Source organism: Rana temporaria, chromosome 5, assembly GCF_905171775.1.
Source record: "Rana temporaria chromosome 5, aRanTem1.1, whole genome shotgun sequence".
NCBI classification, from domain to species: domain Eukaryota; kingdom Metazoa; phylum Chordata; class Amphibia; order Anura; family Ranidae; genus Rana; species Rana temporaria.
In genome coordinates, this window is record NC_053493.1 from 16359734 (window position 1) to 16774733 (window position 415000).

General features: G+C 45.4%; 1 protein-coding gene and 1 pseudogene across 4 annotated transcripts; one reads left to right on the forward strand and one right to left on the reverse strand.

Annotated features, from left to right (window-relative positions):
- Positions 1–76350: 76350 nt before the first annotated feature.
- On the reverse strand, positions 76351–358415 carry ADCYAP1R1 (ADCYAP receptor type I). 4 transcript variants are annotated; one of them, XM_040352224.1, is made up of 17 exons: positions 357984–358415; positions 259656–259823; positions 219695–219797; positions 172324–172431; positions 140025–140057; positions 137769–137801; positions 132806–132909; positions 130534–130631; positions 127054–127186; positions 107065–107218; positions 100782–100842; positions 100601–100670; positions 100140–100231; positions 87319–87393; positions 82155–82284; positions 78514–78555; positions 76351–77118 (listed from the first exon to the last, which is right to left on the reverse strand). In XM_040352224.1, exons 2-17 carry the CDS (start codon positions 259704–259706, stop codon positions 76900–76902), a joined length of 1506 nt encoding a protein of 501 aa, XP_040208158.1. In that variant the 5' UTR covers positions 259707–259823; positions 357984–358415; the 3' UTR covers positions 76351–76899. The 4 variants fall into 4 exon arrangements, with proteins under 4 accessions (XP_040208158.1, XP_040208159.1, XP_040208160.1 ...); XM_040352225.1 differs by having other exon boundaries at positions 76351–77105; positions 357984–358414; XM_040352226.1 differs by lacking the exon at positions 87319–87393 and having other exon boundaries at positions 357984–358414.
- Positions 358416–410105: 51690 nt separating this feature from the next.
- LOC120942214 lies at positions 410106–410240 on the forward strand (annotated as a pseudogene).
- The last annotated feature ends 4760 nt before the right edge of the window (positions 410241–415000 follow it).

Below are 415000 nucleotides of genomic sequence, written 5' to 3' on the forward strand. Positions count from 1 at the left end.
AGAGCGACAATTTTGAAAAAAATGCAATATACTTTTTGCTATAATAAATATCCCCCAAAAAAGATATACATTTTTTTTTTCCTCAGTTTAGGCCGATACGTATTCTTCTACCTATTTTTGGTAAGAAAAATCGCAATAAGCGTTTATCGATTGGTTTGCGCAAAATTTATAGCGTTTACAAAATAGGGGATAGTTTTTTGGCATTTTTATTAATAATTTTTTTTTTACTACTGATGGCGGCGATCAGCGATTTTTTCCGTGACTGCGACATTATGCCGGACACATTGGACAATTTTGACACATTTTTGGGACCATTGTCATTTTCACAGCAAAAAGTGCTATAAAAATGCATTGTTACTGTGAAAATGACAATTGTAGTTTAGGAGTTAACCACTAGGGGGCGCTGAATGGGATAAGTGTGACCTCAAATGTGTTTCTAACTGTAGGGGGACGGGGCTGGACGTGTGACGTCAGTGATCGTCTTTCCCTATATCAGGGAACAGACGATCACTTACATTGCCACAATGAAGAACGTAGAAGGTGTGTTTACGCTTGCGACCCGGTCCTCTTCTCAGTGACCGACCCAGCGGACCTGATCGCCGCCGGTGTCCCGCGATCGGGTCACAGAGAGGAAGAAGTGTAAACAAACCTCTCCCCGTGCTTCCTAGTGTGGCTGTCACTGATCGTCTGTTCCCTGTGTTAGGGAAAGACGATCAGTGACATCACACGCACAGCTACGCCCCCCCCCCCCACACACAGTAAGAACACTACCCTAGGGCACACTTAACCGCTCCAGCGCCCCCTCCTGGTTAAGCCCTTCACTGCCATTGTCATTTTCACAATAATCAGTGCATTTTTATAGCACTGTTTGCTGTGAAAATGACAATAGCCCCAAAAATGTGCCAAAAGTGTCCGATGTGTCCGCCATAATGTCACAGTCACGAAAAAAATCACTGATCGCCGCCAATTATTAATAAAAATGCCATAAAACTATCCCCTATCGCTCTAACTTTTGCGCAAACCAATCAATAAACGCTTATTGAGGAAAACGTAAAAAAGTAAAAAATATATAATTTTTTTCCAAATTGTCAGAATGGGGCAGATTCAGGTAGCTTTTACGGCGGCGTATCTCCAGATACGCCGCCATAATTTGAAATCTGCGCCGGCGTATCGTTATGCCGATTCTCAAAGGCAGATACGCTTAAAAAATAGGCTTCCTCCGCCGACGTAACTTGAATGCGGCGGCATATAATTTTGTGCAATATTACGTTGACCACTAGGGGCGCTTCCGTTGTTTTCGGCGTAGAATATGCAAATTACCTAGTTACGTCGATTCACGAACGTACGTGCGCCCGGCGGTAGTTTTTTTACGTCGTTTGCGTAAGGCTTTTTCGGCGTAACGTTGCTCCTGCTATTAGGAGGCGCAGCCAATGTTAAGTATGGACGTCGTTCCCGCTTCGAAATTTGAATTTTTTACGTCGTTTGCGTAAGTCGTTCGCGAATAGGGCTGGACGTAATTTACGTTCACGTCGAAACCAAAACGTTGTTGCGGCGTACTTGAGAGCAATGCACACTGGGATATGTACACGGACGGCGCATGCGCCGTTCGTAAAACACGTCAATCACGTCAGTTCATCACACAGTAGCATAAAACACGCCCCCCCTTCCACATTTGAATTACGAGGGCTTACGCCGGCCCCATTTACGCTACGCCGCCGCAACTTACGGAGCAAGTGCTTTGTGAATACTGCACTTGCTCCTGTAAGTTGCGTTGGCGTAGCGTAAATACAATACGCTGCGCCGCCGTAACTAGGCGCTCAGGTACCTGAATCTGCCCCTCTATTTTTGTTTATAGCGCAAACAATAAAATCAAATACCACCACAAGAAAGCTCTATTTGTGGGGAAAAAAGGATGTCAATTTTGTTTGGGAGCCACGTCGCATGACCGCGCAATTGTCAGTTAAAGCGACGCAGTGCCGAATCGCAAAAAGGGGCCTGGTCCTTTACCTGCATAATGGTCCGGGGCTTAGGCTCCATTCACACCTAGGCGTAGGGCGTACAGGCGTTTTTACAGGCGATTTTTACCGACGTTTTTGTCGCGCGTATATGCGCGCGTTTTCGCACAGTGGCGTTCGACGTTTTTGTACTTTGTCTTTTTCCATATTAGCCAATAAGAAAAATGATCATCCCTGACATCACTTGTTGCTCTCCTAGGAATTTTTTATTCCTCTTCCTGGGATTTCAGCAACACAGGCGTCAAAACGCTTGTACAAGCGCGTGTTTACGCGCGTATCAGGCGTTTTACATTGACTTCAATGTAAAAAAAAAACGCTCAAATACGCGCATATCGCGCGCTAGGAGCGACAAAAAAGGGTCCGGAACTTTTTTGAGCTACAGGCTACAGGCTACAGGCGTTTAGGCGTTCAGATGTGAACCATCCCCATTGCCTTTCATTACTTTTCGTCCCTCTGGCGTTTGTGCGCGTCGCGCTACAGGCGTAAAAACGCCTAGGTGTGAATGGAGCCTTAAGCGGTTAAAGTGGTTGTAAACCATTACAGACCACTTTTCCCTACAGGTAAGCCTATAAAAAGGCTTACCTGTAGGTACTGTAAATATCTCCTAAGCCGAAAGTGATAGAAAATCCAAATCCTGTGATGATTCTGAGATGAGTGGATTTTCCTCTCACTCACACATGATAAATCCAATCTGTGCCAAAAAACACTTGATTTGCAATCACCTCCACCATCCACCTCCGTGTCAATTGGCCGCTCACCTTAGGGGGAAGACCCTTAGGGCCTATTCAAGCCTTTGTGTATAAATGTGGGGAGATCTTCGATTATCAGGAACACCACCTTCAATAGTAGGAACATACACTTCGTATGGAGAAACGATTTGTGAAATGCTCAGAATATATATAAAACTTTAATTGCGCAATGCCGTTTAAAATCAGGTTTATTAAAACGTATATATTCAAATGTGCAGTCACATTTTCCACGTCTTGTGAATATTGCAAAATAAAATATCCAGGTTAAGAGCTCCTCGCCTCCTCACTGCTAATTCCGAGTGTGCGAGACACCAGAAGTGACGTGACCTGGCTCCACCCAACGCGTTGCGTCACTCGTCACGTGACTTCTTCAAGGGATCATTGTCATAATCATTGTCATAGCACAAACTTGAGATTCAGACCTCGAAAAGAAGACAATTAACAGAGCTTGAATTTTGATTTAATACCCCTGTTTTATTGTATGTGATTTACATAGGGTGCAGTGCCCAAAGGCCACCACCTTCAACAATACATTTTAATGTAGTTGTATGTAGCTATACCTGATTTTTCTTATCTTTGTATTTCTTGCTGTACTGTTACCTAAGATTCCACTTTATTTTCCCAGGCCATTGTTATTTCATAAAATATCCAAAGCCATCTTCTTAAAATATCCCTTCGGGCGCACCTTGGTGAGTCATGTTTTGCTTAGTTTACCGCACTCCTTTAATAATAATAAAACATTGTAATAACTGTAGCTGTGCTACAATGGAGCATACTTTAAACATATAGGCCCAGATTCACAAAGCACTTACGCCGACGTATAGCACGTTGCGCCGACGTAAGTGAAAATGTGCACCGGCGTATGTGTGCGCCAGACCCACAAACCAACACGCGTCCAAAAACAGGCTACACCCCGCCGACGTAGCTTGCACATGCCAGCATAGGGTGGGCGCACATATGGGCTGCTCGCCGATACCGAATACCGATACTTTTTTTCATGTACTCGCCGATACCGAATACCGATACTTTTTTTCATGTACTCGCCGATACCGAATACCGATACTTTTTCCATGTACTCACCGATACCGAATACCGATACTTTTTTTCATGTCATGTGACAGTTTTTAAACCACAATACAGACTAATGATATGAAGAATGCTCCTTACATTGGTGGTCAGTGTATTGATCTATTGTGCAACTAGTACATGACAGTTCCCATCTGCCTGGCGGACTGAACAGGTATGTATGACATATGGATTGGTATTTTAATAAAATAAATACAAATCTTTACAATCATAAGATGCTGTATATCAGGATATGTGATTATTACATAGAGAGAGAGAGAGAGAGAGAGAGAGAGAGAGAGAGAAAGAGAGAGAGAGAGAGAGCACGGTGTAAAATTAATATGGTGCAGATATATACAAAGCTACAAGCACTGCTATGATGGAAGTGGAGTGACCCTTTAACCACACTAGTCATAGAGCAATGATTGCTAATAAGCCAATCCCATCCCAGCATTCCAGAGAAGGAAGAAGCACAAGGAGCAAAAGCTGCTGATGGGCTCACCCACAATGCTGTGCGGCAGGTAACGGCTCCAGTGACGGTGAAGAGCTCTGCTCCCCCCCGGCTGAGATGGAGGACAATGCGGCGGATCGGGTGATATGGACTCATTCCTTCACCTCCCAGAAGGTGAGAGCAGCGCCGCATGTTAAGCACCTGGACAGCTCAGTGCCGCCCATCCTCGTCCACCTATCACAGTCCGGAGTCAGTACCCGCCCATCCTCCTCCGCCTATCACAGTCCGGAGTCAGTACCCGCCCATCCTCCTCCGCCTATCACAGTCCGGAGTCAGTACCCGCCCATCCTCCTCTGCCTATCACAGTGTCTCTGTCTATAGAGGGGTATGAATACTTTTTCCTGTCTCTGTGTATAGAGGGGTGTGAATACTTTTTCCTGTCTCGGTCTATAGAGGGGTATGAATACTTTTTCCTGTCTCTGTATATAGAGGGGCATGAATACTTTTTCCTGTATATTGAGGGGTATGAATACTTTTTCCTGTCTCTGTGTACAGAGGGGTATGAATACTTTTTCCTGTCTGTCTATAGAGGGGTATGAATACTTTTTCCTGTCTCTCTATAGAGGGGTATGAATACTTTTTCCTGTCTCTGTGTACAGAGGGGTGTGAATACTTTTTCCTGTCTCTTTGTATAGAGGGGTATGAATACTTTTTCCTGTCTCTGTGTATAGAGGGGTATGAATACTTTTTCCTGTCTGTCTATAGAGGGGTATGAATACTTTTTCCTGTCTCTGTCTATAGAGGGGTATGAATACTTTTTCCTGTCTCTGTGTATAGAGGGATGTGAATACTTTTTCCTGTCTCTGTGTATAGAGGGGTGTGAATACTTTTGCCTGTCTCTGTCTATAGAGGGGTATGAATACTTGTTCCTGTCTCTGTCTATAGAGGGGTATGAATACTTTTTCCTGTCTCTGTCTATAGAGGGGTATGAATACTTTTTCCTGTCTGTCTATAGAGGGGTATGAATACTTTTTCCTGTCTCTGTCTATAGAGGGGTATGAATACTTTTTCCTGTCTCTGTATACAGAGGGGTATGAATACTTTTTCCTGTCTCTGTCTATAGAGGGGTGTGAATACTTTTTCCTGTCTCTGTACACAGAGGGGTGTGAATACTTTTTCCTGTCTCTGTGTATAGAGGGGTATGAATACTTTTTCCTGTCTCTGTCTATAGAGGGGTATGAATACTTTTTCCTGTCTCTGTGTATAGAGGGGTGTGAATACTTTTTCCTGTCTCGGTCTATAGAGGGGTATGAATACTTTTTCCTGTCTCTGTATATAGAGGGGTATGAATACTTTTTCCTGTCTATAGAGGGGTATGAATACTTTTTCCTGTCTCTGTCTATAGAGGGGTATGAATACTTATTCCAGGCTCTGTGTATAGAGGGGTATGGATACTTTTTCCTGTCTGTGTATACAGAGGGGTATGAATACTTTTTCCTGTCTCTGTGTATAGAGGGGTATGAATACTTTTTCCTGTCTCTGTCTATAGAGGGGTATGAATACTTTTTCCTGTCTCTGTCTATAGAGGGGTATGAATACTTTTTCCTGTCTCTGTGTATAGAGGGGTGTGAATACTTTTTCCTGTCTCTGTCTATAGAGGGGTATGAATACTTTTTCCTGTCTCTGTCTATAGAGGGGTATGAATACTTTTTCCTGTCTCTGTGTATAGAGGGGTGTGAATACTTTTTCCTGTCTCTGTGTATAGAGGGGTATGAATACTTTTTCCTGTCTCTGTCTATAGAGGGGTATGAATACGTATTCCTGTCTATAGAGGGGTATGAATACTTTTCCCTGTCTGTCTATAGAGGGGTATGAATACTTTTTCCTGTCTATAGAGGGGTATGAATACTTTTCCCTGTCTGTCTATAGAGGGGTATGAATACTTATTCCTGTCTGTCTATAGAGGGGTATGAATGATTTTCCCTGTCTGTCTATAGAGGGGTATGAATACTTATTCCTGTCTGTCTATAGAGGGGTGTGAATACTTTTTCCTGTCTATAGAGGGGTATGAATACTTTTTCCTGTCTGTCTATAGAGGGGTATGAATACTTTTTCCTGTCTGTCTATAGAGGGGTATGAATAATTTTTCCTGTCTATAGAGGGGTATGAATACTTTTTCCTGTCTCTGTGTATAGAGGGGTGTGAATACTTTTTCCTGTCTCTGTACACAGAGGGGTATGAATACTTTTTCCTGTCTCTGTCTATAGAGGGGTATGAATACTTTTTCCTGTCTGTACACAGAGGGGTATGAATACTTATTCCTGTCTGTCTATAGAGGGGTATGAATACTTTTTCCTGTCTGTACACAGAGGGGTGTGAATACTTTTTCCAGACTGCTTGCTGTACAGCACAAGAGATGTCAGTTTGTATTGTGTCAGTTGGTGAGGTCATTCTTCTGTTGCCATGGCGACGCTTCCAGGATGTGAGTTTTGTGACATCACAGCAGAGGGAGGGAGGGGAGGAAATAAAAGGAGGAGGGGCCGAGAGGGAAGTGTTCATTCATCGAGTGACTGTGAAGAGAGAAGGACGCACTTTCATTGGCTCCTCAATCTTACGCATTGAAAATGATGAAATTCTATACAGCAGACAGAGTTCATTGTGTGCAGATCAGACAAGATCAGCCATTCCAGGAGACAGCTGGGCTTCCAATGGAAGGACGCCAGCCAGCTGCCCTGCCCCAGGGCAAACCTAAAGGGTTTTTTGGGGCAATTAAACGACTTTTTAAGAAAAAGAAGATAATCCCTCTGTATACCAACCAAGAGGGATTAGAGGAAAGAGCGGGGTCCCAGACTAAGGGCCCCCAACCAGCCCCCCGTCCACATAGGGACGAGATTGGGGCAGATAGGAAGCTTCATACCCAGGAGGAGGGACCCGTCACCCGGCCCCTACCCCCCCGTCCACATAGGGACGAGATTGGGGCAGATAGGAAGCTTCATACCCAGGAGGAGGGACCCGTCACCCGGCCCCTACCCCCCCGTCCACATAGGGACAAGATTGGGGCAGATAGGAAGCTTCATACCCAGGAGGAGGGACCCGTCACCCAGGCCCTACCCCCCCGTCCACATAGGGACAAGATTAGGACAGATAGGAAGCTTCATACCCAGGAGGAGGGACCCGTCACCCGGCCCCTACCCCCCCGTCCACATAGGGACGAGATTGGGGCAGATAGGAAGCTTCATACCCAGGTGGAGGGACCCGTCACCCGGCCCCTACCCCCCCGTCCACATAGGGACAAGATTAGGGCAGATAGGAAGCTTCATACCCAGGAGGAGGGACCCGTCACCCGGCCCCTACCCCCCCGTCCACATAGGGACGAGATTGGGGCAGATAGGAAGCTTCATACCCAGGTGGAGGGACCCGTCACCCGGCCCCTACCCCCCCGTCCACATAGGGACGAGATTGGGGCAGATAGGAAGCTTCATACCCAGGAGGAGGGACCCGTCACCCGGCCCCTACCCCCCCGTCCACATAGGGACAAGATTGGGGCAGATAGGAAGCTTCATACCCAGGAGGAGGGACCCGTCACCCGGCCCCTACCCCCCCGTCCACATAGGGACAAGATTGGGGCAGATAGGAAGCTTCATACCCAGGAGGAGGGACCCGTCACCCGACCCCTACCCCCCCGTCCACATAGGGACGAGATTGGGGCAGATAGGAAGCTTCATACCCAGGAGGAGGGACCCGTCACCCGGCCCCTACCCCCCCGTCCACATAGGGACAAGATTAGGACAGATAGGAAGCTTCATACCCAGGAGGAGGGACCCGTCACCCGGCCCCTACCACCCCGTCCACATAGGGACGAGATTGGGGCAGATAGGAAGCTTCATACCCAGGAGGAGGGACCCGTCACCCGGCCCCTACCCCCCCGTCCACATAGGGACGAGATTGGGGCAGATAGGAAGCTTCATACCCAGGAGGAGGGACCCGTCACCCGGCCCCTACCCCCCCGTCCACATAGGGACAAGATTGGGGCAGATAGGAAGCTTCATACCCAGGAGGAGGGACCCGTCACCCGGCCCCTACCCCCCCGTCCACATAGGGACGAAATTGGGGCAGATAGGAAGCTTCATACCCAGGAGGAGGGACCCGTCACCCGACCCCTACCCCCCCGTCCACATAGGGACGAGATTGGGGCAGATAGGAAGCTTCATACCCAGGAGGAGGGACCCGTCACCCGGCCCCTACCCCCCCGTCCACATAGGGACGAGATTGGGGCAGATAGGAAGCTTCATACCCAGGTGGAGGGACCCGTCACCCGGCCCCTACCCCCCCGTCCACATAGGGACGAGATTGGGGCAGATAGGAAGCTTCATACCCAGGAGGAGGGACCCGTCACCCGGCCCCTACCCCCCCGTCCACATAGGGACGAGATTGGGGCAGATAGGAAGCTTCATACCCAGGTGGAGGGACCCGTCACCCGGCCCCTACCCCCCCGTCCACATAGGGACCAGATTGGGGCAGATAGGGAAATTCATATAAAGAAGAGGGAAGCTCCGCCTCTGAATATCACTCAGGAGGAGGGAACATCACAGGACAGAGCGGGAGAAGACGTGATTGGTAAGTATTATAATAGAGAAATATAATGCAAGCACTATAGAGGAATATAATGTACTGAATCCCCTCACCCCACATAGAGCCGCCATCAGGGGGTACAGGCGGTACACATGTAAGGGGCCCGGATGGCATCCCCCTTTATTTTTATTTACTTTTCACCAGCACCCAAACCCCCCCCCCCCCCGACCTCTAAGGGGCCCGGCGGTCCCCGGATGGAATCCCCCTTTTGTATTTTATGTACTGGCCGGCACCCAAAGCCCCCCGCGACCTCTAAGGGGCCCGGCGGTCCCCGGATGGCATCCCCCTTTATTTTTATTTACTTTTCACCAGCACCCAAACCCCCCCCCCCCCCGCCCTCTAAGGGGCCTGGTGGTCCCCAGGGGCCCGGATGACATTTTCTTTTTTTTTTAGTGGGAATGCTTTAATAAGCATTCCCAGTATTGATATCCGTAAATTTATTATTCTTTTTATTCCGTACGTTTTTTTGGCTCTGCGTAACTTCGGCATACTTTCAGCTATTGAGACCATTCAACTATTAAAATGTTCATCTCGTTCAGCTAACGATGGGACTTCTTCAAGTTTTTTTGTACTATTTATACTTTTTAAAATATTAAGCTTTTAGACACTTTTTTTTTTAACATTGGCCCAGATTCAAGAAGCACTTGCGCCCGCGCAACCATAGGTTACGCAGCGCAAGTGCTTACTTGCTCCGGTGTAACGAGTGCTCCTGATTCAGGAACCTCGTTACACCGACTGCAGGCTAAAATCTGCGCGGCATAAGGCTCTTATGCCTCGCAGATTTTAGGCTGCATTCTTGCAGGGGCCGCTAGGGGGCGCTCCCATTGTGTATCAGCGTGTAGTATGCAAATTGCATACTACCACTGATTCACAAGCTTGCGCGGGCCCCGCGCAAGCCAGGTACGGAGTTTCCGTACGGCTACTTTTAGCGCAAGGCTGCCCCTTCTAATAGTAGGGGCAGCCAATGCTAAAGTATAGCCGGCCTTCCCGCGCCGTGAAATTTGAATTTCACGGCGTTTGCGTAAGTGAAACGTGAATGGCGCTGGACGCCATTCACGTTCACTTAGAAGCAAATGACGTCCTTGCGACGTCATTTGCCGCAATGCACGTCGGGAAAGTTTCCCGACGGAGCATGCGCTGTACGCTCGGCGCGGGAGCGCGCCTAATTTAAATGATTCCCGCCCCCGGCGGGATCATTTAACTTGCGCGCGCTTACGCCGGGCAAATTTGCCGGCGCGCCCTCGCAATTCACGGAGCTACTGCTCCGTGAATCGAGGGCAGCGCAAAATATTTGCGGGGGCGCAGGGCAAAATCGTTGCCCTGCTCCCCTGCAAATACCGCGCAATTCTACTTGAATCTGGGCCATTGAAGTCGATGAGAACATCCTTTTTACCTCTTCAAATCTCACGTGCTGCCAAAAGTTTCAGCTCCTTCATACTTTCACTTACAGACACCAAACAAACTTTAAAGCGGTCACAGAATATTCAGCTATCCGAAAATGACTTTTTAGATTGATATCTTTTACGTTTTTTTGTGAAAACGCAATTTACGTTTAGTGATTTTTTCAGAAAATGTTATCGGTTATAATGAATTCCTATGGAGCAGGTTTTAGAGTGTGTCATGTGACCTTTAGAGTGGAGATCATTGAAAAAAAATGATCTTTAAAAAAAGGGGAAACAAATTGCTCTCACGCCCACAAGATCTACTTGTCATACACAATTTATATATCAAAACGTAGGTATTTTTGTCTGGTTTCAGGCAATGTGATCAGTTTTGTGATACGTATTTTAGTTTTAGTTCCTGGAGCTTCTAAAGGACAAGAGCCCCAAAAGTTCTCCCATTGACCGTCATGTTAAAAAGTCCAAAAAATGTTCCTGCAAAACGCACAAAGACGCTCTTTTCTAAATCGCTGACATGGCCACATTTTTAAGTTTATCAACATAAATTTCATATCGATGCGTTCACAAGGGCCGTGTCTTTCAAACGGTGAAGTCGCTGTATCGATCGCATGTACGGTTGTGGATTTATTAAGGTTTGTTTGAAGGCTTATTTCACGTATTTGGTCTGTGAATTAAAAGCGTTTGTAATGCTATTTCTGTCCATAAATAGCTTTCTACCTCAGTGCAATATTCCTCCTCACTGACCTGGGGGGGGGAGGGGAAACCTCTTGAGGGGGAGGGGCAACCAGGAAGTCAGGATACTCTCTACTTTGCAGATAGAGAAAGGAGCTGTGTGTCCTAAATATAGTGTAGTTGTTATAGTGAATGGCTTTGGTGCGGGCTCAGCAATTCAGCTATTCAGCATTCCCACGCATTTTCCTCAGGAAATGCATTTTCTAGTTTTTCTTAATTTTTTTGTTCACCGGCGCCCAAAGCCCCCACCCCAACCTCTAAGGGGCCCGGATGGCATCCCCCTTTTTTTTGTTCGTCGTCACCTAAATCCCCCCCGACCTCTAAGGGGCCCGGATGGCATCACCCTTTTTTTTAATTTGCCAGCACCCAAAGCCCCCCCGACCTTTAAGGGGCCCGGTGGTCCCCAGGGCCCCAAATGACATTCCCCCTTTTTTTGTTTTCACTTTTAATTATTTTTTTTTGTCCATACCCAATGCCCCACCCCCAACGATCATGTACTGATCAATGCTGGTTCTCCATCCTGACTGGTCGAGGGAAGGCGATCATTAGACCAGACTTTGTAGAACAGACAGGGGTACATATGGATTGGGGCCCCATGATTCCTAACAGCAGCCCTTGTTGGCTTAAATCACAAGCACTACCCAGCAGGAAGCACAGCCTGCATATGTAATGTAGCAAATCGGCGCTCTTTATTACCAAGATCTCAGCGCAGTGAGAGATCCCACCAGGATTTCTACCTTTTGGTGGACAGAAGGTTGAAGTCTGGGTATTCAGGGTGAATAGCTGGTAGAGATTCCACAAGGACCCCCAATTTACACTTATATTGGCTGAGAAATCTGTGTCCTGAGAATGGAATCCCAGGGACGGGAACCCCCATATCCTCCATGTTTATAAAGAGAAACGCGTCACACAAGATCATTTCCAGAACTCAGATGACATTCACTTACATGTGTTAAAGGAAACCCATTTATAGAGCCACAGATTCTGTGTGATATCAATGAAGTGTAAATAGTAGAAATGGAAATAATTGTTTTTTTTCTCTATCCACAGATGGATATAATGACCCAACCCCCAATGAAATGGGGTCGGTTCTACTGGTTGAATCCATCAGTGACAAAACCCAAGTGGTTCCAATCACCACAAAGAATGGGAAAGCATCACACGCCAAGACCACGGAGGAGACACGGGTCACGCCATTTACCAAGGATGAGCAAAGACAAGTGACCCATAGCAAGAAACCACAAGTGATAGTGATTCCATCCACCCAGGACGAGGATGCACGAGTGGTAGTGATTCCATCTTCCAGGAGTCAGCAAGTACAAGAGATCGTGATTCCATCATCCAAAGGCCAGGAAGTAGAAGTGATGGTAGCTCCATCCACCAAGGATCAGGGAAGACATATGACAACGTGCACCAAGAATCAGGGAACGCAGGTTATAAGACCGACAAAGAACATGGGAATTCAGGCGGATGTGCCTAAATCTACTATGAATCAAGAAATCCAGATAACCCCATTCACCAAGGAGCAGGGAACGCAGGTTATAAGACTGACAAAGAACATAAGAATTCAGGCAAATGTGCCTAAACCTACTATGGATCAGGAAATCCAGATGACCCTATTCACCAAGGAGCAGGGAACGCAGGTTATAAGACTGACAAAGAACATAAGAATTCAGGCAAATGTGCCTAAATCTACTATGGATCAGGAAATCCAGATGACTCCATTCACCAAGGAGCAGAGAATGCAGGTTATAAGACCGACAAACAGGAGAATACAGGTGAATGTGCCTAAATCTACTATGGATCAGGAAATCCAGATGACCCTATTCACCAAGGAGCAGAGAATGCAGGTTATAAGACCGACAAACAGGAGAATACAGGCGACTGTGCCTAAATCTACTATGGATCAGGAAATCCAGATGGCCCCATTCACCAAGGAGCAGGGAACGCAGGTTATGAGATCGACAAACGGGATAATACAGGTGAATGTGTCTAAATCTACTATGGATCAGGAAATCCAGATGACCCCATTCACCAAGGAGCAGAGAATGCAGGTTATAAGACCGACAAACGGGAGAATACAGGTGAATGTGCCTAAATCTACTATGGATCAGGAAATCCAGATGACCCCATTCACCAAGGAGCAGAGAATGCAGGTTATAAGACCGACAAATGGGAGAATACAGGCGACTGTGCCTAAATCTACTATGGATGAGGAAATCCAGATGACCCCATTCACCAAGGAGCAGGGAACGCAGGTTATAAGACCAACAAACGGGAGAATACAGGTGAATGTGCCTAAATTCACTATGGATCAGGAAAAACAGGAGACCTCATTCACCAAGGAGCAGAGAAAGCAGGTTAGAAGACCGACAAATGGAAGAATACAGGCAGCTGTGCCTAAATTCACTATGGATCAGGAAAAACAGACGAACCTAGTCAACAAGGAGCACAGAGAGCAGGTTATAAGATCGACAAACGGGAAAATACAGGCGGCTGTGCCTAATGTGAATGTGGCAGCTCCAAAGTCCAGCAACAGAGGCCATGGGGCACCTCCACTAGTCCCAATTAGACGTGCCATGGTGGAACAGCCATGCGTACTATCGTTGGAAAGATTCAATTTCCATGGAATACTTGGACAGGGGGCTTTTGGGAAGGTGGTGTTGGCCTCTCATGCTGCCATTCGACAGAAACTGGCCGTGAAGATCCTTAAAAAGCGAAAAGTACTTCATGATGGTCCCAGCATGGCCACCAAAGAGCGTCACATACTCAAAAACTACAACAGTAATCCATATATTACCCATCTATATGGAGCATTTCAGACAGAGGTAAGTCTTTCCATCTTCTTGTTTTCATCCCTTTTCTGTACTGTGCTCCACTACTGATCAGACCCCCTAAAATATTGTACTTTTTCAAATCACAACCCTGTGGGGAGTCAAAACTTATACAAGGTTAGGCACCCCCCTTCCCCCGGTGATGGGCTTCAGGTCTGTCAATTAGTCCTTTAGGCATTGAGTGCTGAATTGGAGGAGGTGGAAGGAATATCCCACACCAGGTGTTCTGAGGGCTCTCTGTAGTCGGGGAAGCCGTATAGGTAAGAGCAGAACTCTAGAGCGCCTCCTACAAGGCTGGAGGCCGGTTAGGTAAACTGTACAGGATTTCTTTACAGAAACCGTTTACTGAGAGGCTGCCATTTTTGACCTATTTTGGAAATTGCTAGTTGCTTGGCTGTCTTTGGTCTCAAAACTTTGAGTCACTGAGCCAGAGCCAGTCTGCAGCTAGGAGAACAGTAGAAGTCAGGCCTCCTGATCTACATGGAACTTCCATGCTGGTGACCAAAGTATTGAAGTCACTGGATCACCCTAACATCCAGACAAAACTAGTATTGTGATCAGGATAGTCCAGCCATGGCTGCCTAAGCATTTTCTGTTTGGTTTCCCCAAACTCTTAAAGGAACATCCCACATTACACGGTCTGTCGGTATGTGTGTGTCTGTCTTCCTATATTCCCCCATAAAATAAAATCTAACTTGTCTCCAATGTAACCTTTATCTCTTCTTTTCACACAGACTCATCTCTTCTTTGCCATGGAATACCTGAGCGGAGGGGATCTTTGGAATCTACTATCGGCCTACAAATCATTTGACAAGGACATCATAAGGTAAGTCCAATGACGGGGCCATGACGGAGTCAGGGGTGGCTGGCCAATGAGAACAGGCAGTGACACAGCCAGGCCCCTCCCACTGAGCCCCGTCCATCCACACCCCTATGTACTATAGAGGGAAGTCACTAAGCTTTACATTTCTTGGTCTGTGATGATTGTGAATGGTAACTCATATTTTTCTTTCTCCTTTCAGAGATCTCACGGCGGAGATTATTTGTGGACTGCAGTACCTGCATGCTGGCGGGGTCATCCATAGGTAAGTATTGGATTATCTGACTAACACTCACCCCTTATGGGACTTCTGCGATTTTATGATGAATCAGGAAGATGTTCCCAGTTGTGTTGTCTCCCGTATAGTCTCACTCCATCTGCTCATGTCATATTCTGCTTATTGTAACTGTTCTCTCTTTTTCTTCACAGAGACCTCAAACCGGAAAACATTCTTCTGGACGCCGCCGGTCACGTTCGGATTGCCGATTTTGGCTTGTCTGAGACGGGAGTCTCCGAGTCCAATAAGATCAGAGGATGTGCGGGGACATTATACTACATGGCCCCAGAGGTAAGACTGGTGATTTCCTGATATTAGACCTTGTTGTAATGCTTATTATGGGATATAGAGAAGAGCTATTGGGAGGGAGGGGGGCTTCCTCATTCATTGAATGGAGAATTCCATTGTGTCCTCATTAGGGGGAGTCACACTCTTTATTTGTACTGGTGACCATTGATAGAGAAAATGTTAGAGCCGTCCCCACAACAGGTATAGAGGGAAAGTCTTCCAATGGTGGGTGAAAGACTCCAAGAGTAGAATGCCCCTCGCTGTGGGAGATTTCCTTTGACTTCCTCTTGTATCTCTGGAACAGGAAGTGTAGGGAACTTTCCCCCAATGGTACACAGACAGTAAAAATAAACTGGCAGGGGTATTAACCCTTCTGTACTCTGTCCTGCCTGAGGTGATTGGAGTTTTATTAGTACACTTGCAACAAGAAGAATTGTGTACTGTCTGTGATACTTTGTTTTCATTTCCACCAACATCCACATTTTCTCTGGCTGAAACGGAACTCTTGGGCCTTGATGAAGGGGCCACACCACAAACGCTTGTCCTGAAAATTTGAATATTATTGCAAAAAAAAAAAAAGTATCATGGATGTGAATGTACAATATATATGTGTAAAGCGCAGTGTTGTAAGTAACTGCGTTTAAATAAACGCCGTTACGTAACGATTGCCCTTCAAGGGGTAACTAGTAATCCACCTGATTACTATTACCCCATCGGCAACGCCGTTGCCATTACATTGGCGGCGTTACCGAGTTACTAGGAGCGCGCGCGGGGGGGCAGTCCGGGCAGACTCACACTCTGTCGTGGGTTTCCTCCGGGTACTCCGGTTTCCTCCCACACTCCAAAGACATGCTGGTAGGTAAATTGGATCTCATCCAAAATTGGCCCAGTATATATGTATATATGTGTGTATGACTGTGTGTCCCTAGCGTGTCATGATCCTACGGGGTAAAAATGACCGCACCAACCAAGCAGATACTGGCTGGAAAAAGCGCCCAGAGGCGATTCAGTTCGCATGCGTTGCGCTATACAAGTCATTCATTCATTCATTCATGGGCAGGGCGGGATGGAGCTGGCCTGTGATTGGGTCACAGGCCAGCTCTGGGTCATGTGTCGACGTTGTGACGCTGGCGCATGCACGTGCCTGAAGTCTCCCGTCCGCAGCAGTGTAGTGTGATGGGTCGGGAGGGAGTGAGTCTGGCTCACCTCCCCACCGTCACCTCAGCCGCCGACATGGCGACATCTCCCAGTCCCCCGGCCGCCGTGGAGGCTCCACTCCACCACCAACGGTCCGGACTCCGGGGACACTGTCACTCACCATGCCAGCCCAGCAGTGCACCGACTGACCGACCGTGGGCCGTGGCCCTGCGCAGGTGAGGAGGCTCAGGCGAGGCGACTCGAGCGGCATCGGATTGGGAGTGGGGGGGGGGGGGGGACAGATGATGGGACACTCCACCGGACCGCTGACGGGACCGCTCCACATGCCCAGGCAGGCCCAGTATCATCACACTTCACCTGCCCAGCAATACTGTACAATATAGATTCAGTCAGTGTGCAGTGTGAGTGACACTGCTGCAGTGCACACTGAATCTATATTGTACAGTATTGCTGCCTGGGCAGGAGAAGTGTGATGATGATGATATTAATGTACACAGTATTGCATTTGCTGGGCCTGCCATATACTGTACTGACTGTACACTATTATAGTGTACAGTACAGTACATGGCAGGCCCAGAAAATGCAATACTGTGTACATTAATATCATCATCATCATCATCACACTCCACCTGCCCAGGCGGCAGCAATACTGTACAATATAGATTTAGTGTGCAGTGTGAGTGACACTTCTGCAGTGCACACTGAATCTATATTGTACAGTATTGCTGGGCACTGGAGTGTGATGATGATGATGATGATATTAATAATTGTACACAGTATTGCATTTGCTGGGCCTGACATACTGTACTGTACACTATACTGTATAACTGCACTACAAAATTCATTTACAAATAATGCATATTTTAAAATGTTATTAGTAATAACTTATTAGTAATAACTTTTTAAATTTTAAAATATGCATTATTTGTAAATGAATTTTGTAGTGCAGTTATACAGTATAGTGTACAGTACAGTATGTCAGGCCCAGCAAATGCAATACTGTGTACAATTATTAATTATCATCATCATCATCACACTCCACCTGCCCAGCAATACTGTACAATATAGATTCAGTGTGCACTGCAGAAGTGTCACTCACACTGCACACTGAATCTATATTGTACAGTATTGCTGGGCAGGTGGAGTGTGATGATGATATTAACCACTTCCCGACCTCCTCATGTACATATACGTCAGCAGAATGGCACGGACAGGCACATGTACGTACCTGTACGTCCTCTGCTAGACGTGGGTGGGGGGTCCGATCGGGACCCCCCCCGGTACATGCGAAGGTCGGGTCCGCTCGGGGAGCGATCCGGGACGACGGCGCGGCTATTTGTTTTTAGCCGCTCCGTCGCGATCGCTCCCCGGAGCTGAAGAACGGAGAGAGCCGTGTGTAAACACGGCTTCCCCGTGCTTCACTGTGGCGGCGCATCGATCGGGTGATTCCCTTTATAGGGAAGACCCGATCGATGGTGTCAGTCCTACAGCCACACCCCCCTACACTAGTAAACACACACAAAGTGAACACTAAATGTTACAGCGCCCCCTGTGTTTAACTCTCAAACTGCAACTGTCATTTTCACAATAAAGAATGCAATTTAAATGCATTTTTTGCTGTGAAAATGACAATGGTCCCAAAAATGTGTCAAAATTGTCCGAAGTGTCCGCCATAATGTCGCAGTCACGAAAAAAATCGCTGATCGCTGCCATTAGTAGTAAAAAAAAATAAAAAAAATAAAAATGCAAAAAAACTATCCCCTATTTTGTAAACGCTATAAATTTTGCGCAAACCAACCGATAAACGATTATTGCGATTTTTTTTACCAAAAATAGGTAGAAGAATACGTATCGGCCTAAACTGAGGAAAAAAATAAAATTATATATGTTTTTGGGGGATATTTATTACAGCAAAAAGTAAAAAATATTGCATTTTTTTTTCAAAATTGTCGCTCTATTTTTGTTTATAGCGCAAAAAATAAAAACCGCAGAGGTGATCAAATACCACCAAAAGAAAGCTCTATTTGTGGGGAAAAAAGGACGCCAATTTTGTTTGGGAGCCACGTCGCACAACCGCGCAATTGTCTGTTAAAGCGACGCAGTCCCGAACTGTAAAAACCCCTTGGGTCTTTAGGCAGCAATATGGTCCGGGGCTTAAGTGGTTAATAATTGTACACAGTACGAAATGTTCTAAAATACTGTATATAGTGTTTTTATTCTTCAATCAGTTAATATAAACATCTTTGATATTAAAGATGTTATAGAACGTACTTGCATTGTAGAAAATCAAAAAGAAAATTCTCAGTAAGGCTGGGTTCACACTACGATTTTCCCGTCCGTCAGCCGCATACGATTTATATGAAAAAACGTATGCGGCTGAAACGGATGGGAACGTATGGCACCGCACATATGTGCCTTTTCCATTAACATTAATGTTAAAGGAAAACGTATGCGTTTGCCATACTGTTTCAAAAACGGCCGCAAAACCGTGGTTGAACACGGTTTTGCGTACGTTTAAAAAACGTTTTGCCAGCAAATCGTACGCACCCGGATGCATCCGAGTGCATACGATTTGCAATGCATTGTCTATCTCTACGTTTTCCCGTCCGGGCCCGTACGTTTTCAATACTGAAATCGTATGCGGCTGACGGACGGGAAAACCGTAGTGTGAACCCAGCCTTAGGCTGGGTTCACACTACGATTTTCCCGTCCGTCAGCCGCATACGATTTATATGAAAAAACGTATGCGGCTGAAACGGACGTAAACGTATGGAACCGCACATATGTGCGTTTTCCATTGACATTAATGTTAAAAAAAAACGTATGCGTTTGCCATACTGTTTCAAAAACGGCCGCAAAACCGTGGTTGAACACGGTTTTGCGTACGTTTAAAAAACGTTTTGCCAGCAAATCGTACGCACCCGGATGCATCTGAGTGCATACGATTTGCAATGCATTGTCTATGTATGCGTTTTCCCGTACGGGCCCGTACGTTTTCAATACTGAAAACGTATGCGGCTGAAGGACGGGAAAATCGTAGTGTGAACCCAGCCTTACTTTTCCGAGTAACTAGTTACTTTGCCTAAAAAGTAACTGAGTCGCCAATTCACTTACTTTTTCGGTCAAGTAACTTGTAATTGTAACTAGTTACTTTTTAGTAGAAGATGAACAACACTGGTAAAGCGTTGCATAGAAATTGATGGCACTATATAAGAACCAGTAATAAATAAATGGAGAATACTCAATTGTCTCTGTCCTCTGCCTGGCCTACAAACTCGCTCACCCTTCTTTCTCTCTCTTCTATTTCTACAGGTCATTGTCAGAGAACCGTACTACACCATGGCAGACTATTACTCCCTGGGAGCGATAGTATACGAGATGGCCATGGGCAAGCTTCTACATATGAATTTACAAGTCAACCTCTTAAACCTTTGGAAAGAAATCGGTAAAGCCACAACGACTCCTCTCCAGGATCTTCTATATAGGGTGAGTATTACCTTCTCCTAACAGACAAAACCCTTTCCAGGCTATATACACCTTCTCAGGATTTTAGAAAACACCATTGCACATTCATGTGGGTCATAGCAGTACTTTTAGCAGGCTGACTGCTTAACCCGTGGCCCTTCGAGCCCTCTGATGTGCCCCCCGCCCTCACGTATTCCGGGGGGGTCAGTGATCGCAATCTGGGCGCGGAGGGAGCAGGAGCCGCATAAGCCGATGCTTCCTCTGCAGCGCCACCTCCTGTCCCAGGCAGAGTGATACCAAGTGCACCTCTCCTGGGACCTTTCCAACAGCCTGGAGAGCGATGGCAGAAGAAGAAGCTGGAAGAGGAAAAGGGAGGTCAGTGTATAAAACACATACAATGGACATATTAGCACCTATAAAAAGGGATGACAACTATTAGACTGCTATCACACTGCCCCGCAGTGACTGATCTTCTTCATAACAATTCATTGCCAAAAATCTTGTGTTTTATATTTAGTGCAATACTCCGTTTTCCTTCCTCCCGATCCAATATTACACAATAGGGTGTCGTGCTACAACCCAATCCAATATTACACAATAGTGTGCCGTATGCTATGGCCCGATCCAATATTACACAATAGGGTGCCGTGCTACAACCCGATCCAATATTACACAATAGGGTGCCATGCTACAACCCAATCCAATATTACACAATAGGGTGCCGTGCTACAACCCGATCCAATATTACACAATAGGGTGCCATGCTACAACCCAATCCAATATTACACAATAGTGTGCCGTATGCTACGGCCCGATCCAATATTACACAATAGGGTGCCGTGCTACAACCCGATCCAATATTACACAATAGGGTGCCGTGCTACAACCCAATCCAATATTACACAATAGGGTGCCATGCTACGACCCAATCCAATATTACACAATAGGGTGCCGTGCTACAACCCGATCCAATATTACACAATAGGGTGCCATGCTACAACCCAATCCAATATTACACAATAGGGTGCCATGCTACAACCCAATCCAATATTACACAATAGGGTGCCATGCTACAACCCGATCCAATATTACACAATAGGGTGCCGCTTTACAACCCGATCCAATATTACACAATAGGGTGCCGCGCTACAACCCGATCCAATATTACACAATAGGGTGCCGTGCTACAACCCGATCCAATATTACACAATAGGGTGCCATGCTACGACCCGATCCAATGTTACACAATAGGGTGCCATGCTACGACCCGATCCAATATTACACAATAGGGTGCCATTCTACAACCCGATCCAATATTACACAATAGGGTGCCATATGCTATGACCCGATCCAATATTACACAATAGGGTGCCAAGCTACAACCCAATCCAATATTACACAATAGGGTGCCATGCTACAACCCAATCCAATATTACACAATAGTGTGCCGTATGCTATGGCCCGATCCAATATTACACAATAGGGTGCCGTGCTACAACCCGATCCAATATTACACAATAGGGTGCCATGCTACAACCCAATCCAATATTACACAATAGGGTGCCATGCTACAACCCAATCCAATATTACACAATAGGGTGCCGTGCTACAACCCGATCCAATATTACACAATAGGGTGCCATGCTACAACCCAATCCAATATTACACAATAGTGTGCCGTATGCTACGGCCCGATCCAATATTACACAATAGGGTGCCGTGCTACAACCCGATCCAATATTACACAATAGGGTGCCGTGCTACAACCCAATCCAATATTACACAATAGGGTGCCATGCTACGACCCAATCCAATATTACACAATAGGGTGCCGTGCTACAACCCGATCCAATATTACACAATAGGGTGCCATGCTACAACCCAATCCAATATTACACAATAGGGTGCCATGCTACAACCCAATCCAATATTACACAATAGGGTGCCATGCTACAACCCGATCCAATATTACACAATAGGGTGCCGCTTTACAACCCGATCCAATATTACACAATAGGGTGCCGCGCTACAACCCGATCCAATATTACACAATAGGGTGCCGTGCTACAACCCGATCCAATATTACACAATAGGGTGCCATGCTACGACCCGATCCAATGTTACACAATAGGGTGCCATGCTACGACCCGATCCAATATTACACAATAGGGTGCCATTCTACAACCCGATCCAATATTACACAATAGGGTGCCATATGCTATGACCCGATCCAATATTACACAATAGGGTGCCAAGCTACAACCCAATCCAATATTACACAATAGGGTGCCATGCTACAACCCAATCCAATATTACACAATAGTGTGCCGTATGCTATGGCCCGATCCAATATTACACAATAGGGTGCCGTGCTACAACCCGATCCAATATTACACAATAGGGTGCCATGCTACAACCCAATCCAATATTACACAATAGGGTGCCATGCTACAACCCAATCCAATATTACACAATAGGGTGCCATGCTACAACCCAATCCAATATTACACAATAGGGTGCCATGCTACAACCCAATCCAATATTACACAATAGGGTGCCATGCTACAACCCAATCCAATATTACACAATAGTGTGCCGTATGCTACGGCCCGATCCAATATTACACAATAGGGTGCCGTGCTACAACCCGATCCAATATTACACAATAGGGTGCCGTGCTACAACCCAATCCAATATTACACAATAGGGTGCCGTGCTACAACCCGATCCAATATTACACAATAGGGTGCCATGCTACGACCCAATCCAATATTACACAATAGGGTGCCATGCTACGACCCGATCCAATATTACACAATAGGGTGCCATGCTACGACCCGATCCAAGCATGACATAGTAGGGGGAGTAAAAGCAAAATCACAGAAGTTGAAATATGTCACTGTCAGAATCCAATCATAAAACGGGGGTTGTATTGTTCACATATCACTATTACTCTCTTGTGGTTTCTTATCATATTTCTTTCTCCTTTACAGCTCTTACAGATTGACCAGAAAGAGCGAGCAATCAAGGTACAGGGCATCAGATATCACCCGTTCTTCAGAACGATCAACTGGACGGACATAGAGAAAGGAAAATCACCCTCACCGATTCCACCAAGCAAGGTAAGTATACGAATAATGGAGGAGTCCATGTAAAATGGGGAGTGGGGGGGGGGGTAGTTCAGCCCCAGGCTCTTCTTTACCTCACATACATATAAAACGTATGTTATGTACAGAATCCTCACATTTCTCTGGGACTTTGCAGTTGCTGCACAATCACATGGTCTGGGACAGTCACATGGTCTGGGACCTAAAGCCAGCCTTAGATGGATTGAATCTCAGCCGGTTCAGCCGAGATTCCATCCATCTTTGGGCAGGCTGGTTGTACTGAAGTTGATCCATCGATCAGGTACAACAAGTCTGTCTGATATTCTGCATGCGATCACTGCCAGCCGCTATTGTCACCAGCAGTGATCATTGTGTTCTACCAGCAGGGAAGCCCCCCCCCCACCAGCAGAACACAATAGTGCAGTGGGGGGGATTTCTCTATCACCACTGAATGTTTTGATGGGAGGAATCGAGTGATATTTTTTTCTTCCACCCGTGGTGGAAGGAAAAAAAATTGTATAATCTATGGCTTGCTTTACAAGGACACTGAATTTCTGACAGGATTACCAGGTATTGTCCTGTACCTGCACTTATCCTAAAATGAAACAAAGAGAGTGAATGCAGCCCCCACATCTAAGGACCTCACAGCAATATGTGACATTTTGGTCCTTGGGTGGGATAATGCAGTGTAAGTAGGGTGACCACATGTCCCGGATTGCCCGGGACAGTCCCGCATTTTGCAGGTCTGTCCCAGGTCCCGGGCACCTTCATTCCAGGACAATATAGTGTCCCGGAATACAGTGGAGATCCGAGGTGTCACTGGAGATGAGGCTGAGGGACCGCCCGCTGTGTGTTAACCCCCCAAAAGTGAAGGACTACAGGTCCCAGCATGAACCCCCTCAGAGCTGAAGATGTGATACCCCCCCCCCCCCCCCCCCCAACTAGTGAAGAACTATGGTCCCAGCATGAATCCGTAAAATCTATGGGGGTCACACCCTTAAATCTCAGAGGTTCATGCTGGGAATTGTCATCCTTCAGTTTTGGGGGGGTCACATCCTTAGATATCAGAGGTTCATGCTGGAACTTGCAGTCCTTCACTTTGGGGGTATAACCCCCCCCCCCAAAGTGAAGGACTACTGGTCCCAGAATGAACCCCTCAGAGCTGAAGATATGACACCCCCCACTGCCCCAACTAGTGAAGAACTACAGGTACAGCATGAACTTGTGAAATCTGTGGAGTCACACCCTTAAATCTCAGGGGTTCATGCTGGGACTTGTAGTCCTTAAATTTTGGGGCATGTGACCCCTCCCCTAAAGTGAAGGACTACAGGTCCCAGCATGAACGCGTGAAATCTATGGGGTCACATCCTTAGATACCAGGGGTTCATGCTGGGACTTGTAGTCGTTCACTTTTGGGGGATATGACAACCACCCCCTCCACCCCCCCCCCAAAATAAAGTGATGAGCTACAGGTCCGAGCGTGAACCCCTTTGGATCTGAAGATGTGAAATCCCCCCCCCAAAAATGGCGTAAAAGGTATCAAAAATCTTTTTTTTGGGGGGGGGGGGGGTCCCTGAATGGCAGTATGGAAATGTGGTCACCCTAAGTGTAAGGCTTCTTCTGACCACTAGAGGGAGATGCGGTTGAAGGAGCCTTCTTGGGGTAATTGGCTGCCATCGGGGGTTGGGTTCACCAAGCTTTGTTACCCTTTCCTGTATCAGAAACATTGATGAATGTCTTTTTCTCTTTTCAGCTTCCCAAGAAACCGGAACCTAGAAGAATGAAAATAGAGGACTGTTTGATCTTAGAAGAAAATGAGAGGAGGATCGAGAGGTGGGAGCAGAAGATCTTCAAAGACTTTTCCTACATCAGCGACAGCCTGAAGCCGAAGCCAGTGGCCTCATCTCCAGCACCACCAGAGGGCCATTAAAGCATATCCACCAGACTGGAGGGGGCGCACCCATCTAAATATAGACTGTCGCTGCAATGAAACAAAATGAAAAGAGAGGCGTCACCAAGTGGTGGAACTCAAGCCGCATCCCACAGCTGTGCGGCTTTTGGCAAAGGCTTTGGGATTCACAAGGATGACATCACCACGTTGGGGGGCGCGGTGACATCATCCTCAGGAATCCTCAAGCCTTTACCGAAGGCCACACAACCGCGGGATGTGGCTTGAGCTCCACCGCTTTGTGACCGCTCTCCCTTCGGAGAGTTTCGGAGGCTTCCGCCAACGGCTCCAACATTTTCTAAGGATGACATCAGCATGCTGGGGGGCATATTGACATCATCCTTGGGAATCTCCGAGCCTTTCACGGAAGCCACCACTTTGTGACATCTCTCCCGCTCAAGCCCCACTACATCCGGAGGCGGCATTGCAGACACAGCCGCTTGCTGCCGCTCCCTGCCGCTCCCTGCCGCACAGACCAGCTGGCATCGCAAGAGCAAACAACTCATCGGGGGGCCACAGCCTGACATCTCTCCCGCTCAAGCCCCACTACATCCGGAGGCGGCATTGCAGACACAGCCACTTGCTGCCGCTCCCTGCCGCACAGACCAGCTGCCATCCTACAAGAGCATACAACTCATCGGGGGCCACAGCCTGACAGCTCTCCCGCTCAAGCCCCACTACATCCGGAGGCGGCATTGCAGACACAGCCACTTGCTGCCGCTCCCTGCCACACAGACCAGCTGCCATCCTACAAGAGCAAACAACTCATCGGGGGGCCACAGCCTGACATCTCTCCCGCTCAAGCCCCACTACATCCGGAGGCGGCATTGCAGACACTGCCGCTTGCTGCCGCTCCCTGCCGCACAGACCAGCTGCCATCCTACAAGAGCAAACAACTCATCGGGGGCCACAGCCTGACAGCTCTCCCGCTCAAGCCCCACTACATCCGGAGGCGGCATTGCAGACACAGCCGCTAGCTGCCGCTCCCTGCCGCACAGACCAGCTGGCATCGCAAGAGCAAACAACTCATCGGGGGGCCACAGCCTGACAGCTCTCCCGCTCAAGCCCCACTACATCCGGAGGCGACATTGCAGACACAGACGCTTGCTGCCGCTCCCTGCCGCACAGACCAGCTGCCATCCTGCGAGAGCAAACAACTCATCGGGGGGCCACAGCCTGACAGCTCTCCCGCTCAAGCCCCACTACATCCGGAGGCGGCATTGCAGACACAGCCGCTTGCTAGCCGCTTCTCCTCCCTTTCTTTCTTTCTCCTTTCTTTCTCCTCCCTTTCTTTCTTTCTCCTCCCTCCCTTTCTTTCTTTCTCCTCCCTCCCTTTCTTCCTTTCTCCTCCCTTTCTTTCTTTCTCCTCCCTTTCTTTCTTTCTTTCTCCTCCCTTTCTTTCTTTCTCCTCCCTTGCTTTCTTTCTCCTCCCTTTCTTTCTTCCTTTCTCCTCCCTTTCTTTCTCCTCCCTTTCTGTCTTTCTTTCTCCTCCCTTTCTTTCTCCTCCCTTTCTTTCTTTCTTTCTCCTCCCTCTTTTTCTTTCTCCTTCTCCTCCTTTCTTTCTTTCTCCTCCCTTTCTTTCTCCTCCCTTTCTTTCGTTCTCCCCCCTTTCTTTCTCCTCCCTTTCTTTCTCCTCCCTTTCTCTCTTTCTCCTCCCTTTCTTCCTCCTCCCTTTCTTTCTCCTTTTTTATTCGTTCTCCTCCCTTTCTTTCTCCTCCCTCCCTTTCTTTCTTTTTCCTCCCGTTCTTCCTTTCTCCTCCCTTTCTTTCTTTCTTTCTTTCTCCTCCCTTTCTTTCTTTCTCCTCCTCTTTCTTTCTTTCTTTCTCCTCCCTTACTTTCTTTCTCCTTTCTTTCTTTCTCCTTCAATATCTTTCTTTCTCCTCCCTCCCTTCCTTTCTCCTCCCTTTCTTTCTTTCTCCTCCCTTTCTTTCTTTCTCCTCCCTTTCTTTCTTTCTTTCTCCTCCCTCGCTTTCTTTCTCCTCCCTTTCTTTCTCCTCCCTTTCTTTCTCATCCCTTTCTTTCTTTCTCCTCCCTCTCTTTCTTTCTCCTCCCTTCCTTCCTTTCTTTCTTTCTCCTCCCTTTCTTTCTCCTCCCTTCCCTTCTCTTTCTTTCTTTCTTTCTTTCTTTCGTTCTTTCTTTCTCCTCCCTTTCTTTTCCCTTTCTTTCTCCTTCCTTTCTTTCTCCTCCCCCCTTCCTTTCTTTCTCCTCCCTTTCTTTCTTTCTCCTCCCTTTCTTTCTCCTCCCTTTCTTTCTTTCTCCCCCCTTTCTCCTCCCTTCCTTTCTCCTTTCTTTCTTTCTTACTCCTCCCTTTCTTTCTTTTCCCTTTCTTTCTCCTACCTTTCTTTCTTTCACCTCTCTTTCTTTTTTCTCCTCCCGTTCTTTCTCCTCCCTTCCTTTCTTTCCCCTTCCTTTCTTTCTCCTCCCTTTCTCCTCCCTTTCTTTCTTTTTTTTCTCCTCCCTTCCTTTCTTTCTCCTCTCTTTCTTTCTTCCCCCTTTCTTTCTCTTTTTTTTTTTTCCTCCCTTCCTTTCTTTCTCCTCCCTTTCTTTCCTTCTCCCCCTTTCTTTCTCCTCCCTTTCTTTCCTTCTCCCCCTTTCTTTCTCCTCTCTTTCTTTCTTTCTTTCTTTCTTTCTCCTCCCTTTCTTTCTCCTCCCTTTCTCTTCCCTTTCTTTCTTTCTTTCTTTCTTTCTTTCTCCTCCCCCTTTCTTTCTCCTCCCTTTCATTCTTTCTCCTCCCTTTCTTTCTCCTCCCTTCCTTTCTTTCTCCTCCCTTTCTTTCTTTTTTTCTCCTCCCTTCCTTTCCCTCCCTTCCTTTCTCCTCCCGTTCTTTCTTTCTCCTCCCTTTCTTTCTTTCATTCTTTTTCCTCCCTTTCTTTCTTTCTTTCTCTTCCCTTTCTTTCTTTATTTCGTTCTCCTCCCTTTCTCCTCCCTTTCTTTCTTTCTTCTCCCTTTCTTTCTCCTCCCTTTCTTTATTTCTCCTTTCTTTCTCCTCCCTTTCTTTCTTTCTCCTCCATTCTTTCTTTCTCCTCCCTTTCTTTCTTTCTTTCTTCTCCCTTTCTCCTCTCTTTCTTTCTTTCTCCTCCCTTTCTTTCTTTCTCCTCCCTTTCTTTCTTTCTTTCTTTCTTTCTTTCTTTCTTTCTTTCTTTCTTTCTTTCTTTCTTTCTTTCTTTCTTTCTTCCTTTCTTTCTTTCTCCTCCCTTTCTTTCTTTTCCCTTTCTTTCTCTTCCCTTTCTTTCTTTCTCTTCCCTTTCTTTCTCCTCCCTTTCTTTCTTTCTTTCTTTCTTCTCCCTTTCTCCTCTCTTTCTTTCTTTCTTTCTCCTCCCTTTCTTTCTTTCCCTTTCTTTCTTTCTTTCTTTTTTTCTCTTTCTTTCTTTCTTTCTTTCTTTCTCCTCGCTTTCTTTCTCCTCCCTTTCTTTCTTTCTCCTCACTTTCTTTCTCCTCCCTTTCTTTCTTTATTTCCCCTCCCTTTCTTTCTTTCTCCTCCCTTTCTTTCTTTCTTTTCCCTTTCTTTCTCTTCCCTTTCTTTCTTTCTTTCTCCTCCCTTTCTTTCTTTCTCCTCCCTTTCTTTCTTTCTCCTCCCTTTCTTTCTTTTCCCTTACTTTCTCCTCCCTTTCTTTCTCCTCCCTTTCTGTCTTTCTCCTCCCTTTCTTTCTTTCTCTTCCCTTTCTTTCATTCTCCTCCCTTTCTTCTTTGCTTCTCCTTTCTTTCTATTCTCTTTCTTTCTCCGCCAATCCTTTCTTTCTTTCTCCTCCCTTTCTTTCTCCTCTCTCTTTCATTCTTTCTCCTTCCTTTCTTTCTCTTCCCTTTCTTTCTTTCTTTCTTTCTTTCTTTCTTTCTTTCTCCTCCCTTTCTTTCTTTCTCCTTTCTTTCTTTCTCCTCCCTTTCTTTCTTTCTTCTTTCTTTCTCCTCCCTTTCTTTCTTTCTCTCTTTCTTTCTTTCTCCTCCCCTCCTTTCTTTCTACTCCATTTCTTTCTTTCTCCCCCCTTTCTTTCTCCTTTCTTTCTCCTCTCTGTTTCTTTCTTTTTTTTTCTCCTCCCTTCCTTTCTCCCCCCTTTCTTTCTTTCTTTCTCTTCCTTTCTTTTTTTCTCCTCCCTCCCTTTCTTTCTCCTCCCTTTCTTTCTCCTTTCTTTTTGTCTCCTCCCTTCCTTTCTTTCTCCCTTTCTTTCATTCTTCCCCCTTTCTTTCTCCTCTCTTTCTTTCTTTCTCCTTCCTTTCTTTCTCCTCCCTTTCTTTCTTTCTTTCTTTCTTTCTTTCTCCTACCTTTCTTTCTTTCTCCTACCTTTCTTTTTTCTCCTCCCTTCCTTTCTTTCTCCTCCCTTTCTTTCATTCTTCCCCCTTTCTTTCTCCTTCCTTTCTTTCTCCTCCCTTTCTCTTCCCTTTCTTTCTTTCTTTCTCCTCCCTTTCTTTCTTTCACCTCCTTTTAATTCTTTCTCCTCCCTTTCTTTCTTTCCCCTCCCTTCCTTTCTTTCTCCTCCCTTTCTTTCTTTTTTTTCTCATCCCTTCCTTTCTTTCTCCTCCCTTTCTTTTTTCTCCTCCCTTCCTTTCTTTCTCCTCCCTTTCTTTCCTTCTCCCCCTTTCTTTCTCCTCCCTTTCATTCTTTCTCCTCTCTTTCTTTCTTTCTTTCTGCTTCCTTTCTTTCTTCTCCCTTTCTTTCTTTTTTTTCCTCCCTTCCTTTCTTTCCCTTCCCTTCCTTTCTTTCTTTCTTTCTCCTCCCTTTCTTTCTTTTCCCTTTCTTTCTTTCTTTCTTTTTTTCTTTCTTTCTTTCTTTCTTTCTTTCTTTCTTTCTTTCTTTCTTTCTTTCTTTCTCCTCCCTCCCTTTCTTTCTCCTCCCTTCCTTTCTCCTTTCTTTCTCCTCCCTTTCTTTCTTTCTCCTCCCTTTCTTTCTTTCTCCTCCCTTTCTGTCGTCTCCCTTTCTTTCTCCCCCCTTTCTTTCTTTCTCCCCCTTTCTTTCTTTCTCCTCCCTTTCTTTTTTTCTCCTTCCTTTCTTTTTTTCTCCTCCCTCCCTTTCTTTCTCCTCCCTTTCTTCTTTCCTTCTCCTTTCTTTCTCCTTTCTTTTTTTCTCCTCCCTTTCTTTCTTTCTTTCTTTCTCCTCTCTTTCTTTCTCTTTCTTTTTTCTTCCTCCCTTCCTTTCTTTCTCCTCCATTTCTTTTTTTCTCCTCCCTTCCTTTCTTTCTTTCCCCTCCCTTCCTTTCTCCTCCCTTTTTTTCCCCTCCCTTCCTTTCTTTCTCCTCCCTTTCTTTCTTTCATTCTTTCTCCTCCCTTTCTTTCTTTCTCCTCCCTTTCTTTCTTTCTCCTCCCTTTCTTTCTCCTTTTTTTCTTTCTCCTCCCTTTCCTTCTTTCGTTCTCCTCCCTTTCTTTCTTTCTTTTTCATCCCTTTCTTTCTCCTTTCTTTCTTTCTCCTCCATTTCTTTCTCCTCCCTTACTTTCTTTTCCCTTTCTTTCTCTTCACTTTCTTTCTTTTTCTTCCCTTTCTTTCTTTCTCTTCCCTTTCTTTCTCCTCCCTTTTTTTCTCCTCCCTTCCTTTCTTTCTTTCCCCTCCCTTCCTTTCTCCTCCCTTTCTTTCCCCTCCCTTCCTTTCTTTCTCCTCCCTTTCTTTATTTCTCCTTTATTTCCCCTCCCTTTCTTTCTTTCTCCTCCCTTTCTTTCTTTCTTTCTTTCTTTCTTTCTTTCTCCTCCATTTCTTTCTCCTCCCTTTCTTTCTTTCCCCTTTCTTTCTCTTCACTTTCTTTCTCTTCACTTTCTTTCTTTCTCTTCCCTTTCTTTCTTTCTCCTCCCTTTCTCCTCCCTTTCTTTCTTTCTTTCTTTTTCATCCCTTTCTTTCTCCTCCCTTTCTTTATTTCTCCTTTATTTCTCCTCCCTTTCTTTCTTTCTCCTCCCTTTCTTTCTTTCTTTCTTTCTTTCTTTCTTTCTTTCTTTCTTTCTTTCTTTCTTTCTTTCTCCTCCATTTCCTTCTCCTCCCTTTCTTTCTTTTCCCTTTCTTTCTCTTTACTTTCTTTCTTTCTCCTCCCTTTCTTTTTTTCTCCTTCCTTTCGTTTTTCTCCTCCCTCCCTTTCTTTCTCCTCCCTTTCTTCTTTCCTTCTCCTTTCCTTCTCCTTTCTTTTTTTTCTCCTCCCTTTCTTTCGTTCTCCTCTCTTTCTTTCTTCTCCCTTTCTTTCTCTTTCTTCTTTCCTCCTCCCTTTCTTTATTTCTTTCTTCTCCCTTTCTTTTGTTCTCCTCCCTTCCTTTCTTTCTTTCCCCTCCCTTCCTTTCTTTCTCCTCCCTTTCTGTCTTTCTTTCTTTTCCTTTTCTTTCTTTCTCCTCCCCCCTTTCTTTCTCATCCCTTTCTTTCTTTCATTCTTTCTCCTCCCTTTCTTTCTTTCTCCTCCCTTTCTCCTCCCTTTCTTTCTTTATTTTTCATCCCTTTATTTCTCCTCCCTTTCTTTCCTTCTCCTTTATTTCTCCTCCCTTTCTTTCTTTCTCCTCCCTTTATTTCTTTCTTTCTCCTCCATTTCTTTCTCCTCCCTTACTTTCTTTTCCCTTTCTTTCTCTTCACTTTCTTTCTTTTTCTTCCCTTTCTTTCTTTCTCTTCCCTTTCTTTCTCCTCCCTTTCTTTTTTTCTCCTCCCTTCCTTTCTTTCTTTCCCCTCCCTTCCTTTCTCCTCCCTTTCTTTCCCCTCCCTTCCTTTCGTTCCCCTCCCTTTCTGTCTTTCTTTCTTTTCCTTTTCTTTCTTTCTCCTCCCTTTCTTTCTTTCTCCTCCTTTTCTCCTCCCTTTCTTTCTTTCTTTTTCATCCCTTTCTTTCTCCTCCCTTTCTTTCTTTCTCTTCCCTTTCTTTCTTTCTCCTCCCTTTCTCCTCCCTTTCTTTCTTTCTTTCTTTTTCATCTCTTTCTTTCTCCTCCCTTTCTTTATTTCTCCTTTATTTCTCCTCCCTTTCTTTCTTTCTCCTCCCTTTCTTTCTTTCTTTCTCCTCCATTTCTTTCTCCTCCCTTTCTTTATTTTCCCTTTCTTTCTCTTCACTTTCTTTCTTTTTCTTCCCTTTCTTTATTTCTCTTCCCTTTCTTTCTCCTCCCCCCTTCCTTTCTTTCTCCTCCCTTTCTTTCTGTCTCCTCCCTTTCTTTCTTTCTCCTCCCTTTCTTTCTCCTCTCTCTTTTATTCTTTCTCCTTCCTTTCTTTCTCTTCCCTTTCTTTCTTTCTTTATTTCTTTCTTTCTTTCTTTCTTTCTTTCTTTCTCCTCCCTTTCTTTCTTTCTTTCTCCTCCCTTTCTTTCTTTCCCCTCCCTTCCTTTCTTTCTCCTTCCTTTCTTACTTTCTTTCTTTTCCCTTTCTTTCATTCTCCCCCCCTTTCTTTCTCCTCCCTTTCTTTCTTTCTTTCTCCCCCTTTCTTTCTCCTCCCTTTCTTTCTCCCCCTTTCTTTCTTTCTCTTGCTTTTATTTCTTTCTTTATTTCTTTCTTTCTTTTATTTCCAATATTTTTATTAAGTTTTTCAAATAAAAAATAGGGTTTACAGAAAAAAAAAGAGGGGGGGGGGTGAACGATCATAGCCACCATCTGGAGGACTAGCATAGGTACAGATACAAAAAACATCCTTTTCTTTTTTTTTCCCCTTTACCTTTTTTTTTTTTTGCAGGTCAAAAACATATCATTAACACAACTTTGAGTGCTCCTACTGCAGCTATCTATCAGAGCGGATAACTTAAACCCAGCTCAGGGTCTGTCATTCGAAGCACTATCTAGACCCAAGAGGCCAACAGATAACAATCAATTAAAGCTGTTCCAGTGTAGTAACCTTGGGGAACAGCCTTATAGATGCAGAAGAAGGGGAGGGGAGTAAAATAGGAAAGATAAAAAGGGAGAGGAAGGGAAAGAATAAGAGAGAAAAAAGAAAAAGGGGGATGGTGCATCCCACCCCGGCCGAAAGAGGGAGATATCAGAGTAGGAAAAGCCCTTTCGTTGATATAAATCAATGTACAGTCATGAGATAGGTGATCCAAGGGTCCCACACCCTGTCAAAAACCGCCACCCTATCGTTCAAAATGGCCGTCATCCTCTCGTTCACCATGATCCATGACAATTTAGACTTCAACAGACAAAAGGGAACAGTGGGGGACCTCCAAGACTTGGCAATGGAGATTCTAGCTGCCACAAATATAAAAGCTATCAGTTTTTTCAAATGTTTTGATGTTCCCTCCACCGGGCGTCCCAGCAGTGCATGCAGAGGTGACTTAACAAGATTCAAGAGTAGATAAAGTTATAAGTGCGTATCCAAAATCGTCTCTTTGGCACGTCCACCAGATGTGGTACATAGTACCATCCACACTACACCCTCTGAAGCACAGCGGAGACGCCCCCGGGACAAAACTAGCAATACGCGCAGGGACCATATACCAACGCATTAGTACTTTATAGTTAGCCTCTATTAAAGAGGTGTTAATGTATGACTTAGAAGCTCCCTGTACCAGCTTACTCCAGTCCGCCATGTTCCATGCCAATATCTTGTTCCCACTTAGTCATATAGGCCATCTTTTGGGTATTGGAAGACAATAATCCATAAATCAATGATATGTGACCGGAGTGTTTGTCAAAGGTTCTGCAAAGTTGTTCCATAGCCGTAGCTGTAGAGAGATCAGAAGTGCGATTCAAAGTTTCTAAAAAATGCGCAATTTGAGCATATCTAAAATATTCAGAGTTCGGGAGGCCGTATTTCTCCTGCAGAACCGTTTTTGACAAAGCCCCCTTATGATCACAGAGATCTGCTATCCTCAATAGACCCTTATTGGTCCACCAAGAGAAGTGCTGGGGACGGAGACCCGGGGTGAACAGGGGATTGTGAAATAAGGGCGCCATCGGAGTGTGTGGCGATTTGAATCTGTATGTTCTGGACAAGCGATCCCACAGGCTCAGGGAGAACGACAAAGACGGGCATAGCACAGATGGTCTATCCCGTCCCCTCAGCCACATTAGGTGGCTGACCTCCCTGTCTGGGTTCAGAGAGGACTCTAACCCCATCCAGAGCGGCCTGGACCGGCCTGTATGAAATCGGATCAGCTGAGCCAGTTGAGCTGAATGGAACTATTTAAGAAGGTCTGGCATGCCCAAACCGCTGCCCAATTTAGGAGAATATAGTGTCTTCTTGTTCACCCTAGGTCTCTTATGGTCCCATATATAGTCAAGTAATTTAGCTTGGAACCTCTTGAGGTCCACACCAGCTATGGCTATTGGGAGGGTCCTGAAAAGGTATAACACCTTTGGTAAAATGGTCATCTTGACCGAATACAGCCTGCCGAACCACGACGGGGGTTTGTTTGACCACCTTTGAAGGTCTTCCAGCAACTTTCGAAACAATGGGGGATAGTTCTTCTGATATAATGTAGCAAGGGTGGGAGTTAAGTAAATGCCCAAATAAGGAAGTGCCTCCTCCTGCCAACTAAAGGAACATTGTCCGCGCAGAGCTCGAACTATGTGGGGTTGTAGGGATATGCCAAGAGCCTGGGATTTGGAGTGATTGACCCGCAAACCAGTAAATGCCGCAAAATGTCCCAGTACTACGTTTAGTGTAGGCAATGAGGTGACCAGAGAGGAGAGGAGCATCAAAATGTCGTCCGCGAACAGCGCACACTTGTGCTCCCGCCCTCCACAATGGACCCCCAATATATCAGGATGTATTCTAATCTTGGTCGCCAAGGGCTCCAAAGCCAGGATGAACAACAAAGGAGATAAAGGGCAGCCTTGTCGGGTACCCCTATTTATGCAAATATCCCAAGACTTATAGCCCTTGACCACCAAGTTTGCAATAGGGGCGCTATATATCGTTTGGAGTGTTGTCAGGAAACTAGTACCAAACCCATATCTTTCTAGTATAAAAAAAAGGTAGTCCCAGGACAGAGAATCAAACGCTTTTTGCAGGTCTAACGAGAGCAGCAAAGCTCCCCTCTGTCCTCCGCCATCCCAGCCTCGAATTTAACGCAGATATGATGTCAATAATTCTTCTAGTCTGATCCGGGGCCTGTCTGTGGGGTACAAACCCCACCTGGTCTGGATGGATATACCGAGCTAGAAACGAGTTCACACGGGTGGCCAATATTTTTGTCAGTAATTTAACCAGTTCCCGACCTCCGCATGTAAATGTACATCCACAATATGGCACGTACAGGCACATGGGTGTTCATGTATGTCCTTGCCTTTACCGGGTTCGGGGGTCCGATCGGGACCCCCTCCGGTACATGCGAAGGTCGGGAACGGTGTACGGGCGATCCACCCCCTCTCGACCGCTCGACCTCCCCGGCGAATCGGCTTCCTCCTGAGCCCGCCCTGCCTGTGTAACTGTAAACACAGGCAGGGAGGAAGTGACGTTTTCTCCCCTCTGGCGGTCTTTTCGTCCGGTTCCAGAGGAGAGAAGACGTCTGTACTGTGAGTTGCACCAACACAACACTGACACAGCACAGTTAATGATGCCATACAGGGATGCCCCAAAAGACCGTTCACCCTTAAAGGGTAAAACCACCAAGGCCTTCTTTGAGGACCAGTCCGTAGACCAGCACATCAGCCACACAAGGCGGCGCAGTACCACCGCATAACCGCATAACGTAACCTCGCTTTGCTAGAGCATTGTGACAAAACAATGGTGTGTAGGCAACTTCGTCTTTGAAAATTGAAGTTTCAAAAACGTTGTTTTTTACTTCACAGAAAATGTCGTTTTTTTTCATCACATAAAGTGATGGTGTGTATGCGGCATAATTGTTCAGCCATGTCCTCGCAGGTCTCGGAAGCCTCCAGCTCCTGCAGCAAAAAACGTTGCCCGTGCAGTCAGAGTCCGTGACACCAGAGCCCCGGCCAAAACCGGTCTCACAGCCGAACCCCCTACCGCGAAGACGGAGCGGGCCACAGCCTCCATTCTCCCATCTGCGGGGAGGAGCTCCATCCACATGGGGGTTAGCTCAACCTGGACACGGGAGGGTCCACGGATGGGGGGGGAGACCCACTTTACTAAAAAGGTCCTCCACAAAGGGATAACGGATCGCAATGCAAAAACTGTCTGCGGCGTATCCTATTCCTTGTACAACAACTGTCCCAAAAAAGGAACACAAGGAAACACATTGTCAGTGCGTGGCGGTTCGCGGGACCCAAAAGGGACTGGCACAGCAGGTGCCCCCGCCCCATCCTCAAGTACTGAGTATCACGCCTGCAGAAAAAATAGCTCCTAACATTTCCAATCAGTAACCGACCCTGAACCAGAGTCGCTCTCACTGTGCGCGTGGGTTAAGCCCGCATCATCTGACAATACAGTGTCAGAGATATTCCTAGAAGCAGGCCAGGGAGGTGGGCGCTAATATACCCCCCATCCGGCCACCAGTCGCTTCAAACTGGCGAGAAAAAATGCCACCGAAATTGCATAGCAGATGTGGCAGGGGAAAGGGCAGCAAGGGTTAACACAGGCTTACAGGGGAGAAGTACCTGTCCAGGCTCCCCAATGCCCCCCCCCCCCCCCCGCTGTGTCCCCTAACAGCAAAGCAGAGTCACCCACGGTCACCTCCCAGCCTGACAGAGCATGGGGGCCCCCAGGGAAACTCACCACCTCACCTAGGTGCCATGCGGTCTGAGAGAAGCCTAAGTGTGCAGAGAAGTCGGCTGTGCTGCGTCTGTCCCTCAGGCAGATTTGCGGTCATTTCTGCAGCGCTAAAGCGGCCACACGAGGCCAAACGATTTCCAAGATGGCCGCCGAAAGTGTAAAAAACAGTCCTGGAACACAAGAAAATGGCCGCCTAGCTATGTAAAGCGGGACTCCGGCTAAATGGTGGCCGTTGCGCATTTAAAAAGACAGTGACACAGCAAAAAAACAGTACAGCACAAAGTCACCATAGCACACAAAAAGGCCCAGTAGTGAACACCACAGGCCCCTGCAGTGAACACACTCAGCCCCCGATACGCACACAAGCCCAGGTGTACCAGAGACCCCAGAAAACCCCCCCTCACAGCCGCTACCCAAATGGGAAAGGAGGGAGAGGAAAGCAGGGCAAGCCCTCAGTCGACCTCCCAGGGGAAAATTCAAGCCAGACCACTTACCTGAGCAAGGGGCCACTACTTACCCATCCTGCGACCACCGGCTGGAGGTATCTCAGACAGAACCAACATCCGCTAAACGGCATGGCTGTCGGCCAGACACACTGTGACAAAGCCATAAAAGACCGGTCATCAGGGCCGTCTTTAATATGGTTTGGGCCCAGGGCAAACATTTTTTTTGGGCCCCCCTCCAGCTTATTTTGGGCCTGGCTGGTTCACATGTATGTATTGGCGATCCTCATTTGTGCAGGTACAGCAGCCCATTGATTTGAATGGGCTGCCATGCCTTTGTTTCCTGCAGAAAAAAGGTGCATTCAGCATTTTAAAAATACAGTTGCCTTGAAATCCATTCTGCTTTTGCACCATACTACTTACCTGCAGTTCTTGCACACACAAACGCACTGTGTTTTTAAAAGCGTGACCTAAACATCTAAAAATGCAGCAAGTTTGACAGTGCGGGAACTGCAGATAAGTCACAGCAGACAGCAGAATGGACAGACAGTGCTGTATTTCAGTGCTTGATGGGCATAGGCATGCCGTGTGCGCAGCCTATTACATGAGGCATGCGCTTTTCTTTGCAGGAAACGCAGGCATGGCGGCTCATTCAAATGAATGGGCTGCTGTGCCTGCGCAAATGTGGGCCGCCAAAACACATACATGTGAACCAGCCAGGACCAAAATAAGCCCGTCAAGCAGTTAAATACAGACAGTAATGTCATCTGCTCTGAGGCTTTACTCAGCCTGGACTGCAGGTCTGGTCTGTTATTTAAAGAGTTCCTCTATTTTACACATGGCATGGCATGGGGTCCCATGGTGCTAAAGCAGAATGGACAGACAGTGCTGTGACCCCCATGCCATGCCATGTGTAAAATAGAGGAACTTTTTAAAACACTGACCAGACCTGCAGTGAATCATCAAATATTATAAAGACTTTGGGCACACTCTACAGAAAACTTCTATATACAATATAGATTAGCAAACAGTGACATACCTTGAGGAGCAGGACATGAAGAAGTCAGCCTCAGGAAGAGCAAACTGGGGATGTTATAAAATCACATTCTAATTCACTTTTATATGCAAGCAGCACCCAGTGGCAGGAAGGGAGAAGAGCACGTCTAAAGGGAAGCCAGGGGTGCTGTACATTTTAAAACACTGGGAAGGGAAGCAGTACTGTCACTGGCTGCGTGCCGCTGATGATTTTCAGCCTGATTTGTGGGCAGCACAGGGGCTTAACGGAAGGCAGGGCCGCCATCAGGAATTATGAGGCCACTTACACAGCTTCAGGCATGGGCCCCCTGGAGCAGAGAACAGGGATGGGGGGTGCTGCCGCCTGAAATTAATAAAGCAGGGGGGGGCTGCCGCAAATTTAGAAGCGGGGGGCCATTTACAAAAAAAGAAATAAAGAAAGAAATAAAGAAAAATATATATAAAAAAGGGGTGTAGCCATCCGGGGCCCTGGGGACCTCTGGGCCCTTTAATAAAAAGAAAAAAAGAAATAAAAAATATATATAAAAAATATATTTTAAAAAGGGGGTTGCCATCTGGGGCCCTGGGGACCTCTGGGCCCTTTAATATTTTTTTTTTAATAAAAATAAATTACAAAAAAAAGGGGGTTGCCATCCAGGACCTCTGGGCCCTTTAATAAAAAATATATATAAAGAAACATTTATAAAAAAAAGGGGGGGGTTGCCATCCAGGGCCCTGGGGACCTCTGGGCCCTTAAATAAAAAATAAATAAAAAAATATATAAACAAAAATAAAAAAATAAACATTTATAAAAAAGATAAAGGGTGTTTGCCACATGGGGCCCTGGGGAACTCTGAGCCCTTTAATTAAATTTTTTTTTATATATATATATATAAAAAGAAAAAAAAGAAATAAAATATATAAAAAAAATGTTTTTTATAAAAAATAAGGGGGGTTGCCATCCGGGGCCTCTGGGTCCTATAATAATAATAATAAACATTTTTATATATATATATATATATATATATATATATATATATATATATATATATATATAAATAAAAAGATTTTTTTTATAAAAAAAGGTGGGTTGTCATCCGGGGCCCTGGGGAACTATGGGCCCCTGGGGACCCCCAGACCTCTAAAAAAAATTGCCCCTTTAATAAAAAATAAAATAAAAATATATTAAAAATTTGTCCGTTTAATAAAAATATATAATTTTTTTTTTTAATTTAAAAATAAATAAAAAAAAGAGGGGGTTGCCATCTGGGGCTCTGGGGTCCTCCGGGCCCCTGGGGGCCTCCGGACCCCTAAAATAAAAAAAAAAAAAAAAATTTTTTTTTTTTTTTTTTAAAGGGGGTTGCTTTGGGCCCCCAACAGTGACAGGGCCCAGGGCACCTGCCCCATTTGCCCTGCGGTAAAGACGGCCCTGCCGGTCATATGTGTGCCCTAGAACAAGATGTTCCCCGGCTGCCCCTGGAGCAACGGGGCCTGTCGTGGACGTCCCAGAGCTGAGCTGAGGGCCGGCACACGCTCGATGGCCGAACATGGGGGGACTACAAGAGTCGAGGACCCAGCCTGTCACCCAGTCGGCTGTTGATAAAAGAATCACAGGATTAAAAAATGCAGGAACAAAATAATAAAAAGCGAGAAAACACGCAAGAAAAAAATCTCCAGAGTACAGGACTCCAGAAGTGCCTGACCTCTCCTGTCGTTAGGCAGGAAAAAAACTGGGGCTGCTAGAGCAGGGTGTGGGTTATACTCGGGGGGGGCACGCCCCCTGGGAGGAGCTGCCCTGAGGAATGTGTTGTGAACACTTAAAGTGCTTTTTTTCTGCCTAAACTCTCCTAAAGGAAGCGGATATAACCCTACTGTCAAAAGGATGCTGTGTCCGTCCATGAACGGAAGAGAAATACAAGCCATAAAATTCTTATTCGTTACTACAGCAGTGCTAGTTGTCACTATAGACTGTGACCCCTCTTTCCTATGACCATGCATAGAAGGAATTGATATTCAGATGAAGGGATGTAAGCAAGTGTCCAGTGAAAGAATAAGTTCTCCGCTACAGGTGACATTGATCGTGCACACTCCACACTTCAGGCTTCTCCGTGTCAATCTCCCCTCATCTACTCACCAAAAGCTCTGAACCTCTGCACCCTCCGACTTCATCTAAAGCCTGTAAACCATCAGCACGCTGCGCTCCTAATATCCAGCGCTTGTAAGAGCAAAGAAAAGACTGGAGATGGTGTGATAGCGCTTTAAGTCTTTATTCCACACACTGCATCGTTCAGCTTACTGACATTATTAGCGGCATTCATGAAACCGCCCCGACCTTCCCATACACAGGAAACATTGTGCTGCATTCCAGCCGCTCTCCATTGTGGGGAAACAGTGCTGTGTCCCGTCTACGGTGGACGGGACTGACACATGCCGATCATCCCGCAGTGAGCAAGGAAACAGCCCGCTCATTTCCTTGTTACTTAACCACTTCCCGCCCGGCCTATGGCCGATTTACGTCCGGGAAGTGGTTATGAAATCCTGACAGGACGTTCTAGAACGTCCTGCAGGATTTCATGCCGCGCGCGCCCGTGGGGGCGCGCATCGCGGCGATCGGTGATGCGGGGTGTCAGTCTGACACCCTGCATCTCCGATCTCGGTAAAGAGCCTCCGGCGGAGACTCTTTACCACGTGATCAGCCGTGTCCAACCACGGCTGATCACGATGTAAACAGGAAGAGCCGTTGATGGCTCTTCCTCACTCGCGTCTGACAGACGCGAGTATAGGAGAGCCGATCGGCGGCTCTCCTGACAGGGGGGGTTCGCGCTGATTGTTTATCAGCGCAGCCCCCCCTCGGATCGCCACACTGGACCACCAGGGATGCCCACCCTGGAGCACCAGGGTGGGCAAAAAAAAAAAAAAATGCCAGAAAAAAAAAGTCTAAAAGATAAATAAATAAAAAAAGCATAAAGAAAAAAGATGCCAGTCAGTGCCCACAAATGGGCACTGACTGGCAACCTGGCAAAAATCAGTGCTGCCACCCCAGTGTCCATCAGCGCCACCCCAGTGTCCATCAGCGCCACCCCAGTGTCCATCAGTGCCACCCCACAGTGCCCATCCATGCCCAGTGCCCACCTATCAGTGCCCATCTGTGCCACCCATAAGTATCCATCAGTGCCGCCCATGAGTGCCCATCTGTGCCGCCTATGAGTGCCCAGTGCCGCCCATGAGTGCCCATTAGTGCCGCCTATGTGTGCCCATCAGTGCCGCCTATGTGCCCATCAGTGCCGCCTATGTGTGCCCATCAGTGCCGCCTATGTGTGCCCATCAGTGCCGCCTATGTGTGCCCATCAGTTTCGCATACCAGCGCCGCCAATCAGTGCCACCTCATCTGTGCCCGTCAGTACTACCTCATCGATGTCCATCAGTGCCATCTCATCGGTGCCCATTAGTGCCGCCATATCAGTGCCCGTAATTGAAAGAGAAAACTTATTTACAAAAAAATTAACAGAAAAAAATAAAAACGTAATTTTTTTTCCAAATTTTCAGCCTTTTTTTAGTTGTTGCGCAAAAAAAAAAAATCGCAGAGGTGATCGAATACCACCAAAAGAAAGCTCTATTTGTGGGGAAAAAAGGACGCCAATTTTGTTTGGGTACAGTGTAGCATGACCGCGCAATTGCCATTCAAAGTGCGACAGTGCTGAAAGCTGAAAATTGGCTTGGGCGGGAAGCTGCGTAAGTACCTGGTATGGAAGTGGTTAAACAATCTTTTTTCATGAATGCCGCTAATAATGTCAGTAAGCTGAACGATGCCGTGTGTGGAATAAAGACTTAAAGCGCTATGAGAGAGAGAGAGACTTGTAAAGCGCAACACATGCGAACTGAATCGCCTCTGGGCGCTGTTTCCATTTCATGGATAAGGAACCCCTTGACCTCAGAAGAGATGGGTTTTAATCTTTCTCCTGAAGGCCAAGTGGTCCGAATCCAGTCGGATGATGGTTGGTAGTGCATTCCACAGGCGAGGTCCCTGGACTGCAAATCTTCGATCTCCTTTGGACTTGTATCTGGCTTTGGGTATCTGGAGGAGGTTTTGATTGGTGGATCGCAGAATGCGATTGGGGTTATGGGCTTTTATTTTTTCGCATAGATATTGGGGGGCGTTGCCTTGAATACACTTATGTATTAGGCAGAGTGCCTTGAAAGTGATTCTGTCTTTTACTGGCAACCAATGAAGGGATCTCAGTGAAGGTGAGATTGATTCCCATGGTTTTTTTCCCAGTCACAAGTCGAGCGGCCGTATTCTGAACGACTTGCAGACGAGTGATTTGGTATTTGGGGAGTCCTAGATAGAGGGCATTTGCGTAGTCGAGTCTGGAATTGATGATTGTTCCCACCACGACTGCAATGTCCTCTTTCGGGATAAAGGGCGTGAGTCTGCGTAGAAGGCGCAGCAGATGATGGGATCCGCTGACTACTGACCCTATTTGTGCATCCATTGTCATGTAGGTGTCAAAAATGACTCCTGCACTTTTGACTTTGGTGCTTAGGGTGATAGTTTTACCCAGAATGGCTGGGGGGGTCCATGTTGACGCGGGGTGTTTTTTCCGGTTAGCGTGAAACAGGAGAAGTTCTGTTTTCGAACCGTTGAGTTTAAGATAATTGTTTGTCATCCAGTTATCTATTAGAGTGAGGCATTTTTCTAGTCCAAGAGAATGATCCTTTTTGTTGCAGATGCGGAAATACAGTTGTGTGTCATCTGCATAGGAGTGGTAGAGTAACTTCTGGTTACTGATGATTTCAAAGAGAGGGCGAAGATAGCTATCACACCATCTCCAGTCTTTTCTTTGCTCTTACAAGCGCTGGATATTAGGAGCGCAGCGTGCTGATGGGTTACAGGCTTTGGATGAAGTCGGAGGGTGCAGAGGTTCAGAGCTTTTGGTGAGTAGATGAGGGGAGATTGACACGGGAGAAGCCTGAAGTGTGGAGTGTGCACGATCAATGTCACCTGTAGCGGAGAACTTATTATTCTTTCACTGGACACTTGCTTACATCCCTTCATCTGAATATCAATTCCTTCTATGCATGGTCATAGGAAAGAGGGGTCACAGTCTATAGTGACAACTAGCGCTGCTGTAGTAACGGATAAGAATTGTATGGCTTATTGTATTTTACTAGAAATGTTATATGTTTTTTTAATTTTAACCCCTTAACGCCCGCCGCACGACTATTTACGTCCGCAGAATGGCACGGACAGGCAGAAGGACGTATATATACGTCCTTGCCTTCTAGCGGGTGGGGGGTCCGATCGGGACCCCCCCCGCTGCGTGCGGCGGGCGGGTTCCCTCAGGGAGCGATCCGGGACGACCGCGCGGCTATTCGTTTATAGCCGCCCCGTCGCGATCGCTCCCCGGAGCTGAAGAACGGGGAGAGCCGTATGTAAACACACTTTCCCGTGCTTCATTATGGCGGCGCATCGATCGAGTGATCCCTTTTATAAGGGAGACTCGATCGATGACGTCAGTCCTATAGCCACACCCCCCTACAGTTGTAAACACACACTAGGTGAAGCCTAAAACGTTCAGCGCCCCCTGTGGTTAACTCCCAAACTGCAACTGTCATTTTCACGATAAAGAATGCAATTTAAATGCATTTGTTGCTGTGAAAATGACAATGGTCCCAAAAATGTGTCAAAATTGTCCGATGTGTCCGCCATAATGTCGCAGTCACGAAAAAAATCACTGATCGCCGCCAATAGTAGTAAAAAAAAAAAAAATCATAAAAATGCAATAAAACTATCCCCTATTTTGTAAACGCTATAAATTTTGCGCAAACCAATCGATAAACGCTTATTGCGATTTTTTTTTACCAAAAATAGGTAGAAGAATACGTATCGGCCTAAACTGAGGAAAAAAAAAAATTTTAGATATGTTTTTGGGGGATATTTATTATAGAAAAAACTAAAAAATATTGAATTTTTTTCAAAATTGTCGCTCTATTTTTGTTTATAGCGCAAAAAATAAAAACCGCAGAGGTGATCAAATACCACCAAAAGAAAGCTCTATTTGTGGGGAAAAAAGGACGCCAATTTTGTTTGGGAGCCACGTTGCACGACCGCGCAATTGTCTGTTAAAGCGACGCAGTGCCGAATCGCAAAACCTGGCCTGGGCATTTAGCTGCAAAATGGTCCAGGGCTTAAGTGGTTAAGTGGCTGCTGACAGTTTTATATTGACTGACCAATGGTAACATGTAGTCATTGGTTTTCTATTACGACTTCCTTTTGGCCCTTAGTGGCGAGATAGTGAAAGTAGGCCTCATCCTCACTATATTAGTTGATAAACACCGACTTCTACTACAGGACAATATTAAAGAGGAACTTCACCCCTAACACCTTGATAAAAAATAATATTATTTAGCAAGGAATTCCATATGAATAATTATAAGGCCTCGTACAGACGACCGGATCTATCCGCTGGAATTGATCCGCGGATCAGTTCCAGCGGACAAATCCGGTCGTCTGTACGGCCTAGCGCAGGGATAAGTAATTAGCGGACCTCCAGCTGTTGCCAAACTACAAGTCCCATCATGCCTCTGCCTCTGGGTGTCATGCTTGATGCTGTCAGAGTCTCACTATGCCTCATGGGACTTGTAGTTTGGCAACAGCTGGAGGTCTGCTAATTGCATATCCCTGGGCCCTAGCGGATATTTATCCGCGGAGATTTCTCGGCCGGATCGATTTCAAGCGGATATAAATTTCTTAGCATGCTAAGAAATTTATCCGCTTGAATCGGGTCCAGCGGATTGATCTGGTGGTCTGTACAGACTCACCGGATCAATCCATCCGCTCCCCTCCCTCGCATGCGTCGTAATGATTCGACGCATGCGTGGAAGTACTTACATTCCAGCGTCGCGCACGTCGCCGCGTCATCATCGCGGCGACGGCGCGACACGTCACCGCGGATGGATTCCGCGCGGATTTTGATCCGATGGTGAGTACAAGCCATCGGATCCAAATCCGGAGGAGGAATCTCCGCTGGAAACTGTCCGGCGGACCGTTTCCAGCGGAGATCCCCTCGTGTGTACGGGGCCTTAGTGTGTTGCCTCCGGCATCGCTCCCGATTCTGCTTGCCAGAGGTTGCCATTTTGCTTAACCCAGAGCCCCTGAGCAGCAGCAAATTTTGAGGCTGTCAGCAGATTGGCCTCCACAAAATTGTCACAGTGCCTAAAAATAGAAAGCGACTTAGCATGTGCAGAGCAGGGCGAGACGATGGGGTTGAGTTACTAAAGGAAAATCCACTGTGCACTGCAAGTATACTTGGAAGTGCAGTCGCTGTAGATCTGAGGGGAAGATCTGAAGATGAGGGGAAGCTCTGCTGATTTCTATCATCCAATCATGTGCAATGAGTTTCCTTGCATGTCCCCCTCAGATCTACAGAGGCTGCACTTGCAGTGCACAGTGGATCTGCCTTTAGTAAATAAACCCCAATGTATTTTATACAGTATAGGGGGCACTTATTTTTAATGTCTTACCTATCCATACCATTTCATTTAGTGATCTAGATTTAGTGATCTCTCCAAACTACGGCCCTCCAGTTGTTTAGGAACTACAATTCCCATCATGTCTAGTCATGACTGTGAATGTCAGAGTATTACAATGCCTCATGGGACACGTAGTTCCACAACAGCTGGAGGGCCGTAGTTTTGGAAAACCCCCCGATAGAAGAACTTACATTTTCAGACTGAAGCTCCACATTAACATGTTATTTGGTGTGTAAAGTTTAAATCAGTACCTGGAATTGTAGAAGTGAAGCACCAAGCTGGACAAGCCACAATGGCCTCCCGATTCTGTTCCGGTTCAGGCTGCTCCAGAATCCGAGGATCCGAGTGTCTCAAACGTTCAGCAAGCTAGAAGTAGACATGGGAGAGCTTCAAAAGACATGACATTGGATTGGAGCCCATCCCCCTCCTCCGACTGCAATAAAGAGATAAGCTACCATACTATACCCTGGAGCCCTGCCATCCCAATTTTTATGGCCAATCGTCTCATCACGTTGTGTGCCACCATTCCTCTCACAGTTGCTCTCTAAAAACAGTGGCCCAGATTCAAGTAGAATCGCGCAATATTTGCGTGGGCAAAGAGCAAATTTTTTTCTCTGCGCCCACGCAAATATTGCGCTTTGCCCGCGATTCACGGAGCAGTTGCTCCGTAAATTGCGCGGGCAATATGCTAAGCAGCCGGGCGCAAGGCTGCCTAATGTAAATGATCCCGCCGGGGGCGGGAATCATTTAAATTAGGCGCGCTCCCGCGCCGAGCGAACAGCGCATGCTCCGTCGGGAAACTTTCCCGACGTGCATTGCGGCAAATGACGTCGCAAGGACGTCATTTGCTTGTAAGTGAACGTGAATGGCGTCCAGCGCCATTCACGGTTCACTTACGTAAACGACGTGAAATTTGAACGTCGCGAGCGGGAGGCGCAGCTATACTTTAGCATTGGCTGCGCCTGCTATTAGCAGGAGCAACCTTATGCTAAAGGCGCCGTACGGAAACTCCGTAACTTGCGTACGCAGGGCCCGCGCAACTTTTGTGAATCAGTGGTAGTATGCAATTTGCATATTACACGCCGATCACAAAGGCCGCGCCCCCTAGCGGCCAACGCAAGAATGCAGCCTGGGATGTGAAGGCATAAGGATGCTTATGTCTGTCACATCCTAGTCTGCATTCGGTGTAACGAGGTTCCTGAATCAGGAGCACTCGTTACACCGGAGCAAGTAAGCACTTGCGCCGCGCAACTATGGTTGCGCGGGCGCAAGTGCTTCTTGAATCTGGGCCAATGGACTTTGAACCAGGGGCGGACTGACCATTGAGTCACTCGGGCACTGCCCGAGGGCCCCATGCCACTAGGGGGCCCCATCAGGGATGCCAGGCTCAGTAAAACCAGGGACAGTATGTAAAAATCTGTTTTTTTTTACATCTGTCCCTGATATGTCCGAAACCGACATGCTTTTGATGTGAAAATCCAGAGATTCTAGCTGCCCCGCCTCTGCACTGCCTCCTGGCTTGGTGGCCATCTGTAAGCCAGAGGGGCCCCATAATCTTCTATTGCCCGGGGGCCCCATGAGTTGTCAGTCCGCCCCTGCTCTGAACACTTAGGCTTCATTTCCATGGACGTTTTTACAGCCACTTTTCTGAGCGTTTTTTTGCAGCTTTAAAACGGCTCTCCATGTTAGTCTATGGCCTCATGCCCACCATGACGTTTTTGAGCTGTAGATGGCTGAGCCGTTTTTAAGCTGCAAAAAAAACCCAGGACCAGTGCGTTCTGAAGCTCCAGAGTAGAGCTGTAAAAACGCCAGACGTTAAAAAACGCTCAAAAACACTACCGGGGCGTTTTTGAGCTCCAGCTCAAAAAAAAAAAAAAAAAAACATGGACAGGCGTTTTTAACCACTTGCCGACCTCCTCATGTAGATATACGTCAGGTATATACGTCAGGTGGGGGGGGGTCCCGATCGGGACCCCCCCGCTACATGCGGCGGTCGGTAAGCCTCGGGGAGCGATCCGGGACGACGGCGCGGCTATTCGTTTATAGCCGCCCCGTCGCGATCGCTCCCCGGAGCTGAAGAACGGGGAGAGCCGTATGTAAACACGGCTTCCCCGTGCTTCACTATGGCGGCGCATCGATCGTGTGATCCCTTTTATTAGGGAGACTCGATCGATGATGTCAGTCCTACAGCCACACCCCCCTACAGTTGTAAACACACACAAAGTGAACACTAAATGTTACAGCGCCCCCTGTGTTTAACTCCCAAACTGCAACTGTCATTTTCACAATAAAGAATGCAATTTAAATGCATTTTTTGCTGTGAAAATGACAATGGTCCCAAAAATGTGTCAAAATTGTCCGAAGTGTCCGCCATAATGTCGCAGTCACGAAAAAAATCGCTGATCGCCGCCATTAGTAGTAAAAAAAAATAAAAAAAATAAAAATGCAATAAAACTATCCCCTATTTTGTAAACGCTATCAATTTTGCGCAAACCATCGATAAAAGATTATTGCGATTTTTTTTACCAAAAATAGGTAGAAGAATACGTATCGGCCTAAACTGAGGGAAATTTATTTTTTTATATATATATGTTTTTGGGGGATATTTATTATAGCAAAAAGTAAGAAATATTGAATTTTTTTCAAAATTGTCGCTCTATTTTTGTTTATAGCGCAAAAAATAAAAACCGCAGAGGTGATCAAATACCACCAAAAGAAAGCTCTATTTGTGGGGAAAAAAGGACGCCAATTTTGTTTGGGAGCCACGTCGCACGTCCGCGCAATTGTCTGTTAAAGCGACGCAGTCCCGAACTGTAAAAACCCCTTTGGTCTTTAGGCAGCATATTGGTCCGGGGCTTAAGTGGTTAAGCTGTAAAAAGGCTAAAAAAAGTGGCTGTAAAAACGTCCATGGAAGTGAAGCCTTAAAGCGGAAGTGAAGCCTTAGGCTCCATTCACACCTCCGCGACAAGATACGCCGCGTACGCGGCGTATTTTGCCGCGAGTGTGTAACTTTTTTTTTTTTTTTTACAAAGCCTTGCCATTGCTTTGTATGGCCGAACGCCAATTCCGCCTGAAAAAAAGGGTCCGGGACTTTTTTCAGGCGGCAGGCGTACGGCGTCTATGAGATGTGAACCATCTCCATAGACAGCAATGGGATTCCCCCACTAGCGGCACAAGCGTCCGGCGTCGGGCATTTTGTCGCCTAGATGTGAATGGGCTCTTAAAGCGGAGGTCCAGCTGTAATTATTATTTTTTAAAGTCAGCAGCTACAAACACTTACTTACAAGCACACTTACCTGTCCAGGGTGCACGCGATGTCGAAAGCCCGAGGCCGATCCGTCCATCAGATCCCGGCGCCGCCATTCCAAACAAGGGAAACAGGCCTTGCGGCTTCACTGCCCGTTTAATATTGCCCATGCGCGAGTCGCACGGCGCTTTGTGACTGGCCAGCTGTCTTTTGGGGGACACACAGGTCCCAGAAGACAACGCAAGGAGAAGAAGAATGAAGACTACCGTGGAATAGGAAGTGGCAGATTAGGACGATCTGCCTAGCAACAGCCATTTTTGTATATAAGTATATAAATAATTATTCACATTATTTGGAGCTTTTTTGGGGCGGAGCTCGGCTTTAAATACAATGAAATGTCCATAATGCTCCTGGTAGCCAAAGAGCACACGATGGGGTTTCTTTGCCTAGGAACCATCTTTTAGTTATAAGATTAACCACTTAAAGACCTTAGGTGTTTTTCAGATTTGGTGTTTGCAAGACTAAAACAGTTTTTTCTGCTAGAAAATTACTTAAAACCCCCAAACATTATATATATATATTTTTTTCTAACACCCTAGAGAATAAAATGGCGGTCATCGCAATACTTTTTGTCACACCGTATTTGCGCAGCAGTCTTACAAGCGCACTTTTTTGGGAAAAAATTCACTTTTTTGAATTAAACAATAAGACAACAATAAATTTGGCCCAATTTTTTTATATATTGTGAAAGATAATGTTACGCCGAGTAAAATGATACCCAACATGTCACGCTTTAAAATTGCGCCCGCTCGTGGCATGGCGTCAAACTTTTACCCTTAAAAATCTAGATAGGCGACGTTTAAAAAATTCTATAAGTTGCATTTTTTGAGCTACAGAGTAGCTCTAGGGCTAGAATTATTGCTCTCGCTCTAACGATCGCGGCGATACCTCACTTGTGTGATTTGAACACCGTTTTCATATGCGGGCGCTACTCGCGTATGCGTTCGCTTCTGCGCGCGAGCTCGTCAGGACGGGGCGCTTTAAAAAAAAAAATTTTTTGTTTTCTTATTTAATTTTATTGATTTTATTATTTTTTACACTAAAGAATAAAAAATAAAAAAATATATCACTTTTATTCCTATTACAAGGAATGTAAACATCCCTTGTAATAGAAAAAAGCATGACAGGTCCTCTTAAATATGAGATCTGGGGTCAAAAAGACCTCAGATCTCATATTTAGGCTTAAATGCAAAAAAAAAAAAAAAAAAGGAAAATTTGTCAATTTGACAAAAAAAAAATTGTCTCTTTAAGAGGCTGGGCGGGACTGACGTTTTGACGTCACTTCCGCCCAGCAGAGCTATGAGGACGGGTGGGGGCCATCTTGCCCTCACTCAAGTCCTCGCTCTCCAGGCGGCACCGACGGCTCCGGTAAGCGGCGGAGGGCGCGGAAAAGCGGCGGGAGGGGGGGGCCCCTCTCCCGCCACCGATAACGGCGATCTCGCGGCGAATCCGCCGCGGAGACCGCCGTTATCGTTTACACGGCCGCCCGCTGAAAACATGGATATCTCAGTTGTGGCAGCAGCTGCTGCCGTTACTGAGATATCCATGTTTAAAAAGAGGACGTACATATACAATACGCGGGTCTTTAAGCACTTCTGTTCATCGTGATATTGTAATGTGGTTATGCCAACATGTGCCAACACTAATTTATGTTAATCAGGGTATGACAAATGTGCTTGGAATCTAGGAGCCAGCTACAAAAGTTAGGAGCCAAAAAACGTGCCCCGTCCCGCCGAGCTCGCGCGCAGAAGCGAACGCATACATGAGCAGCGCCCGCATATGTAAACGGTGTTCAAACCACACATGTGAGGTGTCGCCGCGATTGGTAGAGCGAAAACAATAATTCTAGCTCTAGACCTCCTCTGTAACTCAAAACCATGCAACCTGTAAAACTGTTTAAACGTCGCCTATGGAGATTTTGAAGGGTAAAAGTTTGTCGCCATTCCACGAACGGACGCAATTTTAAAGCGTGACGTGTTGGTTATCAATTTACTCGGCGTAACATCATCTTTCGCAATATAAAAAAATAAAAAATTGGGCTGACTTTACTGGTGTCTTATTTTTTAATTAAAAAAGTGTATTTTTCCCAAAAAAAGTGCGCTTGTAAGACCGCTGCGCAAATACGGTGTGAAATAAAGTATTGCAACAACTTGTATTGCCATTTTATTCTCTTGGGTGTTAGAATAAAAAAATATATAATGTTTGGGGGTTCTAATTAGAGGGAAGGAGATGGCAGTGAAAACAGCGAAAAAACACATTAGAATTGCTGTTTTGCGACTTGTAATGTAATGTAACCTGTAATGGCAACGGCCACCACAAGATGGTGCCAGATCACAGAAGGAAGCTGAGGCCTGCAGAAGAATGCAAAGCCGCGGCCTCAATTACCACATTAGAATTGAGGCCACGGCTTTGTGGCCTTCTGCAGGCCTCAGCTTCCTTGGGTGAAGGCCGCAAAGCCGCGGCCTCAATCACAGGTGGGCGTGGGCCCGCCGCGATCGCGCCCCACGCCGGCCGGTAATTGAGGCCGCGGCTTTGCAGCCTTCTCTAGGCTTAAGCTTCCCCAGGCGCCAGGTCACAATTTCTTGTCGCAATTGTGACCTGGCGCCCAGATTTTGATGAGGCCTGCCATACAGTAGGAGTGCAAAGAAAATAAAACCAAGTGACCGTGTCCATAAATAATACAAAGGGAAAAAGAGAGAGAACAGCGGCTGCTGTTAAATAGCAAATAGAGAGTGCTGCTGGCAGTGCGATGGATAATGATCACATAAATGGAGTCCATATGATGAGCAGGAAGAATTTCTAACGTGGATCTTGTTGGTGACGGAGATTAGTGTTGAGCAGAATACGCCATATTCGATTTCGCGATATATCACGAATATATAGCCGAATATTCGAGAAATATTCGCTAAATTCGAATATTCGTGATATTTTATCGAAATGAAATGATTGCGAAATTTCGCTATTGCGAATGCGAACATAATTGCGAAATTTCGGTAGGAGCACTCTGATTGGCTCAGAATATTCGTGATATTTTATCGAAATTTCGCAAAATGCGAATGCGATATTTATTGCGGAATTTCGACAAATGCTGTAGGAGCACTCTGATTGGCTCAGAATATTCGTGATATTTTATCGAAATTTCGCAAAATGCGAATGCGATATTTATTGCGGAATTTCGACAAATGCTGTAGGAGCACTCTGATTGGCTCAGAATATTCGTGATATTTTATCAAAATTTCGCAAAATGCGAATGCGATATTTATTGCGGAATTTCGACAAATGCTGTAGGAGCACTCTGATTGGCTCAGAATATTCGTGATATTTTATCGAAATTTCGCAAAATGCGAATGCGATATTTATTGCGGAATTTCGACAAATGCTGTAGGAGCACTCTGATTGGCTCAGAATATTCGTGATATTTTATCGAAATTTCGCAAAATGCGAATGCGATATTTATTGCGGAATTTCGACAACTGCGGTAGGAGCCCTCTGATTGGCTCAGAATATTCGTGATATTTTATCGAAATTTCGCAAAATGCGAATGCGATATTTATTGCGGAATTTCGACAAATGCTGTAGGAGCACTCAGATTGGCTCAGAATATTCGTGATATTTTATCGAAAATTTCGCAAAATGCGAATGCGATATTTATTGCGGAATTTCGACAAATGCTGTAGGAGCCCTCTGATTGGCTCAGAATATTCGTGATATTTTATCGAAATTTCGCAAAATGCGAATGCGATATTTATTGCGGAATTTCGACAAATGCTGTAGGAGCACTCTGATTGGCTCAGAATATTCGTGATATTTTATCGAAATTTCGCAAAATGCGAATGCGATATTTATTGCGGAATTTCGACAAATGCTGTAGGAGCCCTCTGATTGGCTCAGAATATTCGTGATATTTTATCGAAATTTCGCAAAATGCGAATGCGATATTTATTGCGGAATTTCGACAAATGCTGTAGGAGCACTCTGATTGGCTCAGAATATTCGTGATATTTTATCGAAATTTCGCAAAATGCAAATGCGATATTTATTGCGGAATTTCGACAACTGCGGTAGGAGCACTCTGATTGGCTCATTCTGAAATCGAATATTCCTGATATTTTATCGAAATTTCGCAAAATGCAAATGCAAAATTGATTGCGAAATTTCGACAACTGTGGTAGGAGAACTCTGATTGGCTCTGATGCAAAAGAAGGGCGGAGAAAATAATCGCGCAATATTCCTATTGCCGAATATTCGCATTGCGAATATTCGGCAATATAAAATGATCGCTTCAGCTACTCGGCCCAAGGTCTCTAATCATACCAGCAATGCTTTTAGACATCGATGGAGATCTCTAGGATGTGATCTGATCTGTTCTAAAAATAAAATTGAAAAAATCAGAATATTCGGAATAGCGAATATTGACCGCGAAATTCGAAACATTCGCGAATACTCGAATATGCCATATTCGAGCCGAATATTCGCAATGCGAATATTCGTGATCAACACTAACGGAGATCACAGAGCGCTTACCTGCAAGTAGAAAATGTCCGGCTTCCAATGGCTGAGTGACGGCTTCTCCAGGCGCATGGTGCCGCTCCCATTGATTAGCCATTCAAACATGCAAATGAGGGAAATACGCCGATTCACGAACGTGCGTGTGCCCAGCGCATGCTACGCGAGATGCGCGTAAGTTGTACGTCCGGCGTAAAGTTCTTCACCATAAATGAGGTGCAACCCGGCAACAGACATGCTCAGGTCTGCACCAGGGAACACAAGCCGGCGTATTGTGCTTTGGACGTGTATCTGGCTGGGCGTACGTTATGTTCACGGCGTGGTTGTGAGCAGGCGCAGGGGGGTGCTGTGCATCCATCCACGTCACTGCGCATGCGCAGTTCGTGATACGTACCTGTCTGGCGCTCGGCCCATCATTTGCATGGGGTCATGCCTCATTTGCATGAGTTCACGCCCACTTCCACCTACGCCGGCGTGCGCCTTCGAAACCCACGCCACGCTGGCGCAGCGTTGTGAGCACTGGCTTGCTGAATGCAATGCTTGCCTCTCCGCGCTGCGTTGGCGTAGCGTACAGTGTTTGCTCTACGGCGGCGTAATGTGCGCCTTGCTCTCTGTGAATCTGGGCCATAATCATGAGACTACATATTGTTCCAGATATTAGAGCTTGACGCCTCCAGAGGAAGCGACTTGGTCACGAAACATGTCGAGGAACTGTCAATAGCTACATCAATTCTGTCCTCTACACACCTGTGGAGCTTGTAATGATTTTGATGTTTTGGTGTTAAGTCGCCAATGTGATTGTCAATTGTGTACTTTGTATTCTTTATTTTGTAGTTTTTGTAATAAATTGTCTAATTTTTACATACCAACGTTTCTTGTCTGGGTGCCGTAACAGTCCAACCAGCACTGGGCGATCAGGGTTTTAGTTTGGAGTGACCCTGATTTATCTCCTTCCCCCCTAACTGAATTAAAATAGCTAAAGATTTTATTCATTTTTAGATAAAGCAGGGACATTTTTATTTATTTTTGTCCCGCTAGGACAGGGGTGTCAAACTCAATTTCATTGCGGGTTGCATCATCATTATAGTTGCCCTCAAAGGGCCATTTGTATCTGTAAGACTAGGGGGCAGATCCACAAAAGAATTATGTCGGCGTATCTATTGATACGCCGCGTAATTTTAAAGTTCCCGCGTCGTATCTTTGTTTTGTATCTACAAGGATCTTAGGTGCATTTTTTCCGCCGGCCGCTAGGTGGCGTTTCCGTCGAATTCCGCGTCGAGTATGCAAATTAGCTAGTTACGGCGATCCACGAACGTACGTCCGGCCGGCGCATTTTTTTCGTCGTTTGCGTTCGGCTTTTTCCGGCGTATAGTTACCCCTGCTATTATGAGGCGTACTCAATGTTAAGTATGGCCGTCATTCCCGCGTTGAATTTTGAATTTTTGACGTCGTTTGTGTAAGTCGTTCGCGAATAGGGATTTGCGTAGAATGACGTCACCGTCGGAAGCATTGGCTGGTTCCGGTTTAATTTCGAGCATGCGCACTGGGATACCCCCACGTCGTTTATGTCGGGTCACGATGTATTTACATAAAACACGCCCCCATCACATCCATTTGAATTCCGCGCCCTTACGCTGCCAAAGATACACTACGCCGCCATAACTTACGGTGCGAATTCTTTGAGGAATCGAAAAAAAAAAGTTACGGCGGCGTAGTGTGGCGTAGCCCGGCGGAGAGAAGCGCCGATCTACGTGGATCTAACCCTAGATGTCCAGAGAACCCCACCATCAGAAGTCAAGAGCCCCCCACCCTTCTTTACATCACAGTGCACCCCCTTACCTTCTGCTACTGTTGGGGGTGGAGCTGGCGAATAGGAAGTGCAGGGTCTGGTGGAGGACCAGAGGAGGGCTGGAGTCAGCTGCTGGAGTCTGTTGAATGCTGAGAACAGGGGAGACGGAGACGAGGGGGGCGCTGCAGCTGCACAGGAAGGGGCAGGATCTGTTGGAGGAGTACTTTCCTCCTCTCTGCTGAGACGGGGGGGGGGGCAAAGATGACACTCTCTGCAGCTGCACAGAGAAGCGCAGGATCTGGCGGAGGAGTTCTGTTCGACTTTCTGCTGAGACGAGGTGGGGGCGGAGACGAGGCCGCATTAAATGGCCTGGTGGGCCAGATTCAGCCCTCGGGTCTTGTGTGTGACACGTGTGTTGCTACAGGACACATATGGGTCGGTGGGAGGAACCACAGGGTGTGGTGGGGGTTGTAAGCATTTGGGCAAAATGGAGTCTTTGGGCAAAAAATAGACGTGGGAGTACGCAAGAATCAACCGCCTTCTATAAAGGTGATTCTTCGTTTTATTTTTTATTTCACTGACAGGCCTCGTTCACACGACCAAGTTTCTCGTCAAAAACCAGCAAGAAACTTGCTGTTTTTATTTTTTGCCGAGGAAACCGGTCGTGTGTACATTTTTCGACGAGGAAACTGTTGAGGATCCCGTCGAGCCAAAAAGAGAGCATGTCTTCTTTTTCCTCGACGGGAATGTAGAAAATTGGCACGTCGAGTTCCTCGACAGCCTAACAAGGAACTCGACGAGCAAAACGATGTGTTTCGCCCATTGAGATCCTCGGTCGTGTGTACGAGGCCTAAGTTTTTTGTTGTTTACCTTTAACCACCTTTAATATGGCTGACCTTGTCATAATACACCGTTCTCCTCCTGCTGCCAAGTCAATCTTCTATTGTCACCTCGCAAGGCACTCCGGCTTTGATTCCAGATAACCAAGCTGCGCCCTTAGTGTTTCAATCTTGTACTTATTTTGAACTCAACAAGTTTAATCAATTATTTCATAATCATTTAAAGTCAGCCATTGTATGACAGTTTTATTTTTTAAATGTCCTTTTTATTAATTTACACATTTAGGGCCAGATTCAGGTACAAATACGTTACTCCGCGGCGGCGTAACGTACACCATTTACGTTACACCGCCGCAGGTTTACAGCGTAAGTGCCTGATTCACAAAGCTCTTACCTGTAAACTTGCGGCGGTGTAACGTTATTCCACTCGGCGCAAGCCCGCCTAATTCAAATGGGGCGGGCACCTTATTTTTGGGGGTTCTCTCCCCCCCCCCTTTTTTCTTTTTTTTCTTTTTTTTTCTTTTCCCTTTTTTTTTTTTTTTTTGTTGTTTATGTGTTTAGTATTGTTGTTCACCCCCTATATAGGCTAGGCACAGTTTGTGCCTACTGTGTGAAATATCACACAGTGTACCGCATAAGTTGGTACATTAGGGTCTCTTAGAGACGCCCTTCCTTTTCTCCCTTTTTTTTTTGTTTTTTTTCTCTCTCCCTCTCTCTCCACCATGGCTACTACAATGGTGTCTCAACCAGTGCTAAAGATATGCTCTTACAATGTTAAAGGTCTAAACATAGCTTCTAAGAGAGGGCAAATTATCTATCAAATGCATAAACATAAGGTTAATCTGCTTTTTCTTCAAGAAACCCATTTCCAGACTGATTTTTTCCCCACCTGCCCTAGTGGACACTTTAACCGGTGGTTCCATAGTACTAATCCAGAACAGAAGACTAAAGGAGTCTCTATCGCGTTCCATAAGACCTTGCCTATTGAATTAATTGACAATTTGGTAGATCCTCAGGGAAGGTACGTTTTTGTTAAGTTTTTCCTGTGGGGAACTAAATTTACAGTGGCAAATATATACCTACCGAATACTAATCAAAGCCAAATAAAAAAAAAAAAAAAAAAAAATTAGGCGCGTTCCTGCGCCGAATGTTCTGCAAATGCTCCATGTTAAAGTTTCCCGACGTGCTTTGCGCGAAATTACGGCGCCCCGACGTTTTTTTTGAACTGCGACGTGCATAACGTAACGTTTCGTATTCCCGGACGTCTTACGCAAAAAAAAAATTGAAATTTGACGCGGGAACGAAGGCCATACTTTAACATGGCTGTTCTAAAGATAAGCCGTGTTAAAGCAGGTGTAACTTTGCGACGGGAAAAACCGACTAGCGACGACGTACGAGATTGCGACGAATGCGCGGATCTTCGTGGATCGCCGTAACTAGTCATTTGCATATTCTACGCCTACCGCAATGGAATCGCCACCTAGAGGCCGGCTTAGAATTGCATCCTAAGATCCGACGGTGTAGGTCAATTACACCTGTCGGATCTTAGGGCTATCTACGCGGAACTGATTCTATGAATGAGCCGCATAGTTAGGACGGGCGGATCACAGAGATACGACGGCGTATCAGGAGATACGCCGTCGTATCTCTTTTGTGAATCTGGCCCTTTGTTTTTACTTCTGTAGATCATTGTTTTATACAAAGCTGGAAAAGCAGTGGCCACATTTACTCAGGGAATCTATGTATCAAGACTAGACATGTGCAGAATGGAAACATTTTTTAGTTTTGTTTCAGATACGCTATATTGCCAAAAGTATTATCTTATTATCGCCGTCATATCTCTATCTGAATCCGGGCCACAGACTTTTAGGCCGGGATTCAGAAAGATTGGCGGTTCTTTAGAGCGGCGTAGCGCATCTGATATGTGCTACGCCGACGTAACCTAGAGTGGCTCGTACTGTATTCACAAAGCACTTGCTCCCTTTCTTACGCCGGCGTAACGTAAATGGGCCAGCGTAAGCCCGCGTAATTCAAAGTAGCAAGGCAGTGGGCGTGTTGTATTATAATGAAGCGTGACCCATGTAAATGCATGACCGATCGAACGGCACGTGCTCAGAATCACGTCGCTAGGGGGCGTCTACAATTTAAATCAGGCGCGTCCCCGCGCCGATCGAACAGCGCATGCGCCGTCCGCGAATTTCCCAGCGTGCATTGCTCCAAATGACGTCGCTAGGACGTCATTGGTTTCGGCGTGAGCGTAACTTGCGTCCAGCTTGTTTCTGAATCGACGTACGCAAACGACGTAAAAATTCAAAACTCGTCACGGGAACGACGGCCATACTTAACATAGGATACCCCTCACATAGCAGGGCTAACTATATGCCGGAAAAAGCCGAACACAAGCGACGTAAAAAAAAAAACGACGGGCGGGCGTTCGTTTCTGAATCGGTAGAAATCCTCATTTGCATATTAGTCGCGTGTAAAAAAACGAAACGCCACCTAGCGGCCGGCCTGGAATTGCAGCCTAAGATCCGCCAGCGTAAATATGCACCCAAGATACGACGGCGTAGGAGACTTACGTCGGTCGTATCTTGGCAAATTTCAGGCGTTTCTAGTTTCAAGAATACGCGTATAGATACGACGGCGCACATTTGGACTTACGACGGTGTATCTGGAGATACGTCGTCGTAAGCCCTTTCTGAATCCCGGCCTTAGTCTTTAGGGTTCAGTATTGAGTTGGCCCACCCTTTGCAGCTATACCAGGTTCAGCTCTTCTGGGAAGGCCGTCCACAATGTTTAGGAGTGTGTCTATGGGAATGTTTGACCATTCTTCCAGAAGAGCATTTGTGAGGTCAGGCACTGATGTTGGACGAGAAGATCGGGCTTGCAGTCTCAGCTCTAATTTATCCCAAAGGTGTTCTATTGAGTTGGGGTCAGGTCAGTCAAGTTCTTCCACCCCAAACTCGCTCATCTTTGTCTTTATGGACCCTGCTTTGTGCCTGACCTCAAAAATGCGCTTCTGGAAGAATGGTCAAACATCCCCATAGACACACTCCTAAACCTTGTGGACGGCCTTCCCAGAAGAGTTGAAGCTGTTATAGCTGCAAAGGGTGGGAAACTCAATATTGAACCCTCTGGACGAAGACTGGGATGCCATTAAAGTATCATGTGCATGCAGGGGCGGACTGACCATTGGGACTCTCAGGAACTGCCCTGAGCTCCATGCCACTAGGGGGCCCCATCAGGGTTACCAGGCTCAATAATACCAGGAACAGTATGTAAAAATCTGTGTTTTTTATTTACATCTGTCCTTGATATGTCCGAAACCGACATGCTTTTGATTTTAGCTGCACTGACTCCTGGCGTGGTGGCCATCTGTAAGCCCAGGGGCCCCATAATCTTCTATTGCCCGGGGCCCCATGAGTTGTCAGTCCACCCCTGTGTGCATGTAAAGTAAAGTGTCCCACTACTTTTGACAATTAAGTCTAGATTTCTTCTGATACTACTATGTAATACTATGTACCCTATACTCATTCACAGAGCCAGGATCTGGGGGCCACCTGGAAGCTCCCCTAAAAGATTCCAGATTCCGGTAAGACCCCCACAACCACTGGGCCAGGGTTGTTGGTAAGAGGCCCTTGTTCCCATCAACATGGGGACAAGGTGCTTTGGGGGGGGGCATTTTGCCGTCATGTGGCTCGGTATGGTTCAGGAGGAGGGACACTCGCTTGCCTCCCCCCCCCTTTCCTGGCCTGCTGGGCTGCATACTTGGATAAGGGTCAGGTATGGATTTTGGGGAGAACCAAAGGCCATTTTTTTTTAATCTTGGCATGGGGTTCCACTTAAAATCCATACCAGATCCGAAGGGCTTGGTATGGATTGTGGGGGGGGGCACACTGTTTTTTTTTTAACCCCCTTAGCGGTATCCCCGAGCGTGACTCGGGGTGGTTTTTCCATGCTACTATCGATATCTCCGAGTCACGCTCGGGGTAGATGTGCAGAGCGTGCAGCGGCGCGGCTTACCTTTCGCAGCATCCACAGACAAAGTTACTTACCTTGTCCCTGGATCCTGCGATACATCCCCGCTGTGTGAGCGAGCGGGTCCTCGCTCGATTCACAGTGTCCCCCGTGTGCCGCCGATCTCCGTTCCCTGCGACGTTACGATGCACGGGGGCGGAGAACGGCGCCAAATTCAAAAAAGTAAACAAACACATTACATACAGTATACTGTAATCTTATAGGTTACAGTACTGTATGTAAAAAATACACACCCCCCTTGTCCCTAGTGGTCTGCCCTGTGCCCTACATGTACTTTTATATAATAAAAACTGTTCTTTCTGCCTGAAAACTGGAGATTGTCCATAGCAACCAAAAGTGTCCCTTTATGTCAAAAATGGTTTTAGAGCAGCTAGAAAACAGCGATAATAAATTATAATCACTTGCAGAATTGTGCGATAGCGATTTGTGGGGAAATTCGTCATAAAAAAATAAAAGTAATGACAGCGACAATTCTGCAACTGAGCAAATTTCAGTGATTTCGAGTTGATTACATTATTGAATAATTTTTATTATAATTATATTATTATTTGTTATAATTATTTATAATTATTTATTATATTATAATTTATAATTTTGTTTTTAAAACAAATTCATACCCGGGATGCCTACTAGACTCTTGTTTGGTCAGATTTATGTGAGTTATTCCTAAAAATTACAGGCCTACAGTATAAAACGCCAAATTTCCTTGCAAAATAATTGTACCGCTTTTGGTACGTAATTCCAGACAGAATCATACCGCCAGGGAGGTTAAACTGCCGAATAATCAAAAATGTGTCCGAATTTAGATTTGGACCAAAACGAATTGCACATGTCTAACCAAGACACTGCTCGTAACTTTTTTTTAAATAACTACAGTATTTAGGGGGGAAGTTAGTGGGCGGCCTGCATCCACATGTGCTTTTATTACCCACCGGGTAAGCTACCAATAAATATGTTTTATGCTTTTTGTTTATTTTTCCGCTGAACTGTATTGTATTTGTTCTTATGTCATTATGTATTTTACAGATTGGCTCTCTGAAGAAGCGGCTAGTCCGCGAAACTAGTAGAGACCTTGCCAATTTTTGATTCGTATGATTGTTCTGTATATGTCATATTCTGTAATAAATTCCTTTTTTATTCAACAACTCTTATTGTTTTTTACATGTACCGAGAGAGTCCACAAAACCCTAGGGTGGGCATATTCCTAAGTCTTGCCTCAGCAACTATTCTTTTTGCCCTCACCCTTCCCTTTCTTCTACAGTAGACCCAAAACATTTACAAAACACACAAAAGAAATTATAGTTAGCAAACACTTTAATAAATTGACAATTTCTGTAACAAAACAGTTAGTCCTCCACCCCTCCCCCCCCCCCAACTCCCCCAATGTCAATACATTTCTATTGAGATATTTCAAAAGTTAAAACGACATTCTACATTGATTAGTTCGAACAAGCTTTTTTTTTTTTTTTTTTTTTTTACAATTTATAAAAAGAAATCTCGACTTCACATTAAAAAGCAACTGATGCCAATTTGCAAATACAGTAAGCATGAAGACCACCTATTTAAAAAAATAAAAAATAAAATCAAGCATCTGTGGGCCTATATGTCCTCAGGAAATCAAGTCAAAGTTATTTATCTTCGAAAAAAAATGGAAAATGCTACAAAATATGTCTAGATAAAGCCACGTTAACAGAACAGATAAAAAAATAAGATGGAATAGTTAACACTGTTAAATTCATGGAAAGTTGTAAATTTTTATACATACATTAAAATACACTGTACATTTTTATTAAACTGTTTCTTTTTATTACAAAGAAAAAAATAATAAAATACACATGACTGTACACCACAGCTTTATTTGACATTAGAACATGCTACACACCTCGAGAAGTTAATTTGGCATTAACCACTGTACAACACATAGCAACAGACAAATTACATTGTTTTATTTTTATTATTAAAGCTGTAGCTTCTCTTTACAGACATCGGAAGGTCATTGGATCAATGACACAAGTTCAGACTTTTTTTTTATTTTTTCTTGACATCACAGTAAATACATAAAGAAACCATGGTCGATTACTGCAATAAGGCACTCCAAATGTTGAGTTGCCGTGACACATGAATGAGCAGACAAAAAAATAAAAATAATAATAATAATAATTAAAAAAACTCATTTAGGAGCACTTCCTGTGCTAACAGTCAATTGAATATGTAATATGACATTAATATTAGTATAGCAAACCTCAACACGGCCTCTCTACGGCCCAGATTCACAGCGGAGATACGCCGTCGTATCTCTCAGAGTATCTATGCGCCTGATTCATAGAATCAGTTACGCATAGATATCCCTAAGATCCGACAGGTGTAATTGTTTTACACTGTCGGATCTTAGGATGCAGTACCGCGGCCGCCGCTGGGGGGAGTTTGCGTCGTAAACCAGCGACGGGTATGCAAATTAGTAGTTACGGCGATCCACAGTGGTTTTTCGTGTTCGCTACGTCGCCGCTAGTCTAGTTTCCCGTCGCAAAGTTAGTCGTCGTTTTGGGTGCCTTAACTTTAGTCAGCAAACGTATTGCTGTCTAAAGTATGGCCGTCGTTCCCGCGTCGAAATTTAAAATTTCACGTCGTTTGCGTAACACGTCTGGGAATACAGAAGTACGCTACGCGCGTCGCCGTTCGAAAAAATTACGTTACTTCACGCAAAGCACGGCGGGAGTTACGAAACGGAGCATGCGCAGTAGGTCCTTGCGGGGGAGCGCGCCTAATTTAAATGGCACACGCCCATTTAAATTACGCGGGCTTACGCCGGAGGCCGCCGTCGTAGTTTTCATCGCAAGTGCTTTGTGAATCAGGCACTTGCGATGAAAACTTGCGGCGGTGTAACGTATCTACGATGCGTTACGCCGCTGCACTTCTACCTGAATCTGGCCCTACATTCCTAAATGTATACATTTTAAAATGGTTTATTTATATTGATATCTGTAAAGGACGGTTGGTTATATATGGTGGATGACCCTAGAAAATTACCGATGACCCCAGAAAATAAGAGATTTTTTTTTTTTTTTGGGGTGGTACTTTGTAAACTTCATACATTCAATTTTATCACAAACTTTTACAGAACAGGTAATTTTTTTTTTCTACTCAAAACAGATCGGTTGGGTTTTCGGGAAAAAGCAGAAATTCCAGCTTTTGTTGTGTTTGAATGATTATGTATGTGTATATGTGTGTGAGATCATTTAATAATTTCATACAAACTAGAAAACTAAGATGCAGTTTACCCAATATATAAATTGGTGCTAAATCCTCAAATTGATAACATCTAGGTATCTAGGTACTATTCATACACTAGGCCTTTTTAGGCAACCAAAAATACATTATATATATATATATATATATATATATATATATATATACATAGCAAAGCCATAACTACAACGCTGATTCAATACTGCAAAAATACTTAAAATGTAAAAAATCTAAAACAATAAATCTTCCAATCAAAATCATGATCACATATAGTGTTATATGTGGTCACATTTTTTTTTTATTTTTTAATTCTTTATTTAAGGATAAGACACAGATACAGGCATAAAAAGCAACTTCACAGTATCGATATATTGCAATGAGCATGTGAGATATATTGATCGTACCGAACCGTTACAGGTGGGTAGGGAGCGTCTAACTACTCGCTGAAGTCTAATACAGGATAAACATAAACATCTGTGCTCATCACAGCTTTTTTCTATTATTGAGAGGAATGAAAAGAAAGAGAAGAAGGGAAAGAAAGAAAGGAGAGGGAGGAAGAAGAAGGGGAGTAAAGACGATAGAGAGAGAGAGAGAGAGAGAGAGAGAGAGAGAGAGGAGAAGAGAAGAGAAAAAAAAGGGGGGGGAGACAAAAAAAGGGGGTGGAGACAGGAGGGGAGGGGCAATTACCCCCCGGGAGCCCAGATCGATAACACTGAACTGGTGCTGGGGATCCTATACAGTGGATCCAGCCATGTATTGGGTGAATTCGTCAGAGAAGCGAAAGATGTTCCAATGAATCATTTTTGATTAAAAGATTTATTGTTTTTGAATTTTCACATTTTAAATATTTATGCAAAATTGAATCAACGCTGTACTTATGGCTTTGCTATACATAAAGTATATATATATATATATAATATCTTTTTTTTTTACAGGTTGTATTGTATATTCATTAGCGAGGAAGGGTTAATAGAATACAGCCGTGGCCAAAAGTTTTGAGAAGGACACAAATATACATTTTCACAAAGTCTGCTGCTTCAGTTTTTATGATGGCAATTTGCATATACTCCGGAATGTTATGAAGAGTGATCGGATGAATTTCAGTTAATTGCAAAGTCCCTCTTTACCTTGAAGATAAACTTAATTTCATAAAAAAACATTTCCACTGCATTTGTGAAGAAGGCTTCAGGGCGCCCAAGAAAGTCCAGCAAGCGCCAGGACCGCCTCCTACAGTTGATTCAGCTGCGGGATTGGGGCACCACCAGTGCAGAGGGGGGGGGGGTCGGGGCACCAACGAGTACAGAGCTTGCTCAGGAATGGCGGAAAGCAGGTGTGAGAAAATCGGCACACACAGTGAGGAGAAGACATTTGGAGGACGGCCTGGTGTCTAGAAGGGCAGGCATCAAAGAAGCCACTTCTTTCCAGGAAAAACATCAGGGACCGACTGATATTCTGCAAAAGGTCCAGGGATTGGACTGTTGAGGGCTGGGGTAAAGTCATTTTCTATGATGATTCCCCTTTCCGATTGTTTGGGGCATCCTGCAAAAACCTGGGCCCAGATTCACGTAGGGAGCGCGTATTTGTGAGCGGGCGTAACGTATCCTATTTACGGCTCTGCAACTTTGACAGGCAAGTGCAGTATTCACAAAGCAAAGTTGCGGCGGCGCAGCGTAAATAGGCCAGCGTAAGCCCGCCTAATTTAAATGTGGAACATGTGGGCGTGTTTTATGTTAATTTATTGTGACCCCATGTAAATGACGCTTTTTACGAACGGCGCTTGCGCCGTCCGTGAAAGTATCCCAGTGCGCATGCTCCAAATTAACCCGCAAAAAGCCAATGCTTTCGACGTGAACGTAATAGACGCACAGCCCTATTCACGCCCCTAGCGGCCAGCGCAAATATGCAGTCAAGATACGACGGCGTAGGCGACTTACGCTGGTTGTATCTTAGACGAATTCTGGCGTATCTGGTTCTTTGAATCAGGCGCCAAGATACGACGCCTCAGACTCAGAGATACAACGGCGTATCTGGAGATACGCCATCATATCTCCTACATGAATCTGGGCCCTTGTCCGGAGAAGAAAAGGTGAGCTCTACCATCGGTCCTGTGTCAGGCCATCAGTAAAGCATCCTGAGATCATTCATGTGTGGATTTGCTTCTCAGCCAAGGGAGTGGGGGGCTCACTCACAGTTTTGCCTAAGAACACAACCATGAATAAAGAATGGTCCAAAAACATCCTCTGAGAGCAACTTCTCCCAACCATCCAAGAACAGTTTGGTGAGGAGCCTTTTCCAGCATGATGGAGGACCTTGCCATAAGGCAAAAGTCATAAGTGGCTTGGGGAGCAAAACATGGAAATTTTGGGCCCATGGCCAGGAAACTCCCCAGACCGTAATCCCATTGAGAACTTGTGGTCAATCCTCAAGAACAAAAAAACCCACAAATTCTGACAAACTCCAAACATTGATTATGCAAGAATGGGCTGCCATCAGTCAAGAAGTTGATGGCCCAGAAGTTGATTGACAGCATGCCGGGGCAAATTGCATAGGTCTTGAAAATACACCGCAAATATTGACTCTTTGCATAAACTTGTCAATAAAAGCCTTTGACACTCATGTAATGCTTGTAATTATACTTCAGTATCACATAGTAACATCTGACAAATAATCTAAAAACACTGAAGCAGCAGACTTTGTGAAAATTAATATTTGTGTCATTCTCAAAACTTTTGGCCATGGCTGTAGATGTCATTGTACTACAAAACATTAATAAAAACAGTGATATTAAAGTGTATAATGGCTGACATGTTCTTCAAGAGAATACATACTGTATACATCATCAATTATCTATTCCTCTATCCCCGAGTGCAACCAAACTTTACTGAACTACATTCAATTACATAAGGAAATAACACACGTAGAGAATAAAGTGTTTCAATCAAGATCTCATGATGAAACGGATTTATTTCCATGTCTGATATTTCCTTATATAACTTGGCATACTTTATTAACCACTTAAGGACTGCTGTTTACGCAAGGCGTACGACCGGCGTAACTTTACCCCTCATAAAGCAGGGGTAAGTCATGTTAAGGTATGGACGTCGTATTTTAAGTCGTTTGCGTAAGTCGTCCGTGAATGGGGATGGGCGTAGGTTACGTTCACGTCGACTAAACATTGAGCCGGCGTAAGTTAGGGAAAAAATTTGACGTGATACTAAGCATGCGCGCGCATGCGCCGTTCGTTAGGTGCGTCATTTACGCGGGGTCACGATTCATTTCCATACAAAACGCCAAACCAGCCAACTTTGAATTACGCTGGCTTACACCGGCCAATTTACGCTACGCCGCCGCAACTTACGGAGCAAGTGCTTTGTGAATACTGCACTTGCCTGTCTAAGTTGTGGCTGCGTAGCGTAAACAGGATACGCTACGCCCGCACAAACATACGCCCTCCTACGTGAATCTGGCCCATAATTATTATTTTTTTTCTAGTGACACTACCCAAATATAAAAACTATTATGAAACTGTATGCAAATAAATGAATGTTCTATTTAAGTATCAGAATATCACGAAGGCCTGAAATTTGTCCAGCTGGGATAAATCATGGTGTGCCTTTAGATTGTATTTGAGTATTAAGCACAGTTTGGACTTAAACTATAGTTGTCATTATCATTTACTCTCCTGCTTGTTTCAATTGAAATGGATTTGTTTGGCACATACATTATATACTATTACAATTAATGAAAAAACTATTTTATTTTTTTTGCTGATGGAGTTAAAATCTATTTTATATGTTACTGGACAAAAAAATATTTTTTATGTGTTATTTCTTGGATTTTTTTTAATATTTCTTAAAATTACTAATTGCCTGGATTTGATTATTTCGATAGCATTTATAACCTTTACCCTCGCATAAAAATCTTACACTATTTTATCTTAGGTATTGCTGTGCCCCCTTTTCTTCTTTTTTATTTTTTTATTTGCACAATTGATTGTAAAATGGCTTTAAAACTGTGCATAGTATAAAATGGATACTCTGTATGTGTATAGTTTGTGTTGTATAAAATATTTAACAATATGCATCTGGATGTAATAAGTTTCATAGGGCCAGATTCACAAAAGGGATACGACGGCGTTTCTCCTGATACGCCGTCGTATCTCTGTTTCTATCTATGCGACTGATTCATAGAATCAGTTACGCATAGATATCCCTAAGATCCGACACGTGTAATTGTTTTACACTGTCGGATCTTAGGATGCAGTACCGCGGCCGCCGCTGGGTGGAGTTTGCGTCGTAAACCAGCGTTGGGTATGCAAATTAGGAGTTACGGCGATCCACAACGGTTTTTCGCGTTCGCTACGTCGCCGCTAGTCTAGTTTCCCGTCGCAAAGTTAGTTGTCGTTTTGGGTGCCTTAACTTTACACAGCACACGTATGTGCTGTATAAAGTATGGCCGTCGTTCCCACGTCGAAATTTAAAAATCAACGTCGTTTGCGTAAGCCGTCCGGGAATACGGAATTACGCTACGCGCGTCGCCGTTCGAGAAAATTATGTCACGGCGCGCAAAGCACGACGGGAATTAGGAAACGGAGCATGCGCAGTAGGTCTGGCGCGGGAGCGCACCTAATTTAAATGGCTCACGCCCATTTGAATTGGCCCGGCTTGCGCCGGAGGCCGCCGGCGTAGTTTTCATCGCAAGTGCTCTGTGAATCAGGCACTTGCGATGAAAACTTGCAGCGGTGTAACGTATCTATGATACGTTATGCCGCCGCAGTTCTATGTGAATCTGGCCCTTAATTCTTACATTAAAACATATTTTTACTAAATTACAGTGACCAACTGCGTTACACTTTAGTAGGATATGCTGGTATAAAAAAAAAAACAATTCTATGATAAAAAATATTCATGAACATAGCTTACATAAATTATTGCAACCACATAACATCCAGGTGTAATGGTTTCCCTTTTATTAAGTGCAACGACTCAAAAAGGTCCAGGTGAACAAAAATCAAGTAATGCATGACTTATTAAAGTTTTAAGAACAGCAAACTTGTTTTTTTTTTTCCTAAAATAAAAAAAAAATACAGTTTGAAAGTTTGAAGTGGAGTTTGAAATTACTAATTTATTTATGAAAAGAGAAAATAAATTGAATATTTATTGTCTTATACTGTTTTGTCTTAACCCTCTTAATTTTTCATTAGTAGAACTTGCGGTATGATTTTTCTTCTTTTTTTTTTTTTTTTTTTTAGAGTTGTTAAGCCTAGAGGCCCAGCTACAGATTTGGTTGTTTAACAATCTTTTGTGTACAGTTTTTAGTTATACAATAGCACCACTGAAATTTAGCTGTCCATCTTTTAGGTCACCCTTGTCACCAGCTTTTCATTAAAAAAAGAATAAAGCCACAGTGACATTTCACTGAAATTGTACTTTTTAGATCAGCATCCCTAAAAAATGTGTTTAAAATATTAAATTATTAAAATAGTACTAATCATTTATAGGTTTCTTTCATGCTGTCTTCAGTCATTTGAAAATTACGGACCTGTAGCAGATTAAAAAAAAAAAAAAATAGAAAGCTATCGTTAGGTGCCTTTGTAATATAATTTATAGGGGAAAAAAAGGAATATGTAGAAGCCTCAGAGATAGTGAAACATTTATAAATAAACTAATAATTGTATTAATTATTAAAAATAATAATTAATCATTATTAAAAATTCAAAATGTTTGCCTTTTGGGTGAAATGTTTTAATTAATTTGCCACTGATTAAATATAAGCAATCAGATGGCTTAATATAGTCACAACAGCATGTACAATATTTCACTTTTTCATCTCTCATTGGTTCTTGCTTGTTGCCTACCCCCTCAATGACAAGGCTAAGGGGAGTGTCCCTAACTGTGTTTAAAAGTGTATGTTTGGTGCCTAATAAACAGTTTAACCACTTAAGCCCCGGACCATATTGCTGCCTAAAGACCCAAGGGGTTTTTACAGTTCGGGACTGCGTCGCTTTAACAGACAATTGCGCGGTTGTGCGACGTGGCTCCCAAACAAAATTGGCGTCCTTTTTTCCCCACAAATAGAGCTTTCTTTTGGTGGTATTTGATCACCTCTGCGGTTTTTATTTTTTGCGCTATAAACAAAAATAGAGCGACAATTTTGAAAAAAATGCAATATTTTTTACTTTTTGCTGTAATAAATATCCCCCAAAAACATATATAATTTTTTTTTTCCTCAGTTTAGGCCAATATGTATTCTTCTACCTATTTTTGGTAAAAAAAATCGCAATAATCGTTTATCGGTTGGTTTGCGCAAAATTTATAGCGTTTACAAAATAGGGGATAGTTTTTTTGCATTTTTTTTTTTTTTTACTACTAATGGCGGCGATCAGCGATTTTTTTCATGACTGCGACATTATGGCGGACACTTCGGACAATTTTGACACATTTTTGGGACCATTGTCATTTTCACAGCAAAAAATGCATTTAAATTGCATTCTTTATTGTGAAAATGACAGTTGCAGTTTGGGAGTTAAACACAGGGGGCGCTGTAACATCTAGTGTTCACTTTGTGTGTGTTTACTAGTGTAGGGGGGTGTGGCTGTAGGAATGACATCATCGATCGGGTCTTCCCTATAAAGGGAATCACCACACGCCACAGTGAAGCACGGGGAAGCCGTGTTTACACACGGCTCTCCCTGTTCTTCAGCTCCGGGGAGCGATCGCGACGAAGCGGCTAAAAACAAATAGCCGCGCCGTCATCCCGGATCGCTCCCCGAGCGGACCCGACCTCCGCATGTACCGGGGGGGGTCCCGATCGGACCCCCCACCCACGTCTAGCAGAGGACGTACAGGTACGTACATGTGCCTGTCCGTGCCATTCTGCTGACGTATATCTACATGAGGAGGTCGGGAAGTGGTTATGCTCTGCATGTTTAACCCTAAACATCTGTGTGGTTTGCCTCATGATTGGGGGGTTAAGGCCTGGTTATGGCGAGTCTGCTGACTACAGGTGCGTTTGGAGAACAGTAGACACAGGTCTGGCAGAGGTGCCCAGCCGGGGTATCCGAGATCCGTCACAAGAACCTCGGTCAACTTCCAGACAAAGTCAAGCTGGCCTTCAGGCGTAGGGTACAACTGTGTCATCTCACACTATACGTTGCTATTTGAAGGAAAAGGGACGCTATGGTAGGAGACCCAGGAGGACCACCCTGTTGACACAGAAACATAAAAAAGCCAAATTGGAGTTTGGCAAAACCTACCTGAGGAAGCCAAAATCCTTTTGGGAGAATGTGCTGTGGACAGACAAAACAAAATTCTAGCTTTTTTGTAAAGCTCATCATTCTACTGTTTTCAGAAAAAGAAATGAGGCCTTTAAAAGAAAAGAATAGAGTCTCTACCGTCACACATGGTGGAGGTTCACTGATGTTTGGGGGATGCGTTTCTGCTTCATGCATTGGATGTCTTGACTGTGTGCATGGCATTATGAAATATTGAAATATGAAGACTACCAAAGAATTCTGGGGTGCAATGTAGGGCCCAGTGTCAGAAAGTTGGGTCTCTGTCAGAGGTCACGGGTCTTACAGCAGGACAATGACCCAAAGCACACGTCAAAAAGCACCCAGAAATGGTGTAAGACAAAGTGCTGGAGAGTACTGAACTGGCCAGCAATGAGTCAAGATCTAAATGCCATAGAGCCCCTGTGGAGAGATCTCAAAACAGCAGTTGGGAGAAGGGACCCTTACAATCGGAGAGACCTGGAGCAGTTGGCGAAAGAAGAGTGGTCCAAAACTCCAGTAGAGATAAACTCATTGATGGTTACAGGAAGCCATTGATTTCTGCTATTTTTTTTCCAAGGGATGTGCTACCAAAAAATAACCACTTTCATACTGGGCCTATTCTGGCACTCCTCTCCTACATGTAAAAATCCTATTTTTTTATGCTTTAAAATTACATAGAACCCCCAAACATATTGGGCTAGATTCACATACCTTTAGGCGGGCGTATCGTATCTCCTATACGCTACGCCGCCGTAACTTTGAGAGGCGAGTATGATATTCTCAAAGATTTCGCGGCCAAAGTTACGACGGCATAGCGTATTAGGGCCGGCGTAAGCCCGCCTGATTTAAATGTTGAAGCTGTGGGCGTGTTTTATGTATATTAAGTGTGACCCCACGTAAATGACGTTTCGATCTAATGGTGCATGCGCCGTTCGTGGACGTATCCCAGTGCGCATGCTCCAAATGACGTCGGCAAATCGTCAATGCTTTCGACGTGAACGTAAATTACGGCCAGCCCCATTCACGGACGAGTTACGCAAACGACGTAAAATTTGAAAAATTTGACGCGGTTCCAACGTCCATACTTAACATTGGCTGCGCCATCTTTTTGGTGGTGTATCTTTACGCCTGAAAACCCCTTACATAAACAGCGTTTCTTTACTGCGACGGCCGGGCGTACGTTCGTGAATAGGCGTATCTAGCTGATTTACATATTCTAGGCGTAAATTAGCGTACACGCCCCTAGCGGCCAGCGTAAATATGCAGTTAAGATACGACGGCGTAGGAGACTTACGCCGGCCGCATCTTAGCAACATTTAAACGTATCTCAGTTTTAGCATACGCTTAAAGTTGCGACGGCGTGGATTCGGACTTACGACGGCGTATCTACTGATACGCCCGTCGTAAGTCTACCTGAATCTGGCCCAATATATGTTTTTTTAGCAGAGACCCTAGGGAATAAAATGTCTGTCATAATGTCGCGGCTGGGCCTTTGAAGGTCATAGAGATGACTGGGGACCATCTGGTTACTGGAAATCTCTATGATCAATATCCAGCGGCGGCGGATTCTGTCTCTGGTTCGCTGATCGTACGGGCAAGCATGGAGAAGCACCGAAGGATGGCGGGAGGGGGGTCCCCTCCCGCCACCTGTTAGAACGATCAAGTGGCTGAACTGGCGCTATGATTGTTCTTACGGTGCACAGAATCCCCGGCTGTAAAAGATAATATCTGAATGATGCCTGCAGCAGATATCCCCAGGGCCGATCCGCCCTATAAACTCACTATGCAAGCCGCTTAGGGCCCCGCAAAGTTGCGGAGGGACCCCCAAATTACTAGAGGCCGGTGAGAAGTCATTTACGGCCCCTCACCCCACTTCTCAACTCGCTGGCTGCATGGGAGAAGAGGTAAGGAGTCAGCACCCCCCGCTTCTCACTTTAATGTAAGGTGTCATTTCCGACAGCAGAACACCCCCTCCCCCCCGCTTCTCGTGACATCCCATTTTCGGCAGTCCCCCCGCTTCTCAACTCTAATGCTTTAATGTGACATGTCATTTTGCTTAGGGCCCCAGGGAGGTCAGGATCGGCACTGGATATCCCCACTCAAAGTCAATGACGTCATATGACGTCCCCTGGCCTGGAAGTGGTTGAATTGAGGGTGCCAATAACTTTGCCCAGTCCATTTTTGGAGTTTTGCATGGAATGTTTTAGACTTGGCTTTTTGTTTCTCCACTTTTGGGTGTCATACCAATTCAAACAAAATAAATAAACATGGGAATGTCTAAACAATTGTGATTGCAACAAATTTTCTGGCCGAAACGGTGCAATATCTGACAAAAATGCAAGGGGTGCCAATATTTTTGGCAATGACTGTATATGCTGTTGTAAATTTTAAATAGAAAATAAATGTTAAAATGCACAGTCAGATCTAAAAACTTTAACATGTTATTACAGTAATTTTGTCAAAATTGAGTTCCTTTCCATGTAAGTAATACTTTTGATTTAGCTTGTTATAATTATGTGTTCAAAATAGAAGTGTTTCTTGTTCAAAAATATTATTATTATTATTTTATTTTTTTAAGGAGTATATAACATCTACAGTTATATCTGTAGCTTTGTAGTAATAGTTCAAAAAGTTGAGTAAAATTAATATATCAAGGGGGGGAAATTTGTTTTGTAAAAAGGCACTTCAGATTAAAATGTTAGGACACACAAGATGCTTAAGGAGGGGCTTGAAAGGTGATCTAAAATTTTGTAAAATTATCGCATCTTCACTGGCTTGAGAGTCCGCTTCCATTGAAGATCGCTGACTGACTCCATTGCAAAATGAAAACAATAATACTGCTTTGATGCTTTTTACATTTAGACATAGTAAAATAAATAATAAAAAAATAATGCCTACCGAAAATAAAAATCACATTTAATTAGTTACATGCCAAAGATCATGTTTCCCTTTCCAAGGAAAATATAGATTATAAAACATCTCTATTACCCAAATACTTTCAAACATTCTAGATTTTAAGATGATTTGTTGAGGTGCTATAAAAGCAAATATAAATTCCCCAAAAATTCTGGACATGGTAGGGTATGATAATTTTTTTGCTTGTAAACATCAAGACTTCAACACACAGACTTACTAAAACACATATAAAATTATGCATTTACAGTTAATGTTTTAATGGCTCAGAGTGATATATGGCACAAGTCATGTCACAGCCTATTACTTTTTCCAAAAAAAAAAAGATTCTGCGACTTAAAATAATGATATGAGATATACACATTCTGCATTGTTTATACACATTCTGCATTGTTTTACACATTCTGCATTTTTTTTATTTTTAGGCCTTACCTTTGTTCTTTCATTCCAAAAAAATACCTTTTATCTAATATTTTATATTCTGTAAAACAAAAGGTGTGGCCTGTAGCGCACCAGATAATTGTTTATGACTCTATTTTGTGATATGTGCATATGTATGCTTTTCATTAAAATATAATAAAAATATCTGAAAGCGTAGTATTATTATCCAGTTGTCACATATTTTTTATTTTTTTGCTTAATTTTTCTTTTCTGAAAATACCTCTTAATCTTGGTATATATTTTTTTTCTTAGCTAATTGACATCATATAAGTTTGAGATAAGAAAATATGTTAGAATTTGTAGCAGTAGGTGCAAGGCAATTATGTTTTTTTTGACTGTCACAAAATATTAAAAGCTATATATTTTTTTATATACTTTTAAACTCATTAAAAAATAAAAGCAGAAAATGTTACACATTGAGGTCTCTTGCAGTGTCAATGATATTACCATATTCCTTGTTACAGTCTACAACATTATCAAAATATTAGTGTACATGTATCTATATTTTGCGTAGAATCTGCAATTTTTTTTTTTTTTTGCAGACACACCCTGCATGTATCACCAAACACAGTGCAATCTATATACAGACTTCATTTAGGTCATTTCACATTTTTTTGATTTTACAAGCACAAAATAAAATAAAAAATAAAAAAGTGTATATATATATATATCTATAAATATATCTATATCGATCGATCGATCGATCGATCGATCGATAGATCTATCTATATATATATATATATATATATATATATATATATATATATATATATATATATATATATAGATATATATTATATCTATATATATAGATGTATCTATATAAATATATCTATCTATATATATATATATAAATATATAGATTGATAGATATATTTATATATCTATATCTATCCATCTATATATATATATATATATATATATATATATATATATATATATATATATATATATATATAGATAGATATATAGATATATATAGATATCTATATCTATCTATCTATCTATCTATCTATCTATCTATCTATCTATCTATCTATCTATCTATCTATATCTAGATATATATATTAGGGATGCACCGATATATCGGCGGCCGATACATATTGGCCGAAAATAGCTGTTTTGGGGAAATGCCGAAACAACGTAAAAATTGCCGATAATGACTAGTGGTGCAACGCGGGATTGCAGAGCGGTAAAACACACATTAAAAAATTGTCTCCGCTCTGCTCGCACACAGCCCCGCCTGCTCCTAACCCCACGCTGTGATAGACAGAATGCGGGTCTAATGCTGAGATGTGTTCTGCCTATCACAGCGTGGGGTTAGGAGGAGGTGGGGCTGTGTGCGAGAAGCGTGGAGACAGTTTCAACATACGGGTGGTCAGTTGCTTTCCTTTCTAGCATAACATGTTTGCAGCCATCCGTCGTCCCCTCTCCCCCCACATACATCCCTCGGCTGGCTCTATCTTCGGGACTCTGTCCTCCCCTCCCCCCGGCTGCCTAGTCTGGCTCCTGTCCCTGCCGCCAATGCACTCCTGTTTTGGAGGTGACAGGGTTAATAAAGAGAACCTGTCACCTCCAATTGCTATCACACAGGGAATTATTTTCTCTTGTGTGATAGCAATAAAGTTAAGTGTAAAAAAAAAATAAGAAATAATAATTAAATTAATAAAATAAGTAATTAAAAAGTAAAGAATAAAGCAGCCTATGGCCAGCTGGTACTGACTCCTGCGTGGGTATAGTCCCAATGCTGTGGCAGGTTTACTGATGTGGTTTGTTTGTATGTTTTATACTCAATAAAAAAAAAAAAAAGTTAAGAATAAGAAAAATAATATTAAAAATAAGAAAAGTATACAAAAATAAAAAAAGTAAAACGACAAGCTACAAAAAAAAGTGATAAAGTAATAGAAAAAAAAAAAAGAAACAAGAGGCGGCAATTGGGGGACAGTGATATGATGCTCCATACTTTTTTGCAATCCGACTGTACTGTTTTAACATACAATTATAAAAAAAAAAAAGAAAAGTCATTTTCAGTTTCGGTTTCGGACTGACATTTTTTTTTATTTCCGTTTCGGTTCTGAAATTTCCATTTCGGTGCACCTCTAATATATATTTTATATATATATATATATATATATATATATATATATATATATATATATATTTTATATATATATATACAGTATATATATATATATATATATATATATATATATATATATATATATATATATATATATATATATATATATATATATATATATATATTTTATATATATATATATATATATATATATATATATATATATATATATATATAAATATATATATATATATATAATATAAAATGAAAAAAAAATCTACTTCAAGCTGCCACAATATTGTAAACTACTATGACCTATTTTTGTACACACTATTTTAATATACTATAAGAATTACAGTTCAAGTGCTCCAAATCATTTCTGTTATTTTAGAGGACATTCACGAAAACTAATGTAAAAGGAACCTCTGTTGACTGGTAGTGAGGGAAGTTTTTTTTTTTTTTTCTCTAAACGCTAAAAACACATTGGGGACAACTACAACTGAAGAAAAAAATCCCCAAATTTACAACAATTAACCAGGGGTATGGTGACGATTTGTAAAACGCAGCTTTCAAGTTCACTCGTTTTTAACAGATGTGCCCCCCTTTTTTTTTTTCCCCCAACACAACAATAATAACCAGATACATAAAAATATCAACGGAAAATAGGTATATGCTACAAATATAATAATATGTCAAAGATTGATTATTTACTGTAGACTTTGCATTAAAAAAAAAAAATGTATGGATATAATATGTATATAAGGTTCTATTGCTAGCCACCAATCACATGACTCCATGGACGTGATCAATGTGATCCTTTAACTTTTTCTTTTTTTTGGAAACCCGGTAAGGTTTACAATCCAGCATTACATGTTGTTTCTCCCTGACCCAATGTTTCCCTTAAAAAAAAAAAAAAGGATGCAAAAATTAAAGTATTAGGGTAAAATAAAAAATAAAAATATTATTAAAAGAAAAGAAAAGTGACGTTTGACTGTTCTCAGGCAGTTTGGGGACTCATGTCACCAGGTTCTCCGCATTTATGCTGGACATCCGGATCTGGGAGCTGCTCTTGCTCAGAATGGACAATTGTGTCCCTCCATTGACTCCGCTGCTCGCCAGGGATGGGTGACGGTGCTTGAAATCCACAGCAAAGTACCGGTTGACTTTCCAACTCCTCCATTTTCTCTTTATCTCTGATTGCACCTTTAGGGAGAAACTTTAAAAGGTCATTTTTTTATGTACTTTTGTTGTTATGGAAAAGGATGGTAAACATGCAATATTATCATTTAATGTTATCATTTTGCTGCATAAATTTCCACAATAAATATTTCTGATGGTGAGGCGATACACTGAGAGGGGCAGATTCAGGTAGAATTACATTATGCCGCGGCGGCGTAACGTATCCCATTTACCTTACACCACCGCAGGTTTACAGTATAAGTGCCTGATTCACAAACCTTTTACCTGTAAACTTGCGGCGGTGTAACGTAAATCCGCTCGGCGCAAGCCCGCCTAATTCCAATGGGGAGGGCACCATTTAAATTAGGTGCGTTCCCGCGCCGAACGTTCTGCGCATGCTCCATTAGGAAATTTCCCGACGTGCTTTGCGCGAAATTACGGCGCCCCGAAGTTTTTTTGGAACGGCGAAGTGCGTTATGTCGTTTTGTATTCCCGGACGTCTTACGCAAAAAAAAATGTGAAATTCGACGCGGGAACGACGGCCATACTTTAACATGGCTGTTCTAAAGATAAGCCATGAAAAAGCAGGCCTAAGTTTGCGACGGGAAAAACCGACTAGCGACGACGTAAGAGATTGCGACGAACGCGCGTATCTTCGCGGATCGCCGTAAGTAGTCATTTGCATATTCTACTGCGACCGCAATGGAATCGCCACCTAGCGGCCGACCTAGAATTGCATCCTAAGATCCGACGGTGTAAGTCAATTACACCTGTCGGATCTTACGGCTATCTATGCGTAACTGATTCTATGAATCAGCCGCATAGTTACGACGGGCGGATCACAGAGATATGACGGCGTATCAGGAGATACGCCGTCGTATCTCTTTTGTGAATCTGGCCCCGAGTTTTTAGCAGCGGCAGACTTTTTTTTTTTTTATTATAGCAATTTTGTACACCATTTTGCCCAATATCTTTATTTTGCACGTAGCAGTTATCTATTGGCGCTGATTGATCTTTATAAAATGCAATATTATCAGTCTACTGTATCTATATATCTATCTATCTACCTATCATTCTATTTTATTCTAATATTTTATATTATAACGAATGACCAGAAAAACAAAAGAACAAAACGAATGAAACGAAAACAATCACATTTTTTGGCAGGGCAATGTGCAATGTGCAATTCTGAACATTCGAAAATTTGGAAATTTGGGAATTTTAAAAACTTTCGAAAAAAACAACTTCTAAATTAAACACAACTGGGCAAAACCACTAGAATTTACTTTAAAGTTGGCATTGTGATACAATAAACCTATTTGTAACAGTAAAAAAAAAAAAAAGGAAATATAATTCATATAAATATAAACATGAATTTGTGATAATGCGATTTTAGCTTTGAATGAGAAAACTGCAGTAAACTTTATCTTACCTCGCCATTCAGGAAACAGTAGAGGATTGCAACAACAAAACCCTTGAAACAGAGATAAAAACGTATTTAATGTGTGTTTGCATTTCCCTGTTTTTATAACATGATTATTCTTATTAGCTTAAATAAATAGGGATGAGTGAAATTTTTACAGCTGTCGGCTAATTGCCAGCTCCTATCTCTCCACAGTGACTCACCTGTTGATGATCCTGCTCGTCAGTCATGCCTACTTAAGCTTTCCAGCTCATTTGCTCTCTGCCTTCGCCTTGGTCAACATCACAGAGACTTTCTCCTGCATTCCTGTTGAAGACTTTGCTTGGCTGACATCCCTTCTGGCTCCTAATCCTGCTTGCTGTTCTACTACGTATATCTCTTGCTTTCTGACATTTGGCTTGGCTGACTATCCGATCCGGTTCCTGAACTCTGGCTATGTTTTGACTACGCTTACTCTGTTTATCTTTTTATTATTATTATTAACCGGTTAAGACCCGGACCATTATGCAGGTAAAGGACCTGGTCCCTTTCTGCGATTCGGCACTGCGTCGCTTTAACTGACAATTGCGTGGTCGTGCGACGTGGCTCCCAAACAAAATTGGCATCCTTTTTTCCCCACAAATAGAGATTTCTTTTGGTGGTATTTGATCACCTCTGCGTTTTTTATTTTTTGCGCTATAAAAAAAAATAGAGCGACAATTTTGAAAAAAATGCATTATTTTTTGCTTTTTGCTATAATAAATATCCCCAAAAAAGATCTATTTTTTTTTCCTCAGTTTAGGCCGATACGTATTCTTATACCACATATTTCTGGTAAAAAAAATAATAATCGCAATAAGCGTTTATTGATTGGTTTGCGCAAAATGTATATTGTCTACCAAATAGGGGATAGTTTTATTGCATTTTTATTAATAATTTTATTTTTCTAGTAATGGTGGCGATCAGCGATTTTTATCGTGACTGCGACATTATGGTGGACACATCAGACACTTTTGACACTATTTTGGGACCATTATCATTTTCACATCGATCAGTGCTATAAAAATGCACTGATTACTGTAAAAATGACACTGGCAGTGAAGGGGTTAACCAGGGGGGGACGCTGTAGGGGTTAAGTGTGCCCTAAGGGAGTGATTCTTACTGTAGGGGGGCGTGGCTGTGCGTGTGGTGTCACTGATCGTCATTCCCTATGACAGGGAACAGACGATCAGTGACAGCCACACTAGGAACAACAGGGAAAGGTTTGCTTACATTTACCTTTCCCCATTCTTCCTCTCTGTGACCCGATCGCGGGACACCGGCGATTGGGTCCACTGTTCCCACGGGGACGGTCACGGAGAAGAGGACCGGGTCACGAGTGCGCTGCCGGCACGCTCGCAACCCACGGCTGGGATCTTAAAGGGGCCGTACCTGTACGCCCTTGTGCCCAGTCGTGGCATTTTGACGACGTATATCATCGTGCGGCGGTCCTCAAGCGGTTAAATGTCTCCTCCTAGGTTATGGGTAATTCTTTTACCTATCCTGCACCTGTTCTTGTGCCGAAAAAAATATATATAAATGATTTCATATTTTTTCCACAGAAAGAAAAAAAATATGTTTTTGGATTATCCTATTTCTGTACAACCTGGGAATTGGCTTGGTTCTGTCTAAAGAAATAAAATATTCCCAATCCAACAGTAATCAGACAGATTAGGAGATATTTGTATTGTGCCTATTATTATTGTGTATTGGGCTTCCCCCGCTGACAGCTGAAAAGAAAAAAAAAACGGCGTGGGGTCCCCCCGTTCCATACCAGGCCCTTTGGGTCTTGTACGGATTTAAAGGGGATATCTTCACCAAATGTTTTAAAAAAGCGCATGGGGTCCCCCCCAAAATCCATACCAGACCCATATCTAAGCATGCGGGCCATGAACCATACTAGGCCACAAGCCCTCAACATGGAGGGGGGGTGGGTGCTTTGGGGCAATCCTCACAATCCTTCCTGGCTGGCTGGATTGGGGGGGGACCCCACGCCGTTATTTTCTAACTTTTAAATAGCTGGGTGCCGACAATTGCAACCGCGAGTCAATTTAAAGTGTCGCCTGCGCAGTCAGCTCTACACGGCGGGCGCCGTATGTCGGCTATTTACGGAAAACTGGTGACGCGCCTTATGCACCATGGGTTGTTTTTCACCAGACGTCAATCATCTAACCTCTCAATAGGAACGCCCAGTCCCGCGGGAATCAGAACCCGGAAGCTGGGGGGAAAATAACAATATAACGGTATGTACAGCGGAAAAAAAAAATACCTGCATAATGTACAAGTCGATAGTATGCTGGATGTAATGTTAGATAATTGTTTCAGGGTGAACCTCCACTTTAATTGTGATTTGACTCGTTTTCTTCCCTTTAAAAATTAAATTTTTGCTGCAGCAGGTTCTATACATGCTACAGATGCCCCACCTTACAGGGACCCCCCAGGCACTATATTTAAAGGATTTTTTTTCATTTTTAATGTTTCACTTTACCAATAAAATCACTGCTCTTTTGAAAACTATCATTTGTAAAAAAAATATATATATATATTTGTTGCCAATTACTTGCATATAAGCCTTCAAAATGGGGACTTTTGATTTCTCATGTACGCCTCACAAAGGAGTTTGCGGTTTGGAGCCAAACTTTTCCCCTGTTCGGGAGTTCTGCTGTGAACCGAGGGGAGGGGTCATTAGTCCCATCTCTATCATTAAAGCGGAGTTCCGGCCACAATTTCACTTTTTAAATATAAATACCCCTGTAATACACAAGCTTAATGTATTCTAGTAAAGTTAGTCTGTAAACTAAGGTCGGTTTTGTTAGGTTGTTACAGCATTTAGATACTTTATAAAATAGAAATTGACTGGGGCCATCTTAAGTGTAGGCATCATGAAGCCAGACTGTATAACTTCCTGGATTTCAGCCTTGCAGCTCTCGCACATGCTCAGTGCTGCACAAGCAGTGTCAGATCAGGTTTCAGCACCTGTGCTGTCCAAGTCACATGATTCTTTGAGACTGGGGAGTGCACAGACTCCTGGAAAGTTACACCCACTACATTCCCAGGAGTCTGTGCGTGTAGGTTAGGAAGCATTAAGCACCTAGGTGCAGGAAGTGGGAATATTAACTATTCTGCCTAGCAACAACACTTTGAAGGCATCTAAAAAAAAAAAAAAATTCGTAAAGGATTAATGACATTTTTTTAAAACTACTGACGTAATGTTATATTTATGGGTGGAACTCCACTTTAAGGTTAAAAAAAAACTTCTGGGTGCTGCTCCCTCTTCTGCCTGCCCTTATATTTACCTGAGCCCCATCTTGATCCAGTAATGTGCATGAGTGCAGCGGCTCTCCTCTCCTCTCTCTTCTTACTGGCTCACACAGCAGCTGGAGCCATTGGGGGGCCGAGCCTTTCTCTGTACGTGAATGGACAATGTCCATTTACAGGAGCACGTCTCAATACCTGCTCAAGTAAGCCCCATAGCAAGAGGCTTGCTATTGGGGAGACTCAGCATGGGGGAGGAGCCAAGACCGCTGGCAGGGGACCCAAAAAGCAGATAATTAGGGCTGCTCTATGCAAAACTATTACACAGAGCAGGTAAGTATACATTTTTTTTTTCTTAATTGCAAGCTTTGAAGTACCTGAAATGATCCCAGCCCCAACTCAAAGACCAGCCTTTCCCTCTTGCTGACGTTCTCTGGAGAAAAGGCAAAGACGGTGTAGTGTATTCCGAAAAGGGGGATCAGCAGTAACGTAGACCGAGCCAACCTCCTGGTAGAGGAAAGAAAGAAAAAGGTTACTGCAAAATACTGATATAGCCAATGCTGGACTATGAGTAGAAGACGGCAATAAATAAGTAAAAATGAACAATGAAGTTGCTCTTCCAGACTGAAATTTACGTTCTCCAACTCCCGTGTGTACACTTACCACCAATTGTCAACCCATATCAAGATGTTTAAAAAAAAGTAGACATGTGCAATTAGTTTAGTTTTCGAATTCTATTTTTCACGAATTTCGACAAATTTGATTATTTGGAAATATCAGATTTTTCAGGTTTTCAAATTTTTGAGCTTTTGAGAATTTAAAAAATCCTAAAATTCAAATATTCTAAATTTTATAAATCCGGAAATTTGCTATTCGGAATTTCGGAAATTCAAAAATCCGAAAAAAAAGAATGAAAATCTTAAAATTCAAAAGAATAAAAATCCCCAAATAAGAACCTTGGGCCAGATTCACGAATATCTACGGCGGTGTAACGTGTCCCCTTTACGTTAAGCCGCCGCAAGTTTTCGGCGTAAGTGCTTGATTCACAAAGCACTTGCCTGTAATCTTGCGGCGGCGTAGCGTAAAGCCGTCCGGCGCAAGCCCACCTAATTCAAATGGGGCATGTACCATTTAAATTAGGCGTGTTCCCACGCCGAACGTTCTGCGCATGCTCCGTTAGGAAATTTCCCGCCGTGCTTTGCGCGAAATTACGGCACCCCGACGTGTTTTTTTAAGGCGACGTGCGGAACGTACTTTCGTATTCCCGGACGTCTTACGCAAAAAAAAAAATTTAAATTCGACGCGGGAACGACGGCCATACTTTAACATGGATGGTTTTATTTTACACCATCTAAATAGCACTCTTAACTTTACGATGGGAAAAACCGACTAGCGACGACGTAAGAGATTGCGACGAACGCGCATATCTTCGTGGGTCGCCGTAATCAGCTAATTTGCATACCCAACACTGGAAAACGACGCAAACTCCACCCAGCGGCCGCCGGAAAATTACACCTAAGATCCGAAGGAGTACGAAGCCGTACGCCTGTCGGATCTTAGCCAAAAGCCGTCGTATCTTTGTTTGTGAATTACAAATAAAGATACGACGCAGCAAATTTAAAAGTACGCCGGAGTATCAGCAGATACTCCGGCGTACTTTTTCTGTGAATCTGGCCCCAAAAACCTGAAAAAGAGAAAACCTGAAAATTAGAAAAACTGAAATATTAACTAACTAATAATAACTTAACTATCAATAGCTATTAAATTATTGGTATTCGGAAATTTCAAAAATCCAAAAAATAAGAATGAAAATTCAAAAGAACGAAAATCTAAAAATAAGAAACCTGAAAAATTTGAAAAACTGAAATAATAACTAACTAATAATAACTTAACTATTCCTAACTATTTAATTATAGGTATCTCCTTTCAAATTTTGGCTGTAAGTGAACGTAACAAATTATCTGAAATAACGAACGCTGTATTAAAAAGACTGGAACGTAACAAATTAATAAAAATAAATAACAATAACAATAATAATAAAAACGTTTTGTTATTATTGATTAATTTGTTCCATTTATTTAGATGCGGCATTCGCGATTTTGGATAATTTGTAGTTTAAGATAAATTCGTATTTGTTACGTTCACTAAAAGTCAAATTTGAAAGGAAATTCCAATACCTATAATTTACTAGTTATTATTAGTTAGTTAGTTAGTTATTATTTCTTTCTTAATTTCGTATTTTCAAACTTTTGGATTTTCAAATTTTCAGATTCCAAATTTCCGAAAATTCGGAAAATCGAAAATTTGGAAATTCAGAATTCGAAAATCCAAAAATTTAAGAACTTTAACATTCAGAAATGTTCTAATCTTCTAATTTTCAAATCTCCGAATTCCGAATTTTGGAATTTTAAAAATGTGAACATTTTGAAATTTAGAAATTTGATAATTTAGAAATTTGGAATTGACGAATTTTCAAACTTCTGAAAAAAAAACGAATGAAACTAAAATGAAAACAAATGAATAATAATAAAAAAAAACACTCAATCCATAAAATGCGTAAAAATACTTAATCCACAAAGAGGTTTTCATACGACTAATTTTCAGATTGCAGTGGACTTTGCTAAAATAACTACAGGGTTGATTTACTAAAACTGGGGAGTTGCAAAATCTGCTCTGCATAGAAACCAATCAGCTTCCAGGTAATTTGTCAAAGCTTAACCCTTCCTGACCTTCCACCGCAGCTATACACCGCAGGGCGACTGCTCTGTGCCAGATCGAAATTTCGTATTTCCACATTTTTGAATTCCAAAATTTTGAATTTTCCAAATTTCTAAATTTCGGAAATTCGTAATGTCAGAAATTTGAAAATTCGGAATTTCCGAAATATGAAAATTGTAAGTTTCAGAAATTTGAAAATTCTAAATTTTGGAAATTCGGATATTTGAAAATACGGAAATGAGAAATTTTGGGAATTGTGAATCCGGAAATTCAAAGTTCGTAAATTAGAAATTTTGGAAATTCTAAATTTCGGAAATTCAAAAATTCGAATTTCGGAATATCGAAATTTCGGAAATTCGAAGATTTGAAATTAGAAATTTCGGAAATTTAAATTAAATCTGAAAATTCTAAACAATGAAAATCCGGAAATGTGAAAATCGGAAATGTGAAAATCGGAAATTTGAAATCCGAATATTCCAAAATCCGAAAATTCGAATTTTCAAATTTCAGAATTCTGAATTTCAGAATTCCGAATTTCAGAATAAAGCAAAAAAAAGAATGAAACAAAAATGAAAACAAACAAATTTTTCGACAGTGCACATGTCTAATTGTAAAGAAAAGAAGAAAAGAAAAGAAATAACAATATCCATATTTTGTAGACACTGGCCTATATGTTTTGTGCAAACCAATCAATATACGCTTATTGGGATTTTCTTTCACCAAAATATGTAGCAGAATACATATTGGCCTAAATTGATGAAGAAATTCGATTTTGTTCATTTTTTTAATTGGATATGTATTATAGCAGAAAGTAAAAACAATTTTACTTTTACTTTAAAATTGTTGTTTTTTTTTGTTTATAACGCACAAAATAAAAACCTGCAGAGGTGATTAACCACTTAATCATGGCCCCATAGCCAAATTACGGCTACAAGGCGGTTCCTTAACTCTGGGAGGACTTCCATGGACGTCCTCCCAGAATTGCGCTCCCGCGCGCCCCCAGAGCATTACGGATCACGGTAAATTGCCGCTGATAGCAGCCATTTACCACGTGATCGCTCCGTCCAATGACGGAACGATCACATGTAAACAAACCGGCGTCATTTGATGATGTCGGTTCCTCCCTCCTCTCTCTGTACCGATCGGTACAGTGTGAGAGGAGAGCGCGGGTGTCAGCAGCGCTGTGGGCTGGATCTGTGACTATTGCAGTCACAGATCCAGCCATCCCTGCTCAGCCATCCCTGCAATATCCTGTGCAATACTCTGCAATACCCCTGCGCAATACTCTGCAATACCCCCTGCGCAGTACTCTGCAATACCCCCGCACAATACTCTGCAATACCCCCTGCGCAATACTCTGCAATACCCCCTGCGCATTATGGCGGACACATCGGACACTTTTGATGCTATTTTGGGACCATTGTCATGTTTACAGCAATCAGTGCTATAAAAATGCATTGATTACTGTGTAAATGACAGTGGCAGGGAAAGGGTTAACCAGTAAAGGGCGCTGAAGGGGTCAAGTGTGTCCTAGGGTCTAACTGTAGGGGGGATGGGTTGTTGGTGAAACAACACTGATCACCGCTCCCGATTACAGGAAGCTGTGCTCAGTGTCCTGTCACTAGGAAGAATGGGGACATGCTTGTTTACATTATCATTTCCCCGTTCTTCCTCTCTGTGAAACGATCACAGGAATCCCCACGGACACCGAGTCCGCGGCACCCGCGATCGGAATTAACGGCGCTTGCGATGGGTGCGCGTGCCCACAATGCCGCATCCTAAAGGGGAAGTATATATACGTCGATCTGCCCACAGGAGGCATTGTGTTGACGTATACTGTATATGCGTGAGCCGGTCGTTAAGCAGTTAAAATACTTAAGAGGCAACACCAACTGGACAACTTTGTGGGTTCAACTCAAACTTACCCAGGGCCAATCCTAGGGTCACAGGCGCCTGGGTGCAGAAATATTTCTGGCACCCCCACATGGGCCTCGTCATTTTAATAACTCCTCCCCTTTACAAATGTTTCTATGGCAATGACTCAACCACAGAGATGCTCCCCCACAAAGTCTTCATTACCCTGGGATCCTTACATGATCTCTTAACAATAAACAAAATACAGAAAGAGAAGCAGAGTACTTTATTGGGACCTGGAGGGGGACCTCTGATGGACACAGAGAGGGCTTCTGTTAGAGAGTCTGTTAGATGTTCGGCGCCCCCATCTCTGCAGCAGCCTGGGTGCAATGCACCCTGTGCACCCTGCCTAGGATCGGCCCTGAACTTACCACTTTCCGTGACTATAAAGCAGGCAGCAGTCTGCCCCTGGTAGTGCAATAATTAATCCTGTAACAAAAGTGATGGATCCTGCATAAAAGGGACCCATCACTACTACGTAGCTATGGTTGTGCAATGTCTAAATCAGCCTTTCTCAACCAGGGCTCCTCCAGAGATTGCTAGGGGTTCCTTGAGCAACTTCTGATAAGTAACCAATGACATTGATGATGGTTTGGCTATCTGTAAGGGTGGGATTTTTCCCATTGACCACAAATGTAGGGAGCATTTTTTTCACTGACCTTCACACTAATGTATCCTCAGCTGTAGATATAGTTTTTATTATCCAGGGGTTCCCTAAGACCTGAAAGTTATTTCTCCATGTTGAGAAAGGCTGCTCTAAATAATGCTCTGTGTGTGTAGTGAATAGGTAGACAGTGACCTGTCTACACCGGACAACACCAATGAATCATGCACCACGGAAGGCAGACACATAAAACACCACCGATGTCACAATCACGGTAACAAATCCATGGAAATGGGCACACTTACACAGTGATGATGGAAAGATCAGACATCTTGACAGAATACTGGTTAGCCCTCTTACAGAAGCATGCCTGAAAGCAGCTGACATACATGAGAGGATTAGAAGAAGTGGTGGTGTAAACCAAAGGGGCTCATTTTATAACAAGCCGATAAAGAAAAAAAAAAGAAAGCATTGCAACCCATACAGTGAACCTCTCTGTCATCTTTGACCTCCTACTGAAAGGGCTGGAGGTGAAAGATAAACGTATCTTCTCTAGAAGTGGCAGTTAAGGATAGATCACATGACCCTTTGCGCTGCTTGCTTCTCAAGATGTTCTAAGTAATGCAAATTTGTAGTGGAATAGCTGGGATATTCCCAATTGTCAAAAGGTGTTTCTAAAAGTTAACCTGTCATCAACTTGGGCAACTCAAAAAATGTATCCTACAAACTTATGTAGACTGTTTAGTCCAATTTTTGGTACCTTACACAATTAGAACCCTTCATATAAGGCGGGGTCTAAACACTTACTAGAGCTGTATCTGGGTCCCCCATGAGTGGGTGCCTCCCCCCCCCCTTAGTTTGAATTTTTTTCCCTTGCTTTTCATAATCTTTCTCATTATTCTTATTCTCACATGCGCGTGGGAGCCGCCAGTCACGGCACGATCTCCTTTCGAAGCGGCACGCTCGCCGTTTCTAAAGTGCGCCTGCGCTGTTGTGCTGCTAATATATTTATTGTAAATAAGGCTGGTGTGGGCTCTAAAGACTCGTACACATGATCAGTCCATCCGATGAGAGCGGTCTGAAGGACCGTTCTCATCGGTTAACCAATGAAGCTGACTGATGGTCCATCGTGAGTACACACCATCAGTTCAAAATCCGATCGTGTCAGAACGCCGTGACGTAAAATACAACGACGTGCTGAAAAAAACGAAGTTCAATGCTTCCAAGCATGCTTCGACTTGATTCTGAGCATGCGTGGGTTTTTAACTGATGCTTTTGCATACTAACGATCGGTTTTGATCTATCGGTAAGGCCCTGTACACACGACCGGTTCATCCGATGAGAATGGTCCGACGGACCGTTTTCATCGGTCCACCGCTGAAGTGGCCTGATGGTCTGATGTGTGTACACACCATCAGTTCAAAAACCGATCGGGTCAGAACGCGGAGACGTAAAACACACAACGTGCTGAAAAAACTCGACTTAATTCTGAGCATGCGCGGGTTTAGAACCGATGCTTTTGTGTACTAACCATCGCTTTGGCCTGATCGGTCAGCGGTCCATCGGTTCGATTTTAAAGCATGTTTTAAAATTTTGGACCGAAGGACAACAGACCGATGGGCTATACACACGGTCGGTTTGGACCGATGAAACTGAACCTTGGTCCATTCTCATCGGTTTTGTCCGACCGTGTGCACGGGGCCTTAGGCGTCCATCGGTTCAATTTTAAAGCAAGTTCTCATTTTTTTGACCGAAGGTTAAATAACCTATGGGGCCTACACACGATCGGTTTGGACTGATAAAAACGGTCCTTCAGACCGTTGTCCTCTGGCGATCCTATCGTGTGTACGAGGCCTAAGTCTTTCACCCATTGTTGTTTGTGTTAATTAACTCTGCTATTGTGTGAAGGTTTTCTGTGTTTCTATTCATGATAATGTTGATTGTGTCTTCTGAGCTTAAAGACGGCAAGTCTGTCCTAAAGGTCATGCCTCTGAGTCACCTAGGCTGTCTAAAGGATTAGTAATTAGCTCATATTAATTAGGTTTCTGGTTACAGTTTGTATTGTCATCCTTGTGTATATATTTGTGTGAGAGCTCAAATTAAAAGGCTATTCCTGATGTACTCCTAGACTGGTCTTGTCTGGTGACTGGGTGGGTTAAAGAGTCTTGGATAGTGCTGGTTCTGGACAAAGGAAGCATTGAAGGCGGACACAGTCCTGGGTTTGTCACAGTAAGGCCTCATACACACGGACGGACTGTCCGATGAAAACGGTCCGCCGGACCGTTTTCATCGGACATGTCCGCTGTCGGATTTTGGTCTGATGAATGTACACACCATCAAACCAAAATCCCCGTGGACAGGATACGTGGCCGCGCCGTCGCGGCGACGTGCGCGACCCTGGAAGGTCAATGCTTCCACACATGCGTCGAATCACTTCGACGCATGCGATGGCTTTTGGCCGAGCGGACATGTCCGGTAAGTCGTACAGACGACCGAACATGTCCGACGGACAGGCTTCCAGTGGACATGTTTCTTAGCATGCTAAGAAACATTTGTCCGCTGGAAACCTATCCGTTCCGCCGGAAAATTGTCCGGTCGGACGTACAGACGACCGAACATGTCCGCTGAAACTGGTCTGCGGACCAGTTTTTAGCAGACATGTTCGGTCATGTGTACGAGGCCTCAGATATGCAATATGGCCCTCGTACTGAAAAGTTGGGAGATCCTCATTCTAGAGAATGGAGGGGCTGGGGCCGATATTGATTTTATAACAGCCATTACAATTTGAATATAGCTTCAGCTGTCAAACACTTTGGATTTGCTGGAAATGTTTCAGTTTTGATCAAAGGAACCTCTACCAATGTGTTCTTTTTTTTTTATTTCATTATATGTCCAGCGTGAGTTGCCTGGGATGGTAACAGATTCACTTTAAGGAACTTCAGACTAACTGAATTCCTAAAAAAACAAACAAAAAAAAACTAGGAAAGTGGACTTGTAGGGTGCCCAACAACAAACAGTGTTAAAATTTAAATTTGAATTTACATTCAATTAAAAGAAGCATGTTCTCATCTATGATTAATTATACAATGACCTCATGCAGACTCCCAGTCTCTATGATACCATTTCCTTCACTATATTTCTGCTATCATTTTCTTATTGTCATACATATATTATGAATATTGTGTTAACTAGGGTTGCACCGTTACCGGTATCAACGCCAATACTAATACTCGCGCAAATGCTCCGATACTTTCAGGCTCGGTTCTTTCAGCTGTCAGTGAGATTCCCCCACTGACAGCTGAAATGTAAAAAAAAAAAGCCGGTAATTATCTGTTGTTAAGGAGCAGGGCTGCTGCATCCTTAACATCCAAAGACTTATTCAGTTGTCAGTGGGGTTCCCCTTGTTAAGAGGTGAAGAGTAACGAAGTCTCGGCAATTGGAGCTGTGAAGAAAAAGCAGCCGAGCAATGTTTATCAACAACATTGCTCACCCTCTGAAACAAAAAGACAAAAAGAAACATTGTTTTTTTTTGTATCTTTCTGTTTATTCATCTACAGATCAAAGTTCATCCCTTTGATCTATAGATGAATAAACAGAAAGATACAAAAAAAATCTTTCTGTTTCAGAAGGTGAGCAATGTTGCCGATGAAGTCAGTAAGCAGCCTGTCAAGTAACACATTTTTATTTTATTTATTTATTTTTATTAAATACTACTCTGCTTAACCCCTTATTAACCCTTAATTTACTCTATTCAGCCTAAATTAACTCCTTATTCTCCTCTGTTTATTTATTATTTTTTAGTTTACTTCTATTTTATATACTTTATAATAATACATTTTTTTTGTTTGCTTTGTTCGTTAAAATTTTTACACCTTTAACCACTTCAGCCCCAGAAAGTTTTACCCCCTAATGACCAGACCATTTTTTTGCGATACGGCACTGCGTTAGTTTAGCTGACAATTGCACAGTCATGCGACACTGTACCCAAATAAAATTGATGTCCTTTCTTTTGTTGGTATTTGATCACCTCTGCGGTTTTTATTTTTTGCGCTATAAACAAAAAAAGAGCGACAATTTTGGAAAAAAAACATATTTTTTTACTTTCTGCTATGAAACATATCCAATAAAAAAATGTAAAAAAAAAAACAAATTTAGGCTAATATGTATTCTGCTACATGTTTTTGGTAAAAAAAAATCTCAATAATCGTGTATTGATTGGTTTGCACAAAAGTTATAGGGCCAGATTCTCAAAGAAGCACCTATCTTTAGGCGGGCGTAGCGTATCTCAGATACATTACGCCGCCGTAACTTAGAGCGGCAGGTCCCGTATTCAGAAAGAACTTGCGCTCTAAGTTACGGCGGCGTAGTGTAAATGGGCCGGCGTAAGCCCGCGTAATTCAAACTAGGCTGGTAGGGGGCGTGTTGTATGTATATGATTCGTGACCCCACGTAAATGACGGGCTTAACGAACGGCGCATGCGCGCGCATGCTCAGTATCACGTCAAATTTTCTCCGTAAATTACGCCGGCTCAATGCTTAGTCGACGTGAACGTAACCTACGCCCATCCCCATTCACGTATGACTTACGCAAACAACGTAAAATACGATGCTGTTCCGACGTTTCCGATGTCCATACCTTAACATGACTTACCCCTGCTTTATGAGGGGTAAAGTTACGCCGGTCGTACGCCTTTACGTGAACAGCGTATTTTAATACGCCGGGCGCAAGTACGTTCATGAATCGGCGTATCTAGCTCATTTGCATATTCAACGCGGAAATATACGGAAACGGCCCTAGCGGCCAGCGTAAATATGCAACTAAGATACGACGGCGTAGGAGAATTACGCCGCTCGTATCTTGGCAACAGTGAGGCGTATCTGATTCTATGAATCAGTCGCAAAGATACGACGGCGCACATTCGGACTTACAACGGCGTCCGTGGTGATATGCCGTCGTAAGTCCTTTGTGAATCTGGCCCTATATATTCAAGAAAATATGGTAGGTGTGTGGGCGTTATGCGGGCGGCAAGTGGTTAAAGGAAAATTGGCCAAATTACCTGGAATTTTTTTTTAAAAATATGTGTTTTTGTGTTTTTTTACGCATTTACATAAAATCTAGAATCCATTATACTGAAGGTTAAAGATCAGTTCTCAGTTGCAGCATGCACGTGTTTGTAACTCCTGCATCTGGGAGTGTCCATTGGAGTGCAGTACTGATGGAATGACACAAGCTGTGATGTCTGGTGGGCGTAGGGCACACAAAGTCTTTACTATCTTACACAGTCTTTATTTTATGGAATGAAGGAGAAGGAAATCCAATGTGGATCTTTACCAAACAGCATGTCCAAAAACAACATGCAGACATAGCTAGGCATCTTTTTATATGTCTTATTTATTAATAAAATATCTATTCTGCCCAAAAATCCCCTTTAAAATATTTTACCAACTTGGGATTCGAATTTGTTCTTTGGGCATTACTTCACTTTTCTCTACGCTACTTCTTACTGAGAAGACCTCTATTAACACAAATCACACGACACACACACTAAGGACCACTCACAACACAACAGACATTGGTACAGTAGTCATAGTAAGACATGTAAACAAGTTATCAATGTAAAACAAAGACATAATACAAGATATCCCTTGTTCTCAAAGTCTACTCTCCATGAAGAGCCAGTGTTAATTTAAAGGGCTGATGTACTAAAAACAAACAGAATGTTCACTTTCCAAGGTAAGCTGCACTTTGCAAGAAAATTTACTGCAGTGAATGAGGAGGTAGGGTTCAGTTTAGGGTTGGGGCTAGCAAGGTAGGGTTAGGGCTGGGGATAGAGTTAGGATTGGGGTTTGCAGGGTAGAGTTAGGGCTAGGGTTTGGGTTAGCATTGTGATATAGGATATGGGGATAGGGTTAGGGTTGGAGTTAGTAGGGTTGGGGTTATGGGTGGGGTTAGTGGGGTAGGTTTGGGGTTAGTGGGGTAGGGTTAGGATCGGGGATAGGGTTGGGGTTAGCGGGGTAGTGGGGTAGGGTTAGGATTGGGGATAGGGTCAGGGTTGGGGTTAGCGGGATAGCATTAGGGTTGGGGATAGGATTAGGGTTGGGGTTGGCAGAGTAGGGTTAGGATAGGGTATATGGTCAGGGTTGGGGTTAGTGGGATAGGTTTATGATTGGGGTTAGTGGGGTAGGGTTAAGATTTGGGACAGGGTTAGGGCTAGCGGGGTAGGGTTAGGGTTAGCGGGGTAGGGTTAGGATTGGGGATAGGATTGGGCATAGGGTCAGGGTTGGGGTTAGCGGCATAGCATTAGGGTGGGGGATAGGATTAGGGTTGGCGTTGGCAGGGTAGGGTTAGGATAGGGGATATGGTCAGGGTTGGATAGGGTTATGATTGGGGTTAGTGGGTTGGGGTTAGAGTTGGAGTTACTGGGGTAGGGTTAAGATTTGGGTTAGGGTTAGCAGGGTAGGGTTAGGATCGGGGATAGGGGTGGGGTTAGTGTGTAGGGTTAGAATTGGGTATAGGACTAGGGTTATGGTTAGCAGGGTAGGGTTAGGATTGGGGATAGGGTCAGGGTTAGCAGGGTAGGGTTAGGACTGGGGATAGGATTAAGGTTGGGGTTAGCAGGGTAGGATTAGGATTGGGGATAGGGTCAGGGTTGGCGGGGTAGGGTTAGGATTGGGGATATGATTAGGGTTGGGGTTAGCAGGGTTAGTGGGATATGGTTAGGGTTATAAATTGGGTTAGTGGGGTGGGGTTAGGGTTGGAGCTAGTGGGGTAGGGTTAGGATTTGGGATAGGGTTGGGGTTAGCGGGGTAGGGTTAGGATTGGGGATGGTGTTAGCGGGGTAGGGTTAGGATTGGGGATAGGGTAAGGGTTGGGGTTAGGATTGGGGATAGGGTTGGGGTTAGTGGGGTATGGTTAGGACTGGGGATAGGGTTGGGGTTAGTGGGATAGGGTTAGGGTTATGATTGGGGTTAGTTGGGTGTGGTTAGGGTTGGAGTTAGTAGGGTAGGGTTAGGATTAGCAGAGTAGGGTTAGGGCTGGGGTTGGGGTTAGCAGGTTAGGATTGGGGATAAGATTGAGGTTGGGATAGCAGGGTAGGGTTTAGAGTTGAGGATAGGGTTAGGGTTGAGGTTACGGTTAGGGAAGTAGGGTTATCACTGAAGAAAATTCCTGCTCTAAGTGCAACTTCTCTTCAAATGTAAACAGCCCAATTGCCTTTAGTATGTTCTTGGCACAGCATTGTTTTACGCATATGTAAGGCCTCTTAGTGATAAGGCCCACCCGCCTTGTGTGTACGGCTGGCATGAAGAGGTTAATGAAAACAAAAAAACAAAAATTCAGATCACGATTTTATTTCCTAAATTGTGTTCAAAGTCAAATATAAAAACAAATCAACAGGGGAAATTGTAATGCAAAATGTACAATGCGCTGTGTGCAAACCTGGCAGACGAAATCAATTATCCCCCCAATTAGATGATTAGGGAAGATCTGTGAGCTCCCAGAAGCACACTAAGTGAACGCGGCGCGTCCTGCTTAAATGTGAGCAGACACAACCCACATCTTGTTAACTGGTGTGACATTTTCCTGACATTTAGGGAGCCGGAATACCGAGCAACAAGCACCTTCCCGCTATCAGCTGCAACAAATATTTATTTCCTGATGGGGATTTTTTTTTTCGTTTTTAAAGGGACACCATATGCAGGATCATATAGGGATGAGCGGAGTGATTGGTAGGTTTGGACTGAACACTTGCTGTTAGGATCTTGGTTCAAACACCTAACATTTGGGATGTTTGGGGGTACGGGGGGAATGAACCTGAATGCATTCTGGTTGTCAATGATTGCGAAGGAAGTAGAGGGTACTTGCACCCACCACATCCTTAACAACCATCGACGTCACCCGGCAGGAAGACAAATAAGCAAAAGGGTGGGGATAGGGGTGAAATCATTGCCTAAATATGGCCATATTTGGGCAAAACAATTATTATTAATTGGAGGAATAGTGCCTCATCATTGGCATTAGTGGAAGGACTAGTGCTCTATCAATGGTATAAGTTGAAGCAATAGTGCCCCATCATTGATGTAAGTGGAAGGAAAAGTGCCCCATCAAGGGGAACAATAGTGTCTCATCAATGGTGTCAGTGGGAAGAATAGTGCCCTATCATTGGTGTCAGTTTGAGGACTAGTACCCCATCATGGGCGACAATGTGAGAAATAGTGCCCCACTGCTGATGTCACTAGCAGTAATTATGCCCCATTGTTGGTTGGTGTCAGTGGAAAGAATAGGGTCTTGTATCAGTGGGAGGAAAAGTGCTCCAAGGGCCAGTTAAAGACAAGCAATTGGCTGATTCCAACCCTGGCCTAGAGTTTGGAGACCACTGGTATAGAACAATCTCATCTGAGCGCCCTCTAGTGTCCAAAATTCCCTTTGATCCAGATTAAAACAAAACTTGCCACATTCTGTGGTATATACCAAGGGTCTCCAAACTTTCTGAACACAAGGCCAGTTTAATGTCCTTCAGACTTTAGGGGGGCCGGACTGAGGCCATTGGGAGTAGAAAAAGCCTTGGCATCAGTGGGAGTTAACAATACAACTTTGGTATTAGTGGGAAGAATAGTGCCCTATTGTTGGTGTCAGTGGGAGGTATAAAGCCCCATCATCGGTGTCTGTGGGAGAAATAGTGTCTCATCAATAGTGTCAGTGGGAAGAATAGTGCACTATCTTTGTTGTCAGTCGGAGAAATACTGCCCTAGCGTCCCATCAATAGGAGGAATAGTGTCTCATCAATGGTATCAGTGGAAGGAATAGTGTCCCATCAATAGGAGGAATAGTGTCCCATCAATGGTATCAGTGGGAGGAATAGTGTCCCATCAATAGGAGGAATAGTGTCCCCTCAATGGTATCAGTGGGAGGAATAGTGTCCCATCAATAGGAGGAATAGTGTCCCATCAATGGTATCAGTGGGGGGAATAGTGTCCCATCAATGGTATCAGTGGGAGGAATAGTGTCCCATCAATAGGAGGAATAGTGTCCCATCAATGGTATCAGTGGAAGGAATAGTGTCCCATCAATAGGAGGAATAGTGTCCCATCAATGGTATCAGTGGGAGGAATAGCGTCCCATCAATAGGAGGAATAGTGTCCCATCAATGGTATCCGTGGGAGGAATAGTGTCCCATCAATAGGAGGAATAGTGTCCCATCAATGGCATCAGTGGGAGGAATAGTGTCCCATCAATGGTAACAGTGGAAGGACTAGTGTCCCATCAATAGGAGGAATAGTGTCCCATCAATAGGAGGAATAGTGTCCCATCAATGGTATCAGTGGGAGGAATAGTGTCCCATCAATAGGAGGAATAGTGTCCCATCAATGGTATCAGTGGAAGGAATAGTGTCCCATCAATAGGAGGAATAGTGTCCCATCAATGGTATTAGTGGGAGGAATAGTGTCCCATCAATAGGAGGAATAGTGTCTCATCAATGGTATCAGTGGGAGGAATAGTGTCCCATCAATAGGAGGAATAGTGTCCCATCAATGGTATCAGTGGGAGGAATAATGTCCCATCAATAGGAGGAATAGTGTCTCATCAATGGTGTCAGTGGGAGGAACAGTGCCCCATCATTGGTGTAAATGGAAGGAATAGTGTCCCATCAATGGTATCAGTGGGAGGAATAGTGTCCCATCAATGGTATCAGTGGAAGGACTAAAGCCCCATCATCTGTGATTGTGGGAGGAATAGTGTCTCATCAATAGTGTCAGTAGGAAGAATAGTGCACTATCATTGGTGTCAGTAGGAGAAATAATTCCCTATCATTGATGTCAGTGTGAGGACAAGTACCTCATCATTGGCAACAATGAGAGAAATAGTGCCCCACTGCTGATGTCAATAGCAGGAATTATGCCCCATTGTTGGTGTCAGTGGGAAGAATAGGGTCTTGTATCAGTGGGAAGAAAAGTGCTTCAAGGGCCAGTTAAAGACAACCATGGGCCAGAAGACCTAAGGCACATGCCCCCAGATGCCGAATTCATGCAACACCTATGGTAAAAATTAACATTTTACTACCAGCTGAACCCCAAAATGTCCATAAATCTATCCTAGATACATGAACTGTGTCTGCAGCACAGAGAAGGAAAATTATCAGAGAGAAATACAGGAATACAGGACGGGGAACACAGCTCAGGAAAGTGACCAGGGGATTACATGCTGATATCACCCAGTCCCTGCCCTACTCTGGACCAATCGGATTAAAGATAATGGACCCTGGCCTGGAATTTGGAGCCCACTGGTATAGAACTATCTCATCTGATCGAAGCGCCATCTAGTGTCCTAAAATTCCCTTTGACACAGATTCTCTAAAACAAATAATACCATACTGTATTTTGCCCACTAGGTGGCGCTTAGATCATGCAATATATATATATATACACACATTATATATGACTTTATTTAATAGTATATTATATTTATTTAATAGTATACATATAAACTGTATATATATATGTGGCAAAATACAGTATGGTATCATATAGACATTGGGCCGGATTCAGATACATTAGTGTATCTCTCCGGCCGGCGTAACGTATCTCAGATACGTTACGCCGCCGTAATTTAGGGCGCAAGTTCCGTATTCAGAAAGAACTTGCGCCCTATGTTACGGCGGCGTAAGCCCGCATAATTCAAATGGGGATGTTGGGGGCGTGTTTTATTTAAATTGTACTTGACCCCGCGTTTTTTACGTTTTTTTGAACACCGTCCGTAAAATATCCCAGTGTGCATTGCGTCAAAGTAGGCCACAAGGACGTATTGGAATCGACGTGAACGTAAATGACGTCCAGCCCTATTCGCGAACGACTTACACAAACTACGTAAAATTTTCAAAATTCGACGCGGGAACGACGGCCATACTTAACATAGGATACGCCGCACATACCCCTCATATAGCAGGGGTAACTTTACGCCGGAAAAAGACGAACGCAAACGACGTAAAAAAAAAAAGCGCCGGGCGGTTGTTCGTTTCTGAATCGGCGTAAATACTAATTTGCATATTTCTCGCGTAAACATACGGAAGCGCCACCTAGCGGCCAGCCAGAAAATGCAGCCAAAGATACGACGGTGTAAGACACTTACACCTGGCGGATCTTAGGGATATCTATGCGAAACCTGATTCTATGAATCAGGCGCATAGATACGACCTCCCGCATTTAGAGATACGACGGCGTATCAGGAGATACGCCGTCGTATCTTGTATCTGAATCTGGCCCAATATATATAACTTTATTTAATAGTATATTATATTTATTTAATAGTATGCATATAAACTGTGTATATATATATATATATATATATATATATATATATACACACACTGTGGGCCAGATTCAGGTAGACTTACGACAGGCGTATCAGTAGATACGCCGTCGTAACTCCGAATCCGCGCCGTCGCAACTTTAAGCGTATGCTCAAACTGAGATACGCTTAAATGTTGCTAAGATACGGCCGGTGTAAGTCTCCTACGCCATTGTATGTTAACTGCATATTTACGCTGGCCGCTAGGGGCGTGTATGGTGATTTACGCCTAGAATATGTAAATCAGCTAGATACGCCTATTCACGAACGTACGCCCGGCCGTCGCAGTATCTTTACTGCGACGGCCGGGCGTACGTTCGTGAATAGGCGCCGTTTACATAAGGGGTTTTCAGGCGTAAAGATAAACCACCAAAAAGATGGAGCAGCCAATGTTAAGTATGGACGTCGGAACCGCGTCAAATTTTTAAAATTTTACATCGTTTGCGTAACTCGTCCGTGAATAGGGCTGGCCGTAATTAACGTTCACGTCAAAAGCATTGACGATTTGCCGACGTCATTTGGAGCATGCGCACTAGGATACGTCCACGGACGGCACATGCGCCGTTCGATCGAAACTTCATTTACGTGGGGTCACACTTAATATACATAAAACACGCCCACAGCTTCAACATTTGAATTAGGCGGGCTTACGCCGGTCCTAATACGCTACGTCGCCGCAACTTCCGCGGCAAAATCTTTGAGAATACCATACTCGCCTCTCAAAGTTACGGCGGCGTAGCGTATAGGAGATACTCTGCACCCGCCTAAAGGTATGTGAATCTAGCCCTGTATGTATAGCTTTATTTAATAGTATATTATTCTAATGAATTATATTTAAGAGAGGGGGGAGACAATGGTTTCCAAACTGCATTACACATATGTTAAAACATCAAACAATAATTACACTAATAAAGTTGGAATTTTTAAACTTAACTTGCTCTCATATGCTTTAAAAAGGTGGAGTGGGAGTTGTGTATTTTATTATTTTATAATTTTTTTTTAAATGGTGGTTATTAAATAAGCAAGGTGGGTATAAATAAGGAAAATCTGTCTAAATATTTATATATATATATATATATATATATATATATATATATATATATATATATCTAAAATGTATTTGGAGGCAGAGTACTTGTTAGTCATAGTATCACATCACTGAAAAACGGCCTGGCAATGAATCGAGTATTAAGCCCCGTACACACGATCCGAAAATCGTACGAAAAATGCCGCCTTCGAAAACGATCGTACAATAATCGGATCATTAGTACAGAGCTTCCGAGAGCCGATCAGGACAGTTCATCCGATTTTATCCTATCGGACATGCACGGAATTTTTTTTTTCCGTACGATGCCAGATCGTACGGTTTTCGTTTAATCAGTACAGCTGTCGTTCGAAAATGCAATACAAATGCATTACAACACATGACATCACTTCCGATTTTTTTATTCTACCGTACGAGAATTTTCGTGACTTTAGTAAACTCGTCAGATTCGACGTGAGATTAGCATACAATAAAAAACGGACGATCATTCGTCCGATAATCGGATCGTGTGTACCGGGCATTACAGTCTGGTATAGAAGTGGTTAAAGTAAGAGATCATGAATGCTTGGTTATATTTTGTTGGTTCACTATGATAGGTGTAAGGAATCAGATCTATATATATCGTAATATACAATTTGAATGATATATTTAGGGTTGCCCAGAACAATCAATACTCAGTATCCATATCACAGCAGGTCATTGGGTGTCAGAAGAGATACAGGGGGGGATATACTTACAGATATATACTGGACTCATTGCCGCCTATGTCTGGGGACTGCAGCTTCTGCACCAGAATGATTATTATGCCAACAAACAGCACAAAGTTGATCTGTTGAGAAATGTAAAGTATTAGATGTAATACATTTTAAGACCCTTATACACACAACCGTTTTTCGGGTTCTAAATAATTTAGTTTTTTTTTTATGTCATTAAAAACGATCGTGCGTGGGCTCCAGAGAATTTTTCACAATCTAAAAAATTGGCATTAAAAATTTCAAACATGCTCTATTTTTTTTAAGGTTGTAAAAAATGGTCGTGTGTGGGCTTTAACGACGTGAAAAACCCGCACATGCTCAGAAGCAAGTTATGAGGCGGGAGCGCTCGTTCTGATAAAACTAGCGTTCGTAATGGAGTAATATAAATATAAATCAACCTAAATTAATTGAAATTAAATATAAACAATTAAGATTTAACTCACCATAATAGAGGCAATGACTGGACCCTTAATGACCCACCAGAGGGCGAAATTGTTGTTCATTTCCCAACAGCTAAGAGAATTGGTAAAAAATAAATAAAAAATAAATCGCCATTTACAGTCAAATACAGAAATATGTATTGTGTGTAGTTATTAATCATACAACTATATTTATATTACACACCCCTGGTCATCAAAGTGAAGTCGCAGCACAGCCCATATAGTGACACATATAAGTGGGGTTCCTAGAGAAAAAGGAAACAGTACAAGTTATATCAGCCCTTAGCAAAAAAAAAAAAATGATATCAAAGGAATAAAATATATAGAAAAAATACTGAAAGTTTTGGGCATCTCAATCAACTAGTCAAAATAATCAGCGGAAAAAATCTTTATTATTTTCTGTCAAAATATTATTATATAATATATAAATAATAATAATATTAACAACAATAATAATAATAGTAACAGCTATATAGTAATCTAAAATATATTATTAAAAAAACACACAAATGACCTATAGGGGGCCTTTAAAGTTTGTAGCCATTTCACGGGTGCACGCAAATTTAAGGTTTGACATGTTGGGTATTTATTTATTCGGTGCAATTTCGTCTTTTAGATTTTACAAAAATTGGGTAGTTTATCATGTTTGAAAGCAAGGGAAAAGGAAAAAGGAAAAAGGAAAAGGAGGGAAATGAAAAGGACTGGAAAGCAAAGTAAAGGCAAACGGAAAATTAAAAGGAAAGGAATGGAAAAGGAAAGAAAAGGGAAAAATAAAAAGAAATGGGAAAGGAAAGGGAAAAGGAAAGGGAAGTAAAAGGAAAGGGAAAAGGAAAGAAAGGAAAGGGAAAATGAATAGGAAAAGACATGAAAAGGAAGGGAAAATTAAAGCATTTATAATAAATATTAAAAATATTAACAACAATAATAATATTAGTAACAACTATATAGTAATATAAAATATATTATTTAAAAAAAAAACACACACAAATGATCTATCGGGGCCTTTAAAGGAAAGGAAAGGAAATGAAAGGAAAGCAAAGGAAAGGAAAGGGAGAGGAAATTAAAAGAAGGGAAAGCAAAGGAAAGGAAAGGAAAGGGAGAGGAAATGAAAGGAAAAGGGGGGGAAATAAAGAGGACTGGAAAGCAAAGGAAAGGCAAAAGGAAAAGGGAAAGGAACGAAAAGGAAAAGGGAAAAAAAGGGAAAAAAAGGGAAAAAAAGGGAAAAAAAGGGAAAAAAAGGGAAAAAGAAAATGGAAAGGAAAGTGAAAGGGAAAAGGAAAGGAATGGAAAGGAAAGGAGAGGGAAGGAAAGGAAAAGGAAAAGGAAAAGGAAAGGAAAGGAAAGCAAAAGGAAAGGAAAGCAAAAGGAAAGGAAAGGGTAAAGGAAAGGCAATGAAAGGAAAAGGGAGGAAAAAAAAAAAAGACTGGAAAGCAAAGATAAAGGCAAAAGGAAAAGGGAAAGGGAAAGGAAAGAAAAAAAAACTGAAAAGCAAAGGACAGACAAAATGAAAAGGTAAAGGAAGGGAAAGAAAAGGAAAGAAAAGGGAAGAAGAAAAGGGAAAGGAAACGGAAAGGGAAAAGGAATGGAAAGGGGAGGAAAGGAAAGGAAAAGAAAAGGGAAAAGGAAAGGAAATGGAAGGAAAGGGAAAAGTAAAGGGAATAGGAAAAGGAAAGGGAATAGGAAAAGGAAATGGAAAAGGATAATGAAAGGAAAGATAAAATGAAAGGAAAGGGAATAGGAAAATAAAGGAAAAGGAAGGAAAGGAAAAGCAAAAGGAAAGGAAAGGGAAAAGGAAAGGAAAAGGAAGGAAAGGAAAGGAAAGGGAAAAGGAAAGGAAAAGGAAGGAAAGGAAAGGGAAGGGAAGGAAAGGAAAAGGAAGGAGAATAAAAAGGACTTAAAGGAAAGAAAAGGAAAGGAAAGTCTTATGCCGCGTACACACGATCATTCTTCTGGTTCTAAAAAATTACGTTTTTTTTATGTCATTAAAAACAATCGTGTGTGGGCTTCAGAGCATTTTTCGGGTTCTAAAAAAATGGTAAAAAAAAAATTCGAACATGCTCTATTTTTTCACTACGTTTTTTTTGTCGTTTTTCGGGTTGTAAAAAATGGTCGTGTGTGGGCTTTAACGACGTGAAAAATCCGCGCATGCTCAGAAGAAAGTTATGAGACGGGAGCGATGTTCTGGTAAAACTAGCGTTCGTGATGGAGATAGCACATTCATCACGCTGTAACAGACAGAAAAGCGCAAATCGTCTTTTACTAACACAGAATCAGCTAAAGCAGCCCCAAGGCGAATGGAACTTCCCCTTTATACGGTAGTGCCGTTGTACGTGTTGTACGTCACCGCGCTTTGCTAGATAATTTTTTTTTCATGATCGTGTGTAGGCAAGGCCGTTTTAATGATCAAGTTGAAAAAAACGTCGTTTTTTCTAGAGCCTGAAAAACGTAATTTTTTAGAACCCGAAAAATGATCGTGTGTACGCGGCATGAGAGCGCTGAAAGGCCCCACACACATTTTGCATTGATGGATTTTATTTTATTTCCTGTATGTATTTCACAGACCCGGTGGCATTGCACTCTTCTAACTACCAACATTATAAAAGAAGATAGACAGTAAAATAAGAAGGAAGACAAGAAGGAAAAAGGGAAGATAGAAAAGAAGGGAAAACCCTTATCTGGAAGGAAAACCTTATGCCCCGTACAAACGATCGGACCAAATTCACATTCATCTGAGGAAAATAGAACATATTCTCTATGTAAACTCCGATGGAAATTCCGATTGTGTGTACGGGGCATTACTCTGAAACAATTTGGCCCAGATTCTCAAAGGACTTACGACGGCGTATCGCCGCGTACGCCGTCGTAAGTCCGAATGAGAGCCGTCGTATCTATGCGCCTGATTCTTAGAATCAGTTACGCATAAATTCGGCTTACGCTGAATCAGTTACGTCGTCGTATCTTAGTTGCATATTTACGCTGGCCGCTAGGTGGCGCTTCCGTAGATTTCCGCATTGAATATGCAAATTAGATAGATACGCCGATTCACAAACGTACGTGCGCCCGGCGTATCAAGATACGTCATTTACGTAAGACATACACCGGCGTAAAGTTACCCCTCATAAAGCAGGGGTAAGTCATGTTAGGTATGGACGTCGGAAACGTACGAACAGCGTCGTATTTTACGTTGTTTGCGTAAGTCGTCCGTGAACGGGGCTGGACGTAATTTACGTTAACGTCGAAAGCATTGACTATTTGCGGCGTCATTTTGAGCATGCGCACTGGGATACGTTCACGAACGGCGCATGCGCCGTTCGTTAAATGCGTCAATCACGTCGGGTCACTATTCATTACCATAAAACACGCCCACACCAGCCTACTTTGAATTATGCGGGCTTACGCCGGCACAGTTACACTACGCCGCCGTAACTTTGGGGCGCAAGTTCTTTGTGAATACGGGACCTGCCTCACTAAGTTACGGCGGCGTAGTGTATCTGAGATACGCTACGCCCGACTAAAGATAGGCGTTTGTATGTGAATCTGGGCCTTTGTATGTCTGGATATTGTGATTTCACAAATGTGGTGTCATTATACCGCGCTAATCGCGCTCTCGGTAAATATTCAGCTTTGAAGTGACACCATAAAGGAGGATAGACAGTAATAATGGATGAAAGCTCCTCACGCACACAGATGCTTTCACCCAACACCTGAAAGTCAAAGCAGCATTAAAAAGTAATTGTAAGTCATCCAATGACAAGAGCCCCCAGTGGATGAAGAAACACGGCTTCTGGAAAATCAGGAACGGCGGCGTTTTCCTTTGAAAAATACAAAGCCGGAGCGGCAGTCGGATCCGCGGCAGAAATCGAGCATGGCAGGAGCCCGGCGCCTTGATACGAGGCTTGTAATTAAAATGCAAATTTATGTCATACGGCGCTGCACTCTCTACAATCTCTCCACCAGATGAATTATTTAAAGGGTTCTTAACGTGAAATCCTTCAACGTGTACCGAGGAGCAGCGAGCTGCGTTCTTCAAACTTGGGGCGATGATGATAATTGAGAAGAGAAGAATTTTAAGTGACTGCCGACGCTCACGCTGAACTCCGGGCACACCGATGAATACACCAGAACTGCAATGGATTGGGGACATTTGTCAGCCAATCATATGACACACACACAAGACAGCCCAGGAAGGTAGGTGGCCTCACTTTTCCTTACTGGAATGACAGCATGGTCACCAACCTGCCCTCAGGTCTGTGCAGAGGCGGCTCTTTAATTAGGCGGTCGCCTAAGGCCTCACACTCACAGGGGCCTCGCGGCCGCCTAACTTACCTTAACGTTGCTGTGCTCAGGCAGCGTTAAGAGCCCTGACTCAGGAGCGGGGCCGCCAGCGTCCCTAACAACTAGGGGTGCAACCGTTTACAGTTGATCCGTGATCCGAACGGGTCACCCCCTTCGGATCGGAACACACTGTGATCTGCGGTTTGCCACTGCTCCGGAGCTAGGCCGAAGCCGCGGCCTTTCCTAATGTTACGGCCGCGGCTCTGGAGCTAGGCCGAAGCCGCGGCCTTTCCTAACGTTATTGCCACGGCTTCGGCCTACCTCCGGAGCCGCGACCATAATGCTAGGAAAGGCCGCGGCTTCGGCCTAGCTCCGGAGCAGCAGGAATAACATTAGGAAAGACCGCGGCTTCGGCCTAGCTCCGGAGCAGCAGGAATAACATTAGGAAAGACCGCGGCTTCAGCCTAGCTCCGGAGCCGCAGCCATCTTGGTACACCCGGCGGCGGCCCTCCTCTGTTTACACCCACAAAGGAGGAGCCCGCACTCGTGGGACACACCACTCGGGGAGTGTCTGTATTACCTGAGAAGGGGGGGGGTGTCTTGCCCGAGGGGGGGGGGAGTGTCTGTCGGTACTACCTGGAGGGGTGGGTCTCTGTACTGAGAGGAGAGGGGGTCACTGTACTGAGAGGAGGGGGGGGTCACTGTACTGAGAGGAGGGGGGGTCTCTGTACTGAGAGGAGGGGGGTTGTCTGCACCGAGGGGGTACTATAGTCGGTGGGGGGGTGGGGGAGATGTGGATATTACAGTGGGGGAGATTTTTTTTTTTTTTGCCGATCCGAAAAATTATCCGATCCGTGACTCCTGATCCGAGGAACGATCCGAACTGTGAGTTTTTTGATCCGTTGCACCCCTACTAACAACCAGTGAATATCGGTGACACCACCCCTTGTGTCGTTAATGACCCAGCATGCCCTCAGTCAATGACGGCACAAGGGGGCGGGTCCAGCAGGTGACATCATCGGGTGGCCCCGCCCCTTAGTTATTAAGGAGCAGGATTTGGAGGCCAATTTGTTAAAGGGGGCTTCCAGATTCTGATAAGCCCCCTGCCCGCAGACCCCCCACAACCACCGGGCAGGGTTGAGGGGAAGAGGATCTTGTCCTTGAATTATTTTTTCCCATCATGGGCGTGAGTGGGGGCCCCATGTCAAGTTTTGCCTAAGGCCTCACAAAGCCTAGAGTCGCCTCTGGGTCTGTGATTGGACAATGAAGGAGAAGCAGCAGACTAATGAGGTCATCATTCTTCTCGCTCTTCCTGTAAACATGTCCAGATTTGCTGACACCCCCTTGCAAAGCAGCAGAGCCCAAGGTCCTCATTTACATGGACGTCAGTCTATACCACCCATCTGAAAAGTGATCAGCGGGAGGTGGCGGAGCCGCAGCTTCCAGGTGTTCAGAAGGCAATACTTCCGCCACTTGAAGGTCAGGTTTTTTTTTTGTATTTGTATTTAATTACCACACTACATCCCTAAGGAATTTCCCAATTTCAGTGCACATCAGTAATGCCTGCCAGTGCCATCAATGATGCCCATCAGTGCCATCAGTGATGCCCATCAGTGCCGCATATCAGTGCCCATCAGTGCCACATATCAGTGCCACCCATAAGTACCCAACAGTGCCGCCTTTCAGTGCCCATAGGTTTTGCCTATCAGTGCCCACCAGTGCCACCCATGAGTGCCCATCAGTGCCATCTATCAATGCCCATCAGTGCTGCATATCAGTGCCACCCATCAGTGCCACCTATTAGTGCCCATCTTCAGTGCCCATCAGTGCCACCTCATTGGTGCCACCTTATCAGTGCCCGTCAGTGCCGCCTTATCAGTGCCCATCAGTGAAGAAGAAAACGTAATTATTTACAACATTTTATAACAGAAACAAAAGAAAAACTTTTTATTTATTTTTTCAAAATGTTGGGCCTTTTTTATTTGTTTAGCAAAAAGGAAAAATTGCAGAGGTGATCAAATACCACCAAAAGAAAGCTCTATTTGTGGGAACAAAATGATAAAAATTCTGTTTGGGTACAGTGTAGCATGACCGCGCAATTGTCATTTAAACAGCGACAGGCCTGGGCAGGAAGGTAAATGCCTGGTATTGAAATGGTTAAAGAACATTTTTTTCCATAGAGAAAGACTTACCCCATCCGATGATTGTGTACCAGTAGAAATATCGTCTTTCTGGGAAGAAGGTCTCCACCAGCAGAGTGAAGAGGTAGAGTCCTTCAATGAAGAGCCAGAAATAGTTGGACATGACGCAATAATGGAAGAACACCATGACGGCTTTACATTCCACCTGGAATTAGGAGAAGACATTAATAAGTATTTTCTCTATTATTACAGGTATTTACCAGTTGTACATTCACATCAGTCCCTGTCCTCAAGGGGATTGCAGTCCATAGTCTCTATCGCAAGACCATACATACTCATACTAGGGCCAGACAGAAGGCAATTCACTTACCAGCATTGTCTTTGGAGTGTCAGAGGAAAGCCACATAAGCATTGGGAGAAGAACATGCAAACTCCATGCAGGTAGTGTTCTGGATGGTATTTGAACCAGGAAGCCCAGTGCTACAAGGCAGAAGTGCTAATCACTAAGCTGAAAATATTTATAGGGATCTACTTTCATTTCATTGATGCCATCGCCTAGTTCAGTGTTTCTCAACTCCAGTCCTCGGGGCGCACCAACAGGTCATGTTTTCAGGCTTTCCATTCTTGTGCACAGGTGATTTTATCAGTTTCACTGCCTTAGTAATTACCACAGCAGTTTGATCTGAGGGAAATCCTGAAAACATGACCTGTTGGTGCGCCCCGAGGACTGGAGTTGAGAAACACTGGCCTAGTTTATGAACATGTCTGATGAGATCCCCATGATTGAGTTCAGAGGGGGTGGAGCGAAACACATTTGGGGGAGTGACCTGGTAGGAGCCCAAGCTGAGGTTTTCACATACCACACCACAGCGGGCCTGCGGCTTATGGGATACTTACTTTACTATACATGTATGATGAGGTGTTGCTTCTTATTACCCATAGTCAGGGTGTTTTTTCTCAGAGAATAGGTGCAAGTACTCCTTCCTTCTGAGTCACCCTTGTCCCCAAAAGCAATGGACCCCCACAACAAAATAACCCCCCAGAAACAATAGATACCCCTGCAGCCAGCCACAATAGACTCTTCCACTAATAATAGACCCCCCCCAAACAACAGTAGACCCCTTGCAACAAAATCCCCCCCCAAACAGCAATAGACCCCCACCCACAACAATAGATTCCCCAGCAGCCAGCAATAATAGACTCCTCCCTCGACAGTAGATCACTCTCAGCAACAGTTGACACCCCCAACAACATAAAGCCCTCACAGAAGCAATAGACCCCCAATAACAATAGAAATCCCCCTGACAACAATAGACCTCTACAGAAACAACAGACCTCCTGCAACATAAAAGAAAGAAAAATAATTGCGCTAAACCCAAATATGCACTCCTATTAAACAAGTGAATATAAATACCATTGTATCTATGAATAGATAATCAAATGGAATCAGGAAAGCAGGGTTACCTACCCTGCTAATAGAGATGTGTATAAATACAGTGATCAACAACATAAGTAGTAATAAACAAAAAATTCCAAAAGTGATTAGAATAAAAACAACATTAGTGTTATAAAGTCCATAAAGTCCAAAACTAATTTTTGGAAATGAGTTGTAAGTCCATATGTTGAGTAAAGACACCCGTGAAGATTCCAGAAATATTATAGTTAATACACCAGACGTGAATCCTCCACCGATCATGCAGCTGCTTACCAGAAGTCTGGGTCCTGCCGGACCACTATCCACATATCTCTCAACCAGAGATTTTGTAAGGCAGTAGTAACTCCTCCACTTGCACTAAAACCACTCCGTGCTCAACGAGGGATATAGAAGACAACAAGACAGAGCTCCACATAGCATAAATCTGTGTAGTTTATTTTAAAAACAGCAGTAAGCATATATACATACAACTCACATTTAAGTTGAATAAACCAGCATTTGGCCTGTAACGCCGGCCGGACGTATCCAGGAACAAAAAGAAGGCCACTCGTTTGGAGAAATGAAGGGGATGGCGTCCACACGTCACTCACTCCACCCGACGCGTTTCGTGACAAGATCACTTCGTCTCGGGGTACGAGTGGCGTGGGACGCCACCCCTTTATATAGGAATACAATTTCAATTAATCAATAAAGCAAATTCACTAACCAGGCCTCGTCCCGGGATTCTCACGCATACCGGAAGTGTATTGATCTGCATCCGGGTCACAAGTCACCCGGAAGTCATTGCCCATAGGCTACTCGGTGACGCCGCCCAAATGGGCGGACACTTACGGCGTGCGTAACATCCACTGCAGCGAGGCATGGTAGGAACATCTAAGGGGCGGGACTATGATGTCACTACTCCAAGTTTAACAGTACAGTTCAATACGTCAGATGGTGGAATGTCGAGTGCGGCACACGATCGCAATATGCGCGCCACTGACCAACATCTGGACCACCACCCGACCGAGGAGCTGTATATACTAATACACATTACATATAAAATTAAACATTTAAAATTGAACGTTAGGTGCTAGGCTACAGCGTGACGTTATGAACCAAACCTCACTATGAGTCTTTCGCGCATGCGCCCATCCAAGTGATTGCGCTCCACAGAGCGGCTCACCGTGATGGCCCTACACGTCCAAGTATCTCCGCTCCCTCTAGACCAATAGCAAAATAACCTAACCACGTGAGGTGTGTAGCTGTTGGTAGTTGGTTCTAGCTGTGCTGGACATGTTTTTAGTGCGTCGGTGCCTATCTGAAAGCCAAAGGGGTATAACCCCTATCTGATTGACATAATGTTAAATCCATATAGACATAAATTTTTTTAAAAAATCCATTAGTGAAATAATGTCTAATATTGTGTAAGTGACACACTGAATGAGTAAAAATAAATAATAAAAATAGAAAAAATAGAAAAAGTTTGTTATATAAAAATTAATCAAATCTATCATGTGTAACCACCCTAACCAAAAGGGTTATAAATATATATTTATAAATTAAAAAATAAAATAAAAGTGAATCTTATTTTAATACGTGGGAAACCACAAAGACCAGGACGCCCTGAATTGATCCCCAATGCTTGGTTGGGTCTCAGTGCATACACACTTCACTCCTAGTGTGGGGTGTTTAAGTAATGAAACTCAAACTGGAATAAATTAATTATATAAATTAAAAGTGAATAATTTATGATCAGTATGGCTCTGGCACCAATGCTTTCAAATCTATGTCCAGCATCGCGTCCATAATTATCTCATTTGTGTAGATAATCTGGTTATCTTCAGAGAAAAAAATAAAAGTATAAAATGTATCATAAAAAATGAAAATCAAGCATTATTTATAAAAGCATTGATGTCGGTGTCCACGTTAAGGCCATAGGGGAGGTATGTCCTCAACCTGTGGATCCATGCCATTTCAGTTTTAGAAATTTCTCTGATTAGAGAACTTCCCCTCCAGTTGGGTTTATATTTGTCAATGCCCACAAACAAAGTTCCTTCTGGGTTTCTATGGTGAGCTGAGTCATAATGTCTCGAAACCGAATGGTTTGGAAAGCCACTTCTTATTTTGGCTATATGCTCATTCAGTCTGATTTTAAATTCTCTTTTAGTCCTCCCCACGTACTGCAACCCGCATGGACATTGAAGCAGATAAATCACCCCTTTACTGGAGCAGGTGATAAATGGTTTTACTTCATGGGTCAGTCCAGTACTGGTGGAGGAAAATTGAGAGATCTTGCGATCTTGGCATTTGTTTAGGGAGCACACTTGGCAGTTTTTACACCTGTGATAACCAGTGAGATTTTGCCAGAAGACTCGTGTTTCCTTGGGGGGATCCTGTACACTTGGAGCCACACTGGCTCCCAAGGATGAGGCTCCTCGGAATATCACGGATGGTCTCTCTGGCAACACAGGTGCAAGCACAAGGTCGCTCTGTAATATATGCCAATGCTTCCTAATCAAATGCTTGACATTTCGATGTTGTACTGAAAAGGTGGTTATGAATGGCAGAGAAAAGGTGTTATTCTTTTGTCTGGTTTGAACCTTTAGCAGGGATTCCCTGTTCATATCACGGGCAGATTGTACTGCCTGGTCCAATACCAGTGGATCATAGCCCTTCTCAAGGAACTTTTTTGATAAAACAGCAGCCTGAGTATCAAAAACTTCAACGTCTGTGCAGTTGCGTCTGATCCTGGTATACTGTCCTTGAGGGACTGCCTTCAACCATGGACCATAATGGCAACTGTCCAGAGGTATGAACGAGTTCCTATCGGTCGGTTTAAAAAATGTACTGGTGACAAACTTGCCTCCTACTATGCCAATGTTTAGGTCCAAAAAATTAACCAGAGTCTGACTTGCAGAGAAAGTGAATCTGATGCCTCTGGTGTTATTATTGAGGGAATTCATGAACAGATCTAAGTCGTCTCTCTCTCCATCCCATAGGAGGAGGACGTCGTCGATATACCTAACCCAAAGTGTAACCTCAGGCCTTCGGCAATCATCGACGACGTCCTCCTCCCACTTGGCCATGAAGAGATTTGCCAAGCTGGGGGCGTATTTGGCCCCCATGGCCACTCCTCGGTCCTGGCGAAAAAAACAGTTATCGAACCAGAAATAGTTGTGACTCGCTGCAAACTGGAGGAGGGTCATGATGAACTCGATCTGCTCTGAGGCTAGAGTGGAGTCCCTAGTCAAATAGAATCTCACAGCCCCGAGGCCTAGATCGTGGGGAATTATGGTGTAGAGGGATGTCACATCTGCTGTGACCATCCATACACCCTCCCTAGGCGATAGTCCCGACAGCAGGTTAATCACCTGTTTTGTGTCTCCAATAAAGGATGGTATATTGCGCACCAGTGGCTGCAAATAAAAATCAATGTACTTGCCCACCCGGGACGTGATGGAATCAATCCCACTGACAATGGGACGTCCCGGGGGGCAAGTTTGATTCTTATGGATTTTCGGGAGATAATATATTACCGGTGTACGTGGAGCCACCGGCACTAAGAACAGACTCTCCTTTTTGTTTAAAATCCCTTTCTGGAGGCCCTGATCTACTATGACCTCCAGGTCGCGTTTGTACTTGACGACTGGGTCACGGTTTAAAGGGGTGTAGGTGGCATCATCGTCCACGATGCGATGCATCTCTGCATCATAATCGCATCTATCTAGGACGACGATGCCACCTCCCTTATCTGCCGGTCTAATGACAAGTGATTTGTTGGAACACAACGAATCTAGTCCTGTCTCAAGAGCTTTATTGAGTCTAGCCTTCTTAATCTTCATCTTATCCAAGTCCTTGAGTACAACATCCCTAAAGACCCTAATGCTAGCCGGTAGGGTCCCGGGATTAAACAAGGAAGCATTGGATAGATTAGAATGCCTATATTTTGAAACGCACTGAGGTCGTTCCTCGATGGGATTCGTTAAGAAATGTCTTTTAATGCTCAATTTTCTAGAGAACTTATGAACATCCATAAAGGTTTGAAATTTGCTCAGATTTCTCGGAGGTGCAAACTTCAAACCCCTATCTAACAACGCTTTTTCAGAATCCGTGAGTGTTTGTTGGCTTAGGTTGTAGATGCCTACACCTACACTCTTCTTCTCTTTGGATGCTTGGGCTCTCCTCCCCCCTCTGGTCCCTCTCTTGGTTCTATAGGCCATACTGGGCCGTGATGGCTCCTGGGAAAACCCCAATTGTAGGGAGAGCGGGATGGAGGAGGTCCTTGCATATTTTCTGGTCTAAAGTTCCCATAGCCCCTATCTAGTGGCCCAAAACCAGGGGGGGGGAAAAATCTTTCCCAGTTACTATATGGTGCATCCCTCGGTCCAAGCCCATAGGGCCCCATCGTGTCTGATAGAGGGAAGAAACGATTCTGTGTTGGGATATTGAAATCATAAGTACCGTCTCTCCTATTTTGAGGGTTGAATTCCCTTTGGGTAGAGTTTCTAAACAGGTTTGTCTGGTCTCGACCTACTGGAGAGTCAGTCCTGTAATGTTGAAATTGGGACTCTGATCTTTGGCTTCTTAATTTCTGTCGACCTCTGATGGGGGTATGAGGCAGGGCCGTATCTTTTTTGGCGTTTTTAACCTTAACCCTAGATTTCTGTTGAGTTTGGGAAGGTGCAGAGGTGCTAGGTTGATCCCCTTTTTTGGATGAGGTCAATGTGCGCTGTAAGGGCACTGGGGGGGCACCGGAGATTTGTGGAGTTGTATCCATTGTCTCTCTATCCTCTGCTTCTAAAGCGATTTTTTTCTGCCATTTGAATACCAACCTTGACTTATAATCCTCTAAGTCGCGGTTGTATTTCTTTTTCTTCTTAAATTTTTGGTCTTTATCCTCTTTTTCTAGATTTTTTTGGAGATTGGCGGAGTAATCCTGATATTCCTCCTCCTTTTTATGAGGAATCAATGATTCCTTAACCAATTTAATCTCAGAGTCTAACTTGATTAGTTTGTCTTTCTTCCTCTCCGCTAGAAAGCGCAAGAAGGAAGTGCCAGCATCATTGAAATATTTGGCCCAACCGATCAAATCAGACTCATCTGTCTGAGGACTAACCTCCCACCTTAGGCTCCTAGGAACCATCCCACTTTTGACATAAGTCTCCAAAAAAACTACGTCCCACTGGGTGTGTATTTCTGCTGTCATGAGATTTTTCAATCTCATGAAGAGCCCACTTACTTCAGAAGTGGTGGGTATTGGGGTGGAATCAAACACCCCCACTATATTGACTACCCTGTTTGAGCGGAAGTCAAAAATATCCATAGTGACCCTATGAAGATCACCAAACCAAGCTGCAATTGAAGGTATATACAAATAGTAAAGGAAAATGGTTGGAAACAACTGCGCTAAGGTAAGAGATCGGGATTAATAAGCAGCAATTAGGTTGTGTATAAACAAAATAACAAATAAGAAAGAAAAATAATTGCGCTAAACCCAAATATGCACTCCTATTAAACAAGTGAATATAAATACCATTGTATCTATGAATAGATAATCAAATGGAATCAGGAAAGCAGGGTTACCTACCCTGCTAATAGAGATGTGTATAAATACAGTGATCAACAACATAAGTAGTAATAAACAAAAAATTCCAAAAGTGATTAGAATAAAAACAACATTAGTGTTATAAAGTCCATAAAGTCCAAAACTAATTTTTGGAAATGAGTTGTAAGTCCATATGTTGAGTAAAGACACCCGTGAAGATTCCAGAAATATTATAGTTAATACACCAGACGTGAATCCTCCACCGATCATGCAGCTGCTTACCAGAAGTCTGGGTCCTGCCGGACCACTATCCACATATCTCTCAACCAGAGATTTTGTAAGGCAGTAGTAACTCCTCCACTTGCACTAAAACCACTCCGTGCTCAACGAGGGATATAGAAGACAACAAGACAGAGCTCCACATAGCATAAATCTGTGTAGTTTATTTTAAAAACAGCAGTAAGCATATATACATACAACTCACATTTAAGTTGAATAAACCAGCATTTGGCCTGTAACGCCGGCCGGACGTATCCAGGAACAAAAAGAAGGCCACTCGTTTGGAGAAATGAAGGGGATGGCGTCCACACGTCACTCACTCCACCCGACGCGTTTCGTGACAAGATCACTTCGTCTCGGGGTACGAGTGGCGTGGGACGCCACCCCTTTATATAGGAATACAATTTCAATTAATCAATAAAGCAAATTCACTAACCAGGCCTCGTCCCGGGATTCTCACGCATACCGGAAGTGTATTGATCTGCATCCGGGTCACAAGTCACCCGGAAGTCATTGCCCATAGGCTACTCGGTGACGCCGCCCAAATGGGCGGACACTTACGGCGTGCGTAACATCCACTGCAGCGAGGCATGGTAGGAACATCTAAGGGGCGGGACTATGATGTCACTACTCCAAGTTTAACAGTACAGTTCAATACGTCAGATGGTGGAATGTCGAGTGCGGCACACGATCGCAATATGCGCGCCACTGACCAACATCTGGACCACCACCCGACCGAGGAGCTGTATATACTAATACACATTACATATAAAATTAAACATTTAAAATTGAACGTTAGGTGCTAGGCTACAGCGTGACGTTATGAACCAAACCTCACTATGAGTCTTTCGCGCATGCGCCCATCCAAGTGATTGCGCTCCACAGAGCGGCTCACCGTGATGGCCCTACACGTCCAAGTATCTCCGCTCCCTCTAGACCAATAGCAAAATAACCTAACCACGTGAGGTGTGTAGCTGTTGGTAGTTGGTTCTAGCTGTGCTGGACATGTTTTTAGTGCGTCGGTGCCTATCTGAAAGCCAAAGGGGTATAACCCCTATCTGATTGACATAATGTTAAATCCATATAGACATAAATTTTTTTAAAAAATCCATTAGTGAAATAATGTCTAATATTGTGTAAGTGACACACTGAATGAGTAAAAATAAATAATAAAAATAGAAAAAATAGAAAAAGTTTGTTATATGAAAATTAATCAAATCTATCATGTGTAACCACCCTAACCAAAAGGGTTATAAATATATATTTATAAATTAAAAAATAAAATAAAAGTGAATCTTATTTTAATACGTGGGAAACCACAAAGACCAGGACGCCCTGAATTGATCCCCAATGCTTGGTTGGGTCTCAGTGCATACACACTTCACTCCTAGTGTGGGGTGTTTAAGTAATGAAACTCAAACTGGAATAAATTAATTATATAAATTAAAAGTGAATAATTTATGATCAGTATGGCTCTGGCACCAATGCTTTCAAATCTATGTCCAGCATCGCGTCCATAATTATCTCATTTGTGTAGATAATCTGGTTATCTTCAGAGAAAAAAATAAAGGTATAAAATGTATCATAAAAAATGAAAATCAAGCATTATTTATAAAAGCATTGATGTCGGTGTCCACGTTAAGGCCATAGGGGAGGTATGTCCTCAACCTGTGGATCCATGCCATTTCAGTTTTAGAAATTTCTCTGATTAGAGAACTTCCCCTCCAGTTGGGTTTATATTTGTCAATGCCCACAAACAAAGTTCCTTCTGGGTTTCTATGGTGAGCTGAGTCATAATGTCTCGAAACCGAATGGTTTGGAAAGCCACTTCTTATTTTGGCTATATGCTCATTCAGTCTGATTTTAAATTCTCTTTTAGTCCTCCCCACGTACTGCAACCCGCATGGACATTGAAGCAGATAAATCACCCCTTTACTGGAGCAGGTGATAAATGGTTTTACTTCATGGGTCAGTCCAGTACTGGTGGAGGAAAATTGAGAGATCTTGCGATCTTGGCATTTGTTTAGGGAGCACACTTGGCAGTTTTTACACCTGTGATAACCAGTGAGATTTTGCCAGAAGACTCGTGTTTCCTTGGGGGGATCCTGTACACTTGGAGCCACACTGGCTCCCAAGGATGAGGCTCCTCGGAATATCACGGATGGTCTCTCTGGCAACACAGGTGCAAGCACAAGGTCGCTCTGTAATATATGCCAATGCTTCCTAATCAAATGCTTGACATTTCGATGTTGTACTGAAAAGGTGGTTATGAATGGCAGAGAAAAGGTGTTATTCTTTTGTCTGGTTTGAACCTTTAGCAGGGATTCCCTGTTCATATCACGGGCAGATTGTACTGCCTGGTCCAATACCAGTGGATCATAGCCCTTCTCAAGGAACTTTTTTGATAAAACAGCAGCCTGAGTATCAAAAACTTCAACGTCTGTGCAGTTGCGTCTGATCCTGGTATACTGTCCTTGAGGGACTGCCTTCAACCATGGACCATAATGGCAACTGTCCAGAGGTATGAACGAGTTCCTATCGGTCGGTTTAAAAAATGTACTGGTGACAAACTTGCCTCCTACTATGCCAATGTTTAGGTCCAAAAAATTAACCAGAGTCTGACTTGCAGAGAAAGTGAATCTGATGCCTCTGGTGTTATTATTGAGGGAATTCATGAACAGATCTAAGTCGTCTCTCTCTCCATCCCATAGGAGGAGGACGTCGTCGATATACCTAACCCAAAGTGTAACCTCAGGCCTTCGGCAATCATCGACGACGTCCTCCTCCCACTTGGCCATGAAGAGATTTGCCAAGCTGGGGGCGTATTTGGCCCCCATGGCCACTCCTCGGTCCTGGCGAAAAAAACAGTTATCGAACCAGAAATAGTTGTGACTCGCTGCAAACTGGAGGAGGGTCATGATGAACTCGATCTGCTCTGAGGCTAGAGTGGAGTCCCTAGTCAAATAGAATCTCACAGCCCCGAGGCCTAGATCGTGGGGAATTATGGTGTAGAGGGATGTCACATCTGCTGTGACCATCCATACACCCTCCCTAGGCGATAGTCCCGACAGCAGGTTAATCACCTGTTTTGTGTCTCCAATAAAGGATGGTATATTGCGCACCAGTGGCTGCAAATAAAAATCAATGTACTTGCCCACCCGGGACGTGATGGAATCAATCCCACTGACAATGGGACGTCCCGGGGGGCAAGTTTGATTCTTATGGATTTTCGGGAGATAATATATTACCGGTGTACGTGGAGCCACCGGCACTAAGAACAGACTCTCCTTTTTGTTTAAAATCCCTTTCTGGAGGCCCTGATCTACTATAACCTCCAGGTCGCGTTTGTACTTGACGACTGGGTCACGGTTTAAAGGGGTGTAGGTGGCATCATCGTCCACGATGCGATGCATCTCTGCATGGAGCGCAATCACTTGGATGGGCGCATGCGCGAAAGACTCATAGTGAGGTTTGGTTCATAACGTCACGCTGTAGCCTAGCACCTAACGTTCAATTTTAAATGTTTAATTTTATATGTAATGTGTATTAGTATATACAGCTCCTCGGTCGGGTGGTGGTCCAGATGTTGGTCAGTGGCGCGCATATTGCGATCGTGTGCCGCACTCGACATTCCACCATCTGACGTATTGAACTGTACTGTTAAACTTGGAGTAGTGACATCATAGTCCCGCCCCTTAGATGTTCCTACCATGCCTCGCTGCAGTGGATGTTACGCACGCCGTAAGTGTCCGCCCATTTGGGCGGCGTCACCGAGTAGCCTATGGGCAATGACTTCCGGGTGACTTGTGACCCGGATGCAGATCAATACACTTCCGGTATGCGTGAGAATCCCGGGACGAGGCCTGGTTAGTGAATTTGCTTTATTGATTAATTGAAATTGTATTCCTATATAAAGGGGTGGCGTCCCACGCCACTCGTACCCCGAGACGAAGTGATCTTGTCACGAAACGCGTCGGGTGGAGTGAGTGACGTGTGGACGCCATCCCCTTCATTTCTCCAAACGAGTGGCCTTCTTTTTGTTCCTGGATACGTCCGGCCGGCGTTACAGGCCAAATGCTGGTTTATTCAACTTAAATGTGAGTTGTATGTATATATGCTTACTGCTGTTTTTAAAATAAACTACACAGATTTATGCTATGTGGAGCTCTGTCTTGTTGTCTTCTATATCCCTCGTTGAGCACGGAGTGGTTTTAGTGCAAGTGGAGGAGTTACTACTGCCTTACAAAATCTCTGGTTGAGAGATATGTGGATAGTGGTCCGGCAGGACCCAGACTTCTGGTAAGCAGCTGCATGATCGGTGGAGGATTCACGTCTGGTGTATTAACTATAATATTTCTGGAATCTTCACGGGTGTCTTTACTCAACATATGGACTTACAACTCATTTCCAAAAATTAGTTTTGGACTTTATGGACTTTATAACACTAATGTTGTTTTTATTCTAATCACTTTTGGAATTTTTTGTTTATTACTACTTATGTTGTTGATCACTGTATTTATACACATCTCTATTAGCAGGGTAGGTAACCCTGCTTTCCTGATTCCATTTGATTATCTATTCATAGATACAATGGTATTTATATTCACTTGTTTAATAGGAGTGCATATTTGGGTTTAGCGCAATTATTTTTCTTTCTTATTTGTTATTTTGTTTATACACAACCTAATTGCTGCTTATTAATCCCGATCTCTTACCTTAGCGCAGTTGTTTCCAACCATTTTCCTTTACTATTTGTATATACCTTCAATTGCAGCTTGGTTTGGTGATCTTCATAGGGTCACTATGGATATTTTTGACTTCCGCTCAAACAGGGTAGTCAATATAGTGGGGGTGTTTGATTCCACCCCAATACCCACCACTTCTGAAGTAAGTGGGCTCTTCATGAGATTGAAAAATCTCATGACAGCAGAAATACACACCCAGTGGGACGTAGTTTTTTTGGAGACTTATGTCAAAAGTGGGATGGTTCCTAGGAGCCTAAGGTGGGAGGTTAGTCCTCAGACAGATGAGTCTGATTTGATCGGTTGGGCCAAATATTTCAATGATGCTGGCACTTCCTTCTTGCGCTTTCTAGCGGAGAGGAAGAAAGACAAACTAATCAAGTTAGACTCTGAGATTAAATTGGTTAAGGAATCATTGATTCCTCATAAAAAGGAGGAGGAATATCAGGATTACTCCGCCAATCTCCAAAAAAATCTAGAAAAAGAGGATAAAGACCAAAAATTTAAGAAGAAAAAGAAATACAACCGCGACTTAGAGGATTATAAGTCAAGGTTGGTATTCAAATGGCAGAAAAAAATCGCTTTAGAAGCAGAGGATAGAGAGACAATGGATACAACTCCACAAATCTCCGGTGCCCCCCCAGTGCCCTTACAGCGCACATTGACCTCATCCAAAAAAGGGGATCAACCTAGCACCTCTGCACCTTCCCAAACTCAACAGAAATCTAGGGTTAAGGTTAAAAACGCCAAAAAAGATACGGCCCTGCCTCATACCCCCATCAGAGGTCGACAGAAATTAAGAAGCCAAAGATCAGAGTCCCAATTTCAACATTACAGGACTGACTCTCCAGTAGGTCGAGACCAGACAAACCTGTTTAGAAACTCTACCCAAAGGGAATTCAACCCTCAAAATAGGAGAGACGGTACTTATGATTTCAATATCCCAACACAGAATCGTTTCTTCCCTCTATCAGACACGATGGGGCCCTATGGGCTTGGACCGAGGGATGCACCATATAGTAACTGGGAAAGATTTTCCCCCCCCCCCCTGGTTTTGGGCCACTAGATAGGGGCTATGGGAACTTTAGACCAGAAAATATGCAAGGACCTCCTCCATCCCGCTCTCCCTACAATTGGGGTTTTCCCAGGAGCCATCACGGCCCAGTATGGCCTATAGAACCAAGAGAGGGACCAGAGGGGGGAGGAGAGCCCAAGCATCCAAAGAGAAGAAGAGTGTAGGTGTAGGCATCTACAACCTAAGCCAACAAACACTCACGGATTCTGAAAAAGCGTTGTTAGATAGGGGTTTGAAGTTTGCACCTCCGAGAAATCTGAGCAAATTTCAAACTTTTATGGATGTTCATAAGTTCTCTAGAAAATTGAGCATTAAAAGACATTTCTTAACGAATCCCATCGAGGAACGACCTCAGTGCGTTTCAAAATATAGGCATTCTAATCTATCCAATGCTTCCTTGTTTAATCCCGGGACCCTACCGGCTAGCATTAGGGTCTTTAGGGATGTTGTACTCAAGGACTTGGATAAGATGAAGATTAAGAAGGCTAGACTCAATAAAGCTCTTGAGACAGGACTAGATTCGTTGTGTTCCAACAAATCACTTGTCATTAGACCGGCAGATAAGGGAGGTGGCATCGTCGTCCTAGATAGATGCGATTATGATGCAGAGATGCATCGCATCGTGGACGATGATGCCACCTACACCCCTTTAAACCGTGACCCAGTCGTCAAGTACAAACGCGACCTGGAGGTCATAGTAGATCAGGGCCTCCAGAAAGGGATTTTAAACAAAAAGGAGAGTCTGTTCTTAGTGCCGGTGGCTCCACGTACACCGGTAATATATTATCTCCCGAAAATCCATAAGAATCAAACTTGCCCCCCGGGACGTCCCATTGTCAGTGGGATTGATTCCATCACGTCCCGGGTGGGCAAGTACATTGATTTTTATTTGCAGCCACTGGTGCGCAATATACCATCCTTTATTGGAGACACAAAACAGGTGATTAACCTGCTGTCGGGACTATCGCCTAGGGAGGGTGTATGGATGGTCACAGCAGATGTGACATCCCTCTACACCATAATTCCCCACGATCTAGGCCTCGGGGCTGTGAGATTCTATTTGACTAGGGACTCCACTCTAGCCTCAGAGCAGATCGAGTTCATCATGACCCTCCTCCAGTTTGCAGCGAGTCACAACTATTTCTGGTTCGATAACTGTTTTTTTCGCCAGGACCGAGGAGTGGCCATGGGGGCCAAATACGCCCCCAGCTTGGCAAATCTCTTCATGGCCAAGTGGGAGGAGGACGTCGTCGATGATTGCCGAAGGCCTGAGGTTACACTTTGGGTTAGGTATATCGACGACGTCCTCCTCCTATGGGATGGAGAGAGAGACGACTTAGATCTGTTCATGAATTCCCTCAATAATAACACCAGAGGCATCAGATTCACTTTCTCTGCAAGTCAGACTCTGGTTAATTTTTTGGACCTAAACATTGGCATAGTAGGAGGCAAGTTTGTCACCAGTACATTTTTTAAACCGACCGATAGGAACTCGTTCATACCTCTGGACAGTTGCCATTATGGTCCATGGTTGAAGGCAGTCCCTCAAGGACAGTATACCAGGATCAGACGCAACTGCACAGACGTTGAAGTTTTTGATACTCAGGCTGCTGTTTTATCAAAAAAGTTCCTTGAGAAGGGCTATGATCCACTGGTATTGGACCAGGCAGTACAATCTGCCCGTGATATGAACAGGGAATCCCTGCTAAAGGTTCAAACCAGACAAAAGAATAACACCTTTTCTCTGCCATTCATAACCACCTTTTCAGTACAACATCGAAATGTCAAGCATTTGATTAGGAAGCATTGGCATATATTACAGAGCGACCTTGTGCTTGCACCTGTGTTGCCAGAGAGACCATCCGTGATATTCCGAGGAGCCTCATCCTTGGGAGCCAGTGTGGCTCCAAGTGTACAGGATCCCCCCAAGGAAACACGAGTCTTCTGGCAAAATCTCACTGGTTATCACAGGTGTAAAAACTGCCAAGTGTGCTCCCTAAACAAATGCCAAGATCGCAAGATCTCTCAATTTTCCTCCACCAGTACTGGACTGACCCATGAAGTAAAACCATTTATCACCTGCTCCAGTAAAGGGGTGATTTATCTGCTTCAATGTCCATGCGGGTTGCAGTACGTGGGGAGGACTAAAAGAGAATTTAAAATCAGACTGAATGAGCATATAGCCAAAATAAGAAGTGGCTTTCCAAACCATTCGGTTTCGAGACATTATGACTCAGCTCACCATAGAAACCCAGAAGGAACTTTGTTTGTGGGCATTGACAAATATAAACCCAACTGGAGGGGAAGTTCTCTAATCAGAGAAATTTCTAAAACTGAAATGGCATGGATCCACAGGTTGAGGACATACCTCCCCTATGGCCTTAACGTGGACACCGACATCAATGCTTTTATAAATAATGCTTGATTTTCATTTTTTATGATACATTTTATACTTTTATTTTTTTCTCTGAAGATAACCAGATTATCTACACAAATGAGATAATTATGGACGCGATGCTGGACATAGATTTGAAAGCATTGGTGCCAGAGCCATACTGATCATAAATTATTCACTTTTAATTTATATAATTAATTTATTCCAGTTTGAGTTTCATTACTTAAACACCCCACACTAGGAGTGAATTGTGTATGCACTGAGACCCAACCAAGCATTGGGGATCAATTCAGGGCGTCCTGGTCTTTGTGGTTTCCCACGTATTAAAATAAGATTCACTTTTATTTTATTTTTTAATTTATAAATATATATTTATAACCCTTTTGGTTAGGGTGGTTACACATGATAGATTTGATTAATTTTTATATAACAAACTTTTTCTATTTTTTCTATTTTTATTATTTATTTTTACTCATTCAGTGTGTCACTTACACAATATTAGACATTATTTCACTAATGGATTTTTTAAAAAAATTTATGTCTATATGGATTTAACATTATGTCAATCAGATAGGGGTTATACCCCTTTGGCTTTCAGATAGGCACCGACGCACTAAAAACATGTCCAGCACAGCTAGAACCAACTACCAACAGCTACACACCTCACGTGGTTAGGTTATTTTGCTATTGGTCTAGAGGGAGCGGAGATACTTGGACGTGTAGGGCCATCACGGTGAGCCGCTCTGTGGAGCGCAATCACTTGGATGGGCGCATGCGCGAAAGACTCATAGTGAGGTTTGGTTCATAACGTCACGCTGTAGCCTAGCACCTAACGTTCAATTTTAAATGTTTAATTTTATATGTAATGTGTATTAGTATATACAGCTCCTCGGTCGGGTGGTGGTCCAGATGTTGGTCAGTGGCGCGCATATTGCGATCGTGTGCCGCACTCGACATTCCACCATCTGACGTATTGAACTGTACTGTTAAACTTGGAGTAGTGACATCATAGTCCCGCCCCTTAGATGTTCCTACCATGCCTCGCTGCAGTGGATGTTACGCACGCCGTAAGTGTCCGCCCATTTGGGCGGCGTCACCGAGTAGCCTATGGGCAATGACTTCCGGGTGACTTGTGACCCGGATGCAGATCAATACACTTCCGGTATGCGTGAGAATCCCGGGACGAGGCCTGGTTAGTGAATTTGCTTTATTGATTAATTGAAATTGTATTCCTATATAAAGGGGTGGCGTCCCACGCCACTCGTACCCCGAGACGAAGTGATCTTGTCACGAAACGCGTCGGGTGGAGTGAGTGACGTGTGGACGCCATCCCCTTCATTTCTCCAAACGAGTGGCCTTCTTTTTGTTCCTGGATACGTCCGGCCGGCGTTACAGGCCAAATGCTGGTTTATTCAACTTAAATGTGAGTTGTATGTATATATGCTTACTGCTGTTTTTAAAATAAACTACACAGATTTATGCTATGTGGAGCTCTGTCTTGTTGTCTTCTATATCCCTCGTTGAGCACGGAGTGGTTTTAGTGCAAGTGGAGGAGTTACTACTGCCTTACAAAATCTCTGGTTGAGAGATATGTGGATAGTGGTCCGGCAGGACCCAGACTTCTGGTAAGCAGCTGCATGATCGGTGGAGGATTCACGTCTGGTGTATTAACTATAATATTTCTGGAATCTTCACGGGTGTCTTTACTCAACATATGGACTTACAACTCATTTCCAAAAATTAGTTTTGGACTTTATGGACTTTATAACACTAATGTTGTTTTTATTCTAATCACTTTTGGAATTTTTTGTTTATTACTACTTATGTTGTTGATCACTGTATTTATACACATCTCTATTAGCAGGGTAGGTAACCCTGCTTTCCTGATTCCATTTGATTATCTATTCATAGATACAATGGTATTTATATTCACTTGTTTAATAGGAGTGCATATTTGGGTTTAGCGCAATTATTTTTCTTTCTTATTTGTTATTTTGTTTATACACAACCTAATTGCTGCTTATTAATCCCGATCTCTTACCTTAGCGCAGTTGTTTCCAACCATTTTCCTCCTGCAACATAAGGCCCTCCCAGTAACAATAGATCCCCCACCAATAAAAATAGACCCCCCCAGCAACAATAGATTCCACCACAGCCAACATCAATAGTGCTGCATATCAGTAGATCACTCCCAGCAACAGTTGACACCCCCAGCAACATAAGGCCCTCCCAGAAACAATAGCCCCCCCCAATAACAATAGAAATCCTACCCAGCAACAATAGACCTCCTGCAAAATAGATCCGCCCCTGCAACAATAGATTCCCAAATAGCTAGCAACAACAGACCCCCCAGCACCCCTTGCCATTACATACATTCAATGCTGAAGATGCTGGAACTGTATTTTCCCATGTTACTGCTGATAAAAAGGACCACCCATAGTTACCAATCAGAATCTATTTTTTCCATCATAGCCAATAAGAATAGTTCCCCTTTGGACATTTGGGGTAGTTTTAGGGGTCTGTGTATAAAAAGTTTGCTTTCCCCAATGTCTTTCTTCTTGTCACTCTTCCATAAAGGGCAGATTTGTGGAGAGACCACTAATAGTTGTCCTGTGGACAGATTCTCTCTCCTGAGCTGTGGATCTCTGCAGCTCCTCCAGAGTTACCATGGGCCTCTTGGCTGCTTCTCTGATGAATGTTCTCCTTGCCCGGCCTGGTCAGTTTAGGTGGACGGCCATGTCTTGGTAGGTTTGCAGTTGTGCCATACTCTTTCCATTTTCGGATGATGGATTGAACAGAAGCTCCGTGAGATCTTCAAAGCTTGGGATATTTTGTTATCACCTAACCCTGTTTTATACGTCTCCACAACTTTATCCCTGACCTGTATGGTGTGTTCCTTGGCCTTCATGATGTTGTTTGTTTACTAAGGTTCTCTAACAAACCTCTGAGGGCTTCACAGAACAGCTGTATTTATACTGAGATTAAATGACACACAGGTGGACTCTATTTACTAATTAGGTGACTTCTGAAGGCAATTGGTTTTAGTTAGGGCTATCAGAGTAAAGGGGGCTGAATACAAATGTACCCCCCACACTTTTCACATATTATTTTATAGAAAAAGATCCCCAAAAGCTCAAGTGGAGTCTGTAGTACACGAGAATGCTAGGTGCCCCTCTAGACATTTTGCAAGATCTGATGTAGCCTATGAGGTGATGAAAGAACAACACTAAGATGAACAGGCACAGATCTTGTAGTCGGCAAAAGTGGCATCTGAGACAGTCCAGGGTTACTTGATGGGAAGAGAGGAGCATAAATGAGGGGTTGGCTGACCTGTTTACCCTGCCAGCTAGGAACCTCATACACTTTATGGCCAAAAGATTGTGAACATTGGAACATCACACCTACATTATATGATCAATATTGTATGTGGACACCGCACCAAATTAGTGAAGGGCACTGTTAATGCTACAATATACAGGGCCGCCAGCAGGGAGGTACGGGCATTACACCTGTAAGGGGCCAGATGGTCCCCAGGGGCCCAGCTGCCCCCTCCCATTTAAAAAAAATGAAATTTTTAAATTTTTGAATTTTTTTTTGCATTACACCTTGCCCATTTGCAGCCTCACTATGCCCATTTGCAGCCTCACTGTGTGCATTTGCAGCTTCACTGTGCCCATTTGCAGCTTCACTGTGCCCATTTGCAGCCTCACTGTGACCATTTGCAGCTTCACTGTGCCCATTTGCATGCCTCAGCCTCACTGTGCCCATCTGCATGCCTCAGCCTCACTGTGCCCATCTGTATGCCTCAGCCCCACTGTGCCCATCTGCATGCCTCAGCCTCACTGTGCCCATCTGCATGCCTCAGCCTCAATGTGTCCATCTGCATGCCTCAGCCTCACTGTGCCCATCTGCATGCCTCAGCCTCAATGTGTCCATCTGCATGCCTCAGCCTCACTGTGCCCATCTGCATGCCTCAGCCTCACTGTGCCCATCTGCATGCCTCAGCCTCAATGTGTCCATCTGCATGTCTCAGCCTCACTGTGTCTCAAGTACCTGATCTCCCGGCGCTGTGCCCATCTGCAGCCTTATGATCTCCCGGCGCTGTGATATATGCAGTCTAGTCGGCGGCCGTGCAGTGTAACAAAGCCCCGCCTCCTACTCGTCCTCGTCTGTGACGGAACACTGACTCCGTTTCCCAGCAGTGAGTCAGTGTACAGCCTATCCTGGACGAGGATGATGAGAAGGCGAGGCTTTGTTATACTGCACGGCCACCGACTAGACTGCATACATCACAGCGCCGGGAGATCATAAGGCTGCAGATGGGCACAGCTCCAGGAGGACTCGAGTATAAGCCAATGGGGGCTTTACCTGCACAAAAAAATTTGCTGAAAAAGCTGGCTTATACTCGAGTATATACGGCACTTCAAATTCTTTGTTACTTTAACCTACTGTAAATCATAACTCAGATCAGGAGCTTCCCCATGATAAATGAACATTTGGGTACTCAAGTCTTGGACCAATCTAAGTGGGAGTTATTCTGTCCATTCTTATCTACACATGTATCAATTTGTTCCTACCACTACTTACAGTGGAAACATGGCAGTGGTTGCTGTCTTGTTCGGCGTAGAGGACTTCGTCTTTGATGAAGACTGATATGGCTCGGAGGATGAATGAGACAAAAAGATTCATGTGGATGAAGTTGCGCGTACAGTGAAGCTTCCTGGAACACACACACATAAAGTTTATTAAATTATGCATTAAAAAAATAAATAATTGGGTACATGTATAAACTTGTAGGCAGCTGCCTACAAGGAGTAAGCTAGTTGGTCTAATGGTTCAAGAAAGGTTGACCGCACTCCCAGGTATGAAGCATTGATTACTTTATTGAAGATAAAAATCCGCCAAGAGACATCATAAGACATCATGAAACCTCTATGCAGGCATGGCAAGATTAACGCGTTTCACGGATCAAGGTTTGCTTAATCATAATCAGATTATGACTAAGTAAGCCTTGATTAGTGAAACACGTTAATCTTGCCATGCCTGCGTAGAGGTCTCATGATGTCTTATGATGTCTCTTGATGGATTTTTATCTTCAATAAAGTAATCATCACTGCTTCATACCTGGGAGTGTGGTCAACCTTTCTTGAACCATTGGCTCTTATGAGTGTGGTCTTGGGAGTGCAGTCAACCTTTCTTGAACCATTGGCTCTTTCTTGAACCATTGGCTCTTATGAGTGTGGTCTTGGGAGTGTGGTCAACCTTTCTTAAACCATTGGCTCTTATGAGTGTGGTCTTGGGAGTGTGGTCAACCTTTATTTAACCATTGACTCTTTCTTGAACTATTGGCTCCTTTTTGAACCATTTGCTCTTATGAGTGTGGTCTTGGAAAGTGGTCAACCTTTCTTGAACCATTGGCTCTTTCTTGAACCATTGGCTCTTTCTTGAACCATTGGCTCTTATGAGTGTGGTCTTGGGAGTGTGGTCAGCCTGTTTATAACCATTGGCTCTTTCTTGAACCATTGGTTCTTATGAGTGTGGTCTTGGGAGTGTGGCCAACCTTTCTTTGACCACTGGCTCTTTCTTGAACCATTGGCTCTTATGAGTGTGGTCTTGGGAGTGTGGTCAACCTTTATTTAACCATTGGCTCTTTCTTGAACCATTGGCTCTTATGAGTGTGGTCTTGGGAGTGTGGTCAACCTTTCTTGAACCACTGGCTCTTTCTTGAATCATTGGCTCTTATGAGTGTGGTCTTGGGAGTGTGGTCAACCTTTCTTGAACCATTGGCTCTTTCTTGAACCATTGGCTCTTATGAGTGTGGTCTTGGGAGTGTGGTAAACCTTTCTTTAACCATTGGCTCTTTCTTGTATCATTGGCTCTTATGAGTGTGGTCTTGGGAGTGTGGTCAACCTTTCTTTAACCATTGGCTCTTTCTTGAACCATTGGCTCTTATGAGTGTGGTCTTGGGAGTGTGGTCAACCTTTCTTTAACCATTGGCTCTTTCTTGAACCATTGGCTCTTTCTTGAACCATTGGCTATAATGAGTGTGGTCTTGGGAGTGTGGTCAACCTTTCTTGAACCATTGGCTCTTTCTTGAACCATTGGCTCTTTCTTGAACCATTGGCTCTTATGGGTGTGGTCTTGGGAGTGTGGTCAACCTTTGTTGAACCATTGGCTCTTTCTTGAACCATTGGCTCTTATCCAGGTTGCGGACTGGACCTGCACCACAAGGTTGAAGGGAGCAATCGTTCCCACCTGGAGCGGCACAGCTCTGTCTTTGTATCAGTTAAGCTAGTTGGTCTTCCCAGGCTGAGAAGGAGTTAATTGGGTCTGGACCCTTTTTCTGTTTTTTTTGGGCAGTGCTTTCCTTCCCGGTGCATATACAGTGGAACCTTGGTTTACGAATAACGCGGTTAACGAGAGTTTTGAAATACGAGCAACTTTAAAAAGAAAAATCCTGACTCGGTTTGCGAGTGTTGTCTTGCAAAATTAGCAGAATTCAAGCTAATGGGGTGTGCAGTACCACATTTGGCCAGAGGTGTGGGGGAGGGGGGGCGCCGGTGACACTTGGAACAGTTTGGAGCCATTCGGAAATACTTGGAATCTGTAAGCGGCACCAGACAGCCTATTTAAAGGATCCCCTGACTTCTGAAAAGTGCTGACTGGTCTTCAGCTGTGTCCTGATATTGTGAACCCTGTTAAACCCGGCTTGATTCCTGTTGCTGAACCTTGGCTTTCCTCGACCCTGCTTTTGGACTCTGATTACTCTGATTACTGGTTCCTGATCCATCTGACCTTGCTTCTGCCTATGCCTTGTTACCTCGCTGCCCGCCTGTTACTGAACCCGGCTATCCTTGTGACCTTGCTCCTGTCTCCTGCTTGACTCAACGCTGTCTCCGAGTGCCTGTGCTGGCTGTCCATCCTCTCAGCTTCCCTGGGTCCAGCTCCTTACCGGATGCTCTGCCTGCCCCTTTCAAGCCTGCAACTCCACTTACAAGTTCGGCACGCAACACTTACAGGCACTCGTGTTCCTCCTGACCCTAGCCACCATCTGTTCCACCTCCAGTGGGGCTTGGGCTGGAGATACAAGAAAGGCCGACCTCGTTATTTCAGACTCCTACCAGGTACGTGACAGAATCACTCGGAAGTACTCAAAATCACTTGGAAATACTCCGTTCCCCAGTTTTTCTGAGCCTTTCCAAGGGTTTCCGAGATCAGCCGAGCTGTCCCTGAGTATATCAAAGGCTCTCCGGCGCCCCCTACTTCTGGCCACATGCAGTATTGCATGCAATAGAAGTCAATGCGTAACAAATTATCTTAGTTTCCATCGACTTCTATGGGGAAACTCGCTTTGATATGTGAGTGCTTTGGATTACAAGCATTCTCCTGGAACGGATTATGCTCGTAATCCAAGGTTCCACTGTGTATTAAGGGGGAAGACTGAGTTCAGAGGGAGAGCCTGCAAATGGGATACTGAGAAAAGGCTGCTGCATCATGTAATTCCACGAGGCACTGGAGTTTCGGGGAATCAGTTATGGATTACACCTATTAAGGTATGCCTGGGCAGCCTTAACTTAATCGGTTAGGGTTGGAACTGTGATACATTTGCATGGGCGTTGCTACAAGAGTAAAGTTTATAAAATCTTTTAAGCCTGGTCTTAAGTTATTCAAAGGAGTGCACGGTGGTACATGGGACATGAGAGAACAGGGCCTGTAAAGCACACATGGGGTAAAGGAGCGAGGCTATTACGAAAAAGGCCCCTGATGACGTCATTTTTGACAAAATGTGTGTAGGGCGTAAGTTGTGACATCACCACACATACAGTACATGATCCCAAATTAAATTGTGGAATTTGGAGTTCTGTGAATTCCAGTTTTTATACATGTTTCTGAATGTTTTTAATTACAATAAAGAACCCTGGTAAAGGATTGGACATACGAGATACGAGACTCATTCCCGGAGATCCGGTGATGTGGAGAACCTGTGTATGGATGGGCCGGACGCGTGAACCATCACACTGGGCAGATGTTGAAAGGTACATATGGGAAAGGACCCAAGAGCCTTACCTGAAGCGGCACAGGATGACCATGGCGGTGGTGAGTGCCACAAGAGAAGTGCTGTATCCAACTGTGTAGAGCGCCTTCACCGACAGGAAGTAGGTGTCCTGGGAAAGTGAGGGAAAACGGTTTTATCTTTACACATAGCAGATGGCAATTTGACCCAAAGCAGAACCCAGTGGGCTAGATTCATGTACCTGCGCTTCTTCTTACGACGATGCAGCGTATCGTCTTTACGCTACGCCGCCGTAACTTACAGGAGCAAGTGCAGTATTCACAAAGCACTTGCTCCGTAAGTTGCGGCGGCGTAGCGTAAATGGGGCCGGCGTAAGCCCGCGTAATTCAAATGTGGAAGGGGGGGCGTGTTTTATGCTAATGTGTGATGACCTGACGTGATTGACGTTTTTTTACGAACGGCGCATGCGCCGTCCGTGTACATATCCCAGTGTGCATTGCTCCCAAGTACGCCGCAACGACGTATTGGTTTCGACGTGAACGTCTATTACGTCCAGCCCTATTCGCGAAACGACTTACGCAAACGACTTAATAAATTCAAATTTCGAAGCGGGAACGACGTCCATACTTAACATTGGCTGCGCCACCTAATAGCAGGAGCAACCTTACATCGAAAAAGCCTAACGTAAATAAATTGCGCCGGGCATACGTACGTTTGTGAATCGGCGTATCTAGGTAATTTGCATATTCTACGCCGAAAACAACGGAAGCGCCCCTAGCGGCCAGCGTAATATTGCAGACAATTATACGCCGCCGCATTCAAGTTACGTCGGCGGAGGAAGACTATTTTTGGAGCGTATCTGCCTTTGAGAATCGGCGTAACGATACGCCGGCGCAGATTTGAAATCATATCTGGAGATACGCCGCCGTAATAGCTACCTGAATCTACCCCAGTATTGTGAAAATAGGTATTTTCCATTTTTGGATAGAGTAAGGGAGGGTTATATCCAGGGCCGTCTTTAATATTGATTGCACCCTGGGCAAAACAAATCTTGCCCCCCCCCCCATGCAGTTTTTCTCTCCACCTGCTCTGAGACAAACAATAAATATCAGCTAGACTTAAAATCAGTTTACTGTATCAGATCAGGCAGTGATTGCGATTGGTTGCCAGAGGTTACAGCATATCATTACCACTTACTGACTGGTTGCTAGAGGTTACAGCACACATTACGGCTCACTGATTAGTTGCTAGAGGTTCCAGCACATGATTTCTGCTTGTTGATTGTTTGCTAGAGATTACTGTACAGTAATACTGCTCACTGATTGGTTGCGAGCAAACACCACCCCCCCGGTGGGAGACACAGCCAGCAGCGATCATCCTGTGGGAGGACACAGCAGCCAGCGGCGATCACCTTACCTACTGGAGACATGGAGGAGACACAGAGGCAGGGACCCCTCCAGTGAGGACACAGTCTTTCTCCTATCTCATAAGACCCCTGGCCAATAGGGGCTTCCTGATTGGCCGGGAGGAGAATGTGGCAGAATAGCAAATATTCATTCGCTAGTATCACACAACAGGGTGGGATCAGGGCGCACTCTCTGTGCCCTGATCCCACCCTATTTTGAAGCCTATTAGAGCCTCTGCCACTAATCAGGTGCTTCAAAATCCCCCCCCCCCCCTGCCTATCCCCGCAATTGTAATAAATGTGTCCGGCGTCCTGAAAGGGGCCGAACACATCGATAGGAAAGGGCGAGGGCGGTGTTAGGGGGGGCGGCACCCGTACGCCCACAATGCACAGGCTGCCACTGCTGTGAAGTGGCTGGCCTCAGGTGATACACAGAGATAAAACAAACCCTCCTGCATAAGTTGTACCTCTTTACCTGCAGTCTTCTCTTCTCTACATCCGTTCAATGTCCTGAATTTTTAAAGTTTGTCTGAACTTTCAGAAGGCAGGGGGGCAGAAGTTACACTCTGCAGAGCTCAGCGAGGAAAGCTCTAGCAGCTGATTGGAGGGAAGGGACACACCCCCCCTCCACACAGCACACAGGAACAGAGCTGAGGCTGTCAACCACAGGCTGTGTGCAGGAGATGCCTCCTTTTGTTTTCTCTTGGTGTCAGGAAAACTTGTCAGAAGTGACTCATGCCGATAGCAGAGGAAGGAGGCAGCAGACAGAAATTACACTCTTAATTAGGACAGTAGTACACACTATAGAGGGACCACAAGGTGATATTATGATTGTAATTCTAATGAATACTTAGTAGGAAGGATTATATAGCAGAGGAAAGGATCAGCTTAATTTTTAAAGACTCTCTCCTGATGATTACCTGGTCGGGTCCGGTCTCATTAACGTCAAAGCCGCACGCATCGGAGTAATGGGGGAAGGGATCAGACCAGCCGTTCTCGGTACAGTTTCTGCTGATCATTCCTTCTGTGAGCAACAAACATAAACGCATTTTATAAAACTGAACTCATCAATATATAGATTATTAGCTAGATTCAGGTAGATGTGTGTATCTTTGAGGCGGTGTAGCGTATCGTATTTATGTTACTCCGCCGTAAGTCAGAGAGGCAAGTGCTGTATTCACAAAGCACTTGCCTCCTAGGTTACGGCGGCTTAGTGTAAATGGGGCCGGCGTAAGCGCGCCTAATTCAAATAAGGTGAGGGGGGCGTGTTTTATGTAAATGATTGGTGACCCGACGTGATTGACGTTTTTTACGAACGGCGCATGCGCCGTCTGTGCACATATCCCAGTGTGCATTGCTCCAAAGTACGCCGCAAGGACGTATTGGTTTCGACGTGAACGTAAATTACTTCCAGCCCCATTCACGGACGACTTACGCAAACGACGTAAAATGTTCAAATTTTGACGCGGGAACGGCCATACTTAACATTGACTAGTCCAGCTATTTGTTTGACTAACTTTACGCTGGAAAAAAACGTACGTAAACGACGTAAAAAAAATGCGCCGGGCGCACGTACGTTTCTGAATCGGCGTATCTAGTCATTTGCATATTCTATGCCGAACTCAATGGAAGCGCCACCTAGCAGCCAGCGTAAATATTGCACCCTAAGATACGACGGCGTAGGAGACTTGCGCCGCTCGTATCTTAGCCTAATTTAAGCGTATCTGGTTTCCAGAATACGCTTAAATTTAGGACGGCGTAGATTCAGAGTTACGACGGCGTATCTACTGATACGCCGGCGTAAAGCTATCTGAATCCAGCTATATATTTTTCATTTGTTACATCATTTACAATTTGTAAGTGCAAGGGGACAGCTCAGTTTGTATATACAGTGCCTTGAAAAAGTATTCATACCCCTTGAAATTTTTCCACATTTTCTCATGTTACAACCCAAAAAAAACGTAAATGTATTTTATTGGGATTTTATGTGCTAGACCAACACAAAGTGGCCCATAATTGTGAAGTGGAAGGAAAATGATCAATGGTTTTCAACATTTTATTACAAATCAATATGTGAAAAGTGTGGGTGGGACATTTGTATTCAGCCCCCTTTACTCTGATACCCCCCAACCAAAACCAATTGCCTTCAGAAGTCACCTAATTAGTAAATAGAGACCACCTGTGTGTAATCTCAGTATAAATAAGGCTGTTCTGTGAAGCCCTCAGAGGTTTGTTAGAGAACCTTAGTGAACAAAACAGCATCATGAAGGCCAAGGAACACACCAGTCAGGTCAGGGAAAAAGTTGTGGAGAAGTATAAAGCAGGGTTAGTTTAGAAACAAATCTCCCAAGCTTTGAAGATCTCACGGAGCTTCTGTTCAATCCATCATCGGAAAATGGAAAGAGTATGGCACAACTGCAAACCTACCAAGACATGGCCGCCCACCTAAACTGACCAGGCCGGGCAAGGAGAACATTCATCAGAGAAGCAGCCAAGAGGCCCATGGTAACTCTGGAGGAGCTGCAGAGATCCACAACTTAGGTGGGAGAATCTGTCCACAGGACAACTATTAGTGGTCTCTCCACAAATCTGCCCTTTATGGAAGAGTGACAAGAAGAAAGACATAAGAAGTCCTGTTTGCAGTTTGTGAGAAGCCATGTGGGGGAGGGGACACAGCAAACATGTGGAAGAAGGTGCTCTGGTCACATGAGACCAAAATTCAACTTTTTGGCCTAAAAGCAAAACGCTAAGGCCCGGATTCAGATACATTTGAGTATCTTTCGGCGGGCGTAGCGTATCTCAGATACACTACGCCGCCGTAACTTACAGCGGCAGGTCCCGTATTCAGAAAGAACTTGCGCTGTAAGTTACGGCGGCGTAGTGTAACTGGGCCGGCGCAAGTCTGCCTAATTCAAATGTGGAGGAGGTGGGCGTGTTTTATGTTAATTACTCGTGACCCCACGTAAAAGACGCTTTTTCAAACGGCGCATGCGCCGTCCGTGGACGTATCCCAGTGCGCATGCTCCAAATTACGCCGCAAAGCTTCATTGGTTTCGACGTGAACGTAACTTACGCAAACGACGTAAACGACGCAAAATTCGACGCTGGCCCGATGTCCATACTTAACATTGGCTACGCCTCATATAGCAGGGGTAACTTTACGCCGGGAAAGGCCTTACGTAAACGACGTAAAAAAATGCGCCGGGCGGACGTACGTTTCTAAATTGGCGTATCAACCTAATTTACATATTCTATGCGTAAATATACGGAAGTGCCACCTAGCGTCCAGCGTAAATATGCAACTAAGATACGACGGCGTAAGAGACTTACGCCGGTCAGATCTTAGGGAAATCTATGCGTAACTGATTCTAAGAATCAGGTGTATAGATGCGACCCCGCACACTCAGAGTTACGACTGCGTATCTGGAGATACGCCGTCGTAACTCGTACCTGAATCCGGGCCTATGTGTGGCGTAAAACTAACACTGCACATCCCCCTGAACACACCATACCAACCGTGAAACATGGTGGTGGCAGCATCATGTGGTGGGGATGCTTTTCTTCGGCAGGGACAGGGAAGCTGGTCAGAGTTGATGGGAAGATGGATGGAGCCAAATACAGGACAATCTTAGAAGAAAACCTGTTAGAGTCTGCAAAAGACTTGAGACTGGAGCGGAGGTTCACCTTTCAGCAGGACAACAACCCTAATCATACAGCCAGAGCTACAATGGAATGTTTTAGATCAAAGCATATTCATGTGTTGGAGTGGCCCAGTCACAGTCCAGACCTAAATCCCATTGAGAATCTGTGGCAAGACTTGAAAATTGCTGATCACAGACGCTCTCCATCCAATCTGACAGAGCTTGAGATATTTTACAGAGAAGAAGAATGGGCAGAAATGTCCCTCTCTAGATGTGCAAAGCTGGTAGAGACACCCCCAAAAAGACTTGCAGCTGTAATTGTAAAGAAAAAGGGTTCTACAAAGTATTGACTCCGGGGGGCGCCATACAAATGTACCCCCCACACTTCTCATATATTTATTTGTAAAAAAAAATGAAAACCATTTATCATTTTCCTTCCACTTCACAATTATGGGCCACTTTGTGTTGGTCTATCACATAAAATCCCAATAAAATACATTTACATTTTTGGTTGTAACATGACAAAATTTAGAAAATTTCAAGGGGTATGAATACTTTTTCAAGGCACTGTAAACGGACTGTTAATGTAAATCCCCCACATGTAGGTCTCTCTCTCTCTCTCTCTCTCTCTCTCTCTATATATATATATATATAATAAACATGTGCAGTTGCTTTCATTCCGAATTGAAATTTGGACACATTTTTCATTATTGAGAGATTCAGATATATCCTAAATTCTGAATTACAATAGTAATGAATTTAAACAAATCTAAAATAATATAACAAAAATCTGAAATTCTAATTAAATTAAATTTGAATACGAAATTGAATTTAAAAAACAAGAATAGAATAAAATAGAATAGAAAAAATTGAATAGAGAATTGAATACACGAGAAAAATAATAGAATAGAATCAAAATAAAAAGAGTAACATAATAGAATATAAAAGAAAAGAAAATAATAAAATAGTATAGACAAAAGGGAATATAAAAGAAAATAATAGAATCGAAAAAAATAGAATAGATTAGAATAAAATAAAATATAATAGGTAGCAGCCTTCCAAAATTTGAATTTAGAAAAGAATAGAATAAAACAGAATAGAATAGAAAAAAATATGAATAGAATAAAATACAATATAGCTGCCTTTCAAAATTTGAATTTCGGAAGGAATTGAATAGAATAAAACAGAATAGAAAAAAATAGAATGAACTAGAAATAATATAACCATCTGTCGAAATTCAAATTTCAAATAGATTACATTCAAACTTGAAGAGAATAGATTAGAATAGAATAGAAAAGAATGTAATATAATAGAATAGAAAAAACAATAGAAAAAATATAACCACCTTCCCGAAATTTAAATTTTGAAAAGAATAAATTAGAATAGAATAGATTAGAATAGAATATAACCACCTTCCAAAATTTGAATTTCGAATAGAATAAATTCAAATTTAATAATAGATTCGAATAACTCAGTGAGAAAATATGTCACATTTTGGCCACTAGAGGGAGCTGGTGATATAGGAATGAATCTATTAGAGAAAATATGGGGAGATTTCAGCCAATTTGCGCAAAAGCTTTTGACATTTTGTCAACAAACGTTTTTATAAATAGACACTGAGGAATTTCAGAAGGCTATACCTCACTGTGGCCGCTAGATGGAGCTGATGGTATAGGAATTCCTCTATTAGAAAAATACAGTTGAACCTCGGATTACAAGGATAATCCGTTCCAGGAGAATGCTTGTAATCCAAAGTACTCGCATATCAAAGCGAGTTTTCCCATTGAAATCAATGGAAACAAAAAAAAATTCTTCCGCATTAATTTCAATGGGATGCAATACCGAATGCCGCCAGAGGTGGGGGGCGTCAGAGAGTGCCAAAAACTTCCGAAAAGGCCAGAGGACACTTTGGCTCGTTTCCTGCGCCCCCCGTACCTCAGGCCAAATGAGGTACTGCAGGCCTATTTTTGGCTCTGCTCGGCTTCTGCGCCCCCATACCTCAGGCCAAATGAGGTACTGCGGATGGGATGAAAATGGACAGGAGGTCCATTTTCATCGGATCTTCCCATTGAGGACAGCGTGACTCTGACAGGTCCTTCTCTGCACAGTGAGCGGAGCCGGACCTGTCATTCGCCTGCTCAACAGGGATCAACGGATCGATCCCCACTGGGCAAAGCGGAGTCCATCAGCCTGTGTGAAGGAGCCCTTAGAAAGTTTCCATCGCAAAATAATATTTCCTTACCGGTCTGAAGTTCTTCTATGTTCTCAAGGGATTCTAAGAACAAAAAGGGAACATTTTAGGATATCAAAGAAAAACACGGACAGAAATTTATACCACTAAATGGTGCGGTCCACCTAAAATTATGCCTCAGTTCTTCCTAGACATATGCAATTAGTTTCATTCTGAGTTAGCTTTTTAACTAATTTCGACACATTCACTAATTCGGAAATATCCAAATTAACGAAAACCAGTTTAACGAATTTTTCCGAATATTCATAGATTTGAATATTCAAAAATTCGTAAAATTCTAAATTCGCTAATTCGTAAATTCTGAAATTAAAAAATTCGGAGAATCTGAAAACCCCAAAATTTGCAAATCTGAAATAATAACTAACTAATTACTAAATTATTAAACTCAGAAATTCGCAAATTGAAAATTAAGAAAGAAAATCTGAAAATTCAAAAGAATAACTAGCTAACTAATAATAACTATTACATTCTAGGTATTGGAATTTTCTTTTCAAATTTGTCTGTTAGTGAACGTAACGAATACGAATTTATCCAAAGTTACGAATTATCCTAAAATAACGAATGCCGTATCTAAAGGAATGGAAAGTACCAAATTAATAATAAAAACTTTTTATTATTATCATTTATTATTAATTTGTTCTGTTTTGATTTGTTTAGATGCGGCATTCATTATTTTCAGATAATTCGTAAGATTGGATAAATTCGTATTCGTTATGTTCACTAACAGACACATTTGAAAAGAAAATTCCAATACCTAGAATTTAATAGTTATTAGTTAGCTATTTATTCTTTTGAATTTCCAGATTTTATTTCTTAATTTTCGATTTCCAAATTTCCAAATTTTCGAATTTACGAATTTGCGAATTTACGAATTTTCAAATTTTCAAATTTACGAATTTTTTAATTTACGAATTTTAAAATTTTAAATTTTAAAATTTACGAATTTTAAAATTTCCGAATTTATGAATTGCAATTTTTTTTCAGATTTTCTTTCTTAATTTTCGATTTACGAATTTCAAAATTTTCGAATTTACGAATTTGCGCATTTACGAATTCTTCAAATTTTCAAATTTACTAATTTTCACATTTAAGAATTTTCAAATTTAAGAATTTTCAAATTTACGAAAAGGTTTCTTATAGACTTTGAGGACATGCAGGTCAGAGATTCTTTGGGGGTCTGAACACCTGCTGTGGCCATTATGAGGAATCCCACTCATCTCCTGTGTGATAATTTGGGGTTTTGCTCAAGGTGTAGTACTTCCCAGTGAGTTGAAGCCAGACAGGACATACAATTCCACGGTTTGTGAACCATTTTTTATATAAAGGAAAATGTAAAATTTTTCCAACATGAATCCAAAGGTTATCTTCCCAGAGGGGTCAGCATTCCTCCTCTAACGCTATACAATAAGACAGGTGCTCCCTTCTGTCTCTTGGCTCACTCTCTCCCCAAGCTTAAGTCCTTGTCGGTTCCTTCAGATCAACTTACAGCACCGGTGTACTCACATGCGTACTCTATATACCTTACACAGCCCCCTGCTTCCATGGGCCCACTCCCAAACCTCTAGGCAGGGGACATCCTGTCTCCCGGGTGGAACCCTGAATCAATGTCAGGCCCTTGATTAAGAAGGTTGTGCACACCCTGCTGGACCCGGGGTTAGAGGCTTCATCCCTCCAAAGGTTCTGGTGTCCATAGGCTTCAAAGAGTCTTGGGAGGGATGAAGTCTCTGGACACCAGAACCCAACATGGGACTTACAAGTCCCCGAAAAAACTGAAAAGCCAATTTTCCCTCAATCTGCCTCCGTGAGAACCCTGTTTGATGCTTAATTCTACTAACACAGTGGCAGAGCCTAGCAAATATCTAATAGAATCTTCGACTCTATTGTAACACAGAAAAACCTGGACTCAGGGTTAGTGGCCTCAATCCTCCCAAGACTCTTCCAAGCTTCTGGACTCCACAACGCAATCCGGGAAATACAAATTCCCCCCAAAAAAACTGAAAAGCCAACTTTCTCTGCCTAAAACTGACATTCTGGAGCCCCTCAACCTGCATCCATGAGAACCCTGAGTGATGCTTAATCCTTCTATCACCGTGGCAAGGCCTAGTACCGTCACACCTAATATATTCTTCATCTCTATTGTCAAAAAAAGACCTAGACCCAGGATTAGTGACCTCAACCCTCCCAAGACTCTTCCAAGGCTATGGACTCCAGAACCCAAGGTACAACAGGATTGGAGGATGTTCTTACCCAGCTGGGAATCCCGGTCATAGAAGTCCATCCCTACAAAAAAAAAGACAACTGTTACTAAATTTGTCAGAACTGTAAAACAAGTCTTCAATGGCAATGTGTGTGCTAGTGACACAGTTTAATGCAAGCATCACCACCACTGGTTGGGTCCCTGACTTGATCACCACCTGAGGTTTTCTCGATTCCCCACCGTGCCCGTTCAGTGAGAATATGGCTCCGATACTTGCTTCAGTTACTCACTGAGGTCCCTGCTAAAGGTGATTGGTCTCTTCGTGGTGGCAGCTTCCCTTCTACCTCCGACCACTGACAGGTTCTCCGGCAGAGAGAACCGTCACTTTTGGTTGGACTGCAAGCCGCAGTCCCAACTCTGCGCTACCTTCTTACTTCTGGATAGGCCCTCACCCAGCCTGGCAGCCAAATGCTCCAGGGATGGGCCCAATCTCTGGCCTAGCAGCCCGGGGCAGACAACCCACATCCACCCAGACAGCTGTCCAGGTGGCAGAGAACACAGATCACCTGACTCCACCCAAATATATAGGCTCTTCCAGCAGGCCAAGGGATTAAAGAAAACCCCTGCCCATTAGCTGGGACACCCACATACCCATAACCTGACCTTTGGTTGCCCTTCTCATATCTAATACCACTAAGTGCCCGGCCATCTAGTGGTAGAAGAGAAAAGTACAACAAGGCCAAACTTAGGGAAAGATTAATGGATCTCTAACAAATTAACTACTATGGTAGCTACCCCATACAAGGAATTTGGTGAGGAGCTCCCTGACCAAACCCCAGGGCGCTACATGTATGTGATCGGAGTGCACCAGTGCTAGTGCACTACAAAATGTGAGGTTTAGACCTTGTTAAATTAGTTTTTATTAAAGTCTCTTAAAATTACAGCACTATGTTAGTCTTTTCTATTCCTCTGTGAGCATTATCTCTCAGGATTGTCCCAGGACACACTGCAAGTACCTGATCGTCCAAGATTACTGAAAGCACCCGTAGAGGATATAAGCATCCACCAGACCACAAGAGTTAGCAATAACAACAGTCGTAACTCCTGTTCGACAGGTGCCAGGCCCCCCCCTTTAACTTCTTGAGGCCCGCGCTATAGCCGAATGAGGGCTACAGCGCGGACCTGAATATCCAACTGGATGTCAATTGACGTCCGCCCCTTTGGGCGTTCCCCGCGCGCGCTCCAGATCGCGCAGCGGGGAAACTCTGTGTTGGCCGTGTCCCTTGGACACAGCCAATTACAGATCGCCGCGAACGGCCAATCAGAGTGGCCATTTGCGATGCGATCTGTGCGGCCAATGAGAGATGATCTCATATGTAAACATATGAGATCATCTCTCATTGCCGGCTCACACAGAGACAGCGTCCTGTCTCTGGAGAGGAGACCGATCTGTGTCTCTTGTACATAGGGACATAGATCGGTCACCTCCCCCAGTCACCCCCCTTCCCCCACAGTTAGAACACAATGCAGGGTACACATTTAACCCCTTCCTCACCCCCCCTAGTGTTAACCCCTTCAATGCCAGTCACATTTATACAGTAATTAGTGCATATTTATAGCACTGATCGCAGTATAAATGTGAATGGCGCCAAAAATGTGTCAAAAGTGTCCGATGTGTCCGCCATAACGTCGCAGTCCCAATAAAAATCGCCGCCATTTCTAGTAAAAAAAAAATAATAAAAAATAATAATTCTGTCCCCTATTTTGTAGGCGCTTATTGCGATTTTTTTTTTTACCAAAAATATGTAGAAGAATACGTATCGGCCTAAACCAAGAAAAAAAATGTGTTTTTTTTTTTTAAATTGGCATATTTATTATAGCAACAAGTAAAAAATATTGTATTTTTTTTCAAAATTGTCGCTCTTTTTTGTTTATAGCGCAAAAAATAAAAACCGCACAGGCGATCAAATACCACCAAAAGAAAGCTCTACTTGTGGGGAAAAAAGGACGTCAATTTTGTTTGGGAGCCATGTCGCACAACCGCGCAATTGTCAGTTAAAGCGACGCAGTGCCAGAAGCTGAAATTTCACCTGGGCAGGAGGGGGGTATATGTGCCCAGTAAGCAAGTGGTTAAACAGATGGGGCCTGGGCCCAGTACGGGAAGGCTGGCTGTACTGCCTTATCAGCGGCCTTGCTAGTGCACTACAAAATGTGAGGTTTATACCTTTTTAAATACGTTTTTTTATAAAAGTCTCTTAAAAGATTCAGCACTATGTTAGTCTTTTGTATTTCTCTGGGAGCAATATCACTCAGGATTGTCCAAGGACACACTGCAAGTACCTGTGGGGATCTATGATTGTCCAAGATTACTGAGAGAACCCGTAGAGGATATAATCATCTACCAGAGAATTTATATACAGCTTAAAGGGGAAGGCGCACAGTGAACTGTATTAGGTGGAGAGTGGACGGGAGCGCATATGAGTGAAAGTGGAGGGATACTGGAGGTGTTTTTAGACTTTTTAAAAAAAAAATATGAAAAAACATTTATCATTTTCCTTCCACTTCACAATGATGTGCAACTTTGTGTTGGTCTATCACATAAAATCCCAATAAAAAACATTTACGTTTTTGGTTGTAACATGACAAAATTTGGAAAATTTCCAGGGGTATGAATACTTTATGTACAGGAGAGGAGCGCCGAGGGTGTGACAGTGGGTAGTATGTGCAGAAAAGGAGTGTGGAGGGGAGAACAGCAGGCATTATATGTAATATATAGACAGGTATGAATTGTGCAAATCGCATAGTAGAAACTGGTGGAAGGGGAGGGGCTTCACACACACTCCTGTCCGCTACAATGTGTGTACACTCCACAAGTCAACCATTCTCTGATCGCCCCCCGAGCGGCGTGTGTATCATCACATCCAGTTCCTGGTGTCACTTTCCTCAGCCGCTGGGAACAGGGAAAATGTTAATGAGGCGTGATCTACGCTCCACTAGCTTCAATGAAGGGCAAGTGAGACATCACGGCCCTTTGTCCCCCATGTAATATAGACAAAGTTCTACTTAAATATTTTTTTTTACACTTAAGCACTTGGAAACCCCACCCCAAAAATTTTTTTGCACACACACAAATAAAAACACCTCCTACGTACGAAAACGTTGTTTGCGCTGCACATGAACATATCTCCGTGGCGCCTAAATGAGCTCATTCATTCTAGGTTCATTATTTACAGTTGGCTCTAAACTGAGGACCTGTGGGGGCTTTTAATGGAAAATATATGGAACTGAAATCTGTCATCGTATGCCATTTTAAAGCTTGACATGTTGGGTATCTACTAGGGATGTCCCGATACTTGTATCGGTATCGGTGCCGATACCGAGCATTTCCCCGAGTACTTGTACTCGGGGGAAATGCTAGATGCCTCAGCCGATACCTGGGCAGGCAGGGGAGTTGCAAGTCTTCTCCCCGTGCTCCGTGCAGTCTTTCCTCCCCCCGTGCTCCGTGCAGTCTTTCCTCCCCTCCCGTTCTCCGTGCAGTCTTTCCTCCCCTCCCGTGCTCCGTGCAGTCTTTCCTCCCCTCCCGTTCTCCGTGCAGTCTTTCCTCCCCTCCCGTGCTCAGTGCAGTCTTTCCTCCCCCCGTGCTCCGTGCAGTCTTTCCTCCCCCCGTGCTCCGTGCAGTCTTTCCTCCCCCCGTGCTCCGTGCAGTCTTTCCTCCCCCCGTGCTCCGTGCAGTCTTTCCACCCCCCGTGCTCCGTGCAGTCTTTCCTCCCCTCCCGTGCTCTGTGCAGTCTTTGTCCCCCCGTGCAGTCAATTTTGCTTGGGTGCCACGTCGCACGACCGCGCAATTGTCAGTTAAAGCGACGCAAAAAAATGCTCTGGTTGGGAAGGGGGGAAAATCCTTTGCGGGGCTGAAGTGGGTATTTAATGGGCACAACTTCATCTTTTATATTTAACAAAAGAATAAAACAACAACAAAAAGAAAAATTGGTAGGGCCAGATTCTCAGAGGAGATACGACGGCGTATCTCCAGATACGCCGTCGTATCTCTGAGTTGTGCCAGCGTATCTCTGCGCCTGATTCTTAGAATCAGTTACGCATAGATTTCTATTGGATCCGGCCGGCGTAAGTCTCTTACACCAGTCGGATCGTAACTGCATATTTACGCTTGCCGCTAGGGGCTTGTACGCTGATTTACGCCTAGAAATATGTAAATCGGCTAGATACGCGAATTCACGAACGTACGCCCGGCTGACACAGTACAGATACGCCGTTTACGTTAGGCTTTTCCCGGAGTAAAGTTACCCCTGCTATATGGTGGCCTACATGCGGCGTACCAATGTTAAGTATGGACGTCGTTCCCGCGTCGAATTTTGAATATTTTACGTCGTTTGCGTAAGTCGTCCGTGGATGGGGCTGGACGTAATTTACGTTCACGTCAAAACCAATACGTCCTTGCGGCGTATTTGGAGCAATGCACACTGGGATATGTCCACGGACGGCGAATGCGCCGTTCCTAAAAAACGGCAATCACGTCGGGTCATGGATATTTTACATAAAACACGCCCCCCTGTTCCAAATTTGAATTAGGCGGGCTTACGCCGGCCAATTTACGCTACGCCGCCGCAACTTACAGAGCAAGTGCTTTGAGAATACAGCACTTGCCCGTCTAAGTTGCGGAGGCGTAACGTAAATCGGATACGTTACGCCCGCGCAAAGATACGCGGATGTACGAGAATCTGGCCCGTAATTTTTTGCTTTTGTGTGCTATTTTTTAAACATTTGTGCAAAAAATAAAAAATAAAATCGCCCTGCAGCAGAAGTGTTACACGGGAACAGAAACAAGAACATTTATTATGGCCTTTTTTGGGCTGCGTTAATTTTTTTTTTTAAATACTATTTTTTTTTTCACATATTTTGAAAGAAAAACACAGATTCATCTCATACAATGGGGACTTTTCTCCGTGTTAGCGACGCGACGGAAGAGACGAACACGCCTGGAATGTGACACTTGTCTGTGAGTATTCTCATCAAGGTGAAAATCCACTTCACAAAAGAACATTTGTGCTCTGGGGGGGAAACATCATTTCACATTTAGATACATTTCCGAATCATTTTATATTCATAAGAAATGTGGAATTCCGTTCAACATTATATACAGTATATATATATATATATATATATATATATATATATATATATATATATAGATAGATAGATAGATAGATAGATAGATAGATAGATAGATAGATATAGAGAGAGAGAGATAGAGAGATAGATAGATATATATATATATATATATATATATATATATATATATATATATATATATATATATAGCTATAGATATATGTAAAGACATATCTATGGCCCAGATTCACAAAGGAGTTACGACGGCGTATCTCCAGATACGCCGTCGTAACTCTGAGTCGTGGGGTCGTATCTATGCGCCTGATTCATAGAATCAGGCGCATAGATTTCCCTAAGATCCGACCGGCGTAAGTCTCTTATACCGTCGTATCTTAGGCTGCATATTTACGCTGGCCGCTAGGTGGCGCCTCTGTAGATTTCCGCGTTGAATATGCAAATTAGGTAGATACGCCGATTCACAAACGTACGTCCGCCCGGCGCTTTTTTTACGTCGTTTACGTTAGGCTTTTTCCGGCGTAAAGTTACCCCTGGGTCTATGAGGCGTACGCAATGTTAAGTATGGACGTAAACAAGGTATTCCCCTATTCTGCCTAGTGACACTGTCATCGGGAACGGTCATCAGTCACATGTCACGTATAGCCACGCCCCCTAGCGGTAAGAATCACTTCCTAGGGAACACTTAACCCTAGTGGTTAACCCCTTCACTGCCAGTGTAATTTTTACAGTAATCAGTGCATTCTGATCGCTGTAAAAATGACAATGGTCCCAAAATGGTGTCAAAAGTGTCCGATGTGTCCGCCATAATGTCGCAGTCACGATAAAAATCGCTGATCGCCGCCATTACTAGTAAAAAAATGTTTTTTTAATAAAAATGCCATAAAACAGTCCCCTATTTTGTAGAAGCTCTAACTTTTGCGCAAACCAATCAATAAACGCTTATTGCAATTTTTTTTAACAAAAATATGTAGAAGATTACGTATCAGACTAAACTATGGGAAAAAAATGTTTTTTTTATATATTTTTCGGGGATATTTATTATAGCAAAAGGTAAAAAATATTGTTTTTTTTTTTCAAAATTGCCACTCTTTTTTTGTTTATAGCGCAAAAAATAAAAACAGTAGAGATGATCAAATACCACCAAAAGAAAGTTCTATTTGTGGGAAAAAAAGGATGTCAATTTTCTTTTGGAGCCACGTCGCGCAATTTTCAGTTAAAGCGACGCAGTGCCCAATCGCAAATAGTTGCCTGGTCTTTAACCACCATAATGGTTCGGGGCTGAAGCGGTTAAAGCTGAATTCCAGGCACAAAAATATGTATTTAATTTCTTTCTTCAATAGCTATAAAGAACATAAATCCACACTGTGTTCACCAAATGTTTTTTTTTTTTTAAATCCTGGTATTACTTTGTAAAAAATAGCAGTGACATCACCATGAGCCTGTGCAGACAGCAGAGCTGTGGGAGGGGCCCAAAAAGCTCCACCCACCACTAGAAAACTACAGGAAGGGGTGGAGACAAGACCAGTCTCCCTGCACAAATAGAGAGAGCAGCAGTGATCGGTCTTTTTTACAGGAAGTCTCACACTGGATGACTGCACAGATCTGGAAGAAATACACAAAGCACACAGAGATTTAAGAAGAATACACGCGATAAATGGGTTTAGACCACAGTAATACTTTAGATTAAGAGCATAATTTGTTCCTGAAGCATGCTTGTAATCCAAAGCACTCGTATATCAAAGCGAGTTTCCCTAAAGATATCAATGGAAACTCAGATAATTTGTTCCATTTTTACCGCTTGTGTATGCACTACAGCATGTGGCCAGTGTTGTGGGGGCGCCGGAGACACTCAGAAGCGCTCTGAGATGCTCGGAGACACTGGGACACGCTCGGCGACACTCGGGAACGGAGTGTTTCTGAGCGTCTCCAAGTGTCTCCGAGCGTCACCGGCGCCCCTGCACCTCTGGCTAAATGCAGTACTTCACACCCCTGAGGCTTGAATCCTGCTTGTCTTGCGAGACAAAGCTTGCAAATGAAATCTTGTAATCTTTACTCTTGTAAACCGCGTTACCCGCAATCCACGGTTTTACTGTATATTTACTTTACAGAGCCCCTTTCTCCTTTTAGTATCTCCTTATTAGCCCTTTTTTTTAATACAGCCAGAACAGAAGCAGTCAAGAATGTGCAGTCGAGTTTTCTAAAATATTGGCAATTGGCATAGCAGATGGGGACTGAGGAGACAGCAAGGGGCAGATCCACAAAGAAATTACGCCGGCGTAAATTATCTACTGATACGCCGGCGTAATTTCAAAATTCCCCCGTCGTATTTTTGTTTTGAATCCTTAAAACAAGATACAACGTCATCGCGGCTTGATCCGACAGGCGTACGTCTTCGTACGCCTTCGGATCTTAGATGCAGTTTTTCGGCAGCCGCTAGGTGGCGTTTCCGTCGAAATCCATGTCAAGTATGCAAATTAGATATTCACGGCGATCCACGAACGTACGTCGGCCCGGCGCATTTTTTTACGTCGTTTGTGTTCAGCTTTTCTTCAGGAATGTCCCGGAGAGTCATCATGTAGAGATTTACAGAAGGCTCGGGAATGTCCCGGAGAGACATCATGTAGAGATTCACAGAAGGCTCGGGAATGTCCCGGAGAGTCATCATGTAGAGATGCACAGAAGGCTCGGGAATTGTCCCGGAGAGTCATAATGTAGAGATTCACAGAAGGCTCGGGAATGTCCCGGAGAGACATCATGTAGAGATGCACAGAAGGCTTGGGAATGTCCCGGAGAGTCATCATGTAGAGATGCACAGAAGGCTCGGGAATGTCCCGGAGAGACATCATGTAGAGATTCACAGAAGGCTCGGGAATGTCCCGGAGAGTCATCATGTAGAGATTCACAGAAGGCTCGGGAATTGTCCCGGAGAGTCATAATGTAGAGATTCACAGAAGGCTCGGGAATGTCCCGGAGAGACATCATGTAGAGATGCACAGAAGGCTCGGGAATGTCCCGGAGAGACATCATGTAGAGATTCACAGAAGGCTCGGGAATGTCCCGGAGAGTCATCATGTAGAGATTCACAGAAGGCTCGGGAATGTCCCGGAGAGTCATCATGTAGAGATTTACAGAAGGCTCGGGAATGTCCCGGAGAGACATCATGTAGAGATTCACAGAAGGCTCGGGAATGTCCCGGAGAGTCATCATGTAGAGATGCACAGAAGGCTCGGGAATTGTCCCGGAGAGTCATAATGTAGAGATTCACAGAAGGCTCGGGAATGTCCCGGAGAGACATCATGTAGAGATTCACAGAAGGCTCGGGAATGTCCCGGAGAGACATCATGTAGAGATGCACAGAAGGCTTGGGAATGTCCCGGAGAGTCATCATGTAGAGATGCACAGAAGGCTCGGGAATGTCCCGGAGAATCATCATGTAGAGATGCACAGAAGGCTCGGGAATGTCCCGGAGAATCATCATGTAGAGATGCACAGAAGGCTCGGGAATGTCCCGGAGAGACATCATGTAGAGATGCACAGAAGGCTTGGGAATGTCCCGGAGAGTCATCATGTAGAGATGCACAGAAGGCTCGGGAATGTCCCGGAGAGACATCATGTAGAGATTCACAGAAGGCTCGGGAATGTCCCGGAGAGTCATCATGTAGAGATTCACAGAAGGCTCGGGAATGTCCCGGAGAGTCATCATGTAGAGATTTACAGAAGGCTCGGGAATTGTCCCGGAGAATCATCATGTAGAGATTCACAGAAGGCTCAGGAATGTCCCGGAGAGTCATCATGTAGAGATGCACAGAAGGCTCGGGAATGTCCCGGAGAGACATCATGTAGAGATGCCCTAAAGCAGGGGTGGCCAAACTTTTTTCAAAGGAGGCCTAGATTTGATGAAGTGAACATGCGTAAAGGCCGACCATTTTGCCTAACATTCTTTGAACCATTAAAATTTGGTCTAAGTTTGTTCGTTCGAGCAACTAATATAATACACTGCCCAACACAAATTCTCTTGCCTTTGTGGCTGTGTGCGGTGAAGAGATGAGCGTTTTATTTGGATATACCGTATTTATCGGCGTATAACACACACCTTTACTTTAGGAGGGAAGTTTCAGGGGAAAAAAATGTAAATAAAAAACTGTGACGCAAAATAAGGGCCATTGCCCATCAATGCAGCCTAATTGGTGCCCATCTGCAGCCTCGCCATTGTCATGAATGCATCCTCTCCATTACCATTAATGCAGCCTGATCGATGTCCATCTGCAGCCTCTGAGGGAGGGCACCAACATCAACAGATTACATGCAGGATAATCTCCTGTTCACACAGCAGCCTCTTTAATACAATTTCTCCCGCCTCCTATGATAGACAGAGGAGTTGTCCAATGGCAGCCCAGGAGATGGGACTTCCTATTACAGATGTCACTGAGTAAACAGGAAATTCTCCTGTATGTAAATTGACAGCACTCGTAAAGGCTCGGGAATGTCCCGGAGAGTCATCATGTAGAGATTCACAGAAGGCTCGGGAATGTCCCGGAGAGTCATCATGTAGAGATGCACAGAAGGCTCGGGAATGTCCTGGAGAGTCATCATGTAGAGATGCACAGAAGGCTCGGGAATGTCCTGGAGAGTCATCATGTAGAGATGCACAGAAGGCTTGGGAATGTCCCGGAGAGACATCATGTAGAGATGCACAGAAGGCTCGGGAATGTCCTGGAGAGACATCATGTAGAGATGCACAGAAGGCTTGGCAATGTCCCGGAGAGACATCATGTAGAGATGCACAGAAGACTCGGGAATGTCCTGGAGAGACATCATGTAGAGATGCACAGAAGGCTCGGGAATGTCCTGGAGAGACATCATGTAGAGATGCACAGAAGGCTTGGGAATGTCCCGGAGAGACATCATGTAGAGATGAACAGAAGGCTCGGGAATGTCCCAGAGACTCATCATGTAGAGATGGACAGAAGGCTCGGGAATGTTCCGGAGAGTCATCATGTAGAGATGCACAGAAGGCTCTGGAATGTCCCGGAAAGTCATCATGTAGAGATGCACAGAAGGCTCGGGAATGTCCCAGAGACTCATCATGTAGAGATGGACAGAAGGCTCGGGAATGTTCCGGAGAGTCATCATGTTGAGATGCACAGAAGACTCGGGAATGTCCCGGAAAAACATCATGTAGAGATGCACAGAAGGCTCGGGAATGTCCCAGAGAGACAGCATGTAGAGATGCACAGAAGGCTCGGGAATGTCCCGGAGAGACATCATGTAGAGATGCACAGAAGGCTTGGGAATGTCCCAGAGAGACATCATGTAGAGATGCACAGAAGGCTTGGGAATGTAACGGAGAGACATCATGTAGAGATGCACAGAAGGCTCGGGAATGTCCCGGAGAGTCATCATGTAGAGATTCACAGAAGGCTCGGGAATGTCCCGGAGAGTCATCATGTAGAGATGCACAGAAGGCTCGGGAATGTCCCGGAGAATCATCATGTAGAGATGCACAGAAGGCTCGGGAATGTCCCGGAGAGACATCATGTAGAGAGTGGCAGCAGTAATTTAACATGGAGATCTGGAACGAGCCCATTGGGAGACACAGAAGCATTTACTGAATTAACATGATAGGAAGGCAATCCTGGCCTTTACAGGTTCTTCTCCTTAGTATGGCACGCTGAAACATGGAATATATATTATTTATTCCTCTAAACACGTCTGTTACAAGTGCAGCAAATGTTACCGTCCAGCAGCCATCTGAAGGTAAACTAATGAATAGTTAATTTGATGAAATGGGCATCTGGGGAGCGGGGACTGGAAAATATGTTTTCATCCCAGCACTCTGCTTCTCCCAACCTTCTGTGTCTCTGGGTATAAACAACGAGAGAGAGAGGGAGAGAGCGGACTAAGGGAAAGGAGGAAAGAAAGAAAGAAAGAAAGAAAGAAAGAAAGAAAGAAAGAAAGAAAGAAAGAAAGAAAGAAAGAAAGAAAGAAAGAAAGAAAGAAAGAAAGAAGTGGAAATAAATAAAAAAAAAGAGAGGGAAACAAAAAAAAATGTTAAGAAAGGAAAAGAAAAAAGAAAGGAGGACGACATAAAAAGGAGAGGACAAAAAAGTTAGGGAAAATATAAAGAAAAGAAAAGAAAGGAAAGGGAAGGAAGGGAAAATTGAAAAGAAAGGAAATGAAGCAGAAATAAAAAAAGGAAAGGTTGACAAAAAAAAGGAAGGGAAGCTGTAAGGAAATTAAAAAGGAAAGGATATGAAAGAAAAAAGGAAAGGAAAGAAAGCGGAAATAAAAAAGAAAAGGAGAGGGGAAAAAAAGAAGGGGGAAATGTAAGGAAAAAAAAGGCACATAAAGGGAAAGGAAAGGAAAGCAAGGGGAAATAAAAAAGAAAAGAAGAGTTTAAAAAAAAAAAGGGAAAATGTGAGTAAATGAAAAAGGAAATGATAGGAATGGAAAAAAAGGAAAAGTAAAGGAAGCAGAAATATGGAAAATAGAAAAGATTAGCAGAAGAAGTGGAAATAAAAGAGAAAAGTAGAAAAAAAGGAAGGGAAAAAGGAAAGAAAGCGTAAATAAAAAAGAAAAGGAGAAGGGAAAAAAAGAAGGGGGAAATGTAAGGAAATGAAAAAGGCACAGAATGGAAAGGGAAGGGAAGGAAATGAAGCGGATATAAAAAAAAAGAAAAGAAGAGAAAAAAAAGGAAAAAAATATGTGAGTAAATGAAAAAGGAAAAGGAAAGGATAGGAAAGAAAAATGGAAAAGAAAGGAAAGGAAGCAGAAAAAAGAGGAGAGGAAAAAACGAAGGGAAAATGTAAGGTAATTAAAAAGGAATGGAAAGCAAAAGAAAGCAATATTAAAGAGAAAATTTGAAATAAAAGAGAAAAGTAGAAAAAAAGAAAGGCAAAAAGGAATAGAAAGGAAAGGAAAGGAAAAATGAAAAGCAAGCGCAAATAAAAAAGAAAAGGAGAGGAAAAAAAAGTGGAAAATGTAAGGAGATGAAAGGGGTTGTAAAGGAAAAAAATGTTTCCCCTAAATAGCTTCCTTTACCTTAGTGCAGTCCTCCTTCACTTACCTCATCCTTCCATTTTGCTTTTAAATGTCCTTATTTCTTCTGAGAAATCCTCACTTCCTGTTCTTCTGTCTGTAACTCCACACAGTAATGCAGGGCTTTCTTCCTGGTGTGGAGAAAGCCTCCACACCAGGAAGAACAGGAAGTGAGGATTTCTCAGAAGAAATAAGGACATTTAAAAGCAAAATGGAAGGATGAGATAAGTGAAGGAGGACTGCACTAAGGGAAAGGAAGCTATTTAGGTGGGAAAAGATTCCTTTACAACCGCTTTAAAAAGCAACAAGAAAGAAAAAAGGAAAGGACAGGAAGTGAAAACAAAAGAGAGAAAAAGGAAGGGAATAAGAAAAAGAAAGAAAAGTGAGTTAAAATGAAAAAGAAAAGGAAAGGAAAAAATGAAGGGGACGGTAAAGGGAAAGGAAGTGAAGACAAAAAAGGAGAGGAGATGTAAAAAAGGAAGGGAAAAGGAAAGGTAAAGGAAATGGAAAGTGTAAAGGGGATAAAAATGTAAAAGAATGGTCAGATTGATGCTCTAATTAGTCTGAAGACAGATAATAGAAGTATATAGAGGTGGAAGAACAAAAATGAATTCAAATAGAAAAAGAGTATAAAGAAAGAATAAAGGGTAATAGAACACGGGGAGAAAGACATGCAGCAAACGCCTTTGAGTGATGTTGTGATAAGAGGCTGAAGAGTCCCATTGAAGCACACATCAGACAATCTCATTGTGTTCTGTCATTCCAGTGTTTTATCTGTTACCATCCGCCAAGTCATATATTTGAGGTGGAGTACGGGAGAGGGAGGGTAGAGGTGAAGCCAGCAGCCGGTGCAGGGAGATGCCAGATATAAAAAACACCATCAATCTGACTTTTTTCCTGCATCCTTCAGATTAGAAATACACCTGGATTGTATTTATGTGTCTTTTCTAAAGTTTTGAAGGTTCAGTACTGGCTGTGTATAAGAAGAAAAAAGAAGATTGGTCTCACACCATGGAAGGAAAGGTAGAATAGTTACTTTGACCACGTGTCCCGGATTGCCTAGGACAGTCCCACATTTTGCAGGTCTGTCCCGGGCACCTTCATTGCAGGACAATACAGTGTCCCGGAATGAAACTGACACAGCCACCCCCCGGGCCAATCTGATGCCCCCAAAAACGTCCGCCACATCACCGCTTTACTCACTGACAGTACTTGTCCTGGCCGGGGATGCTTAACCACTTCCTTCCTGACCAGGTGAAATTTCAGCTTGTGGCACTGCGTCACTTTAACTGACAATTGCGCGGTCGTGCGACGTGGCTCCCAAACAAAATTGACGTCCTTTTTTCCCCACAAATAGAGCTTTCTTTTGGTGGTATTTGATCGCCTCTGCGTTTTTTTTTTTGCGCTATAAACAAAAATAGAGCGACAATTTAGAAAAAAAAAACAATATTTTTTACTTGTTGCTATAATAAATAGCCCAATTTTTTTAAAAATGTTTTTTTTTTTCTCAGTCTAGGCGATACGTATTCTTCTACATATTTTTGGAAAAAAAAAATAATAATCGCAAGAAGCGTCTGGTTTGCGCAAAAGTTATTGCGCTTACAAAATAGGGGACAGAATTATTATTATTTTTTATTATTTTTTTTTACTACTTATGGTGGCGATCAGCATTTTTTTCGTGACTGCGACATTATGGCGACGTTATGGCGGACACATCGGACACTTTTGACACATTTCTGGCGCCATTCACATTTATACAGCGATCAGTGCTATAAATATGCACTAATTACTGTATAAATGTGACTGGCATTGAAGGGGTTAACACTAGGGGGTGAGGAAGGGGTTAAATGTGTACCCTAATTTGTGTTCTAACTGTAGGTGGAGGGGGGGGGTGACTGGGGGAGGTGACCAATCTGTGTCCCTATGTACAAGGGACACAGATCGGTCTCCTCTCTCCCCTGACAGGACGTGGAGCTCTGTGTTTACACACAGAGCTCCACGTCTTGTCCCTGTAGCCGCCGATCGCGAGTCCCTGGCGGACATCACGGCCGCCAGGCACTCGCATCGGCATCTCAGCGATGCGGCGAGCACGCGCACGCCGCCCCGCTGGATGCGCAGGCCGTCTTTTTACGGCCGGTTAGAGATTGACAACCACCCCACAGCCGTATAAAGTCGTACGGCCGTCGGGTAGTGGTTAAAGGAGCACAGTCCCCGCCCCCTGCTTGTGATTGGAGAAATCATAAATCCCCCCCTTTTGTGTCCAATCACTGTGCTGTGATTTGTTACACCACAAGCTGATTTTTGGGAAGGGGGGTGTCCCTGAATTGTAGTTTGGAAATGTGGTCACCACGTACGACGGCACTCTGTTCCATTCAAGCTCGCGTCATAACTTGCTTCTGAGCATGCGCGGGTTTAAAAACGTTGTTTTAAACGTTGTTTTACCTACACACTATCATTTTAAATGACACAAAAAACGACATTTTGAAAAACGCATGCTCAAATTTTTTTTTTGTCGTTTTTCTGAAGACATAAAACAACGTTTCCCCCACACACGGTCATTTTAAATGACGTTTTTAAAAATGTTGTTTTTTTTTCATCACAAAAAACGACCGTCTGTACGCGGCATTATATGCAAGTTATTGTCGGAAATAAGGTTTGGGGACCCGGGTCTTGCCCCAGGGAACATGTATCAATGGAAAAAAAGTTTTAAAAACAGCCGTTTTTTCTGGAGCACTGATTTCAATGATACTTAAAGTGAAAAAAAAAAATTAAAAATTCCTTTAAATATTGTACCTGCTGGGTGTCTATAGTATGCCTGTGAAGTGGCACGTGTTTAGAACTGTCCCTGCACAAAATGAGATTGCTATAAGAAAAAAGTAATTTAAAACTGCTTGCGGCTCTACTGTAATGTCTGGTCCCAGCAATATGGATGAAAATCATTGAGAAAAATAGCACAGACACAGACAGTACACACACCACGTAGCTTTAGGTGCACACTGCAGAGGACACAGGCAGTACACACCACGTAGCTTTAGGTGCAAACTGCAGAGGACACAGGCAGTGCACCACGTGAGAATACTGCAGCTAGCACAATCACCTGCCTGCCAGTAAATTAGGAAGAGCGGATCTAGCTAAACTATACAGTGTATAAATATACATACAACACCTGGGATGCATATATATCCTCTACACACTGTAACTTTAACTGACTAACCTGCCTACCTGCTCTATCTACCTACTAAAAATGACACTTTCTCTCTCTCTTTGTCTTCTCTCTTTTAACCACCGCAACACACTACACAAGGCTGACCTGCAGGCAGGCCCGTCGGAACAAGACAGGCAAAGGAGGCAATTGCTTGGGGCCTCGAGCTGGCCAGGGGCCCCAGCATCCAGCGGCACAGGCAGCAGGATTTTTGTATCTTTAATGGGGATAACACTGACTGTACTCTGTACACACAACAAAATGCAGCTTCGCCGAGCCGCCGCGTCCTATGCTGCATCCCACGCCGCGCGGTACTGGACATTCAGTTTGTTGTACCCGGCCGGACTGCAGATTGACAGGAAGTGCACACACTGAGTGCTCTGCCTCTGTGCTCACTTCCTTTCATTCCGGCCGGCCAGGAACAACAAACTGAATCTTCTGTCGGCTGCCGCGCGGTATGCGGTACTGTAGCCTGTAGGGAGGGGGGTTAAAAAGAACAGGGGGGGGGACTGCCATTACAAAAATATGTTAGCCGACAGACAGTGATAATTAATAACCACACTTATGTATTATAAACAAAACAATTACGGTACCACCATAGATTTCTTTCCATTATAATTACCATCCCATTTCCATCTTATAGCTTCTTTTTTTGAATCAGGTCATATTTATTAAAGCTTTTTGCAAAAATGTACAAAGCAGAGAAAAGACTCTGCTTTGTACATTTTTGCAAAAATCTTTAATAAATATGACCTGATTCAAAAAAAGAAGCTATAAGATGGAAATGGCATGGTAAAGAAAATGGAAAGAATTCTATGGTAATTGTTTTGTATATATTACCGGATTCAAAAAAGAAGCAATAAGACCCCTTTCTCACTGGAGTGTATTGCAGGCGCTATAAGATTAAGGGCGGTTTGCAGGCGCTATTTTTAATCTTATAGCACCTGCAATACGCTCCAGTGTAAAAGGGGTCTTATTGCTTCTTTTTTGAATCAGGTAATATATACAAAACAATTACCATAGATTTCTTTCCATTTTCTTTACCATCCCATTTCCATCTAAGAGTCCTTTCACACTGAGCCGCTCATAGCGTCGGCGGTAAAACTCTGCTATTTCTACTGCCAACGCTATAGGCGGATTTGCTAGTGCCCGAGGAAGGGTTAAAACCGCCCGCAATGCGCTGCTGCAGCAGCGCATTGCCAGCGGTATAGCTGCGCTGTCCCATTGATTTCGATGGGCAGCAGCGGTGAAGGAGCGGTAAATACACCGCCCCTTCTCCGCTCCAAAGATGTCGCTAGCAGGACTTTTTTACACTTTTTTTTACCGTCCTACTGGCGCAATTCTCCAGTGTGAAAGCCCGAGGGCTTTCACACTGGAGACAATTGAGTAGCTTCTTAAAAATAGCGCCTGCAAACCGCCCTTAAGAAGCTGCTCAATTGTCTCCAGTGTGAAAGCCCTCGGGCTCCCACTGGAGCATTGCGCCAGCAGGACGGTAAAAAAGTCCTGCTAGCCGCATTTTTGGAGCGGAGAAGGGGCGGTGTATTTACCGCTCCTTCACCGCTGCTGCCCATTGAAATCAATGGGACAGGGCAGCTATACCGCTGGCAATGCGCTGCTGCAGCAGCGCATTGCGGGCGGTTTTAACCCTTCCTCGGGCACTAGCAAATCCGCCCATAGCGTCGGCGGTAAAAATAGCGGAGTTTTACCGCCGACGCTATGAGCGGCTCAGTGTGAAAGGACTCTTAGATGGAAATGGGATGGTAAAGAAAGAAAACGGAAAGAAAGCTATGGTAATTGTTTCTATGGTAAAGCTATGGTAAATCTTTATTTTTTGCTCTCCTCATTAGATGTCATTAGATATACTGTGTCCACTGTACAAGATGTTTATCCTAGTATCCATAATTCTTGTAGGCTTTGTGTGCGTGCATGGGGGGGGGGGGGGGCCTCCATGTCCATTTTGCTTGGGGCCCCCAAATTCCTTCAAACGGCCCTGCCTGCAGGCGGCCTTTTATAATGTGGGGCGTGTACTAAACCCCCTGAGCCATAATTGGCCAAAGCCACACCGGCCAATTATGGCTCTCCGTTTTTTGCGCGCTGTGATTGGCCAAGCATGCGGGTTATAGTGCATGCTTGACCAATCATCAGCCAGCAATGCACTGCGATGCCGCAGTGAATTATGGGCCATAAAACGCCACTCGAATTTGGCGCGAACGGCCCAAAACTTTCGTAATTCGATGAACGATCGAACATACGATGTTCGAGTCGAACATGAGTTTGACTCCAATACGAAGCTCATCCCTATTCTTGAACTTAGTCTATGCCAGGGGTCTCCAAGCTTCCCAAAGAAAAGGGCCTGTTTACAGTCCAATCTCTGGTATTAGGGAGAGAAATAGTTGTTGTCAGTGGGGGGAATAGTGCCCCATTTTTGTTGTCAGTGTAAAGAATTATGTCCCATTGTTGGTATCAGTGACAAGAATAATTCCTCAAGGGCCCAATAAAGGAAAGCAAAGGGCCACAGTTTGTAGACCACTGGTCTATTCTATTTATGTGATGAGTTACCCTTGAATGTTAGCCCATTTTTACCTATGTTAATAACCCTGAAATAAAGAAAACAAAGGCAGCCACCATATCTTAATACTGACCCAGATTCAAGAAGCACTTGCGCCCGCGCAACCATAGGTTACGCAGCGCAAGTGCTTACTTGCTCCGGTGTAACGAGTGCTCCTGATTCAGGAACCTCGTTACACTGACTGCAGGCTCAAATCTGCGCGGCATAAGGCTCTTATGCCTCGCAGATTTTAGGCTGCATTCTTGCGGGGGCCGCTAGGGGGCGCTCCCATTGTGTATCAGCGTGTAGTATGCAAATTGCATACTACCACTGATTCACAAGCTTGAGTTTCCGTACGGTTACTTTTAGCGCAAGGCTGCCCCTTCTAAAGGTAGGGGCAGCCAATGCTAAAGTATAGCCGGCCTTCCCGCGCCGTGAAATTTGAATTTCACGGCGTTTGCGTAAGTGAAACGTGAATGGAGCTGGACGCCATTCACGTTCACTTAGAAGCAAATGACGTCCTTGCGACGTCATTTGCCGCAATGCATTTTGCCGCAATGCACGTCGGGAGCGCGCCTAATTTAAATGATTCCCGCCCCCGGCGGGATCATTTAACTTGCGCGCGCTTACGCTAATATTTGCGGGGGCGCAGGGCAAAATCGTTCAATTCGCGCAATTCTACTTGAATCTGGGCCACTGTCAATAAACTACTTGTTCACACTTGCTGTGCAGGACCACTAGAGGGCACTAGAACAATTTGGATGCCAGCGCTGATCCAGATTGAATTTACGTCAGTATATGAGTCAAGCCTGTGTCACAATTTAATATTGCTGGTTGTCATTTATCAGATAGACTTCCCGGTAACATCACACAGAGAAAATAACAGTTTCTACGAACACCAGCCCTGCAAAATTTAGACAAACCAGTGCGAAAATAAGAAAAAAAAAATACTTTAAAGGAATAATTTATAGCGCTACGCCATCGATCTCTGATCCAGTGGGAAAAAATAAACAGCTTTAACCCCCCCCTGTCCTATTCCACCTCGTTAGACATTGGTGGTTTCCACCGGGCTCCACATAAAATGTCCAAATGTTTCCTTCTTACCTTTGGAAAGCATTTATAATGAATTGTGTGAGCATTTTGTAGACAGCTATACTTGACTGGGGATAAAGGTGTCTGTGATGGCTGCCCTGGTGTCAATAGGGCAGTGGATGGTGTCTGTCAGCAGGGCAGTGGATGGTGTCAGCAGAGCAGTGGATGGTATCAGTAGGGCAGTGGATGGTGTCAGTAGAGCAGTGGATGGTGTCAGTAGAGCAGTGGACGGTATCAATAGAGCAGTGGATGGGGTCAGTAGAGCAGTGGATGGTGTCAGTAGGGCAGTGGATGGTGTCAGTAGGGCAGTGAATGGTGTCAGTAGAGCAGTGGATGGGGTCAGTAGGGCAGTGGATGGGGTCAGTAGAGCAGTGGATGGTGTCAGTAGAGCAGTGGACGGTGTCATTAGGACACTGGATGGTGTCAGTCAGTAGGGCAGTGGACAGTATCTATATAGCAGTGGATGGTGTCAGTAGGGCAGTGGATGGTGTCAGTAGAGCATTGGATGGTGTCAGTAGAGCAGTGTATGGTGTCAGTAGAGCAGTGTATGGTGTCAGTAGGGCAGTGGAAATTGTCAGTAGAGCAGTGGATGGTGTCAGCAGGGCAGTGGATGGTGTCAGTAGGACACTGGATGGTGTCAGTCAGTAGGGCAGTGGACGGTATCAATAGAGCAGTGGATAGTGTCAGTAGGGCAGTGGGTGGTGTCAGTAGAGCAGTGGATGGTGTCAGTAGAGCAGTGGACTTGTCAGTAGGATGCTGGATGGTGTCAGTCAGTAGGGCAATGGATGGTGTCAGTAGGGCAGTGGACGGTGTCAGTAGAGGAGTGGATGGTGTCAGTAGAGCAGTGGATGGTGTCAGTAGAGCAGTGGATGGTGTCAGTAGAGCAGTGTATGGTGTCAGTAGGGCAGTGGAAATTGTCAGTAGAGCAGTGGATGGGGTCAGTAGAGCAGTGGATGGTGTCAGTAGAGCAGTGGATGGTGTCAGTAGGGCAGTGGACGGTGTCAGTAGGGCAGTGGACGGTGTCAGTAGGGCAGTGGAAAATGTCAGTAGAGCAGTGGACGGTGTCAGTAGAGCAGTGGACGGTGTCAGTAGAGCAGTGGACGGTGTCAGTAGAGCAGTGGATGGTGTCAGTAGAGCAGTGGATGGTGTCAGTAGAGCAGTGGATGGGGTCAGTAGAGCAGTGGATGGTGTCAGTAGGGCAGTGGATGGTGTCAGTAGGGCAGTAGATGGTGTCAGTAGGGCAGTGGATGGTGTCAGTAGAGCAGTGGATGGTGTCAGTAGAGCAGTGGATGGGGTCAGTAGAGCAGTGGATGGTGTCAGTAGAGCAGTGGATGGTGTCAGTAGGGCAGTAGATGGTGTCAGTAGGGCAGTGGACGGTGTCAGTAGGGCAGTGGACAGTGTCAGTAGGGCAGTGGACAGTGTCAGTAGGGCAGTGGACAGTGTCAGTAGAGCAGTGGACGGTGTCAGTAGAGCAGTGGACGGTGTCAGTAGAGCAGTGGATGGTGTCAGTAGAGCAGTGGATGGGGTCAGTAGAGCAGTGGATGGTGTCAGTAGGGCAGTGGACAATGTCAGTAGGGCAGTGGACGGTGTCAGTAGGGCAGTGGATGGTGTCAGTAGGGCAGTGGATGGTGTCAGTAGAGCAGTGGATGGTGTCAGTAGGGCAGTGGACAATGTCAGTAGGGCAGTGGATGGTGTCAGTAGAGCAGTGGATGGAGTCAGTAGAGCAGTGGACGGTGTCAGTAGAGCAGTGGATGGTGTCAGTAGGGCAGTGGACAATGTCAGTAGGGCAGTGGACGGTATCAGGAGAGCAGTGGATGGTGTCAGTAGAGCAGTGGATGGTGTCAGTAGGGCAGTGGACAATGTCAGTAGGGCAGTGGACGGTATCAGGAGAGCAGTGGACGGTGTCAGTAGAGCAGTGGATGGTGTCAGTAGAGCAGAAAATTGTGTCAGTAGGGCAGTGGACAGTGTCAGTAGTTTATTGTTTTTTTTTATAATTTTGTGTTAGGAGTCGGGCCCTTAGCGGAATATCAGGGGTATAAACAGAGCCCCGATGTCTCACATTTGAGACAGAGAAAGGGACTGAGGACAGAGATTCCCCAGTTCCATTTCTCTGAAGCCTCAGCTGCACTGCACAGGGAATGAATTGGAAGTGCTCTGTGCTGAGCAGCTTCCTGTTCATTCACAAATGAAACAGTTTGATTCACAAACTAAAGCTGAAGAACGGGGAGCTGTCAGTGTAAACAAGGCATCTCCCCGTTCTTCCTAGTGACATGTCACTGATCGTCTGTTCTCACGGCAGTAGTTGTCGGAACAATCATCAACTCACGACTCGACTACGCAAACTCCCTCTACTTAGGACTATCAAAATACCAGATGGCGCGTCTACAAGTTGTCCAGAACACGGCAGCCAGACTGGTAACAGGTAAAAAGCCGTGGGAATCAGTCTCCCCAGTCTTGAGGTCCCTCCACTGGCTGTCCGTACAGGACCGGGTGACATTCAAGACGCTCTGCCTCACCCACAAATGTACACAGGGAAAAGCTCCTCAATACTTATGCGAGAAAATAAAACCGTACGTCACCAAGCGCATGCTCCGGTCTACCAACCAAAACCTTCTCCAAATTCCTAAATCCCGCTACAAATCGAAAGGAGAACGAAGATTCTCGGTCCAAGGACCACGGCTCTGGAATGCTCTACCCACGACCATCCGCTTGGAAGAAAACCATCGGGCATTCAGGAAAAAGCTAAAGACCCACCTCTTCTGAAAAATCTGTACTACTCTGGATGTCAAGCGCCTTGAGGCGATTAAGTTCGCATTTGCTGCGCTATACAAGTTACTCACTCACTCACTCACTCTGTCATCGGGAGCAGCGATCAGTGACGTGTTGCACGCAGCCACGCCCCTAACAGTTAGAATCACTCCCTAGGACACACTTAACCCCTTCAGCGCTCCCTACAGGTTAACCCCTTCACTGCCAGTGTAATTTTTACAGTAAACAGTGCATTTTTATAGCACTGATCGCTGTATAAAAATGACAATGGTGTCAAAAGTGTCCGATGTGTCCGCCATAATGTCGCAGTCACGATAAAAATCTCTAAATCGCCACCATTACTAGTAAAAAAAAAAAAAATATTAAAAAAATGCGACAAAACTATCCCCTATTTTGTAGACGCTATAACTTTTGCCCAAACCAATCAATAAACGCTTTTTGAGATTTTTTTTTTTACCAAAAATATGTAGAAGAATACGTATCTGCCTAAACTGAGGAAATTGTTTATATATATATATATTTAGGGGATATTTATTATAGTAAAAAGTAAAAAATATTGTATTTTTTGCAAAATTGTCGCTCTTTTTCTGTTTATAGCACAAAAAATAAAAACCGCAGAGGTGATCCAATACCACCAAAAGAAAGCTCTATTTGTGGCAAAAAAAGGACGCCAATTTTGTTTGGGAGCCACGTCGCACGACCGCGCAATTGTCAGTTAAAGCGACGCAGTGCCGGATCGCAAAAAGTGGCCCTCGGTCTTTGGGCAGCTAAATGGTCCGGGGGTGAAGTGGTTTACCTGCGGCAGAACAGCCGCCGTGTGAAAGGGGCCTTAGTCACCCATCCAGGGCTGGACTGGGACAAACATTTTGGCCCTGGACTTCAATCAGATTGGCCCACTTTGACAGGTCTCTCCCATGGAGGCCGGACAACTCCCGCACCCACGGCCACCCAAGCCCCCTCTCCCCCTTCATTAGCCACTAGCCGTTGTTCTTTAATCGAGTAGAACGGCTGGTACTGGTACTCTTATAGGCAGTACTAGTGGGGTAGCTAGACATTATTACACCCGGGGCAAAGAATCAGATCGGTCCAATTCCCCCCCCCCCCCCCCCATGGGACAAGATTAGGCAGAAGTGAGAAACTCCCAGGCCATAGCTGTTGAGTCAGCTGTCTGTCCCCTCCCCCCATGCTACTTCTGGTCCCTCCATGCTTCTCTGTTCCCCCCCCAGGTGAGCTCTGCGGGTGGGAAAGACAAAAGAGAGGAGGGGGCAGTGGTCCGCTGTCACTGAAGCCGGCCCACTGAGCCATCGGCCCACCGGGAAACTCCCGGAAGTCCCAATGGCCAGTCCATCCCTGCACCCATCTGTTTACATTCAGCTGCTAGGCTGAGAAATGTCATTTGTAGTGAGAGGGTTTTTCAAAAAGTTTCCGTACCTTTTTTTGACTTTTACATTTTTTTTTGACCAATTATTATTAACCGCTTCCAGACCGCCGCATGTACATGTACGTCGGTAGAATGGCACGGACAGGCACATTGGCGTACCTGTACGTCCCTGCCTAGACGCGGGTCAGGGGTCCGATCGGGACCCCCCCCCCCCGGTACATGCGGCGGTCGGATTCCCGCGGGGAGTGATCCGGGACGACGGCTCGGCTATTTGTTTATAGCCGCTCCGTCGCGATCGCTCCCCGGAGCTGAAGAACGGGGAGAGCCGTATGTAAACACGGCTTCCCCGTGCTTCACTGTGGCGGCTGCATCGATCGTGTGATCCCTTTTATAGGGAGACTCGATCGATGACGTCAGACCTACAGCCACACCCCCCTACAGTTGTAAACACACACTAGGTGAAGCCTAACTCCTACAGCGCCCCCTGTGGTTAACTCCCAAACTGCAACTGTCATTTTCACAATAAACAATGCAATTTAAATGCATTTTTTGCTGTGAAAATGACAATGGTCCCAAAAATTTGTCAACATTGTCTGAAGCGTCCGCCATAATGTCGCAGTCACGAAAAAAATCGCTGATCGCCGCCATTAGTAGTAAAAAAAAAAAATTTTATAAAAATGCAATAAAACTATCCCCTATTTTGTAAACGCTATAAATTTTGCGCAAACCAACCGATAAACGCTTATTGCGATTTTTTTTACCAAAAATAGGTAGAAGAATACGTATCGGCCTAAACTGAGGGAAAAAAATGTTTGTATATGTTTTTGGGGGATATTTATTATAGCAAAAAGTAAAAAATATTGAATTTTTTTCAAAATTGTCGATCTATTTTTGTTTATAGCGCAAAACATAAAAACCGCAGAGGTGATCAAATACCACCAAAAGAAAGCTCTATTTGTGGGGAAAAAGGGACGCCAATTTTGTTTGGGAGCCGCGTCGCACGACCGTGCAATTGTCTGTTAAAGCGACGCAGTGCCGAATTGTAAAAACCCCTTGGGTCATTTAGCAGCATATTGGTCCGGTCCTTAAGTGGTTAAAAAAAGTGTGGAAACTTTCTGTAGACTCCTCGTAATTATACAAAATTGTTCTATAGCGCAAAAGTAAAATTCAATAAAGTTCTGTCTCCAGTGCCCGCCGTGTTCTGCGTCCTCATTCCTCTTTACAAAAGGCGCTCAAACCTGCCCACGGTGACCCCCCCTCCCCTCCCCCTCCCAAGTGAGATTCACTCTCCAAATCAATTCTCCTCTCTGCTGACAGATCAGCCAAAGAGTTTAGACTCTCCCTATGGGAACGCTCCTCCACTTTTCACCATCCCGGGAATTCCACTTCAGAAGACACAGATTCTTCTTTTATATGAAAGGCCAGCTTGTCCCGTTCCTCTTGTATCCCCGGCCTCTCTATTTGTCAGTGAGACCCCCCTCCCCCCCCAAATCACAATAAAGGACAGGGGGGAGGGGAGCTCTAAGCCTAGTACACATGATGGGAATATCGTTTTTTGTTTCTTTTTGCATAATAGTCTCAGATAAAATAACAACGCGGTTACTAGAGTTACGAAAATTCTTGTAATGCCCCTCACACACGATCGGAATTTCTGTCGGGATAAACTGCGACGGAATTCCGTTCAAGCTGTCTTGCATACACACTGTCGTGCCAAATTCCGATCGTCCAAAAACGCGGTGACGTGACGTGACGAGCCGAGAAAAATGAAGTTCGATCCTTCCGAGCATGCGTCGACTTGATCCCGAGCTTGCGTGTTTTCTTTCTCCACACAGAACCATCCGAAAAGAAGAGAACATGTTCTATTTCTAAACTCCGACGGAAAAAAGTCCGATGGGGCCCACACATATCCGATGAAAAAAATTCCGTCTGACTTTTTCCGATTGGAAATTCCGATCGTGTGTACGAGGCATTGGACAGAAAACAGCTTTGGAAGTGATGTAATGTATTGTAATTTTTTTTCTGGTCACTCGATTTTTTAGAGACAAAAAAGTGTGCGGTATACGCCGAAAAATACGGTATAACAGAAATTATCCAAATGTTTTTTGTTCAAACAAAATTGACCTTCTTTTTCCCCCCCACAAATAGAGCTTTCTTTTGGTGGTATTTGATCACCTCTGCGGTTTTAATTTTTTTTGCGCCATACACAAAAATAGAGTAACAATTTTGAAAAAAAAACATTTTTTTTACTTTTTGCTATAATAATTATCCCTAAAAAATATATAAAACAATTTTTTTTTGCCTCAGTTTAGGCCGAAACGTATTCTACATATTTTTGGTAAAAAAAAAAACGCAATAAGCGTTTATTGGTTTACGCAAAAGTTATAGCGTTTACAAAATAAGGGATAGTTTTATGGTATTTTTATTTATAATTTTGTTTACTAGTAATGGCAGCGATCAGCTATTTTTATCATGACTGCGACATTATGGCGGACACATCAGACATTTTGACGCCATTTTGGGACCATTTATCATTGATACAGCAATCAGGACACACTTAACCCCCTTAGCGTCCCCTAGTTGTTAACCCCTTCACTGCCATTGTCATTTTCACAGTAATCAATGCATTTTTATAGCACTTTTCGCTGTGAAAATTACAATGGTCCCAAAAATGTGTCAAAAGTGTCCGATGTGTCCGCCATAATGTCGCAGTCACAAAAAAATCGCTGATCTGCGCCATTAGTAGTAAAAAAAAATATTATTAATACAAATGCGATAAAACTATCCCCTATTTTGTAAAAGCTCTAACTTTTGCGCAAACCAATCAATAAACGCTTATTGCGATTTTTTTTACCAAAAATATGTAGAAGAATACGTATCGGCCTAAACTGAGGAAAAAAAATGTTTTATATATTTTTGGGGGATATTTATTATAGCAAAAAGTAAAAAATATTGATTTTTTTTCAAAACTGTCGCTCTATTTTTGTTTATAGCGCAAAAACTAAAAACCGCAGAGGTGATCAAATACCACCAAAAGAAAGCTCTATTTGTGGGAAAAAAAGGACGCCAATTTTGTTTGGGAGCCACGTCGCACGACCGAGCAATTGTCAGTTAAAGCGACGCAGTGCTGAATCGCAAAAAGGGGTCAGGTCCTTTACCTGCATAATGGTCCGGGTCTTAAGTGGTTAAAGCGGTTAAATAATTTTCTGAAAAAAATTCTAATTTTAACGTTTGTGCAAAAAATGACAAATCCCTCCCCCAGGACACAAAGTGGTTAATCGATATCACTGATATTGGACTTTTTTTCTCCCAGCAAAGCAACATTGTATCTCCTCCTCTATCTTCATCTGTCTCTCCCGCTGTCTCCCCACCTCTCCCCTTCCGTGTCCTTCTGTCTCTTTCTCTTTTCTTTCTCTACTGGGGACAAACAACACACCCGCCAATTAATGATCATATCATCCTAATTATCCGAGAACTATGGAAACAGGATCTGCCACGTATCCATAGCAACACAAAAGCTACACACGACCGGGGATTATTGTAGATAAGAAATACTAGCGCAGGTAGTGTCATTATAGTGTGCGCGAAAAAGACAGACGCCTACTCATATAGGGCCAGATCCACATACCTTTACACCTGCGCCGCGTATCAGAGATACGATACGCCGCCGTAACTTTTCCGGCTTTGGTTCGAATCCTGAAAGCTTGCGCGCCGAAAGTTACGGCGGCGTAGTGTATCTCTCGGCACGTAATTCAAAACGGCGGGTAGGGGGCGCGATTCATTCTCCACGCCGAATGAACTGCGCATGCGTCGTTCCGAAATTTCCCACCGTGCTTTGCGCGAAATGACGTCGCAACCAAGTCATTTTTTTAACTTAGACGTGAGTTACGTCCATCCCTATTCACGGACGACTAACGCAAAAAAAAAATCTAATTTCGACGCAGGAATGACGGCCATACTTAACATGGCAAGTCTACCTATACGCTGCAAAATACCAGCTTTAACATTACGCCGGAAAAAGCCGACTACAGACGACGTAAGAGAATGCGACGGCTGCGCGTACGTTCGTGGATCGTCGTAAATCGCTAATTTGCATACCCGACACGGAAAACGCCACCCAGCGGACGCCGAAGTATTGCATCTTAGATCCGAAGGCGTACGAAGCCGTACACCTGTCGGATCTAACCCAGAAGCCGTCGTATATTGGTTTGGGGATTCAAAACAACGATACGACGCGGGAAATTTGAAAGTACGCCGGCGTATCAGTAGATACGCCGGCGTACTTGCTCTGTGGATCTGCCCCTTAAAGTTTATCTGAACCCCCCTTCCCCCAAAAAAAATGTATGTTGCAACTTACTATTTCTTAGGCCCCATACACACGAGAGGATTTATCCGCGAATACGTTCCAGCGGAACGTTTCCGCGGATAAATCCTCTCGAGGATTTCAGCAGATTTCTCATGCGATGGAGTGTACTCACCATCGCATTGAAATCCGCGCCGAAATCCTCTGGCGATGACGTGTCGCGCCGTCGCTGCGATTATGACGCGGCGACGTGCGCGACGCTGTCATATAAGGAATTCCACGCATGCGTCGAATCATTACGACGCATGCGGGGGATCCCTTCGGACGGATGGATCCGGTGAGTCTATACAGACCAGCGGATCCATCCGTTGGGATGGATTCCAGCAGATGGATTTGTTTAGCATGTCAGCGAATATTCGATCTGCTGGAATCCATCCCAGGGGAGAAATATCCGCGGAAACAGATCCGCTGGAGTGTACACACCATAGGATCTATCCGCTGAAACCCATTCGGTGGGATTTTTCAGCAGATGGATTCTATCGTGTGTATGGGGCCTTAGGCCTCGTACACACGACAGAGATTCTCGGCAGAATTCGCCGAGAAACTCGGTCAAAACCCGGATTCTGCCGAGAATCTCTGTCGTCTGTACAGTTTTGGCTCGATGGAGCCGCCGAGGAGCTCGACGAGAAAATAGAGAACATGTTCTCTATTTTCTCGTTGGCCGCGTTGTTCTATAGGAGAAGGCGGCCCGCCGAGCTCCTCGGCGGCTTCATCCCAAAACGAGACGAGGAACTCGACGTGCCAAGCACGTCGAGTTCCTCTGTCGTGTGTACGGGGCCTTAGATGTGGCGGTTGCATTTGTTTGCTTTTTTTAGGCTTTTTTTTTCAATTCCTTTCCCCCTGGCGATCCTGCCTGTAATACCCTTCCTCAGGTGGCAACACTCCCTCACTGTACTATCTGTTGGAACAGCACTGTCACCCTATAGAGCCAGGCCTCCTCGTCCAACATCAGTTCCTGACCTCACAAATGCTCTTCTGGAAGAAAGGTCAAACATTCCCATAGACACACTCCTAAACCTTGTGGACGGCCTTCCCAGAAGAGGTGAAGCTTTTATAGCTGCCAACTCAATATTGAACCCTACAGACTCAAGCCTCGTACACAGGCCCGGATTTCCCACAAGGCCTCTGAGGCCAGGCCTTGGGGCGGCAGGGCTCCAAGGGGCGGCAGTGGCATGGATTTCCCCGACGCCCGGAACATACAGTTAAGGGCGATAAGTTATGGGGGAATCCGCTCGCTCGTTAACAAGTGATTGCGGCGATGTCGCCGAAATCACTTGTAAAATATGTGCTCCCGTCCGACCTCCCCTCTCCCCCCCACCCCACATACCTCTCTCTGCTGGCTCTGTCTTCGGGACTCTGTCCTTGCCCCGGCCACCGAGTCTGTCTCCTGTCCCTGCTGCCGATGTACACAGTGAGAGGGGAGAGCTGTGCTCTTCCCATCTCAGCTGTGACAGGAGTTCTAGCACAGTGCTAGGACTCCTGTTTTGGAGGTGACAGGGTCAATAAAGAGAACATGTCACCTCCAATTGCTATCACACAGGGAATTGTTACAATGATACAAAAATTAAAAAAAGTAAGCGAGAAGCTACAAATAAATACAAAAAAGTGATAAAAAAGTAAAAAAAAAAAACAAAACATATTTGAACTAACCGGGCCGCACATTCTCCGTTGATTTGGGGGGGGTTCGGTTGGCGGGGGGAGGGGGTGCATTTTGGAACCTGGCCTTGGGGCGGCAGGGAGAGCAAATCCGTCCCTGCTCGTACACACGCTCGGTTTTCTCGGCAAGAACCAGCAAGAAAACTGCTGGCAGAGCTTTCTTGCCGAGTATACCGAGCGTGTGTACGAGGCTTTCAGGTTTCTCGTCGAGAAAACTGCCCAGAATCTAGACGAAAAAAATAGAGAACCTGCTCTCGATTTTCCTCGTCGTGATTCTCGGCGGTGATTTTCCTGCCGAGAAACCCGAGCGTCTGTATACTTACCGTATTTATCGGGGGTAAAGCGCGTACCGGCATATAGCGCGCACCCCAAACCTAGAAGGGAATTTTAAGGAAAAATAAAAAATACTTACAGTTTGAATGCCCCTCGTCGATGTCTTGCCCGGCGTCCATCAGCGGCCTTGTCCGGCATCCGTCTGCGGCCTTGGTGGTGTCCTCTCCGATTCTCTTGCACTGTCTCTGAGCGCCGCTGCCGACATATACCGAGCGCAGTACACTCGGCTAAGCTCGGCCACACTCGGCTCCTCTCGCATAAAGGATAGGAGGCGGGACAGGGCGTGACTGCGAGCGGAGCCGAGCGTGGCCTAGCTTAGCTGAGTGTACCCGAGTGTACTGCGTTCGGTATATGTCGGCGGCGCGCATAACACGCACCCACGATTTTCCCCTGATTTTAAGGGGAAAAAAGTGCATGTTATACGCCGATAAATACGGTGCCTGTCGCCGTGGAAACCCGCGCATGCTCAAAATGACTTCCAAGGCATAGTTAGGGTGAAGCAAGATGGCGGCGGCATTGAATGTGACGAGCACGTGCTCGTCGTAGTCGATGACGTCACCCCGTTCGCGCCATTCAAAAGAACGGCGGTTCTTTTGAATGGAGTCTCTGTACACTCGGCCGGCAATAGAATCTTGGCAACAATCTCGTCAGGAAAAACTAATAGGTAGATTGGAATATCTTTAGGGCGGCGTAGCCTAGCCTGTTTAGGCTACATCGCCGTAAATTAACTAGGCTAGTAGTGATTTTCAATCTACTTACCTGCTAATCTACCGCGGCGTAGCCTCAAACGAGCGGGCGTAAGGGCGCCTAATTCAAATGACTTGGAGGGGGGCGTGTTGTATGGAAATGAGGCTTGACCTCATGTTTTTGATGTTTTTTTACACTGCGCATGCGCCGGGCGACTACATTTCCCAGTGCGCATTGCGGCTAAGTACGCCGTACGGGCCTATTGATTTCGACGTGGATGTAAACGACGTAAATCCCGATTCGCGGACGACTTACGCAAACAAATTTTGCGGCGGGAATACTTAACATTACTATTCCACTAGAGCATAGCTCTAACTTTAGGCGGCCTATCTCTTATGTAAACGGCGTAAAAGTACTGCGTCGGCCTGGCGTTCGTTCTTGAATCGGCGTATCCCCTCATTTACATAATCTACGCCGGCCGCAATGGAAGCGCCATCTAACGGCCATCAACAACATTGCAATCTAAGATAGGACGGCGCAAGCCGTTGTATCTTAGATATGTTTAAGTGTATCTCTGTTAGAGAATACACTTAAACATACAGTAGGTCGGTGCAGATTCAGAGTTAGGTCGGCTTATCTGTAGATAAGCCGGCCTAACTCTTTCTGAATCTACCTATACGTTTTTTTCCTGACGAGATTCTGGGCCGTGTGTTAATGTGCGTGTAAAGGCAGGTGTCCCAATACTTTTGGTAATATAGTGCATCTGCTGTATAGAGAACTAAAAATATATCTAAATTATAAATAAATATATATATATATTTACCGTATTTATCGGCGTATACCGCGCACTTTTTTCCCCTTAAAATAAATCGTGGGAAAATCGTGGGTGCGCGATATACGCCGATACCCGCTTCCCGCGCTCAGTTTGAACTGCGCCGCCGAGATATACCAAACGCAGTACACTCGGGTACATTCGGCCAGGCTCGGCTTCAGCTCGCGGTCACGCTTTGTGACGCCTCCTAGCCTTTATGCGCGAGAAGCCGAGCGTGGCCGAGCGTGCCCGAGTGTACTGCGCTCGGTATGTGTCGGCGGCGACGTTCAAACACAGCGCGGGAAGCAGGGATTCGACTCAGAGACAGCGCGGGAGGACACCACCAAGGCCGCAGACGGACGCCGGACTGGACAAGGCCGCTGATGGACGCCGGGCAAGACACCGACGAGGGGCATTCAAACTGTAAGTATTTTTTTTTTTCTGAAATTTCCCTTCTAGGTTGGGGGTGTGAGCTATACGCGGGTGTGCGCAATACCCCGATAAATACGGTATATTATTATTAATATTATCATTATGATTATTAATATTTTATATGTAGGTACTGTATAAGGCAGGGGAAATCTTCCTATAGGGACACTTGGAGAGAGGACGCTAAGGACGGGTAACTCAATGTTTCTGAGAAATTTCCTCCTACGTCCTGTTCTGTCTCCCGGACAGGAAGTGGGGTGGGACCTCCCTAGCGGGACACAGACAGCAAAAAATTAAATAAAACCTTACAAGGATTCATACCATTACCTGCTCTATCCAAAAGTTGAGGCTTGCGATATACAGTTGAACCTCGGATTACGAGCATAGTCCGTTACAGGAGAATGCTCGTAATCCAAAGTACTCGCATATCAAAGCGAGTTTTCCCATTGAAGTCAATGGAAACTAAAATAATTTGTTCCGCATTGACTTCAATGCGGGCAGAGGTGGGGGGGGGGCGCCAGAGAGCGCCGAAAACGTCCGAAAAGGCATGAGGACACTTCGACTCGTTTCCTGCGCCCCCGTACCTCAGGCCAAATGAGGTACTGCAGGCCTATTTTCGGCTCTGCTCGGCTCCCACGCCCCCGTACCTCAGGCCAAATGAGGTACTGCAGGCCTATTTTCGTCTCTGCTAGGCTTCTGCACCCCCTGTACCTCAGGCCAAATGAGGTACTGCAGAGTCAGAATTAAAAAAAAAAAGTTGCTCGCAAATCAAAACGCTCTGAAACCAAGTTACTCTTAAACCAAGGTTCCACTGTATTTCATGGTATATACGCCTTTAGTATACTTTGAAAAGATAAGTAGATTTCATTGCTAGAATGGCAGGAAAGTTGCCTCTTACCGTATTCGGAGTCGACCATGCTGAACCACGCCGGGCAGCGGATGTAGGCCACTTTGCCAACCACAGCCGGCATCCAACATGTTATGTTATCCCACATTCCCGGGCAGCCTGAAAGACAGAGGAATAAAGTTTTATACGGTTAACAATTTCCCCTTTCCTTTGTGGACCAAAGTTTTATAAGCTTTTTTTTTTTTTTTTTACAACTCAATGTGATGGTTTTGATGGCACTGGGTTCAATTTATCAGGATTTTATATGATGGTGATGGATGTCTGTTGATGAAGGCGGCTCACAAAGAAGGAGTTATACCAGGATAGAGGTGCTTCATAATTTCATAATCAATTATATTATCAAAGAAATAAATAAAAAAATCACAGAACTCAGGACTGTACAAACACAAAACAAATAATGTATGAATGGCAATATGCAATATATACTGTACATAATATAAATATATAAAAAGTATGTATACAGTTGTGCTCATAAGTTTACACACCCCTGGCAGAATTTATGATTTCTTGGCCATTTTTCAGAGAATATGAATGCTAACACAAAAACTTTTCTGTCACTCATGGTTAGTGTTTGGCTGAAGCAATTTATTATCAATCAACTGTGTTTACTCTTTTTAAATCATAATCACAACAGAAAATACCCAAATGCCCCTGAACAAAAGTTTACATACCCTGGTGATTTTGGCCTGATAACATGCACACAAGTTGACACAAAGGGGTTTGAATGGCTATTAAAGGTAACCATCCTCACCTGTGATCTGTTTGCTTGTAATTAGTGTGTGTGTATAAAAGGCCAATGAGTTTCTGGACTCCTGACAGACCCTTGCATCTTTCATCCAGTGCTGCACTGACGTTTTTGGATTCTAGGGTTGTCCCGATACCGATACTAGTATCGGTATCGATACCAAGCATTTGCCCGAGTACTTGTACTCGGGCAAATGCTCCGACGCTTCACCCGATACCTGGACAGTCAGGGTGATCAGTGCGGTGGGGGAGTTACAAGCACTGATCACCGCTGACTGTCCTTGTGTCCTCCTCCATTCCCCCTCCGTGCTGTGTCCACCCTCCTTGCTGCCGCCATCATGCCCCCTTCCTTGCTGCCGCTGTCATGCCCCCCTCCGTCTTGCTACCGTGTCCCCCCATTCTGCCATCATGTCCCCCTCCGTCCTGCCGACGTGTGTCCCCCCTCCGTGCTGCCGCCGTGTCCCCACTCGTTTCTGCCGCCGTCATGCCCCGCTCCTTGCTTCCGCTGTCATGCCCACCTCCTTGCTTCCGCCATCATGCCCCCCTCCGTGCTGCCACCGTAATGCCCCCTCAGTGCTTCTGCCGTCATGCCCCCCTCCTTGCTGCTGCCGTCATGCCCCCCTCCGTGCTGCCGCCGTGATGCCCCCCGCAGTGTCCCCCCTCCTTGCTGCCACCGTCATGCCCCCCTCTGTGCTGCCGACGTGTCCCACCTCGATCTGTCAGGATGGAGAGTGGCGTGTCTGTTAAGACCCCTGATATCTCACCAAAGACCCCCCCAACAGGGCTGATTAAAAAAAAAAGGAATTGAAATAAAAAAAATGAATTGTAAAAAATAAAAATGTAAATAAAAAACACACTGACATTGTACATTTCCCCCCACCCCCCTTAAAAAAAAATAAAGCATTGTAAAAAAAATAAAAAAAAAATAAACAAATTGTAAAAAAATAAATACAAAGTAAAAAGTAAAAAAAAAAAAAAAATGGCAAAAAAAAAAAAAAACTACTGACACGAGATTTAAAAAAAGTATTGGTAATCGGTATCGGCGAGTACTTGATAAAAAGTATCGGTACTTGTACTCGGTCCTAAAAAAGTGGTATCGGGACAACCCTACTGGATTCTGAGGGAAAAGGTAGTTGAACTGTATAAAACAGGAAAGGGATATAAAAAGATATCCAAGGAACTGAGAATGCCAATCAGCAGTGTTCAAACTCAAATCAAGAAGTGGAAAATGAGGGGTTCTGGTGAAACCAAACCACGGTCAGGTAGACCAACTAAAATTTCAGCCACAACTGCCAGGAAAATTGTTCGGGATGCAAAGAAAAACCCACAAATAACTTCAGGTGAAATACAGGACTCTCTGAAAACATGTGGTGTGGCTGTTTCAAGATGCAGAATAAGGAGGCCTTTGAAGAAAGACGGGCTACATGGTCGAGTCTCCAGAAAAAAGCCATTACTATGTAAATGCCACAAAGTATCCTGCTTACAATACGCCAAACAGCACAGAGACAAGCCTCAAACCTTCTGCCACAAAGTCATTTGGAGTGATGAGACCAAAATTTTGCTTTTTGGCCACAACCATAAACACTACATTTGGAGAGGAGACAGCAAGGCCTATGATGAAAGGTCCACCATCCCTACTGTGAAACATGGAGGTGGATTGCTGATGTTTTGGGGATGTGTGAGCTACAAAGACACAGGAAATTTGGTCAAAATTGTTGGCAAGATGAATGCAGAATGTTATCAAAAAATACTGGAGGAACATTTGCATTCATCAGCCAAGTCCACCTGTCATTGGCTACAGCAGAATAAAGTGAAGGTTCTGGAGTGGCAATCTCAGTCTCCTGACCTCAATATCATTGAGCCACTCTGGGGAGATCTCATGCAAGACTAATCTAAAAAAAATAAAATAAAAAAAAATCTAAAAACAAAATAAATTAATTAATTAACAGGCTATACTGTACATATAATTTCAGAGAAAATGCCTATAATTGATAAGAAATATTATTTTGTTGACACAGTAAAAGGACGTCAGGAAAACGTGAATTCAGCTTGTATATTTTCATGTAAAATCGGAACGCACGGGGTGTATATCGCAGGGTGTAATCTTCATACAGAGCTAGAATCAGCGCGTCCTACATATTACATGAATCCTTCCTTCATCACTGTAAGGATATTACAAGGATCTGTCTTTATATAAAAAGCCTTCTTCATTACATTGATACAGTTTGTGGAATTTTCTAATAGATTTTTTTTCACAAAAAAAAGGTTACTTTTAAAGTTTCCTTTTTCATTAGTCTGTTTTGGGAAATTAGTGCTATATACTCCTTATCCAGATTATATCCAGCCAGATGCCTCCAATGCCTCGTACATACGATCGGAAATTTCCAATGAAGAAAGTCAGACTAAATTTTTTCATCGGATATTCCGACCGTGTGTATGCCCCATCGGACTTTTTCCGGCTCACTGCAAGGGGAATATCTTCTAAACCTTTACGGTATTTTTTTCACCTACAGGTAAGCCTTATTAAAGGTAGGTAGGTAAAAGTTACAAACAAGAAACTATACAACCGCTTTAAGTTGGAAAGTTGATTGTTGGAGAGGAACAAGAATGGACTTTTTTTTAAATTTATAACAGAAAGATCAGCCTGCGCAGGGCATAGTATTACAACGGTTTGGTTAGTGCAATATCACAGATCAGGTTACGAACTCAATAACGGTAAAGGATATTCACATATTGACATTCCAGCTCAGGACTGGGGGATTTATACATTCCATCAGTAGCGTCAACCAGGTGAAAGAAGTCACGATCAACCAAAACGTGTCTCCTAGGGCGCTCCTAATGTATTCTCATGGGTGACCAGAGTATTTGGGCCCGTACAGGGCTAACCTTCCTTCTTTTTTTCCATGTTATTTAGATAATAAGAAAGAAAGAATGAAAGGTGCTGGTGTGCCGTAAAAGAAGAAAGAAAGAGAGAATCAGCAGAAGGGGGGGGGGGGAATTCAGGGGGGGGAGTGCGGGCTGGGGGTTAACGGTATGTCCTAGGCGGTGGTGCCCGCCTGCTCCTCCCTGAGGCTCTGTCCCTCCGAGGAGAACCTAAAGACGTTCCACAGTTGCCAGGTGTTCTTGTACACCTCTTGTCTGTTTTGGCTGGTGAGGATGAGATCCTCCAGGTGGTTGATGTCGTCGACCTTATTGAGCCAGAGGGCCAGAGTGGGCGGGTGTTGGGATTTCCAAGTAAGTGGGATGCATGCCCTGGCTGCGTCTAGGAGGTGGCGTATCACTGCTTTCTTATACACCCGTAACGGGATGTCCGTCGCGTGAAGCAGGAACAGGGCTGGGTCATCCGGGATTTCCAGAATGGACTCTATAGGCACCAATTGTAACATTAAAATACGTTTATTGATGCAATTTCCCACAGGGGTTATTGGACCAACATTACAGTAAATACATATGTAAAAAACATTAAAAACAAAGAAAAGTTAACACAGAGAACTGTATTAAACAAAAGGGGATCAAATTAAACCAATAATGATCCGGGAAAGGCATCAAAGGAATATGATGACTAGCGTATATAGTAGTAGATCACAATCAAGCTCGACATGTTTCGCGGGTGACCGCTTCTTCAGGAGCTAATGATATTTCATCCAGGGTACTGGATAGAGTCTTATAGAAACCCGTATGGATTTGTGGATAAGAAAATAATAATTATGGTAGTAGATATAAAATTCGGAGCTTGTCGTGGGTCCTGGTGGTAATACAGATGGAGGTGCATCCAGTAAATAGCCGGTGAAGGAATGAACACGTTGGCCAGGTACCCTAATATGTAAGGGTGGTGAAACCGCCAAAAGAAATATTTTTGTAGGAGGGATCGTTATACCATACGATTTAGATACTGCTTCTAAAATATGTAGGGGCCATAGAAACCTTGTGGGCTAAAACATGGGTAGTATCCACAGGACCGTTAGGAGACCGACAGCCTCGTGTTTGTCAGGAGATGTCATCAAAGCAGTATCTAAATCGTATGGGATAACGATCCCTCCTACAAAAATATTTCTTTTGGCGGTTTCACCACCCTTATATATTAGGGTACCTGGCCAACGTGTTCATTCCTTCACCGGCTATTTACTGGATGCACCTCCATCTGTATTACCACCAGGACCCACCGACAAGCTCCGAATTTTATATCTACTACCATAATTATTATTTTCTTATCCACAAATCCATACGGGTTTCTATAAGACTCTATCCAGTACCCTGGATGAAATATCATTAGCTCCCGAAGAAGCGGTCACCCGCGAAACGTGTCGAGCTTGATTGTGATCTACTACTATATACGCTAGTCATCATATTCCTTTGATGCCTTTCCCGGATCATTATTGGTTAAATTTGATCCTCTGTTGTTTAATACAGTTCTCTGTGTTAACTTTTCTTTGTTTTTAATGTTTTTTACATATGTATTTACTGTAATGTTGGTCCAATAACCACCTGTGGGAAATTGCATCAATAAACGTATTTTAATGTTACAATTGGTGCCTATAAAGTCCATTCTTGTTCCTCTCCAACAATCAACTTTCCAATATATGCAGGACGTGGCACTGCACTATTATAAGACACCCACAGTTCCATCCTGTGTGTGGTGTACTTTTTCTCCTTTTTTTGAACCGCTTTAAGTTAATTTTCATGACAAAGAGGGACTTTGCAATTCATCTGATAACTCTTCATAACATTCTGGAGTACTTCGGCGGCCCCACCTCTGCGGCGCCCGGGTGCAGAGCCCCCGCCTAGGATCAGCCCTGCACCCCTTGCACCCGCCTAAGATTGGCCCTGCACCCTGTGCACCCGCCTAGGATCGGCCCTGCACCCCTCGCACCCGCCTAGGATCGGCCCTGCACCCTGTGCACCCGCCTAGGATCGGCCCTGCACCCCTCGCACCCGCCAAGGATCGGCCCTGCACCCTGTGCACCCGCCTAAGATCGGCCCTGCACCCCTCGCACCCGCCTAGGATCGGCCCTGCACCCTGTGCACCCGCCTAGGATCGGCCCTGCACCCCTCGCACCCGCCAAGGATCGGCCCTGCACCCTGTGCACCCGCCTAGGATCAGCCCTGCACCCCTCGCACCCGCCTAGGATCGGCCCTGCACCCTGTGCACCCGCCTAGGATCGGCCCTGCACCCCTCGCACCCGCCTAGGATCAACCCTGCACCCCTCGCACCCGCCTAGGATCGGCCCTGCACCCTGTGCACCCATCTAGGATCGGACCTGCACCCTGTGCACCCACCTAGCATCGGCCCTGCACCCTGTGCACCCGCCTAGGATCGGCCCTGTACCCCTCACACCCGCCTAGGATCAGCCCTGCACCCCTCGCACCCATCTAGGATCGGCCCTGAGTATATGCAAATTGCCATCATAAAAACTGAGGCAACAGACTTTGTGAAAATGAATATTTGTGTCATTCTCAAAACTTTTGGCCACGGCTATACATATAGGCCCAGATTCTCGTAGATCGGGCGTATCTCTGCATCGGCGTAACGTATGTCATTTACGTTACGCCGCCGCAAGTTTCATTCACAAAGCACTTGCCTGTAAAGTTGCGGCGGTGTAGCGTAAATCATCCGGCGAAAGCCCGCCTAATTCAAATTAGGCGGGTAGGGGGCGTGTAGCATTTAAATTAAGCGCGTTCCCACGCCGAAAGTACTGCGCATGCGCTGTCCATAAAATATCCCAGGGTGCATTGCTCCAAATGACGTCGCAAGGATGTCATTGGTTTCGACGTTAACATAAATGGCGTCCAGCCCCATTCACGGACGACTTACGCAAACAACGTAAATTTATAAATTTCTACGCGGGAACGACGGCCATACTTAACATTGATTGCGCCTCATATAGCAGGGGCAACTTTACGCCCGGACAAGCTTAACGTAAACGTCGTAACTTTACTGCGTCGGCCGCGCGTACGTTCGGGAATTTGGGTATCTAGCTAATTTGCATACTCGACGGGGAAAACGACGGAGGCGCCACCTAGCGGCCAAAAAAAAAATAGCATTTAAGATCCGACGGCGTAAGAGCATTACGCCTGTCGGATCTAACGGTTATCTATGCGTAACTGATTCTAAGAATCAGTCGCATAGATACGACGGCCCAGATTAGGACTTACGACGGCGTACATGGCGTTGCGCCGTCGTAAGCCCTTTGAGAATCTGGGCCATAAAGATTTTTTTTTTCCTGGAGTGTGAACTGAGCCTAATGTATCAATTGTATATTCCTTCTCAAAAATAAAATGTGCAAAATGTAACAATTTCTACCAGCGAATTCAAAGCAATAAGCTCCCAGCTGTCACAAAAGAATTATTATTGATTATTGTTTTTTTTTTTTTTTTTTACTTAAATTATTTTAGACTAGATTTGTGCAAAAACTGATGTTCTAAAAATATATCCTGGCCTCGTTTATTCGCTTGATATTGATTTATCGGGGCCAGGTATATGTTCTGCAGATGGCTGCGGAGTTGATGTTATTTATGTAGATACGTCAGTGGAGCAGCAGATGTCCTGTCCTGATTGGTCAGCGCGACGGGGATTGATGGCTCTGTTATCATAAATGAGCAGAGTAGAACCTCAGGCATTTCACGTTACTCAGTATAATGAGAAAGCAGCTGGTGTTTTCTCTAATAGAGTCGTATGGTGGAATCACTTCTCTCCCTCCTCCCTCCGGTCTGCACAGCACACGCCGCCTCCTCCCAATCCGCACTAAGTGCACAATACATTACCCCATGGCACACCGTGGCACAGCGCCCCTTGGAGCTCCAGCCTTTATTTTTCTTATATTTGGAGGCCCTGAGACAAGAAAACATCTAAGAATGGAGATGTCTATCTCAGCTTGGTGCAATGGTGCAATATAACACGGATATACAATACAGAGACTCCCGGGAACACAAGCAATGCAACAATAAAAGAGGATCATTTACTAAACAATATAATCACAAGCTGAGATAAACCAAAAAACAAAGACAATTTAAAGGTTGTCCTGGAACTGGCCCCCAGCCTGTGACTGGACAGTGAATAGAGACACAGCACAGTGTTGTCCTGGACCTGGCCCCCAGCCTGTGACTGGACAGTGAAAATAGAAACAGCACAGTGTTGTCCTGGACCTGGCCCCCAGCCTGTGACTGGATAGTGAAAAGAGAAACAGCACAGTGTTGTCCTGGACCTGGCCCCCAGCCTGTGACTGGACTGTGAATAGAGAAACAGCACAGTGTTGTCCAGGACCTGGCCCCCAGCCTGTGACTGGACAGTGAAAAGAGACACAGCACAGTGTTGTCCTGGACCTGGCCCCCAGCCTGTGACTGGACAGTGAAAATAGAAACAGCACAGTGTTGTCCTGGACCTGGCCCTCAGCCTGTGACTGGACAGTGAATAGAAAAAACGTACAGTGTTGTCCAGGGCCTGGCCCCCAACCTGTGACTGGACAGTGAATAGAGAAACAGAACAGTGTTGTCCTAGGCCTAGCCCAGGTTGTCTTGGACCTGGCCCCCAGCCTGTGACTGGACAGTGAATAGAGGAACAGGACAGTGTTGTCCTGGACCTGGCACAGGTTGTCCTGGACCTGGCTTTCACACTGTGACTGGACAGTGAAAAGAGAAACAGCGCAGTGTTGTCCTGGACCTGGCACAGGTTGTCCTGTGCCTGGCCCCCAGCCTGTGACTGGACAGTGAAAAGAGAAACAGCACAGTGTTGTCCTGGACCTGGCCCCCAGCCGGTGACTGGACAGTGAAAAGAGAAACAGCCCATTATTAGATAAATAAAAAAAACTGCTTTTGCTGCAAAATTCAGCCTAAATCTAAGCATGTCCCCAGTAGTACATTTTCTGCCACTAGATGTTCTCAGTCTGATGGCCAGCATTATTCAATGCAGTTCTTCTGAGATCAGGCTGTCCTGGACCTGGCCCCCAACCTGTGACTAGACAGTGAATAAAGAAACAGCACAGTGTTGTCCTGGACCTGGCCCAGGTTGTCCTGGCCCCCAGACATTGAATGGACAGTGAATAGAGACACAGCACAGTGCTGTCCTGGGCCTGGCCCCCAGCCTGTGACTGGACAGTGAAAAGAGAAACAGCACAGTGTTGTCCTGGGCCTGGCCCCCAGCCTGTGACTGGACAGTGAAAAGAAAAACAGCACAGTGTTGTCCAGGGCCTGGCCCCCAGCATGTGACTGGACAGTTAAAAGAGAAACAGCACTCTGATGTAAGGGGTGCTCTGAGAACCCGGATTTTTCTTACTTAGAGAAGTGGGGAGACTTCAGTCACAGACAGGGATGGATGGTGAGCTCACTCACCCCTTGGCAGTCAACACCTCTCATCCAGATGTATCTGAGGCTGCTGGACCTTAATCCCAGGCGCTATGCCTCAGAAAAGGAAGGTTTGGAGTATGGGCAGACACAGAGTAGTAGGGGTTGGGGGATAGCGGTGCAGATTGAGCCCTTTCTCCTCTCCTGTCTGTGTGTGTGTTTGGGGGGAGGGGGGCAGGGTTTGTTAGTACTAGCTTTAGGCTTGTGAAAGAGTAACAGACATTCTCAGCTTAGACAACTGCAGCCAGCAACTCTGCTGGGAAGCCATAGTCCAGGAGAGCTTGTGTCAACTCAGCGGCGACCCAAGAAAGATGCGGGACACTGATACATTAAGAAACAAAAGGTGTTTCGATTGGAGGGGGGGGGCACATGGTGGGGCACAGCACAATGTTGGGGGGGGGGGTCAGTGCCCCCTCTGGCCCCCACTTAGTGATGCCATTGGTCCAGTCTAAATAATGTGTCTGGGTTTCAGGCATGATTCCAACCCCAAACTGTCCGGGTGAATCCTGGTCAGGTGGCAACCCTAACCGACAGTACCTTTGTGGACACATCCGGGAAACAGTTTTCCCCACTGCGCTGTCTGGCTTTTCCATTAGTTTGGAAGCCACCATCCTTTTGGTAAGCTGCCATCTTCTTACTTTGGAGGTGGTTTTCGCGGAGGATCTGGGGAAGCTGCTTTACTCCTATGTGCATCTATACTTCCGTTTCACCCCTCACTTGCTGGATCTGATTGGGACACTGGAGTTTATTTCTAATCTCCTTTTTGTCTTCATTTTTCCTTTAACCATATGGGGGTAGATTCAGAAAGAATTTACGTCGGCGTATCTATTGATACGCCGTGTAAAATTCTAATCTGCGCAGGCGTATCTTTTTTCTGTATTCAGAAAACAAGATACGCCGGAATTTGGCTAAGATCCGACTGGCATAAGTCTCTTACGCCGTCGTATCTTAGTTGCATATTTACGCTGGCCGCTAGGTGGCGCTTCCGTCGATTTACGCGAGGAATATGTAAATTAGGTAGATACGCCGATTCAAAAACGTAGGTCCGCCCGGCGCATTTTTTTACGTCATTTGCGTAACGCTTTTTCTGGCGTAAAGTTACCCCTCATAAAGCAGGGGTAAGTCATGTTAGGTATGGACGTCGGAAACGACGGAACAGCGTCGTATTTTACGTAAGTCGTTCGCGAATACGGCTATACGTAAGTTACGTTCACGTCGAAAGCATTGACAGTTTGCGGCGTAATTTGGAGCATGCGCACTTGGAAACAATCACGAACATGCGCCGTTCGTAAAAAACGTCAAATACGTGGGGTCACAATAAATTGATATAAAACACGCCCACATCATCCACATTTGAATTAGGCGGGCTTACGCCGGACCACATACGTTATGCCGCTGTAACTTAGGGCGCAAGTTCTTTATGAATATGGAACTTGCGCCCTAAGTTACGTCGGCGTAATGTATCTGAGATACGTTACGCCCGCAGATAGATACACAATTGTATCTGAATCCGGGCCACGGACTTTTTTTAAATTTGATGAATTCATTTATCATTAATTGATTTTGCAAATGTTTATTTATTTTGGAATCACGTTCATGCATGTTTTATAGCTCTGCGCTTTTTGTATATTTTGAGTAGACATGTGCACAGAATTTTTTTTCGTATTATTTTGTTCCGTTTCGTATCATTCCGTAGGTTCGTTTCCGTTCGTTTTTCGTAAGACGCCCGTTTTCCTGTTCGTTCCCGTTCGTTTTTCGTACGACGCAATTTTTTCGTATTCCGATCGTTTCGTATTTTGGGTTACCGTTTTATTTTCGTACATGCGGGATGGTTCGTTATTCTGTTTAATTCATGTTCGTTACTTGTTAGACAATAATTTTCGTGAATTTTCGTCATTTTGTACTTTCGTAAATATATTGCAGGATTCGCGGCACTTTCAACACGCGGCTCATCCATATTAACTATTGTTAAGCCCCATACACTTGGTCAGACTTTTTTAACAACAAACATAAAAACGATCGTTTTTCCGAACGTTCGTTCGTTTTTAAACTCCATCAGAAAACCATTTTTGGGTTCCAGGTTCAAAAGTCTGGCCAACTGATCTCTCCCTTCAGACGAAAATCCACAGAAAAGTTTATTTGGCTTTACTGTACTACTGTACTCAGCACAAAAGAGAAGCTGCTTCACTAACTAACTACACTCACTGCCCATTCAAAAAAACGAAAATGACATCTATAACAAAAGATTTGCATTCTGTATTTTGTTTGAATCCTTTTTCTGTTCGTATGTTCATATGACATCTATAACAAAAGATTTGCATTCTGTATTTTGAAACCAAATTACGAACAGAAAAAAGGAATTCAAAATACAGAATACAAATCTTTTGTTATAGATGTCATATGAACATACGAACAGAAAAAGGATTAAAAACAAATACAGAATGCAAATCTTTTGTTATAGATGTCATTTTCGTTCTTTTTCCGTTTCCGTTTTGTCGTATTTTCGTCGGATCGTTCGTTCGTATTTGCGGTTGTTCGTTATGCGGCTCATTCGTAATCCCGTCGTTTTCGTATTTTGGTGCTTTAATTTTTTCGTATGTACACATTATTCCGCGGGTACGAAAATGAACATTTTCGGACGAAAATTACATTCGTACGAACGGGAATGCACATATCTCATTTTGAGCAATATATGCAGCCTGGCACTTTCCAGGAACGAGTGTGATGGGAATTCTATAAGTGTTCTTACTGAATCCGATCCAATCAGATCCTGAGAACATATCCATAGATCTGCTTATGCATGTTCCGGGAATACAGGCTGAAGATCTACATGGCCCTAGGCTTGCTGCTGAGACTTGCTCTGAAGTTATCTGCTACCTACACATTGCTCCACTCTACCTAAAATAAATATTTATGAAGCCGGAAGTGCTATTGCCGTAATATTTGACAGTTCCAGGTCCTCTCCCGGGTTTGCTGTTCCATCTCTTAGTAACCCCAGACTGCAGCTTATCCAAGATCCCCACCCGAACCCACCTCCCATCCAGTCTATGGGAAGATGTGTGTAGTATGTCTGTGCTGAGAGGAAGCAGAGCTCAGCAACGGGCCGCATTCAATAGCAGATCGTATATTACACACATTCAGATGTCCAGCACTGCCTGCACAGGGGCACAAGATGGCGTCACACACTAAAACCACTTGTGTGTTTCCCGTCACTTCATATCAGAAATATATGAGCGTTCTTAACGGCAACTCACTCTACATCCTGGAGAAGCTAAAGATATTATATCCTTTTTAAAAGAAGCAATTGCACCTTGTGCCCAAAAAAATGCTAAAACTTCTATAGCACTAACCCCCGAAGGAGCTGCTGGTTTGTTTTGGGTGGCACGTTACCTATGGTTCTCCGCCGTCTAGGGTACTTGATGAGAGTTAAATATAAAAAACAATTCCGCGCCAATTTTTTTTTTTATATATATTATTAACCACTTCCATACCAGGCACTTACGCACCTTCCCGCCCAAGCCAATTTTCAGCTTTCAGCACTGTCGCACTTTGAATGGCAATTGCGCGGTCATGCTACACTGTACCCAAACAAAATTGGCGTCCTTTTTTCCCCAAAAATAGAGCTTTCTTTTGGTGGTATTTGATCACCTCTGTGATTTTTTTTTTTTGCGCAACAGCTAAAAAAAGACTGAAAATTTTGAAAAAATGTTACGTTTTTATTTTTTTCTGTTAATTTTTTTGTAAATAAGTAAGTTTTCTCTTTCAATTACGGGCACTGATATTGCGGCACTAATGGGCACCGATGAGATGGCACTGATGGACATCGATGAGGTAGTACTGATGGGCACAGATGAGGTGGCACTGATTGGCGGCGCTGGTATGCGGCACTGATGGGCACTCATAGGCGGCACTGATGGGCACTCATAGGCAGCACTGATGGGCACTCATAGGAGGCACTGATGGGCACTCATAGGCGGCACTGATGGGCACTCATAGGCAGCACTGATGGGCACTCATGGGCGGCACTGATGGGCACTCATAGGCGGCACAGATGGGCACTCATAGGCGGCACTTATGGGTGGCACTGATGGATACTTATGGGTGGCACAGATGGGCACTGATAGGTGGGCACTGGGCATGGATGGGCACTGTAGGGTGGCACCGATGGACACTGTGGGGTGGCACTGATGGACACTGTGGGGTGGCACTGATGGACACTGTGGGGCAGCACTGATTTATCCATGTTGCCAGTCAGTGCCCATTTGTGGCATCTTTATTTTTTTACTGCTCTTTTTTTTTCTCACTGACTTTTTTTGCCCTCTTTTTTTTTTGCCCTTCCCTGGTGGTCCAGTGTGGCCATCCGAGGGAGGGCTGCGCTGATAAACAATCAGCGTGAACCCCCCCTGTCAGGAGAGCCGCCGATCGGCTCTCCTCTACTCGCGTCTGTCAGACGCGAGTGAGGAAGTGCCATCAACGGCTCTTCCTGTTTACATCGTGATCAGCTGTGATTGGACACGGCTGATCACGTGGTAAAGAGCCTCCGCCGGAGGCTCTTTACCGAGATCGGAGATGCGGGGTGTCAGACTGACACCCCCCATCACCGATCGCCCCACGGGCGCGCGCGGCATTAAATCCTGCAGGACGTCCATGGACGTCCAGTCAGGATTTCAGAACCACTTCCCGGACGTAAATCCCCTATGGACCGGGCGGGAAGTGGTTAAACAATAATTTGGGTGTCCATGTAAAGGTCCCAAACACACAATGCGTGCTAAGCTGCTCCCCTAGAAAGTGATGAAGTGTATGTGACTTCTATCTGATGCGTGCTAAAAAGTGTACTATGGGCGCTATGGAGTAATATGTAATTACACAACTTATCCTATAATATGCAACAACAAGTTAATTAATAAAAATGTGTCCTGTTGTACGTGATAAACCAATCAATAAATCAATGGTAAATAATAAAGTCCCATTGGTGCAAACAAAGATACAACATCAATGCTCGAATTTCCTCTAGATATATTTCTTGCTGTGATACAAAAACCGTCTCCGGTCGTGCAAACTTAATTGATCTTCCACCACCTGGATAATTAGTACGACACCCAATGTGCACAAGTAGTAAATTGTGCCTACCAGACCTGGTTGACCTCTTTAATGAAAAAGACGGTCAGATGCGCTTGAGCAGGATAATGCCTGCAGACATATAAATCGACTGGGAAGTGACGTAGGACATAGTACACGTGACCAGGTTCCGCCGTCGACGTACGTTTCGTATAGTTATGTTTTCACGGCCCTTGAAAACGTAACTATACGAAACGTACGTCGGCGGGAACCTGGTCACGTGTACTATGTCCTACGTCACTTCCCGATTGTCTGGATAGTGTCAGCAGCTGGTGGAACGCACGCCGCCACAGAGGTGGGAGAGCCAGTGTTTTTTTTATCAAAATATGTTAAGTCAAAAGTATGTTTTTCTCGTTTTGGATGGAGTGCTGAAGGATTAGAACCCCAGTTGAGATTTTGGCCTTGTTTACACAGGCTGCCAGGGGGTGGTAAAAATATAGGTGGTTGAGTCTTGTTTTTAGCACCCATCCAAACCCCCAACTTCCATCTCTGACTGCCTCTCAGTCCTCTCAGGCATGCCTCTCCCAGCTCTCCCGACTGTGCCTTAAACTCACCGACACTAGGGTGACCATGTGTCCCGGATTGCCCGGGACAGTCCCACATTTTGCAGGTCTGTTCCGGGTACCTTTAGGCCAGGACAATACAGTGTCCCAGAATTGAACTGACACAGCCACCTCTCGGGCTGATCTGATGCCCCCAAAAAAGGCCACCACATCACCACTTTATTCACTGACAGTACTTGTCCTGGCTGGGAATGTCTGTAGAAGCACAATCCCCGCTCCCTGCTTGTGATTGGAGAAATCATAAATCCCACCTCTTGTGTCCAATCACTGTGCTGTGATTCGCTACAGCACAAGCTGATTTTTGGGAAGGGAGGGTGTCCCTGAATGGCCGTTTGGAAATGTGGTCACCCTACCGACACCTGATGGACACCTCCTGAAGATTTGCCTGGCAGTATTCCCCGCTGTCCTCTCCTGCTCCTGTTTAGGACACCCCTTGGGTTGAGTAGGGTTCCCTCACAGCTTTGAGCCCCTGGCCCAAGATCCTTCCAAGGCCCCAACAGCGTAATACTTCATCACCAGTCCTTCCACCTCAAACAACTCCTCCCCAACTGGGCTGACCCTAGGTATTTAAGGAGGCCTACCCCCTGCCAATCCAGGTTGGGGATTGGTCACAACTCCCCAGAACACCCCTGACAGCTCCACCCTTCTTCCACTCCTTCTTTCTAGAAGCCTCTAGAACAGGGGTCGAAAAAACTTGTGGCCGCACCATCCATGGAAAGGTAAGTCACACTGAGTTCCTGGCCCTGCATGCATCTACTTTTTCAGATTATTAATTATTTGTTATAAATATTTTTTTCCTCTTTGTGTATGTTTAGGTGACCAGGGGGCGAGGGGTGAAGATGGGGGGGTGCCACAGGATTAGTTCGCACAGGGCGCCTGAACACCTAAGGCCGGCCCTGGTCACCAGCCCACTCTAAACCACTCCCAGCCACAGATCAAAACAAACAGGCCTAGCTTTAAACTAGGCCTGCCTAGATTTACCTGCACAGACAAAAATCTCAGCTCTAGCACCTACCTAAGTAGAGGGTGCTACACAGACAGTTGCAGCATGGTTCGGGGGGCTTTCAAGGGCTCAAACAGTTATCCGAAAGACAACACATCACCTCTGATTCTGCTGTGGTCTGTGTATTTTCCACCCGCTCTCATTATGGTGGGTGCCCTTAGATGGCCTGAAGATTTGGGGGCCAATAACTCATCCTTCAATCCTCCAGTAGTCTATTATTACAACTACTAAAGCTCTCCCTTTTAAGTAACCTGAAGTACCAGATGATTCACCATTAATGTACAGGATTTTCCACTGCTGGGAAGAAGACTTCCGAGTTCACTGCTAGTCTTCCAGGTTCTCTTGCCCTACAAAGATAAAACCCAACTCTGGAAAACGTAAATATAATTATAGCCTCACTGCAAGGGTTGGTTGTCTATCTAATGGACATACATAGGTGTGTGCGCAGGGTGTGCTGGGTGTGGCACACCCTAATCACTTTGTGCAATTCAGATTTCCCCTGTCAAACACCCCTACCCCAGTGGCAGCTGAAGCTACAGAGAAAGGGACTGGGGAATATCTGTCCTCAGTCCCTTTATCTGCTATTTCACCAAAATCCCTCAATGGGGCTCCTAACAAAAAAATATTGTAATAAAAAATAATAAAATTGTAAAAAAAAAAAAAAATACTGACACCAATCTCATCCCTATTGACACCGTCCACTGCTCTACTGACATCACCCACTGCTCTACTGACACCATCCACTGCCCTACTGACACAGTCCACTGCTCTACTGACACCATCCACTTTTCTACTGACACCATCCACTGCCCTACTGACACCATCCATTACCCTACTGACACCTTCTACTTCTCTACTGACACCGTTCACTGCTCTACTGACACCATCCACTGCTCTACTGACACCATCCACTGCTCTACTGACACCATTCACTGCCCTACCCCCCCATCCACTGCTCTACTGACACTATTTACTACCCTACTGACACCGTCCACTGCCCTACTGACACCATCCACTGCTCTACTGACACCATTCGCTGTCCTACTGACACCATCCACTGCTCTACTGACACCATCCACTGCTCTACTGACACCATCCACTGCTCTACTGACACCATTCGCTGTCCTACTGACACCATCCACTGCTCTACTGACACCATCCACTGCTCTACTGACACCATCCACTGCCCTACTCACACCATCCACTGCTCTACTGACACTATTCACTGCCCTACTGACACAGTCCACTGCCCTTCTGACACAGTCCACTGCCCTACTGACACCATCCACTGCTCTACTGACACCATTCACTGTCCTACTGACACTATTCACTGCTCTACTGACACCATCCACTGCCCTACTGAAAGCGTCCTCTGCCCTACTGACACCATACACTGCTCTACTGACACCATCCACTGTCCTACTGACACCGTCTTCTGCTCTACTGACACCATCCACTGCCCTACTGACACCGTCTTCTGCTCTACTGACACCATCCGCTATTCTACTGACACCATCCACTGCTCTACTGACACCATCCACTGCTCTACTGACACCATTTACCGTCCTACTGACACCGTTCACTACTCTACTGACACCATCCACTGCCCTACTGACACCATCCACTGCCCTACTGACACCATTCACTGCTCTACTGACACCATCCACTGCTCTACTGACACCATCCACTTCTCTACTGCGCATGGGTGTTTGAGCTTTGGGGTGCACACCCTAATGCAATAGGCTGCACACACCTATGTTGACATAGAAAAGAAGATTCTCTTACCTGCTCCGCCGCTCCTCCACGCTGCTAGACTGATCCCCCAAGTGCCTTCTCCCCTACACTCCAGCAGTCTAAGGTCGCAACATCACCAAGACCAATGCAGGTTCCATAGACATGATGACACTGAGGGACAGTTGACTGCTGGAGCACGGAGGAACATTGTTTGCTCGGGGGAGTGGAGGATCAAGGAAGTTCAAGCGCAAAAACCCTACCATAGATAAAACGAGCAGATAACCCTTGCAAAGTGGGCACAACCCCACTGCAATGGATAATTTTTCTCAGGCCCCATACACACGATAGAATTCATCCGCTGAAAAATCCCAGCGAATGGGTTTCAGCGGATAGATCCTATGGTGTGTACACTCCAGCGGATCTGTTTCCGCGGATATTTATCCCCTGGGATAGATTCCAGCAGATAAATATTTGCTGACATGCTATCAAATCTATCCGCTGGAATCCATCCCAACGGATGGATCCGCTGGTCTGTATAGACTCACCGGATCAATCCGTCCAAAGGGATCCCCCGCATGCTTCGTAATGATTCGACGCATGCGTGGAATTCCTTATATGACAGCGTCGCGCACGTCGCCGCGTCATAATCGTGGCGACGGCGCGACACGTCATCGCCAGAGGATTTCGGCGCGGATTTCAATGCGATGGTGAGTACACTCCATCACATGGAAATCCGCACAAATCCTCGAGAGGATTTATCCGCGGAAACGGTCCGCTGGACCGTATTCGCGGATAAATCCTCTCGTGTGTATGGGGCCTGAGGCCTCGTACACACGGCCGAGGAACTCGACGTGCCAAACACATCGAGTTCCTCGGCCAGTTCAGTCCTGGAGCCGCCGAGGACCTCGGCGGGCCGAGTTCTCCCATAGAACAACGAGGAAATAGAGAACATGTTCTCTATTTCCTCGCCGAGGTCCTCGTCGGCTTCCTCGGCCGAAATTGTACACACGGCCGGGTTTCTCGGCAGAATTCAGCCAGAAACTCGGTCGGAAGCTGAATTCTGCCGAGGAAACTGGTCGTGTGTACGGGGCCTCACAGTTGGGCTTTAAAAGTCAACTTGGTAAAAGACGAACGTCTAACAAAGATTCTGGCATGTTCTATAACAAAGTTGAGTACTCGCCATGATACATTTTCAGGACAAGCTTTTAGGGGTTCTGCATCCTTCTTCTAAGGTCCACAAAGCTTTATCAAAATGTCCTGTTAGTGTAAATAAAAAATAAAAAATATGACAGATGGTACTCATGGCAGCTTTCCCAGATTTGGCCTTTAAAAGTCAACTTGATAAAAAACGAATGTCTAACAAAGATTCTGACATGTTCTACAAGAAAGATCAGTATTTTCCATGAGACTTTTTTAGTTACATTTTATAGACAAGCTATTGGAGGTCTACCCCCTTCTTCTAAGGTCCACAAAGTTTTATCACAATTGCTAATAAAAAAAAAGTATCACGGTGGGTAATCAGCTGTGCTTTTACAAGTGCACTAATATGACTACAACCACCATTTTTGTTCACCCCATTAACCACTTGCCGACCGGCTAACGGCGATATACGTCGGCAGAATGGCACGGCTGCGCAAAGCAACGTACCTGTACATTGCTTTGAGTTTGCCCCTGCGTGCATGCCCGCCGCAAGCTCCGTGACCGTGCCCGCGGGACCCGCGGAATCGATGTCTGCCCTCGATCGTGTCACGGAGCTGCAGAACGGGGAGATGCCTATGTAAACAAAGCGTGAAAAGGTAACCCATACTTTACCTGGCCCCGCTGAACCCTCCTAGACCACCCCACATATCATACCTCCCAACCGTCCCGGATTCTGCGGGAATTTCCCGCAATTTGAAGTATGTCCCGCAGTCCCACGATCATAGCTAAATTCCCGCAGTGCCAGAACAAGCGCAGATATCCTAAGTTCTCCCGCGAGGTGCGGCAGTGTTCCGCATTTGGGCTGCGCGGTTCCCTGACACATACCAGTTGCAGCCACCCTAACGGATCACTGGTTGCTACGGCTGCCCCGCTTGGCATCTAACAACCAGTGACGTCACACACAGAGACTCCCAGAGCGAGGCCGTGTCAGTGTTACCCTGGCTCCACCCACCTTTTCCACTTGTCCGGCTCCCGCGGTCCGCCACTAGGCGGCCTAATGCAGTTACAGGCAAGGCCTCTCTCGCATCATGGAGCCATGGGGATGATGACAGCGGCATCTGCACTCTGGCCACCTCTCTCCCCGGGGAGTTACAGTCTCAGCGTCGCCCTCGGTCACTGCAGCATGGACTGGACAGACTCAGCACTTCCCAGCTTCCCAGCCATGGCCGGCCAATCCCCTGCTTGCCTGCGTCCTGCTGAAAAGATTAACCCCCACTAGCCCAGGCTGCTGGGCACCTTCTCATGCTTAGCGCTGCCTCTGTCTTTTGCTCCGGGCTTCCTTTTACCTGTTCTGCCTAGAGACAGGACAGTGATCTACTGCTCCCTGTCATCAGGAGCAGTTATCACTGTCGTGTTACTTGTAGCCCATCCCCCCAAAGTTAGAATCACTCCCTAGGACACACTTAACCACTTCATCGCCCCCTAGTGTTTAACCCCTTCCCTGCCAGTGTCATTTACACAGTAATCAATGCATTTTTATAGCACTGATCGCTGTATAAATGACAATGGTCCCAAAATAGCGCCAAGTGTCCGATGTGTCCGCCATAATGTCGCAGTCACGATACAAATCAAAGATCACCGCCATTACTACTAAAAATATGCCATAATGCCATAAATCTATCCCCTATTTTGTAGACGCTATACATTTTGCGCAAACCAATCAATAAAGGCTTATTGCGATTTTTTTTTCCCAAAAATATGTAGAAGAATACGTATCTGCCTAAACAGAGGAATTTTTAATTTTTTTTTAATGTAGCGGCCTGCCACTTTCATAGCTGGCGCTGCCTTAAATTTAGAGGGTGGTCAGAGATTCAACTACCTCTGACTGTATTGTTTTACCAAATTTGGGCCTCTGTTCCAGCCGTGGCTGTACTGTGAGTGACCACTATTGTGGTCTGGGGTGTTGGTACCACTCCAGGCCAAGGGTGACAGCAGTTGAGTCAGGGTGTATTGGGTGTTTTTCCTCGCAGCTAATCAGTGGGGGTTGATTGCCTCGCTGTGCATGCTGGGGGAGAGTACTTAAGGGACAGACATCATTAGTTCTGGGTCGTTTGCCGATCCTGGCTGCCGAACAAAACCACCCCCCCCCCTGTGTGTGGCCCTCATGGCCGGGGGTGCGTGTTCAAGTGTTCCTGACCCCGGGACCACGTTGGTCCGGGGTTATGATCTACTATGTAGGCCTGGTAGTCAGACTGGGTCTACGTTCCCAGAGTGGTCCTGTGCTGTCCGTCCTGAGGGAGGAAGCCACCCGATGAAGAACCTGTCTTGGAGAGCAACGAGCACGAGGCTGGTATCTCAGGAGAGGCCTTGAACTTCATCGAAGGACGCACGATTGCTGAGAGGCTGAGTGATGGTCGCCTGTCAGTTCTGAGTTCACCAAAGTTTATTCAAGAGAGATCCGGGTGCTTAATCCTGTGTTGAGAAAGATTCTGGACTGAATACATCTCTACATCTCCACCCTTTGGGAAGGTCTGTGGCAGGGCTGGACTGGGACAGAAATTTGGCCCTGGACTTCATCCAGACCGGCCCACTTTAATTTTAAGTGTCCCCCTCGCATCAGAGTCCCCCTTACATCAGTGTCCCCCCATCAGAGCCCCCCTTGCATCAGAGAGTCCCCCTTGCATCAGAGCCCCCCTTGTATCAGAGTATCCCCCATCAGAGTCTCCCTTGCATCAAAGTGTCCCACATCAGAGTCCCCCTTGCATCAGAGTGTCCCCCCTTGCCTTGCATCAGAGTGTCCCCCCTTGCATCAGAGATCCCCCTTACAGAGAATCTCCCTTGCATTAGTGTTCCCCTTCAGTGCCCCCCCTTGCATCAGAGTGTCCCCCCTTGCACCAGAGAGTCCCCTTTGCATCAGAGTGTCCCCCCTTACATCAGAGTGTTCCCCCTTGCATCAGAGTGCCCCCCTTTCATCAGAGTGTCCCCCCTTGCATCAGTGTCCCCCCTTGTACCAGAGAGCCCCTTTGTATTAGAGTGTCCCCCCTTACATCAGAGTGTTCCCCCTTGCATCAGAGTGCCCCCTTGCATTAGAGTGTCCCCTCTTGTACCAGAGAGCCTCCTTTGCATTAGAGTGTCCCCCCTTACATCAGCGTGTCCCCTATTGCATCAGAGAGCCCCCCTTGCATCAGACTGTCCCCCATTGCATTAGAGTGTCCCTCATCAGAGCTTCCCCCTTGTATCAGAGTGTCCCCCATTGCACCAGGATGTCCCCCATCAAAGTGTCCCCCATCAGTGTGTCCCCCCCCCCCCTTGAATCAGAGTGCCCCCCTCACCTCCCCCTCCCACATGTACTCATTCTAAGCTCTCCAGAAAGGCAGCATTGTTCCTCCCTCCAGTCATGTGATAAGTGACAAGTGATAAGGGGAGAGAGGAAGGAAAGTCTGCTGGCTGTCTATCTCCCCCTATAGGGCGGGAGGGAGCAGAAAGGCTAATACTCACTCCAGCAAGTGACGGCTGCTGCTTCTCTTGACAGGAGTGAAATCGCGATTACTCACTGTCAGAGAGGAGCGGCTCGAGGACTGCACCTGACCGGCCCACTGAGCCATCGGCCCACCGGGAAACTCCCGGTAGTCCCAATGGCCAGTCCGTGCCTGGTCTGTGGCAGAGACTTTGCTAAAATTTCCGTGTGACACCCTGGCTGCTAGGCTAGTAAGAGAGGCCTATCCAGGTGCACAATACCCGCTCTGGCTAGAGTGGTGACGAAAGTTACATTGCTGGAAGCAGGAGTGATTGCGAAGAAAGTTTTACACCTGAACCTACTACCTATTACCCTTCCACCTCTTCAACTACTACTTTTATTCTTTTTACCCCGTTGGGTAATAAAGCACAGAAAAAGAAACCTAAAGTGTGGACATTGAAGTCCTTTTCAACTCTCAATGTATACCCTAGACGGCGAAGGAATAGAGGTAGCTTGCCACCCAAAACAAACCAGCAGCTCCTTCGGGGGTAGTGCCACGATTATATATTTTTTGGCCATATTTATTATAGCAAAAAGTAAAAAATATTGCTTTTTTTTTTTCAAATTTGACGCTCTATTTTTGTTTATAGTGCAACAATTTAAAACCGCAGAGGTGATCAAATACCACCAAAAGAACGCTCTATTTGTTGGAAAAAAAGGACGTACATTTTGTCTGGGTACCACGTTGCACGACCGCGCAATTGTCAGTTAAAGCGACGCAGTCCCGAATCGCAAAAAAAATGGCCCGGTCATTGGGCAGCCAATTCTTCCAGGGGCTGAAGTGGTTAAAGATCACACTGCATATATATATATCATGACTGCCAATTCACCTTTTCTTTGCCTATTTTCCCTGTCATCCTTGTTTCATAACTAACCTCCAATCTAAGACAGAGATTGCTGCTGAAAAATGGAAGAGGATTGAAAAGGAGATCTGGAAGGGGAAGGAAGGTCAGTCCCCAGGGGCCAATCTTCTGCCTCTTCCTTGGCTTTTAATTCAGTGGTTTGACAGGAGACATTAAAATGATAAGTTTGCTGATTTTGCAGCCTTGCGCTCGGGGAGAACTCTAATCTGTCATCTCTGGGCGTCTGTGGTGGGCGTTTTACACATCGATGAAAAATTCATGAACCTTTCTGTGAAAAAGCAGCTCCCCGCTCATCAAGACGGGGAATCAACATACTCCTGGCTTGGTGTTCAATCTAGTTTAGCGAGCAAAAGCAAATTGCTGCTGGCATCCTGGCAGGCAGACAGGCAAGCCCTTGGGTTTATGGAAAGGGAATGTAAGTACCGTATATACTCGAGTATAAGCCGACCCGAATATAAGCCGAGGCACCTGATTTTACCACAAAAAAATGGGAAAACGTATTGACTCAAGTATAAGCCTAGGGTGTCCATCTGCATGCCTCACTGTGCCCTTATTTTGCCTCACTGTGTCCATGTGTATGCCTCACTGTGTCCATGCCTCACGATGAGGTGGCACTGATGGGCACAGATGAGGCGGCACTGATGGGCACCGGTGAGGCGGCACTGATGGACACTGATAGGCGTCACTGATAGGCGGCGCTGGTATGCGGCACTGATGGGCACTCATAGGCGGCACTGATGGGCACTCATAGGCGGCACTGGGCACTCATAGGCGACACTTATGGGCACTCATGGGTGGCACTGATGTGTACCTGTCGGTAGCACAGATGGGCACTGATAGGTGGGCACTGAGAGGTGGCACTGATGGCCACTGAGGGGTGGCACTGATGGATACTGAAGGGTGGCACTGATGGCCACTGAGGGGTGGCACTGATGGCCACTGAGGGGTGGCACTGATGGACACTGAGGGGTGGCACTGATGGCATTGCTGGGCATCACTTGTGCCCATGTTGCCAGTCAGTGCCCATTTGTGGGCACTGATTGGCATCTATTCTCTTTTTTTTCTTTACTGCCCTTCCCTGGTGGTCCTGGCGGCTTCCCTGGTGGTCCAGTGTGGGCATCCGAGGGGGGCCTGCGCTGATAAACAATCAGCGCAAACCCCCCCCTGTCAGGATAACTGCCGACCGGCTCTCCTCTACTCGCGTCTGTCAGACGCGAGTGAGGAAGAGCCGATCAACGGCTCTTCCTGTTTACATCGTGATCAGCCGTGATTGGACACGGCTGATCACGTAGTAAAGAGCCTCTGCCGGAGGCTCTTTACCGAGATCGGAGATGCAGGGTGTCAGACTGACACTCCGCATCACCGATCGCCACGCTGTGCGCCCCCACGGGCGCGCGCCGGCATGAAATCCTGCAGGACGTCAATTGTCCATTGACCGGGCAGGAAGTGGCTAGACTGACATTTAACATGGGAGTCTATGGAAGGGGTGCCCGGCTTTGAAAAATCGGTGCTCCCCAGTCTTAGGTCCCCCAGACAACAAACTTTGCACACTTGTAGAGGAGAAATTGGGCTACATGTGTGCCATGTTCCAGGTCCAGGGGACCTACGACCGGCTAGTACCGGGTCCACAAAGTCTATGGAAGGGGTGCCTGGCTTTGAAAAATCGGTGCTTCACAACTGTAGGTGCCCCGGACAACAAACTTTGCACACTTGTAGAGGAAGAGTGAGACTACATGTGTGCCAAGTTTGGGGGACCTACGGCGGGCCGGTACTGGTCCACAAAGTCCAGAAGATCAGGCGCAAAAAGGTCACCCGAGTATAAGCCGAGGAGGGCATTTTCAGCACAAAAAAATGTGCTGAAAAACTCGGCTTATACTCGAGTATATACGGTAACTAGCCTGGGACCTGATGTGGCAGCATTTGCAGCTTTGTTCACACCTACAGGTGCGTCCAAGCGTGGGCGCATTTTTTTAGCGTGTTCCCTATGCGCGGCATTTTAGGGCAGCCTATTCATTTAAATAGGTTGCCCTATGTGCGAGAATCATGGAAAAGAAGCCCTGACTCTTTTCCGTAAACACACTGCACCAAACAGCAAGGTGCCGCAGCGCACGCTTGCAGATGCATGGGGGGGTTCCCATTAACAATTAATGGCACAGCGGCACATCTGCTAAATGGCAGCGCATTTCTGTGCATGTTTGGGAAGTGCGTGATTTTAGCCTTAAGAGAAAATGTAATTTCCAAAGTCTTTGCCAGCATTTTTAAATCTGCAGCTTTCCTTCAAATAATCCCGGGGGATCCTGCCATGAAGGTCCTTGTTATACGGTGACAATGCTCTTTTCCTGTCTCTTAAAGTGACACGAAGGCCCCTTTCACACCGGGGTGGGAGCTGCCGTGAGTTTCTAAAGGTGGGGGGGTTAGACAAAAAAAAAAAGATTAATGAGTAGATCCACAGAGAGCGCCGCAACTTTAAGGCGGCGTAGTGTATCGTATATACGCTACGCCGCCTTAAGTCAGAGAGGCAAGTACTGTATTCTCAAAGTACTTGCCTCCTAACTTAGCGTAAATGCGGCGGGCGCAAGCGCGCCTAATTCATAATAGGCTGAGGGGGCGTGTTTTATGATAATTTTGTTTGACCTGACGTGATTGACGTTTTTTTGGAACGGTGCATGCGCATGCGCCGTCCGCCTACATTTCCCAGTGTGCATTGTGGCAACGTACGCCGCACGGGACTATTGATTTCGACATGTAAGTAAATTGCGTAAATCCCTATTAACGGACGAAGCTACTGATACGCCGACCTAACTCTACCTGAATCTAGCTATAAAAATGAAAAAAGAAAAAAAATGTGGGGGGGGGGGGTATTGATCGGGCCCCTTACAGATGTAATGCCTGTAAGTACCACCCTGATGGTGGCCCTGGGTACACACACACCGCTCCTCTCACTGCTCCAAAGATGCTGCTGGCAGGACCTTTGTTCACTTTGAAGCAAATGACGTCCTTGCGACGTCATTTACCGCAATGCACGTCGGGAAAGTTTCCCGACGGAGCATGCGCACTACGCTCGGCGCGGGAACGCGCCTAATTTAAATGATCCACGGCCCCTATGGGATCATTTAAATTGCGCGCGCTTACGCCGGGCAGTTTTCCGGTGTGCACACGCAATTTACGGAGCCGCTGCTCCGTGAATCGCGCGTAGCGCAGGAAATTTACGGAGGCGCAGCGGCAAAACGGTGCGCTGCGCCTCTGTAAAAAAGGGGCAAAGCTACCTGAATGTTGATAATGCTTTTTCCTCTGTCCCTAATGTCGAATGGTAATATGACAGAGAACGCGCTCCGGGGGTCGCCCATCATTTATTCTATTTTTATGGTAAAGCTCCATCCCTGTAACCAATGTAATAACGATCTGCAATGCACAGCTACTGTAATTCCCCCGTCTGTCCTCCTTCACTGAAAGTCAAACACTATAATGCGCTCATAAAACCCTCCATTATAAACACACAGGACGGGAGGGAGCGCTATATACAGCGCCTAATTATGTCGGCCGGATTCCTAAAATACTTTCAGTGCATAAAACCTTCCTTAGAGTATGAAATGTTTCCTTCCTTGCCCCCCCCCCCCCCCTATAAAAGTGAAAAAAAAAAGGTGTAAAAATAAAAAAAATTAAGTCAAATAAAAAATAAAATATATATATTTTTTAAAACCCCGTCCCCGGTAGCTTGTGCACAGAAGCGAATACATACATAAGTCCCGCCCACATATGTAAACACTGTTCAAACCACAAATGTAAGGTATCTCCTCGTGCGTTGGAGCGAGAGCAATAATTCTAGCACACTAGACCTCCTCTGTAACTCTAAACTGGTAACCTGTAAAAATGTTTAACCACTTAACCCCCGGACCATATTGCTGGTCAAAGACCAGAGCGCTTTTTTGCGATTTGGCACTGCGACGCTTTAACTGACAATTGCGCGGTCGTGCGATGTGGCTCCCAAACAAAATTGGCGTCCTTCTTTTCCCACAAATAGAACTTTCTTTTGGTGGTATTTAATCACTTCTGCGGTTTTTAGTTTTTGCGCTATAAACAAAAATAGAGTGACCATTTTGAAAAAAAATAATATTTTTTACTTTTTGATATAATAAATATCCCCCAAAAATATATAAAAAAACTTTTTTTCCTCAGTTTAGGATGATACGTATTCTTCTACATATTTTTCGTAAAAAAAAATTCGCAATAAGCGTTTATTGATTGGTTTGCTCAAAAGTTATAGCGTTTACAAAATAGGGGGTATTGTTATGGCATTTTTATTAATATTTTTTTTTTACTAGTAATGGCGGCGATCAGCGATTTTTTTTCTGTACTGCGACATTATGGCGGACACTTCGGACACTTTTGACACATTTTTGGAACCATTGGCATTTTTATAGCGATCAGTGCTATAAAATGCATTGATTACTATAAAAATGCCACTTGCAGTGAAGGGGTTAACACTAGGGGGCGGGGACGGGGTTAAGTATGTTCCCTGGGTGTGTTCTAACTGTAGGGGGGGTGGCCTCACTAGGGGAAATGACTGATCGCTGTTCATACATTGTATGAACAGAAGATCAGCATTTCTCTTCCTGACAGGACCGGGAGCTGTGTGTTTACACACACAGCTCCTGGTCCTTGCTCTGTAACGAGCGATCGCGCGTGCCCGGGGGCGATCGCACGTGCACAGGAGTCGGGGGAGAGCGGGCGGCGCGCACGCACCCCTAGTGGCCTAAGCGAGAGCCGACGCATAGCTACGGGCTCTCGCACAGGGGAGCCGACCTGCCGTCGTTTTACGGCGGCTGGTCGGCAACCAGTTAAAGCGTTTGAAAAACTTATTGCGCAAATATTGTGCGAGATAAAAAGTTGCAATGACCACCACTTTGTTCCCTAGGGTGTCTGCTAAAAAAATATATATATATATATATATATATATATATATATATATATATATATATAGGGCCAGATCCACAAAGAAGTTACGTTGCGTAACTTCTAGGATGCGCCGGCGTATCTTTTTTCTGTATCCAGAAAGCAAGATACGCCGGATTTTTGCTTAGATACGACTGACGTAAGTCTCTTACGCTGTCGTATCTTAGTTGCATATTTACGCTGGCCGCTAGGCGGCGCTTCCGTAGATTTACGCATAGAATATGCAAATTAGGTAGATACGTCGATTCATGAACGTACGTGCGCCCGGCGTATCTATATGCGTCGTTTGCGTAAGGCGTCAGACCGGTGTAAAGTTACCCCTGCTATAGCGAGGCGTACGCAATGTTAAGTATGGACGTCGGGACAGCGTCGAATTTTGCGTTGTTTATGTTGTTTGCGTAAGTCGTTCGCGAATAGGGCTTTGCGTAAATTACGCTACGTCGAAAGCATTGACTATTTTCGACGTGAATAGGAGCATGCGCACTGGGATACGTTCACAGCCGTCGCATGCGCCGTTCGTGAGAAACGTCATTTACGTGGGGTCATGTTTTATTTACATAAAACACGCCCACCTCTTGACAATTTGAATTTGGCGCGCTTACGCCGGCAGATTTACGCTACGCCGCCGCAACTTACGGAGCAAGTGCTTTGTGAATACTGCACTTGCCTCTCTAAATTGCGGCAGCGTAGCGTAAATAACATACGCCACGCCCGCACAAATTTACGTCGGCCCTACCTGAATCTAGCCCATAATGTTTGGGGGTTCTGAGTAATTTTCTAGCAAAAAAATGATTTTTACATGAAGGAGAGAGGTGCCAGAATAGGCGCGGTATGGAAGCGGTTGAAGTAAAGCAGTGCTCAATAGCAAAAAAAATGGCCTGGTCCTGAAGGGGGGTAAATCTTCCTGAGGTCCAGTGGATAAGGAATGGTTAATTCAACAACAGCATTCCAATGACTCTCGCTGTCGTACATCAAAGTGATGCGATATTAACCACTTCCCGACCGCCGCATGTATATGTATGTCCACAGAATGGCACGTATAGGCATATGGGCGTACAGGTACGTCCTTGCCTTCTAGCGGGTGGGGGGTCCGATCGGGACCCCCCCCCCGCTACATGCGGTGGTCGGATACCCGCGGGGAGCGATCCGGGACGACGGCGCGGCTATTCGTTTATAGCCGCTCCGTCGCGATCGGTCCCCGGAGCTGAAGAACGGGGAGAGCCGTATGTAAACACGGCTTCCCCGTGCTTCACTGTGGCGGCGCATCGATCGTGTCATCCCTTTTATAGGGAGACACAATCGATGACGTCAGACCTACAGCCACACCCCCCTACAGTTGTAAACACACACTAGGTGAACCCTAACTCCTACAGCGCCCCCTGTGGTTAACTCCCAAACTGCAACTGTCATTTTCACAATAAACAATGCAATTTAAATGCATTTTTTGCTGTGAAAATGACAATGGTCCCAAAAATGTGTCAAAATTGTCCGAAGTGTCCGCCATAATGTCGCAGTCACGAAAAAAAATCGCTGATCGCCGCCATTAGTAGTAAAAAAAAAAAATGAATAAAAATGCAATAAAACTATCCCCTATTTTGTAAACACTATACATTTTGCGCAAACCAATCGATAAACGCCTATTGCGATTTTTTTTTACCAAAAATAGGTAGAAGAATACGTATCGGCCTAAACTGAGGAAAAAAATGTTTTTTATATATGTTTTTGGGGGATACTTATTATAGCAAAAAGTAAAAAATATTGATTTTTTTTCAAAATTGTCGCTCTATTTTTGTTTATAGCGCAAAAAATAAAAACCACAGAGGTGATCAAATACCACCAAAAGAAAGCTCTATTTGTGGGGAAAAAAGGACGTCAATTTTGTTTGGGAGCCACGTCGCACGACCGCGCAATTGTCTGTTAAAGCGACGCAGTGCCGAATCGCAAAACCTGGCCTGGGCATTTAGCTGCCTAAAGGTCCCGGGGCTTAAGTGGTTAAACAACACAAACACACAATGATGAAAGTTGGATCGGCCCCACAATCATCCGGCTTGTTTTCTTCGGAACACTTAGATTTCTGTTTTTCAAACATCTTAACAAATATTCCATCATCTTTCATGAATTAAACTTTGGACCTTGTTTACCGCCCCTCCTCCCAGCTGACCAGAAGATCAGCAAAAACACGTCTCCATCTGTTCATGGTAAAATCTGCTGAGCGGAGATGAAAGAACATTGATTTCCATGTCTGATCTCAAATCCAGATTTCCAAAGAAGAAAATGAAGGAACATTTGAAGAATTTCTCATGATGGAGAAACCGTATCACATCTGATCATAGAGCTTCTAGGAGGACCACCCCAAGTTGTGTAGACCAAACACTCCATACAAGATGGAGATAAACCCCCGAGCCTTTAACCACTCTTGCCGACCAGCCGCCGTCATTATACTACGGCAGGTTGGCTCAATTACGCGAATCGCCGTAGCTGTACGTTGGTTTGTGTAATAGATACAGTGGCCCGGATTCAGAAAGAGTTTACGTCGGCGTATCTATTGATACGCCGCGTAAAATCTAGGATGCGCCGGCGTATCTTCTTTCTGTATTCAGAAAGTAAGATACGCCGAAATTTGGCTAAGATCCGACTGGCGTAAGTCTCTTACGCCGTCGTATCTTAGTTGCATATTTACGCTGGCCGCTAGGTGGCGCTTCCGGAGATTTACGTGTAGAATATGTAAATTAGGTAGATACGCCGATTCAGAAACGTACGTCCGCCCGGCGCATTTTTTTACGTCGTTTATGTAAGGCTTTTTCCAGCGTAAAGTTTACCCTGCTATATGAGGTGTAGCCAATGTTAAGTATGGACGTCGGGCCAGCATTGAATTTTGCGTAGTTTACGTCGTTTGCGTAAGTCGTTCGCGAATAGGGCTTTGCGGACGTTACGTTCACGTCGAAAGCATTGACTATTTGCTGCATAATTAGGAGCATACGCACTGGGATACGTTCACGGACGGCGCATGCGCCGTTCGTTAGAAACGTCATTTACGTTGGGTCACACTTAATTTACATAAAACACGCTCACATCTTCCATATTTGAATTAGGTGGGCTTACCCCGGCCCCTATACGCTACGCCGCCGTAACTTCGGGCGCATAATCTTTCTGAATACCATACTCGCCTCTCAAAGTTAAGTCTCCTATACGCTACGCCCGCCTAAAGATACACAATTGTATCTGAATCCGGGCCAGTGGGCGCGCAGTTGCGCCCGCTGCGCGGTGCTGGAGTTGCTGCGCGTGACCGGCGGCCGCAATGTCCGCCTGCCCCCCCGTGATCGCTCCACAGAGAGCCAGAACTGAGATCTGTCCATGTAAACAAACAGCGAGAAAAAATGGTGATTGGCCTCATTTAAAGTCCCGCTGACCAAACTCTCTTTTTCATGTAAACAAACAGATCCCAGTTCTGTCAGGGGAGTAGAGAGAGATCTGCTGTTCCTAGTGAACAGGAACAGCGATCTCTCTCCCCTTCCCCAAGTTAGAAACACCTCCCAGGTAACACATTTAGCCCCTTGATTGCCCCCTAGTGTTAACCCCTTCCCCATACCTCCCAACATTTTAAGATGGGAATGAGGGACACCTACTAACAAACGTATGCAGGCATAGGATACGCCCCCTGCCACACCCCCTTAACCACTTAACCACTTAAGCCCCGGACCAAAATGCAGCTAAAGGCCTAGGCCAGGTTTTGCGATTCGGCACTGCGTCGCTTTAACAGACAATTGCGCGGTCGTGTGACGTGGCTCCCAAACAAAATTGACGTCCTTTCTTTCCCACAAATAGAGCTTTCTTTTGGTGGTATTTTATCACCTCTGCGGTTTTTATTTTTTGCGCTATAAACAAAAATAGAGCAACAGTTTTGAAAAAAATTCAATATTTTTTACTATAATAAATATACGAAGATACGCCGGCGCAGCTTTGAATTTACACGGCGTATCTTTAGATACGCTGGCGTAAATCAATGCTGAATCTAGCCCATTGCATTTTTTTCTAAATTGTCGCTCTATTTTTGTTTATAGCGTAAAAAATAAAAACCGCAGAGGTGATCAAATACCACCAAAATATAGCTCTATTTGTGGGAAAAAAAGGACGCCAATTTTGTTTGGGAGCCACGTCGCACAACTGCGCAATTGTCAGTTAAAGCGACGCAGTGCGGAATCGCAAAAAGGGGCAAGGTGCTTAACCTGCATAATGGTCTGGGGCTTAAGTGGTTCAAGGAGAATTAACCAAAAAAAGGTTACTTAAATCCACAAGGACTTTTTTTTACCACTACTATTTCTTCTATATTGGCTTTTAAAATGTACAAATGCAGCAAATTGGAAATTGGATGAAATGTTTAGCACTGGGAAACACTATTTGAAAGCTAAAAAGTGCATTTTATATACAACTATATAGATCAGACCAAAATGAGGGACAAATGAGGAGGAAGGAGGGACATTTCTCCAAATCAGGGACAGTCCCCCGAAATCGGGGACAGTTGGGAGCTATGCCCTTCCCTGACAGTGACATTTACACAGTGTAATTTTTTAATACTGATCGCTGTATAAATGTCAACGGTCCCAAAAAGGTGTCAAAAGTGTCCGATGTGTCCGCCATAATGTCCAGCTAAAAAAATTTGCAGATCGCCGCCATTACTAGAAAAAATAATAATAATAAAAATGCCATAAATCTATCCCCTATTTTGTAGACGCTATAACTTTTGCGCCAACCAATCAATATACGCTTATTATGATTTTTTTTAATTATTTTTTTTACCAAAAATATGTAGAAGAATACGTATCGGCCTAAACTGAGGATAAAAAACATTTTTTTATATATTTTTTGGGGGGATATTTATTATAGAAAAAAGTAAAAAATATGATTTTTGTCTAAATTGTCTGTATTTTTTTGTCTATAGCGCAAAAAATAAAAACCGCAGAGGTGATCAAATACCACCAAAAGAAAGCTCTATTTGTGGGAAAAAAAGGACGCCAATTTTGTTTGGAAGCCACGTCGCACGACGCAGTGCTGAATCACAAAATTTGGCTAGGTCCTTTAGCTACCTAAAGGTCCGGATCTTAAAGCAGGGGTTCACCCGAAAGAAAATGTTTAACATTAGATTGGGCCTAATTACGGGAAGCAGAACCGGGTGTTTTGTTTAAAATCAATGCAGTACTTACCGTTTTAGAGATAGATGTTCTCCGCCGCTTCCGGGTATGGTCTTCGGGACTGGGCGTTCCTATTTGATTGACAGCCTTCCGACCTTCGCATACAGCGCGTCACGAGTTGCCAAACGTCGGTGCGCCTCTATACGGCGCCTGCGCACCGACGTTCGGCTACTTTCGGAAACTGGTGACGCGCTGTATGCGACGGTCGGAAGGCTCTCAATCAAATAGGAACGCCCAGTCCCGAAGACCATACCCGGAAGCGGCGGAGAACATCGATCTCTAAAACAGTAAGTATTGCATTGATTTTAAACAAAGCACCCGATTCTGCTTCCCGTAATTAGGCCCAATCTACTGTTAAAAATTGTTCTTTTGGGTGAACCTCCACTTTAGGTGGTTAAAATGCATCGCAAAAAGGTTCCAAATCCAATTGTTTTTATACAACGCTTAGGCAGATTCCTACCTTTTGTTATTCTGAAGAAATCCCTGTGTGTCCGTCTGTGCCCCTGGGCACTGTGGGTCTAATGGGAGTGGTTTCATAATTAACTGTTAGGTGCGCAGCTGCAGGGCACTAATGAGGAAATCTGCTGGGCCTGCAACTCTTTAGATGTGTTCCTATTGGAAATATTTCACCAAAAAAAAAAGACATTTGTGTTGCAGGGGATGCCTGAAATCTGACTTGTATCTTAGTGCAGACTGCTGAGAAAATTGGTGAGCCAAATCACACAAGCAGGAAATTATGTTTCGGGGGTGTGGTCACTACACACTCTTTGTACAGAACACCTCCAGGCAGCCATATTGCATATATAGAAAATTACAGCGGCTGCAGATTGGAAAGGTAATTTTTAGTAACATTCAATTACAATATGACTTGTATCGTAATTGTATATGCTATATTACCGTATATACTCGAGTATATAAGCCAAGTTTTTCAGCCCTTTTTTTAGGGCTGAAAATACCCCCCTTGGCTTATACTCGATTCAGTGTACCTGTCGGGTCGTGGGCGTCCATCTTTCAAAAGTCGCGGGTTCCTCCTGGTCCGTGATAGGCGTTTAACACTGAGTTCTGCTACCGCCTATCACAGAGGTCCTCTCATCCTCGGACTTTCATGGACGTCCTCTTGTCCGAGGATGAAAGAAGGTCCGTGATTGGTAGGACAATGAACACAGTGTCTGCTGGGAAGTCCGAGAATGAGAGGACCTCCGTGATAGGCGGTAGCAGAACACAGTGTCAAACGCCTATCACGGATCAGGAGGAAGATGCGACTTTTGAAAAATGGACACCCGCGACCCGACAGGTACACTGACTATCACGGAACAGAACGGGACCAGGAGGAAGCCGCGACTTTTGAAAAATGAATGCCCGCAGCCTGTCAAGAAAACAGGTACACTAAGGCTGCAATGGTCACAGTGAGAATGGGCACAGTATGGCTACAATGAGCACAGTGAAAATGGGCACAGTAAGGCTGCAATGGTCACAGTGAGAATGGGCACAGTATGGCTACAATGAGCACAGTGAAAATGGGCACAGTAAGGCTACAATGGGCACAGTGAGAATGGGCACAGTAAGGCTACAATGGGCACATTGAGAATGGGCACAGTAAGGCTACAATGGGCACAGTGAGAATGGGCACAGTAAGGCTGCAATGGGCACAGTAAGGCTGCAATTGGCACAGTAAGGCTGCAATGGGCACAGTGAGAATGGGCACAGTAAGGCTGCAATGGGCACAGTAAGGCTGCAATGGGCACAGTGAGAATGGGCACAGTAAGGCTGCAATGGGCACAGTGAGAATGGGCACAGTAAGGCTGCAATGGGCACAGCAAGGCTGCAATGGGCACAGTGAGAATGGGCACAGTAAGGCTGCAATGGGCACAGTGAGAATGGGCACAGTAAGGCTGCAATGGACACAGTAATGCCGCGTACAGACGGTCGTTTTCTGCGATGTAAAAAAAACGACGTTTTCTGTGAAGTAAAAAACGAAGTTTTTGAAACTTCAATTTTCAAAAACGATATTGCCTACACACCATCGTTTTTTCACAGTGCTCTAGCAAAGCGAGGTTACGTTCACCACGTTTTTCCATTGAAGCTCGCTTCATAACTAGCTTCTGGGCATGCGCGGGTGTAAAAACGTCGTTTGAAACGTCGTTTTTTGCTACACACGGTCAATTTCTGTGAAGTAAAAAACGACGTTTTGAAAAACGACACATAAAATTGAAGCATGCTTCAATTTTTTTTGTTCGTTTTTTAGAAGACATAAAACGACGTTTTCCCCCCACACACGGTCAATTAAAGTGACGTTTTTAAAAACGTCATTTTTTTTCATCACATAAAACGACCGTGTGTACGCGGCATAAGGCTACAATGGGCACAGTAACGCTGAAATAGGCACAGTGAGAATGGGCATAGTAAGGTTGCAAATGGGCACAGTGAGGTTTCAATGGGCACAGTGAAGCTGCAAATGGGCATTGTTGACCCTCTTTCCGCTTACAGTAGCTAGTCAATACGTTTTCCCAGTTTTTTTGGTGGTAAAATTAGGTGCCTCGGCTTATATTCGGGTCGGGTATATACGGGTATATCTTTTTTTTTCCCACAAAAGTGGTTACCCTTTAAAATCAGCATGTTTCACAATCAAAAAATCGCTTCTTTGTGATCTGCGCAAAAACAGTTCACTGTATCCAATCCGAAATCACAAAAATTATTGTGACCTAAAATATGATTTAAATTATAATAGTACAATAAATATACACAGAGAAAGAAGAACATTTGGGGTATTATGTATTCTTTTTATAAAAGACACATACTGTATATATAAAATATAAAATATTGTATATATCATAACAGATCTGTATTTCATATATTTCATATCGTTGTGCAGGAATAGTCAGAATCGCAGGAATGCGTCCCTTGAAATCTTGCCAGGGATAAACACTTTGTTCCCACTGCGTTCATTGCCAAAACTAGGACCCGTTCTCTGCTCTCTCTCCCCATTGGGAATGCTATTTTACATATTTTAGATTTTTAGTTTATTTTCATACACTAAAATAGATAAAAGTCAATGTAAAATTCTTCCAGGGAGATTAATGAAGTAAATGTTCTCCCTTTATTGGAGACGGGCGGGTCAGAGCTTGCCGTCACTGTGGGCATCGGTGGGGCAATGGCAAATAATGACGCTGCCAATTAGCGGCACCCCACCCAGTTTGGTTTTCTCTTTGTGAAGTCTTCAATTTATTTACTAAAAAGTTGGCAATTCTGTAAAACCTCTTATTTTCTGATCCAAGGAAAAACAGTGTGAACTGTCGCTTGTCCAACTCTACACTCCCCAGTGCTAGTCAAGAACACTCACAGTCCATGTGTTTGTTACGGAACGCGCAGGATCCCTACGGGGATTCCTCACAACACCCCTACTGGGTGAATTTCTAGGACCTCCATTACCTCCATTACCTCCAGGGCTTCCAGAGGTCCTAGAAGGGTTCGTAAGCTCCAGTCTTATGCCGCGTACACACGATCATTTTTCAGCATGTCCAAAAAACAAAGTTTTCCCAACTTCATCATTAACAACTTAACCCCCAGACCATATTGCTGATCAAAGACCAGAGCACTTTTTGCGATTCGGAACTGCGTAATTTTAACTGACAATTGCGCGGTTGTGCGACGTGGCTCCGAAACAAAATTGGCGTCCTTTTTTCCCCACAAATAGAGCTTTCTTTTGGTGGTATTCGATCACCTCTGCGGTTTTTAGTTTTTGCGCAATAAACAAAAGTAGAGCGACAATTTTGAAAAAAATGAATATTTTTTACTTTTTGCTATAATAAATGTCCCCCAAAAATATATTAAAAAAAAGTTTTTTTTCCTCAGTTTAGGCCGATACATATTCTTCTACCTATTTTTTGTAAAAAATATCGCAATAAGCGTTTATTGATTGGTTTGCGCAAAAGTTATAGCGTTTACAAAATAGGGGGTATTTTTATGGCATTTTTATTAATATTTCTTTTTTTACTAGTAATGGCGGCGATCAGCGGTTTTTTTCGGCACTGCGACATTATGGCGGACACTTCGGACACTTTTGACACATTTTTGGGACCATTGGCATTTTTATAGCGATCAGTGCTAGCTGGCAGTGAAGGGGTTAACACTAGGGGGCGGGGAAGGGGTTAAGTATGTTCCCTGGGTGTGTTCTAACTATAGGGGGGGGTGGCCTCACTAGGGGAAATCACTGATCTTCTGTTCATACATTGTATGAACAGAAGATCAGCATTTCTCTCCCTGACAGGACCGGGAGCTGTGTGTTTACACACACAGCTCCCGGTCCCCGCTCTGTAACGAGCAATCGCGGGTGCGATCGCGTGTGCCCGGCGGTGATCGCGCCCGCCAGGCACGCGCAAGGATGTCGGGGGGAGCGGGGGGCGCCCCTAGTGGCCTGCGCGAGAGCCGACGTATAGCTACGGGCTCTCGCACAGGGGAGCCGACCTGCCGCCGTAAAACTGCGGGGGCTGGTCGGCAAGCAGTTAAAACGACGTTGCCCACACACCATCGTTTTTAAAAAATTATCTAGCAAAGCGCGGTGACGTACAACACGTACAGCGGCACTATAAAGGGGAAGTTCCATTCGCCTTTGGGCTGCTTTTGGCTGATTCCCTGTTAGTAAAAGACGATTCACGCTTTTTCAGTCTGTTACAGCGTGATGAATGTGCTTACTCCATTACGAATGCTAGTTTTACCAGAACGAGCGCTCCCGTCTCATAACTTGCTTCTGAGCATGCGCAGGTTTTTTTTACGTCGTTTTAGCCCACACACGATCATTTTTTACAACCCGAAAAACAATATCGTTTAAAACAACGTTAAAAAAACCTTCACTGCCAGTGGCATTTTTATAGTAATCAATGCATTTTTATAGCACTGATTGCTATAAAAATGACAATGGTCCCAAAAATGTGTCAAAAGTGTCCGAAGTGTCCGCCATAATGTCGCAGTAACGAAAATAAATTGTGTAATAGTGTAAGTTCATGTCCTTGTTTTTATCATTACATTTTTGGAAGTACTACACCATGGTAGTTTTTATTTTTACATGGGTTACCTACATTCGGGAGATCTAGCAAGAAGTCCCCACGTGGAAGAAATAGGACAGTAACCATTGAGAGACCCTGGGCAGGGTTACCAGCCACAGGGGAAGTGATCTCCGTAATAAGAGATCCATGCGAGTCGGTAAGGAGATTTGTAATAAGAGGTGGAGGAACTTTATCTAATCTCTTGGCACTTCTTCTTGGGTGTTAATTCGTCTTGAAGTCACGGCTATTTTACCTCAAATGGACTCTATTTGTTTATGTTTATTGGAACATCATTAATCATTCATCCAATGAATATTTATTTACAGCATTAGTGATTTTGCATATTATTCATAGTAGTAGCAATTTCCAATGATATATATCACAGTTTTTCAACCTTAGGTACTCATCAGCTGACTACTCTCTAGCCTGCCGCCTGCCATGGCTTCTGCCTGGACATGACTACTCTTTTGCCTGCCTCCTGCCATAGTCTCTCCCTGGACCCGACGACTCTCTTGCCTGCCGCCTGCCATGGCTTCTGCCTGGACCTGACTACTCTCTTACCTGACACCTGTCAAAGCCTCTCACTGGACTTGATGGCTCTCTTGCCTTCCATCTGCCATGGCCTCTCCCTGGACTTGATGGCTCTTTTGCTTCCCGCCTGCCATGGCTTCTGCCTGGACTTGACTACTCTCTTGCCTGCCACCTGCCATGGCCTCTCCCTGGAGCTGATGGCTCTTTTGCTTCCCGTCTGCCATGGCTTCTGCCTGGACTTGACTACTCTCTTGCCTGCCACCTGCCACGGCCTCAGCCTGGACCTGACTACTATCTTGCATGCCATCTGCCATAGCCTATACCTGGACCTGACGGCCCTCTTGCCTCCCGTCTGCCATGGCCTCAGCCTGGACCTGACTACTCTCTTACCTGCCGCCTGCCATGGCTTCTACCTGGACCTGACTACTCTCTTGCCTGCCACCTGCCATGGCTTCTGCCTGGACCTGACTACTCTCTTGCCTGCCATCTGCCACGGCCACAGCTTCAGCCTGGACCTGACTACTCTCTTACCTGTTGCCTGCCATGGCATCTGCCTGGACCTGACTACTCTCTTGCCTGCTGCCTGCCATGGATTCTGCCTGGACCTTGCTACTTTCTTGCCTGCCACCTGCCATGGCCTCAGCCTGGACCTGACTACTCTCTTACCTGCCGCCTGCCATGGCTTCTACCTGGACCTGACTAGTCTCTTGCCTGCCACCTGCCATGGCTTCTGCCTGGACCTGACTACTCTCTTGCTTGTTGCCTGTCATGGCATCTGCTTGGACCTGACTACTCTCTTGCCTGCTGCCTGCCATGGATTCTGCCTGGACCTTGCTACTTTCTTGCCTGCCACCTGCCATGGCCTCAACCTGGACCTGGCTACTCTCTTACCTGCCGCCTGCCATGGCTTCTACCTGGACCTGACTACTCTCTTGCCTGCCACCTGCCATGGCTTCTGCCTGGACCTGACTACTCTCTTGCTTGTTGCCTGTCATGGCATCTGCTTGGACCTGACTTCTCTCTTGCCTGCTGCCTGCCATGGATTCTGCCTGGACCTTGCTACTTTCTTGCCTGCCACCTGCCATGGCCTCAGCCTGGACCTGGCTACTTTCTTACCTGCCACTAGCTACCACTCCTGCCTGGACCTGACTACGCTGTTATTTGCCACCTGTCACAACCCCTGCTTGGACTTACATAATATCTAGCCTGCCATGACCATTGCTTGGACCTGGCTACTCCTTGGTGTGCCACCTGCCATGGCCTCTGCCTGAACCTGACTAGTCCTTTGCTTGCTGCCTGCCACAGCCTTGGCCTGGACTGAACTACTCTCTTGCCTGCCGCCTGCCATGTCTTCTGCCTGGACCAGACTACTCTCTTGCCTGCCGCCTGCCATGGCTTCTGTCTGGACCTGACTACTCTCTTGCCTGCCACTTGCCACGGCCTAAACCGGGACCAGACTACTCTCTTGCCTGCCACCAGCCATGACTCCTGCCTGGACATAACTACTCTGTAATTTGCCGCCTGTCACAACCTCTGCTTGGATCTGACCACTTTCTTGCCTGCCACAACCTTTGGACCCGGCCACTCTGTTGTTTGCAATGCCATGATCTCTGCCTGGACCTGACTACTTTGGTCCCCAGTGCAGGGAAAAATTAGTCCCTGCACCCTTTTCTGTGCGAATCCAATGTGAGTTCAGCCATACAACTACAAGTTTATGGCTAAACTCGCATTGCTCAGACATCGCATCTGATCGGCCTTTGCATTGTCGGTGCGAGTCACATGCGATGTCTGAAATCGCACTAGTCTAAACCTAGGCTAAACCCTGGTTCACATCAATGCAACTTTGAAATCGCACTACTTCAGCCCAATATCAAAGCAGCAGAAGCCACAGATCAGTGGGATTTGGACCTCCAAATTTCATTGCGGCTTGCGACTTCATTTAACAGAAGTCAATGAAATCCCCAAAAAGGTAGTGCAGGAATATTTTTTTCAATGTCGCTGCAACTTGAGTCACAATGATTCGAATTGTTCAATTGCCAGCAATGGGGTGTGACTTGTCATGTGACTTTCGACTGTCAAATCGCATGACAAATCCTACCGGCATGAACTGGGAATAAAAAAAGTCAACACAATGCTGCAACCACATCTAAGAACTGCTGCAATTTCTTCGATTTTTCTTTATTGTTCTTGGGTCTTATTCTGCTCAAAAATCTGTACTTCATTATTGGCATCAAAAGGAAACATCCCCCCCCCTCCTCATTAACCACTTGCCGCCCGCCAATGACATATTGACGTCGGCAAAGTGGTTGTAGAATCCTGACTGGACGTCATATGACATCCTCAGGATTCTGAGCCGCTAACGCGCCCCCGGGGGCGCGCATCGCGGCGATCGTTGTTGCAGGGTGTCAGTCTGACACCCCGCAACACCGTTCAAGGTAAAGAGTCTCTCACTGAGGCTCTTTACCACGTGATCAGCCGTGTCCAACCACGGCTGATCACGATGTAAACAGGAAGAGCCGTTGATGGCTCTTCCTCACTCGCGTCTGACAGACGCGAGTAGAGGAGAGCAGATCGGCGGCTCTTCTGACAGGGGGGGTTTGCGCTGATTGTTTATCAGCGCAGCCCCCCCTCGGATCGCCACACTGGACCACCAGGGAAGGCAAACAAAAAAAAAGGGGGGCAAAAAAAAAAAAAGCATTAAAAAATAAAAAAGATGCCAATCAGTGCCCACAAATGGGCACTGACTGGCAACATGGGTAAATCAGTGCCGCCCCACAGTGTCCATCAGTGCCACCCCACAGTGTCCATCAGTGCCACCCCACAGTGTCCATCAGTGCCACCCCACAGTGCCCATCCATGCCCAGTGCCCACCTATCAGTGCCCATCTGTGCCACCCATAAGTATCCATCAGTGCCACCCATAAGTGCCGCCCATGAGTGCCCATCTGTGCCGCCTATGAGTGCCCATCAGTGCCGCCCATGAGTGCCCAAGAGTGCCGCCCATGAGTGCCCATCAGTGCCGCCTATGTGTGCCCATCAGTGCCGCCTATGTGTGCCCATCAGTGCCGCCTATGTGTGCCCATCAGTGCCGCCTATGTGTGCCCATCAGTGCTGCCTATGTGTGCCCATCAGTGCCGCATACCAGCACCGCCAATCAGTGCCACCTCATCTGTGCCCGTCAGTACTACCTCATCGATGTCCATCAGTGCCATCTCATCAGTGCCCATCAGTGCCGCCATATCAGTGCCCGTAATTGAAAGAGAAAACGTACTTATTTACAAAAAAATGAACAGAAAAAAATAAAAACGTATTTTTTTTTCAAAATTTTCAGTCTTTTTTTAGTTGTTGCGCAAAAAAAAAAAAATAGCAGAGGTGATCAAATACCACTAAAAGAAAGCTCTATTTGTAGGGAAAAAAGGACGCCAATTTTATTTGGGTACAGTGTAGCACGACCGCGCAATTGCCATTCAAAGTGCGACAGTGCTGAAAGCTGAAAATTGGCTTCGGCGGGAAGGTGCGTAAGTGCCTGGTATGGAAGTGGTTAATAAGTGCCAGCGGTGAAATTACCATGCAGAAAAATCACAATCTGGCGGCGTCTGGATTACCATGTCTGCATCTTAAATCCAATCCTATAAAGTGCTTATATAGTGCATATGAGGAAAAGGAAAAAAATAATAAAAAAGAGAGAACAAACAATCTCACGCAGGTTAATCCATTGAGCACTAATGAATATGATACATAATAACTGTTACACAAACAGCCTTTTATCTCCCAGCAAAGCTCTACAAGGAGAGTATTTGGTTTAATCCTCGATCTCCGGGGGATAGCGGGAGAAGAATGAACAGCGCACATTATTAGTCTTCATTTATAGATGAACTGGCTGTCTGCTCCAATTGTGGGGGTCACTCGCTAAAACCTTCCGTCCAATCAGAGACGAGTATTGATCGATCCCATCAAGTATCCATAAAGAAAGTTGAAGTAAGATAGCTATTAATTATCTGCTGCTGCGCCACGTGCGCACATTTCCGGCCAAAAGAAATTAAGTCAACTCGCCTAATTTAAATGATCCACGCCCCCTACAGGATCATTTGAATTACGCGCGCTTACGCCGGCCCCTTTTACGCTACGCCGCCGGAACTTTACAGGCAAGTGCTTTGTGAATCAAGCACTTGCCCGTAAAACTTGCGGCGGCGTAACGTAAATGTCATACGTTACGCCGCCGCAGTTTTGCGCGCCCCTACCTGAATCCACCCCATTGTTAATATATTTAGCTCGTTAATTGAAGATTTTATTCATAGGGGGCCAGATTCACATATAACTGCGGCGGCGTAACGTATCGTCTATACGTTACACCGCCGCAAGTTTTCAGCGCAAGTGCCTGATTCACCAAGCACTTGCGTGTAAACTTACGGCGGTGTAACGTAAAGGCGTCCGGCGCAAGCCCGCCTAATTCAAATGGGGCGTGTACCATTTAAATTAGGCGCGCTCCCGCGCTGGACGTACTGCGCATGCTCCGTTTTGAAATTCCCGCCGTGCTTTGGGCAAAGTGACGTAAATTTTTTGAACGGCGACGTGCGTAGCGTACTTTCGTATTCCCGGACGTCTTACGCAAAAAAAGAAATTAGAAATTTGACGCGGGAACGACGGCCATACTTTAACATGGCTCGTCTAAATTTAAGCCATGTTAAAGCAGCCGTAACTTTGCGACGGGAAAAAACGACTAGCGACGATGGACCGAACGCGCGTACCTTCGTGGATACGAAGATACTTCGGCGTACTTTTTCTGTGAATCTGGCCCTTAGAGTTTAATTGAATCTATGAAATATTTTGATATATTTATAGCGCCGGTTTTCATTTATTTTATGTTATTGATGATATTATTCATTTTCAATATTTAATTGAAATTGCTCACACTGGTTTTAACACTGTGGGGTAGATTCACGTAGAATGGCGCAACTTTGTGCGGGCGTAACGTACCCTATTTACGTTACGCCTCCGCAACTTTTACAAGTTGCGGCGGCGTAGCGTAAATAGGCCGGCGTAAGCCCGCCTAATTCAAATTGTGAAGAGGTGGGCGTGTGTTATGTAAATCAGGCTTGACCCGACGTGATGCGCTGTCCATGGGATTTCCCAGTGTGCATTGCTCCAAAGTACGCCGCAAGGACGTCATTGGTTTTCGACGTGAACGTAAATGACGTCCAGCCCCATTCACGGACGACTTACGCAAACAACGTAACTTTTTCAAATTTTGACGCGGGAACGATGGCCATACTTAACATTGGTACGCCACACTTACGCCACCATATAGCAGGGGTAACTAAAAGCCTAACGTAAAACGGCGTAACTGTACTGCGTCGGCCCGGCGTACATTTGTGAATTTGCGTATCTAGCTGATTTACATATTTCGACGCGTAAATCAGCTTACACGCCCCTAGCGGCCAGCGTAAATATGCAGTTACGATCCGACAGCGTAAGAGACATACGCCTGTCGGATCTAATAGATATCTATGCGTAACTGATTCTAAGAATCAGGCGCATAGATACGACCGGCCGGACTCAGAGATACGACGGCGTATCTGGAGATACGCCGTCGTATATCCACTGAGAATCTGGCCCTATGTATTTATAATTTCTAGGAAGGTTGGGTTTGTTAGGGGGTGACATTTTTTGCCCTGTCTGCTCTGTATCTTCCCTGGGTGCCCAGTGGACACACCCCTGACCCATCATTACAGTTTTAGGTTGGACCAGAGTGTGGTGTGGGGAGTGGGAGGTTTTAGACAAGGTTTTGGTGAGAGTTGTTTCTGGGGGGTTGCCTTTGCTCCCTCCGGGGGGGTTATTTCTTGGAGGGTTGGGTTTGTAAAGGGGTGACCTTTTTGCCCCGTGTGGTCTGTATCTTTACTGGGTGCCCAGTGAAAACACCCTTAACCCATCATTACAGCTTTGGGTTAGACCAGAATGGGGTGTTTTTTTTTTTAGATGGGGCTATGGTAAGGGTCATTTTTGGGGGGTTTCCTTATCTCCCGGGGGGGGGGGGGTAATTTCTAGGAGGGCTGGGTGACCTTTATTGCCCTGTGTGGTTTGTATCTTCACTGGGTGCCCAGTGGACACACCCCTTACCTATCATTACAGCTTTAGGTTGGACCAGGGTTTGGTTTGGGGAATGGGGGGTTTTAGACAGGGTTTTATTAAGGGTCGTTTCTAGGGGGGAGGGGTGCCCAGTGAACACCGCCTTGACCCATCTTTACAGCTTCAGGTTAGACCAGAGTGGGGTGGGGGCTTTTAGATGGGGCTTTGGTAGGGGTCGTTTCTGGGAGGTTGCCTTAGCTTCCGAGGGGGGTAATTTCTAAGAGTGTTGGGTGACCTTTATTGCCCTATGCGGTCTGTATCTTCACTGGGTGCCCAGTGGACACCCTCCAGACCCATCAATACAGATTTAGGTTGGACCATGATGTGGTGTGGGGAGTGGGGGGTTTTGGTGAAGGTCGTTTCCAGGGGTTGCCTTAGCTCCTGTGGGGGGGGGGGCATTTCTAGGAGGGTTGGGTTTGTGAGGGGGTGATATTTATTGCCCAGTATGGTCTGTATCTTCACTGGGTGGCCAGTGGATACACCCCTGACCCATCATTACAGCTTTAGGTTGGACCAGTGTGGGGTGTTTTTTTATTCATTGGGTTTTGGTGGGGGTCATTTCTGGGGAAGTTGCCTTAGCTCACGGGTCATTTCTAGGAGGGTTGGGTTTGTGAGGAGGGTGACCTGGGGGTCTCTTGGGTGGGGGATTTGTGTTAGGTCCAGGTTTGGCGGGGGGAGGTACAGGAACTGCGATGCCTTCTGTTTTTTGTATTTTTGATTCAACAAATATATTTTTAGTGGTAGCTGTTTACAATCTCTTTTCTTTCCTTTCTTTTTTTGACATGCATATGGCTAGGTGACACCCACCTACTAATTTGTTTGGAAGCATTATGGGGGAGATGTGGAAATTACGGGGAAGATGTGTGGACATTACGGGGGAGATGTGTGGACATTAAGGGGGAAATGTGGACATTACGGGGGAGATGTGTGGACATTACGGGGAAGATGTGTGGACATTATGGGGGAGATGTGGACATTACGGGGAAGATGTGGACATTACGGGGGAGATGTGTGGACATTACGGGGGAGATGTGGACATTACAAGGGAGATGTGTGGACATTATGGGGGAGATGTGTGGACATTACGGGGGAGATGTGTGGACATTATGGGGGAGATGTGTGGACATTACGGGGGAGATGTGTGGACATTACGGGGGAGATGTGTGGACAATACGAGGGAGATGTGTGGACATTACGGGGAGATGTGGACATTACGGGGGAGATGTGTGGACATTACGGGGGAGATGTGTGGACATTACGGGGGAGATGTGTGGACATTACGGGGGAGATGTGGACATTACAGGGGGAGATGTGTGGACATTACGGGGGAGATGTGTGGACATTACGGGGGAGATGGGTGGACATTACAGGGGAGATGTGGACATTACGGGGGAGATGTGTGGACATTACGGGGGAGATGTGTGGACATTACGGGGGAGATGTGGACATTACAAGGGAGATGTGTGGACATTACGGGGAAGATGTGTGGACATTACGGGGGAGATGTGGACATTACAAGGGAGATGTGTGGACATTACGGGGAAGATGTGTGGACATTACGGGGAAGATATGGACATTACGGGGAAGATATGGACATTACGGGGGAGATGGGTGGACATTACAGGGGAGATGTGGACATTATGGGGAAGATGTGTGGACATTACGGGGAAGATGTGGACATTACGGGGAAGATGTGGACATTACGGGGGAGATGTGTGGACATTACGGGGAAGATGTGGACATTACGGGGAAGATGTGGACATTACGGGAAAGATGTGGACATTACGGGGGAGATATGTGGACATTACGGGGGGAGATATGTGGACATTACGGGGGAGATGTGGATATTACGGGGGAGATGTGTGGACATTACGGGGGAGATGTGGACATTACGGGGGAGATGTGTGGACATTACGGGGGAGATGTGGACATTACGGGGAAGATGTGTGGACATTACGGGGGAGATGTGTGGACATTACGGGGGAGATGTGGACATTATGGGGGAGATGTGTGGACATTACGGGGGAGATGTGTGGACATTATGGGGGAGATGTGGACATTAATCAAAATTAGTCGATTAATCGATAAAAAAAAAAACGATTAATCGAACACGAAAATTGTAATCAGTAACAGCCCTAAAATCTTGCCTTTAGTCAACCTTTAATGGTACCCTTCACTGGAGACACATGAACTCAATTCCTTCTCTTTCCCATAAAAAAAAATCCCTTTAAAGTTGGGGTGCCATATGGTAAAACACATTCCCACCTTCTTTAAAGCCATTATCTATGATTGCTGGTTACTTCAACATGCTCAAAACTATTTATTTTCACACAAGGAATCTCCAAAAATCCAACCGGTTGATAACGGTGTAGATTTTGTTCCTTATACTAGATGTGTACATCAGATCAGAATTTTCTTCTGTAGGACTAGAAATTTGTTTCCATGGGCCCAGCAATAAACATAAAAGTTCAATAAAAACAAAAAAACGAATGAAGGCACTTACCAGGCATAGAGTCATTCCACATCTCCAGCTCATACTTCTGGATCCTCTCCAGACAAGCTTCTTCCTCCTTCTTAATGACACAGTAAGGATGCATCACCGCCATCTGCAAACAGACATGGTTCCAGCCGGTTAGTGATCTACACATTGCATGTGACCAGATTTATGTGGACCTAAAGTCCGCAAAATGAAAGTGTCTTGCTATAGATGGGGCAACGGTATACCTTGAATCCTCTGATGTCAGGGTGGGGTATTACAGGAAGGAAGGTCAGCACACAGTCTGGCTAATTTACTAAACTACTGCAGGTACTGTGGAGCAATTCATCCTCACACCTTCACAACAGATACTCTAAAATCCCAACTAGTCTCCCCTTATTTTCTATAGCGGCGGGGACTTGGCACACAGCAGGTGTTTGCATGCTGTTGAAATTAAGCATGTGCAGAACAAAAAAATGTGTTTTGTCCCGTATCGATTTTGGTAAGTTACTAATTTCATTTTGTTGCATTCGTAATTAAATTTGATTTGTTTCATTTATTCCTTTTCAAACGGATTCGAATTTTTACAGTAGATTCAAATGGAAATGATCGAATCAATCCCAGTTTATTGTAAAGAAGAGCTGGTTATTAAGGAGCGGCCAGCCAGCCACCCGCCGCGTCTTTAACCGAAAGACGTCTACAGCGCGGCTCTCAATTGCCGGGTGGATGTCCCTTGACGTCTTCCTGTTTATATTCCCCCTAGGTACTCGCGATCGGCAGTTACAGAGGCAGGACGTGGATCTGTGTGTGTAAACACAGAGCTCCACGTCCTGTCAGGGAGAGATGAGACCGATGCCGTGTTCCTAGATTGGTCACTTCCCCCAGTCAGTCCCCTCCCCCCACAGTAAGAATCACTCCCAGGGCACACATTTAACCCCTTCCTCGCCCCCTAGTGTTAACCCCTTCCCTGCCAGTCACATTTATACAGTAACAGTGCATATTTATAGCACTGTTCGCTGTATAAATGTGAATGGTCCCAAAATAGTGTCAAAAGTGTCCAATATGTCCGCCATAATATTGCAGGCCTGACAAAAATCGCAGATCACCGCCATTTTGCCGGAAATCACGACAGGAGTGTGAAACTGTGTGTGTAAACACACAGATCCACCCCCTGTCAGCGGTGAGGAGACTGATGCGTGTTCCCAGTACAGAGGAACACAGATCGGTCTCCTCCCCTTGTGAGTCCCCTCCCCCTACAGTTAGAATCACTCCCAGGGAACATATTAACCCCCCTTCAGCGCCCCTAGTGTTAACCCCTTCCCTGCCAGTCACATTAACACAGTAATCGGTGCAGTTTTATAGCACTAATCGCTGTATAAATGTGAATAGTCCCAAAAACGTGTCAAAAGTGTCCGATATGTCCGCTGCAATGTCACGGTCACAATAAAAATCGCAGATCGCCGCCATTACTAGTAAAAAAAAAAATATTTCATAGATCTATCCCCTATTTTGTAGGCGCTATAACTTTTGCGCAAACCAATCAATATAGGCTTATTGCAATTCTTTTTTACCAAAAATATGTAGAAGAATACGTATCGGCCTAAACTGAGAAAAAAATTTATTTAAAAAAAAATTGGATATTATTATAGCAAAAAGTAAAAAAATAATGGGGCAGATCCACGCACCTCTGCGCCAGGCGCAGCGTATCTAAGATACACTACGCCGCCGTAACTTTTTTTTTTCGAATCCTCAAAGAATTTGTGCCGTAAGTTGCGGCGGCGTAGTGTATCTTTGGCGGCGTAATGGCGCGGAATTCAAATGGATGTAATGGGGGCGTGTTTTTTGTTAATACGTCGTGACCCGACGTAAACAACGTATTTTTTTAACTGCGCATGCGCCGTCCGTGGGGGTATCCCAGTGTGCATGCTCGAAATTAACCCCGGAACAAGCCAATGCTCACGACGGTGACGTCATTCTACGCAAATCCCTATTCGCGAACGACTTACACAAACGACGTAAAAAATTCAAAATTGTACGCGGGAACGCCGGCCATACTTAACATTGAGTACGCCTCATAACAGCAGCTTTAACTATACACCGGAAAAAGCCGAACGCAAACGACGTAAAAAAAATGCGCCGGCCGGACGTACATTCGTGGATCGCCGTAACTAGCTAATTTGCATCCTCGTCGACGCGGAATTCGATGGAAACGCCACCTAACGCCCGCCGAAAAATTGCAGCTTAGATCCGACGGCGTACTAAGACGTACGCCTGTTGGATCTAGCCGAGATGCCGTCGTATCTTGTTTTGAGGATACAAAACAAAGATACGACGCGCAAAATTTGAAATTACGTGGCGTATCAACGCCGGCGTAATATCTTTGTGGATCTGCCCCATTGTGTTTTTTTTTTTTAATTTTATGTCTTTTTTTGTTTATAGCGCAATAAATACCACCAAAAGAAAGCTCTATTTGTGGGGGAAAAAAAATGATAAAAATATAATTTGGGTTCAGTGCTGTATGACCGCGCAATTGTCATTCAAAATGCGTCAGCGCTGAAAGCTGAAAATTGGTCTGGCCAGGAAGGGTGTTTAGGTGCCCAGTAAGGAAGTGGTTAACAACCATGACTTATCTGCTGTCACTGGGATTCCTCGCTGACAGCAGAATGTAAACAACCACTGCTGGCATTAACCACTTCCCATCCGGGCCAATTCTGACACTTCGCTCCTACATGTAAAAATCATCATTTTTTTGCTAGAAAATTACACAGAACCCCCAAACATTATATATGTTTTTTTAGCAGAGACCATAGAGAATACAATGGCGGTCATTGCAGGGTATTTGCGCAGCAATTTTTCAAAAACAAAAAAAAAAAGTTTCAGGCTTTAAAAAAAACAAAAACATTAAAGTAAACCCAATTTATTTGCATAATGTGAAAGATGATGTTACGCCGAGAAAATAGATACCTAACATGTCACCCTTCAAAATTGCACACGCTTGTGGAATGGCACCAAACTTCAGTACCATAAAAATCCCCATAGGCGACGCTTTACTGAGTTACAGAGGAGGTCTAAGGCTAGAATTATTGCTCTCGCTCTGACGTTCGCGGCGATCATTCTTAAGGTGCACAGAATCGCCGGCTCTAAAAGTTGATATCTGAATGACGCCTATAGCTGCACCCATCATTCAGATATCCGTGCTCAAAAATCAAGGGAGTCCATAGACGTACCTTGGGCGGGAAGTGGTTAAAAATAATATAAAACAGTGTGGGCCCCCCTCCAATCCATAGCAGGCCCTTTCGGGATTTTTGGGGATTTTAAGGGGAGCCCCACACCAACATTTAAAAAAAAATAGCATGCACCCCCCCTGAAAATCCATACCAGACCCTTATCCGAGCAGGCAGCCCAGCAGATCAGGAAAGGGGGGCGAGCAAGCAAGTGCCCCCCCTTCCCTTCTGAACCATACTGTTGTAATATATGTTGTAATATGTTGGCTGATTTATGTGGGATGTTATATATATACAGGCATACCCCGCTTTAAGTACACTCACTTTACATACACTCGCGGGTATGTCCTTACTCGCGAGTGTATGTAAAGTGCCTTACAAGTACTGTACAGACATTTGGCAGCCGCAGTAGAAGGAGCTGAAGCTCAGAGAGCATAGCCCGCCCTGTTCCAGTGTGCCCCTGACACCTCCACTACAGCCCCTGAGACATCAACTACAGCTTCCGACACCCCCACTATAGGCCCTGATCCCCCACTACACTCTAAAAGTGAAAAAATGGTATTGGTTTACTTTAAAGCGGAGGTTCACCCTAATTTACAAGTTGTGCTTATTAAAACCTACAGCCATAGTACACTATGTATGCGTTTTTTTGGGGTTTTTTTAATCGGCCTCCTTACCTTTGAACAAGGGCCTTTTGTGCGCTGTCACTCACTATTCCCCGCGGGAGTGGGCGTGATTTTCCAAAATCCCCCATCAGCGCTTTGTCTCCTGGGAGCGTCTCCTGAGAATCCCAAGAGAAACGCGCTGTGTTGAAATCCCGCGATATCTCGCGGGTCACGTGACTAGTCAGGCGGGTCATGTGACTTCGCCAGCGTCAGCATTCGCCGCATCCCGGAAGAAGAATGAGCTGGGCTTCACAGTGCCCACAGTAAAGATGGTAAGTCCATCTTAGAATTTTATAAAATATCCTTTTCTCGCGATTGGCAATGCAGCGGGCTACAAGACTGGGACAGATGAGCGATTACCTACACAAGGTAAGAGCGGCAGAAGACTTTAAAAAAAAAAAACTTAAACCCGCGGAACCCCCGCTTTAAGTACATTTTCGTTTTACATACACGCTCTGGTCCCATTGTGTACTTAAAAGTGGGGTATGCCTGTATATATATATATATATATATATATACAGTATATATATATATATATATATATATATATATATATATACAGTATATATATATATATATATATATATATATATATATATATATATATATATTGTATTATTATATTATAAGTCCAAAATTGACCAGGCCAGATTTCAGTCCAGGATTTTACACATCAAACCTGTAATTACGTGTTACACATCAAAAGAGGCTTGTTGATTGTCAGTGTGCAGGGGTCCAGGATGAGTCTATTTTACACATCAACCCAATCAAACCATTACTCAGGCCACATGTAATCTAATTAGGAAGCTTATTAGTATGCAAGAATGGAAAATTAGGAATAGGTGATGGATGATTGAAGCCGTCTCCGGCTGGGGTCATTATCTGTCACTCTGAAAGACAGGATGTAGATCAAAGACGGCCAATCAAATTGCTCAGCTATTCAGTGAATAGGGAATATAATCCTGGAGGTGAGGCTTCTCACTCAGAATATTCTTTGTATATTCTCTGTATGAACATGGCACAGGTCTAGGAAAATATGGGATTCTGAATTAATCTGTTGGATTTGTATCATCTGTGGAATTTGGACTTTGTTCTGTATTGGAAATCAAATAAATGCACTCTCTGGAGAGCATGTATGTTGCTGCGGGACAATGTAATTTATAGTCATCATACTAACATACTAACATCATACTAATATCAATTATCTAACCGGACTATACTATACATTGACATCACTACACATACGAGGCCCCATGCCTTCAACATAGGGGAGGGGCTTTGGGGTAGGGGAGTTTATCTCCCCAAAGCACCTTGACCCCATGTTGATGGGGACAATGGCCTCTTCTCCACAACCCTGGGTGGTGGTTGTGGGGGGTCTGTGGGCAGAGGGCTTCTCAGAATCTGGAAGCCCCCTTCAAACATCCCAATTAAATAAATTAAAGTTTATTTCAGGTTCGTTGAAATTTGTTACTGTTGTCATTCAGAAATTCAGATACATCTAAACCTTGGAATTACAAATATTTGGTTCGAATTTAGATTCGGAACGAAACAAACTGCACATGTCTAGTTGAAACCCAAATGAAAACTGACTTCAAAGTTTGATCCACATACAAATGGACAGTCGCAGCGTATCAGAGATACACTACGCCGCCGTATCTTACCTGGCTTAAAGTCGAATCCAGGAAGAATTTGCGCCGTAAGTTACGGCGGCGTAGTGTATTTCTGGCAGCGGAATTCAAATCAGGTAGGGGGCGTGATTCATTTAAATGAAGCGCGTCCCCGCGCCGAATGAACTGCGCATGCTCCGTTTTGAAATTTCCCGCCGTGCTTTGCGCGAAATAACGTCGCAATAACGTAATTTTTTGAACTTAGACGTGACTTACGTCCATCCCTATTCACGGACGACTTACGCAAAAAAAAAAATGCAAATTTCGACGCTACTTTCATCCTACTTTGCTCTGTGTTCAATGTTTCCCTATGAGAGCGTCTTGTAGCGTCCTACACAAGTCGGTCCGACTTTGAAAATGCTCCCTGTACTACTTTTGGTCCTACATTGATCCTACTTCAGGCCCATTGGATATCATTGAAGTCGGACCAAAGTAGTATCCTGTTCATGAAAGTAGGATGGATGTAGGACCAATGTAGGATAAATGTAGGACCGATGTAGCAGAGCAAAGTAGGATGAAAGTAGTGTAGTAGTGTGAACCCAGCCTTTGTCATGACTCTCAGAATTGATCTCAGGTGCCTCCTGTTCCCACTGATCATCCTTGAGATGTTTCTACAACTGGATTGGAGTCCACCTGTGGTGAATTCAGAGGATTAGATATGATTTGGAAAGGCACACACCTGTCTATATAGAAGGTCCCACAGATAACAGTGCAAGTCAAGCCATGAAGTCCAAGGAATTGTCTGTAGACCTCGGAGACAGGATTGTATGGAGGCACAGATCGGGGGAAGGGTACAGAAACATTTCTGCAGCATTGATGACCCGGCCAAATTGAGTGATCGGGGAGAAGGGCCTTAGTCAGGGAGGTGACCAAGAACCCGATGGTCACTCTGACAAAGCTCCAGTGTTTCTCTGTGGAGAGAGGAGAATCTTCCAGAAGACCAACCATCTCTGCAGCACTCCACCAATCAGGCCTGTATAGGGGAGTGGTCAGACGGAAGCCACTCCTCAGTAAAAGGCACATGCGCCCAGAGTTTGCCAAAAGGCACCTGAAGGACTCTCAGACCGTGAGAAACAAAATTCTCTGGTCTCATGAAGTAAAGATGGAACTCTTTGTCCTGAATGGCAAGCGTCATGTCTGGAGGAAACCAGGCACCGCTCATCACCTGGCCAATACCATCCCTACTGTGAAGCATGGTGGTGGCAGCATCATGCTGTGAGGATGTTTTTCAGTGGCAGGAACTGGGAGACTAGTCAGGATCAAGGGAAAGATTAATGCAGCAATGTACAGAGACATCCTTGATGAAAACCTGTTCCAGAGTGCTCTGGACCTCAGACTGGGGTGAAAATTAATCTTCCAACCAGACAAAGGCCCTAAGCACACAGCCAAGATAACAAAGGAGTGGCTATGGGACAACTCTGTTAATGTCATTGAGTGGGCCAGCCAGAGCCCAGACTTGAACCCGACTGAACATCTCTGGAGAGATCTGAAAATGGCTGTGCACTGACGCTCCCCATCCAACCTGATGGAGCTTGAGAGGTCCTGCAAAGAAGAAGATTGGGAGAAACTGCCCAAAAATAGGAGTGCCGAGCTTGTAGCCTCATACTCAGAAAGACTGGAGGCTGTGATTGGTGCCAAAGGAGCTTCTCCAAAGTATTGAGCAAAGGCTGTGATACGTATGTACATGGGAGGAGCCTGTGATACGTATGTACATGGAAATTTTTTCATTTTTAAATTTTGAATAAATTTGCAAACATTTGAAACAAACTTCTTTCACGTTGTCGTTATGGGGGATTGTTTGTAGAATTTTAAGGAAAATAATGAATTTAATCCATTTGGGAATAAGGCTGTAACATAATAGCTGGATTCAGGTAGCCGGGCGCATCTTTGAGGCGGCGTAGCGTATCGTATTTACGCTACGCCGCCGTAAGTCAGAGAGGCAAGTGCTGTATTCACAAAGCACTTGTCTCCTAAGTTATAGCGGCGTAGTGTAAATGGGGCCGGCGTAAGCGCGCCTAATTCAAATAAGGATGAGGGGGCGTGTTTTATGTAAATGATTGGTGACCCGCCGTGATTGACGTTTTTACGAATGGCGCATGCGTCGTCCGTGTACATATCCCAGTGTGCATTGCTCCAAAGTACGCCGCAAGGACGTATTGGTTTCGACGTGAACGTAAATTACGTCCAGCCCCATTCACGGATGACTTACGCAAACGACGTAAAAATTTCAAATTTCGACGCGGGAACGACGGGCCATACTTAACATTGACGAGGCCAGCTATTTGTTCGACTAACTTTACGACGAAAAAAGGCGTAAGTAAACGATGTAAAAAAAAAATGCGCCGGGCGCACGTACGTGTCTGAATCGGCGTATCTAGTAATTTGAATGTTCTACGCCAAACTTACCGGAAGTGCCACCTAGCAGCCAGCCTAAAGATTGCACCCTAAGCTACGATGGCGTAGGAGACTTACGCCGCTCGTATCTTAGCCTAATTTAAGCGTATCTGGTTTCCAGAATACGCTTAAATTTAGGACGGCGTACATTCAGAGTTACGTCGGGGTATCTACTGATACGCCGGCCTAAAGCTATCTGAATCCAGCCAAAAATGTGGAAAAATTGAAGCGCTGGGAATACTTTCCGGATGCACTGTAAAAGCAGCTTCAGCCCAGCTCTGTCCAGGCCACACCCTCCAATGCGTTTCACCCCCACCCGCGGGAGTGAGGTGCGTCACAGATATGGCTTGGGCTGAGGCTGCTTTTACCTAAGCGATTGTCAGTGTAGCACTAACCCCGGAGGAGCTGCTGGATGTTTGGGCAATTGGGCGGCGTATTACCTCTTGGCTCCTCTGAAATCCTAGGGGTGAATGGTACGTATTGCATATAGTGGAAGTAAAGCAATGTCCACCACAGGTGCTCTTTGCTGTGCTCTTTATTACCCAGCCGGGTAAAAACAATAACTTGTGGTGAGGAAAGTAAAGTTGAAGAAGAGAGAGAACTGTAGATTCAGGCTTTATGATAAGGAAACAGTCCTGTTCCCAAACGTAACACTTCTCTGCGCCACTCCCGCCGGCGTGGGTTTAGTGTACCCGGACAGGCCTCTCCCACTGACCTGGCAGCCGGAGTATCGCTCGGACAATTTCAGGATACATTTCAGGATTTCAGGATAAAGCCCTCCATGGTGAACTTGAACTTGAGGAGAAAGTCTCTGCCACAGACCCTCCTTGGTGAACTTGAACTTGAGGAGAAAGTCTCTGCCACAGACCCTCCTTGGTGAACTTGAACTTGAGGAGAAAGTCTCTGCCACAGACCCTCCTTGGTGAACTTGAACTTGAGGATAAAGTCTCTGCCACAGACCCTCCTCGGTGAGCCTCAGAAAGGTACTTCTGCCACAAGCCCCCTTCTGGATTAAATTCTGGGAGGTATCCCTCCTTGGATGAGTTACGTCTGGATCTCCTTCCACTTGTCGCCCAGGTACCGACTGACAGGTGATCAATCCCTCGGTGTCCGGTTACCTTGATCCCCGGTGGTTTGTCCAGGCCCTACTGGACCGCCAGCCTCTCAATGGCGCTCTTCAGACCAACTCCCCACCGAACAGCAGTACAGCTTGGGATCTTCGAAGGTGGGAACCCAGTCGCTCACTGGGTCCCCGTCGCTGTTCAGATGCTCCGGGCCAACATGGAACCAGGAACACTGCGTGGCACACATGCCCTGGCCAGGTAGGCCATAATGCCCGGGGGGGCCGGGGTGTGGCCACCCTAAAGGTGGATGCCACACTGGACGAAAAAGACCCAGAACCAATGGCGTCTGCCTCATAAATACCCCTCCCCAGCATGCACAGCGAGGTCAAACCCTCCTGATTGGCTGCTGGGAAAGAGCACCCAAACCTTGACTCCACTGCTGCCACCTGCAGCACCGGGGCTGGAAGAACACCCCAGAGCAACAGAATAGCCCACAGCACAGCCAAGCTGAGACAGAAACCCTATTTTACAACTAACAATTTTGGATCAGAGTTTAACCACTTAACGACCGCCGCATGATGATATACGTCGGCAGAATGGCACGGCTGGGCAGATGGACGTAATGGTACGTCCTTTACATCTACCCAGCCGTGGGTCGTGGGCGTGCACCGGTAGTGCGCGCACGTGACCTGGTCCGAAGCTCCGGGACCGCGAGACCCGCGGACCCGTTTGCCGCTGGGGTCCCGCGATCGGTCCCCGCAACTGAAGAACGGGGAGAGCAGCGTGTAAACACGGCTTCCCCGTGCTTCACTGTGGCGGCTGCATCGATCGTGTGATCCCTTTTATAGGGAATCACAATCGATGATGTCACTCCTATAGCCACACACCCCTACAGTTGTAAACACACACTAGGTGAACCCTAACCCCTTCAGCGCCCCCTTGTGGTTAACTCCCAAACTGCAACTGTCATTTCCACAATAAAGAATGCATTTTAAATGCATTTTTTGCTGTGAAAATGACAATGGTCCCAAAAATGTGTTAAAATTGTGCAAAGTGTCCATCATAATGTCGCGGTCACGAAAAAAATCGCTGATCGCCGCCATTAGTAGTAAAAATTTTTTTTTTTTAAAAATGCAATAAAACTATCCCCTATTTTGTAAACGCTATCAATTTTGCGCAAACCAACCGATAAACGCTTATTGTGATTTTTTTTACCAAAAATATGTAGAAGAATACGTATCGGCCTAAACTGAGGAAAAAAATGTTTATTTATATATTTTTGGGGGATATTTATTATAGCAAAAAGTGAAAAATATTGAATTGTTTTCAAAATTGTCACTCTATTTTTGTTTATAGCACAAAAAATAAAAATCGCAGAGGCAATCAAATACCATCAAAAGAAAGCTCTATTTGTGGGGAAAAAAGGACGCCAATTTTGTTTTGATACAACATTGCATGACCGCGCAATTACCAGTTAAAGCAGCGCAGTGCCAAATTGTAAAAACACCTCTGGGCATTTAGCTGCATATTGGTCCGGGGCTTAAAGTGGAGGTTCACCCGCAAAAAAAAATTTAAGATTAGTTTCATGCTCATTTTGTCTAGGGGAATCGGGTAGTTTTTTTAAAAACTAAGCAGTACTTTCCGTTTTAGAGAGCGATCTTCTCCGCCGCTTCCGGGTATGGGCTGCGGGACTGGGCGTTCCTTCTTGATTGACAGGCTTCCGACAGGCTTCTGACGGTCGCATCCATCGCGTCACGATTTTCCGAAAGTAGCAGAACGTCGGTGCGCTTCTTTCGGCTACTCGTGACGCGATAAATGTGACCGTCGGAAGTAGGGTTGCCACCTCATCCCTTTAAAACAGAACACATATGAATTACACAGGTTCTGTGGCTGATTAAGGTGGTAATTGAACTCAAGTGGAGCCTTATCTAAATTAAATTAGCCTCAGAACCTGTGTAATTCATATGTGTTCTGTTTTAAAGGGATGAGGTGGCAACCCTAGTCGGAAGCCTGTCGGAAGCCTGTCAATCAAATAGGAACGCCCAGTCCCGAAGACCATACCCGGAAGCGGCGGAGAAGATCGCTCTCTAAAACGGTAAGTACTGCTTCGTTTTTAAAAAAAACTAGCCGATTCCCCTTCACAAAATGAGCATGCATCTAATCTTAAAAAAATGTTTGCGTGTGAACTTCCGCTCTAAGTGGTTAACTACACTCGGATCCAACCTTAAATTTAACTAGCACCAGTACCATAAAGTACATAGGCGCTACATCAGGTTTTCTGATGCGTGGCGCTTGTGGCAATGCTCTTGCTGGATCTAATGCAGCAAATGGGAGTTGGAGAAAGTTCAGAGCACTTTAGAGCTGCTTCACTCTGCACCTGCGACTCAGGAAACATCAGAGCCAAATCGTCAAAGCGGCAGCCAGGCAATTAGCATATTCAGGAGTATAGTTCAGCACTGGCGGCTCACTCAACTTTTTTTTTTTTTTTTTTATTAAACCACGCATGAGAATAGACGTGTTTGGAATTCCTGTCTCCCCATGTGTGTTACACATACATGTTACCAGGGGAGTAAAGTGCAATTATGTCATGTTTGTGAAAACCTTGTCACCGGCATTGCTGCCTCTCTGTCATAACGTGTCACCCAACCCTCCCCGACTGCATGACTCCGGCTGACGTTCAGTCTTATCCTTTAATGGCGCCTAAAGTGTGTGAGATTACAGTCATTTCTCTGACACTTAAATGAAATGAAAGAACAATCTGAGGCAATCCTCCCTTTAAATTGCTACAGCCGTTCGTTGATACATTCCAATGAGGAACAACATCTCACACTTCCCGAGGCGGAGACACTACTGACTTTGCTTGGAACGTTTCATATTAGCACAGTGGCATAGTGGTCAGCACTTCTGGCCTTGCAGCACTGGGGCGCTTGGTTCAAATGTTGGACCCCATCTACATGGCGTTTGCATGTGATAGCTTGGCGGTACTCCCTTTCCATATTAACCACTTAAGACCCGGACCAAAATGCAGGTAAAGGACCAGGCCAGTTTTTGCGATTCTGCACGGCGTCGCTTTAACTGACAATTGCGCGGTTGTGCGACATGGCTCCCAAACAAAATTGGCATCCCTTTTTTTCCACAAATAGAGCTTTCTTTTGGTGGTATTTGATCACCTCTGCGGTTTTTATTTTTTGCACCATAAACAAAAAAAGAGCGACAATTTTGAAAAAAAGTCAATATTTTTTACTTGTTACTATAATAAATAGCCCATTTAAAAAAAAAAAAAAAAAACATTTTTTTCTCAGTTTAGGCCAATACGTATTCTTCTACATATTTTTGGCAAAAAAAATAAAAAAAATCTCAATAAGCGACGGGTTTGCGCAAAAGTTATAGCGCTTACAAAATAGGGGACAGAATTATTATTCATTTTTATTATTCATTTTTTTTACTAGTAATGGCGGCGATCAGCGATTTTTATTGGGACTGCGACGTTATGGCGGACACATCGGACACTTTTGACACATTTTTGGCGCCATTCACATTTATACTGCGATCAGTGCTATAAAAATGCACTAATTACTGTATAAATGTGACTGGCAGTGAAGGGGTTAACACTAGGGGGGCATGGAAGGGGTTAAATGTATTCCCTGGGTGTGTTCTAACTGTGGGGGGAGGGGGGTGACTGGGGGAGGTGACCGATCTATGTCCCTATGTACAAGGGACACAGATCGGTCTCCTCTCTCCCTGACAGGACGTGGAGCTCTGTGTTTACACACAGAGCTCCGCGTCTTGTCCCTGTAGCCGCCGATCGCGAGTGCCTGGCGGACATCGCGGCCGCCAGGCACGCGCATCGGTATCTCAGGAATGCGGCAGGCACGCGCGCGCCGCCGGCGGCGCTCGCGTGCCCTCTAGTGGCCTGGAAGAGCGGAGGACGCATATATGCGTCCAGTCAGAGATTTAGAACCACCCTGCGGCCGCACATATTCGTACGGCTGTCGGGAAGTGGTTAAGGGGAAAAAAGTGCGCGTTATACGCCGATAAATACGGTACATTAGAATCTCTGAATAACAAAAATGTTGTCCGAAATTATATTTGTAACAAAACGAATCGCACGTGCCTACCGCAACTATAGGGATCAAGTAAATGGAGTAATCACGTGCACGACATCAATCAATGTACAGCCCTATTCTTATGATTGCTCGGGATTGTGCTAATACAAGACAGCTTTGCTAACCACTAAACCGCCATCATATCACCCCCCCCCCTCCCCCTCCCCCTCCAGTGAATAATAACGGCTGCGATATCTCACACACACGCTGTATGCTATAGCAGTGATGTTTGAGTTGTTTTTATCTGTGATTTATTATATTCAATAGAGTTTAGAATAATTTCACATTCCTGTAAAAAAGAAAAAGCTGACAAATCTTCTCATTGGCGCCGACCTCAATAGTAATAAATACAATTAAACAAAAAGCTATTGTCACAGAGGGCGGGGCAGCGAGTGATTCACATGGTAAGGAGTAACAGCTGCAGATTTTGGCTTTCAGAACCGTTGTGTATGTTGCAAGAATAAGAGCGTGCGGGAAATGTTCTGGTGCCCCCCTATTATAGAGGAAATGTGGTGCCCAATAAAGTGGCGTATTGTTTAAAAAGACAAGCAATGTGGCACCATCCTTACTTATGTGTTAGAAATTAGAGGGGTAGAGAGGAGGGAAGCTGTCAGCACTGCTGGGGAAAAAGGGCACACGGAGGGGGACAACAGATGGAAGGGGCGCATGTGCTGGAACCTATCCCCCTGCAGTGCAACTGGAGGGAGAGGTGGAGAAGCTGGCAGCGCTGCAGGGGGAGGCAGAAGAGGATCAGTGTCCAATAAGGCAATACAGCCGGTCCTCCTGCCCGGGCCCCCCTTTTGAAATGATAGGGCCCAGTACAGGAGGACTGGCTGTACTTCCTTATCAGTGGCCCTGCTTATGTGCCAAAGAGAAGTAACACTATCCTTTAGGCCTAGTACACACGAGAGGATTTATCCGCGGATACGGTCCACCGGACCGTTTCCGCGGATAAATCCTCTGGAGGATTTCCGAGGATTTTGATCCGATGGAGTGTACTCACCATCGGATCGAAATCCGCGCCGAAATCCCATCACGATGACGTGTCGCGCCGTCGCCGCGATGATGACGCGGCGACGTGCGCGACGCTGTCATATAAGGAATTCCACGCATGCGTCGAATCATTACGACGCATGCGGGGGATTGATTCGGACGGATTGATCCGGTGAGTCTGAACAGACCAGCGGATCAATCCGTTGGGATGGATTCAAGCGGATAGATTTTAAAGCATGTCTTAAAATTTTTATCCGCTGGAAATCCATCCCAGGGGATAAAAATCCGCGGAAACAGATCTGCTGGATTGTACACACCAGGGGATCTATCCGCTGGAGCCGGCCCGCGATCAATTCCTGCGGATGGATCCTCTCGTGTGTACGGGGCCTTAGGCTCCTTTCACACTAGGCGGACTCCGTCGCTACGCCAGCGGGAGAGCTGTCCGTTGATCTCCGTTGAGCCAACGGATGACAAGCACCTCTCTGCTCGCTGAGCGGGGAGGGGCTTGTCGGCCGCCGCTGTCTCCTATGGAGCAATCTGATGAAAACGGACAGCATGTCCGTTTTCATCAGATCTTATCAGATCTTATCAGATCTTACCCGATCTGATCCCCATACGTCTGTTTTTAGCGGATCGGATCGGGTCTCCGCTGACATCCGACGCTCCATAGAGATGCATGGAGCGGCCGTTCAGGTCCGCGGTCAAAACTGACAGGCGGACCTGAACGGCCCAACTCTGGGCTAAACCAATAAAGAAGTCCTCAAAAAAAAAAAAAACATTAAAAAAATAAACAGCAAAAAATAGCAACAGCAATAAGGATAGGGGATGGGCAAGGTGGCACCAACCCAGAGTTGGACTAAGCGTTTCCTAAGAGAAACTTGGAGGCTGCCACTACTGAAGTTATTGAGACCTGAGATAGCCAGGCAACTGTCTTTTTCAGGAGGTCGGCTATTGCTGGTCACAAATTTCCCTCACTACAGCAAAGAGAGTGTACTGAGAGAAAAACATAATCTGCTACCGCTGGACTCCGATTCTAAAAAATGTTGGTTTATAAATTAAGATTTTAAGATAATTTAGTGTGTATCCACTAAGATGCCACCTATTAGTGCCAATTCTCAGTGCCCACCAGTACTACCTATCAATTCCCTTCAGTGCCACCCATCAGTGCCAACTCTCAGTGTCACCTCTCAGTGCCCACCAATGCCGCCTCTAATTGCCCACCAGTGCCGCCTATCAGGGCCCACCAGTGCTGCCTTATCGGTGCCCATCAGTGCCCATCATTGCAGCCTATCGGTGCCCATTACTGCAGCCTCATCAGCGTACATCAATGAAGGAGAAAAATTACCCGTTTGCAACAAAATTTTATAACAAATAATAAAACGGTTTTGATTTTTTTCTTTATTCAGTCTTTTTTTTTATAATAAATAAAAACCGCAGAGGTGATCAAATACCACTAAAAGAAAACATAGAATACTGGGTACAGTATTGTATGACCGCGCAATTGTCATTCAAAGTGTGGGAGCGCTGAAAGCTGAAAATTGGGCAGGAGGGGGGTTAAAGTGCCCAGTAAGCATATATATATAGATATATATCTCTATATATATATATATATATATATATATATATATATATATATATATATATATATATACATACACATATATATATATATATATATATATATATATATATATATATATATATATATATATATAGATATATATAGATAGGTAGATACATATAAAATGTATCTATCTATCTATCTAGCTATATATATCTATATATCTATATAGATAGATATAGATAGATAGATAGATAGATAGATAGATAGATAGATAGATAGATACATTTTATATGTATCTACCTATCTATATATATCTATATAGATAGATAGATAGATAGATAGATAGATAGATAGATATAGCCAGATTCACATATAACTGCGGCGGCGTAACGTATCGTCTATACGTTACACCGCCGCAAGTTTTCAGCGCAAGTGCCTGATTCACCAAGCACTTGCATGTAAACTTACGGCGGTGTAACCTAAAGGCGTCCGGCGCAAGCCCGCCTAATTAAAATGGGGCGTGTACCATTTAAATTAGGCGCGCTCCCGCGCCGGACGAACTGCGCATGCTCCGTTTTGAAATTCCCGCCGTGCTTTGCGCGAAGTGACGTCATTTTTTTGCACGGCGACGTGCGTAACGTACTTTCGTATTCCCGGACGTCTTACACAAGAAAAAAAAAAAATTTAAATTCGAGGCGGGAACGACGGCCATACTTTAACATGGCTCGTCTAAATTTAAGCCATGTTAAAGCAGCCGTAACTTTGCGACGGAAAAAAACAACTAGCGACGACGTAACGAACGCGAAAACCTTCGTGGATCGCCGTTAAAGCTCATTTGCATACCCGACGCTGGAAAACGACGTGAACTCCACCCAGCGGCGGCCGAAGTATTGCAGCCTAAGATCCGAAGGCGTACGAAGCCGTAAGCCTGTCGGATCTTAGCCAAAAGCTGTCGTATCTTGTTTGTGAATTACAAATAAAGATACGACGCAGCAAATTTTAAAATACGCCGGAGTATCAGTAGATACTCCGGCGTATTTCTTCTGTGAATCTGGCCCATAGATTTTATATGTATCTCTCTCTCTCTCTCTCTCTCTCTCTCTCTCTCTCTCTCTCTCTCTCTCTCTCTCTCTCTCTCTCTCTCTCTCTCTCTCTCTCTATATATATATATATATATATATATATATATATATATATTATTATTGAATAAAAAAAAAAAAACTATGGAGAGAAAGAGAGAAAGGGGTTACTTAGGGCTGACAAGAGTATAGTAAGTGGTACTACAAAGAGGTAAAATGGGAATGATTTTTATTTATTAAAAATACTTTTTTTTTTTCTCTTGTGAAATTGCAGGAACTGATATTATGTGCAGATTAAAGGACACTCCTTTGATCTGCACATGAAAGCATAAATCAAAATAAATTGAAACAATGTAAAAATGTTTACTGTGAACCTCTACCAAAAATATGGGTGCTGCTCAAAGCTCTGGCAGGTCCTCATCTGCCGTCAGCCTCTGGGGAGGCCAGGCAGGGACGGAGCTCGTCCTAGCTCTGTGGATATCAATGCAAAAGAAGAAAGGTCCCAAAAGCCACACATTACAACAAAACCCTATGGGCCAGATTCACGTAGCGCAGCGGATCTAATAGATCCGCTCGTTCTACGTGAATTAAGATCCGCTCCCGCAAGTTTAGGAGGCAAGTGGCTAATTCACAAACCACTTACCTCCAAACTTGCGACGGCGGATCCTAAATCCCCCAGCGGAATTCAAATTCCGCGGCTAGGGGAGTGTCATATTTAAATCAGGCGCGCTCCCGCGCCGATTTAAATACGCATGCGTCGTCCGGGGAATTTCCCGGCGTGCATTGCTCCCACTGACGTCAATAGGACGTCAGTGGTTGCGACGGGAGCTAGACTTGCGACGCGCGTGTTCGTGAATCGGCGTACGCAAACGACGTAGGAAATTTCAAACTCGACGCGGGAACGACGGCTATACTTAACAATACTTACCCCTGCTTTTAGCAGGGGTAAGTATACGACGGGTACCGCGCTACGGAAACGACGTAAGAACACTGCGTCGGGTCCGCGTACGGTCGTGAATTTCGCGTATCTCGCTGATTTACATATTATTCAGTGTAAATCAGCGGGAACGCCCCCGGCGCCATTTTTAAATCAAAAAAAAGATCCGACAGTGTAACACAGTGTAACACTGTCGGATCTCAGCCCTATCTATGCGTAACTGGTTCTATGAATCAGGCGCATAGATAGGACCTGAAAAAAGCTGAGATACGATGGTGTATCTGAGATACACCGTCGTATCTGCTTCGTGAATCTGGCCCCTTGTGTGGAAAGAGAAAACAGCCACAATATCCCCCCCCCCATCCAATGCATTTCATTTGGATGGGCTGTGGGCAAGGTGAAATACTTTTGGGTATGTGACCTGTACAGTATGTGGGCCGGGGCTTTTTTCACTTTCCATGCAGAGAGTTTCATTGTGATGTTCGGCTTTTGGGTCCTTTCTTCTTTGCAATGTAAAAATGCTGTTACAGTACATGTGAAAGTCTTGGACCAAAGAAGATTGTGCCGTGGGGGATTCCATGAGACCAAAGAAGATTGTGTCGAGGGGAAATCCATGAAACCAAAGAAGATTGTGCCAGGGGAAACTTCATAAAACCAATAAAGATTGTGCCAGAGGGAGCTCCATAAGACCAAAGAAAATTGTGCCAGGGGGAACTCCATAAGATCCAAGAAGATTGTGCCAGGGGGAACTCCATAAGACCAAAGAATAAAGTGCCAGGGGCGACTCTACAAGACCAAAGAAGATTGTGCCAGTGGCGACTCCATGAGACCAAATAAGATTGTGTTAGAGATGACTCCAAGAGACTAAAGAAGATTGTGCCAAGGAGAAATTCATAAGACCAAATGATGAAAGTGCCAGGGGCGACTCCAAGAGACCAAAGATGATTGTGCCAAGGAGAACTCCATGAGAACAAATACTAAAATGCCAGGGGTGACTCCAAGAGACCAAAGAAGATTGTGCCAGTGGCGACTCCATGAGACCAAATAAGATTGTGTTAGGGATACTCCAAGAGTCTAAAGAAGATTGTGCCAAGGAGAACTCCATAAGACCAAATGATGAAAGTGCCAGGGGCGACTCCAAGAGACCAAAGAAGATCGTGCCAAGGAGAACTCCATAAGACCAAAGACGAAAATGCAAGGGGCGACTCCAAGAGACCAAATCAGAACTTCATAAGATCCAAGAAGATTGTGCTAGGGGGGAACTCCATAAGACCAAAGAAGAAAGTGCCATGGGCGACTCCACAAGACCAAAGAAGATTGTGCCAGCGGAGACTCCATGAGACCAAATAAGATTGTGTTAGGGGCGACTCCAAGAAACTAAAGAGGATTGTGCCAAGGGGAACTCCTTAAGACCAAAGACGAAAGTGCCAGGGGCGACTCCAAGAGACCAAAGAAGATTGTGCCAAGGAGGACTCAATAAAGCCAAATAAGATTGTGCCAGGAGAACTCCATACGACTAAAAAAGACTGTGCCAAGGGGGACTGTATGAATCCAAAGAATTTTGTACCAGGGAACTTCACAAGACCAAAGAAGACTGTCCCGGGGGGGGGGGGGAGGACTCCATGAGACCAAAGATGATTGTGCTAGGGGGGAATCCATAAGACCAAAGAAAATTCTGCCAGAAGGGATTTCACCTGGGGATGACACTAAATCTACAGTACAATGATAACCCAGTTTTCTGCACATGCTTGAGTAGTCTGGAGTCCTGGTTCCCTATGTAGATTGGCAGACTATGTGGCTTTTTAGTGTATCTCCATAGCATAAAGACTACCGTCAATGCTCATAGGAAGGTTGGATAGCATGTACATGTGTGTTGTATAGGCGAAGGACAGACATGACTGGGCTAGCAGGGTAGTACAGCAGTCAGGGGGTTAATGTTAGTATGGTCATTAGTTAGTCAAAGGGGCTAAGGCATTTATTGGTGGAGGTTATGCAAAGGAGCAGCAATGGCGGTGTGGAGGTGGGGTCATGAAGTCTGAGGGGCACTTTGAGGCAAATGGACGACGAAGAAACTTTCCACCCGCCTGCCCTATGGATGTTGGACTTGTAGGGTGGTGTTAGTGGTTTGGCGGTTGGGGTCCCTACCTTCTATGGTATGACGTCCTATGGTTAATCCCAGTTAATGCTGGTTTAACGGGAATTGGTGGAAATGGGGGTGTCAGTGGGAAATTTGGTATTGTCCTCGTGCCGGTGTGAAAGTGGTTTCGCAGATGCAAATTTGGTGTTGGTTTGGTAGTGCCTCCAAGAATCGGCAACCTGGGGTCATCATTATTGTTATATATATATGTTCTATATTTCTGTTATAAGGAATGTTGATATATTGTTTATTGTTAATAAATGTCCGCTACGGCCCATTTTACTCCAGAAGAGTGTTAGTCGTATCACTTTAGTGTTAAGTGGGGTTCTTTGGGCTGTAGAGGTCTACGGGAGCCCATTTAGCACTACCTTTATTATGCCTTAGTCAAGATCTGGGGGCTCTAAGGTTTAGAGCAGGGCAAAAAGTTAAACTCGGCATCATCAACTTTCAAAAATGAAAAATATTGTCTTACAGCCAAAATATTATTTTTTTAGGCTATTTAACCAGTTCCCTACTGAGCCATAATAATATGACGTTGGCAGGAACTGTCTGTCCCTCAGAGTGGACGTCATATGACGTCCTTTGCATCGAGGCCGCTAGGGTGGCGAGTGCACCCACGGCAAAGCTCGCGACCCGGTGCGCGTGCCCGGCGGTCGCGATGTCCGCCGGGCACCCCCGATTGCCGGAAATCACGACAGGAGTGTGGAACTGTGTGTGTAAACACACAGATCCACCCCCTGTCAGAGGTGAGGAGACTGATGTGTGTTCCTAGTACAGAGGAACACAGATCGGTCTCCTCCCCTTGTGAGTCCCCTCCCCCTACAGTTAGAATCACTCCCAGGGAACATATTAACTCCTTCACCGCCCCTAGTGTTAACCCCTACCCTGCCAGTCATATTAACACAGTATCAGTGCAGTTGTATAGCACTAATCGCTGTATAAATGTGAATAGTCCCAAAAACGTGTCAAAAGTGTCCGATATGTCCGCCACAATGTCACGGTCACAATAAAAATGTTGCATGACCGCGCAATTGTCATTCAAAGTGCAACAGCGCTGAAAACTAAAAATTGGTCTGGGCAGGAAGGGGGTGAAAATGCCCTGTATGGAAGTGGTTAAAACTTCTAAATACCTAAATACCCACTGGCTTAAACTTGACCATTGTATAACAGATGATCCATATTTCCCACATATCTGCTCGACCAATTTAACTTCATTCCCTTTACCCCCCCAAAATCCAGGGAGGGTGGGTGGGAAGCTCTCTCCTTCCGCTTGCGCTGGGGAGGGACCGCCTCTACACCTAACCGCGTGCTGCCCCTCCTCCGGCTGCCACACAATCCCAATCGCTGTAACATCTCCTGCATTGTCCCACTGTTTCCTTCGTCATGTCAGCCCTCCGTTCCATTCTCTTTGCTATTTTACTTCAGGCTTCTCTATAGTGACAATGAAAATATATGTGAATAAAGAATAAGCAGCTGCTGTCACAAGACACATAAGGTCTGAAAATAAGTAACTAAACCCTCTAATGAGAGGAGTGAGATCTCATATGTATATTAGAAAATGCTTCTGTGCCCTTCAGCCTATGTTCCAGACAGCGGAAGTGACTTCACCGGAGATCCCTCTCTACGCGTTTTGTCAGCAACGTCTTCAGGAGATAAATGTTATATGTTGTATTTATGTCGAAAATTGCATGGATATTACAAGCACTGTCTTCTCTCATTGGAGGGTTAAGTTAGTTATTTAAAATCCTGCTGGGGGAAAAAAGTGATAGAGCACATTTTAACATTTTTGGACACATACCAAATGCAATCAAAGCCTTAAATCTGCACTTTTTTGATTCTGAACATTGTAAAAGAAATGTAATCACTGAGCAGTACGGATACAGGCGGCGGCACAACTCTTTGGGCAATCAGCAAAGCATTGTCTCGTGAAAACTGCTCTGCCTCATGGAAGCTTTTGGCATCGGCGAAAGTCAAGCACCCGAAATGTCGACTTCCTTTGGTCTATTTTCAGCTTTCTCTGATACAAAAAAAAGGGAAAAAATTATTTGTCGATAGCAAAAGCATTTTTTTTTTCTGTTTTTAAATTCTCCTTTAACTTTGCTGGATGTGTGATAAGCGTGCATCCAACCACACCACAAAGCTTAATTCAGATTGCTCTCTAATAACTTTTCCTGCTATTGACCGTAAATCAGTTCTTCTTCAATAATGTTGTTGCTTATTACAGGAGGACGCGGGCGCTCACTGCGGTGTAACACGCAATCCTGCCTGTTTATGCCAATAACTTCAATGAATGAATCTCTGCTAACGTCAGAGGATGAATCACGCTGCTTTTACATTTGCCTGGGAGGGATATGATTCAGTCCCGGGAGATTTAAATTTAATGTTCTGTGAAGATTTATTCATAAAGCACATAGCTGTAGGGAAATTATTAGAATCAGAATCAATTTCACATTCCCCCCCCAATGTTCTAAAATTTAAAGCTGAAGATCTACCAAAAATCCAATTTAATAATTATGATATGTATTTATCTCCTATATTCACACATCACCAAACGTAGAGTTGGTACGGTTAAAAAAAGACATGGGCCAAATCCTCAAAAGAGATACGACGGCGTATCTACTGATATGCCGTCGTATCCCTGTTTCTATCTTTGGAACTGATCCACAAAATCAGTTTCCCATAGTTAGGCAGAAGATCCGGCATGTGTAAGGGACTTACACTGCCGGATCTTAGGATGCAGTACCGCATCCGCCGCTGGGGGCATTTCGTGTCGAAATGCCGCCTCGGGTATGCAAATTAGCACTTACGGAGATCCACGAAGCTTTTCAGCTTCGGTTTTTCTCTGTAAGTTTTAGTTTGCAAACGCAAAATTAGGGCTGCTTTTACAAAGTGTAAAGTTAGTACACCATGTAAAAGCAGACCCTTCTGTTCAGCGACGCGATTTTTTTTTTTTCGCCGTAGCTTTTTTTTTTTTCGACGCAACTTTATTGACCCGACGCGATCCACAAAGCTCGGCGTAACGTAATTTCGCGCTATGCACGTCGGGAAAATGACGTCACGAGCATGCGCAGTACGGCCGGCGCGGGAGCGCGCCTAATTTAAATGGGAATCGCCCCCATTTGAAGAGGAACGCCTTGCGCCGGCGGAATTTAAGTTACACAGCCGAAAATTTCTAGGTAAGTGCTTTGTGGATCGGGCACTTAGGTAGAAATTTTAAGGCAGTGTAACTTAAATGGAAAAATTTACGTTACACCGGATCTTTGTGGATTTGGCCCATTGTTTATGTTTATGTCAATTAGGGTTGTCCCGATACCACTTTTTTAGGACTGAGTACAAGTACCGATACTTTTTTTCATGTACTCGCCGATACCGAATACCGATACTTTTTTTAAATGCAGCCATGTCTCCCCCCAAACGCAGCCTTGTGTCTCCCCCAAATGCAGCTTTGTGTCTCCCAAATTCAGCTTTGTGTCTCCCAAATTCAGATTTGTGTCTCCCAAATTCAGATTTGTGTCTCCCAAATTCAGCTTTGTCTGTGTCTCCCCCCCAAATGCAGCCTTGTGTAGGTCTCACCCCCCCCCCGCCGTCTAGTTGTTTGGCGCTCAGGGAACATAACAGCTTTCATTTGAATAGCTGTGTGTTCCCCGCCGCGCGTCGTCATATATAGCCCCTCCCCCTCGTCCAGGCACTTTGATAGACAGATCACCCGTCCAATCCTGGGAAGGGTGGTCTGTCTATCAAAGTGCCCGGACAAGAGGGAGGGGCTATGATGACGCGCGGCGGGGAACACAAAGCTATTCAAATGAAAGCTGTTATGTTCCCTGAGCGCCAAACAACTAGAGGGGGGCAGCGGCAGCAGCAGCAGCTCTCCTCCAGTGGTATGTTATACATACCCGAGGACTGCTCTGCTCTCTGCCTTCCTCTCCGCCTTCCGATCCCGCCTTCCGATCCCGCATCCTCTCCGCCTTCTGATCCTACCTCCTCTCCGCCTTCCGATCCCGCTTCCTCTCCGCCTTCTGATCCTACCTCCTCCAGGGCTGTCTTTTCCATTGGGCACGCCGGGCAGTTGCCCGGGGGCCCCACTTGCCTGGGGGGCCCCCATTGGCTGCCCAGGGACCCCAGTAAAAAATGGTGGAGAGCGGCGGGTCAGAACTGTATCGTGTCTACAGTCTCTGAGGAAGAGTCTGGAGAGGAGTCAAGAGTGGGAGCGCCGCCAGGATGGGGGTCACGGGAGAATTCAGACATGAGGAGACTGTAGGATAAAACCAGAGCAGCCAAGATGGAGCCATCTGACTGAGCCTTGCATGGTGCACCTGAGAGGAGCTTAGTGATAGCGCCACCAAGCCAGTCTAAGGGGCGGGTGGTTGCTGATGTAAGGGGGGAGTGAATACAAAAATATTAGTGACCCCCCCTTCACCTTATTGTATTTACTCTACGGAAGGTGGTCTCTGGTCACCAGAGTGCCCCACACATCAGAGTTCCTGGTGTTCCCCTTTTCATCAAAGTCTGCAGGATTCCCCCTTACAGTGCAAGGAGGAACTCAGTCTGAGGACCCTGATGTAAGTGGGAACTCTGATGTAAAGAGAAAGCAGTGGACTCTGATATAAGGTGGTCTCTGGTCACCAGAGCCCCCCTCCACATCAGAGTTCCCCCTTACATCATGATCTGCAGCGTTCCCCTTTACATAAGAGTTCCCTTTCACTGTAAGGGGGAATCCTGCAGACTCTGATGTAAGAGGAAACTCTGAGCAGGCTGGGTTATAGTAACCTAACCTTCATGTCAATGAGGAAATTTGTAAAACTGTAATTTTAGGTACTTTTTTGCAGTGCCGGTAAAAAAAAATGTAGTTCTGCCAGTAAATTTCATGATTTTTGTCAGTAAATTCTTGTGCGTGATTGTGTAGACAGGGCCCCAGTGCACTGTATTGCCCGGGGGCCTATAATGCTCTTAAGATGGCACTGACCTCCTCTCCGCCTTCCGATCCCGCTTCCTCTCCGCCTTCTGATCCTACCTCATCTCCGCCTTCCGATCCCGCTTCCTCTCCGCCTTCTGATCCTACCTCCTCTCCGCCTTCCGATCCCGCTTCCTCTCCGCCTTTTGATCCCGCATCCTCTCCGCCTTCTGATCCTGCCTCCTCTCCACCTTCCGATTCCGCCTCCTCTCCACCCCCTCAGTCTCCTCTCAGTCTTCTCTCCGACCGCTCCACGCCCCCTCTCCGCCCCAACTCAGGACGAAAAAAAAATAAAGTATCGGGGAAGCATCGGGAGCATTTGCACGAGTACAAGTACTCGCGCAAATGCTCAGTATCGGTCCCGATACCAATACTAGTATCGGTATCGGGACAACCATAATGTCAATAGTACATTGTATACCCCTGTATGTTGTGATCGTTAACCACTTAAGGACCGAGCTTCTTTCTGAGATTTGTTGTTTACATGTTAAAAAAAAATGTTTTGCTCGATCGTTGCAATACTTTATGTCACACTTTATTTGCGCAGCGGTCTTACAAGCACACTTTTTTTGGGAAAAAAATACAGTAAGGCCCCTTTCACACGGGGTGGATCAGTAATGATCCGCCCCGTTAACCTCCGCTTGCTCAGCGGGGATCGCTCTGTTGATCCCCGCTGAGCCGGCGGGTGACAGGGCGGTCCCCGAACACTGTGCAGGGACCGTCCTGTCTTTTCTCCGCTCTCCCCTATGGGGGGATCGGATGAACACGGACCGTCTGTCCGTGTTCACCCGATCCGATCCGTCAGACGGATGGAAAAGTAGGTTTTTCCTCCGTCACACTTTGGCGGAACGGAGCGGGTCGGATGTCAGCGGGCATGTCACCGCTGACATCCGCGGCTCCATAGAGGAGCATGGAGCGCCCGTTCAGGTCCCCCTAAAAAACTGGCAGGCGGACCTGAACGGGCCGCCCGTGTGAAAGAGCCCTAAAGGTGGCCCAATTTTTTTTTATATTGTGAAAGACAATGTTACATCGAGTAAATTGATACCCAACTTATCACGCTTCAAAATTACATCCGCTCGTGGAATGGCGACAAACTTTTACCCTTAAAAATCTTCATAGGCAACGTGTGAAACATTCTACAGGTTGCATCTTTTGAGTTACTGAGGAGGTCTAGGGCTAGAATTATTGCTCTCGCTCTAACGATCGCGGCGATACCTCACATGTGTGGTTTGAACACCGTTTTCATATGCGGGCGCTGCTCACGTATGCGTTCGCTTCTGCACGTGAGCTCATCGGGACGGGGTGCGTTTAAATTTTTTTAATTATTAATTTTACTATTTTACCAGCAGCTTGATATTGCATGCCTTTGCTGAGCCCGTCATCTACTAGGACCTGCAGTATCCTAAGTGTAGCCACCCAGATCTAGCCATCTCTGCTGCTGATACCTGACACTAAGGGTGGCAACAGGAATGACCAATGGTGGGCTTTGACTGCAGATTACCAGCCTTTACGCCAGAAAGAGGCACTATTGATGATCATGAGACAACGGACTGTGATAATCAAAAAAAGGTCCCTGAGGGACTTTTATTAAAGGTCCCACATGGGGTTATTACAAAGTAAGAAAAAAGCAGCTCAAGTGGCAATATTCAGCTTAAATCTCTCCTCCTCGGTATCTACTGTTTGCTACCAGATGTCCCCAGTTCTTGGGTTGAACAATCACCGAACTTACTCAACCTAGAAGACTCCAGTCTCTAAGACTCCAGTCTCTAACTTAGGGTTAGGGTTGGAACTTAGGGATAGGGCTAGAGTTAGGGTTAGGGTTGAGACTTATGCCCTAAACACTCGATCGGTTCGTCTGATGAAAACGGACCGATGGACTGTTTACATCGGACGAACCGATCGTATGTGGGTCCCATCAGTTTTTTCCCCATCCGTGAAAAAATAGAACCTATTTTAAATTTTTCGTATGGTTAAAAAAACGATTGTCTGTGGGGAAATCCATCGGTCAAAAATCCTTGCATGCTCAGAATCAAGTCTACGCATGCTCGAAAGCATTGAACTTCATTTTTCTCTGCATTTCGTTGTGTTTTACGTCACCGCGTTGGACACAATCAGATTTTTAACCGATGGTGTGTAGGCAAGACTGATGAAAGTCAGCTTCATCGGATATCTGATGAAAAAATCCATCGGTTCGTTTTCATCAGACGAACCGATCGTGTGTACAGGGCATTAGGGTTAGATTGAGACTTAGGCCGCGTACACACGGTCGTTCCAAACCGATGAGAATGGTCCGACGGGCCAGATGGTCTGATGTGCGTACACACCATCGTTCCAAAAACCGATCGGGTCAGAACGTGGTGACGTCAAACACACGACGTGCTGAATAAAACGAAGTTCAATGCTTCCAAGCATGCGTCGACTTGATTCTGAGCATGCGCGGGTTTTGAACCAATGCTTTCTGTACTAACCATCAGTTTGGATCGATCGGGGCAGCGGGCCATCGGTTAGATTTTGAAGCATGTTTTAAAATTTTGGACCGAAGGACAACAGATCGATGGGCTATACACACGGTCGGTTTGGACCGATGAAACTGAACCTTGGTCCATTCTCATCGGTTTTGTCCGACCGTGTGTATGCGGCCTTAGGGTTAGGGGTTGGGGTTGGGGTTGGGGATATGGGTTAGGGTTAGGGTTTTCCCATGAAGAATAAGGCTAGGACTCAGGAATTGGAACAGGGACCTCCCCCAGGGGTCAAAGATTTAGAAGGCTGGTTCCCAGATTCAAAGGTCACGGGGCGTGGCTGACCCACCCCCACCAAAGTGTACCGCCTACCCCAACTAAGTCGGAGAGTGAACAAGTTGGGGAATGAACAAGTCGGGGGAAAGCGTCCAACCCTCACCACAGCGCTCTTCATTCATGCTCTACTGGTGCACACAGTGGCCATGACTTCATCAAGTCACCAACTCAGGTATGGACCATCCAACCTGAAGAAAAGTGGAAGGTCATGAGAACCCTGCTGCGTTGAATGACCTGCCTGAAGAATTCAGAAAAGGTGAGTATGAAAGCCAAATTAATTTAAAGATTTAGGCAGTGGAGGCCACAAGGATACATGACAATCAATTGGAATGTAGAGTAATGCAACCAAAAATTGGGATTTCAATTTGGCTTCTGGTCCCATGCGGTCAGGGCCGGCCCTATGATGGGACCGGGTGGTCCCATGCGGTACCAGTTGGCACTTTTAGGGGGGCAGCATTCTGCCGCCCACAAGACAGCCCACTCCGCTGCCTGTGAGGACACTCGCAGCCGGAGGGGAGCAGTCTGCGAGTGAGAAAGGCAGGTGCCGCTCCCTCTGAGGAACCTGTTGTGCCGAGAATGGTTGCCCTTTGGAATCTGTTCCCCCTAGCTCTCGGCTCCGATCAGAACTTCGCCTCTCCAGCCCTCTGCATTGCCGCTCCCTCCTACTCTACCCACGAATGCTACTGATCCTAGTCCTGCCCGCCTCTTTAGCCCTCTGCATTGCCGCTCCCTCCTACTCTACCCACAAATTCTTATGATCCTAATACCACCCCGTCCCCGTGCGTGTCCCCGGTACAATGTTATTACTCATTATGGCAGATTGGATAGCAGCATTTGCCCCCGGGAGACAGCCTGTGTACAGGATATATCTATGCCTATGTGGTTCGGATGACTTTGACTATTTTCCTCTCTTGTCCGTCCTGAAGAAGCCTCACGGTGAAACGCGTAGACGCACAGGGGACATTTTTCATACCTGACATCTTGTATGGTTTTCTTTTTAATGTTGTTTTATGTAACTACTTTGTAATAAAATTATATATTTTTTGCTATTCCTGTCTGTGTTGCCTATAAAGTCCGACCATTGGTTGCTTTCCTTAAGCAATTTTGTCTTTATCACATGAATAGAGCCATGACAGGTCCTCTTTATACTCCTTTAAACATGTATAGAGCCATGACGTGATTTTTTTTTTTGGGGGGGGGGGGCAGCATTTCATTCTTGGTCCCAGGCAGCACAATGTCTTGGGCCGGCACTGCATGCGGTACCAATGACTGCCGTGTGCCAGGAGCACCTGTTGTCCCAGCCTCACCTTTGCCTCGTCCTCAACAAATCAGAAAAGCCTCAGAGATGTAAACACATTCAAGGGAATTATCAAAGCCTCTTAAAACACCTGCAATGCAGTGAAGTTTAATATTCACTTCCAACGCTGAGCCGATGTTATGACTCATGAATTTTATTGTTTCTCGAGAGCCTTTTGCAACCCGGAAAAAGAATGGCACTCTAAAGAATTTCTCCTATGGTTTGTAAAGATGACTTAGGTTAAAAAAATATCGCGGCCGTACTTTCACTGTCGAAAGCCCAAAGCAAGCAACAGGGCACAACACACAAAAAACACATCATGTACTGTATGTGTGAGCAAGGCTGATTAATGCCTTCCAACACTCCACAGAACAAAACACCGCCACACAAAATAACGCGCAAGGTAATGACAAGCTGTGTTTCCGCTGTTTTGTGTGCTTTTTGTGTATTGTTACTTTTCATTTTAAATTTTAACTTTTGAAACTTTTGAAAAGAAAAAAGTTCACATGTCATTCACTAACTTTACAGGCATCGCGGTGATTGTTGTTGCAGGGTGTCAGTCTGACACCCCGCAACACCGATCTCGGTAAAGAGTCTCTCACGGAGGCTCTTTACCACGTGATCAGCCGTGTCCAATCACGGCTGATCACGATGTAAACAGGAAGAGCCGTTGATGGCTCTTCCTCACTCGCGTCTGACAGACGCGAGTAGAGGAGAGCCGATCGGCGGCTCTCCTGACAGGGGGGGTTCGCGCTGATTGTTTATCAGCGCAGCCCCCCCTCGGATCGCCACACTGGACCACCAGGGAAGCCCACCCTGGACCACCAGGGAAGGGCAAAAAAAAAGGGGGGGGGCAAAAAAAAGTCTGGAAAAAAAAAGATGCCAATCAGTGCCCACAAATGGACAAATGCACTGACTGGCAACATAAGTAAATCAGTGCCGCCCCACAGTGTCCATCAGAGCCGCCCCACAGTGCCCATCTGTGCCACCCCACAGTGCCCATCTGTGCCACCCATAAGTGCCGCCCATGAGTGCCCATCTGTGCCGCCTATGAGTGCCCAGTGCCGCCCATGAGTGCCCATCAGTGCCGCCTATGTGTGCCCATCAGTGCCGCTTATGTGTGCCCATCAGTGCCGCCTATGTGTGCCCATCAGTGCCGCCTATGTGTGCCCATCAGTGCCGCATACTAGCGCCGCCAATCAGTGCCACCTCATCTGTGCCCGTCAGTACTACCTCATCGATGTCCATCAGTGCCATCTCATCTGTGCCAATCAGTGCCGCCATATCAGTGCCCGTAATTGAAAGAGAAAACTTACTTATTTACAAAAAAATGTACAGAAAAAAATAAAAATGTTATTTTTTTTCAAGAATTTCAGTCTTTTTTTAGTTGTTGCGCAAAAAAAAAACCGCAGAGGTGATCAAATACCACCAAAAGAAAGCTCTATTTGTGGGGAAAAAAGGACGCCAATTTTGTTTGGGTACAGTGTAGCACGACCGTGCAATTGCCATTCAAAGTGCGACAGTGCTGAAAGCTGAAAATTGGCTTGGGCAAGAAGGTGCGTAAGTGCCTGGTATGGAATAGGTTAATATGTGAGGTAAACCACATAAAATTTGTTTGCAGCCTTTAAATCTAATGCCCTCCCATGGGAACAAATTGTGAAGAGTGTTTACAGAAAATCAATTGGAAACATTCCTACGCTTTTTTTTCCCCCATTTGCTGACAATATTTGGTGTTCGGTCCTCAACATTAAGCAACTGCTGCTCTTCAAATTAAGTGTTTTTGTCCTTCCAGTAAGTGTTTGTTTTGTACGACTAAAATTAATTGAAATCACGTTGTGGTCACTGTTGCTCAAACTGTACATTTGTATAAAAAATATGGGCCAGATTCTTGTAAATCGCCGCATCTTTGCGGCGGCGTAACGTATCTCATGTACGTTACGCCGCCGCAAGTTTTACGGGCAACTGCTTGATTCACAAAGCACTTGCCTGTAAAGTTGCGCCGGCGTAGCGTAAATCCTCCGGCGCAAGCCCGCCTAATTCAAATGATCCGGGTAGGGGGCGTGGATCATTTAAATTACTCGCGTTCCCGCGCCGAACGTACTACGCATACGCTGTCCCTAAAATCTCCCGACGTGCATTGCGCTAAATGACGTCGCAAGGACGTCATTGGTTTCGACGTTAACGTAAATGGCGTCCAGCCCTATTCACGGACGACTTACGCAAACAACGTAAATTTTTCAATTTTGACGCGGGAATGACGGCAATACTTAACATTGGTTGCCCCTCATATAGCAGGGGCAACTTTACGCGTCGCAAATCGTACGTAAACGTCGTATCTTCACTGCGTCGGCCGGTCGTACTTTCGGGAATTCGCGTATTTTGCTAATTTGTATACTCGATCGGGAAAACGGCGAAGGCGACACCTAGCGGCGAAAAAAAAAATGCATTTAAGAGCCGACAGCGTAAGAGCCTTACGCCTGACGGATCTAATGGTTATCCATGCGTAACTGATTCTGAGGCCCCGTACACACGAGAGGATCCATCCGCTGGAATTGATCCGCGGACCGGCTCCAGCGGATAGATCCCCTGGTGTGTACAATCCAGCGGATCTGTTTCCGCGGATTTTTATCCCCTGGGATGGATTTCAAGCGGATAAAAATTTGAAGACATGCTTTAAAATCTATCCGCTTGAATCCATCCCAACGGATTGATCCGCTGGTCTGTACAGACTCACCGGATCAATCCGTCCGAATGAATCCCCCGCATGCGTCGTAATGATTCGACGCATGTGTGGAATTCCTTATATGACAGCGTCGCGCACGTCATCATCGCGGCGACGGCGCGACACGTCATCGTGATGGGATTTCGGCGCGGATTTCGATCCGATGGTGAGTACACTCCATCGGATCAAAATCCTCGCAAATCCTCGAGAGGATTTATCCGCGGAAACGGTCCGGTGGACCGTATCCGCGGATAAATCCTCTCGTGTGTACTAGGCCTGAGAATCAGTCGCATAGATACGACGGGCAAGATTAGGACTTACGACGGCGCACATTGCGTTGCGCCGTCGTAAGCCCTTTGAGAATCTGGGCCTATGTTTTTATTATTATGCAGCTTTACCACTTCTTAGGCCCCGTACACACGACCGAACATGTCTGCTGAAACTGGTCCGCGGACCAGTTTCAGCAGACATGTTCGGTCGTGTGTACGGCCGACCGGACAGGTTTCCAGCGGACATTTGTCCAGCCAACCGTTTTCCAGCGGACAAATGTTTCTTAGCATGCTAAGAAACATGTCCGCTGGAAGCCTGTCCGTCGGACATGTTCGGTCATCTGTACAGACTCACCGGACATGTCCGATCGGCCGCCATCCCTCGCATGCGTCGAAGTGATTCGATGCATGCGTGGAAGCTTTGAACTTCCAGGGCCGCACACGTCCTTGCGTCATCGTCGCAGCGACGGCGCGGCCACGTCCCCGCGGATTTCTGTATGATGGTGTGTACAACCATCAGACAGAAATCTCCGGGCGGACATGTCCGCTGAAAACGGTCCGGCGGACCATTTTCAGCGGACAGTCCGTCCGTCTGTACGAGGCCTTAGATGTGATGGGTGCATGGGGGGGGGGGGGGGGGGCTAGTTGACATATGCAATTCATTTTGTTACAAATACCGATCTCTGAATCGCCCGGATTCAGTAACAATTGCGCTTTTTTTACGGAGGCGCAGGGCAACGTTTTTGCCCTACGCCCCCGCAATTTTTTTGCGCTGCCCTCGATTCACGGAGCAGAAGCTCCGTAAATTGCGTGGGCGCTCGGGCAAAATGCCCGGCGTAAGCGCGCGCAATTTAAATGATCCCGTAGGGGGCGGGAATCATTTAAATTAGGCGCGTTCCCACGCCGAGCGTAGAGCGCATGCTCCGTCGGGAAACTTTCCCGACGTGCATTGTGGCAAATGACGTCGCAAGGACGTCATTTGCTTCAAAGTGAACATGAATGGCGTCCAGCGCCATTCACGATTCACTTACGCAAACTACGTAAATCTCAAATTTCGCGACGCGGGAACGACGGGTATACGTAACATTGGCTGCCCCTGCTAATAGCAGGGGCAGCCTTACGCGAAAACCGCCGTACGGAAACAACGTAAATTGCGTACGCAGGGCTCGCGTAACGTTGTGAATCGGCGTTAGTATGCAATTTGCATACTATACGCTGAGCACAATGGGAACGCCACCTAGCGGCCATCGCAAGAATGCAGCCTAAGATATGCGGCCATAAGAGCCTTATGCCGCGCATATCTTAGGCTGCAGTCGGCGTAACGAGGTTCCTGAATCAGGAGCATTCGTTACGCCGGGGCAAGTAAGCAATTGCGCTGTGTAACTTATGGTTACACAGGCGCAATTGCTTCTTGAATCCAGGCCAATAGTAACGAATTTCAACAAATCCCCAAAAAATTATAACGAAACAATAAATTAATTAGTATTCATTCGGATGACAGGACGCGATAGTTTGGGCCTTTTGTTAACCACTTGGCACTTAAACCTGTCCACAAAATCTTCTCAAATGGAGTGTGTGGGACAGTTCTCCCAATTCGTATTTTCTGAGTGGCCTAGATCTATTTGACAGGAATCAATACTGACCAAAATATGAGGAAAGCTGAGCAGCAACACAAGTGCCTCTATTTTATTTCATTTTTCGAGATGGCAGATGAAGTACAAATTCGCTCCCCTCTGGGCGACCTCAACAATCGCAGAGGCAGGGTACAAGGTCAATAGGCCACACATCATCAGGTCCTTATTGACCTCAAAGAACTGCTGCAAGATCTTTTTTGCCAGATCGAAGACCAAGAGAACTGCTCTTGATGGAAGAGTGTCAGGGTGCCGGGGGGTCCCTGAGTCAGTAGAGCGTAAGCATTTAAAAACCAATGCTTCAATCAATATTTAATCAACTCCACCATAAAGAGAAGTCAATACGCAAGCAAGAAGTTGCACACCAATTATGTCAGATTACATCCAACTTTATTAAACCTGGACATAGAACACTGCAGCTCTTCCCAGGACCACCCCTTGCTAATGTGTCGCCCAGGACAGACTTGATCATCGAGACAGGGGGAGTGGGAAGAGGAAGGGAGAAGGCGTGAAAGGTGATGAAGAAAAGAAAGCTCTGTTTGCGTGAAAAAAATTATTAACATTTTGCTTGGGTACAGTGTTGTATGACCGTGCAATTGTCATTCAAACTGCGATAGCGCTGATAGCTTAAAATTCACCTGGGCAGGAAGGGGGTAAAAGTGCTTGGTATTAAAGTGGTTAAACACAAAATTTGGCGACTCAACATCCACACTGAAATCAAAAAAGCAATTACCGTATATACTCGAATATAAGCCGAGGCACCTAATTTTACGACAAAAAGCTGGGAAAACATATTGACTCGAGTATAAGCCTAGGGTGTCCATCTGCATGCCTCACTGTGCCCATGCCTTACTGTGTCCGTGTCTTACTGTGTTCATGCCTCACTGTGCCCATGCCTCACTGTGCCCATGCCTCACTGTGCCCATGACTAGACTGACGTTTAACATGGAAGTCAATGGAGGGGGTGTCCGGATTTGGGGACCTAAGACCGGCTAGTACCAGGTCCCCAAATTCACCAGAGAAATTACCATTTAACATAGGAGTCTATGGAAGGGGTGCCCGGCTTTGAAAAAACAGTGCTCCACCGGCCGTAGGTCCCCCAGACAACAAACTTTGCACACTTGTAGAGGAGAAATGGGGCTACATGTGTGCAAAGTTCCGGGTCCAGGGGACCTAAGACCGGCTGGTACCAGGTCCCCAAATTTATCAGAGAAATTACCATTTAACATGGGAGTCTATGGAAGGGGTGCCCAGCTTTGAAAAATCGATGCTCTGCCGGCCGTAGGTCCCCCAGACAACAAACTGCACACTTGTAGAGAAAGAGTGGGGCTACATGTGTGCCAAGGCCGGTACCGGGTCCCCAAAGTCCGGGAGATCGGGCGCAAAAAGGTGACTCGAGTATAAGCCGAGGGGGGCAGTTTCAGCACAAAAAAATGTGCTGAAAAACTTGGCTTATACTCGAGTATATATGGTAGTAATTTTCAACTATGCTGAGAATGACCCAACAACCCCCCGCCCCCCCCCTCCCCAATCAAATGGGCAAGGCTAAAAACATTTTTTAAAGGAATATTAGCTCTCAAAGATTTAAAGAACTTAACTGCAAACATGACAAATACTCTGTTTGCATGGGACTCTCCACCACCCACTTACAAATACTACAAGTTCTACACCAATCGGCTCTATATCTTAGAGCAGTATTTCTCAACCAGGGTGCTGTCAGGGTTCCCCTGGGGTGCTGCAAGCATGTAACCCAGTTTGACCTGAATCAGTGTCATGACTTGCCATGGTTAAGGCCAGCTGGCCAGCCACCAGCACTATAACAACCATTAAACTTCTGGGGCCAGAATGAACAATGTTATTAGTTGGGTTCCTCCGGGTGCTGTGAGCATGGAACCCAGTTTGCCCTGGATCAGTGTCATGACTTGCCATGGTTAAGGCCAGCTGGCCAGCCACCAGCACTATAACAACCATTAAACGTCTGGGGCCAGAACCTGCAATGTTATTAGTTGCTATGGTAATGGTAACTGTCTTGTTCATATCATGGCAACGCATGACTCTGATCCAGTGTAGGCGGCATGCAGGGACACCCTCAGAGAATACAGAAGTCCACCTCCCCCAGACCTCTTTCACCTCTCACCTTCTGATGTGCTGCTGGAGCCAAAAAGTAGGACTCAAGTGTGAAGAGGGGACTCGAAGCACTCTCTGATGGAGGAATTGTGGGATTGAGGGTCGAGGGGCTCTGTGATTAGGGTGACCACGTGTCCCGGATTGCCTGGGACAGTCCCGCATTTTGCAGGTCTGTCCTGGGCATCTTCATTCCAGGACAATACAGTGTCCCAGAATGAAACTGACACACCCACCAAAGATGCCCCCAAAAAAGGCCACCACATCACCGCTTTACTCACTGACAGTATTTGTGCCTGGAGAAGCACAATCCCCGCCCCCTGCTTGTGATTGGAGAAATCATAAATCCCACCTCTTGCGTCCAATCACTGTGCTGTGATTCGTTACAGCACAAGCTGATTTTGGGAAGGGAGGGTGTCCCTGAATGGTAGTTTGGAAATGTGGTCACCCTATCTGTGATGCCATGAGGACCTTGTGTTACTGGGGGTTCTGTGATGGGTAGAATGTGTAACTGTGTGATTGGAGACTCTGATGTGATGGAGGGACTAATGTATAAGAAGCCTCTGATGTATAGGGGCAACTCTGATGTCATAGGGGACACCTCTGACATGATGAAGGAACCTCTGATGTGATGGGGGGCTCTGGCATGATGAGTGAACCTCTGATGTCACAGGGACACCTCTGACATGATGAGGGAACCTCTGATGTCACAGGGACACCTCTGAAATGATGAGGGAACCTCTGATGTCACAGGGACACCTCTGACATGATGAGGGAACCTCTGATGTAATGGGGGGCTCTGGCATGATGAGTGAACCTCTGATGTCACAGGGACACCTCTGACATGATGAGGGAACCTCTGATGTCACAGGGACACCTCTGACATGATGAGGGAACCTCTGATGTGATCGGGGAACCTCTGATGTGATGGGGACACCTCTAACATGATGAGGGAACCTCTGATGTGATGGGGACACCTCTAACATGATGAGGGAACCTCTGATGTGATAGGGGAACCTCTGATGTGATGGGGACACCTCTAACATGATGAGGGAACCTCTGATGTGATCGGGGAACCCATGATGTGAAGAGGGGATTCTTATGTAAATAATTGTATCAATTAATAATTGTATCAAGGTGGTTGTGTGCGTTATCCCAGGCTCATGTTTCCCATTAATAAGTAACATTTACATATTTTACATTTTAGACTGGGGTCCCTCGAGATTTTGCAATCAATGGGTGCCATGACTTTTTTTTTTTTTAAATGCAGTCTTATGCCGTGTACACACCTTGGATGGTTTTTCCGACGGAATTCCGCTCAAGCTTGGCTTGCATACACACGGTCACACAAAAGTTCTTTGAACTTTCGTCCGTCAAGAACGTGGTGACGTACAACACTACGACGAGCCGAGAAAATAAAGTTCAATGCTTCCGAGCCTGCGTCGGAATTTTGCACGTCTGACAATTTGAGAACCAGCTCTCAATCTTTTGTTGGTGGAAATTCCGACAGCAAAAGTCCAATGGAGCCTACACACAGTTGGAATTTCCGTTCAAAAGCTCACATCGGACTTTTGCTGTCGGAATTTCCGATTGTGTGTAAGTGGCATTAGAGATAAATTCCTAAAAATAACTTGTAAATAAAGTAATAAGAGAGGATCACACTTGCCTCATGTCTTACAACCCGATTCTATAACCACTAACTTCTTATCCATGAAGTTACTCAAAAAAGGAATAGTCCACTCAGATATCCTGCATACTTTTCATGACTAATGTTCTAACATCTACAGGACAGGTATAATATATATGTGATCAGTGGCGGTTCGTCCATAGAGGGTGCTGGAGCGCCGCCCCCTCTGGCTCTCACGGCCACTGAGTCTAATAACATAGATTCATGCATTGCACGAATCTATGTTATTGTCACCGCTGCGCTGTTCTATTCAGATGGCCGGACATGAGACGCCGACCAACTGAATAACGGCAGCTGGTTTGCTGTACGGAAGTGCCTATCAGAGCCAGCGGCTCTGATAGGCTTTTCGAGTACAGCCCTCGGGTCCCCGGAAGCTTATCCTTGGAACGCACGGGGTGTGCGTTCCTTGGATAAGACTGACAGGCGTCTCAGCCAATCAGGTTGGCCGGTTCTGGCTACTGGTAACCTGATTGGCTGAAGCGTCATCGAGGGCGGGAGAAGACATCGAGGCGAGGGTCGAGGACGTGGATGGCTGACTCCAGTAAAGGTAAGTGCCGGGCGGGGGGGGGGGGGGGGGCACAGCGGCGACGAAGGGCACAGTGGGGACAATGGGGACAGCGGCATTAATGGGCAACAATTAAAGGGCACAGTGGCAACAATTAAAGGGCAAAGTGGCAACAATTAAAGGGTACAGTGGTGACAATTGATGTTCGTACAGTGGTAACAATTGATGTGGGCACAGTGGTAACAATTGATGGCATGGCACAGTGGCTGCGTTTGATGGCACAGTGGTGACAATTGATGGGCACAGTGGTGACAATTGATGGCACAGTGGCTGCGTTTGATGGCACAGTGGCTGCGTTTGGCATGGCACAGTGGCGACAATTGATGGCACAGTGGCTGCGTTTGATGGCATGGCACAGTGGTGACAATTAGCGGGCACAGTGGTGATAAATGATGGCACAGTGGCTGCGTTGCATGGAACAGTGACTTCATTTGAAGGCATGGCACAGTGGCGACAATTGATGGCACAGTGGCGACAATTGATGGCATGGCACAGTGGCGACAATTGATGGCATGGCAAAGTGGCTGCATTTGATGGGCACATTGGCTGCATTTGATGGGCACAGTGGCTGCATTTGATTGGCACAGTGTGGCTGCAATTGTTTTTTTGTTTTGTTTTTTCGTTTGTTTGTGCCCCCCCCAAAAATTTTGAGCACCAGCCGCCACTGTATGTGATAGATAACACCAGCCCCTCCTCCTGACTACATCTGACAGATTGTATCTTTAAATACTTTGGAGACATGAGATGGTTCTGGCTCGATTCCCAGAGTACTAAGGATAAACTCCTTCATGCAATTAATTCATCCGAAATTGGTAAGGCGCCTGGCCCCGATGACTTCTCCAACAGATTTTGTAAAATGTTTACTTTTAAACTTGCCCCAGTTTTTTTTCCCCTTAAACTTTAGCCGTGCACATTCGTGATTTTAAAACAGGCAAAGATAACACTGACCCAGGAAGCCACCACCTGATTTCTCTCCTCAATAGTTGTACTCAAAAATAATAGCTTCCAGGACACAGTCTATTCCAGTGCCAATCCTAGGGTCACAGGCGCCTGGGTGCAGAAATATTTCTGGCGCCCCCACATGGGCGTCATCATTTTACCAACTCCTCCCCTTTACAAATGTTTCTACGGCAATGACTCAACCACAGAGATGCTCCTCCACGAAGTCTTCATTAACCTGGGATGCGTACATGATCTCTTAACAATAAACAAAATACAGGAAGAGAAGCAGAGTACTTTATTGGGACCTGGAGAAGGGCCTCTGTGCTGGACATAGAGGCCCTTCTGTTAGAGGGTCTGTTAGATGTTCAGCGCCCCCACCTCTGCAGGTGCCTGGGTGTAATGCACCCTGTGCACCCTGCCTAGGATCGGCCCTGGTCTATTCGCCCTGATATCATTCATAATGATCACTTTGCTAGTTGTAGAGAATCAAGAGCAAGATTAAGACAAATAATCTCATTTCACTAGCCCAGAAACAAGAAAAATACCATTATGCCTTGTTTCTGCCGCACCGTGACACGATCGCGGGACACCAGCGGACATTGAGTCCGCAGGTATGTTGCTTTGCCTGCCCCCACCATGGGAGAGACCTGTCAAAGTGGGCCAGTCTGGATGAAGTCCAGGGCCAAATTGTTGTCCCAGTCCAGCCCTGGTCATGGTCAGGGGTCAGGCTGGGCACCCAGTAGCTATAGCAGTAGAGAGACTCCATCTGACCAGCAGGATAGGTATACATGCAGGTTACCATTGTGGATGACGTGGAGGTGGAGGAACCAGTTGCAGCACAGTCCATCCTCACCACTAGAGGCTCTGGTGAACACCTGCTGGCTCTTAGACTCTGCACCCTGGGGGATCTTATGCTCTAGCTCCCTGTGGGATCTGTGTTGGTGCTCCAGTGGACCTGCCTCTCTGAACCACCTAGAGTTCCATCTGCAGCAGTCAGACGTAGGGTCCAGTACCTTAGCGGTGCACTCCTGACCCCAACGGGTACATCTGTCACCTGGCCTCAGGTGACCTGACAATAGCTTTACATTCACTGTAGGCTACAATAAATATTACAGGGAGATTGTACATAACACACACTATAGATTACATTCTATACAGCTGTGTTTGACACCTACCAGAGAGGATGCCACGATAAGCAGGAGGTACAATCTGAGCAGAAACTCCATTTTTAGATGCCGTGATTGGCCTCAAAATACGCTGTTTTGTTGTGCTTACTGCGAGTAATGAGAAGTAAGAAGAAAAACTTTCCACACAAAAAAGCCTTCAGACTCCAGTCCAGAGCTCTATAATAAATAAAAAAAAAAAGAGAGTTAGAAGAAAGAGACAAGAAATTATACCAATACATTCTTTGCAGTGCCTGGAAAATGACAGTGAAACTGAACCACGGAATATTGTATTTTTCTTTTCAAAGGGCCGTTGAAGCGTAAGTGTTTTTGAAGGACGCTCGACAAAAGAACTGGCAATGGAGATAAATGTATTGGCGGTGCAGACTCTAGGCGCATTCCCACAATGCTGCCCACCGATGGAAGGAGCCGTGACCCCCTCCCGCCTGCCGTTGGGTTCAGTCTGGACTTTTTCGGAACAACGTCAATCAGGCTGGGTGCCTTTGAGGCAATTGTGTGCATTATTTAAAGCTGGTCTCTGCTTTATCTATAGGTTTATCCTCTTCTACATAGCTAATGTATTAAGTAGGGTTCCATTGAGCCCTAGGGTTCTTCCAGAGGTTGCTAGGGGTTCTTTGAGTAATTAGCATTTCCGCCTCTCAGATAAGTTCCCACTGACACCATTGCTGTTTTTAGCTATCTGTAAGGAGAGAATTATTCCCAATGATCACAACTGTAGGGAGCATTCTTCCCATTGACCATCACACTAGTGCAGGGGTCTCCAAACTGTGGCCCGAGGGCCAGATGTGGCACTTTAATTGCCTTTATCTGGCCCTTGGGGCACTATTTCTCCCACTGATATGAGGCACTATTCCTCCCACTGACAGCAACAATGGGGCACTGTTTCTTCCACTGATACCAATGACGGGATACTATTCCTCCTACTGATAGGGGCACTACTCCTCCTCCTACTGGCCACCAACACTGAGGCCATATTTATTCTCATTGATGCTGGGCCTGGGACATTTTCTGCACCCACTGGCCACAATCCGGCCCTCCTAAATTCTAAAGGACAATAAACTGGCCCTTTGTTTGAAAAGTTTGTAGACCCCTGCACTAGTGTATCATGAGTTGTAGATATAGTAATTTTTAGCAGGGGTCCCCTGAGACTGGATATTATTTCAAGTGTTCCTCTGTCTTGAAAAGGTTTCGAAAAGCTGGTAAAAAGCCTCTCATTCAGGGTTTCTCAACCAGGGTTCCGTGGATCCCTAGGGTTCCTCCAGAGGTTGCCAGAGGTTCTGTGAGCAATGAGCAATTTTTTGCCTTTCACATCCGTTCCCACTGACACTGTTGATCTTTTTAGCCATCTGTAAGGGGATAACTCTTCCCAATGACCACGGGTGTAAGGATCAAATGTAGGCATTTATGCAGTCACCAACCCTAAGAGAGCCCCCTAGATCTTTTTGCTAATTGCCTCTCTCAACTCCATGGTGGACTTGCTGTTTGTTGGTGGTAGCTTAAAAGAGAAGTATGGGTTTCGTTTTTTCCCATATTCATACTTACCTCGATGGATGCAGAATCAGACGTATCCTGCAGCTGCCCCACGGCATCTCTGCACTGAGAATCGAGCCACCGATCACTGCCGATGGCTCGGTTCTCACTCCTCCCCGAGCAGAGCCATGCTGACCATCAGTCAGCATGGCTCCTGCTCTGGTCCCCCACACTCATTGGAGCGATGAGCTGTGGCACGGCGGGGAGAGGCTCTCGCTGAGACGCTGGGACTGGCATCAATCAAGGCAGCCGGCGGATCCAGATTTTGATTCCAGGATGACGCGGTGCCTCGACTGATGGCAGTGACATCAGCGGAGAGCGGAGACCGCGCTCCGCTGAAAACGCACTCCTGTGAGCCAGAGGAGAAGCCCAGCCTAAAAAGCTCAGGCTGGACTTCTCCTTTAATGGATGTAATGGAATATGATTCAGAGATCTCCCCACCTCCCACCACTGTTTTTAACAGCCATTCAGTATTATTTTCACTGGGATGCCTAAGGTCGGGTTCACATATGCTGTGGCCGTGGCTCGTGGTCTGGTGCGTCCCTGTTCTCCGATTCAGGTGCAAATCAGGTCTGAATTTTTGCCTGATTTTGCACCAGAATCGGAACCAAAGACTAACAGGGCCCTTTTTAACTGTGGACCGCGGCCGCACCGGAGGTGTGTGAATCGGCTCCATTGAGAGTCGATCAGACTCTCCTGTAATGTGAATTGGATACGGGGAAACCTGCATACAATTTGCATATGCGTGAACCCAGCCTTAGGCAAATACCATTCACAATATCTCAGAAAACATATATTTTTATTTTTACATCATACAAGAAGGAGCACAGTTAAAAATACATAGAGAATGGAATTCTGTACATCATAGCAACTTCAATTAGTTGTACTTCACATAATATACCCAAGTTTGACCCAGAAGAGATCATTCATAAACTGCGTTGTGTTAGATGTTTCTATACATATTTTAATGCCAGGACACACGGATGAATTTCAAACAATGTCTTCTTCGGGTAAAAGGGTATGCAATATATAGTATATAAACCAAAAGAATTGGGACACCTGCCTTTACACACACATGAACTTTAATGGCATCCCAGTCTTAGTCTGTAGGGTTCAATATTGAGTTGGCCCTCCCTTTGCAGCTATAACAGCTTCAACTCTTCTGGGAAGGATGTCCACAAGGTTTAGGAGCGTGTCTATGGGAATGTTTGATCATTCTTCCAGAAGAGCATTTGTGAGGTCAGGCACTGATGTGAATGAGAAAGCCTGACTCACAGTCTCCACTCGAATTCATCCCAAAGGTGTTCTATCGGGTTGAGGTCTTGGACCAGTCAAGTTCATCCACCCCAAACTCGCTCATCCATGAATTTATGGATCTTGCTTTGTGCACTGGTTCAAATCATTTGGTGGAGGGGGGATTATGGTGTTTGTTTGTTTTTTTTCAGGGGTTGGGCTTGACAGATTAGTTCCAGTGAAGGGAACTCTTAAGGTGTCGGCATACCAAGACATTTTGGACAATTTCATGCTCCCAACTTTGTGGGTACAGTTTAGGGATGACCCCCACCTCTTCCAACATGACTGTGCACCAGTGTACAAAGCAAGGTCCATAAGACATGAATGAGTGAGTTTGGGGTGGATGAACTTGACTGGCCTGCACAGAGTCTTGACTTCAACCCTAAAGGAACACTTTTGGGATGAATTAGAGTGGAGACTGCGAGCCAGTACTTCTCGTCCAATATCAGTGCCTGACCTCATAAATACTCTCCTGGAAGAATGGTCAAACATTCCCATAGACACACTCCTAAACCTTGTGGACATCCTTCCCAGAAGAGTTGAAGCTTTATAGGTGCAAAGGGTGGGCCAACTCAATACTGAACCCTACGGACTCAGACTGGGATGCCATTAAAGTTAATGTGCATGTAAAGGCAGGCGTCCCAATACTTTTGGTAATATAGTGTATGTAACGAAATGCCCCACACTCTGCTTGAGTGCTTTCGCCATATACCGCTTCCTTCCAGTCTGAATATAGATATCAGATATTCTAACCCCTGAGAACCATAAACAAGACAATACTTGTTTGGTTGCTCACCATGAACTCTTTATTAGAACATCAAGAATATAGTCTTATATACAGTTGAAGAGGAGGTTCAACTGTATATTTTACTCCTGCTCATTTTACTCTAACAATACACCTGTAACCAGAAACATATAAATTAACATGAGCTAATTAACTAATCCCTTAAAGCAGCCAATGTGACTCCGTGACCACCTGACCATTGTTATGATTAATCAGGATTTCACTACAGGTCAGACTTGTTGTCACCGAGCTTCACACAGTAGATTATACATTATCATAAGTATAAACACAGAACTCCATCATACAATTGCAGGGTTAATTAGCACAAACAACAATTGGTGAAAGACTCTTCGAAGCCACACTAGTAGACAACAGTAAACTAGTAGACAACAGTAAACAGTAAGTTTTACTTACCTCAGCCCGTTCACCTCCTTGGCGGGTCCCCGGCGTCCTCCTCTCCACATAGTCCCGGCTTTGGCTCCCGCTGCTGTCAATCAAATCCAATGATGCCGTGGCGGAGTCATACACTTGGCGTCTATGGACGCCAAATGAATGAATCAGGAGCGTGCCTGAAAGGTAACCCCCCCCTCAGGAGAGCGCTTATCCTAGGGGGGTTATCTAATGCAGGGAGGAGCTGCGAGAGCTGCCGAGGTACCCCAGAAGAGGATGTTCGGGACCACTCTGTGCAAAACGAACTGCACAGTGGAGGTAAGTATGATGGCCCGGATTCAGAAAGGACTTACGACGACATATCTCCAGATACGCCATCGTAAGTCAAAATGTGCGCCGTCGGATCTATACGCTTATTCAGGAAAGCAGATACGCCTGAATTTTGGCAAGATACAACCGTCGTAAGTCTCCTACGCCGCCGTATCTTGGGTGCATATTTACGCTGGCCGCTTGGGGGCGCTTCCGTTGATTTACGCGTCAAATATGTAAATGAGCTAGATACGCCGATTCACGAACGTACTTGCGCCCGTCGCAGTAAGCTACGCCGTTTACGTAAGGCGTACGTCCGGCGTAAGTTTACCCCTTATAAAGCAGGGGTAAGTCATGTTAAGGTATGGGCGCGGGAACAGCGTAGTATTTTACATCGTTTACGTAGGTCGTACGTGAATGGGGCTGGGCGTAGGTTACGTACACGTCGCATGAATGGACCCGGCGTATCTTAGGGAGTAAATTTGACGTGATTCTGAGCATGTGCATGCATGCGCCGTTCGTTCGGCCATGCATTTACATGGGGTCACGCTTCATTATAATACAACACGCCCACTGCCTTGCTACTTTGAATTACGCGGGCTTATGCTGCCCCATTTACGTTACGCCGTCGAAGCAAGTGCTTTGTGAATACTCAGCTTGCCTCTCAATGTTATGTCGGCGTAGCGCATATGAGATGCGCTACGCCTATCTAAAGATGCGCCGATCTCTCTAAATCCGGGCCGATATGTTTGTTATCTAAAAAAAAAAATAACGAACCTTTCGTATCACTTTAAAAACCTGTTGCTTTGCATTGAACGAGTGAAACGCGTTTGCAATAAATACATTTTAGTTTGTTGTAATCAGTGCTTCCGAGGCTTTCTCATTTAATTACAAAATGACAAAAAATATCCCAGGCCGGTATTCTTTAAATTCCAAAACGTGGGCAGCATTTCCTGTTGTCTTCATGCTGATCAGAAACACAATGCAGAGCCGAGAAACTCTGCGACAGCAACATATAAGAAATAATGATATCCATATGCCTAGAACAAGCGCTGTCTGTGTGAGTTCCGGTTTTGCTGTATTAGTTATAAAAATATCTCCATGCGTGGTGATTGTGAACGCATTCGAAGGACACAAAGGCGCAGCGCTGGGTGAATGATGGGGAAGGTGCATAGGTTCGGCAGGCAAAGGGTATTCGTACAGAGCAAATACAACAGCTGGTGAACTTCCAATGGCTTATCATTTATTTATTAGCTTATTGTGATAACATGGAAGCCAGGCTTGCTTCCTATACAAGGGGCCTGTTGTTTAATGCCACATATTCAGCTCATCCCCTGGGCACTGTGAATGAAGATGGACTTAACCACTTAAGACCCGGACCTTTAAGCAGCTAAAGGACCTGGACAGTTTTTGCGATTCGGCACTGCGTCGCTTTAACTGACAATTGCGCGGTCGTGCGAAGTGGCTCCCAAACAAAATTGCGTCCTTTTTTTCCCACAAATAGAGCTTTCTTTTGGTGGTATTTGATCACCTCTGCGTTTTTTTTTTTTGCGCTATAAACAAAAATAGAGCGACAATTTTGAAAAAAATTCTATATTTTTTACATTTTGCTATAATAAATATCCCAAAAAATATATGAAAAAATATTTTTTTTATATATTTTTGGGGATATTTATTATAGCAAAATGTAAAAAATATTGAATTTTTCAAAATTGTCGTTCTATTTTTGTTTATAGCGCAAAAAAGAAAAACCGCAGAGGTGATCAAAATATACCACCAAAATTGAAAAAAAAAACAACATTTTCCTCAGTTTAGGCCGATACGTATTCTCCTACCTATTTTTGGTAAAAAAAAAAATCGCAATAAGCGTTTATCGGTTGGTTTGCGCAAAATTTATAGCGTTTTCAAAATAGGGGATAGTTTTATTGCATTTTTATTATTTTTTTTTTTTTACTACTAATGGCGGTGATCAGCGTTTTTTTCCGTGACTGCGACATTATGGTGGACACTTTTGACACATTTTTGGGACCATTGTCATTTTCACAGCAAAAAAATGCATTAAAAATGCATTGTTTACTGTGGAAATGACAATTGCAGTTTGGGAGTTAACCACAGGGGGCGCTGAAGGGGTTAAGTGTGACCTCATCTCTGTTTCTAACTGTAGGGGGGTGTGGCTGTAGGTGTGACGTCATCGAATTGTGTTTCCCTATAAAAGGGAACACACGATCGATCACGGCGCCACATTGAAGAACGGGGAAGGTCTGTTTACACACAGCTCTCCACATTCTTCAGCTCCGGGGACCGATCGCGGGACTCCAGCGGCGATCGGGTCCGCGGGTCTCGCGGCCGTGGTCACGGAGCTTCGGACCGGGGTCGCGAGCGCGCACCCGCGACCCGCGGCTGGGCATTTAAAGAGGACGTACCTGTACGTTCTTGTGCCCAGCTGTGCCATTCTGCCGACGCAAATGTGCAGGAGGCGGTCCTTAAGTGGTTAAAGGGACGCTACAATTCATCTTCAGACACTGCACATTTTGGATCAGTGTTGTGCTAAGCGTAGGATGTGTGCGTAGCCTATTGCAATAGAGCATGCACCGTGAAACGCAAACACACATGCGTGGGTGTGTCTGTGTACAGTAAAACCTTGGTTTGAGAGCGTTTTGCAAGACAAGCAACATTTTTAAATACATTTTGACTTGACATACAAGTAGTATAAAAGAGAAGAGAGGTGCCTCTCATGCCTCGTACACACGACCGGTTTTCCCTTCGGGAAAACTGCCATGACAGCTTTTGGCCGGGAAAACCGGCAGTGTGTATGCTCCATCGCAGTTTTCCAGATGGGAAAAAAAAAAGAAGATGTTTTCTTTTTTCCCGGCGGACTTTTTCCCATCGGGAAAACCAGTCGTGTGTATGCTTTCCCGAGGGGGAAAAAAAACACGCATGCTCAAAATCAAGTATGAGACGGGAGCGCTCGTTCTGGTAAAACTAGCGTTCGGAATGGAGATAGCACATTCGCCACGCTGTAACGGACAGAAAAGCACGAAGAATGAAAAGCGTGAATCGTCTCTCACCAAACTTTTACTAACAAGAGGATCAGCAAAAGCAGCCCAAAGGATGGCGCCGTTTGAATGGAACTTACCTTTTTTAGTTTACCAAAAATATGTAGAAGAATACGTATCGGCCTAAACTGAGGAAAAAAAAAATTTTTATATATATTTTTGGGGATATTTATTATAGCAAAATGTAAAAAATATTGAATTTTTCAAAATTGACGTTCTATTTTTGTTTATAGCGCAAAAAATAAAAAACGCAGAGGTGATCAAATACCACCAAAAGAAAAAAAAAAAGGACGCCAATTTTGTTTGGGAGCCACGTCGCACGCAGCGCCGAATCGCAAAAAGGGGCAAGGTCCTTTAGCTGCATTTTGGGTCTTAAGTGGTTAAACGAAAATTATTATCTAACAAAATTACGAATTTCGAATCAACGAAAATAAATTAGACAGAATTACGAATCATTCAGTATAAACGAAAATAAATACGAAAATACGAACGGGTCCGAATAGGAAAACTTGCGTCTTACGAATCTTTACGAATCTACGGAACGAGACGAAACGGAACAAAAAAATTTTAAATTTTTTGTTGTGCAGGCGAAACGGAACAAAAAAATATGATTATTTTTGTTGTGCACATGTCTACCGGTGAGTGTGTGTGTATATATATATAATGGCCCAGATTCAAGAAGCAATTGCGTCTGCGTAACCATAGTTACGCAGCGCAATTGCTTACTTGCGCCGGCGTTTCGAATGCTCCTGATTCAGGAACCTTGATACGCCGACTGCAGCCTAAGATATGACTAGCATAAGGCTCTTATGCCAGTCATATCGTAGGCTGCATTCTTACGATGGACGCTAGGGGGCGTTCCCGTAGTGGTCAGCGTATAGTATGCAAATTGCATACTAACGCCGATTCACTACCCTACGCGAGCCCTGCGTACGCAGTTTACGTTCGTTGGGTTTCGTGTAAGGCTGCTCCTGCTAATAGCAGGGGCAGCCAATGCTACGTATACCCGTCGTTCCCGCGTCGCGAAGTTTACATTTTACGTCGTTTGCGTAAGTGAATCGTGAATGGCGCTGGACGCCATTTACGTTCACTTTGAAGCAAATGACGTCCTTGCGACGTCATTTGCCGCAATGCACGTCGGGAAAGTTTCCCGACGGAGCATGCGCACTACGCTCGATGCGGGAACGCGCCTAATTTAAATGATCCACGCCCCCCTACGCGATCATTTAAATTACGCGCCCTTACGCCGGGCATTTTTGAGGAGCGCCCACACAAATTACGTGGCTACTGCTTCGTGAATGAAGCGTAGCGCAAATAATTTGCAGGGGCGCAGGGCAAAAACGGGACGCTGCGCCTCCGTAAGAAGTGCGCAGCGGTACCTGAATCTGGCCCAATGTTATTATTTAAATTTTGGCTGGAGTGCGCCTTTAAGCTCCATCAGCATTTAACACACAAGGCTGTCAGCAGACAGAAATTGTTTTGGCTCGGCGAGTCACTCACTTCCTATTTAATGAGGAGGAATTTATTCTTGTGCAGGTCTCTTCACAAGTACAGAATCCAATTACTAGCTAACCAGCATTCTGGTGTCTTCGAGAGATGACAGAGAGAGACAGAAAACAGCGAGGAAAGAACGGGGCACAGGATGTCCTCGGTGACATTCACGCTAGTCTTGGTTCACTAAACCGCTGTAACTTCATTAGCGGGATTCTGAGCACATATCTCCAACGCTAAGCAGCCCCCAGATTAGGTTATGGTGTAACAAAGCAATGTGATGTTATCTGGGCAGGTGGGATTGGAGAGGATAATTAGAATTTTCATGTTAGCCTGGCGATTCCGGCGCAGAGATTCACCAGATTACGTCCTACACTGCCCTCTGTGCTGCTACCATTACTGCCATCTTCTCATCCCAGCCTGCCTTCCCCTTCTTGACCCTTGCTGGAGCTGAGAGAGAATTGGAAAAAAGAAACAAACTCTTCTGCTGTTTCAAGAAGTGACAGTTGCAGAGGGGATGATGCTACAGGAAGTAGATTTTCATTAAGTGTATGTATAGCCAAAGCTATTCTTTAAATTTTGAATAGAATAGGGAAGGTTTAAACCCCTATTAGGGTAATTTCTGCTCTAGAGAGAGATTTACAATCACTTCCTATCATGTGGACTATATATATATACGGCAAGAGGAAAGCAAAGGCTGAAATGGTGTCCCTCCTTTTGCATTCCACTTGCCATTGCTTGTCTCAGGAAAGCACTCGCAACCAAGACAAGCTGCACTTATGAATCGGCCATCTCCTTCCTAACTGTTGTCAGATTGACTGCGACAGGAGGCAAGGGGCATAACATGTAGCACTTTGTCCCATGTTTCTAAGTGCTTTCTTATCCTAGTTATAAAGCCCATCCTGCCCCCCTACCCTCCTACCACAGACCATCTGACAACCGCTAGGAAGGAGACAGCTGATTCATAACTGCAGCGTGTCTCGGTTGTGAGCACAACAACTGCAATAGGAAGCAGTGGGAGAGGGATTTTGTTAGCCTTTGAATCCCTCTTACCCTTGCTTGTTTCAGGAAAGTGTGTTCACAGCTGAGAAAATCAGCACTTTTGAATCAGCCATCTCCTTCATAGCTGTTGTCAGATTGGTCACAGCAGAGGGGATGGGGGTGACATTCACGCTAGTCTTGGTTCACTAAACCGCTGTAACTTCATTAGCGGGATTCTGAGCACATATCTCCAACGCTAAGCAGCCCCCAGATTAGGTTATGGTGTAACAAAGCAATGTGATGTTATCTGGGCAGGTGGGATTGGAGAGGATAATTAGAATTTTCATGTTAGCCTGGCGATTCCGGCGCAGAGATTCACCAGATTACGTCCTACACTGCCCTCTGTGCTGCTACCATTACTGCCATCTTCTCTTCCCAGCCTGCCTTCCCCTTCTTGACCCTTGCTGGAGCTGAGAGAGAATTGGGAAAAAAGAAACAAACTCTTCTGCTGTTTCAAGAAGTGACAGTTGCAGAGGGGATGATGCTACAGGAAGTAGATTTTCATTAAGTGTATGTATAGCCAAAGCTATTCTTTCAATTTTGAATAGAATAGGGAAGGTTTAAACCCCTATTAGGGTAATTTCTGCTCTAGAGAGAGATTTACAATCACTTCCTATCATGTGGACTCAACGGGAAGTAAGGAAATCTCTGCAAAATAAGGGTAGTTCCCCACTTAAAGCGGTGGTTCACCCTGTTTTATAACATGCTGTCTATTCAAATGCTCTGCAAAAAGAAACACCAAACGATTTTTTTTTTTTTTTGAGTCCTCCTTACCCGTTTCCTGCTCGATGTTTCGACCTGTCAATCAATATCTCCCGCGGGGAATGGGCGTGTTAGTCCATTCTCCCCTGTCCTGTCACTCCAATTTAGCAACTCCTCCGTCGACGCGCTGTCATGTAATCGCGCGACATCTAACCATGTAGTGTTGACGGCGACGCTCGCCGTCAACACTGCGCATGCACGGGATCGAGCGGTGAATGCTGGGAGGCCAGCATTCGCCCTATCCCGGAAGAAGACCCTGTCGGCTTCAGTTTGCCCACAGGCAAGATGGAAACGTCCATCGGATCAGGATCAAATATACAATTTATCTAAATACAGCGCATCGGATGGCTTAAAGAGTGGGACACATTGTTAGTGCGGGATTAAAGGTAAGACCCGCTGATTAGAGGGAAAAAAAAAACGATATCCCGCGGAACCCCCGCTTTAAAGAAGATCTATATATATATACGGCAAGAGGAAAGCAAAGGCTGAAATGGTGTCCCTCCTTTTGCATTCCACTTGCCATTACTTGTCTCAGGAAAGCACTCGCAACCAAGACAAGCTGCACTTATGAATCGGCCATCTCCTTCCTAACTGTTGTCAGGTTGACTGCGACAGGAGGCAAGGGGCATAACTTGTAGCACTTTGTCCCATGTTTCTAAGTGCTTTCTTATCCTTGTTATAAAAACCCACCCTGCCCCCTACCCTCCTATCACAGACCATCTGACAACCGCTAGGAAGGAGACAGCTGATTCATAACTGCAGCTTGTCTCGGTTGTGAGCACAACAACTGCAATAGGAAGCAGCGGGAGAGGGATTTTGTTAGCCTTTGCATCCCTCTTACCCTTGCTTGTTTCAGGAAAGTGTGTTCACAGCTAAGAAAATCAGCACTTTTGAATCAGTCATCTCCTTCATAACTGTTGTCAGATTGGTCATAGCAGAGGGGATGGGGGCATCTCAGACCTCTTAACTAGGGTTTAGAAAACACAGCTAGGAAGGAGATGGCTGATTCATAAATTAAGCTCATCTCGGTTGTGAGCGCTTTCCAGAGACAAGCAACGGTAAGAGGACGACCCATGAGCCTTTGCATTCCTTTTGCTGTTGCGTGTCCCAGAAATGTGTTCACAGCCGAGTTACATTTATGAATCAGCCATCTCCTTCATAGCTGTTGTTGGATTGGCCACGGCTGAAGAGGAGGGGGACAGATCGGACCTCATGGCTAGGGTTGGAAAGCCCTTATAAACATAGGACAAAGTGCTACATGTGCTTTGTTTCATATGGGCACATACCTGTAAAATAAAAAAAATCTAATGATTGGTTCCTTAAAGTGGATGTAAACCCTCTCTTATACCCAGTGAAGTGAACAGCCTCAGATTATACACAGAAATGAAACAAATCTACCTATATAAGTTTTACATGCATATCTTTTCTTTTCTACATTCTTTGGAAAGTGAAGATCGTGTTAGAAATCTTGTTTCCTCTTTCAGCAGTGGGTGTGGAGCCTGGGCTTACGCTGTGTGTGAGCTGATTGGAGGATAGAGACACACAATCACTCCATATAGGCAGAGGAATGAAGGAACATGCAAAGCTGTAGTCCAGCTCTCTGCTTATTACGCACCCTCCCCGACACAAATTTTCAGCTGCTGTTATCTCATGTGTGGGAGAACTTGTCAGATGTGATTTGTGCTGATAACAGAGGAACGGAGCAGCAGAAAGAAGCTGCACTTAGAGCTTTGGAAAGAGATAATTAAACACTACAGATATATCTGCTTAGGCCAAATTTAATGAATGGGGTTTACAACCACTTTAAGCCCACCATGCACATTACAATCTGACTGCACAATCTACTTTAGCTCTACCAATTATTATGTAGTACAAGGGAAAGGGCATAGCATCCTCAGGGGCCGTAATTGTGATCCCCTCCCATGCTCCAGGGGCCCTGTGATATTAACATAACCCCCAAAGTCCTGCATCTCCTGCAAAGTGAAGAACAATTTCCCTGGCCATGCTCTAATGAACCAGATGAAATTAAAGCACTGGGTGGCCCTGTTGGCACCTAACTTCTAACCTAAAAAAAATTAGGGAGCTGGGCAAAAAATACAACTGAAAAAAAATCTATTAGTGTATGTATGACCAGCTTTAGACAGTTGTCACTATAACATAGATCCCAACAGATAATTTAAGATAAGATTCACAGAAAAAGTACGCCGGAGTATCTGCTGATACTCCGGCGTACTTTCAAATTTGCCGCGTTGTATCTTTATTTAGAATTCTCAAACAAAGATACAAAGGCATTTGGCTAAGATCCGACAGGCTTACGGCTTCGTACATCTTCGGATCTTAGGATGCAATACTTCGGCGCCCGCTGGGTGGAGTTTGTGGCGTTTTCCGCGTCGGGTATGCTAATTAGCTGTTTACGGCGATCCACGAAGGTACGCGCGGTCGTCGCATTCTCTTACGTCGTCGCTAGTCGGCTTTTCCCGTCGTAAAGTTGCGACTGCTATTTAGGTGGTGTAAAAATAGACAGACCGGGCCAGATTCACAAAGGTTAGCGGATCTTTAGATCCGTGTAACCTATGTGTTTTAAGATCCGCCCTCGCAAGTTTGTGAGGAAAGTGTCAAATTCACAACACACTTACCTCCAAACTTGCGACGGCGGATCCTAACTCCCCCGGCGGAATTCTAATTCCGCGGCTGGGGGAGTGTACTATTTAAATCAGGCGCGCTCCCGCGCCGATTTAAATACGCATGCGCCGTCCGGGGAATTTCCCGGCGTGCATTGCTCCCACTGACGTCAATAGGACGTCAGTGGTTGCGACGTGAGCGGGACTTGCGACGCGAGTGTTCGTGAATCGGCGTACGCAAACTACGTAGGAAATTTCAAAATCGACGCGGGAACGACGGCCATACTTAACAATACTTACCCCTGCTTTTAGCAGGGGTAAGTATACGACGGGTACCGTGCTACGGAAACGACGTAAGAACACAGCGTCGGGTCCGCGTACGTTCGTGAATTTCGCGTATCTCGCTGATTTACATATTATTCAGTGTAAATCAGCGGGAACGCCCCCGGCGCCATTCTTAAATCCAAAAAAATATCCGACAGTGTAACACAGTGTGACACTGTCGGATCTCAGCCCTATCTATGCGTATCTGATTCTATGAATCAGGTGCATAGATAGGACCAGTAAAAATCAGAGATACGATGGTGTATCTGAGATACTCCATCGTATCTCTTCTGTGAATCTGGCCCACCATGTTAAAGTATGGCCGTCGTTCCCGCGCCAAATTTCATTTTTTTTTTTTTCGTAAGACGTCCGGGAATAGGAAAGGACGTAACGCACGTCGCCGTTCAAAAAATTACGTTGGTGCGACGTCATTTCGCGCAAGGCACGGCGGGAAATTTCAAAACGGAGCATGCGCAGTACGTTCGGCGTGGGAACGCGCCTAATTTAAATGATACACGCCCCATTTGAATTAGGCGGGCTTGCGCCGGATGGCTTTATGCTACGCCACCGCAAGTTTACAGGCAAGTGCTTTGTGAATCAAGCACTTGCGCTGAAAACTTGCGGTGGTGTAACGTAAATGACATACGTTACGCCGCCGCAAATGTATGTGAATCTGACCCTCTGTTCCTATGACAATACTAGTGCTTGGTTTTGTTTTTTTAGATTTTCCCTCTCCAATCCACCTCTTCGGTTCCTTTGAGTGTCAGGAAGATGCTCCAACATTTATATTGACACAGGCAGCACAGACACTTTAACCACTTGCTTATTGTGCGTTTTAAAAATTTTTGCACACATGAAATGGTGGTAATTGCAAATTTTCATGTCACAAAGTTACAGTAACCAAACCGGGAAGAACATGCAGCCTTCCTTAGGCTCAAGTGGAAAATACCCACCCAGGGTAGAGTTGGTCACTCTAAACGCCTTGGGAGTCTTAGTCCTAGGTCCTTAAAAGGGAATCCAAGGGGATGATGTACTTGCTTCCTTGCTCCTGAATCTCATTTATTTCCCTCTGTAAGCAGACAAAAAAATTCTAAGCCCATGGGCAAAGTATGTTCTTCCAAGGTCCTAATGGAAAGTTTACCTAGCTCACAACCTCTCTTCAGCCCATTTCCCTTCTGGGATGTATTACAGCTTCAGCTTAGTTCTTTGGGCCCTTTGTTCAGAACCAGACAGCAATTCTTCACACAGGTTTCCTCCCAGGGAGAAGCCCCAAGGGATAGAGAGCTCTGGAAAGGTGCTCCCAAAAAATGTACCATCTCCCCAGGCCCATACCATACCTCTGAACAACACCATCAGGGATTGGCAAATTCGGATAAATATTCATGACCTAATGCTTAATTCTTCTCATGCCGATTACTGGAGCCTCCTTCCAGCAGCAGGCTGAAGCAATCAACCCACCAGGCTTAGGGAAAAAACCTACAGAGCCCAGGAAGGGTAAAGCTTTATTCACATCTAGGAATTTGGAATTGTGGGCCAAATTGGTGAGATTATGTCCATGCTTCCAAATCATGCTAAAATCACAGCAAAACGCATGGGTGGCATTCATTCTTAATTGCACCCCACACGGAGTGCAATTTTGCCATGAATGGCACGCAACAAAACGTATGAAAATCACAACAAGACGAGTATGAAAAAACACGCCTGTTTTTTTGCCCTCAAGCTTCTTTGGTGTGACAAATGCTCATAGGGCTGCCCATTCAAATGGGCTGCCCTATGAGTGGTCTATTGAATAGGCTGCCCTATGAGTGGTCTATTGAATGGGCTGCCCTACGAGCGACACATGATTACGCTACGTGAAATGTGAACAATTTTAGGAAACTATAAAACAATGCTGTAAAGTAAGAATGCTTTAAAAAATATATACTTTATTTCTTTTTATCAATTTACAAAATGCAAAGTCATATCAAATCAATATTTGGTGTGACCCCCCTTTGCCTTCAAACCAGCATCAATTCTCCTAGGTAGACTTGCACACAGATTTTGAAGGAACTCAGGAGGTAGGTTGTTCCAAACATCTTGGGGAACTAATCACAGATCTTCTGTGGATGTCATCTGCCTCAAACCCTTCTGTCTCTTTATGTCACCCCAGAAAAACTCTATGATGTTGAGTTCAGGGCTCTGTCTGTGCCAAACAATCCCTTCCAGGAGTCCTTGTTTTTATTTACACTGAAGATAGTTCTTAAAGCGGAGTTCCACCCATATAAAAGTCATCAGCTACAAAAAGTGTAGCTGCTGGCTTTTATTAATCGGACACTCACCTGTCCCAGGTTCCAGCCATGTGGGGGAACAAAGCCCTGCTCGTCTCCCCCTCCTCTCTGCGGCGGCATCATGACTGTGGGCGCCCGGCTGTGGCTTCACAGCCGGGCAATCATCTGGGACCCGTGTTGTGTCCCAGATGATTGCCGAGAGGGGGGGAGAGGTAAACTTCCTTCTGGCGCCGCGGTGCCCCGGGAGGAAGTGGAAGCTGGAACCCTCTAAAAAGAGCCCCCCCCCCCCAAAAAAAATGACATGCCAAATGTGGCATGTCAGGGTGTCGACTTCCCTTAAAGCAAGAGTTAAATTTTTGGGTGGAACTCTGCTTAAATGATATTGGCTGTATGTTTGGGGTGGTTGTACTGCTGCAGAATATATATTGGGGTCAATCACACACCTCCCTGATGGTATGGCATTAAAGGGAAACTATCTGCCTGTATTTATCAGCATTGAGGACACCATTGATCCTAACCAAACTTCCAACTCCATTTGCAGAAATGCAGCCCCAACCTTGCAAGGAACCTCCCCCATGCTTCACAGTTGGCCGCAGATACTAATTTTTGTGCTAATGCCCAAGCTTCAATGGCTTCTACGTCACTAACCCAATACCAGTACACAGTTCATGAAAGTCATAGCTCAGAGTATTGAGCCAGCACGATGGCCTGGAACTAGTACCTTCAGTAAAGTTAATCGCAAATGGATGCTGTATAACATGTGTTGAGTTGCGTTGAGTGGCATATTGATATAGCGTGGTCATTTACCCCGTAGGATTCTGAAGCGCTTGGGATCCTACCAAAATTTTTACCGAAAATCTACCAATGATGGTAAAAGTCCTTCACCAATTTGGCCAAAGATTTGGGTATGGATATTTTATAAGATTGACCAGTTAAGCTCAGGGTCTTCAATAAGTGAGAAGATGAAGTTCAATCTACTACATACATACAAGTGACACTCTCCCCCCTCATATCGACTGCTTTGCCCTCTGTAGAGAGAGAACACGCTGCCTATGTACTTAATTGGTCTATTGTTCAGTGTGCGCCGTTTATATGGAATGGAGTACCAGCATGGCTGTTGCCTGGCAACCTCATCTTCCTTAATGCAAATATATAGCTCTGTCAGTGTGAAACGCGGCTCGGCACTGCAGCCGGCGCACAAATTACACGGCTGTCATGGAAATAGTTGGACATTAAGCTCCTTCTTTTTTTTGACACCCCACAGCTTCTACTTTGAAGGAACAAAATGTGCAATAAAGGATAAAAAAGAATTCTAGCTGAACCACCGATGATGGAGCAATTTATATTTCAAGAGATGTACAAACTTTTATATACATACCGCAGCATCAGCAGGACCAGATTGGTCAATGTTATGCGCGGATTGCCGAAACAAAGTGGCTGAACCGCAGGTGTTTGAATGGGCGTTTCATTCTTTTGGGACACGTATACATCTTGCCTTTCGATGTTTATCTGGTTTTTAGTCCAGATAAATGCGGGGACAGCAAAAATGTATTTATGTCTATACAAGCTGTCCAACCATAAGGACGGCATTGCAGTGCGTTGAAAAACCAAAGGAGGCACATAGTGTAATGGATGTAATATTATACGCCTAAACTTGTCACTGCGCAGAATAATGCACAAAGGGCCATACCCAGCTAGGAAGAAGACCCGATCGCTTCCGCTGCTACCGACGGCTCCGGTAAGCGGTGGAGGTCACGGGAGAGCGGCGGAAGGGGGGCCCTCTCCCGCCGCTGATAATGGTGATCTTGTGTGGAATCCGCCACAGAGACCACCATTATCGTTAACCGGACCGCCGCCTGAAGAGATGGATACCTCGGTTATGGCAGCAGCTACTGCCATTACCGACATACCCCTCTTCAAAGTGTCGACGTATATAGTTGTGCGGCGGTCGGTAAGTGGTTAAGATGGCAGCAAGAAAACCTCAATGCGTTTCAACTCATAAAGAGTCTTTAAATGGTATATTCTCCTGGCGCAGGTGGCATTGTTTCAGCAGCCACCATGCATAAGGGAATGAAGAATAAGGCCAAGTAGGTATCATCAGGGGAGCAGCCACCAGACTGGACTCTGTCCTGGATGATGTCGTTCTGGAGAGAAGAACAGACAGACGAAGGCATTGTTGGGGGATGACCATCAGGGCCGGCCTTTGGGGTGTGCGAGCTGTGCGGCTGCACAGGGCGCCATGGGCAACAGGGGCGCCGTGCAGCCATCCAGAGGCGTACTAAGGGGGGGGCAAGCCGCCCCCGGGTACCACACACTGGGGGGGTGTCAGACCGGCACCCCCTCCGCTACTATATTACACCCGCGGTGGCAGCGTCGCGAGTTTAGGCAGCGGCACACTGGCACAGGCAGGGAGAGGCGAGCTAGCTACAGTGGCGAGGGGGAGGGGGTGCAGGCTAACACCGCTGCACCTACCATCCCCTCCTCTTGCAGCCACGGGCTGCCTGTCTGTGCAATCCCGGATGTTACACCGGCACAGCCGCGTGAAGCCACCTCCCCCTCCTCTCTGTTTATGTGTAAACAGGGGGAGGAGACCTGCTGTGCATGTGCCGCTGTGCTGATCTGAGGTACTGAAGGGGGGGCTGCTCTAAATGGGCGGCCTCACCGAAGGGGGGGCTGCACTGAACGAGGGGGGTTACACTGAAGTGGGTAGTCCCCCTGCCTCCAATCAATCCCTGCCACTAACACCCCCTGCCTCCAATCTCCCCCTGCCTCCATTGCCCCCTGCCTCCATCCCCCTCTGCGGTGCCACCGCAGCCACCATCACCACTTGCCTCCAATCTCCCCCTGCCTCAAATCTCCCCCAGGCCCCCTGCCTCCAATCATCCCCTTGCCACTAACACCCCCTGCCTCCATTGCCCCCTGCCTCCACCCCCCTCCGCGGTGCCACCGCATCCACCATCACCACTTGCCTCCAATCACCCCCTGCCTCCAATCTCCATGCACAGTTCCAAGCCGAGCCGATCTTGGCTATTTTTACTGGCACATTCCTGCAACCACGGACATTTACGAACGAGGGACAAAGTTCCCCTTTTTTACGAACTGTCCGTAAAAATACGGACGGTTGGCAACACTGACCTCAACCAGGCACTATCATGCAGCACAACCCATCTCCACTATCAGGAGCTCTGGTCAGACTGTTAGTGCACCACACGTTGGGTGATCCCACATCATCCGCCAAGGTGACCTGCTTGTGTGCTAAACCTGCCGGTCAGTGTTAATAATCTCTACTGCTATACTTACTGGTCTCCAAACCTGTCCCCTGATTGTGACACCATGGTTGATCCAAAGGAAGGTAAACATGTCAATGGTTAGTCCAGAGGAAGGCAACAAATATGCTCATGGTTGATCCAGAGCAGGGTAAAAAAAAATGCACATAGTTGATCCAAAAGGCAAAAAAAATGCTTATGGTCTATCAGAGGAAAAATGTCTATGTCTAATCCAGAGGACGACAAGAAAATGCCCATGGTTGATCCAGAGGAAGGCAAAAAAATGCCCATAGTTGATCCTGAGTAAAAATACCCATGGTTGATCCAGAGGAAGACAAAACAATGTCCATGTTTGATCCAGAGGAAGGTAAAAAAAAATGCCTATGTTTATATGGTTTATAGAGAGGAAGGCAAAAAATTTCCATGGTTGATTCAGAGCAAGGCAAAAAATGGTTGATTCTGAGAAAAAATGCCTATGGTTGAACCAGGAAAAGGCAAAACAATGCCCATGGTTGATCCCGAGGAAGGCAAAAAATGCCTATGGTTTATGGAGAGGAAGAAAAAAATGCATATGGTTGATCCAGAGGAAAATTGCCTATGGTTGATCCAGAGGAAGGCAAAAAATGCCCATGTTTTATGGAGAGGAAGAAAAAATTGCCTATGGTTGATCCAGAGGAAAATTGTCCATGGTTGATCCAGAGGAAAGCATAAAATGCTCATGGTTTATGGAGAGGAAGGCAAAAAAAATACCTATGATCAATCCAAAGGAAGGCAAAAAATACCTAAAGTTGATCCAGAGGAAGGCAAAAAAATGCCCATGGTTTATGAAGAGGAAGACAAAAAAATGCTCATGGTTGATTCGAAGGAAGGCAGAAAATGGTTGATCCAGAGGAAGTGAGCAAAAATGCCTATGGTTGATCCAGGGGAAAGCAAAAAAATGTCTATGGTTGATCCAGAGGACGGCAAAAAAATGCCTATGGTTTATAGAGAGGAAGGCAAAAAATGTCCATGGTTTATTCAGAGCACGGTAAAAATGCCTATAGTTGATCCTGAGGAAAAATGCTTATGGTTGAACCAGGAGAAGGCAAAAAAATGCCCATAATTGATCACGATGAAGGCAAAAAATGTCTATGGTTTATGGAGAGGAAGAAAAAAATGCATATGGTTGATCCAGAGGAAAATGGTTGATCCTGAGGAAGGCATAAAATGCTCATGTTTTATGGAGAGGAATGCAAAATATCCCCATGATCAATCCAGAGGAAGGCAAAAAATACCTAAAGTTGATCCAGAGGAAAGCAAAAACATGCCCATGGTTTATGAAGAGGAAGACAAAAAAATGCCCATGGTTGATTCAGAGAAACAATGCCCATGGTTGATCCAGGGGAAGGCAAAAAATATCCATGGTTGATCCAGTGGAAGGCCAAAAAAAATGCCCATGATTGATTTAAAGAAAGACAAAAAAATGCTCATGGTTGATTCGAAGGAAGGCAAAAAATGGTTGATCCAGAGGAAGCAAAAAAAATGTCTATGGTTGATCCAGAGGAAGGCAAAAAAATGCCCATGGTTTATGGAGAGGAAGAAAAATAGTCATATGGTTGATCCAGAGGAAAATTGCCTATGGTTGATTCAGTGGAAAAATGCCTATGGTTGATCCAGAGGAAGGCATAAAATGCTCATGTTTGTTACCAATATTCATAAGGGTTCTATAAATGTCCTTACTCAGGAAAATAATTATAAACTTTTTTCCAAATGGTACAGGACACCCTATATCATCCATAAATTCTGCCCTACCACTCCCCCGACCTGTTGGCGCTGCAAGTCCTCTTTGGGGACTCTCCTACATATTTGGTGGGACTGCCCCATTATACAACCCTTTTGGAGTGATGTTCACCGCATTATCCCTCTTATCACATCCTATTCTCCAGATTTTTCCGCTGCCCAATTCCTGCTACACCATACCTCATTACCACAACACATACAAAAATACGTTGATACTGCCACTGATTAATGCAGCCAAGCTCTGTATCCCGACACACTGGAAGGACACTTCCCCTCCTAGTATTTTGGAATGGCTCCGGAGAATTGAACGAACTGCGGAAATAGAAGATCTAATTTTTCAATCCTTGGATTCCCCTACTAAGTTTCGTGATAAATGGAATAGCTGGACCAGCTTTACTAGATCTAATGAATATCTTAACCTAACTCTTCACTCTAGACGTTAATTGAATTTGTTCCGATTTCATCTGCGAAAGGTTTTTTTTTTTATTTTTTATTATTACATTATGACCCCCTCCCCCCCTTATTTTTTTGTTTGTTATTATCTCCTTTTTTGATTTAATAATTTCCATTACAATAAATTGTAATGTCCTTCGATATAACTGTTCTCATTTTATGTGTAATTGTAATTGGAATATGCATTTAAATGACTTATACTGTTCTATGGATATTATTAATCCACCCCATTTCATCTAATGCTTATCTTGATGTACTCTCACGTTTGTATTGCTTTGTTATATGATTTCTTCAGAAATACCAATAAAATGTTTAAACAAAAAAAAATGCTCATGTTTTATAAACAGGAAGGCAAAAAATGCCTATGGTTGATTCGGAGGAAGACAAGAAAATGTCCACGGTTGATCCAGGGGAAGGCAAGAAATGCCCATGATTTATCCAGAGGAAGGCAAAAAATACCTATAGTTGATCCAGAGGAAGGCAAAAAATGCCCATGGTTGATCCAGAGGAAGGCAAAAAATGCCCATGGCTTATGAAGAGGAAGGCAAAAAATGCCCATGGTTGGTTCAGAGGAAGACAAAAAAATGCCCATGGTTGATTCAGAGGAAAACAAAAAAATGCCCATGGCTGATTTAGAGGAAGACACAAAAATGTCCATGGTTGATTCAGAGAAAAAATGTCCATGGTTGATTCAGAGAAAAAATGCCCATGGTTGATCAACGGGAAGGCAAAAAATATCTTTGGTTGATCCAGAGGAAGACATAAAAAAAATGCCCATGATTGATTTAGAGAAAGGCAACAAAATACCTATAATTGATCCAGAGGAAGACAAAAAAAATGTCTATGGTTAATCCAGAGGAAGGCAAAAAAAAATGCCTATGGTTTATAGAGAGGAAGGCAAAAAATGTCCATGGTTTATTCAGAGCATGGCAAAAATGCCTATAGTTGATCCTGAGGAAAAATGCTTATGGTTGAACCAGGAGAAGGCAAAACAATGCCCATGGTTGATCCAGAGGAAGGCAAAAAAATGCCTATTGTTTATGGTGAGGAAGAAAAAATTGCACATGGTTGACCCAGAGGAATATTGCCCATGGTTGATCCAGAGGAAGGCAAAAAATGCTCATGGTTGATACAGAGGAAGGCAAAAAATGCCCACAGTTTAGGAAGAGGAAGGCAAAATATGTCCATGGTTGATTCAGAAGAAGACAAAAACATGCCCGTGGTTGATTCAGAGAGACAATGCCCATGGTTGATCCAGGGAAGGCAAAAAATATCTATGGTTGATCCAGAGGAAGGCAAAAAAAATGCTCATGGTTGATTTGAAGGAAAGCAAAAAAGTGCCTATGGTTGATCCAGAGGAAGAGGAAAAAAGTGCCTATGGTTGATCCAAGGGAAAACAAAAAAAGGTCCATGGTTGATTTGAAGGAAGGCAAAAAAGTTCCTATGATTGTTCCAGAGGAAGGGGAAAAATGCCCATGGTTGATCCAGTGGAAGGCAAAATAAATCTTGGTCCAATTTGCTCCACCAGGGGGAAAAACAAGTTCCCCCTAAGGCAATCAGAAATTCCCTGGATCAACAATCTCTGATGTTCTTACTAACAAATGTATTTTTAATAAAACCAACCTGAAGCTGAACCCCCCACCCCATCCTATAACTAACAAATCCCGCAGGTTTACTATTACTCATTCTGCAGATGTCCCCCCGCACCGTCCCCGGCACACAATACACTGTAATTACTCTTATGTGTGTAACGTTTGGAGAGGTTTGCCGCAGAAAATGGCCATGTTTCATCTCTACTTGTAATTAATGTAATGAGCCATCGGACGCGCACATCAACCAGCTCATTACAGAGAAGCAGAAGGACGGCAAGCTGGTATTGACCGCCGTTCTTTGCAGATCCCTGACTCACTAATGACCGCACTCCGCGGCTACCTGCACAATATTTGCTGCAATTACATCTTTCCAGAAACAATGTAACAAACCAAGTCTCCTGGATCTCAGAAGACGAGAAAACGCTTTGTGAAATGCAGGATTGGCAATTTAATGAAAAAAAAGTTAAATCGGTCAATGAACCGATAATTTTTTATTTTTCATTTTAAAGATAAACCGTCCCAAATAGTAAAAAATCAATACATTTAATAGATTTTGTTGCATATTTCTTGCCATTACTCTGACTGACCATCCCAAAAAATGTATTCTCCTACTCTTGATATTTATGGCAATATCACATACAGTGAGTGTACGTTATTTGTACCCATAGGGCGCTTGCTGCTGATAGATGTACGTGACCCAGCACTTCTGGGTAGGGGGGTGCGAGCGCGCACATGCCCGCCACCCCAGCTGTGATGTCATTGGCTACAGCAAAAGCCGACAAGAGGGTGATCGGCTGAGCGAATGACAGAAGAGAGCTCTGTGTTGGTAAACAGCACAGAGCTCTCTACAGAGAGCAGCGATGTGCGTCAGGGAGTAAAAACCAGCACATCACTCGGGATAAACAGTACACACAGTAAACATCATTAGGCACACAGTTAACCCCTTGATTCCCCTTGATTGTCCCAAAATTAGCACTGATCTCTGTATTAGTGTCAGGGCCGTCTTAATAGCATCATGGCCCCTGGCAAGGTAATGCTCTGGGGCCCCCTACAATGATGACAGTGCAGGTAAACAGACATCAAGTAGGTAGGAGGCAGACTGCCTCCCCTGTGTATCTATCACTCTCAGTGCCATCATGGGGCCCCCAATTTTGGGGCAGCGTGGGCTCAAGGACCAGCTGCTTTCGGAAAAAAATAGGGGTCCCCGTGCAGCTGGGGCCCCTGGGCAGTGCCCAGGTGTGCCCTCTCATTAAGACAGCCCTAATTAGTGTCACTGGTGATGTCAGTGGCAGTTAGCCAGTTATCATTAGATTTCACGACGCATTATTGCAGTCCCACTGCACTTTTCACCAGTGGCGGCTATTGGCATAATTTTGGGGAGGGGGGGGGCGGCAATCCGTCCCACGCCAACCAATCCTCCCGGTGGTCGGTCGGGTCTCCTGCACCCCCCAGTCGGTCCCCGCACTTACCCCATCTAGGTCGCGGGCTTCCTCCGGGTGGCAGGCCTCTGTGTCTCCTCCTTCCTTGACTTCACAGCGGCATGGCTTCCCCTGCATCCCCTCCCTCCTTGGTGACCAATAGGATCGCTTCTCCTTTCGGCAAATCGGGTCTCAGGACCCGCTTCCTGAGTCGGGATTGGCCTGGGAGGAGAAGCAGGAAGACAATAGCCAATAATAATATCGCTATTGTCACACAAGTGGGTGGGCTCGGGGGCGGAGTGCTCTGAGCCCCGAGCTCACATTTTTTTAAGCCAATTAGAGCCTCAGGCTCTAATCATGTGTGTCTAAAAACAAACTCCCTTTGGAATCCATGCGTCTGGTGCCCTGTTTGTAGATGGGTGCATGGATTAAGGGGGCCGGCGCCCCTGCACCCCGTATGGATGGGCCGCTGCCGCTTTTCATTGTCATTACTAGTATAAAAAATGAATAAATAAAAATTACAGTGTATATACCATAGTTTGTAGATGCTATAACTTTCACGCAAACCAATCAATATGAACTTATTGTGATTTTTTTAACCAAAGACATGAATACATTTTGGCCAATTTTTTTTTTATTTTTTGCATATGTTGTATAGCATAAAGTAAAAAAATAGTATTTTTTTCCATAATTTCAGTCTTTTTTCATTTATATAATAAAAAATAAATGGTGATTAAATACCACCAAAATAAAGCTCTGTTTGTGTGAAAGAAATGAAATACATTTAATTTGGGCTGTGCAATTACCAGTTAAATCAGCGCAGTGCTGACTAGCAAACATTGGGGGGGTGGTTTGCCTTTGGAGGAAAATGGCCGGTTTGCTCTGGAGCGCCCACCAGCAGAGGACTAGATCCAGCACCATCGGAGGCTTTCTTGTTGCCTTGTTTTGCCATCACATGGGGGAACCATCACTCAGCCCCTCCGCTACTCTATCTCTCTCTCCACGGGACCAAAGCATCCCGGAGATCTTCTGCGCGCAAGTAAACAACATGGCGGCCTTACTCTGGCATGGCTACAGCTTTCTCTACCTCCTCTCCTACAGATGGGTGAGGTCTACTCTCCAACATGAACAGCCAAGCATGAGCGATCTCTGCAGCATTGCAGTGGACAAGGACACCCTGTCGGCTGCCATCATTGATCTGCGGCATATACAAACGCTGGTGGGCCAAGTGCACAGGATAGAAAAAAATGCTGCCCACCAGGGTTCCACCACCTGCCTCATAAATCAAACAGTGGATACACACATTACAACTCTGTGATCTCAACCGACACATAGAAGATATAGATAACTGTGGGAGACGGCACAACCTGAGGGTTCACGGCCTACCAGAAACAGTAAATCCAGAGCAGCTATTACTCAAAGTGGGAAACATCTTTAATAACCTTCTAGACAGACCTCCATCCACGCCTATTGAGATAGAATACATATGCCGTGCCCTGCAACCAAGGGGCAGGGAGTCTGACCCTCCAAGGGATGTGGTATGTTGCCTGGTAAATTACCAGCTGAAGGAGGAGATCTTGCATAATGCTCGTAACAGAATCCAGCTCACTCACAGTGGGGTGGACATCTGCATCTTCCAAAATCTCTCAACCCTTCAGCATCGCAGAGATCTTTAACCCTTACTAGACCTGCTGCGTTCCAGGGGCATACAGTATCGATTACATTTTCCATTCAGCCTCTCGGCATCAACCCAAGGTGGTACAGCTATTTCAAAAGACCTGCAATAATTTTGCGAGATCCTTGACATGCCGCTGATCTATGTTCCAAATTGGTATGCTGAATTTCGCCCGACTTAGAGCACCTCATCCTGGTGAGAACCCATGGAAGCCCAAGAACAGAGTCACAGACATCAGCGTTCTCCAGAAAGAGGTCCTATATAGCAAAAAATGCCCTGGTCATGAATAGTGTTGCTCACGAATATTCGCATTGCGAATATTCGACTCGAATATAGCATATTCGAGAAATCGCGCTATATTTCGAATTTCGCGGTGAATATTCGCAATTCCGAATATTCGCATTTTTTCAATTTGATTTTTAAAACAGATCACATCCTATCGACGTCTAAAAGCATTGCTGGTATGATTAGAGACCCTGGGCCGAGTAGCTAAGCTGAGGCGATCCTATTATGTTGCCAAATTGAAAAAAAAAAATTGCGATTTTTCGCTATTGCGAATGCGAAAATGATTGCGAATTTTCGATAACTGTGGTAGGAGAACTCTGATTGTCTCTGATGCAAAAGGGGGGGGCTTTGTGTATGTGTATGTGTATGTTATGAATATTTGTATGTTTGATATTATTATTTTTTGTAAGAAGGAAAAAATTGCGCATACCTTAAAAAAGGGGAGAATACAGCAGCAACTCAAAAATGTTATACAACATAAATTAATACAAGACAGAAAATGGAGTCGCTCTACAAGAATAAAAAATATGTCTAGTGACAAGACATGTGGGCAAATTATAAAATAAGCAAGCGCAAATAACTTGTGAAATACACAGTGAAACAAATATATAAAGAAATATAGTCCCAATAATAGAAAAATAATCTTTCATAAAAATGTCTTTGATATGTGAAGTGAAAAAAAGTCCAAAGCATGCAGCATGAACGTGTTCAATCTTTAAGGTGTTTGATTGACAAACGGCTGTGACAGATGGATAGAGTAAAGAATCACCACCAATGCAAAACACTTTTTATTTTCTATTGTAAAATATCAAGAATATTCTGAGCCAATCAGAGTGCTCCTTCCGCATTTGCCGAATATTCGCAATTATTTTGTATTGTAAAATATCAAGAATATTCTGAGCCAATCAGAGTGCTCCTTCTGCATTTGCCGAATATTCGCAATTATTTTGTATTGTAAAATATCAAGAATATTCTGAGCCAATCAGAGTGCTCCTTCTGCATTTGCCGAATATTCGCAATTATTTTGTATTGTAAAATATCAAGAATATTCTGAGCCAATCAGAGTGCTCCTTCCGCATTTGCCGAATATTCGCAATTATTTTGTATTGTAAAATATCACGAATATTCTGAGCCAATCAGAGTGCTCCTACAGCATTTCTCGAAATTGCGCAATAAATATCGCATTCGCATGTTGCGATATTTCGATAAAATATCACGAATATTCTGAGCCAATCAGAGCGCTCCTCCAGCATTTCTCGAAATTGCGCAATAAATATCGCATTCGCATGTTGCGATATTTCGATAAAATATCACGAATATTCTGAGCCAATCAGAGTGCTCCTACCGCAGTTATCAAAAAATCGCAATTATTTTCGCATTCGCAATAGCGAAAAATCGCAATCATTTACTTTCGATAAAATATCACGAATATTCGAATTTAGCGAATATATCTCGAATATTCGAATATATATTCGAGATATATCGCGAAATCGAATATGGCATATTCTGCTCAACACTAGTCATGAAGGGGGTAGAACCTTTCTGGAGCTGAAGAGGGTATAGCCAAGAAACAAAGTGCCTTTTTTTTGTTATTTTTAATCCTACCGCAAGGTCTGTTCACACCATGCAGGATGTTTCTATGCATTCCTGTGCATCATACGCAGGGCAGCCCATTCATTTGTGTGCCTGACCATTTTGTAAAATTGCGCTACACAATACCGCATAGATCTCTAGCTGGGAAATGCGTGTGTTAGCAGATGCGTGGGGGCGCCGATAAGAATGAACGACTCTGCCTCATAACTGCTACAAGGCAACGCGTTTCTGTGTGTGTGGGGAAGGGGTACAATTGTTTGCACATTCCTGACAAGCACAAATGTGAATATAGCCTACAACACACTGGGGTCCATTTACTAAAACTGGAGAGTGCAAAATCTGGTGCAGCTGTGCATGACAGCCAATCAGCTTCTAACTTCAGCTTGTTCAATTAAGCTTTGACAAAACAAAATGGAAGCTGATTTTTCTGCAGAGATGCACCAGATTTTGCAGGCTCCGGTTTTAGTATATCAACCCCACTGACACTAATTCACATTTCCTTCCTTCCTTTTTTCCTCCCTCTCTTCCTTCCTTCCTTCCTTCCTTCCTTCCTTCCTCCTCCCTCCCTTCCTCCCACTCTACCTCTCTTCCTTCCTCCCTTCCTACCTCCATCCATCTCTCCCTCCCTTCCTCCCTCTCTTCCTTCCTTCCTCCTTCCCTCCCTTCTTTTTTTCTTCCTCCATTTCTCTCTCCCTTCCTTCCTTCCTTCCTCCCTCCTTATCTTCCTTCCTTCCTTCCTCCCTCCCTCCCTCACTACCTCCATTCCTTCCATCCTATCTTCCTTCATCCCTCCCTCCTTACCTTCATTCATTCTTTCCTTCCTTCCTCTCTCCCGCTCTTCCTTCCTTCCTCCCTCCCTTCTTTATTTCCTTCCTTCTATTCTCTCCCTTCCTTCCTCCCTCCCTCTCTTTCTTCCTCCCTCACTTCATTCCTTCTCTCTCTCTCCCTTCCTTCCTTTCCTCCCTCCCATCCTGTCTTCCTCACTCCCATCCTATCTTCCTTCCTCCCTACCTTAATTTCTTCCTTCATTCCTATCTTCCTTCATCCTTACCTTCATTCATTCTTCCCTTCCTTCCTCCCTCCCTCTCTTCCTTCCTCCCTCCCTTCTTTATTTCCTTCCTTTCTCTCTCTCTCCCTTCCTTCCTCCCTCCCTCTCTCTCTTTCTTCCTTCCTCCCTCCCTTCTTTATTTCCTTTCTTTCTCTCTCTCCCTTCCTTTCCTCCCTCTCTTCATTCCTTCTCTCTCTCTTCCTTCCTCCCTCCCTTCCTTCCTTCCTTCCTTCCTTCCTTCCTTCCTCCCTCCCATCCTGTCTTCCTCACTCCCATCCTATCTTCCTTCCTCCCTCCCTACCTTAATTTCTTCCTTCCTTCCTATCTCCCTTCCTTCCTATCTTCCTTCCTCCCTCTCTCCTTACCTTCATTCATTATTTCCTTCCGTCCTCCCTCCCTCTCTTTCTTCCTTCCTTTCATTCCTTCCTTCCAGATACAAAATAATAGCACTTAATACCACTTACTTACCAACATCTACCAGACACAGAAATATTTTTGGGAAGTGTGACCCTTTGAAATAGGAAGGTCATATTTTCTGCAGCTCACATTTACTTTACTGGCTCCTATTTACAGAGCGATGAATGATTGTACAGTACAAGGCTGGAATGGTACAGACTGTACATACATGCTGAGAATATGAACATTGTTCTAGAAGTAACAGCAGATAATCCTTCCCGGTAATATGCTGAGTTGGCCCCCGACCCTCCATAGAGAGAGATCGCCGAGGCCGCAGTCTGTGTCGCTGTATAGGAGAGCAGATTATAGACATTTACATCCAGGAACTGACTTGTCTCCCGACGACAATTTCCAGATACAGTTCTGACACTGCGGAATTATCCATAGCCGTTATATAACAGGGATACAGAAGCTAAGCACTCAAGTATACAGAATATATGTATCCATCTACCTTCTATCATTTAAATATACTATATGATGTATTGAGAGAGAGAGAGAGAGAGAGAGAGAGAGAGAGAGAGAGAGAGAGAGAGAGAGAAAGAAAGAGAGAGAGAGAGAGAGAGAGAGAGAGAGAGAAGCTAGGCATTCAAATAAAACTTTCTATTCTTGCATCAATTTTACTATTCTATCTATCTTCTTACCTTATCTTATAGTATGTTATCTTATCTTTCTTTCTAATCTATCTATCTATAGACATTGGACACTATGGAAATATCTATAGTCTTTGAAAGGATAGAGAAGCTAACCATTCAGTTACACGTCTATTTGTCTATTATACACATCCTATCTATCTATCTATCTATCTATCTATCTATCTATCTATCTATCTATCTATCTATCTATCTATCTATCTATCTATCTATCTATCTATCTATCTCACTTTTTCTCTATTTCCAGACACAGTTCTGACTCTACAGAAATATATATATATAGCATTTACCAGGATAGAGAAGCTAAGCATTTAATTAAATCTCTCTCTCTCTCTCTCTCTCTCTCTTTCTTTCTCTCTCTCTCTCTTTCTCAATCTCTCCTTCTTCTTCCTCTCTCCCCCCCTCTCTCTCTCTTTCTTTCTCTCTCTCTCTCTCTCTCTCTTTCTCGCTCTCTGCTTCTTCCTCTCTCTCTCTTTCTCGCTCTCTCCTTCTTCCCCCTATCTCTCTCTTTCTTTTTCTCTTGCGCTCTCTCTCTCTCTCTCTTTCTCACTCTCTCCTTCTCCCCTCTCTCTCTTTCTTTCTCTCTTTCTTTCTCTCTCTCTTTTTCTCGCCCCTCTTCTTTTTTCTCTCTCTCCCTTTCTTTCTTTCTTTCGCTCTTTCTTTCTCTCTTTCTTTCTCGCTCTCTCCTTCTTCCCCTCTCTCTCTCTCTTTCTTTCTCTCTTTCTTTCTCGTTCTCTCTCTTTCTCTTTCTTTCTCTTTCTCTTTCTTTCTCTCTCTTTCTTTCTCTCTCTCACCTTCTTCCTCTCTTTCTTTCTCCCTTTCTCTCTCTCTTTCTTACTCTCGCTCTTTCTCGCTCTCCCCTTCTTCCTCTCTCTCTTTCTCCAGTTTTCTTATTTAATTTCCTTTTAATTTACCTTAAAATATGTAGTAGAAGGACCTGCCTGATTGCATAAAAATTTAAAGTGTTTAGGTTTGACCTCATATTATAAGGTTTTGGTAAATTTATAGGAAATTTGTACAAGAAAATTGTATAATGTATGCAGTGGCGGAACTACCGCCATAGCGACCCACGCGGGCGCTATGGGGCCCGCAGCCGAGTGGGGCCCGGTGAGGATGAAGAGCCCCGCCATGCCGTTCCGCCCGCTCCACTCCCCCTGCATTTAATGTGTGACATGAATAATTGTAAGCCTTGCCGCCGCGCAGTCCTGTGGAGGAAGAGGAGGCAGTGCTGGGAGGTTGTCACAATCTCGATCATCCAATTGTTTGATCAGTAGGTGGTGAGCTCCCCCTCCCCTGGCTCCTCCCCTTCCCCCGCGCTCTGCGAATCTCCTACCAACCAAGTACCATGTGCAGAGCGCGGGTAATGCTGAGCAGCTCCTTGACTCCAGGATGGACACCCGTAGTGTGGAAGACCTGCCAGAGCGAAGCGATTATTCTCGAGTCTCGAGGTACTGTGCATCATCGGTCCGCTGCCGGACACTGACAGCATCCGATTCCCGTGACGTCACTCCCTGAACAAGGGCGCCCGAACATCCCTGCTACCAGCTGCCTGTGATGACCTCACACACAGCCCTAATGCTGTGATGCCACCTACTGTCTCCTGTCATCATCATGCTTCTCGTCATCCTCATGTTCCTGGCATCCCAGTGGGATGGCAGGAACAGGGGGATGACGAGGAGCACGATGATCCCACCATCCTACCTCTGAGGCCTGTCATACATTTTATCACCCCTGTCATCTCCATCCTCCCCGTCACCTCCCTGCCACCCACCCCTGTCATCTCCATCCTCCCCGTCACCTCCCTACCACCCACCCCTGTCATCTCCATCCTCACCGTCACCTCCCTACCACCCACCCCTGTCATCTCCATCCTCCCTGTCAGCTTCCTGCACCCACCCCTGTCATCTCCATCCTCCCCATCACCTCCCTACCACCCCTGTCATCTCCATCCTCCCCGTCACCTCCCTACCACCCACCCCTGTCATCTCCATCCTCCCCGTCACCTCCCTACCACCCACCCCTGTCATCTCCATCCTCCCCGTCACCTCCCTACCACCCACCCCTGTCATCTCCATCCTCCCCGTCACCTCCCTACCACCCACCCCTGTCATCTCCATCCTCCCCGTCACCTCCCTACCACCCACCCCTGTCATCTCCATCCTCCCCGTCACCTCCCTACCACCCACCCCTGTCCTCTCCATCCTCCCAGTCACCTCCCTACCACCCACCCCTGTCATCTCCATCCTCCCCGTCACCTCCCTACCACCCACCCCTGTCATCTCCATCCTCTCTGTCAGCTTCCTGCACCCACCCCTGTCATCTCCATCCTCCCCATCACCTCCCTACCACCCCTGTCATCTCCATCCTCCCCGTCACCTCCCTACCACCCACCCCTGTCATCTCCATCCTCACCGTCACCTCCCTACCACCCACCCCTGTCATCTCCATCCTCCCCGTCACCTCCCTACCACCCACCCCTGTCATCTCCATCCTCCCTGTCAGCTTCCTGCACCCACCCCTGTCATCTCCATCCTCCCTGTCACCTCCCTACCACCCACCCCTGTCATCTCCATCCTCCCCGTCACCTCCCTACCACCCACCCCTGTCATCTCCATCCTCCCCGTCAGCTTCCTGCACCCACCCCTGTCATCTCCATTCTCCCTGTCACCTCCCTACCACCCACCCCTGTCATCTCCATCCTCCCCGTCACCTCCCTACCACCCACCCCTGTCATCTCCATCCTCCCCGTCATCTTCCTACCACCCACCCCTGTCATCTCCATCCTCCCTGTCACCTCCCTACCACCCACCCCTGTCATCTCCATCCTCCCCGTCACCTCCCTACCACCCACCCCTGTCATCTCCATCCTCCCTGTCAGCTTCCTGCACCCACCCCTGTCATCTCCATCCTCCCTGTCACCTCCCTACCACCCACCCCTGTCATCTCCATCCTCCCCGTCACCTCCCTACCACCCACCCCTGTCATCTCCATCCTCACCGTCACCTCCCTACCACCCACCCCTGTCATCTCCATCCTCCCTGTCAGCTTCCTGCACCCACCCCTGTCATCTCCATCCTCCCCATCACCTCCCTACCACCCCTGTCATCTCCATCCTCCCCGTCACCTCCCTACCACCCACCCCTGTCATCTCCATCCTCCCCGTCACCTCCCTACCACCCACCCCTGTCATCTCCATCCTCCCCGTCACCTCCCTACCACCCACCCCTGTCATCTCCATCCTCCCCGTCACCTCCCTACCACCCACCCCTGTCATCTCCATCCTCCCCGTCACCTCCCTACCACCCACCCCTGTCATCTCCATCCTCCCCGTCACCTCCCTACCACCCACCCCTGTCATCTCCATCCTCCCCGTCACCTCCCTACCACCCACCCCTGTCATCTCCATCCTCCCCGTCACCTCCCTACCACCCACCCCTGTCCTCTCCATCCTCCCAGTCACCTCCCTACCACCCACCCCTGTCATCTCCATCCTCCCCGTCACCTCCCTACCACCCACCCCTGTCATCTCCATCCTCTCTGTCAGCTTCCTGCACCCACCCCTGTCATCTCCATCCTCCCCATCACCTCCCTACCACCCCTGTCATCTCCATCCTCCCCGTCACCTCCCTACCACCCACCCCTGTCATCTCCATCCTCACCGTCACCTCCCTACCACCCACCCCTGTCATCTCCATCCTCCCCGTCACCTCCCTACCACCCACCCCTGTCATCTCCATCCTCCCCGTCAGCTTCCTGCACCCACCCCTGTCATCTCCATCCTCCCTGTCACCTCCCTACCACCCACCCCTGTCATCTCCATCCTCCCCGTCACCTCCCTACCACCCACCCCTGTCATCTCCATCCTCCCCGTCAGCTTCCTGCACCCACCCCTGTCATCTCCATTCTCCCTGTCACCTCCCTACCACCCACCCCTGTCATCTCCATCCTCCCCGTCACCTCCCTACCACCCACCCCTGTCATCTCCATCCTCCCCGTCATCTTCCTACCACCCACCCCTGTCATCTCCATCCTCCCCGTCATCTTCCTACCACCCACCCCTGTCATCTCCATCCTCCCTGTCACCTCCCTACCACCCACCCCTGTCATCTCCATCCTCCCCGTCATCTTCCTACCACCCACCCCTGTCATCTCCATCCTCCCCGTCATCTTCCTACCACCCACCCCTGTCATCTCCATCCTCCCTGTCATCTTCCTACCACCCACCCCTGTCATCTCCATCCTCCCTGTCATCTTCCTGCACCCACCCCTGTCATCTCCATCCTCCCCGTCATCTTCCTACCACCCACCCCTGTCATCTCCATCCTCCCTGTCATCTTCCTGCACCCACCCCTGTCATCTCCATCCTCCCTGTCAGCATCCTACCACCCACCCCTGTCATCTCCATCCTCCCCGTCATCTTCCTACCACCCACCCCTGTCATCTCCATCCTCCCCGTCATCTTCCTGCACCCACCCCTGTCATCTCCATCCTCCCTGTCACCTCCCTACCACCCACCCCTGTCATCTCCATCCTCCCTGTCAGCTTCCTGCACCCACCCCTGTCATCTCCATCCTCCCTGTCACCTCCCTACCACCCACCCCTGTCATCTCCATCCTCCCTGTCAGCTTCCTGCACCCACCCCTGTCATCTCCATCCTCCCTGTCAGCTTCCTACCACCCACCCCTGTCATTTCCATCCTCCCTGTCAGCTTCCTACCACCCACCCCTGTCATCTCCATCCTCCATGTCTTCTTCCTACCACCCACCCCTGTCATCTCCATCCTCCCTGTCAGCTTCCTACCACCCACCCATGTCATCTCCATCCTCCCTGTCAGCTTCCTACCACCCACCCCTGTCATCTCCATCCTCCCTGTCTTCTTCCTGCCACCCACCTTTGTCAGCTTCCTACCACCCACCCCTGTCATCTTCCTACCACCCCCTGTAATCTTCATACCACCCCACCCCCTTAAATTTACTGGTGCACATTACATATGATGGACGCAGGGACATTTTCTTTGGGGGGGGGGGCATGTAGCTGGTCTTGCCTAGGGCGCCAAATTGCCTAGCACCGGCCCTGCCTGCAGTGAGGGGCAAATTTCCGCCAGCCCGCTCCGCGCTGCACTGTGAGGCAAATTGACGCCAGCCAGCCCGCTCCACCTGTTCTGCCAGCACGCTCCATTCACCTGGGCGTTGCGGGCAGAACAGGAGAACAGTCAGCGACCGGGACAGTCAGCAGGTGAGCGGGCTTGCTTGCCAATCAGCAGGCGGGGGAGCAGAGAGATGACATCATCTGCATCATTGCAGTTCCGTCCCCACTGTGCGGGCAGCAGAGAGATTACATTATCTCTCTGCTGCCTGCCTTTACTCTGGGACACAGCAAGTGGCAATCCGCAATGTGTGGCAGGTGACATTGTGGCAAGTGACAATCTGCATTGTGTGGCAGGTGGCAAGTGACAATCCTCAATGTGTGACATCGTGGCAAGTAACAATCTGCAATGTGTGGCAGGTGACAACCCGCATCTGAAGGCAGGTGACGTTGGCAAGTGACACGCTCGGGGCTCCTACTGATTCTGCAATATGGTGAGTTGAACTATTTTATATAACAATGTAATAATAGAAATTATGCACTTCAAGCATTTTTATTATTATTATTTTTTTTTTACTAGTAATGGCAGTGATCTGTTTTTTTGTTTTGTTTTTTGTGAGACTGCGACATTGCGGTGGAGAGGTCAAAAACTTTTGACACATTTTTGGGACGATTCACATTTATACAGTGATCTGTGCTATTAAAATGCACTGATTAATGTGTAAATATCACTGTCAGGGAAGAGGTTAAATGTGTTCCCTGGGAGGTGTTTCTAACTGGGGGGGGGTGGGACTGACTGGAGGAGGATAGAGCCATGACAGGTCCTCCTTATACTCCTACATACATGTATAGAGCCATGACAGGTCCTCTTTAGTTATAATGATATCAAATAAAGGATGTGGGGCATTTTGGTGGGCGTGATTTTTTTTCTGGGGGGGGGGGGCCCCATACAACATTTTGCTATGGGGCCCTGTGATTTCTAGTTACGCCCCTGAATGTATGACCAGCCTTTCACATTAATTTGTCTATTATACACATCTATCTATCTATCTATCTATCTATCTATCTATCTATCTATCTATCTATCTATCTATCTATCTATCTATCTATATATCTCGTGTTTCCTGTATTTCTAGACACAGTTCTGACTCTACAGAAATATCTATAGCCTATAGCATTTACAAGGATAGAAAAGCTAACCATTCAATTAAACATCTATGTCTGTTTGTCTATCTATCTATCTATCTATCTATCTATCTATCTATCTATCGATGAATCTATCTATGTATGTCTCTATCAGAGACAGCGCATCACGAGTTGCCGAAAGAAGCCGAACGTCGGTGCGCAGGCGCCGTATAGAGCCGACTCGCTGTCCGGCTTCTTTCGGCAACTCGTGACGCGCTGTATGCGCCGGTCGGAAGCATGTCAATCAATTAACATGTAAATAGGAACGCCCAGTCCCGCAGGTTACATACCCGGAAGCCGCAGTGAAAATATAGATAAAACGGTATGTACGGCAAGGGAATAAAAAAAAAACTAATGTCTAATGTCATTATCACAACTCGGCTCAATGTAATGTTAGAATTTTTTTGGGGGGTAAATATGCCTAATTTTCAATGTTTCACAATACCCCCGTCCCTGACAACCTTCAACACTTGGCACCCATCCTCAGGGCGGATAAACACTCCACATCCTCCACAATGACAATCTGTTGGATCCAATGTATACAGTGTATTCCCGGAGAGGTCACTGCGGAGGAAAGTCTCTTTGTTCTGCCATGTGATGATATACATAGGAAGAAAAATGAATTCTTGCACCTGGAGACAATGGATTGTCTATTGCCTGCCTGGCAGGTCTTTAACGACATATCTGTGATGATTAAGAATATGGAGGATTAGGAGACCCTACTTTTATTTATAGGGATAGTGGAAGTCATTGGAAGTCTCGGGACAATGTAAAATCCATAAGGTCTCAGATATCCCCCCCAATAGAAACAAATATGGCATTTTTTTGCATAATATTCCCAAAATGTTCATCACATTTAGTCAGCAGCCCAATGATAAGTACATCAGTCAAAAAAAACAAACAAAAAAAACCCATAAAAAATGTTTATATATAAAGATCCATAGGTAGATTCAGGTACATTGGTGCAAACTTGCGGCGGCGTAGCTTAGCGTGTTTAGGCTACGCCGCCGTAAGTTTGCTAGGCAAATACATGATTCTCAATGTACTTGCCTGCTAATATACGGCGGCGTAGCCTAAAGCGGGCGGGCGTAAGGGCGCCAAATTCAAATGTGTGGAAGGGGGGCGTGTTTAATGTTAATCATGCTTGACCTTAAGTTTTTGACGCTTTCTTGTCACTGCGCATGCGCCGGGCGCCTACATTTTCCAGTGTGCATTGCAGCTAAGTACGCCGTACGGGCCTATTGATTTCGACGTGGATGTAAACGACGTAAATCGCTATTCGCGGACGACTTACGCAAACGACGTAAAAATTTCGAATCTCGCGGCGGGAACGGCGGCCATACTTTAACATTGCTATTCTACCTAATAGATGGAATAACTTTAGGCCTGATAATGCCTTACGGAAACGCCGTAAATCTACTGCGGCGGCCGGGCGTACGTTCGTGAATCGGTGTATCAACTCATTTACATATTCTGCACCGCAATGGAGGCGCCACCTAGCGGCCATCCGAAATATTGCAATCTAACATAGGACAGCGCAAGCCGTCCTGTCTTAGATATGTTTAAGCGTATCTCTGTTTGAGAATACACTTAAACATACGCCGGCATAGATTCTGAGTTAGGTCGGCGTATCTACTGATAAGCCGGCCTAACTCTTACTGAATCTACCTACCAGCCTATAAAATATGAGTAAAGTGGTCGCAAGTCAAAATGTATCAAAAGGAATAGATAACTACTGAAAACAAAAAATGTGGTTAATTTGTAACCACAGCCGACCCTCCCCCGTGAAGCACCCCCACACCCCTGAAAAAAATAATCTCCGTGTATACCCTTTGTTATGGTGTCTTCAGCCAGGTCTGATGAGATTTTAACCACTTGAAGACCAGGCTTTTTTTTGTCACTTGTTTACAATCAGCATTTTTTGCTAAAAAATTTAAATCCTCAAGCCCTATACATTTATTTATTTTTTATAGCAGAGACCCTAGGGAATAAAATGGTGATCGTTGCAATTTTTTTATGTCACACAGTATTTGCGCAGTGGTTTTTCAAATACATTTTTTTAGGAAATAATACATTTTAACCACTTCCATACCGGGCCTATTTTGGCACTTCTCTCCTACATGCAAAAATCATCATTATTTTGCTAGAAAATTACTCAGAACCCCCAAACACTATATATGTTTTTTTAGCAGACACCCTAGGGAATAAAATGGCGGTCAACTTTTTATCTCGCAGGGTATTTGCACAATAATTTATCAAACGTTTTTTTGGGGGGAAAAAAAACGGTTTCATGAATTAAAAAATTACACAAAAAAATTGGGCTAACTGTTTTGTTATGTGAAAGATGAAGTTACGCCGAGTAAATAGATACCTAACATGTCACGCTTTAAAAAAGCGCACACTCATGGAATGGCGCCAAACTTCAGTACTTTAAAATCTCCATTATTTTTTTTTACAGGTTACCAGTTTAGAGTTGCAGAGGAGGTCTAGTACTAGAATTGTTGCTGGCGCTCTAACGCACGCGGCGATACCTCACATGTGTTGTTTGAACGGCGTTTACATATGTGGGCGATACTTACGTGTGTGTTCGCTTCTGAGCGCGAGCTACTGGGGATAGGGGCGTTTAAAAAAAAATGTATTATTTTATTTTTTATTTTACTTCATTTATTTTATTTTTACACTTTTTTTAAATTTTTTTTTTTTATCACTTTTATTTCTATTACAAGGAATGTAAACATCCCTTGTAATAGGAATGGTTCGCGACAGGTCCTCTTTATGGAGAGATGTGGGGTCAGTAAGACGTCACGCCTACAGCCATGCCCCCCTACAGTAAGAATCACTCCCTTAGGGCACACTTAACCCCTTAGCGCCCCCTAGTGGCACACTTAACCCCTTCACTGCCATTGTAATTTTCACAGTAATCAGTGCATTTTTATAGTACTTTTCGCTGTGAATATTACAATGGTCCCAAAAATGTGTCAAAAGTGTCTGATGTGTCCGCCATAATGTCGCAGTCATGAAAAAAAATCGCTGGTCGCCGCCATTAGTAGTAAAAAAAAAAAAATGCCATAAAGCTATCCCCTATATTGTAAACGCTGTAACTTTTGCGCAAACCAATCAATAAACGCTTATTGCGATTTTTTTGTAGAAGAATATGTATCGGCCTAAACTGAGGAATAAAAATGTTTTTATATATTTTTTGGGGATATTTATTATAGCAAAATGTTAAAAATATTGTTTTTTTTTCAAAATTGGCGCTCTATTTTTGTTTATAGCGCAAAAAATAAAAACCGTAGAGGTGATCAAATACCACCAAAAGAAAGCTCTATTTGTGGGAAAAAAAGGACGCCAATTTTGTTTGGGAGCCACGTCGCACGACCGCGCAATTGTCAGTTAAAACAACGCAGTGCCGAATCTTAAAAACTGGCCAGGTCCTTAACCTGCATAATGGTCCGGGTCTTAAGTAGTTTAAAAAAAAAAGGTATTTTCTTTCAGCCTGGACCGGAAGTGACCATCATCCCTACATCCTGTCCTATAAAAGTGATGTGGGGTCTTCAAGGGGAACTTGAAACCTGACCAAATACAGTATGCCAACAATGGGGTAGATTCAGGTACCTGTTACGGCGGCGTATCTCCAGATATGCCGCCGTAATTTCAAATCTGCGTTGGCGTTTCGTTACGCCGATTCACAAAGGCAGTTACGCTGAAAAAAATAGGCTTCCTCCACCGACGTAACTTGATTGCGGCGGCATAGAATTGTGTGCAATATCAATTTGGCCGCTAGGGGCGCTTCCGTTGTTGTCGGCGTAGATTATGCTAATTACCTAGATACGCCGTTTCACAAACGTACGTGCGCCCGGCGGTAGCTTTTTACGCCGTTTGCGTAACTCGTTTTCGTCGTAACGTTGCTCCTGCTATTAGGAGGCGCAGCCAATGTTAAGTATGGACGTCGTTCCCGCGTCTAAATTTAAAAATTTTACGTCGTTTGCGTAACTCGTCCGTGAATCGGGCTGGACGCCATTTACGTTCACGTCGAAACCAATGACGTCCTTGCGACGTCATTTAGCGCGATGCACGTCGGGAAATTTTAGGGACGGCGCATGCGCAGTACGTTCGGCGTGGGAACGCGCCTAATTTAAATGATCCACGCCCCCTACCCGGATCATTTGAATTAGGCGGGCTTGCGCCGGGGGATTTACGCTACGCCGCCGCAACTTACGGAGCAAGTGCTTTGTGAATACAGCACTTTCTCCTGTATGTTACGGCGGTGTAGCGTAAATACGATACGCTGCGCCGCCGTTTAAATTGCGCGCCCCTACCTGAATCCACCCCAATGTTTGACTGGGTCAAAACGTGAACTGCAACCCAAACCTCTCACCCCCCTTTATATATTGGAGGTGTTTGGTATAACGTGTCAGAATTTGGAAATATTATCATCCCGTTGAGTGAATGCCAGAATTAAGTTCTATGCCCTCTGTCGCCACCCAGTCACCAAATCTAAACTTTGCTAAGCCTTACTAGAAAGGTCTGACGTGCATGGGGCCAGCTTTCCACCCCAATCATCTCCTAAAGAATACAGAAACAGAAGAATGGAACAAAATCCCACTGAGTTGGGTGACGGTATTATAGGGATTAGTGAGGAGCTGAACATACCTGGCTTCGGCTTGAGGCAGGTTCACAGGACATATAGTTCAACTAATGGCCATTTTTCAGTCTAATGCCGCCCTACACACGCGTAGTCCAAGGGAGGGGGCGAGCACGACACTCCACACCAGGGAGAAAGCCTCGCATTACTGTGTGTAGTTACAGACAGAAGAACAGGAAGTGAGGATTTTCAGAAGAAATAAGGACATTTAAAAGCAAAATGGAAGGATGAGGTAAGTGAAGGAGGACTGCACTAAGGTAAAGGAAGCTATTTAGGGAAAAAAAATTGTACCTTTACAACCCCTTTAACCACTTAACCCCCTGACCATATTGCTGGTCAAAGACCAGAGCACTTTTTGCGATTCAGCACTGCGTCATTTTAACTGACAATTGCGCGGTCGTGCGACGTGGCTCCCAAACAAAATTGGCGTCCTTTTCTTCCCACAAATAGAGCTTTGTTTTGGTGGTATTTGATCACCTCTGCGGCTTTTAGTTTTTGCGCTATAAACAAAAATAGAGCGACAATTTTGAAAAAAATGAACATTTTTTACTTTTTGCTATAATAAATATCCCCCAAAAAATATATCAAAACATTTTTTTTCCCTCAGTTTAGGCCGATACGTATTTTTCTACATATTTTTGGTAAAAAAAATTGCAATAAACGTTTATCGGTTGGTTTGCGCGAAATTTATAGCGTTTACAAAATAGGGGATAGTTTTATTGCATTTTTATAAAAAAAAAATGTTTTACTACTAATGGCGGCGATCAGCGATTTTTTTTCATGACTGCGACATTATGGCGGACACTTCGGACAATTTTGACACATTTTTGGGACCATTGTCATTTTCACAGCAAAAAATACATTTAAATTGCATTGTTTATTGTGAAAATAACAGTTGCAGTTTGGGAGTTAACCACAGGGGGCGCTGAAGGGGTTATGTATGACCTCATCTGTGTTTCTAACTGTAGGGGGTGTGGCTGTAGGTGTGACATCATCGATTGTGTTTCCCTATAAAAAGGAACACACGATCGATGACAGCGCCACAGTGGAAGGCAAATAACTTGTCTTGCCTTGGGTGCCGACAACCTACGCTACAGAAATAATTTTACTGTTAGGGGTCCCCACAACTTGGAAAATTTTATCAAGGGGTCACGGCACTAGAAAGGTTGAGAACCACTGTGATAGGGGCTGGTGGAAGGAACCACAGCATGCAAAATGGAAACAAGACATCCGACACTCCAGGAAGTGATGGATGCTAAATACTCTTTAGCAAGCAGTGGCGGCTGGTGCTCAAAATTTTTGGGGGGGCGCAAACGAAAAATAAAAAAAATGCAGCCTCACTGTGCCCATCAATTGTCAACACTGTGCGATGACATCAAACGCAGCCACTGTGCCTTGCCATCAAACGCAGCCACTGTGCCATGCCATCAAACGCAGTCACTGTGCCATGCCATCAAACGCAGCCACTGTGCCATCAATTCGCACCACTGTGCCATGCCATCAAACGCAGCCACTGTGCCATGCCATCAAACGCAGCCACTGTGCCATCAATTCGCACCACTGTGCCATGCCATCAAACACAGCCACTGTGCCAAGCCATCAAACGCAGCCACTGTGCCATCAATTGTCACCACTGTGCCATGCCATCAAACGCAGCCACTGTGCCATCAATTCGCACCACTGTGCCATGCCATCAAACACAGCCACTGTGCCATGCCATCAAACGCAGCCACTGTGCCATCAATTGTCACCACTGTGACATGCCATTAAATGCAGTCACTGTGCCATGCCATCAAACGCAGCCACTATGCCATCAATTCGCACCACTGTGCCATGCCATCAAACGCAGCCACTGTGCCATGCCATCAAACGCAGCCACTGTGCCATCAATTCGCACCACTGTGCCATGTCATCAAACGCAGCCACTGTGCCATCAATTGTCACCACTGTGCCATGCCATCAAACACAGCCACTGTGCCATCAATTGTCACCACTGTGCTATGCCATCAAACACAGCCACTGTGTCATCAATTGTCGCCACTGTGCCAATTGTCACCACTGTGCCCTTTAATTGTCGCCACTGTGCCCATTGATGTCACTGTGCCCTTTAATTGTCCCCACTGTGCCAAATTGTCGCCACTGTGCTCATTCATGCCGATGTGCCAATTGTCGCCACTGTGCCCATTGTCACCACTGTGCCCATTGATGTCACTGTGCCCTTCGTCGCCGCTGTGCCCTGTAAAATTCCCCTCCCCCCCCCGCCCGTCACTTACCTTTACTGGAGTCAGCCATCCACGTCCCTCTATGTCTTCTCCCGCCCTCGATGACACTTCAGCCAATTAGTTTACCGATAGCCAGAACCGGTGAACCTGATTGGCTGAGACGCCTGTCAGTCTTATCCAAGGAACGCACCCCCCGTACGTTCCCTGGATAAGCTTCCGGTTGCTGAGAACTGTACTCGGAAAGCCTATCAGAGCCGCTGACTCTGATAGGCACTTCCGCACAGCCAACCAGCTGCCGTTATTCAGGTGTCCGGCGCTCTAGGTCCGGCCATCTGAATAGACCAGCGGCAGCGGCGACAATAACATAGATTCATGCAATGCAATAAATCTATGTTATTAGTCAGTGGCGGTGCGGAGCCAGAGGGGGCGGCGCTCCAGCGCCCTCTATGGACGAACCGCCACTGTTAGCAAACTTTAGGGCCAGATTCTCAGAAGAGTTACGACGGTGTATCTCAGGAAACACCGTCATATCTCTGTTTTTGGCCCCGGGTATCTATGCGTCTGATTCCTAGAATCATTTTCGCATAGATACGGCGTAAATCCGACAGGTGTAAGTCACTTACACCGTCGGATCTTAGATGTAATTCGACGCGGGCCGCTAGGTGGCGTTTACGTTCAGTTCTCATTTGACTATGCAAATGAGCCTGATACGCCGATTCCCGAACAAATTTGCGCCGCTTCGTCGTCTACGTCGTTTCCGTAAGCGTAAGGTTACCCCTGCTATATGAGGGGTAACCTTACGCCAGTCCGCCATATGCCATGTTAAGTATGGCGTCGGGTCAGCGTAGTTTTTTTCTGTCGGTTACGTCGTTTTACTAACTAGTTCGCGAATACGACTTTACGTCAGTGACGTTCACGTCGGCGTCATTGACGTTTTCCGTCGTGAGCTGGAGCATGCGCACTGGGCTATTTGTCTGCCCGGCGCATGCGCAGTTCGATCGGCACGGGGGCGAGCTTAATTTGAATACAAGCCGCCCCCTTTGAATTACGCGGGGATACGCCGGGCCTTTTACACTAGTAAAGTGCTTGAGGAATACGGCACTTGCTCCAGTAAGTTGCGGCGGCGTAGTGTACAAAGCTTACACTACGCCGCTGCCGATTCTATGAGAATCTGACCCTATGTTATTAGTCAATGGCGGTGTGGAGCCAGAGGGGGCGGCGCTCCAGCGCCCTCTATGGACGAACCGCCACTGTTTTTTAGGAGGGCCAATATTGGTAATGAGTGAGCGCGGGCAGCGGCAGTGGCACTGTACAAACTGTGTGCCGACCAGCTGCCGAGTGCGCCTCTGCTGTCCCGGTCACGAACACAGCTGTGCTGTCCGTCCTCCCCAGTTTGCTCTTCCGGCCGGGTTAACACAAGCGGCCACACTGACAGGGGAAGAAAACAGCTGTGGGCTGTGTAGTGAGAGCCGACTCGTCCTGCTTCTCCCTCTGTCAGGAGCTGCAGGATCGGAGTGGCTGACGCTGACCTGTGACAGGGAGTGAGGCAGAGCGGTCGTCTGTGCTTCCCCCGTCCCGTCACCCCCCCTCAGACTTCTATAGCACAGCACAGAGTGAAGTGTTCTGGCTGTATGCTACAGATCTGAGAGCGCGCCGCACACACATTCCAGAAAGGTGCAGGCAGTGTCACGGTGAAGATGAGAAGGAGGGGGAGGAATTTGTGAAAAGTGGTGAGAACTCTTTAAAGGGAGGATTACAATGGTGGCTGTGGACGGACATTGGGGGGTGGGGTTGGATACAGAGGTGGCTATGGAAGGGGGGTATACAGAGGTGGCTATGGAAGGGGGGTATACAGAGGTGGCTATGGAAGGGGGCTATACAGAGGTGGCTATGGAAGGGGGCTATACAGAGGTTGCTATGGAAGGGGGGTATACAGAGGTTGCTGTGGAAGGGGGGGTATACAGAGGTTGCTATGGAGGAGCGGTATACAGAGGTTGCTATGGAGGAGCGGTATACAGAGGTTGCTGTGGAAGGGGGGTATACAGAGGTTGCTATGGAGGAGCGGTATACAGAGGTTGCTGTGGAAGGGGGGTATACAGAGGTTGCTATGGAGGAGCGGTATACAGAGGTTGCTATGGAGGAGCGGTATACAGAGGTTGCTGTGGAAGGGGGGGTATACAGAGGTTGCTATGGAGGAGCGGTATACAGAGGTTGCTGTGGAAGGGGGGGTATACAAAGGTTGCTATGGAGGAGCGGTATACAGAGGTTGCTGTGGAAGGGGGGGTATACAAAGGTTGCTATGGAGGAGCGGTATACAGAGGTTGCTGTGGAAGGGGGGGTATACAGAGGTTGCTATGGAGGAGCGGTATACAGAGGTTGCTGTGGAAGGGGGGGTATACAAAGGTTGCTATGGAGGAGCGGTATACAGAGGTTGCTGTGGACAGGGGGGGATACAGAGGTGGCCGTGGACAGGAGGGGGGATACAGAGGTGGCCGTGGACATGGGGTTCAGAGGTGGACGTGGACAGGGGGGGATACAGAGGTGGCAGTGGACGGGAGGTTCAGAGGTGGACGTGGACAGGGGGGATACAGAGGTGGCCGTGGACATGGGGTTCAGAGGTGGACGTGGACAGGGGGGGATACAGAGGTGGCAGTGGACGGGAGGTACAGAGGTGGGCATGGACAGGGGGGATACAGAGGTGGACGTGGACATGGGGTACAGAGGTGGACGTGGACATGGGGTACAAAGGTGGACGTGGACATGGGGTACAGAGGTGGCAGTGGACGGGGGGTACAGACGTGGACATGGGGTACAGAGGTGGACGTGGACATGGGGTACAGAGGTGGCAGTGGACGGGGGGTAGAGAGGTGGACATGGACAGGGGGTTACACAGTGTGTGTAAATTTTTTGGGATGTTGGGGTGAAGAGCAATATTGCATGGGGGCCCCAGGAAAATGGTTGCCCAGGGTCCAAACAATATTAAAGACAGCCCTGGGCGGGTTGTTAGCAGGCATAAGAGTATCATTATCCTATGCCGGGCATCACTAAATGGAAATTCTGTGTGGGGGATATGTAAAGGGGCAATACTGTGTGTGTGGAGGGGTCATGTAAAGGGCGAAATACTGTGTGTGGGATGATAATTTAATTTGTATTGTTTTAAGTATATTCTTGTTCTGAAACGACGTTGATTCTTTCTTAAAAACGGGGGGGGGGGGGGGGGGCGCAGTTTGCCATCTTCGCCCTGGGCACCAAATGGCCTTGTCCCAGCACTGTGTCTATGACACACAGAAGTGTACTTGTCTGGCGGCCGCTTGTGTGTCCGAACTGCGCCCCCCCTCCTGTGCAAAATGGTAGCGCCCTGGGCACTCGCCCCTCCCGCCCCTGCCTTGTACCGGCCCTGTGAGTGAGTGTTCATTCTTTTCTTTGCTGGTAAGCCTTTTTATTAAGTTTAAAAAAATTGTTAGCGTCACTTTGAGAGAGGAATTTTCCAGCGGACTCCAATTCTTTTATATATATATATATATTTTTTTTAATGGTCGGGGTCAAATTTTAGTTTGCATTCACAATCTTCTCTCTCCTCCACTTAATGCCATTTTTTTTTTATTAAGTAGGCTGATTGCATCCAAGAAACTCTATTAAATCCTCCCTCTTTTGGTTCTCCGGCGTGCTCTTCGTCGCTCGCGCCTCACCCGCTGAGTTCAGTCGCTCTGTTCTGTGATCATAAAGAAGTGACCTGTCAGTAAAGTACCCGGCAACAGCGGCACATTCTGCAGCTCCATTCAAAGCCGGCGTATTCACTGTCAGCCTTGTGCGTATGACAAAAGATGAAAAACTCTGCGGGGCGCAGTGTGGAGTACACGCCGTACAATAGCGGGGTGACGAGTATGCGTTCGTCCCCCCGCTGACTGCAACACTGCTGGCCTGCGGAGCGCAATCCAAAATATTGCAGGGGGCAGGAGAAGGGGAACGTGTACGCCGCAAAACTCACATCAACCCCATTGACAGGATCCACACTGGGGCAGATGTAGTACAGGTCATCTTTGACTATTCTGGAGTAGAGTGCCTTGAAAAAGTATTCATACCCCTTGAAATTTTCTACATTTTCTCATGTTACAACCAAAAACGTAAATACATTTTATTGGGATTTTATATGATCGACCAACACAAAGTGGCTCATAATTGTGACGTGGAAGGAAAATGATAAATGGTTTTCAACATTTTTTACAAATAAATATGTGAAAAGTGTGGGGGGGGGGGGGGACATTTGTATGGCGCCCCCCGGAGTCAATACTTTGTAGAACCGCCTTTCTCTGCAATTACAGCTGCAAGTCTTTTTGGGGGTGGCTCTACCAGCTTTGCACATCTAGAGAGGAACATTTCTGCCCATTCTTCTTTGTAAAATATCTCAAGCTCTGCCAGATTGGATGGAGAGCGTCTGTGAACAGAAATTTTCAAGTCTTGCCACAGATTCTCAATGTGATTTAGGTCTGGGCTGTGACTGGGCCATTCTAACACATGAATAGGCTTTGATCTAAACCATTCCATTGTAGCTCTGGCTGTGGCCCGGATTCAGATAGGAGTTACGACAGCGTATCTCCGGATACGCCGTCGTAACTCTGAGTGTGCGGCGTCGTATCTATGCGCCTGATTCGTAGAATCAGTTACGCATAGATTTCCCTAAGATCCGACCAGCGTAAGTCTCTTACACCGTTGTATCTTAGGCTGCATATTTACGCTGGCCGGTAGGTGGCGCTTCCGTAGATTTATGCGAGGAATATGCAAATTAGGTAGATACGCCGATTCAGAAACGTACGTCCGCCTGGCGCATTTTTTTTACGTCGTATACATTAGGCTTTTTCCGGCTTAAAGTTACCCCTGCTATATGAGGCGTATCCTATGTTAAGTATGGACGTCGGGTCAGCGTCAAATTTTTCGTCGATTATGTAGTTTGCGTATAGGGCTGGGCATAATTTACCTTCATGTCGAAAGCATTGGATTTTTGCGGGTTAATTTGGAGCATGCGCACTGGGATACGTTCACGGACGGCGCATGCGCCGTTAGCCAAAAACGTAATTTACGTGGGGTCAGCCTTCATTACCATACAACACGCCCACTGCATGGAGAATTTGAATTCCGCGGGCTTACACCGGACCACATACGCTACGCCGCCTTAACTTAGGGCGCAAGTTCTTTCTGAATACGGAACTTGCGCCCTAAGTTACGGCGGCGTAGCGTATGTGGTCCGGTGTAAGCCAGCGGAATTCAAATTCTCCATGCAGTGGGCGTGTTGTATGGTAATGAAGGCTGACCCCACGTAAATTACGTTTTTGGCTAACGGCGCATTCGCCGTCCGTGTACATATCCCAGTGCGCATGCTCTAGTATCTGAGATACGTTACGCCCGCCGATAGATACACAATTGTATCTGAATCCGGGCCTGTGTGTTTAGGGTCGTTGTCCTGCTGGAAAGTGAACCTCCCCCCAGTCTCAAGTCTTTTACAGACCCCAACAGGTTTTCTTCTAAAGGCCCATACACACGGTCGGACTTTCGGCCAACAAACTTCAAAATCAACAAGTTTTCAAATTTGTTCGATCGTGTGTACACTCCATCAGACCAACTTTTTCAGGTTTCATCGGACAAAAAGTTTGATACAGACAAACTTTTCGACAACAAAATACTTTTGTACAAAGTGCAAATACGCATGCTCAGAACCAATGTTAAAATCAACCAACAATAGCAGAAGTTAGCCAAAGGGTGGCAGTAAAGAGCAGAAAAGAGCAGAAAAACCACGTGATGTTGGGAAAGTTTTAAAAAAGTTTGCAGAAAAGTCAGAGCGTGTGTATGCTATGGGTGTGACCGGACAACTCACTTCGCACAAAAATCCAAGGGAAAGTTTGTCAGATGTCCGACCGTGTGTACGAGGCTTAAGATTGCCCTGTATTTGGCTCCATCCATCTTCCCATCAACTCTGACCAGCTTCCCTGTCCCTGCTGAAGAAAATCATGGTGTGTTCAGGGAAGGGGCCATCCTCAAACTGTCCTGAGGCGATAGAACACCTTTGGGATAAATGAGAGCGCAGAATGCGAGCCAGGCCTTCTTGTCCACATCCTGACCTCGCTAATGCTCTTCTGGAAGAACGGTCAAACATTCCCATAGACACACTCCTAAACCTTGTGGACGGCCTTCCCAGAAGACTTGAAGCTGTTATAGTGGCAAAGGGCGGGGCCAACTCAATATTGAACCCTACGGACTAAGACTGGGATGCCTTTAAGTTCATGTGTGTAAAGGCAGGCGTCCCAATACTTTTGGCAATATAGTATATATAGAGTAACCCTTTGCAAAATGAATATAGTGGCTTGTCCACTGCCTCCTACCCAAGCCAAGCTCCTTACTAACATCCTTCAAGGAAAAAAATGACTTGGATTTTCCAGGAATATGGGGGGAAGCCAAAGGTGCCTTATTACTGATATCACTCTTCCCAGAAGAGGTGGATCTGTTATACTGTAGCTGCAAAGGGTGGGCCAACTCAATATTGAACCTTATAAAAAGTTCACATACGTGTAAAGGCAGGCGTCCCAATACTTTTGACAATATAGTGTATGTTCTCTTATGCCACGTACACACGATCGGATTATCCGTCGGAAAAACCTTGGATGTTTTTTTCGACAGAATTCCGCTCCAGCTTGGCTTGCATACACACGGTCAAGAACGCAGTGACGTACAACACTACGACGAGAGAAAAAAGTTCAATGCTTCCGCGCATGCGTCTAATTGTTTCCGAGCATGCGTCAAAAAATGTTGCCACATTTTCCGCACTAAAAGAATGCATGTTAAAGCGGAGGTCCGCCCTGAAAAAAAAAATGCATAAAAAGGTTCCAAAAAAATGTAAAAAAAAATTAACATTCTTTTTTTTTTTATACCAGAAATGGCTGTTGCTAGGCAGATCGTCCTAATCTGCCGCTTCCTATTCCGTGGTAGTCTTCAGTCTCCTCAGTTTCCGCGGACATGTTCGGTCATCTGTACGGCCGACCGGACCGGATTCCCGGCCTAGCGGACAGGTTTCCAGCGGACAAATGTTTCTTAGCATGCTAAGAAACATGTCCGCTGGAACCATGTCCGTCGGACATGTCCGATGGTTAGTACAACTCACCGGACATGTCCGCTCTGCCGAAAGCCCTCGCATGCGTCAAAGTGATTCGACGCATGCTTGGAAGCATTGACCTTCCAGGGTCGCGCACGTCGCCGCGTCATCGTCGCGGCCACGTCGCGACCACGTCACCGCGTTCGCTGTCCGCGGGGATTTTGGTCTGATGGTGTGTACACAAATCAGACCAAAATCCGGCAGCGGACATGTCCGATGAAAACGGTCCGGCGGACCGTTTTCATCGGACAGTCCGACCGTGTGTACAAGGCCTAGGTGTGAAAGGGCTCTTAATTTTTTTTACAGCTGGGCCTCCGCTTTAATGCACAAGTGCGTTTTGCTTGCGTGTTTTAGCGCATTTCAACCGTCTGAACGGGCCTGTACAGCGAAGCTTTGTCGGGAGCGGCGGATAATAAACGGAAGAGTTAAACGCTGCATTTTCCTTTCAAAACAATCACGCCGGGTGATGCCGCCATTGGTTTTCTGCCATAATTTATGCCGCAATTACACTGAGCTGTAAGAGCCGCAATGCCATCAATACACCAACCTTTATCTGAGGAAAGTCAATAGCACACCACTGAAGGAAAAACAACGTGTTTCTCCCGCCGCACAAAGGACAGAAAAGGGAATCACGGGCAGATGTAGCATGGTGCAGCTCATAAAAACGAAGCGGAGATTGGGACATAAAAGACGGCTCCCCGCGCTCCCTCCAGACACAATAATAAGCAGAGACTGAGTGCGGAAACAATAACCCGAAAAAAGCACAAATACTCCACCAAACCCTACACTCCGAAAAAGGGCGAGATAATTATTGTGTGTATTGCAGAGACTGGGATTTAACCATTTATCCACTTTTTAAATTTTTTTGCACACATGTTAAAGAGGAGTTCCACCCAAATTTGGAACTTCCTCTTAACCCACTCCTCTCCCCCTTACATGCCACATTTGGCATGTAATTTTTTTTGGGGGGGGAGTGGGGGCTTCAGGAAGAGTGGGACTTCCTGTCCCACTTCCTCCTTCCTGTAGGCGACTAAGCTTAATCGCCTACAGGAAGGGGCTGCTGTAGGCGATCGCCTAGGACACGTCACAGGTCCTAGGCGATCTCCTGGCCAATTACACGGCGCGGCGCCGGGCCGCGCCGCTCGCGCATGCGCAGTGTAATTGGCCAGGAGATCGCCTAGGACCTGTGACGTGTCCTAGGCGATCGCCTACAGCAGCCGAAAGCTGTCACGGCCGGGTGCCCACACTGAAGATGAAGACGCCGGCCGGGGAGGGGGGGAGAGGAGCGGAGCCCCGGCCGGCGCGTCGCTGGAGCGCTGGAGCAGGTAAGTGCCTGTTTATTAAAAGCCAGCAGCTACACTTTTTGTTGCTGCTGACTTTTAATAAACATAAAAATGGCTGGAACTCCCCTTTAAAATCTCCATGTTTTGGTAGAATTAACTTAAACCCGCCCCCGAAACAATTATATACAATATCTCACAAAAGTAAGTACACCCCTCACATATATGTGTGGCCTCACACACTTGTGTTTGAGCGTTAGGGCAGGGGTGTATTTAGGTTTTGTGCTGCCCTAGGCCTGGTGAAACTCATGCACCCCTACTTTATATATGACGCACCCCTTCCTTTTTAAGACTCGTCCTGTCATTTTCATGGGATGAGGATAGAGGGACAGGGTGGGATGAGGACAGGGGGGGGGGTGAGAACAGGGTGGGATGAGCACAGGGGGACAGGGTGGCATGAGCACAGGGTGGCATGAGCACAGGGGGACAGGGTGGCAGGGGGACAGGGTGGCATGAGCACAGGGGGACAGGGTGGCATGAGCACAGGGGGACATGAGGACAGGGTGACATGAGCACAGGGTGGCATGAGCACAGGGGGACAGGGTGGCAGGGTGGCATGAGCACAGGGGGACAGGGTGGCATGAGCACAGGGGGACAGGGTGGCATGAGCACAGGGTGGCATGAGCACAGGGTGGCAGGGGGACAGGGTGGCATGAGCACAGGGGGACAGGGTGGCATGAGCACAGGGGGACATGGTGGCATGAGCACAGGGGGACAGGGTGAGATGAGCACAGGGTGGGATGAGCACAGGGGGACAGGATGGGATGAGCACAGGGGGACAGGATGGGATGAGCACAGGGGGACAGGGTGGGATGAGCACAGGGGGACAGGGTGGGATGAGGACAGGGGGGGGTGAGAACAGGGTGGGATGAGCACAGGGGGACAGGGTGGCATGAGCACAGGGTGGCATGAGCACAGGGGGACAGGGTGGCAGGGGGACAGGGTGGCATGAGCACAGGGGGACAGGGTGGCATGAGCACAGGGGGACATGAGCACGGGGGGACAGGGTGACATGAGCACAGGGTGGCATGAGCACAGGGGGACAGGGTGGCAGGGTGGCATGAGCACAGGGGGACAGGGTGGCATGAGCACAGGGGGACAGGGTGGCATGAGCACAGGGTGGCATGAGCACAGGGTGGCAGGGGGACAGGGTGGCATGAGCACAGGGGGACAGGGTGGCATGAGCACAGGGGGACATGGTGGCATGAGCACAGGGGGACAGGGTGAGATGAGCACAGGGTGGGATGAGCACAGGGGGACAGGATGGGATGAGCACAGGGGGACAGGATGGGATGAGCACAGGGGGACAGGGTGGGATGAGCACAGGGGGACAGGGTGGGATGAGGACAGGGGGGGGGTGAGAACAGGGTGGGATGAGCACAGGGGGACAGGGTGGCATGAGCACAGGGTGGCATGAGCACAGGGGGACAGGGTGGCAGGGGGACAGGGTGGCATGAGCACAGGGGGACAGGGTGGCATGAGCACAGGGGGACATGAGCACAGGGGGACAGGGTGACATGAGCACAGGGTGGCATGAGCACAGGGGGACAGGGTGGCAGGGTGGCATGAGCACAGGGGGACAGGGTGGCATGAGCACAGGGGGACAGGGTGGCATGAGCACAGGGTGGCATGAGCACAGGGTGGCAGGGGGACAGGGTGGCATGAGCACAGGGGGACAGGGTGGCATGAGCACAGGGGGACATGGTGGCATGAGCACAGGGGGACAGGGTGAGATGAGCACAGGGTGGGATGAGCACAGGGGGACAGGATGGGATGAGCACAGGGGGACAGGATGGGATGAGCACAGGGGGACAGGGTGGGATGAGCACAGGGGGACAGGGTGGGATGAGCACAGGGTGGGATGAGCACAGGGGGACAGAGCATCTTTTAATTTGGGGGGAGAGGATGGTATGGGGATATGTGCTGGGGAGTGATTTGAGAGGGAAGATTATATGTGCTAGTGGGGGGACCAAAATCAGATGTTATAAAAAATTAAAAAAACACAGCGCTAGCCTTAAAGTTTACTCACCCAAAAGTGACATTTTTGTGAATATTTTCTTCTATCTTTTCATGTCACAACACTGAAGAAATGACACTTTGTATCTACAATGTTGTGTAGTGAGTGTACAGCTTGTATAACAGTGTAAATTTGCTGTCCCCTCAAAATAACTCAACACGCAGCCATTAATGTCTAAACCGCTGGCAACAAAAGTGAGTACACCCCTAAGTCAAAATGTCCAAATTGGGCCCAAAGTGTCAATATTTTGTGTGGCCACCATTATTTTCCAGCACTGCCTTAACCCTCTTGGGCATGGAGGTCACCAGAGCTTCACAGGTTGTCACTGGAGTCTCTTCCCCTCCCCCATGATGACATCACAGAGCTGGTGGATGTTGGAGACCTTGCACTCCTCCACCTTTCATATAAGGATGTCCCACAGATGATCAATAGGGTTTAGGTCTGGAGACATGCTTGGCCAGTCCATCACCTTTACCCTCAGCTTCTTTAGCAAGGCAGTGGTGGTATTGGAGGTGTGTTTGGGGTCATTATGTTGGAATACTGCCCTGTGGCCCAGTCTCTGAAGGGAGGGGGATCATGCTCTGCTTCAGTATGTCACAGTACATGTTGACATTCATGGTTCCCTCAATGATCTGTAGCTCCCCAGTGCCGGTGTATTGTCACAGTTTGCTGCCTATCCTAGAATGCTCCGGTAGTCACGTGGCGGTCAACTGCGCATGCGCGATGCGTTCCAAACGCAAATGCGATGCGTTCCAATGGATTCACGACAGTGCACACCAGTGAAACCTCGGTCGGCATCCAGGCTCTTTCCTTAACATCCCCGTGGATTAGAGGATGTTAAAAAAAGAGCCAGGAGGCTGAGCGAGCGGAGCGAGCCGTCCGAGCGAAGCGAGGACGTGAGGCTGACTGGCCACTTTCCTCTAAATCCACGTCGCCCTGAATGCAGGGTTCGCTGGTGTGTACTGTCGAAAATCCTTTGGAACGCATCGCACTTGCGTTTGGAACGCATCGCGCATGCGCAGTTGGCCGCCACGTGACTTCCGCAGCATTCTAGGATAGGCAGCAAACTGTGACACTACACCGGCAGCACCACCATGCTTCACTGTAGACAAGACACCCTTGTCTTTGTCCTCCTCACCTGGTTGCCGCCACACACGCCTGACACCATCTGACACCAAATACGTTTATCTTGGTCTCATCAGACCACAGGACGTGGTTCCAGTAATCCTGCTTATCTTCAGAAAACTGTTTGGGGGCTTTCTTGCGCATCATCTTTTCTCCTCCTGACAGGACCGGGAGCTCCTGGTTCTCGCTCTGTAATGAGCGATCTCGGGTGCCCGGCGGTGATCGCGCCTGCTGGGCATGCGCGTCGGCACCGGGGGCGCGCGGGGGGTGCGCATGCTGAAATGCGAGATGACGTATAGCTATGTGATCTCGCGCAGCCGAGCCGACCTGCCGCCGTATAACTGCCGCGGCTGGTCGGCTAGTGGTTAATACATGGATAGACCAAGTCGCCACGTGGGCGAGTGACTAGGCCCATGTGCGTGGGTCCCACTACCAGTTTCCCTGACATAAATAATAAAAAAATAAAAAAAGACGTTGAGAAAAGCTGGTCTGCAAGGTGGTGTTATGATACTATTTTTAAACACAAAAATTGCTTAGTGGAATTCTTTAATTCCTTGTGTATGAAAACCTTGTAGGTAAAAGCAGACAGGATCTCGACTCCGCTCAGTTATTGTACTTGGAAAGCCAATTAGTGGCATCCGAAGAGCGCTAATCAGCGGCTTCTAAGAAAACGGTAAATGATGAGCAGGCTGGAAGGAACCCCCGAGCTGGAGGGATCGTTTTTTTTTTTTCTTTGAAATCTTTTCAAAGCAGGTGTCTCTGGGTAAAAACACAGACTGACATGTTTTTTCTTTGTCTCTCACATGTTTTTTTTTTATTATTTTAATCATTGTTTCATTGTTGTTTTTAGACAATAAAGAAAAATAAAAGAAGAACTGAATAACAAGAGTCCTGAAAGCAGCAAAGTTTCATTGGGTTCACCCCGGCACAATTAAAGGGTTTGTAAAGGATTTTTTTATTTTTTATCTTAATAGCTTCCTTTACCTTAATGCTGCCTTAATTTACCTAGTTGCTGTAATTCTTCTCTGATCTCCACACTTCCTGGTTGTCTGTTTCCTGATAACCACAGTACTGGGATCTTTCTCTCTGTGGTCACTAATCAAGGAGGTGTGATTACTGTGTGTCTAAAACCCCTCAGCACCAATCAGTTTCGTTTTCCAAACCATCACTGCCCTGTATTGGCTCTGTGGCTCTGTACAGCAGAGAGGCAGGAAACAACATGCAAAAATGAAACTAGAAACTACAGGTACATTATATGATTGTTTCTTATCTATTTTTAATCGTTTTTAAAAGGAATCAGTTAACTATTATGGGCTGGATTCACGTAGATCCGCGCATTTTTACTGCGGTGTAGCGTATCATATTTACGCTACGCCGCCGTAAGTCAGAGAGGCAAGTGCTGTATTCACAAAGCACTTGCCTCCTAAGTTACGGCGGCGTAGCGTAAATGGGGCCGGCGTAAGCGCGCCTAATTCAAATGAGGATGGGGGGGCGTGTTTTATGTAAATTATTGGTGACCCGACGTGATTGACGTTTTTTATGAACGGCGCATGCGCCGTCCGTGTACATATCCCAGTGTCCATTGCTCCAAAGTAAGCCGCAAGGACGTATTGGTTTCGACGTGAACGTAAATTATGCCCATCTCCATTCACGGACGACTTACGCAAACGACGTAAAATTTTTAAATTTCGACGCGGGAACGACGGCCATACTTAACATTGGCTACGTCACCTAGGGGGCAGCTTTATCTTTACGCGGCGTATCTCTTACGGAAACGGCGTATCTTTACTGCGACGGGCAAGCGTACGTTCGTGAATCGGCGTATCTAGTCATTTACATATTCTACGCCAAAATTAACGGAAGCGTCACCTAGCGGCCAGCGGGAAAACTGCACCCTAAGATACGACGGCGCTGGCCGTCGTATCTTAGCTAGGTTTAAGTGTATCTCAGTTTGAGAATACACTTAAACTTACGACGGGCTTAGATTCCGAGTTACGTCGGCGTATCTGCTGATACGCCAGCGTAACTCTTTGTGAATCCGGCCCTACAGTATGTCTCTATACCCTGTAAAAAGTCATTTCAGCCAAAAAATATTTTTTTATTTACAACTCCTTTAAGAAAATGGCACCCCATATTTTGGTATCATCCCCTGTGAGTGCCAACAACTGTAAATGTGTGTATATTTCTGCAGGTATGACATCATAAATATGTCACCGGCTCACAAGCAAAGGGAAAAAATGAGACATTCCATAAGAAATTATTTAATAAATGTTAATGTAGAATTATTCAAGGAAGTTACATGGAGGAAAGGGAAGGAAAGGGAATTAATTAGGAGAGTAAGGGAGGAAGGAGAACAGAGAAAGGAATAAAGAGAGAACGGAAGGAGGGAAAGAAGATATGCTCATGCTAACACCATTCACTCCCTCAGAAAAAATACACACAGAATGGAAGAGGGAAGAAAGGAAAAAAGGAAGGAAAAACTGAAAGGAGGAAAAAGAGAAGGAAGTAATTAGAAGGAAAAAGGGGGGGGGGAGAGAAGGAAAGAGAATAAGAGAGAAGGGAGGGAGGAAGGAAGGAAGGAAGGGAAGTAGGAAGGAAGGAAGGGTGGGAGGAATGGAGGGCGTGAAATATGGAAGGTAACAAATAAGGAAGACAACAAGGAAGAAGGAATTAGAAGGGGGAGAAGAGAAGGAGAACAGAGAGAAAGAAAAGAGAGGGTGGAAGGAAGGAAGGAAGGAAGGAAGGAAGGAAGGAAGGAAGGAAGGTAGGGTGTGAAATATGGAAGGTAACACATAAGGAAGACAAGGAGGAAGGAATTAGAAGGGGGAGGAGAGAAGGAGAACAGAGAGAAAGAAAAGAGAGGGTGGAAGGAAGGAAGGAAGGAAGGAAGGAAGGTAGGGTGTGAAATATGGAAGGTAACACATAAGGAAGACAAGGAGGAAGGAATTAGAAGGGGGAGGAGAGAAGGAGAACAGAGAGAAAGAAAAGAGAGGGTGGAAGGAAGGAAGGAAGGAAGGAAGGAAGGTAGGGTGTGAAATATGGAAGGTAACACATAAGGAAGACAAGGAGGAAGGAATTAGAAGGGGGAGGAGAGAAGGAGAACAGAGAGAAAGAAAAGAGAGGGTGGAAGGACGGAAAGAAAATATGCTTACTACCTCACCTACATCACACAGAAATGAAGAAAGAGGGAAGGAAAGAAAGAATCAAGGAAAGAAAGAAGGAAGGAGGGAAGAAAGGACAGGAAGAAAGTTGGAAGTAGGGGAGGGAAAAGAAAGGAAGGAATTAGGATGGGAGGAAGGAAGGAAAGAAAGAGCATGGAAAGGAGGAAGGAAGAAAGGAAATAAGGAAGAAAAAAAAAGGAGGCAGGAATTAAGGAATGGGAGAAAGGAAGGAATGAGAACAGATGAAGGAATAAAGACAGGATGGAAGGATGGAAAGACAAATATGCTTATGCTACCACCGATCACTACCTCACCTACCTCACACAGAAATGAATGGGGAAGGAAGGAAAGAAAGAATCAAGAAAATAAAGAAGGAAGCAAGAAAGGGAGGAAGAAAGAAAGAAAAGTAAGAAAGATAGGAGGAGGGGAGGGATAGGAGAGAAGGAAGAAATTAGGAGGGGAGTAAGGAAGGAAGGGAGGAAGGAAAGGAAGGGAGGGAGGAAAGAAATAAGGAAGGGAGGGAGGAAAACAAAGAGGAAGGAATTAAGGAATGGGAGAAAGGAATAAAAGAGAACAGAGGAAGGACAGAATAAGAGAGAAGGAAGGAAGGAAGGGAGGGATGGAGGGAGGAATGGAGGGCATGAAATATGAAAGGTAGCAAGCAGGGAATACAAGGAAGAAGGAATTAGAAGGGGGAGAAGAGAACAGAGAGAAAAAAAAGAGAGGGTGGAAGGACGGAAAGAAAATATTCTTATGCTAACACCAATCACTACCTCACCTACCTCATACAGAATACACACAGAAATGAAGAAAAAAGAAAGGAAAGGAAGAATCAACGAAAGAAAGAAGGAATGGAAGGAAGGAGGGAAGAAAGGACAGAAGGAAAGAGGGAAAGGAATAAGAGAGAAAGAAGGAATTAGGAGGGGAGAAAGGAAAGAAAGAGAAAGGAAGGAAGTGAAATAAGGAAGATAGCAAGGAAGGAAGACAAAGAGGAAGGAATTAAGGAAGTGGAAAATTAAAGGAAAGAGAACAGAGGAAGGAATAAAGACAGGATGAAAGGATGATAAGACAAATATGCTTATGCTAACCCGATCACAAGCTCAGAAAAATACACACAGAAGGAAAGGGGGAAGGAAGGAAGGAAGGGGAGGGAATACGAGAGAATAAAGGAAGAAGGGGAGGAAATAAGAGAGAAGAAAGGAAGGAATGGAGGGAGGAATGAAAGGCGTGAAATATGGAAGGCAGCAAGCAAGGAAGACAAGGAGTAAGGAGCTATAAGCTGCAGAAGAGGGGAACAGAGAAGAAAAAGAAAGAGAGGATGGAAGGAAAGAAAATATGCTTAGGACTACCTCACCTACTACACACAGAAATAAAGAAAGAGGGAGGAGGGAAGACAAGAAAGAAAGAAAGATGGAAGGGGGGGATAAGAGAGAAGGAAAGCATTAGGAAGGAAGGAAGGAAGGAAGGATGGGATTAGCGAATGGGAGAAAGGAATTCAGGAATTCAGAAAACAGAGGAAGGAAAAAAAGACAGGATGGAAGGATGGAAAGACAAATATGCTAACACCAATCACTACCTACCTCAGAAAAATACACACAGATGGAAGGAAGGAAGGAAGGAAGGAAGGAAGGAAGGAAGGAAGGAAGGAAGGAAGGAAGGAAGGGAGGGAGGAGAGACAGAAGGCTACATAAAAGGAAGAGGGAGAAGAAGGAAGGCATTTGGAAGGAATGAACACAGACAGAAAGGAATAAAGAGAGGATGGGAGGAAGGAAGGAAGGAAGGAAGGAAGGAAGGAAGGAAGGAAGGAAGGAAGGAAGGAAGGAAGGAAGGAAAGAAGGAGAGACAGAAGGCTACATGAAAGGAATAGGGGGAGAAAAAGGAAGGCATTTGGAAGGAATGAACACAGACAGAAAGGAAGAATAAAGAAAATAAAGAAAGAAGAAGAAGGGGGAAAGAAGGATGGAAGGAGGGGAGGAAATGAAGAGAGGGAAGAGAGAAGGAAGGGATTAGAAGGGGAGGAATGAAGTATTATAAGATGGAAAAGGGAATAGAAGGGAGTGAAAGAAGGAAAGTAGCAAAGAAAGAATGAGAGGGAGGTATTAGAAGGTGAGAAAGTAAGTAGAAGAGCGGAAAGGAATAAAGAGAGGATGGGAGGAAGGAAGATGCTTATGCTAACACCGATCACTAACTCAGAAAAACACACACATTTGTATCTTATATCTAGTATATGATTTCTATGGTTTCCGATAAGCAAACACAATTTTTTCACCCAATTTTGAAATGCTTTTTTAATCCGTACTCTGCTGGGAAGATTTCTTACTGTACACATATCCATAAAAGTAGAAAATGACAGAAAATTGTTATTTCCAGCCTCAGTTTATCTTCCATGCTCACTGTTTCCCCACCTTCTGCTTTTTATATTTTTACATTTATGAAACTGGGCAATTTTTTGATCGGCAAGAAACAACCTGCGCCTTACAGAGAGAATATAAAGCAACAAGAGGCGCTCTCCTCTCCGCGAACAAAAGCCGGGAGCAGAGTGTACTCCATAATGGAAGCTGCTTCCCGGCAATCATTTGGCAGTTCAATTTTCTACCCTGGATAGTTCCATTGTGACTCGGGTTTTAAAAAAGCACTTGCTTTGTTGTATTATTCTATCATGCAGTACTTTATGGAACAGCCCGCCAAATATCGAGTGGACGCACTTGAGAAGCATATTTTTTTTCCCTTTTCATTTAATTTACAAAGAACAGGCTAATTGTGTCAAGGTAATCATACGCTCCTAATACTTTCGTCATTTCAAGACACAGTTGTGTACCAAGAAATAATGCAGACAGCAAAAAATGTTGTTTAAAAGATGTTTGAGCAAAAACCGGTGGCTGGTGTTTTTTTAGCAATGAAAATGTAGTCATCTGTGACATCAGTAAGAAAGCAGCCTATCCAATAATTAGAGGCCATTAAAATCAGTATGAATGCAGCCAAACTATTCACAAGAGATGGGTGACATCACTGAGAATGCAGCCTATCAATTCACTATAGATCTTGACATCACTAAGAATCCAGCCAATCCAGTCACTAGAGACCAGTGACATCACTGAGAATGCAGCCTATCAATTCACTATAGATGGTGACATGACTAGGAATCCAGCCAATCCATTCATTTGAGACCAATGACATCACTAACAATGCAACCTATCCATTCACTAGAGATGGTGACATGACTAGGAATCCAGCCAATCCATTCACTTGAGACAGGTGACATCACTAAGAATACAGCCATTTGATTCACTAAAAGCCAGTGACATCAGTACAAATTGTCAGGTCACCTGTGGCCAGGTGACAAGTGCATCCCGTTGGGGTCAGGGATGCACCACAGGGTAGTGAATCCTATGGCCGACTGCTGCGATTAGAGAGGAAGCGTGAAACCTAAGATCGCCAAGGGCGCAGAGTCTAAGACCCAGCTTTGTGTTCACCAGAGCCTCTAGTGGTGAGGATGGCCTTCACCGAAGCTGGATTCAGGTCACGACCCCTGGGATCCCCTAGGTCACGCTCCGCAGGGAGAGAGGGGAAGCAGCAAGCAGGACAAGCGGTAGTGATGGGTAAACCGAGGTCAGGGCAACAGGCAGACAAGGGTAACCGAGGGACAGGCAAAAGGTCAGGATCACAGGCAAACAGGAGAAGTCAGGGACGAGCCAAAAACGGTACACAGGAAGATAATCGTATCACACTGCAGACAGGAACTAAAGCTAACAACACGGTTGAACAGCAAAGCAGAATAGCAGTGCAGTGGTTAATATAGGCTTCCTGGGATGGCCTAGGGTGGAGCAATACAGGGAGGAAGGTGATAAAGGACAGTCAGAAGGAGGGTCAGGCCTCTAATGAACACATGGAGATCAGGTAAGCTGCCAGACTGTATTGCATATCCATGGCACAAATCCAGCCAATCCATTCAGTTGACACTGTTGAAATCACTAAGAATCAAACCAATCCATTCAGTAGAGACTAGTGACATCACTATAAATCCAGTCTATCCGTATGGCAGATATCTGTGATATCAGAAAAAATCTACCCTATCTATTTACCAGATACTGGTGAAATCAGTATAATTGTATAATTGCTGCCTACCCATTCACTAGAGACCAGTGACATCGGCAAGAATCCAGCCAATCCATTGAGTAGCAACTGGGGACATCAGCAAGAATCCAGCCAATCCATTCAGTAGAGACCAGTGACATCACTAAGAATCCAGCCAATCCATTCTGAAGAGACTGGTGTCATTACTAATCCAGCCAACCCATTCAATAGAGACCAGTGACAGCAGCAAGAATCCAGCCAATCCATTCAATAGAGACTTGTGACATCAGCAAGAATCCAGCCAATCAATTCATTCGAGACATGTGACATCACTAATAAACCAGCCAATCCATTCAGTAGAGACTGGGGACATCAGCAAGAATCCAGCCAATCAATTCATTCGAGACATGTGACATAACTAAGAATCCAGCCAATCCATTCAGTAGAGACCAGTGACATCACTAAGAATCTAATCAATACATTCACTAGAGACTGGTGACATCACTAAGAATCCAGCCAATCCATTCAGTAGAGACTGGTGACATCACTAAGAATCCAGCCAATCCATTCAGTAGACACTGGTGACATCACTAAGAATGCAGCCAATCTTCTCAGTAAAGACTGATGACATCACTAAGAATCCAGCCAATCCATAGAGTAGAGACTGGTGACATCACTAAGAATCCAGCCAACCCATTCAGTAGAGACTTGTGACATCACTAAAAATCCAGCCAATCCATTCAGTAGAGACTTGTGACATCACAAAGAATGCAGCCAATCCATTCAGTAGAGACTGGTGACATCACTAAGAATCTAGCCAATCAATAGAGTAGAGACTGGTGACATCACTAAGAATCCAGCCAACCCATTCAGCGACTTCAGTATACTGTAAATGCAGTTTATCCATTAACTAGAGACCTGTGATGTCACAGAAAAAGTAGCCTATCTTTTTATATTCTTATTTTAAATTTAGCTGTGTATTCAAATGTTATGAAAATATAAACTACGGTATAGTTTACTAAGTAAAACCTTAATACCGCATTTTCATTAGTATTATTCACGCTTTACTTTCCAACCTTCTCCATTTTTGTCTAGAAAATGTTTTCGAAGTTTTTACACGATGACCCTTGTCCTTTGTAACGACGTTTCATTAATTGTAATGCGATTTTCCCAGTTACTATAAAGAGAAATGATATGGACTGATTTCCTATTTGGGAATAAACAACATTTAGCTGCCTAGAGAAACACTCCAGGGAAAATTACTTATATTTCCATTAAAATTGCAGTTCATTTCCCCTGCAAAACATCAAATTGATAATTTCATGATCTTCCGCATTATATTCACATTGTAATGTTGTTATTCTAAGAGATTATTACTAGTGCACTAGAGACGCGGTATAATCTCACTTCAGCAATCCAGAGGATTAAAGAAATAAAAAGATGTAATGGTTTGTCACGCTGAGACGATGATCAGGGACCCTTCTTCTCCAATGATGTGGCAATTTATTCATTTATTGACCAATCAACAGCACAATGCAAATCGCTAATTTCAGAGAAAATATTTTGATAGCGTGTGCAAAGTTTAATGACTAATGATGGTGATCAATGACAATCGAAATCAATAAAAGTCAACAGAGACCCCCTGTTTGATGTCCACCTTTAGCGCAAAGGGTAGTAGCCATCAGGTATTGGGTTCCTTTTAGACACGTGCAATTTGTTTTGTTCCAAACTTGTTTTTTAACGAATTTCTACAAATTCGTTAATTTTAAAATATCCGAATTAAAGGGGTTGTAAAGAAAAAAAAGTTTTTCCCTAAATAGCTTCCTTTCCCTTAGTGCAGTCCTCCTTCACTTACCTCATCCTTCCATTTTGCTTTTAAATGTCCTTATTTCTTCTGAGAAATCCTCACTTCCTGTTCTTCTGTCTGTAACTCCACACAGTAATGCGAGGCTTTCTCCCTGGTGTGGAGTGTCATGCTCGCCCCCTCCCTTGGACTACAGGAGAGTTAGGATGCCCACTAACACACAGCTCCTTTCTCTATCTGCAACCAAGAGATGCTTCCTGACTCTCCTGTAGTCCAAGGGAGGGGGCGAGCACGACACTCCACACCAGGGAGAAAGCCTTGCATTACTGTGTGGAGTTACAGACAGAAGAACAGGAAGTAAGGATTTCTCAGAAGAAATAAGGACATTTAAAAGCAAAGATGGAAGTGTAGCGCTACCCCCGAAGGAGCCGCTGGTTGATTTGGGGATCGGCCTACTAAGTTACCCTGGCAGTGTCTAGGGGTGTAACAGTGAGAATAGCAACAGTGAGTGGAGGTCCAGACATTCAACAAAGAATTTTCAATGCTTTATTGCCCAGGCCAAACACGGCCAACATCAACACAATTTAGGGAGATCAAAGTTGATGAAGGAAGAAAAGAGAACCATGTGGTATCAGGCCTGGATATAGAGCTGAGCAATACTCTGCTCTGCATTGAACCAATTTAGTCACACGCCGCCACTCTACTCGGAGTGGGTGAAGTGCCCTCGGACAGACCCCTCTGATAGGCCTGGCGGTCGGAGCGTCACTCTGGATAATACTGGGAGGAACAGGTCTCTCACACAGACCTGTCTCTAGGGCCCCCGCCACAGGCCAATTTCAATAGAGGATTTGAGTAAATAAGGAAAGAGAATCCTCCCAGTAGACTTTTCTACGAATGGTCCCCGGATGACAGCAAGCATACCTGTCAGTGGTCCGGACACCCGATCTCAGGCTGGGATTCTTTCAATAGGCCTTCGAACCCAGTGGAACGCTGAGGTCCCTTCTCTCATCAGGATGAGGTTTGCTGCAGAGTTCAGCTCTGGCCAGGTGGGCCACGCCGGCGGGGTCCATGGATGCGCGTACCCTGAAGGTGGAAACAGCACCTGGAACGGGGACCCCGCGAAAAGATTCTCAACACATGACCTCTGTTCCAGATATACTCTCCCCCAGCATGCCCCGCGAGGGAAAACATCCTCTAATTGGCTGCTGAGAGAAGATCTGCTCTGCTGGAACCCCTCTGGCGCCAGCTGCCGGCCAGGGGTGGCATTGCACTCCCTGACCGCAGACTGACCCAGTGGACATTTCCAGAATGACAAAGGTCCCAAATTTAAACAAACACTGGAAGGGAGCAAAGTAACTCTCCCTTCCCACTAAATTTAGGTGTAGTGCCCATGCTGAAAGCAAGGGGGCGCTACAGAAGGATGAGGTAAGTGAAGGAGGACTGCACTATGGTAAAGGAAGCTATATGGTACCTTTACAACCCCTTTAAGAGTGTTTACAACCACTTTAACTATTTCTAATGCCGCATACCCATGGTCAGAATTTCCGACAACAAATGTTCGATGGGAGCTTGTTGTCGGAAAACCCGACCGTGTCTAGGCTCCATCGGATATCTCTTGTTATCCTGGTCTGCTGCTTCCTCCCTGTCCTCCTGTAGCCTACTGTGAGCGTGAGCTGGGAGACTCTGGGGGCCACGACCTGGAGCTAGCTGCAGCCCAGTCCATCCTCACCACTAGAGGCTCTGGTGAACACCTGCTGGCTCTAATGCCGCGTACACACCATCACTTTATGTGATGAAAAAAAAACGACATTTTCTGTGAAGTAAAAAACGACGTTTTTGAAACTTCAATTTTCAAAAACGACGTTGCCTACACGCCATCGTTTTTTCACAATGCTCTAGCAAAGCGAGGTTACGTTCACCACTCTTTTCCATTGAAGCTAACATTCATAACTAGGTTCTGGGCATGCGCGGGTTTAAAAACGTTGTTTTAAACGTCGTTTTTTGCTACACACGGTCAATTTTTGTGAAACAAAAAACGACGTTTTGAAAAACGACACAAAAAATTGAAGCATGCTTCAATTCTTTTTTGTCGTTTTTCACAAGACAAAAAACAACGTTTTCCCCCACACACGGTCATTTAAATTGACGTTTTTAAAAACGTTGTTTTTTTTCATCACATAAAGTGATGGTGTGTACGCGGCATTAGACTCCACGCCCTGGAGAATCTTATGCTCTAGCTCTCTGTGGGATCCGTGTTGGTGCTTCTGTGGGCCTGCCTTCCTTAGCCACCCAGTGTTCCGTCTGCAGCAGTCACACCTCCAAGACAATCACTGCCTTGCTAAAAAAGCTGAGGATAAAGATGATGGACTGACCAAGCATGTCTCCAGACCTAAACCCTACTGATCATCTGTGGGACATCATCAAACAGAAGGTGGAGGAGCGCAAGGTCTCCAACATCCACCAGCTCTGTGATGTCATCATGGGGGAGGGGAAGAGGACTCCAGTGGCAACCTGTGAAGCTCTGGTGACCTCCATGCCCAAGAGGGTTAAGGCAGAGCTGAAAAATAATGGCGGTCACACAAAATATTGACACTTTGGGCCCAATTTGGACATTTTCACTTAGGGGTGTACTCACTTTTGTTGCAAGCGGTTTAGACATTAACGGCTGTGTGTTGAGTTATTTTGAAGGGACAGCAAATGTACACTGTTATACAAGCTGTACACTCACTACACAACATTGTAGCAAAGTGTAATTTCTTCAGTGTTGTCACATGAAAAGATAGAAGAAAATATTTACAAAGATGTGAGGGGTGTACTTACTTTTGTGAGATACTGTACAGTTATTTATTCCAAACTGGAACAATGTAACTAAGGAAACATTTCCAATTCAGCTTTAAAATAAAGAAAAAATGTTCACTGTCTCTGCTTCTATTATGTGCCCATTATTAGTATTTGTTTTAATTCACATTTTTTTACTGAAAACAATCCTTCTGTATAGTTTAGAGAGAATATAATCGCTCCCCAGAAGTCGGATACGCGAGGTACACCGCGGCTTTCGTGTAAAAGTCCCATTGTCTCTGATGCATGTGAAACAAACAGTTTAAACTGTTACATCGGATATGGTTTGGTTCACCGCTAACGACGTGTGTACAGGCGCTGTAAGGTAGCTTGTCTTTACAGCCGCGCTCTGATAGAGAAGACAGCCAACACTTTCCTTCCCAGGGGGACTGTACAGCACAGCTTCCGAAATGCGTCTGCCTAGCGAGCGAGCCACGGAATAAAACTTCTCCTGGCTGCTTAATGCGACAGGAAAAGAACTCAGGAGATCTATAATCAGATAAAATCGTCCCATTTTCTAGGGGCTCCGGGAATAATAAATCACTAAAATTATTAACAGGCTGCGGGGGATTTGCATCCAAATATTTGCTTTCGTTAGAGCGTAATTTGGGTACGCTGAAATATTAAAATGTAGCCTGGAAATTAATATGAAGGGCTAAATTCAGGTAGGGGCGCATTTTAACGGCGGCGCAGCGTATCGTATTTACGCTACGCTGCCGCAACTTACAGGAGCAAGGGCAGTATTCACAAAGCACTTGCTCCGTAAGTTGCAGGGTCGCAGCGTAAATGGGGCCGGCGCAAGCGCCCGTAATTCAAATGTGGAAGGGGGGGCGTGTTTTATGTTAATGCGTCAATCACCTGTCGTGATTGACGTTTTTTACGAACGGCGCATGCACCGTCCGTGTACATATCCCAGTGTGCATTGCTCCCAAGTACGCCGCAACAACGTATTGGTTTCGACGCAAACGTAAATTACATCCAGCCCTATTGGCGAACGACTTACGCAAACGACGTAAAAAAATCAAAAATCGAAGCGGGAACGACGTCCATACTTAACATTGCGTGCGCCTCATAGAAGCAGGAGCAACGTTACGCCGAAAAAGCCTTACGCAAACGACTTAAAAAACTACCGCCGGGCGCACGTACGTTTGTGAATCGGCGTAACTAGGTAATTTGCATACTCTATGCCGAAAACAACGGAAGTGCCCCTAGCGGCCAGCGTAAAAATGCACACAATTATACGCCGCCGCATTCAAGTTACGTCGGAGGAGGAAGCCTATTTTTTCGACGTATCTGCCTTGGAGAATTAAAATTAAATTGCAGATTTAAAATTACAGCGGCGTATCTGGAGATACGCCGCCGTAACTGCTACCTGAATCTAGCCCGAAGTTTTTAAGGATCTAGACAAAAACAACTTTTTTTCAACCCGATCATTAACCACTTAAGACCCGGACCAGAATGCAGCTAAAGGACCTTGCCCCTTTTTGCGAATTCGGCACTGCGTCGCTTTAACTGACAATCACGCGGTCGTGCGACGTGGCTCCCAAACAAAATTGGCGTCCTTTTTTTCCCACAAATAGAGCTTTCTTTTGGTGGTATTTGATCACCTCTGCGGTTTTTATTTTTTGCGCTATAAACAAAAATAGAGCGACAATTTTGAAAAAAAATCAATATTTTGTACTTTTTGCTATAATAAATATCTCCCAAAAACATATATATAAAAAAATTCTTCCTCAGTTTTGGCCGATACGTATTCTTCTACCTATTTTTGGTAAAAAAATCGCAATAAGCGTTTATCAGCTGGTTTGCGCAAAATTTATAGCGTTTACAAAATAGGGGATAGTTTTATTGCATTTTTATACATTTTTTTTTTTTTTACTACTAATGGCGGCGATCAGCGATTTTTTTCGTGACTGCGACATTATGGCGGACACTTCGGGCAATTTTGACACATTTTTGGGACCATTGTCATTTTCACAGCAAAAAATTTAAAATGCATTGTATATTGTGAAAATGACAATTGCAGTTTGGGAGTTAACCACAGGGGGGCGCTACAATTTTTTTTTATATATATATATATATATGTTTTTGGGGGATATTTATTATAGCAAAAAGTTAAAAATATTGCATTTTTTTCAAAATTGTCGCTTTATTTTTGTTTATAGCGCAAAAAATAAAAACCGCAGAGGTGATCAAATACCACCAAAAGAAAGATCTATTTGTGGGGAAAAAAGGACGTAAATTTTGTTTGGGAGCCACGTCGCATGACCGTGCAATTGTCTGTTAAAGCGACGCAGTGCCGGATCGCAAAACCTGGCCTGGGCATTTTGCATTTTGGTCCGGGGCTTAAGTGGTTAAAGAGCCATTCAGGGATCATGTAAAACTGAGACGGATTGCCTGATTATGTATGGCTAGTCTTTTCCTGTGAAGGACTCTGCCTGGTCTTTTGGGAAATTTCCTGGCATGTTGTTCCCTCTACAAGTAAATCTGTCAAGGTCTTAAGCCTGCGTCTGTTTTAGTGTCATCTCCCGTGTAAATGCCTGTTCTAAGGGCTGCCCAGTTTTCTCCAAGTTAATCAGCATCACATGGAGGGGACTCAGGCCTCGTACACAAGACCGCTTTCTTCTACAGAATCCATCAAGAAACTTGGTGGCAGAGCTTTTTTGCTGAGGAAAACGGTTGTGTGTATGTTTTTCGTCGAGAAAACTGTCGTGGAACTCGACGAGAAAAAACAAGAGAGCAAGTTCTCTTTTTCCTCGCCGGGAGTCTCAATTTCCTCGTCATGGTTCTCCTCGGGCTGCTTTACGACGAGAAACCCGCGCATGCTCAGAATTAGGGTTGTCCCGATACCGATACTAGTATCGGTATCGGGACCGATTCCGAGTATTTGCGGGAGTACTTGTACTCCCGCAAATGCCCCCGATGCCTGGCCGAATACTCGCCCCCCCCCGCCGCATCCCGCCGCTACGCCGCATCCCCGCTGCCGCCGCCACTTGGTTAATACGGGCGGGGAACATTACAGCTTTCATTTGAATAGCTGTAGTGTTTCCCGCTGCGCCGCGTATAGACACTCCCCCTTGCTCGGGTGAACTGTCCAATCCCGAGCAAGGGGGAGTGTCTATACGCAGCGCGGCGCCAAACACTAAAGCTATTCAAATGAAAGCTGTAATGTTCCCCGCCCGTATTAACCAAGCGGCGGCGCGGCAGCATGTAGGTAAGGGGGACATGGCTGCATATATGGGGGGGGACATGGCTGCATATGGGGGGGACATGGCTGCATATGGGGGGGACATGGCTGGGTATGGGGGGGACATGGCTGGGTATGGGGGGGACATGGCTGGATATGGGGGGGGACATGGCTGAATATGGGGGGGGGCATGGCTGCATATGGGGGGACATGGCTGCATATGGGGGGGGACATGGCTGCATATGGGGGGGACATGGCTGCATATGGGGGGGACATGGCTGGATATGGGGGGACATGGCTGCATATGGGGGGACATGGCTGCATATGGGGGGGACATGGCTGGATATGGGGCGGGCATGGCTGGATATGGGGGGGGCATGGCTGCATATGAGGGGACATGGCTGCATATGGGGGGGACATGGCTGCATATGGGGGGGACATGGCTGGATATGGGGGGGACATGACTGCATATGGGGGGCACATGGCTAGATATGGGGGGGGACATGGCTGGATATGGGGGGACATGGCTGGATATGGGGGGGACATGGCTGCATATGGGGGGACATGGCTGCATATGGGAGGACATGGCTGCATATATGGGGGGACATGGCTGCATATATGGGGGGGACATGGCTGCATCTGTGGGGGGACATGGCTGGATATGGGGGGGACATGGCTGGATATGGGGGGGACATGGCTGGATATGGGGGGGACATGGCTGGATATGGGGGGACATGGCTGGATATGGGGGGGACATGGCTGGATATGGGGGGGACATGGCTGCATCTGTGGGGGGACATGGCTGCAATATGTTTGGGGACATGGCTGCATTTGTGGGGGGACATGGCTGCATTTGGGGACACATTTTAAAAAAGTATCAGTATTCGGTATCGGCGAGTAATTAAAAAAAAGTATCGGTACTTGTACTCGGTCCTAAAAAAGTGGTATCGGGACAACCCTACTCAGAATAAAGTATGAGACGGGAGCCCACCTTCGGTATAAAAGTAGCGTTCGTAATGGAGATAGCACATTTTCACGCTGTAACAGACTGAAAAGCGCGAATCGCCTCTCACCAAACTTTTACTCACACGCAGCAACATGAGATTAGCAAAAGCAGCCCCAAGGGTTGTGCCAGTGGAATGGAACTTCCCCTTTCTAGTGCCGTCGTACGCGTTGTACGTCACCGCCTTTGAGAACGACAAGATTTGGTCTTGACAGTGTGTACGCAAAGAAAGCTTGTCAAGAATCTCGACAAGCCTGACAAGGAACTCGTCGAGGAAAACGATGTTTCATTTACGACGAGATGCTTGGTCGTGTGTACGAGGCCAAAGTCGGCACACAGCGCCATGGTAGGGTGGCAAGAAGAATTGCGATAAGCTTTCACTGCTGTCTGGCTCAGTGCCAGGAATATATACATTTGTTTTGGCATGTATATACAATGGGGCGCCATGCTGTATAAAAAAAATGACAGCTAATATATGAATGCTTATTATAAACTGGTTAATGCATAGCTTCGCCCTGCAAAGTCTCAGCGCTCGGGCGGGGAAGAATAAAAGATGATCAGCAAGTTTCATTGTCGTTTAGATACAAAACATTTTGAAGATAATGATCTCGGTGCTGCAGTCAAGTATATGGAGACGGCGCAATTAAAGTAATTTCAGCGTGCAATGTCTAAATGTAACGTATCCTCATACATCCTGGAGCTAGAGAAGGTTAGCTTAAAAGAGAATACCCACCAAAACTGGAAGGATTATATTCTATAAAGACATTGGGGTAGATCCACAAAAGAATTACGCCGGCGTGTCTCTTGATACGCCGCGTAATTTCAAATTTTGCGCGTCGTATCTTTGTTTTGTATCTACAAAACAAGATACGACGGCATCTCGGATTGGATCCGACAGGCGTACGTCTTAGTACGCCGTCGGATCTAAGATGCAATTTTTCGGCGGCCGCTAGGTGGCGTTTCCGTCGAATTCCGCGTCGAGTATGCAAATTAGCTAGTTACGGCGATCCACAAACGTACGTCCGGCCGGTGCATTTTTTTACGTCGTTTGCGTTCGGCTTTTTCCGGCGTATAGTTAAAGCTACTGGGCTGGATTCAGGTAGATTTGCGCTTTTTTTACGGAGGCGCAGGGCAACGTTTTTGCCCTGCGCCCCCGCAAATTTACTGCGCTGCCCTTGATTCACGGAGCAGTAGCTCCGTAAATTGCGTGGGCGCGCCGGCAAAATGCCCGGCGTAAGCGCGCGCAATTTAAATGATCCCGTAGGGGGCGGGAATCATTTAAATTCGGCGCGTTCCCGCGCCGATTGTAGAGCGCATGCTCCGTCGGGAAACTTTCCCGACGTGCATTGCGGCAAATGACGTCGCAAGGACGTAATTTGCTTCAAAGTGAACGTGAATGGTGTCCAGCGCCATTCACGAATCACTTACGCAAACTACGTAAATTTGAAATTTCGCAACGCGGGAACGACGGGTATACGTAACATTGGCTGCCCCCTAATAGCAGGGGCAGCCTTACGCGAAAACCGCCGTACGGAAACGACGTAAACTGCGTACGCAGGGCTCGCGTAACGTTGTGAATCGGCGTTAGTATGCAATTTGCATACTATACGCTGAGCACAACGGGAATGCCACCTAGCGGCCATCGCAAGAATGCAGCCTAAGATATGCGGGCATAAGAGCCTTATGCCGCGCATATCTTAGGCTGCAGTCGGCGTAACGAGGTTCCTGAATCAGGAGCATTCGTTACGCCGGGGCAAGTAAGCAATTGCGCTGTGTAACTATGGTTACACAGGCGCAATTTGCTTCTTGAATTCAGCCCACTGTTGTGAGGCGTACTCAATGTTAAGTATGGTCGTCGTTCCCGCGTAGAAATTTGAAATTTTTACGTCGTTTGCGTAAGTCGTTCGCAAATAGGGATTTGCGTAGAGTGACGTCACCATCGTGAGCATTGGCTTGTTCCGGGTTAATTTCGAGCATGCGCACTGGGATACCCCCATGGACGGCACATGCGCAGTTAAAAAAAAAAAACGTTGTTTACGTCGGGTCACGACGTATTTACATAAAACCCTCCCCTATCACAGAGATTTGAATGGCGCGCCCTTACGCCGCCAAAGATACACTACGCCGCCGTAACTTACGGCGCGAATTCTTTGAGGATTCGAAAAAAATAATAAGTTACGGCGGCGTAGTGTATCTTAGATACGCTGCGCCCGGCGGATTCTTGCGCGAAGGTACATGGATCTGCCCCATTGATTCTGTAACTATCAAAGGAAGGAGGGAGGAGGAAAGAAAAAGGAAAGAGAGAGGTGCAGGGAGGGAGGAAGGAAAAAAGGAAGGAAGGAAGGAAGCAGCCAAGCAGGAGGAGGTAGGGAAGAAGGGTGACAATTATGCTGGGGAAGGAAGCAAGGAAGGAAAAAAGGAAAGAAGGAAGGAGGAAGTAGAGAAGAAAATAAGGAAGGAAGGAGAGAAAGAAAGGACATAAGAAAAAAAAGAAGGAAGGAGAGAAAGAAATAAAGGAGAGAACAAATAAGGAAGAGAGGGATGAAGGAAAGGAGGGAGAGATGAAGGAAAGAAGGAAAGTACATAGGGAGGATAAGAAAGGAAGCAGCCAAGGTGGGGGAGGTAGGAAAAAGGGTGAAAAGGGTGCTGGGGAAGGAAACAAGGCAGGAAGAAAAGAAAGTGCAGTATGAAGGAAGGAAGAAAATATGATTTGGAAGGGAGGAAGTAGAGAAGAAAGAAAGGAGATAAGAAAGAAAAGAAGGAAGGAGAGGAAGAAATAAAGGAGAGAACAAAATAAGGAAGGAAGGAAGGAAGGAAGGAAGGAAGGAAGGGAGCTAGGGAGGGAGGGGGGAAAAGGAAGCAGTCAAGGTGGTGGCGGTAGGAAAGAAGGGTGAAAAAGATGCTGGGGAAGGAAACAAGGAAGGAGGAAAGAAAAGTGTAGTAGAAAGGAAGAAAAAATGATAGGGGGGAAGGAGAGAAAGAAAAGACATACGGAAGAAAAGAAGGAAGGAGAGGAAGAAATAAAGAAGAGAACAAAATAAAGAAGGGAAGAAGGAAGGAGGGAAGGAAGGAAAGAGAGGACGGAAGAAAGGAGAAAATTAAATAAGGAAAGTAAGAAGGAAGGAAGTAGAAGAAGGAAAGAAGGAAGTCTGTTTTCACACCGATGTTTTTCTTCTGTTTTAGCATTAAAAAAATAAGAAAAACGCATGACCATTAACAGGGCCGATCCGCCCTATAGGCTCACTATGCAAGCTGCTTAGGGCCCCCCAAATTACTATAGGGCCCGCCTGGTGAGAAGTCATTTTCGGCCCCTCACCCCACTTCTCAAATCGCTGGCTGCATAGGAAAAATGGAACTCCCCATTGAAATGAATGGAAAAGTTATCCAAAACCTGGCAAAAACACATCAAAAACGCACCTGCAGTTGCACTTTTTCAGTCACGTGTCCTTTTTTCACAGGTGCAAAATGCACCAGAAATGCAGAAAAATATGTTGGGGAAGCAAGGAAGGAAGTTAGGAGAGAAGGAAGGAAAGAGGGAAGGGAAGGTGGGGGAGATAGGAAGGAGAGAACAATATAAGGAAGGAAGGAAAGGAAGAACAAGGAAAGGAAAGGAAGAATGAGGAAAGGAAAAGGTAGGGAAAGGAAATGAAAGGAAAAGAAAGGAAAGGAAAGGAAAGGAAAGGAAAGGAAAGGAAGAATGAGAAAAGGAAAGGTAGGGAAAGGAAATGAAAGGAAAGTAAAGGAAATGTAAGGAAAGGAAAGGAAGAATGAGGAAAGAAAAGGGTAAGAAAAGTAAAGGTAGAACAAGGAAAGGAAAAGGAAAGGAAAGGAAAGGAAAGGAAGAACGAAGAAAGGAAAAGGTAAGGAAAGGAAAGGTAAGTGTAACGGTCAGGGGTTAACACTGTTTACGATCTTCCATTCCACCAACCCAAGACAGCTTATCTGACACTTCAACAATCCAGCAGACATGATCCATTGGAATTCCCCAACCAAACGAGACACACAGCTCTGTTTCTGGTTCCAAAACGAATGAATGCTTTAATGGTAAACTCTCAGCTTTTTATACAGTTAAAGCGGTAGTTCACCCTCCTTCACCCCATTATTCCATTACTTTCGGCATCGTAGCGCGAGCTACGGTATGCCGGTCTTAAATTTTTAAACCCCGTACTCACTGTGCTATTGTTGATTGAAGAATCCGACTCCCGCGGGGAATGGGCGTGCCTATGGAGAGGGAGGATGATTGACGGCCGGCTCTGGCACGTCACGCTCCCCGAAGACAGCCGGAGTAGGTCTCGGCTATTCACAGCGCCTGCGCACAGGCTATGCGCAGGCGCCGTGAATAGCCAAGCCTATTTCGGCTATTTCCGGAGAAGCGTGACGTGCCAGGGCCGGCCGTCAATCACCTTCTCTCACCATAGGAACGCCCATTCCCCGGATTCTTCAATCAACGATAGCACAGTGAGTACGGGCATAAAAAATGTAAGACCGGCATACCGTAGCTCGCGCTACGATGCCGAATTTAATTGTCTAATAAAAAAAAACTTTTTTTTTTTTTTTAACAGGGCGAACCCCCGCTTTAAGAAAGCATGCTGCAGTAATCACAGGGACAATGAAACACTCCACCCAAAACATCTCACAATGGATGCTTAACAAGTCCCCCTCAATCCACATCCCAGACAGACATTCTGGCACCGAATCTACATGAATCAATTACTATAGCTGACATGGCAGACATGACTTTTAGAGTGTGTTAACTCACAACACATATTAGCATCAATAGAACTTTCACACAATACAGGGCTAGTTAGCATAGTACAATGAAATATCTTAGGAGCCAGACTCAATTAACACCTCAACAGTCTATGTGTCCCGACATGAATGAGTCACTCTGCTATTGACCTGTTGTGGTCAGAATTAACCACCTGTAATATTCCAAGATATCCTGCAATACATGAATTATCATTACTGTCCCATCTCATGTAATCCGAGATATCAGTTCTCAGTCATCCTATGCCCCTAATGGACATAGGATGACCCTAGACATAAGAGTCATTGGTGAAGCTGGCACAGGAGTACCCGCATCCTTCAAAAGTCTCTGGGTATCACGGGCCATTCCGTTACAGTAAGGAAAGAGAAAGGAAAAGGAAAGAAAAAGGAAAGGAAAAGGAAAGGAAAGGAAAGGAAAAGGAAAGGAAAGGAAAAGGAAAGGAAAAGGGAAAAGGAAAGGAAAAGGAAAGGAAAAGGAAAGGAAAGGAAAGGAAAAGGAAAGGAAAAGGAAAGAAAAGGAAAGGAAAAGGAAAGGAAAAGGAAAGGAAAGGAAGAACGAGGAAAGGAAAAGGTAAGGAAAAGGAAAATAAAGGAAAGGTAAGAAAAAGGAAAGGTAAGGAAAAGGAAAAGAAAAAGGAAAGGTAAGGAAAGGAAAGTGTGATGGTGATCGAAACAAAGAGAGAAGGAAGAAAGGAAGGTGGGGTAGGAAGAAATAAGAATTGAAGAAACAAAAGGAGGGAGGAGGAAGGAAGACTCTTGTGCGGACAGCGATCACTACTTCAGAAAAATACGCACGTTTGTATCTTTTATTCAGTATATGGATTCCTATAATCAATTTCACTTTTTTTTTATGCCTCTTAAAGCCTAACTCCATGCTTTTGTGGACTTTAAATAGCTGCGCCAAACAAACTATTTAAAGTTCACTAAAACATGGAGTTAGGCTTTATTTCGTACTCTGCCGGGATTTCTCTTTGTACACATATCCATAAAAGTAGAAAACATCAGAATTTTTTTTATTTTCGGCCTCGGTTTATCTTCCCCGCTCACTCTTCTCCCCATTCCTCTTTCCATATTTTCCCATTTATAAAACTGGTTAACTTTATAATCAGGAGGAAACACTCCGTGGCTTAGAGAGAGAATATAAAGTGACAAGAGACGATCTGTGAAGGTTCCTCTCTTCTATCACCTTTTTATCATTATAGTTTTTTTTTTGTTGTAAATTGCTGACAGCACTTTCCAGCATGTGACAAAGGTGCAGAATTATGGAAATGGTTGCAATTTGCAAAACCAGCCGGGGATTGCAATATCTGATCTTAGGTTTATTTAACCACTTAAGCCCCGGACCTTTAGGCAGCTAAATGCCCAGGCCAGTTTTTGCGATTCGGCACTGCGTCGCTTTAACAGACAATTGCGCGGTCGTGCGACGTGGCTCCCAAACAAAATTGGCGTCCTTTTTTTACCCACAAATAGAGCTTTCTTTTGGTGGTATTTGATCACCTCTGTGGTTTTTATTTTTTGCGCTATAAACAAAAATAAAGCGACAATTTTGAAAAAAAATCAATATTTTGACTTTTTGCTATAATAAATATCCCCCAAAAACATATATAACATTTTTTTTTTAGCTATTTACGCGAGATTCCCGAACGTACGCACGGTCGACGCAGTGAATTTACAACGTTTCCATAAGCGTAAACTTGCCCCTGCTATATGAGGGGTAATTGAGTGATAGGGGGCGCTATACCAATAAAGTTGACCTAGGTCAGGTGTATCAGAGAAAGATGTGCACCGATAAAGATGCACAAAAATGTGAATAAAAAAGTGCAATTGTATTACTCACAGTAAAAATTTGCAAAATAAGGTGATATATACAAAACTATAATATACATAAACCGTGCCAAAAACCCATGGGTAGGTGTAATGGTGACCAATTAATAAACAAAAACACAATAGAAAAAAAGGTGCTCCCAAAGCCAAGAGACAAAAAATAGTCCAAAGGAAAAAATTGTGAACACTGTCCATGTAATCCTAAAGCCATTCCTATCAGTTGTTTTGAAATAGGTTTTAGTTTCAAAGATGGTATCTCTTTTTGTAATGGTGAGGTCTAGATAGTTTACTTTCTCCATGTTCATCTCTGCTGTAAATTTGAGGCAATACTTGTTGGCATTCATCTGAACCAAAAAAGTTTCTAGGCTGCTAGCTGACCCTTCCCAAAACAATAGCACGTCGTCTATATACCTCCGATAAAATAGTAAAGACTGGTTCCGGTTGGAGAAAATACTCTCGTATTCCCATTTATTGAGCACTACATTGGCCACACTGGGAGCATATCTTGCCCCCATGGCTACTCCTTAGGACACACGCCGACACGAAAGTCGAGGCTGTCGCCTCCTATTCAAGCCTGCAGACCCAGTGCCGGTGACTTGTCCTCTATGTTCCCCTATGGGGGAAGTTCCTCCACTCACTGCGCAGGCGCAAACTTCCCGACGGAAATCCCCGAACCTCGCCCGGCATCCAGGCTCATTCTTTAACATCCCCGTGGATTGGAGGATGTTAAAAAAAGAGCCAGGAGGCCGAGCGAGCGAAGCGAGCCGTCCGAGCGCAGCAAGGACGTGAGGCCGACTGGCCACTTTCCTCTAAGTCCACGTCGCCCTGGATGCCGGCCGCCGTTCGGGGATTTCCGTCAGCAAGTTTGCACCTGCGCAGTGCTTGACGGAACTTTCCCGATGGCTGGAACCATCTCTGCGCCTCAGTTCGCGCATGCGCTGGAACTTCCGTGATGCCTGGAACCAGCACGGCAGATCACCGGGATGGGCACTTGTTAGCGTAAGTGGCCACTTGGCCCTGCTTTGTTTTAAACTATTTTTAAATAAAAACCGGTTGCACTATGAGCTGTCTTTGTATTTTCATGTCCCATCTGTAAACCTCCTGGAGAGAGATAGTCTGTGACAGCAGTGGAAGACGCTTCATATGCTTGCAGGCATTTATCTGCAAAAGCGATTTTGGCTTCCTTTTAATTAAGCAAGCCCAATCGCTATGGTAAGAGTCCATTTTTACCAGGACTTCCTGGGAGTCATCTTTTAAGTGGTGGAAGAATCTAATTATATGCACATGATTTAAGAAGATTGCATGTTCCTCTGTTTTCCTCACTCAAGCTGAATTGTTACCATTTGGGAAAGTGTTAACCATCACTTTAGGATTACATGGACAGTGTTCACAATTTTTTCCTTTGGACTATTTTTTGTCTCTTGGCTTTGGGAGCACCTTTTTTTCTATTGTGTTTTTGTTTATTAATTGGTCACCATTACACCTACCCATGGGTTTTTGGCACTGTTTATGTATATTATAGTTTTGTATATATCACCTTATTTTGCAAATTTTTACTGTGAGTAATACAATTGCACTTTTTTATTCACATTTTTGTGCATCTTTATCGGTGCACATCTTTCTCTGATACACCTGACCTAGGTCAACTTTATTGGGAAAAGCGCCCCCTATCACTCAATTATTCACTGAATCAAGAGATTTATATTATTCTCTTTTTTTCTAGGGGAGCAGCATTTTGATATATTTATATTTTATTCCACATTTTTAGTTTAAAATTATTTTTGGCGCGGAAATCACTTTCTCAATTATATGAGGGGTAAGTTTACGAAGGTCCGTCGTATGCCATGTTAAGTATGGCGTCGGGTCAGTGTCGTCTTTTTCCGTTGTTTACATCGTTTTCCTAACTCGTTCGCGAATAGGACTTAACGTCAATGACGCTCATGTCGGTGTCATTGATGTTTTCCGTCGTGAGCTGGAGCATGCGCACTGGGCTATTTTTACGCCCGGCGCATGTGCAGTTCGATCGGTGCGGGGGCGCGCTTAATTTAAATACAAGCCGCCCCCTTTGAATTACGCGGCCTTACGCCGGGCCATTTACACTACGCCGCCGCAAATTACGGAGCAAGTGCTTGGAGAATACGGCACTTGCTCCAGTAATTTGCGGCGGCGTAGTGTAAATGGCTTACGCTACTCCGCCGCGGATTCTACGAGAATCTGGCCCATAGTGTATACAATAGCTGTTGGGGTCTTCCATCCGCATCATCCACCCCCTCAAATCATAGTAAAGATACTCAGCTGTCTAATGGGCCACAAACAGCTTTTGAGTCACCTCTCCTCTCCTCTCCTCTCCTCTTCTCTTCTCTCCTCTCCTCTCCTCAGCCCATGGATTGGACAATAAAGGAGCAGCAGATTGCTAAAGGTCACCTCTTTGCTCCCCCCTCCTGTATGTTCTGTTATAGATTAAAGTTTAGGCAAGTACCAGGGTAAAAAAAAAACTGAACCCTACAAAGGCAGACTATAAAAGCCATCTAGTGGAGACATATTTAAAAAATATTTTACAATGTTTATTTATACAAATTTTAAGGTAGGTTGTAGGTTCAAAATCACCGACAAATATAATGTCCTCTCCCCACAACAGAAAGGGGGGACTAGACAATACACATAATAAGACATTAAGTGGTTGTAAGATATACAAGGTTCAAGTGAACTGATCTGGTGTTATCTGTAAGGTTGACGTTTCGCCAAGAAAGATGGCTTCTTCAGGACCCAGACACCAAATGGATTAATGTTAACCGATAACAACGTGGTTTTAATACACAACTACTCGAGTCACCTTTTTGTGCCTGATCTTCTGGATTTTGTCGGCCGTAGGTCCCCTGGACCCCAAACTTGGCACACATATAGTCACTCTCTTACTCTACAAGTGTGCAAAGTTTGTTGTCTGGGGGACCTACAACCCGGGAAGCAGCGATTTTTTAAAGTCGGCCACCCCTTCCATAGATTTCCATGTTAACCGGTCATTTCTCCGGTAATTTTGGGGACCTGGTACTTGGCACACATGTAGCCCCAGTTCTCCTCTATAAGTGTGCAAAGTTTGCTGTCTGGGAGACCTACAGCCGGGGAGCACCGATTTTTCAAAGCCGGGCACCCCTTCCATAGACTCCCATGTTAAACGTAAGTCTACACAGACTTTCACATGGACACAGTGAGGCATGGGCACAGTGAGGCATGGACACAGTGAGGCATGGACACAGTGAGGCATGGGCAGAGTGAGGCATGGACACAGTGAGGCATGGGCACAGTGAGGCATGGGCACAGTGAGGCATGGACACAGTGAGGCATGGGCAGAGTGAGGCATGGACACAGTGAGGCATGGGCACAGTGAGGCATGGACACAGTGAGGCATGGGCACAGTGAGGCATGGGCACAGTGGCATGGACATAGTGAGGCATGTACATAGACACAGTGAGGCAAAGTGAGACACAGTGAGGCATGGACACAGTGAGGCATGCATATGGACACCCTAGGCTTATACTGGAGTCAATAAGTTTTCCCATTTTTTTGTGGAAAAATTGGGTGCCTTGGCTTATATTCTGGTCGGCTTATACTCGAGTATATATGGTAATATCTCATATTTGCTGTATCAGTATGGGTAATGCATGTTTCTACCAGTTAGATCAACTAGTCAGCAGGCCAACCACAACACGTAGGGCGGGCATAGGCGCACACCCGGAGCGGACAGGCGAACAGCACTAGCATCAGAATGAAGCGGTAGTCCTACGTTATTCGCGCCGGGACCCTTCGGGGTAAGACCACGCTATATTAAGATACCTCTCAACTCAACTCAACATAAGATGCAAATGAACATAAAGTATGATTAAATACCCAGATAAACCTTGTAAGAGGACTGTTAGAATATATCCGGCACGCACACGTGCGCATGCGCGCTGGCAACGGCAGATTCTCACACGCGCCAATGCGCATCGCACGGCACGCATGCACATCGCACAATTGGCGCCTGGCGGCCTATTTAAAGGATGTCCTGACTTCTGACAAGTGCTGACTGGTCTTCAGCTGTGTCCTGATAATCTGAAATCTGTTAAACCCGGCTTGATTCTTGTTGCTGAATCTTGGCTTTCCTTGACCCTGCTTTTGGACTCTGATTACTCTGGTTCCTGATCCTGGCTTCCCACCTGACCTTGCTCCTGCCTATGCCTTGTTACCTCGCTGCCCGCCTGTTACCGAACCCGGCTATCCCTGTGACCTTGCTCCTGTCTCCTGCTTGGCTCAACGCTGCCCCCGAGTGCCTGTGCTGGCTGTCCGTCCTATCATCTTTCCTGGGTCCGGCTCACTACCGCATGCTTTGCCTGCACCTCCAAGCCTGCAACTCCACTTACAAGTTCTGCACGCAACACCTACAGGCACTCGTGTTTCTCCTCACCCTAGCCACCATCTGTTCCACCTTCAGTGGGGCTTGGGTTGAAGATACAAGGGAGGCCGACCTCGTCATTTCAGACTCCTACCAGGTACATAACAAACCTCCTCACCCGGCACACCCCCTGCGCACACCTATGGTTGTCATCCTATAAAAGGAAGTGCCTGAACAAGGACCTTTATGGCGGGATAACCAGGCATTATTTTAATAAAAGCTGCACATTTGCAAATATTGAAACTAGGGTTGTCCCGATACCACTTTTTTAAGGCCGATATCGAATGCCGAAACTTTTTTTTAATCTCATGTGACAGCGGCACATGTGTCAGTATTTTTTTATCTTTAACAATTTGTTTTTAATTTTTTACAATTTTTTTAAATTTATAATGCTTTCTTTTTTTTTTTTTTGTAAGGGGGGGGGGGTGGACCATGTCAGTGTGTTTTTTATTTTATTTTTTAATATTTTCTACAATCATTTTTTTTTATCAGCCCTGTTGGGGGGCTTTGGTGAGATTTTAGGGGTCTTAACATACCTCTGACATCTCCTCTTTGAGACAGAGAAAGGGACTAGGGACACATGTTCCCCAGTCCCTTTCTCAGCAGCATCAGCTGCGCTGAAAATGAATGGAGAGAAGACAGCGGCTTCTCTTCATTCATAAACTGAAACATTGGAAACACAGTTTCCAATGTTTCAGTTATGTGAATAGACAGAGTCAGTGATCACTGACTCTGTCCATTCGGAGCAGTAAGGAGCCAGATTTACCGGCTCCTACCCCGCTCTCCATCCTGACAGTTCCAGGGGGTGGAGGAGGAGCACGGAGGGAGAGAGAAACACAGGGGGGACACGGAGGGAGAGAGAAACACGGGGGGGGGGACACGGAGGGAGAGAGAAACACGGAGGGATGCACGGAGGGAGAGAGAAACAAGGGGGGGGGACACAGAGGGATACACGGAGGGAGAGAGAAACACGGGGGGACACGGAGGGAGAGAGAAACACGGCCGGGGACATGGAGGGAGGGAGACTGCAGCAAAAAAAAGGGGGGCTGGAGGAGGGCACAGGACAGTCCGCGGCGATCGTGTGTGGGGGAGTTGCAAGCACCGATCACCGCTGATTTTAAAGCAGCTGAACGATGGGGGGGGGGGGAGAGAGAAGCAGAGAAATTACATTTAAATCTATAGAGCGGTGATCGGTGCACTGATCACGGCTGACAGTACAAGTATCGGGTGAAGCATCGGGAGCATTTGCCCGAGTACAAGTACTCGGGCAAATGCTTGGTATCGGTCCCGATACCAATACTAGTATCGGTATCGGGACAACCCTAATTGAAACAACATATTTTTAAATGTCAACGTTATAGATAATACAAGTTTGGAGTGGTTGGGTTTACCTCTATGTTAATACTTATATAGTCTGATCACATTGACACATAAGTAAATGGAAGCAGATGGTATAGATTACCTATAAGGCAAGGTCAATGAGAAGAGGACTGAAAAACAGGGACGTGCCTCGGCACAGGGGGAGGAGGGGGAGGGGGCGGTAAACATGACAAGATGCCAAAGCTTTCCATCACATCGGTGGAAGAGGTCCACGTCTCTTCCCCTCGTAGCTCAGTGACAGCGAGATGCTGGCCCGGGAACAAGAGATACATCTGTGATCTCTGCCTTTCTGCTTAGTCCTCGCTGACATTGGAGAGCGTTCTTTTACGAGCTGGTAGTGTACAATTATGGATTTCCGCAGCCAGATTCCCTTCCTTCATTGGTTAGAGAATATCAATGTATCATCATCATGGGTGTCCGCTGAATTTATTTCAGGGGGGGCACAGACCCCTCCATTCAGCACAGATGGACCCCCCCTTCAGCACAGACCCCCCCTCCATTCCGCACAGACGCCTCCATTCAGCACAGATGGACCCCCCTTCAGCACAGATGGACCCCCTTTAAGCACAGACCCCCCCTTCAGCACATACCCCCTTCAGTACAGACCCCCCTTCGTCACATACCTCCCCCTTAAGCACAGATAGACCCCCCCATTCAGCACAAACCCCCCCCTTAAGCACACCACAGGCAGCGGGTTCCTTCCCCCTGTGTACACATAAATACTGGAGGGGGAGGTGGCTTCACACTGGAGGGGGAGGCGGCCGCGAGACTTCAACACCTTCTCGATTTTCCAGGGGGGGTCAATTGCCCCCCCTTGCCCTATGGAGCGGACGCCCATGATCATCATATTGCAACATTGTTAATCATTTATAAATCAGACAACTAGGAGGATTCATTTAGGACCTCTTTGCAGCACCTCATTGCGGTAAGGCTAGGTTAAAAAATAAAATTGTGCACTGCCTGGACACGCAGAGAAACGCGCTGCCCCTATAGCAGATACATGTTGTCACCCCCCCCCCACACACACACACACACACATCTGCTAGTGCAATTGTTTTCACACTCGGCAAACCGCAGGATGCCGTAGCCCGATTTAGTTAGGTGCAGCTCGTGTTTGGAAAAGATTCCAAGACTTCTTTTCTGCGATTCTCGTGTGTAGGGCAGCCAATTTCAATGAATGGTCTGCCGTACACGCAACACCCGGGAATGCAGAAAACATGCAGAAACGTGGCCGTGCTTGGTCCTACCTGTAGATGTGAATCAAGCATAGTTGTGCGCACAGGGTGTGCCAGGTGTGCCTGGGCACACCCTAATTGCCCTGTATGGTGCATATTCTCCCTATTTAAACCTGATATTTCACCAAAGCCCCCTAACTAGGGTTGCTACCCTTTTCTTCAAGTGCCATCATGGATAGATGAGGGCAGGTGGTGCTTGTATTGGTCCAGCAGCGCACCAACACCTTTGCAGCCATTGTGCTACATGCTGGGTGTTTGGTGCGCTTCTGTACCTTTAAGGAGGGGTGGCTCCCCTTCAGTTCACCTGCCCTCATCTATCCATGAGAATGCATGTGCCTCCATTGTGAGGACACTCATAGTTTAGTGTTAGGACCACAGATTCCAGGGTGCCTTGGCTCACAAATTCATTTGCAAATGCGTGCGGACAAAACCCCTATTTTTAACGCATACTGTTAGACAGGTTAATTGGTTGTTCTGCGAGCTGGTCGGTAAGCAGGCTTGGTTTTTCCCTGGGCATTCCCCAGTATTTGTTGTTATCTGGTCCTTCATTAGCCTTTATGGGGTCTGGTCCTACATGACATGTGAATCACCTCTATGGGGTCTGATCCTGTAAAAGCTGTAGTCACCTCTATGGGGTCTGGTCCTACATGAGCTACGATCACCTTCTTGGAGTCTGGTCCTACATCAGCTGTGGTCACATCCATGGGGTCTGGTACTACACGAGTTGTGATCGCCTCCAATTGGGTCTGGTCTTACATGAACTTTGGTCTTCTCCATGGGGTCTGGTCCTACATGACCTGTAGTCATCTTCATGGGGTCTGGTCCTACATGAGCTGTGGTCACCTGCATGGGGTTGTGTCCTACATGAGCTGTGGTCACCTATAGGGGGTCTGGTCCTACATGAGCTGTGGTCATCTCCATGGAGTCTGGTCCTACATGAGTCGTGGTCACCTCCATGGAGTCTGGTCCTACATGAGAAGTGGTAACCTCCATGGGGTCTGATCTTACATGAGATATGGTCACCTCCACAGGATCTGGTCCTACATGAGCTGCGGTCACCGACAAGGAATCTGGTCCTACATGAGCCGGGGTCACTTCCGTGGGGTCTGATCCTACATAAGCCATGGTCACTTTCATGGATCTGCTCCTTCATGAGCCATGATCACTAACATTGGGTCTGGTCCTACATGGGCCGTGGTCACCTTCATGGGGTCTTGTCCTACATGAGCTGGGGTCACCTACATAGGGTCTGGTCCTACATGAGCCATGGACACCTCTATGGGGTCTGGTCCTACATGATATGTGAATCACCTCTATGGGGTCTGGTCCTGCAAAAGCTGTAGTCACCTCCATGGGGTCTAGTCCTACATGAGCTGCGGTCACCTTCTTGGAGTCTGGTCCTACATGAGCTGTGGTCACATCCATGGGGTCCGGTACTACACGAGTTGTGATCGCCTCCAATTGGGTCTGGTCTTACATGAACTGTGGTCTTCTCCATGGGGTCTGGTCCTACATGACCTGTAATCATCTCCATGGGGTCTGGTCCTACATGAGCTGTGGTCTCCTGCATGGGGTTGTGTCCTACATGAGCTGTGGTAATCTATAGGGGGTCTGGTCCTACATGAGCTGTGGTCATCTCCATGGAGTCTGGTCCTACATGAGCTGCGGTCACCTCCATGGGGTCTGGTCCTACATGAGTTGTGGTCACCTCCATGGGGTCTGGTCCTACATGAGCAGTGGTAACCTCTATGGGGTCTGATCTTACATGAGATATGGTCACCTCCACAGGATCTGGTCCTACACGAGCTGCGGTCATCGACAAGGGATCTGGTCCTATATGAGCCGTGGTCACCTACATGGGGTCTGATCCTACATGAGCCATGGTCACTTTAATGGGTCTGCTCCTTCATGAGCCATGATCACTAACATTGGGTCTGGTCCTACATGAGCCGTGGTCACCTTCATGGGGTCTTGTCCTACATGAGCTGGGGTCACCTACATAGGGTCTGGTCCTACATGATCCATATGGACACCTCTATGTTGTCTGGTCCTACATGATATGTGAATCACCTCTATGGGGTCTGGTCCTGCAAAAGCTGTAGTCACCTCCATGGGGTCTAGTCCTACATGATCTGCGGTCACCTTCTTGGAGTCTGGTCTTACATGAGCTGTGGTCACATCCATGGGGTCTGGTACTACATGAGTTGTGATCGCCTCCAATGGGGTCTGGTCTTACATGAACTGTGGTCTTCTCCATGGGGTCTGGTCCTACATGACCTGTAGTCATCTCCATGGGGTCTGGTCCTACATGAGTTGTGGTCACCTGCATGGGGTTGTGTCCTACATCAGCTGTAGTCACCTATAGGGGGTCTGGTCCTACATGAGATGTGGTCACCTCCATGGGGTCTGGTTCTACATGAGCCGTGGTCACCTCCATGGGATCTGTTCCTACACGAGCAGGGGTAGCCTCCATGGGGTCTTATCTTACATGAGCTGTGGTCACCTCCACAGGATCTAATCCTACATGAGCTGCGGTCACTGACAAGGGATCTGGTCCTACATGAGCCATGGTCACTTACATAGGGTCTGGTCCTACATGAGCCGTGGTCACCTTCATGGGGTTTTGTCCAACATGACCTGGGGTCACCTACATAGGGTCTGGTCCTACATGTGAATCACCTCTATGGGGTCTGGTCCAGCAAAAGCTGTAGTCACTTCCATGGGGTCTGGTCCTACAAAAGCTGTAGTCACTTCCATGGGGTCTGGTACTACACGAGTTGTGATCGCCTCCAATTGGGTCTGGTCTTACATGAACTTTGGTCTTCTCCATGGGGTCTGGTCCTACATGACCTGTAGTCATCTTCATGGGGTCTGGTCCTACATGAGCTGTGGTCACCTGCATGGGGTTGTGTCCTACATGAGCTGTGGTCACCTATAGGGGGTCTGGTCCTACATGAGCTGTGGTCATCTCCATGGAGTCTGGTCCTACATGAGTCGTGGTCACCTCCATGGAGTCTGGTCCTACATGAGAAGTGGTAACCTCCATGGGGTCTGATCTTACATGAGATATGGTCACCTCCACAGGATCTGGTCCTACATGAGCTGCGGTCACCGACAAGGAATCTGGTCCTACATGAGCCGGGGTCACTTCCGTGGGGTCTGATCCTACATAAGCCATGGTCTCTTTCATGGATCTGCTCCTTCATGAGCCATGATCACTAACATTGGGTCTGGTCCTACATGGGCCGTGGTCACCTTCATGGGGTCTTGTCCTACATGAGCTGGGGTCACCTACATAGGGTCTGGTCCTACATGAGCCATGGACACCTCTATGGGGTCTGGTCCTACATGATATGTGAATCACCTCTATGGGGTCTGGTCCTGCAAAAGCTGTAGTCACCTCCATGGGGTCTAGTCCTACATGAGCTGCGGTCACCTTCTTGGAGTCTGGTCCTACATGAGCTGTGGTCACATCCATGGGGTCCGGTACTACACGAGTTGTGATCGCCTCCAATTGGGTCTGGTCTTACATGAACTGTGGTCTTCTCCATGGGGTCTGGTCCTACATGACCTGTAATCATCTCCATGGGGTCTGGTCCTACATGAGCTGTGGTCTCCTGCATGGGGTTGTGTCCTACATGAGCTGTGGTAATCTATAGGGGGTCTGGTCCTACATGAGCTGTGGTCATCTCCATGGAGTCTGGTCCTACATGAGCTGCGGTCACCTCCATGGGGTCTGGTCCTACATGAGTTGTGGTCACCTCCATGGGGTCTGGTCCTACATGAGCAGTGGTAACCTCTATGGGGTCTGATCTTACATGAGATATGGTCACCTCCACAGGATCTGGTCCTACACGAGCTGCGGTCATCGACAAGGGATCTGGTCCTACATGAGCCGTGGTCACCTACATGGGGTCTGATCCTACATGAGCCATGGTCACTTTCATGGGTCTGCTCCTTCATGAGCCATGATCACTAACATTGGGTCTGGTCCTACATGAGCCGTGGTCACCTTCATGGGGTCTTGTCCTACATGAGCTGGGGTCACCTACATAGGGTCTGGTCCTACATGATCCATATGGACACCTCTATGTTGTCTGGTCCTACATGATATGTGAATCACCTCTATGGGGTCTGGTCCTGCAAAAGCTGTAGTCACCTCCATGGGGTCTAGTCCTACATGATCTGCGGTCACCTTCTTGGAGTCTGGTCTTACATGAGCTGTGGTCACATCCATGGGGTCTGGTACTACATGAGTTGTGATCGCCTCCAATGGGGTCTGGTCTTACATGAACTGTGGTCTTCTCCATGGGGTCTGGTCCTACATGACCTGTAGTCATCTCCATGGGGTCTGATCCTACATGAGTTGTGGTCACCTGCATGGGGTTGTGTCCTACATCAGCTGTAGTCACCTATAGGGGGTCTGGTCCTACATGAGATGTGGTCACCTCCATGGGGTCTGGTTCTACATGAGCCGTGGTCACCTCCATGGGATCTGTTCCTACACGAGCAGGGGTAGCCTCCATGGGGTCTTATCTTACATGAGCTGTGGTCACCTCCACAGGATCTAATCCTACATGAGCTGCGGTCACTGACAAGGGATCTGGTCCTACATGAGCCATGGTCACTTACATAGGGTCTGGTCCTACATGAGCCGTGGTCACCTTCATGGGGTTTTGTCCAACATGACCTGGGGTCACCTACATAGGGTCTGGTCCTACATGTGAATCACCTCTATGGGGTCTGGTCCAGCAAAAGCTGTAGTCACTTCCATGGGGTCTGGTCCTACAAAAGCTGTAGTCACTTCCATGGGGTCTGGTCCTACATGAGCTGCGGTCACCTTCTTGGAGTTTGGTCCTACATGAGCTGTGATCACCTACAAGGTCTGATCCTAAATAAGCTGCAACCAGATGTTTCATCAACATTATTAAACATTGATCTGGTTCAATCCTTGCCATGGCCCCCCACGGTACTCGCCTAGCAGAGGCAGCTGCAGACATGGGGCCAGGTCCCTCAACCCAAACAGTTGCTTGGGGGTGGGACAGCTCATGTTTAGCCAATGGGGGGAAGTGGTGAAGGTTCTAGAGAAACCTCCATTGTTGGCTTATCATGGAAAATACAAAAAAGATTGGAATGTATTTCCAAAATGTTCTTCTGTTCCTAACAGCGGTGTCTGCCGGTGACCCACATACATTAGATCATCTCCGAACACAGCAAGAGCAGAAGACCGTCATCTAATGTCTGCAGACATTTTACATTTTACTGAGGATTTAAAAATGCAAGGTAATCAGTTTTAGCCGTTTCTATGAAAAGTGTCTGAGTGCCTGAAAAGGATTTTTTTTTATCGAATCTTTCAAGATTTCATACTGAAATTTTTTACTCTGATTTCACTCCACACTGTGAGCATCTCACAATATGCATTAGAAGCTGCAGCAAGTCAGATAGCGCCCCTGCCTAATTTCCTGGCTGGAGGGCGTCCAGCATCACCTAGCACTTTTGTGGTGGGAGAGGGGATTTGTGGGGTTTGCGCTAAAAGAGGTGAGATGGTGGTGGTGAAGGGGGGGGGGGGGGGTTGTGGGGTGAAATTGTGCTGGTAAAGATGATTAGGGAGTATTTGTGCTAAGAAGGGAAATTTGGGAAGGGAAGTATTTGTGCTAGGAGGGGGCATTGGGGGAGAATTTGTGCTGGGAGGGGAAATTGGAATGGGGGGGGGGGTACTCAGAGGGGAAATTTGAGGGGTAGAAGATTTGTGCTAGGAGGGGTGTTATTTTTTTGGGGGTGGGGCGCATTTGTGTTGGGGGGGATTTGAGGGATTGGGGACAAATATTTTTGCTGGGAGTGGGGATTTTAGCAGTGGGGCGGATTTGTACTGAAAGGAGAGGGGATTTATGCTTAGGGAATAAACATGCAGATTAGTGCTCATTTTTTTTTTTTGCGGGGAGGGGGGGGATTTTTGCTGACACATATACTGTAGGTAGATTCAGGTAGATTTGCCTAAACTTGTGGCGGCATAGCTTAGCGTGTTTAGGCTATGCCGCCGTAAGTTAGCTAGGCAAGTACATGATTCACAATGTACTTGCCTGCTAAGTTACGGCGGCGTAGCCTAAAGCGGGCGGGCGTAAGGGCGCCTAATTCAAATGTGTGTAAGGGGGCGTGTTTTATGTTAATGGGGCTTGACCTTACGTTTTTGATGTTTTCTTTTTAACTGCGCATGCGCCGGGCGCCTACATTTCCCAGTGTGCATTGCGGCTAAGTACGCCGCACGGGCCTATTGATTTCGACGTGGACGTAAACGACGTAAATCGCTATTCGCGGACGACTTACGCAAACGACGTAAAAATTTCGAATCTCGAAGCGGGAACGGCGGCCATACTTTAACATTACTATTCCATCTAATAGATGGAATAACTTTAGGCCTGCTAATGCGTTGCGTAAACGGTGTATCTGTACTGCGTGACTGCGTCGGCCGGGCGTACATTCGTGAATAGGCGTATCTACTGATTTACATATTCTACGCCGACCACAATGGAAGCGCCACCTAGCGTCCAGCCTAAATATTGCACCCTAAGATAGGACGGCGTAAGCCGTCGTATCTTAGATAGGTTTAAGTGTATCTCTGTTTGAGAATACACTTAAACTTAGGTCGGCGCAGATTCAGAGTTAGGTCGACGTATCTACTGATATGCCGACCTAACTCTACCTGAATCTAGCTATATATTGCATACTGCGAGATCCAACTTGTTTTGGGATCCAGTGCCTCCTGCCTACACCTTCCAACGCAGCTAAAGGCAGCATTATTGTGTTACAGAATGGTCACTGAATAAACATACATAACTGAACTAGCTGAACATGTAGAATTATACCCCTTGTAATCTTCTTACCTCAGAGGAACACTTGAAAAAAACGTAGGTCTCGGGGGAACACTTGCTAAAACCAATTTATTGGAAGTCAGTGGGAAGAATGTCCCTTACATTGGTGGTCAGTGGGAAGAATGTCCCTTACATTGGTGATCAGTGAGAAGAATGTCCCTTACATTGGTGATCAGTGGGAAGAATGTCCCTTACATTGGTGGTCAGTGGGAAGAATGTTCCTTACATTGGCGATCAGTGGAAAGAATGTTCCTTACATTGGTGATCAGTGAGAAGAATGTTCCTTACATTGGTGATCAGTGGGAAGAATGTCCCTTACATTGGTGATCAGTGAGAAGAATGTTCCTTACATTGGTGATCAGTGAGAAGAATGTCCCTTACATTGGTGATCAGTGGGAAGAATGTTCCTTACATTGGTGATCAGTGAGAAGAATGTCCCTTACATTGGTGATCAGTGAGAAGAATGTTCCTTACATTGGTGATCAGTGGGAAGAATGTCCCTTACATTGGTGATCAGTGAGAAGAATGTTCCTTACATTGGTGATCAGTGAGAAGAATGTCCCTTACATTGGTGATCAGTGAGAAGAATGTTCCTTACATTGGTGATCAGTGGGAAGAATGTTCCTTACATTGGTGGTCAGTTGAATAAATGCCCCATATATTGATAGTCAATGGGAAGAATGTCCTCTTTACAGTGTTTGTCCAAAATGCCACCCTTGCAAGCAACTAAAAAAGATGAATGATGTCTTTCAGTGGCGTTGATCCCAGAACTGCGCAGGCACCATCAAATGGGAGGGGGGGGGGGGGTCAATCATCCACAGCTTAAGGAACCCCTAACAACCTCTGGAGGAACCCTAGTTGAGAATGGCTGCCCTAGGTGAAGATCCTGAATGCCAACCTTATCACATGGGTCAAAAAATCACTATGGGATTCGAAAATCAACGTCAGCCACTGCCATTTGAAATCCTCCCTAGGTTTACACAGCTGCGGTTAACTTATGAATATTTGATCTTTTCACAACCCTGCCAACTCCTTGGGTATATCTTTCATCTGGCCACAGGTAGGAGAATGCCTTATTAAAATGTAGGGGGATGGGTCCATTATTGTCTTGAGAATTGAACGGCCAAGACCTGTCACAATATTTTCATTTGACAGATGTCAATTCCACATTGCACTTAAAGGGAATTCATCGTAGAGAGACAGAAGATCGGGATAATTCATTAGCAATTTATGCTATTACCCCCCCCCCCCCCTTTTTCTTTCTTTCCTTCCTTTTTTTTTTCTTTGCCCTCTTTTTTTCTTATTTTTTTTATCTTCTTTTCCCTCTTTTTTCTCTCTTTTTTTTTATTATTTATTTAATCTTCTTCTTCCTTTTTGTTCTTTACCCTCTTTTTATTGTCTTTTTTTTATAATTTTTTTTAAATCTTCTTCCTTTTTTTTTTTATCTTTTCCCTCTTTTTTCTCTCTTTTTTTTTAAATCTTTAAATAATATAATTTTATACATTATCCCATGATTGACATATTGATACTGGGGATATAATTGTAGTATAGATACTGGATTCTATCTTTTTTATTTGTGATATGTTTGTCTGTGTTTGTAAATATATTTTTTTTTTTAAATCAATAAAATGTCAGAAAAAGAAAATTCATCATACCTGAACAAAAATTCTCAGATCAAGCTGCCATTTTCTAACACTTGAAGCAGTAAAGATGAATGCATTCAGCTCGATCTGTAAGTGCCAACACGGATGCCAAATTACTATGCACCCCGGACACCAGGCACCTTTTATCATCATATATATATTTTTTTTTAATTGCTTGAATTCCTTTGTGGATTTTCATGGTTGGAACATCTGAGTAAGATGTATCAGGTGTGTCTGACTCTTATTAAGGTGTTAAGTGGTAATCGGTTTGGCCGCACTCTATCCGAATACCAGACTATCCTTCTGTGGCTACGTGGAATGAATAGGATGACCACTCAATGGCTGACCAATCCCTGCTAACAAATACACATCTATCAATTTCTCAATTATCATTTAAAAGAAATATTGTTTTTGAATTCACAACGAACTGCGCACTGAATGATTCCCTACTGTCAGCACCACGTATCTGCATGAATAAAGCCAATGAATTCTCATTTGTTCCCCGGGCGATATATAATTATTACTAATGATGCTCCAATTTTATTTGCCGCAAGAAATAAAACAGGGAGTATACAGTTATATATAGACAATCCACAAAAGCTAAGAGTAAAAAAAAAACAATTGTGATAATAATCAATCAATATATCTGGTCGTACAACAAATATATAAAAAAAGTTGGGAAGCTTTTGCCATTTTCCGATTGCGAATTCAAATGACGTGTTGGCACTAAAACGTGTTAAAGAGTGTGAGAGAGAGAGGGATGGGGTTAGGGGTGTAAGGGTTAGAGTTGGGGGTTAGTATAAGGGTTGGTATAGGGTTAGGGGGTAAGGCTAGATTTAGGGTAGAGAAAGAGAGAGAGAGAGGGTTAGGTGGTTATGGTTAGGGGTTATGGTAGAGTTTGGGTGGAGAGATAGAGGAGGGGGAATTATGGTGTTAGGGTAAGGTCGAGTTAAGTTTAGAAGGTAGGGTTAGATTTAGGGGTTAGGTAGGGTTTCTGATAGGCTAGAGAAATACAGAGAGAGAAAGGGTTAGGGTAAGAGTTAAGGGTTAGGGTAAATGTTAAAGGGTAGGGTTAGATTTAGGGGTTAGGGTTGGGTTAGAGATTGTAGAGTTTGGGTTAGGGTGGAGAGGGGGGTTTAGGGTTAGCTTAGATCCTTGGTTAGAGTGGGGAGTGGGTTAGGATTTGGGTTAGGATGGGGGTGAGGGTTGGGGTAAGGTTGGGATTTGGGTTATGTTAGAGAGGGGGGTTAAGGTTAGGTAAGGATTTGGGTTAGGGTAGAGGGGTTAGGGTTAGGTTATGATTTGGGTTACAGTAGAGAGAGGGGTTAGGTTAGGATTTGGATTAGTGTAGAGGTGGGGTTAGGGGTAGATTATGATTTGGGTTAGAGTGGGGAGGGGGTTAGTATTTGGGTTAGGATGGATGTGAGGGTTGTGGTTAGGTTGGGATTTGGGTTACGGTAGAGAGGGGGGTTAAGGTTAGGCAAGGATTTGGCTTAGGGTAGAGGGGGTTAGGTTATGATTTGAGTTAGGGCAGAGGGGAGATTAGGGTTAGGTTAGGATTTGGGTTAGAGTGGGGAGGGGGGTTAGTATTTGGGTTAGTATGGGGGTGAGGGGTAGGGTTAGGTTGGGATTTGGGTTCCGGTAGAGAGGGGGGGTTAAGTTTAAGTAAAGATCTGGGTTAGGGTAGAGGGGGGGTTAGGTTATGATTTGGGTTAGGGCAGAGGGCTGGATTAAGGTTAGGCTATAAATTGGGTTACAGAAGAGAGAGGGGTTAGGGTTAGGTTATGATTTGGGTTAGGGTAGAGGGGGGAGTTAGGGTTAGATTATGGGTTAGGTTAGGATTTGGGTTAGAGTGGGGAAGGGGGGTTAGTATATGGGTTAGAATGGGGTTGAGGTGTAGGGTTAGGTTGGGATTTGGGTTACGGTAGAGAGGGTGGGTGAGGTTAGGTAAGTATTTGTGCTAGGGTAGAGGGGGGTTAGGGTATGATTTGGGTTAGGGCAGAGGGCTGGATTAAGGTTAGGCTAAGATTTGGGTTACAGTAGAGAGAGGAGTTAGGGTTAGGTTAGGATTTGGGTTAAGGTAGAGGGGGGTGAGGTTAGTTTAGTATGTGAGATATGGTAGAAGGGGGATTAGGGCTAGGTTAAGATTTGGGTTAGGGTAGAGGGGGGTTAGGTTAGTTTAGTATTTGAGTTATGATAGAGGGGGGGTTAGGTTAGAGGGGGGGTTAGGGTTAGGTTAGGATTTGGGTTAGGGCAGAGGGGAGGAGGGGCTGGGTTAGGTTAGTATTTGAGTTATGGTAGAGGGGTGGTTAGGGTTAGGTAAGGATTTGGGTTAGGGTAGAGGAGGGGTTAGGGTTAGATTATGCTTTGGGTTAGGGTTGGGGGGGGTTATGGTTAGGTTATGATTTGAGTTAGGGCAGAGGGGAGATTAAAGTTAGGTTAGAGATTGGATTAGGGCAAAGGGGGGGTTAGGGTTGGGTTTGGATATGAATTAGGGTGGGTGGGGGGGGGGGGTTAGGATTAGGTTAGGATCCTAAAACTGAAAATCTTTATAATCCTTCTTTAAAGTATTTCTAAACCCAAAAACGTAATATATTGCAGCTCACCATCCTTAGATGTGGTGGCTGCATTCATTTTATGTTTTCTTAGGCTAAGAACATGTTCTGAAATACTGTACAGAAAATACCAGCAGATCCTGACAGAAATTCAGTGTCCTTCTAACTTCCTGTGCACTGTGAACAGATCTCAAACAATGTTATCAGTTTTCCCAGCTATCTTCTGTACAATACATCCACCCTCTGGGTAATGACTGAGGAGAAAGATGGAGATGTTTGACATCCAAATCAGGAAAGTAGCCCAGGGTGACAACACTGCTCTTTCACAGATACAGTACAATGAGTTAGTGTTGCCCCCCTAGGACAGGAAGTGTGTTGCTGGCAGAGTCACCAAGTAAAAAAATATGAGAAAAAAAAAATTGAGGAAAAAAACAAAAAAATAAAACGAATGAAGCCATCACATCTAAGTGGTAAGCTGCAATATTAAACCTATTATTATTATTAATAATAATAATAATAATAATAATAATAATAATAATAATAAATTATTATAATTATATCATTTAATATTTAAATATATTGTTTAACATTATTAATAATAACAATTATTATTATTATTATTATTATTATTATTATATAATTTAATATTTAAATATATTGGGCCAGATCCTTATAGCGAGTACACCGGCGTATCTACTGATACGCCGGCGTACTTTCAAATTTCCCGCGTCGTATCTTTAGCTTGAATCCTCAAACCAAGATACGACGGCATCTGGGTTCGATCCGACAGGCGTACGGCTTCGTACGCCTTCGGATCGTAGATGCAATACTTCGGCGTCCGCTGGCTGGAGTTTGCATCGTTTTCCTCGTCGGGTATGCAAATTAGCTTTTTCCGATGATCCACGAACATAATTCACGTCTAAGTTAAAAAAATGACGTTGTTGCGACGTCATGTCACACAATGCACGGCGGGAAATTTCGAAACGGAGCATGCGCAGTTCATTCGGCACGGGGACGCGCTTCATTTAAATGAATCACGCCCCCTACCCGCCGATTTGAATTGCGCACCGAGAGATACACTACGCCGCCGTAAATTATGGCGCAAATTCTTTGTGGATTCAAAGAATGAAAAAGTAAGTTACAGCCGCGTAGCGTATCTCTGATACGCTGCGCCTATCTAAATGTATGTGAATCTGCCCCATTGTTTATGATAATAATAATAATAACCATAATAATAATTATTATTATACAATTTAATATATGTTTTGCATTATTATTAATAATAATAATAATCATAATAATAATAATTATTATATAATTTAATATTTAAATATATAGTTTGCGGAAACGTTGAGTATAGCCTCAGATAAACAGGATAGCTCATTTTAGGAACGTACCATCAATATATTGTTTAACATTATTATTAATAATAATATTTAATGTTATAATAATGTTACTTTTTTTTTAGATACACCATAAGAAAGGGGAACCATTCTCTCGCTGCACGCATGCTGGATGTATTGATACACAAGAAGATGGAGAAACTTTGCAGCATGACTAATACATAGCTAGATTAATAAATATTAATTAATATATAGATATCTATAGCTATATAGATAGTTAATATAACAAATATAAATATTATAAATAATACAAATATAAAAGTTAATTGTGTTCCAGTTTTTTATATATTGGTGAATAATAACAACAACAAAAAAATATAGAGATATAGATATAGATAATAGAAAAGTGTGGGGGGGGGGGGGGTTACCTCCTCTTATTTCATAATAACATTTATTCATGTTTTTGGTTATATATATCTATCTATCTATCTATCTATCTATCTATCTATCTATCTATCTATCTATCTATCTATCTATCTATCTATCTATCTATCTATATATATATATTTTTTTGTTATATATAACCAAAAACATGAATAAATGTTATTATGAAATAAGAGGAGGTAACCCCCCCCCCCCCCACTTTTCCCTCTGAGATGACCTAATCTACTACAGACCAGCCGTATACATCACAAGCTGCGATCGAATAGGTGTAAAAAAATTAATGGATAGATCAGAGGCAATCGGACCGACCAAAAAAAAAACGCACCTCTCGAAAAAATAAAATTTTAACTGCGATCCCGTCGTACCCCACCGGCCATATTGCACTCGTTTGTACGTGATTTCCATCGACAATCACAGCACTGTAGCAAAACAGTGCAGTGGAATCTGCAAAAAAAAAAAAAAAGCTAAAAAAAGAAAACGCTTTGCACTTGGCTACTTAGGAAATAAACATTTGCCACCTTTTGCACGCATTTGCGTTTTTTGCGTCTAGTTGCAGCGCTATGTGTTTCTACAGTGCGTCTGACTTTGAAACCTTTCAGTTGCTTTAGCGAAAAGATGTTACAGAACATAATAAGACAGCGGCTCGGCTTTGATAGTAACCTTGCACCTTTTTTTTTTATTAATGAGTTGTGCGGTTGCGCATAGCAACCCGTTAGCAGCCGCGACGCCGCGACGCCGCAACCACGCTTTTTACACATCATTGTTGCTTTTTTTGCTATCGCAATAATTAAGCACCGCCTTGCCTGAATATTTTTTTTTTTAATTATTATTATTCTTTTTTTTATGCATGCCGAACAGACCACTGCATCACCGTCCATGCCAAACAGCACTCAATACAATGTAGCAGGTTCAATACTCACCGCAATCTTTCGCACTGCAACAGGATAGGCGACCAGCATCAAATATCTCTCAAGTTAGCGGCAGCGTTGGCATCCGTCTAATAAGAGACCAGCATCCGTAATTCTTCTCTTTTTTTTTTTACTCAGAGGATGTGATCGGAATACACAATCTTGCTTCAGAATTTCCTTCTCTTTTTTTTTTGTTTTTTTAAATGCACAACATCTTCCCATGAATGAATTTAGTCCCAAGCATTTGTAACTTTGAAGGAATTCCAAGAAAAAAAAAAAAATAATAATAATACTGATGCAAAATCCAGAACAGCTTTTTTTTTTTTTCTATTTTTTTTTTTTTTAGCTTAAACGATGCCTTTGCACTCAGGGAATTGCTGAAGCCTGCTCTGTATCACTAGACAAAGCAGAGCTAAGCAAGCAGGTCTGTGCTGAGAGGAGGAGACCGCATTACAGAGGAGAGGGAGAAAAAAAGAAAAAGAAAAAGACGTATAGCCAATCGCCTGCGCGCAAGCAGGCTTATAAATATTCATGGCGTTCGCCTAACCAATCGGGGCGCGAGAGGGGCTGGGCGGTATTAAAATCACGCTCGTAAATCAAACTGAGTCATTCAGGTCTGGAGAAGGGGACATGGTTGCAAGGGCTGGCAGTGTTGGAGCGTCGTAGCACTGCAGTGTGATGGTAATAGTGAGAGCTAGCGCCGGTCGCCGATTTTTTATTGACGTTCGCCTACTGTTGTCTTACTCCAGGCTGCGTCACGTGATATTATTGCAGGGTTCTGGGAGACGGAGACATTCGCTCTGACCTTAACCAGAAAAAAAAAAAAGCTCAATAATATCAATAGACCTGCGACAAACGTATAGAAATGTATAAGAACGCAACAAATGTATAGAAATGTATAAGAACGCAACAAATGTATAGAATGTAACGAAGGGATACTTATAGAGGTAAAAAATAAAAAAAAATGTGTATTCAACAAATAGATACTTTTAGATGTAACAAATAAATATTTACACGTAACAAATCGATACTTTTAAATGTAATAAATATTTGCAGGCAACAAATAGATATTTTTAAATGTAATAAATAAATATTTGCAGGCTACAAACAGAAACTTTTAAATGTAATAAATAAATATTACATGTAACAAATTTATATTTTTAGATGTCATGGAAAAAACAAAGAGCCAGATTCACGTAGAATCGCCCTAAGCTGCGGCGGCGTAACGTATTACATTTACGTTACACTGCCGCAAGTTTTCGGCGTAAGTGCTCGATTCACAAAGCACTTGCCTGTAAACTTGCGGCGGCGTAGCGTAAAGCCGTCCGGCGCAAGCCCGCCTAATTCAAATGGGGCGTGCACCATTTAAATTAGGCGCGCTCCCGCGCCGAACGTTCTGCGCATGCTCCGTTAGGAAATTTCCCGCCGTGCTTTGCGCGAAATTACGGCGCCCCGACGTGTTTTTTGAACGGCGACGTGCGTTACGTCCTTTCGTATTCCCGGACGTCTTACGCAAAAAAATAAATATGTACAATTTGACGCGGGAACGACGGCCATACTTTAACATGGGCTGTCTAATATTACACCACCTAAATAGAAAGTGCAACTTTACGACGGGAAAAACCGACTAGCGGCGACGTAAGAGAATGCGACGAACGCGTGTACCTTCGTGGATCGCCGTAAACAGCTAATTTGCATACCCGACGCGGAAAACGACGCGAACTCCACCCAGCGGTCGCCGAAGTATTGCATCCTAAGATCCGAAGGCGTACGAAGCCGTACGCCTGTCGGATCTTAGCCAAAAGCCGTTGAATCTTTCTTTGTGAATTACAAATAAAGATACGACGCGGCAAATTTGAAAGTACGCCGGAGTATCAGCAGATACTCCGGCGTACTTTTTCTGTGAATCTGGCCCAGACTTTTTAAGCCCCGTACACACGATCGGACCTTTGTCCGACCAAAATCACATCGGAATTACGACGGAATTCCATCGGAGTAAAAGAGAACGGGCCAGATCCACAAAGATCTGCCTATCTTTAGGCAGGCGTAGCGTATCTCAGATACACTACGCCGCCGTAACTTAGAGCGTAGTTTCCGTATCCAGAAAGAATTTGCGCCGACGTAGTGTAAATGTGTCGGCGTAAGGGCGCGGAATTCAAATGACTAAGATGTGGGCGTGTTTTATGTTAATTCATCTTGACCCCACGTAAATGACGTTTTTTTTAACGGCGCATGCGCCGTCCGTGGGGGTATCCCAGTGCGCATGCTCGAAATCACATCGCAAATAGTCAATGCTTTCGACGTGAACGTAATTTACGCAAAGCCCTATTCGCGAACGTTTTACACAAACGATGTAAACAACGGAAAATTCGACGCTGTCCCGACGTCCATACTTAACATTGCGTATGCCTCATAGAGGCAGGGGTAACGTCACGCCGAAAAAAGCCTTACGTAAACGACGTAAAAAATGCGACGGGCGGACGTACGTTCTGAGAATTGGCGTATCTAGCTAATTTGCATACTCTACGCGGAAATCAACGGAAGCGCCACCTAGCGACCAGCGTAAATTTGCACCTAAGATCTGACGGCGTACTAAGACGTACGTTAGTTGGATCTAGACCACATTCAGGCGTATCTTGTTTTGTGGATACAAAACAAAGATACGCCGGCGCATCCTAGAAGTTACGCGGTGTATCAATAGATACGCCAACGTAACTTCTTTGTGGATCTGGCCCATTATGTTCTCTATCTAAACTCCGATGGAATTCATCGGAATTTCCGATGGAATTACTTTGATGGGGCACGGTTGGGACACGGTTGGAATTTCCGATGGAAAAAGTCCTTTAGATGTCATGCCGCGTACACACGACCGTTTTTCGGGTTCTAAAAAATGAAGTTTTTAAGGGTCTAGAAAAACCGACGTTTTTTTTCAACTTCATCATTAAAACGGCCTTGCCTACACACGATCGTGAAAAAAAAATGCTCTAGCAAAGCGTGGTGACGTACAACACGTACGACGGCACTATAAAGGGGAAGTTCCATTCGGATGGCGTCACCCTTGGGGCTGCTTTTGCTGATTTTGCGTTAGTAAAAGACGATTCGCGCTATTCAGTCTGTTACAGCGTGATGAATGTGCTTACTCCATTACGAACGCTAGTTTTTTACCAGAACGAGCGCTCCAGTCTCATAACTTGCTTCTGAGCATGTGCGTTTTTTTCACGTCGTTAAAGCCCACACACGACCATTTTTTACAACCTTGAAAACGACAATGTTAAAAACGTTGTGAAAAAAAAGAGCATGTTCGATATTTTTAATGGCCATTTTTTAGATCGTGAAAAATGCTCTGGAGCCCACACACGATCGTTTTTAATGACATTAAAAAAGAACACGTCATTTTTTATAACCCGAAAAACGGTCGTGTGTACGCGGCATAACAAATAAATATTTACATGTAACAAATAGATACTTTTACATGAAATTAAAGCGGTAGTTCACCCTCCTTCACCTCATTATTCCATTACTTTCGGCATCGTAGCGCGAGCTACGGTATGCCGGTCTTAAATTTTTAATCCCCGTACTCACTGTGCTATTGTTGATTGAAGAATCCGACTCCCGCGGGGAATGGGCGTGCCTATGGAGAGGGAGGATGATTGACGGCCGGCTCTGGCACGTCACGCTCCCCGAAGACAGCCGGAGTAGGTCTCGGCTATTCACAGCGCCTGCGCACAGGCTATGCGCAGGCGCCGTGAATAGCCAAGCCTATTTCGGCTATTTCCGGAGAAGCGTGACGTGCCAGGGCCGGCCGTCAATCACCTTCTCTCACCATAGGAACGCCCATTCCCCGGATTCTTCAATCAACGATAGCACAGTGAGTACGGGGATTAAAAATTTAGGACCGGCATACCGTAGCTCGCGCTACGATGCCGAAAGTAATGGAATAATAAAAAAAAACATTTTTTTTTTTTTTTAACAGGGTGAACCCCCGCTTTAATAACTATTTGCATGCAACACATTTATATTTTTAGATCTAACAAATAAATATTTACACATAACAAATCGATACTTTTAAATGTAATAAATATTTGCAGGCAACAAATAGATACTTTTAAATGTAATAAATAAATATTACATGTAACAAATTTATATTTTTAGATGTAATGCCGCATACACACGATCTTTTTTAATGTCATGGAAAAAACAAAGGGCCGGATTCAGCAAGAATTTACGCCGGCGTATCTATAGATACGCCGCGTAAATTCAAAGCTGCGCCGGCATATCTTCTTTCTGTATTCAGAAAGCAAGATACGCCGAAATTAGGCTAAGATCCGACTGGCGTAAGTCTCTTACGCCGTCGTATCTTAGGGTGCAGATTTACGCTGGCCGCTAGGTGGTGCTTCCGTCGTTTTTGGTGTAGAATATGCAAATGACCTAGATACGCCGATTCACAAACGTACATGCGCCCGGCGGAATTTTTTTACGTTGTTTGCGTAAGGCTTTTAAGGTGTAACATTGCTCCTGCTTCTATGAGGCGTATGCAATGTTAAGTATGGACGTCGTTCCCGCGTCAAATTTAGAATTTTTTACGTAGTTTGCGTAAGTCGTTCGCGAATAGGGCTGGACGTAATTTACATCCACTTCGAAACCAATATGTCCTTGCGGCGTACTTTGGAGCAATGCACACTGGGATATGTACACGGAGAGCGCATGCGCCGTTCGTAAAAAACGTCAATCACGTCGGGTCACCACCCATTTACATAAAACAAGCCCCCCTCATCCTCATTTGAATTAGGTGTGCTTATACCGGCCCCATTTACGCTACGCCGCCGTAACTTAGGAGGCAAGTGCTTTGTGAATACAGCACTTGCCTCACTTACGTACGGCGGCGTAGCATAAATACGATACGCTACGCCGCCGTAACAATGCGCGATTCTACCTGAATCTAGCCCAAAGTTTTTCTCTATGTGATTCTTGTCAAGCCTTCCTTGCCTACACACGATCGTGAAAAAAAATGCTCTAGCAAAGCACGGTGACGTACAACAGGTACGACGGCACTATAAAGGGGAAGTTCCATTCGGATGGCGCCACCCTTTGGGCTGCTTTTGCTGATTTAGTGTTAGTAGAAGTTTGGTGAGAGACGATTCGCGCTTTTCAGTCTCGTGCTTTTCTGTCTGTTACAGCGTGATGTGCTATAAACGCTAGTTTTACCAGAACGAGCGCTCCCTTCTCATAACTTGCTTCTGAGCATACGCGTTTTTTTCCCCGTCGTTAAAGCCTACTCACAACCATTTTTCACAACGTGAAAAACGACACGAAAAATTAGAGCGTTTTCTAAATTTTTAACGGCCGTTTTTCACGTCGAGAAAAATGCTCTGGAACCCACACACGATCGTTTTTAATGACCATTTTAAAAAAATGGCATTTTTCACGTCATGAAAAACGGTCGTGTGTACGCGGCATAATAAATAAATATTTACATGTAACAAATGTATATTTTTTGGTGGTACAAATAAATATTAGCATGCAATAAATACAATAAAGACCTTGGTTTGAGAGTAATTTGGTTTGAGAGCGTTTTGCAAGACAAGCAACATTTTTAAATACATTTTGCCTTGATATACAAGCGATGTCTTGATATACAAGTAACGTCATGTCACAACTCAGTATAAAAGAGAAGAGAGGCGCCTCTAATGCCCCATACACACGATCGGATTTTGAACGGAAACTCCGACCGTGTGTAGGCTCCATCGGACTTTTGCTGTCGTAATTTCCTCCAAAAAAGGATTGAGAGCTGGTTCTTAATTTTTCCAATGGAAAAAAAATTCCTATCGAAAAATCCGATCGTCTGTAGCAATTCGTACGTGCAAAATTCCGGCGCATGCTCGGAAACAATTCGACGCATGCTCGGAAGCATTGTTTTTCATTTTCTTGGCTCGTCGCAGTGTTGTACGTTACCGCGTTCTTGACGGTCGAAAGTTCAGAAAACTTTTGTGTGACCGTGTGTATGCAAGCCAAGCTTGAGTGGAATTCCGTCGGAAAAACCCATCCAAGGTTATTCCAACGGAAAATCCGATCGTGTGTACGGGGCATTAGTGTAACAATATGCTTACATTAAATAAAGGTACAACATTTAGCAACATATTGCTACACTTAGAGGCGCCTCTCTTCTCTTTTATACTCTGGAGCTCCTGCTGGATTTTGCTTCTAATCCCCTTGTGGAGGCTTCCATTTGTGGATGGACAAGGATTGGGCAGGACTGCCCTGGGCACAATGGTATACTGCTGGGATGGGCGCACCCTGACCCTTACCCTAAGGGAAGGGGGGGGGGCGCAGTTTGACATCTTTGCCCTGGGCGCTGGATGACCTTGTCCCGGTACTGGATAGACATTTTGGGCCAGATTCAGGTAGAATTGTGGCAGCGTAACGTATCGTAGAGCACTTGCACTGAAAACCTACGCTGGTGGGCGTTTGCCATTTATATTAGGCGCGCTCCCGCGCCAGACCTACTGTGCATGCTCCGTTTCGAAATTCCCGCCGTGCTTTGCGCGAAGTGACGTAATTTTTTCGAACGGCGACGCGTGTAGTGTAGTTCCGTATTCCCGGACGGCTTACGCATACGACGTGAATTTTTACATTTAGACGTGGGAACGACGGCCATACTTTATACAGAACATACGTGTGCTGTGTAAAGTTAAGGCACCCAAAACGACGACTAACTTTGCGACGGGAAACTAGACTAGCGGCGACGTAGCGAACGCGAAAAACCGTCGTGAATCGCCGTAACTCCTAATTTGCATACCCGACGCTGATTTACGACGCCAACTCCCCCCAGCGGCGACCGCGGTATTGCATCCTAAGATCCAACAGTGTAAAACAATTAAACCTGTCGGATCTTAGGGATATCTATGCGTAACTGATTCTATGAATCAGCCGCATAGATACTCTGAGAGATACGACGGAGTATCTGAGATACTCCGTCGTATCTCGACTGTGAATCTGGCCCTTTATGGTTACACAACTTATCACATTGCTATAATCTTTTTTTATATGGACTAAAATTGAAAGAGGAAGTAAACCCACTTTTTTTTTTTTTTGCTGGGGGGGAAAACACCACCTGCAAGACAAAGGCATAATGAGCTAGTATGCACAGCTTATTATGTAATACTCACCTCCGATCGAAGTCCCCGCAGCTGCCCTCGTACACCGCTCGGGTGTCCGACATCTTTTCCGGGGGTTACTTCCGGCGCTGTGATTGCCCGGAGCCGCGATGACGTCACTCCCGCACATGCGCGCAGGAGCCGCCAGTCACGGCACGGACTTCTTTTAGGAACGGCACAATCGCTGCTGCTTAAGTGCGCCCGCGCCGTTGCCTACAGCGCATGCGTCGTAGACATCTGCGCCTGTGATTTCTGTAAATATCTCCTAAACCGTGGAGGTTCAGGAGATATTTTGAGCACCTTCATGTAAAGTCTCGTACGCATGCGGCCGGTTTTCCCGACGGGAAAACTGCGAGGAGAGCTTTTGGCCGGGAATCCCGGCCGTGTGTATGCTTCTCGCAGTTTTTCCGACGGGAACACTGGCCAAAAACCGCCGGACAGAAAAACAGAACCAGCTCTCTTTTTTCCCGCCGAGAAAACCGGCGGACTTTTGCCCGGCTGTTTTTCTATGGGAAAAACTGCGATGGAGCATACACACGGCCGGGATTACCGACCAAAGCTCCATCGCAGTTTTTCTGTTGGGAAAACCTCTTGGCCCGGATTCACAGACACTGGCGCATCTCCTTTACGCTACGCCGACGCAGCGCAGAGAGGCAAGAACTGAATTCACAAAGCCAGTGCTTCCAAATCTGCGCTGGGTTTCCAAGGCGTAAGTCGGCGTAAGTGGAAGTGGGCGTGAGCCATGCTAATGAGGCGTGACCCCATGCAAATGATGGGCCGAGCGCCGAACAGATACGTATCGCCAACTGCGCATGCGTCGTCCCGTGGGCGCATTTCAGTGCGCATGCTCACAATAACGTCGGAACAACTGCCTAAGATTTGTTGGATCACTGCCTACGGCGTGAACGTAACCTACGCCTAGTCATATTCACGTCCAACGTAAACTATGTAAAATACATCGGCTTGTGTTCCCTGGTGCAGCCATTTGCATGGATGCTGCTGAGTTACACCTCCTTTCAGCGTTTTTCGGCGTTTTGCGTTTTTGAGCATTTTTTTCCTGCTGAAAAACGGCACTTTGAATGCAAATTTCGGGCGTTCAGAAAAAAGCCAATAAACTCCAAAGCTCATTAACACTAAAAAAACACCCAGGTGTGCATGGGCACATAGGCTAACATAGAGTTCAGTTTATGGGCTTTAAAAAAAAAAAAGCCAAAGCGCCAATAAACTGCAGTTTATCAGCTTCAGTGTGCATGTGGATGGCCAGGTAAGTCCCCATGGACATCCACATGTACAAATGTATGCATAACATATGCCAATCAGTGCCCACAAATGGGCACTGACTGGCACCATCATGGCACAAACAAAATTTGTGATGCCCAGCAATGCCACCCACCAGTGTCCATCAGTGCCACCTATCAGTGCTCATCTGTGCCCACCTATCAGTGCCCGTCCATGCCACCTATCAGTGCCACCCATAAGTACCCATCAGTGCCAGCTATGAGTGCCTATCAGTGCCATCCAAGAGTGCCCATCAGTGCCGCCTATGAATGCCCATCAGTGCTGCCTATGAGTGCCCATCAGTGCCGCATACCAGTGCCACCTATCAGTGTCCATCAGTGCCGCCTATCAGTGCCCATCATCAGTGCCCGCCTTATCAGTGCCCATCAGTGCCCGCCTTATCAGTGCCCGTCAGTGCCGCCTTATCAGTGCCCGTCATTGAAGAAGAAAAGGTACTTATTTACAAAATAAATGAACAGAAACAAAGAAAAACATTATTTTTTTTCAAAATTTTCGCTCTTTTTTTATTTGTTGCGCAAAAAATTAAAATCGCAGAGGTGATCAAATACCACCAAAAGAAAGTTCTATTTGTGGGAACAAAATGATAAAAAATGTGTTTGGGTACAGTGTAGCACGACCGCGCAATTTTCATTCAAATTGCGACAGCGCTGAAAGCTGAAAATTGGCCTGGGCAGGAAGGTGTATAAGTGCCCGGTATGGAAGTGGTTAAAGGAATGATTTTTTTTCTCTCCCTATACTAATTGTTCAACTGATCTACATGTTCATAGGATCTCCATTGTGTTATACGTTTGCCATATAACTGGTAGGAACGTCTCATTATTGTTGTGGATATTGGTCTTAACCACTTAAAGTGGAGTTCCACCAATTTTTTTATGTTTGTCTGTGCTGCATGCTCTAATCTCATAGTGTTCAGAATGGACAATTTTTATTTATTTTGTTGCTTGTAAATACCTTTATTTTGTAGCCCTTCATTACTTCCTCCTCCTTATTTGCCTAGGCTATTTGCAAGGGTTTCTGGGATAGGCATCATGTTTCCCAGTAGTCCTTGCAAACCTGACTGAAACCTATTACATTGCTTGTGCACTGAGCATGTGCGAGATATGCAAAGCTGAAATCCAGGAAGTCATACAGTCTGGCTTCATGATGCCCACACTTAAGATGGCCACGGTCTATTTCTAGATTATAAACTATTTAAATGCTGTAACAACCTAACAAAACGGACCTTAGTTTACAGACTAACTTTACTAGAATACATTAAGCTTGTGTATTACAGGGGTATTTATATTTAAAAAGTGAAATTGTGGGTGGAACTCCGCTTTAAGGGCCGAGCCTCTTTCTGAGATTTGGGCCCGGATTCACCTAGAATGGCGTATCTTTGTGCGGGCGTAACGTACCCTATTTACGTTACGCCTCCGCAACTTTTACAGGCAAGTGCCGTATTCTCAAACGAAAGTTGCGGCGGCGTAGCGTAAATAGGCCGGCTTAAGCCCGCCTAATTCAAATGTGGTAGATGTGGGCGTGTGTTATGTAAATTTTAGGTGACCCCACGTAAATGACGCTTTTTACGTACGGCGCATGCGCCGTCCGTGAAAGTATCCCAGTGTGCATGCTCCAAATTAACCCGCAAGAAGCCAATGCTTTCGACGTGAACGTAAATGATGCCCAGCCCTATTCGCGAACGAATTACGCAAACGACTTAAAATTTTCAAAATTCGACGCGGGAACGACGTCCATACTTAACATTGGTACGCCGCATCTACGCCTCATATAGCAGGGGTAATTTTACGCCGGTAAAATCCTTACGTAAACGGCGTATCTGTACTGCGTCGGCCAGGCGTACGTTCGTGAATTCGCGTATCTGGCTGATTTACATATTTCTAGGTGTATATCAGCGTACACGCCCCTAGCGGCCAGAGTAAATATGCAGTTAAGATACGACGCCGTAAGAGACTTAAGCTGGTCGTATCTTATACAAATCTATGCGTAACTGATTCTAAGAATCAGGCGCATAGATACGACGTCTCAGACTCACAGTTACGACGGCGTATCTGGAGATACGCCGACGTAACTCATTTGAGAATCCGGGCCTTGGTGTTTACAAGTTAAAAACTTGGGGCCAGATTCACATATCTTTGCGGCGGCGTAACGTATGTCCTTTACGTTGCTCCACCACAAGTTTTCAGCGTAAGTGCTTGATTCACTTGCGTGTAAACTTGCGGCGGCGTAGCGTAAAGCCGTCCGGCGCAAGCCCGCCTAATTCAAATGGGGCGGGGACCATTTGAATTAGGCGTGTTCCCGTGCCGAACTGCGCATGCTCCGTTTTGAAATTTCCCGCCATGCTTTGCGCGAAATGACGTCGCCCCGACATTATGTTTTGAATGGTGACGTGCGTAACGTACTTTCGTATTCCCGGACGACTTATACAAAAAAAAAAAAATTGAAATTCGACGCGGGAACGACGGCCATACTTTAACATGGGCTGTCTATTGTTACACCACATAAATAGCAGCCGTAACTTTGCGACGCGAAAAGCCAACTAGCGACGACGTAAGAGAATGCGACAAACGCGCGTACCTTCGTGGATCGCCATAAACAGCTAATTTGCATACCTGACGCGGAAAACGACGCAAACTCCACCCAGTGGCGGCCGAAGTATTGCATCCTAAGATCCGAAGGCGTATGCCTGTCGGATCTTAGCCAAATGCCGTTGTATCTTGTTTGTGAATTACAAATAAAGATACGACGCAGCAAATTTGAAAGTACGCCGGAGTATCAGCAGATACTCCGGCGTACTTATTCTGTGAATCTGGCCCTTGTTTTTTGCTAGAAAATTACTTAGAACCCCCAAACATTATACATTTTTTTTCTAACACCCGAGAGAATAAAATATTTTTTATGTCACACCGTATTTGCGCAGCGATCTTACATGCCCATTTTGTTGGGGAAAATACACTTTTTTTAATTAAAAAAATAAGACAACAGTAAAGTTAGCCCAATTTTTTTTATATTGTGAAAGATAATGTTACGCCAAGTAAATTGATACCCAACATGTCACGCTTCAAAATTGCGCGCGCTCGTGGAATGGCGGAAAACTTTTACCCTTAAAAAATTCTACAGGTTGCATGTTTTGCGTTACAGAGGAGGTCTAGGGCTAGAATTATTGCTCTCGCTCTACCAATAGCGTTTTCATATGCAGGGGGCTGCTCACGTATGCGCTCGCTTCTGCGCGCAAGCTCGTCGGGACGCTGTGCTTTAAAAAATAAATTAAAAAATATAATTTATTTTTACACTGTTTTAAAAAAAAAAAAAATATGGGTCACATTTATTCCTTTTACAAGGAATGTAAACATCCCTTGTAATAGAAAAAATATTGACAGGTCCTCTTAAATATGAGATCTGGGGTCAAAAAGACGTCACATCTCATATTTACACTAAAATACAATAAAAAAAAAAAAGAGAGAAAGGGTCAGATTCACAGATGAAATACGCCGGCGTATCTACTGATACTCCGGCGTATTTTCAAATTTCCCGCGTCGTATCTTTAATTTGAATCCTCAAACCAAGATACGACGGCATTTGGCTAAGATCCGACAGGCGTACGGCTTCGTACGCCTTCGGATCTTAGGATGCAATACTTCGGCGCCCGCTGGGTGGAGTTTGCGTCGTTTTCCGCGTCAGGTATGCTAATTAGCAGTTTACGGCGATATTTAGACTAGCCATGTTAAAGTATGGCCGTCGTTCCCGCGTCGAATTTCAAATGTTTTTTTTTTTTTCGTAAGTCGTCCGTGAATAGGAAAGGACGTAACGCACGTCGCCGTTCAAAAAATTACGTTGGTGCGACGTCATTTTGCGCAAAGCACGGCGGGAAATTTCAAAATGGAGCATGCGCAGTACGTTCGGCGCGGGAACGTGCCTAATTTAAATGATACACGCCCCATTTGAATTGGGCGTTCCGCCGCCGCAAGTTTACAGGCAAGTGCTTTGTGAATCAAGCACTTGCCCGTAAAACTTGCGGCGGTGTAATGTAAATGTGATACGTTACGCCGCCGCGGATTTACGCGATTCTAGCTGAATCTGGCCCAAAATTACCAAATAAATGGCCCTTTAAGAGCTATGGGTGGAAGTGACGTTTTGACGTCGCTTCCGCCCTGCTATGGTATGGAGACGTGTGGGGGGCCATCTTCCCCTCACTCGTCTCCATACCAAGCAGGAGAGAGGACCCGATCGCCTCCACCGCTACCAATGTTAAGCGGCGGAGGGCGCGGGAGAGCATCGGGAGGGGGGCTGAGAATACACTTCCGGACCGCCCACTGTATATATACGTCGGCACTTTGAAGAGGGATATCTCGGTTATGGCAGCAGCTGCTGCCATAACCCAAGTATCCATCTCTTCAGGCGGCGATAATGGTGGTCTCTGCGGAGAATTCGCCACGAGATCACTGTTATCCGCACTGGGAGAGGGCCCATCTCTTCAGGCGGCCCATCTCTTCCCACCGCGGATAACAGTGATCTTGCGGCGAATCCGCTGCAGAGACCACCATTATCGTAACCCAGATCGCCGCCTGAAGAGATGGATACTTTGGTTATGGCAGCAGCTGCTGCCACAACCGAGATATCCATCTTTACTGTGAGCGGTCCTGTAAACGATAACGGTGGTCTCCGCGGCGGATTCGCCGCGAGATCACCGTTATCGGCGGCATTTAAGTCTATATATGAGATGTGAGGTCTTTTGGACCCCAGATCTCATATTTAAGAGGACCTGTCATTCTTTTTTCTATTACAAGGGATGTTTACATTCCTTGTAATAGGAATAAAAGTGATCCATTTTTTTTTTCAGTGTAAAAAATAATCAAATAAATAAAAATAAATAAGAAAACAAAAAAAAAATGTTTTAAAGCGCCCCGTCCCGACGAGCTCGCGCGCAGAAGCAAACGCATACGTGAGTAGCGCCCGCATATGAAAACGGTGTTCAAACCACACAAGTGAGGTATCACCGCGATCGATAGAGCGAGAGCAATAACTATAGCCCTAGACCTCCTCTGTAGCTCAAAAGATGCAACCTATAGAATTTTTTAAACATTGCCTATGGAGATTTTTAAGGGTAAAAGTTTGACGCCATTTCACGAGCGGGCGCAATTTTGAAGCGTGACATGTTGGGTATCATTTTACTCGGCGTAACATTATCTTTCACAATATATAAAAACATTGGGCTAACTTTACGGTTGTCTTATTTTTTTATTAAAAAAAGTGTTTTTTCCCCCAAAAAAGTGCGCTTGTAAGACCGCTGCGCAAATACGGTGTGACAAAAAGTATTGCAATGACCGCCATTTTATTCTCTAGGGTGTTAGAAAAAATATATATAAAATGTTTGGGAGTTTTAAGTAATTTTCTAGCAAAAAATAAACAGTTTTAGTCTTGTAAACGCCAAATCTGAAAAACAGCCAAGGTCCTTAAGTGGTTAAGACGGCCCTGACACTAATTGCAGCACTCCCTAATCCAACAGCTCCACCACCCCAGGGCTCTTGGGAGTTGGTCCTACCTGGAAAGAGCTGCAGGAGCCTTTTTATGATATCCAAACTAGGACCGCGGTCCCTGCTCTACCCGACCATTAACATCTCGTCTCATCCCGCTAATCCCAGGCGCTCTTTTCACACCATGTAACCCATTAGTCTGAATCGTCTCTTGCCACAAAACTAAATATGACTATAATAATTAAATTTCGAGCCCCTCTGAATTTATTTCCTGCGCTGAAGTCCTGCAGATCTAATTCCTCCGTCGTAATAGACTTCGCTTTCTCGTGTTATTAACATCATCCTACCCAAAGGTGACATTCAATATTCAGTGCCATTTAATAATATGGCAAAGCTTTCCTTTCCCTTTCATTAATAAGTGTTCCCGTGTCTTCTGTTCCTTTCACAACAATCACCGGGAGTGAGGAGGCGAGCGTTCTGGATTTGTAAGGAACGGGGATCTTCTATAAGTTGGGACATATACTGATCAGCCATAACATTATGAGGGTTCACCTAATATTGAGTAGGTCCCTTTTTGCCACCAAAACAGGCTTGACCCATCTAGGCATGGACTCCACTACACCTCTGAAGGTATGCTGTGGTCAGGGCCACCATCAGGGGGGTACAGGCAGAACACCTGTAAGCGGCCCGGAGGTCCCCAGGGGCCAGATTTTTTTTTTTAGGGGTCTGGAGGCCCACAGGGCCCCAGATGGCAACCCCCCCTTTTTTGTATATCTTTTTTTTATTTATATTTATATATATATATATATATATATATATATATATATATATATACCGTATTTATCGGTGTATACCGCGCACTTTTTTGCCCTGAAAATCGGGGCAAAATCGTGGGTGCGCGATATACGCCGATACCTGCTTTCCCGCCACCGAGTTTGAATACTGCGCCGACATATACCGAGCGCAGTACACTTGTGTATAGTCGGGCAGTCTGGGCTCCTTCCGCACTCACTTCCTGGACGTACAGGACGTGAGCGCGACAGTAGCCAAGCCTGCCCGAGTGTACTGCGCTCGGTATATGCCGGCGCAGTATTCAAACTCGGCGCAGGAAAGCGGGAAACGAGCGAGGAGGACGCCGCAGAAGGACGCCGGACCCGACGAAAAGGACACCCGAAGCCGCAGACGGACGCCGGACCCGACGAGGCCGCCGATGGACGCCGCGCAAGACACCAAAACTGTAAGTACAAAATCGGGGGCGCGCTATACCCCAATAAATACGGTATATATATATATATAAAATTAAAGGGCCCAGAGGTCCCCAGGGCCCCGTGTGGCAACCCCCCTTTTTTTTATAAAACAATTAATTTATATATATATATATATATATATATATATATATTTTTTTTATTATTATTAAAGGGCCCTGGGTGGCATCTCCCTTTTTTTTATTTTTTATTAAAGGGCCCAAAGGTTTTTTTTTTTTAAATTAAAGGGCCCAGTGGTCCCGGATGGCAACCCCCCTTTTTTTGTAATTCCTTTTTATAAAAAAGAGTAATAATTTGTGTGTGTGTATATATATATATATATATATATATATATATATATATATATATATATATATATTCTTATTAAAGGGCCCAGAGGTCCCCAGGGCCCCAGATGGCAACCCCCCTTTTTAAAAAAAAAAATATATATTTTTTATTTCTATTTTTCTTTATCTTTTTTGCATTTAAGTCTAAATATGAGCCAGTGCCCCGGATGGCTACCCCCCCTTTTTCATATACATTTTATTTTTCTTTATTTCTTTTTTGTAAAGGGCCCCCCTGCTTCTCAATTTGCGGCAGCCCCCCCCCCCCCCGCTTCTCAATTTCAGGAGGCAGCACCCCCCCCCCCCCCCGGTTCTTTGCTCCAGGAGGGCCCATGCCTGAAGCTGTGTAATGGGCCCCATAATTCCTGATGGCGGCCCTGGCTGTGGTATCTGGTAGCAAGCTGTCAGTAGCAGATCCCATACAGTGCCTTGGAAAAAGTATTCATACCCCCTGACATTTTTACAAATTTTGTCATGTTACAACCAAAAACGTAAATGTATTTTATTGAGATTTTATGTGACAGACCAGTGCTCTCCAAACTGCGGCCCGGGGGCCAGATGTGGCTCTTTGCTAGCTTTTATCAGGCCCTTGGGGCACTATGTCATCCACTGATACCAACAATGAGGCACAATTCATCCAACTGACATCAATGATGCGGCACAACTCCTCCCACCAACAAAGGAGCACAATCTCACCCAATGACACCAACAATGGGGCACAATTTCTCCCAATAATGGAGCACATATCTTCCCACTGATATCAAAGATGGCGCATTGTTTATTCCCACTGACGCTGGGACCTTTTGTACTCCCAATGGCCACAGTCCGGCCCCCACAAAGTCAGAGAGACAGTAAACTGGCCCCCTGTTCAGAAAGTTTGGAGACCCCTGGTTTAGAGTGATCATGTGACCTCTCTACTTTAATTAGATCGGTTTGGAGTGATCACGTGACCCCTCTACATTCATTAAATTGGTTTAGAGCAGTGGTCTCCAAACTGCGGCCCGGGGGCCAAATGTGGCCCTTTCCTTGCTTTTATCAGGCCCTTGGGGCACTATATCATCCACTGATACCAACAATGAGGCAAAATTCATCCAAATGACACCAATGATGGAGCACAATTCTTCCCACTGACATGAAAGATGGCGCATTGTTTATTCCCACTGACGTTGGGACCTTTTCTACTCCCAATGGCCACAGACCGGCCCCCCCAAAGTCAGAGAGACAGTAAACTGGCCCCCTGTTCAGAAAGTTTGGAGACCCCTGGTTTAGAGCGATCACGTGACCTCTTTACTTTAATTAGATTGGTTTGGAGTGATCACGTGACCCCTCTACATTCATTAAATTGGTTTAGTGATCACGTGACCTCTCTACTTTAATTAGATCGGTTTGGAGTGATCACGTGACCCCTCTACATTCATTAAATTGGTTTAGAGCAGTGGTCTCCAAACTGCGGCCCGGGGGCCAAATGTGGCCCTTTCCTTGCTTTTATCAGGCCCTTGGGGCACTATGTCATCCACTGATACCAACAATGAGGCAATTTTCATCCAAATGACTCCAATGATGGAGCACAATTCTTCCCACTGACATGAAAGATGGCGCATTGTTTATTCCCACTGACGTTGGGACCTTTTCTACTCCCAATGGCCACAGTCCGGCCCCCACAAAGTCCGAGAGACAGTTAACTGGCCCCCTGTTCAGAACGTTTGGAGACCCCTGTGATAGACCAACACAAAGTGACACATAATTGTGAAGTGGAAGGAAAATGATAAATGGTTTTCAATTTTTTTTTACAAATAAATATGTAAAAAGTGTGGGGGGCATTTGTATTCAGCCCCCTTTACTCTGATACCCCTAACTAAACTCTAGTGGAACCAATTGCCTCCAGAAGTCTCCTAATTAGTAAGGAGAGTTCTCCTGTGTGTAATTTAATCTCAGTATATATACAGCTGTTCTATGAAGCCCTGACACATTATCGGATTTTCCGACGGGAAGCGTGTGATGACCATAGGCGTGCGCACAAGGTGTGACAGGTGTGCCTGGGCACACCCTAATCACCCTGTTCTGAGAAGATTCCCCCTGCTGCTTGGCTGCAGAGAAAGGGACTGGGGACTGGGGTCTGTTTAGATCCCTAATATTTTACCAAAGCCCCCCAATGGGGCTCCTAAAAAACTGTAAAAAATATAATAAAAAATGATTGTAAAAAAAATATGGTCAAAAATTAGACAATAATAAACAAATAAATAAAGATAAACTACTGACATCAATCTCTACCCTACTGACACCGTCCACTGCTTACTGACACTTCCTATTGCCCTGCTGCTATATATATATATATATATATATATATATATATATATATATATAAATGTAGCGCCTGATTACTTCAGGTACCGGTGCTATTGAAATTTAGAGGGAGATCAGAGTATATTTAAACTCTGATCCAAATTGTTATGTGCAAAACAGGGTCTCTGTCTCAGCCTGCCTGTACTGTGGGCTATTCTGTTATGCTGGGGTGTTCTTCCCACCCCTGTGCAGTAGGTGGCAGCAGTGGAGTCAAGGTTTGGGTGCTCTTCCCCAGCAGCCAATCAGGAGGGTTTGGCCTCGCTGTGCATGCTGGGGGAGGGTATTTATGGGGCAGACGCCATTGGTTCTGGGTTCTCCTTCGTCCAGTGTGACACCCACCTTTAGGGTGGCCACATTACGGCGCCCCGGCGTTATGGCCCACTCTGGCTCGGGTGTGCGTGCCACACGGTGTTCCTGGTTCCGGGGCCTGGAACATTTGAGCAGCGATGGGGACCCAGTGATCGACCCACCTTTGAGGATCCCAAGCAGTAGTGCTGTTCGGTGGGGAGTCCATCTGAGGAGCGCCATTGAGAGGCTGGCGGTCCAAAAGGGCCTCGAGAAACCACCGGGGATCAAGGTAGCCAGACACTGAGGGATTGATCACCTGCCAGTCGGTATCTGGGCGACAAGTTGAAGGAGATCCAGACGTAATTCACCTAAGGAGGATTATCTCCGTAACTACAAATCAGAGAGGGCCTGTGGCAGAGGCGTCTCCCTGAAGTTCACCAAGGAGGGTCTGTGGCCAGGGCCGATCCGCCCTATACGCACTCTAGGCAATATGCGTAGGGCCCCACAAATGACTTGGGGGCCCTCGATTTTTCTCCGTCATGGCATCCACCGCTGCCGCCGGTAGAGGTCCGCGGCTGGGCAGAGAAATGTCTCAGCCGGCCGCCATTTTCTTGAAGACCGACATCGCCGCCGCTAGAGGTCCGCGGCCGGGCAGAGACAATGTCTCCGCCAGCCGCCGTTTTCTTGAAGACTGGAGAGAGTCTCTGCTGCTGGGGATCATACCCGATGTAAGGGGGGACTCCCCTGGTGGGAACGCCTGATGTAAGGGGGGGACTCCGCTGGTGGGAACGCCTGATGTAAGGGGGGGAATTTCCGAATTTTTTCGAATTTCCAGAATTTACGAAAAAAGCAAAAAAACGAATAAAACGGAAAAACATTTTTTTCGATTTTCCCGAATTTACAAAAAAAAACCGAATGAAACAAAAATTAATTTTTTTTTTTTTTTTAGAATTTCCCGAATTTACGAAAAAATGTAAAAAACGAAAATAACATAAATGAAAAAAACGATTTTTTTGGCAGTGCACATGTCTAGTCAAAACATAGCCAGAGTTTAGGAACCGGATCGGATAGTCAGCCAAGCCAAATGTCAATGAGCCAGAGATAAACGTAGTAATACAGCAAGCAGGATCAGGAGCCAGAAGGGAGATTAGCCAAGCAAGTCTTCAACAGGAACGCAGGAGATGGTCTCTGTGATGTTGACCAAGGCGAAGGCAGAGAGCAACTGAGCTGGAAGGCAGGACTGACGAGCAGGATCATCAACAGGTGAGTCGCTGTGGAGAGATAGGAACTGGAAATAGTGTACAGCTGAGCGGCCAGCTCAGAGAAGGAAGGGCTTAGCCCAGCCCTGACAGTGTGTAATGCTGCCTACCCTGCTTACAATAGCTCAGTTCCTCATAGACGAGTGGAAGGGTGGGTTAATGTCTCAATGTAAATATGGAATGTATAGCCCAGCATCTGATTACAATGACAAAGAGTTTCCATTTGGCACAAGCATGCTGGAACAGCCAACCTCAACACCTACAGAGCAAAAGCAGGTAAGGATCTGCAATAAAGTTTTCTTGAACTATTTGCAACATATGAAGTTTCACCTGGAGCCGTTGGACTTTGACAGACAGTCAATGCTTGTTTGAACTCCGGCACGGTGATCAGCGTACGAAGCCGGAGTTGGAAACACGAAGCTCTCGGTTAGAAATTGGCGTCTCATCCGTCTTCCGTTGTGTGCTGGGGGAGCAGATGATGGCAGATCCGTCATATTAATGAGAATCCAGGCAGAAGTGGGGCGACGCGGCTAACGCTGTCACTTTGGATCCCGCTACCCCCTCATTGTTCCCCCTGACAAGTAGAAGATGGCATATTTATTATGAATAATCAAACACGTTCAATAATTAACTCGTCAAAGGGAGTTCATCTGGTGCCAATTGCATTACTCAACCTTCCTCTGAAGTTTTAATAATGGTCCGTCTGACGCCCGCCAGTTTATTACATTTCCATCACAAGGACGGCACGTGGGAGGAATTTTTTTTTTCTTTTCTTAAATTGACGGGTGTATATATAGAGAGTGATATTTCCTTTCCACTATTTCTACTCTGTGTTCAATCCCAACTGAACTTTTGGAATAAAGTGGAACAGAACTCCGGAAAATACTCACCGCCACCTTCATCTTCTCGCCGGGCTACTTCCGGGTGCCTTGTTCTTAGCCTCGATATATGATGTCGTCCTGCGTAGGCATAGGCGTGCGCAAGGGTTGTGCCAGGTGTGCCTGGGCACACCCTAATCCTGGGATTGGCAACCTGTCATTGGTGGGCAGGTGACCGGTAAATCACAATCCTTCCTTGTCAACCCTCAGAACCTGGACAGGAGAGGTGGCGGGGGGTGCAATTTAGTGGAACCCATCTGCATTTTCCTCCTGCAGCATCTGAAAGTAGGCTTCTCCTCCTCTCTCTTTTGTCAACATTCAGCTGCTAGAGGAGTAGCACCGTATTTGCGCAGCGCTCTTGTAAACACACTTTTTTTTGGAAAACAATTACTTTTTTTAATAAAAAAAATAAGCAACAGTAAAGTTAGCCCATTTTTTTTTTTTATATTGTGAAAGATCGTAAATTGATACCCAACATGTCACGCTTCAAAGTTGCGCCCACTAGTGTAATGGCGACAAACTTTTACCCTTAAAAATTTCCATAGGCGATATTTAAAAAATTCTACCGGTTTTGTTTTGAGTTACAGAGGAGGTCTAGGGCTAGAATTATTGCTCTCGCTCTACCAATTGCGGCGATACCTCACATGTGTGGTTTGAACACCGTTTTCATATGCATTCGCTTCTGTGCGCGAGCTCGTTGGAACGGGCTGCTTTAAAAAAAAAAAAAAAAAAATCGTATTTATTTTACTTTCTTTTTTTTTATTTTGACAGTGGCCCAGATTCAGGTAGCAATTGCGCCTGCGTAACCATAGTTACGCAGCGCAATTGCTGACTTGCGCCGGCGTAACGAGTTCTCCTGATTCAGAGAACTCGTTACGCCGACTGCAGCCTAAAATCTGCGTGGCATAAGGCTCTTATGCCATGCAGATTTTAGGCTGCATTCTTACGTTGACCGCTAGGGGGCGCTCCCATTGTGATCAGCGTATAGTATGCAAATTGCTTACTAACACCGATTCACAAAGTTGCGCGGGCCCTGCGTACGCAAGGTACAGAGTTTCCGTACGGCGTCTTTAGCGTAAGGCTGCCCCTTCTAATAGTAGGGGCAGCCAATGCTAAAGTATACCCGCCCTTCCCGCGTCGTGAAATTTGAATTTCACGCCGTTTGCGTAAGTGATACGTGAATGGCGTTGGACGCCATTCACGTTCACTTTGAAGCAAATGACGTCCTTGCGACGTCATTTGCCGCAATGCACGTCGGGAAAGTTTCCCGACGGCGCATGCGCTTTACGATCGGCGCGGGAACGCGCCTAATTTAAATGATTCCCGCCCCCGGCGGGATCATTTACATTGCGCGCGCTTACGCCGGGCAATTTTGCCGGCGCGCCCTCGCAATTTACGGAGCTACTGCTCCGTGAATTGAGGGCAGCGCAAAATATTTGCGTGGGCGCAGGGCAAAATCGTTGCCCTGTGCCTCCGCAAATAAAGTGCAAATCGTACCTGAATCTGGGCCATTGTTTTTTAAAATAAATAAATAAATTGGGTCACTTTTATTCCTGTTACAAGGAATGTAAACATCCCTTATAATAGAAAAAAGCATGACAGGTCCTCTTTAATATGAGATCTGGGGTCAAATAGACCTCACATCTCATATTTACACTAAAATGCAATAAAAAAATAATAATTTTTAGGTCATTCTAAAAAAAAAAAAAAAATGCCCCTTTAAGAGCATTGGGCGGAAGTGACGTTTTGGCGTTGCTTCCGCCCTGCAGTGATATGGAGACGGGTGGGTGCCATCTTCCCCTTACTCGTCTCCATACGCAGGCAGGGGACAGACGCAATCGCCTCCACCGCTGCCGACGACTCCGGTAAGAGGCGGAGGGCAGCGAAGAGTGGCGGGAGGGGGGGCCTCTTCTGCCACCGATAAAAGTGATCTTGCGGCGTATCCGCCACAAAGACCACTTTTATCTGAAAGAGAACCGCCCTCTGAAGAAGAGGATACCGGGGTTATGGTAGCTAGCTGCTACCATAACAACGTTATTCCTCTTCAAAGTAGCATCGTATAACGACGGTGGGCGGTCTGTAAGTGGTTAATGTCTAAGCATGCCCCCCGCATGTGCAGATACCCCAAGGTGTCCATACAGGAACAATAACAATTTAGGTAGGGTGCAATTTATCTTCATGCATGCTTGGCTCTTGGCTCTTAACGGGGAGATGTCAGTGTAAACACAACATCTCCCCGTTCTTCCTAGTGACATGTCACTGATCGTCTGTCCCCTCTCAGCAGGAACAGCGATCAGTGATGGGTCACTTGTAGCCACGCCCCTAACAGTTAGAATCACTCCCTAAACCCCTTCCTACTGGTTAACCCCTTCCCTGCCAGTCACATTTATACAGTAATCAGTGCATTTGTATAGCACTGATTACTGTATAAATGTGAATGGTCCAAAAATAGCGCCAAAAGTGTCCAATGTGTCTGCCATAATGTCAAAGTCACGATAAAAATCGCTGATCACGACTAATAAAAAAATATTAATAAAAATGTCATAAAACTATCCCCTATTTTGTAAACGCTATAAGTTTTGCGCAAACCAATCAATAAACGCTTATTGCGACTTTTTTACCAAAAATATGTAGAAGAATACGTATCGGCCTAAACTGAGGAAAAAAATCGTTTTTTTAAATATTTTTGGGGGATATTTATTATAGGAAAAAGTAAAAAATATTGCTTTTTTTTCAAAATTGTCGCTCTTTTTTGTTTATAGCGCAAAAAATCAAAACCGCAGAGGTGATCAAATACCACCAAAAGAAAGCTCTATTTGTGGGGAAAAAAGGACGCCAATTTTGTTTGGGAGCCACGTCGCACAACTGGCAATTGCCGAATCGCTGAAAGTGCTCTGGTCTTTGGCCAGCCAAATGGTCCGGGGCTGAAGTGGTTAAAGTGAGTGCTCCTAATCTCAGCTTGTTACCTGTATAAAAGACACCTGTCCACAGAAGCAATCAGATTCCAATCTCTCCACCATGGGCCAAGATGAAAGATCTGTCCAAGGATGTCAGGGACAAAATTGGAGACCTACACAAGGCTGGAATGGACTACAAGACCATCGCCAAGCAGCTTGGTGAGAGGGTGACAACAGTTGGTGTGATTATTCGCAAATGGAAGAAACACAAAATAACTGTCAATCTCCCTCGGTCTGGGGCTCCATGGAGGATCTCCCCTCGTGGAGTTTCAATGTGTCACCTGTGGCCAGGTGACAAGTGCACCCCGTTGGGGTCAGGGATGCACCACAGGGTAGTGAAACCTATGACCGACTGCTGCGATAAGAGAGGAAGTGTGAACCCAAGGTCGCCCAGGGCGCGGAGTCTAAGACCCAGCTTTGTGTTCACCAGAGCCTCTAGTGGTGAGGATGGCCTTCGCTGCAGCTGGATCCAGGTCGCGACCCCTGGGATCCCCTAGGTCACGCTCCGCAGGGAGAGAGGGGAAGCAGCAAGCAGACAAGCAGTAGTAATGGGTAAGACGAGGTTGGGGCAACAGGCAGACAGGGGTAACCGAGGGTCAAGATCAAGGTCAAGATCACAGGCAAACAGGAGAAGCCAGGGACGAGCCAAAAACGGTACACAGGAAGATAATCGTAGCACACTGCAGACAGGAACTAACGCAAACAACACTGTTGAACAGCACTGCAGGCCTGTAGTGCAACAGTTAATATAGACTTCCTGGGATGTCCTGGGTGGGGCCACACAGGAAGGAGAGGAGATAAGAAGGTAACCAGAACAGAATCAGGCCTCTAATGGACAGATGGAAACAGGTAAGCTGCCAGACTATTGCATATCCATGACACAATGATCATGAGAACGGTGTGCAACTGCACAGGAGAATCTTGTCACTGATCTCAGCTGGGACCATAGTCACCAAGAAAACAATCGGTAACACGCTACACCGTGAAGGACTGAAATCCTGCTGAAGAAATCACATGTACAGCCCGTCTGAAGATTGCTAATGAACATCTGAACGATTCAGAGGAGAACTGGATGAGAGTGCTGTGGCCAGACGAGAACAAAATCGAGTTTTTTGGGCATCAACTCAACTGGCCTTGTTTGGAGGAGGAGGAATGCCGCCTGTGACCCCAAAGGGGTGGAAAGACAGGAAGTGATGGCAAATCCCTCCAGTGGGCACACAAACTGTCAAAAAACCCCAACAAGACTTAGGCAGACAGTTTGGCTGTTATTGATTTTCCAGTCGATCGCGGTCCCCAGGCTCCTCTGGCTATTCCAGTTGAGGATTATCTGACACCACATTTTAACACTTAATTTAGTGGGATTTCACATCTACTGCATTGAGTCCTTGTTCTCTAAAAATAGAGATGTGAAGCCGGGGTCTTTATTTTTCATGCATTTTCTATGTTACATATGTATGAACACAATATTAGAAGAGTTTGCGTTAATAATGTATGGGGTGCATATTCCCAGCAGAATGCAGATCTCCTTCAGGGCAAACTACACAGGCAGCACTTTATTAATTGTTGTCAGTCACTCCTCTATGCAGACAAACATAAGAGATCATTCTTTTGTTGCTTCCATAAGGTAACGTATAGGTAGATGCCAGAATGGCCGACGACCTCTCACGCAATGCCATGTACCATAAATAACTATATACAGTGCCCGGGGAAAAGTATTTGCTCCCTTCCTGATTTTTTTATTTCTTTTTTTGCATGTTTGTCACACTTAAATTATTCAGATCATCAAACTAATTTTAACCACTTCAATACCAGGGGGCACTTACCCCCCTTCCTGCCCAGGCCGATTTTCAGCTTTCTGCGCTGTCGCTGTTTAAATGAAAATTACGCGGTCATGCTACACTGTACCCAAACAGAGGGCCAGATTCACAGAAGAGATACGACGGCGTTTCTCTGAAACGCCGTCATATCTCTCAGAGTATCTATGCGACTGATTCATAGAATCAGTTACGCATAGATAGCCCTTAGATCCAACAGGTGTAATTGTCTTACACCGTCGGATCTTAGGATGCAGTACCTCGGCCGCCGCTGGCTGGAGTTTGCGTCGTTTTCCAGCGTCGCTTTTTTCTCCCGGCGTAAGTACGTTACGGACGTCGCGATTCACAAACACGTCGCGCCGCCGTAATTTCGCGCAAAGCACGTCGGGAAAATTGCGAACGGAGCATGCGCAGAACGTCTGGCGCGGGAGCGCGCCTAATTTAAATGGTAACGCCCCATTTGAATTGGGCGGGCTTGCGCCAGACGTGTTTACGATACATCGCCGCAAGTTTACAGGTAAGTGCTTTGTGGATCAGGCACTAACACTGAAAACTTGTGGCGGTGTAACGTAAACGGGTTACGTTGCGCCACCGCAATTGTACCTGAATCCGGCCCAGAATTTTTATCATTTTGTTCCCACAAATAGAGATTTCTTTTGGTGGTATTCGATCACCTCTGCGGTTTTTATTTTTTGATAAACAAATAAAAAAAGACCGAAAATGTAGAAAAAAAAACGTTTTGCTTTTGTTTCTGTTATAAAATTTGGAAAATAAGTACGTTTTCTGCTTCACTGATGGGCACTGATAAGGCGGCACTGACGGGCACTGATAAGGCGGCAGCGATGAGGTGGCACTGACGGGCACCGACGATGGGCACTGATATGCGGCACTGATGGGTGGCACTGATATGCAGCACTGTTGGGCATTGATAGGCGGCACTGATGGGCACTCATGGGTGGCACTGATGGGCACCCATAGGCGACACTGATTCGCACTGAAAGACTGCAAAGATGGGTACTTATGGGTGGCACTGATAGGTGGCACTGATGGGCATTGATACATGGCACTGATGGGAACTGATACACGGCACTGATCGGCATCCCTGGTGGCACTGACAGTGGTAGGCATTGTGAGTGGGCATTGATTGGCAGCTACCTGGGCACAGATTAGCATTTCCCTGGTTGTCTAGGGGGGGCATACCTAGTGGTCCGGTGTGAATTGGCCATCCTGGTGGTCCTGGGTGGCATACTGGTGGCTCTGGGCGGGATCCGAGGGGGGCAAAGCAAAAAAACAATCAGCACCGACCCCCCCTGTCAGGAGAGCAGCCAATCGGCTCTCCTCTACTCTCGTCTGTCAGACGTGAGTGAGAAAAAGACGATCAACAGCTCTTCCTGTTTACATCGTGATCAGCCATGATTGGACATGATTGGATCCGTCGGAGGCTCTTTACCGAAAACGGTGTAGCGGTGTGTCAGACTGTAGCGTCCAGTCAGGAAGATGCAACCACCACCCGGCCGTCATTTTGCTATAGGCCGGGCAGGAAGTGGTTAATATCACGTAATGATAACTCAATTGTGATGGACCGCTTGGCACCCCACTTGGGTGCTTCCACCAATCAGTGCCTCCTGTCCTTTCAAACCCTTCCAGCAGACCGAGAACTAATACCAGCCCCTTTCACCCCCAAGCATCGTACACAGATGAGATGTTGGAATAAGAACCAAAGGAATGACGGTTTATTGAACAGAAATACAGGTTTTTATACACTTCAAAAGTAGGGCAGTCACCAGGTGAAAAATAAAACCAAAATATATGGGAAATAAAAAACTGCGCTATTGTGTAAAAATATCAAGCAGCAACTATAATGCCTTGTACACACGACCGGTTTTCACGACGAGAAAACTGCCATATTTTATATTGGTTGTGAAAACCGGTCATGTGTATGCTCCCTAGCAGCTTTCTCGACGAAAAAACTGCCCGCAAAAAACACAAGTGTAAACGAGGCCTAAGAGATTTTGGGCCAGATTCACGTAGACTAGCGGCGGCGTAACGTATCGTAGATACGTTACACCGCTGCAAGTTTTCATCGCAAGTACCTGATTCACAAAGCACTTGCGTTGAAAACTACGCCGGCGGCCTCCGGCGTAAGCCCGCATAATTTAAATGGGCGTGTGCCATTTAAATTAGGCGCGCTCCCGCTCCGGACCTACTTCGCATGCTCCGTTTCCTAACTCCCGCCGTGCTTTGCGCGAAGTGACGTCATTTTTTCGAACGGCGACGCGCGTAGTGTACTTCCGTATTCCCGGACGTGTTACGCAAACGACGTTAATTTTTAAATTTCGACGCGGGAACGACGGCCATACTTTAGACAGCAATACGTTTGCTGACTAAAGTTAAGGCACCCAAAACGACGACTAACTTTGCGACGGGAAACTAGACTAGCGGCGATGTAGCGAACGCGAAAAACCGTTGTGGATCGCCGTAACTCCTAATTTGCATACCCGACGCTGGTTTACGACGCAAACTCCCCCCAGCGGCGGCCGCGGTACTGCATCCTAAGATCCGACAGTGTAAAACAATTACACCTGTCGGATCTTATGGATATCTATGCGTAACTGATTCTATGAATCAGTCGCATAGATACTCTGAGAGATACGACGGAGTATCTGAGATACTCCGTCGTATCTCGACTGTGAATCTGGTCCTTTGTGCTTGGGGGGGGGGGGGGGGGGGGCTTTGTATTTGAAAGAGGGAGAGGATTTGTGCTGGGAGGAATGATGGGGGCGACACAGAGATGATTTGTGGTGTCAGGGGAGGAGGATTTTTGCTAGATGGGGGGATTTGGCAGGGGGGGTTTGATCCAAAAGGGAGAAATTAGAGAGGCTTCCCAGAGATTTGTGCTGGAAGGGGAAGAAGTTTCGAGGGAGAGGTTTGTAGAAGGGGGATTTGGGGGGTGGGGGTAAGACTTATGCTGGGTGGGGAATAGGATTAAGGATCATTGTAGCTTTAAAGCCAGAGGGTAAGTATGACTGCCAGAAAAATTGTGTTTTCAGAGGAGGGGTCGGCAATGGCGGCCTCTGGGTTTCTTTGCGCTGTTTTGGCCTAAAAGCCTGAAAAAAAAAAAAACAATTCCAATAATTATATCCATCACAATTATCTGTAGAATGTGCGGAGAATTTACAGGTTGTTATATTCACAGTGACCTGACATTCCTGTCTGTGACATCTTCTGAAGGTTGATGAGCCACAAAGTGTTCGGAATGTTAGAAGGCGGGTGTGTGCGCCGCGCCGCGCCGTGTGTTTAGTATGACTGCCAACCTTGGCTCCCTCCATTCTGCACCGCTGCAGGTTCTGGAGTTTTAGAAAAAAATGATAAGAAATCATAATATCAATAAACTTTACCGTACATCACCGTTCAACACCATACATCACCTTACCTCACCATACATTACTGTAATCACCTTATATTACCGAACAGTGTACCTGGAAAGTATTTGCAACGCTTCACTTTTACAGCCTTATTCCAAAATGGATTAAATTCATTATTTTCCTCAAAAATCTACAGACAATCCCCCATAATGACAACGTGAAAGAAGTTTGTTTGAAATCTTTGCAAATGTATTAAAAATAAAAAAACAAAAAAAAATCCCAAGTACATAAGTATCACAGGCTGCTCCCATGTACATAAGTATCACAGGCTCCTCCTATGTACATAACTATCACAGGCTCCTCCCATGTACATAAGTATCACAGGCTCCTCCCATGTACATAAGTATCACAGGCTCCTCCCATGTACATAAGTATCACTGGCTCCTCCCATGTACATAACTATCACAGGCTCCTCCCATGTACATAAGTATCACAGGCTCCTCCCATGTACATAAGTATCACAGGCTCCTCCCATGTACATAAGTATCACAGGCTCAGGCTCCTCCAATGTACATAAATATCACAGGCTCCTCCCATGTACATAACTATCACAGGCTCCTCCCATGTGCATAAGTATCACAGGCTCCTCCCATGTACATAAGTATCACTGGCTCCTCCCATTTACATAAGTATAACAGGCTCCTCCCATGTGCATAAGTATCACAGGCTTAGGCTCCTCCAATGTACATAAATATCACAGGCTCCTCCCATGTACATAACTATCACAGGCTCCTCCCATGTACATAAGTATCACAGGCTCCTCCCATGTACATAAGTATCACAGGCTCCTGCCATGTACATAAGTATCACTGGCTCCTCCCATGTGCATAAGTATCACAGGCTCCTCCCATGTACATAACTATCTATCACAGGCTCCTCCCATGTACATAAGTATCACAGGCTCCTCCCATGTACATAACTATCACAGCCTTTCCTTAATACTTTGGTGAAGCTCCTTTGGCACCAATTACAGTCTTTCTGAGTATGATGCTACAAGCTCGGCACACCTATTTTTGGGCAGTTTCTCCCATTCTTCTTTGCAGGACCTCTCAAGTTCCATCAGGTTGGATGGGAAGCGTCGGTGCTCAGCCATTTTCAGATCTCTCCAGAGATGTTCAATCGGGTTCAAGTCTGGGCTCTGGCTGAGCCACTCAAGGACATTCACAGAGTTGTCCGGTAGCCACAACTTTGTTATCTTAGCTGTGTGCTTAGGGTCGTTGTCCTGTTAGAAGATGAACCTTCATACCAGTCTGAGGTCCAGATCGCTCCAGAGCAGGTTTTCATCAAGGAAGTCTCTGTACATTGCTGCATTCATCTTTCCCTCGATCCTGACTAGTTTCCCAGTTTTTGCTGCTGAAAAACATCCCCACAGCATGATTCTGTCATCACCATGCTTCACAGTAGGTATGGTATAGGCCAGGTGATGGGCGGTGCCTGGTTTCCTCCAGACATGACGCTTGCACTTCGGGTCAAAGAATTCAATCTTTGTTTCATCAGACCAGAGAATTTTGTTTCTCATGATCTGAGAGTCCTTTAGGTGCCTTTGGGCAAACACCAGGTGGGCTGTCCTGTGCCTTTTACTGAGGAGTGGCTTCCGTCTGGCCACTCCCCCATACAGGCCTGATTGGTGGAGTGCTGCAGAGATGGTTGTTCTTCTGGAAGGTTCTCCTCTCTCCACAGAGAAACACTGAAGTTCTGTCAGAGTGACCATCGGGTTCTTGGTCACCTCCCTGACTAAGGCCCTTCTCCCCCGATCACTCAGTTTGGCCGGCCGGCCCGCTCTAGGAAGAGTCCTGGTGGTTCCAAACTTCCATTTACAGATGATGTAGGCCACTGAGCTCATTGGGACCTTCAATGCTGCAGAATTTTTTCTGTACTCTTCCCAGATCTGTGAATGAGGGGTTAAAAACCCCAGAACCAGTGCTAAGTGGAAAGATAATTAGTAACAACAACTAGAGTAATTAACCACTTCCGGACCGCCGCATGTACATTTACGTCGGCAGAATGGCACGGACAGGCACATTGGCGTACCTGTACGTCCCTGCCTAGACGTGGGTCGGGGGTCCGATCTGGACCCCCCCCCCCCCCGTACATGCGGCGGTTTCCGTGGCTTCAGGAGCGATCCAGGAGGAGGGCGCGGCTATTCGTTTATAGCCGCCCCCTCGCGATCGGTCCCCGGAGCTGAAGAACGGGGAGAGCCGTATGTAAACACGGCTTCCCCATGCTTCACTGTGGCGGCTGCATCGATCGAGTGATCCCTTTTATAGGGAGACTCGATCGATGACGTCAGTCCTACAGCCACACCCCCCTACAGTTGTAAACACACACTAGGTGAACACTAACTCCTACAGCGCCCCCTGTGGTTAACTCCCAAACTGCAACTGTCATTTTCACAATAAACAATGCAATTTAAATGCATTTTTTGCTGTGAAAATTACAATGGTCCCAAAAATGTGTCAAAATTGTCCGAAGTGTCCGCCATAATGTCGCAGTCACGGAAAAAAAACGCTGATCGCCGCCATTAGTAGTAAAAAATAGGTAGAAGAATACGTATCGGCCTAAACTGAGGAAATTTTTTTTTTTTATATATGTTTTTGGGGGATATTTATTATAGCAAAAAAATAACAAATATTGCATTTTTTTCAAAATTGTCGCTCTATTTTTGTTTATAGCACAAAAAATAAAAACCGCAGAGGTGATCAAATACCACCAAAAGAAAGCTCTATTTGTGGGGGAAAAAGGACGCCAATTTTGTTTGGGAGCCACGTCGCACGACCGCGCAATTGTCTGTTAAAGCGACGCAGTGCCGAATTGTAAAAACCCCTTGGGTCATTTAGAAGCATATTGGTCAGGTCCTTAAGTGGTTAAACAGGTGAGTGTTGGTAAGGAGCAGCACGTTATAGAAATCAATACTAAATTGATTAAAGGAGTTGTAAAGGAAAAAAATGTTTTGCCTAAAATTAATGTCTGCAAGGTAGACAGACAGAATAGTGTAATGATTCTGTTAAAAAACAAGTAAATACCTATTAAATTCCTTCATCTATATCACCTCTGCCGTTCTAGTTTCTGTTCTCTTATTCACTTCCTGGTTTGCGGCGCTCGTTCATGTAAGAACTACATTTCCCAGTATGCATTGTGGCACGCCCAGTAATTCACACCTCCTTGAAGTCTCTAACACGTAGAGAGCGTCCTGCCGCACAGATGTAGTTCCCAGGAGGGGGTGAGCACGTTACTGACCACCGCAGTAAAGCCTCCCGTCACGGTTGTGAGTAAAATCAGACAAGCAGGAAGTGAACAGAACAGAGAAGAATAGAGCAACTTCTGAGCAAAAACGAACAATGAGGAAGTGAAAAGAGGAATGTCTGCAGGTAAAGGATGCTTATTATGAAAAAAAATGTTTTCCTTTACAACCTCTTTAATGCAGTGCTGTTTTCATGTCCTCATTGTTTGTTTTTGCTCTCAAGTTGCTGTAATTCTTCTCTGATCTCCGCACTTCCTGGTTGTCTGTTTCCTGATAACCACAGTGCTGGGAGCTTTCTCTCTGTGGTCACGAATCAAGGAGGTGTGATTACTGTGTGTCTAAAACCCAACAGCACCAATCAGTTTTCGTTTTCCAAACCATCACTGCCCTGTATTGGCTCTGTGGCTCTGTACAGCAGAGAAGCAGGAAACAACATGCAAAAACGAAACTAGAAACTACAGGTACATTATATGATTGATTTTTATCTATTTTTAATCGTTTTTAAAAGGAATCAGTTAACTATTATGGGGTAGATTCACGTAGAATGGTGTTTCTTTGTGCGGGCATAACATATGCTATTTATGTTACGCCTCCGCATCTTTTACAGGCAAGTGCCGTATTCTTAAAAGAAAGTTGCGGCGGCGTAGCGTAAATAGGCCGGCATAAGCCCGCCTAATTCAAATTGTGAAGAGGTGGGCGTGTGTTATGTAAATTAACCCTGACCCGACGTGATTGACGTTTTTCCCGAACGGCTCATGCGCCGTCCGTGTGCATTGCTCCAAAGTACGCCGCAAGGACGTCATTGGTTTTGACGTGAACGTTAATTACATCCAGCCCCATTCACGGACGACTTACGCAAACGACGTCAATTTGCAAAATGTGTAAAATTTTGTCGCGGGAACGACGGCCATACTTAACATTGGTGCACCGCATAAAAGCCTCATATAGCAGGGGTAACTTTACGCCGGGAAAAGCCTAATGTAAACGGCGTAAATGTACTGCGTCGGCCGGGCGTACGTTTGTGAATTTGCGTATCTAGCTGATTTACATATTCTAGGCGTAAATTAGCGTACACGCCCCTAGCGGCCAGCGTAAATATGCAGTTAAGATCCGACGGCGTAAGAGACTTACGCCGGTCGGATCTAATAGAAATCTATGCGTAACTGATTCTAAGAATCAGACGCATGGATACGACCGGCCAGACTCAGAGATACGACTGCGTATATGGAGATACGCCGTCGTATCTCCTCTGTGAATCTACCCCTATGTCTCTATACCCTGTAAACAGTAATTTCAGCAAAAACATTTTTTTTATTTACAACTCCTTTAAGGCTCCATTCACATCTCCGCGACAAGCAACGCCGCGTACGCGGCGTATTTTGCCGCGGATAGTGTATCTTTTTTTTTTTTTTTTTTTATTCTTCCCATTGCTGTCAATGGGCGAACGCCAATGTCGCCTGAAAAAAGGGTCCGGGACTTTTTTTCTGGCGACAGGCGTACAGCGTCTATGAGATGTGAACCATCTCCATAGACAGCAATGGGAATTTCCCCCTCTAGCGGCACAAGCGTCCGGCGTCGGGTGTTTTGTCGCCTAGATGTGAATGGAGACTAAGCCGCGCTCCTTCTGTAATAAAGTGCAAACATGTAAAAGTGATTTCAACTAAACATCAACATAATAGTGTGATAATATGTGTATAAAAAGTCCAAACACAAAATAGGTTCAACAGTGCAAATAGTGAATATTCAGACAATGTATCAACTTCTTCAAATAGTGTACACAATCTTCAAATCCCTGCTGGACAGGAGGTACTGTATATTTGACTGAAATATCTTCCACCACCATCAACGGTCACATCCTACTCACCAGACTTCCATCACCTCTATTACAGGTAGTCATAAAGCACATATGGGTATATCCAACGCTGTATCCTGGCCTAGGCCAACAAGGCCCAGGCATATAGCAGCACTTTGCAGGGGGGCAGTACGGAAAGAGTCCCCGCCGGCTTGCGATACACTGTTAGTGTAGTGTCAGTCTTATGGGGTGGACTGGTCTGAGAAGTCGCCCCAGTGTGAACCGGGTCTAACTCTTCCACACTCTATACAAAACGAAAATAAATAAATAAAGAGTTAGCCTAGCATTAAATTGGGATATCTGAAGCCAAAACTTTTTTTCTCAGTTTTGGAAATAAAGACTGCCCACTAATAAAGTATATTTGAAAAAAGAAAAAAAAAAGACTGTCCGGAACGAAATCTTTACAAAGTGACCACAATCATCTGATGAGCAACTTCATATCACCCAATCAAGAAACTCACATTCCATGATGTATGTATTCTTTTGCCGCGTACACACGATCGGACGATCCGACAAGAAAACCGTGTTTTTTTTTTCCGACGGTATTTTGGCTCAAACTTGTCTTGCATACACATGGTCACACAAATCTTGTCGGAAATTCCGAAAGGCAAGAACGAAAAATGAAGTTCAATGATTCCGATCATGCGTAAGGATTTTTGTGAGTCGGAATTGGCTACACACACGATCGAAATTTCCGACAAGAACTTTTGTTGTCGGAAAAATTGAGAACCAGCTCACAAATATTTGTTGTCGGAAAACTCTGACAGCAAATGTCCGATGGAGCCTACACGCGGTCGGATTTTCTGACAACAAGCTCACATCGAACATTTGTTGTCAGATATTCTGACCGTGTGTGTGTGCGCTGTGTGTTTTCTGTATATCTTCCTTTGCCCTTACCCATTCCCATCTCCTTCTCTTTCTCTGTACATTCAGCTGGTAGAGAGAAGTGACGACGATCACGTTTCTCAGCTGTCCGCACTCTTTGGCGTAGTTCGCACACAGCAGCTTGAACCGGAATTATTTTTTGGCAGAAATTTTAGACTTTTTTGCACAGTTTTGTATTTTAGGAACATTGGCCCGGATTCAGATACAATGGTGTATCTTCTCGGCGGGTGTAACGTATCTCAGATACGTTACGCCGCCGTAAATTAGGGTGAAAGTTCCGTATTCAGAAAGAACTTGCGCCCTAAGTTACGGCGGCGTAACGTATGTGGTCCGGCGTAAGCCCGCCTAATTCAAATTTGGATGATGTGGGCGTGTTTTATTTAAATTAATTGTGACCCCGCGTATTTGACGTTTTTTTACGAACGGCGCATGCGCCGTTTCGGGAAAGAATCCCAGTGCGCATGCTCGAAAGTTACGCCGCAAATCGTCAATGCTTTCGACGTGAACGTAACTTACGTACAGCCCTATTCGCGAACTACTTACGCAAACGACGTAAAATTTTCAAAATTCGACACGGGAACGATGGGCCAAATTCTCAAAAACTGTGCGTAACTTAAATTTCAGCAGTTAAGTTACACTGACTTAAAATTTCTACCTAAGTACCTGATCGTCAAAGCACTTAGGTAGAAATTACACGCAGTGTAACTTAAGTGCCGCCGTCGTAAGGCGGTCCTCCTCTCCTGGGGGCGTTTAAAATTTAAATGAGGCGCGCTCCCGCGCCGGCCGTACTGCGCATGCGTGTGACGTAATTTTCCCGACGTGCAGCGCGCGAACGTAATTAACGCCGGTCGGCTTTGAGAATTTCGACGGGACACTAAAGTTGCGACGGGTGAAAAAAAAAGACGCGCCGGGAAAACAAATAATTATAAAAAAAAATGACAGCGTCGCTCAGCATGCATTCCTGAGAGGGAGAACTCCATGCCAATTTTCAAATAAAAAACCGGCATGGGTTCCCCCCCCAGGAGCATACCAGGCCCTTAGGTCTGGTATGGGTTGTAAGGAGACCCCCCCACGCCGAAAAATTGACGTAGGGGGTCCCCCTACAATCCATACCAGACCCGTATCCAAAGCACGCTACCCGGCCGGCCAGGAATGGGAGTGGGGACGAGCGAGCGTCCCCCCCCCTCCTGAGCCGTGCCAGGCCGCATGCCCTCAACATGGGGGGGTTGGGTGCTCTGGGGCAGGGGGGCGCACTGCGGGCCCCCCCACCCCAGAGCACCCTGTCCCCATGTTGATGAGGACAGGACCTCTTCCCGACAACCCTTGCCATTGGTTGTCGGGGTCTGCGGGAGGGGACTTATCGGAATCTGGGAGTCCCCTTTAATAAGGGGGCCCCCAGATACCGGCCCCCCACCCTAAGTGAATGGATATGGGGTACATCGTACCCCTATCCATTCACCTGGAGGCAAAAAGTAAAATGTAGTAAACACACAACACAAGGCTTTTTAAAATATTTTATTATTCTGCTCCGGATGCCCCCCCTGTCTTCGTTATTAGCTCAATTACCAGGGGGGGCTTCTTCTTCCGCTCTCCGGGGGTCTTCTCCGCTCTCCGGGGGGGCTTCTCCGGACTCCGGGGGGGGCTTCTCCGCTCTCCGGGGGTCTTCTTCCATCTTCTCCCCTCTTCCGCTCTTGACTCGGCGAACCCCGGTTCTTCTGCAGCTCTCCGGTGCCTTCTTCTTCAGCGCTGGCTGCCTGCTATGTTTGTGTGTTAGCTCGATTTCAAACAGGCAGCCGGCGCGGTCTTCTGTGGCGTCAGGGTCTTCTGGTCTTCTGTTCTTCCGATGTTGCCTCGTCGCCGGTTGTCGCTGTAATGATGGAAGCGCGCCTTGCATCCCATTTATATAGGCATCACCGTCCCATCATGCTCCGGTAGGTACCCACGTGGTGGGTGCCTACCCACGTGCACCCACCACGTGGGTACCTACCGGAGCATGATGGGACGGCGATGCCTATATAAATGGGATGCAAGGCGCGCTTCCATCATTACAGCGACAACCGGCGACGAGGCAACATCGGAAGAACAGAAGACCAGAAGACCCTGACGCCACAGAAGACCGCGCCGGCTGCCTGTTTGAAATCGAGCTAACACACAAACATAGCAGGCAGCCAGCGCTGAAGAAGAAGGCACCGGAGAGCTGCAGAAGAACCGGGGTTCGCCGAGTCAAGAGCGGAAGAGGGGAGAAGATGGAAGAAGACCCCCGGAGAGCGGAGAAGCCCCCCCCGGAGTCCGGAGAAGCCCCCCCGGAGAGCGGAGAAGACCCCCGGAGAGCGGAAGAAGAAGCCCCCCCTGGTAATTGAGCTAATAACGAAGACAGGGGGGGCATCCGGAGCAGAATAATAAAATATTTTAAAAAGCCTTGTGTTGTGTGTTTACTACATTTTACTTTTTGCCTCCAGGTGAATGGATAGGGGTACGATGTACCCCATATCCATTCACTTAGGGTGGGGGGCCGGTATCTGGGGGCCCCCTTATTAAAGGGGACTCCCAGATTCCGATAAGTCCCCTCCCGCAGACCCCGACAACCAATGGCAAGGGTTGTCGGGAAGAGGTCCTGTCCTCATCAACATGGGGACAGGGTGCTCTGGGGTGGGGGGGCCCGCAGTGCGCCCCCCTGCCCCAGAGCACCCAACCCCCCCATGTTGAGGGCATGCGGCCTGGCACGGCTCAGGAGGGGGGGGGACGCTCGCTCGTCCCCACTCCCATTCCTGGCCGGCCGGGTAGCGTGCTTTGGATACGGGTCTGGTATGGATTGTAGGGGGACCCCCTACGTCAATTTTTCGGCGTGGGGGGGTCTCCTTACAACCCATACCAGACCTAAGGGCCTGGTATGCTCCTGGGGGGGAACCCATGCCGGTTTTGAATTTAAAAATTGCCGTGGAGTTCTCCCTCAGGAATGCATACCAAATGCCGTCGCTGAAATGGGCCTTTACAAGGTTTGGCTAACTTTCCACATTGTAAACCCAGCCCTAATTTTGCGCCGGCAAATTCGGAACTTAGGCAGAAATCAAAGTGCTGAAATGCTTTGAAAATCTACTTAAGTCCTCATTTGCATACGCAAAGCTGGATTTCAATGAGAAATGCCCCCAGTGGCGGATGCGGTACTGCATCCTAAAATCTGACCGTGTAAGTGTCTTACACATGCCGGATTTTCTGCCTAACTTTGGAAAAAGCCTTTTGAGAATCGTTTCCAAAGTTAGGCACAGAGATACGCAGGCTGAACAGCAGTTAAGTCTGCGTATCTCTTTTGAGAATTTGGCCCGATGTTCATACTTAACATAGGATACACCCCATATAGCAGGGGTAAATTTACGCCGGAAAAAGCCGAACGTAAACGACGTAAAAAATGCGCCGGGCGGACGTACGTTTCTGAATCGGCGTATCTACCTAACTTGCATATTCCTCACGGAAATCTACAGAAGCGCCACCTAGCGGCCAGCGTAAATATGCAGCCTAAGATACGACGGTGTAAGAGACTTACGCCGGTCGGATCTTAGGGAAATCTATGCGTAACTGATTCTAAGAATCAGTCGCATAGATACGACGGCGCTCATTCGGACTTACGACGGCGTATCTGGAGATACGCCGTCGTAAGTCTCTCTGAATCTGGGCCATTATTTATTCACCCCCAACAGACCGACATTTCAGTATTTTTTCCTCTGCACTGTCACTTTAAGATTCTGTTTTTCTGGTTCTGCAGGGCTGCAGAGATGGCCAATTATTCTTTTTTTTCTGCTAGGCATGAGTCACGTTGCTGTTACTTTTAATAGATATGTAATAATCTATTATGATGGAAAACATTGCTGCAGAAATCAGTACAGGCAGTGCGATGACACAGTTGCTGAACTCGAACGCACGCTGATAGCAAGCCGGATAAGAGTTTAAATAGATAAGAACTCGGCACTAGGGATGAGCCGAACACCCCCCCCCCCCGTTCGGTTCGCACCAGAACCTTCGAACGGACCGACCGTTCGCGCGAACATTTAGAACCCCATTGACGTCTATGGGACTCGAACGTTCCAATTCAAAAGTGCTCATTTTAAAGCCTAATATGCAAGTTATTGTCGTAAAACTTCTTTGAGAACCCGGGTCTTGCCCCAGGGAACATGTATCAATGGAAAAAAAGTTTTAAAATTTTTTTTTTTTCTGGAGCAGTGATTTTAATGATGCTTAAAGTGGATGTAAACCCCCCCCCCCCCACCGTTGATACATGTTTCCTGGGGCAAGACCCGGGTCCCCAAACCCGTTTTATGACAATAACTTGCATATTAGGCTTTAAAATGAGCACTTTTGAATTCGAATGTTCGAGTCCCATAGACGTCAATGGGTTTCTAAAGGTTCTGGTGCGAACCGAACGGGGGGGTGTTCGGCTCATCCCTGGTGCCGAGTTCTTATTTAAGTAGTTTACATCCACTTTAAATTAAAAAAAAAAAAATCCTTTAAATATTGTACCTGCTGGGTGTCTATAGTATGCCTGTGAAGTGGCACGTGTTTAGAACTGTCCCTGCACAAAATGAGATTACTATAAGAAAAAAGTAATTTAAAACTGCAGCCAGTACACACCACGTAGCTTTAGGTGCAAACTACAGAGGACACAGGCAATACACCACATAAGAATACTGCAGCTAGCACAACCACCTGCCTGCCAGTAAATTAGGAAGAACTGATCTAGCTAAACTATACAGTGTATAAATATATGTACAACACCTGGGATGTATATATACCCTCTACACACTGTGGCCCGGATTCAGAAAGGACTTACGCCGACGTATCTTCTGATACGCCGCGTAAGTCCACGGATGCGCCGTCGTATCTATGCGCCTGATTCAGGAAACAAGATACGCCTGAAGTTTGGCTTGATCCGACCGACGTAAGTCTCATACGCCGTTGTATCTTGGGCGCATATTTACGCTGACCGCAAGGGGCGCTTCCATTGATTTACGCGTCGAATATGTTGCGCCCGTCGATGTAATCTACGCCATTTACGTAAGGCGTACATCCGCCGTAAAGTTAAGCCTCATCAAGCAGGGTTAAGTCATGTTAGGGTATGGTCGTCAGAAGAGCCGTCGTATTTTACGTCGTTTACGTAAGTCGTATGTGAATGGGACTGGGCGTAGGTTACGTCACGTCGTAGGCAGTGATTCGACGTATCTTATGGAGTATTTTAGATGTGATTCTGAGCATGCGCACTGGGATGCGTCCACGGTACGGCGCATGCGCCGTTCGTTCGGACCATCATTTTCATGGGGTCACGGTTAATTTTAATAGATCACGCCAACTACCTTCCTACTTTGAATTAGGCGGGCTTACGCCGGCCAATTTACATTACGCCGGCGCAAGTTTGGGAGCGAGTGATTTGTGAATACTGCTCTTGCCTCTCAGAGTTACGTTGGCCTAGCGCATATGAGATGCGCTACGCCGGCACAAAGATGCGCCGAGCTACCTGAATCTGGCCCTGTAACTTTAATTGACTAGCCTGCCTGCCTGCTCTATCTACCTGCAAAAAATAAATGACACTCTCTCTCTCTGTCTCTCTCTCTTAACCACCGCCACACACTACACAAGGCCGACCTGCAGGCGGCCTTTTATAGTGTGGGGCGTGTACTAAACCCATGAGCCATAATTGGCCAAAGCCACCCTGGCTTTGGCCAATTATGGCTCTCCGTTTTTTGCGCACTGTGATTGGCCAAGCATGCGGGTCATCGTGCATGCTTGGCCAATCATCAGCCAGCAATGCACTGCGATGCCGCAGTGAAATATGGGCTGTGAAACGTAACTCGAATTTGGCGCGAACGACCCAAAACGTTCATAATTCGACGAACGATCGAACATGAGTTCGACTCGAATACGAAGCTCATCCCTACTCAGCACTAAGGATGAGCCGAACACCCCCCTGTTCGGTTCGCATCAGAACTTGCGAACACACCAAATGTTCGTGTGAACATTAGAACCCCGCTAAAGTCTATGGGACTCGAACATTTGAAATCTAAAGTGTTAATTTTAAAGGCTAATATGCAAGTTATTGTCCTAAAAAGTGTTTGGGGACCTGGGTCCTGCCCTAGGAAACATGTATCAATGCAACATTTTTTTTTAAAAACGGCCGTTTTTTCAGGAGCAGTGAATTTAATAATGCTAAAAGTGAAACAATAAAAGTGTAATATTACTTTAAATTTCGTACCTAGGGGGGGTGTAAAGTCAGCATGTGAAAAAGCGCATGTTTCCCGTACATAGGACTGTCTCTGCACAAAGTGTCATTTCTGAAAGAAAAAAAGCCATTTAAAACCGGCTTTGCGGCTCTAATGAATTGTCGGCTCTTTCAATTACAGAGATGATTCATTCATAATGGAAAAAAAAAATGTGTGGGGGTCCCCCAAATTAAATTACCAGGCCCTTCAGGTCTGGAATGGATATTAAGGGGAACTCCACCCCAAATTTTAAAAAAAATGGCGTGGAGTCCCCCTAAAAATCCACACCAGACCGTTATCCGAGCACGTTAACCTGGCCGGCCGCAGAAAAGAGGGGAGGACAGAGTGCGGCCCCCCCCCTCTCCTGAACCGCACCAGGCCACATGCCCTCAACATGGGGAGGATGTCCCCATGTTGATGGGGACAAGGGCCTCATCCCCACAACCCTTGCCCGGTGGTTGTGGGGGTCTGCGGGCGGGGGGGCTTATCAGAATCTGGAAGACCCCTTTAACAAAGGGGACCCCCAGATCCTGCCCCCCCCTATGTGAATTGATAATGGGGTACACTGTACCTCTACCATTTCACGAAGGAAGTGTAAATAGTTAAAAAAAAACACAGACACCGTAGAAAAAATCCTTTATTAATAAAAAAAAAAAAAAAATCCAGCGATGTGAATCCACTGTCTCCTATCCAGCGATGGATGATCTCTCTCCAGCGACGGATGATCAGCGGTCCGGTCCAGCGATGCAGAAGATCCATCCGTCCAGAGCGCAGCAGGGGAGCTCCACTCTCCGCTGGACACAGCCCAGCGGAATGACGCGCTGGAGCTGTGACAGTACTTATATAGGGGAAGCGCCGGCCACCCGTCACGTGACCCCGCCCCCTCTGACACACCCTCGTACGTCACTGGGAAAGACCCTGAAAGACAGGCCTTAGGCGACTGCTTTTTTGCCTAATTAGAGAGCCGCCTCTGTCAGTGCCTCATCGTCAGTGCTATCGATCAGTGCTGCCTATCAGTGGCAAATATAAGTGCCTATCAGTGCTTGTCAGTGCCACCCATCAGTGCCATCTATCAGTGCTCTTCAGTGCCGCCCATCAGTGTCAACATCAGTGCCACTCATCAGTGCTATATGTCAGTGCCCTTCAGTGCCACCCCATCAGTGCCACCTCTCAGTGCCCAACATTGCGGCCTCATCAGTGCTTATCAGTGCCACCTATCAGTGCCATTTAGTGCCGCCTTATCAGTGCCTATCAGTGCAACCCATCAGTACAGCCTATCAATGCCCATCAGTGCAGCCTATCAGTGCCCATCAGTGCAGCACATGTCAATGAAGGAGAAAATTACCTGTTTTCAAAATGTTATAACAAACTATGAAACAGTTTTTTTTTTTCACATTTTTTTCCCCCTCACCTAAAAAACCCCTGATCACCGGCTTCTGCCAGAGGGACATCGGTTCCTCACACAGAGAGCCGCAGCTGCCTCATCAGTGCCACCTGCCAACATTTTCGGTCTTTTTTTTTTTTTTTACCAAAAAAACAAAAAAAAAAACAACAGTGATTAAATACCAGCAAAAGCTATTTGTGTAAAAAATGATAAAAATCTCATATGGGTACAGTGTAGCATGACCGCGCAACTGTCATTCAAAGTGCGAGAGCGCTGAAAGCTGAAAATTGGTCTGGGCAGGAAGGGGGCAAAAGTACCCGGTAGACAAATGGTTAAAGGTCTCCAAAATTTGGGGTTAACGCTATTAAATATTTTTAAAAAGTATAAAATTATTTTGCGTGCCGCACGCTTGTACAAAATAAGCGACAATTAAAAAATAAATAAAGAGGTGTTTGGGTGAGTGTGTATGGAGTGACTTTAGGGGGTTAATATTGCGTTGGATGGAATTACCTTATTAACGACTGAGGTAATGGGAGAGAGTCGGCGGTGTGGGCCAGGTTCGGTCGTGCTGTTGCTACGCAGCCAGTCTTGGAAGTTTGCTTGCAAGCTGTCAGAAAACAAATTATTTCATTAGGGGGGATTTAACTCTCCGCATCTCGGGCGCAACAGGCTCACCGCCGCTCGTGGCAAAGAGAAAAAAAAATGATAGCAACAAAGGCCCAGATTCTCGTAGATGGGCGTAAAACTCAGCGGGCGTAACGTATATCTCATTTACGTTACGTCGCCGCAAGTTTTACAGGCAAGTGCTTTATTCACAAAGAACTTGCCTGTAAAGTTGCGGCGGCGTAGCGTAAATCACCCGGCGCAAGCCCGCCTAATTCAAATTAGCTGGGTAGGGGGCGTGGAGCATTTAAATTAAGCGCGTTCCCGCGCCGAATGTACTGCGCATGCGCCGTCCGGAAAATATCCCAGGGTGCATTGCTCCAAATGACGTCGCAAGGACGTCATTGGTTTCGACGTGAACGTAAATGGCGTCCAGCCCCATTCACGGACGACTTAGGCAAACAACGTAAATTTTAAAATTTTGATGCGGGAACGACGGCCATACTTAACATTGGTTGCCCCTCATATAGCAGGGGCAACTTTACGCCGCGCAAACCTAACGTAAACGTCGTAACTTCACTGCGTCGACCACGCGTACGTTCGGGAATTCGCGTATCTAGCTCATTTGCATACTCGACGTGGAAAACGACGGAGGCGACACCTAGCGGCAAAAAAAAAAATACATTTAAGATCCGACAGCGTAAGAGCCTTACGCCTGTCAGATCTAATGGATATCTATGCGTAACTGATTCTAAGAATCAGTTGCATAGATACGACGGCCCAGATTAGGACTTACGACGGCGTACATGGCGTTGCGCCGTCGTAAGCCCTTTGAGAATCTGGGCCAAAGTATATAATGATCACTTTCAATGGTCACCCCCACAACAATGTAACTTTATCGACTTCCCCACCCAGACCGATTCTGCCATTCCTCTCCCACATGTAAAAATCGTCTTTTTTTTGGGGCTAGAAAATTACTCAGAACTAGGGATGAGCCCGATGTCATGTGTTCGCCGAATAGCGAACAATTTGGGGTGTTCGCCGCAAATTTGAAAGCCGCGGAACACCCATGAAAAAGTCTATGGGAGAAATTAAAAGTGCTCATTTGAAAGGCTTATATGCCTGGTATTGTCATAAAAAGTGTTTGGGGACCCGGGTCTTGCCAGATTCCGATAAGTCCCCTGCCCGAAAAATCCTTTTTTGGGCGGGGGACTTATTGGAATCTGGAAGCCCACATGTAAAAATCATCTTTTTTTTTGGGCCAGAAAATGACTCAGAACTAGGGATGAGCCCGATGTCATGTGTTCGCCGAATAGCGAACAATTTGGGGTGTTCGCCGCAAATTTGAAAGCCGCGGAACACCCTTTAAAAGTCTATGAGAGAAATTAAAAGTGCTAATTTTAAAGGCTTATATGCCTAATATTGTCAAAAAAAGTGTTTGGGGACCCGGGTCTTGCCCCAGGAGACATGTATCAATGCAAAAAAAACTTTTTCGGGAGCAGTGATTTTAATAATGCTTAAAGTGAAACAATAAAAGTGAAATATTCCTTTAAATTTCGTGCCTGGAGGGGGTGTGTATAGTATGCCTGTAAAGTAGCGCATGTTTCCCGTGTTTATAACAGTCCCTGCACATAATTACATTTCTAAAGGAAAAATAAGTAATCTAAAACTACTCGTGGCTATAAGGAATTATCGGGTCCCTGCAATACAGATAAAAGTCATTGAAAAAAACGGCATGGGTTCCCCCCCATTTCATTACCATGCACATTTGGGTCTGGTGTGAATATTAAGGGGAACCCTGAATCAAAATTGAAAAAAAAAAATTGAGTGGGGGTCCCCCCAAATTTCATATCATGCCCTTCAGGTCTGGTATGAAGATTAAGGGGAACCCTGCGCCAAATTTAAAAATAAATGGCATAGGGGTCCCCCTCAAAATCTATACCAGGCCCTTCAGGTCTGGTATGGATTTTAAGGGAAACCCTGCACCAAAATAAAAAAAAATATGGCGTGGGGTTCCCCCCAAAAATCCATACCAGACCCTTATCCGAGCACACAACCTGTCAGGTTGCAGGAAAAGAGGGGGGACGAGAGAGCGCCCCCCCCTCCTGCACCGTACCAGGCCACATGCCCTCAACATGGGGAGGATGTCCCCATGTTGATGGGGACAAGGGCCTCATTCCCACAACCCTTGCCAGGTGGTTGTGGGGGTCTGCGGGCGGGTGACTTAACGGAATCTGGAAGCCCCCTTTAACAAAGGGGACCCCCAGATCCTGCCCCCTATGTGAATTGGTAATGGGGTACCCCTACCATTTCACAAAAAAGTGTCAAAATTGTTGAAAAACACAGTAGACAGCTTGGGACAAATCCTTTATTAAAAAAATAAAAATAAAAAAAATTCCAGCAATGTAAATCCATTCTTGAGGTGGGGATACGGAGGAAAAAAAAGGCAGACTCGATCCGCCTCAATGGGAGACGCCCGCCGAATGATGCTAAACCTGCCATGCCACCCGTCACTTGAAGGGTCTGGTTTGGATTAGAAGGGGGACCCCTACGCTGTTATTTAAAAAATAAATTGGTGCAGGGTTCCCCTTAATATCCATATCAGACCTGAAGGGCCTTTGGGGGGACCCCCACGCAATTTTTTTTTACATTTTGGTTCGGGGTTCGGAATTCGGATATTTGAAAATTCAGAATTCGGAGATTTGAAAATTTTGAAATTCTAAATTTCGGAGTTTCCGAAAATCAGAAAATTCGGAAATTGAAACATTTGAAAATTTTGACATTTCAGAATTAACTTATTTGTCAAAAAAAAAAAATTACAAACGAATTTGGAACTAAACTAATTGCACGTGTCTAATTTCTGCAGCATATTTGGCAAGTACAGAATCACAGTATATATAAAATAATATGCAAAGTGATTGGAGGGAAGCTTCAGAATGGCAAAGATGTTTTTATGACAAATTATGTGAGCAGACTGCAGTTCCTCTTTAACCACTTAAAGGGGTTGTAAGGGTTCGTCTTTTATTTTCTAAATAGGTTCCTTTAAGCTAGTGCATTGTTGGTTTACTTACCTTTTCCTTTGATTTCCCTTCTAATAGCTGGATTCAGGATGGCGGGCGCATAGTTGCGGCGGCGTAGCGTATGGCATTTACACTACGCCACCGTAAGTTTGCAAGGCAAGTACTGTATTCACAAAGTACTTGCCTGCTAAGTTACGGCGGCGTAGCGTAAATCGGGCGGGCGTAATGGCGCCTAATTCAAATTTAGCTGAGGGGGCGTGTTTTATAGTAATGGGGGGTGACCTTACGTGATTTACGTATTTTACGAACGGCGCATGCGCCATCCGCCTACATATCCCAGTGTGCATTGCGGCAAAGTACGCCGCACGGTCCTATTGGTTTCGACGTGGACGTAAATGAAGTAAATCCCTATTCACGGACGACTTACGCAAACGACGTAAAATTTTCGAATTTCGACGTGGGAACGACGGCCATACTTAACATTACTATTCCAGCTATTTGATGGAATAACTTTAGGCCTGATAATGCGTTACGTAAACGGCGTATCTGTACTGCGTCGGCCGGGCGTACATTCGTGAATAGGCGTATCTAGTGATTTACATATTCTACGCCGACCGCAGTGGAAGCGCCACCTAGCAGTCAGCCTAAAAATTACACTTTTTTGCGATTCGGCACTGCGTCGCCTTAACTGACAGTTGCGCGGTTGTGCGACGTGGCTCCCAAACAAAATTGGCGTCCTTTTTCCCCACAAATAGAGCTTTCTTTTGGTGATATTTGATGACCTCTGCGGTTTTTATTTTTTGCGCTATAAACAAAAATAGAGCGACAATTTTGAAAAAAATTCAATATTTTTTACTTTTTGCTATAACAAATATCCCCAAAAAAGATATATAAAAAAAAAAAAATTTCCCTCAGTTTAGGCCGATACGTATTCTTCTACATATTTTTGTAAAAAAAAACGCAATAAGCGTTTACAAAATAGGAGATAGTTTTATTGCATTTTTATAAAAAAAATTTTTTTACTACTAATGGCGGCGATCAGCGATTTTTTTCGTGACTGCGACATTATGGCGGACACATCGGACAATTTTTGACACATTTTTGGGAACATTTTCACAGCAAAAAATGCTATAAAAATGCATTGTTTACTGCAGTGCAGTTTAGGAGTTAACCACTAGGGGGCGCTGTATGGGTTATGTGTGACCTCATATGTTTTTCTAACTGTAGGGGGGCGGGGCTGGACGTGTGATGTCATTGATCGTATTTCCCTATATTAGGGAACACACGATCAATGAAGCTGCCACTGTGAAGAACGGGGAGAGCTGTGTTTACACACAGCTCTCCCCGTTCTTCAGCTTCTGGGGACCGATCGCGGGACTCCGGCTGCGATCGGGTCCGGGGGTCATGGAGCTTCGGACTGGGTCGTGGGCGCGCGCCCGCAACCCACAGCTGGGCACTTAAAGAGGACGTACAGGTACGTGCTTGTGCCCAGCCGTGCCATTCTGCCGACGTATATTTGCAGGAGGCGGTCCTTAAGTGGTAAAAATCTGAGAGTTTATTATCACTTTAAGTGAATAAAAATAACTAGAATAATAAAAATGATTAATAATATTAGTAGTAGTATTTTAATCATTGCTTTCATTATTGTGTGGTATTTTGAAAAATAATAAATATGGCTATAAGGTTGGTTGATTGGAAGCGCCACTAGTGATTAGCCATACCATTTTTTACCACATAGGTGGCGCTAGTGTGCAACAGTCGCTGTCAGAGGTGCTCAAGATCAATTATTTATTGCTAATTTCCAACCTGTTGGCCCTTTCCACTGATAGTAATGCAGATGCACAATGGGACACTCATTGCAGAAAGTCCCTTCACATCGGTGATTTATTATAAGACCAGCGTATGCTTAAGTGTATGTTTCCCAATCGCTGTGACTTATCAATAAAGACGCAATACAGAATACCAGAATTCTAACTTTGAAACTTATAATTATAAAATTCAAAATTTTGAATTTGAAAATATGGAAGAGCCTAGAGCTACCCTAAGAGAAATTTTACAAAAGTAAATTTAGAATTCTGAGATTCAACATCATAATTCTGAAATTCAAAGTCAGAACGTTGTAAATAACATCAAAATTCTGGGATTCAAAGTCAGGATTCTGGGGTTCAAAGTCAGAATTCTGATTTTCGAAGTTAGAATTCTGAGATTAAAAATTAGAATTCTGAGATTCAAAGTCAGAATTTTGAGATTAAAAGTTAGAATTCCATGTTTCAAAGTAAGAATTCTGAGATTAAAAGTCAGTACTCTGAGATTAATAGTTAGAATTCTGAGATTCAAAGTCAGAATTCTGACTTTAAAATCTTAGAATTCTGACTTTTAATCATAGAATTCTGACTTTGAAACTTATAATTATGAGTTTGAAACTCAAAATTTTGAATTTGAAAATATGGAACAGCCTAGAGCTACCCTAAGAGAAATTTACAAAACTAAATTCTGAATTCTGACATTAAACATCAGAACTCTGAAATTCAATTCTGAAATTCAAAGTCAGAATGTTGTAAACAACATTAAAATTCTGGAATTCAAAGTCAGAATTCTGAGATTAAAAGTAAGAATTCGGAGTTTCAAAGTCATGCTAATAAAATGTTCTGTTTTCATGACATACCTTATTTTATACCCTGTGATGTCATTAGTGGGAAGGCTGGCCGCAGGCTAGCCTGTATTTGTAGGAGGAGTCGGAGGGCTATTTATCCCTCCTCCCCTCTCATCTCTGGCGTCGGTGGGGTTTCTGGGTGACGTCACTTACGGTTTCATGGCGGAGCAGCAGGTCGGCTGCTGGTATCTTCGGGTGGCAGCCCGCCCCCTTCTCCCAGTGCTAACACCGGGCATCGGAGAGGAGGGCCGCTCACATCCCTGGGTCTCATGCCGGGCATCAGTGCCTGCCCGCCTCCTGGTTAGACGCCGGCTTCATGAGGGGGGAGCCGCTCGCCTCCCTGGAACTCACACCAGGCATCAGCACCCGCACGCCTCCTGGTGCTCGCTCCGGGGGGGGCGTCCAACCAACTTCCCAACCACGTGGCCCAGGGCTCCTTCTAGCATGGAGGAGGCCACCCGCCCACTTCTCCCGGTACTCGCGCCGGGGGGGGCTGCATACATCCTTTTTTCCTGAGCGCTATCCGGCATCGTGGAGGGGTCAGCCACTCGGAGCTCAGAGCAGCAGTGCACCTTGTTGCAGTGCTTTGCTCACGCCGGGGGAGGGGGTGGTTCTCTAGGCACGCCGGGGGAGGGGGTGCTTCTCTAGGCAATGCAGATCATGGCTGGTGGGAGAGGCTGGCAGGGCGATGTACGTAGCTTCCTGAAAACATCACAGTACCATGCCTCGATACTCCTATTAACCACTTAAGACCCGGACCATTATGCAGGTAAAGGACCAGGCCCCTTTTTGCGATTCGGCACTGCGTCGCTTTAACTGACAATTGCGCGGTCATGCGGCGTGGCTCCCAAACAAAATTGGCGTTCTTTTTTTTCCCACAAATAGAGATTTCTTTTGGTGGTATTTGATTACCTCTGTGGTTTTTATTTTTTGCGCTATAAACAAAAATAGAGCGACAATTTGGAAAAAAAATCTATATTTTTTTTTACTTTTTGCTATAATAAATATCCCCCAAAAAAAGATATAAAAAAAATTATATATTTTTCCTCAGTTTAGGCCGAGCCATTCTGCCAACGTATATCGGCGTGAATGGGTTCTTAAGTGGTTAAGAGCCCTCAGCACTGATGCAAGCAGTGGTTTGGCACTAGCGGGGTGGTTACAGTAGCTTCTAATGCACATTGTGAGAAGCTCACAGTGTGCAGTGAAATCAGAGGAAGCCATTTCAGTTCAGGAGAAGAGTCGGTACAACTGTGAAGGGAAGGCTGGGAATCGACAGCTGTAGTAAAGCCAGAAGGAGGTCTGCAGAGAATACTCCTTGGGTTCTCCTGCTTGGATCGATGAGTACAAAACCAGGGTGAATTAGCCCCGTATCATTTTAGCTTAGTTACAGTATTTTCTTAGTAGGACTCGCAGTTGGCGGAATGGTTTCCCCGCCTGTCTGGAATCTCGGGGTTCACAGGTGCAACGTGACACCACTTGTCATAATCCCAAATGAGTTCCTTCACCTAATCTGCCATAAAACATCTTCTCATCCCTCCCGAGTTCTCCACACAAGTACTTCTCCTTAATACTCATTAACATGAAGGATGCTTGAAGTATTTGGGTAGGAGAGCGCGGATCGCTCTCTATAATTAATATTCTCTGTGATTGGAATGTTGCCGGAGTGAAGTTGTAGGGAGAGAAAACGTTCTACAATACAGATATACTGTAAGGAGAGGAAAGGTTTACATCCGAATGTAGCGACGCAACAGGCTTTGAGGCTTTTATGGGGCTCTGCGTTGGTTTACAGGCTCTCCCATACCTCCAGAGGGCAGAGGAGACATCAGAGGTCTAATAAACCCCTGAAGTCTCCATAAAGAGGTCCTGTCACCTGCCCAATGACATTGGCGGTCTAATATACCCCTGAAATCACCATAACGAAGTCCTGTCATCTGCCCAATGACCTAGGAGGTCTAAAAAAAAACTGAAGTCTCCAAAAAGAGGTCCTATCACCTGCCCAATGACATCAGAGGTCTAATAAACCCCTTGAGTCTCCTTAAAGAGGTACTGGCACCTGCCCAATGACATTGGCGGCTTAATAAACTCCTGAAGTCACCATAATGAAGTCCTGCCACCTGCCCAATGACATCGGAGGTCTAATAAACCCCTAAAGTCTCCATAAAGAGGTACTGTCACCTGCCCAATTACATTCGGAGGTCTAATAAACCCCTGACGTCTCCATAAAGAGGTCCTGTCATCTGTCCATTGACATCGGAGGTCTAATAAACCCCTGAAGTACCCATAAGGAGGTCCTGTCACCTGCCTAATGACATCAGAGGTCTAATAAACCCTTGAAGTCTCCATAAGGAGGTCCTGCCACCTGCCCAATGACATCGGAGGTCTAATAAACCCCTGAAGTACCCATAAGGAAGTCCTGTCACCTGCCTACTTACATCAGAGGTCTAATAAACCTCAGAAGTCTCCAAAAAGAGGTCATGTCACTTGCCTAATGACATAGGAGGCATAATAAACCCCTGAAGTCTCCATAAGGAGGTCCTGTAACTTGCCCAATAACATTGGAGGTCTAATAAACCCTTGAAGTCTCCATAAAGAGGTCCTGTCACCTGCCTAATGACGCTGGAGGTCTAATAAAACCTGGAAGTCTCCATAAGAAGGTACTGTCACCTGCCCAATGACATAGGAGGTCTAATAAACCCCTAAAGTCTCCATAAAGAGGTCCTGTCACCTGCCCAATGACATTGAAGGTCCAATAAACCCCTGAAGTCTCTATTATGAGATCCTGTCATCTTCCCAATGACATCAGAGGTCTAATAAACCCCTGAAGTCTCCATTAATAGGCCCTGATATCTGCCCAATGACATTGGAGGTCTAATAAACCCCTGAAGTCTCCATAAAGAGGTCCTGTCACCTGCCCAATGACATTGGAGGTCTAATAAACCCCTGAAGTCATCATAAAGAGGTCCTGTCATCTGCCCAGTGACATTGGAGGTCTAATAAACCCCTGAAGTCTCCATAAAGAGGTCCTGTCACCTGCCCAATGAGATTGGAGGTCTAATAAACCCCCAAAGTCACCATAAAGAGGTCCTGTCATCTTCCCAGTGACATCAGAGGTCTAATAAACCCCTGAAGTCTTCATAAAGAGGTCCTGTCACCTGCCCAATGACATTGGAGGTCTAATAAACCCCTGAAGTCACCATAAAGAGGTCCTGTTATCTGCCCAGTGACATCGGAGGTCTAATAAACCCCTGAAGTCTTCATAAAGAGGTCCTGTCACCTGCCCAATGACATTGGAGGTCTAAAAAAAACTGAAGTCTCCATAAAGAGGTCTTGTCACCTTGTCATATGATGGCGGCAGCAACCCTCCGTCCCTCTGGACCGCCATCATATGACGTCCTCGACTTCTCAGCATTGTAGAGAGTGCATGTTGTGTCCCTGCAAAGCAGGGAATTAAATGCATCTCTCCTCCTAGTAAAAGCAGCACACACAGAAAACATAAACACTGGTTAGGTACACATTTAACCCTTTGTTTTCCTGTGATGTTAACCCCTTCCCTGTCAGTGTCATTAGTACAGGGACAGTGCATATTTTTAGCACTGATCACTGTATTAGTGTCTTCCCAAAAAGTGTCAGTATGTGTCAGATTATGTGGCGCAATATTGCAGTCCCACTATAAGTGGTTGATCGCTGCCATTACTAGTAAAAAAAAAGAAATTCCATAAAAATATCCTATAGTTTGTAGACACTATAAGGTTCGTGTAAACCAATCAATATAATTATCACTTCTCGGCCTTTTGGCTAAGATCAAGTGTAGTATCTGTTCTTATCAGTTGCCAGTAGGTGGTGCTATGCTAACCGTCCTTAGTACACGGCAAGGTGGAAAGGAATTGCGGTGGCAGATGCAGAACCTGCTGGCGTGGAGGTGGAAGCCTTCTGATCGGGACGGAGAAACATGAGGTCGAAGCTGAGGGGCCGGGATCCCTGGCCTTCTGGCCTGGATTTGTTGCAGTTCCTAAGCTTGCCAGTTTCTCGAGAGGGAACGTTGACCCCACCCTACTGTTAAGGGGGGGGTCAGTTGTAGGCTAGTACCTCCCGAGTATAATTAGGTAGGGAGTGAAAGAGGCGACGGGGGGAGCTTGCAGTCCTGGGCGGGCTCTCTCCCTGAGCTTCCGGAGCTCTCGTTCCTTCCTGGTAGGGAAGGGGGCTGTTACTGTCCGGGCTGTTGGTTGGGGCCCTTTGAAAAGCCTGTGGAGATTGTGCCCCTGGAGTGGCAGTCCAGGGGTGCCGTATTTGCACAAGTGTTTGAGAGGCACAAGTATGGCACCTTGGTCACATCTCCACAAACACCCTTTTCACACCTGCCTCTAGGGCCGGGCCTTTTGGCTAGGACCAGAGGAATATTTGATTCCTGGCCGGAGGGCCGGCCATCGCATTGCACGATGGTCACTTTCCACTCACTCTCCCACCTTCCTTCTCCCCCACTTTCTTTTTTATTTTACCCCCGTGTTTGTCACTTTATGTCTTTTTTTGTTTGGTGCAAGTTATGTACACTGTGTGTGTGATAGGGTGCCGGTCCTCGGGACAGCCCTGAATGTCTTGGTAGTGGGTGGACATGGCCTTCTGGCTTAGTTCACTTGCTCTCATGGGGTCTCCCTTCGGGGGGAGCCCCACCTAGTACTGGGAGGGTTCTGTTTCGGCAGACCCTCCAAGGAAGTTGGGTCCGTGTCGGCTTCGGCTGCTCAGACCATTTGACTACCTCAGTCCCCGTCTGGAGCCTAACTCCTCGGGGGATCAGGGTCAGGTCCAGAGGTCCTTCGTGAGGAGGACCGTTTGACGCAAAACCCGTTGCATGTTTTTGTGATACACTCTTTATGTGTGTGCACATTTTTTCTGCACCGGGTGGAGTTTTTGGGTGTGTTTTGCACTCCACAGGCTTTTCAATAGGAACAAAAAAATCAATATAATTACTAATCAATATACACTTCTTTGTTTTACCAAAAATATGTAGCAGAATACATATTGGCCAAAATTTATGAAGAAACTTGATTTCATTTTTTTTTTATTGGGTTTGTTTTATAGCAGAAAGTAAAAAAAAATGTATATATTTTTTTTGGTTGTCAGTCTTTTTTTTTGTTTTTAGCGCAAAAAAAATTCAAATAAAATAAAATGCAGATGTGATCAAATACCACCAAATGAAAGTTCTATTTGTGGCAATAAAGGACATCAATTTTATTTGTGTACATCGTCACTCGACCGCACAATTGTCAGTTAAAGCAATGCAGTGCCGTATTCCCAGTTCAGTAGGGACCAGCTGAATTTTGAATCCGTATACGGGCAGGCTGGTTACGATCAACCTGTTGGCTTTTTCCTGAGCGATCGGTGTTGCCAGCTACATTTTAACAGACTTTGTTGCAGATTCGATTTGAGAAATTGTATTATTAATCAGCTGCTGCACCTGCAGGGCTCTAATGAGGAAAGTGGCAGGGCCTGCATCCCTTTAGTCCTGATTTCCCTTTGGGATTTCCTCACCATAAAAAATAAAATGTTATTCTCTAGGGTCTAAAATGCCATATATATATATATATATAATGTTTTTGGGCTCTGAGTAAATTGAAGTGGTTAAATAAATTAAATATTGTTTCTAGTGTGGTAGGGAAGTGGTTAAATAAATTAAATATTTTTTTTAGTGTGGTAGGGAGGTAATTAAATAAATTAAATATTTTTTTAGTGCGGTAGGGGTTAAATACATTTTATATTTTTTTCTAGTGTGGTAGTGAAGTGGTTAAATACATTTTATATTTTTTTAGTGCAGTAGGGAAGTGGTTAAATAAATTAAATATTTTTTTACTGCGGCAGGGAAGTGGTAAAATAAATTAAATATTTTTTTAGTGTGGTAGGAAAGTGGTTAAATAAATTAAATATTTTTTTTAGTGCAGTAGGGAAGTGGTTAAATAAATGAAATATTTGTTTTACTGCGATAGGGAAGTGGTTAAATAAATTTAATATTTTTTTCGTGCAGTAGGAAAGTGGTTAAATAATTTTTTTTTTTTTAGTGTGGTAGGGAAGTGGTAAAATAAATTAAATATTTTTTTAGTGTGGTAGGAAAGTGGTTAAATAAATTACATTTTTTTTAGTGCGGTAGGGAAGTGGTTAAATAAATTTAATATTTTTTTAGTCCGGTAGGAAAGTGGTTAAATACATTTAATTTTTTTTACTGTGATAGGGAAGTGGTTAAATAAATTAAATATTTTTTTAGTGCAGTAGGAAAGTGGTTAAATAAATAAAAAAATGTTTGCGTGGTAGGGAAGTGGTAAAATAAATTAAATATTGTTTTAGTGTGGTAGGAAAGTGGTTAAATAAATTAAATATTTTTTTAGTGCAGTAGGGAAGTGGTTAAATAAATTAAATATTTGTTTTACTGCGATAGGGAAGTGGTTAAATAAATTAAATATTTTTTTAGTGCAGTAGGAAAGTGGTTAAATAAATTAAATATTTTTTTTAGTGTGGTAGGGAAGTGGTTAAATAAATAAAATATTTTTTTTAGTGCGGTAGGGAAGTGGTTAAATAAATTAAATATTTTTTTAGTCCGGTAGGAAAGTGGTTAAATACATTTAATATTTTTTTAGTCCGGTAGGAAAGTGGTTAAATACATTTAATATTTTTTTAGTGCGGCAGGGAGGTGGTTAAATAAATTAAATATTTTTACTGTGGTAGGGAAGTGGTTAAATAAATTTAACATTTTTTTTACTGCGATAGGGAAGTGGTTAAATATATTTTTTTTTTTTACTGCGATAGGGAAGTGGTTAAATATATGATTTTTTTTAGTGCGGTATGGAAGTGGTTAAATAAATTAAAAAATTTTTTTAGTGTGGTATGGAAGTGGTTAAATAAATTAAATATTTTTTTAGTGCAGTAGGAAAGTGGTTAAATAATTTTTTTTTTTTTTAAATAAATCATTAGTGAAATAAAAAAAAGATATGTTTTACAGAAAGTCATAGCTGATAAAATCTAAAAAAAAAAAAAAAAACGTAATCCTCCAATAGTCTATATAGTCTGCTGGTTGTTATCTGGCGCCCAGTTGCAGAATATTGCCGATGCCGCGTTCCGTCTTCTGCGTGTCCAGGGGGGTGCGCAGACCTCTTCCCTGCATCTCGCACCGCCGTCACCATGGCAACATCGGAATGTGGAGATTAGGAGACAATAGTTCTTTTAATGGTAAGGGGGGAATTAGAGAAAAAAAAAGAGCAATAATGCTTCAGGGGTTACACAGGAATGATGATCTTTGCAGGATTAGCGCGTCTCATCACACCGGGGATGGCGATGATTGGCACTCAGGATGGTAAACAAACGCGCCTCTTCATAAATGATTCTATACATGTATGGGGCTGACGGTGTAACACGCATGCTAAACAGACACAAACTCCTAAAAAAGTCGATGAAAAACCCAATTGCTGTCAACACTGTTGGTCAGGGTCTTCCAATTGGGTCTTCCTGCGTTGTCGCCCTGTCACATTGGCTTCTGACGACACACAGGGGTGGGTTTAACCACTTAAGCCCCGGACCTTTAGGCAGCTAAATGCCCAGGCCAGGTTTTTGCGATTCGGGACTGCGTCGCTTTAACAGACAATTGCGTGGTCGTGCGACGTGGCTCCCAAACAAAATTGACGTCCTTTTTTTCCCACAAATAGAGCTTTCTTTTGGTGGTATTTGATCACCTCTGCGGTTTTTATTTTTTGCGCTATAAACAAAAATAGAGCGACAATTTTGAAAAAAATGCAATATTTTTTACTTTTTGCTATAATAAATATCCCCCAAAAACATATATAAAAAACATTTTTCCTCAGTTTAGGCCGATACGTATTCTTCTACCTATTTTTGGTAAAAAAAAATCGCAATAACCGTTTATCGATTGGTTTGCGCAAAATTTATAGCGTTTACAAAATAGGGGATAGTTTTATTGCATTTTTATAATTTTTTTTTTTTTTACTACTAATGGCGGCGATCAGCGTTTTTTTCCGTGACTGCGACATTATGGCGGACACATCGGACAATTTTGACACATTTTTGGGACCATTGTCATTTTCACAGCAAAAAATGCATTTAAATTGCATTGTTTTTTGTGAAAATGACAGTTGCAGTTTGGGAGTTAACCACAGGGGGCGCTGTAGGAGTTTCGTTTCACCTAGTGTGTGTTTACAACTGTAGGGGGGTGTGGCTGTAGGTCTGACGTCATAGATCGTGTCTCCCTATAAAAGGGATCACTCGATCGATGCAGCCGCCACAGTGAAGCACGGGGAAGCCGTGTTTACATACGGCTCTCCCCGTTCTTCAGCTCCGGGGAGCGATTGCGAGGGGGCGGCTATAAACGAATAGCCGCGCCCTCATCCCGGATCGCTCCCTGAGGCTTAGCGACCGCCGCATGTACCGGGGGGGGGGGTCCCGATCGGACCCCCGACCCGCGCCAAGGCAGCGACGTGCAGGCACGTCGTTCTGCCTGCCCGTGCCATTTTGCCAACGTATAATTACATGCGGCGGTCGTTAAGCGGTTAATAAAGGCAAACAGACTGTGCACTTTGCTCCAGAGCTCAATAAATCAGCAGAAGCTCCGGTCCCGGCACTTACCCCATCGTGGCGGGTGGCAGGCAGCGTGGTGCAGCGGCTCGGCTCTGAGTC

Coding starts and splice junctions, on each gene's coding strand:
- ADCYAP1R1 (XM_040352224.1), bottom strand. CDS start 259,706: ATGGAGTTTCTGCTCAGATTGTACCTCCTGCTTATCGTGGCATCCTCT. Junction 82,285..87,318: donor GATCTTTCCATCATCACTGT/GTAAGTGTGCCC, acceptor TTCCTCTACCAG/GAGGTTGGCTCGGTCTACGT. Junction 78,556..82,154: donor TGGGGCTGGGATCATTTCAG/GTACTTCAAAGC, acceptor CTCTGTTTCAAG/GGTTTTGTTGTTGCAATCCT.